General features: G+C 38.2%; 5 protein-coding genes and 1 long non-coding RNA gene across 7 annotated transcripts; 4 read left to right on the forward strand and 2 right to left on the reverse strand.

Annotated features, from left to right (window-relative positions):
- Window positions 1–45,592: 45,592 nt before the first annotated feature.
- On the forward strand, window positions 45,593–350,926 carry PTPRK (protein tyrosine phosphatase receptor type K). Of its 2 annotated transcripts, none has more exons than XM_065734173.1 (29): window positions 45,593–45,674; window positions 90,554–90,825; window positions 134,816–134,897; window positions 136,649–136,764; window positions 149,770–149,944; window positions 188,910–189,203; window positions 260,980–261,282; window positions 270,943–271,052; window positions 272,146–272,347; window positions 274,880–274,985; window positions 280,325–280,598; window positions 283,029–283,065; window positions 314,552–314,690; window positions 321,171–321,331; window positions 327,190–327,374; window positions 329,067–329,154; window positions 330,141–330,217; window positions 332,838–332,874; window positions 335,055–335,152; window positions 335,818–335,934; window positions 336,648–336,802; window positions 337,884–338,019; window positions 338,748–338,897; window positions 339,527–339,700; window positions 342,615–342,746; window positions 342,978–343,103; window positions 345,542–345,705; window positions 346,969–347,104; window positions 349,646–350,926. In XM_065734173.1, the coding sequence occupies exons 1-29, from the start codon at window positions 45,665–45,667 to the stop codon at window positions 349,697–349,699; spliced, it is 4,110 nt and encodes a 1,369-aa protein (XP_065590245.1). In that variant the 5' UTR covers window positions 45,593–45,664; the 3' UTR covers window positions 349,700–350,926. The 2 variants fall into 2 exon arrangements, with proteins under 2 accessions (XP_065590245.1, XP_065590254.1); XM_065734182.1 differs by having other exon boundaries at window positions 314,555–314,690.
- Window positions 349,683–354,760, reverse strand: LOC136047279 (uncharacterized). The gene is made up of 3 exons (XR_010622074.1): window positions 354,597–354,760; window positions 353,436–353,631; window positions 349,683–349,770 (listed from the first exon to the last, which is right to left on the reverse strand). It is a non-coding gene; the product is annotated as an uncharacterized LOC136047279 (long non-coding RNA).
- Window positions 354,761–367,919: 13,159 nt separating this feature from the next.
- Window positions 367,920–448,100, forward strand: THEMIS (thymocyte selection associated). The gene is made up of 6 exons (XM_065734247.1): window positions 367,920–368,060; window positions 383,616–383,774; window positions 393,014–393,472; window positions 396,401–397,434; window positions 438,498–438,642; window positions 447,629–448,100. The coding sequence occupies exons 1-6, from the start codon at window positions 367,970–367,972 to the stop codon at window positions 448,054–448,056; spliced, it is 2,316 nt and encodes a 771-aa protein (XP_065590319.1). The 5' UTR covers window positions 367,920–367,969; the 3' UTR covers window positions 448,057–448,100.
- Window positions 448,101–461,379: 13,279 nt separating this feature from the next.
- Window positions 461,380–475,372, reverse strand: CUNH6orf58 (chromosome unknown C6orf58 homolog). Its single transcript, XM_065734288.1, is given in 8 exon segments — window positions 461,380–461,587; window positions 461,589–461,692; window positions 465,630–465,868; window positions 466,278–466,408; window positions 467,554–467,738; window positions 471,251–471,328; window positions 475,023–475,345; window positions 475,347–475,372. Coding segments are annotated over 8 exon segments (1,110 nt in total). The 3' UTR covers window positions 461,380–461,563.
- Window positions 475,373–495,468: 20,096 nt separating this feature from the next.
- On the forward strand, window positions 495,469–520,495 carry MTCL3 (MTCL family member 3). The gene is made up of 5 exons (XM_065734256.1): window positions 495,469–496,347; window positions 496,624–496,848; window positions 500,286–500,444; window positions 517,961–518,032; window positions 518,642–520,495. Exons 1-5 carry the CDS (start codon window positions 495,484–495,486, stop codon window positions 520,004–520,006), a joined length of 2,685 nt encoding a protein of 894 aa, XP_065590328.1. The 5' UTR covers window positions 495,469–495,483; the 3' UTR covers window positions 520,007–520,495.
- A 792-nt stretch (window positions 520,496–521,287) lies between these two features.
- On the forward strand, window positions 521,288–543,496 carry KIAA0408 (KIAA0408 ortholog). The gene is made up of 8 exons (XM_065734267.1): window positions 521,288–521,514; window positions 522,393–522,472; window positions 529,124–529,230; window positions 533,079–533,277; window positions 535,949–536,290; window positions 536,615–536,694; window positions 537,383–538,739; window positions 540,611–543,496. Exons 4-8 carry the CDS (start codon window positions 533,143–533,145, stop codon window positions 540,782–540,784), a joined length of 2,088 nt encoding a protein of 695 aa, XP_065590339.1. The 5' UTR covers window positions 521,288–521,514; window positions 522,393–522,472; window positions 529,124–529,230; window positions 533,079–533,142; the 3' UTR covers window positions 540,785–543,496.
- Window positions 543,497–572,893: the final 29,397 nt, after the last annotated feature.

Below are 572,893 nucleotides of genomic sequence, written 5' to 3' on the forward strand. Positions count from 1 at the left end.
TTAAATTATCCTCTCGGTTTTTTAAATCCCAGTTGTAAGCATTGTTCTGGTTTGTTTTGTTGTTTTCGTTTTTTTCACCAAATTTTACAGTATTCTGGCTAGCTGTCACAGCTGAAATAATACTTGGGCAAACAGAGTTTTTACAAGAGATCAGACCTCATCATTGCGCGGGTAGGACCATATTCAATGTTTCTTCATTTTGATGTTGTTTTGGAATAGGAAAAAGCCAATTCAGATGGAAATTAGGAATGTTTACATACTTACATAAAAACAACAAAAAAGAAGTTCAAGATGGTATGATGAAGTGATTGTTGATATTGTATCTGATTTTTGAGTGTTATTCTAGCAGTTACTGAATATGATTAGATTAGGTTGGGCCTGAGCTGTTTCCAGGTGCATGGTAATTTATGTTTTGGAGCACTGTAGTTCTGTAAGGGATGTTTTTGGTAACTCTTCTGGATCACACTGACTTGGATTTTGTTAGGCTTTTCTCAGGCATAGAGAAAGGAAAATGAATTGTAAATGACATTATTTTTTCATTTCCCATTTTCTTAGTACCACTTTTTTTTCCTCCCGATTCTCTGTACAGCTAAAAGTATTGGTATTTGAACAAGTTGTCGCAGGATAACATAGGGCATGAACTCCTAGCATGCCAAGAATTGTAGCAGTGTATGCTGTAGTACTTGTGGAGGCAACCTAATTTATAATAGATTATGTTGAAACAGGGTTTAATGAATAGCCAAGAAGGCAGGAACAGAACAGAAGTAACCAGGTCTGTGGGTTTTATTTATTTATTTATTTATTTATTTGTTGTTGTAATGTAGCACAGAGTTGAGGAGTTGAAAAGGATGTACTGTGAGTAGCAGCAGCAGAAAGATGAGGAGAAGGGCTGGGACTGCACTCTCTGCCTACAATCCTGTGTAGGAGGTGGTAGCAATATCCCTTGTTATCTCTGCTGCACAAACAGCAGTTTAAAATAGTTGTACACTTCCAGAGTCAAATACAAAATGGTATTACCTTTGTGGTCTTCTAGGGAAGTTTGTTCTGTAAGACTGAAGCTTATTCTGATAATGCATTTTTAAGTTTTTTGTGATGTTTTGAAAACAATAGACAATAATGAAATAAACTAGCACTATGTATGTGAAAGATTTACAACTGTGTGACTGTAGAATGATGCTAGTAGAAAGACGTAAGGTTGTCCTTTTGAACCCAACATAGTCAGATGTGGTGTGTTTTTTTTTTTTTTTTTTTTTTTTAGAGCAGACGATGATTATTTCTCCGAAGATAATTTAAAGTAGCCTTGTGTCTGGACAGTATTTCATGTGAGGATTTACTTTTAGAGTGCAGACTGACATGTTTTTGTTACATCTTGCCTTATTTTCCACCACATTACTGGAGAATGATTTCAACTGTGTTTTGCTTCTAGAAAGTGTGTATCCTCTGCTTAGCTGCTGTGATTTTATTTTAGTTTTATTTTTTTCCTATTGTAAGCTAAAACTAACAGAATACTTAAAAGCAGTCTTTTCTGGGGACCCTTCTGAGACACGAAGTGTTGCTTAGACAAGTCTGACTCTCCTCAGGTTACCAAACTATTTTTTCAGGGTGCACAACTTTAACTTTGCACGGTACTAAAGATCAGATTTTTTTTTTTTTGTCAGGAGTTCTTGTAATACTTAGAAGTTGTCAGTAAGAAGACTTTAGAGAGCTTTCTTTACATAGAGAAACCTAACCTATGAGAGAAATAGCAAATGGGATTTCCTTCTGCATTGTTGTTTCTTCCAGATGTGATTTTTCCCTTCTGTAGTGCTCCCCAGTCAATTTTATGATATCTCTGCTAAGCCGCAGTCTCCTATTCATTTTACTTGACTCTTTACCACAGAGTTTACCAAAACTTCTTTCTTGTAGCTGACCTGACAATTAGGACTTTCCAGACAGTTTAAGCGTTTCCTGTTTCTTTAGAATGGTGGGTGTTCGAATTCTGCTAAGGACCTCTGGAATTGTAGTGTTCTCCTGTGTTTTGCTTTGAACCTTTCAGGTTTTTATTGCACCCTCAGTGTAAGGAACCTTGTCAGCAGCCTCGTTGATGTGGCAGCAGATGGGTACAGAGTGAGAGTTCACTACTGAGGTGGTCAGACTTGGAGTTTATGTGAAGGATCTTGGAAAGTACTACTTAGACTGCAGTATATATTTCTCTCACTTTCTATTTTCTAGTTCACAGAGAGGCTTTTAGTTTACTGTTTCAGTCTACAGTCTTCGCATGCAACTAAAATATTTCATTTGTGTTTTAGGAGTTCTGTTTTAAATCCTTTCAAACTGTAATAGATGTTTGCTTTCAGAATTAAAAAAAAAAGCACAAGATAAAGCATTGTACCTGGTACAAGGCCATGATTTGCCAAGGAGATAACGAAAATACTAAGCAGTATACATGGAATGCTAAGTGCCTTACTCAATCTGACTGTATGACTGCCAAATGTTTCAAAGCAGTCACCTTTCCTAAGTCTGATTTCTCTAGCGAGCTTTTGGGGTGAGCAAATCAGGCTATGCAGTTAACCTTTGGTGGTATGTATTACAGTTGATGTAACTTACCAAGGTAATTAAGTTATTTTCAGTGCATTTTTGAGCAGAGGATACTGTCTGCAGGAGCTTGGGGAAATCCTGAAGGGTACATGCCAGTATTTTCTACACTTGGTCAACAGGAGGTAAATAACAGTTAGAAGGGAGAGTGGTTTTATAGGCGTAAAAAGCAGTGATGGTAGTTTTTTGTTCCATGTGCAACAGAAGGAGTTTAATTAGGTTGTGAGTTTGCACTGGGGTTTTTGGCAATTTGTTTCTCATCAAGCCATAAATCCCTTTCTTCATGCAAAACTAAAGCTAGTTTTGTTTGTACTTTAATGAGCTACAGTTTATGGGACAACAGAACTGCCTTCTTTCATTTATATCTGAATGACAGTGTTCTCAGGAGGGAATTGTGCTTTTTTTCTTTTTTTTTTTTAATAATTGCCACTGTGGAGATCGTTAGTTAGTTTAAACTGAATATGTATGTTTATACAACTTTGGTACAGAAATTATTTATGGGTTCTGTGTTTGAATGAATCAGTGGTACATATAGGAAATGCTAATTGTTATAGGGATGTACTAAAGCAAGTAGGAATGTTGTTTTAGTTGGAAAATGTTTTGTTTCTGTTCACATGTTAAGCATTACAGGTATGTATTATAAATTGAGGTAATAGAAATTACTGGGCTGATCAGTGGAATTTTTGAGTATCGAATGTACATCATTTACTGCATTTTAGTTAGGGCATCATCTGGATAACTTTACAAGCTTAATATATCAAAGCAACTTTGAAAATAGAAAGATTAATCTAAACACATTATCACTGTTGTTAATAGCAGATTATGTGCTTTCAGTTCTCCAACTGAAGTTAATGGATTACCTAGTTAATAAAGTTACCTAGTGATTTACCCTGAACTTGCTGTTGACTATGGCTGGGAAGGGATCACGTTAGATGACAGCAGTGTGGCTGAGGGAGGTCCTTCTCTCTGCAAGGCTGGTGTTGGGGTTTGGTACTTTTCCATTAGCTGGAAGGCAGATACAGCTGTCATGGCACTGGATGCTTTGTCTTACATTTTTATTTCAGTGATAGGAAAGCGCCTGAGAGAACAGTAGCAAGTACAGTGCCACATGAAGTGTGACTTGCACAGTGTATACCCTGACCTTACTCATGGCAAGGCCCTGAATCTGAGCCAGCCCACTCATCCAGCAATTTCACAGAGCTGTGACTGTATTAAATGTTATTATGCATAGGCAAGGTTTGTATCCCATGATTTAGTAGTGTTCTATGCAGTCTGGATGTTTTTGTCTAAGATTTAACATTTCTTTACTTGCAAATACCTGATTTGAAATAATGCACTGCTTTGATTTTTAATTTTTTTTTAGTTCTTTTCTTGCTTCCCTTTTGAATAGTTTAATCACTGAAAAGGTCAGGAAAAATGTATTGATGGAAACACATTATAACTTCCGTTTACAACATAAACAATAGCTGCATACTTTATTTCTAGATTTGAAATAATAACCCAAGAAAGAAGCATAATAGTCTAGTAAAGAATTTATGTAATTGTTTTGGTCCTCTCCCCACCCCATTCACATCTTATATTGTTCATTTTCTGTGGAAGCTGAAGGCAGAGTTATTGAACCTTATTGGGCTCAGTTTGCTTTTTCCTTTTCCTCACTTTTCCGTGTTCCAGTTTTGGGGCTGTTCCTCCCAACTTTACTACTCTAAAGATGGATGCAAATGTCCTCTTGAGCAATCTAAGATGAAGTATTTACTTAATTCTGGCTCTCCCCTTTCCTTTCCCCTTTCCCCTCTTCAAGCTGCTTTATTTTTTGTTATCTTCTTTGAAACTGTGACACAGAGCAGAAGCAGGAAGCTATAAATAACACTGAGCAACGTGAAGTGATGTTAAATGTCTACAGATTTTCCTTTCACTTTTGGAATAATCTTAGTGGTTATCAGTTACAAGCAGTATATTCCAGTGAAAACAATTTCTAAACTGGAATGTGTCTCTGTAATGGTGGTGTTGTAGTCCTGCATTACAAATGTGGGAAAACTTAACAGGGAATGAAAGGGAGGGAAAGATGAAGAATCCTTGTCTTCAGTTAGCCACGAGTTTTCTAACTTTAGAGCTGAGGCAGAAAATTCTTGTAAGTTGCAATCATGCAGACAGACCTTCCCTCTTTGCTGAAGCTTCTCTGGCTGAAGAGGCTGTTGCATGTGGCTGCCCTTCTGCCTCTCTGTTTTGTGAACTCAGCCTCCATGCTTTTCTAAATTAGAAGGGTTAACAGCTTCCTATGCAATTTTATCTGTGAGAAGACAGAGAGGCTAAATGACTTTGATCCCAGTGGATTTGTGTGTGAGTAAAGAGTGGTGGCCTCCGGTAGAAAGGGGCAAACTATTGAGCAAACTGCTGCTGAATGGTTTAACAATGTAATGCAGGGATGAACTGTGCTGCGGAGTGGAGTGAAGGAGAGGAGGAGGAGAGAATAGAGGAAGGATCTTGTGAACATTTTCTTCAGTGTTTTAGCCTATGAGGCTGAGTGGTGCTTTTGGGAAAACTCATGCTTTGTGGGCTCTGTCTGGCCCAGGTGGATGGGCCATGATGTACCTCAGAGAGGTAGAAGGCTGGGAGGTATTTTGTTCTCCCAGAGTTGAGGAAATACTACTGCTTAATGCAAGGGTGGACACCTCTGATGTCCTGAGAAAGGCTTGGCCTTGAAATTCAGCACACTCTGACCACTGAGGAGAGACAGCTTGCTTGATGTGACAAGCAGTACAAGCTTGCCCAAGCTCTTCCTTCTCCTTTCTGTGTGTGTGGGTGATTGACGTTTTTCATTGCCAGTCGTGACAACTGGCACTATTGTACTGAGGTGAGCTAGAAAGAAGCTGTCAGGTTTCTTAAATCCCTGTGAAGTCTAGCAGCAGAGCTGCAGGAAAAAGGAATCCAAATAACACAACGCTGCTTTTCCTTTTCCTCTGCTCAGCCCATGTCTTTGAGAGCATGAGGGGGCAGTGCCAGGCACTGCCATGTGGGAAAGTTAAGGAGTTAATGTGCTATGTCTTAGTGTTTGCTGCACTGGGGCTAAACAGATGGTGTAATTAGCCTACAGCGGTGAACAGCTCTTTTTCTGATAAGATAAAAGGAAGTATTTGTGGGTGGTAGAAGTAGTCTTTTAAATTGGCAGAGTTTGCAATGTGTTTGTACAAATGCATGAAGTGTACAGTTATTATAGTTCATTTCCAATTGCTGTCCTCTTTTCTTTATATTTTTGTTTATCAGGTAGCTTGTAAGGAAAAAATATTTTGTTGAATTATGCTTCAACATTTTTGCCAAGCTCATCTGTGAGAGTGAAGGAATCAAAAATAGACAATCCCTTTCTTGGCAGGCAACAACTGTGTTATCTTAGAGTTATGGGGAAAGAGGGCTCTAATGTGCCCATCCTCCCCAGAGTGCATACTGGAGGTTGGTAGAAATGGTGAGGGTCTGGAGGAATCCAGGTAATGACAGACACCACATGTTCTAGTTTTGAAACCCATTCGCTTCTCATTTCTGCAACTGCCCCCCTGAGCTTATCTTGGTTGAGATATTTTAAAGTGAAAAGGAGTCATTATAAATAAAATTGCAAGCAATAAATTAGTTTTGATTTGGCAAGCTACTTATATGGATTTGAGTTGAAAAAGACAAATTGATGTAAATGAAAACTGAAGAAAAATGAATATCAACAGAAGGAGGAGGAGAGGGAAGGATTGAATTGGGAGGAAATAAAACTACTACTAGATTAGGGTTTAGATTTGTTTTTAAGTCTATTTCTTTGCTTATGCGTACTTGTGAAAAGATATCTAAATATTCTAGCTTGTCTAGTGCAACTGTTTGTTTTGAATCCAGATCACTAGTTATTTGTTGTAGTGGAAATGCTAAATCATGGCCTGAAACAGTGTTTGAGGACCTGTTGGGAAGGCAGGGCCAACCCAGGGGAGCTCAACTGCATGCAGTGCACCTGAGTGACCAGAAGGGGTGGAGCCAGATTTCAGTTAAAGGTTGGTAGTTGGAGGCAGGAGTAGCCTACCTGAGGCCTTCTGAAGGTAAGCAGCGTCTTTCCTTTATTTATGCTGCAGCCTGGGACCTTGATATTCTGCTGTCGCTGTTGCACTTTCTAGCGTGTTACATCTGTAATTCTAGACTTGATTAAAAATGGCTTCTCCAGTACTTTTTTAATTATAAAATATGCAGTGTTGGTGAGTACAAAAAGCAGAAAAAGTAATTGCTTTGCACATCTTTTCAGTAGTAGTTTTATGCTTTTCTTTTCCTATTAAGTTGTTAAGTTTGCTACATTGGTTTTATTTTCTTTTGCTGATAGAGGGTGTTTCTGTTGCGCAGCCGTAGCTTCTTCTTGGCTTCAAAGAATTTTAGTTTCTTCTGTTTCCTTGCATGAATCCGTGCCTTCCTTTAACCACTTGAAATTATATAGTGTCTCTCAGTATGTTAGGTTTTCTTCATGCCGACACAAAGCCCCCACCAACTATCTAATCTAAATGTGAATCTCACTGTGCAAGTTTCATTTTTTGTTCTTTTCTGCGAGAGGAGGTGGATGAAGTAGGCTGTGTTTCGGTGGCAGCCAGTTTTAAACCTGAAAATACTGCTTTAGGGGTGTTCACAGTACAGTATATAAATAATTTTTTAAAAATATTTTTCTCTGATTGTAACATTTAGGTTACATTTTTGTAACAAAATGTTTTTTTACTCAGAACTCTGAAAAATGTAATGTGTGTGATATGTGTGTTTCCTTGCATGGAAGCAATACAAAGTGAGGGAATAAAAATATTAAAGGAATATAAAAGATTTTGATTCTAATCAAGATTTAACTGCAAATAAGATAATTGACCCTCAGTTGTTCAGTAGGGCGATAGTTTATACAGGTGGTTTTTTTTTTTTTTTTTTTTTTTGCGGGGGGGGGGGGGGTAGCTTTCTTTAAAGAAAGAGTTAAATAGATTTTCCATTGAAAATGTCTGAATAAAAATGATATCTTCATGAAGTCAAGGTAACTTTTTGTCACAACAACTTGATTTGGCAACCTGACTGGCATTCATATGTTAAATGTGTGATAGATTATTTTGTCCGATGACCAGTTTAGCAGAGCTTGTGATTTCTATCATCTGGTTTCCTCATCGGAAATGGATGTGTGCAAGTAAAGGCAGCCAATCTCTTAGCATCATTTTCTAAGCAAATGTCGTTTAATTTTGTGTGTTCATTGCAGAAGAGGCTCTGAAAGATGTGAACACTAGCCTAAGTGTCCTGTGACATCTGGGCAGGTGGGTCAAGTCAAAGGGCTTGAGGGTGAAAACAGAAGATCTTAAAATTATCTTTATTACTCTTTCAGGAGGGGCTGAGAATTAAATAGAAGAAGGGGAGAAAATAATAACAATGCTTTTTTTTTTTTTTCCTTCTCTGAAGTGTTTAGTTTTCTGGATATTGCATAAAATGTAAAATGTTATGGATTTTTTCAAAAGTTCACTTAATTCCTATTTTTAGAGAAGACTTTAACACTGTAGTTGACATTTAAATACCTCATTTTAATGATAGAGAAAGAAGGTTGGATTTAGGTTAAATATCATTCTAAGTCAGCTCTTGTTTCAGTTGATAAAAGATTGTGGATGAATATTAAAAGTGTATTTAATAAAAGCAGAAAGATGTACTCTTCTTCCTAGCCTTCTGATTTTTTTTCTTTTGTGAGGATTGAAACTTGAGAAACAGTGATGACAAACTTCTTTTTCAAATAAAAATGAATTGGAAGGTTTCCACAGATATTTATTGTGTTTTTTTGGCATTGGGAAGTATTAAACGTTGAGGTGTTGGAGTGTCCTCCTGCTACTCCTGCTGTCCAAGAAGTTCGCATGGTAAATGTTCCTGAACCACACGTTACAGTGAGCTTCAAATGGGAAACATGTCCTCAGTGTTGCTGTCAGTGCTGTCACTGCTCAGGTCTTACTGCTGAGCCTCCAGCTCTTGTACTCCAGGACAAATTCAGAGCAGGTATTTTTTTTCAGAGTTCTGCAGTATGTTATGTGAAAATTGGTGTGCTCTTGCTTCAGCTGTTGTTGTATTTTCTATGGGCTTAATGTGAGTAATCTGTTTTTAAATAAAGATTTTTATTCATAAAAGTGTGGTATTATTGTTCTCTTTCTGTCTGTTGTAGTTTCCAAAGAAATAAAGAGGAGGCATTACTTTTAGGGTAACTAGCATATTCCAATATAAAATTTATATTTTTGGACAAAAATACTCTCTCTAATGGGCTTTTTATTTGTAAGAGAAGTCAATATTTGTACATTAGTGTCCTTCTACTAAGAAGTACTTAAGACAAGACTAAGAAAAGCTCTCTCTCTGACCTTCTCTCTGGAACAGATCTAATTCCATTTTCTTCTATCTTAAAGCTCTCTACACTTCACAAAACAAGGATATTCCCAAGAGGAATTCCTTTTTTTTTTTTTTTTTTTTTCATCCATGAAATGATTATCACAAGTTAGAAAATGTAAATTTTAGATTGAAATAATAAAGAGAGAACAATAGGAAAGTTTATTGATTAAATGTATCTTTTAAACTCACCTGAAAGTAGTAAAATCCCTTGATTTTCACATACAGCTGTTGCCTTGCTTTCAAATTCTAGCACGAGACAAATATCTGTTATGACAGACTAGACTAAAAAAAAAAAAAAAATAAGAATAATAAAATAAATCCAGACAATCTTTCAAGGTTGACATATGGTCCTGATCTTCACTCATTCTGTGTTTGGTTTTTTTTTTTTTTTTTGTTTGTTTGTTTCTTGCCACTCTTCCTAGAGTGGCCCAATTGGAAAACCAACTGACAGCTTTTAGGGAGCCAATCCTTTGTCTGTCTTTTTGGAAAAACAGATCTATCCCTTTCTGAATAATACAATGTAATCTGAGGTTAGAGCTTCTGAAGGGCAATTCCAAAGTTGTTTGATCTTTGTCTTTAAATTAAGATATTTTTTTTTTAGTAACAAAGTAAAAGAAAGAAAACAAAGTCTGATATCTACAAGAGCTCTACACTGGAAACATTTGATATGGGCTCACATTGTGCAGTAGTTGGAGATGATGCGTATTGCTTTTGTAGTAGTAGCTAATGATTGCTCTTATGCATGCCAGCTAGTTTTAAACAAAGTTTTCCATTGAGTTATTGTTTTTGTATTTTGATGATTTCTCTTACTTGAAGTCCTTTAATGTGACAGTAAAGTTGCGATCACAATTGCTGCTTTCTAGTTAAATATACTTGCCTCTAGAGGAAGTGATTTATATAAAGTGGTAAATGTATATTGCACAATGTTAGGCTTATTTGTGGCAAGTTACTGTGGCCATTTGCTGCTTTGTTCCAGTTAGCAATGCTGCATGTGGGGGCCAGGGTCCTCCTTCACTTGGCTACCCCCAAATGAAAAATTAAGGGTCATTATCACAGGTGCAGATGTGGATGTCTTTATAAAAGGAATATATAAATCAGTATATAGATAGCAGGTGATTTTTAGGTTTTCATTTACAACTTGTCCCATCTTCTAAGATGCATCCAGAAAACACACATTGGCAGAGAATTCTGCAGTTGACTGAGATGTAACTGTAAGATGGGTTCCTTAAGGTGCTTTTAATGAACTGTGACTGGCAAGTGAGAAACCGCTCTCGTCTTTAAACTTCAGTTCAGAGTTATAGTGAACAGTCATCTTTTGTAGTGTGTCTTGTCCTCTCATCTACTCTTAAAGGTTTTTTCCTGAAGGAAAAATACTGAAGCTTTGCTGTTATTGCGTATCAAGTAGACTTAAACAGTCTGCTTTCTGTCTTCCCCCAATAAATTGTTTTAGGAATTTTGATTAGTCACCTTTCCTTAATCCAGTATCAATATATTGAAAACATTAGTGAATATTGTGTTTCACCAGGATAACAGAGAGAGTTTTATTTTATCTAGGACTATTCCATTTATCTCTTTATCTAGAGCAATGCAGCAGTAATAGTACTAGTAGTCCTTTAAGTACTAGTAGTCCTTTATTGTCTGTCTTGCCACTGTGACTTGCTGCTCTTGTGTTTGGAAATGTGAAGCGGTGTGTTGTCATTGTTTCCTGAGAGACTGGGGACAGGTAGAAGTGTTAATGCAAAAAAAACATTGGAAAAGCCATCTGGCTATGCTAGTGGACGGAAGTTGAGCAGAATCTGTGTAGTCCAGATGGCCTGAGCCACTTGTATTAGTGCTGTTTTAAAAAACTCAATGTATTTCAAAATGTTTTTTTCACCTTTCTTTTGCATATTCCATAAGTAAAACCACCCTATCTGCAGACAGTTTTAGTACTCAGAAAAAAAGGGAAGACAGGATAAAAAGTGTTGCATTTGTATAACAGAAGTGTCAGTTTCAAGGATGAAAGCTTTGTCATTAGTATAACCTTCCAACACAATTTCTGTCCTGTTAAAAAAAAATCCCACATGATGGACCGGCTCTTATTTTTATTTTTTTAAATAATTATACCAAAAGTTTCAGTTAAAATAACAGTGATGATAATATTGTGACTCATCTCTGCATGCACTGAAAGCTGCTGGGAGGAGAGGTCTTCATTAGGCTGGGAACTGCTCCTTTTTCCCCTGTGGCTTTGTGAATAGTGAGTGGAGCATGATGGCTTGGGGAGTGCGTTGGACCAAATGGCTGTGCCAGCAGAGTACATCTATATGTTTCAACCTTTCATTCTAATGAGACTTTGTGTGAATAAACTGAATTGCATAAATAGAAACAACTGATGGTGGTGGGGAGTGTCTTGAGTTAAGGGAATAAGGATGTTCTGTTTTGGCCAGAAATGCAGAACTATGGATGACTGAGGTGACAGAATTTTATGCAAAAGTGAGAAATAAAAAGGGGATGATTCATAGCTGAGATTGTCTGAAATAGAAAATGAAAAAGCTGAATCGGAAGGAAAAATGAAAGTGAGAATAAGCTTTAGAATTGAATGCAAAAGGGATTATAAGGAAGTTTGAACTGGGAAAGGGAGGAAATAATGCATAGAGTCAAGAATATAGCATTGACTTTACCTACAGAATCTATGAAAGAATGCATCTGACTTGCAAGTGCTCAAGTAATGTATCACCTGTATTTGTAATACAGAAAAGCCTTCCCTCCCTCCCAAGTTCCATACTCCTGTTGTCCTTGAGGATGGTGCACCTGGATTCTGGTCATGCGCAGGATGTTAGAATTTCCTTATGAGCTTCAGCTGTGATTTCATATAATCTTGTAAGTGAATATACCTATCTCTGGATATTTTAAAATGTTCTCATTGCTTGTCAAAGAAAAGTTTGTCATTTAATTTATGTGCATTAGCTTCAGGCTGAACAAACAATAAAGTGCTTTAACCTTGTGTGTTCTCATTTGGTACTAAAAGGCTTTCTTGCACTTAATATAGACAAGTGTTTAGTGCTTGAAATAAGGGCACTTCAAACCTAGGGAAGCATCTGTATGGATTTAATATATGTAGGATTTGTGTTTAATGGGTGGATGAAGAATAGTAATCTTGGTTTGAATGGCTGTAGTTTGCTGTGATGTTCTTGCTATTTTTGGCTGAAGGCAGATTTCTCTAAGACTGGCTTAAAAGCACGGCACTGCACATGTTCACATTTTAAATGCTGTTTGCGTTTTTCATATTCTTTTTATAACATGTTCTATCATGCAAAACCAAATGCTTTCTCTCTTTTCAGAGAATATAGAAAAATTATTTTTAAAATTGCTTTTCCATCTGTTGATTTCTCTCATTAACTAAGGCAAGACAGACAGGGATATGGAAAGAAAGAGATCAGTGTAAATGATACTTAACTGAACTAAATAAATGAGAGAATTTTTAATTATCTGTATGTGTTTTTTGTTTCATTCAAATTTTTCTTTAACAAAAGTGAAGAACATAGATATACTGGTGGGCAGCAGGTTGGCCAGGAGCCAGCAGTATGTTCTAGTGGCCAAGAAGGCTAATGGTATCCTGAGGTGCATTAAAGAGAGTGTACCTAGCAGGTTGAGGGAGGTGATCCTTCTTCTCTGCTCTGCCATGGTCAAATCAGATCTGAACTACTGTGTCCAGTGCTGGGCTCCCCAGTTTGAGAAAGACAGGGAATTTCCAGAAAGAGTTCAGCAGAGATGATTAAGAGCCTGTGGCAGCTCCCTTATGAGAAATGACTGAGCAACCTGGGATTGTTCAGCCTGGAGAAGACTGAGGGATGAATCTTATCAACGTTCATAGATATCTGAAGTACAGAAGCCAAGTAGATATAACCACGCTGTTTTTAGTGGTGCCTAGGATAAGTGGCAATAGGCATGAACTGTGTCACAGGGATTTTTGTCCAAACACAAGAGAGAATTTCTTTGAAGGTTATAGAGCCCTGTAACAGGCTGTGTAGAGAGGCTGTGGAGACTCCTCTAGAGATATTCAAGGCCCACCTTGATGCTTTCCTGTGCAACATGCTATAGAAAACTTACTCTGTCGGGGTTGGACTTGATCACCAAAGGTCCCATCCAACCTCTATGCTGTGACTACATGAAAAGCTTCCTTCTGTTTTAAAGATGCTTAAATTGACAGAGTAGAGTTGTACTAGTGGTTGTTCAAATAAAAGGTTAGGCATCTAGTGTTTCTTTCTCCTCCTTTTTTTCTCTAGGGGGAAAATAGAAGCAAAAGTGTTCCTAATTCTCCAGATTTCTTCTTTATTAGAAGGACTTTTTAAAGACAATATTTCACTGTAGTTAAAACTGAGTTAATAGCAAGCATGCTGAAAGTTTGCCTCTAGGTATTTTCTGGCAGAATTTTATAATACTTAAAAAGTAGTTCTCAAAGAACCAGGGAAAAGGAAGTCACTAAATCTTTCTAACTAAAATTGGCTTATATTGATTTCTCTGCATCTTAAACTAGTATGTGTATGTACTCAAGGAAAAAGTAGTGTTTGTGGTTTTGCTAATTCTTTGTAGAGTTGAAATTCATTAAGTGACTTGAATTTGAGTGAGTTTTCCCTTAACCACTTGAGCTTTGTTTTAAATTTGAGTTGGCAATGGAAGAAATAATTGCATGTTTTGCTGATGTATGGTGGATTTTTCAGTGGCCCGTCATAGCGTTAACTCTAGTATTTTGATTTTGCTCGCCTAAGGGAAGAAATAAGTGGGCTATCTGATCACCACAGTTGAAGGTTAGTGTGTTTGGGAAATTACAATACATTCTTGAAGAAACTTAAATGCCATAGAATTTTTGACTTGCTTCTTTTGCCTCATGTCTGGGAACCTTACACTGCATACATGTTGTGACACTGGAAAGATAAGTGCATTGAATAATGAAGTTACATGTCTTCCTGTTCTTTTTATTGTTTTTAACCAACCAGTTTTGCTTTATTCTTTGTCTTTCTTACATGCTTTCACTATACAAATCCTAGAAAAAAGACCTGCGGAGTACTCATGGAAAGGTAATGCGTAGGATATGTGCAATGACCATCCAGGTCATAGATTCATAGATTCATAGGTTCATTAGATTGGAAAGGACCTACAAGATCATCTTGTCGCCATCCCTACCCACTAAACTACTAAATCAAATCCCTTAGCACCTCATCTATAGGTCAGGTTGCTGGCCATAGATAATAGGAGTTAGAGTGAAACTAAACAAGTCTGCTTTCACAAACTTTGAGTTAGCACTATATAATTAAAAGTGAGCATGAGGTCAAGCCCTTCATTTAGAGTATAGCAGGTTTTTGTAGGGAATCTCCTTTTAACAAGGAGAACAAGTTGAGTGAGAGATCGCTCTTCAGCAAGGATGAAGATTGTGAAACCTCTGGTCTTGTCTGCTTGTCCTTTTGATGCTCTTATGTAGCCTTATCCTTTTTCTGTGGCTGAACATACTAAAATGGCTTTTACAGAACTTTGTTATGAAAGCATTTATGTAACATAGACTCCCTCTTGTGAGATGAGTACACAAATAACAGTTCATGCAATAGTGATTTCAGAAGATAGGATTTAAGAAGATAGTTTTGTTAGGTCACTTGGAAATTTTTCTGTTACTGGTGGGTTCCTATTTAAGTAAGATAAGACTTCTCTTAAATGTCTTTTTTGAATTCTTGTTTTTGGACAGCAATTCATTATTTATGAGTTGGGCCAGGAATTTAAGTTGAGAGGGAGAAGGAAATTAGTAGTTTCAGGGTCACATAACATGGCTAATTTCAAGCCTTTTAATTTAGTTTAAATTGAAAACTAAATACATTTAAATAGATGGGCTGCCAGTTAGTCTTCGAGCCCAGACATACCACCCTTCTTATACTTACTGAATGCACGAAAGTCTTCTCAGTACTTGAGACCAGCGTAGCACAAGGTTTGGTTACAAGCCTTACTTGTTAATACTACAGTGTTAAATGTTGAATTCAGCAATTTGGAAATAGGGTTCTGTAGAATTAATAGTTTCATTGATTAATTAAATTCATGCCTGTGCATGTTCTGATGATCACACTGTGTGGATGGACAGCCTTTTTAAGCATGAAGAAAGGTGGTGGCCGGGCGGAATGTCTATGGAGAGGCTGGTGGCAAGGGTATGTGATAGACCTCCAGCTGTACTCCTGGCATCAAAGGATTTAGAGGGCCTCTGGGAAATCCAGTTTGTAAACTGGTGATGCATATATTGTTGAGATCTTATGAGTGGTTTCTGGGTAGTCAGGAGCGTGTGTGGATTCACCTGCTTGGTTCAAGTTGGGTCTGTTCAGACCCTGTGACTTTGTAGGCCATGCAGTTGTGAAAGTGTTTCTCCTATGGTTTTTATGGGTGCAGCTCAAGCAATTGAAATCTTAATGTAGATCACTGTTTCCCTTGGTGTGGTGTAGTTATTTATGTATGGATCTGTTTATTTAAAAAGGCAAGTGGCCACTATATGTTCATGCTTGCCACCAGTAGAACTTCAGACTCATTGTAAAGGAAACATGAAGCAAAATGCTAAGGTGGATGGTGTTTTTTTTTCTTGAAAGTGGTGTCAATTGAAAGGAGTGGCTCATCGCAATGAGAAACAGTTTTCTTAAGTGCCAGAATGTTTGTTTTTCAAGTACTATTTATCTCTGTTGCAGAACTACATCTTGCCTTACATTTAGTGCCTTACTGCGTAAAGACAAGTAGATGGCACTTTCAAAACAAAGGTAATTATCTAAATGAAGAAATGTTTTCTGCTTACTTATGGGAAAAAAAACACCTATTTTTATATTTAATGCTCTCTCAAGAATATTTCCCTATTTGTGAGGACTTATTTTGTCTAGTTGATTTTGGCTTAAAAAACGTATGTTCAAGTAGATCAAAAACTGGACTGGAAAATAATTCTGTTGCTTGTTATCTGAATATTTAAGTCTGCTTATGTGATATGAACTGTTGGCATGCAGTATTCTAATTTACAGATTTGAATCTATAGTGAGCTTATAAAATAGTTTTAAGTGACCAGGCTTTTCTTAAAAATGTATTCTAGTATGAGTTTATGCTGGTAATGATTTTTCATTTTCAATGTTGTTTCTTCCCATGCAATATGTTAATTTGGTTTTTGCAATTGAACACTTTAAAGAAGTCTTCAACTAAGACCAGACTCGATATATGGACTGTATCCCATTCTTCCTCCTTTTGTCCATGTTGGCAGTACATGGCTACATTCTGTTTTTGTGACGCAGTCTTTTTAGTACTTTGTAGTCCTTGCCTGCATTTCCTCTCATTGTCTCCAGAATAAAATCATTCTTGTGCTGTACTACTTTGGCAAATTTCTACTTCTATTTTCTGTTCCTTTGCTGTTTATCAACTTCTAGTACTTCTTTCTTCTGTGTCATTTAAAACAAACAAAAAAAGTTTAATAAATACTTAACCATGTCATTTAAATATATATATTTTTCATATTAAGAAAATATTTCTTGGCAATTTCCTCTTATTGAATGGGGAAGGGTACTGATCTTGTATGTGCTCATTTACAGCTTGTGACTTGAACCTTTTGACGTGACAGACAGCCTTAAGTTTAGTAATGGGTGTATGCATAGGCCCTTGATAAATGTGTTACTCATTATTAAACTTACTGTGAATACAGCAGATTTTAACTAGCTTACTCTTTGCTGTTCTATGATCTACTTTTTGAAGTATGGAAAACTGATACATAGTCAACAAAGTCTGGTTGGAGTTTGGAATATTGATCTACACTTATTTCTGACTTTTGAAGATAGGACTGTTTCAGAGGAATGTGGACTGAGCTGTTTAACTGGAAAAGGTGGTCTGTTAAGTCGAAGATGAATCAGTCTTGTGTCTTTTACCAGTGAGTTAAGCGTAATGTTCTTCTAGGTATACTTCTAGTTGTGCTTTGCTTTTTAACATCAGGGAACTATCACTTTTCTTTCTTCTGCTAGTTAAAAACTTCTTAAGTCCTCTTTTTTCCCAATAATGCATTCTCCTCATAATTTTTGTTCTTATTATTCCTTTCTTAGGTATATACTGGCTGGAGTCCTTTGTCAGGGATTTCTTTGCTAACTTGGTATAAAGTAACAGTATAATCTTTGAGAACATGATCATGTATAGAAATAGTGATATTTTCACGCTCTTGAGGGAGTGTGAGGTAATCTTTGAAATACTTTTTACTGGACAACAGTTAAATTGTTTATGGGCTTGCTTAAAAGTACCTTTGTTTGCTTCAATTAATTTCCAAAGCAAAATGTGAAAGTTGAATGTGGATTATACAGCCCTGGAACAGTCAGCACGGTCAAGTGGCTTCCAGGTGAAGTTGTCATTGTCAGGGTTACACAGGCATGTGAAAAGGTGGTGCACAGTGGCTTTTGAGTCAGTCTGTTCCACAATACCAATATACAAATATGCTGCTGTTATTAAGATGCCAATATCTCTGCTGGATGAGGATACAGCAGGAATGGGGTTGGGATGTGTGACACTACAGACATGATAGCTGTGAGCTTATGCATGGCAGCACTGTTACACATCAGTGCTTTTTGCAATTAGGTGGATGGCACGTGCTCCTCATCCACAGCCTGTGCCCTCCTTTGGGCCTGACAGAAATGCTGCTGTAGTTCCTCGGGGTCAGAGGGGTCACTAGTTTTGCTGTTCTTTCTCTTCTGACTCACACTGTTATGCTCGTATTGATGTATAATCACCCCTAACATGGGAAATGATGTTAATGCTTATTGGCTTTGTCTTTACTTAGTTTGCTCATGCCAATTCTCATCTATAATACAGCAGGCATAATGACATAAAAACGCATAATGAATACCAACATCTGTAAGATATGCTTTGAACACTTCTTTAGTAAGACTGTTTGAAATGCAGGCTGGCTATTTAAAATACCCACATTGTCTTACAATGTTTTATAAAACTCATCTTAAATATTTTGAAAAAGACCAACACTATCTTTAAATAGCTTTATGTTGTGTTAGTGCAACTCTTAGGTCTGAAATGTCATTTGTGCTCCTTTAGTAGGTAGCAGATGTGTGTGAGGAAAAAAAGGTGGTATCATTATATACTAAAATGTATGTGATTATACCTTGAATATGTAGCATGTTGAATACATCTCCTGTTGATGATGACGACTTGAATTTGAATGCCTTCCACAATATTTTTTTTTCCCCCAATTAGCCATTAGGGTTATGGATCATTATCTAATGGATAGTGTATTAATGGACTTCCTACCCTAATTACAAAAATGAGTGCCTCACAAATGCAGTAGTCAATCAATAAATGAATGTGTGTGCTGGCGAACTCTTCTTTGTCACTGAGCTGCCCCAGCTATTTAAGCTGAGATACCCTGTGCACCTATCTTTTGAATTTTATCCACATCTCAATGATGTGTAGGGATACCAGTTGTTAATATATATTTTTTTTTGAGTCTGTGGTTTTTCAGGTGATACTGTTCTTTTAAAACTTTATTATTCATGATAAAATGTGAGTTGGATAAATATGTGCTTGTACTAATGTCAGTGGATACTTATAAAAACACAGGCTTCTTTCAGTGTCCTTTGGGGTTCTTGCTTTAATACAGGCAGGTTCTTGAATGCTCTTTTGGCTCTGGTCACAGTTGTTCTTATGTTGTGTTCATGTAAAATTGTTACATTAAACTTGCTGAAGATATACTACTACCTTGCAGTAATGGATTGTGCTTATATCAAGCTGCTAGCTGCAGTGTAGTTAAGATGTTTAAGCTATTTTCTTGAAACCAATTAAGAGATGCATGGTGGAAACGGTAGTGATGAGATCAGAGCTATTGTTTCAGAAATGGAATAGAACTGAAAACCTTAGGTTGTGGTTTTGCTGGCAGTCACCTTTTCTATTACTTTCATTTTAGCGAACTTACTGGTCGGCTGCTTTTGCTTTTGATATGACTGGCTCTTGCCACTGTGGGATTGGGTCTTTTCTCCCAAAAGCAATGGCTTGCAAAATCTGTCATTTTATACATTCTTAGTAATTTTACTGCATTGTGAGACCGCAGAATAATGAATAGTAGGTCATTTATGATACACTTGTTTTTCTTTACTGTTTTGCTGTCATTGGTACTCCATGAACTCGGCTGAAATGGAACTAGGAAAGTAGATATTTGCCGAAGGACTCAAAATTCAACATGAGACTTACTATTGTGGCTTGTAAACAACAAAAAGTGTGTTGCTCAAGCATTCTGTGCCACTTTGGATTTTACATACAAAATTGTTGTTAATTTCTGAACACTTGTAGTGGATCCCAGGCTGGACCTTATGTGCTCACTGCCTGTAGAGAGCCTGTTCAACTTCTAGCCTTCTGACTGGAAAATCCCAGAATTCTGAACTGAAGCAAAGAACTGACTCTGTTTTAAGTTGAAATCGATCAGTCATTATCATATTCATAGTGTTACACAGTTGTTGTTCATAATACTGGGGATAGTAAAGCCTTGTTTTCATCTGAGCCCTCACAGCTGAACCAGTGGCTATACAAATAGCTGAAGAGGTGAGGGCTTTTTGGCAGGTGTGTAAAACTCTGGATACTTGTTTTCTTCTCTGTTTGTTTCTCGATTGGTTTTGTTTGTTCATTTGTCATTGCTAGGAATATTTTGAATCATTGATAGGAGTTGCAGAAGAACAAAACCAAAAACTTACCTCCATCAAGTTTGGGTCAAACTGTCTTGAAAAAAGAATGATAGCTGTGTGAAAATCAGGATCTAAAATTTCTCAGTAAGGCAGTATAGTCCTAGCTTTCAGAAGACATCTATTTTCTATCCCTTTCACATGAATGACTCCAAATGTGCTGAATAGCTTCTAAATGCCATAGGTTGTAACCCAGCCTGTGCTGCGTGTGTAGACCCCTTTACTCCCTTTGGCCAGTTTATCAAAGAGCTGATGCAGTGTGATTCTTTCAACGTAGCTTCCAGTCAATTATTTTGAAGTCTTAATGACAGCCAATATCAAGAGGTACAGATAAGAGTGCAGGCTTTACAGAAATGCTAATGGCTGATAGGAGTGCTGAAGGGATCTTCAGCAACCTGTCTCCTTGAGCCACTGCAGTCCCTAGCTACTAGGAAGGAAGAAACGACCTTCATCATTTTAATACATTTGCTACTGATGTTATGTTTTTACATTTGTCTTTCTAGCCAAGCCTTTGAAGTTAGAACAAGTAGGCATGCTATTGTTTAAAAAACAGGCTTCAAAGACTGTGTTGATTTGAGAAATTGTTTCCAGTGATTGGAATTTCATGTTCTTTGAGTCTTTTCTTTAAAATAAATATATCTGCCATGGCTCAGCTCTAGCTACTGGACACATGCATCAACATCCATCACTTTTTTTCCCCAAGGATGACATTAATGTCTGAATATTCTGAAGTTGCCTTATAGAACATGGGTATCTACCAGTACTACTGGAGGCAGTAACTGATAGCTAAGAAGCTGTATCTTTATATTCTGATAGCAAATTTGGCTTTGATAGGTTCATGAGAAAAGATAAAATACACGTTAAAAGAGGATGAATATAGCTATATGTTCCCAAAAATGTGAAATAAGAGAGTTAATTTTTTTGTAGTTGTGTATATGAAATGAGCATACCTACACTGAGGAGTGGGAACTGTTGTAAAAGCTATTCATTCGTTTGGAAATTTTTTCAGGAAAATACATAGTAAGTCAAACTTTTGCACTTCATTTAAGTGGAAAAATAATGTTCCCATGATTTGAAACATTGATATAAAGTTGAAAAACATTTATGCATATATGTAAAGCAGGCAGGTTTATTGAGGGGAAAATAAATATGGAAGGAGGTTAACTTTTGATATGAAATACCAAGAATGATGCCAGGATGAGGCAGAGTTTGGCAGGGCTGTAGTAAAAATCTGTTATAATTCCAGGTGGGCATTTCCATTTGTAAGCCTCTTTGCATGACTGATGACTTCTAGAGAAATGAATGTTCCTCAAATTCTAGGCATGTGTTATAGGCAGTGCAGTTGTATAGTCATTTAATTGTCTTCTCTATCTGCTTTCGGAAATAGCTTGTGTGAGATAAGGTAGTCTCATGTAACAACAGCAATAGACCAGGTGTTAAAAAAAAATAAATCCAAAGAGTGCACAGCTGTATTCTAAAGACTTGGCATGCTAAGGTGATCATCATTTTAGGCTGTTATTTAACCTCTGTGGGCTACCTTTTATAGTCTTTCCTTCATGCCTTAATCTGAATCTTTTACTTACATTAAATATTTTCAGTTTACTCACAGATGAAAATGGCAAGGGAGTTCTCATTAATCCAAGAAACTCAGAGCAGCCTAGTGGAAGGAAAGGTAATTATATCTTTGGGAAGATTTAGTAATATTCTATAACAATGAAGACATGGTGGAGCTTAATTATAGGTTCTTAGGTGCTGTGATTCTAGAATAAATATCTAAGAAATATTAGAATTGCTGTGGATGGACATTTTTTTTTGTTTCTAAATCATGTTGAAATCTAGGGATTATGCTTTTTTATTTTTTTATTTTTATTTTTTCTCTAGCAGGGAATTTTAATCTTTTAATCAAATTCTTTCATGTAAAGAGCTGTCACTAATATGTATCCTATTCCACTAGCTTTTGGAGAGAAGAAATGGTTACTTTGATGTGTGGAAGTGATATTTCCTTTTTTTTTATTTAAAATATCTCTTTAAGGCTCTTTGGTACATTTTTATTATTCTATGTTTAGTCTATTATGGTGAGATGTATATTTATTCATTACAATTTAATCAGTGTTTCGCTCTGTTTTCCTGAAGTGTACTTGGTATGGCTGGATTTGAGAATTTCTGTCTGGCACCAGTAGAAGCAACTTGAACTTCACTACTTTATTTCTTCCCAGGGCATTTAAGTTGGATTATTTTGCCTTCGGGGCTGTACACATTGAACATTTTCTTACCAGTCTTAAAACTGGTTGGGGCAGTACTGTAGATCATTTATGCTCTTTTTTTTTTTAATTGTACTGATTTGTCTGACCTGTTTACTACTGAAATAGTTCAGCCCCCAGACTGTACTGTTAATGCCCTGCTTAATGTTCTCCATACACAGTGGGAATTTCTTGTTCTTCAAAGGCCGCTCTATACAACTCCACAGTTAAAATCACCTTGCATTTATTTCTCCTTTTTTCAGTACATTATATTATTGTCAAGCGTGCCTTTTTAAAGGTCAGAATGAATTCTAGGCGTGAGCACAATTTTCAGACAGAGAATTTGGAAGCATATGTAGAAGATGTTTATTTGATGTACTTATCTGCTACTGAATTTAGTTCTAGTTGACTTCAATTGTGTGTAAATTTAGGTCAGATCTGAAAAAAAAGTTCTGACAAAAGGTTTGTTCATGAATCTGGTGTTTAACTGATAATAAAGTACCCTGGATGGGAGGTCAGGGTTTGTTTCCCTCCACTGTCATTATCACTAATTTAGAGCTGACTGTTTTTCTGTGTTATGTTGGCTTTCTGTTGCGGTGAGACTTATGTCTTTGAAGTGATAGACTGCTTAAGAATGTTCTGTGACTTTGAGGAGAATGCTTTTAAGTTTTTGTGCCTTCTGCTAGAAGAGAAAGGACGGTTATTTTGTCTCCGTGGTTTAGAAACATCATGATGTTTATTTATTTATTGACTCCTTCACTATTGAAAGGTCACCATTTCTGGAAACTTTTTTGTCTAGAATCTGATACAAAATGATTGTTTACTTATCTTTCTGGTTTCATGTTAGGCACTCGACAATGCCCTATTTTGCCATGAGTGTTTAACTTACCGTATACCAACAGCTTTGTTTTCTAGTGAACTATTGTATGGGAACTGTTGAATCACGGCCTGAACCACTGATGGATCACCTGAGGCAAGTACTGAGTCAGCCACAGGGGTGCAGATGAAGGTAGTGTACCTGTGTGATGGGAAGGGCTGGAGTCTGGCTCCACCTCTCGCAGGACCCATTTAAGGGCTGACCACCACTGGGGAAGGATCTCTTGTTGGAGATCCCTCCCGAGTGGAGTCATCAGTATGCCTTGACCATTGTAAAGGTGAGCCTTCCTTTTTTTTTCCAGTAGTCTGTGTACCACCCGTATAAAGCCATTTGGGAATATACCATCCTCCACACTATTCCATCTGAATTTCTTTCTTTAGAATTATTCGCCCTATAACATTAAGGCCATTTTTCAGAGTTGCTGACAGCTCTCAGATGACATTTCCTCTGTGTGGTCAGTACTAGGTATGCCCATCCAGTTTTTTGCAGCAAACCCAGAAGAGTACTCAGTGAGCCTGAGGGATATCAAGTCAGCTCATCCAGGAGCATAGTGGAGGGAACCCTAAGTGCCCATTAAGGATCCTGTGGTGAATTTGGTGGGCCTGGTAAATGGCTGCCTTGCCATAAACCACTGCAATTCGTGGAATTTGCACATAAATATGAAGTAGATAGTTTGCAGACAATGGTGTGGCAAGCCTTCATCTGAATTTAAATTTAATTTGTAAAAGGCATAATTAGACTTATTTTGTACTCCACTGATCAAATTCTATCCTCATAAACCAAAATGGTAGAGCTCCTTAAACAGCCTTTCATAATACACTGATTGGCAAAGAGAAAATATTAATCACTACGTAACAAATTGCAGCTATTGTTCTTGTCTTGGATGCTTTTATTCTTGTGAGTTTTAAATTTTTTTACATGTAGAATTCTAATTTTTTTCTGATAAGTTTTCAATCCCCAGCCCTAAAAAACTGATCAGAAAACTTAAAATGGTGCTTCCCTGAAAAGTTTTTAAACATTACAGTTTGAAATGTATCAAGGTGGTGATGTTGAGAGATTGAATTTGCTTTTCATTGCACGATAAAGCAAAAATTCTCTTTTGAAGTGAAGAGATGAATATCAATAAACACTTTCATAATTCACAGAAAATCTTGCGTAGGTAAGAGCTCATTTGTCAAACATGACAAGTCTTTATTGCTTGTGGCTATTTAATAGCAGTAGGTCATGTATCTTTTACTTTTTGGTTGAATCTGTACTATCCTTTTAATCAAGAGCTAATGCCAACTGTTAATATCCTCTGGAATGAGAAATGACTGTTCCAGATGCATGTTTTATTTGTAGGACAAAGTAAATGCACATACTCTATCTTGTATCTTTGTTTCTCATTCACTTTTTAAAGAATGAATTATAAAAGGAAAATTATAATTCATAGCAAATAGACTGACGAGATGAAAGATAATTACAAATGCTACATTTGAAAGAAAAAGTCAGACTGCAGAAATCTTTAAGAGGGAGGTGTTTGCTTTCAGAACTCTGCTCCCTGGATGACTTCTGTATAATGGAGGAATGATTCTGAAACTGTAATAAAAAATGATGGTTATCTCCTGTTACTTTCAAATTTTTGCTTTCTTTCTTTGCTTAGTAAGGAAGAAAGATTTTGGTAAGAAAGAGTATAGGGTAAACTGAGTTTGAATCCCTTAATGACAGGTTAATTACTTTGATTTACTGCCTTGGAACTTGGATTGTGAAGAAGTTGGTTATACTGATCTTTATACATGTAGTGGAAACTTCATGTTCTCTGTTTCTTTCAGGAAGTCCTTATACTTGCACAATGATAGCTGAGCATCCCAAGCTTCATATTAATTTTATAAGCTTCTGTAGAAGTAAAAACAATGAAAGCAGGCCCTGTTTTTTTTGTACCAATTCGAAGCTGACTGTCTGCTACTCTTTTCTCAGCTTACAAATTATGAAACTGTCATAAGTGACTGATGCATAGCTGAAAGGGTGGAAGTGACCATCATCAGTGGAAATACAGTGTTCTGATGCACCAGAATTAGTAACAGCAGTGGCCCAACAAGTATCTGCTACAACAGTTGAAGGCAGTGAACCTTATTGTGTTTCATGGGTTCAGAGATGAATGGTGTGAGAAGCCCCAGATTGTTTCTGAATTGTTAATCCATCCTGTCCTATAGCTTCCTTAGAAAGCAGGCTTTGAGTACGTATCTCTTGGGAGAGATTTCAAAAACAAATGAGCCTGTAAGAATAGCTTTCATTTTAAGCACAGTGCTGTGTTATTTAAGAGTGACAACTTGTGGTTCATGTAGAACTAATAAAACCTGGGATTGTTTTAGTTTTTACTGCACTTGAGGTTGATGAAAAGTACAGTGGAATGGAAGGAGTTGGAAGGGAGCACTATAAACAGAATAGGTGAAATTTTCCAGGTCTTTTACAGTGAACCAAATAAGAGTGTATTGCCATATCACACTGAGGCAGTAGCTGCCCCACTCTTATTCCCAGCTCTCTGAGTAGCAGAGCCAAGTGAGTGAAGTTGAGCCAGGGGAATCTGCCAAGGTTAGGAGAAGTGCATAATTGTCAGAGCTCCTGTGTATATTGTATCTTCTTGAGTATATTAGTGTACTTTCTAATACTTTTATTAATTCTAACAGTATATATTTGGTTAACAAAAGAAATGCAGATGTTTCACAGCTATTTGATCCCTTATTTATATCAGCATGATAAATTGTTGTTTTTTTTTCTGCAGAGTAGTACTTGACAACTGTGTAAATTAGTTTGCCTAAACTTGACTGAAGCTGTTTATTACTTTTGATAAGTGGTATATTTTGGTACTAGATGATTTGAAAGTTGCTTCTTAAATTGGAAGTTTGACGTTGTAAACTTGATAATTGATCATGAAGTCATTAGCAATAGTGACATCTGAAATATATATATATATTTAAAATTCATCTGTGTTGATAGTTTATATAAAAACAAATTCTGTATTTTGCTTAGGAAAAAAAGTGATGGTAAATGAATGTAACATGTAATGCATGCTCACTAGTATATTTGTGTTTCATATTGAAGTTTTCATTTTTAATTTCCCTACATTTCCTTTTTTTCATTGCTTGTATTAATTTAAAGTAAGATGCTTTTGGTAAAGGAGAGACCTCCCCTCTTACCCTTCCATTTTTTGCAGCTTGGGTTAAGAAGGTTGCTTCATTAGAAGCAATAGCATATGTGAATAGCCCCTGCACACATAACACTGGATGTGAGTACAGTAAGGGTGGTGCATTTCAGCAGTAGTGGACCCTTCTATAGGTAAAGTGAAATAAATATTTGTCCGTAATTATGATGACTCTTTTCTTTCAGCTACATATTATAGTGCTCATGTTTGCATCTCGTAGACGTAATATAATTTATGTTTTCAGTATGAAATGTGTTATGGCAGCTAGTAGAAGGTCTAAAGAAAAAGTGTTCCTGGGATTGCTTTAGAATGTGACCAATGATGTGATGATTCACTGATGAGTTTTGGAACTAAGGTGGCAGGTTTGGGGACTGTGAAGTCACTGTCCAGATGAAATGATTTATCTGCTAATGATGATTTCATCTGCAGTTCATAAATGTTAGTCTCTTTAATAGATTTACGTATTTAATAGCTTTATCTTTCTAGATTTGGGGTATTTATATTATATTATCTTTATTTAGTACTTAGAAGTACTTGAAAGTGTAAATTGACCGTAAGTTTTTAAACTGCAACTTGTGGCTTGAATGGAAAAATTAGGAAGTAAATATCCTTTTTTTTTTTTTTTTTTTCCTCCCTGAAAATCAGAACAGTATTAGCTGCTAAACACCATTTTGAGGCTTTAAATGAACAAAGCAAGTAAGTCCTTCCATCTTAGACTCTTCAGGGTCTACGGCTACAAATATAAATTATCTCTTCAGAGAAAGGAAATATGCAACTGAAGCAATTAGTCTAGCATATGAATCAGTAGCAGGAGATTTAAAGGTGACCTGAAAATGTTGATTGAATAAACATAATCCTTATTCACTTACGGCTGTGTAATTTAAAACTCAAAGTAGATACTCCTGTGCTTACTTTCTTAAATTGAAATTGTGAGTTTCTGTTTTGTTAGACCTAAATCTGGAAAAGAAAATGACTGTATCAAGGGATGGAGATGTCCACTTCCTGAAGGCAAAATTAAACTAATTTTGTTGAGGGTTCAAAATTGTTTGATTAGTTTATCACAGTTGCATTGATACTTAAAATCTAAGCGATGTGATGTAAGGAAAAGAAAGTCCATAGCTTTTCCTGTGTTTTTTTTTTTTTTTTTTTTTTTGTGTGTGTTAGCTGTTTCTAATTGTCTTTTGATATTTTTGTGAAGTACAATCATTTTTGGTGATGTAGAGTTAATATAGTCTTTTATATTTTGTCTGTGCTATGCCCTAATATAATGATGATGAGGATTACCCCACATTTTTAATTTTTCTTTTTTTTTTTTGTAGAACCCATTGCATCTTAGTGTTGCTGTTCTTACCACGATGAAGTGTTTTTGAGGATTAGCTGAGATCCTAACTTTCTGCAGTTGTCTTAGTTGTTTGACTGGCAGTCAGTTAAGATTTTTGTTGTTTTTAGTATTATTCATTGCATAACTGTATTGTGATAGTCACTTGTCTTGGAAATGTTTTTCTTGCCTAACATTTTGTTTACAAGGCATGAGGATGGTTTAGGATTTTCTTTCTGGTTTTGTTTTGTTTTTGTTTTTCCAAACTGAATGTTAGAAGAGCTAAAATATTCTCTGGCAGGTAGTTATCTTCATGTTTTTTGCTCCCTTTTAATTAGCATATTAAGGCATTTTATATTTCTAGCATTTATTTTTCTTCTGGAATTTTCCTGATTATTACTTTAAATATAGTAGCATTGAATGAATTGAACTATATGGACTTGGAGAGGGTAGCAAAATATTTCTGGTAATCAGGTTTCAAATTTCATGACTACTGTTGCTGATATATGTGTAGAAACCAAGTTGTAGCAATTCTGGAAATTAGATTTCTTGTGTTAGCTCATGACCTCTGGTTTGAAGCCTGTCCACTGGGAGGCTGCTGCTTGCTGGAACTGCATGCAGATGTGCCAGCCTTTCTTTACAGCTGAAATCCAGCTGGGACCAGCGCTGCCTCCCTGCAGCAAGGACGCGTTTGATGGTCATGTAAATGGTTCAGGGACGTCCTGAGAAAGCAAGGAAGAGAAGAACCTGGCTGCTGAGTGCTATTTTAATCCTGTTCAAGCATGTCCCATCACTTCTTCCAGTGAGTTATCTCTGACAAACAGCAACGTGACAAAGCTGTTGGTGAGAAAAATATGAGGTTTGATACCAAAACAGATCTGGGTACTATAAGTCAGATGAGCTTTCAATCTTTGGAACTATTTTTGCAAATGTATATTCAAAGTGAACAAATGGCAGAGCAGTATGACTCAGCAATGGCAGCTGGAGTAGAGTTGCCATCTGTGGTCTGAAATGGCACTCACAGTAGTGTGGAATTGCATGACAGCCAACTGCACGTAGGGTAGGTGAGTCCAGAGTGATACATGATATTCAGGCTGTGGAGTATCAGTGCTCAAGAGCAGATGTCCAGAGAATATGAGTGGTCCCTGAGCTGATCCAATATTGCTAGTGTGTGGACTATTACCATGTTTTCAGGGTTTGTGGGGGGGGATTGCATCCAATTATATCAGATGGCCGTGGTAAGTCAGATCTACTGAGGGTGATGCTGAGAGGGAACAGATGTGAATTGTTTTGGTGGAGCTCTTTTTTTGGAAACACTCTGCGACCGAGTCACAAAAGCATTACTCGAGGTGGAAAGTACGCCAACTGCAGTTAAGAGTCTGCTGTAGCTGCCAACTTGTAATTCTTGGATCCCTCAGGATAAGAAAAGGATTAAGATTAGGTACCTAGGCAGGTGTCATCATCATAGATAACTACTGGAAGTTAAGGGTAGCACTGATAAGAGCTTTGAATCTTTGGAGCATTAACATTCATATGGACTCTTAAGGTTTGCTTATTGCAGCTGTTTCTATAGACACTGAAAAGGGTCTGTATAAGGGGCATTAAACAGTGCAAACAAATTGCTTAGGGTTATTCCAGATAGCCTTTTTAGTAGACTCAGCTCACCTTCTAAATAGAGTAACACAGCATCAGTCATATGTGTTTTCCACTGTGAGGTGGAGTGTCCAGCTGAGACATTCAGTATGAAGTCAGCGCTGCAAACTAGCTCTATCTTGACTAGTCCATGAGATTGATTTTTATAGAGTGCCTTGCAGCAAATTCTGAACAATGATTTAGTTCTAGAAAATAAAAATGATTTTTATCTTGACTTTAAGGTGATTATTTCTGTCACCAAACGATGCTTATTTACCACTGAGAGGTTTATGGACAAGCAAAAGGTTGGGCTAATGGGATGAAAACAGTGTTGATGTGGTTTAACTTTGCCTTGCCCCACAGTGAACACATTTCTTCATGGTTTGTAGTGCATTTACAGATGCATATAAAACAACTACTGTGTTATTCAAGGAAGTTTATAAGCAGGAGAGGGACTGACTCTTTGTACAGATTGTAATGATAGAATGAAGGTGAATGGTTTTAAACTAAAAGAGGGGAGATCTCTTCGTAACATTTAACCTAGGTTCTTGGAAGGTGGTGAGGCTCTGGCACAGGCTGTCCAGAGAAGCTGTGGATTCCCTGTCCCTGGAGACTGTCAAGGCCAGGTTGGATGGGGCCCTGGGCAGCCTGATGTAGTAGGTGGCAGCCCTGCCCATGGCAGGGGGCTCATTCCTGGGTGGGCATTCAAGTTCCTTCCAACCTATGCCATTCTGTGACTGTGAATATTCTTCAAAACAGTTATAAAATGTCTTTGGGAACCTGCATATATAATGCTGTGTCAGCCAAATTACTGTAGGGGAAATAACTTGGACTGGAAGGTCAGGTGTGTTTTCTGTGCAACTGGACCGTGCAAAGAACAGTGCACAGGTGTAATAATGTGTGGGTGCCACATGAACAGCTAGGCAGAAGATCCCACTTGCTATCCAAGGAGAAAATGACCAATCACTATTGTATTATACCTTTCCTGATATCTCTTCCTCTTCCTCTTTTTCCCTCTTCCTCTTCCTCTTTTTCCCTCTTCCTCTTCCTCTTTTTCCCTCTTCCTCTTCCTCTTTTTCCCTCTTCCTCTTCCTCTTTTTCCCTCTTCCTCTTCCTCTTTTTCCCTCTTCCTCTTCCTCTTTTTCCCTCTTCCTCTTCCTCTTTTTCCCTCTTCCTCTTCCTCTTTTTCCCTCTTCCTCTTCCTCTTTTTCCCTCTTCCTCTTCCTCTTTTTCCCTCTTCCTCTTCCTCTTTTTCCCTCTTCCTCTTCCTCTTTTTCCCTCTTCCTCTTCCTCTTTTTCCCTCTTCCTCTTCCTCTTTTTCCCTCTTCCTCTTCCTCTTTTTCCCTCTTCCTCTTCCTCTTTTTCCCTCTTCCTCTTCCTCTTTTTCCCTCTTCCTCTTCCTCTTTTTCCCTCTTCCTCTTCCTCTTTTTCCCTCTTCCTCTTCCTCTTTTTCCCTCTTCCAACTTCAGCTGATGAAAGAAATGTGTGTTGGCAAATGTGCTATTGTTTGCACTGTAACTGGTAGGAGATGAAAAGCAGTGCATGAGTGTTGAATAACACTGTTGGCTTTACCAGTTTTGAGATATACTTAATCCTGGAGACAGTATCAGGGCATCTGTACTTGTTTAAAATCACTCTTTTAAATTGCAGTGACTTTGTTAACTTGTAGTACTTAGAAGGTGGTGAGACATCGTCACAGGCTGCCTGGAGAAGCTGTGTGTGCACCATCTCTGGAGATGCTCAAAGCCAGGTTGGATGGGGCCCTGGGCAGCCTGAGCAGGTGGGTGGCAGCCCTGTCCATGGCAGGGAGTTGGAACTGAATGTTTTTTAAGGCCTCTTCCAATCCAAACTGTTCTGTTACTCTGTTTCTGTACTCATTTTGCCAGATGAGAAAATCTGACGATGTTGGCCGCTCAGCAAGGTGGGTCTCTGTGAATTGGAGAGCTATTGCAACTATTGTAAGCAGGAAACCTTGCCAGGCACATGGTTAATTGCCCATCCTCAACATTTGGTGCACTCTAGCTTCCCTCTGAGTTAATCTACCCTTATTCCTAACAACAGAGTTGTGTCACTTCCTTTTTCCGGCACTTGTTTGGCCCCTCATTCCCCCTCCTCTCCCTTTACCCTCCAGTTTTTTTGGTTTTGTTTTTGTGGACAAAAACAGAGGAAAAATAAATGCAACATAAAAAGGGAATAATTTCTTTGCAGTTGCTGCCACTAGTTCTGTTGAGATTAATTGGATGGCTTTCTGTAAGTGGGCATAAACAGCGAATGGCTACAAAATTAAGATTCTTTCAGTTAAAATAGAGAGAGGAAGTGGAGTACAGCCAAAGTGATGGGTTTAAAGAGTCTTTTCCGAGGTACTGTGAATAGATAAAGAGTGGGAGAAGATGTGTTTGTCAAGGGTGTAGAGGAGATGCTGAAGTGATTGGGTTAAGAGGAGATGAAAGCTGTAAGAGTTACAGAGAAAGTGTCCTGGAGAAGTGTTTTAGTTAGCCTTCAAAAATGAAACGCAGCTGGAGAGAAGGACGTAGGAAAATGCTTGAATGCAGATGTGAATGATGAATGGTGGTGTCTGTAGCACTTGAGAGGAGAGGTGCTGACCTGAGTTCAAGATGGGAGGAAGGGAGCAAAAGGGCTATTGTAACTGTGTTGTGCTGTTCACGATAGCTAGATATTGTCAGGAAGACAACCTGAAATATTGTTCAGGCAGAAGGAGATAGCTTTGGATCAGGGGTATATTCTAACTGCGTAGAGAAAATGTTTGCAGATGCTTTGTAGAAGTGTATACCCAAAGTAATCCATCTTTGTCCTTTTGAAGTGTATGCAAATCTTCAGAACTATGAAAATCAAAAGCAGAAGGAATCTCACAATGCCAATGGGTGACATGAATTTCTGTTTGAATGTAACCCAGCAATTTCATTAGTTTAAATCTAATGCTTCTTGTTCCTTATGGAAATGTGATCGACCTACTGTGGTGGTTGAACAAAGCATTTCTTATTTTTATTTTTATTTTTATTTTTATTTTTATTTTTATTTTTATTTTTATTTTTATTTTTATTTTTATTTTTATTTTTATTTTTATTTTTATTTTTATTTATTTTTAATTTTTTTATTTTTTATTTTTATTTTTTAATTTTTTTTATTTCTACTTTGTTGGGGGTATTTTGGCATAGGAGAAGGGGTTGGGGAGAAAGATTTTGGACAGCTTTTTTTTTTTTTTTTTTTTTTAATGTCAAAGTATATATATTCCTTTGGGACTGCAATGTTGCAATTTAAAGCCAGAAAGTTTTTATTATGCTTGTTGCTTTATTCATTGCATCTGGATTATGTGTTGGTTATTAAATATTGATTTTTATATTGTATTAAGCATTTTTATACTTTTCTTGTGTTCTACTCTTCATGAAATATTTCCTTCTGAATGTATTGCTCTGCATTATGACCTGTATTTTAACTTTAAATGACATCTTGGCAGTGCAGAGCCAAGTTTTAGCTGTATTTATGTTATAGTACTGAAAAATTAAGAAAATTGTCGAAGAAGAATATATATATATATATATATATATATATATATATATATATATTTGTGAAGTGATTTCATTTTTTTAAATATATCTATTGGTGTGTAATGCAGGCTGCAGGCACATATGGCCCACTGAAATTATCTGTTTGTTCTCTGAGGTTTAAAAAAACTCTTCAGATATTTTCTCCTACAAAAATTCAATTGTCAGATGACATGTAGTAGAAATTTTAACTATTTCTTGGTCTTCTGCTACCTTTTTAGAGCGTAGCTGCATCTTTTTCAATTCGCTACCAAACTGCCTCGTTTTAGTTATTCACTTCTTAGTACACCACTATTTACGACTACACTAGCAAAGGATGACTGAAAATATGTGGAATTATAGACATGTAATATACATCCAACAAGAATTTGTAGAAATAAGTGCATTGTCTGTCTAGAAAAAGAGAAAGTAGTGAGAAGAGCCAGGTTTAAGACCACTCCCCCACTCTCCCTCCTTCCTTTCCCTTTTTATTAAATGAGAACATGCAGTAAAGAACATACTTCAGTACTCTGAAGAATGGATCTTATGGAAAACATGAAATGTAACATCCTTTCCAGTGTTAGTTCTATGATTGCAGCTTCAGTTACCAAGTTCTCAAGTGCAGGGCTATGAATATACAGACAAGATTATAGTTGCTGCAGAAACTACCAAATGTGTACCGTTTAACATTATTTTATCACAGTGGATCTCCATCAACATTGTGAACTCTTTCTCAGAATCATATCACAGCTGTTTTCTTGCAGAGGCCTGGGTATGCTGCCCATCACTGGAGCATGCTGTTGATTGCTAGTGGCAAGGCAGAGCAGTAGGAAATTTCCAGCAGATACCTTCAGATACTGGGCTTCTTATAACAATGTGTATACAAGGCATGACTACACATGAATTCTTCACTAATAATTTGTGTTGTGATTCTACTTTTACTTTGTAATGTTTTCCTTCCAGATTGGCATTCTTCCCTTTTTCTAAATACTTTAAACAGCACCATTATTAGTTCTTCTCTAGGCCTTGTTCATTCATGCCGTAATCTTTAGGAGCTTAAAAAAACAGAGCAAGAGGTAACATCTTAATGAGGGAGATCTGTGGGAGTTACAACATTGGAAAGAATTGTTCTGAAGAATTTTCTTAAATTTTCCTTAAGAATTCTGACTTTTTAATTACTTCTTATCTGCTATTTAGAATCAAGCTGATATTTTCCTGAAAATATCTAATTCACCTGTAAAAGACTGAAAAATATTTGTCTGATCAGGAACTATGGTTGGTAGCCTAGTAGTGCCTACAAAGACACGCCATGGCTTTTGTTCTGAACTTATATTCAATATATAACGTAAGTGGAGATGTTTTTACTTGTGCTGAAATTATGAGATTGTATGAATCATGTTTCTCTGTGCTTCTGTTCATTCTTCTATAGCTCTTTTGTGGCTGTACGACATAGACCGACGGTTGGCTCAAAAATGCTACAACTTCTTTACACAGTCTAGCACAGGATTCATCTAACTTTTGGACTTACCTATACGTTGTTTTACAAGTTAAGAGGTGGAGGGATTAAATACACTTCGAGTCTGTTTTAGTATTACTATAATCCATTTAAGTATTTTTGTAGTACTTCTGTTGAAACAGTGATACACATTTGGAGATGGAAAAAAGTAGGAGTTTCAAATCCTTACAATCAAGTTTACAGGGAGTCATAGAATAACTTCGGTTAAATTGTAGTAGGTATACACTTCTGATTTTAAGATTTCTACCCTTTAATAGTGATTTCTTGCCAGAGCTTTACATGAATATTGCAATTTTTCTGGAGAGTGTAATTTTTATGGTGTGAATTGTTTGACAGCATAGCAGTAAGCTTTGTCCAAAATAATGTGAGGTTGTATTGAAGACTAATTGTAATGATGTTGAGTGAAGGAGAGACATGTTATATGCTTACATGCACAGTTTGTAATAGATCAGTCTGCACCATTAGGAAGAGATTTGCCAACAAATACTGACCTATTGTAAATGAAGAAAGCAAGTTGTTAGCATCATTTTTGTGTGTTAAGTGTCTTTATTGTTTTTGCTGCCAGAAGGCTCTTTAATAATCAAATCTACCTCAAATATTATCTTGATAGTCTGTGAAATATTTTGATAAATAATACTTTGAAGAATGAAATAACAGCTAATACAAAGAATAGCTTGGGAAATGAGTCAATTTCATGTTCATTTTATTCTGTAGTGTGCCTTTTAAGAATGACTTAGATTTGTGAGGCTAAGGAGAAAGGGTAGAAGATAGAAAGACAGATCTCTATTTCTGTGTGTTTACTTTTCTCAGCTTACTTAATATGAAATGTTTTTGTATGATTGTGGGTTTTTTTCTCTGAAACTTTGTAGTCTATGCTTAAGCATGGTGGTGTAGTGGACTGTAATATATTGGCCTATGTGATTGAATAATATATGTTAAAACTATTAAGGCTGTTCAGAGCTTCATCTTATTGTCAGCAAAAAAAAAATAGTATTACTGAGATAAATGTAAGAGAAGACTATTTTTTGAATAACAGTAAGTTGGGTGAGTAGCAAGATCAAGGGAAGGACCAGCTGTTCAGCTGCACCTTGATTTCTGTTAAGGTGATGGGGTAACTAATCTTGAAAACATTTTCCAGTCACATGAAGGACAACTGCAAATATCTATACCTCCTGAAATTCAGTCCTCTACCTGGGTAGGAAAAACCTCACTCAAGGGTTTATGCTGGTGGCTGCCTGGATGTGATCTGGGCAGTCTGCTTTGAGTGGCCCTGCTTGAGGGCAAGTTGAAGCAGTAGAATCCAGAGGTCCCTCACCTCAGCCATTTTGTTGCCCTGTAGATAGAGCGCCTGTACTCCTGAAATGTCACGTGCTGCTTTTGCTTCTTAGCAAGTCTTACTCTAAATTTGGAGATGTAGTTATTTCCTATGGATATAGAAATCTTATTTGTGTTTTCAGAAAACACTTTACATTTTTCTTCCTCCTTGCCTTTCTTTTGTGGGAATATTGCTGGATTTCATGAGAAGGTTTGAAGTGCCAGATATTGATTAAAATAACTGTTTTCTTATTATAAAATGGGAAACTAGAGCATTAACTACAAAAGGGACAGGTGTTTTTAACAAAAAAGATTTGCTTTTTAGTTCAGCAGTGCCTCTGTGCTAGAAAATGTGTTGGATCTCAATATTACACTTTACTCCTCTCGTTCATTTGCCTGACTTCTGTGATTCATTGCTAGTATAATTCATCTTGTATCTTCATGTCATATCTTCAAAGATCTCCTCAGAGAGCTGCTTGTTATCCTTTCTTCCCATGACTCCAAATTTATACCATGACTGAATTTTTCAATCATCTCTCAGGCTTCATGGTCTTAGCTCCTTCACTGGCTTCAGAAATGGCCTTTTATAACAGCTTACATTATTTTTAACATCAGAGCTTTTTCCATTTTCTTGCATTTAATTTGATCTCCCTTTCTGCATAACCACTTACGATTTTATTCACAATCTCATCAAAATGAGTCTTCAATTTTATTAAAAACACTACGTGTTTCCTAAGTTCTCAGAGCATAAATGGAGTTTTCCAGTAGCATAATCATCGTTCTTCACCACCTTGGTTCCTTGCTTTGTCCTATCGTGTCTTCACACATTGCATGAGTTCTTTTTATTGTCCTGTTACTGGGCTTTCTATTTTACCATCATTGGTAATGGCAGGAACAGAGAGCAATTGCTTCACCTAATGCTCACCTCCTCCTAGGAGGTCCTCGACTTTCATGTTGGCTGTGTTACTTATGAGTTCTTTGTCCTTCTGTTCCTTGAGACCAACAGTTTGTATAATTTGTGTTCTTACTTTATTTCCTCATTTGTTTGTCCAGCCTACTGCAATGGTGCTGTGGTAGCTTCTGATACTTTATATTGTCTTTGTATTAAGTCTCGTTTTTATTTTGAAATGGTTGCACCTACTGCCCATCTATGTACTCATGTTCTCACCTCCTGAGCAAAATTTTGATACCTGTATCTGCTCACAAGGAATGATTTTTAGTGCAAATTTTAATTAACCTATTTTTCCCTTATCACTTTATTTTATGATTATACTGTCAATGTTTTAATAGAGTGGCAGATGTACATGTTAGGCCTGCTTTTTTGGTTGAATTGCTAATGCGTTTAGTAGAGTTAAGAGTTTAGCTGTAAACTTTTCCCTTCCTTTTTTTGGCTTTTTATCTTGGAGAGCAGGCTACAAAATAGCTTAGCACTCTAAATGTATAGAAATTTTTTTTTGTAGTTTAATGTAATGAATGTTGGGCTGTCTTCATTCAGCACTCCTACAGAGTTTAATCGCATTTTTATCCATTCACTTTTAGCAGCAAATTGTGAGAACATTTAGGAGAAATGCCAGAGACTGTGATATCTACATAAGATTTTCTATAAATAAGTACTAACAGTGCTTTGAGAAAAAGGCGTTATTTTCAGAGGTAGCATTGTAATATCACATGTCCATAAAAAGGCAAAGTGATTGATTTTATTTTGGAGCTCTCAATCGTCTTTGAAGTCATGCAGTTTACTTACTAGCATTTTTGTGATTATTGGTAGAGTCATGAAAATATGACATGACTTTCCCTCACCCTGTCCCCTCAGATATTTGTATTCAAATGGTGTAACTCCTTGTCACCAGTGCAATTGGTCAGAAGTCTGTTCAGCGTGCAGGGGGAATACTAACGCTTGCAGCCTATGAGCTGAAATGCCAAGTATCTGGTGTTTTGTGGATGTTAACACGTTTGTATTAATGAAGATCTTTTAATAATTTCATGAGACCATTAAAACCTCCTCATAGTTCTAGAAATACGTATGATCACTGAAATAAATGATATTTAGACATATGACTATTTGCTCTCTATTGCCTTGCTCATGCCAGATAAGGATGAAGCAATCACAAGAAACAAATAGCTGTGTCTCTTCACAGCTAGCTGTTGTTGCCTCTACAGTAAAGAAAATAAAAACTCCTCTACACTGGAGAACAGAAGGAAGTTTAGAGGCACTGTTGTTCAGGTCAGGCATTGCCTAGCTTAAAAACTGAAAGACTGTTTGTGTGATAGACGCTGGTCTTCCTCTTTCTTCTCTTTCCTTTTTTTTCCCATTGTGTTCACTGCTGGTAAAACATGGAAAAATTTTCTACATACTCTGTGTTGTATCTTTTAAAATCAGAAGTGAAGACAGCTTTTCCAGACTTTGTATAGAGGGAAATAACCTAATTTAATAGAAGGTATCTAATAAGTGGCATGGTCATGTAGGCCACGTCTCATGGAAAGTTTTCATGCTCGCCTAAAATTTGACGTTAGATCTAACGTTGCAATTAACAGTGAAGCCTTTTCCTGAAGGTGAAGGAAAAGGATACCTGCCCAAGGCTTCCAGCACTCTGTGTAAATCATACCTAATATTTCTCAAATTCCTGTATCCTATCTATCTGTATTTTCCCCTACAATAAGCTGCTACATGTTATTAATAAGGAATATGGAAGTCAGACTCAAAATGGAAAAAAATATAGGTGGGACCTCTTCAGGTTTTTTGGTTTGCTTTTATTAGTTATGGTACTACTTTATAGCTGTTGAAGGGTAGGGCTGTTTTTTTAGTATCAAGGTGATTCATATGTGGTGATTCTGCAAATTTTCTGAAATATTGGAGTGATATTTTAGATTATTTAGACTATTGTTACAAAAAAAGTCTAGTAATGAACATAAAATAACTGGGAATAATCAAGCATATTTTCTGTTAAGCTATTGGCATTTGTTTTCCACTGGTGCCTACAGATGAGACCTGGAGTTCCATGCTCAAATTAAGAGGGTGATTATAAAGCATACTGGTAATAGAAACAAAGCTCGAAAATCATAAAAGGTGTTTGCAAGTAATTGAGTTTCCTGGATTGTTACTGCTCTTAAATGTAATCAGTTATGTTTTGTGTAATGAAATAAGACACTGTTGCAAAGAAGATAAATATTGCGTTTGGTCTGACTTCTTTCTGTAGTGAAGGAGAACTTGTTATTTGCTTCAAGAGCTGCTGTTTTCACTGTATTTTTTTAATTAAATAATATCTCTGACATCTTTTATTTTTAGATGCCATAGGTTAATCAGGGTTATTTCAGTAGATAATGCTGAACATAAACATTTAAACTTAAGTCCTTAATGCTTATTCTTGAATTGCTTAATAGCAATTTGTAGTATATTCCTAACAGGTGTTTGAATACTCTGTTTGGCGTGCTTTAGAACACTTGTAATAGCAGTAAGGTATTGCCTTGACAATACGAAAACATCTAGTGTATTGAGGTGTATCATGATAGGAACAGGTAAATTAATGTGGTAGATGGGTGATTTTTTTTTTTTTAAGTGATATCTGTTCCTGGATATATCACTGAGAGTCACGATGCAGTTCTTCTACTCTCTTCAAGTACTGAATACACCAATCAGTGTGAGGCAAAAATTAAATTTTTACACGACTTTTATCTGACATGCCAGATAAACATAATTTTCTACTGAGTTCTTACCATGGGGCTATCTACTTCAATAGATTTAGAGCTAGTCATTATGCTTTTACAGCAGGTGATAGAGGAAAAATAAAAGCACGTTGAATAAAAGGAGCATTTTGTTCCAAGTAGTCATTTGAACTGGATGAGAAAATAGTTGTTCATTCCTGGTATGGTACCTTCATACATGAATCTCAGAGAAACTAGTGGAAGCAGATCCATATGTAAAGCAAAAGCTGTGATGTGGAAAGATTGTTGTGTGCCTGTAGTACTGTTATTCTTTCATACTGGATTTTTTTCCCCCTATTCTCTTAGTCATCTGTTTGGTTTTGGCAGATGAACTTCTGGCTTTATAACCAGCTCTTTAAAACTGAGGAACATGACATTTAAGATGTTGCTAGTAGGTTTTGTATAACACTAGAAATAGTCACATGCAATAATAGATCTCAGAAATAAACTGTGATCTTGGCAGTTCACGGAGAATTCTCAGCAGCTGTTCTACACGTGTCATTCTGTGGCAGAAAAGATCCCTCGTAACACTGATAGGTAGTGAACACTAATGAAAAAAATAAAAACAGACAAAAAAAAACCACATAAAATAATAATCAATTAACCTTAGAAACTAAATCAGATACACCGATGTCCTGTCTTTCTATCCCACTTGTCTTTGTTACTCGTTTCTGAATCTTAGTGCCAGGTTTGGCAAGAATATGCTTGAGACATCCACTGCTTCAATACTATTACTGGAGGAGACTTCTAAGTTCCTGTTGTTACATATATTATATATATCCTTTATTAAAAATTTAAATTCTATAAATGACAAAGAAACATAGTCTTTGTTAAATTTAGAAGCATTAAGGCCAGACATATACTCCCTCCTTCTACTCCCAATTCTTAAATATCTTTTTTTGAAGAGTGGTATGAGGTATGTCCTGTAAATGTGTGTTATTCTTCATCAGCTAGTCTTATCAGTTGGTATTACAGGAACATTTTGTGTGTGTATATATATATATGTATATTTGTATTATTGCTTTTCTGAGCATATTTTCAAGGGTACCAGAGTTGTTAATGCCTAATTAAATATGAAAACAGGCATACAGGTTTTTTAGGTGGTATTTGGGAATAGTTTTGTTCATCCAGAAGTAGTTAGATATCCAGTATAGTAATTCTGTAATGACATTCCTAGTAACTTCTATGGTTATGTTTAATTTCTTGGTATTTTGATGTGCAGATCATGTGCAACTGACTGCTTTGGTTCTAAACAGTAAAAGTGACCTCTAAAGACTGCAGTGACAACACTTGGTTTCTTAAAGACAATTAGTTCAAAGCCTGAGTCACTTTTCTGACATCAGCTAGTGACCTGGAAGGCCAAAGGCGAGATGTACTGGATATCCACTTATTTATGGGAATTACTGACACATTCTTATCTTAGCTTGTAGCAAGTTCCTTTTATTTATTAATTTAATGACCTAGTGGGGGGAAAAAATTATTCAACTCATCTTTCCTGGTTTGATATGAAAAGCTGTAGGAGAAATTGGAAGTGGAGCAGTTCCAGCACTGAGTATTGCTTCTAAAGAAGTGCTACAGTAATACTTAATTGTCTTTAAATTTGTCTTTAAGTTCAACTATCTTTAAATATTTTTAAAGATGATATTTAAACCTGAATACTATGATTTATATTAAGTTTAAGTAAATCTTTGGGATTTTAAGATTAAATTTAGGTTAATCTCAATGACCTTGTAATTTAGTGGAGCTTTAACTTCTAGAATTTAGCATGAGATATTCACATCTTTTTTTTTTATAATGAACATTAAAGATTCTTTATCCTTTATAAATGAAAATGGGCATGTGGTCAGGAAATTTTTATGAGGCTGGCATGATTTATCACTTCTCTTTTTGAAGGATGTTGGCAAGGAAAGTGTGAGAGTTCTAGGTGTGTTTAACTTTAAGATTATAACATAGTGAAGGTTAGAGGAAAAAATGATGGAAATGGTGAATTGTTGGATTGCCTTGTGAAATGTGAGTATTTCATGAATACCTTCTCGAAAATGGAACAAATTAACCTAACATAATGTCATGGTGTTTTTTTTTTTTTCATCCATAGATCTGTGACATTTGATAATATAACCATCCAGATTTAAAATTCCTTCTGTTTTTCGAGCTTCTGAATCAAGCAGTGCTGTTGTCTTGACTGTCAGTCTGGGCTGCTCGATTTTCTTAATGATGAATTCATCGTTGATGCCACTGCTGTGCCCAGAGGTGTGTCAGGTTATGGCCTCTGCTTCTTTGGGCCCTAGTCTGAGGCTGCCCCTCAGCAGAGCCCTGTTTGGCCTTTCTGGACCATGCCCACACTTAATGGCAGCATTGTTTAAGGGAGGAGGTGCTACTTTCCTTCATGCCAGTCCCCTGGCCCACTCCAAGCTGTTGAGATTGGACCAATCGTTTGTATTGTTTTGAATCCAATGCTGCCTTTTTCTTCAGCGTGATGTTAGAATTTTAAGGTGAATCTGGATTTAGGCACTGCAAGCTCCAAGGGTGTTTGAATGTCAGCATTGTGTACTTCCTGCTGGGATATTGAGCAGGGGTACACAAATCAATGTTTGCAGCATGCTGTGTGTGCTGATAGGTATGCACGCATTCCAGTAGCAGGGTAGTGTTGGAGATAAATTGCAGCTACGTCAGCTGTAGCTAAAAGAAGGTGGTGGTGATGTGTAACTGGAAAGTGGTTGGTAGTGTAGTACCTTTTTATTGAGTTTTAGTGAAAGTTGCAGTTGTCTGAGCTGAAGATTTCTAGTTTGTCATTTGGAGAATATCAGCAGAGTCTGCAGAATGTTGGGCAGGAGAATGTTAGTGTGTATTTGATTTCAGCTGCTGAACCTCATCGGAAGGTACTGAACATTCATCAAGTTGATCTGTTTTTTCGTATGAACTGTGCTGGTACATTACTGTGAATAGTGGCTTGAGAGGTGAGTTAGGGTGCTAAGATATCCTGGCCTACGCAGGATTTCTGTCAGATGTGGTTATATGTTTGAGTGGTTAAAGATAGATTTTAAAAATATATAGTTTTGAACAGAGTATATTACTACAGGTTTAATCTGCCCATCATCTCTTCTTGTGTTCTCCATGTAGCATGTTCCATGTGCTTTTTCACTTAGTACCAGGCTGATCAAATAGCTTGCAGGCAATGGGCAATTAAGACAGTGGAGATCCAAAAGTGATTTAAGTAATAAGAAACAATGTGCAAGATGTTTAAAATGCCTCACCATGTTATACTGAATAAATATCTACAGCAGTGGCTTTTACTTTACATTTATAGGCAAGTAAAGTTGTTGATAAGAGGAGGAGATGTACCCCACGAGGGGAAGCCATTGTTTTAGGCAGTTGTTGTACATGGTAGATTTTGCAGCTGGTCAGTAATCCATTTTGATAAACTTTGTTGGTGTGTATGCAACAGACACTTGTTTTGTTGATGTAGCAGTCGTGTGCTGCAAGTGAGGAGCTTTCTCATTGCCTGCTGTCTGAAAACAGGCTCATTGTTATTGCTAATCAGAGTCCTGATAACTAAAATTAATAGTGGGCACAAAGATGAGCAATTAAGAACATTCATCTTCCAAATGAGTCTACAAGATTCATTGGTAGTTTAAATTTATATACTGAGGGCACTTAAACCATTAAAAAGGGTAATGGGTGCCCTGCAGGCATGTGCTTCAAAGCCATATGTCATTTTGGTGCTGGGATGGCAGACAGTGATAACTTCCCTTTAAGGGAAACTACTATTCATTTATCAATTAAATGCCAAAGGAAATGTATATTTTTGCTGTAGAGCAATCATAGCAGTTTATTGTAAGTTAAATCAAAGAACAAGATTTATATTCTAAATCTTTCTGTCTTTATCATGATAGATGTTAATTAGAAAAGTCTCTTGGTGATAATAGGGCATTGGAGTTGGAACTTTTAAAGGCATAAATGTTACTCTGATGCGTAAATATTTCTCCTTTTTTCACTTTACACTGACAGTGACATTGATGTAGTAATCAACTTAGTGCAGAATGTGAAATGCTGGTTCTGTTTTTGTTGCTGTTGTTGTGCTTATGTTGTCACATTTGAAAAACTTTTGCTGAAATTGAGCTGAACTTTAAGCTGCAACATTTAATGATACGAAGTATTAGCAGGAACTTTCTATAAAGTGGAGATTACTTTTCCCCCCTGGTGTCCTCAAGCAACCAGTCAGTACACTGGTTGACAAGGGGGCAAAGGGGTGTCTTCAGTGGTTTTGGAGAGGAAGTGTAGAATTAGCTAAACCTGAGTCTGTTTTGTCATATATTCAAAATGACAAGTTCTGAATGAATTTCAGAACTGTGGAAATTGAAATTTACTCTCAGTGAAGATGAACTGTTATCTCATCTTTGGGACACAATCTAGATTTGCTGATGACATTTAGTAAAATGGACATCCCTGATATGATCACTTTGATTTTGCAAACTCCGTGCCTCTCATATGGAAGGCTTAAGCCAGAAGAAGGGGCAAATTTTGTTGCAACAGCTGTTAATGAGATTGCTATAACCAGCTACTGAGGACAGGCAGGAGAGGATGCATGAATTTTTTCCTCTGATTTCCAGGAGATGTTTATCCCTTGAGTTCCTAAATAACTTTTCCTGGATTTCAAACTACTACCTAAATAAAAATAAATAGTCTGTGTTTTTTTTCTTACACTGTTTCAATCTTCCCTGCTTTTTCTGAGCAGAAGTAGCACACTCAAGGACTGCTTACTGTGAATGGGAATAACAAATGCTTCAAAGTTGTATGTGTGGCACGTTTTCTTTGTTTACACTCTACTTTTTCTTGGACTGTGTTCTTTTGATTCCTTTCTTTTGTCTCAAACCTTGATCTCTTCCTCTGATCATCAAGTTTACTTCTCTCCTTTTCCCACTCCACTTAATTGCTCTCAGTGAAGAATGCAATAAGAAAAAACTTATAGATTAATGTAGGATGGATGTTACTGTGTTGTGTAAGTTTTGGGCTTTTTGCCCTCTCCATCTTTTGTATTCCTTCCCTCCTTCTTTCTTCCTGTCACTTGTCCTCGTAACTTTAGTTGTAAAGTTGTCATCTGTTGTTAATGTAACTCTGAATCATAGAATTGCTCAGGTTGAAAAAGACCTTCAAGATAATCAAGTCCAACCACAACCTAACCATACTACCCTAACTAACAACCCACTGCTAAATCATGTCCCTGAGCACTATATCCAAATGGATTTTAAACATTCAGAGATGGTAACTCAACCACCTCCCTGAGGAGCCTATTCCAGTGCTTAACAACCCTTTCTGTAAATAATTTTTTCCTTATATCCAACCTAAACCTCCTCTGGTGCAACTTGAGGCCATTTCTCCTTGTTCTGTCACCAGTGAGAAGTGACCAGCCTTGTTCTTGCTGCAATTACTTTTCAGGTATTTGAAGACAGCAGTAATGTCTCCCCTCAGCCTCCTCTTCCACAGACTAAACAGCCTCAGTTCCTTCAGTCACTCCTCATAGGGCATATTCTCCAAGACCTTCACAAGTCTTGTTATCCTTCTTTGGACCTGCTCCAGCACCTCAGTGTCCTTTCTGTACTGAAATGCCCAAAAGTGAACACAATACTCAAGGTGAGGCCTCAGCAGTGCCAAGTACAGGGGCAGGATTAGTTCCCTAGTCCTGCTTACCACACCATTCCTGATACAAGCCAGGATGCCATTGGCCTTCTTGACCACCTGGGCACATTGCTGGCTCATATTCAGCTGGCTGTCCATAAGCACACCAAGGTCCCTTTCCATCAGGCAGCTTTACAGCCTCTCCTCCCCAATCCTGTAGGGTTGCCTGGGGTTGTTGTGACCAAAATGCAGGACCTGACACTTGGCCCTAATGAAACTCAGTTTACCGTGGCCCATCAATCCAGTTCAGGTCCACCTATTCAGGTCCCTCTGTAGTGTCTTTCTACCTTCTGGCAGATCTATATTCCCTTTCAGAGTAAAGTGCCTTTAATTTGCGTTCTGTTGTACCAGATTGATTTAATAAAGCAAGATTATCAAAAACATTCTTCAGTAGTTATTTCATTTCTAGTTAACTTTAATTGTGCTGTCTGACTGCCTTTGTTTTGAGCACAGTATTTATTTCCTTGTAGTGAGTCTTTTGATTGTTTATTCTTTCAGTCCATCAGGATTGTTGACTTAACTTTTACTTTCTAGACTAATACGTTGCTTTGTTTTCCCCTGGTCTGGACAGCCCATTGTTCTCTGTCATGTAGACATTTGGCCCTGTTTCTCCTGGGCTTAGCCCATGAATTCGTGTTCTGATGGAAGGTGTGCTCTTGGGGAAAACAGTCTGCGTGAAGCAGAGATGTCTTACAAAGAGAGGAACACTTATGAATGAGCTGCTTGGAGATTTTGGCTATTTGAAGACAACTTTGAGAGATGTGCTACAAGCTGTGTGGGCTCTGTAGTTGCACAGCAAGGGCTAATGCCTTGACAAAAGTCTTGGAAGATCTCTACTTTTTAAATAAGCATAGCATTTGTAACTAATAACATCTTTCTTCCCTAGGGGGATGTACCTTCGACGATGGTCCGGGGCCCTGCGACTACCATCAAGACTTGTATGATGACTTCGACTGGGTACATGTCAGTGCTCAAGAGCCGCACTATTTGCCACCTGAGATGCCTCAAGGTGAGAAATCACATCCTTGATAGAACAGGCTTCTGCATTTAAAAGCTCTAGATTTCACTAAATATGGTCTTAAGGCTGTGCTCTGTGATCTCCACTTTAAATTTGTTCATGGTAGTAATAAGAAATAAAAATAACAGACATAGCAATACATCTTGGTAATTGGGGGCCCTTCTTAGATGAAATCTCCTTTTTGAAGTGAGAGTGGGAGAGATGTACGGAAGGGAGAAAGGATTCATAGATAAATTAGGCTGGAAAGGGACCTACAAGTTCATCTAGTCCAACCAAGTGAAAACTTTTCTGTTCTGCATGGAATTCCTGTTGACCTCCAGTGTCTGTCTTAAATGACAGCTAATGTATTGATTGAATAATTCAGGCATGTAATAGAATAAATGGTGGGAGAAAAAAAAAAGAAAATGCAAAAACTCGTTCTACCCCCCCCCCCCCCCCTTCCCCCTGAAACTGATCATCATCTGAAGGTAATCAGAAAAGCTTTGATTTATGGAAATATTGCTGTTGTTAATTACTATTTAGGACAGGTAATGAATAACTGAAGAGGTACAGCCTACATGACCTTGCCTGCTCACCTTTGATGAACAGCTTAATCGGTGCTTCCCAGATAGTATGATATGCTGAGAAAATGAAAGCATTTGAAATTCAACTACGTTTTCCAATTAATAGTACATTAAGTAATTAATCATGCAGAGGAGGAAAAAAGGTCATGGCTATTTTATTTGTATCTGAAAGGTTTTGTGAAGTGAAGTATGTGTGAAGGAGGAGTGGGAAATATTGCTACACAGGAATGACTTAACGACTTAACCATTTCTTTCCTTCTATTAATGTATTGTTTCAGATTATTAATGGATGTCAGTGTACATAATTTTGCTTTCTAACTACTAAATAGCTGGATTTCTCTGATTGTGGAGTCACTGACATATAGCGTCTGTTACTGTGACACACGTCTTACAAAAGAGGTTAATGTATTAAGCAAGCTCCGTGCTGTAATTAATGGACTGTTTGATGCTTCAGGCAGGTGTAAATTTTTGGAGCCTGGAGCATCAATGTTCATGGTGCTGATAGTCTTGTATTAACAAATTCAGAATAATATCTCCCTTAAGAAGGGAGAAATTAGTCACTTTTCAGTTTGTTTTTCAGAGTCTCTGCACTTTGTTAAGATGGTGTGGGTATTTTAAGTGCAGTGCTCTTTGTAAAATATAAAAATCTGGTATTCTCAGTCTTCAGGTACATCCTGTATAGGAAGAATGGCAATTTGAGAAATTTTATTTTGAGTGAATCTAAATGACAAGATAGCTTATTCTTGCATCTCCCAAACACCAGACCTGTCACTCTGAAGCCTAAGGATGAAGTGACACAGTGCTATCTGAATTTGGCAACTGATTTCTGTTCAGTTCTTCTACAGAATCATTTCCTATGGGTATAGCATGCAGATTCTTCTGGAGGAAGTTTTTTTCACAGCTGTTTGTGAGACTGTGGCTACTTGATAAAATCCAACAGAACAATTGGATGTTTTGGAAATGATCCCAAGCAGATACAAAAGAGGCTCTGATTTTTACTTCTATTGAAATTAAACACCTCTTGGATCACTGTTTAAAAATTTTAATGCTTTGTAGTTGAGATCCAGAGTACAAGTAGACAGTCTCATCTGATTAGATCATGTAAAAGTTCAATCTTCAGACTTAAGAGCTATTTTGTGTCCCTGTACTGAAGTTGGTTTGTGTTTGGAATAGCACATTCTCATTCTAAAATATGTTGAGTTCCTTTGTTGGACTTGCAGAAAGTGAAGCAGCAGGAGGTTAGGAAGTTCGAGTGAAGACAGAAGGGAAATAACTGCATGTAACAATATGCCATGCAAGTGGTTTTTTTGTTTTGTTTGTTTTTTTTAGCATGGCTGACCTTGCCACTTACCTGATTAGGTTAGAAAGCACCACTCATTAAGTGGTTGTCCAAGTACAGAATGATATGGCACTATTAGTACAGGAAAAATTGAACTGCTGCTACTTTGACTTCTGCAAAATGTTGTCTTTTTAAGCTTTTGGTAAAACCAGAGATCTCCTATGCACTGGAGTAAACTTACTCTTTTTCTTGTGCAATCTGAGAAAAAGAGTTTATCAGAGTAGTGGAGAAAGAGGTGCTCAGGCAGGTACTGTTGTCCCTATGTCTCTTCTCAAGTTGTATAATCCTTCTGATGGTCACGAAGCTCCTTAATTCCCATGTTGAAGTCCTCTTCCTGGTTGTTCTTTGTACTGCATGGAGTCCTCATCTCTTGGGAATACATTATGCTATCTTAGCCTTGCTTTTAGCAGAAGAAATATGTATTCCTTTGTCTCAGAAAGAGTGCTGTTGTAATAGTGTCAGATTCACCCAGAGCTGTTGTAGTTGTAAAACATTGTATTCAATTTTCAAATGTCAATTTTTAGTTTTCAGTAGCTTCAAAATGTCTTCCTTTAACCTGTCCTTTTTGTCTCTTTTTTTTTCTTTGTTTTGTTTCTTTTTTAGTTTTTAAATGGGAATAGGGAGATTGGGGATTGAGTTATCTTTTGATTTTATTTCTTTTGACTTAAGAGAGAGGTTTAACTCAGTGTTTTGCTTTGGAAAAGCATAAATAGGAATTGCGGATCTAATGGCACACATTTTGGAAGACCTTGAAAATGTGAAAGCTTTTCATAATGGAAAGAATTGTAATCATTATTGGTAAGACAAGTGTAATTACATCTGAGTAATTAATGCAACTTCAGATTTTTTTTTTTTATAATGACCTACATTGCATTTCCCAAATTATCAGTGAAGGCAAAAGCCACTTGACTTCTGTTATGGGAAAAGTGCAGTATGTGATGATTAATTCAGAAATAAAATGAACGTGTAGAGCAGGTGGTTGTGTACAGCTTTAAATAACTTCTAAATTGTTGGAACTGCTGCTTACATGCTAAAAACCTTTGGATTACCTGTTAAAAACTTAGAAAACTCCTGTAGTCCATGGTGTGATACAAAAGTGGCTGTACTAGATTAAGCTGAAGATTGGCTGGTTTTGAGAAAGTCTGTTAGCACTTGCCTAAGGAAGACAAGTGTGTGATAAGTCCTCAGCATGTTCTCTGTTTCCTGCTGCTTGGTATTAAGGAGTTTCCTCAATCAGAAACTGTCTCTGTTCCTAATGTTCTCAATGAATTAATGTTTTTCCCTTCTTGTTTTCTCTTTACTCTCCATGGTCTCCTATACAGCTTACAATGGGATCCTGTAACAGTGTCAGTGTTTTCTACAGATGATGAGAAGAATAATCTCTTTTTAATTTACTGCTCTATCTGTTTGATGTGTGTTAGTGTCTTATATTTGATAGGAAGTGAGCCAAGATGATTCCTAATCTCTTTCTCTGTGCCATTCCATTGTGGTTGATTTTTGTTGTTGTCTTTTAATGCATTTACTATAAAACATACACTGTTCTCTATCATCATTTTAGGTTGAATAGCCCAAGTCTTTTTAGTTGTTCCTTATGTAGAAATGGTTCCACAATTCGAAAATAGCATTTTGTGTGAGGTGATGTTGATGTCTGAGTGTTGTATTTTTGTAGATAGTGCTTACCTTGTCTTTAAACCTCTTACGAATACAGACACCTTCTGTATGTTCTAATGAGTCCTTTAGAGCTGACCTACATTTTCAGATATGAATTTTATACATTGTTCAGGACAAGGTAGAAATTAGAGAATGCTATTAAGATGTAATCCAATTTTTGATATGGATTTTTTTCTGGTTATATTAGAGGACTATTAATTTTGTGCAGATAACTTCATTTTGTAGAAGATAACATAAACAATTATGCTTTCTTATGTCACTGGAAGTTTGTGATGGGGAGGTTTTATCTGTGTTAATAATATATTTACTGATGTTTCTACCCTTAGAGGTGATAGATTATTATTTACCTTGTTTGGTTTGCCTGTTAAAAGCAGAATTACTCTGAGGCTATGCAGGGTCAGGGCGTGAGAGCCTGTAATGGCCTGTGTGATGGGGAACCACTTAATGAAGGGTTTTTAATGTAAGGGCTATTACCCTCCTGGATACAAATGCAATTTGAAGAATACCTAAATTACAACCAACAATAGCAATGTCCTGAGATGGACATCTTATTTCTGATCTTTCAGACAGATAGATAATGTGCCTGGATTGGATATATAGTAATTTTGTGAGTCAGTCTTCAATAAATCTGCAGTAAGTAAATTAATAGTAGTGGGAAAGGTCCCTGGTTGCACTTGTTGTCTAGCATGACTAAAGGAAAACTGATTACATCTCTGAAGATGTGCTTCAGTATTAAATTGTTTCACAAATGAAACATTCATTTTTTTACAGTGAATAATACTGAAGGAATTAATTTTGACTTTGCAGAAATGACTTATGACCTTGCATGTTGCCCAGTTTTAAAGAATAAAGCTAAATTGTGTTCTTTGGAAAATAAATCAATGAAAACCCAGTCCTGAACAATGAAATGTTGTGGATTCAGATTTAGGCCGATGTTTTCAGCTCCCTAGTGGAAGACTGCTTGGTTAACTCAGAATGGAGACCATACACTATGAAGGGCAATGCAAACGACAAGTGTGTTGACAAGCAGACTTAAGCCACACTTTCATGGTAATTGCTTTTGCATGGATTTTAGGCAGAATGTCCGTGGCTGCTCATTTCCATATCCTGTCATTCCCAGATGCATTCTCATGTTACTGTGTAATCCCAGTTGCTCTGACATGCATGTGGTTGTGCAGCAAATTGGGTCAAGGAGCAAGTATGGATTAAAAATAACTGTGGGAGGAAAAAAAGGATAAAGAATTGGTCAGTTTATTGATGCAGACTGATGTGTGTCTGCAAAAAGAGTTATTACTCTGGTGAGCTGATGAAGGGAGGTATGTAAGCTGGTGGATTTTATGTGCACCGAGGTTAGATAAACCTCCGGGGTGCCTGAAAGAAATACAGAAATTACACACTTAAATTTGCATGCAACTTTAATTTTCCTGTATGAATTAGAGCTGAGATACTTGTTGTGATCTGGAAGGTTAGCTGTGCACCATTTAAGTTCTGTCTTCTGCAGAAATGAAATAGCTTTTGTGTCACCCGCATGACCCAAAACGAATTTCTATGCAGGTACCAGCATGTTCATGAAGTGTGTAAATGAGAGAGAAGAGCCCGAAGGTCAGGAAATTTGTTATAATACAGATTTTTTTGCATGAATGCGGCTTAGGAAAGAAAGCTGTAATGTGTAGGTCATATAGTATAGACGAGACTTTTGGCCTTTTACTTCTCTTTAGCCTGGATTTTCTCCTGTAGAAATGAAACCACCAACCCATGAATAAATTTAAATCATGTTTTTATGTATGTGGGCTGTAAGACAGATGTGAACTGGGAAGTAGTGCTTGATGAATGCTGGGTTCTTCTGAGGCTTTTGTAGGAGGATTTCTTTTCAAGTACCTGGGGAACACAGAGCTCACTCCCCACTTGCAAGCCTGTGTTCTTCCAGGAAACATCAACTGCCATTTGTGATTTTACAAGTCAAACAACACTTTCCAATGTTTCCCTATTTTAGCACAGCCTGACAAAGTTTACCAGTCCACTGAGCAGTTGTCTACTGACTTTAAGGTTTTGCAGCTCTATGGATTGCATTACTAGTATAAAGGTAGTAGATAAGAGGGACTATTCACAAGGGAATTTGTTTACTGATCCATGTATTGACAAAGGCAATTTGGGAAGCTAGTGGTTTAGAGTTTGGTCACAGAAAGCTTATCTGAGTCATAATGTATGGAATAAACTGTAAAAGCTTGGATCTGCGTGTGAGGCTAGTAAGAATTTTTGGTTATCTCCATTCATATTTCTTCATGTAATGGAGTAGATGTGCTTTCCTTAAACTAGGAATTTTTTTTCTTTGTAGACTCCTTGGCCCTAAAAGTTAACTGGTGTGTGTATATATATATATATATATATATATATATATACATATATATATAATTTCCATTTAGCTTGCCAATATACTACAGAGCTGAATCAATTTGATGTACTTTATCAGAAACAGCATATTTGACTGCTTTTCTTACTCAGTAACCTTTATGGGTGGCTGCTTGTCTGTTTTATTTGTAAGTAGCATCTTTAACAGAAAGAAACCTATCTTGTTAGTGCGATGCAATTAATGTCTACTGAAAGAACACCTGTAAACATCCTGATCCTGTTCGGCTTGCTCAGTACAGTGCATTAATCAATCTATTGACCAATTCCAAGGGTTGCCTGTTGTTCTCAAGAATACTTAGCAAGGTATAAAGTGAAGAGGAGCGCAGAGAAGGCTTTATAGATAACGTAGTGTGTGGCTGTGTTCTTTTACATTTAGATAGGCCAGTTTTTTAAATCTGGAAATCTAGACACAGGGTTAGTGAAAGCAAGGTTTTTACCTTTAAAGTTATAAGATTATATTTTGTTTCATCATAGTATTCTTCCATGAAATCTTGATTTCCAAAAAGCTCATTTGTTTTTGAATAACTTGCTGTTGCTTGTATGCCTCACATTTTTTGTATTTTCAGTATTTTACTGCTCTCACAAATGTTTTAGAACTTGTCAGATACTCTGAGCAGAGTGTATCCAAACTTCAGTGGAAGCTATATAAAATGCTGCCTATGCTGCCTTCTGAAAAACTGTTTTTTTTCCTTCTTTTTTTTTTTCTATATACAGTGTGTTTAGCATATTAGTTCGTTTCTTTCTCTGAGGTAATTAAAGTGAGCTGAAAAATGTTTGCTATGGGTAGAGATACAAAGAAGTAGGTTAAACTTGGCCAAATCTACTTCTGCCATGCTGGTACTAAAAGCTACGCTGCTATATGCTGGCATTGTCCTAGCATTTAAAAGTGTTCTTGTCCATTACGCAGCTCTTTAGCTTTGCTTCTCAGCATCACAAGAAGTTCAGGTAACACTGGTCATCACTGTGACCACTTCTGGGCAGCTCTTATTGCTCCAAGTGGAAATGTTTTATTCTTTACGTGCAGTCAGTTACTGCCTGGGGGAACTCAGTAAGAGGCATTACCTGAAGTTGCTATCTTGATAGCATTGCAAAGGGTGAGCAAAAAGGAAAATGGTACTGCTCTATCCATTCAGTGTTAAGGGCAAAAAGAGTCTGAATAGCGTGTTGTCACTTTGGAAGGTGTTTCAGTTTATTGTGGCATTTGCAGTTCAGAATGTGCAAGGCTGGAAGCCAAAGTGTGGTTTCTCCCTGTTACCCGCATGACAAGGAGCAAGCCAGCCCAGCTTTTGAGTGCTATGAGTACTGGTGTATTGTGGACTGCTAGTGTGCCCTTGACCTGCCATTGATTTCTCTCTGAACTGTTGTTTTTTTTTGTGTGTATGTGTGCGCGTGTGTGTTTTGTTATGTGTTTTTTTTCTTCCCCCCCATCCCCCAAATATAACAGCTGTTTATCTGTCCTTAGGTTTTTTGGCTACCTTGGAACATAGTGCAGGGCCAAGTCTGAGTTAATGTAGTGCTGCTTCTCTTACATGGCTGCGTTTGGCTCAGAGCACGGGCACATCTCTTGCTCTTGCCCATGTAGCATGGCATGGTTCAAACATATCCAGTGATTTTGTTCCTTTTGTTTGGCACCATTTGGCTGGACTCCTTCACATACAAGATGAGGACTGCATGTGTACTTGTTTTGCTCCTGTCTCCTGAAAGTCTGGATGGCCTTCTGCCTTCTCTTTCTACTGCTGCTCACATGTTTCTATCTGCTCCTTTCTGCAGCATTGACATTTCTGTAAATTGGCCTGACTGGAAACCTTATTTGTCATTTTTCCCTCCCACTCACCTGTGTGTAATTTTTAGTAGTCTAATGAATACCAGATTGAAACTGTAATGTAACTGTGGGCTGCCCAGTAGGAGATGTAGAGGAAACTGTATTAGCTGTATGGGAAATAAATAACTTTACTACCTATAACAGGGAAAGTAAAAGCAATATGGGAACTATTTGGGGGAAGCACTGAAGTAATAACACCATTGTGTATGAAGAATAAGAGTGTCAAATCAAGATGAGGTAGAAAAACCTGTAATAGAATGAGTAACTTACAGTGGTAGGTAACACAGTTAAGCAATAATCTCCAGAAATCAGACAGGCAGAGGGCAAGGTGTTGTAGTAATTATCTGTGGATAGGTAACTTCTCATTTATGTCACAGGGGAGATGGACCTCTTGGGAAGTGTAAGTGAAGCTGTGAGCTGCTTTAAATGCAGTGTGATGTAAGAGTGTTCACAATTCCTCTGGTTTTAGAGGACCTCTTTTACAATTGTAAATATCTGTATTATCTGTGTACCCATAACCAAAGCAAAGGTAATGTAAACAGAAGAAGACATAATGCCTCTAAAACTATTGACAACAAAAAAAAACTTAAGAAGAGGTAAAATTCAGGAAGGCACTTAACAGGCACAAAACAAAGAGGAGTCTTCTCCACATTTTTCCATATGTTCTATCTGAAATTTTCCTGTCTGCTTAAATATTGATTTCTGAGCTCTAACCCTTTGCTGCTCAGTATGTAATTTATGTTCCTTTGTTGTGCTTTTGCTTCAAGTCCCTGCTGATGCAGCAATCATTGGTGGTTTACTAATGGTGACTAAAGCAGCAGTAAGAATAAAAGTATATTATTTTATGGAACAGAATCTGACTGATTTAAACTTTTTTTTCTTAAGTCATAGTGAACGAATGAGACAGTTGTTTGGGAAACAGTGAGATATTTAATTTGGGCATTTCTGTCCTTGTACAAATACATGTTCAAATTGCTGTTTTCAGGCTTGTTATGTGCAGACTAAAACTTGTTTCTCTTTCAGCGGGAGGGACATTCTGGCTGGGATTTTTTTTTTGTTTCATTTCACATCATTCTATATGAATACATTGAAAAGGCAAGTCTTTCTTATTGGGGTGTCACACTAAGCTCATTTACATGTATATATGTATACTGTGAATAAGCAGTTACTGTAGTGGATTTATTAGAGAAGGAGCAGGTCTATGAGTATATGTAAGGTATGGAAACAGACAGAGTTGTTACTTTGTCTTGTGAGTGAAATTTGTGTTTACTTCTGAATGTTTTATAGGTAATGTTGCTGCCTCAGATACAGTAACATCCAAAGGTCTATTCCTCTCTTCTAATCTTCCCCAGAACCCGGATGTGTAATCTCGTTTAAAATTGTTTTAGTATAGATTATATAATACTATTCATAAATTAAATTCATAATATGCTCTACAACAAGAAAAAACTAAATGACCTTTTAAAACGCAGAGCAGTTTTTCATTCCAAAATGTGTTACTTCTGTCCAAAGGTGGGTGGATTTTAGTGAGATTTAAACTGTAACCAAAACTAGCAAGTAAGGAACCTTGAATTAAATCGTGCATTTTTAACTCTGATTTGCATTTTACATCATTACTGTCTATTTTCAAATAGGAAAAAAAAGCACAGTTTCTAAATAGACTTGTGATGTGCAGTGCAGGACTGTCAGGGGTATACCAGCTAACTTCATGTTTCTGAGTAGCAGAGGAGGCTCACCTTTACAGCTGTTACCCAGTTGGCACTGGGACAGTGTTGCACAGCATTGGGAGGATGTGCTTATTTTCATGCATCTAATATGTTGTGTGGAACATGTATGCACCAAAGTGCTGATTAGCAAGGGATTCTTGAGTACTTCATCACTGTCTCAGTATTTCACTGTTTAGAAAAAGTGATAGAGCAAAGCCAAATAAAAGCTTCCTCTTCTTTTGTCTTTCTGAAAGAGTAGTTATCAGTATGTAACAGCTATTTACTGTATCTTGGATCTAACCTCTTTTTAACTCCCTTGATGGAGAAAATCTAGCCGTGTATAAACACAAATCAGACATGCTGTACTATTTTAGAGAAAGTCAACAAACAATATGAACTAAGCATTTCTGTCGTGCTCTTGGTTTCTCTTAACTAATTCCCATGAATGATGGATACGCAAGCTCAACAGATTCATGTAGAAGAAACTGTTCTTATTAATTTTTCTTCTTCTGTCTGCTAACCCAGCCTTTACCTTCTATTCACCCATGTCTCCCACTGTGCATGTGTTTGCAATAAACTTATTGATTGCTTTGAGATCTCCAAACTCGTAAACTTTGGTAAAGGAGATAAAAATGTACAGCAGAGTAAAATTTGCAGTTCCAGAAGTGAGTGCCCTTGTGCTGGCAGTAGGTGGCTTTGCCTGGGCTCTTTATATATTTTTTTGTTTTGGTGAGTTGAGAGCAGAGTGCTTTGGCTTTGGGCTTTGTGGGTGTGCTCTTGTGCCTTTCCTTCTGACTGACAGTAACAGCTCTGCTTTCTAATTAGGCTACAGTTGCAGGTAGATTTAAAGCTGATATAGGCTTCCAATTAAGCTGCAGCTTCACAGTGAGACAGGCTACCACATTACTGTTGCTAAAAAGAGATTATTTTGCTTAACTACATCTCTTCCCAACCTTCGTGCTTCAGCTACCTTCTCTAACTTTTCTCATCAGAGCTTACTGAGCGCTGATGTAACAAATTATCCCAGAAAAAATGTAGCTGTTATGTTCCTGAATTCAGCTGGCTTTGTGAATTGAGTTGACTCGTGGAAAAGTCTGACTAGCATCAGAGCCAGCAGCATAAGGGAATGAAGGAGGAGATACATAAAAATGAGGCTGGCAGGGAGTTATTAGGTCATGCCACATGTTTGTGAGCAGCAGCTTGTCTTTCTTGATTAATGCCATCTAATTTCCACCCTGTCAGCCCCAAGTTTTTCATTGCGTGGTCCTGCCAAATGCCCTTGGTTAGGTCTTGTGTGAAATCAATAGATGAGTCCATTCATCTCAGTAATCATGCAGTGGATATGGATTCATGCCTAAGTACCCTCCCCAGGTATTGCGAACCCCTTAAGTACCTTCTTTGTAGATTTCTATTGGTATATAGTCCAAAGCTCTCAATTGTGTTGGTAACATTTTTGTTGTGATATGTTCATGCTGAACTTCATTAAATGGGTTTGGGATATTATGATATCATCAGTTAAAAAGTGATGGTTACCTAGGAGCAAGTGACTGTAAAAATGAAACTGCTGAATCAGGTAATGTAGCCTACTCAATAGAAAGCCCTGTATACCATAGCTTAAAGGATTAGCAGGCCAACATGTACCAGGAACCTTTTATACATAAAAGCAGATTATTCTCTCAAGAATAAATACATTTTTGCAATATGGTCAGCTGATCTAATATGGAAAGAAAAAAGTTATTATGTAAATTCACTTACACTTATACTTTCATTTTACTGATACTTACAAAATTTAATTTACATGTCTAACTTATATAAATATGAAATTATCTTCATTTAATCAAAATTTTTACATAAATTCTACATGAATATTAAAGAGAGTGAAAGTAGTAAAACTACTAAACAGAAGATTGCTTATGGGTAAGGATCAAAGGATAGATCAACACCAGTGATGTTATATTATTGAGCGTCTGTTACAGCTCATCTGTCAAGAGCAGAAGGTAGATGAAATTTTCTTTATATAGCTGATGAAAGTGTCACCATCACAGACTTAAGGGAGATGCTACCCTCACAAATGAGGAAGAGCTACTGGATGATGGTTGAGGACAGCCTCAGCTGAACCAACTGTGTGACCATGTGACTTGAGTTTACAATCCTGAGAGAAGTGAAAAAGATGATCAGCAAAATTACAAGTCTTGTGCTCTTGAAAAGCAGATTTGGACCTGTTCAGGGACCTGCTTGGCAGGGAGGTGCCTGGAAGGGCAAAGAGGCCCAGTAGAGCTGGTTGATCAAAGGCAGACTCTCAGAGCGTGAAGGATGAGCTGTTGCCATGTGCAGAGTGCTGAACAAGCATGGCAGAAAGCTGTCTTTGATGAAACTGTTGCTCCTCGCTGAGTCCAAGCATGAAGAGCATACACATAGAAACAGATGTAGGGTCTAGTTGGGGTGGTTGCAGAGGCATTGCTTGCCTGGGAAAATGGAACATCACACCATCCTTGAGATGGGCAATATGGAGGTTGAAGGGAATAGCAGGCTGCTCTGAGGAGGTGATGGAGCAGATCATTTTAGAAACCATTTCCAAACACGTGAAGAACAAGAATGGAAGGCAGTATTATCTGATCCAATATAGTTTTGCAAAAGATTAGTCATGCTCAGGAGTCTTAGTGCTTTCTTGGTGTGGAAAGGAAGGGACTCTATATTGTATACCTTGACCTTAAGCTAGGCCTTTGACAGTCTCTTATAAGTGTACAGCTAACGTCTCACCAGTTCACATAATATTAGTGGAGAATTGGCTGGAGTCAGAGCTGTGATCAGGGTGCAAAATCCTGCTGGTGGTCAGGAAGTAGTGGCATCACTGAAGGGACAGTACTGGGGGAAACGCAGTTCACTACTTTCATTGTGCTGAAGGTCCTGATTGTATTTGGAGGGACCTGGTCAGGTGATAGAAACGAGTTAGAGAAATTGACTGACAGGAACTTCATGAAAGTCCTTCCCTGCTTTTCAGCGTTAGTGTGCTGTGTCTGGAGTTCTCTGTCCATTTCTGGGCTTCCTTAGTATGAGAGGGACAAGGAGTACTGAATCCAGCAAAGGGTTTCTAAGCTGGTTGGGGACTGGAGCACAGAATGCTCAAGGGAAACTGAGTGAACTGGGACTGTTCAGCCTGGAGAAGAGGGCTGGGGAGAACTTTTTTGTTGTTTAGAATGACCTGATTAAAGGATAAGTAAGAAGAGGAGACACTCTTTTCTTCTTGTGATAGAATGGGAGATGATAGACACAAGTTCAAATGGGGGAAATTCTGATTAGATACTTTGGAAAAAAAAGCTTACTACGAGTATGGACAAACACAAGCAGATGCCTGAACGGGTGAGATTTCCATCCTACAGTTGTTAAAACTAGCTAGCTCATCTCTTGTTTTGAGCTTGGTTTGAGCATTAGGGTGGAGTAAAATGACCTACAAGAGTCCCTTCCAATTCTGTAACTCTATGAAATAATGCATACAAGGATGCTGATAAATAAAATAAAATAAAAAAATATATAAATGAATAATTGCAAAATGAAGTCAGTGCAAATTAAACAGGAAAAATCAACAAGCACATTTAATAATAGTTTTAAAAAGCACAGAACAACTTCAGATGTCAGTAACAACTGCTGAAAAATAGATCCATGTTAAATGAGCAGGAGACAACAGTTTGCATAAAGGTCCCTTTGAATTAAACCCTTGATATTTTTTATGATCAGCTACATTTTATATTGCAGGGTTTTTTGTTTTTGTTTTTTTTTTGTCCTCTTCTTCGATGTGATATTGTCATTGCATGAGCTAGGCCTTTTTTAAGAGAAGTAATGAAATAAAATTTTTGATGCCATTTAAAGGAAAGCATCATTCTGAAGACAGTTGACACAATATTGTCATTAGAGCAATATCATGGGATGAAGGTGGTGTCAAAAGTAGCTTTATTATGAAACTAATTTCTTAAACAAAATATTTTTTGTTTTGATATCTGTGTTCAGTTAGCCATTTATGATTAACTGTATCTGTGGCGCTGTGACTTGAAAAAGCAGTGATTTGAGAAGATCTTTGGGGGTCACTGGCAGTCTTAAAGCCAAGCATGGGTGTAAATAACTATTGGAGTGTAAAATTGTTGGTCGGCAGATATAATTGCATCTGCAGTGAGCATTTACCCTTGTAATATTATTCACTTCAAAACCAGATTCTGACAAACTAGAAAGAACCAGAGGCAGGTTAAAGATTCAAATGGGTGCCACTTAGGCTAAAGAATAATGATCTCCTTCACCGAGACATATTTCCCTTCACTTCAAGCTTTGTCCAGTTTTTAGATCTCAGAGGATGTCCCCACATTCTCCATTACGTTGCATCAACAAGCCGATCCTAAGAGTGGCATCAAGACCGAATACTACAGCTGTGAATGTGCTTAGAACACTTCATAGTGCTTCACCTCTTTCCTTTTCCTTGGTTTAGTTGGCTGTTAAAATGTGGGAGGTCACAGCAATGCTGTAGACAGAGATGTGTGATTCCTTCTGGGACCTGCCACTAAGGACAGGACTTGATCCTGCCAGAATGGATACTTCTCTGTCTGGTTTTTAAGAAGTGGAGTTGACATCTTGAGGGAGCTGCAATGGGCAATAAGACACAGCACTTCTGCTCTAGGTATTATATCCGAACATTTAAGCACTACTTTTATAAGGTTTTAATAATGAAGCAGTATAAGAAGCAGTGTATCAAACTGTCCAAAGTTGTACTAGCATTACCCCTAGCTTTCTCATTCTGGGGGTTTTATGTGTGATAGTTTGTGTTAGAAGTAGTAATACTTTGGAATTTCAACCGTTTTGTGATAGAGTAGCCAGAGGATAATCTCTTTTTGTCATTTTGACAGCTGTGGCTTATGTAATACTTTCATGACCAGGCCTTCATTAAATCAGGGATATGAACAGATTGCTCAACTATCAGTTAATGGGCTACAAGAAGGCAAATGAAAATCATAGTTAATGGTTAGTGAGGGATTTTTTTTTTTCTCTCCGATGAATAAATTAGAAGTATTAGATTTGTCAGGAGAACAGGTAAGCAGTGCTGTACAGATCTTTGCTAAGTGTTTCTTGTTAACTTCTGAAAAAGAAACTGGGGAAAATCGTTGCTCTTTTAAGAGTCATGTAGTGACTAGTACTGGATTGGTTGGAGACATTAAATGACTTCCCTTCTGGGAGAGACTTTCAAATACACCTGACTTAAATAGATGAACATTTATCTTCAATGTGCTTTCATAGCTTTTCTTAACGTGCTTCCTATTAACAAAGGTGTTTGCATTTGAATGTTTGTCTCTTGCACCCCATCTGCTCCATCTCTTCAATTTCTAACAGAAATCTTAATTATAATAGCATTTGTGTCACTTTTGTTCCCCAAGTAAACTGTGATTATCGCTCATCGGGATCTACTATCGCTACAGGAACACATGAAAAGATAAATTTGAAGTTTTACTCAAGTTTTCTGGGGTCTGCTTCAAAAGTAATTTCTTCTATTTTATTATTTTGGCTCGCAGCATCAAAGGTGAGTGTTGGTGGTATGCAGTAGAGACTGAACCTTCTAACTGATATTCCAGTACATGTTGATGCCACGTGGCAGATGGCAGCAGAGGGGCAGGTGTGACATAGAAGTGCCTATGAGGCAAAGGTGTGGAATTGAATTCTTCCACGCAGAAAAAATGACACCCACTGACATTCATTGCTTGCTGAACATTTGTGGAGACAAACAGTGTGTGTGAGTGCAGTGAGGGAGTGGGTGATGCTTTCCAGCAGTGGTGACGGTGACAGTGGGCCCTGCTGGTGCAGATTTTTATGAGCATGATACACAGGCTCTTATTCATCTCTGGCAAAAATATTTAGCTAATGTTTGTGATTGTTGAAAAGTAGTGTTTTGCATTTGAGATCTTAGTTAAAATGTAAATCATAGGATCATAGGGGTTAGAAGGGACCTCAAGAGTTCGAGTCCAACGCCCCTGCCAAAGCAGTTCCCTACACCAGGTCACACAGGTAGGTGTCCAGGCGGGTCTTGAATATCTCCTGAGAAGATTCCACAGGCCCCCTGTGCAGCTGTGCCAGTGCTCCGTCACCCTCACCGTAAAGAAGTTCTTGCGCACATTCGTGCAGAACCTCCTGTGCTGCAGTTTCTGTCTGTTCCCCCTTGTCCTGTCTCCACACACTGCTGAAAAGAGTCTGGCCTCGCCACTTTGTCCCCCACACCTCAGATATTTATAAACCTGGATCAGGTCCCCTCTCAGTCTTCTTTTCTCAAGGCTAAAGAGACCCAGTTCACTTAGCCTTTCTTCATAGGGGAGATCCTCCAGGCCCTTCACCATCTTTGTGGCCCTGCGCTGGACTCTTTCCAAGAGATCCCTGTCTTTTTTATACTGGTGAGCCCAGAACTGGACACAGTACTCCAGATGAGGCCTCACCAGTGCAGAGTAGAGGGGGAGGATCACCTCCTCTGACATGCTGGCCACGCTCTTTTTAATGCCTCCCAGAATGCCATTGCCCTCTTGGCCAGGAGGGCACACTGCTGGCTCATGGCCAGCCTGTCATCTACCAGGACACCCAGGTCCCTCTCTACAGAGCTCCTCTCCAGCAGGTCATCCCCCAGCCTGTTCTGGTGCATGCAATTATTCCTCCCTAATGAGGAGGAGGATGATTATGAGGAGGGTGTTTTTCCTAAATGAAAAGAATAATTGTAAAAACAATGAAGAAACTGTTTCTTTCAGAGAAAAAAGTCATAGAATTGTTTGAGCTTGAAGGGACCCTTAGAAAGGTCCAACTCCCTTGCAATGAACAGGGACACACCTACAGCCAGATCAGAGTGCTTGGAGCCCTGTCCGTCCTGACCTTGAGTATCTCCAGGGATGGGGCTTCCACCATTTCTCTGTGCAACCTGTTCCAGTGCTTTTTTTTACTACCCTTATTGTAAAACAACCTTTTCCCTTACATCCAGTCTAAATCTGTCCTCATTTAGTTTAAACCCATTTCCCTTTGTCCCATCACAGCAGACTCACCAAGAGTCTGCCACTTTCTTTCTTGCAGACCCTCTTTAGATACTGGAAGGCCACTATCAGGTCTTCCTGGCGGCCTGTCTTCTCCACGCTGAACAGCCCCAGCTCTTTCAGTTCGTCCTCAAAGGGGAGATTTTCATCCCTTGCATCGTTTTAGTGCCCCCCTGTGGACATGCTCCAGCAGGTCTATGTCTCTCCTGTACTGAGGACTCCACACTTAGATGCTTAGAATGATGGAAATCAGAATCTTGTGGGATTGAAATTTATGATACTTAAAAATACCCTCAAAAATTATTATTTATTTAAAGATTTGCCTGAAGATTTTGTAGTTTACCTCCCCCAGTACTGTAGATAATTGCTCAGGATACGGCACCATGTTGCGAGAAGGAGTCATGTGGTTTTTAAATATAATTTTCTGTTACAATCTTCCATCTGTCCTACTGTTTGTCTTTCTGCCTTCACCCTTTCTTCAAATGTAAAGTGTAAATTTGGAATTAAAACTTTGAGAACTGTTGAGTAACTTCTCTAATAATTCTGAATGAGATCTAGCAGCTTAATTTGAAGAAAGAAAATCTACAATTAAACTGAAAATAGAAGTTATTTTGTTGACAAGATTACAATATCTGAAGCTGGTGGACTGAATGTTAATTTTTTGTCTGGTTTCATAGATATTTTATAATTCTGTTTAAAAGTTTATAATATAATAAAATTTAAGACAGAAAAAAAAAGAATACTCCAGTTTGAAAATGAAGTTATTCTTTTCTTTTTAATTTTTGATTTTCTATTTTCCGTTACTGAATTGAATTTCTATATAGTCTGTCCTTGGATCATTTCCAGGAATATTAGGGAATGTTTTATGCAAAACATTAATGAAAAGTTACTTATAATTCATCAATTATCACAACAAAGTCTTTGTTCTGTAATGTAATGAGCATACTAGTTTTCCTATAAGGTTTGATATGCTATAGATCTGAAGGAACCAAACTTTGGTCAAAGAGCTGAACTTAAGTTGTATACTAATTCTTTCCATGTTTGGAATTGATAGGAAAGAGAATATCTTTTTACATTATATAAGTAAGTGAGTTTAAATATTTTTAAAAAGCCTGAACTAATTTGCATGCTTTTCTAATGCATCTGTATTTAAGGGAAATTTCTAACAGGAAGAAAAATTTTATATAATGATGTTTTTCTTTGACCTTGTGAGTTAATTAAAATGGTAACTATTCTTAATTCTACTTTATTGCCTAAATGATGAAAAGCATTGATTTTGTATTTTGTCATTTCTTAGCCATCCATTCTCCTTTTTCTCTCACTCTTTCACCTATGTCTCCCACTCTCCTGTAATGTTTTAAACTGTTCTTATGCATATAGGAACAAGGTCATAGAATAAAAGAGCATCCAAAGCTACAGCAAGATGGTTTCAGTGCTTGCCATCAGTTTGTTTGCTTAAATTAACGTATATACACAATATCTTAAGGATGGAATTATCCACTTCATGTAACTCCAAGTTCTAATCTTCTGTCATTTTAATGAGATGTAAGCCATTCACTGAATTCTTAAATGATCTCTGAAATATAAATCATGAAATTATTCAACAAACAAATTTTGTAGAAAGTAGTCCTAAAGACCAGTGTGTCCATGAGTAGGTAAATGTGCTGGAGCACAGTGTAAATACGGGGGTATGTGGAGTTTGAAAGATGATTTGTTTGCTCTTTATTTATTTTAGATGTACTTTACATCATATCATAAAGAATTGGACCTTTTGTTCAATAAGCCAGAGAACAGATAAGAGTTAATATTGCTGTCATGTGTGACAGAATTTTAGGTTAATTATCTCTGTTTAGGGATTTTGTGGCCCTATCATAAAGAGGGAGAAGAGAGATGGTTAGCTTTCTGGCCTGGATTTTGTTCTGGTAGAACTGATGTAATGCAGTGATAAAGGCCAGGTCTCATAGAGCTTTGAGCTTCATAATATCATGGCCTGTCTTTTACTTTTGAATGAAATAAAAGACTAGATCACTAACTAAGCCATTAGGTGTTTTTACCAAGATTTTTTTAGTTTTAAGAGAGTTAAGTCTAGTCAAGAGTTCTCTCTTGACTATTGAGTTATTACATGGTACTTTCCTTTCAGTCATGGTCTTTCTTTGATCTGGTAGGTTCTATGACTATCACTAGTGCTGTGTTACTTTAAATGTGCTCAAATTTTTGATGTTATGCATCAGTGAAATAGGAGGTTGGAGGATCTCACCAGTGTATATAAATTCCTGAAGTGAGAGTGCAGAGTTGATTGAGCCAGGCTTTTTTCAGTAGAGCCTAGTGTCAGGACAAGAGCCAGTGGTCAGTAATTGGAACGCAAGAGGTTCCATCTGAATGTCAAGGAAAACATTTTTCTATTTTTTTATTTTTATTTTTAACTGTGTGAATGACAGAACATTACACCATCTGTGGGCAACCTGTGCCAGAGTCACCACCTTGGAGATTTTCAGAAGCTCTCTGGATATCCTGGGCACCCTGCTCTGGATGTCACTGCTTGAGCAGGAGACCCTACCAGCATAAGCCTTTCCATGTTTTTGTGGAAATTTTTAACCCACTCTTCTTATTTTAAATAAGGTTTCTTGCTTCTGAACAGTGGAACAAAGAAGCTTTTTGGCTCTGAAAGTACTGCCTAGGTCTTCAATTCTTGTGGCCCTTATGTGTGAAAGCAGAGTTGTCTTTGTCTTGAACTCTCTTGGAAGTAAGACTGGAAGATCACTGGAAAAATTATTTTGTTCTGAAGTGTTACATAGCTGTTATGACTCTTGCGTTACTTTTCTGTCGCAGGCACTTTCACTCGCAGTTAGTGTAACTCAAGCAAAATGTTTTCATTTTATGCTCCTTTTTTGCAATCACAATTTTAGCATGTTCTTTTTTCTGATAGATTTCTTATGTTGGTAACGTTAATTTATATATAGTTTCCTGGGGCAACATAGGCAGTTCTGTAATTGTTATGAGTTTTCATTATAATGAGAATTCTGCAAATAAGTAGCGTGTGTGTCAATATTGGAGATTTATGAGAGAGACAGGGAGGGAAAGAGCAACTTTTCAAATTTTCTTCAATCTTTGCCTATATTTTTAATTTAAATATAGTTGTAAGATAAATTTTCAGGGATTTAATGTACTCTGAGATAGTACAACTTTGTATAATTGTAGAAGGAAAATATAATTTCATTTTAGTGTTTTTAAAGTTTGAAGTTTATGACTTGCTGTATAGCAATAAGTCTATGCAGAAACTGGCATGCTATAGTAATTTCAAGTCTTTAAGCACTTTATTAAGGAATGAGAAATTTGGAAACTTTTTACCTTCCAAGAGAACATAATTAAAGGTGGTGCAAACCCACATTTGTAAGATATGTGGCACATCTGGCAGCTTGTGTATGGATAATACGTTTGTTTAGCTGTGGGAATGCCTGCAAATGTCTGCCAATCTGACACAGTAGAAATTCAGCTAATGAGGTTGCCTAGCAAAAAGTGCATCAGGAAGAGGACAGGGTTAAAAATAAGCATACATATGAGGAGAGAGAAAAGATTTATAGTGGATACAGAACTGTTCCAAGTTGTTATGGCAACTAACATTTTAGACCTATAATTACATAATAACAATGCTGCCAACTCTAAATAGATTGCATTTTTATGTTTTTCTTCAATGTATGTATTTTTTAAAGTAGAAATATTTTCCAAAATATGTAGCATTTGAAATGCTCTTTAAATGATCAGTATATTACTTCTGTTCAACTACAGTGAACAGCAAACTAAATCTTAGTAGGATAAATCTTAAAAAAAACAAAATACAGGAAAACTATACATGATTTTGATACCAAAGCAATTTGTTCCTGCTTAAACTTGTAGAACAGCTGTAAAAATGCAAAGCTTGGGATATTTGTTAGCTTTGCTTTATTTCATGAATTTTTCCTGACTTTGAAATCAAGCAAATCACACTTTCCCACAGATCATCCCAGGAGAGTAAAGCCTTTGAAAATGTACAAAAATAATAACCTGAATGCATCGTGTAGGTATTTGCTCTAATTGTCCCTAAAGGGAGAGCAAACATATTCTTCCTGGCACTTCCTGAAGCCAATTTTTTTTTAAATCTTTGTGTAATAAATGCTAAGAGAGATAAAATAGATTTAAAGTTGCAGTACTACCAATCCATTTTAAGATTTGGTGCATACTATCATATACTACTGTTTGATCAAATCACTATAAAAGTAACAGTGATATATGGGTTTAATGTTATAATGTTGCCTTGTTTTTCCTGATGGTATTTAGAGATCTTCATCATCTGTGCAAGGAGGAGACGAATAAGGGAAAGTAGTTGCTTTAGTTCAGAATTTGCCAATTTAATGCAGTAGCTAGGTAGTACCTCAGTAATTTGAAAAGAGTATGAGTACGTTGGAGATAAAGAAAGAAAAATATACTCCTTAAACGATATGCCTAGGTATAGCCCTCTAAATTTCCTCCAGGAGGAACTCTGGCAGAACACCGTAGATTTTAAGCAAGGTGTTGTTCTGCCCATCTCAAAAATCATGAAATTGTCACTCCTGTTTAGTTAAGTACGCTTGGAGCATTGCTACTTGGCTGACAAGTTTTTCCTGATTAATAAACAGGCAAAGCAGGTATACTTAATTCTTCTTCCAGCTCATGTTACAGTGTTGAATCTTCTGTTCTTTAACCCTTCAGCTCTTCCCAGGTGTGCCAGAACTGTGTTGTATAGCTTGCCTAGAAAGTCAGTAGAACTAAGTCGTTCAAGTCTTGCTTAAAATTCTTGTCGTGCTGGAGAATACTGGGTTATGCTTTTCCATGCTTTGTGAATATTGTTACTTATATCACAATTGTTGGATTTGTATTCCTGTTGTGGCAACGATAAGCAATTGCTTGATATTCCTGAGTCCAGATTTGTATTACTTAGAAAGATGTAACAAAAACAAATGTACTCTCCCATTTTTTTTTCTAATAAGAGCATGTTGTAAAATAAGATAAAGGTCATTCCTGTTGGTAAGTGTGATCTTTAATGTATGTAATGGATATATGGGAATAAAATGATGACATCGGTTGTCTGCTGAAAAAGAAAAGTGGAGAGTTTAGCTGAAAGAAAGCTGACAGCCTGACAGAGAAGGCTTGAGCTGTGAATTCAGGCTTTGTTAGCAGTAATTGAAGGGTGATGTTGCTGGTAGTGCTCAAGGTCATATTTTTTAAAAATATATTAGAAGAGTAAATCATTTATCAATGAGGAGACTCGAATTGAGTACAAACCCTGGAACATTAAATGTAATGTTGCAATCATGCTATCCAAGACAAAATTTTAGTAGGAACTTGCTAAAAGCACAGAAGTTAATTAAAATCTCAGCTTGCTGAGAACTGTAAGGAATTGAGGGCTTGGAGGATACAAATACTGATTAATTAAAAAGAATATTCCAGGTCACCTTATTACAGGAAAGCTCATTGTGCTGTTTGCATGTATACATGTGGTATGAAAATGCTCTTCACCAGAGGGTTTTCAGGCACTGGAACAGGCTCCCCAGGGCAGTGGTCACAGCCCCAAGTGCCAGAATTTAAGGAGCGTTTGGACCATGTTCTCATGCATAGGGTTTGAATTTTGGGTTTTTGTTGAATTTTGTATTGAATTTTTTGTTGTTTGTTCCAGGAAGTTACTCTCATTGAATAGCAGAATGATTTTAAACTAAATATTACAGTTCATTTACTCGTTTACTTGGGCATAAGTCTTAGTTCACTGTGAAAAGTCATTAGCAAATACTGAGTCAAATATATATTACTGTAAAAGGCGCTGGGTGGGAAAACAAAGTGTTTATAGTCTACAAGGAGATTACAGACTTGTACTGTGGACCTTGCCCACTGCAGGATAGAGACAATAGGAGACAGGTCTTACTAATAGTTCTTTTACTGAATGAGAGGAAAAATTACAGTTGTTGGCACTGCCATGTCCTAGGCAATTTAGGTAATGTTTATATTCATGTCAGTTTGCAACTGACTCCAGGGAATAGCCAGCTGTGACAGTTGGTTGACCCTTTCTCAGGTGGTATAATCTTCCAGTCCAATTCAGTTTTACTAGAATTACCTTTGTAGATATGTGATGGCTTATATGCTTCTGTTACATATCTGTTAAGATACTGCTTTTTGGAGGAACCTTAAGTTTTCAATAGTTTATAAACCCCTTTTCATAGCATTTGTTTTCGTTTATTTGCCCTGCTATTGTTGACACAAGAAATGTGTTATGTGGCTAAGGAGAGCATGGTTGGGTGATGGTGGTGAGCTTGAATGGACAATTTTCTTTACCAAGATAGCTACGTAAATCAATAGTGCTTTCCTCTTTTCACATGATCAGAACTGTATTATTATCTGAAAGGATACATCGTGTCTGAGGGGATACCCAAGCAGAATAAAGTGTGATGACTGTTCCTGACTTGATGATGAACTTTGAAGAGCACTGTGTAGTCAAGAGCAACTTGGACAATAGAAGTGAGAGCACATGTATGTTAGAGATTGTAAAACTGTGGAAGAAAACAGAGGAATACAGAAATTTTTTTACTGGAATTATTGCAGAACAGCTGTTCTTAGAATAACAGGAATGAGACAAGGAAATTAAGCAGTGCATCACAATGTATATATTTATGTTTGAACATAATAATGAAATGTTTTGACAAATGAAAGTACAGCTGGATTAAAAGACATGCTGGATAAACTAGTGAATGATAGGACTGTTGGCACCAGGGTTTAGTTATAAATTGTGCTTCACGAAGTTCTTGATCAGCTAGCTGGAATCTAGGAAAAGATTAGTCCATTTCCTGTGCTGTTTCTTAAACACATGAAGCAACTAGTGTCACAATGACTATGGTATGTTTTCAGAGGTGTCCACTTCTTTCTCCAACTCTATTCAGGCATAACCAGAAGAGAGCTGCTGTTAGAACATATGGTTTTGCAGTTGTGGATCGTTCTAAACTACCTTTGGGAAGGCATAGTTGTTGGCAAGCTAGTTCAATACTCAGTTTTTGATTTTGCCAGAAGTTGGATATTTTGTGGAGTGTAAATGGCCCAATGGGTAGTAAAAACAGTTTTAAATTGACTTGTGAAGCTGCCCTATCTGGGTAGCTTTCCTTAAGTTTTGTGGTTTTCCAAGCAGTATGGAAATTACTCAGACTGTAATTGCTCCCATGGGGGGCAGTAACCGGACCTGAAAAGTCTTGGTTCTGTGCTGTGTGGGTTAGAGGTACTGTGGGTGGGAACTGGAAGAGGCACAGTGGGAGCTACCTTGTAGACTCTGATGTTGGTTTAACAGCCACCCTTCTTGTTTAGCACAGAAAATTGACTTAGAATGTGCTCTTTTTAAATAATCCAATGTAGATTATTGTTGGTCTGCTGTCATTCAGATATATCATCTGAAAGGTGTTGGCTTATTTATTTATTTTGTTTATTTTGTTGGCCATTAACTTGCATAACTCCTTCAGCAGCTTGGATTAGGGATTCTTGAAGCTGAGGAAGCTCAGAAGGGAACTGCGAGGTTGCATTCATTTTGTGGATCAATCTGTTACTTATTTTCTGAGTTGTAAGTTACATAGTTCTGCAATGCCTTCACATTTGTAGAAATGTAATCCAGTGTGAATTGCTATTTATCTTCTTCATACAGTCCAGAGTACTGTTTTCTGTCTAGGTCTGAATGAAAGTACATTTTTGTTGGTAATGTGTTGTAATTTAAACTAAACAATTAATTTTTAAAGTGTATTTAAAGTAATTATCTTTCTACCATTTTATTCTCTTTATTTCTCCACCGCTGGAAAGCAAGCAGGCAACATCCAGCATTGCTTTTCATTCATTTAAAGTGTGAGTTTTGATTCAGTTAAAAATATTCTGTTAAAAAATGCAAATAGAAGTGTTGACAGGCTGCCTAGCTGCAAACGGGCAGGCATGTTTTTACACCCCTTTCTTCACAGAAGATTGGATTTGGTAGTCTCATAAAGAGTTTATGGAACAAACTCTTCTGTTTTTCAGCCTATGAGCTCTCTTCTGTCTTGTTGGGAGATTTGAGCAGCAGCAGACAGGTGCTGCTCTCAGCAGCGCTGGCGAGATATCTTCTGTTTCAGTGCTGTCAGCGTGAGAGGGATAATGGGGAGAGGGTTTGGTAGCCAGCTGGCTCATCTGTGTATCTTAGGGTTGTTCCAGGTAGATATTCAAGAGTGGTAAAGTTTTTATGTATGTACCACTGTCTTGGTTTCAACAGAAGCACCATTAGTAGCTCAATGATGTTGCTGAGTGATGGGAACACACCAGGGGACGTTATAATCCAGCATGAGGGCCTGGTCAGGGCCAGCACAGGTGCCTGAATTAGGCCAGGGGCTCTTCTCTACCAGGTGACACCACGTTGATGCTATAAAGCTGCAGGCAGGTGGCTGGGGTGGCTTCTGCTCAGGGACTGTGGGGTGCTGGTTGGTGGGGGGTGAGACCTTGTGGCACTGTATGGTATCGTGCTTCGTTGTACTGTGCATCAATTGGCAAATAACTGCAGTTATATATGCTATCATTGCATTTTTATTTCCATTTTCCTCTTCTGTCATAGTAAATAATTTTTATCTCAACCTGTGAGTTTTATTTTGTTTCCAGTTCCCTCCCTCATCTCTCCTGAGGCAGTGGGGAATGACTGTGTGATGTGAGCTGCTGCTGGGTTACACCACAACAACCACCCGTTCCTTTGCAATGAAAAAGTAAACAAGCAGAGAAAAAATAGTCTGTTGCCACTACTAAGCACTTAGTTTTCCTGAGGAATGTTTTTATCCCCTTGTTTTGTTGCATATTTTTTCCCTATTACTGTGTTTCTCTCTAAATGTAGTTCCTTTAGGTTAAGGAACAAGCTGGTATGCAGAAGGAGCTCATGGGTTTTAGAGTATTTACATATGCTTTGAATATTCATTTTGTTTCTTATTGAAATGTATTGATCAGTCAGTTGGAAGTACTAAACTGTAAGAAGTAGATTAGAAAATAGTTAAGGGTTTTTGCATTTTGTGAGATCTAACCTTCCCTGGCATTTGTAGACGTATAGAGGGTGTTTGTGCTAGACAGGAATTGTTTTTTCTTAGTGTTAACGGCACAGGTTCTTTGTTTATCTATTTTTGCAGAAAGACTTTAACTAGTAATAAAATTAAGTTATAATCAGTTATTCAATTAGATGAAGACTTTTTGCTTAGATTTGCTCAATGGGGACTTTAATGAAGTATGTGTTGAAATTACTTTTGGTGCATTCTTGACAGCCGTTGTTCATGTCGTTTTGCCTACCTTCCCAGGAGGCAGTTACTGAGAGTGCAAGTTCTTAGATATTTTTCAGCAGTTGAAATTCAACAGGGAGTCCAGGCTTGGCAAAACAGCTTGAGGTTTCATGAGTGAATCTTTTATGTATTATATAACTGGGATGGCATATGAGCTAATATTCATCTAGTTGCCTCTGGAATACATATTTTCAGAGATATTAATGATTTGATTTATTTAAAGTTAATACATATAGGACTTGGTTCACAAAAAAAAAAACAAACAAAAAACATTGTATGTTGAGCAGGCTGTATCAGGAAAGCAGTTTACATGGATAAAATCTTTTTGTAGGAGACCAGAAAGGAGCCATGGCAGGCAAGCAGTGTGCCAAAACATAGCTTGGCCAAAATGGCAGCATGATGTAAGGGCTGTACAGAGATAAGAAGGTGGACGATACAAAGGATATTTATGAAGTGACAGAAGATATCTTAACCCCATCTTACAAAAAAGAAATCTCAGAATGAGTGGGAAATGGAATTTGGGGGTAAGGGCTATTCACTGGGTCCCACTGCCCATTTGTACAAGTATAGCTTTCCAGTCAGACTCATAGTGCTCATCTCATAGTTGCCAACACTTCTTTCTTGGTGGAAAACACATGATAACATTTAGTAGTGTTTCAGAAGTTTTAATTGATGCAGACAGTCTGCATTGGTCTCAGCATGTGCTTTCTTTGTCCTTTCAGTTCTCCCTTGGGGAAGGCTGAGAAGAGCCCAGCATGGGGCTTTTTTGGGTGCTTAAGTTTATTTTCATTGCTCGTGAAATGGTTGAAGTTTTTCATAATCCGGAGACTTAATTATGTAGCTCTCTGTAGAGGAAGACTGAAAGCTGTTCCAATGTAGTCTTCTTTGTGTTGCTTGTACACCTACTTATGTGGAACAAAAACCCTTAAGTACTTAGTTTTTATTACTTATTCACTTAATGGCTTCTCTACTGAAATTAAAGTAATAGACAGTGCTTGTGTGATACAGATACTGGCCTTAAGTGTATTGAAGTCACTGAATTGATGCTATCTACCAAATGTTATATTAACAACTACTTGAATACTTGTTGCCACAGCAATCCTGTTCCTGGATTTGGAAGCCTGAAAGTGGGAGGTTTTGCTTTCTAAACAAATAAGTTGTTTATAAAGATGTATGTTGAGAAAGACGTTTCCTGGGACTCTTGAATAAAATTATTTTTATTTAACATTAGAACTCTGTGTTCAGACAGTTTTAGTGTCTTGTATCAGGTTGTTATTCTGATGAGTTTAAAAAATATACATATAATTGATTCACAGTCAGTTATTGAGTCCTGGGCATGAATGACTATTTCTCTATCATTGCTGTCACTTTCTGTGCCTTCTTCCTCAGATGTCCTCTGTCATTCTTGTAGCTATCTAAAGATTCCATTCAATCTTGTGTGCCTCACTTGTTTGATTCAGTGAAATCTTCACATCACAGAAACCATCCAGTAATTGTACCAGCACTTTTAATACAATTTCTGGAGAAAGTCTGTGATGATTTTCTTTCAAGTAGCAAACTTCAATTTGCTTATAAGCAGAAAACTATATCAGAAGACAGATAGCTTTCTACAAAACTGTATGAACCATCCATAAGCTGTAATTCACTTGCTTATGTTTTATACTGCTTAGCACTTGGTGTCCATCTTTCTTGAACCTTTCTCTTCCTTCTCTCTCTGTTGAGCTGTTGTAGTTATCTGAAGCCTCTCAATTCTGACCCGTTTCAGTATTGTATTTCATCTGTTACTCTCCTTTGATATCTCTTCTTTGTATGCAATGGTTTAATTTTCCATTTCTTTGAAATGTCTGGAGAGCTGTATCATAAGCAAATCTCACAGGATATTACTGCTTTTTGACTCATGATAAGTATGGTGTATTCTGGAGCTGCTCCTGCAAGAATGTGTTAACTTCTCAATAACCTAATAGTCATCCTTTTTAAAAAGTTTGGTTTTTAAATGTAATACTTTTATTATTTATATTTTTATATATTTATATTATTAATAAATGTAATAATTACATTTATTAATTTTCATCTCTTGTTCCGTTTGGTTTTGTAGTACTTTTGTTGTGATTTTTGTGAAGTGTTTAAGGAGGATGAAAACCATATTTACGAACTGTCTTTTAATGAGTTGACTTTTTTCTATTTATTCTAAACTGGGCAATAATCTTCTTGCCATGTGACTGTGGCAAAAAAGGGCTTAGACAAGAAATTATTTTTTGCATACTCTTCTTAAAGTGATGAATGGTGTTGAATTGAAGCTAATAAAGTTGACAGAGAATTGTGCAATATTACACTTATCTATTAAATTGGCTAACTTTCAGAAATAAGAGCAAAACTGAGGTGTCTGCTGATGTAATTCTATGTAGGTATGCATGTTACTGTCTCATTCCTACTTTGGCCAAAAGTGCCCAAAATGATTAATGAAAGGGAAAAATGATTTCTGTTGAATCTGAAGGCGCAGATATGTCTTTGGAGGTGACATGGGACCGCAGCTCATTTCATTACTTTGGGTACACCTGGTTGATTTGTGTTGAACTTGAAATGAAAGGATAAGAGCTTTGCTACGTGACTCACTGTAAAACCAAATGAAATTCTGTCCAGTTTCAAAGTGGGTCTCTGCCTTTCTGGCAGCATGACATTTTCAGTAACGTATGGAGTTTTATCCTACTAAAGTGATGCCCTTATCAGACTGGAGAAAATAATCAAATTCTTAAGGCTTTTACTTGCCGATGAAACTGTAACTTATTCTGTGAAGACGGGAACAATTTTTTTAATTGCTAGAGATGATAAATAGCTTTCTGAATAATTGTACCTTATGAGAACAGTAAGGCACTGATCACTCAAAGTAGCAGATGTGCTTGCTGACCTTTGAGTTAAAGGAGAAAGTGTATCAGATTTTAAAAATTATAGACTGTTGGTCATTTTCATCCCTAAAAGTTGCACTTCTCTGTGGATTTGAACTTAGGAGTAGCATGGCTTAAGTAACATTATCAGTTCTTTTACTATGGAAAATATCGATTGAAATTGTATAATATGAAAGCTTTAGTGTTCCCAGGCAAATGCTAATTTGTCAAAAGTTAATACATTTTCTCTATTTAAATTACATAAATAAATTATGACAATTGATTAGTTGCTATGAAACAGAGAACTGAGTACATTTTGGCAAAAGAGAAACATACAATTATGGATTGAGTTTGAAGTAATTGTTCTAGATAGTCTAGAAATATCTGGCATTAGATGGGTGTAAATAATTTGTGTATTAGATATGATATTTTTTGCTTCTCTTGGCTTCAGCCTCCCATGTTCCTGTATTCCCACAGTCTCTGAAGGTGCCTTTTGTACAAAACTCTTGAGCCTTGCAGGAAAGAGGCATTTCTCTTGATAATTCTAGCAGTATGCATCATTTTATATTTTGATTATATCACATATTATTCAAATTGGCTCATTAAAATTAAACTTCACTGAATACTTCCCTAACCACCTGTTCTGCCCTAATTCCTATTTTGCTATGTCTGAGATATTAGACTTGCTGCAAATCTTGCCTCTTCCCTACGTTGCACAAAAATGCATGATTATAATAAAGGAAAAAAAGTATTTGCTTTGAAAATCTCTTGCATCTCTGTATCTCATTCTAGTAAGTTTTCTGGTAGATTTACAAATAATGTTGTAATTAGTACCTGACATTGAATGAAATGAATAAATTTTTATTAGCTGTATAGACTTCTAAAATTATTTTTAGCTTCTGAAAGTATTTAAGGTTTTTTGTTTTCCTCTTAGTTTAGACAAAGCAGCTTTAGCAGCTCAGTCTCTACAGCGTAATTGTTCCTCTGGGTCTCTGGGCTTTTTTTTTTCTCATTTATTTGTTTCATGTAATGAGAACACTGGAAAAGAGGATGGAGGGAGTTGAGATTGTAAATGTATAGAGTTGGAATGGCTTTTTGTATTTAATATTCAATGGAGTCCCTTTCTACCTTCACCTCTTCTGCAGTCAGTTACTAGTCATTTCTAAAAAACAAACTAAAAATGTCTCCCAAACAAACAAAAAACAAGCAAAACATACAAACAAAGCAAGCAGTTTACTCTTATCTATTATATGTCACGATACCATTTGTAAGTCATTTCTGATGTTAATATCTAAATTTTACTTCATTAATTAACACAGTAAAAATAGCTCTGTCACAGTAAACAATTTTTTTTAGGGACAAGCATTTTTCAGAGCCATAATATTTTTTCTTTACACGACATAGTCTGTAGTTCAATAAGATGTACCTGAAGAAGATTGCTGACCTTATGTGCTGCTGGTTCACTTACTGGACAGGTGTTATGAAACCTGCTGCAACCTGGTGACAGTGGGAACCAGGGAACTATATGAGTCATAGAACCATAGAACGACTTGAGTTGGAAGGGACTTTAGTGATCATCTTGTTCCAGCTCCCCTCTGATAGACAGGATTGACACCCACTGAATCAGATACTCAAAAGCCCCATCCAACTTTGCCTTGAATGCCTTCAGAGGCTGTTTGGCATCTCTGGTCAACTTGTTCCAGTGCCTTATCTACCTTTTAGGATTTACACTTAATATCTAATCTAAATCTCTTTTTTTTGGTCTTGAGTTTGGTCTTTGGTTTTGAGCATGCAAGAATTCCCAGACTGGGAAAGCTCGTAGGAAAGGTGCAGAAATGACAGCGATAGACAGCAGATTCCCTACTGAAGGAATTAGGATTGATTTTTCTACAGGAGAGAAAAAGGAAATGGAAATTTACAAAAAATAAAACGTTAATGCAGAAGAGAAGGTGGTAACCTATTCTTTATGTCAACTGTTGACATGTTAAGAAGTAATAATTTTAAATAGCATTCAGGTTGGAGATTAGCTAAAATGTTAATTAAATTCTGGAATTGAGTGCTTAGTAGCTGTCTCTTACTTGAGCATTAAGTGTTCTGCTATCTACTGTCACAGTTCTTTTTTTTTTTTCCTTGAAATGTGTCTGTTTATAAAAAACAGAAAAACTGTCTTTTATATGCAAGAAAAAAACCTGTCAGCTAACAGTACAGAGACTTTATGGCCTATTGTTTTATCTATTTTTGTTGGAAAGAGCCGAAATTACTTTTTCTTTCTCCATTCACTGTGTATTCCATTATGTATTGGAAAGATTTTTGTTAACTCTTGATCAGTCTTATGAGGACTGATAGGTAAAGAAGAAAAAAGTACATTACCTTTTTTCATTTAGAAATTACTTTTCTTGATAAATGGTTGTGCTTGTTTATAAATTTGATAGTTGCTTCATAGATTTTTTTTTTTTTTTAGGATTAATATTAGAAGGCAATATGCTTTATCTTCATATTCTGAGTTGCATTTTATTTTGACGGTCAGAAGATGTTAAAACATATGTTATAATTTATAGTTGTTAACTTTGGAGTTACTTTGTTTTCAACAATTCTAATTGTGAAGGAAAAGTTTTAGAGACCAAGATGTTGGTCTCTAAAACTTTTCCTGGTCTCTGTTAGCCCAGTAAAAATTACATGTTCTCTTAATAAGTGCAAAATTTTCATTTAAATAATTACACTGTAAGAAAAAAATAAGGATAGCTCATTGGATGACTTTGATACTCTGGTATTCTGTCATTGGAGAAACCAGAATGTGAAATGTCTTAGTCACAAAAGAAATTTGCCTGAAATTACATTTAACACATTGGTTCAATTCCTACTCGTAAATATCCAGTATAATGTTTAATTGATAAATAGTGGGATTTGAAGATCACCAACACTCTTAAAGTACATCTTTAGGTAGATTTCTCTCCTTTTTTTTTCTTTTCTCCTTCATTTTAGAACTTTGGGGTAATAATACTTCAGTGCCAAATGTTAGCTTGCAGCTTCATGGAAGTGGAGTAGTTCTTTAACAGCTTGGATGAGTATGCTTAGTATATTTTGTTGGCATGTGAAATTCAATATTCAAAATAAAGGGGGATTTAAATAGTATTAGCATATATAGACTAGCCAATTGGAAAGAAAAAAGCTGGTTTCAAACTTTAATTGGAAACTCAAGTGTCGAGAGGAACGACATTGATCTCCATCAACCAATTTTTTTCTGACAAGAAAATAAAATCCCCAAACAACAACAAAATAGCACAAAAACCATTAATAGCTGTGAACTTGCAAGTTTTATCTATTAGTTTATATGCTCTTTTTCTCCTTGCTATTCTTCTCGTTGTTGAACACAGAGCCCAATTATTTCTTTGAAAATAGTATCAAAAAATGCTGGTGTTTTAGCTTGAGTGATTTTTATAATAGATAGGGTTGTTTCCATCCATCTCAAAAGTATTTCCCTCTAGAAGAAAGATGGTGTGTACTAGAGTGTAAAACCAATTGAGCTACTAATATTATTTGAGAAGCTTGGGATTATATGGAGAGTTTATTTATTTATTTTTTACGTTTATTTTAAAACAACTGATTCGAATGGGAAAATACGATGATTTCTCAGACATGCTAGCCTTTGTAATGTCAGATGGAGTTGCAGCAAACATCAAAGTAAGTCCAGGGTATCACCATTACTGTACGTGTAATATATTAGTGCTAATCAGTTAAAGTAATTGGAAGAGTAACGAGGTTGATGTCTGTGAAAAGGAGAGCTGTTAGAGAGAGTTGAAGGATAAGGAGAGTTGATGCCGTAAACCTAGTGAGCTTCAGTAACTAGGAGAGCTAGGTATTCTAATCTTTTCTTTTTTTTTAATCATTTTAATGTATTTCATAGGCCCTCCATATAAAGACATAAATATATATTTATGTATATCTCTTATATAAAAGTATAAAGACAAATATTTCAACTGTGTTTTGGATTTTTTTGTTCATTTTTATCTTTTTCTGTATGAATCGTTCTGATACACAATGGATATTTAGTTTTTCATTTTTGTTTAAATTAATGTGATGGATTATGTATTCTCATATACTTGGATAGCATTCCTCAGTGCATTATTTTTTTAATATATATGGTCTGTGGATTTTCAGTGCAGAGTAATTTATTATGGCTATAATGAAGATGCATTATAACACTGTTTGCAATGCAAGTCAGTAACTGGAAAAGCAAAAGAAATTGAAGGAGTAGCTTTTTGTAGACTTTCAGCTTTTCCTCAGAATTACAGAATGGCTGAGGTTGGTTGGTTAGTTCCATCTTGGAATGGAACTAGTGGAATGGAACCATCTTGGAATGGCTAGTTCCATCTTCAGCTCAAGCATCTGCTCAAGTATCTCTTCCATCTTTGTATAACTCTGAGCTTTCATTGGACCTTCAGTACTAACATGCTGCGCTTGTTGAATTGCTTAAAGTTTAATTTTAACAAATATATATAGCTGCATGCAGCTTAGAGGCTGAAGACACTTTCTTGGAAGTAAGGAACCACGCAGCTGTTCACTCAGTCCCCTTGGTGAGATCAAAAGGAGAACCAGAAAGGTGTAAGTGAGAAAACTCATGGGCTGAGATATAGATGGTTTACTTGGTGGAGCAAATGCTGCTCATGCAAGCAGAGCAAAACATTAATTTTCCATTGGCTTACAGATGTTCAGCCACCTCCAGAAAAGCACGGACTATCAGGCCTGAAAGTTAATGGGAAAGATGGATGCTGTCGCACTGTGCATCCCTTCCTTCCTCCTTATTTCTCCCAGCTTTTCTTGCTGTCCATTTTGTCACTGGCTGAGAATGTCCCTTTGGTCAGTTGGGGTCAACTGTTCTGGTTGTGTCACCTCCCTACTGCTCATTCACCCAGCAACATGAGAAGCTCTCTGTAAGCACTGCTCAGCTGCAGCTAAACCATCAGTGTGTTACCAACACTACTGTCATTGCATATTAAAAAAAAAAAACCCAGCACCATGTGAAATATTAAGAAAATCAACCTATCTCAGCAAAAACCAGGACAACCTGTAAATGGCAGAAAATCTAAAGGAAAAGGATGATTTTCCAGTTAGCTGTTGCATAAAGTGATTTTCTGAGAAAATTTGTTTTTGTAGGAGAAAAAATTATTATTTGGTGCCAGGAAATGATCTAAAATAGAAGATATTCTTATAATAAAAAAAAAAAGTAACGTGAAGCTATTTTATAAGCCTTCTATGCTTTAAATAAGTTCTTAGATTACTTTCAAGAAATACAGAGCATTTAATGTTATCTTCCGAAAGGTCTTTTATAACACTTGTTGCATGTGGTAACAATTAGGGCTTTTGTGATTTTATTTAACTCTTTGAGATTTTTGGGTGATTCTTGGGAGTTGTACCTTCAGCACATTGTTACTTCTTATTTTCTGTTGTCATATGCTTATCATCCAGGGAAGGACCAGTCTCATTTCTGTTTTCAGTTTCTATGCCTTAAGGTTGTAGGAGTAAGTATCTTCTCAGTACAATTTAGATGCTATTTCTTCTGGAAGGATGATGAATGTAAAAAACGATCTGAATGTGAATGTTGTTTCAAATTATATTTTCTCATTCGGTTAAAATGGAAATATCACTTATTACTACATGAGAAAAAAATACATAAATTTGCAGGAGTTTTTAAAAAATCTTTGGTGAAGAGAGGATAATTCTAAAGCTATTTTTTGAACTCTCTTTCTGTAAAAACTTTGAGTAGTTGAAAGAAGTTATTTTTAACTAAATTAAATTTTTGGACCAGAAAGGAAAAAAATAAATTTTAGCTATGTAAGTATAGCAGCTTCAGCTTCCTCTCATGTCTTGAGTTGGCTCTCGTGCTTGTTGGGCCATCCCAGGAGTGGCTTCGTTTCACTCACCTATAAAGAAACAAATGAACCCTCATCATTACCTTTCCTTTCTCGGAGGGACAGGAAATCTGAGTTGTCTCCTGCTGGATCAGGTTGTTGGTTTGGCTCATGCAAGGGTCTGATAAGCATGGATTGAGAGGGGAGTGTACTTGTTCTGGGAGCAAGGTGATTTTGGTTTGCCTTGGCTGACCTGGTACATTCTTCATGAAAGTATTTTTACATGCTGCAGCAAATGCGTGGTACACCAAGGACCTACACAAATGCTTAGCACTCTCAACTTCAATAACACTGTTTGTTCTAGGGTACTTACAATTGTTTCAAGTTTCTGTTTAATTTCTTTGCAAATAAGGAATACCAAACAGAGGAACTGGTTAGCCTGACCTCTGTTTATAATTCTCTCAGAAAAGAAAACTGTGACTCTTAAATCATTATGAGAATCTGAATATCCCTGGGCTTGAGGATCTGTTTGGGTGTACAGCTTATGTTCAGTAGTGGTGATTATAACTTGACATTGTAGCACGAGGTCCTGAAGGTGGATGCAACATAGCTGATGCCTATCTTTCATCCTGGAAGCTCCACGACAGAAACATAGAACAAAACTGTGCATTATTATTGATCATATCCAGCCAATTAATGTCAGAACGGTTGATAGTAATGGCAAAGCAAAATGGATTTCAACTTCTTTGAACTCATGTATTTCATATCCGGAGGTCATAGTAATTTTTTTGTCTTCATTGTATCTACAAACATCTTGTTGCACATCTTTCTTCTTGGCTCTAGGCTATGCAGTTGCGTGTGGTACCCATTTACTTGTCATCCCAGTCAGAGTACTTTGCACTGAATTGATGTTACACTGGAGTTGGAAGTTTCTTAATATTTACACTTAGAAAGCACTTATTGCAAACCAATAGCTGGAGCCAGTGTATATTGCTTCTTGCACTCAGCTCCTGGATGACAGAGCATAGAGTCACCATCCATGGCAGAGCTGTTCTTACTTTTGTATTAGCTTAGCCATTCATGGTTGCTGATGTTACAAATATGTAACAGAGTGCCTTGCTTAGCTCCCAAATAAATATTGAAATATTTTGTGTGCCTTTCCATTACTGAATGCAACTTACTGCTCAGTAACACGGTGCTTTCAGAAGTTTGCTTGCTGCACTGTATCAAATTTGTTTTTCTGAATGCTTTGTTGGAAGAAGCTGTTCAGAGGATCACGTCTTAGAACATAAATGTTCCTCTGTTCAGACAGTGTGAGCTTTCATCAAATTTCAGTTGCTGACGTTTTTTCATCTCAGATTTTGGAGTACGTATAGCCTGTGTATTTGCTAACTATCCATCACAAGGAAAAGCAAGATGAAAAGACTTAAGGTATAATACCTCAAAAACTTATCTTGTTTTCTTTCTCTGCGTGAGTACAAACAAATCCCCAGGTTTTACATATGAGAAAACTAGGAATTCAAACACTTCGGAAGTGTTCATATTTAATGTATATTATATATAAATGCTGTTAAGGGGAACAGAACTGTTGAGCTGCTTATAGCATGATGAATGACTGTCAGTCAAAACTTCTTCAAAAACTTTCTCAGAAAAGATTCTGGGAAATTCACTCAGAAGGTGGTGACACACTGGAACAGATTGCCCAGAGTGATTGTGGATGTCCCATCCCTGGAGGCATTCAAGGCAAGGCTGGATGTGGCTCTGGGCAGCCTGCTCTAGTCGTTGGCAACCCTGTCCGTGGCGGCGGTGGGGTTGAAACTAGATCATCTTTGAGATCCTTTTCAACCCAGGCCATTTGATGATTCTGTGAAATACTGTTGTATCTTGAAGTACTTGTTGTTTTGGTTTAATTTTCTTTTGATTAGTGAAAATATTCTTCCTGTTATGAAATGGGCAAGTGATGAATGATAGTAGCATCATGCTACAAGTTATAGACATTAACAACCTTCAAGTGTTATGACATCCACAATAGTAATAATGTGGTTAGCATGGTGCTGCTCTGGTTTTACCCTGGCTGAGTCTGTCTCATTCTGTGTGACCATGTAAAACTAACTCCTGGGTGCTTTGCCTCTCTGGGCTGAAGAAATTGGGGGAATCTCAGTTATGAGCTTGTACTAGAGCTGTGATTTTTGCATGATTGTGTCCATTCAGGAGGGAAAGGCACCTGTTCATGTTAAGAGAAATTGCAGTATCTGTGCAATATTGATGAACTGTTACTGTCCATTAAGGTAAGTTTCTCTTTCTAAATGAGCTAGCACTCATGCCTAAACATGGTGTAGTTTAATGATCTCTTTTAGCTTGGTTATTTTAAAAATTTTCACTCTCTTTGGAAAGTAGAAGAAAAATATCTGTTGCATTCTCTGTCAGCTGGTTTTCCTTTGTGGGTTTTTTGGTGTTTTGTTTTTTGGTGGGTTTTTTTCAGTTTTTTTTTTTTTAATCTCTACAGTAAATTCTGTTTTGCCTTGACTTGCATATGAGCTGTGGCATGTTGGCAGTGAGCTATGCAGTGAAGGTGAAATTGGCAATCCTGACTCTTTCCTTTTTGACAATCCCAGGTCTTCAATAAACTGTGACTTGTGTAGGGAGTAATCCTGCAATCAAGCAAAGTGTGTCGATAGTGTTCAGATACACCTGAACCATAAAAAAAACTCTGAAGAAATTTTGAACACCTCAATAAAAATATTGAAATAATCTTGTATTCGTACAATGTACAAGAGTACATTGTATTATTTCAGCAATACAAGCATACAATAATACAATATTTTTTGGTGTGAACTTTATAATGAAAGCAGCTGATTGACAAGACAGGATATAAAGATGAAGTGTTTTGAGCATGCATGTAGTAATGTGTTCTAAGTGAGATCACACTGCCTTTACATTCAATGCTAGATACGCCCCTTGTAGCATAAAGACATGAAATTGGCCATGTGGAGAAGGACATGAAAATTCAAGAATTTAATCAAATTTGTTTTAATTTTTTAATTACTCTGTCTTGGAATGGCAGGTATTCACTATGTATTGGGTAGTGGAAGGTGAAAGAAGAAGAGTTTCTTTTGATTTTCTAAAACCCAAGCAGATGGAGTTTAACTGGAGTGTGTCCAGTGTATTTATTTATTTGCCTTTTAAACAAAATGTTCTTCCTGCAAAAAGAAAGAGTTAATAGCTTTTAAGGTTTTTTATTTTTTTATTGCAAATTACAGAAGTACACAGACTTTTGTTAAATAGTTACATGGGTTATGCTTTGAAGAACAAAACACGCAAAAACAATAATACATGGGAAATGTGTATTTTCAGTGAACTTATATAGAAGATGCTGAACTTTTCCTGTTTGCAGTCTGTTCTGAGTTGGAAATCTATTTCAGTATCATTTCATTGCCTAATGCCACTCGTAAAGACCTTCTACTTAACCAAGAGTTCTAAAGTTAAGTAGTAGGTATTAAAAATGAAAGAGAAAAGACATATAGGTCCCGAGCTTTAGAATAATGTACTTAGTTGCACTGACTTTCCACCTCATGTCATTGATGGTGACATGAAGTAAAGACAGACCCTTCTTTTGACTTTAGATTTGAGATCTGATCTTATGTAAATCTGTTTGTCTTCATATTACACCTTGCTGCTGAGTATGTATCTTTTCTTCCCTTCAGCAAACTGTAAAGTTGAATCCAGTTCTGTATCCATAAATCTATCTGCATATGATGTTCAGCATTTCCTAATCGCTATGTTCACCTGAAGGTGTGTCCAGTTTTTGGCAGGGATAGATCTGATTTTTTTTTTTCCTAGTAGCTGGCATGGTGCTATATTGTGCATTTCGCATGAGTATAATATTGATAACATACTGATGGTTTAGTTGTTGTTTAGCAGTGTTTGCACTGAGCCAATGGCATTTCAGTTCCTTCCTGTCAGCAACGAGCTGGTAGGGGAAATAGAACAGAATTCAGAACAACTGACCTAAACTGTCAGAAGGGATGTCCTATCTTGTGTGGCATCATGTGAAACTATGAAACTGGAGGAGTTGGGCAGTGAGGGGGCTGTGGCTGCTTGGGAACTGGCTGGGAATTGGTCAATGGGAGTTGAGAAATGTGGTTATGTATCACTTGTTTTATATATAATTTTATCAATATTATTTTTCTTTTCTATCTGTATCTCAACTCGCAATTTTTACCTTTTATCTGATTGTCCCCCCTATCCCACTGGTGATAGATGAGTGAGAGAAGATCCATGTGGGGCTGAGCTGCGTGCCAAGTTAAACCACAAAAAGGTGGTGCAGTAATGTCATGAAAATCGAAGGAGCACAATAGAAGGCAGAAGTTACCCTCTAAATGGAGATTGGTTAATACTTGTTTGAAGAGAAGAGGATTTATAGGAGTCAAAGACCAGACTGCTGAAAATTAAAAGTTTCGTGCTTTAAATAGAAACCCATTTTCAGGGAGCAAGGATATGAGAGAAAATAATTTTATCAGGAAACTGATCTGCCCCATTGTTAGATTACAACAAATATATTTTACTTACAAATTTTATTTATTTTTAATCTCTTAACCTTTAAATTAACTACTAGATGATAAGAACTTTGTTTACAGTAGGGGATGAAGCTAAAGCTTTTTCCAAATGATTTGTTATGATATTAACTTATTCTGAATTGATATGTCCTTGCCATTGAGTTAGGTAACCAAGTTTAGTTATCAAAGTAAACAAAACACAAAGAAAACTGAAATATACAGTGATGATATGACTAAGAGAAAGTCTCATGTCCCTAGTTACATATCTATGTAGGTGCCTTTCAGAGCGTCTGTGCTGAAACATCAAAAACCCCCTGGAATGTAGATCTTGAAGTTGAATTCTTGGCATGAGGTCACAACAACTCTGGGGAGTAGTGTTATTCAACTGTTTCATGTTCTGATGTTTCTGTTCATTGTAGGAGAGAATTGTATTGACCTTGTTGTTATATCAGAGATTATATTAGGAGCTGTTAACTGGCAAATAAATTACAGGGACTTCAAAGTAAAGGAGTAAAAATGGAAGAGTGGACTTCGGGAGAAATATAAATGATGTATAAGAAGGAAAAATAGCACAGGGTATGATGGGAGAAAGAGAATGTTGTCTATGCATTTTAAAGATTGCAAACTTGCAGTGATAGGTAAGACGTTTGGGATTTACTGAAAGGAAGATGAAGCAACATAAATGTCAAGCTCAAGAATAATGTTGCTTATGAGTTATGATGCATTTTGTAACTGTCCTCTTGCCAGAGTTACTAAAGTCTTTTCACTTAGATATGGTGAAAAATGGTCAGTGAGCGGAGCAGTTAGGAACAATGGCTCTTTGTCCAAGAGTAAATGATTACTTTAGATACTTTTCACTTCTGATTTCTTACAGTATAACGAAAGATGGCGTTACGTTTTTCTGTCATGTAACGAGAAAAACTCGCTCTTCCATCTTCTTAAGATGATTTTTTGGGTACTGTTCTATTTTGATTGTTCAACTCACTTGCATTGTCTTCTTTCCTGTAAAAATCTGTTTCCAATAGCGTACTTTTCTTTATTGTCTACAAGGGGAATAGATTTACATAGTGTTTTACTTCTACCTATGTGTGATCTCTTAGACCAGTGTAATAGTAAGAATCACAGAGGCTTCACTGGGATTTAGTAAAATAGCTAGTATGCACTGTATCAAACTGCCTACCTGGATGCTTTCTAACCCCTTTAACAGAACAGGGAGAGGTAAGAATGTGAAAAATCTTATGACTTGAGGTAAGGACAAGGACATCACTTAGAAAGTACTGTCATGAGCAAAATATGCTTGACTTAAGGAAAAGTTTAGTTAATTACCACTTTAAATTGAATTGGATGTTGAGGCAGAAGCTAAAATGTGAGGAAAGTAGGCTGTGCCCTATTCCCCTGTGCCAGCATGGAACAGCTTTCTGAGTATTTGGATCTAATAGTTACTCTATGCTTTGACTGAAAATCTCAAATGAGGGTTTAGTTAATTTTAGGGTTTGTTAACATTTCTCATGCATTTCTGCCAAAGTCGAATAATATATTACTGTATGACTTGTGATCTCTTGTCCTATTTCTCTCTTTTAGGATTAAATATCTGGGTAATTGCTCCCTGTTACTTGAAATGCTTTACTGAGGTTCAGTTCCTACCACTTGCTTTTGTACCCTGCCAATATTCCCACTAATAATCATCAAAGATAGTGGTCAGCTAAGCTAAGTGGTCTCCAGGCTGTTTTGTCATCCCTTTATTAATATACTCATTTAATTGTATGTTTTTGACTTGGTAATAATACAGTATTATAGACTTTTTGTGTGATTATTATTGTTATTTTATATTAAGTTATGCCTACATTTAATCATTTGTATATGAATGTGTATGCTATCTGCCCATTTGCATGGTCAGCTGAGCACCACATTTGCTGTATATGGGAACAGATCAGATGTTTGCCTCTTTGGCTAGGATTTCTGTACTCTACTATCTGCACACATACTTGAGTGGATGTTGTCACGGGATTCCAGAATCACTGAATGGTTTGGGTTAGAAGGGAACTTTAAGGTCATCTAGTTCCAATTCCCCTTCTGTAGACAGGGATACTTCCCACTAGACCAGGTTGCTTGTTGCCCCATCCAGCCTGGACTTGAATGCTTCCAGAGTGGTGGCATTCACAGCCTCACTGGGCAACCTGTTCCAGTGTCTCACCATCCTCACAGTAAAGAATTTCCCCCTAATATCTAGTCCAAATCTACCCTACTCCAGTATAATGCCATTTCCCCTCATCCTGTCACTATATGCCCTTCTAAAAAGTCCCTCCCTTGTCACAGAAGGTGTTCTATTTATTTTTAATACTTGTGCATCTGCGATACTTATCAGAAGTCCTATGCTCTGTTAATAGTTACTTAAAAATAAAGGAAACCATTGTACTGATGCTATTTAAGCCTTATACAGTATATCCAGTAATGTTTATCAAGTACACTATTTTGGAAAGGGACGGGAGAGTAGTGTCAATTCTATGAGTAGTTATCTTTATTGGGATGCATTTAGATTATGATCCTTCTTCCAGTGGGCATTGCTTTGTGTTTTCTTGGGCCATATTTTTGAAGTTTTAAAACTTTATTAATGCTGTGCTCTCTCAATTTTTTTCTGGACTTATGGTTCTAAATCTTTTGTTTTTTTTAACAGTGTTCTTTCTTTAATTTCTACTTACATTTACATGACCTTATGTATTTTAATGCATTGCAAAGCAATATTTTTTTTACTTACATATTACTATTACACTTAACCTTTAATATTGAATGCAATTATGGTGTTGTTTTTTTTTTTTTTTCCCTCTCCCCCAAATAAACAAACAAACCAAAAACACCTGGAAGGAATAACTGGGGTTTTGAGTTTTGCTCAAGACATGAAGTTTCGACTTTAGATATTGCAAGCATGTATAAAAAAGGAAGTCTTTTAATCTTGTTTTAGAACAGTGAGTTTTTTTTTAAATAAAGAATGCCTTTCTTATTGAAGGTGTAGGCAAATATTTTTGAGTTTTTTGAAAATATAAATTTGAAGTTCAGTTAATTTTGGCACTGCCTTCTAATTTTCTTGGACCAAGTAGATGACAGAGGAAGGAGCAAGTCTGTGTGCATTCATGGAGACAGCCTGGTTAAGAAGCTGAAAAGGGGGAGGGAAGGGGAAGTAGTTTGCAAGATGCTGAACAGATGCTTTGGCTTTGTGACAAATGGTTTATGAACGCTGTCTGTAGCATTTCATGAAATGCTGTGGGACTAAAACATACAGATAGAAGTAAATATGCATGTATCTTAAGTATTTCTAAATGAAACATGAGGTTAAAGATGTGGAGTACAATAAAATGTGTGTAAATGCTGAAAAATGTATGTTGGTGCTTCTAAAGGCTACTGTAGCGTAACTTACTATAGAAACAAGATCTTCAAATATTTCTTGTCTATTTGATTGTGACCTTCATTTCCTCCTAGTAGTTTTATCTTTATCGTGTGACAAATTGAAAGAAATGCCTAAAAAAATTTTGTAAACTTCATTTCTTATATTCTGTTGCTTCATTCCCTCCCACAGTTACCCTTCAGGAAAAAAAAAAAAAGTTGGAGAGCTTATCCACTTCTTTAAAGAAAACATTTTTTAAGAGAAAAAGAATTTTTTTTGCCTACATATATACATTTGCAAGATGGATGTAACAAAGGCTAAGAGGCAATAAAAAGAATCTGTGCAAACGCTGTGGAAAACCTTTTTGTTTTTCTAACTTATGTAGAAAAAAACATCCCACAATTGCTGACATAAACTGCTCCTTCCAAATGCGTAGTATATGCTTCCAAATTTGTAAAATAATATCCTATATCATGAACGACACAGTTAATCTGGTGCTTACAAGACAATATGTGTTAAGGCAGAGTTTACAAACAGGCTTTCTCTAAACAAGTTTATTCTAGAGTCAGGAGGTATAGTAACAGCCCACCAGTGGCCACAGTGTAGAAATATGTCTTGGAAGAGCTTGTGTACAATTTACAATTGATTCTAAACCAAAATAGTTGAAGTATCTAACAGCAAACCTGCCTAGTGTAATAGAATTCTTTGTGCCTTTATAAGTGACAATTAATGATAGAGAGATAGCAATTAACTGATAGTCTGCCAAATTCTCTTTTAAAAATAAATAAATCCATCAAAAGGTTCAAGACACAATTCTAAGTACTAATTATATGCTTATTATATTACGTTGTTTCCTTATTATTGTGAAGAGGAATATGTAAAAAGCTCCCTTAACTATATGTAGTAAGAGCTGATTTCTACAGTATTTCTGCCTCTTTTGTGACAAACTTTTTAGCACAGAATTGACTTATAGGCGGCCAGTAGGTTACTATCTCACATAGATGATTTAATCAATATGTATTAGCTTTCATCTTCTTCTGATTGCCTACCAACATTTTTCAGAATGGTTGGTACGTTTGTTCAGAACATCTTCAAACATAGTATTTCCTCACTGGATAAAAATCAAAAGACAAAACGTCACATACGTAAATGTTTAGAAAAATGTATGCTTAAGAGAAGGTTTTCAATCAATGATATTCATGTACATACTCAGGACTACTCATTTTGGACAAGTGCTCATAATTCTGTGGGTTTTTTTTTTTAATTTTGTTGAATTTTGGAACTGTATTTTTGATGAGCTTTATCTGAGTGTTCAAAAACAGTGGTTCTTTATAATGGTTCCCTTTAGTAAATCAGCAGGAAAATCAATATAAATGTTCAGCAACCATTAAGTAAGACTGTGGAAGGGACTCAGGTAGTATAGAACTGGATTTTTCCACCTAACTGCAAGGGTTTGTGAGTTCAAAACATGCAGTATCTCAGAAGCCTTGTTTTGTTGGATTAATTTGTTAGGTAGCACACTGGTATAGAGTTATTGCTCTTTAAGAAATGAGAATGCTGAGGGGCTGAGGTACAGTAAAATAAACTGGTAGCCATGTCTTCACTGTCCATTCTGCAGAACATCAGGATAACCTATTTCAGCATTTATGTCCTGTACCATCTTTTTAAACATCTGTTCTCTGCTTCCTGCCTCTGTAACTAGGCAGGCTCAACTTGTGCTGTCTTCTGTGTACTTGTAAAATACATGTATAGGATGGGCTTCCTTCCAGCAATGGAAACTTTTGTGTTCCTTTCAAACTCATTTGGCAAACGAGCAACAAATGTGGCTTGCTGTCCTAAGTTCCAGTTCTAAGATCTAGATCTGTTGCCAGTATAGCTAAAATTCAAGCCTCTTTCTGGGTAGAGGAAGATTTGGTAAAGCAACTCTGAGTAATGTGGGTCTTATTCCATATTCTTCATTTTCAGGAAACTAGCAGAGCAAGCTGAGCAAATTTTGGCTTCAGTGACTTCAAAATAATGATGATCCTTTATTCTTATTATTTTTGAGCCTTCTGTGATCGTACTTCCAATTATCTTATCCTAAAGCAGGAGAAAGAGATGTTTCTAGTTAGAAGCATCTACAGAGGTCTTCAGAGATAAGCTGTCTTCTGTAGATGCTGCTTCAGTGTCGTTTCTAGGCATTTTATAGCTTGCTAGATTTCTTGTGTGAATTTGAGTTTTTACAGTATGAAAATTTGTGCTTTTTTTTTTATTGTGCACAGTCAGTTTCTTGGCATTTATCTTTACTTACTACTTTTTTTTTTCTTATTTCCTCTTTCCATTTCCCATGCTCTTTAGGGTCATATATGATAGTGATTTCCTCGGACCATGACCCTGGAGAAAAGACTCGACTCCAGCTTCCAACGATGAAAGAAAATGATACCCACTGTATCGATTTCAGTTACCTCCTGTATAGCAAGAGTGGAGCAAACCCAGGAACTCTGAACATCCTGGTTAGGGTGAACAAAGGGCCACTGGCTAATCCCATTTGGAATGTCACTGGCTCCACTGGCAAAGACTGGCTTCGAGCGGAGTTGGCTGTCAGCACCTTCTGGCCCAATGAGTATCAGGTAGGCTTGAAACAAATTCTCACCTCTGTATAATATTACAGCTAGATCCTACATGGTTTGCATTAATTTTGATCTTTTTTTTTTTAGAGTATTTCCTTGATGCCCTTAATTTTCTGTTTGATATCAAATAAATAAATACATGGGGATAGGAGTTTTTTGTAGGAATTGATTAGTTAAAGGTATCTGATGCTGTATAATGAGAAAAAAATTAATAGGAAACAAGCCTCATTAAATGAAATGATGAGGTTCAAGTCCAGATGCATAAAAAATGATAAATTCCCAGAAATAAATAGCCTGTGCAACTGTAATTTGTACCTGTCTTCCTTCCTCTTTTGGATATGCCTGTGTTACTGTGTCTAATTACGTGATTGTAGATGTGTTTTTTTCCATGTGACATTTGTTTCATTTGCTGTTCAGGCAGAATAGTGCTCACCTAATGAGCAGCTGCTCAGGACGTGTTTTTCTCCTGTTTGCTTGCTATGGGACAAAGCGACCTGCAGTGTAGCCTCTTGTTTTGAGAGAAAAATTGTCTTGTTATTACTAGATGCTGTTATTTGATTTGTTTGATTAACCTGAGCAAGTAACTGCAGCTGTTTCACTCAGTAGGTATTTGATGTGAAGTATGAATCTTGTAGAAAGGCATTTTTGTCCTGGCATGGAGAAGGGGAAAAGTGGTATTAGGTATGCTCCTCTGAGCTGTTACATTGTGAACTCTTTCACTGAGTGATGTGTTGTGCTTTACAGCCCATCATCTGAGAATGCTCTGGGTCACTAGTGCTCTTGCAAACAGTTTGGATATGGACTAGTTACTAAATAGAGAAAAATGGCCTCTGTATTAATGGTTTTCTTGTGGGAATATTTCTTGAAAGGCCTTGTTTAAAATGCTTTGCTATTGCCCATCATCAAAATCATCTCCATGAAAAACAGACATCAGCGCAATTGCTAGCAACCTTTACTTGGAAGGTGAAACTGATGTTTATTTATTAGCTTTTTCTTTTTTTTCCCCTTTAGTTTCCTTGACTTTCATATTTTTATTCATAAAACAATTTGATCTATCCATGACATTGAAATGATGTGGAATTTGATTTCATGATCTGAAACCTGGTTTCATAAAGCCTGGCTTCTGAGGAGGTGTTTTATTAAGCCTTTTACGTTGCTAGAAAGTAGCTTTTGGTGTGCTTAAAAAAACAACAACCAGGAGCCCTTTATATCAGTATACTAGTAATCAAGTATAGCAGCATTATATGCAGTAAATCAGGTTTCTGTTGACAGATGGCCAGGCTTGACAATGAGATTGGTGGCTGAGGCCTTATCTTAGAAGCATGGCCATTTTTCACTTACGTTCCAGCTTTCACATTATCTCACCTTAGATTCTGCTAAAATTCATTCTTTCCTTGCTTGGCCATCCAGTAAAATATTGAAATCATGTATGACACAGTTGATTTTTAAATTAAAAGTAAATCTGGAGAGAACTGGAAAATTGTTAATGCAGTGAGTTGTAAAGCATAATTATTTTAATTATTTTATGAACAGGAGGGGAAATATACACACTGCTGATGTGCTTGTTCACACAAATGGAGCTGGTATTTTTGTGAGTTTTAGTCATCCTTTGAGATCTTAGTTATATTACTCTTCATGAACATGTTTTGTTGTTTTTTTTTAATTATTTTTGTGTGTTAGTTTTCAGTCAAGTTATTCATCAGCATAGAAGTGTCTCATAGGACTTTGTAGACCTCTAGTTCATGATTTTATCACTTTGGTCTACCTGTTAAGCCATGAGTTTTGTTGTTTTTTTTTTTTTGCACTGAAGGGAAATGCACAATGTTTTTTAAAACAAAGCAGAAGAGAGGTGATTTGCTGGAAGACTGGATGATCCCTGCCTTTCCTGAGAAGGTCACTGCTACAGATCTCTGGATGCAGCTACCTTAGTCAGTAGGTCAGCTACATCACATTTGCATGCACTTCTAAATGAGGGGAGAGGATAAAGATCAGTAGGGATTGAGCAGCACGTATTATGTTATGAGAAGTTCTCAAGCTGTAGGCTGGGTGTTAGCAGGCTGGCTGTCTGATAATGCTGATAACAATGCTGCACCTAAGCTAATTAGCTTCTGAAAGCATTTCATTGCTCGACTGTGCTGGTGCAGCTTTGTTGCTTCCAGTTCAAAGCACAGTGGTTTTGTGCATCACTCTTTTCAACAATATAGATACATTTTATAGTAAAATGTCAAAAAATCCATGAAACTTCTTCAATTTTTAAAACAATCCATTTGCTTATCTATAACTATATTAAGTGATTTCTTCTTTTGATAAAGGGTAGTACAGTTTATTACAGTAGCATTACTGGATCAAAATGAGTTGTTGTTTAGCTTCACAGCCTGTCTCTGACTGGAGAAAGCAGTGGAAGTATGTAGTTGAGTGCATGAGCATGACAAACTCATGGTTGCACCCTCCTAGAATAGGCTTCCAGCCTTGAGCTAATTTGTGGTTGGAGCTTAAGAACCAGTGTAGTCCATTTGCATACTTCTGTTAGTTCAGGATTTCTTTGAACTGACTTAAGCCTTTGGTGAATGTAGTGTATATCACATAAAATTTTTTATGGTGATTAGATATTAGGGTAATTTCTGTGGGTTTCAGCAAGCATAGGACTTAAAATTCATATGTTGTGATATTTTGCACATTCATGGTTTCATGGTATTTCACTGGTACTCCACATCATAATATCACGCAGCTCAGTGAGAGTTAAAGAGTTAATGCTACAGTTTTGTGGATTGTTGGTATATTTCCATAAGTTCTGGTCTCCTGGTCATGGAAGAGAAGAAAAGACTACAACTCCCAGAAGACTTGGATTTTCTGTTTTCATTTTCTGGTTGGTGTGTGGCACCCAATGTGGGGTACCCCCTTGTCATGGAAACCAGACCAAACCATGACATGCACGCAGGAAATTTCTGCAGTACTGTAATGATATGGTCCGTCCTCTCTCTGCTGGCAGGAGGGGTCTGCTTCTTTGGTTCTGTTTGTTTAACGTGGGAATGAACTGTTGAGGAAAAGTGTTTGGTTAGGAAATCCCTTGGGACTGAAGACGTGATTTGATTTTGATATTGTTAGTTCAGGAACTTTTTGGTCACTCTTGATGGAAATATTTTGCTTTGACCTGCGTAAGGCTTACTTTAAAGGAAAAGTATTTGGGAATTTTTGTTGTTTAAATTTTATAATTGTTTGGATAATTTCTCTATTACATGTTAGTTACTACTGTAGCTCATTTATTTACTTTAGTTAAGATGTTTATTCCTGACTTGATGTGTTATTTTGTCTGATGCTTCTGTGCTTTCTCCTAAGGATTGCTGCTGAGGGCTGTCATTTCTTTCCTGCTTTTTTCACCATCATTTTCCATTTCTCTTCCCTTTCCACCTCTATAAATCTTGATTTTTTTTTTTTGTTGTTGTTGTTTTAAATACAGGAGGGAGGTTGTTTTGAGCATTGTTTTTTCGCATTCTTTGTCTTATTATTTATCTTCCTCTAAGCAAGTTCCTGTTGCTACTGCTGCATGTCCTTGCTCAAACACTGATCAGGTCCAATTTTCAGTGTGAATTGCAGACTTCTTGGTTTTGGTTTTATATTACCTGTTTCTATTTTTTAGTAACCTAGGATCAGTCACTGATAAGGAAACCTGATTTGGAACTATAAAAATCTGCTTTGTTAAAATGAATTATTTGGTTTCATTTTGAATCTCTAAAACTTTATTATGCAGTATTAGTGCTCTATAGGTTAAAAATAGACTAGCTGAGGTACCCATTTGATAAGGGTGATGATTACACTTAGAAATGTAACTAGTAAACTAAAAATACTGAAACGTGGATGTTCTTTTATCAGTTAAGGAATAGTAATGATGAGAACCACTTAAAAGATGCAGGAAAACTAAAGAAAGAAGAATCATTTTATTCTTTCAAATCTGTAAATCCTAATTTGGACAGTGAATGTGTTCTTTATTTTAGTTGTGATGATTTACATGATTTCTAAATGCTTCAGTAGCTCAAAATGTTATTTTCCCTTAAGTTTGTTTCAAGATATTAAAAGGTCTTCAAACAGTAATAGAGTTATAATGGGAGAATTGCAGATTGATTGACCATTAACTAATGGCATGAACATTCAGGCCATATGCTAGATAAGGTTTCTTATGAAATAGGAAAACTTGTCATTTTGGATATGAGTTCAGTTTATTCTAAACTTGTAGTGATGTGAGACTGGCAATGTGCATGTGGGGAAAAGATGAGGAAGGCTTATTTGCTTTAGTTAGTTGATCCTTCTGAAGGGAAGCAACAAGTGAAATGTAGTAGAAAGTGCAGTAGTGTATAGATCCTTTGTGAACTGCATAGAACCAAGTTACAGCCCAGCTTGAGATGAAACCCAACCCCCTGAACTCCCACTTCCTATTTCTAAGATAAATCTTCTATATAGTGTTTAATGTTGAAGTGACAAATAGAATTAGGAAAATCCAAACAATTAGATCTTGAGAAAAATAAAGACTGATATTAGAGAACTGATATTTTTGAAGGATTTTATTTAAATTGGAATGCAGAAAGGGACTTAAAATAATATCAAAAACTCATTGAGTCTTACAAATAAAAAACTTACAAATAGTGTGACTGTATTTACTAGACAAAAATTGAATATAGAAAGTGAACTTGATCTTTTTAAGAAACACTGAGTAGTTAAAATCATTAGTTAAAAGATCATGTTAAAACCTGCTCTAAGTCTTGAGTATTGGGTTGTGAGAAAGTGCAAGCTTTACAGAAATCCCAGCAAGAGCAAGAGCTCAGTGCCAAATGGGTAGTGTTGTAGGAATGCTCAGAATTCTCAGTTTCTTTGGCTCAAAAAAAGATGCAGTTCAGTGAAGTATGATGAACAGCTGCAAAACCAGGACTGGCATGAAAAGGAATCCTTTCTTATTCTAGAATTACTAGACTTGAGGGCATTTTCAGTCTCCTTGGTGAACCTGACTGAAAAGAAAGAAAAAGTGTTTTGGGCAGCAGACTGTAGACTGTTGGAAGTCTGTTGGGTGGAGCTGGAGCTCTTGTAGATACCAGATGTAAAAAGCAAGTTCCGTATAAATGGACGTGCATTTAATTTGTTTCTCTATGTCTAGGAAGGCTAAATGTAAATTCTACTTTCTTTGGTTAGCAGAATATGAGTGGACTGATTAGGTAAAGTTTTTGCTCTGGATTTGGCGGAAGAAATGAATCTTCAACACCTCTAGCAGACCTATGCCCATTTCTCTTGGCTCCTTTCAATCTAACTTGGGCTAGCACATTTTTTGTTGATTTTCTTTAAATTGGAATAAAAAACAATAAGCCTTGTTAATGAAAGCTTGTTTGCATTACAGAATACCCTCTGTCATTCTCTTGTTTTACTTTTGAGATTAGGAGTTAGTCTTTCTTTAAAGATCTTCATCCAGTGCAGGTGTTGTCCATGGCTTGCGATTCTGGCTACTGCTAAAGGTTTATAGCATGCTAACTAAATAGTATTTAAAAACAAATAAAAAACAAACAAACAAATACCACAGATGCCATCATGTTATTTTTGATTAATACTGGGTCAATAAAAATGGCTTTTACAGGAGTAAATCAGAATTTAAAAATGAAATTCCAGGATGGTTATGAGACTCTCCAGTAGATAGCTGTACTGATTGAGTTTCACTCGTGAAAAATGGTTTGGAAAGTTTCCATAAAAAGTGAAAGTATTAACCTGAACAGGCAGTCAGAAAAGCTAGTCTTTTCATAGCTTTACAGACCATGAGTTAGATAAAAGTTAGAGCGTTGAAAACAGTAAGGGGAATATCTGCACTTCGGTGAGGTAAGAGAGGGGTTCCACTTAAGACACTAATCTGAACTGGCCATTTCTGTGCTACTAGAAAAAGAGAAAGCCAAGATATCAATGGATGAAGAAAGCTACTTTATTCACAGATTTACCTAATGTTGATCTGTGCATGCCATGAGAAGTTTTTCCAATCACTTAGGAATTTTCAGAAACAAAATGTGAATGACAACTTCAGTTCTGGGGAATGACTAGATTTTCTTTTTTTAGCAGAAATTTAAAACTTGTTGTAAAACACGCTAGTAAAAAGCTGACTATCTTTAAAATTAAATGAAAAACAGTTAATTTTTCTTCAACAATTTTTTTTCTTAAACCTACAAAAGGTTGTGTTCTGTAGGTGTAAAAGTCACTGAAACGCTTCTCCTATAGGTTTATCGTTCTTCAGCATTTGCTTTGTGGAGTGCCTTTGGGAACACTTTGTGGCTCCTCAGAATTTAGAGTGACTGTTCGTAAGCTATTCTGTTCCTAGTTTAATAATACACCATGAAATAATTTTTGTCTGTGTTCATCTTTCTTCTGATTTTTTTTTCCATTGATGAAAATACATTTACCACTTTATCATTATTACTAATAATGAAAAATTGAGCATCTTTGGAAATATAATTAAATATAAATAATGTTGCTTTCATGTTAGAAACACTTTGTAAACTGCTAAGTGTTCTTCCTGCTGCTGGTAGATAACAATTAATCAAAGGTGTGTTTTCTTTTTTTTTTTTTTTGTAAGTGCAGTTTATTTAAAAGTTACTCTGAAAAATACACTCTGGTAATGAACTTTCTGCTTCTCAAAGACTTAATAGAAATATTCTTAATTGTTAGGATCAGCAGGAAAGTGTGTAAGCATATCTGTCATATCTCTGTCTCATTTCTTATGAAATTATTTATCAATTAGGTGAGGACAAAGAAATACTAAATTTTAGCAAAATAATTACTGGCAAGATTTTAATAATTTAGTTGTGTAGATCATGATGCACTTATAACTCTCAAAGGAGTTCTCCAAATACAGTCAATCTCATTCTAGTCATCAAGCTGGAAAATTATAGCATACAAAATGAATGTTGCCTCTACACGTTCCATCATAACTAAGATGCTGGCCTCCAGGTTCAGTCCCACCATGATTATTGGATACTTCCTTGATTCTCTTTCACTTTTCTTATGAATAACAGTGCTGGCTTCAACTCTTCTGTGGTGTATTTTCAGTAGGTACATTATGCCATAAATGGCCAGCCATAAGTGTATTTTTCTTTGCTCTGAAGTTAGTTGTGAGCGCGGTGCTTGCTGACTGATAGGAAGATGATAGTTGTGGGAAATAAAGTGAGTGCTGAAGATATATACTGTATTATGAGGAGCTGTATAACTGTAAATAAGATGCAGAACTTTATTTTTTTTTCATTGAATAACCCTATTTCTAGGAAGTTGATGAGTATTTTGACTTTTTCACCATTCTCTAGTAGATATCTTCAGGGCAAGGTGATGAAAATTTACTAGATGCTTGGCATTTCAAAAAGCAATGAAAGAATTTGGAGGTTAATGTGCTGTATGAGTTCATGCCATAAATTTCCCTTAATTGCCTTGAAGTCTTAGGTGGAAAACTAGCTGTCTATAAACTCATGAAGACTTTCTTTGAGATAAATATGTAATATTTTTCAGCCAGCTCTTAATTTCTCATGAAATGTATGTGACTTGAACCTCATTGCTTTTCCAGGAAACGTTGTACTCATCAGTGAGGTGGTATGCAAATTTTGTCTTAGCCTTGATTACCAAGATTATGAAAAGCTTGTAGCATTCCCCTCCAGTCATACAGTAGGGTTTGTCAGCCAGTGAAGTGTAAAACATACTACTGCTAATCAGCTGCTTTGGAATACCTGATTCAACTTGTCAGAGTTACAAAATTGACTTAAATTGTGATGTATAAATAAAGCTCTGAATGGTTCTTTTTGTGAAGATTTTTCTTTTTTAGGGTTTTTTGTCTATTCTTGGAAGGTGTAAGTACTTGTTACATACGCACCTGAAGTTCTGTCATCCTTTTAAAAGTTTTTGTAAGGTCCTAAGAAAAGAGTCTAAGAAAAATTATGACTATCATAGTACCAGGCAGCCAGCAATGGTACACTTTCCCATTCTGCTCATAGATGACATTTTTATTCACAGGAGAGGTGCATAGAAAGAGATTATAGCAAAAATCAATGATATATACTTGAAGTAGATGGTCAGAAGAAAGCAGGAACTGGTAACACTCTAATGAAATTCATTATAGATACTGAAAAGATTCAGAGTAATTAATTGCACTGTGCAAGGGATTTCCTTGCTATAAGCAAGTAAAAATAAACAAAAGAAAAAGAATAACAAGGCATTGTTGAATCAGTATCAGAAGTTAAATAAAATCTCAGATTTGAAAACCAGAGACAACCCACTTTCTAAACAGCTTAGCATTTAACGTTCAGGGACTTTGGTTTAAAAGTCTGAACTCATTGCTGCACTGGTAGGATGTGGTGGTGGTAGGTATTTTTTGCATGCTTCCTGTATTTATTTATTTTTTTCCCTAGTAATGTTAGTGTTGAAAAAAGTGCTGAGAATTATGCAGCTACCTATCTTTTTGTCCTTTTTTTGACTTCTATTATTTAGGGCAGGATGAAATGCTCTAGAGGAAATTTGTTTTGAGTTAGTAGCATGGTGTGCACAATGTGTAATAGGGTTTTTTGTTCTTCTTTTTAATATACTTTTGTTAATGTTTTCTTCCTTTTTTATTGTAAGTGGTGAACAAGCCTGAGGCTTGGAGTGAAGTCCAAACGTTTTCTTCATCCACAGAAGTGTCTGATAGGAATCCTTTGTTGACTGGTGATATGACCTTCTTATAGGGAAGTAAATTACTCATATCTTTCAAATTCTCTTCACCTGGTATGCAGTTCTGTTCTTTAGTTTAAACTTAGAGGTGACATTGACGAACTAACTGAGGTGGTTGCTAGGAGGGAAAAATTATTCATAATTCCAATATGGGAGAATGAAGTATCTCAATTTCTTTACATGGGGATCACACTCCAATCAATTATACAAGGTCTGTGTTAAACAAACAGTACTGCTGATTTGAACTTCACATTGGAGGTGACAGAGCACTGGAACAAGCTGCCCAGAGGGGTTGATCCAGTCTCCTTCTCTGGAGATATTCAGGACCCATCTGAACACCTAACTGAGCAACATTCCGTAGTGTAGCCTACTTTGCAGGGAGCTTGGACTAGCTGGTCTCTAGAGGTCCCTTCCAACCCCCTACAGTTCTGTGAATCTGTAATGCTTAGAATTTAAAGAACACTCCCTGCCACCCCTTTCTCCATTGCCCTTGCCTCTTCCTGCCAGTGAGGTAAATGGTAGCCCTGTTCTGGTTATTCTGAAACACCAGAGAACAATTTTCTGGCTATGAGATAGTGAGGTAGTGATGGGAAGCTCTCAGACTAATCAGTGCCCTGTGGGATGCCAGGCAATGGTGCTGTCACACAGAGTGTGCTCTGGGCTCCAAGCCAGGAGCTATTGCTCTGCAACCTTCACAGATGTGTTATTTCACTCTTTGAAAGATCTCTCTCTGTCAACCATGCAGCTCCTTCACTATTTTCTAAATGTCTTTATGTACATCTCCCAGAAGATTTAAAGAATCGGTACAAAATTGGTTGGAGTAGATTACTTCCACAAAATACTGGCTGCTGAGAGAAAGTCCTGTAAGCCAGTCTAGCTTTCTTCGTGGCTTTGTATGTCACAATATCATAGAATAACATAAAAGCTTGGGTTGGTAAGGAACTCAAAGTCCATCTAGCCCCAACACTACCATTTGTGGAGCTGCTAGCTAGCAGCTCAGGCTGCTGAGGGCCCCATCCAGCCTGGCTCAGGAGTGAGTAGGGCATCACAACTTCTCTGGGCAGCCTGTGCCAGCACCTCACTACCCTCTAAGTAAAGAATTACCTCCTGACATCTAATCCAAATCTTCCCTCTTCTAGTTTTAAACTATGTCTTCAGGGTCTGCTGATGTCTTTTGCATATGGTCCACTAGACCTTTTCATGTACTTTTTTATTTTTATTTTTATTTTTATTTTATTTTATCTTTTTTTTTTTTTTTGCCAGAATAGGACAGCTGATGTATTTGCTGGTGCCTGTGCCTGGATGGCCCCCGGCTTTGTACGTAAACCAAATAACTGGGTGGAAACCTAACCCATGGCTCTGCCTCTTTGTGGGGCTAAAACAATGTTGCAAGGCATCTGCAAGGCAGTGCAGGAGAACAACAATCTGCCCCTTGGAGAAGTGGGCATCCTGCAAGGTTGTGGGATTTTGACTGTGTTGTTTCCCTGCCCTCCTGCAGAATGACCATTCTTGCCCATGTAAATTAGCTTCAGAAGTTTTCTTACATCAGATTCTTAGCGTTGACTGATCGAGCCTTTGCGTGGATAAGAAATTAACAATTAGGGCAAAATGTAGACTTAGCTGGCTGCGCCAAGCAATGTCTCTTGGATTGTGTACACTTCACTAGGTGTTGTCTGTGAAAGGAAAACAACTTTTGCCTATTCTCTTTTGTTGAACAGTGCAAAATACCACTTTTTTTTTTTTAGCTCTTCAAATAGAAAGTTGTCACCTTTGACATAGAGTTTTGCTGCTCTTTAAGGAGCAAAATCATTTACAAGGAAGGGAAGCATATATGTGCAATATGAATGACTTTGTGAGAAGTGTTTAGAAAAATCCTTAATGTCAGCGTCAGCCTTCCCAGTGCAGTTTGAAGTACTGGAAGAGGAATCAAATGTTAAGGATTTTGTGGTGGCATTCTAAAGGTGTTCTTGAACTAGAAGACAGAACTAAAAAGTTCTGTAAGGCAGCTGTTGTGTTGGTTTCTGGTGACATCCTACTGGCTTTTGCAGAAGTCAGAGGAAACAGAGATTGTACCAGGCTCAGCAGCAGGTGTACAAACTGCCTGCTGGGGCATTTCTGGCTTGCTTTGCCAACAACAGAAGAAAAAGGAATGAGTGAGTGTATTGTATCTTCCAGCTGATAAACTGCAGCAGCAAAGCACGTTATATCCAGCATATGTGTGGCAATATGTGAGGCTGCCCTCTAAACATGTGTTATGCTCATGTCCTGTAGCTTTGGCAGGTTTGATTATTAGCAGATTTGTTAGGATCAGTTTTATCTTCAAAATCTACTGATTAACTTAAATTGTTTTCATCTGAAAAGAAATAAAAAGTCTCAGACTTCATGGACTTCAAGTTAAGAAGGGGAGCAGGTAATCTTTCCTCTGCTCCTTTTTTTTTTCTTATTGTGCTTTTATAGGCACACATACTCATGTACTCTCACACAAAACCCCACTCCTCCTCTGTGTCGTCTTTGTTGTGTTTAGATGATTATAGTAAAACCTGCAGAAAGTGAGCTAAGAAACAATTGCATTGCTCACAAGTATGTCTCTGTTTTTGAGTTGCATTACCTTTTCTATCAATGAGAAGTGCACTTTTTTTTTCTGTCTGTGTTGCTTGTTGGTTTTGCTGGTAGAGAGGGCAGAAATATAGAGGACTTGGCATTCTCGTCTTCCTGTACCCACAGTTTTGGACAGGGGAACTGTGACACTGATTTTTGCCATGCTGCCACCCAATTCTGTGGTTTCCCAGTTACTGCCCTTGAAAGGGGCCTCAGAGAGATCAATGTTGGTGTTGCTCCCCCCCCGCCCCCCACACACACAGACACGCTACATTGTCACAGGTCCCTTCCTGGCTGTATAATCACACATTTCCAGCATGATATTTGTTTTTCTCTGTTGGAAGAATAAATATATGTTGCCATTTATGCTATGCTTGTACTTCTGCAAAATTGACCAGATTCCAACAATAGATTTCTTAAAAAATAAAATCCTACCATGTTGAACAAGAATTTATCTGATACATGGTTAGAATTGGTAAACTATTCTGTAATATGTCAGAACTTGTGATGAGTTATCAGTGTGATGGTGTTTGTTCTTTTTCGTTGTTGTTACAGAATAAAAATACCGAGCAACTTGCAAAGCATTGTAGTCAAATTTTCTGTGCCACATAAGACTATTTTCAATAATATACCTTCATAGGAGAACAGTTGTTTTTTTGTCCATCTTAACATAGAAATCACAAAACAAAGTTTGGTTGGTATGTTCCTATTTTAGTCAAAATTTGCAAACTCCAAATCTAATGATGGATATCTGTGTCATGGAGGTGTATGTATGCATGAACATGGCTATTCGTGTGCCTAGTTTTTTCTTCTTTTATATTTATAAGAATAAAAGCAACCTTAAAGTGAAATGTTTTTGGTCCTGGAGTCAATTATGAAACCGTAACACTACATATTTGAACAATGAAAGAGAACTTAGCAGCTGTCTAGTGTTCCATAAAGAGCTGCAGCATCAGATATTCTTAGTAGCATTGAATTTGGTCTGAATTACATTGCCCAAGTGTTGATTTATTACTGAATTGTCCAAAGGGTAACGTGTAGTGTCATCAATATATTTCACAAAGCTATTCAACTAGTTTCAGTTTTATCTCTCTCGTGATTCAGAAATTTTAGTGAAAAAGAATGTTGAATGCATTTTAATATATTGCTTGCTTATGTATGTTAGATAAATATTGCATTGAAACAGAAAAATGTGTTAAGTGGGTATTTTATCACAACAAAGCAGTTAAACTAGATGCATGCATTTTCTTTGGCTGCAGCTTTATTGGACCCATCAGCTTCAAGATATTTGACTGAAGAACTGCCCCTCAAATTAGTTCTTTTTCCTTTTTCAAAATTGTAGCAGTAGACACTTCATTTTCCAGAATGTATGAGATATAGAATGGAGAAGTCTGCTGAAATGCAGATATTTGTCCTCTATGTTTCTACTCCTAAAGCTGTAGAGCATTTTAGTTTCAGCAAGTATTTTTTGCTTGCTCTCGAAAAGGAGTGGCAGTATCAGTACAGACAATAAGTTCCATGTCTTTTTCAGATTCACACAAAAACATCAGTATATAATCCAGGCACAGATACTTTTAGTAACTACGTACAGGGTTATGTTTCTCAAAAGTGAAGCCATCCTTTTCTCCAGTTTAATTAGATTGTTAATTAAAATGGGAAACTGGCTTGTCCATTTTTAAGTCCATGCTGATTTAGCTACTCTTCACCAACTGTAGGGTTAAAACTGGTTCTACAAGAGCTATGCATGGCCAGGACTGCAAAGCAGTTTTTGTGCTAAGAACACTTCAAATACAAGCACACTGGTTGCTTTATTTACCAGGCGCTGTTTGGCTAATGCATTTCAAATCCTTGTACTTTCACAATGACCTTTCCTGATAAATTTGTGGAAAATACTTTGGGTTGGGCTGTGATGGAGGCCAACCATAGCACATTAATGCTGGTTCGTTTTTTTTTTCTTTTAATTATTATTATTTTTTTAATGTGTTGATTTGCAAATACTTTTTGGTTATATTTCCCATTTAGACAATTTCTGCTATCATCTCCCTGATTCTGGTTTGTTCTAACTTTTTGCTTCTCTCTACATTTTCTGACAGGGAAGGCACTTGTAGAGTTTTGAAGCGAACAGTAAAGAATATGCCTTGCTGAAAAATAGCTTTTGTGAGGTTTTTTCTTTTTTTTTTTTTTTCTATTTTTTTGTTTTGTTTTGTTTGTTTGTTTCATTTTTCCTCTTACTTTCCCAGTGAATGCCATCTGGCTGGCACAGTGCACATGTAAGTCCGTACCACCTACGTTTTGCCGTGGTTCATGGCTGCCTATGCAGGAAAAATCATAGCTGTTTCTATGGATTTAGATGAGCCATGGAAGCAGTGTGCTGACCTGGCATATTTGCTGCTCTTCTCTGGTTGCTCTTCAGCTTTATCCTTCAGCAGATTCTTGCCATGAGAGGGAAAAAAAAAAAGAAAAAACAAAAAAGAAAAAAAACCTAATAATAATAAATAAATAAACTGCAAACTGACAAAATAAAAAACCCAGCTCAACCAAGTAGAAAAAAATTGTTTATATCAGTTAGTGGGTTTGCTATGGCTGCTGAGATGTGTTCATAGGTACCTTAGGTTGGAAAGGACCTACAAGATCATCTAGTCCAACCATCCTCCTATCACCATCCCTACCCACTGAACTACTAAATCAAATCCCTTAGCACCTCATCTAAACACTTCTTGAACAGCGCTAGGGATGGTGCCTCAACCACCTCCCTAAGCAGGCCATTCCAAAAATGTTTCCTCAAATCTAATCTAAATCTTCCCTGGCACAACTTGTGGCCATAAATTGTGTGATGCTTCCCTAAACTCTGTGGGAGCAGGGCAAGGTAGGTATAGAGTAGATGGGGTTGGGATGAGAAGACATGACCTGTGTATCCAGTAGGTCAGCTCTGCTCTACCTTCAGTGCTGTGACCACCCTTGATGAAATAGAGCTGCAGGAGGGCAATCTGGAATTTGGTCCTCCCTAGTGATTTGCACTGCAACAAAAGTAGTTGAGATCTGGGAGGTTATTTTCTCAGTGGTGGTTGGTAGAAAAACTTGTGCTAGAGCTGTTCAGAGACAAGGCTGCTTTAGGCAGGCATCCAGTGTTCATGCTCAGGGAGGGAATTTTTCAAACCTGTAACAGATGCTGCAAGGTTTTTTTCTTGGAAATTTTCAGGGTGATAAATTGCAGGAAAGGCTGTGTGTGTGAGTGCCAGCAGCACACAACCTGCCCAGCTTTGTCAGGTCAACCCCAAGTTCCATGGCAGATCTCACACTTAAGGATTCTTCTTGCCTGTGACAACAGCATGTCCTGGAGAAAGTACAACTATTGGCCATGGCAGGGGCTGCTCAATCACAGAATGGATTGACAGGGAACTCTGGGTCCATGTGGCCCAAGTCCTGCACAGGCAGGGTGCTCAGAATCGTCCCCAGGAAGGAGACCTCACAGCCTCTGAGCAACTGTTCCAGTGTGTGGTCACCTCGGCAGTACAGAAGTACTTACTGATGGTCTGATGAATTTCAATTTGTGCCCATGGTCTCTTGTCTCGGCACTGCTGAATGGAGCCTGGCTCCATCTTCTCTGTGCCCTCCTTCAAGTATTTATAGAATCTTAGCATTTCCACATAGTGAAGATACTCCAACATCATCATCTTTATGGTGCTTTGCTAGTGGTTTCCAGCTGCACAGGGACGTGCGCAGAGAAGTTGGCTTGAGATACAGCTTGGTGTTTAAATACTTAAAAAGTCTGCAAGAAGAGAGGGTTATTAGCAGGGGTTATTATTGGCTGGAGTACTAACAACCAGAAGGTGATAGCAAGCCAAAAACAAAAAACAAACAAACAAAAAAAAAACCAATGGGAAGCTGTAACTTTGTCTCTCACTTCTTAGTGCTGGGATATTATTAATGGGCAGCAAATCCTTCCAGAGGCATTATTTACTACCTAGATAAATTGCCTCTGTAGTGCTGATAGCTGCAAGTGCATGCAGAGTATTTCTGAGGCACATATTATTTTTTACAAGAATAGTTGATGATATTTGCTTTTGGAAAATAGATATCAAAATGAAATTAAGATCTGCTTTAAGTGTCAGTTTGTTCAATATGTTTTTGTCTAAAATCTGAATTTGAGATTAATGCTAATTCTTTTAAAATCAGAAGAAAAAAATGTTGAAAATTAAAAAAAGAGTTAATTTCAAACCACGTAAATTGGAAAATTTAATAACTTGAACATTTTTTGTTAGATTCTATGTATTCTAGAGCAAGAAGGGGGAAATACTTAATGTGTATGAAAGTCACATTGGGAAATTGTGTACCTGCGCATGGAACTGTGTAAAATTATGAAGCTGAAATTGTTTTTTGTTTTTTTTTTTCCTAGCATTTCCCATAAGAGTTAGATTAATATCTGAAATGTTATCCAGGGAAAATTACCAGACATTGAAGGTGGACTTACAACTTTCCACTGATATCTCTCATAGTTTAAAATCATAGTAGTTTATTAAAGGGAATAACACAGTTTACATTTAAGTTATAAATACAGATGAAACTGTAGTTTCTGCTTTGCTTTTATTATTTCAATGACTGTAATTTTAAATGTAGTGAATTTTCATGTTGTACAAAGGAGACTTACAGGAGTTCTTAATTGCTTTTCTAAATGCTTAGACTTCATACAAATATTTTGATCCAAGTTGATATATAATTTCTAAAAACGTTATTTAATATTGGGTTTTTTTTTTTTTGCAGGTGTTTCCTCTTGTTTCACAGTGATGATATTTAAGATAAAGTACAGAATATAGAGCTGTAGAAGCTGTTTTTACCTCTGCTCCAGTCTAGTTTGTATTGAAGCTGACTGCTTAGAGAACAAGAATAAAAATCTTTTGCATAGCAAAAACAGATTTCTTGCCCCCAGATAATATGTATTCAGGAGGAAAAGTTTTGTAGATCTATTTTTTGGCACAATATTTTCAAATCGCAAGGAAAAGGTGCTTAATGAATCTATATTGAGAAAAATACTCTTAAGTTATATTTTTCAGGAAAGGATTGATATTCTCTTGACACTCTCCTGAGATAATTTTCATTCATCCTGTACAAAATAAGGTTGGCTTCTGCAGATTTTATTAGTAAATCTATATGTGGTTGTTAGTGGGTTTTAATATGTTTTTACTGATTGCTGTTTCTAACGTACTCAAACTTTGATTTTCTTTGAGTTAGGAAAGAAGATCAAGTGGCTGCTGCTTAATGCAAGTTCCCATGTAGCAGTGGGAATAGCGTTTCATATTCTCTTATTTTTATTCCAATGGCAGGTAGCCATACTTAAAGGCATCTTTAAAGAATAGTGTTTTAGTTTCTCTTTCAAGTTTTTGGTCCCAAGCCAATTATAATGAAAAATACTCCCATCTCTTTGCCTCTTTATAGTGAGTTGGTTTGGTAGCTCTTCTCTGCTGTGCTTTGTGGCAGGTAGCTTTGTGTGCAGTGTAAGACACCTCTTCTGTCAATTTATGCAGAGTTCAAACTTTTGGCAGCCACATTCTGCCTTGTTTCCCTCTTTCTTCTACTTAATTTCCAAATTCATCACCTGTACTAAGCTTTCAGTATTTTAGTACTACAAATGAACTCTTGCTATTTTACTCAGCTGAATAATTTCTTTCTTCAGACTTCTTCCCTTCAAATGAGCTGTTCCCGTTGTGCTGTTTTAGACTCTTTTTCTAAGAATGATTGATATTGCACCAGTACGCTGCTGCTAGTGTAGGCAGAGGAGAACAATGGTCCTGAAAACAAGTAGCAACAACTCAGTCTGAGCAGCAATTGCTCTGTCTCTTCTGGTTAGCTGCAACATCCCAGGATGTACATTTCCCAAAGTGAAACGTGAACTGTTTTTAAGAACTGGTCCCAGATAGCTGATTTGGATGTTCTGTACACTGTTGATCTTTGTCGTGTCATATATGCAGGTATATGTGCATCACAAACTCAGCCTGCTAGAGCATTTGGAAGTGTAGATTCTATATCTACGTTGCATCATTGCAGCAGCTCTCTGTTGTCAGTGTTGCAGAGAAAAAAATGAAGTCTGTTGTGTGAGCAGTGTGCTGTGAAGTTGAAGATGACTGGGGGGGTCTGTTAAAAGTGGTCCATCAGTACCTTGCCAGTGAAATAAAATCTGACAACTTAAGTACGTAAACCTAAGTCAGGAATAAAACACAGTACTGTGTGGCCACTGACAGACAGCTACATCCATACGTTGAAACTGTGAGTTGGACAGCTCTCCAAAGTCCACTGAGCTTTGTTTAGCCTTTGTTGTTAAACTTTGTCACACGGTAAGCAGTTCAGATTTACTTAAGGTGACAGTGGAGGTAGATCCATTTTCCCTGCTATGTATCTTATTCTTCTGTAGGACTCCAGTACACATGTGCTGAGCTCTATGCAGCTGGAGAATAAAGGGATTCTTTATAATATTAATGCAACCTTCTGCACAGAAAAGATTTTTGATAAAAATGGTTTTAACTTAGCATATATTTTCATACAGTAAACAATGAAAATAACAAAATAAGTGTATTTTGTATGTTCTGCTGCTATATGAGTCTGGAGGCCATGAAAAAAAAACTTAAACTGCAATGCATGATGTCAGTTAGCATCTGGGAGACCTCACAATTTTAGGATTCTGCGGTGGTTACTTCTAATTTAAGAATTTGGATTGTCAGGAGATATTTGTTTATATTCATCTGCTCCTGTAATCTCACCAGTTCACAGCAGAGATGAATTTAATTCACGTTTAGCAGTGATATCCTTGTAATTGCTATGTACTCTGGTACTTTTGTATGCTTTTTGAACATTACATCTGTTAAAAGTAGTTAGCCTCCTGGTCTAGGTTTTTCCGAGTCTGCTTTCAGGGAAAGCTCTTCACACATCAGGACACCATTGGCTTTCTGTTATGACCTGGAGGCTTACTTCTGCTTTGCATGAATTTACCCCATCTGTGTCCTGTGTGTTGTATTTATTACTTGCTGAGTAGCTATTTCAGGAGAAAACTGAAAAATTCTTACAAGGCTGAAATTGACATTCACCTGAAAATAGTTTCCTCCAGAAAAAATAAAATAAAAATATCATTACTCCAGGTGTGTATTTATAAATACGGTCCAAACGTGCCATCTTAGTTCAGATTATCACTCCTTCAAGAGGCCAAGGCAGGAAAGATCTGAGATGGCAGTTGTACTAATATGAGCTGCAAAAGTTTTGCAGTTTGCCTGCCAAAGGGGCAGCTGAAATATAGTGAAAAAGCAATTACTTTTCTCAAGATAAAAAAAAAAAAGACTTATGAGACAGAAAGATGACTTTTTTTTTTCAATGTTTAAGCCAACTTACCAAATTAATAGGATAATTTTACTGTTCTTTTTCATATTATGGCTATGTATGTCTGTCCACATAGCCACATTTGTTAGACATGTCATTTCTTCTTTCTGATTTCTGTAGGCCAAGGTCACACTCGCAAATTCTACATCGTGTAAGAGGTTGTGAGTATGTAAGTAAAACCTATTACAATGAATAATGTGGTTTGAATTATATTTAGTATTTAGAGCACCTACTATTGAATAGTTATTCATTTGGGGCATTCTTATTTCCATTTATATTTCTATGCACCTTTAACTACTGGTTCAGTAAGAATGCCCTCACCTTGGACTTTGGAACCACATTTAGGCAAGACACTAATATTTCCTGGTGAGCATAAATACATATTTACCTGAGTAGCTGAAGCTGTTAACAGATGGCAGATGAAAGTTAAAATATATTATACGTGATGCTCCTTCTTTCTGCATTCTTCCCTCTTTCTTTTTTTGGGGGAAACTAGAGAGAACAGTCATGTGTTCTTGAAAAGTGGATGTAACTGCTCTGCCAGGGTGCTTTCAAACAGTGTACTTCCACCAAAAGTGTTTTAATGTTCTCATACCTTTGCAGAGTTGGAAGATGTTAAGTAACAGTTCTGAGAAAAACCTAGCAACTCCTTATCATCTATTAGAGCAGAGCAGAGATAGTTACAAGACAGAAAGTCAATCGGGATGTGAATGTTTTTGATCCATTTGAGTAGAGAAATACTTTGTTCTGCTTGTTATAGGGGTGTTGAAATACTTAATACACTGTACATAACAATGCTTTTTAACGATTGATGGACTTATGAAATCTTGAACACCTAACTTTAATTTTATAAAGAGATGAAGGAAAACCTTCTCTTGAAGAATATGAAACAGTACATCCTTCATCGGTCAGTCTTCCTTGAAGGGGCATTTAGTCATTGTTCTGTACATTCCAGCTACTTTAACTGTCTACAATTTTGATCCTTCACTTTAATGTCCATCATAGCTAAGAATTTGAGATCTTTTTTTATATTTCAATGTTTATCTAAGGCCATTGGTCATTTGAACATGCAAGTACTTCTTTCTTAATAGGAAATGTTTGAGAGAGATTGAGGACAACAGTAACTTGAAAATACTCGATATGTACTGCCATCTCTTTAAGTTTGTGTGAGCAGCAGTTACTCTTAAACAACTTGCTGTCAGGGATGAATTTTGGGAACCCTGTGGCTTCTGCTTCTGTTTGTTTTGTTTTTTGTTTTTTTTTTTCCTCTGAAGCTTTCTGTTTTTTGTTTTTTTCTTCCCATTTGAAGTTAGGCTTAGCAATGGGTTTAGTATATGGAATTAGCTAAAAATAGTAGGGATGGTTCAGTGTTTTCTTTACTCTGCTTCTTGCTTGGATCAGAACACATTTTCTTAGAACTAAAATAATTTTCTACCCTGAGAAGACTTCAGTCACCCACTTGCCTCATTATGAAGAAAAACTTACGGGTAGGTTTTGCAGGAGAAGAACAGCATACAGATTAAAATTGCCTGAAGACTGACATCTGGAAATTCCAGGAATTGTAGTTCAAACTGGAGACAGGAAAAAGCCTTCACTTACTGAAAGAGTGGTAGTGCTCTTGGGGCACTGTCGTACAAAGAAACAGCCACGTGTACTGACAGCTCTCTTTGGGTTTATGGACGTATTTTCTTCACTCCCCTCCCCAGGGCAGGTCCGTCAGGGGTTCCTCAGTCTGAGATACCCTCCCAGAGTTTCATAGGGAAAACACTACCTGATCACGGGAAAGCGTGACGTTGTTTCATTGATTCCAGTTTTGTTGTTGCCTTGAAAAGGTGGGCTTATTACTGTTCATATTTGTTTAACAATAGTACTTTTTTGTTTCTTTTCTGCGTACTGCATGACCATTGAAGGAAAGGAGGACATTGAGGAGTGGTGACGGTAGGTTCTACCAATCCACTTCTCTTTCCCTCAGTGTACTACACCACTCCTTTATTTTTTTGCATTCTTTGGCACTCATCAGAGCAACTTCCTGGTTTAACTCATTGAGCTGAGCTAGTAAATATCTAAGCTAGCCATCCAAGTTGACACAGTGGGCTTCTGGAAGGATCTGGTGAGCTTTGTTGCTGGCAGAAGACAGGATGTGGGCTATGCAGGCATAATCAGATTAAGAGGGAAATTGAAACCTGCCCTTGCTGATGGGAAAGTGTTATAGGGTAAGGTGCTTGTTAAGGTATTGCCAAAGTCATCCAAGTTTTAGAGAAGTAATTCATCTTTTTATTTTGTGTGTTATAATTAATTAGCCCATATAAAACATTTTTTACCTAGCTACATGTCCCAAGTATTTCTTAACATGCATGTTCAAATGCTGAAAATGAGAAATTGCAATACTGAGACTTGTTAAAAAAGGTTCCGAAAATACTCCTGTGAAATATTATCTGTGATTTCTAGTGTTTCTTTTTGGTGGTTTTGGAGTCAGTAGGTATCTGCTATTGGGGTTTTTAAAGAACACTAAATGATATTTCATGGTCTTACGTCTTAAAAACAAAGCACTCTCCTATTTTTTTATTATTTGTACTTTGTCATAGAGATTCTTTGATCGATCACTGTCGCTCATCCTAGATTCTGAGTGTTCTTAGAACACTCACCCACCTTTTAAATAGGCTTCACAATGCAGTTTACTGGTTACTCAAGTAATTCAACAGAAGACATTTAAACTTGCTGTGTCAAAGTAACATCAAATTGTATATTTTGGTCTGGAAAAATAAGTTTTGCTGTGTGTCATATCATTGTTTCTAAATGTACTATTTGGTTCCCACTTTTTTAAAAAGGCTTTGACACTCAAATTGTTATCCTTCACTGTTACTATTACTATCTATAACTGCCCTAATAGTAGCTTCTGCTATCTAAGGAGTTATTTTTAAAAAGCCTGAAAACTTTGAAAAGCACTTAGAAAAGCACTCATCAAGTAGTAAAGACGGGAACGCTGATAATGGAATAAACTCTAATTAAGAGCTTTTTAAATAAGTTTTCAAAAGGCAGTTTTAAGTATGTTTTTCATATTAGAATATGAAGAGAGAAAACTTGTGACAATGAGGAAAATTTGTTAAATATGGGGAAATTGCATTCCTATTCTTTGAATAATACTGAAGGACTAAAAAGTGGAATTTAGCATTAGAGAGCTGTTTTATCTTATATATGGCAAATGAGGTGTCAAGACCATGGTTTTAGTTTATGCTTCAATTTTGATTCAAGGAATGTTAGAGAATACAATAACTAAAAAAACCCTTCTCCTGGGGACCTTTCAGAAAAGTTAATTATTATCAGCCACAGTATTGAATAACCTTTTATCATTGTGTCCTGTTATGATACCTTCACCAATGCATAGCAGCATTTACTTGGCTTCCAATCATACTAATTACAATCATATTCATCATAGCAACCAAGTCTTATAATGTTTGGTTGTTAAGGATTTTGTTAAACTGAAGATAAAGTACACTTAATTGGAGGTGTTTTGTTTTTTCTTTTTAATGATGTTAAAGTACATTTAATTGGGGATTTTTTTAATTAGTGTGACTTTACATGTGAGTTTTTTTCTTTTGAGTTGTCTTCTGACAAGTTCAGAATCTTTTATTCTGCTGAATTTGTAGGTTCATTTCTGTTTTTTGTTTTCTTCATTAAAATTTTGATAAAGGGCAATAAATGCAGAAGAAAAATAACTTAGTAAACTCCCTAAGAAATATTCTAATAATATTATCTCTCTCCCTATGGATGTGTCAGAAGAATCTTTTGCTCCTAAATAAATATTTCATTGAAGAGCAGGGGTTCTGCACCAGTTTGTTTACCAGTTACTATCAGGCTCTCAGTCAGCCCTTTATAAATCTAAAAATCATGACTTTCTGAGAAGCCCTCTCGAAACATGTAGATCACTGTGAAACTTGTTAGGATAGGACTATACTCCTGCCCACACCAGGATGTTTGCTATCAGTGGCATATACTAAGCTTGTAACATTAGTAAGTGAGGTAATTATTAAGGTGCAACATGAAGAGTAAAATTTTGGCAATGAGATTTATGGCCATGAATGACTACTCCTTGAGGTAATCAGTTAATGAAACCCACAAGAGAGAAAGCTGTCTAACAAATGGAAGTTAAGAGTTAGGTTTATCTTAATGACTATTCTATGATAACGATCCTCTCACTAGATTTGCATTTCAGCTCGTCAGTATACTGAGTATTTTCTGAAACTACAGAAAAATAAAAAAACAACGTACACTGAAAGGACGAGATGAAAAATTGGAGCTGTTGCAGGTAACGTGGTACACCTTTCTCTCTAAGATGGGTTAAATAGAGTAAATGCAAGATGACCAAGAATACACCAATACCACCACTAAACCAAAAAGGTTTATGATAAGACCAGTGTGAAAGTGACTATTACAAGAAAGAGGGTAGGAGAACATCTTTTAAACAGCACAAGTCATATTGTCATGAGAGTACTACAAAAGGAAGTGAGATTTGACAAATGGATTATAAGACAGTTGTAGCAACTCAGATTCAAAATATTACATGAAAATGAGAATAGTCATCATGTACCCCTTTTCTTTTTTTGACATGTTTATCAGAACTGGAAAATGTAAAGCCAGCAGATGATTTAGGTATAGTAAGAGTTCTTAGAAAAGTCAAAACAAATATGAGGTTAAGGTTTTGCTCGGTATTTGTTGTAGAGTAGCTTGGCTGTGTATCCACACTGGATATCTTTTTCATGCTAAGGAGAATGAAACAATGGAATTTAAATTTAAATATAAAAGAGCTGTTAGAAGTTGTAAAATGAACATTGAGTTGCCAGGACCAAATAGAATTCATTGGGAGGAACTCTGATAACAGATCACTGAAGAGTTTAAGACCAATTTCAGCATCAGAGGAATTGAAAGTATCACACATAATACTGATCTCTCTACAGGACTTACTTGAATACTGAAAAACTGCAGTTAAGTAATGAATAGAATGTACAAAACCAGAGCATATTGAAGTCTTCACCTGCTTTATGGATTTCATTCCTGATAGAACTGTGACTTTCTTGAAAGGAATCAAGTGAGGAAATGTGTTTATATTTCTGTGGATTTAGTATGAAAAATGAAAGTGCTAAGATTTAAAATTGGTTGTGGGATATTACAGCAAAACAAAACAAAAGTAGACAATTCCTAGGTGTGTTACAAATAGAACAATAAATTATGGCTAAAAATAAAATCTGTGGTTGTTTCTCGCAAAGATAAGAGAAAACGTTCAGTTGGGGTTTTGAAATGATATATTCTGGAAGCTGTGTAGTTTAGCATCTTAACAAATTAATTAGAAAATGAATAATTAAGCAAGGGGCAGTCTTTTTCAAATAATTCAGAAATGTTTTGAATAGTCAAAACTAAAATTGTCCATGATGAGTTGTGTAAGCATCTCTTTCGGAAGAACAGAAATGGGCTAGCTACACTAAGTGACAGAAATACAATGGAAATAATGCTGGATATATATGGGAGACTCCAGTATGATAATTTGTATGCTGTGATGATCATGGATGATGACAGATAATTTGGTAAGGGTAAGTGATAAAATGTTGGTTCCCATCTTTTAGTGTCTTGGAAATAATCACAATGAGAAGGAAAAAAGTAATGTAGATATAATTAACTTTTATTCTTGCTCATATTTGTTGACAATATTTTCTGGCTACAAAAACGTACATCTCATTAACTGCAAGATAGAAACCACTGAAGTGCTATTTACAGGGTCAAGCATTATTAAAAAATTAATATTGCTTGGGATCTTTCCTCCTGAATGGTATGAAATAACTGAATGACAATCTCCTGCTTTTTCTTCCCCTCTCTCTGCTTCTTTTTCCCTATGTGTGAATAGAATTAGAATGTGACCTCTTTCAGTAACTCGCTTTCAGAAATTACTTGTGTATGTGGATAGGCACAGATGTGTAGTATACTTTCTACAGCATATGAAACAAACAAAAACAAAACAAAACAAAAAAACAACTGAAAGCTGAATAGATACATCTATCCACAGTTCTTAGTGTTGACCTTGAATCCACAAACCACATCCTTAAGAGAGGTACACGGTCAGAGGATAAGATGCAGCAGCTATGAATTTCAAAAGGAGGAAATATGTCTGGTTATAGGGAAAAATGAGAGTAGTTAAGCACCAGAGTGAGTTGCCTGCAGAGGTAGTGGAATCTTCATCCCTACTGATTTTCCAGACTTGACTGGGTAATTAGGTTGTTCTTGATGTTAATGCTGAAGTTGGTCTGTTTTGAGCACGTAGTAGAACTGGATCTCTAGAGGGTCTCTTCCAACCCAAGTTATTCACTGAATCTATAGGAAAAATAAATCTTCATAGAAATAACTTTACTTACAACACCTTCATCTGCCTGAGATTATTGTTTAAAGAAAGAGACAATGATGTTCCCAAAATGTAATTATTAGATCATTCTTAATTAAGGTCATTCAAAAGCAATTACAATTTAGATTTGCAAAGTTGTAAAAAGATGTTGCCACAGTATTGCCCTATTGTGGACGGATTTTGTAGGTGGAATCACAACTCTCTGCCTTGTCTCAGCATTTCCCAGAGCCTCAGGCATTGCTATACTGATCTGGCCAAATTTTGGCATCTCCGTTTTGAGTCAGCTGCGAAGGGGAGGCTTGTGTTTCATTGTTGGAAGAAGTAGAGGAAATTTTTTTGAAATGGTTATGTAAAGAAAGCATTCTTCAACTTTCAAGGAAGAAGGAATGAATAAATTCTTCACTATTGACAAAGTTGCTGGTGCTTGTATGTGTTACTTCCATGATAGACTGGAAAATAATCACACAGTAAATAAGAAACACACAAAAAAATTTTTTTTTTTTAATTTTTACATTCCATATATAAAGTGACTCCTGAGAGCAGTAGTTTACAACAAATATGTTTGAAATAAACACTGAGGTTGCAGAGTCTAATCTGTTTGTGATCTTCACAGGTGGGCTGAAAAACAGAAATAGTAGGCAGTGCTCTTTGCAGTCATTGACATATGATTTCTCTTTGATTTGTGTAAAACAGATTTATATTTTATTGATTCATAGCAAGCATGTTGTTGTAACAGTGAGAAGCTTATTTACAAAGGGAAAATATGTAATGGAAATGACAGTGAATCAGAAAACCATTACAGAAAAGCGAGCAGTCTGGTATTCTAAATAAAGACTGAAACAAACGAAACAATGACAGTAAAATAAATACTAATTCATTTGCTTGCAGTGTGTTTGAAAGCTTACACGTTGGGCATTCTTTGATTAATCAATTGGAGTAATTCTGGATACATAGTACTCCAGATAGATTACGAATTATTCATAAGTAATATAAATCATATCTAAAGCCAAGAGCAAACCTATCAACTGAATAGTCTTAAGTCACTTAGCTGATGGTGTAATCATTAGTATGCATAAGTGTATTTATAGCAATGCAAGAGCTATGTAACTTACAGCTAGACTATACTTGAGAAGGTACTTGTTCTCCTAGAGGCTTTATGATACTATTTATTTTCAGGACTATCTGCCTCTGGTAATGTAACTGACTTGGTGTATCAGATATTAATTTTTTTAAAGAATTTTACTTGGGCTCTACTTTTGGATGAACTTGACATCAAGTTGATTGCTTTTCACTGTTTCATTATTTCTAGCTATTTTTTTTCCAATACCTCTGTAATGATTTTTATTGAGTTCTGCAAGGCTTTTCAGACTGTGTGTTTTTACTCACAGTAGTGCCACAGTCTGCAAATCCTGCAACTTGCTTTTCATCTTCAGTGAGACAAATTTGGCACTTCTTGAATTCTTTGCTGTTATAGTAACATCATTTGATTATTTTTATCTGTTGGTTTTTTTTCATTATTTTTTCATCCTGTATATAGAAGACTTCAAGTAAATTTTTAATCATTATTAAGTTAATGTCACAGCTAAGTTCACATTTATCTCAAGTTGGCAAAATGTTAACTAAAAAAGTAGTTTCCTTGCTTGTAGGCTAGTGCTTATTTTTTAGACACAGACTGAACTGTGTTTTTTAAGAATTGCTCATTTGTGCTTCTAAGTACGATATTAGTAATTGATATAAATGTGACATAATAGGTTTGATTAGTAAGTGTATTAAAAACACTTTTTTCCCTGACTTGTAGGTTAAATAGTTTGGGAAATGGAAGTCTTTATTTTTGGTTCTAGCATGAATAAGGGTTAGTGAAGGATCAAGGAATACTTAATTGTCCAGAATATAATTAACCACTTGCTTTCAAGTATGTACATGCATGTCTGTTGCAGAGCAGTGGATCTAATCATTGAGCAAATCATGTCTCATCTATTTGCTGTAGTGTACTGGAGTGCATTTTCAAGTCATAGCCTGACACGTTCTTCATGCTCTTCTTGCATCTTCTAATCTCCTATGAGTTTTTACTACAGTCAAATATTATTATTTATAAGCAATTGTCTGTACTTAGTGCCTGGTAAGTTTGTTCAGATTTTATCTTTCATGAAGATCAAAAATAGCCTTTTAATATACGTATTCAGCTCATCTACTTCTGTTTCTTTAATGCATGATAGAGGCAGAGTGAGACATTCTTTTAAACCTCGTGAATTTTTTGCAGTTTATACATTTTTAAAGTCCTGGAACATCTTAATGACTTCTTGGGCATTAACTGCATACCTATGTAAGTATTAGTTTCTGATGCTCATTGTAAGTTCATTTAGTTCTGCAGCGTAAAGCTTTTTTGTTTGTTGACTAAGAAACCCACAAAATGACCAATTACAAGTATGTTTTACTTGAGTGTTGTATACTACCTGTTGATGTTTCCTTATATTTGGAAAGTTAACTGTGTTGAAAACAGTATGCTTTCCTTTGTCTTCTGAAATTTGATAGTGTGTAGGTGAAGTTCTTAGAGCCAACATGAAAATCTTTCTTGAAACTCTTTTACAATGTCTTTCAGTCTTCAATATGACCAGAAATTGTGGCATTAAATGAGTAGAAAAAATTGTGTATGCTCGCATGTGTGTGTTTAGACTCAAAGACATACATAACAAATTAATGAATTACAACAAAAGCATTTTTCTCAGAAGTTCATCCTGGATTTAAAGCTGAGGCATTGAACAATTTATAGTGAAGTAGTAAATAAAAGATAAAGAGGAAGGAGAAAAGACATGACTGTTAGTAAGGGATTGTTCTACATACCTGTCAGGCTCAAGACGAATGGTGGCTGAGTTGCCTAGATATTCTGACATCCACTAAATTTATTGTTCTGCAAATACCTTGAGCTTTTTTCACGTACAAATACTTATTTACAGCACAGAGATGGATCACAGAGTTTTTTCTTCTTTTAGTGATGGTGTCCTTATTCATCACTTTGTTTTGTCAAGAGTGTGATGTTTGGCTTTGTTTTTGTGCACAAAATTGACTAAACTTAAGCCAAGGATAACTGGATGTGCCAAAGGACAAAATGCCTATTATTCAGCATGTCGTGATCACCACTATTAAACAGTAATTGCTGTAAGTAAGGGGAATAGAAATGCTTAGAGTAGCCCTGTGCTATCACAGCTTGTCCTATCACCCCTCAGAGTGAACATCATCTTCTGCCAAGTTACGTTGGTTATTTCATAGTTGAAGTATAGAGGAGAAACTGTCCTTTGAAGTATCGTTGGGTAATAGTTTTCAGCAAATGCTGATATTGTAAAGGTGATCTTCCGATGTTTTGTTATATTTTGGGGCTTTAGTTAGTAGAACGTTTTCTCTTTACTGCCTGTATAGGAGTTGATCATAAAAGTTATTAAATCATACTTCTGGTTCTATAGGCAAGGTGTGCAAAAATAATTTTAGCAAATGTTACAAAATAAATTTTAAACAGATCATTATGTGATGTTTGTTTTAAAAGAATTAAATCTAAATAGAGCTTCTGTGCTCAAATGTCAGGAATTGAGGTACGGCAAAGCACTAAATGTGCTGCTCAGGTTTACAGTTGCAGACTGCTTTAGCTAATGGGTGACTGAGTGGCTCTATCTAGAGTATTACACCATTGTGACACAGGAGATCTAAACACACAAGTTTTCTTAAATCTCTCAAGTGCTCCTTATTTAATATTTTATGAGGATGATTATTCTTCATCCAATTTGTTAAACGCCCCCAGCAAAAATATAATTTAACTGGGTAATTAAATATGAAGTATAATAGTTTGCATTTCAGGTCAGAACAACTGAGGAAGACGTGCAGTATATGAGCCAGCATGTTTTGCACGTGTGTGTGTTCTGGTCTCTTGTTTCAAAGTCTGATAATGCATGGACTTCTTTTGTCCTTCTGCCATGGGCATGTCTCAGGCCCTGGTTTGTGATAGGATGGTTTTTGCAAGAACTGAGCTGACGGTCTTCTCTGAGAAAAGATAATCACTGCAGTATAAATAACGAAGAGATTAGACCTATCTGGGATCTCTGAGGTCCAAATAGCTGGAGAATGTGACTGGAAATCTGTGAAACTTTGGGGTAAGAGTTGGGTAACAAGGTCTGTGTGTTTGGTCTCACACGTTTGCAGTTACAAGGGGAGAGTTTGAGACACATGCTGAAGTAACTGGAAGCAAAGGGAAATCCTGTTAATCAAATGGTTATTTCACGATTTTATTGTGTTGTGTGAAGTTTCATCATTTCAGCTCTATCCTCTCAACTGAGAGTTGAAGTTGCCTTCTTTGTACACAGTGTGAAATGTGTATGTAAGGATGGGTTCAGTTTATTTCTGTGGGTGGAACAGAATGTGCATAACAACTTGGGAAAGTATTGTCAGCTCAGAAAGTGTTAGAGAAAGTATTGGAGAAGCAGCAGCAAAGTGCAGAACTCCAATTTCTGAGCTCATTAGAGACAGGCTAATTGAAGGAAAAGAAGAATATGAACTGGGCAAATAACTGGTAAATGTTTAGGCTGTTGTCTTCCTGGAACTCTCTAGGTACTGGCTGCCATATTAGTAGCTGTTTTAGAAGGTATGCAAAACCTTGGACTATCTGAGGAGTTATCTATGGACAGTGTATGTGGGGTTTTTTTGTTTGTTTGTTTTCCGTCCAAAATGATGATTCCTAATTTTGTGTATGATTTGATGAGACATAGTAGGCCAGATGAAGTTTGGGATTAGTGCTAATTGCATCGTACTTTGGTGACTTGTCTGTGTAGTGCCTCAATATTGTGCTTACTAGCCTAATTGTTCTGTTAAATTTATCCATGCCCTGACTTTTTGATTTTACTCATCTGCTAGAGCTGGAAAAAGATTGCTTACTTCAAATTTTCCCACTATTCCAGTTTTCTACTTCAAAAGCAGTAGAAATCTGTTTATTCTACTGTGTGATGTTATCAGTACTATAATGGTTGCTGTGGTTGTCTCATTGACTGTTCTCAATGGTGTGGTCTGACTGATAGAGCACAGTGCTGTGATGAAAGACTGGCAGCTATGGAGCTCTGCACTTCGGACTAGTTTTCCACTTTCTCCTCAGAGGATGCAGTAAATGGCTTTTCAGTCAGTGTGTACTGACAAAGGGCTAATATTTTCTGCACTTAGTTCTGGGACTTGTTGCCATATGAGAATGGTCCATTAGAGGTAGGAAATTGAGAGAATGTTAGAAGAAGCAAGCTGTGCTGCAGCTGCCTGGGTTGTATGCATCTCATGTGGGCTGCTCCATCTTTAGCTCTGCTAGTGCTGAGCTCTATCTTACAGCTACACTTAGAGGCAAGAAATATGATTTGTTCCCACTTAAATCCTTGAGGAGCTTGTACTGTTTCGTGTAGTAAATATCAAAATGGAAATAGAACTTGATTCGATGGTCAAGGGGAAGAGAATGCAAATAAAATAAAAACACTACTATGGAAACCAAGAGCGGGAAATTTTTAGGACAGTAAGACATCTCGTCAGGTGGGGACTGAAACTGATCTTAGTTCTGTCGGGGTTTAGGTGATGGTAATTATGCTGGGATTCAAGGAGTGGAAAATGAAGCAGAGAAATTCAGAAAGGGAGTTCTCCCTTTGAAGAGAACTTCATTGGGACTGTATTTAAAAGAAAGGGTTAAGATAAGTAGAATTGATGTTGGATGGAATCTTGTTTTCACATGGGCACTTATATCTCAGGAAAGAGTGGGAAAAAAAAAGATGCAGAGAGAAACTGGATGTGTTGTAACTGAGGGAGAAGAGAAAGGAAACTAACTGGTACTTCCATATAGATCAGTGGAGCGATTAAAAAAAGCTAGATTTTGTCACTCCTTCACAAAAGACTTATACAATTCAGATTACTTGCTCCAACTGTTCAATTGCCAAGTATATAAGAGAATAACTGAAGTTGCTTACTAACTGAAAATAGTATCCAACAATCTCATAAATTTTCAATGTTCATTAGATAAGCATAGCTAATGTTCTCTAGGATGCCACACCCTGATCACTGTGTGTGATCATCGTGTGTGAATCAATTACTAATGGCAGAGATGTTTTACCATGCTAGAATAAAATGCCTTGTTCTTCTGTTGCATGTAGTTCTTGTGTATATTTATATATTTATACACAAATATTATATATTATGTATCCTGTTGAACTTTGCATTACAGCTAACATTGCAACTTTTCCAAAGTTATGTGTCCAGAAGAAATTCTATAAGCAGATGAAGGCCTGTAGGTTCACGCGTAGAGATGAATTTTGAGTAAATTTTGTAGTTCTTCAGAATTGTGAAAATTAAAGCATAATTAAGTATGAATAGCACAAATATGTATACTGTAGGATTTTTGCTAAATAATTTTCACATGTGTGTTTTAATAGGAAGCAGTAGAGATTTTATTTCATAGACATGAGTACTGCCCTCAGTATCTGCTCTGCTGGAGAAGTGTCCCAGGCTTTTCCTTGCACCTCATCTGTCATTGTTCAAGCTGTGTTTTGATGTTTGGAATTTCTCTTCAGGCCTGCAGGGAACCTTAGTGAACTGAATGTGATAATAATTGCTTGCTATTGTGGAAACTCGAGTCTAGTAAGGAATCACCGTTTCAATACAATTCCTAATTTATTCCTGCTTAAGAATTATCTTATAAAATATCATTTAAGTGTAAATTGCTATGTAATGCAGGAGACTATGAAATAAATATAATGGGATTCTTTTACGAGATGTTATAGCAGCCTTCCAGTACCCAAAGAGGAGCCTCTAGGAAAGCTGAAGAGAGTCTCTTTATCAGGGAGAGTAGCAACAGGACAAGGGGTAATGGCTGCCACAAGAATCAAGAGGGATTCAAGACCAGGCTGGATGAGGCCTTGTGCAGCCTGATCTAGTGGGTGGCAAATCTGCCCATGGCAGTGATTTTGAACTGAATGATTTTTAAGTTTTTTTCCAACACAAACCATTCTGAAATTCTATGATAGAGCTCCTACTGCCTACCATTTGAGATGAAGGGCAGCTTAAATATAGAGGAATTGACTTCTCTTTTAATTACTAATGACACATTATTTAATAACTTGTAATGCCTTACAATAATGAAAGATGAACCTTGAGAGCAAAGATTGTAACATGTTTATTTTGGGATAGAAGTTTATCTCCAGAAGGTTACTAGTAAGGACATCCTTCCTTATCTGCTCCTCCTAGATAAAAGTCCTCATTTTATGAGGGGAAAGGTTCATATTAACCTATGCAATCCTCTTTTGCCATTTAATAATCCATTAGGAAAAGATTTCATAGGAATAGTAAAAATATATACCACAAACTACAAAGTCACAATCAAGAAACTACAGTAGGTTTATTCTGTTGGCTAAAAACTTAAGCTTCTTGAAAAGTAGTTATTATTTGGTGCTTCATAGCTATTTTTTGGAACAGTATTTCTAAATGAATAGGTGTTTTAAAAAAGAAAAGTAACTTGATGCCTTGCCCTAAAAATAAAGGTGGTGTGTATGAATGCTGCTTGCTTATTTCTGTCTTTCAAGAGGCAATGTTCATTCTGGTAGTGAGCATTTTGTCCTCCTTTTTTTATATGGAGAAAGAGATAAATTCATGGACACCGCCAGAGATCATGAGCATTACTCATTTTGACAGACAAAAATCACTGAAATAATAGCTTATGAGATACACCTATAAAGAAAGCTAAGAATGTCTGCTTAGTATTAATCTTCAACACTTTGAAAAATGAAAACAGATCTGTTTCAGAATGAAGGAGAGGCCCTTTTCTCTTAAATTTAGGATTCATCATTCCTTTGTTTGATTTTTCATTTTAGTTTATTTGCTCAGAGGTGAGTTGACTTACCAAATGTCTTTGCAGATTGATTGATAGAAGGTAGATAGAAGGGAGAAGGTCTGATAAGATATTAGTTGGTATGTTCAAGGTAAGGATTTTATGGGGTACAGAAAAGGTTGTTTTGCCCCGAGTGTCTGTCTTGTTGATGCTTATCTTCCTGTTATGTGCCTGGATTGACTTGTCAGTAACTTATCTTCTTTGCTCTGATCTACTTTCATTTGTTCAGTTCCTTAATAACATCTAGCTTTTCATACTTCTTGCAAACAGATATAAAATGAACAACTATCGCTTTCTGTTCTATGTGAGTAGAAGAAACTATAAAGATTCTATAGACCTGAAATTATTCCAGAGAGAAAAATCCATTCTAAATTAATATAGTAGTTGGTCTTGGCCACTAGTGGAGTAACCAGCATTTGTATTATTTCTGACTAGTGTGATTTCACAGATCGTTCTTGACAGATTCCATAGCTATCACTTCTGTCGCTTTAACATCTATACCATCAGTGTTTGATTTAAAACTACTTTGAAAAAGAAATATTTCACAGTTCCCATCTCAACAGAAATTTCTTCTTCATCTAGTGAATTAGGAAATTAATCCAACTTGTCTAGTTTCATTAGCAAAGGCATGTTATATTGCACATTACTATTAAAAGTGACAGTTTAAATGGTTTCACTGTTACCGGTTAAATATTTTGAGAAATACAAAATAATTTTCAGATAGATATATTCCAATGAAATTTGAGTATCTAGAGGTCTGGGACATCTAGTTTACCTAGAAGCCTTTTCAATGTCTTTGATCATATTTGTAGCCTTGCTAAAGGCAAAATCATCGAAACTTTGTCCCAAGTATATAAATTTAAAATACCATAGTGTGATTATGGTATATTAGTTATTAAAAGGAATATTAGTTTATGTAGACAGAAACATAAGTTGTTTTATGCTCTTTCTTCTCTAGATTCTTGCTTTTTCAATGTGTCATGCTGTAGAGACACACCAGCCGACCCAGGACCATGTCCAGGCATGTTTTGAAGATCTCCAGAGAGGAGACTGAAGTGTCTCTGTGCAGCTTGTTCTAGTGTTTGATTGCCTGCCCAGCACATAAGTATTTCCTTGTGTTCAGAGGGAACTTCCTGTGTTCTAGTTTGTGCCTGTTAACTATTGTCCTGGCAGTAGGCATGAATGGTGAAGCCTGACTCAATTCTCTTTGCACCTTCCCTTTAGGTATTTATACACATTGATTAGATCCTCCTTGGGACTTCCACAGGCTGTTCCAGCCCTCACAACCTTTCCTCATATGAGAGTTGTTCCAGTCCCATGATCACGTTGGATATCTCTTGCTAAGCTTTCTTCCATATATCTGTATCTCTTGTACTGGGCAGCTAAAAACTAGACATAACGCACTTGATGTGCCCTCACCAGTACTCAGCAGAAGATATAAAAGATCACCCCTCAGCCTGTGGGCAATGCTGCTCCTATTGCAGAGTAGGATGCAATTAGCCTCCTTTGCTGCAGGAACGCATCGCAGGTTCCTGTTCCGCTTGCTGTCCACAAGATCTCCCAGGTCCTTTATTAGAAAGCTGCTTTCTGCAGTTGTTTTCCAGCAAATGCTGCTCCTCAGGCACTTCGTTCAAATGTAATTGAGTGTTACCTTGCAATGGCATTATCCTCAGCACTCATAGATGTACAAAGTGCATCTCATTATGGTCTATGAGCTTATATATTTCCTTATTTATTTATTTTTTTATTTTATTTTATTTTATTAGGTATTCCATGATCTAATCCTCTTCCACCAAGGGCATGTGTTCCTTGCTCTGGACTTTCTCTCTTGGTCTCAGAGTGTTCAGATTTCTGAAGGGCAGTCTTATTAGCAAAGATGGAGACAAAGGCAGCAGTCAGCCTTTTCTTGTCCTGGGGTTTCAGAGCCATCCTCATATTCAGCTGCAAGCCTGCATTTTCCGCAGTCTTCCTTTTGCTACTTGTATACCTATAGAAGTCCTTCTGCTTACTCTTGACACCCATTGTAAGATTCAATTCAGCTTAGTGGATGTTGTACAAGACTGAGCAATGAAGTGCCAGTGTCATCCCTCCTGTGTCTTCAGGCATAAGCTGTTTGTACAGATGGCTGTCTTCTGAGTTTGTCCAGCATCAATTAGTGCAAACATACAGAAGATTAAATAAGATTGTATACAGAATTGGGGCTTAAGTATTGTGGTTATATGTTGAAGTATTTTTTGTAGAGAACATCAGTGTGATTTCTTATCCTGAAACTAGCACTGGTTGTGTTGGTATAGGCTGCTGCTAATGCAATGACTATTTCCATAGTACAGTAAAATATGAGCTGTCCATTGTTTTTGGTGAGTTAAATTTTTTTAATTGAGTTTCTTTTCTTGATACTATTTGATCTACATTTATTAAATATATGTTAAGCTGTACTTAATAGATAGGCCTCCACTTGTATTAGAATGTATTTTGGTGCTGCCTTTCCTGCCTTAAGGCTTGTCGTCATTATCCTACCCCTCTGAAATGACCTAGAATAAGTGAGTAGCATAGTCTTTCTTGTTCTTTGTTTCCATCATGATGTTAGCAACTGTTGTAGTGTATGACAGTTGTGCTTGCAATTGTTCTCTTTTCTGATATCAGCAAGAACTTACGATCAAGGCTCTTTTTTTCCTTCTTGAACATTAGTCTCTGAAATAAGCTAGGTACTATTTTTATTCCACTCTTTCTGAAAAATACTTATATTCACCTGCACTCTGCTGTGAATGGTCCTCTTGCAAGAGTGACCTCATTCAAAAACATACCTTTTCAATGTGCATTTCTACACTTTAATTTCTTTTTGGGAAGGCTCTTCTTCAAATAGGCTGAGTATGAACACTTCTGGAGAAAGTGAAAGGGAATGATAGCTTCAGTTGTAGTTCATTTGAGTTTTATTATAGAGGAATGGGAAAGGAAAGGAAGGTATGTACCAATCAGCACATCGATTGGTGGTTGCTGGAATTGAAAAGTGGTTTTGAACAATGCATTTGTCTGGACCAAGCAAGTGCATGGATATGGATTTCACGCTCTGCATAGGTGCTTCAAATTGTTTTCATAGCTGTTCTGAAAATAAGCAATTTTAGCTTTTTTATTTTTTTTGTATATGTACTGGAAAAAAATGTTCTCTTAGAAAGCAATATGTGGGATGCAACACGAACCAATGAATTATATCTGCTGATTTCAGTCTGTCATGCTGTCTTCTTTTGTGCTGTTCATCAAAGAGCAACTGTAAGATGCTGTCATTTTATTTTAATTGAATAGGGAAAACATCTCATGGTTTGGAAACTGAGAATTTTAATGGTCTGTATGATAAACAGATTGCTTCAAGGTGTAATGGTTCTCATTACTGAGTGTATTCAAATCTCTATTTAACTTCGATAGGGGTATACATGATCTGATAAAGCATGTTAATGATATATGTATACATACACATATATATGAATTAATATATTTGTATTTAAATATATAAATAATATATAAATAATCTGTTTTATTTTTGCCACACATGATACGAAATTACCACTGTTCATTGAAGTGCAAAAGGACTGACTTATCCAAAGTACCAGTGTACCAGTGGTACTTATCCAAAGTACCAGTGGCAACATGCTGGACTTGTACTGCTGCATTTCTGTTGTAGCAAGGATTGCTGCTGTCCTGATGGAAAGACTTTGCTAAAAGATTAGGTGTATCACAATAATAAATATTCAATAATTCATATTGGTTCTTAGGTAGCATCTGTTATTGTGACTGTCACAGATTAACATATAAATGTCACGATTTGCATTGCTATCAAGGGTTTTGTTTCCCATGGCTGAACATTCAGAGTGGTCTGCAGCATTATCAGTACGTTTAAACCTAAATCATTAGGAACCTAATTACAGTTTATCTATGGTTTTTCTCATTTGTGTATAAACATACAATTTTAGGGCTTTTTCTGGGATTGAATAGAGGAGCTAGCTCATTTCTGACTAATAAATTCTGTAAGATTGCCCAGTGACATTTTTGTTAGGCTTTTTTTAGGGGTTTCCCACCAAAAGGAATTTTGAGAGTATAGACTTCTCAGTGTTTCCTGGGCCTTTAATATGTGTTCAGGGATTAGAGGAGTGGGCTGTCCCTGTGGATGACTCTGCAGTGGCTGAAGAATCCATAAGCAATTGCAGACTGGCTCTGCTGGTAAGGTTGCTAGGAAGAAGATAGCCTTAAATTCATCTTTCAATCTCAGATTTGAAATTGAGACAAAACAAACAAACATAAAACAAAAACAACAACAAAAAACCAACAGCCAATAATAGGAAGATAGCTGACTTACCAGAATTTAGATCCCAAGATTTTCACTCAAGTGTTTGATTTACAGTGCTGGAAATTCTCCTGGGCCCTGTCAGCAGCAAAGGCTGCCTCACAGCATTACTTAAGCATTCAAATGGAAGTAATTATGTTTCCATGATTTCTAAATTAGTTCAACAAAATTATCTATAACTTTCGCAGGGGAAATGCTTTTTATTATGTCAACAAAATTTTGGTTATGTTAGGTAAAAACTTATTTTGCTGTCTCTTCTTATTTTCACCTGGCCTTCATGAAGTATTTCTTTTGTAATGTGAGAAGGTGTTTTTTTATTTTTTCATAAGTATAGTCCCTGCTTTAGTTTCTTAAAAGGTCTTTAGCATTGCACATCATTAAATAGAATTAGTACATTTTCAGCAGATAGGGTTTTTTTTTTTCTTCTATCGTTTTTTGTATATATTTTATCTTGCTGTTCATGGTTTTTATCTGTGGAAAGCTGTTCTACTACAAAACAAGCAGTATTGTTTAATCTTAACCAGTTCTAGTATAAATATTAAGTTACACTATAGTTGGCATCACTCTTGTGCTTTTTCAAAAATTAAGATTAAACAAGACAGAAGAGCATATACAAAAAAAAATCGTTGAAATTTTTGCATTTTATTTGCTTGCGAAAGACAGACATTATAATTGTGCTGCTCAATTTTGTTCTAAATGATTTCTTAATTTGTTTTACTCATAACTTGAATAGAAAAGATGTGAGTGAGAGGTTCCAGAAGTTTGTCAACATAACTTCTATGAGGATTGCACATGCTGCAGTAGTGTGGAAAAGGCACAAAGATTCAAGTTATTTTATACTATATTTAATGATCACCAGTTTGTTGGGTTTTTTGGTTGTTGTTGTAGCTTGGTTTGTTTTGTATTGCCATTACAGGCAATACCTTCTGTTTGCATATAGCTCTCTAATGTAGCTTTCTTCCAAGCATTGGAATTATCTATTTACAAATTTGATTTCAGATAATTTAGCTAATAATACTCTTCCTTCAGCTGAATAAAAATGTTTTGCAAGGTGAATGCTCTTTGGAAATTATAAGACCTAAGTATTCCTATTTTTTGTGTCTATTTCAATCTTAAATTATTTGTCAGATCACTTTAATGGGCTAAGGAGGAAAAATAAGCCCAAAAAAGGCTGACTTTCTGTTTTAACTGAGTTGTTTTTAAGGCTGACTTTATCTAATTGATGTATGGATGTTCGTTCCGTGTGTATGGTAAGCTTGCCAGAAAACCTTTGAGACATTCAAGCATTCTTCAGCATCAGAAGTACAGTGTAAGTACAGTATATCCTATAGTGTAAGTGATCAGAACTAGTCAGATGGAGAAAGGGACAAAGAAGGTCTCAAATACTGCGAAAATACCATGTTTTTTATTTGCATCAAGAAAGCAGTTTTTACAAAACCAAGCTATATTCTAAAGATAGTCATCAGATAAAGCAACAAGTAGAATGTTAAAATGCTGAATCTAAGGACATGAAAATTAGTTCTGAATGTTTTCTGGTATGCAAATGTGTAAGCCAAAAAACAGAGAACAAATGGTTACTTAGTTGTTTTTTTTTTTTTCCCCTCCTATATTTATTTATTTATTTTTACAAAATAGCCCAAAAGCTATAAGCTATAAGCTAAAATAGCTTTCTAGGGATTGGAACAAGTATTTTCTGGTAGAGGTAACAGGGCTGAGCTACACATGCATCTTGGAGTTCATCCCAACTGAGTTGTCTGAGAGTATCAGATTTTTTTTTATGTAAATCTTTCTTTCCCTCCTGTTTTCCCCATGGCGATGTTTGATGTTTAAGCATGCACTGGAAAGAAACTTTCCCATATTCTTTCTAAGCTTTGGTCTACAGAGTTCTCCCTATTCCCTGGCTAGCTTTTGTGCATAATTCACTAGATATACTTTAGGAATGCGAATTTGGATCAGTGCCTTAAATGAGGTAATAATGAGGAGACCTAAATTAATCATGCTAAAAGTTCAAAGTTTAACTAGTCTGTTGCTTAAGATATTTTTTGTATTCCTGCAAGTGCAGGCTTATAGGATGCAGTGTTAGGGTCATGTAGGAGTGTGAAATTTGTGTAGTCATTAAACTTTCAACTTCAGCAACTAGATACTGCTTTTGGGGGTCACAGCTGCAAAAATTACTACTTCCTGCATTGTGTTCAAATACTATTAGCATTTAAGTCTTTCTGAAGTGTTTGTTTCTGGATTAAAATTTGATGAAGAGTGATTGTTGTTTCAGTGTTTTAGAACATGCATGTGAAAGTGAACTATTTTGTACTACCTGATATGAGACAACTAGAATCTGCTGGATTTTGGTTTTTTGCTCTTTGTTGCACATTACACTCAAGATAACATCTGCTGAAATTTCGACCTTGGATCCCGTTAAAGAAGTCAGCAAGCATATAAGTAATGGTGTTATTACTGATACAGGCTTACAAAATGCTTTCAACTAGGTTCCCCTATGAAATTGTGTAGTGAAACTGTTCTATGAGAATAAAGATAATTTCATAAATAGTTGTGTAAAAGAGAAAAAAAATGCATAAATAGTTAATATCCCCAGAAGCAGCCACTAGAGGAGAATCCTACAGAGATTTGTGTCTTTCAGCACATTTATACAGGATAGATAGAGAGAGAACAGTGACAAGAGAAGAAAAGTTTGCATATGAAAGCTACTTTAGAATAGCAAGGGTAATGTCTAATTGTGAGGACCTGCAGGATGACCATCACAGTATCACCAGCAGTGAGTAACTGGGCAATAAAATGGAAGGCAAATTTTAATGTAGATAAAGAGAGTTAAAATAATGCCCACTGCATAAAATCTGGATTTCATACATGGGATGACAGACTCAGAGCTTACCATTAGCAATCTGCAGCAAGATCATGAGGTTCATAATTATGTCAGCTTTAAGCCCAGTGGTGGTCAAAGAAGGCAAATGAAATTTTAGGAATGGTTAAGAAGGAAGTTTATTATAAATTAGATAATACTGTTATGGATGAATCATGGATTTATACCTCTTGATTACTATGTGCCAGCTCTGCTCTCATTATCTTCAAAGAGTATAGTACTATTTAAGAGGTTCAAAGGAGGATGACAGGGATAATCAAAGAAAGGGGAATGGTTTCTGTACAAGATTGACTGAATAATCTGGGACTCGTCAAAGTTAAAACAAAATTACCTTGGAGCATATAATAGAGGTCTGTAAAGTTGTGTATAATATAGTAGGATGTTTGGGTTCAGTCTGTCACTGATTTGGTCATTAAAGGCAGTCAAGTACAAAGTAGACAAGTGGATTTTTTTCTTCTTAATGCAGTCAGTAGTACACACGGATTTTCCCGTTACAAGGTTTTAGGGACAAAATGTGCAAATGTATGGACAAGAAGTACATTGGGGATGGTTAAAGACATAGGAACGTGCCCAGTTCAGGGAATTTTGACATTTTATTTGTTTTTGAAGTCATTTTTGTCTGAATTCAAGTACTTTGTAAACAGGAGCGTGCTATTTTATATGGAGAAGTAAGTAATTATTTGAGCACTACATAGGAAGAATCAGGGATGAAATGCAATTCCCCTGAGCATTTGAATTACCTGAGCTATTCAGCATTTCCCGTTCTTTTCATTGCATTGACTCCTGTAACAAACGAGACAGGATAACTGTCTCCAGAACTGTTGTGTGCAAGCCTGATTCATCCCCCAGGAAACTCTGTCCTCTCCATTAAGGGAAGCAAGTGTGTCAGAAATGCACTAGATGAACATGCAATTAAATTGTGGTAAGTGGAAGGACATTTGTAGTTGTGCAGTCAAGTAAGGGTTCTTGGCTAAACTGATAGTCTGAATTACTTTTCAGCTAAATACAGGTGTTCAAGACATTCCTTCTAGGACTATAAACTGAAAAGCAGTTGAGGCAAATTGCAGAATTCACTCCGAATGCAATGATGGTTTATTCGGATAAACTTTCTCTGGAGCAAAGAGTAGATGAACAGTCTGTTTTTTCTCACAAATTGTGTGTATGTGTGAAAAAAGCTCTGTTTTAAATTGCTGTCTTCATTTATATAAACAATTATTTTTTTTTCCATTTCCCTTTTAGATTGTGAACAGATGTTATCAAATTAAAGCTCGATGAGAGTTTTGTAACTGTGCTGCACCTTTTATTCTGTACAGTCTAAAAAAAAAAAAAAGCAAAACACAAAAAAATGCCATGTAATTTCCTTCCTGTGTCCCAAGTAAAGAAGAAAACTTTCTTCCCTCTGGCCTCCCAGGAAGCTGTCAATGTTCAGAGGAGGGACTCGCTTGAGATCAAGCTTCCCTGGTCGCTGAGTCAAGACTGTGCTGAAATGAGTGAATAACAACTCAGTTCAAAGTTAGGTGGTAAATTTAAGTCGCTGGATTTAACACTGACAGTCGAATTTCTTAACTGAAATTTTGGAAACAAGTTTGTCTATTGTATGTGATAGAATTGTATTGTAATGTAAAGAAATTTGTTGTTTGGAAGGGCTTTAAATATAACATTATTTCTTACCAAGATGTCTGTTCATCTTCACACCATATAACCCTTTAAAACAACAACAACAAAAAAAGCAAATTGCTCTAAATGTATTTGTTAGGGTATGAAAAAAATTGATATTGATATCCTTACAGGTGACAAGTGCCAGCTATCTGAAGAAGCCAGAGGAGCTGCTAAGTGTTGTCAAACAGTGCTCTAATTGGAAGCTTTAAGAACGGTTCTTGGGGTTTGCATCCCTTTCCCCTCCTACCCTTCCAGGCACACACACCACACCACACATACCTGCCTGGAACATTGGGTTGTCAGTGCTCATCCTCCCTTGCATTGTCTCTGGGAAAAAAGGATGGAACTCATTGGCTCTTGTTATGGAGACCAATCTGTGAATGTGAATCCAATGAGGCAGCGAAGTGACACATTTCAACAGGGATGAAAGCAAAGTGAAAGACAAACCACGTTCTGAACAGCTATGCAGAGATGTCACACCATGAACTGAAGGGCATCTAGATCAGCTTATCTCCACCAGGGAGATTACAACCAGGGAACTACATATGTAGCTGAATTTCGACTTCAGTGTATTGGAAATAATGGTGGCAACATTGAAATATTGCAGAGTCTGTGCCAAGTTGGTCTCACAAGTTCTTATGCAGGAACAGAAAGAACACTGTATACAAGTTTGTCAGGACCTATTGAACCAATAAGAGGCTGAAGGTGATAATTTCTTGGGTGGCATAGTTAACTAGTCATGAGACCACATGTCACCGCTGTGAGCCATAGTCAAAATGGCAGTAAGTGGAGTGGTGACTTGTGAATTCCCCATCAAAGAAAAACTCAAGATGCTGTGGGTAGAGGGGTGTGCATTGTCTTTTGGGACAGGACAAGGGTGATCCTTCTGGATTTCCTGGAACAGGGACAACCATCAAACCATTAACTTCGGCAGCCACTGCATCACCAACATTGTCTAAGCTGAAGACTTGAACTTTCAGCTCAGAGATTCAGACAGCCTTCCTCTTACATGCCCCATACCATGAGGCACATTGGCAGTCTTGACCGGACTGTTCTACCACACCCACCATATAGTCTGGATTTGGTACTTTCTGATTTCCATCTGTTCAGGCCAATGAAAGATGGATGGCATGGGCAACATTTTCCTAGCAATGACACTGTCATAGCGGCTGTGAAAGAGCTCACCTCCACTGGTTCACTTTTCTATGAGAACAGCATGCAGGCTCTTGTTCATTGCTAGCAAAAATACATAGTGAGTGGTAACTACGTTGAGAAATAGTGTTTAGCAGCTGAGAATTTACCTTATTGAGCAGTGTGATTGTGCTCCTTGTAGCTCTGGTCATTTCCATGGAAATAATTAGAAGGCATTACTTTTGGAGCAGCCTGCCTAGTTTAGGCATTTTTGTTTTGTACTTCTTCATTTCTATTTTCTTTCCTTTTCATCATCCTCGACTTTTCTGTCAATTTGTCAATTTTACTATGGGTGGCATGATGTTACATTGGTACATCTGTAGCAGGCAGTTCTCCACTCCAGCATTCTGAGAACCATTTTTTATGGTTACCTCACGTTCAGAGTGGGACAAGAAGTTGGATGTGAAGATAAGTGTATCACTTTTGCTTCCTGTGTGGCAATTTCTTTATTGCCTTGCAAGAATAAAGTTAGTGGCTACCGCATAATTCTCCTGCTACAGTTGTTCTTTCCATTGCCACTGGGCAGTATTTCTCAATTTCTGTGCTGCTGCATATTTTCCTGTACAATTACGCTGCAGGTTACATGAGAATGTAGACTACAGTGAGACCCCCGATGAGAATGCAAATGTTAAAATTCTTGATCAGTTGTATGCTGTGATGTTGAACCTGTCAGAAAGTAATAGTGTTTTTTTCAGAATTGAATCGTGTTTATGCATTTAGTGAATTGAAAACAGTATGCCGTTAATTGAGATAATAAACTTGCTTTTCTGTTGCGCCGTAAGCAGAAAATCCAAAGCAAGTGATGTATATAAACAGTATGGAACTGCAATCCATTAGGTAATAAATATTCCATTCAGTCGTCAAGCCTTGTAGGAACTTCAGCTAAATGAAAAAGGCAATGTGTCTTATATCAGTGTGCTTGCTACTTTGGGAATTCTGCAGAAATGAATGTTGTAAACATTTTTTCTTTCATTTTGACAGGTAATATTTGAAGCCGAAGTCTCAGATGGGAGAAATGGCTACATTGCCATTGATGACATCCAGGTTCTGAGTTACCCTTGTGGTAAGTAATGATTAAGAGCTGCATTTTTCTCTGTCTTTTCAGGACATATTTGATATTGCTGTGGCCTGCTGAGTTTTCATCACTTGATCACTGATTTTCTTTGTTCTTTCAATAGCATTTTTGTTGTACCTTTGAGGGCAAAATGTTATGTTGCAAGTGATTTACCTGGGTAAAATATTTGTCATTCAGATGTATTGCATGAATATAAAAGCAGAAAATACATCAGTGTCTTCAGCTGTCTTTTGTTAATATATATGTCCACTATATTGACTGATTACAGAAATATGACATGGTTTTCCAGATTTCATGCCCTTGTTTTTTTGTTTGTTTTTTAATGGCTTCTAGCTATTGAACTATTGAAGGAAGCTGTCTTTGTTGCTATGGTTTGTTTTGTGAACAGAATCCAGGCATTTGCATTTGCCTTTTCAGCTTAACTGGGTAAAACGGTACACTTGCAAACACAAATTGTGTTAACTCAGGTGTCATACAAGTAAAAATTGGGAGGAAGAAATTATTACTGTGCATTTCTGAAACCACTGTTGTTTTGCTTTTTTTTTGTTCTATTCCACTCTTCTGATCTTCCCCTAGACACTCCCTTTTTTGAATTTAATTTCACTGTAGTGCACCTTCTGGCTGTTAATTTAATTACTTTCTGAAAAGACCACATCACAACAATCTTCTTCCAGTATTTTTAAAAGATTGGTGCAGTAGCAATCTCAAATCTTGTTTTCTTCTGCCTTCAACACTGTTACGACTGTAACTCTCATAGGCTACCAGGCATAAAGGGGTATTTGTGTTATTTACCTCTTTATATTTCAGCCAGCCCAGCTGTCTGATTGCAGTAGTTAGCAAAACTCTCTGCAACCTCAGTATCGGGCTTTGTATTTTTCTTTACTTCTTTCTTTTTATTTATTTTCTAATTGCCAAAAGGCACTTTAGTGCAGCCATGACAGAAGATAATCAAAATCATATACTTATTACTTAATCAATTTTCTGTACTGATTTTTGAACTTACTTTTTCATTCCAATTTGCTCTTTTCTTTTCCCTGAATGGTTTTCTTGTGTGTGTTTTTTTTTTTTTTTTTGCTCTTTTTATTTTTGCTTTTAAACTAAGCACAAAGAAATAACTGCTTGGCTACTGTTGTAATTGGTGGTTCTTGAGAAAGGAATGGGTGAGAGCTGTGTAATGTACCCATTCCTCAAATATGACTGCCAGCTTTCTTATGTCTAATAAATCCTTCAGGTGATTGTGCCACAGAGCTTTCCTAGGAGCTTTGTCAGTAAGGGAAATAATTTGCCTGAATATTGAAATATTATGCTCAACTGCAAGAGTGATTTCGTTTAGTAAAAGTATGGAGCTCAACGTTATGTTGCAAATAAGCTAGATAATACCTATGTTTTTACTTGAGCAGTATCCTTCTAATTGCCTTTTTCCCAGTATGACAGACTTCATACAATTGAAATTCATAGGGATAATTTTTGTAATGTGCTACTGACATTCTGGCATTTGATTTTCTTTTCTTGGCTTTGATTCTTAAAATACTTTATTATGACTCAGGTATAAAATAAAGAGGAGAGAAAGAAGGGAAAGGACTGGAAGCATTCTTATTGAGCTGAGATGAAACAGATCATTTTCTTTCCTGTGTTTATGTTTTTCATCTAAAATAATACGCATCTTTGCAGAGACAATGTAATGGCACTTTTTTTTAGCAATAAGCGTTATTTGTAATTTTTGTTTTCCAACTCTGCAGATAAGTCTCCACATTTCTTGAGGCTGGGGGATGTAGAGGTCAATGCAGGGCAGAATGCTACATTTCAGTGCATTGCTACAGGGAGAGATGCAGTGAATAACAAGTTATGGCTGCAGGTAAGGCCAACTCATCTAAGTCTATTTGCCTGCAGGACAAGATGCTTTCTGGAAGGGAAATATTTAAATTCTTAAGTCTTTTTTCTTTTACATATGAAACATTTAGTTTAAATAAGATGTTATATTGCTTAAATGGTGAAAATGGTAATTTTGTAGAGCTTGGATTAGGATGTGTTATGGCCAGTAGTGGAAGATTGTTCTTTGAGGTATTTTAATCTTCTCTACTTGTAAATCAGCTCCATTTATTACCATGAAGTACATACAAGTACATACTCTGAATTTTAAAATAAACAACTTTTCTTTGTGGCTTGTGTGGATGGTCTTACAGGACTTACAATATAGACCGCCAAGTACAATGATTGCAAAGATTCACTCTTATTCCTTTAAAAACTCAATTTTGCCGCATAATATCTGTATATGTTTGTTATAGTTTGTATATAACCCTTAAGCACTAGCATCACTAGAATAATTTTCTTAATATGAATTTTAGAACTCATTTTCTTAAAAATATGAAATTTTTATACATTTTCAGAACATTGAAGTTTTAGGCAAATGTTGTACTTTGAAATTAACTATAATCAGAACTTTAAAGTATGTAAGTTTTTGTAAAGTGTTATGCTCTTGAAATGAACTATAATCAGTTACTTCAATCTGTTTGATTTTCTTTTAATAGTGGGATGACAGACCTTGAGTAACAGTTTCGTATAGGGATGTGTTAAACTTCAAATGTAAAGGAGTGTGAGGTTGTAAAAATCTGATACATAGAATGTATTGCCGAAAAAATATGCTCCAACATTTTAAAATGTGACAAAAATCTATCAATAAGTGTATTATATTTGTCAAAAAGATATTTTATCAGTAGGAATGATGTGGTATTCTATGTCTTTGAGTAGTAACTTGTTTAAACTGAGCACATATAAAACATGTTCATTGAGGAAGTGGAGTGCAGTTTCAGAGGCTTGCCAAATAGATCACGTAAAGCACACAAACTGAAATTGAGCTTGCTTACTATAACAAATGCAGGAGCGTAACAGTATGTACATGCAAGAATAAATGTGAAGCACCACCTCCTGTGGATAATTGGTCGGAAAGGCCTGACAGGGACAGCCAGCTGGAAATCTTCCCTATCACTTTGTCCTCTGGGTCAGATAACTGACAGATTATACTTGCTAACTTACACTCCCTTGAGAAGACCAGTTAGCAAACATACAACTCAGAAAACATATGTTTTGTCTCTTCAAGTACTTCATGGGTGGCTTTTGTGTGTGGATCACAGATGTGGTACTTTTCTCACAGTGGAAAAGATAAGGTATCTTTGACATTCAAATAACTCTGCTTGTGCTTATGAAGCGCTTTGATATTCTTCAAGACAGTTTGCTACTGAATTCATATGCTGGGGCTTACATTCCTCTTCTTGTTTTCCCTTAAGTAATCCCAATTTTTCACCAATTTAAAGGTGACTCATATTTTTTTTCTTCCTCTCTCATTATTCCATCTTACCTTCTTGACATAAGTGCAAATCAACTTTCCTACCTCTGAATTTTCATCCTTAAACAGATGATACAGCTGTTTTGCTCAGCTAATAGTGAATTGACTCCTTATCCTTAAATCACAGGGTGAATATATATTGGGGTCTCATGAGACTGAAGTGTAAGACTTGAAAGAGGTTTGTGTTAGCCTTTGACCAAACCAGAGATTCATAAAGGGTCAATACTCAGGAAGGAAGAGCCAGCAGATCAAATCAAATGCCTAAGTAATTGTTTTTGAGAGCCCTGAGCTGAAACATTCCAGGAATGTATTTTTCTCATAACAACAAAAACTGATGTGGGAAAAAAAAGACCACTGGAAAAAAAAAAAAAAAGACATTTTTCAAGTACACTCTAATAGAAAAAATAGCTTTTGGTCATGTCCTTATTGAAAGAAAAAAAGATATTTCCTTGGTAAAAGAAAAGAAAAAGTAGCATACATATTGCTATTAAAACAGTCTTTGATAAGTAAAGATCTAAGGTACGATCTAGCACTTTTTATATCTGAAATGATCTAAGATAACATTTGCTTGCAGTGAAGTAATAGAGTTGTGCAGGCACAGATTCCATTACAGAATCTTCTGCTCTCTGGCTTTCCCAGCTCTCTGTGCAGCCAGGGGCTGGAATAAATTCAGGAGGGAGGCAGAGCTGGGGGAAGTAGCCACCCTGCTTTGTTTCCTATGGTGTTGTCTCTGAGTGCAATACAGCTGCACTGAGCTGCAGCAACCTCAGCTTCTCCCTCCTCAACCCTTCTGTAGCATAGCGCTTTTACTCACCTTTCCATTGAGTTAGTTGAAGAATGGTTTGGCAGAAAAAGATTTTGTCCCCAGATGTAATTGTGGGTTTGGCTTGTAACGGGTGATGGTGGTATGTGCACATTTTGTTTTGCTTAATTTTTAGCTTGATTCACATCTGAATTACCTAACTATATAAACTGTGCCAGCAGATGGGATGTTTGTTTGGGAGCAAGGAAGAGAGAAGGGTTCTAACAACCTGGGGGTAGATCTTATTGTAGATTCTCACTGCTAATGACTTGTATAAACATCAATTTTCCAGTGGGGAAAACTGCTGATGTTACACAAATGGTCTGTGTGCATGCACATTCCCATGTTTTTTTTTGTAACTATAAATTAAGTGCACATACCTTTATGTGACTGAAAATAAAAATAGATGAAAGTAGACACAACATTTAAATACATTATTTTTTGAGCATTTATAACTGTCTTTTCATCAACTTCATTTTCTATAAATGCATAAGTGTAAGAATTTCTGATGAATGTGAGTTAACATTGAACAATTTCTTTGGACTTTCACTAATATAGATTCTGCAAGTTTGTTTATGTTTAGATTGTATCTTGTCTCCTGTCCCCTTTCACAGCCCTACCTACCAGCCCCTGCATTTTGCAGCCCCATTGGACAGTCAAAGTTCTGGCATTGGAAGATAAGCAGTAAAGATAACACAAGTCTTTAAAAATTTCAACTGTGTTAATATAAAATAAATATTTGAGCAGGTAGAGAGATTTAACTGGCTGAAAAAGATGATCTGAAATATACCTTTTGTACTGGATGTGAGAGCAGGACAAGAGTGCAGTTCTCAAATTTGGTGTTTTTCAACTTTTCATCAGAATTTAGTATCCAATCTGTTACTGCTATGAGCTGAAGTATTTTCTTCATGACGTACAACTGACAAATTCTGAAAGAATTTTGAAGTCCTTACTTTTTTGAGTGTTGATTTCCTTTTGGAAATGGATTTGGTCTTAGTATATTATGCTCTTGCCTACCATCAACTTCTGGATGTAGTACTGTTGTTTTTTTTTCCCCTCTATTTATTTATTCATTAACTTCTCTTAATATTTCCAGTGTCGTATGTGACACAGTAACAACTTGAAGTTGGTTCCACTGAAAACATTGAAGCATTTGGATTGTCTGATGAGTCCCCAGTTCCAATACAGTAACCTGGCATTTCTGCCTGTTACACTATGGTGTGCTTTGTCTTATAAATTTCAGGAGTTAGCAGTCATACTTGTTGAAAATTTCCAGTGAGAAGAGAAAATAAATGCATGTGCATGTGTCAGCTGGGAGCATGCAAGAGAACAACTAATAGGCTGATCAGTTGTTGCATGCTTCTGCTGATATTATTTTTTTAAGTATATGAACTGCCTTTCCTGAGAAGACAGTTAAAGAATAATGATTATTTCTTTTACTAACATTTGATGCACCTTGTTGCTTTATTCGCATTGATTTGCTGAATTAGTATAAGTATGGCTGCGGTTTTTTTTTATTATTATTATTTTTTGATGTTTTTTTTTTTTTTTTTTTTGTTAATGTGTGTGTGTGTGTATGTGAAGTGCCATGCATTCCAGTGGAGGTGGGTCAGTAAATATCCCTGCAAACAAGAGTCACTTTTACCACTTTTACATGTGGATACTGTTTTTAGGATGGATTTATGTGAAGCAGTAAATATATGACAGAACAGTGCACGGAGAATAATACAAACATTAAAATGGAGACATTGAAGAGTATCTTTTTATCCATATAATTTCTTAGTGTGAGGAAAGCTTCCATGGTTATACGCTTTGTTTCTTTACTGAGAAAGCACAGAAATAGAATTGCCTGAATAGAGTTAATAACATTTTGGGATGCAAAAACTACAAAAGCAATGTACATGTTGTTCAGCATTTGTTCTGTGGATCTGATTGGGATATCAGAGCAATAGGGTTTTTTGCATAATCAGTCTGTGTTTAACTGCTTCCTGAGCTGGAAACAATTGTGATTCTCATAAGCCCAGTATGATTTTCAGTGTCTTATCGGTGTCCAGTTTAACTGGACACTTGCACAGTACAGAGAATTGAGCTTTTTGCTTGAACATCTGTTAAACCATATGTCTTGGCACCTGGTTCAGATGGTGATAACAGCGTCACTAATGAGTCCATCCATCATTGCTGAGCTCTGCATTAACATAGCATTGGATTAGGGAAAGCGGATTCTTCTGGCTTTGCAGATGGATGTATTTTACCACGATCTTCAGTGATGCCATTTGCTCTGGTGAATCTAAAATTCAGGGGAGTAGTGCACGTGTTTGAAAGTTTAATGTGTGCCCGATAATCCTGTGCAGATTGTCATTGGAGCCGTGGTGAGTGGGCCAATCTGTCAGCAGGGGTTGTGGGTTCTGGCAAAAGGCCACCCCACTCGAGCTGCCAGGGCTGGCAAGGCAGTCCTGCTTTTGCCCCTGAAGAGACTCGTCAGCATGAACGGATCTGATCCAGACCATCTCACCACCAGAGGAGTATGTTATTCCTTGCGGAATAACAGATAATTAAAGCAATTGCCTGAAAGTAATAACTGAAAATGTGAAATTAGGAAGCATTATGGAAAATAAAATGCAAATTGCTGGAACAACAATGGCGTGGGGCTGACCTCCCAGCTATACCAACTGTTACCGGGTGATGAAAGACCATCTGCATGGCTGTTCTGCTCTGCAGCATTGTGGTGCTGGTCTTAAAGAAACTGCCTATAATGCAGTTTTTGCTGGGTTCTTGGGTTGTGATGTTCGTGGCTATAGAGTGCGAATTGATGTTCAACGTTTTGTCTGTCTTTCAGTGGTTTTCCTGCTAGATAATGTGTGGGCACTTAAAAGTGATTCTGGTCTGAGCACGTGCAGATGGTATCCTCCGATGATGCCTTAGGGCTATTTGTTCTATAGAACCGAGACAGCACAGCAGGATTTTAAACTGGAGAGTTTTAGTGCAAACCTATACCTCTAGCAGAGGAATCAGGGAAGCAGCATTGCCCATTGTGTTTTATGAAATGGCAGTAACTCCTCTCAGGAAGGAAGCTGTGCCATGTGATTCCCTTCATCTCGCAGTGTCCAGAAGTTGAAGGCATGGATCTTTATCCAGCAGTAGAGTTTTGAGAGTGGGCCTTGGTCCTTTGGCATAACACACTTCGCTGTAGCTGAGTGCTTGGAGGCTTTGCTTTCTGTTTTCCTGACATTGGAAGAACGCTTTTTGTTGGTGCTCACAGAAACCCGGAAAGTTAAGGAAAGCCGAGTAAATTCTAAATGATCAAGAGACATTGTTTTACTTTTTCTTTCATGTGGCCTAAGGAAAACTGAGAAAAAGTGTATTCTGGATGCCTTCTTAGCACCCATCAGGCTTCAGGTATGGAACTGTGATGGAGACTATCGAACTCATTTTTGTTCTTAGTCAGCTGTCACATCTGGCAGTTCTGCTGTTGAACTTTCTGTGGGTCAGGCCCGCTGGCCCTTCAGTGCAGCTGAAGCCAGGGCATCCTGCTGGGGCCACAGGAGTGCCAGATGCTCCACTGTGAGGCTGCCCCAGCCTTTGGCCTTCTGGGGCACATCTGTCTTCAGAGCATCAGCATCTGCCTAAAACACATGTGAATCTGTGACAGTAAATTATAATGGCTATCCCTATTCTTCGCAACCAGTAAAATTTGTCATCTTAATTGTGTCTTGATTACTAGTATTGTCCTGATAGCGTACAAGTTCCTTTTCTCTTGCACAGAAACTTCACTTTACTTATTATTGGTTGCTTTTACTTATAGAAAAGATGATTCTGAAAGTGAGTAATAGGATAGAGAAACACAGAGGATGGATTTCACCTTTTACAGGGGTTTGTCTGCTTTACCTACACATTTGCCTCAGTGTTTTAAGTTCTCTGATAGACATCATAGTTTTCCAAACATTTTTCATAGAAATATGAAAAGCTACTTTAAAGTGATAAACTCAGGCTACTTCTAAATGGCTTGACTGGTGATTTGCTCTGTCCTGCACTTCGCTGACACTGACATGATTATAAAGAATATTCACAAATGAAAAATACAGGATTCATAACTTATTTCATATTCTCCTTCATGTATGTTTGTTTTAGAAAGGTGTTCTACATTCATTTAACCCTAAATGAACTGTTTTCCCTCACTTCGTCCTCAATTCATTAGCTTCTTGGCTGAATATGGAATTTTTCCCTTAGACCTCTAGTCATCTTAATTTTCAGCAACATCAAATCCTGTAATCCTCCTGCTTTTAATTTAATTCTGTCCCAATTAACTAATTCCTCCAGCCTGCATAGCTACAAGTCATATAGTTTACGCTACTGCTTTCTTCAGGGCTGGAGCACCAGGTGCTTGGGAACTGTGCTGCTGCATCCCTATGTGGGACTGGAGGGCATTTCTAGGAGGGAGTTTACTGGCATTTAGTTCCTTGACCTGGACCTGTGAGCTTTATTCCTTAATCCATGCGTTTAGATCCTCTCCTCTGAAGTGCAAAGTGCAATAGGTAGCTTCACACTCCAAGCAAAAGTTTGCTCAAATAGATATGAGACTTATAGAATGATAGAATACTTGTCCTTTTATAAAATACTGGTGTGTGTATGTGTGTATGACATATGTGAAGTACTGTATACCTATTTCCTTTAGTTCCTTTTGGAAAAGAGTAAAATAATCTGCTAGGAAGCATGTGAGGAACTATCCTGTGTTATTTCGGTCTTGGTAATGTCTGGGTTTTTCCTTTTTTTCTTTTGCAAAAAAAAAGAGGCTTTTTTTAGGCCTGCAGGATGAATGCTGCAGTTAGGTATGCTCTGCTTGAGGCGTTATTGATCTTTAGTCATTGTGTTGCTGCTTCTGTGATTAAAAAAAATATATATTCAAGTACTGTAGCTTTCTGAAAAGCATTTTTTTTAAACACATTGTTTTTGTGGCATGCATTAGATAGATTCAAAATAAGACGTTTTAAAAGCTGGCATGCTTTTCATTTCTGTATTTGGATGGCAGGGGACACTGTAGAATGGATTTTGCTGTTCCTCCTCTAGTAATTTTATTACAGGCTAGGTTTCCTACTTTTGAAGATACCAGATGGTTCTCATTTAGACTGTTTTTTGAGAACAGTTGGTTTCTTACATAGGAGTTTCAGTGCAGTGGGAGGGAAATTGAGCTACCTCTATGTGAACAAGTTTGGTTAACAGAACTGCATGTAACTGAAACGTGAAGTAATTTTGTATTCTTCTAAGCTGCACTGCACTGTGCTGGGTAGAATTTGACTCTGTGCTTTCTTTGAAATTTTTAGTATATTTCTGCTTGGGAAAAGCTTTCCTCATGCTTGTATAGTGCATGGGAAGATCTCGTAGTCTGTTTTGTCATGCATTTGAGGAGACCAGCCAGCTAAAGCTGGTTACACTCATTTCCTACTTAGAGGGGAAGAAAAAGAACCGGTAACTGCATGCTATCTTTGAAAAGCAAACAGAAAACAAAATGCTACTTCACCTCATTGAGTACTAAGAGAAAGGTATGGGCACATAATTTAAACAATAGTTTCAGTTCTTGTTCTACCTAAAACTAAAGGGTTTTTTTTTGTTGTTGTTGTCGTTGGTTTTGTTTGTTTGTTTGTTTTTGATAACACAATTTACTTGGGAATAGAATAGAACTATAAATAAAGAAATCCTGCTTGCTCAATCACTTCCTCTATTGTAGGTGCTGTATCCTGTGATAAAGCAATTTCATACTTTATTATTTCCAGTATGTTTATTTAAGTTGAAAATCCCAAGAAACAAATCAAACACAAAATCAAAAGAGATATTTTTCTTTACAATTTGTTTCTGTATTTGTAAATTTTATTCTAAATGCTGTTAAAGCATATGCTCTGTGTCAAAAAGTGCCTGACAACTGCACGTAAATAAAAATTTTAAAGCATGATAATGCAGGTTATTTTTTTCCCCCTTATGTTATTTAATTTTTACCAAAATGCTTTTTTGACATCATCTGTTCTTGCTACATTGAAACTATCCTCATTTAACCTTTTTTTCCCCTTGCAAAAAAACCAAACAAATAAAAAAAAAACACCCCAAAGGTGTTTTTGCCTGTACGCTATGAGTAAAAGCACACAAGAAAAGTGTAACATGTCATTAAGTCCTTTACAGATTCCCTTTTTCTCTAGGCATCTCAGAGCAATTTCCCTGGTGCTCGAGGAATTCTTCACTGGTGAAGTTTCCATTCCTCATTTGGGGACAGAGTTGCTCAAACTCCCCTCTTGCACCCTGCACAGGTCCTGCCTGCTCTCCATGGCTACACAGTGAATTAGATCATGGACTTCTCCTATTTTGATGATGATAATATGGGATACAATGTATTTTCAAGGAAAGATCTATCTATCTATCTATCTATCTATCTATCTATCTATCTATCTATCTATCTATCTATCTATTTATTTATTGTGATTTTTATTTTTTTTTTTGCATGAAGATAGGAGTACAGGCAAGGAGGAGTGATTGTGTGTGCTATGGTGGGTGCTGCTGTCAGTGTGATGTGTGTGTCACTTCAGCCATGGTGTTGACATCTTCTGATCTCTGGAGGCATACCAGGGTCCAGCCGAGAGCCTGAGAAGGCAAACAGGGTTGACTATAGTTGTTAGCAGTGGAGTGGGTTTATGTTAAGATGTTTACACTAAGAAAGGGACAGAGATGTGTAAGGTTGAGCTGTCCAGGCTGATAAAAATCACGGTTATGAAAAAAGGAGTTCAAGAGAATTCAGAGTAAACTTCAGCATAGAAATGTATGATATCTTGTCACTGTTCAGAAACAAACAAAACATGCACACAAAACCCAATGAACAAATTAAAAATAAAAACAACAAGAAGCCTTAAGCTATCTCTCAAGAAGTGAAATAAGGTTTAAGTTGGTATTAGGAAATTAGCAATGTACCTTAATTCTACCAATTAAGTATGATGTTAAGGTTAGGATGTTTCTGGTCCCATTCTGGAATACTCACTACAATTTCATTTCCTATTAATTAAACACCTAAATCCTTTCTTGAAGGAAAGAGGAGGCCAACTTAAGGCCTCTCCTAATTGTTAATGTGCCTGTGACTATTTTTAAGCTGAATAGCCTTCATTGTTCTTTTTTTTTTAATAAATATAAACTTTCATTTCATTACTTGAAAATTAAAAAAATAGTGTTACTATCAAATAAAAAATTAAGCGTGAAGTTATTAGTCTAATTTAAGGTCATAGATTTAAATGGCTGGAATACTGGAATTAAGGAGGCTTTTTCACCTGCTTATGTTTCTTTTAATGTAATGTTTATAGACTGTAGTTCTTGGTGAGGCCCACAGTTATTTTCAGCAAAGGATAAGAGCTGACTGGTGTTGACCTCTCCTAAATGAACAATTCAGGGTTATCAAATCAGACAGCAAGGGGCTGGAGGAACCAAGAATTGCACAGGGTACAGCCATTACCTATTAGTATAACTCCACATTAATTTTAAATTGAATTTTTAAAACCTAATTGAGCAGGGTTTTCAAGCTCTGTGCAGTATGAGCAGGACATAAATTGAAACAGTATGTACCAGAAGCCCTCTAATAAGCGGAGAGCACTGCTGCCTTTCTTTCCTCCCCTTTAAAATCAGTAATATTGCTCTGACATTAGAAAGAAGAATTTAATTAAGAGATCATGGCAGTGCATCTGAACTCTGACTGGTTAATGGTTTGCTGGTGTAAGGGACATGCATAGGAAATAAATGCAAGTATTTTCTTTAACATTTGCTTTTAAGTGAGAACTCTCTACTGTTTGAACTTCTCATGGTTTTAATGACTGAAAAACATTTTAATGAGTAAGCTGTACGTGAAAATTGACTTTGAAGATGTAATTGTACCATTGAATTCCCAAGAAACAAATCCCAATACAGAGTAATTTGAGCAACTACTCTGAGTCTTGTAAGATTAAGTAGTCAGAAATCGCTGATGTAAATGGAAGAAAAAATAAAAAATCCTAGGTTCTGTTGTTGGAGCAGAACTGTAAAGCTCATTAAGTATCATTTTGATTAATTGCTCTAAAATTAAATAGTATCCCAGTTCACTTTTACTTCTCTAAGATGAAGCGTGCAGACCAGCTGAAGTAAGCAAGTTCAGAGCTTTGGAGGATAAATAATATTACACATTAAACTTTGCAGTGGACTTCTCTGCTGCAGGCTGGTTGTGGCATTGAAATTTAAAGCAATGGACTTATTGCAAGGAGTCTTTAATTTTAGAAAACTGTCTCTCATGTTTATTTTTCCCTTTACAAGAGAACAAGAATTATTACATTACATGGGTTGCTGTCAACTTTACTATCGCATTCTATTTAACAATAAGAAAAGCCTTCTGTTCATTATGTCCTGCTTGGTCATTTTAACAATTGCATGGCAGATCTGTGTTTTCCAGGACAGCCTGGTATCCCCTGGCTGGCTGCCCACATGCTGCAGTGGGGACAGTGTGTGTTGTGCAGGACCCAGATGTACAGGAAAAGAAGCAGTGCTATCATTTTGCTTGTTACAGTTGCTTCATGGCCCCAGATCCACCTTTCCAGAGAGTTTGAATCATGGCTTGCTTAAGCCTCTAATTGAAACTGAGGCAGAAAATTTAGAAGAAAATCTTGCTTTCTGATATGGCTGTCCTACTGGGAAATGCTGGCTCCGTGGAGTGAGGGACACATCTCCTGCTTAAGTAAAGCATTTAACATTATCCTTCGTTTGTCTGATATTGCGATTTAATAATTTAATTGATTCTTGAGGTTTTCCTGACAGGAAGACAGGAGTCCTCACAAGCCTCAGCAGACTTCCTTCATCCTTCTCATGGGAAACAGATGCCTTTGTGAACAGCCCTTCCAGTAGCATCCATGTATTAATCAGTCTGGAAGGATGTGGGACAGGGACTTTGACTAAGGCAGGAGCTCTGTGAGAGCCTTTTGGTAGCATGCCTTACTCCATTTCCCTTTGGAGATAAGTGTGCACATTTTGCATCTTGCTGGACCTTGTCCTACCCCACTGGTTTAGCGTGACCTGGGCTGGGCAAAGCACTGCAGTGGCTGCTGGCCCTTTCTAGCTTAGTAGAAAGGAGAGTGAAAGTGAAAGGTGAGCTGGTGGGAGTTTCTGTTCCTGATGAACTGAGGAAGAGTCACCCTAGTAAACCTGTTGATTCAGGTGACAGCGCAGTGTTTCTGGCAGAATACCAGTGTCTGAAATATTATGTAAATGAATGTTTTAACACAAGGCCTGCATTGAAGCAATGGAAGGGTCTTTTGTGTCCGCTACAAGAAAGATGACAGAGCCTAACATTGATCTTTTTGAAACATATTACTACTGAAGGTTAGCTGGTTTGAAGCAGTGCTGAACCTTTGGCTAATCCGCAGCAAAGCTATGTAGTGAGTGACTAACCTATACTAAGATCACATGTAGATGTGGTAAATGTGAAATGAAGCATCCTAGTGTTACAAAGAGCTCATGTCTGTGACAGAGGCCAGTGTATATATACATGGTCAGCATTAACTTGTTTCCTGTTTTTCCCCTTTGTATTTTGCCATGGGCTGTTGGGTTATTAAACTCTGTTGCTCAGCAGTCCTGCTTCTTGTGTTAGACAGCAAGCTCAGAGTTTAAGACCTCAATGAAGATTCTTATTCCAGGAGTCAATTAGAGCTAAAAAACATGAGCAAAGGTCTCATTTCGTTGTGTATTGGGCAAAGCAAGCAATGCAGCTACGAAGGGAATTATGTTGTCTTTCTGGTGATGGAGCAAAGCTGTGTCTTGAGAAAATTTGTCCCAGCCTGGAAATCCATGCAACTGTTCTATGGTAGAGGGAAAGGACATGGTTCATTCACCTGGTGTTAGTTTGTTACTGTTGTTTTCCTTTCTTTTTTCTTTCTTTCTTTTTTTTTTCTTTCAAATGCTAGCTTTTCATAGAAGATCTGGGATTTTTCTTGTTGTTGTAGGTTTTTTTCTTTTCTTTTTTTTTCCTATTAGAACAGAAATACAGTATTCTGTGTGAGTAGAGATAAGAACAACTGTTCATGAGCTGAAGCTATTTCTACTTTCTGACCTGTCCTCCTTCCTGCAGCTGTAGACAGATTAATTTTTTTTCAGTAACTTGTGGTAACTGATTTTTTTTTCTTAATAACTGCTTTTAAAATAGATATGCATCTTTCCATTTTAAGAGCTCCCTTCCCTTTTTATTTCATCTAGTTCTAGGTAGGTAGGTGGTGTTTAGTGTAACAAAGGTACAATTTTAGAAGGTATTGAATTTGGACAGATAAAAGCTAGTATTAAAAAGGGAATGTTGGCTGCTTGATGGAAAAGTGCTATTGAAAACCTGTGAAATCCTTAATGCTGGATTTGTTTAAATCATTATTATTAGCAGTACAGCCAGTGTATCTGTTATAATTTCATTTTAAGTTGAATGATTTTTACTGGGGATGCAGCTGCTGCTCCTGGACTCTCCTATGGGAGTTTCAGTTGAGTATGACACAGAAAGTCTTTTGTCACTGAAGAAGCCTGACAGCACTTTTCACCCCATAATTTGATTCTGAGCTTCGTATCACAGAAAACATTTGTTGTTGTTGCTTGTTTGTTTGTTTTTAATGTACTTATTGTATGATAATGATAAATGCCTATTATATTCTTAAGAGATATCTCTGCTTTGGTTTCTCTTTTTGTTATTTCAGAGGAGAAATGGGGAAGATATTCCAGTTGCTCAGACTAAAAATATAAATCACAGAAGATTTGCTGCTACCTTTAAGTTGCAAGAGGTGACAAAAACTGACCAAGATTTATACCGTTGTGTAACTCAATCAGAGAGAGGTTCTGGAGTGTCGAATTTCGCTCAACTTATTGTTCGAGGTAAGGTTTTGGTCATTTTATCTGATTGAATGCTTCGAGTACCAGTGTTTTCTGCTTATATCTTTTATTTAGTCTACAGATGACTTGATCTGAAGTGCTTAACAAACGTAGCCCTGTGAGGGCTTCTGGAATTGTCATAAGATAAAATATCCTATACTTTCCATAGAACATGTCTATGTAGAATCATGGATTTTGCAATGTGTGCAGTTTGCCTTTATGCTTTTTCTGTAGATGTACTTCTTGAATTTAAGATGAGAACTGCCTGACATTTCCTAAATATTTTTACAAAAATGAGAAAATCCACTTTAGTTAGTTAACATTGCCTTTTTAATCTGCTGCCTTGAGCTGGCCGACAGTTCAGTAAAGTAAACATTATTCTGTTACTTGGGAGACGTGTATAAAAACAGGTTTCAACTTTCACCTATCCAATGAATAGAAGTATTATGGAGATGTTCTGTGATGATTTCCAACTTGTGGTGCAAGAAGAAATGCTTTCTTGTTGCAGTTCATTCAGAAGCCTATTGGAACACAGCCAAATGTAAGAATACTGAGATGGTGCTTTATTTTTGCTGTTTGTGTTCTGGAATTATGTCATCCTATTGATGAGAGACATGACTGAATATAGATTTTCAGATTCGGACTCTCAAATTCACTTACTGTTTGGCCTGGAGTAAGTTACCCTTGCCTGCTTGTATCACCTGTACAATTGTTTGTTTCACCTGACTCTTACATTTGCTCTGAGACTTAACATTCTGAAGTGTGGTGTAAGTTACATGGGCATACAACAGCTGTCTGTGTTGCCTAATATAATGGCAGTTTGGGACAGATATGCCAGAGTTGGGCACATTAAGGACTCTTGCTTGACTCATTGCTTCAGCCATAGGGGGTTTGGTCAGTAGTCACCTAAAATCAGCCATTGGGTCTGGAACCAGAGCAAGGAAAGCCAGTTCATCCTCATCTTGCGGAAACAAAGATAGCTTAATAAATGCTCTAAGATATTTGATATCTGGCATTTTCTGGCAGAGGTCTTTTTCCTGGGAGACCAGTAGATTGAGGTCAGCTAGGTTTTATACCTTCTATATAACATCAATAAAAATAGACTTCACTGAACATATGAGGATTTAGACAATATGTTAACAGCTTTTTTTTTGTTTTATTGATGTACCCTTTTGTCTACTGAAGTGCAAAACAGTCTTCATCCTAATACAATGTTATTAGGAAAACAGGACAAATAGCTATATTTATGCATTAAGTGAAGTTTTCCTTTATTTCTCCTGTTACAATAGAGCAATATAATAGTGTTTAAAACACTATTTCTCTCTCTCTCAAGTATCAAACTTTATAGTGCTTTCTTTTTAAATGTGGTATGTTGTCCTGCTGTGTAGCTTGGGATATTTGATAGAAAATGTCACCTTTATGCCTTAAAACATAACTTGATAGCTATATTCACAACACCTACATAGTCTTGATATTTTATTATTAACATTATATATACGTATATACACATATGCACACATACACGTATAATTTGAATTTATTTTTAAAAATGGTCTAAAATCATTTTCATTTCTTTGACATCATGTTAAAGAAAAGGGATTTATATTTTATAGTAGGATTTATTACTTGCCGTTGTGTTTGAAAAGCAATATACAGTAATATATTTTCTTGTTTGTCTGGATAACCACTAAATAAATCTTGTTAGCCAAAAAGCATACCCTTAGGGATTGGCTACCCTGGTGTTAAAACTGTACTGAAAATTAACCGTAATGACAGGTCCTATATCTCAGTGGCACTTTAAAGCTGACATCCTGCTACATGGATACAAAAGATGATAATTTTAAAGGAAATTTTTGGGCCACTGATACGAATTGCCTTTAATAAGAGCTGGCATAGTATTGCCCATTGTCAAAGATGACCCAGGGGTAAGAGTTTATTAGTGCATTTCCTTCTAAACTGAAAGTGACAGGGCATGCTTGGGGCCTTTTTGTTGCTTTTTGTAACAAATGAAAATTTCACTGCAGAATTCTCATGCTGAAGTGTATTGATCTGTGTGTTCTCACAGCCAGAGGAGGAAAAAAAATACTATGAAACACAATTTACTTTGTCATGGCTCTAGTATTGCTTCCAGATCATTTTGGGTAATGGTAAGGTCTTTGGTCTGCAGAAGCCAAACTTCGTTGACAGCAACGTAACCTAAAAGCAAGAGATGAGGAGCTCTTGCTGCTCAGCAACTCAGAATCTGGGATTTATATTACTGAAATCTTTTTGTGTTCCACATCTATGCAGATGTGTGATATGCATTTCCTATAGTATAGAAGCATCTGATACTTTTCTGATGAGCCATTCATAAGCCAGACTTGGTAATAAAAGTCCTCAGTTAAATAGCACCCATCATGGTGAAACATTATTTCATAGGGAGCTTTATCAAAAGAATGATGTTCAGTTGAATTCTAAAACTTTCTTACAAATGGAGTTACCTGAGAGGGATGGCATATGTTCAAAGATCCTGAAAAGGACAACTCGATTACTCTGAATCATTTTTTGAAAGAAAAATCAGACTAGCATAGGATTTGTAATTCAATTGATTCATTTTACCAAGCAAAGTTCCAGTCAATAATTAAATGTCTCACCTTTGCTTAGAGCTGGTTTTCGGCTTCCAGGTCAGTGACTGTCTTGCATTGTTTTGTTTTTTTTCTTTGTTTGTTTTTGGTTTTTTTTGCTTTTTTAGATAGCATCTATGGCATTGCTGTTGTTATCAGATATGTATGGGATGAACTCTTCCTTTGCTTTCTCCTTCCTTTTACGGGAAGCTTGGCACTGTCAGTACAGTGAACTGACGTGTTCTTGAATACGCTCGTGAGATTAATAGTCTATTTATACTTTTCTTGGATGACCAGTAAATTGGCAATTTCTATAAAGGCAGTTTCTTGAAGTCTTCAGGACTGGGAGTAGCAGTAGGTGTGATGTGCAAGTAGGAGTGAAGAAGAAGGAACCAAGTTTCTTTTTATTTCTGCGAGCAACTATTGTGCTCTCAGTCTTTCTGCCCCTTTTAATACTTAGTGAAGAAATGAACTGTATCATTGTTTGGAACTGTTTAAAAACAAAACAAAGCAAGCTACTGGAATGTTTGGTAAAATTAACAATATTTATCAGAAAAATGGTCTTCTACATTAAGAAATGAGCCATTATGGCAGCTGTTAAGTTCTTAGTGGTTGATGTGTGTTAAAAATGGCTACCAGTCTGGAGGAGATGAAACTACTGCTCTGTTCTTACATGGTTTCTTAGTGAACTTGGTATAATAATCCCAGTTTAGTTTGTCAGACATTCTTGGAGGGGCCATATGAATGAAACCACTGGTTTCTTTGGCTGCAGTGTACCTGAAAGATCTAGATGGCTGTGGTTGTACTTTTTTTTTTTTTTTCCCCCCACTATATGTCTGTATGTGTGTTTCTATGACTATCAAAAAGAATAACAAAACCTCTAAACACTGCCCCTTCAATGACAGAATAGTGAACTGCATTTTTTGTACTTTTTGTACTTTTTCCTGAGTGTGTTTTCCTTTGAAATAACTTCATACTGTTAGCTGACTTAACTGTACTTACATGCTATTAAATTCTGCAAAGTCAGCAGGAAATGCACTGCATATTATTTTGTGTAGTGTATCTCTATTAGTTAAAAAAGAAACATCTACTGGAGGAAACTGTAGGCTAATATTAAGTGTACAAAATAAAAAACAACAACCATTGATATGTATCAACTGTAATGTTTTTTAATTATCTGTGAATATCTTCACTTTAAGTCTGGTTCTGGTTGCTATGTTTGTAACTTTTATTGGAGTTATAACAAATACTGATGTTTTCATTAGGTAAATGTGTTTTTTGTTTGTTTATTTGTTTGTTTTTTCCTCTTCTCATCATTTCTTCATCCAATTCAAACAACAGTTCTGTGGTGGAGTTGAAACAAAGAGACATATGCATTGATTTATAGTGCTTCAATAGGGAATTGTCCTCATGTCCTTACAGAATCCAAAATAGCTACAAAATAAAAAGAGAGTTCCTCTGCGTGGTTATCTATACTGCCTTCTTACTGTTCTTCCTCAAGTTACAAGCTATGATAAACTGATCTACACATATAACTTTTTTTTAATATGAAAGTGGCTTTTTTTTTGTTTGTTTGTTTCTTGTGCTTGTTTGGCTTTGCAAGTGGTTTGAGGGGGGTTGTGATGATAATTGTCTTTGTTTCCCTCACTGGAATTGTTTGCCATCAGGAGCAGTTCTTGTGGAAATAATTCTGGCACTGATACATCTGCCTTTCTCATCTGAAATCCCTTTAGGGATTTTACATAGGAAAACCAGCAATTTGGCTGATCTTCTCGTGATGCCAGAATGCTTTGAAGATGGAGTTTGCCTCTGGCAAATATTTCTCATGAGAGCATTGTTGTTTTTACTTTTTGTTATTTTATTTTTTCTGTGACAGGAAAACTGAAGTCTTTCCAGTTGAGGAAACTGAAATTTGCTTTCCAAATTTCAGCGTTGCTGAAATTTCAGCATGAAAGAATATTTTGCTGCTGTGTGTCTTGAATTTTGCTACCTGGTTTACTTACTCAGTTCCTGTTTAATGATAGGAGAGCGCTAGGTGGCAGATTAAGGAAAATAATGTTATCTGAAAGTTTATAGACTGACTACTTGTGAACATGTTAACTGTTTTTGTACCAGTTTTGCAAAGTGATACTTATCTCTGTCATCCAGTATTAAGCTGTCTGGATGAATGATAGATATTACTTCCCCTCTGGTTGCATCTCCCACCATCAGCCCCATAAATGCAAGAAAAATCAGGTTTTTAGTGATATATTGCAATGTGTTGAGAAATACAATCTCCATGAGACAGTGGTGACGTGTATAATGGCTCTGGACTGTGTCTTTGAAGTGCCTTGAGCAAGGTGTTTGGGTGTGTGCTTCTCTGCATTCACTGAATTTCAAAGCAGAGGGGAAGATAGGCAGTGAGATTCCACATTGCATCTCTGGGCTTTATGTTGTTATGTTGGCTTAATGCCCCCTTTGGAACATTGCCAAGCTTCTGTGGGAGCATGCAGACTTTTTGGTGGTTCTGAGTTGGAAGAGCCATGTGGCTGCTACACTGCGCATTCCTGAAATACAAATATTAATACTGTTGCTTTTTTGAACTCTTAACGGTCCTTCTGATCTACTTTGTATCCCAAGTTTTCCCTCCTGTACCAAGCTTTATTCTCTTACAGTCGTATCCTTATGGGAGATGCAGATGATAAATCTAGATGACTTCACTGCAGTAGGAAAAATAATGCAGTTATTTTGGGAAGTTCTTCTAAACTTCACTAATAAAACAAAAGCTGTAATTTAGGGTGTATACTTAGGTTGAGAGCATCCTTCAAAGAGGGAAGTATACAGTTAACTTAGTCATTTTGTGACAGCTTCTGCTTTTAAGTTCTCTGCCACATTAAGATGTTTACCCTCTGTAAATAGGTTTAACACCAGAAATTTCTTACTGTCAATCCTGTTTCTTACAGCAGGTGTACAGTCACTCCGAGGGCAAATACCTTCTTTAGATAAAAAGAATACTGGAAATTCATAGGAAAATACCTCAGTAATATTTCTAAGAGTTCATAATTAATAGCCTGAGCCAGAAAGGAGTTAGAAGCTTTTCATACATACATCAACCATACCAGAAAGAGTTGCACCCTTATGTTCTCGTGAGGCAAGTCTTCTGTGCAGCAAGCTCTGCTCATCTCTTCCTCTAAGGCAACATGAAAGTTGCAGGGAAGTCACGTTTTGTGAAGAAACAAGAGAAAATAGTTTTGACTGGATTTGAAAAACAAGCCAAAGAGATGTAGATTCTTAGGAGCTAGCAGAAATGTAGAGTATTTGGAACAGGCTCAAGTTCTGTGTTGAGCAATCCTGGCCATGCAGGGCTATATTTGAAATGGTAAGATGCTCTGCAGCAGTGAGTTTGATTACAGTCTTGCTGGGCGGGGGGGGAGACATGATGTGTTTCTGTTCTGAAGTCTTTCAATGTGTGTACAGTTTTTTTGTTGTTTGTTTGTTTTGTTTTTTTGGGTTTTTTTAAGTTTGTGTTGTTTATCAGAAAAATTAAAACCTTGTATTTTTGACAAAAATTAGTTTGTACTCTTTGTTATCCTGGACACTGCCCATATAATTCCTTCACAGTGTTGACTTGGAAGCATTCTCCACCCAAACCTCTCACTATCATCTTCTTTAAATTCTTTTTGTTGTAGTTTTGTTTTGTTGTAGTTCTGTGATTTGGTCTTTGTAGATTCAAAATATATAAGATATAATACATGTTTTGCTTTCTTCCCAGAGACAAGTTTTGTACTACTTGACATAGGCTGGAATAATATTTTCATTAGGCCTCTTTTGGGCTGTTACATGCCTTAGTTCTTTCCGTGAACTTTAAGGTGGCTGTTCTGGCTCAGAGCCAAAGCCCTGTAGCCCCATGTCTTGTCCATGGCTGGGAGCAGTGTCAGAGAAAAAAAAGCAGATGTACAGACATGACTTGGTGCCATAGGATTTTGCCTTCCATGGTTCTCTGGTTCAGATATCTTCTGTTTCAGTAAGGAATGGTGCCCTCTTAGGTTGGTTATGACTGTCATGCCTTAATTTCTCATTTATGGAAAAAATGGATGAGTACAGAAGGACAGAGGCAGAGAGAGAATGCTGCTTGTCTTGTTTTTAATTTGAAAGCCGTCTGCTTGCTCTGCACATGAAGCTATAAAGACTGTCTGAAATGCTTACCAGATACGAATGAAATATCAAATTAATAGCTGAATCAAATAGCAGTGACTATGCAAATTGATTAAATTGATATTAACCATTTTTAATAATTATTTTTTATTAGATCATCTCCTAACCAGACTCAAATCTCTGAAACAAATCTGTTGCTTTTTTCCTAAAACCATAAACCATTTGATTTATTGTTTCCAAGTGCTGTCAGTCAGTTTCTCCTGTTGGACTACCTTTCCTACTGCAAACAGAAGATACAGAGATTGCATAAGTGTGACAAAAAATATCCCAAGACCACCAAAATCTCATTTTCCTCCAAAACAGGCTCTCACAAGGAGAAAATGCTCCTGGGAGATTAAATCTGCTTAAATAGCTTTATACAAGGGACACCGTCTACTTATGGTTTTTATTGTCTGCTTTGTACTTTTTTCCCAGGCTCTGGTGGGCAACAGTGCTGTGTGGCAAATAGCTTTGCCAGTCTAAGCAGCTAGCAGTTGTTCTCACATTTTGTACAGTTCTTCACCCAGCCTCTGTGGAGTGCACATGGGTATCCGACCATGTGGAAGTCCTTTCATCTTCTCTCTTTTCCACTCCTCAGTGGAAACCATGATGAGAACTCTTCTCCCATGCATCTCTGAATAGAAACCAGCATGGCAAAGTGAGAAAGGAAGGGTAGGTATGCCAGTAGTGAGCCAGACTGATGTTTACTAGTTGTGATTGTTTTTCATTATTTATTGAGTCTTACTTGTGCAAATTTGCAGCATATATATTTCTAGATAACTAGTTTCTTTTATAACTACAGACAATTGTATTGGTTTCTTTTTTATGTATGTTTATTAGGTACAAAACTTTTTTGTTCTTTTAAGTCACATCCTGCTTTTCTAATGGACCATATAGTATGCCTGATTGTTTTCCAAAGGTTGTCTTTGGCTATGTACATAAACACTCAAACAACAATGTGCTTGCAAAGCAAATCTCTGGATTGTCCCCACTTCTTGGCTTGATTCCCATCAGCGTCCTTCTGCAGTTCACAGAATCAGGCAGCAGGTACTTCCAATACTGTTGATGCTATTGATGCCTTTGTTATGTAACACAGAATAACTAGGGTGGGAAGGCATCACTGGAGGTCATTCCAGTCCAGCACCCAAGCAGGTTGGCTAGACCAAGCTGCCCTTGAATGTGTCCAGCTGAGTTTTGAGTATGTTGGAAGATAGAGACCCCCACAACCTCTCTAGGCAGCTTGTTCCTCTGTTCAACAACCAATCGTGGTGGGGAATAAAGAAACAAATCAAAAATCTTGTGTTAAGACAGATTTTTTTTTAGTTTGATTTGTGTCAACGTATTACAAATAACTTGTAAGAAATAGAGGCATGCTCAGGGGAATTGCCAGTGTGATGTGGGGCAACTGAAACTTAACTGTGGTATTTCTGATTCCAATTTGATTTTATAAGCTCTGAACTGTTCTGAATTACATGTCAGGTTTAAAATTATATATATTTCATGCTGATTTCATAAAATTATGATGCAGTTGATGAATTTTCATCTGTTTTAGTTTAAACTCCAGCCTGTTAGACAGGGGAACCATTTCAAGAATATATCTTAAACATGTAAAAACAGTTCACCAGGCGTTTCAAGAAAAAATTCTCATATACCAGACATAGATTTACATTAAAGAGAGAAACACTTCCATCTGTTCCTCTCCTCTGCCCTCATTTCTTGTGCCAGGCATTCTTGCAGCAGTGCAGTGAGTTAGGCAGCCTGGCTAAGGCTGACCCAACAGAAGCACTTTTAAAGTTAGGCTTGTAGCTCTGTGTAGGCTGTGCAAAACAGGCAAGAAGCTGCTGGCTGTGCTACTTCTCTGTGCTATGAATGAGTTGTCCTGGCTCACAGAGGTGTCTGAGCACTGAGCTGTGAATGGCAAGCACTGAGCTGTTATTCCTGTTGGCTCTTGTGGAAACCTTACTATCATTTGGGAGTCAAATAAACACCGCTTTAGGGGTCTGTACTACTCAGTCAAAAGTGCTGAAGGCCTGTAATGTGAAGTACAGAGCTGAAATGAGCTTGGCCAGCAGATCACAGTTGCAGGAAAGTGAGCTCTGTGCCAGCAGGCTTAGTGCTGGCTGCAGGTAGCATTCAAGTGGGGCTTTCTGCCTGTGTGACAGATCAGGTAATATCAGCTCTCTCACAGGCAGCGTCAGCTTTGCATTACGTGCTCTGCATAATCCACTAAAAACAAGATAGGATGTGGTCTTGCTCAGCCCAGGTGAAAATTGTGTTGCCAGTGATAAGAGAGGTGATGTTAGTGATTCCTGACAGTGGTCTTGGTTTGTGGAAGTTGTTCTATCTATCTGTGATTTTGTCATATGCTTCCTTACTGGGGAAGCAGGTGAATCCAAGCAGCTAAGAAAATATTTGAAAAATTAAAAATTTGCAGGGTGAGAACCCTATATATCTTTAGAGTGTGGAGGAGCCAGTGTGAAAGAGAGAAGGAGATGAGGGAAAAGCTGTCAGCCAGTGTAACTTCAGGGAGGAAATAAGAGGGTTTCTTTTTCTCTTCATATCTGCAATTGTATTCAAGTGCAATGATGAATATCATCTGCAGGTACCATGATTTTTTCTCAACTTAATTAAAATGACTCCAGACTGCCCCACACATCAGTGCTGTGTTTCACTTGGTTAATTCCACTTCCAACAGCTGCTCTGTCTGCCCATTTATTTAAATCAAAGCTTTCATTTGAATGCTGTGGCCGGGTTGGTCTGTCTCGGTTTAAATGCCACTGATGTTAGTGGAGAGGTTAAGAAAATATTTACTTAAGGGTAGACAAAGTTCCCTTACCTGCCATCTTTTTGCAGTCTGGGAAAGGGGATAGCCCCTCTAGGTTTGACATCTCTATGTTTTTTGCAGGACTGTTAAACAGTGTGCCGATGAGTAGATGCATGGTAATGATGAAAAGGAGTACATTTAGAATTCAACATAGATGGCAGAAAACGCAGGGTGTCAGAGAAGCCATATATTAAAGGGAATTTGAATTGGAAACTGAATCCCAACCTGCCACTGGGGGCATTTTGATCATTTTGATTTATTAAACTTTTATAACAGCATTCAGATGAAGCTGAATTAAAACGCTTAGTCTTGGGTGGTTTATGGTACACAAGTCATCATGCTAGTGAAGTCTTGCCATGATCAATGTAGAGTTAATTTAAGTTCCTTTTTGAAGGCAACTGCACCTGTGCGCTTTAGTATGTATTTAAAAATCTAATAGTGTTCTAATACTGAATCAGTTAACAAAAATAAAAAGCGAAGCCACCGCTGACATTAATTTTCACCTGTATTTGAGGCAGTCTTGCTATTAAATCGCAGCTGAACTGTGGGAGCACAAATTGCATATATATCCCATACCAGTTTTATATATTGGTAAATTTATATGCAGTATAAAATAGCTGTCTGTGGAATTATAGCAATACTTTCTTGAAAATAGGTCATATTGCTGAAAGACAGAAGATGCCTGTAGTACGCTGCCATTCTGACCATCTCCCGGCTTCTACAACCATCTCTGGTCTCACTCAGCACTGTCTCTGCAATAAAAAGAAATCAATTACTATTAGAGTGGTACTGCAGGTTAAAGGCATTACAGGTTCACACTCAGTTTTGCGGCAGGGAGATGATACTAAGACAGAAATGGGGAATGATGCAAAAGATGGATGAGACAGAGTCCAAGGAGAGGTAATGTGAGGGTCCAGTGCTATCATTCCAAGCTGTCTCACAGACATGATGGATAGCTTGGTGGCAAGAAGTAATAATACCAGATGATGAGAGATTCATCTCCAGATCTTGAGCCTGCTGCATGCTCTCTACCTGTTGATGTTCTAGTGGTATAATTATTCCTGATGTGTTATGAGGAGCTAAATTACTGTACTTAAGCAACTAAACTGGTAAATTGAATTTAGTAACCTGTATTTTTTGGCAGCTACTAGAAAGACAAGTAACATATCAGATGCTCCTGTACATTGTAAATTTAATTACCTTATATTTATGCATAGTACTTGTTGACAGGACCTTGTAAGCTATGCTAATATGGCAGATAATTTGTTATCTCCAGAAGCCACTTTCCATGTGCCTTCGGATCATTATCATGGAACATGATAAATGATCTAGCCCATGAGGTATAAATGAAAATGAAATAGATAATTGGATCCTATGTCTAAATTGTGGCTGGATTCATTTTTTTTTTGTCAATTATAATGGAATTTATGTCATAAAAATGTGCTTCGCTCTGTACTAGTGACCTTTGATCATATTGGTGGGGAGCTATTTGAGGATAATTTTCAAAATATTACAAAAAGTTTACTCAGAATAGTTAGGAGTTTCTTTCCTAAATAGTTTCAAATATTTGTATCTTTAATAATTTATAGCTGAAATTGGAACAGGATTATCTTGCAGTGTTAAATGCTAGAAGAAGGCACATTTGCAGAATTATATAGAAAATGGTGGGAAATATCCACCTTTCCTGAAGAAGAGGGAAGGTTGGCTACATGCAGAAAGACAGATTTCTTCCTTCCGAGTTGCTGGGTTGAATTTGGAAGTTCTGGTTTGCTAAAGAGGTTGTCATTGAGAGTTCTTATTGTCCTTCTCTAGCATGCAACTCTTAAAGAAGTTTTAAGGAGTGCTCTGAGGAAAACACACGTGTCTCTCCTTTGCTCCCCAGGTGTTGTTCATGGCAGAGCGTGTCCTTCCTACCTCTCCTCAAGAGGAGGGATGGCACTGCTGTGTTAAGATGGAGGTTTGAATTTTCAGTTTTTCCCTTACTGTTGCACAATCCTTTTTGGAAAACTACTTTATATCCTGGACCACATCTGTAACATTGACTGTATTTGTTCCTGTCCTTTTTCTGACTCATTTGCCTGTGGCTTCTCTTGCACTGCCAAATGTTTTGAGTTTGTCATTCCAGTTGATGCCATTACTTAGTAGTAATTGAAGTTTTTACTTTTTTCTGGATTCTTTACTAGTGAGGTAAAGAGAAAATTCCCTGTAATGGGCTTGTGAACTAAACTGAGACAAATTTTCATGAATGAAGTTAAAGTACATTTTTTCAATTGAAAGTTGCTTAGAAGTTCCTGAGTGTAGTAAAAATGACAAAGAGTGATAGTAGAGTAAAAGTTTCTCAAAAATCAACTTCACACATTCCCTTTATCATCTGAAAAAGCAGGACAGTACAGAATAAACTCCTAACCAATACGCTCTCCTAAAACCATGTCCAATGAGGGACATAGTGTTCAGTGATCATGCTAACTTTGTTTAAATTACTTTAAATAAATAAATAGCAGTAAAAATATTTTTAATTCATAGTTGTTTTTTCCCTAATAAATGGATTACAATATAATCAAAGGTCTTATATGAAATTACAAAGCATATTAGAATTTCTGTAGCATGGCAGGATGTATTGTTTAAATGTTTGAGTATTGTATTAGCTTTTTGCTCCTTGTGTTGTGGTAGTTTCCGTGAGCCATATGGAATTGTATTTGATTGTGTCTTTGTGGGAAGACTGCTGCAAAGTGTCAATGCTATGCATGTTTTTTATAAAGCTGTCTATGGACCTCTCTACTTGTTTCCTGAGGAAATCAAGGCTAGCGTACTGTATCGATTATCTGCTCTATTTTATTAGCTAATGTGAATTAACTCTTAAATGTGTTTTTATACCCCACAGTGCCTGTAAAAAATCTCAGTTTTACTCTTATCCTCATGGGTAATAATAATTGTTTGTTTGTGGTGTTGTTTTTTAAAATGTAGCTGAAAAGGCTGCTGCTTTTGAAGGGAGATATGAATAAACCAAGAACTTTCCTTTGACTTAAAAAAATAACGTTGCAAACTCATCATTTTTAATGCTTTCTTTGAACTTCACTCTGACTTTACTGTGTTGACAGCAGGTAGAAATGTCTTGAGTAGCAATTTATTCTTTGCCTTTCCACTTATCTTGGACTAGTTGCCTTGCATGTCCTATAAAAAAGAAGACACTAATTGATCAAGCTGGCAGTAAATAATTTGTACCAACAGGATGTGGAGGTATTTCCCCTTCCCTTTGTCGTGGATAGAAAGGAGCAGCTGTTCGGCAGTGTGTAGAGCAGTGCTTCATGATGACCACTGGGTACTTCCAGTGAAGTGGGTACAGTAGCAGTGGCTTTCGTTTTGTTGTTTTTTTTCCTGTACATGGGGTGGTCGCATAGTCCTTTCTTTGAATATATGCAACACAACACTTGGTCACCTAAATAGAGGAAGACATATCTCAGGTGTTATTTCAGTTGAAGGTTTGCATCATCCTACAGTATATGCCAGAAAGGAACATCCCCAATATTTCTGTCTTTTTGACATTTTTAGTCTAGGTCACTTCCCTCAGGGCAGGGAATACAAGAGATGGGAGAAGAAAAGCAGGATAGCTTCCAGTGTTCTCAAGCCAGTTCCTGTGAACATAAAGATTCAAGAAAAATAGCAGTCTTTCCAACCTTAATAACTGAAGGAACAAGTCAGTCTCAGCTCTAGAATAAATTTAGGCAACTTGGATGACATTAATGGAACTCTGCATTTTCACAGTACATAAGCCAGAGTCCTGGTCTGATGTTTTTCTCCGTTTTAGTTTTACATAAGTGAAACCTTGCATATATTCCAAGCAGCTGGTAAAGTAGACAGTTCTGGAAAGGAAAACATTTAAAAAATAAGCTTGTTTACAAACTTGCTTCAGTGTTTCTGCAAAGATATTTTTCTTCCATTTGTTCCAGTAGCAGCATTAACCTATTAAAAGCAGAGTGATCAAACCTCACTTCTTGAGCTCCTTGATTGCTGCTTGTGAAGTCCCATTGTTTATGCTCTGAAAGCAAGCCATTTGACTTATGTTTCCACACCAGAAAGTCTGAGTGAGTCAGCATTGCTTTGCAATAAGACAGCACTGACAGTGTGCATCTCGGGTTGTGCAGGGAAGTCTCACCGGTTTTCCCACACCTCTCAATTCTTCATTGGCTGTCTAAAAGCATTGTGGCACGCACTCACACCTTGCAGTTAAATCATTTCTCTGATTGCTGCAGTTCTCAGTTGATTCTTTTATTTTGCACCAAAGGTACCTGTTAGACTTCCTGCAATGTGATTTAAGTTACTCATCTTCTGTGTACTACCTGCTGTTTGATACTTTCATCTGTGGAGCTGAGAAAATACTGTAGTTGCGTGTGCCAATAAATGCCAACAAACTAGTTGAATGGTGGTTAAAATGTCTATTTTCGTAGAAACTACTACTCTTTTTCCAGAGGGTTTGGTAGAAGGAATATAATTGGATTCTTCAAGTAAAAGATTGGACTGTGTCAACTTTGTGTCTGACTGTAGATATGGTTAACATGTACTTGGAATTTAGACTTATAGAATTTTCTTCTGAGATTTTTCTCTGTCCTATGTGAGAACCTGCCCACACCCTTTTCTACTTTCTTTTTACTGTTTGCTTTTGTTCACTTCAGATATTTCTTAATGCCATTCCAGGAACATCTTTGACCTTTCTCTCCTATTTTCTTCCAACATGGTTGCCTAAAGTATTATTTCAAAAGTTTTGTTTTTCTTAGGAACACTTCAAATACTTGACCTCTAAGTATGTGAACTTTGTAACAGAAAGAATCGTACCCTGGTGAAGCTTTTTACTTCTGTATTACCCTTGTTATCAGTGACACTTTTACAATTGAAACAACATGATCTACTGAAGTTAAAAGAGTTAATTAAGGAAGCATAGGTTGTCTTCATTCAGACCAATCCAAGTGGCTATTTCAAGAAGCTCACCATATGTCTTTCTGTAGTAGCAGACAGGTGAAGGGTGGCTTACCTCAAGTTTGGGTTTGATTTGAATGAATAAAAAGAAACATAATGCTATGTTGATATTTCCAGAATGTGTTAAAGCATCCTTCATGAAAGAGGAGACTGTTTGTTCTTTAAGGTGAATATTTTGAACAGCTGCTGTTACTGTAGAAGAAAAAAGAAGTAGTGTAAAAAAAAAAAGTTGTATGCAAACAATATGTTGTAGATGCGAACTGTCACCTTATTGAAGAAAATGCTCCTTAAGACATTTGCACCATTAGGGCTTCTAATAATTAAGATAAACTGTATTTCAGCAAAAAGACAGCCTTCTGGCTAACTGACTAAGCAGATGCCCAGTGGAAGCAAGAGATGAAGCTCAGCTGAACTCTCAGGCAATTAACAGAAATTAATGGACCAGGTACCTACAGTCTGTTTCCTGCATGTGTCAGTTCAGTGTCCTTGTACTTCCTGCACTTCCAGCTCTCCAGACTTTCAGGGCTTTGGCACCTGAGGTTTCCTTACTGAAACTTGGTAGGATTCATCACTTGCCCAGAAGAACTCATGGATTTACTCTGGAGAATTAAAAATTCACAGGATTATGGAATTACAGGTGTTTGAGGAAATTGACGAAGTGGTCCTCTAATGGTAAGAACCTTGTTTGGACTCAAACTTTGTAGTTAAGAGGAGACACAATGCACATGTGTCATTGTGATGTTGCAGCAGGAGCGCCAAGTGGCATGGTCCTGCTTCTCTTTTCCCTCTCCCACTCCCAGCAACATGCTATTCCTGGAAAAGATGGAAAGATCAGGGAAGAGGTGGTTCATTCCCTTGACGATATGATCAGGTTTAATTTTGCTTATCTATAATGTGAAACAAGAACCATAGTCTGTTTTACACTAAACCACAAATATCTTTGTGCCGATGGAGAATTGTACCAACATTATCTTCTGGTAGAGGAGATTACCAAGTACCAGAATGGATCGGCCTTAATGTAAAAATTCTAAATAGAAAAACACACAGTGAATCTGATGTTTCGACTGTTAAAAAAAAAATAAGAACAGGTGAATTGCACATGAAATAGGAAGGAATCTATTTAAAAAAAAAAGAACAAAAACAGTGAAATTAAGGTTCAAGGAAAGAAAGTTGCAGTGTCTTCCTCAAAATGAATGTTCAATTTAAATTCAGAATGACAACTGGTAAAATTGAAGTGTGCAAAAGCAAGCATACTGGGTATTTGTTAAGCCACAGTTGGATGTGTGGACACATGGCTGCACTTCTGTGAAGCGTACTTGAAATTGTCATTTGCAGTAAACCTGAAAAAAGAAGAAAAATTGGGAGAAATTGCATTCTTCTTTATCAATTTGTTGAATCTGAAATAAAATATCCTATTAAAGAAAAAGTGACTTTGATATTGGAAGTGGTGTAAGGTGCTTGAGAAAGATGAAATTTAAAAGGGGGAAGACAATCAAAGAACATTTTTAAAGTGTTCATAATTCAGAAAAGGAGAAGGCAATACAAAAGCAAAATTATTGAAGAGCAAAGGATTATGAACCTAAGTGAGGTGAGGGCAAGACTAATGACAGTTAAGTAAAATCAGTTTGATTTTGTTTTCTAGTGAGTTAATATATGGTATAAATTACATAGGGCATGAACAGGAACAGTCTATTAAATATCTTAAGCAAAGCTAGATAACGTGTCAAAGAGGAAATCTCTGTGTTAGTTTAGTGTTTTCATGGGGTACTTTGAGCTTCAATGATGCTACTGGCCCCTTTCCATTACACATTTTTACTTTCATGTGTTGCAGAGAAAGAAATGATAAATAATTCAGGCCAATGGAAGTCTGAACACCACAGGGTTAGAATGCTTACCAGTGGGGGAACTGTTTATACTGACTGTGAAACAAAGGATGACAGCAGGACAAAACATTTTGCCTTGGCAGGGAAGACTGTGTAGACAAGTGGTAATTTTATCTTCTTTTAATATATTTAACAATTCTGAGCTCTAGCAGTACTTATGGATTGGTCTGTAGTGAGAGGAAAACTTAGAATTCATGCAAGCTGTTTTATGTGCTGACTTTGTCTACCGTTGCTGATTATTTTTCCTCCAATTCTAAAGGAATTATAGGGAAAGTTTTTTGTGGATATTATGTATGTGGGATGACTCAGTGTAGGTGCAATCTCTGTACTACATTAACCATTTAGAAATGTAAATAGACAGAAAATCGATCTGTTTTTCTTTCAGATTTTTTTTTTATAATTCTTTAGCTCAGCAAAAATGCTTTTCTTTTAAACCAAAAGCTTTCAATTCAAGTTTTAGAAAAAAGGAAACTTGATCATTGGAATAAAATGGGAGGGAAATATATTACTGAAGCAATGGACCGCACTGTTCACACCCTGAAGGAAGAGGAGAAATTAGAACATTTGTAGTGTGTTGAAGTCCGTGCTTACAACTCGTTGTCCAGTGCTTAATTTGTAACTTAACCACTACTCTTTATTTATTTCTGTTTTTACTCTTAAGAATAACATGACAAGAAAACACTAATACCGAGCCTCAAAATATATTTTAGTATATTAGCTTTGGGGAAGATGCAAGAATGGGAGAGACTCACAGTGAGTGATACACAGTGAGTGGTCACTTGCTGTAACGGGCTGCCCAGGGGAGGTGATTGAGTCACCATCCCTGGAGGTGTTCAAGAAATGCTTAGATGTGGTACTAAGGAGCATGGTTTAGTGGGGAAGTAGATGGTTGGACTAGTTGATCTTGGAAGTCTTCCAATCACAGTGATTCTTTAATTCTGTGATACGCTCCTCTTTCTGTACGTTGTCAAGGCATCTAGCAATCTACAGCTTAACGCTTCTTAAGGTAGTGTATTTACATAGTAATATCTTTGATGAACCTGCTATGAATTTGTCAAATGATTTTTTTAAATTGTCGCTTTGTCTGTTGTCCTGCAGGAGTGAATTCCCATGGTTAAGTAAAGTTTCAGATGGAAGAAAGCGTTTCTAGTGAGAAAGCTACAGACCTCTCTTTTATTGAACTCATATGCACCATTATTTTTCACTGTGAAATAGCATGTTTGTTTCTTTTTAATGTTACGTATTTCATAAACCTCTAACATTTATTCCTTCAATCATCATTCTTCCATCTTGAATAAATCCAATTTATTTACTATTTCTATACTTCTACTGTTTCTATAGTTGTCATGGGATTTTTATGACTTTTCTTTGGCCTTTTCTGTCTCATCTTCTAGCTCATCCAACAGGAGGTAGGAAGAACAGATCTGTATCTTTTGTTAAAAGTGTGAAAACATGAGTTTACACAGTGGTATAAGCTGTTAGGCTTTCTAATGTGTACTGTTACTAATAATCATTGATATTTTATCTGGCTTCTTGTCCAGCATGGTGAATTGAGATAATACAGTTATGAAATTCCCCATAGGAATATGTTTTTCTTGTCTGTTATTTTTTCCTCTTTGATTATACTGATTTTAGAATGAGGGATTCTTCCCATCACGTTCTCCTTTGTATTTATCAACTTTAGCTTCATTTGCCATTTTATTTACTAATTCCATAGTATTTTAAGAAAAAACAAGTTGTGCCATATGTGTCTATTCACAAATTATTGCAACTACAGTACTGTAATTGCTGAAGTAATTGGACCCATGATTAAAAACCTGGCCTTCCAGATAGACGTGTGGCTTCATGAGTATTGCAAGAAATAGTTCAAATTGAAAAAGGGGAGATGTGGAGTCTCTTCCAAAAATCATTGAACATATAGGTTAAGACACAGTCCTGGGAAGGAGGAAGGACTTGAGCGAGTTCTTGCTTCAGTTCAGATAAGAGGAATGGATGTAGAACTTCCTTATTCTATTTGGTTCATTTATTCTCAATTACTTTTTTTTAAAGGTGTTTCTCTATAGATAGAATTCAGACTTGTGAATTACCTTCTGAGTGTTCACATTATTATCTAATCACCCTCATGAAACTGAACTAAAAAGTAAAAATAAGAAACAGTGTTTGAAAATGCAGACATAAATATTTTTGTTTCTTTTATTTGCTGGATTTTTATGCATTTTTCAACTTTTTTATCATCTTCTCAACTTTTTGAGTATTTTGCTTTATCCTCACTCCACCCCATCTTCTTCTTCTGAACAAATAATACAGCACAAAACAGCCTATATAGTCAATTTGATTCCCAAAGAGAAGAAAGTTTTTTGTATGTGGAGTTATTCTGTTGTCAATTTCTAAGCCTCTGTACTTAAGAAGATATAAAATGAGTGTTGAGATTGGTTTGTGGTGGTTCTATAATCTTGACTGTAACTAAAGTTAACTATGAAATAGGTTTCCTCACTTGCACAGCCCAGAGAAAACTACTTGGGGATTATTTGAGGAACAGAGAAAAAGCCAGAAATGGCTTTGTGCTCAGGGTCATTTAGCCTCTGGGTTTTCACAGGCTGGATGTGAGTATCAAGCAGAAGTATCTGCGCCTCACAAGTCAGAAAGAGAGGCTGTGGCAATGTGCCAGTGCAAAAGGCTCAGAGAAGCACATCTATCTGAGGGCTGGCTTTTCAGTTCGGCAGCCAAACTGTTTAACTTCTTGAGTTAAGATGAAGCAAACATTGGAAGCTAATGCTATTTTAAAGAAGGGGAGGTTTAGGGGATCTTTTCAAATGTCAAAATGCTGTGTGGTCGCTTGATAACAATTGGAAAAAGAAGTTGCGTGCATGTATTCAAAAATGTTTTTGTAAACACCATTTGACATTCTTGTGACGCAGTGTGGAGTGTGTATACTGCACAGAGGCTTTCCTGAAAGCTGCAGTAGAGTTCAGTGGGGCAACTTCCCCAGTCCTTAGGCTGAGTTCAGGCAAATACTATTTTTCTGAAACAATGATTATAAGAAGGGTATAAAGTCATATGAGAGAGGTTTTCTGGTGCTTTTAGTTAATAAAAAACAAAGAAACAAACAAGCCTGAAAAGAACACTCAAGCATCAGAAGCTTGAAACTGGATTTTGATCTCTGGCAAGAAAAGTTGTGACTGCCTTGTCTTCATGAAAAGAAGTACTTAAATACCTGAAAAAGTATTACTAGCTTTGTGTAACATGACCAAACAAAGCTTTCTGATAAAAAACTATTCAGCATCTTTTCCTATGGTTACATGTGTTCACTATTGAAACTCATGTAAAATTAAGGGTTTGTAAAGGTACTTCTTCCATTTGTCTAGCTGGTAATACTGTGGTATATGATTTATTTTTGTTTCCAAGTGCTATTGTAATGTGCTCTTAGCAGCTGGGTTCAACATGCAGAACCAACTGAATGCAATCTTAGACAGAATGTCTACATACACAGGCAATCTGAATTTTATAAATAATATAGTTTATTTATGCAGTCTTTGAAGGTAGCAATCTCCATAATAGTGTACGTTATTACAAACCATATTATTAACAGTAGATCTTTTGTTTGGAGTGGAAAGCTATACCATCCAATTTCTGCTCTACTAAATTTTTTCCTTCCCGTTTCTGTAGCACGGTTGATTTTGCTTGCATTTCTTGTATACGTCAGCCCAGGTACTGAACTTTCAATGTGCTGCAGAATGAATGAAGATACGTTGATTCGTGTCACATTCAAGAATTAAAAGATGTGACAGAAGAAGAAGCTGATAGCTTCTCAGGTTTACTTATTAAAATAAGGTAATGTAGAGTAATAAAAATATGATTGCAAAAAATTCTTTTAATTAGACCGTTAAGTGTATTTTCTTTCACATATTAAAGCTGTGATTCATACTTAGATGTGTGAATTAGGACAGTATATAGAAAAGATTTTCTCTCCCTGTGTTTTATATCCTTGTCTTCAGGTTAATCATTCAATATCAGAATTCTATCCTGACCAACACTGGATTTATATTTAAATAACAGAACATGGAATGCATATGATGTATGTGCATTGATGCATACCCTCAATGGGTTCATCTAAGGATCCGAGTAAATAGGGTTTCCTTCTCAAGAAATGACCAGAAGAGGACTTCTAGGGAGAACAAACTGCATCATGATGATACATTGCCGTACCCTTGAGATGCTCTCAGCATCTGATTCCTTTCAGCAGTGATGTGTTCCTGAGCATCACTGAGCATGTTGTGCTTTGTCTAATTAGGAAGCGGTAACCTTCTGTAGTTTGAGGAACTATTTGGATATGAGGTCACTAGGCTAAGACTCCTCTCTTTCTTTATTTTTGAGCATGTCTGAACTTCAGATCCAAGCTTCTTCAGTGCTCTACTGACACATTACTCATTTGCTCAGAGCGAGTAGTTCTGCAAACTCTTGTTAAAGGGTACACCTCGCAGTTAAGTGATGTCTAGATGTCATTTAAAACTACAGCCTGAATTTCCTGTGCAGTGCTGTTCGAAGGCAGTCATGATGAGGTATGAGTGGAGGGGCTGTAAGGGAGCCATGCCGTGATGTTCTGCACCATCTTTATTCCTAGAGAATCCAACTTTATTTGAAATGCTACAAGGAGGTGACAAAAACAAGCGTAATTTTCTTAAGACTTTCATGTAAGAAGCTACTACCTGAGCATTTGGGATCTCATACAATCATCTAACTACATTATAATCTTGTAACAGAAATGAATGCTCTCCCTTTTCCATTAAATATTGCAAAACCTTGCAAACTGTTTTTGTAACTTCACAGCTACTTCTGTTCCCTTAATGAGCTTTCTCAATAATCTTTGGTGAATATATATATATAAAATATAAGTACTGTGTGTATATATATACATAAATTGTTTGCACCCCATATCTTAAGGTAGAGGTGTCTCTTACTTGCTTATGAGTGAACATCTAGCATTATGGATTAGTTGTGTTGTAGATTTACAGACTCTTGAGCTGACTCTTATTCAGTGTCCATTTAGGCTGAGGTTGAATGAGATTTCATGAAAAACCAGGAAGATGTGCAGTGACTTTCTAGTCATTTTTTCCCTACTCTAAGTCAGTACAAATAAGATGCAAAATGTAGACTCTGTTAGTATATTGTCAAGGAGCTGCTCTTCCAGAGTAAGTGGTTATTAATTTTTAGTTGTTTTCCTAAGATGAGGATAAACAAGATAATTTCAACCAAAGAAAGCTTCAAAAAATAATAATCTAAACGTGTTTTTATAGCCCAAATCATGTAATGCACATGCCCACTTTAAAGTTTGTGCTTTTATTTATTGTAGTGAATTTCATTCCATGTGTTCCATTCACTGAGTATCAGTTTAGTTAGAAGGATACCCTCTTCACAGCAACACCGTCACATGTGACAGTATATAATTTTTCAAACTTCAGTGCCGGAATAGTGCAGCCTGAGAAGTAGATTATGAAAATGACCCAGTACAACTGGTCTAAATACTTTCCAGGTCAAAAGACTGCTATTTCTGATAATCTAGCATGTTAGTTTCTCCTACAACAGCAAATATTCACTGTTCTTCTCGCACCATCTATAAAAAAATCTCTTAGCCCTGCTTAGCCTCCCAAGAGAGAGGTTGCTCTCATAAAATAAGTAAATTGCTCACCTCTTAATTCTTAATAAGAGTGTTTTCACAAACTTAATTCCTTCTTCTTTACCACCCTGCGTTATCAAAGTTCTTAATAAACCACTATGCTTTCTTCATTCTTTTAATGAATGTATCACAATGTGTTTCTTGTTACCGTGTAGAAAGAGCAAGGATTTTATTGTTTTGTTTTTCTAGGAAGCTCTTCCAAGCTTTTAATCACAGTCAAAATTCATTTGGCAAAGAGGATGTGTGCAGCTGTGTTCTTATCTATACCCTTTGTTTCATAGGTATTTCTTCTAAGTGTCAGAGCAAGGATGTTGGTTCCTTTTACCCATCCCTTCCCCTCTTTCTAAAGGAGTCTTTCATGATTAAACAGAGTAGATCTGACAGCTAACACCTGCCTAAAATGCAGTGTGTGTATCTACACTGTCCTTTTCCTTCCTCCCAAGCACCTGGACTTGTGCTCTTGCTGCTTCTTCTTTGCTGCCTGGCTCTTGTCTGGATCCACTGGATGCTTCTGCAGGGACTTAATAAAGCAGGATACATCTGTGTGCCCTTCCAGGCCACAAAAAGATCAGCTTTAAATCTAAACTGCTGTAAAGTAGGTGAATGGCACTGCAAGTGATGCTGGTGGTGGGAAGCAGAGATGCATGGTTACCCTTTTCTGTAGACATTAGGTGATGTGCAATTTACATCTGCACAAGGCTCCCTTTGGTTTCTACTGGCTTGTTTCAAAGATCGAGGTAGTGGTCTCAGTACCTCCATAACTAGTCCTCTTCTCCATCATTCCATTGCCTTCTGGCATTTTTTGTGAGAAACACTTGGGCATGCTGAGAAGAAAACGTGAAGACATTGTGGTGGGAACATCTAAATGTGACTTGGAAAAGATTATGAATAGAAATAGAGGGATTTGAGCAAGGATACAGTCCTTAAAAAATGTTTTTTCAAAAATGATGGACTCTTCAAGTTTAAGGAAAAAAAAAATAATCTGAGCACACACAAAGTCTTTAGATCATGAATGTGTAGCCCATATACTAAATTGTATTAATTTTCATTTTGATGATTGTATTGGAGTGCTGTCAGAAAGCTTTTAAGGCCTAAGAAATGGGATACCTGGGGAAGAACTGTGGAGAAAGGAGATGCTGTTTATATTGTTTCAAAGATATCCATAGTCTCAAGTGGCAGTTCTGAAGTTCGTCTTTGTCACCTTTACACTTTTAAGGATCTTGGTCTACCTTGCCTTCATATTATGGTTTGTGTGCTGCTTTTCTTTCTTCCTCCTATCTCCAAATGTCAAGATCCCGGGTGGAGTTAATGCTTATGGTAAAATTGGTCCTCAGGGGGCATTTGATGGGTGAAATGATCAGCAGCAGAAAGGCTTAAAGACAGTGCTGGAAGAATTGGAGCTGCCTGAGTGGCCTCAGAGTGCTTCTGGGCAGGTGGGGTCAAGTGAGAGCAGTAGAAGGTTAGTGCAGAAGAAGCTTCAAACACAAGGTTTGGCAAGTAATCCTATGGGTATGCAGCCTGCAGGCAGTTTGATGTTTTATACAAATCCTAAACAGATACATAGTGGCACTGAGCAGTTCTGAGGATACTCATGGTATCTCAGCTGCAGGTTGAGATGATTTATTACAGAGGATGGGGAGGATTAGGAAGGTCAGAAATGCATGGCTCACCTTTTACATACTTGAAGGTTCCATAATCACTGTTAAATAAAACTATAAATGTTTGGAAACCAAACCCATGTCAGTTATTCCTCTCTGCTCTGGGCTTTTTATATTTCAGTTCACTTTTGGTATAACGACGTATGCAGCTCACTGGACTTAAAGACCATGGTACAATTTTGACTTCTGCCTGGCCATCATGTTATCCCAACATGTGAAATGTTCTTCTCTGCCATTTAAAAGGCATATAGGAAAGCTGAAAAAAAATTGGATTTTCTCTGGCCAGATGTAATATACTTCCCAAAGTGAAATGTACAGGAGTCTTTAAGGACAGGCAAACATGCACCATGAGAGTGAGTGGGCAATCAGGGCAGGACAGGTCCTGGGGAGTTAATCTGTGTTACCTGTTGTGCCAAGAGTGCTCCCCATTAAAAAGGAAGGTGCTGCCTGTTATCAAAAGTACAGCTAGGCTGCACGCAGATAATTTCTATTACTTAGTGTTTATCTTATGCTGTTGAGCAGATAGCTTTCACTGAGTTCCAGGAATTCTGGGTGGTGGCATTTTTTTTTTTTAATTTTAGATTTGATGAAGGCATAGAGCTCTAAAGTTACAACTCCCTGGTAGTTTTTTGTTTGCTTTTGTCACTGAATTTGACTGAAATGCTGAGCTTAATTTGCAGTATATGATTGTGCATGCAGAGTGCAGTATCGACAAATATCTCATTGCAAAGCTTGTGGAGCTGAAAGTAGTTCTTGCTTGGGAGGTACCAATTTTTGAAGAAGTCCTTCAGTTTTGTTCTCAACCTCCTGATTCCTGACAATAAATTAAATAAAATATTTATTTCCAACAATAATCTCAATGCTGAGATCTCAAGGGAATTAGTGATATGTGTGGACATGTGATCAGGTCTTTGCCTGAGACATGCTATGGTTTACTCACTTGTACAGAGCGATTTATTTATGTATTTATTTATTTATTTATTTATTCTATATTTGAATATCTTCTCCTTGCAGGTGCTACTTTTTCTTACTTTTTTCCTACATATATTCAATTTTCTTGCAGTGTACTTATGAATATCTTGAACACGATGCAATCTTTTTGACAAAATATGTCATACTGTTCTAATTGATTCCCAGAGTATCATAATCTACTATCCTTCAATAAACAGGCACATGTTCCGTTCATAATTTGTGTAGAGGGATGACATGCTCCAGTTTTTAGAAGGACTTTTTTATGTGTAAGCTGAGCATGAGCTTAACCTTGTTTACAGTTTCTGCTGACAGTGCTAAAGCTGCAACTGTTCCTTTTATTTAAAGAAAGATAATAAAATGAATGCAGTGGTGTTTCAAATCAAGGTGAATAAAGTGGCACAGTGATGCATGGGATATGAAATCGCTATGCAGAAGTTAGCAGTTTTCACTGTTGAAATAATTCTTGTTTCAGCACTTCAGATGGTCAGTAACTGCTACATTAAATACATTTTGACCGTATGAACTTGCAGACTTTGTGGTACTTAATACATAAACGTGATATATTAGGCAGGTGCTCAAAGATAAATCAGCAGTTCTAGGTGAACACATGACGTAATATCTCCATTTGTAGACTCTAAATTAGAGATGATGTTCCAGTGAAGTATGTCAGTATCCTCACTAACCCAATGCTTGCTGCTCAGTTTTCTGTTTTTGGTTGTTTCTCCCCAACGGATTCTCTACGTAATAACCCAAATCTTAGAGAGTTTTAATATTTATTTTGAATGTTTGTTTAAAATGAATTCTTCTCAGATTTTCTACTTCAAGTAATGAAATACAATGAAAATTGTTGGACTCTTAGGTGACTTGGATAAATCACTTGATACAACCTTGTCACTAAGCTATTGCTTAGTATGGGTTCTTTTGTTCCAGACAGCTAACTTTTAATTAAATAGTAACTTTCCTTAGATATTGTGTTATCAACCTTGGGCAAACGGGTGCTAGGTACCGGACAGTTGTTATAAATTGGGTTTTAAAGTTACAGAGAGAATATTTCTAGGGTCATAGAAATTGCATCTGTGTAAGTTTGAGAAATAAAGGAGAAAAAAAGCTGAAAAAAAAAAAGGCCTTTGTTGCAGAATCACAAAATGAGTGTCTTCGCATAGTTACCATCACTTACAGTCAGTGTTCAAGGTCAGGTTGGATGGGCAAATCTGATCTAGTATTTGATCTAGCAGCTGGCAGCCCTGTGGCAGGGGTTCATAACTTGCTGATACTGGAGGTCCCTTCCAACCCAAGCTATTCTGTGATGATGGCAGCAGCTAAGTTTGAGTGAGCTTTTGATTATTTTTCAGAAAAAAATATAAAAGGAAGACGTGTGGATGTTTGGGATGCTTCTCTGTAAGAATCTAAATGTTTCTGTGTAATTGTATTGTATTGTTAATGATACAATATGTTAAAGCCCCTTCTCTGCCAACAAGGTGGGTTTTTTTTTCTGGCTTCTGTTCAATGTGTTCTGGGAGGGAAGTTGCTAACTTAATAAACTTGATACAGAGAGACGTTTATGACTATAGGAAAACCAAGAAGTTGCAAAGCCAAAATAACACCTGAGTGTGTTGTTCTGATAGTTTGAGCTGGTTACACAGCCTTCCTACAGCCTGTGCATTGTGCTGCTGACCTCTCACTTCGAGACCTTGGCTTTGCTGCCTGAGTGCCCTGAAAGGTGAGGCAGGAACAGACTGTGGCCATGGTGGAAGCTGGAACTGCCATATCTGGGGCTGTCCTTTGGGATGAGGCAGGATGGAAGCACAGGCTGAGCAGTGGCATGGTATAACAGGGACAATGCACCTGACTTATGGGGTGGGGGGTGGTAGCCAGAAGGCATAGCCCCTGAAGGAAAGAGAGTGTGGCAGCTGCCTTTCACACCAACCCCTCCAATATCTATGAAGAGCACTAGAGCAGCTGAAGATTTAATTGGGCACCTCCTCAGTTATTCTGACACTTTTCGGACATGTCATAGCTCAGTAGAGTACTCAGCTCCCATTAATGAGCTGTTCTTATTGTGCTGGGCAGTCTCACTGTTATGTAAGCTGTTGAGCCTTTTTTAATGTCTTCTGCGTGTGATAACAAAACCTGTAAGGACATAACTACTAAGCTTAAGTCCAAAATAATTTTTTCTTATGATCGGAGGGGTTTTTTTGTTTGTTTTGTTTTCTTTTTATTTTGTTTTGTTTTTATCAGAGCTGCACTTCAGAACCATTTCAGGAAGTTGAATGAAAATATTTCTATTTCTTATTAAGTAAATATATGCCACACATGGAATGATTTTTATAAAAATCAAAGAAGCCCAATATTTCTGCAGAGATTTTCCATGGTTGTTTCTTTTTCTCATAACTCATTTTGTGACTTCTTAGTGAGCAAATAATTTCATTCAGTTGCATGTCTTTGGAGCCTTATTAATTGTTATCATCTTCTGTATTTTACCCAGTATGTGCTTTACTAGAAGGCATCCAGCCTCCACTGAAAACACTGAGAGATTGCAGCATGTCCTACAGTGTTACCAGTTATTATTCTTGAGTTGCTATTCTCACTGTTAAATTTAAATATGGTATTAAACTTCAAATGTAACTGTTCACTTGCTGCTTATTGTTAAAAAGCAGTATTGTTTTGTTTTGGTTTTTTTGTCTGTATGTTTGTTTGCTGTTGTTATTTTTTGTTTTTCCTGTTGATTAACCAGCTTTTATGATGTGAAATTTTATTTCCTGGCAAACATTTGACTGCTTTAATGCACTGTGCTAAATCATACATTTTCTCCAACTTTTAAACTTATGTTCATGGCACTTCATTTTGCCACTGCTATTTAAAATGTGCAAATCCTAAAACCGTATGTAACTTAACAGTACAGGAGCATCAGAACAGTGCTGCCAATGCAGGGGAGATGGCAGTTTCTGCTGTTTCCAGTTTCTGCTGGCTCTGAGTCTCATGGTCCAGCTTTGCTGCAGGGCAGTGGTTCCTGTCCATGCCCTGACTCCTTCAGAGAAACTCAGAGTAGCTTGGACTGTGTTCCATGGTCTCTTGGAGTTTGTGTAGAGTGTCATGCTCTGAATATATGTGATTAGTATAAGTAAAAAACTGAACCTGTACAAAAAAATAAAATAATAAAATAAAATAAATAAAATAAAATAAAATAAAATAAGTAAAATAAAAACATCGCTGCACTTCCAAATGCATGCGGCCATATTCAACAAGCTTTGTGAGAAATTCCCCTAGAAGAGGTACATGAGTTTGATCTAGGTGGGAGCTGAGTCACTCCTGGAGTCATCTGTGGTGGTATCTCCACTGTACTCCCTGGCGAGTTTAGTATTAACTATTTCTATAGGTTTTCTGGATTTGTTTTATTTGTTAATTTCTCTGGATTGTTACAAATTTGGAAAGAAATTTGGGTTCTTATGGCTTACCCACATCTTTGGCAGTTCATGATACACTAAAATATACTAATTTTAATTTCAGAAGGAATGATGAATGGTAAAAGATTTTGTTCTAACTGTACAAATTAAGCTTTTTATGTTTAGTCCCTGTTATATATTGGGTTAAGTGTTGATACCCATAGTCTGCATAGCTTTGTGTAAGGTGTTTGACAAAGAAGGCTGGACTTGACATCACCAGAGCAGATGCATGCTCGGCTCATAGAATCATTAAGGTTGGAAAAGACCTCAGAGATAATTTTGACCAACCATACACCTACCACCAATATTGCCCACTAAATCATGTCCATTAGTACCACATCTACCTTTCCTTTTAACACCTCCAGGGATGGTGACTTCACCACCACTTTGGGAAGCCTTTCTTAATGCCCAGCCACTCTGAGAAGAAATTCTCCCTAATATCTAATGTGAGGTCCAACACAAGCAGGGAAAACTTGGAAGATATTCATGTGTGGAGGTAGAGGAGATATGGAATTGCAATAATAAAATAATTGATGTGAATGGGTTGTATAATTATCACCTTTCCCTTCCCTGTCTCCTAAACCTGCTGCTGTGAGCAAGGAAAAAGTCACCTGTGACTGAAACATAACCTCATATAAATAAATAATATTTCATCAAACATGCATCTAGTGCCAGCTTTGTTTTTCCAAAGTGAAATAATCAATAGGATTCTGATAGGGCTCTGTATTTTTTTCATTTTTTTCTGTTGTGAACAGTTAATAGTATGTATTCTAACTCAAATACTAATGAAACTGCCTTTGATTTCAATTTAGAATATATTTGGACTTGAAAGAATATTTAGTAGGGCTATTGTTCCCCAGACTTGGTAAATAATATTAAAAAAAAAAGATGGTATGCATGCATATGTTACTTGGGAATACAGGGAGTTCCATGTATGGTTTTTTTGGTGTTTTATTCCGTCAATAATTATACAATTCTTTGCATACTTTTTTTTTGTTGTTAAAAATATGACATAACAGTTTAACTGTAGGAGGGCTTATAGCTGGAGTTGATGCAGCATGCTTATTCTAGTCATTGGTGCCTAAATATCACAGTACACTTAATATATAATGTCATACATACTGATGTGAGCATAATGTACTGCTAGTAGCTCAGCAGAATGGGAACTTCGTACTGATGAAATGTCAGTCTTAATTTTTGATTAACTTAGCTGTGGGCATTTTATGTCAAAACCAGAACTGTCCAAATACTACAAAATGCTGTGCATAAAAATACTTGTGTTTCTTTCATATGCTGTATATATACAAGCCTTCCTTCTGTATAGTCTTTCAGAGATGTTAAGGGCCAGACATAGTGGAAGGCACTTCATCGAGTTTACTCCATTTAAGCAGTGTCTAAAAATATTGGCAGAAAATAAGGTTGTAGTTAAATTGGTCACACTGGAGAAAAAGGACTCTGAAGTTGAAGTTTAGTGTTTTCCTTTTAAATAACTTTTGAGACAGTGATTCTAATGATAACTCACCATCGTTATTCCCCTTCTGTGAACATGATCCAGGGCCTTGATGTCTGTCTTGTAGTGAGGGGCCCCATAGTGAACACAGCACTCGAGGTGTGGCCCTGCCAGAGCTGAGTACAGGGGGATGATTACCTCCCTGCTCCTGCTGGCTACACTATTTCTAATACAGGCCAGGATGCCGTTGGCATTCTTGGCCACCTGGTTATGGCAGTTGGGATGCTTCTCCCTGTCCAACTGTTTTCCATCACTCTGAGTTCTGATGCCTGCACACAGCTGGGAGAGGTTTGGGGCAAGCTGCAGGAGTTTTCTTATTCCATATTTGAGGGAGGGGCAGAGAGCCTGGGCAGGACTTTAGAGTTATGGTGGGTGGCTGAAAGCCACCAAGTGCATTTTCCACGTGGCCATCTGTGTAGAGTAAATAACTCCTAATGACGATACTCCACCAGGGAATAGTATAGAAGATGGTGTATTTCAAGTAGTTCTATACAAACAGTTATACAGGTAATACAAAAGAGAAGATGGCTCACCTTTAAGATGACAAGGCTCGCAGAGGACTCCACATGGGAGGGATCTCCAAGAAGAGATCCTTCCCTGGTGGTGGTCAGCCCTTAAATGGGGTTTGAGAGAGGAGGAACTAGGCTCCACCCCTTCCACCCACACAGGTATATCACCTTCACCTGTGCCCCCATGGCTGACTTGGTGCTCACCTCAGGTGACCAATCAGTGGTTCAGGCCGTGATTCAGCAGTTCCCATACACTCCACCCCTTCACGACATGAACCACTGATCAAGTAACCATAAGGTGAGTTCCCCTTGATACAGAGACCCAATACATCGCGACGCTTACATAATTGCCCGTCGCAACGCATGCTGATGTAATCTGATATGAGTGATGATCGGCGCATCCGTCGAACTCTTCTTTGGGCCAGTGCTCGGTGGTATCTACTGGAAGCATGTAATCATACAGTGCAGGTCCATCTTACGTGTCATCAGTCCCGGTTAGACCATCACCAGATGCTTCACATGGTCTTATAACAACTCTGGAACACTGCAGTATTGTTTTGATTCCTTCTGGTGATTCATAGACTTATGGGGAGTAATACAAGTGTTTTAGAGGTACCAAGAGGGGAAGATCCGCTTTCCAGGGCAAGATACAGGCCGTATTCCTGTCTTGGGTTAACACTTCAGCTTGTACAGGGGCACGCCCTGGTCGCCTGTACCAAACCCTTTGACCCGATGTCTGTGGCTGTACGACTATATCAGGCACCAAAGGGGGTGTCCTGATCTGCCACAGAGACATGATAGGGGTCCCCTTAGCAATGAAGACTGGAGTGTTAACCATTATTTCAGTAGGCCATGTACCTATAACCGGAGGAGCTACCGAACCCCCCACCTCCAATAATCTCCCCCAAGGTGCAAGTAGGCCGCACCATCGTGGTCCTACCTGCACCTTCCAGGGCCATTTTATTCTATTGGTACCTGGTTCTAGGTCCTCAGGGGCAGGGAGCAGAAGGTTGTTCTCATTGCCAATCTGAGGTTTCACTTCATTATCGGTGCCCGTAATTTGGATCCTAAGTGGGGAGGCCCATATTGTTTGTAACATTTTCAAGGCACTGGGTCTGCCATCTCTAGGTCTTTCATTCAGGTCCCGCAGGGTCTCATGGAGTCTCTTTGTCCACCCCTGCAGGGACTGAGAGTCTGTCTTCAGGGCAGCCTTGAGAATACCATTGTAACGTTCGATAAGGCCTGCCCCCGTTGGATTATATGGCAGGTGGAATCGCCACTCAATATTATTTTCTTCTGCCCAGCGTTGTATCACTGCACCCGTGAAATGACTTCCTTGGTCACTCTCGATGACTTGCGGTGTCCCGTAGGCAGCCATCAACCTTGTGAGTGCCTTTATAGTGTATGCCTGGTTGGCTTTTGGTACTGGATAGGCCTGCATTAGCCCACTCGCGGTGTCGACACAGGTTAGGGCATATCTCGCCCCCTCAGACCGAGGGAGGGGCCCAATATAATCAACCTGCCACCTCTGTAGAGGATTGTGTCCTCTAGCAAGATGGGCTGTAGTTTCAGGCAACGACCTCGGTCTTATCTTAGAGCAGGCGTCACAGTCTCGGCATGCTTGAGCGATGTCCGATAGTTGTACGGGCAGTCCCCACGCTTTAGCGGCTGCCCACATGGTCTTCTGCCCAGCATGCCGCAGCTTTTGATGTAGCCAGTAAGCGATATTCTCAGATGGAGAGTTCTCAACCCATCTAACTCGGGCCAGTGTGTCGGCTTCATCATTTCCTGGTGACTGTAGGGGTTGATGACCAGAAACATGGTAGACACACACAGTTCTGTGTTTGACTGTATTCCATATGTCTAACCACATATCTTTGCCCCAGATCGGTCGGGAGTGGATAGTCCAATCCTGGGTGGCCCACTGTGCGATCCAAAGAGTGAGCCCCCGATACACAGCCCAACTATCTGTGCAAATATTCAGGATACCATCACCAGGTTCTTTGGTTATAACCATCCACACCGCCCGCAGCTCTGCCCACTGGCTGCTTTGACCATCCCCCTCTTCGAACCAGATTGTGTCTGTGGCAGGATGGTACGCTACTGCTCTCCACTTACTTGGGTTGCCCTTGCTGGACCCATCCGTGTACCAGGCATCTTCAGGAATAGGATATTTTCCTTCCTGGACGGGACTCTTCTGCGGTGGAGCAACCGAAGTTTGTTTTGGTGCATCACTATGATACGTTACTGGGCCAAGAATTTTCTGAAGCTCTTCTTTCAACGGTGAGGAAGATAGACTACTCCTCTGACTGAGATAGGCAACCCATCGTGCCACCGTCTGCGCCTGGGCCACCCCCGTCTTAGGAAGGTGGGTCAGATCTCTTACCCACCCCTGGATTGGCAATGTAGTCTTGACTATAACTTCGGCCGTTTGGGTTATTGGCTCTACCGCTTGTAATGCAGAATAGGCAGCCAATAACTGTTTTTCAATCATACTATATCTTTCCTCTGCTCCATGCCACACCTGAGACCAAAATCCAATGGGGGTCCGAACAGAACTCTGACGTTGCCACAGGCCCCAGCCAAAGCCATCTTGAGTTACGTGAACATCTAGCTCAGCTGGAAGGGTAGGATCAAATATACCCAGTGCCTGGGCTTGTTTAACTGCCTGTTTCGCCTGTTGAAAAGCATCCTGTTCTGTTCTCCCCCAGTCCCATAATTGGCCCTTTTTGGTAAGTCTATATAAAGGTCTCAGCAGCTGCGCCAAATGAGGTATAAAGGAACGCCAATATCCCAATATACCCAGGAATTCCTGCAGCTGCTTTGGTGTTGTAGGGACTGGAAATGCCTGAACCTTATCTATGACGGCATCAGGTAATACTTTGGTCTTTCCTGACCAGACTACCCCTAGAAATTTTACGGACAGTCCTGGACCTTGCACTTTTTGAGGATTGATAGCCCATCCTCTTTCACTTAGGTAGGCAGTTAATGAATCTGCTGCCTCCCCTACTGCTTCCAGTGAGTCGGATGTTAACAGGAGGTCATCAATATAGTGGTATAGGTTCACACTGTTTGGTTTCCTCCAATCAGCCAGGTCACGTGCCACCAAATTATGACAGTATGTTGGTGAGTGCACGTACCCCTGTGGCAAGACCTGAAAGGTCCACTGCCTGCCTCCCCACGTAAATGCAAATTGATCTTGTGATTCTTTAGCAATAGGTATGCTAAAAAACGCATTCGCTAAATCCAGGACACAATGGTAGGTTTTAATTTCCCTACTAAGAGTGTCCATTAAGGAGGCAATATTGGGTACGGCCGCATGGATGGGCGGCGTGACCTTATTCAGTTCCCTATAATCCACCGTCATTCTCCATGTTCCATCCGACTTCCGTACTGGCCATATGGGGGAATTATATGGGCTGTGTGCAGGCCTTATAATACCTACTTTCTCTAATTCCTGCACTGTTTTTGATATTTCTTCTTGTCCACCCGGGAGTCTGTACTGTCTTACATTAGTAATCCGGCGTGGTTTTGGCAAACAAATGGGCTCATGTTTCGCATGGCCCCTCAATATTGTCCGTATTGCCCGGATACTAATGTACCTCTGCCGTAGTCTGAACTCTCCCACAGTTGTCTGGAGAGCCAGACCCCATAGAATGTCTATGCCCAAGATATATTCTGGAATTGGGGCAATCGACACCTTATACTCCCGGGGCGGGAGACGCCCAACCCCCAATTTCAACCACGTCTGGGTGACTGGAATAGTCTGTCCCCCAAACCCACCAATCATCACTCTATTACCCTTAAATTTCGTTGGGTCTCCATATATAATCGATGTTTCTGCGCCAGTATCCACTAGAGCCATCACCTTCTGCACATTTGTCCTGGACCAGAATATTGTTAGTTCTACATAGGGCCTCCGGTCACAGCTAGAGGCCCTATGGGGACCAGAATTTTCCGTTAATCCATGAATTTTGCCAGATCTAAATCTTTTGCCACAGGTGGCTCAGGCACTGTAGCCTGTGACACCTGCGGATATTTTTTCCTTCTGTTCGGTATTATAAAGTCAGCCAAATTCCAGGTTGTTGTTGGTGTTTTTTCTATAATTCGTACTCCCGATTTTCTGGGAGCACTCTGAAATTTCTGATCATTTCTAAGCTGTTTCCACAGCTGTAACAAAACATGGTTGGGTTGCCCATCAATTTTGGTAAATGCAACCCCAGCCCGTATGAGATCATTAAACATAGTCCTCCGGGATACCCGTACGGGGCCTGATCGGGGCATCCGTGGAGCAGGCTTTTTAGTTCTAATAGGGAAGGCCTCAGCATCTTCCACTATACGAACATTACGCCTGGTTCTTACGCGCTCCGTCTCCCCTAAGTCTGCTACTAACTGGGCTGCCTGCTGTACGATGGCTTCTGATGCCACCAACGGATTTAATATGGAAACCAACATCCCATATAGGTGGGAGGGGGCCTGCTGTAGTATTAGATCTCTCATGCCCGCTGTAAATTTTTCCGTATCGGGGCTTTCAAAAGTGTCCGCATACAGAGCCTCCCTCATACCCAGTTCTCTGATATAGGTCTGGAGGTCCTCCATAGAGGACCACAAACCAGTATTAAGAGGGATATCGGTTTTATTGGGCCATGTTAAGCGGCATGCAGCCATCAACCAATCTATAATAGAATGGTTTTCCTCATTATAATGGACAGCTGCATATAATCTTTGTCTTAATGCCGGGTTTATCGTTATAGATGCTAATTTTGACATTTCTGTTCCATTTACTAAAACACTTTCAGCTCCTGCATCCCATAACCTTAGGAGCCATGATGGTATGCTTTCTCTTGGTTTCTGATGGAACCGTTGTACTAGGTCCATCAACTCATTAGCTGTGTATGGACGAGCGGTCACATGGAGGCAGGTTTCTGCAGGGGGCCATTGGTCAGGAGGCACCCCTGCTGGTCTATCCTGTACCTTCTTTGTTTTTTGAGTTATAATAGGCCGAATCTCGAATGGGTCCATCATAGATGGAGTTTCGAGATCTGCCTTAGAGATCTTTTCCCCTGTCATATCAGAGTCTTCTTCCTCTGATTTTGGGGTGTCTTCTACCAATATATTCCTTATTTGTCTTGTGGGGACATTTAGGCCAGGCTTTTTGGTTGTTAACGTACCCAGCTGTTGTTCCAGTTTCTCAATACGGTCTCGTAATAACTGATTTTCAGTTTCCATATTAACATTTGCGACATCTAACTTGAGTATGGCCATTACTAATGGCCAGGCTACTGCAGAGGCAGCTAACCGCCGCTCCTTGGTAATAAGTATGTCTTTATCTAATCCTACAAAGTAGTCAGTCAAATAAGATGGAGAAGGAGCGGCAGTCCCTGGAACCCGCATGGGTCCCCATTTCTCAATAACGGATGCCAATCCATAGTAGGGTGACCCCATGAATCCTGGAATTAGACCAGGGATTGTCTGTTCTAGGGGGGTAACGTTCTCCCCCTTGGCCCATTTAAATATACTCCAAATAAACGACATTATGGATTTAGTTAGAGCTGCCTGGCTCGCCAAATGTAGAGTAAATAACTCCTAATGACGATACTCCACCAGGGAATAGTATAGAAGATGGTGTATTTCAAGTAGTTCTATACAAACAGTTATACAGGTAATACAAAAGAGAAGATGGCTCACCTTTAAGATGACAAGGCTCGCAGAGGACTCCACATGGGAGGGATCTCCAAGAAGAGATCCTTCCCTGGTGGTGGTCAGCCCTTAAATGGGGTTTGAGAGAGGAGGAACTAGGCTCCACCCCTTCCACCCACACAGGTATATCACCTTCACCTGTGCCCCCATGGCTGACTTGGTGCTCACCTCAGGTGACCAATCAGTGGTTCAGGCCGTGATTCAGCAGTTCCCATACAATCTGCAACTAGCCAGTCTAGACAGAGCCAGACAGGACAGACTTTGGTGTATCAGTGAGCTGTTAGTTCTTAGCTTCCTGAAACTTTTCACTTGTTATGGCTGAAGCTAAGATTGTAGATTGTTCAGAAACCAGACCAAAGTTCTAAGAGTGTGATTTTTCTTGGGGTTACCTCTCATGCATATCCTTTGTGGGTTGTTTTTTTTTTCCTTTTTTTTTTTTTCTTTTTTCATATAAAAGATTTTTCATTTTTGACAGGCTGTCTTCTTTAAAATACTCTGAAACCAGGTCGTATATTCTTAGGTGGACCTAGATTGTTAGTGTGAAAAGTCAGTGACATTACTTGCCCAAAGGAGGTGCACCGTTTTTAAAATCCCATGGATAGAGCAGTACTGTATATATGCGATAGTTGCTATGGAAATGGTAACCAAAACATTAATAACAGCTTTGTTCTTTCTTTTAGTTATTAATGATAATTTTCTAAGCCATAAAAGTTTCAGGTTACTGTACATTAGAAAGGAAATTATATAATTTGAAATTATAATTGGGAAACGTTTGATGGATCTGGTTATAGAATAACAAATGAGAACAATTAATAGAAAGTTAATTGGGTAACATCAGAAAAGTTTATCTGGTATATTGGGATTGCATGCTTCAGTTGATACTTAGTGTACTTTTGGGATTTCTGGTTGCACCACACCTCTGGTTCTGATAGTATATTGTATTATGAAGAATATTAATAATGCTGCAGAACAATTACTTGTTCATTTGCTAACTGATTAAAGTTCATGCATAATTTATTGGAACAGGGAGAGACTTTATAAATAAGTCTCCTTGTCCTCCAGAGCTTAAAAACAAAATGCATATGCTAATATAAGAATACACTTTACCTCTTAACATAAAAATTTAATATGCAATGGTATATTAGTTTCATTAATATGAGGTTTTATTTGTAATAATCATGCTCTTAATCAAAATATATACTTCTAAGAACAGCTTTATGTTTTAGAGGTTTATAACTTGGAGCTGGCAGTGTTTCATGCTCATCAACATTTACGTTTTCTACTGTAATATGCACTGACCTTAGAATTCATTAGTTTGACATTTAATGTGTTAGTTTCACAGCAAATAAACTGCCCTCATTAAACCCAGTTTCATTTCTGAGCCTTGATGCAGTTAGGGATTTGAATTAGTTCATACGCACTTTTCTTGCCAAAACAGAGTAAAAATGTAAATAATTAATTGTGATATTTCCTAGGGTTTTGTATATCCTGAAGGAGGAATTTAGATACCTTGGAACATGCACCTTTTCACTCTGGGAGAATAAAAAGAGCTCTGCTTGTGACCATTATGCTGTATTCACAGGTTCCCTGGTCTCCAAACTGAGTGGACTGGTATGCAGCTAGTCTAGAAAAGTCTGCAAGAGAGGAATCTCTTTGTGGCAAAATGTGGGAAGTTCAGTTAGTTGCAGAGTTGGTAAACGCAGTCAGGTCTTAAGGGGAATCTTCACTACCAGACCTAGAGAACTGGGGAGTTCCTACTTGACCTTCACCATACAGTGGGGGTGGGATGCAAAAGGAAGTGTTGGAGACCTTCTGCAAGCTCTGGCACAGGCTGCCCAGAGAGGTTTTAGAGCCTCCTTCTCTGGAGAAATTCAAGACCCACCTGGATGCCTACCTGTGCAACCTGGGCAGGGGGTTAGACTGAATGATCTCTAGAGGTCCCTTCCAACCCCTACAACTCTGTGATTCTGTGATCACTCTTCACATGCTCTCTAAATGACATTGGTAGGGTCATTCCTGGGAGGCAGAATATATGCAATACTTCTACACATTCACTTCTCTTGTTCGGAGAGGCAAGGTACAATGGTAGTGAGAAGGGCCAAGATCCAAGGAAACCTTTGGGTCTGGGGTTCCGTCTTATTTCTAATATACTGGCCATGAGATCCCTTTACTTGTTCATAGTTTCCATGTTGTTAGTTCTGCATCGCTACTGTGTGAAACCCCTGTGTGCACTGAATTCAGTTTTGTTGACTAATTAACTGAAACAAATCAGTTGAAATATGAACCATCTGGAATAAAGATGAACCTTCCATGTTTATCAGTGGATTCATTTTAATAGAGAAGTACTTGTTGCTGGTGCCTTTTTTTTTTTTTTAATAAATCATACTTAAGCAATATACATTACTCAGGGTAAGGGAGGTTTCACTCTCCGTGTGGTCTGTTGCTACCTTCTTACATAGCAGTTCTTGAAATTTTGGGGTGGAAGATGATTAGAACAGAGGAAAACAAAAGTCAGCGTACATCCTATTGTTCGAATTTCTAAATCAGTAATAGGGTATCTTGGAGTAAATTAATGAAATACATTGTTGCAATTTTGCTTGGTTCTGAACATTCTGAAAACCTGTAGCTGTGTCTTTCACCATAACTGCATCTGGCAGGCTTTTGTGATCTTGCAATGATAGAGTTTTTTAAGAATATTCTGTGTAGAGTTTGTGTATCTATTACAACTGTTTCTTTAAAAAAATGTATGTACATGGCTTTTGTTAATAGAAGAAAAACAGTTATTTTTCTGAAACTCTAATTATTGCTGTAGGAAATGACATAAATTATATAAGTACTTCTAAATGGAAAACATGATGTTGGTCAGATACCAGTGGTGTGTCCTAGTCTCTATGAGCTGAAGTCCTCAGTTCTTCTTCACTTGATATTAGCTTGATTTTGCTTTGAGCTTTTATATCTTTGCTGACCAAAACCTGAAAGCTTTTCAGTGGAAAGAGCCCTCCTCTTACTGTTTCATTGCTAATTTTTATTTTATTGTCTCTCATACAGAGCCTCCTCGACCAATAGCACCCCCACAGTTGTTGGGCGTTGGGCCAACCTACTTGCTAATTCAACTCAATGCAAATTCAATTATTGGTGATGGACCCATTATTCTGAAGGAAGTGGAGTACCGAATGACATCTGGGACCTGGACTGAAACCCATGCTGTCAATGCCCCAACATACAAACTCTGGCACTTGGATCCAGACACTGAATACGAGATTCGGGTCTTGCTTACCAGACCAGGTGAAGGTGGGACTGGACAGCCAGGACCACCACTCATCACCAGAACCAAGTGTGCAGGTGAGTGCTGCTTAGAAAAAAATAAACCAAAAACCTTTGTTTAGTTCTTCTGCATTTGTTTGCTTCTAATTAACTAGTAGCAGAAATTAAGGATTCTTTGGCACTGACTGGATCCTAAACTGTCCAAGGATCTGAATTGTCTGATTAGTGGTTTGCTGCATCCAGCTGCTTAACCCATCCGCTGTCTCTGTTGATGTGTGCTAACTGTGGGAGGCAGGTTAACAGGTGGGATGATAGAAAGCTAAGAAAACATCTCTTCATGGAAGGAAAGAGGCCTTATAATTTCTGGAAAGGATAGTCAACCTCTTTTTTCCCCTTTCATTTGCATTGTAAATCAACTTTCACAAAAAGGATCTTGCATAGGAAAATAATCTGTTAAACAAACAGAATGTTACACAAAAAGTAGCGTGCTTCTGCATTACCTTTTTTCCAAACATGTGCGAGGTCTGCCAGAATCTCTAACAATTTCTAAAGTACACATGCAAATATCAGTAGGAGTGCCTTCTCTTCTCCATGTTTGACCTACTACCACCAAAACATGTGTTGCTGATTCTTGCAGTCTGATTCTTTTTTTTTTTTGAGTGCCTCCGCATGGCTAGCGCAAAGAAGATTAAGCACTGCCAACTTGGGTTATGTGCTCATCCTTGTAAAGCTACTTAGAGTTATTTTAATCTCAGCTTTCATGAAAAAGATAATGCCTACCTCTCATAGTTACAGAGGAGAAAAATTAGAGGTTTGAACATCAGACTGGGAAGCAAATAAAAGGAAACTAAATTGTGGGTTTTTTCTTCTAATCTCAAGATTTATAGGGCCTGATTTACAGATTTTGAAAATTTATGCTGTATTGGATTTAGTGAAGGTGCTGATAACCATCTATTGAAAATTGCATTAAAGTAGTAAGAAATAAGAGCTTCACTTGCAGATTTCCAACTGTCATGTACACTTAGACATATATAACATAAAATGTTTCTTTTTTTTTGCACGTTGGTCACAGACCTCAGATGAATGGCTATTCAGATTCTTATTTAATCACATATGGCCATTCATATATTTTATTTGAAGAAGAGGGTTAATGTCTGGATCACAAGCTAGTACTTTGAGTCAACTAGGTCATGAATCCCATGGAAATTCGCCAGTCTTGTCAGAAGCTGAGGCACACTGTTCACTTAACCCTAACCAATAAGCTTGCATCTGGAGCAAGATGAGACTGAAGGCATTTTTGAAATTTTTTGATCTTATTTATAATTTAATCCCTCTTTCCTGTGAAGTGAAAAGATATTTTTGTCTACCTCGGTTAGGATGACAGCTGTTGAGATCTAAGTAAGGTTAGGCATTGATTTATTGTACTGAATTGTTTTAGACATTCTTCTGAAACAGTAGAAATTTAAAAACAGCTTTTATTTTAAAGAGTTTGAGCCAAGATGAACAAATCCCAAATGTTTGGATTCCTTTTCCCCAGCATTTGAAAAATATTTCATTTTCCCATTGTATGACAGATGAAAGCTTTTAAATGAGAAAGGAAAAGAATCAAGATCATGATTAGCGTGAGACTTGACGTATTTTTAGAAGTAACTAAGAAAAAACTTTATTGTGGAGTTTGGTGTTCATAAATTAAAACCTGCATATAAGGAACTGAAATCTAGTCTGCCTTGAGACAAGTGTTAAATCATTTCTGAAGTGAACCACATTAAAAAAAAAAAAAAAAAGAAAGCAAAAATGAATAAATATCACTATTAATGGGTTTCAATTAGAAAGTGAGTAAGCAGGGATTTATGGAGGCTGGAGCACTGAACCCAGCATCACAGGATGACTCGCACAAAGCATTGCATTGGACATCAGGTCACCCTGCTGCCTTCTCCTGGATAGAAAATGCAGGCAGGTGTTTCTTTTCTACAGTGTTCTCCCTAGACTTTTGTAAGATAATTGTAAACCCAAACTGATAGGATTTTTATTTTTAATAGTTAGCTCTTAAAAGGCAAATGATAACAACGTTTCTTCTGAAGAGAAGATTTTTAAGAAAAGGTAAAGCTAAGAATGGAATAACTAACTGCAATCTCTTCTGCTCCTGATTTTGTACTTGTGACTGGCAGGTGATTTAGTGTGCTATATTAGATGACATTCTCTGCTGCAATATCTTCTTTCTGGAGATTCTTCAATTATTCCTAATTCTTGTTTCTGACAAGATCACTTATTTTTCGAAAAAATAATCTTTTTTTTTTTTTCTCCTCTGTGTTCTTTGTCAGTTTTGTCTTTCTACAAGTTCTGTAGGTATTAGTTCAAATTCTGAAACAAGTTATAATTGATTATCTGATCAGTGTCAACTGAAGTAGAGAGAAATAAATGAATTTTCAATATGAAGTTTGACTGCTCTCTATGCGAATTAAAAAGCACAAATTGGTGAACACTGATCTAATGAGTTGTTAGTGTTCATCTTCCAAGAGCCAGTAACAGCTAACTCACTGACACATCAATAGGAATAGGTTAGTATTCTGCTTCTGTTTACTTAAGTAAATATTAGCATTATTTTTGAAGATTGAAAATGATTTTCCATATAATTCATTTAGCATTTATAATTTCTTGATATTTCATAATAAATTAATATCGATCACTTAGCTTGTGGTTTGCTGGAGATGTATCCTACTTCTAAACAGTCTATGCAGTGACTATACATATCTCTGTATCAGACATGCACATTTATTATTTTCATTACTTTCCATCTTCTTCATGGCAAGAACAGTGTCTAGCGACTTAGTGAATGTTTCCAATAATACCAAACAAAATGTTTTTCTGATGAAAGGATAGTTCCTTCAGTAGTTAAGTCTTCCAGAAGCCTGTTTATCTACCTTCAATTTCCTAAGTAATATTTCTCTATGCTCAAGCTACAAGCCTATGATTTGCTAGATTACTTAGATTACTTGCATACTGTGTTGTCAGTTTGCAGTCCTTTATCCACAATTTGAGATAGTGCTGAGTAATGAAAAGTACAAAACCGTAGAATATCCTTAAAGGACAGAAGTGAGCTTAAAGCATGGTAAACAAACTTATTTTCTTGTCAGTCTCTTTCTTAGAAGCCAAGACTATAGTCTTTGTTGCACTTTTTTGAGTGCAGTCAAACTTTGTGCGGAGCACAGCATTGTGTACCCCTGTGTGCTGTGTAGACAGAAATAATCAGGTGCTGCCAATGCTGGAGTCTACATCTTCCAATTGTGTCTCTCGGTGCACCCAAGCTGGTAACAATATGGTATGCCTGCACTTCTTGCCTGCTGTTGTTGCTGTAATTATTCACTTAAGCATTTTAAAACCAAAGGCAAGGGTAGCACTTTCATTGCAAGTAATCCTAAGGTTTTCTTATTTCTGTGGATATTTTCTTTTGTGAGTGGTTAGATTTTTATTTTTTTTTTAGTATTTTATTTGAGTTATGATTGCATACCCTGCCTTTCCCTTGGGGAACTGTAGAAAATATGTTGTAATCTAAAATTGTTCGCTTAGGCTACTTTATCAACTGTAAGTTATAAGTTATTTTGTTACATTCGCTGCTGCTTCTGAGTAACAGCTAACAGCTCAGCTTTATGATTAACTGATGTTTTAGTAGCAAAGGAGGTCAATAGTTCAGCCTGTCCAGAGCTTAATATATGTACACAGCAGAATTACTCACTCCTGGTCTACAGAAGTTCAGTGCAGGGCTGAGATTTTCTGTAAAATGTGAAGAATTGTAGAGCATTTGTGTTTTTGGGTGTGGTTTTTTTTTTCTTCTTTCCTAAATGTTTTGATTTTAATAAACTATTACATGTATTAGTTTTAGACAATGATTAAGAGATAGACAGGAAGCTTTACAGTTGAGATTACAGTTTTATCAGAGATGTGAATGGAATAGGTATTGATGCTTATTGTTATTATTGTACTGTTGCTCACAACAGCTACCAGTCACAGAGCCCTGGCTATCAGTAGCAGTCAGCCCTCACAGGGGGCACAGTGTTAGTTCCTGAGATCCACCTGCTAGTAAAGGCTGGGGAGTTTGGCTGCACGGCTGCACTCTGTCCTGCTGCTGCAAGCACAAAGTGCTCATCTGCAAACGTGGGCAAGCATTAAAAAACGAAAGGAAGCTCAAGGGTTTCTTTGTTATTTTTCATTTTCTTCGTGTTTGTGGTTTGTTGGTTTTTTTAACAGTGGGACCCCTGCAATGTTGACATAGAAAAACTGACTTTTCATGGCCATCTGGAGAATTCAAATGTTGTTCTGGTTCCATGCAAATTCAATTTGTTTTTTAGAATGAGGGGAGTGAAAGGAGAAAAGCAGAATAAAATTCATTTGTGTCGATGTGGGATGTATGCAGTGCTACTTCAGTTTGGGGCGTTTGCCTTCTGCACTTCCAGGGTGAATGTGGAGAGCTCAAGGCAGGGAGGTTGATTTATAGCCTTTGCTGTGTGCTGTGCATGAGGGCTCAGTGTGTGTTGGTATGGGAAGCAGTGGACTTGGGAAACCAGATACAGTCAGCATCAGAGATGGGTTCTGAAAAATACAGCACTGAGTATATAAGATGGGCTATTCATTTGCATCTTAAAGCAGTTCATCTTAAATTCTTATGTTAGTGTTTCAAAGCTAGTAAAAGTACAGAAAGATGTGTAGTTTCCAATCATTTATGTAAAAAAGAAGTGGACAGAGAGAATATTTGCCTTTCTAGCAGAACAGTTATCTTAAAGTTTCAAGCAAAATCTTACCTTTTTAACTTTGCAGTTGATGATATTAGGGATTTACAATGACATAGCTGAGAGTAGAGCATAAGATCAGAGTGCTTAAATTATATATTTTTATTACTTATATTTCTGTTGTTTACGAGCTGAACATTTATCTAGAATAAAAAAAGACTAACAACTTTAAATAAATGCGATACTTTAAAGAATATATTTTTCATTTGTCACTGAAGAAGTGACCACATTACAACAATATTTATAAGTTGCTGTTGTTTTTAAAAATGTATTTGGCACTTGTGACTATTTCTGGGCTTTTGGCCAACAAGTAATTGGAAACACTGAAGATCTGACTAGCAGATTCCAAGTGCACCAGTCTCCTGCTCTTTAAGGGTTTACCAGTTTGCTATGATGTAGGATGGGAAAAAAAAAGTATTTAAACAGTGGAGAAAAATGGAGAAAGTTTGGAGGAAGGAACACTCAATCATGTTCTTTTTGGAATTGAACCCAGAATTTCATGCTTGTTGTTCAGAGAGCATCCTGTAGAACAGCTGTCTGATTTGGACCATCGACTGGCGTGTTCAACCTGTACTCCGCTTATTGCGCTGATTGCCACATATAGAATTCTAATGATGCTTATATCCATAAGAAAGGGCTATTGCACAGCTGAGTTACCTAGCAGGAGACCAGGCAGACTGCCTAGCCAAGCTCCTGTCAGATTGTGCGAATTAAGCATGGTATCCACTTTTTCAAAGGCTTGCAATGCTGATGACTCAGTTGAATTGGCATTAAACTGAAAGTTCAGGCACTGACCCCCACTAAATTAGTTTTCAGCTTTTTGTGTTTGCTGTATTCAGTGTTGCTTAGTATCTCTTTTTTGGCATTTGCAGCTGCAGGCTCTCTGTACTAACTGAATGATTTTTTCCAAGGTTGTGCAATGAGATGCAGTTTTATAAAATTCTTCCCAGATTTCTTCTGGGGGGTGACTTAGTTCTTTATAGGGTCTTATTCAGCATTAGATCACCTTGTATCTCTTTACCTGTAATTAGAGGTAGCTGACCTCAGTTGGTGGGCTCTTCTAGCTTGGCCACCCACTTCTCAAAGTTCCTTTTGGGTGCAGTGCCCTCTCTTGTCTGCTCTCTGAGATTCCCACCAACAGACAGTACCAGCCAAGGGTCTACAGCAAGAGGTGGTGCTGGTCCTTGGTGCTTCACAGCCTGCACAGTCTGGTGTTGATAACCATTCTAGTTTGCTAACTGAAGCCCATCAACCGTATGATGGAGCAGGCTGCTTCCCCTTGGCTGGGCAGGAAGGGATCAGTCATCACCTCTGCCAGAGCTGATGGTGGAACCTCTTACCCATGTTCTGCCATCCCTAGTTTCACCTCAGACTGTTAGGCAGCTCTTTATGGAGTAGAGTGCTGTGGCATGGAGGCTGTAGCAATTTATCCAAAGTGCAAGCAGCAAGTCAATAGATCACACTTCCTAGAGGAGCACTGTCTGTGGCAAGAAAATGTATTGCAGTGCATTAATCCATGGCATCAATTGCAGCTGTAAAAAGAGTGGACATGGGTAATAATTCATATTGCAGCACTTGAAAATGCTATGGGTGCACCCAGACTAGATAACCATTATAACTTCTCTGAAGTTTGGGGATTAATGTTCACAGATTTTTGGTCTGTACTCATTCCCAAAAAGCATGACTGCAGGTTAGTTTATTCATACCCTGTAAGTTTCTATTAACTGTAGAACTGTAACTGAAACTTCTATTTCTTAATTTCAACTGGAAAAAAAAAAGTAAAATAAAAGCATCTTTTTGGAATATGATTCATTAATGTGCTTGATACTTTAATTTGCTTTCATAATTAGGGTCTTTCAATTTTTAAAGTGTAGTATTAATTTTATAGTACTTGAGAATTTTCAAGTACCTTAATATAACAAGCTTGGGTTTTTTTGACACATAGTTTTATGGGACCACCTTTTGTGCTTTCATTTATCGATCTATTAAAAATTAAGCAGAAAAAAATTAATGAAATCCCAGGAGTTGCTCTGGTCAGTGTAGTCTTTGTTTTGCATTTAATTCCCGTTCACTTCTTTTTCTTTGGGAGTTTTGTTTCACTGTAAGTGTGGGCAGCATACTTCTTTCTTCCTAATTGGAGGCCAGGCTATGTGAGGCAGATCTGTGTGAATTTCATTTTCTTAATTTTATTTCTCTGTCAATCTTCCTGCTGGCACTGGGAGGGAGACTGGACCAGATGATGCTTTTGTATGGTATGATAATGAAATAGCTTCCATTTTAATAATCAGTTGAGAGCATATTATGCAGTAGATGATGTCAAGCTGCACTTCAGGTGATCAGTAAATCCAGAATCCTAAAATGACTTGTGAAGACTCTTAGCTCTACTTGGTTTGGCTTGGTGTTTAAAAAAAATAAATAAATGTAGAGGCATCCTGGAAAGTTCCCGATGACTTGAAAAGTAACACTAAACAAGCTGACATAAAGGATCAGAATCACCCAATTAATTAAAAGCTTGTCATCCTTAATTCTAAACAGAATAATGGAGCTGCCAATACAAGGGCTGATTAATGAAGAATTAAGAATGTAATATAGTTAGAGATAGTCAACAAGTTTGTGGAATACTGATCTTGTCAGCATAACTTGATTTTTTTTTTAATTAGATTACAGATTTGGTTAATAAAGGCAATATTGTTCTTCTGTAATTTGATAAAAAACATTTTGATTAAGAAATCAACTAAAATCAACTCAAATGGAGAAGAACTAGTTGATGTATCTAAAACCATTTTTATGGATTAATTGAATAAGCATTTCTACTAATATCAGGAACAGTTCTCTGTAACTAATAAAGATAAGCTGGCAAATGGAAAAAAAGATTGCAAAAGTAGTTAAAAAAAAGAAACAACAAAAAATCAGGTTACTGATTTACTGTGCTGTTATTTTATGTTTCATAGATTATGTGAGCTGTAATATATTAAAAATATAGTAGGACATAATGACAGAGTAGAAGCAGAGCTCAGTCCCTGTGTAGGACTTGGGGACCACTGAGCAATGGGCTCTCAGCTGGGCACAGTTACTGAAAGAGCTCATGCAGTCCTTGGCTGTGTAAACCAGAGCAAAATTTCTTACTTTTCTTAAAAATATTTTAAAGTTTTTGAGGTTGCACACTTGAGATTACTTTCCAAACTAGTTTCTTTTTAACCCAAGTTTTCTTTGTCCATCTCCCAAGATCTGTGCAATGTCCTGTTTATAGAATCAAATTATGGTGTTATACAAGAGCTTATTGTCAGGCAGATTGGGAAACAAAAATAAAAGAGTTCTGGAAGAAAATTGGATTCCTGAAAGAAAATCTTGTTGTTCAAGAGGTGTGATGTGACCAGAATTAATACTGGTATTACAGGTGTGGTCATGATTTTAAGCAATGATTTTTTTTATGGTTGAAATCTGTACTCGAGTTTTCCCTCTTTGATATCTCCAACTCCAGTGGATAAACTGCATACAATCTCATCTGTATATTAGTGTGTTTCATCTCATATTGCCTTTTCAAACTATTTCATTTTATGCGTTTTGTTTTTTTTCTGGTCGATACTAATTGCTGAAAACAATGGGAAATGGCAACACGCATAATTATCGTTCAGATAATTAAGCACCTCAAATACTGAGTAAAACAGTACCTCAAGCTCATATTTTTCTGTTTATTACCTTTATTTTATAGAATTATGTTCAATGTGAGGGATTGGTAGAAATACACTTGACAGTTTGCCCTCTTTAGTGTATCAAATGAATTCTACCAATTAGGCTGAAATGTCAGAGTATGAGCACCCACTGAGAATAGGATATACTGCATTCCCAGTTCACAACTTGTAGCACTTCAAATGATTACAAACAAGTAAACTATTTCAATTACAGTACATTTCCTTAAAAGCAGCAAACTTAGAAGATAGCTCTGCAGTGCAATTCTAGAAACGCTGTTTCTGTTTGTGACTATTTTGTCACCTTTAGCATTGTGTCTCAGTGCTGTTTGGAATGTGGGGTCAATATGCACGTTTCCCCAGCAATTTCTGTTGAGTTAATTTACCTTTTGATTTCTTCAGAGAGAACACTTATCTTAATTTTCTTGTTTGTTGCAATGAGATCTTGGCTTTTAACGGATAAGTAATGTGACCAGATTTCAGTACAACAAAGGTTAATAATATAAAAAAATATATATTATTCATTCAGTAGATTTTTTTTTCTTACTGATGCAATTTTATAGTCCTGTGGAGGAGGAGAACCTCCATGAAAATGTGTTCTGAATATAACCAACATTTCTCTGTCTGTCCATGCCCAATCCACTCTTGATTTTCACTAAATACACTGTGAGATGCAGTGGGGAGTGAGGGAAGAGTGGAACAATAATATTGTAAATAAATTAGTGGAGATCAATTTACTTCTGATTTTTTTTTTATTTTTTATTTTTTTGACCTATCACTTGTGTCTTATTCTCCAAATGGCCATAATTAAGGATCCTGCTAGTAGAGAGCGTTCCTTTTGTTTACGTCTGTGTGTGCCACTTCACCTCTAAGACAACTTAGCTTACCACTGTTATGTTTTCTTTCTGTATCAGCTCTCTGGAAACCCTCCCAAGCCTACCTCTTCTTTCCCTTCAGTTTTAAAGCAGATTTTAAACTTAGAAGTAAAATCAACAGTGCTTCTGTCTTAAGGACTGAATGAGAGAATGAATATGTCCTAGAAGTTATTCCTGTAGTGTTATGTGGTTGTAGAAAGCTCATGGCTCATTCAGTGCTGAACACAACATAAGAATCTATGCAGAAAAGAAACGAGAAAAAGAAATTTCAGATATCACAAATAATATCTAGGGAAAGATAGCGGCTGTGTATTTGAAAGACAAGTTAAGATTGTTGACATTTTTTATTGTCACTTCACTGCTGGGCATATTCAGAGCAGATACTCATAGTTTATAGAATGAGGAAAAAAAGCATAACGTTATATAGAAGTCAATGAACATACATAGCCATGATCTTTATGTCTTATTGTGAATTATTTAGTCTTGAATTTACTAGTTATTATGTGCTTTAAATAAAGTAACTTCTCAAACTTACTGTTGGTTTTTTTCCCTGTGATAATTTGATCTGATTCCCACAGTGGGCACAGGAGTGCTACCACACTTCAATATTGCCCTCACAAATCAGCTTACTGCCTCAGTGTCTAAGCAGAGATTGGCAAGTTTAAGGTGAAAGTTCTGAGTCTGACTCCAGGTGATTTAAAGATCTCTTGAAAATACATTTGCTTTTGGTTCCAAGGCATGGAGTTCCAGCTAAGCTATGGCAGCACACACCAATCAGGTGATGTGATGGAAGCCATCCACTCTGCTGGATTCAGACTGAAAATCTGCCTTATGGACAGGCATAAATCAGAAAATGTCAGGAGCTCCTGTTACACGCTTCATTCACTTACATTAATCTATCGGAGAATTCCATCTGTTCTTTCAGTGTAAATACATGTGCTCGTGTGTATGCTTTTTCAACATCCATCCTGTACCTGTGGCCCTGTTGTATAGCTCTCAGGTACTGGGCGTGCTTCCATTGGCCTGTGATAGACAATTATCCAGGACTGGAAATAAATTTGCAGCAGTTGTAATAAAGAACTACTATGAAAACAGACAAACAAAAGAAAACAGTTATTGCCTTTGTAATATTGTGTTTCAAGCTTGGATACAGAAAATCTGTTTTAAAATCACCTACTGTTACCCCCACCATCCTTCTTTAGATGTTTCATCCTTTGCCTTACTCAGTCTTGTAGGGGCTTGTAGTGATGTTAAGTGTAGCACTACCAGCTCCTGGAAGAAATTCTTTTGTCTCAGGATTTGAAGGTCTGCAATTTGCTGAGTTGTCTTCTAAACAGAATAATTATTAATGAGAAAAAAATGAGTTACTTGAAGCAGTGCACCTTCTGTAATAGTAAGCTCCTCTTGGTCAAAGCAATGACATGTAAAAGCCTGTGAAGGTCATTATATATGTTCTTCTGTTTGTTTAAAATTTTAATATCTGAACCCACCCGTTTGAATTTAACCTTTCCAGGGGTAGTCATCTTTAAGAAGAATAAGAGCAAAGGAGGCCACAAAGCTGGGCTGCTGAGTGAGAGGCTCTTGTATGGAGGGGGCTGAGCATTCCTGCATAGGTGGCAGTGTGAGGAAGCACAGCGCTGGCACAGTGCTTGCCCTGTAATGTTTTAATTTCTGCAAGGAAAGTGTAACTTTTTGTGCTTTGTAAAGTGAGTGTCTAGCTATTTAGCAAGGGACAAAGCATAATGTCATCGTTTGAGAGATGTACTGTCAACTTGGACAGGTGATATTTAAGGAGCCTGAAGAGAGAAATGACCTGGCAATGTAACAAGACATATCACAAGTGACTGTCTCCGAAAGAATGAGAACAAGACAGACAATTTCCATTACTTCTCAATGCTAAGGTGCTAGCATTATCCCCTAAACAACCACATGCTCCAAGCAATAATCATGCACTGTCTTCTTCTGTACTAATATGAAAGTGGAATTCAATCTCTTTGACACATATTGCTTCAGCTTCTGACTTGTCAAGTTGTTTCTCTGCTGGAGCTCAGCTAATATATACTGAATGGGCTTTGTATACTGACTGAAAAGGGTGAAATACTTATCCATTTTTTCTTTGAAGCTGGCTGTGGAGCTGTCTAGAATATGCTAGGGGAGAGAGGATTTGTTTTTGGTAGCCTTATTGTAGAATAGGAAAAAGTCAAGCCCTTCTTCAAACTGACTGCTCTTTTGGAGTCTGCTCTTCAACCTGAACTGAATTAGCTGTGTGCTAATTTGCAGAATCGTTTAGAGAGATGCAGTCCTTACTGTTCCTATTTTCCCAGCAGTGTCTGTGTGATCTGATTTTTATGGCAGAATTTCACACTCATTCCTTTTTAAACTTCTCAGTTGGAACGTTTTTGAAATACCTGATAGAGAGGTTCAACATCATCTGTGTCAGTCAAATCCTACTCTTCAGTTGCAGTATTCACTGTTGTTATGATATTCTGCCTATTGACGAAGTACATCTTATAGTAAACTTGCTTTAATAATGAAGTGTTAAATGCTATGGTTGCAGCCATTAGATTTCTCTATACATAAGGAGAAATTAAATTAATTATTAAGATAATCTGTGAAAAATGAGGAATTACTTTTCTTTGCAGTATAAAAAAGAGAAAAAACCTCCCCCCCCCCCCTCCAAGTGGAAATGCCCTACAGCAGCTTGCTTCTTTTTCTCAACCTACAGCCTGGTGGAACAAACCACTATTCCTATATTCGAAGGATCTGAAAATTCAAAGTACTTGATCTGAATCAAATATAAGCAAAATTTTAGAACATCAGGGTCTTATCCATAACCTTAATCACTTCTGTCATAGAAGTTGAGCTGTGGAGTATGCATGTTTCTGTGTTTTCGTTCTTTTCATTTTAAATCAGCTATATAATATCTTACATACAATTAAGCGATCACTTTATTAAAGATAACTGCTGTTAAGGGGTAGCTGTAGTGTTTTTTTGTTTGGTGATTGCTTTTTTTTTTTTTCCTTTAATGTTTTTTCTCTAGACCTACAGCAACTTAGGGACACTTTCTCTGTAGCATGACTGCATTAGTACCTAGCAAGTACTGAATCAAATGAAGTTCTGAAACTACTGTTATGACAAATGTCAGTAGCTTCCCATCCAGGCAAGCTTTTCAGGACTGTTTTCTGACAAATGCCTTGTGTATCATGGGCTTGTCTGTACAAAATGTGTGTGAGGGTTCATGCAGTAGGACACACTGGGGTTTTTGTTGTTGTTTTTTTTTTTTCCCTGTAGCTATCGGTACTGTGTGTTCCCTGACAGGACCTCGCCATCTAGTTTATTTAAAAGCTGTACAAAAAAGTGGCAGGGAAGACTCATATGAAGTTGTATTTCTTGTTTGATTCAACCTGTGCTGCATAGATTTTCCGTTCTTCCACATGGAAAGTCATGTGTTTAAACATGTATTGCGATACATATGCATAAGGAAGTGGAATTAAGCTTTTTTCTGTTACCTCAAAGGTGGCTTTGGAATTAAGCTTTTTTCTGTTACCTCAAAGGTGGCTTTTTTCAACTTTTGAATGTTTGGTTTTGCTCTCTTACTGTTACGTAGCATTTGTGCATATAATTTGCTATAAACATCAAGAACAGATAATACTTGAAATTCTTTTTCTTGAAAGTTTGATGTCAGGTAGAGGAAAAGAAAATTAATAAAAAATTCATTTTGACATTTAAAAGAGAATTATTTGTCTTAAAACGCATAAAACATGCAAAAATGTAAATTGGTTGAGTTTGTGCCTTTGAGAGCATTACTCGATGACTGATGTTTATCAGGTAAGCGGAAGTGTGTAGTGTGCTTCTGAGTAGCAGCCTACCCCTTTGTTTAGTAAGCTAAATCGTTTTAAAGCAATAAGAAGTACTTGTCCATGCCTTGTTTCCTGTCCCTCTGTAGGTCTTGCATGTAAAGTCTGTAGGTCTTGCAGGTAAAGTCTGACATTACTGAAGTTGTTTCCCCGTGACTTCTTGTCTTTTGAGTTTGCATAACTAATTCCTACCTTGTCAATCCCTACGACTTTTGTTGCCGTTTTTGTGATATTCTTGGAGCATCTTTAAGTCTGTTTCTTTCTAGAAATCAGCAGCCTCTGGATTTATAGCTGGTAGCAGTGCTGTGTATGTACTAGGAGTTAGGCATCCTTTGTGACTGCTGGCCCTCAGGCCTTTTGCTTTGTCTGAAGGATCATCCTGCTCTCCTGACAGTTACATACTGACAGAACCGTTTCTCGGGAGTGGTGAGGCCAGCGATTGCATACCAAAACCCTTCTTCCACATCCTTTGTTATGCCTACATCATCTGAAGTCCCTATAGAAGAGGATACTGTTTTCTGTTAAAAATAGAAATACAGAGAGAGTGTGAGCAGTCTTCAAATGCTCACCGATGCCTTCTAGGTTCTCTTAGGAATGAGCTAGTTGATAGATTTTACACTCATGCAGCTCCTAAAGCTCCCCTTATTAGCTACTTCTAGGCTTGCGTTTAGCTCAAGTTGTCAGGCACAGTGATGGACTCTGCTGCTTTCTTTGTGAGGTCACTGATTTGAAGAGGCAGGTCCTTCACGGTGTTGCAGTGTAAAGACTTGCAGGCTGAAGGAAGCAGAGGGGCTCAAGGCAGTGAGACCCAGATACAGAAGCTAACATTCACACTGGAAAGTTGGGGAAGAGGGGGGGGTGAAGGCACTACAGGATGTGAGAAATGGCCTTCAAGTTGTTGCTGCAGTGCAGCTGGAAGTCTGACAGGCACTGCTGTAGCTGAGTAGCAGGAGTAGCCAGGAAGCAGCTTGCCCATGAAGTCTTGGTCAGGAAACAGCAGAGTGGCAGAATATCTTCTCATCTGCTTTCTGTAAGGAAGTTGTTGGAGGCATCAATGAAAGAACCAACACGAACACTTCTTGTAGGTGTCATAGTGAAATACGTGTTTCAAAATTGATTATTCTTACCTAATTCCTTTTTAAAATCAAACAATAAATATAAAGAAGGCAGGCCACTGTCCTCTTCTGTCTTAAAGGATGGGAAAAAATTTTACTTTGTCTTGACTTGAGCACTGAATTGAAATCTTGCTGTCCCTGGTAGTTTTCAGCATTTGCTTGTAGAAGTCCATTACCATTCATACCATCCAGAGGTGTAACTGGGAAAGTTTTCTGCAAAAAAATTTGAAAGAGAGGAACTTCTTTAATAGACAGAGCAGTTATCCTCTGGGTACTTTTCGCCCTGACCTGGAAGTCTGGGATGGAGCACATAATACACCCCCTGTGATCCAAGCAGAGACGGTCAGAGACCTGCTCCTCCATCTGAACTGCCACAAGTCCATGGGACCAGATGGGATCCACCCAAGGGTGCTGAGTGAGCTGGCAGAGGTGATTGCCGAGCCGTTTTCTACCATCAATCAGCATTCCTGGTTATCTGGAGAGGTCCCACAAGATTGGAGGCTTGCCGATGTGACTCCCATCTACAAGAAAGGCCGTAAGGAAGACCCAGGGAACTACAGGCCTGTCAGCCTGACCTCGGTACCAGGGAAAGTTATGGAACAGATGATCTTGAGGGAGATCACACGACACGTGCATGGCAATAAAGGGATCAGACCCAGCCAGCACAGGTTCACAAAGGGTAGGTCGTGCTTGTCCAACCTCATCTTCTATGACTGGGTGACCAGACAGGTAGATGAGGGAAAGGCTGTTGATGTATATAATTATTTGTATAGTCTACCTGGACTTCAGCAAGGCCTTTGACACGGTCTCCCACAGTATTCTCCTAGGGAAACTGGCAGCCCGTGGTGTGGACAAGTTCACTCTTTTCTGGGTGAAGAACTGGCTGGAGGGCTGTGCCCAGTGGGTAGTGGTTAATGGAGTTAAGTCCAGCTGGCATCCTGTTACGAGTGGTGTCCCCCAAGGGTCAGTTTTGGGGCCCATCTTGTTTAATATCTTTATTGATGACCTAGAGAAGGGGATTGAGTGTACCCTCAGTAAGTTTGCAGATGACACCAAGTGGGGAGGATGTGTCGATCTGCTGGAGGGTAGGGAGGCCCTTCAGAGGGATCTGGATAGGCTGAATAGCTGGGCTGAGCTCAATGGGATGAGGTTCAATAAGGCCCTATAGGCTTGGGGCAGAATGGCTTGAAGAATGTATAGAGGAAAAGGACCTGGGGGTGTTGGTTGATGCTCGGCTTAACATGAGCCGGCAGTGTGCCCAGGTGGCCAAGAAAGCCAACAGCATCCTGGCCTGTATTAGAAATAGTGTAGCCAGCAGGAGCAGGGAGGTGATCATCCCCCTGTACTCAGCTCTGGTGCAGCCATACCTCGAGTACTGTGTTCAGTTTTGGGCCCCTCACTACAAGAAGGACATTGAGGCCCTGGAGCGTGTTCAGAGAAGGGCAACAAAACTGGTGAGGGGTCTGGAGCACAAGTCTTATGAGGAGCGGCTGAGGGAGCTGGGATTGTTTAGTCTGGAGAAGAGGAGGCTCAGAGGAGACCTTATTGCACTCTACCACTTCCTGAAGGGGGGTTGTGGTGAGGAGGGGGTCAGCTTCTTCTCCCTGATAAATAATGACAGGATGAGAGGGAATGGCCACAAGTTGTGCCGGGGAAGATTTAGATTAGATTTGAGGAAACATTTTTTCTCTGAAAGAGTGGTCAGGCACTGGAATGGCCTGCCTAGGGAGGTGGTTGAGGCACCATCCCTAGCGCTGTTCAAGAAGCATTTCGATGAGGTGCTAAGGGATTTGATTTAGTAGTTCAGTGGGTAGGGATGGTGATAGGAGGATGGTTGGACTAGATGATCTTGTAGGTCCTTTCCAACCTAATGTATCTATGAATCTATCAATCTATGACATTGAAACCTGTGTATAGGTATAAAAATGCGTAGTAGTAATGGGTGTGCTTATAATGAAATTTATAATATTTTTAAGTTATTAAGTTATTAAGTTTTAATTAATAAGTTTTTTATAATGAAATTTCAATAAAAATATTCTGATAGTTTTGTAACAAAAAAAGTAAAATAGGTTTCAACTCACTGGTACGTTTTCTGTGTATTGTTAGAATATCTTCAGTAACCAGACAGAGGGATAGAACCATTTTCTCTCCCCAGTGTATTACAATAGATGGAAAGGAAAAAAAAATCCATACTTGCAGTATTTTTGAAGTTGAGAGAACAGAATTTTGTCTTTGTTGCTGCCAAGTATAATTCATAACGATGCACCAATTTATTTTTCATGCATTTTCCAAATGGTCATTTGTATGTATTGGTCTTAATTTATCATGAGTGTATAGTACATAAATATTTAAGACAGCCTGAACTTACTTTAGTATTTAGAACCACTCCATCATAAGGTTAGATTGTAGTGAGAGAAAAAGCTATAAATTTTACCAATTGCTTCAAGAGAAGTACATGAGAAGTAAGTTTTATTAAATGTAAAAATAGTTTTTGTGTCGATTATAGATGTAGTTCAGAAGTTAGAAAATAGTTTCTAAGTGTCAGAGAAGTAAAATTTGAGATTTGTTTTCCAATAAAGATTGGGAGGGAAGAAAACTACTATTTTTGTCTTCTAAAAGGTCTTATTAAATTTTATGGAGGGGATTTTGGAGAAAACTTGAAAGAATTCCTAGAAATTGGAAAATATGCTTATGGTATGAGTGTTTGGCTATCACAGTTGCTGCTATTGAAGAGATCTGATTTCCTTGTTATACATATATTTGTAGTAATCCTTTGTGTCAATATTTCTGCTGATCTCTGCCATTCCTCCTCTCTCCACCCTCCCCACCCCCTCCTTTCCTCCCCATCAGCACTTAATACGTAATTTGGCTTTTAGATGCTTTGGTCTTAGGTATGTGATGTTGGTTTGTGTTCCCATCTGGTATCTTTGGGATCAAACCAATGCCCAGATGTATGGTCAGAAGTCAAATTTTATTATGACGAGACTTTTGTATTCCATAGGCATATCTGGTAGCTTGTGAACATTTACTGAATGGTATCTGCTTCTGTCTAGAGGGTAAATGAGTCGAGACAGGCTAGCCGAGTTTTTCAGTTGTTGATATTGCAAGTAATTTCAGTTTTCCAAGTACGTATTTAATGATGTTTCCCTTGTGAGCGGTGTTCAGCGATCTCCTTGAAACCAAGCTCCCACTGAGGCATGGCCAGTGAAACCTGACCTTGAAATGATAGTGCAAGCCATGCTGAAAATTAATTGCTGGTAGCATTCTCTCTGCTATTTGATTTTTAATGAATAAAGAGTTGTTGCAAGTTCCAAAGTTTTATAGACAGGCTTTTTTTTTTTTTTTTTTTTTTACAAGTTGATAGTTTAGTTGCTCTTCATACAAGTTATTGAAGACATCTTTTAAGAAATAATTTAATCTGTTTATTTTAATTATAAAATAGAGAAATACCGTAGTTTAATGTCATTTAAACATACTTATGTACTCCATCAGTTGTTATACTGGAAAGCACATAAAATACCATTATAGCATTAAGTTAAATTTAATTTAAAAATATTCTTTAAAGCAGTCATTCTAGTCCAATTTATGTTGACAGAACACTACAAAATATTTTATAATAAGCTAGGCACTAATATGGCACACAGTTAATTTCATGTTACAGTTTATATAATTAGGTGAAGTGCTATATTTGTGCTATTTCTTATGACAGCTCATAGAGCTGTGTTTTTTATGCATTCTTGCATTTGATGTTTAAGCTGAGCACATTTAGTTTTAAAAAGTTTGCTAGTAAGTACTAAGTATAGTATAGTTTAGCTTTATATACTTGATGTATTATTATTAATAGAACTAATTCTGTTATTTAATTTCAATTTTGGGAATATCCAATACATGAAATATAGATTAACTTTCAAAGTGAAGAGACACAAGATAAAAATCTGCACTCTTTCATCCTATATTCTACAAGCATTTATATTAGCATACAGACTTTTTCTCATATGCAACACTGCTTTCTTTCAAATACATTTCCTTTTCTTTAAAAAAAATATATATTTTCACTTAAAAAATTCAGCTTACATTTTTAGAAGAGAGTTACGGGGAAAATGTCATTGGAATATTCTTATACTGAGCTCACAGTCCTTTGTCCCTTTTTTCCCTGGAAAAGTAATTTATTTTTTTATTAGGTGCTCTTTTTTTTTTTTTTGTGGATTTCTGTTGGTTTTGTTTCATCTGTGGATGTTTTTGAGGTGTGGTGGTGGATGTTTTTGGTGTTTTTTTTTTTTTTGAGGTGGCGTGGGAGTGGGGAGGTTGGTGCTTTCTTCAAAAATATAGAGGAAGACAGAGAATGCAAGGCTATTATTCTGTATTTTCTTCTTTTCATCTATCTTCCCTAGAATTGGTGGCAATTAATTGTGTCTCAGTTTGACTCAATTAGAGCATCTTAAATTGTGCATAATTTCTAAAGGATGTGTTCAATATTTTCTCACTGTAGAGAGAACTTATATTTGGAGAATGCTTAAAATTACTTACTATTATTAATATTCAAAAATGTTTGTCAGTTCATCTTTCAGCACGCAAACCTTGGGTCATGAATTCTTCAGGAAATTACATGCATTCTCAAAAGGTAGAGACTGCATTACTCTCATTGTTCTTTAGAGGCTGTTATCCTTTGCTTCCTGTTAGGAAAAATATACTTTATAATGGTTTGAACTTTAATTCTGCTTGTTTGTACTTGAACATAATGAAGAACTTCGCTTCAGTATACTTCTGAAAAACCATTGGTTATACTTGTTGTAATAGTGAAATCTTCATATCAAGTTGATAAGTTCTAAAAAGTCATTTATTGTCTTTCTAAATAACTCAGTTCGGGCAGTTGAAGGAAAACCATAAAGATAATCAGTTAGTTTTTCCAAACATTCCTACTGCTGTAGTGCAGTCCGCAGTGGAAAAAACAAACAATAAAAAAAAAAAAAAAAAAAAAAATGGAAAAAGAACAAAAACAAGGCTATAGAGTAACATCAGTTCAGTTCAGTTATCTCAAGGAACTAACTTTGTGGGTTGATTGAAAAAGAATTGCTTAAATTACTGCAATTGTGACACAGGTAATAAATGAGTGCCATCATTTCTGTATGAGATGCTTGCATTTTGAAAGACCAAGTTTGATCATCATACTGAAATGTGAGAATATAAAAAATTAAGTAACACCTGAGATTTAGTACCTTTGTTAAAAAATGAAGTTTTATCCACTATCATAAAAATAAGTGGTAAAAAATAAAATGTAGTTTGAATAATCAGCTTCTAGGCTGTTACTGCTGGGAAGTAACAAGTAATCTTAGTGTTTGATGCCTGGAAAATCATCAGTAATGTACTGTAAGATATAAAAAAATGTTACACTAACGTGACTGATACCTGAGAATTTTAAATCCTCTTACATTTTGAAGTTTCTATGAAAAAGATTTCTTTACACTGTTTCTGTGCCATAGAGCTAGAGTGCTTAGAAAACTTTCTGACAGCAGAGTGATCTGTGTCACCTGAAAAGGACTCTGAGTTCTGTAATGCAGGAAGTAATGTGGGATTAGCCATGTGAGCACGTGAGGTAGCCTAACTCAGAAGAGCAAGGAAATAAAATCAATCAAGGTGCCTCCTGGGTTTTATTTTTCAGAAGGGTAGAGGAATATCCATTGTATGGATATAATTAGAATCACATTTCTTAAGGCTTCCAAAAATACCACTGTGTTCCTATATGCATTATGCTGTAATATTTTCCCTTGAGTACTAGTGAGTTCTTTCCTTGAAAGCAAACAATGTTTAAATTACTTCTAGCAGTTTTACCTTTCTTTATTGCTATATATTGATTGCAAACTTTGCTTTAAGTATAGCTAGCTTGGAGGATTCATGTTTTTCATCTTAACATTGCATTTCCCTCAAGCAGTATTCCCTCACCTTCCCTTCAGCAGGGTGAGCAGAAGAGATCACGAGGCCTCTTTGCCAACTGCAAAGCAAAGCCATACATGCACACTAACTTGAATCCCCCTTGTTAATGGGGAATTAATCAAAGTCGCATGACTTTTTCACTGTAGAAAATGAGATCTGCTCATTGCATTGGCTGAGATTTTGGGCAGAGAATTACTGGCTGATGGGCATTAACTAGCTTCTGGAGTGCTAACGCTTTCAGGGGTAGTATCAAGGTTTTGGTTAGCTATCTCTTCTTATTTTCAGCATCTGCCTTCAAAAGTATATTCTGTATAGAAGTTGAAACGTGCCTATGTTTAAATTATGTTATGAAATATGATATATGGAATGATACTAAAATTACTTGTGGTGAGACTGCCTAGAGCAAGCGACACAAGCCAACTGGTGCAAGCAGTACAACTGGAACTGTACTTCAGGTTCTCAACTTCATGCTGAACTCACCAGGAAATACAGTGGTATTGTTTCTAACATAAAGCAGTATGTAAAATTCTTTCATAGCCATTAACTGTTATGTTGGGAATTGAATGTATTCTAAATGTTGTGATGATGCCAACTTTCCTATCTTAAGATAATAGTGGAATCTTCCCAAGGGAGCTAGCATTTCGATGTGTGCTGCAAAAAGCAGAAAATAGTCAGGCTGGGTAAAGAAATGTCAAGATTGTTTAGCAGGATTGGTTGTCTGAGCTGCAGACATTAATGTCTTACCAGCCCATCTGATTTAGCCTGTAAACCAGCTATTGCCCTCAAACTGTTCAAAGTTAATTATTGTTTGTGATTGTTTTACTGCTAGTTTAAAAGTGAGTATGCGCTGCTTAGAAATAATTAGCTGTGTTATACCAAGCTTTATTACTTTCATTTCTGTCGCATGTAGGATATGATTTGGCTTTTTCTTGAGCTGAATGGTGTCATGTCATGAAGGAACTATAGCAGTACTAATTTGCCTGAAATGTAGTTGAATTTACCACAGCCAGCACAGCCTGTATGTTTTTTCTTTCTAATTTCACAAATACAAAAGACAATAGAAATTACTTTCTCCCTCTGTTCTCATTGTTCACCAGTGCTTCCAATCCTGTATGAGAAGAAGTCTTGTAGAATACATTCAGAATTTTCATTAGTAATATAACTTCATCTGCATATTTATTGTTACTTACTCTGTGCCAAAAAAGTGAAGGTGTGTGGGTGTTGCTTTATTATTTTTTTTAATTTATTTACCTATAAGAGAAGCTGTAAAAGCTTTCTTTCAAATATTCCTAATTTTATACAAAGTGTTATACAAAGAGTACAGATGAAAGGGAGCCTCCTTGGTGTTTTATTTGAGCAGTCTGACAGCTACTGTTGTTCAGCCATCTAACCCACTTCCCCTTCTCACTGCAGACATTAACCTTATAAGCCCTAAGTATTTAGAATTTAATGGCCTGTTATACAAATCTAAGTGTTCGTAGTGATGGGATATTAAGTTATTAAATGTACTTTGCTGTATAACTGAACCTCAAGTCGTGTTCATAAATAACTGCACAATTTGTTAGTTTAAATTGAGTGCATCTATTTTTCTGCCTCTGCAGTCCTTGTTATGTTGGGAATAGTATTGAAATGTGAATCTAGTAAGCATCAGCATAAATCTCTTACCTTCACCAAGGTACAGAAAGAATTGTATATCATCAGCTTTCTCTCCTGAAAGTAAGAATTTCAAAATTAACAGATTAAAGAAAGTAAATTCAATATCTGTGTTTTGTCATGACCCTTCACATCCCTGTCAAGCCTCAGTGAATTTCATTCTGTGTTTTGAAATTTTCGGAGTTAAATGTGAATTGAAGCTAATGTTACTGACAAGAGGAAAATAGAAGCAATTGGTTTGCACTAAACAAGTTTGAATGGTTGTTAATGTGAATGACTTTCAGGCAGTGAATGTCAGAGAACAGTAGATTACTTTCTTTACCTCGGGCGTTTTAAACCATCTCCTGTGGTAGGCCTGACATTATTTTTTTTTCCTCTTGAACACGGGAAGCAAAGTAATTGGAGTCTGGTAATTTCAGCCCATGGCTGATGAAGATAAATCATAACGAGCTACTGGAATACACACTGACAATCCACATAGGGCTACTAGCACATGAACTCTCACTAATGCATTATTCAAATTTTGTTTCCTTCTGATTCATATTCTAGAAGGCCCCTTAAACTGTTAATTATGAAGCCAGCCAACATTTGTTATTCTGAAGAAATGTCATGCTGTAAACCAAATGTTTCAAAATGCTTCAGCTTTGTTTCCCAAAGTCCAGCACCCAAATGCTTTCTTGGGTTGGTGCAGGTGTGGCTCAGTTGTCTTGAGAGAAGGAACAGTGGTTCATTTTGTTGCTTCTGAGTGAGGTGCCCTCCATATGAAATAGGTAACTGCTCCTCCTGGCAGACACTCCGATTGCTCCCTTCCTGAGTTCCTTTTCATTAAGGTGGGGCTGTATGCCTATGGAAACGCATGCCAACTGGTGACATTGGCTGGGGTTCAGTTGAAAGCCAGCCTTGAAGCCCCATGAGCTTCTAGCTGGCACTTTGTTTTTCCTTTCTTTGAACAACAGATGATAGCTCTGACTGTGTCCTCTGGGAGTGACAAGCAGATAGATCCCAAACAGCTTTTGCATAAAACAATCTGGGGCATCCTTCAGCTGATGAAAGGAGATACCAGTAGTGATACTGCATCATCAGGTATAGGGGAAACAGGGAAACCATGGGAAATGTCATTTTCTCTTTGGCTACACCATCTCTTGTCCTTGAATTTAAACAACAACGTTGTTTTCATCCCATAGGAAATTACCCAGTAGGCAGATTGACTCATTTCTGTGGGCTCAATTGCACTCATAGTAGTGCTTGATGAAATTGTTTATGCAAATAGTGTATTAACTGAAAAGCACAGTGCTGTATTGATCAAAGCTATTTTCTTGTTTTGATGCAATTCATCCAGTAGTTTCAGCTGTGAAAAAATATTGAGAGCCTAAATATTTAATTTCAATGGTTTCAAAATGAAATAGCTCCGCTTCTTTGATTTCAAAACAATGTTTTGTTTTGAAATTGAGCTAAGCTAAATTTTTTTAAAGTGTAAAAACTACCTGGCAGCAAACACATTGACATCTGGAAAATAACTTTTATTTGGTTTTATTGAAGCTAGTTTTCTTCTTTTTTCCTTCCCCCACCTACCCCCTCTTTCTTCTCACTTTTTTTTTAATTTAAATTTGAACTAAAATCACCTCACAGCTTTATCTGTGAGCATTCCTTGGGGTTATGCACAGAACTGTTTCATTATACATCTCAGTACCACATTACTTTCCAGTTTGTTTCAAGACAGGAAGGAGCTCGCTGCCATTCATAATTTTCAGGGGACTTAGAAACACAGAATGAGTGCTTTTGTCTAAGGGGAAGCTTTCTCTGATTGAGGACCAAGCCTTTCTGTGTTTCTGATTGAAGATTTCCACTGCCACCTGCTATCAGAAGCCCTAAACATATTCATAGAGGATGTTTGTGTGAACAAATCCTTGACAGTGAAACCCTTTCTTTTGAAAGGAAAGGGGGAAATCACCTATCATGTTTTGCAAAAATACAAGAGAAATGATTCATGAGTCTGCAGGCTTCCCCAGCCTGCACCACCACATTCAGTGTTTCACTGGAGCCTAGTTAATTTTGTTGTTAAGACCTTGTGGGGTTTATTCTCCCTTGGGAAACATGCTGGAGGAGAACATCTCTCCTGGTTTGTTGATCCCTCTCTGACACCTCTGTTTATGACTAGGAAGTTGTAGTTTGGCTTTGAACTCTTGAACTTGTCTGAAAAATGACACAGAAATAACAAATATGTACTGCTTTTGTGGCTATTAGATTCAGAGGACTGTTTGCATGTATACACACCTGGATATTGAGGCTTGTTGTTATAAGAAGAGAACCTTGGTGCAGCAGTGGGGGAATTTTTAAGGCTCTAATGTTTAACAGGCCACTGGGCGCCATAGGTTGTCATGTCCCTGGGGAAAAGTGTGTGCAGACCTAGGCAACCAGGGAAATCACCTGGAAAAGGGGTTCATTTTCCTCGTAGCTCTACATATGAAAGCGTTATTTCAGTTGCAGAGGTTGTATGCAGGCTTGCTCAGCAAAGGTGATCCAGCAGTCATCTCTGACAACCAAACCAGTGTTCTTCCGATAGTATAAAGTTGTTGCTAGCAGTATAGTTAGTATCATTTTATGACTGGCAATGAACTGGCAGCTTTATCTGATATACCTCTGAGGATATTTTATTATTCCAGTATGTATAGCATGTCCAGTTAGATAAGGGACTTGTCAAAGTCAAACATTTCATTGCTTAACAAAAATATGACAGTGAACACAAATGCAAATAAAAAGAGAAGCTTGAAAAGGAAACAGTATTTAACAAATAAGTCGTGTCTCCTGTCAGTTCAGTAAGTAATGGGTCAACTTTCTAATGGTTGGTAATAAGCTAAATAATTATAATACATCCCAGTAAGCAATTATGATATGACATCATCTCAAACAAACATTGAAATAGAATATTTTATATTTCTTCCTGCTATTATCATAAAACATGTTAATATCTAGTAGTTAAATGTGGAGGCGTGGTGTTAGTGAAAACAGAATATTTCTTTGCTTGCATTTGTGTACAAACTGGGGATTTCTAGTACTTCTCCTATCAGTTATCAGCCTTCAAAAGGACGATTTTATTTGCAAACCTGCTGTACACACACACACACACACAAGGAATCTCAGGTTGATTAGACTGCCATTGTCTTTGTTTTTTATCCTGTTATTCCAAAATAATGTATCTGAACTTGTAGAGCTCTTGTTTTCTTTTTGTTTTACTTTTGGTTTTGAGTAACCTGCTCTCCTTTACTGTATAAATTTAGCAGTGAAGTCAAAATCTTTGTTTGAATTCTCAGTCTATTGCCATGGGAATGAAGGATATTCCAGAAATTCTTGCTTTATGCATTTGTTGACTGATTCAGAAGGAAAGTGAAAGGTAAAGATTTTGCTTCTTGCTTCATTTTTGATAAAGCAGAGGGAAAAGATAAGACTGTCAGAAGTATTCTATTTGAATGACTACTGTATATGCTTAAAAACATTATTGCACAAATATGTTTATTAGTGGTATATGAAATGCCAATTCCATCAATTTGAATTATGTTTTAATATGGTCAAATAGTATAGTTTCAGTGCTAATTGTGCATTCATTTATTACTTTAATACATGTTTACCACTATGCTAGTGCATAAGTCAGTCATTTGTTTTAGCAAAATGTTAATGATTTATAATAATGCTTGTCTTTTAAGATAACTAGTTAGAACTAGTCATGTTGTATGGTATCTTACATTAGATAGGGCTTCAATTAAACTTCAGCATTAAATGAAGCATATTCCTCCCCAGTTCTTTGAGCAATTTCTGAATAGAATAGTAAGTCATTAATTCATTCACTCAGCATAAGGAATAGTAGTATTCAGACATGTAAAGCTCAGCACATGGGAGAGCAAATAGAAATGGGGATGGCTAAGAGGGAATTCAAGGTGCTTCATTCTAACTGTGTAGCAGAGAGCAATTGTTAAGGAAGCAATGGAATTATGGTAAAAGAGCATTGTAGAAACGTGAAGTAACTACACTCACACAGGACATGATGTCCAAAGAGGAATCCAATAGTGAAGGTAAAAGCATGGAGAATTTGGCTTTACTGTATTGATTTTTTTCTTGACTATAGGAGGGTGTTATAGGATGGAGAAAAATTTTGACCAGAGACCACAGTCTATCGTCAAAATTAATGTAAATTACTCGGATGAATTGTTAACTCCAAATAAAGCATTGAACATATAAAATAAAATGCCATACTACAAGCAGATCAAAACTTATTAAGAACAAAAGTCTCATTGTGAATGCAAGTGAAAATCTGAATCTGAAAATTCTTGATGAAGGCAAGTAAAACCCTTAAGTACAGTGCTTCAAAATAGTAAGGACATTTTTGTGTGAAATGCATTATCTGCAAATACAACAGTAGACTATCAGTGTTGTTTCAAAGCCATTCTGAAACATTTGTCCAATGTATCTTGGAAGCACTGGTGGAATACTTCAGAGAGCACTCTAGACTTTAACAGTAAAGCGAAACAGAGGTGAGAAATGAGGCCATACATACACATTAGCTGCCTCTTGCGTGGGCTAGGAAATAAGAAAACAAAAGTAGAAAAGAGTAATGAAAGTAGCATAGGTTAGCCTACTTTGCCTTTGGGAATGAGCAGGAATCTCAGAAGCACCAGTATGCAAAGCACTCTTGTCGCCTGTCTCCTCCCTTCTTCAGGCAATTTAATTGAAATCCTCTGTTCTTAGTCTCAAGCATTTGGTAAAAGCAAATTGAAGCTTGTATCTAAATGAAACTAAGAAAAACAGTTGCTATCTGAATAAATTTGGAAAGAGTTAGCCAAAGCTATGATTTCTCTAAAATACTTGCTGTTCATTCTCTCAAGCCACGTTACCTTTTAGGAATTTCCATAGTGGTAAGCTGCTCCTAGAGTAATGGCTTCACACGATGCCTCTTGGATCTAAATTCTATCATATGAACAGATAAATACTGCGCAGCTACCTTCATTGGGATATTAAGTGTGGAAGAAATCTGGGAGGAGATTTCCTGGCAGCACCTGCATCTGAACAAGCAGTCTGGCATTCCCAAGCAGACCTCATTCAGTAAGCAGCTTCATTCCTAAGCAGTGACCGACTTACACTGTGAAGTTTCTTTCCCTCCCTGTTCTTTTTGCCACTGTATATATCTTTTGCTATCCAATCAGGGAATTGCTGTGAATAAAGGGCCACAAAAGAAGAGAACCTGTGTGCTCTGCCCGCAAGAGATGCTCAGTGTAAATAAAGAGAGATAATGGAAAACTACCATCTGTCCTGAAAAGTTAATATGAATGACTCATGAGTGAAGGCACAACTGGAATTGGAAAGAGAATTTTGTGACAGTGACTAATCTTTTCTTTGCAGGAAGGCAGAGATGCTATAACAGAATACTGAGCTGCTCTCAGATTCTTTTTTTCTCATTTGGTTCTAAAAATGAGAAGGACTGGAACATAATCCTTTTGTAAACTCTCTCTTACACTCTAAGAACAATTTTTGATGATGTTATCTCTTCTTCTGTCTGACAGCGAATACATTGTGTTTCAGAGCCCTACCCTTTCTGTCTGCTCTGAGGAATCAGAAATACACAGGGAACTTGCAATGTCATGGACTTCAGAGTGTAGAAGTCTGCTTTAGTTTCTTAATCCCTTGTTTGTATTTTCTGCCTTATTCAGTGAAGATATGCAAAGGCTAAATGCAGTGAAAATCGAGCTAAGAGCAAGTTTCTGAAAAGCACATGTTTATAATAAAATTTAGCAAGGGAACGTTATCTTTCTTTCAGAGATCAGAATCTACTCTGTGTGAATCTGAGCCTGTCTGGACAGTGGGATTCATAGGTCTTGTCTCTTTGTGAAAGAGTCCTCATCATTTGAATTACTTTTGACTAAAAGAAATGTGTCAAAACTTTCACTTTCTCACAGGAAAAAGAGCATTCAGATGAAGGTTAGTGACTATATTACTTGCATTTAAGGAAAAAAAAAAGGAAATGAATTTCACTTGCTGCACTGTGTGTACATCAGACAGGCACAGAATCCACTTTGTTTTCCTGGTCTTGCCAACATGAGGCACCTTTATACTTCACATGAAGCCTGTTTGTTCACGTGTGAGCATTTTTTTGGTGTAGCAACAGAAAAGTGACACTTTTACACCATGTAAAAAACAAAATACCTCTGTTAGAACTGCTTGAGAGCTAACAGGACCCTGCATTGTTTCAATATATCAGTTACTGTAAGTCTCTCATCAGGGTTTAGGAAGCTGTCTTTTTTCCAGCTTTACATTGTTTGTTTCGAGGTTCAATTGTGAAATTGAAAAATTTATTAATATGTAGCACATTTTATTAGGCATGAATCTTTTTGTTCTTTTGAAGGCTATCAACTTGAATTGAACGAAGAAGAACTTGTGGGAAGTTCCTGGCTTGTATATATCATTTTCTAAAGAGGTTTCATAATTTCCAAATTATATCCCATAGCTGAACCTTCTGAAGTTATGTTGCTTCTTGGTTTCCTACTGATGATCTAGATAGAGAAGTTTGTATGAATGGTCTGCAAGGCTTCTTCTCTCTCTGTTGCTGCTCTAGAAATCTTTGATGTTAAGCATGTAGGAGGAAAATAACACCTTAGCCTGTGTCCTGATCAAAGGCAGGGCAGCAACTCACGGCTGTGCACACCTGTCCAAGCAGAACTGCCCCACTTTTGTGATCTGCTAGATCTTGTCACTTCTTGGAGGGAGATCAGGGACGGCCTGTGCCATATTTCTGTTGGCAGACAGGTTCCTTTGGTGAAACTGCATTGTGTTTGTTAGCATGTATTGGGACTAAGTATAGTGGGGCTAAGAATTAATTTCTTCAAGTTGTCAACAGAGTCTATTTGTTGGCACTCATGGCTATGTATTTTATAGGAGTGCTGCTCCTAGTAATGGAGGTCAGACTTCAGAGCTACCCATACACACTGTAAATTGCTGAAGAAATCACCATTTACATCTGTTATCACATATCACAATTACATCTTACATGATTATTCCCTGCCACAATGATCCAGACATTTTCTGATGCATCTGCAAAATTTCAATGGCATTGTGTTTTTCATGAGGAAGCATTTCTCTAAGATTTTAGGGGCCAACCCATAATTCAAATACCATCCTGGCTGGCAACCTATAATAGCATTGTTTATTTCTAGAGACTTTTCAGCCCATATTGTGCAGTACTGGTAACTCAGACTGTGACATGATTGAGTGCCACAGTAATTCTTGCATGTAGTCCATGAGCACACTGGTATGGAGCTTTTTTTGCAAAATCTTTTATGATTGCAATCCATTATATCTCTTAGGCAATGGCCATGAAGCATTTCTTTAAGCCTGGAATCCAGTCTAGAAACAGTAGGTAAATTCTCCTGGGGATGGTGGTGTGATGAAGAGTAAAAAGGAATAGAACTGCCAGGCAGGAAGTAAAACTAGCATTGCTTTCAGATCCTGACAGTATTAATGCAAATTTCTGCCCATGAGCACCGAAGCCCTGAATCCGTCATCATAACTATATGCTCCATTCTGAGACCAAATTAAGCCCTGGATTTTTCCTGTAGTATATGCAAAGTTGGTGTGGAGCTGTATGTCAAGAGAGAGGTCTTTCTATTAAAAAAAAACAAACATTTTTTCAGATGCTGGGTGCTGTGCTTGTGTTGGCTGCTGTATTTTAAGAAGCCTATCACCTACTGCAGGAGCAACAGGGGGAAAGAATGCTCTGATGCTCTTGACTGAGCTGTGATGAAGTCTAACTTCTGCACATGATTGCTTTAGCAGGGAGGGATAGAAGTGAAGATCTGCCAGATTAGATAGGTATTGTGCTTGGATTGTTGAGGGATTTGAATAGGACATACATTGCTGGGGTAAGAATCTTATCTCGGAAGCTCATAAATTGGAAAGCGGAAAAATCATCCTTGTGTTCAGTAGTCACACATATGAATGAAACTTAATTGAAGGACCAGTGCACGGAAAGCAGCCTGGGAATGGAGCTTCATAGCAAAATGTTTGGTGTCAATGCCATTTAAGGTATTACTGTGGCTTTGCTTCTCCTCTGTGTACGTGTTTCACTTTCCATTGTTCAGCATAACTGGAAGTGATACTCCACAGCTCACATCCTGGGATATTCTGGTGTAAATGTATATAATCTGTGCTTGCTGCATTTTGAGAGCCATGTGGCTCTCGTGTGCAGCACAACATATACACAGTTATGTCAGTACCCCTACAGAGGCAATTCCTGAAATGCAGGAGCCAGTGTGGCTGGTGGCCATGGGGCAGACAGGTTCTCCTCAGGCTAGTGTCAGGTTGAAAGCCCTGGCAGCTTTTCCCCCTCAGAGTGGAGAAATGGAACAAGGACATTTGTATTTTCTGTTTAATTTTGTTCAGAGGTCCCTTATTCTGAGAGGAATGTGGTCTTATTTAAGAGTACATGTTCAAATGTTTTTATTGCAATATTACTACTACTTGATCTTGATCTGCTTGGAAATTACTTTGCTTCAGGAGCGTACTAGGGCTGTGGAAGCTTATAACTAAATTGTAAAATACAGAGAAATAACTTCACAGTGGAATATAAATTGGTTGAGTTATAATAAACAACTGATGTTCACTTGTAACAAATGAAACTCCTGAGCATAGCCCAGAACACATTCTAAAAAGAAAATGTCTTGCTGTTGTTTTCATTGTTTCAGTTGTACCTGTGGAGAAAACACTGTTTTTTTTTCCTGTGCACAGCACAGTAGGCTGGCCATACTGGAAGACGAATCACAAAACTGTTACAGGATGGGACAGAGTGCTTCTCAACCATAAAAACATGTCAGTACATGTTTAGTGAATGCTAAGGTTTACTTTCATCATTGATAATACCTAGCTTAGCAAAAGGATTACTGGAATCTCAACAGAGAAAGCTCTGCCTTTTGGATAGTCTTCAAAATTACCCTTGACTTATGCAACATAAGTAATTAAGGATTTATAAGATATGATTGGACATAGCTCTAAACAACAATACAGCAGAGTGAATGGATATTATGCAAGCTTCGTGTAGCAGTTGGAAAGCTTTACAAACTGTGATAAGTAACAAGTAAACCAGGGGTGTTATGGTGTTTTTCTTTGTTTTTACTGAAATCCACAGTGTTTCTGATTGCTCAGGAACGAACGCCCAGTATGTTATTTCTTAATTGTATCCTCTTGGGTGCCGTGCAATACATGCAATCTGATCCTAGGAAGCAATGAAGTTTGAAAATTATAACGTGTTCCTAATCCTTATTAAATTGTTGAATTTATTGGAATGTAAGTGTGGGCTGCTTTCACTATCCAGTTGGCCCTTGCAAAAATGAAAACTTTGAAGTTTTAGTGGAAGATCTTATGGTTATCATGAAATCATGAAAATCCCTGAACAAATTTAATTGCAAATCTTATTTTGTAACTGTTAATTTCCAACATGTTTCTGTTGTGTTTCCATCCCTAAACTTTACTTGGGCAACTGCCATATAATTTCTTGATTTTAGTCCCGTCTCTCACTGAGCAGTCAAACTCTCAGAGGTGCAAAATCTCATACCGCTTCTCTGAAAAATCTTCTGAGGAGACTGCAAAAATACAAAATGTAAAATTAAGGCCAAATACTCAAAACAGGTCCTGATTCAAAATAATAATGATAATTAATTGAGTATCAGGACTCATACTCCTTTAGTAGGATTTTAGGAATAGAAATCAGTTGCTTTTTAGTCATTTATTTGGACCTTATACAATACTTCCAAGACTGCCAAAAGTGTGGTTTGACTGTTCCCTAATGGTAGAAAAACATAATTAGACTGGCTGATGCATTTCACTGGCTATTTTCCTTAATGATTCTTGCTTATGAATAGTTACCTTGAGTGGGCTATGTTTTTGACAGCCTTCAGAAAAATATTGCAAAGAAGTCATTCAAAAACTGCTACCTGACTGTGGTGCAGACTACAGGGATATGACATCTCTTTTGTGTTGTTTGTTATGAATATCTCAGCTTTCACTAACTTATCATGTATTTCATGGCACAGGTCTTTGTCATCTAAAACAAAAGTATAGAATCGAATACAAAAGCTGTAGGGAAGCTGAAAAAAGATTTTAGCGTCTCTGAAGCCCCAAGTGTCTGAACTGTTTTTGAAACTTCCTTCTCGCATTTGTCAACATTTCTCTTGTGTTGCCTATGATCATTCTAAAAATTCAGGTGGCATTATCCTTAAAAATCAGTTTTGCAAGTAAAAATGTCTGGAACTATTTGTTTGAGTAGTCCCTTCTGAATTACAGCAGTTCAGCTGAACTCCGTTTGTGTGCAAGGTGAAGACCAATCATGTTGCTATGTTGCTAGCATTGAAAAGGTTGGGGGGAGGGGGGGACTGGAGGCGGGAATTTTACAGATTTTAGAAATGAACTCCAAAAGGCTAGACCTTTGTTTATGATCCTATCAGAGATGCCTGAATGGCAGCATGGATGAAGAGAAAAGCATGGTTAACAAAACAGAACACTGTGCTAAAGCAAGGCTAAAGAAGAAAAGGTAGATACCATTCCTTTTTAACTTCTTGCGGGTCCTTCCTAACATGTGTTGTGAGAAAGTGATGAAAGTGAGGGATGAACTACAATAAAATAGGAAGGAATGCCTAGACTAAAAAGCTTATTCTCAGCATGAAAATACGGATAACCCCACATATCAGAATCTGAATGTTTGTTTAGTTCATTACAGAAATGATAATGTTCTGCTTTTAAAAGCAACTCTGTCAGCTGAAATGTTCACAATGAGGACTACTTTGTACTTAACATTAAGTAATCACTATGAAACAGAGTGCAGTTCATTCTTGATCTCTCCACTGGTTGGAACAGTTGAAAGGAGTCCTTCTTTCTGAGTTGTGCAGATCCGCTTCCTTGGCCATCCTACCATGTGAAAATGAGTTAGTTTTGCTTTCTGCATGAAACAGTGACTAAAGTTATTTAAAATGGTGACTAATCAGTAACTTTTTGCATAGGAACAGGTCTATGTTTTGTTACATGACTTTCTTACAGTATTCCACCAGTATTTATTTCTTAAAGGTAATAGTTGGCATCTGAGAAACCAGAAGGAACATGCATAGTGTGCTTTGAATCAGGAAATGCACAGAATTTTCTCATTCCTTTCTCTCCTGTACCACAGAAGAGAAAATCAACATTGAGATTTTCATGGTAAAAGGAAGAGATGGGTGGTCTCCAGTGGATATACCAATATTTTCATGGTTTGGTTTTCATTTTATTTTCATGGTATTTCAGCATTTTCTGTAAACCCTCATAAGTTCATAAGGTTGGAAAGGACCTATAAGATCATCTAGTCCAACCATCCTCCTATCACTATCTCTACCCAACTACTAAATTAAGTCCTTTAGCACCTCATCTAAACGCTTCTTGAACAGCGCTAGGGATGGTGCCTCAACCACCTCCCTAGGCAGGCCATTCCAGTGCCTGACCACTCTTTCAGAAAAGAAATTGGGTAATAATATGCTTGGTTTGTCATAATTGAACACCTGTAGCATACTTACTCTCCCCTATGTCTGCCACCTCACGTTGTTTTAAATCATTGTTGCTTTAAATATCTTTTCAACTGTAATTCCTGAGTTGGTATCAGTAGCCCAGGTAAACTCTGACCCTTTGGATCTGCTATGGAAACCCAGCATCACTTACACAGCATCTATCATTCTCTGCAGAATTCTGGAAAAAGCCATGCTGCAGGTCTACTGCTTGGGCCATGAAAAAGCATACCTTGATGCTTCGTAGTTCCCCTGTCTTTCTCATGTTTTTGAAAGCTGCCTGTCAGATCCAGCTGGTTAATAGTCTAATGAGCATGTGAAGTGAAAGGGTAAAGAGAATGAGCAAGCTGCTTCTGCTGTGGCAAGAAAGAAGGAAATAAGCCCCAAAGGAAGGCTGAGCTTCCTGTTCTGGATTCATGCCTGACTTGGATTACATTTTTTACTTCAACAGTCCTGTAGATAAGGCTTAAGGTTCAGCAGGCTTGGTAGTTGCTGGTCCAGCAGAGTTCAAAAACAGGATGACATCTTTTGTTACAGAGGTTGGATGATCCATAGAGGATAGAAATATAGATTTCCAGACATAAAATCTAAAAAACCTTTTTAATAAATTTGTTTGTTACTGGATATTGTATATGAGTAAATTCAGATACCACTGAGAACAGAAGAATGACAACATACAATGGTTTGTAACATTATTTTGCATTGAGTCTTCCAATTGGTCTGCATAAAGAACAAAAAGAATAAAAATAGAGGAAGTAATATCAAACGTAACGAGTGTTTAGGTTATTTACCAATTTTGTTGATTGAGTGCTGAGAATTTTCTGTTGTAACTGTATCTGTAATATGGCCCCTTCTTTCCTGCTCTTAGTATTATTTTGGATATGGTCATGTTTTGGACTGTCTAGTTGGAAACAGGTCCATAGAGGGAAATCATGCATAATCTCTGTTCAGAAGTGCTGACAGCTTTCATGGAAATCACTGCAACTCTGAAAAAGTCTGACAGAGGATTGATGTTCCTTTTCCCCTCATTATCTGCTTAAAAATATATTGTTTACACTGCAGCCTTTACCTACTCACTCTTCTGTTTTATTAAATTTTTAGGGTTTGGGGATCCACTGAATTGTTTCACGTTGCCTTGCACTCTGTTTATTTTATAAGTAACAGCTTTCTATATTATCATGGAATGGCTTGGATTGGAAGGAACCTTAAAGATCATCTAGTTCCACCTTCCCTGTTGTTGGCAGGGTTGCCATCTGCTAATTCAGGCTGCCCAGGGCCCAATGAAACCTGACCTTGGTCACCTTCAGGGATGGGACATACACTACTTCTCTGAGCAACTTATGCCAGTACCACATCACCTTCTGAGTAAAAAAAAAATTCCTCCTAAGGATTTTTTACTGTATTGCTGTGCATAACTAATGTTGGCCAGTTATGCACAGCAGGTCAGGCCACCAGCTTGATCAGCTTTGGCCATGCCTTGGTGGTCTGTAGTTGTGGGCAGTGTAGTTGTTGGCCAACAAAGGTTTCTGTTCTCATTTGTCTCTGTATTACCTGCGTCTTGATTAAACAGCACAGCCAGGGCTGGTACTTAAATTTTTATTTTTGTGTATTGCTTCAGGTTATCAGCACCATCTCAGAGTCATTCTGCAGAATACAGGCACCTGCAAGTAATTTTCTTTGCTAAAGGGAATGCACTTAATGATTGAGCTGCAGAGGCTGTATTCACCTGTTAGCTAAACCAAAGTCCTGTGTGAAAAACTAGATTAGAACACCTATCTCATTGGGACAAAAAAGAAAGAAATAGCTGGGTCTATACATAAGTATAGTGTGTGCCACTACCAACCACGCCATATTTCAAAGTAACTTAAGAAGGCTTAAAAGCTTGATTACATTTTGAAGTAATGGCATTTAAGAGAAGCTTACCTTTCATATTCAAGGAGACTGTAGGATGCTAAAATGGATGTTTTACTAAGGTTTGCTTAAATAATATGTATTTCATATGATTGCCAGTGGATTTCTCTCCAGCTTCCTGTTGAAGCTGCGTTTGCCTGACAGAAAAACACAGTTGCACTGAAACTTTCATAAATCCGGGCAGGCTTTAAAATAGCCTCTGAGTGCACTGCTGGGCACGTTGGCAAAGGAGCAGTAAGGTTTGCAAGAGCTGCAGAACCTGCATAGGTACTGGGAGAAACTCAAAGGCTCCCTACCTGCATTGAGCTCAGGGCTGCCTCACCTCTGATCCTGCACAAGTACCTGTACTGCCAGCATAAAAATAGGATGTAGTCCAACAACATTATATGTTTTATGGTGGCATGGACATCACCTGAGCTTTCAAATAAAAATACACTGTTATAAATGATTTATGTGGAAAGAAATGAGATAGTTTGAGGCTCTAGAAGAGGTTTCATGATCTTAATCTTTCACCCACTATTTCAAATCCTGAAAATGTCTTTTCTATCAAGCTTATAAACATTTGTCTTCCAGCCTAAGAACTACTTTGGAGTTTTTTACTCCTGTTACATGTATATATATTTGTAACTATTTGACCATTCTGAATTTTAAGATCAGCATGCCATTCTCATTTAAGTTTCTGTAATGTTAAAACAGATATTTTTAAGTATTGCTAATAGCTTTCTAATGAATTATGTCTTCGTTGGAGGGAGAAAGGCCAACTGATAAGGGGAATGATCCTTGTGAATATGTGATAAAATAGAATTCCTTCAGAGCTGAGAATCTGAAAGCCAAATCTGTTCTTTCAGTGAACTTCTGGCATGTTTGCTCATTTGTATGCAAGAGTTAATATTCAGCTTAGATTGAAAAATATAGAAGCTATATCTCAAAAAACAACAATGGTACTAAGCTAAAGTAAATGATTTTCTAATTATAACAGAACAGAATGTTTCCATTTTACCCCTCTGGTGGTTGTTTTTTAGGTTGGTTATTTGTATTGAAAAATATTCATGGTCGAAGCAATTGCATATTGTTTGTAGATTTTGCAAACAAGATATGAAACTGGTTTCACTGCTAAAGAAAGAATATTAAAGTATTAATTCTACAACTTGTCATCACCCTAGTACACATTTAAATTACAGCAGGAAGGAGGCAGTAGGTTTCTGAGAATTCACTCATATGTAGTGATCCCAAGAAAACAATTTTTATGGAATAGAATTATAGCTAATATTAACTTACATTCCAGCTCACTTTATATATAAATTTTGCCTGAAATGCTATTCCTATGCTTTAGAATACTTGCTAATATACTGTGAACTATTACTGTGAACAACATTCACTAATATTTATTTCAGCTAATTATACGAGTGTATAATTGGTCTTCATTAGGTCTTCTTCTTCTTTTAGCTCTTCCACTTCCAGCATTCAGAGATGTACAAGGGCTCTCATTCACGTTGCAGAATATCATCAGTTGTCCTCTGAAATTGGATAGGACTCCTCTGCTGTACCTTGTAGAAATGTGAGGAGAGAAATCCAGTTATTGCTGTAAATAATTTGGAAGTTAAATTAAAACAAGAGACTGATGTATGTAGAGGTGAAATAGCAAAGAAATGTGTAACATTGTTGAGCTGTCTGCTTTAGCTTGATGTTTGTCTTATTTTTTGTGGTTTGTTTGTTTGTTTGTTTTTGACACTGTGATCAAGAAATGCTTTGAGTAAAGAGCCTTGTATTTCTTCATGTAGAACTGGACCAAAACCAGCAGGGGAAAGCACACTGAAACTTTTATTACCTACCTCACAACTGTAGTCATGGTGGAGATTGAATGCTACATGAAAGATAGTGTCTGATAATCTTCAATGTGCAAGAGAGTTGCAATAAATAAGCATTTAATCAGACAGGCCAGAGCAGGATGGAGTATCTTGTTAAAGTGGATTGTTGTCCTTCAGGAGGAGGTGCAGACCATCAGGCACATGGCTTTCCCAATGACAGTGGGGCCATCACAGCCATGTTTCCCATCATTCTTGGTCCCCTCCCACCTTCAGCAGAAGTGGCAGCAGCTTCATTACTTGCATTGGTCCTTAGATACCTTTCCCTCTACTATTGCATACTTCCTAGGCCCTCTCAGGCATAGTGGTGCATTCAGAGGAGATGGTTGTGGCTTGTCATGTACGTGGTGTAAGCTGCCATTAACTACAAGGTGGGAGCAAACCAGCTGCCTTTGGGTTGAGGGGTGGGATGAGTAGAGTAAGACAGATATGAAGGGAAATACACTTTTATAAAATACTCACCTGATCTTTCTGACAAATGAGATCAGACCATCGCCTTGGAGTTTTAATTACTATGTTCTTGTTGCCAGCAATTCCAAAACTCTTGCAGTTTGGCTTTGGTATGATCAGTGTTCAGCACATAATGCAGCATCACTATGTGGTGTAACTTAGGAGATCTTTTTGTAAACTCACCCCAGTTTGGTGGCAGAAGAGGGGTTTTAGTTTTTGTGGATGTTGTTGTTATTTGATGACTTAAATGTATTCATTCATTGATTCCATTGCATTTCAGTCTGTTAACAGCTTGCAGTAGTATGTTTCCCTCTGATGTTGATTAAAGACGATTGCTGCAAATATTGCAAAATATATATAAGATAGTTTCCATATTAGAGAAATTTGGATTTGTTAATGTATAGACTTTTTGCTGTGCTTCAACAGTTAAAAAATAAAAATGTTTATTACCATACTTGGTGACTCAATGTAAGGAGTTCTTCATTAAAGCTATCGTTTTTGTCTTGAAAAATGGCATGTGAGATGGCATTCTTGGATTAGGCCTTAACAGTGCTGGTAACGATTTGTATTATGCTCTTAATGTTACTTTATGAATCAGAATTGCCCCAGAAATCGTTTTTCACTTAAATCATAAAATATGGAAATCTACAATTCTAAAGGAATCCACTGCCTTAAAATAAATAAGGGCTTATCTTGGTGACAGGAGGAAGGATAAATGCTGTGCAGAAGCAAATTATGTAAGGTCTTAATACTGCATTTGATTAGCTAACAGGTATTTTGTTATTTATAGATAGATAGATAGATAGATAGATAGATAGATAGATAGATAGATAGATAGATAGATAGATAGATAGATCTTTGATTTTTTTTCTTTAAAAAAGAAGTTGAGACAAGTTGAGACAGAATTTGAGACAATGGCAGTTGAGAACTGTAATAGTTCATGCTCCTCAAATTAACTTCTTTTGAAAAATTCCTTTTTTGGCTTCTGATTATTTTTTGTTAATTCAATAGCTGAAGAAAAAAAATTCTTCCTTTCTGCTTAATATTCTCTTAAAAATATGATGTGTATCATAGAACTGTATTTTACTCAGAAATCTAAGGCACATTCTTGTAATGTTTATGTACTCCTTGAGATATTTATATTCATAACTCTGGCTACTTTTTGTGCTTTGTTTTGCTTGCATGAATAAGGGTTGTGATGGATTCATCCACCCTAGATGATATTTATTCCTTTTACTTCATTACACATAATCCACCTGCGCTCGATCTTAAGGTTGGTGTATACTTTATACTCTACTAGAGGGCTTATCAGTGTCTCTGCAGGCAGCTCAATTTGAATTTTGAAACTGAAAATGAATGAATTTGTGCTGCTTTTTGAGCTTGTGCACAGAACTACTGTTGCACCTTCCTATTGGTGTGATAACTGGAGGGTATCATATTTTCAGGTTGTTGTTGATTTTGACTGAAGGTTTTATGATTTCATTCCGATCAGCAACTACTTTAGTATTGTTTTCTCTGCCCTCTTCCACCTCTTTTCCTTTTAGATGAAGTCTGAGATCTGTTGGCTAGGATAAAGACATTGCAAAGTAGTTGGTAATTCTAATTTTAGATAGAGTCATGGTCCATGCCCAACTGATGAAGTTACAAACAATGTTCATGTAAACCCATCATTTTGTTATCCTCTATGATAAATGTTAACATGCTCTTAGCTTACAAGTCAAGTGGATATTTAAGAAGCTGCTGAACAATATTAGTACCCTTGAATTTCTTCACCTTCTTTGTGAGACATGTCTGAGATCACAAGAATGGCAGGTTTTGAGTATAAAGTCAAATTCAACCTATGAATGCATTTAATTTGTAACTTTCAGTATACCATGATATACTCAAGATAATCAGCAGTAAAACATGTTAGGGATTGTATATTGTAAAAACATAGAGCAGACATATAGCATTACCTTTGCTGATAAAATTAATCAGTAATGGAATAATTAATCAAAGCAGTTGATTCAATCAAATCAAACCTGCTATTTCTTAGTATGACGATTTTCTCTATCTAAGCTAATTGCATGCAAAGTATGTGACTTAATTGGATTCAGAAGACATTTGTTCTTTGCCCTGACCTTTATATCTATGCTATACTGTCCTCATAAAGAATGATGGCTGTATTGTTTGTTTGTTTGTTTGTTTTTGTTTTTTAAGGCTGAGAAAATTCTAGTACATTATCCTGATCTTTTCCTCCATAAGAAAGGCTACAAAGGTGGTAGTAGAAACCAAGTCTTGTTCTTGAGGCCTTGATGGTGTGTTTTGGTTTTGCGGTGGGTTTGTTTTGTTTTTGTTCTTTGTTTGGTTTTGACCCAAGTGTGTCTAAATTTATAACTAATTGTCTAGAACATAAGTTTTTGTCTGACGTACAGGAGTACTTCTCTACTCTAATAGACTTCCTCGTGTCTGTGAAGAAGTTTCCCAATCAGTGTGTACTAAACTAGGGAGGAATGCATCTGCTAGAGAACATTTTCTTTCTTTTCTTTAACATCTGCAATTTGTTAACAAAGCCAGAGGAATCATCTTCCATGCTCAGTTTGCTTAACTCTGGTCCTCGTTGGGCAATTGTCAGTCAAATGGTGACATCTGATTTCTGTCAAACTGTTCTATGGACAGTGCAAGGGAAAACTCCTCCTCATGTGAACAACAGGATGTCTTTTTTTCAAGTAGAAAATTTAAGCAAGGTGAAAAAGGGAGACACTTCTATTAAATCTAAGGATACACTTCTAAAGTAATGGGTAGGTAGGAAAAAAGAGGATAGAACATGAGGATGAATGTCAATAGTTAGCATCTGTTATAAATTGGTTGTGACACAGGCTGCAGTGAAGGTGTCTCAGAACTCTTCTTCTAGACTAAAAGGGATTATTAAGAGCTGCTGGCCTTCAAGTGAAATCCTGAGAACAATTTTTGGGAATGCAAATGCTTAGAGAGAGTGATGACTAATAATCCTGTGTTGGATTAACCAATGCTAGATGGCAGCTGCTAGCAGATACATATCATGGTCCATGCCCAACTGAGTTACAGTGTTCATATAAACCCATTGTTTCATTATCCTCTAAGATAAATATTTACAAGTTTACAAATCAAGTGAATAGTTAAGAAGCTGCTGAACAATAATGGAGCTATCATGACATAGGACAAACCTGATCATAAGATGCTTCCTGTACAAGCATGAGTTCAGTGCAGTGCATATTTTTTGAAAGAGTCCATGTTTGGCTTCTGCTTGTCCACTTGCATATGTACATTTGTTCCATAAGAATGTTACACATTTTTACTGAAGAAAGAAAAATGTCCTAACTTAGTAGATATTTGAATTCTATTATTAGTAGATATTTGAATTGGGATTCATTTTATTGGTAGCTGCTTGGATTAATGAGATACTGATGAAAGCTATGGAAATCTACTGGACCAATGGCATTATTGTTTTTTCCAAAGCTTAGAAGTCATCTGGATTTTGGAGTCTTCCTGTAGATTACATTTGCATTAAAAAGAATTATTTTTGTACCATTTTCTAAATGGATCTTAAAAGCATCATTTTAATTTCTCAATATGTACTAAAGCTATATAGTTTATTAATGTTTTTTATCTACAAGAAAAACCCACAAGTACTTGAAATGTCACAAGCTCCACTTGCCTCTTAATAAGGTAGGCTGAGGAAGGAGAGTCACATCTTACCTTTTATCTCACAAACCTTTTTATAGTGTAATTGTTTCTTCACTCTTTGTTATTGTAGCGGTAAGGTAATTTTCTTTATCTGATTGGTGGGACTCTAAGATGGAAAATAAAATTGTTCTTTTCAAAACTTTTTTTTTTCTTTTCTCAAGGACATTAAGATAATGAATTAAAGAAAGTCTGCTTTGGTCAGAATAATTACAATATCATTTGTATGTGTCTGCCAATCCTAAACTCTTTTTATTTGTGCTGTAAATATAAGTAAAGAACTTTTCAGTTATTTCTTTCGTATTTGTTTGACTGCTGGTAATAGAATTGTTTCTTCTCTATTAGTCATGCAGTGACACTGAAAGTAAATCAGTGTTAAAACTTAGAGCGGACTGGTGTCAAACATTAACTTTCAGGAAAACAGCATTTACAGAGTTTAACCTGTATGTGAGATAAAATATTAACCAGCAATCTTCTCTGTTTTTTTGTTGTTTTTTTGGTTTTTTTCAACATTTGTTTGTTTGTTTACCTCTATTCGGATTTATATGGTTTGAATTCATTTTTCCTCAGTTGCTCAAGTTCTGTAGAAAAACACAGGACTATGCCTTTTAAATTACAATTTAATACCGTGGGATTTTGAATGGAACATCGCCATGCAACTGCACGATTTACTTGTTTGTTCGTTTTTGCTTTGTCTAAAATTAACATGGTAAATTATAACAACAGAAGTGCTTCGTCATTTTTGAGTGAGGGAAGGCATATTTTTATTTTGTTATCTTTTTTGCTTACACCTGTTCTTTAATAAGCCTCATTTATTTAAGTGTTTTGATTACATAGGGGAATTGTATACTTTAGGGGACAGATCAGAATGAAAAGGAAGAACTAATGCCACCATGTACAACTTCTGAATCCTATTTGGAGATATTGCTGCATTAGTTACCCCTAATTTGACGTAGGTATGAGGTCCAATCTGAAAGTAATGCCTCCTATTTTATTATGTTGGCCCACAATGTCAGAGGCTGGTGTTGTTGACACAGAGTAGAGGCTGACCTTCCCACCAATATTCCATTACATTTCATTACTGTGCAACAGATGGCAGCATAGGGACAGTCTGACAAAATGGCATCTGAGATGGAAATGTGTATGAAGCAAAGATGTGTCATTGAATTCCTCTATGCAGAAAAATATGGTCCCCCTGACATTTGTCAGCCCATGCTGAACTTTTATGGAGTCCAAACACTGTATCTGAGAATTTGCTCTATCAAATAGTGTTATTGTATTCTTTTATCTCCTGTAGTTTCCATTGAAATAAATAGGAAACATTAATTTCAGAGCAACCTATGTATATGTTATTTGTGTTTAAATGTTCAACAGTGCTTTGTTTGTAGGAAAAGGAAATTGTCCCCTTCTTACAAAACTTGGTTACTTTCATGTATATTGCTCGTGTAGAGATTTTTTATCACAAAATTGTGCTGTAGTACCTGAGGAATGACATGGTACTTCCTGTCACTTTTCCTTTCCCATATCACTGCCAGTTCTTCAACTAAAACTTCAATGTGATGAGTGCTGTCATCTATTACAGAGGTTAATGCTGAGATTGCTTTCAGGAGAAAAGCAGAATTTCAGCAATGTCACCAATTAATTATTTGCATCCATCCTTTACACAGACAGAGCATAGCCCATACATGAACTGCCAAATTTTCTCACTGATCTCTGTTAGGTCAGCTTTCCCTTCAAACCCCCACTATTAATAAATAGTTCATGTTTAGTCACCAAGGAAAGGAGTCATTCCTGTCAGGCATGTCTCCCATTTGGAAAACTGCCATAATTACAAACACTTGCTTGCCTTCTAGTGCTTGAAAGGAAGCCAGAGTTAGAACTGCTTTTAATTAGACAAAGGCTGCTGTGATTACTTGATCTTTTGCATAACATATCCACTGTAGATTTCTTCTTTAAAGTAGTAGGTTTCTCCTTTAGAGAGAAAGGAGAACTTACTCATCACTGTATTTTGTAATTCATCTATGTGAAGTGGCAATCTGTCCTAGGATTGTATTTGGTTCTGCCTATGACTGATTAGTATTATATGTCTTGACTGAACTTAAAAATAAACAAAACCCTACAACTTCGTAAATAGAACCTGTTTCTCTAGTAAGAGTAGGACTGAAGAAACATACTGGAAATATTAGGTAGGTTTGTCTGTGTATGCCAAGATGAATGACACTTCCCTTAGATACAGAAGTTTTTCTTGCTTGTCCTGTTCTTAGTCACATATAACATTGGATTGAAATTTTCAATATTAGATGTGTTTTTTTTCCCAGTAGAATGATCAGCAAAAAGATTTTAGGAGTTTGTGAAGAAGGATAACTAAGGAATTTATTTTTTGTCTGGATCAAAAATTCAAAAGAGAGGTTTTGGCTCTTTGCAAGGTATTTCCACCAAGGAAGTGACTTCTGTTCTGATGGGAATCCTGTCTGCAGAGACTTCCTGAGAATGCAGTGTCTGATCTCCTATAGATTCTGCCTACACTAGGACACTGGTGTCCAGGTCTGCAGGGAGTCAAGATCATTTTTGCTGTAATTCTGAACTGCTAACAGCAGTTTGCATCTGGACAGTAGGACAGAGTAGGACATGTATGTCCCTGTGTTTTTCATAGTCTGGCAGTTTCCTGGCATCGTGGTAAGGAAGTCAGGAGAAAAAGAGATGAACCTGCAAAAGTGGGAGGAAAAAAAAAGGGGGGGGGGGGGAGGGGTAAAGCTGTAGGTCTGTATGAGGAACTGAAGAACAGAGCCTGAAGGTCAGTTAAACAGAGCATAGGATGAATGAGATCAACCAGTACAAAGGAGGAACTAAGGATAGGGACTGGAAATATCTGGGCAAGAGACAAGAGAAGTGGAATCTAAGAGTGCAAAAAGGTTAGAAGCTGGGACAGACAACAAATGTGGGACTAGAAAAGGGAAGCCAAAGGGATGACTGTGGACACAAAGACTCAAGTATCTGTCATATGAGAAGAAGCTGAGAGAGATGGGGCTGTTCTGCTTGTAGAAAAGAAAGGTTCTCTATGTGTATGAGTCGGAGTAAGGAAAATGTGGTTAGACTCTCTTTGTTGATATGCAGTCAGAGGGGAAGTGGCAGTGGGCACAAACTGCAACACAACCTGCAGTTATAAGTAAAATCAGTAACTTTCACTGTGAAGGTGATTGAGCACTGGAGTGAGTTGCCCAGAGAGGCTGTGATCTGCACCTTTGGAGATGCCCAGCACCTGATTGGACAGACCCCTGAGCAACCCATACATGACCACACTTGGAGCCAGAAGCTAGGTCTAGGCAATCTCCAGTTGTCCTCAGATCTCAACCATTCTGAGATTCTGTGAGTGAGGCAGACTGGAAAACAAGTGATGAGAAGCCTGGAGTCAAAACAAAAGAGTGTATGTGAGAGAACTAAAACTGGCAACAGGAGTGAAAGTCATGTTAAAATTAGATGTGGGTCATGGACAGCCTAAAGGATAGAGAAGAAAGGATCAGATTTAGAGAAAACTGAGAAGTGAGGCTGAAACATATCCAAAATCACTGTGTGTCACTATATTTTAAATGGCAAAATAAAGCTGTAAAACTCATGACAACAAAGTGTGTCATCACATCAAAGTGATGGTTCATGCATCTACACAAGGTCATCAGTCTTGCACTATCAACCCTTTACCTCAAAGATTCACATGTCTCTGCTGGAGAACTGATGGCTCAAGAGCTGTTGATTCTGGAGGATATCTCTCCGTAGCACAAATTGTAATGGAAAAAATATTGTACACAGGTGTCTAAGTTAAGCTTTTTTGTTAGATAATGCCTGATTTTAGCAATCTCTTATTCGTTCATCTTCAGAGTTCTATTAGGTTTACATGGTGAGGTTTAGACAGAGAGGGTCTCTGGTAGCCTCTGTGAACAGAGCTCAGCACTACCTCATGGCAGACCAGAGCCATCTCCAGCTGCCCCAGAAGGGACCGGCCACTGCCAGAGTTGAGCCAGAAACAATGCTGGATGTGCTTCTGAGAGAGTGGACTGAAGAAATGGAAAACTGGTTCACAGCAGGAGCTAGGAGAGGGGAGTGAGAAACGTTGAGAGAAAGCCCTGCAATTCCCAAGGTGAGGGCAGGAGGTGCTCCATGCTGGAGCAATGATTTCTTGCAGCCCTAGGATAGGCTAGTGGTGGAGCAAACTGTCCCCCTGCAGCTCATGGGCACCATGCAAAGCATATCTCCATATGCAAATCTCCACATGCAGCTATGGAAGAGCTCTCAGAACAGCAGTGGATGAAGCCTGAAGGAGGCACAGCCCATAGAGAGCCCCCACAGGAACATGGCCTGGGCCAGAGCTGCAGTCCTTGGTGGGGCAGGAGGCCTGGGGGAGCTGCCATCTGTGGGGACTTGTGCTGGAGCAGTCCTCTTTTGAAAGATGGGCCCTGTGCTATGGAGCAGTGTTGGAGCAGTGCTTGAAGAGCTGCAGCCTGTGGGAAGCGCACATGAGATCAATTCAGGAAGGACTGCATCCAACGGAAGGAACCCCATGTTGGAGAAGAGGCAGAGAGTGACCATGAAGGAGGTAACAACAGTATGGACTAACCATAGCCCCCTTTTCCCTATGCTGCTCAGGGGGAGAAGACAGAAGAGTGTGAACAAGGGAGTCTTTTTATTTTGCTTTTAGTTCTTCCTGTGCTAGACTGTTATCAGTAGGGTAGTAAGTTATATTAATCTCCCAAGCTATGTCTGTTTTGTCCACAAAAGTAATTGGGAGTCATCTCCCTGTCTTTACCTCAACCATTTCGTCATATTTTCTCTCCATTCCTGTGAGTGGGTAGTGGGAAAGTAGCATGGTGGTGCTTGGATGCCCTTTTGTGTGAAAGCACCACAAGGGTATGCTCCAAGATAATTGTCTTGTTAGCAGTAATCTTTAGCCCATTCATGGAAGAAGATTGTGCTCTGGGGTGTCTAAGAAAGAATCAGTTATTTAATAAATGGGTCTCATGGTAGTAGGACCCTTAATAGTATTTGTCAACAAACAAAGCATAAGACTTGAGGAAGACAAATATTGCTTTTTAAAAAAATGAAATGGAGCTCTGCTATTAAAAAAAAAAAAAGTATTCTCAATTGGTTTTCATGGCCAGGTTCGATGGGGCCCTGGGCAACCATATTGAGTGCCTGATTTAGTGGTTGGCAACCCTGCCCACGGCAGGGGGGTCCAAATTTGGTGATCATTAAGGTCTCTTCCGACCCAAGCTATTCTATGATATTATAAGTCTTCAGAAATTTAGGAAAGGCCTAAATAGGTCTTTCTTAAACCAGGTATTTCAAAAGAGATCATTGGTAGATTTTAATTTAGGCCCCTGAACAGAGTTCTACGGAGTGACCTACAGATGTGCTCATTTTTCTCCACCACAACTGTTCTCATTGGGAACTTTACACTGCCTGAGTGGAAAACTGAAATATTTAGTAGTAGCACTGTTGTATTTGCAATGGCCAATGGTGTAAGGAGGTAGCTTTATGGGAAAAAATGATGAAATTTATTAGGCCTAGTGGTCTACCTGAAGAAGAGCAAATAAGACTTACAGCTTGCATGCCCTTCCTCAGAATCAAGGGCTGTCTGCAGAGCAGCCCAGGCAGATCTGGGGGCCCTGAGAGAGGCAGCCCAGAATACTTGTGCATACAGAGACTTGTGCAGCAGGGCTGAGGAATGGAAGTGGCATGTTCTGGGGAAAAACAAACTCTTGACTTAGAAAATTAATAATGTTGCTGTAGCTTTTTAAATACACTTGATATGGTTAGTTACATACCTGCACGGCATGCAAATGTGAAAATAATGCATAGTTATTCTGCTTTGGCATATGGAAGGAAATAATAGGAAGTAAGAAGTTTAGCATCAAATTCTTCTACTAATTACCAAGATGTCTATGAGAGAATGTGGTTCAGTTCTAAGCCTGATAACTTAAGCCTCAATTCATCTACTCTTTTATTGTCTTTAACGATGCGAAGAATTCCTGTGGTGATGGGTAATGAAAACTTGTCTGCTTTTCCTTGAGCTAGTTCAGTGTATTGTAAGTGCATTTAAAAAGATTCTTTGACTGTCCATTGGCACACTGAGTTTTCCCAATTTCTCCAGTGAATCTCTAGTTTCAGGCTAGTTTTCTCTTTTTCATTCTGTTGCCTTTTTCTCTCTCCCAGCTGCCTCTGAGCATTCAGTTCTTGGCAGAGTGCCCATCAGTGCTTGTTCTCACCAAATTCAATTCACATGCTTTTAAAGTGACACTTGCTCAAGAAAAAAAGGAAAGACTAGTATCAAAATAAATGGTAAGATCAATACGGGCATAGCTGGAATGTTAGATTTTGAGCTCACAGCTCTTTGTGATGCATTTCTGATACCCAGTGAAATCCTCTTAATTTTTTAAATCCTTGCTGAAAAATCACAGTATGTGGCTTCAATTTATTTCTCTTCATTTCTTAGAGAAGGTTTGATGTTTGAGCAAGTTGTCATCTGAGCAATGGGGACAGACAGTTTTGGTCTAGGGCTTTGTCTGTGTCGCCAGGCATCCTTTTACTGTTATTTTAAGCTACTTTCTGACCTCTTATAATTGTAACATTTGAGTTTATCATAATTTTTTAAATTAAATCTTTTCCCAGTTTGTGTGGGGACATTACTTGCATATCTAAAAGATGCTTTGGAGGGTATCTGAGGTGTGCACAGAAAGAATGGATCTGCATATGCAGGGTGTCCTGAGCCCTGCCTGGCTGCCCGGAGGGAGCCCTCACAACACACAGCAATGAACACTGCTAGGTTTTTCATTACTTTTTTCTAAGAAAAACACTTCTTACCCTGCTTTAAGATGAGCATTTTAATTGATCTTTGGCTCCAGCCTTGTGTGCTGCCTTTCTGTCTGGAATGTGCAGTGGTTTCTTGCAGCTGTTTCCCAGGGGAAGTGGGGAAATTTGAATCTCCACTAGTGGGTGACATCTTCACTTCTACTCTCTTGCCTTTTCAAGGCATTAGTCAAGAATTATTCTTACAGCTCTGATCTAAACAGGGTTCAATTTTTTTGTCACCAACTTATGTGTGCTGTGGACAATACAGTAATTTTCTAAAGTCTTTAACTAAAAGATTCAATATATATTATTCAGCAACCAGGGAAAATGCAAGGTATCTGGAAATTAGGCAAAGTAGATTTCTATGAATTTACTAATTTGTGTTGTGAATTGAATTGTTATTAATCAAAAACAAACAAACAAACAAAAAGCCTACTTTGCTTTTATGTTTGGACAATACTTCAACTTGTGTCCTGCATAAGGCTGCTGCTCATTTTCTGCAAGCTCAATTTGCATTTTTCACACTAAAAATGCTGACATTTGCCTGATAGCCTGAGCTGTCCTCTTCCAGAGTGCCTTTTGAGTTGCACCTTCTGGACACAATGTTTTCTATGCAGCTACACGTGCATTATAACCTGCATTGGAATATAGCTACTACAGTAGGTTGGAAATGTCCCAGCTATTTGAGTGTGATCACCAACAAGGTTCAACTGTGAGTTCTGGTTTAATATTCAAGCAGCAGTGGAAATTTTTAGATAGGTTTAGGAAAGGACAGCAGTTTTAAACAGTGTGGAATTTAACCAGCTGTGAGGATGGAGATAAGATGGGGCCCATTTTACTGTACTAGTTTATAAAGTGATTTCTCTGAGATGACAGCTATGTGAAGTTGAATGTTTTGTACCTACTATTAGTTTAAATGATGTACTGATATAAAATATTTTTTTTTATTTCTCTTGATTCAAGTTCACTTTTTTTTCCTTAAAAATAGAATGAAATGAGACTATGTTCATATGTATCTCTGTTAAAATAGTGATTCAAATGTACAAGTGATAAGAGTCTGACCTAAATTTTGATTTTCTTTTTAATTTTTTCCTTTTCATTCATTTGCGACTTGGAGACAGTTTTTCCTTCAGGGCAGTATTAACAGCAGTGCTTTGTTTTATGCTGTAATATTTGTAGTAGGAAGTCAGAGAGGTAGTCTTAGAGATGCTGAAATTTGTGTCTGAATTTTCAGAGTAATTTAGGTTGCATATTTCTAAAATATTCAATTTTCAGGAATATTGTACTACATGTTCAGTAGATTGTTTAATTTTTCCCATTTCAATTTTCTTAGGCTGACTGTAGTTGAACACAGTTTTCTAGCAACAAGATAGCTGCATTTAGGGTCAGAGTAGGAAGCCTTGTAAGATGTCTGGAAAACAGTGTGATAATGGATTTTACTGTCTTCATGCCCATCTCTGCTTTGGTTGTGACCCAAGGCTGAGTTATGTCTGTGAGGGGAATGCTGACTTGTCTCCAGACCCTTCCTTAGGCAAAGGGAGACAAGTCATGGTCTGCTTTTCTTTTCTGCCACCTTCATCATGCATTCAGTGCTGCAGGCATGGTGCAAGAGTAGAAGGGACCTAGTTTGGGTTGGGATGCATCCTTCAAGTTAGAATAGCATAGAAGCCCTAGAGGATGGAGTTCTCATCTCGTCCATTATCCCCACCACTACTTTATCCCTAAATGAAATCTTAAAGGGGCCTCTCAACATGACTAAGTGTCACATCCCAAGAACTTGTCCTGTCACTGCCACGTAACTGAATTTTACTGTCACCATCAGTGAGGGCAGGGCAAGTTGTGTCCTCTCTTATCCTTGGAGAAGCACAGAATTCAATTTGAGCCAGCAGTTCTGCAAGATATTAGAATAACCTCAGCTGAGCAGCACTGAAGAGGATAAAGAGAGCTCAGTAGCAAAACTGCAATGTGATTAGGAAACTACAGGCATACCACAGAACTTTCTGCATGATTTCCTTCATTGTTCAGAAAAAGCAACCATTAACCTGAAACACACTCGAGCAGTCATCTTAATTCTGATTTTCCCTCCCCATCCCCACCCATCAGCATCCTTCCTTCTCTCTGAGTTTCCACAAGAGCTTTCCCATTGCTGCAAAGCGATGCCCACGCCACTGCTGGCAACTCCCCACCTGCCCCTGGCTGGCTCACGGCACGTGCAGGCAGGCAGTGAGTGCTAAGTGCCATCTTGTCTCAGCGAGCCACTGTGCAGCCTGGCCTCATACAGAGCCACGGTGTTTCTGGGGGCACACAGCAGTGCCTTTGTTCTGCCTGAGTGCCAGGACAGTGTTTGTGGAAGCTATTAAAAAGTTTGTGGATGTCAAGTAAATGTATATGATTAAATAAGTGATTCAACTAGTGTAATTAACAGATGGCAGGAACAATTATATATTCATATTTCAGGCCAACAACATTTGGTAGATATAATTACTTTACAGGTGTTAACTGCCCTTGTATCATGAAATGAGATGTCCCTAAGCACTAGAGGGACTCTGCAAAGTGACTCGTGGCTGTAAACATACAAGGAGGTTAACAGCCCTCCCTTTGCATGTGCTGTCGGAAAACTAAATACAGCTTCTTTCTTGGTCTGGAACCAAATCCAAGAAAGTCAAGTGAAAGAGATGAGCAGGTGTTATATAATCTCTACAGTGATTTCTGGAAAAAGCCACTGAACATTACAATGTGTTTAAAATTCGCTTTGACGTTTGAGAGATGCAAAGTCCAAATAGGCAGTCGCTTAGGGAGAAGGAGACAGCTGGTATGAAGAATTCCTTTGATTTTATTTTATTTTTTCGAAATTATTTTTTTTTCATATGTATAAAAGTAAATTGAATGTAATTTGGATTGAATTCCAGTACAGATTGTGGTGACTTGTGGCCAGAAGAGAAAAAATTGAATAAATAAATTCTAAGTTTATGCTCATTTTGTAACTACCTTTTTTTTTTTTTTAATAAAACTGAAATAAGTTTTATGTAATATAGTTTGCCAAAGATAAGTTGCTTGAGAATACTCACAGTAGCAAAAAAGACTTTTTTTGAAAGTTCTTTGTCTTTATGTCTTACATTTTGTATTTGCCTTCAACAAAAATAACCCTTCAAAAGAAAAAAAAAAAAACATGAAAAATCAAATACTTTTCATATGTAAATAAGAAGTTAGTAAAATTTTGTTATTTCCACAGATGGAGGGGGCAGGATGTATGATTGAGAGCAAAGGTTGATCTTTAATGGAGTGTGGGAACGTCTGGCTCTGTTATGAACTGAAGTAGATGAGAATAGGAAATCTTAATGTCTGTAGACACCACTAGCGGAACACTTTAGCAGAGGCTGTATGTGTTTGTGTGGAACAGTAGAAGCTCATTCTACTGCTGTCAAGAATTGGCAGACCTGGCTGGTGTGCAGCATTTCATGCAGTTGTTTCACTCTCTGAGCTGCGAACAGCATGGGTTGCATGACCAGAGTTGCTGATGTCCATCCCAATGGGCATTTGAATCCCAAGGCCTGGAGGCTAAAGAAGCCTTTCCTGGTCATTAAAATATTTACCTTTTTCATAAGTTTTCCTGTAGTGAAATTGTCATGTGCTATTCTTGTTAAGCAAAATTGCAGCAAATGGCAAAAGGACAACAGTAGCTGTTAAGATTATAGTAGTAGTTTCCTGGCATTTCAAATGTGAAGGCTTATATTTAGTAGTACTTCCTATGGAGTGGCTGGGAAGTAAATACAAATGCAAAACACATGCTATGTACAAGGAATGTACCAGGCTGTGGTTTATTTTTTTTGGTTTTGTGGGTTTGTTGCTCTTGTTAACTCAATCATTTTGAATCTCTCTGTTGCCACAACAGATGTTTCATCTCTTCTATCTCTGATTATCTCTGACAGTTTTGAAATATCTGAACATGTGAGAGGATTATATCTTAATTTCTTTTTTATACCCTGAATTTTTTTTTTAATTTATTTTTATTCTGGCTAACAAGCAGAAAAATGTAGCATTTCAGCAAAAAAGCATTTTGTACTGAAGTGGCTTTATAATGTGACATGCTCCAAAAGTGAAAGGCTATCCTGAGCATACAGAATTGGCTCTCTTCTGAACAGTTTTGACAAATACTGTTTGACTCCCCAGTCATGCATTAGAGGCGAACAGAGTTGTTGATGGTGCACTGTTTTCTTGCAAGAGTGCCATAATAAAATAAAATAATGCTGAGGATTTGATCCAGTATGGCTGGGGAATGGGAGAGTTGTTTCTGTACTATGAAGCCTGAAAGTGTAGGGTAATAGGAAATAGAAGGAAATAATTTATGAAATTGAAACAAAATACACTAAATGCATTTCATATTCTACAAAGAAACAAAAACATGCAAGATTTTCTGTTTAGTATGAAACTAAATGTTTGCATTGCTTCTTTTTGATTATTTGTTCATTATGCATGCTAATCCAACTGTTGAAGTTGGCTACTTCATTATGTAGTGGGTACATAGTAAAACTAATTAAAGTTTGGTATAAGCAACTCATGTTGCTTTCTGAATTAGTACTAAGGGAAAACTGTTTCCTACTGTTATAGCATTAAGTGGGTCTACTGAACCCATTTTTCATGGTTAGGAAGTGCTTACTGTGCATCCTGATCCAAAATGTTTGTCTTATAAGGTTTGTAGTTTTACTCCTTATGTCATTCCTCTGATTATTAAAAAATTACGTCAAAAACAAAAACCTAAAAACTCCAGCTTGCACTGTCCCTTGGATAGCAATGTAGACTCCTGGCAAGGTTTTCTTAGCTTTTTTAATAAAATCATTGTAATGTTTCTTAGGGAGTAAATGTAGGGTATGCCACTGTGGATGTGTGTTGGGACTCTGTTTACAAACAGAATATATATCATTTGAAAAGATGTCAGCTATTGTTTCTGTAAAGATTACTTTCAGTCCAAAGTCCTTCTGCAGCTTTGTGGTTATTGGGCTGGCATTCAGAGACAGAAATGGCTCACACAATATAGCCTGCTTTAGAAACATAATATCAGGACTTTAGTAGTGATTGATTAGTTGTGTCTCTATTCCAGGAAATTAATGAATATTCTGTGAAGATTATTTAACATGACTTAATACATCTATGCTGTATTCTGTACTATTACCAGTTTTTTTAACCAGCTTTCACTAGCGAAAACATCTTTTTTTCCTATCAATATTCCTATGAAACATTTTACTTCCGCTCCTACCCCAACATTTTGCGAAGTATTATTTTGTTCTGCATGTTTAGGAAAAAAAATGAAGTGATTTCAATGTTTTCCTTCAATTCACAGTTGCCCTGTGGGTAGTACACCTGTGAAGGAAGCTAACAGCAATATTTGTACACAAAACTGGTGTTTGATATTGCTAATGACACATACAAGAATGTGTCGGAGGAGGCTTTCCAGGAAATTCGGTTCCTATGACATGAGACATGATATCTGTTAAGCAGCTGAAAGATGCAGATGGAAATGCAGACCTCATCCTTCAAATGGCAAGAAGTTGATTCTGAAATGTGATAATTAATAAGTGTTCGGTACACATACTGACTGCTGGAGGAGGTGGATAAGCAGGTTGGCTGAATTTACAGCTGGAATAATTGGTTCATTTAGTAGAATAAAAACACTCAGAGGAATTCTAAAAGCAGCTTTTTAAAGGTTAGTTGGCTATCAGTGCATCACAAAATGGAGTTCAGAGAGAAGCGTTGAGATAAAACACAAAGAATAGTTTAAAGTCTTTGAATACTGTCTTCTGAACTAGGCATAAATGTAACTCGTGTGTTTTCCCTGTTGCTGTTACTACATATTTTCTCATGCCATACCTGGTCTTTAGCTCCCAGTGTAGAAGGCAGTGAAAACTTCGGGGAATTCTTTCACTTCGTTAATTCAGACTGTGAAATTTCCTCTGCTGGAATTCTGTTTTGTTTAAGTCTTACTTAGTTCAGCTGCTAAAATCTTGATTAAATATATATAAATTAAAGAGATTGTTGATATACTGATACATTGAAGACTAAAGGAGATTGGATAAGGAGGCCATACAATGGTTTGTTTGAACAACCTAAGCCAAGGTACCTCTGCTGTTTCCATTCTGCTGGATCGTCTCATTTTGGTGGGGAAAGTATGAGCTCAGAGGGGCGTGGGACAAAGCTGTTCCAGTCACAAAAACAGGTAGTACTGTGTCCCATCTGTTTTTGTCCATCTGAGACAAGAACTCCCCTGAGATGCCCCATTTGGGCTGAAGCCTGGAAACATGAGCTGGGCAGGACAGGCCCACACACCAATGAAAAGAAAACAGTGGAAAGTTTCAAGTGTGTTAATCCTGACTTTTAAGATAATTTTCTGATTGTTTTGAAGAATATAAACATACTGTGTGACATTTTTCTGTCCACAGTGAGTGCATGAGTTCTGTGTCTTTTGTTTGAGAGTAATAAAATGCAAAATGTTAATTTCTCAGCAAAGTTGTCTGGTTCCACAAGGAAGTGAAGTTAGTAAAGGTGCACTTTGAGGTTCGGCATAAGTCTGAAAAGGCACAGTACTCCTTAAATTAGCTCTATGCCTGGACAGGAGTTAGTCATCCATCTCAGGAATATGGTAGAAAATCAAGCAAGTGAAGATAAAATACCCTTTTGTATAAACTCACAACAGTAACATTTAAATTTTAAATGCATTTTTCTTATGTTGTTAATGCCAGGAGGTAGTATTTTGGAAAGGAAAAAAAATCTAAGCTAGTGTAGGGTAGCAAAAGGAGAAGATTAGCTGAACCCATCTGCTTTTATTTTAGTTTTGTTGATACTTGTTCGGATATTTGAGTTATTTGGATTTGAAAACACTAAAGAAAAACAAGCAAAACTGCCAGTGGAATCCCAGTGGTGTGTTTTCTTGATCAGAAAATGCAATATTTTAAATGGACAAGGGGATTAGGTTTCAGAGAGGTGTCCTTATGTTTGGCCTCTGATTCTAATTCAAGTTGTCCTTGGGGAAGCTTCAGTGACTTTCAGCAAGACACTAGTCTTTAAGAAAAAAAAAGTATGATTGTTTTTTGCAGTCAAGCATGACTTCTTTTTTGTGGTGTTTATGTAGGGAGACAGCATGACCCACTTTCCTGCTGCACTGGCATTCTTTTCTCGTTTTATTTTTCTCTGCAGTTGATAATTGCAGTATTTAAAATCACTAAAGTATATCATAAGAATCATTAAAGTATATGCATATTCCTACATTTGGGCAATGAGCAAAATATACATGCGAAGGTATTTACAGATGAGATTTGTGGCCCTTCCCTTTATCCTGTTGTGTTTAACTGAAATTTTTAATATCATAATATTGTGATTGCATTTTGAGCTGCGAAGTGCGACTCTGCAGACAAGATAGCTCACTATGTAAGTTTAGGATGTTACAGTTGTCAGAATTTTATTACTTATTAATTTGACTTGAGAGGTAAGTTTGTTTATTGATTACTGCCTTTTTCTCCCTTCAAGTAGTTCAAGGTAAAGATACTAGATACTGTGGCTTGCTATCTACATCCAAATATAAATAAATGTATGTGGAAGAAGTAGTACAGAAACCTGAAAAGACTTTTAGGTAGACATAGATAAGCAGTCAGCAATAGTTCTTAGCATAGTGCTATGACAAAAAGTGAGAATGAAAACTGACTTTCTGTCAATAGCAATATGCTGCATGTAAATCCCATGTCTCTGCTTTCAACAGAATGACAATTATTTGGGAGGAATGTAGAAAAGTGACAGAACAGTAGTTAGTGCTTATTATATAGTCCCAGAGTAAGTGACTTAAAAGATCTTGATCATATAAGTCTATCAGAGAGAAGGTGAGGCAGTATGTACATATGTAGACTATATGTACATATGTAGTCTACCTTGTAGACTATATGGGGGAAAATAATACCAGGTTAAGATACAAAAAGCTTATTTACTGTAAAGGAGGGAAAACCTCTAATGACTGCATGCTGAGATCAGACTTGCTCAAATTAGAATGAAGACACGTTTATTTATCTTTAACAGTGAGGCTATTAATCATTGGAACAAATTACTGAGAAAAGTGGTGGAAACAGACTATTGCCATAAATTATAACTCCCAAAGGAATTATCACTGGATTCAGTTACTGGTTTCACTGTAGAGGCATATTATGGAATCCAAATGCATTATCTGAAGGAAATTGAACTGAAGCAGTAGCACAAACCACATAATACTAGATTATCATCTGCACAGTACCAAAGTATAGTCCTAATTATGATCATATCTACAATTCAGCCATTTGTTTTTACTTCTTAACAGCATCACTGAAATGATTTATCCTCTTGTCTTTTTTCAAGGAGTGTCAAGGAAATGAAACTTGTTGGATTTTCATGCTCAGATGGAGATGAGGGTCACACAAGCTTTACAACTTTACCCACCTTTGAAAAAAAAACAAACCAGCAAGAAGAGCATGGATTACACTCCTTGCTGATGTGAACTTTTGTCTGTGAAACCATTCAGGAGTTAGACTTGAAATTCAACTTGTGCTCTGTGCTTTCAGAGTATATATCCCCATTCCTGCAGGCCATCTGTCACTTGGATAAGCCAGTCTTGAAGCCCTACTGTAGTCTGGCAAAAATATCTGATGATAGATCTAATTATTAAATAAGCTAGTTCTTCTTATCAGTTACTGGCTTCATTTAAATGCTTAGCTGTGAAAGCCCATATATTTTATCAGCCTCTTCAACCTTTGCTCACAACCAGTTAACACAGATTGCTCATTTTGTGCAGAAAAGGACACTGCACTGCCATGTTAGTATACCAGTTAAAAGAAGACTAGAAGCATAAATTTTATTAATTACAGTGACAGAACAGATAAAAAAGTGTGAGGATATTAGATAGACTCTGACATGCATAATCTTGTCTAGATTCTTGACCAGGTAGTTTCCTCACTTTCATCACTGAACACTTGTGATGACTGACATCTGTTACAAAGTCTAGTAGAAGTTAAAAACATCCCAGCCCGTTTTGTTTCAATAGCTGCCCCTTGTCAAACTTCTCTAAGTTATGATGGAAAAGATACAGAGTAGATCACAGGGAGTTCATCAGTTCTGTTCTCTACCATCAGTATGGAAAGATGAGAGCTAAATCCTTCTTTTAAACATTTAACTTAAATATTGCAATAAAAATAATTTAAAAAATCCCTGCAGAATTGAACATCAGACAAGGTAAAATTTAAGTCCAGTGCTTGCAGTCTTGCCATCTATCAGAGGCTAGTGCTGGAATGAAGGAAGGTTCAAAAATTTTTGAGTTTTCATAGGGAACTGTGCAATTTTTTGCTCCTTTTAAGTCTTGTTCCTGATACCAAGTAGTTAGGAATCAGTTTAAGGTTTGAGGTTGTGTTAAAACTTCCATATTTGAGTGTAGCTGATATTGGTTCCATGCATGTAGTCCTGGGAGGTTGTAGAACATGAGTTTCCAAACTTTTGGCTTGCCTGGGCCATATTGAGTGAAGAAGAATTGTCTTGGGCCAAATATATGTAGGCTGCTCTGAAAGTAATGCCTCCTGCTTATTTTCATGAGAACTTTTAAAGATCCAGTGAGCACAGTAACTCTGTTTCATAGAAAAAAATTCTCAGCTATGCAACAGTGTTTTCCAGCATAGTCACCAACATTACCTGTACATTTTCATCATCAGTGAACAAGCCTGAATGCACTAGGTTTGTCAAAACCTGCACCAGCAGAGGTGACCTTCTGTTGCCATTGCTGAAATGCACCACCAAAGCATCACTATGCTCACATGCACTGTTTGGTCTCCATAAACATTCAGCAAGCTTTGTTAAATTTCAGTGCCTGCAGTATTTTCTGCATGGAGGAATTCTGGTCCACATTTTGTTTCATGCACACTTGCATATCAGATGCCATTATCTCAGACTTCCCCTCTGCTACCATCAGTTGTCAGAAAAGTGTAATGGAAAAATACCAGTGTATAGGTAGCAAGATTCAACCTCTACTTCTGTACTACTAATGTCCAGCTCTGGTGTGATGTGCCAACATCATAAAACAGGAGGTATTACATTTGGAGCAGTCCTAGTCAAATATATAAGTAACAAAACTTGTTCTAACTGTTAATAATTTTATTGGAGCATTAAATTACCATAAAACAAGTGGGATATCTTACCTTGATTTTGTGAAACTAACCCATCAGTCTGGTTTGATGGCAGTGTTTGCAATTCTTAATGAGTTCTCACTCTGCTTGACAGAGATTTTTGATGAAATTTTACTGTTCCATGTTTCATACCTCAAAATAGTTGTTAAAAAATGTATATAGCGCATACTGGCATGAATAAGGCATGACTGTGAAGCAAAGGGATATTTCTCTCTGGTAAGATATGTATTAGAAAAGTTTAGTAAAGAGACAGAATCAAATGTTTCCTCGAGTAGAGTACGTGATTGCAACTCAATACATTCAATCTGGAAGTTTTCAGGTAACTGAAAACAGAAAAGCAAATATACAAAAAAAATTGATGATATTTTCAGCAGTCTTGGAAGTTATCAGCTGGTGGGTTGATTGTAGTGAGAAGAGGTGACAGTAGTAGATTACACGAGTCCCCTAAAGATTGAGTTAGAAGAGATTTAAAAGAAAATAAAAATAAAAAAGAATTACAGCAGAGAGAAGCTAGCTCTAAAATTGCTAACTGTCAGCAGAATTTTTAAGCATTTTAGTAATACGTTGGAATGGAGGATAATGTTGTTCTTTTAATTCTTAAGCATTTATTGCACTCTGCAATAAATCTGTTTTAAGTGACATTATGCTGTTGTCCAGCAATTAGCCCACACTTCCAAATTGTAGTCTGTCTGCCTGTGTGGCCTTGACTTGACTAATTGGCTGCTTTTCTCTTTTGTATTCTGTTGTGATTGTATGATGACAGTGATTCAGCATGTACAACACAGGCATAAAAAAATAATTTAATGCTCCACTTACTCAGCAAGCGTGATTGACACTCTCTTGGGTGACTGTTAGAGTAGTGCTGGTCTCACTATCACATCAGCAGTTGCTTTGCTGTAACAATGCAGCCAAGGCAACTGTGCTAGTACAATATCTTTTTGAAAGTCAAAATGTTGTAAAATTATTGAATAAGATTGACAGTTGGACTAGATAGATACCTAGAATAAGAAAAGACATAGTACAGAGTGGTGACTTCTTTTTCAAGTGAGGAACTAGTCCTTTACACTTGCATGTGAGTAAAAACTAGGTTTGTTGGTTTTGCCTTTAACAACACCATCTGTTCTGTATAAAGCAAGATCAATTGCTCATTAAATAATCACATTCTATACAAAACATCTAATTTCAAAAGGATTATAAGTTACTATCAACAGCATCTAAAATCATTTTCCTTTTGCTGTATCCACTAAATGCCTGGATTTGCCACCTTTTTATGCTGTCACCTACCCAGTTTTATTGCCGACTGTGAAGATTCTTGGACTATTTTTCAGTAGCATTTTCATGTCCTGGAAACATGGAATAAAACATAAGTGCTCATGGGAAGTTTGCAGAAAAAACTGTTTCTAAAATAAATTATCTTCCTTTATTTTAGTTATCCTTTCCAAGTTTCCAAGTGTCTGTATATCCAGAAAACAATAGCTCAGAGAAACACTAGTTGGCTGAACATGAAGTGGTAGGGCAAGTTTCTTTCAGAGTCTAATGTGCAGCTAAATATTAAATGGAAATATATTATTTAGATTTCATAGCATATTTTAGAAAGCAGTTTTGCAGCTTGTCTGTGCTTCCTTCTGTGAATGAGGCTTTTTCTTTATCTTTGCATTCTTTGTCACACGGCCCCTGTTCCATGGCGTAGAAAAATAGCCCAAGAGCATTTCTCTGCAGGCTTGGACTTAGTATGTCCAAAGGAACTAAGCTTCTGCAGGACCTGGTCTGGGTCTTGGCTCCCAAAATAGCCTTGCAAACCTTGGTAGCCAGATAGTTGTAGGAAAGAGAATGGGCACCATGTGAATTCTGCCCAGACAACACGCATCAACATTGTTAACCAATATCAGCTTCATGTGTGCTGATGGATGTATAAGAAAAAAGGATTCCTAACACTGGGAAAAGTATCACATTTTGATAATGAATCAGCTTTGATCATTGATCAGTATTCTAAGAACCTTTTTAGTTGCATTATTCAGGTTATTTCGGGTATGCTAAGTGTCTTAGGCCCCAAAGTTTAATCAGAATTCAAGGATTCATGATAGGTGGGTACCCAGCCATAAAAATAATTTTCCTGTTTGGCACCTTTCCAGCCTTTTAGAGTTCTAAGCACCTTTGAAAATTATTTATATTTTCTTCAGCAACTTAGTGTTAGAGCAATTCTTTTTTGCCCACCTGATTTATTTTTGTCTGCATTTATGAGCAAAACAATCTTTCTTCTCTTTTCAGTGTGTAATCCTAGCTTTGACTGAACCTATGAAAAAGTGAAGGCAATTTACTAAATAAATGGCCAGGTAGTTAAGGAAAACTTTTCTCTACAACAGAAGCCATCAAATTTGGACATTTGGAGTGAAAAAAAATGATTAATGCCACTATTTTTTTTCATGAGCAAAACAAGAGGTAGACAACAGGCATTACACTATCTAGCAATAGTTTTATGAACATTCTTTTCGCTTCAAATGTTGTAATTTTCATTGATTATGTATGTATTTTAAAATAATCCTCCTGGTTTAATTCATAAACATCTACTGAGAGTTCACTGGTACATTTTTTATTTTAATCGTTTGAATCTCTAAGTTTAGACCTTAATGTAGTTTTACAGTCCTTTAATAATTTATCTTAGGCATCTACATTATTTTAAAGAAAAATAATTTTTTAAATGGAGCTTTCTGCCTGATTTTTATAAATCTGGTTTTTATTCATTCTTCATTGCAGTAAAGCTTAATTAGATCAGGATCTCAATCTCATAACTTTATAGTGGCGTGGTACCAACCACTGCCGAACATATGCTGTTCATCTAAAATTTAAATGAGAGCCATAACAGCAACAAATGAGCAGTATTCCAGGAGGAGAAGGCTAAGATTTGCTGTAGACAAAGTATCATTTACAGGTGGTAAAGGACATTCGTACATCCTTTCTTATTCTGATTTTCTGTAAAGTAGACAGGAATGATGTACACATAGTAGCAACTCAGTAATGATTTAGCAAGGGATATTACTGATAATGCTGTATTTCATTTATGGTGTATGTTTGAAGCCATTTGATGAATTTTTGTTTCACCTTAATTTCATTATACATTTGATGACAGATATATACCCCAAATATTTGTAATTACATACATCACAGAATGACTTTAGTTGGAAGGGACCTCAAGGATCATCAAGTTTCAACCCCCCCCTACCACAGGCAGGATTGCCAGCCGCTAAGTCAAGTACTAGATCAGATGTTATATATAACGATATATATAGAGAGAGATAGATATAGATATAATGGTATATCTTGGTCTGGTGAAAGAGACAGAGCATGGTGTGATAGCTGTTGTTTGGTGTTGCCCTGCAAGCATAGCATCAGAAGGACAAAGTTGCAGGCAGCAAATCAGATAGAAATTTGGTGGTTGTAGAGGCTGGAAGTTGGGGCTTCAACCCAAGCACAGGTGTCTCTAAGAGCCAGGTAGGGTGAAATGTAACAGAGGCAAATAGGATTGAGAACATTTCAGTAATCATGCAGAGTGAAGATGCATTTTTATCAGTAAGTGTTTATGAGGCAATGCCTTTTTGAGCACATACATGAGCGAGTTTCTGTGTGTACACATACACATAAATACACACACATACGCACAAACGCTGTAAGCAAGTATCATGATTACAGCTTGCAGTTTTCAATTCTTAGTCATCAGAGATGAATGTGACACTGATTTTATTCCTGAATCCTTCTTCTGTGTTTTCTATTTATTTACTTATCGACAGTGTTCCACATTTGGCCACTTTATTTCATATGGTGATATTTACGTTTCCTGACTTGGAGGACTGACATTTTTATATTCCAGAGGAAGGAACTGAAGCTTTTATGATATCTGTAGAAAACTCTTGTATTGCTTATTTACATTCCTCCAACTTAGGTATTTTGCATCAATACTTATAACATCCCAAGCATCCAAGTAGGTTGTCTGTAAACAAAGCCATAAAATAATGTTTATGAATGTGGATCAGAGAGAAATGAAAAACTTATCATCTTAGCAAACTGGTGGTTTACATTCAAATTAGTGTTTGTAAATGCTTTCTTCATAGTGTTAAGTGGCTAGGTTCACTGAGTTGGTGTTTGTGTATGTACATAAATGTGTATTCTCTTTTGATTTTTTTTTTAAGCTGGTGATTTAATATAGCCCTTCCTGTAGTTTATTTCTTTACTAAGTATAAAGATCATTTATTGCCATCGCAGTTAATTCTGTAATTGGGTTGGACAATTAATCTCCACCGTTGCAGCTCTGAACAGGTTTCCTGGGAACTTTAAAATGTCTGGCTTTCCCTGTGTTTTCTTTTTCAGCTTGATGCTTGGTGCCATGCTGATTCATGTTTTACAACACCTGATAAGTTTTGTTCATCTGGAAAAATGAGTTTAAAGAGGTCATGTCAGCTTTTTCTCTCTCCTCCTAGACTATATATCTACTTTTAATTTTAACCCTCAGAATTTTTTTTTAAGGGTGGAATTTCTGCAGCTAAACTATACTGGAACAATCAGTGGAATTTATTATCAAGGGATGTTTAATCTCTAAAGCTAATACAAGGCTTCACAGCTATTGATTACACATGAAGGATGCACAAACAGTTAATCATGCATGGAGGGAAAAAAATAAACATCCTATCAAGAGGGAATGAGCAAATAGTTGTCAGTAGTGAAGTTATATTTCATTATTTACTATACCTCTGATGCCAGGACAGTTATATTTTTGCATCCTGAAAGATATCTCCTTAACTATATTGAATATCCCCTTGTTGCTACTGAAACTAGTGTAGTACAGCTGATTATCTATGTAATAATTTAGATGTTTTCTTCAGCTCCCTGAGGCATGTGATCAATAAGAAATTTGTAAACTGGCTTAATAAGTCAGTTACTGACTGAAATGAAAAGGGAAAAATCTCATAGATTTTCATGCAGTAGCATTATAACCTTCATTAGCAAAAAAATAAATCTGTATTGCTAGTACAGTATAAAAGCTATTGCTTTATTTATTCTGGGTGCGTATTTCACATAAGAAATAGGTGAACATACTGATGTACACAAGTGGGTTCCTTTTGTGTTTGTATCCATATTTATGTTGTATTCCGTATATGTTATGCATCTGAAAAAGGAGATGCTCAGTAATTCTATTTTTGTTGTGAGAATGCATACCTGTTAATTTCAGTAGTCAGAGAGAAAATGAAAAATTGTCTCAAATTATATGATTTCTTTCAACTTAATTTGAATTATCTTTCCTTGATGTTCACTATTTCTTTATGCTTCTAAATTTAAAAAGATTAAAGGCCTGAGTTTTCAGATTTGGTTGACAAAAGTCACGGAATATAGAAGAAGATTTGAAGAAAGAAGGGGAAAAAATAGTAGTTTAGTTAGACTTTCCTACCTGTATCTATATACATGACTGATGTCCTGCTTCTGTATTCTTTGAAAATGAGAGATTGCAGGTTCTTTAAAAGTGGAGTACCTGAGTTAGGAAGCTATTATTCCAATAACATATGAAAAGTCTGTGTTGATCCAATTAGTAATATAATTTGGTGTGGTTTTGGCTGGGGATACACAAAAGTTGGCAGGAAAGAGTCCGTAACTCTAGATAAACAATTCATGAACTATCATTAAATAGTTATTAAAGGATGAAGCCAGTGCTGTTAATTGATTTTGCCTTTAACTCTGCTTAGATATAGTCAAATATCAGCCAGAAAGGAAAAGGAAACAAGAACTAAAAAAATAAAAAAAATAAAAAAAAAACTGTTCAAGGAAATTAGACTGAAATACATGATATTCTTGTGATAGCTGAATAAATTAGACTTTCCTGTATTATCATATTGTTGTTTAACATATATTCCTTATATCAGCTTAGTTTTAAAATCTGTTTTCCCTAGAAGATCCTAAAGAAACATGCATCGCCTTTAGATATTTCATATCTATTACATTTCTCCAGTGCTAGAGCCATATTCAGACAGATTAAACTCTGCCAGGAGTGATATCCCATTCCAGATTACATTTGTAAGTAATCTTCTGACAAGCATGTCCCTTAGGCATCCATAGTCATACCTCAGTAGAATCCAGGTTTTCCATGCAAGATTTGCAGTATAATTTAGGCATATGGAGTATGATTTATGTTCCTTAGAGTCTTGAGTCCTTTTGGATTTGTAGATCCTTGAAACATAGGGTTTTCATCATGTGTATTCTAGGACATGTAACCTTACCTAGAATTTTCTTTGTTCATATTTTAATTATAGGATGCTCCAGTTCAAATAAGTTGGCCTGGATTTTTGTAATGGAGACAGAGACAGTCTGGTAGTGCTTTAGCTCTGGTAAAGGAGTGCAAATTCTGATGGAAATTTCTTGACTGTCCCCAGTTCATCCACTTTTTTTTTTGTATCACAGAACTGTCACAGAATGTGCAAACCAGATTTCTTTGAAATTGAACTGGAAAATAGGTTTCTGTGGTGCATGTCCAGCCACTGAAGGACAACTGATTCTAAAATATAGCTTGTAAAACCATACATCTTTATAGTGTGGACGTCAAATCCCAAGCCCTAACACATTTCTTCTACACACCATGCATGTTGCTGTTGTAGGTTGCAGCCTTTAGGAAAGTCATCAGACCAGCTGTAGATTTCCACTACTGTCATGGGTTGCCTTCTTGATCAGTGCAGGTAATTATCAAGTACTTTTGAGGCACAATTTCTGTCCTTCAGAATTTCTTCAAGTGGTTGTGTTGTATGTATGTTTTGTTTTTTTTTTACTGCTAACCAACTAATAAATGGAATTTAGATGACTAGCTTAGAAGCATATGCTTACATACTAGAAGCTTAAAGTTGACTAAGAAGGCAAATAGGATGCTGATAGCAGATCGTCCAGAGAAATGCAGAAGTGATCAGAGCTTATGTTCTCTCACGCTCAGACTTTGGTTGGCTGTTGAAATTTCTGATAACTCCAGTACAGTCCTTTTCAGTGAGTGATACACTTTTCATATAAAGCAATCTGAACTGAGTCTAGAATGAGAGGGAACTTGGTATCTATATAAAATATTTCTCTAAAATTCATTGTTCACTAATAACAGGAGTAATAATTGAGAGTAGTGCAACTGAAATAAGCAAATAAGAAAGCTTGTTTTCTTATTACACATTACCACATTACACAGCTGTTCTGATTTTGGTTGTGCTTCCTCTGGTGTTTTTCATTCATGCCATTCTTATGTGTTCTTTTTAGTAGTCTTTTTAGAAGAATTCTTTAAAGCAGACCGGCTATAATTTTTTTGTGTGTTTTGGGAACATTTTGTTTTTGTAGGACCTAGCGTGAACCGAGGAAGCAGCGGGAGCCATGGTGACATCTAAGAATAATCCTTTTTTATTTCTCACATGTCAAGGAGAGACCCTTTCTGGAAAGGTCAGGAGAAGCCACAGGACAGAGAGGCTCATGTTCTCATAAAGAAAAGTCTGGGGAATTCCAATGGGTGTGCAGACTGAGAATATTATCAGAAAAATTAGGACATATTTTTCCTATGTCTTTTTTATTTTAAAATGTCAGGGCAAGATAATTAAAGGAGGCTCTGTCAGAAACAATGCATTTCAAATTACAGAGTTGCTATCTTAAATCCAGCTGACACTAATCCCTTTATAACTGTCATGCATTTACTTTTGTGTGTTGGAGCTTTTATTGGATATAAGTGCACTATCTCTTCAAACTTACAGAATGATGAATTACCAAGGTTGGAAAAGACCTCCAAGATCATCTAGTCCAAGTGTCTACCTACCACCAGTATTTCCCCAGTAATATCCCTTAGTACCACATCTAAATGTTTCTTGTATGCCTCCAGGGCCAGCGACTCAACCACCTCCCTGGGCAGCCTGTTACAGTACCTGACAACTCTTTTGGAGTAGAAGTTTTTCCTAACATCCAAACTGAATCTTCCCTAACACAACTTGAGGCCATTCCCTCTAGTACTATTGGTAGTTATATGGGACAAGAGGCTCACCCCCCATCTTGCTACAGCTTCCTTTCAGGTGGTTGTGGAGAGACATAAGGTCTCCCCTGAGTCTCCTCGTCTCCAGACTGAACAAGTATAAATCAGAAAGCCAATTCCAATTAAAAAATGTGTGTTCTGGCAGAATGCATTGGATGACAGCATATGGTGTTATTCAGGAAGCACTATCTTTATCTGAACTGTCTGTGCTTTAAAATTTGGTGATTTTCCACTACATACAAACAAAAGTATGTTTTACCTGTTGGTCAAAAAATCTAATCTCCCTTTCCCTTGCATATGTGACTGTGTATTGCAAACAATATTTAGGATTTCTGATGAAAGACGGGAAACCAAAAAGACTTAGCGTGATTTGTTGGTCTTATTTGATGGAATGGTTTTAATTCAGGTAATAAGTTTTATCATTAAAAATTGGTTCTGTGGAAATGCATGATACCACCTTGTTTCTTCTGTAACTGAAGGCTTTTCTTTTCACTGCCATTTCTGTATAAGTGAAGATAATCTCTACAGAGGGGCGCTGATATTGACCTGTCATATCACGTGTTGCTTATCAAGTACTAAAGAAATTGAATTTCATTTTGTCTGTTATCTGGAGCTTCTTATTAAATCATCCCACAATTCAGAGATGGTATGAGGTCAGCAGGTTCTGTCTCTTTTGCCAGCTATCCCTGGATTATTAACCTTCGGAAGCTTTCTGAAGCTGTTCTTTATTTTATCCCATAACATTGAGATAAATCTTTTTGATCCATAAATTGTTGCAAGTGAATACCACGTGCATGTAATTCTCTTACTTAATGCTGTTTCTGAATAAGGAATGAGGACTTAGTCTGTATAAATGTAGAAATCTCTTACTATTCAGGGGTTTGGGTTTTTTTTTTTCTTTACCCTTTATATTCTCCCAGTGATTCTGTTTTTAATTGTTAAGTGTAACAGCAGCCAGACTGGATGATGGATCTGAGTCAGAGAGCGAATGATAGCATTTGTTTTAGCAGAGATGCAATAGGGTGATGAGAAGGAAGGTAATGGAACTCAGGTGTGGCAAGAGGCAGGCAGTAAGCAGCAGTAGGAAATGTGTGGATGTCTTAGCAGCAACTTAAGACAAAGTGGGTCTGGTAGAGGGGAGCATGTTCCCCGGCGAGGGGCTTGGGAAGATGGGGCAGTAGGTTTAATAGAGGAAATCATGCAGACTGAAGAGCATACTGAGGCAAAATAGTACAAATTGTGCCCTATACTCTCCAGTTAAGATTGAGATTGAACTAGTTCTTTCCTCAGTTTCTCATGTGAAGAACAAATTACATATTTTCACTGATCTAAAAATTTGCTCTGCAGCACTATCACCAAGCCCTCCATATGCTTCATGGCTGTGTTTCTTTTGGAGGATATGACTTTGCCAGTCAGGATGTTCATGCTTGAGCTTGAGACGGTCGCAGGATATAGAATTTCTCACAACAGGAGTCCAAAGTGCTTTCTGCCATCACCACAAGGAAATGTCTTCTGTGTTTAATGTGTTTTCCGTTGTAGAGAAAGGCTTGGAAAATTTAATTCTAAAAAAATTTATTTTAATTTTAGAAAAAGAATTAGATATAAAGCAAAGGAAGTGTTGCTTCACTCAATTTCTAAACTCAAAGACAAAAAAAATCTTTTTAAATCCTTCCCCTCATTGAAACTTGATGATAGGTTTAGAGTATTGTCTTGGAACGAATAAGCCAAACTATTTCTTTTCAAATAACTTAATGCTCAGGACTTCATTTAATGTCTGGCCACTGTTATGCTTTGAAACTTGTTCTAGGAAAAATGGCATGAACTCTTCTAAAAAGGAGCTGCAGGAGTGTGCAGTAGAGTTTGCATTTCTGCATAGGCACTGGAAAGTCAAGTGTAAATGAGGTCTCTGAAGGGCTGCTGCTGTGAGCCCTGCTACCTAGAAGCTGGAGCACAGGTGACCCGGAAGCTGGGGACTGCTCAGTTTTCTTCTGCTGCTGGCAGTTAAATAACCTTACAGTTTGAATAAGTTATTAACCTTTTAGTGTCTTTTTCTCCTTGTAGTATAAGCATGAACACTTACTTGTCTCACAAGGATAAATAGTAAATTAACGTTTGGAAAATATTGAAGACTTTCTGCTTTTGTTAAATGTTACTGAATCTACAGCTGAAGAAATGAATAGATTTTGAGTCTTATTTTTTCCCTCTTCAGCAGTGTGCCATTTTGTCATTATTAAAGTCATCAAAGAAGCAAGACATTATGAACTTTAATACCCAGGCATTTTGAATAAAAGTTCTAGATATGTCTGAAAAGAAAAAGGTGGGGAAACAATTAGGGTGACAGAGTATAAGTGAATTTACTAGGTTTAGTGGTACAGAAACAAAATCCTGAGTTCAGAAGAGAATGCCTAAATTTGAATTAAATCACAGGAGGATAAAAAAAAATATTTCAGCAAACTCAAGTCCCTTTAGTAAGATAGGGAAATGGAAAAGTGGAGGATGAGCAGTTCCTTTTGCTCCTATCTAGAATAGAATTATTCTTAATGAGATGCTGGGATTTTGGGGAAGCCTGTTCAAAAATTCAGTGATGTTTAATCTGAGAAAAATAATTATTGGGAGATAGTTTTCTAAGGAGGTGTTACAGATGGAGGGAGGCTTTTGAGGTATGGTCATATAGAACAATTGGTCTTTACCTCTAGAGATTCTTGAGATAAATGTTGCCTGAGGGCAAGAGTAAAATTGCTGTTCCAGAGCATCATTTTAGAAGCAGTGGGACTGTTGGCAGAGTTTACCAAAGCTGTTGAGAGACTCCACAGATTTTAATTACCATCTCAATATTGCAGAAGTTGTTTAATCTCTGACAAAGAAGGGAATAGTTGTGATAAAACGAGATCACACATTGTCCCTTCATACTTTCCCATTTGACTGTTGAATAAAGGATTCTTTTCAGTATCTCCTCTGATGCTGTGACACACTTGTAAAATTTGCTTCTAGAATTGTAAAATAATTTTTCTTAAGATTAACAAAGCTTTTCTTTTTTTTTTTTTAAAGTTCTGTATAGCATAGTATGAATGTATTGTGAAGTTTGGCAGGAAAGAAGCAAGATGCAAATATAGTGCTTTTTTTGTGTGTGTGCTATTGATTAGTCTGCTTCTAACAATAATATTTTCAATCTTCTTGGCCAAGTGATTTGTACCACATTATACTTCTTTTAGCGTTTCTAATAAACTTTTAAATTCAGGCTCTTCTGGTATGGGTAGATGGAAGCATAACCTGGAGTACTAGAATAAATATAGAATTAGTAAAAGGAGAAGAACCAATCCATTTTAGAAGGAAAAATAAGTCTACAATTTGAATCACTAATTACTCTGTTAGACCTCAAAATATATCAGAGAATGTGTAACTTTTTTTTTTTATTGTAATTTGTGTGTGTGGAAAGGTTATTTATTATTTCCATTTTAGTGATAACTTTTCTAAACAACGCATGAATGTGTGTCGTGTTTGTTTTTTTCTAAGTAGTTAGGGTAGCCAAATAAATATTTATTGCTTGTTTGTTGGTTGGTTTTGAAGACTCTTATGATCTCCTTCAGAAGATTGCTGTATTGCTATTTTGTTTACAACTGCCACTCGCCTGTTAGTACTTGGTGAAGTGCTGGCCATTGTTTATTCTATAAAAACCTTTTTTTCCTCCTCCTCTTCAAGTCTCTTATCTATCGAGGACCTTTTCAGTGGTATTTTTCTTATTCACATCTCTATTGTCGCATTGTACAGTATGTTCAGAAAGCTACTGCCCAGGACATCTATTTTTGCATTTGGCTTTTTTTCCCATATATGTGATAAAATGGTACTTAAGGGCAAAGGGAACACATTTTTTCAAAACCCAGGAAGAGAGAGATAGATCATAGAAGCAAATAGGCACAATTTTTGTTTGTCCAGACTACAGTTATTTTATCCTGATCTGGAAAGGACTTGCAAAGATCACAGAGTCAAAGGGGTTGGAAGTGATGCCCAAGATCAGCTCCAACCTTGGGTCTGCACAGGACCATCCAATATGCAAACCCTATGTCTGAGCTGCATGAGTTAAACTTCATGCAGCTGGTGATTGTTTGGACCTCTAGTTTGTCAGTGTTTCTCTCGTTGATAAAATCAACAGCTCCTCCCATTTTAGTGTCATCTTTCTTAATACCTTTATGTTACATTTAGAATTTGGTTGTTCTCATGTTTGAAACTAAACTTCTGTGGTTTGCCTTGAAAACTGCAGGCTAAATGGATTATACTGATTGATGTTAACTTATTTCAATATACCATCTGTGCTTTTGGCTTACCGTTACCATGACTGGGATTCTCATTTCATAAGTTACACAGGACAGTTTGGCCTGGAATGAGAAATGCTGTGTTTCACTTTCTTGGATGATTGTAATGGTTTTGACCTTACGCCAGCAAGGACACAAGGCTGCAGCTGCACCTACAGCAGGCTCTATTTTCAGTAGTGAAGAAGTATATGTTACCAAGACATAAAGATCCCCTGGTATATTTCTAGTGAAACCCTAGTGCATATGTAGTCATGGCCATGATTTTCATTGTGTAATCATTTTAATTAAGTTCAACAATAAAAGTTAGTCTTGCATGAGGAATGAATGCGTTAGAGAGATGATGAAGGATTGATGACAGCTTTGGGAGCTGTCACATTCTCTACTGTTGAATGTGCATGGAGGGAGAGCAGGTGAACTTGGTTAACAGTTAAGAGATTACCATCTCAGAGCAGTGGACAAAGTTTTAGAGATATGAAAGAAGAGAGATATAGTGAGAATATCCAAAAGTGTTTTTTACAATATTCCTCTGGGTTTTTGTTTAAATGGATAGCCTCATTACTAAAATACTAAACATCAGTTAATATCTGCATCATTTTTTGTAATTGCTAGCTTACTAAGGTGATTAGCTAATTAGTATACAGCCTTGCTTAGTGGCATGATAAATCATAGTGCAGTGAATGTTGACTCTTTACCACTATGATATATTATCTAATTTTCTCTGGTAAAAATGAAAATGGGAGGAAAGTGTGAAAATTAAGAAGGGAAGGCAGTGGTGACAGCTGGGTGGCATTTTGGTCAATCTTACATCTGCTGTCTGTATTCTCAATTGCTTTGAATCGTTACACTATAAATAACACTTCTTCACTGTTAATAAGTCTTAATCATTGAATGAAACTTACAAAGAGAGCCTGAAGAGGAAATGAAAACATGGAGGCTGTGACAGTTTTTTGCTCTCAGGCAACTGCACAAAGGATGGTATTCTCTGGTAATAAATCCATGTGCATCTCTTTGTTTTCATGTCCCTGTAGCTATCATCTACAGAATCTTACCATTCTTTGCAAGAGTGAAGATCATTAACTTTTTTTTTTATTTACTGTTTTCCAGAGCCTATGAGAACACCAAAAACTTTGAAGATTGCTGAGATTCAGGCCAGACACATTGCTGTGGATTGGGAATCTTTGGGTTACAATATCACTCGTTGCCACACTTTCAATGTCACAATATGCTACCATTACTTCTGTGGGCGCAATGAGAGCAAGGCAGACTGCTTGGACATGGACCCTAAAGCACCCCAGCATGTTGTGGATCATCTGCCTCCGTACACAAATGTCAGCCTCAAAATGATCTTAACCAATCCAGAAGGGAGGAAGGAAAGCGAGGAGACCATTATCCAGACAGATGAAGATGGTATGCGTAAACATTAGTACAAAAATTCTCTCCAAGTCTGGTGTAGACATGTGTAAGGAATCGGTTTTGTGTGCTGCAGCACGTAGCCAGAAGGGCCAAGGTTCCATTCTTTAAATGTATTAATTATCCCTACAACAGTAGTTTTAAAAATACTATAGATGTCAGCTTGCATATGTCGTCCAAACTGTCCCTGCAGCTCAAGTGAAACTGAATTTCTCTTTTGCAAGAAAAGGAAGGTTGATTTCCCAGGCATTGTAAAAATGTGTTAATGCATGTGACAAGAAACACCTAACACCTGTAAGGTGTTAGGTAAAGGCTTCTGCATTTTAGGCATTCGATTTGAAAAAGAATGTAATCTGTACATGGTATTTAAATACTCAGTTTGATGCTTTAAGACTATTCCAGATTTGCCAAAGGCTAGTCTTCAGTAAGTATATTTGAGCAATAGCTTAAGTTCTAGCTTACAGTATAGTGTGTTTAATGTTTTTAAAACACCAACCAGATAAAGTAATATTTCAACAACTCCTCTTTAAAATGCTCAGGATGAAATGTCGTTGACACAAGGTAGTTTAACTTACCACAGTCAGGGAGAAATAAAGAAGAGACATAGACCATGATGGTGACATTCAGTGATTATTCTATGAATATTAGCATTAAGGAAATTAAAGTAGATACTTTCTCTAATAAGGTTACAGCTGTGGAAACAAAGAACAATTTTAGTCTCCTTTCATTATGTTTACATTTTGTTAAAATATTGACAACAACAAAATGAAAATAGATACTTCCATAGGGGGAGTATTTGGGGTAATATATGAGTACAGCTACACAATGAGAAAATTTTAAGAAGTAGCATGGTTCCTTGCTTGTAAAATAAATGAGAAGGATGTATGGCTATATATATGGGTAGCAAGGTTAGAATCTGGTAGCACTTTTTTGCCATGCAATATCTGTTTTACAAGAAATAGAAGAATATGTTTTCTATTGCAATAAAGAAAGGAAAACAGATGATTAAATAGTCCAAGTATGAGGATCTGTAGAGAACTATAGAGATATAGATGCATCACATGAAGATTTATTGACAAGTTCAAAATTAGAATGTTGCATCCAATTCAAATTTTAGCATTATTTTATTTAAAATTAATTCTAAATCATGATGAATTATTTCTTTATCTGGACTTACGTTGTAAATATTTATGGTTGCTGTTTCCCTTAAGGTTAAAAAAAAAGAAAAGAAAAATATGTATTTCTGCAGTACTGCAATGTCCATGGAAAATAGCTTTCTTTTTCTTTTCAGTTGAATTTTCAAGAAGGGCTATGGTTTTTGATAGTCTTTAGTTGGGTGTGCAATGATGGTGGCTGCTAATCATAGAAGTGACTCTGAAGAGCAGAGTCAGGTGCATGTACTTTGTCTTCTTTTTTTTGTTGTGGGATACTAATAGAAAATGATGCACCTTGGGCAGTCTTTTGGACCAGTGTGAGAGCAGGAACAGAACTTGCTAAGGTACACTACTTCAAGCAAGTGCTGTTATCAGGGAAGGATTAATGCATTTTAAAGGATGTATTTAGACACAGTGGTGATGGTTATGCTTGTAACCTGAAAATATCCTCTGGTGAGGCCAAGTCAGTGATACTGTCAGGAGTAAAATGCACGTTTTTGATTATGCACTATTGATAAACTTGAAAATGTGTGTCCATTTAGTCACATATTTCAAAATACATGACATGTAAGCAAGATGCAGTCCTGAGGGCTGTTAGGCATCTTAGAGGATCAAAGAGCCATTCACACCTGCATGGTTCTTTGTGCTCTTACAACAGTAGTAAATGAATTTCTGTAGTTGACTGCATGTGTGTATGGTATGAGTTTAGCCCAGTATCTGAGTGATTGAGTTTAGCCCAGTATCTGAGTGATTGAGTTTCCATTTAAACTGTGTGAAAAGAGGGTTTGCTCCCCTAAAGCAGGATTCAAATTAAAAGGATGAGAGTTACAGTAAAATGCATATTTCTGTGCCCCAAATATTTCACATACAGTTAGAAGTAGCCTCATTGTAATAATGCTGTTTGTAGGTTTTGAAGAATCAACATGATCTGGGGACATTACCACTTTCAGGAATCTGCTAATCATGTAAAAATATTGGAGTTAGAGATACCAGCCCAATGGTTTCCTCTTTCCCATTTTGTCCTCATCTTCTGTTGCTCTTTCCATCTTTCCCATGCTTCCATGTCTTTTTCCCTTTTATTTTTTTTAATGTTACCTTTCATCTCTTGTTTCACTCTGCCAGAAACTTTATACATTTCTGAAAATCTAGGATTCTTCAGAGGATCTTGTACTTATATGAATCTCTGGTATCACAAATGCCAGAGCGCTGAGTGGTAACTGAGCAGCATATCATACCAGGAGCAACATTAATTCAGAAAATGGTTAGTAGAAGAGTAGGGTAAGTTTCAGAAGCTCTTCTTCAGACCTTTGGAGCCATGACTGACAAGTGAAGAAGCTGTTAGTTTCTTATTATTCAGAACCTGGATGAAAGCAAAGTCAAGAATATCAGACAGACAAAAATATAGCCCTTTTTCTGACTAGAGCTGGATCTGAATACTTATTGACTTAAGAATTTCAGTTTAACTCGAGTTGGTAAAATTAGTTTTTAACATTTTAATTTGTGTGGAGCTTAATTCCTCAGAAAAATAAAATACTAACAGTACACTGTTAATCTGTACAAAAAGAATATGAAAACAAGGAGATATTTGACTAGTTTACAGCTGAGTTACCATCTTTCACTGGGGGAGACCAACAATCAAAAAGATTTGGAACAAGCTCTTGCTGAGTAGTTGGGGATGGAATGTATTTGAAAGACTTAATACAGGGGAAAAAATAAAAAATAAAAAAAATAAAGTAAGGTTTACCTGTGCAGCCTGCTATCAGGAGCCTGCTGTGCAGGAGGTTGGACTCAGTGATCTCTAGAGGTCCCTTCCAACCACTACAGTTTTTGTGTATCAGTGAAACCTGGGGATGTATGCATGAAGGACAAAGGCACCTATGACACAGGTGCTGCAAACTCAAAAGAAAAGCAATTTATGGTGGATGGAATTAATGAATATAGAAGTTGCCTTAATTTTTAAGTGGAAGCAGATACATAGGACAGTGAATTAGCAGAAATAGTGACAGTCACTTGGAGAGAAAACTGATAGAGAGAAAGCAAATCTTGAGACTCTAAGTATTTGATGATTTTGTACCTAGTGAAGGAATGTCAATGCCAAAGAACAAGTAATTGAAAAAGGTTATGTGTCGTAGAATAAGTACCCATTTGGGGGCTTAAAGTATACTAAAGCTTTGGTCTTGGCCAGCAGACACACTCATTGGAAACAAGTGAGGTGCCCTAATCTTTTGGAGAGTGTAGGTCATTCAGCTCTATAGGGCTACCCAGCATTACACCCACTATCCAACTCTACCACTGTCCTTGCTTCTTGAAAAATTTCAGCTTACTCATCATTTGGAGAAACAGTTGGGTAAGAGGGAAATGTCATAGAGAAAGGAACAAACAAAAAAGAAAAGAAAAATATTTTGTATACTATCATAATACACTAATATCTTAAATACATTCCTCCAACTGCAAGAGGAAAGATTTTTATAGTTGAAATCTAGTATTTTTCCATTTTTGATAGTAATTTGCCCTTAGAAATACATATATGTACTTTTTCATTCTTTTTTTTTTTTTTTTATGATCAGCATTTGTTATGAGAGGGATTGTTTCCTTTGTGGCTTTTCAAGCTGTTCTGGCACCCCAGGAAAATATTGAGAGAGAAAAAAAAGAGGAGATATAAAATATGTCTCGATCAAAGGAAACAAAAAATGCTTCAAGGAGCTTTGGAAGAACATAGATATAAAACTCTGCTTGTAACATAGTTCAAGTAACAAAAATAGCACACCTGGGAGAAAAGTTAATGCAGCAAGATGAACAGGCAGTAAGCCTGATGCAGCAAAGAAAGGCTGGAAAGACTGCTTGAAATAGCAAACTGTCTTGAAAAAAAGAGTAACTTACTTAGCTGAGTGATGTGCACAGATGTCAAGTGAACGCAGCATAGTAATCTTACTGGAAATTGACAAGTAGTTGCAGTTAATAAAGCAAAACTCATGATGAAGTGATAAAGGATTTGAAGTTATCCATAAATAACTTCACTAAAGGTATTGACTTCAGCCCTTGATCAAAAAGGGAGATAAATGCACTACACATATTGTGTAGTGGCAAAACTTAGGGTTGATATCATTAAATAAGGAAGGAAGTTTTACGTCTGGAGCAGCAGCAAACAGAAACTGGTTATAAATGCTCCATTGCCCTTCAGAAAAGGAGCCTGGAATGACCTGTTTGTCCTTCAGCTCTTGAAAATAACCCCAATCATTTCTTCAGATGGTAGGTAAGATCTGCTAACAGCATGTAATTGAGAGAAAGAAAAGTGATGGTAGAAAGATATGTGAGCGCTTTTTATTTAAAACATCAGAAAATTTGATTTGCAAGAAAGAAAAAAAAAGATTGAAATTATTGGCTCTTAGGTCAGATTTATTTTAAGCTTACAGTGAATGAACAGCAAATGAAATGAGCTGTTTAAAGCTGTTGCGGGGACTAGAAATACATGCTACATTTTATATTAATACCTCAGGAAAAATTGGCTGTGGAATACAGAATTATTTACACTGGCTGAAACAACTTTCTGCTTTCATTTCCTTTAAATACCTATATTAGAAGCTTTATAGCCGAAAAAGTGATATGCCATATGAGGTGCTTTTTGGCAATGATGTGTTTGACAGAATTACACCTGAAAGCAAGCCAGGATTAATAGCTATTGAAGCTGTCTGCAATGGGACGAGGAATGATGTGTGGGCCTGATAATTGCCTTCATTGACAGCCCCATGTGCTACTTGAATCCAGCATCAGGATACTGATTTGCATGGTTTTAGAAAGTTGTGCAGTTGCCATTTTGTCAGTATGTAAGGTTATTTTTACCCTAAAATGGGCAAACATTTCCAAATCCTAGTGCTGAGAAGTGCTGAAGTTCGCATTTGGGACAAAAAGGCTTAAAACAGCAAACTGCAGTGGATGCCTGTGCCCAATGCCCACAGTTCCATGAATGCTGAATGTGTGGGTTCAGGCCCATGTGGTATTTGTGTCCATATCCATGGCAAATGCTGCCACTACCGAGACTGAAGAGCCACTGCCAGTTGGCATAGCAAATAGCTTGATTGTGAGCATTTATATTTTTTGCGTTTGTATTTTTATATCATGTGGAAGTTGCATGGGCCTGGAGGTGGCAACTGCAGATGTGAGCCTGTTGGAAGCACAAAGCTAACAGGATAAATCCTATTTTATTTTATTTTTTCCCTCAGAGCAAATGTAAAGGTGGACCATTTTAATTGCTTATAACATTTAAAACAGTAGAGGAGGTTGTCTTTCACCATCTCCGAGAAACTGAGCACCTGCCCTCCGTGAATGGCTATAAGCTTTGTTGGTGATATACTGTACTTCTCGAGTATCACAAAGGAATTTTTCCTGCTATAACTTGAATATATCTGCACACAGTTTTTACTGTATTGCATAATAATACTCCGCATGACTCTGTTTACATGCACTTTCATTATTTTGTAGCAGGAAAACAGAAGCAATATAAATTCCATTTTATAGAGGCTGGTGTCAGTTAGTACATTGTTCTTCCAGAAATAATGTACTATAAATTTTCTGTTAAGTTAGTGTACAATGAGGTTTAAGTGACACTATTTGTGAATAAAAATTTATTTGTGAATATGACATACTTTAATACAAATATATTGCTCTAAAATGAATTGGTTTTATGTCAGATTGATAGCTAGTAATTTTATTCTGCATAGCGTTTATAGAAGTCCACCACATTACATTTGTAGAACAAAAGATTATCAGCTATTCACTATACAAATATGTAGCTTCATAAAAGGACTCTGGAAATGCATCTAAATTCTGAAAGATGAACTTGTGACATTTCCCCTATGTGTCATAAAAGCCTTGCTAAAATTCCCTTCAAATTTGTTTCATGTTCATTTTTTGTATGTGAGTTTTTTTTACATTTGTATACTTTTTATTGTTTGTTTGTTTTACTGAAAAATAGTTTTAGGTTTTGTTTTGTGAGGACTTTTCTGTTTATTTTTGCTTAAGTTCATAAGAGTAATAGAATTGGGTGAGTTGGAAGGGACTCTTAAAGGTCATCTAGTCCAACTCCCCTGCAGTGAACAGGGACATGCACAGCTAGATCGTGTTGCTCAGAGCCCCATCCAGCCTGACCTTGAATGTCTCCAGGGACGGGGCTTCCACCACCTCTCTGGGCAACCTGTTCCAATAGCTCACCACTCTTACTGTAAAAGGCTTTTCAGTAAACCATATAGTTTAACCCTCCTAAATAATTTAATTTCTTCTGCTAAGCATAAGTCTCTGAACCTGTTGGAAGCTTAACCTAGACTAATGCATATTAAAAAAAGAGTGTTTGCTGTTGTTGTCACTGAAAGATGGTTGGTTCACACTTCACAAGGTCAGCAAATGGAAAGAAAATCAATGGGACCAGAATCTTTTTAAAGAGAGGGTGCAGAGGCTAAAATGTTAGAGCACAACTCCTTTGATAGCTACATACACTATTTGAATTATTCAGATACCTGGCCGTTGATACGGAATCTTAAGTAATGTACTTACTTAAATATACACTTGTAGTAGTCATGGATGATTTGATTTAGTGTAGGCTATCCATAAAGACAAGAAGAAGAGCTCACTTAAAAGGGAGAATGGGAGCTGACAAGGCAGACAAGATGTCCAGTAATGAGCTATGGGACTTCTGGAGATGCACACACATACCTATGGGGAGCCTATCTTTTGGGATTCTTGTGTGGTGGCTTTTGAAAGATACTGTCAACAGAAAGATGATGTTTACCTGAATGTTTTTCACTTGAGTGCTTGTTGAAGAGTGTATAAAAGAGTGAGGGGCTCTGAACACTGCTTTTTAAAAGGCAAAGCTTGAGGTATTTCTTAAGATCTTTACAGTCCTGCTGGGAGTTGGAGGGAATAGGTAGTAATGGCTGCCCAAATGGAAGAGTGCAGTTTAGGTCTTCTCTGTAGTGTTGCCATCAGGTAATATTGCTGTTGGTCTTTTTTTGTTGATGGCAAGTTTTTGTTTGGAATGTTCAGGGTTTTTTTTTTTACTACTTTATCCTTTTTTCTTGTTTTTAATTTTTTTAATTTCTGTTTGTAACTAGTACTGGCCTGAGGACAAAAACATGACAAGACAAACATGGATGATGAGACATTATTTTGACTAACAAGATGAATGGAATCACATATAATGCATTTTTTAAGCAAATACTTTTGCTTCTGCTTCTCACTTTCCTCACTTTCCTTTGGTGAACCTATGCAAATAATGTTTTTACAGTGGTTTAACAGAAAAATGGAAGGGAAGAAGCTTAAAACCCACCAAAATGTGTCTTTTGAACTGAAACTAACTTTCACTTCCTTTTTCTAAGCCTTTCAACTTATGTTTCTTTCTTTGCTTTAATGGTAGATGAGCTGTCCAGTAATTGAAGTTGTTCAAAAGCTTCATTTGTGGTGAATTTATGGGATGAGTGAGGTACATGGGAATTACTGTTCTCTTTTTCTGGATACATTCTCTCCTTTGCTTTCTGACCTTGTTTTTACTGGGATTCTTAGCAAGCTGCTCATCACTATCCTAGCTTCCATTCTCCTGGCCTTCTCATGCCAGTAGGAAAAGACACATGAAAATAACTGGGATGATGTAGAATTTTATAGTGCAGGAGAAGAAAAAAGGACCATACAAAGTGGTGAGCCCAGAGGTTTCTCCCACTTGACAGAAATGTAGGAGTCTTTATGCAAACTTGGAGCTTTGTACCCAGTTTCAATTGAATGCGAAGCATGTTCCTTAAAAGCACCACAAAAAAAAAAAAAAAAAAAAAAAGGTATCTTACAGGGTTTTGAACAATTATGTCCATTATTTTTTAATGTCATATGCTTTAATGTGCTTTATTGTCAAATTTCATATTTTGCGTGTATGCCCTGGTGCATTTGTATGGTCTGTCTCAAACACAGGTGTGTGCATGCAGACACACGTGTACATCCAGGATATTCGTACCTCATTTCAGATGTAGAGAAGAAAAAAATGAAGCATTCCTGTGAAAAACAAAGCATTGCCTACAGCAAATCTGTGAATGCCACAAACAGCGCAAAGGGGCTGTCATGGAATATCAGCCTTTATCCACTCCCCAGTCCGTATCAGTACACTGAAGCAAAACAGCAGTGTGTGATTCTAGTTAACTTCTCCTAAGTCTTTGCTTGACAGATGGGTGAACAGTTTCTGTGAAGCCCTCCTCTGTTTACTGCTGGCTTCTCTGACTCCATGAATTTATTATTAATGTACTAAACGATGTTGCTTGTATCAAGGGTCAGATTATCATTTACAACTTCCTTGCAGACTGAAATAAAACCTGTTATTGGGACACACTGCACTCTCCATGGTACTGCTAGCATAGCACCTTGCACCTCCTTTGATCCAGTGATTATTAATTTATTTTTACTCTTTGTAGAACATGAATATGCTTTGAAAATTAATACTCAGGAAATGTCATGCATTAGACTCACTGGATGTTGCACTGAAAAAGGTTAACTAGGAAGGGGTGGGGGGTGGATATATATGTCAACATACTGACAGCTTGAAAGACATAAGATTTTGGCAACTTCAGCTTCTTTTTCTTCAAGGGGGGAGGTTTTTGGTTTTAGGGTTTCTTCAGGTAGTCTTATCCTTATTCCTTCAGCATGTTTCAAATGTAGGCAAGCTGCGGTGGTTAAAAAGGAACCATATGTGAAAAATATTTTGTGAGCTGAAAGGAGAGATAACTAAGCATTCCCACCTGGCATTGACAGGATTACCAGGCACTGCAGATCACTCAGGCAGAGAGGCCTGAGATGACACTTCAGACTTTTTATTACAGCAAGGATATTGGTTCCATTTAAAATAAGAAAGTAGGGTCATCTTAGTGTGGTTCAGTTCAAAGCTTTGAAAATATCTTTTATTTGACAGATTTGAAGTAAGTAGTTTTGATCTTTCTGCAGTGGGAGCACTGTAGCTGTTGAAAGAAGTGGCAGCTGAACTGCTGTTTTCTCATGCCCAGCCCCCTTTTAAGACAACAAATCATAAGAAGGGGTAACTGAAAATTATTTTGTAAGCACTTCTCTCATTTGAAACATGCTGCATATATAGACTTTCTTGCCTTTGATTTTTTCTTTTTAAAAGGATTTTAAAACCATGTAGTCCTTGTCCTAAGATATGCATATTACAGAGTTCCCTGAACACCTGAAGTAATAATCTAACCTGAACCACTTCCCCTGGCTATGTAACAAGAGAATTTGACTTTGCATTAAGTTTTGAAAACCATATGTGGGGATAACTTTTCAACTTCACGCTGTCTTCACTGTGAATGACAAAATATGCTTTGAAGTGTTTTTCATACTCTCTACCACTATCTTTTGCATGTGAATGAATGCTAATAAAAATAGACCCGTGCTGACTTTCAAATTTAATAGGATGTTCTGCTATCTTTTTAATTTGTCTGTCTCCTGAATTTCTTAAGGTTTATTTTGTTTGTAGTTCCAGGTCCTATACCTGCCAAGTCAGTGAAAGGAACTCCTTTTGAAGATAAGATCTTCCTCAACTGGAAGGAACCTGTGGACCCAAATGGCATCATTACTCAGTATGAGGTAATCAATAAACAGCTGACAAGCATACAGGATAGAGCTAGGAAAGTGCTGGGGGGGGAGGTGGCCAGTGGTGGGTTCTTCTCTGAAGGCAGGCTGTTCAATTAGATGCTGCCTGCATTTAATGAATATTGAAATGGATGCTCAAATTTTATAATTATGATGTTAATTAAAAACATTGTTGCCTGGGTGGCCCTATCCAGTATCTTCAGCAAGTGAATGTAACAGTATTACAAACCACATTGGAGGTACTAATTTTAAAAATCTTGCATCGTTACTATTCGTCCTTCCAAAGTCACTACAAATATGACCTGCAAAATCTTATTTGTTTGAAGAGAAGGTTACTTGAAAGGTAAGAAGATTATTAAATTTGGAAGCACCTTTTTAAACTTGATAAGATCTTTGGATATCACCTTTCAGAGAAACCTGCATATATATTTGATTTAGAATGTATTTAATACATGAGTCTTCAGGTGACTTCGCAGGAGACTGGCAGGAAGCTTTTCTAAAAATGAACTGATAATGGGAAAGATCTCCATCCTCTCCATTCATCTTTTTAAGGAATAAAGGTTATAATTTTATGTGGTAATGATTTTTAGGAGCCAGAAAAAACAAAAAGACAAATAAATCCCCTTGAATAAGTGTTGTGATTTAATACTGGTGGGCAGCCAAGCCCCACCTCTCACTCACTTTTCTCTATGGGGATGGAAGAGAAAATTGGAAAGGTAAAAGTGAGAAAAAGTGTATGTTGAGATAAAGACACTTTACTAGGTAAAGCTTCCTGGACATGCAAAGCAAAACAAAGAGCTCGTTCACTTCTTCCAATAGGTTTGCAAATGTTCAGCCATTTCCAAGAAGTCAAGGCTTTATCATACCTGTATAGGAAGACAGACATTGCCATTGTGAGAAATGAGGTGCATACGTATGTCCTTTCATATTTAGCAGACGGGGCAATAATAAACATCAAGTAAACATGGTATCCCTGAGAGAGCTGAATAGTTAGATGAATATATATTTTTTGTTTCATTTCTGTCCAAGCTAACTTAATCCCCTTGTGCTGAAACAGTAACAACATTTTAGAATTTTTTTTCTCCAGGTGAGCTACAGCAGCATACGGTCATTTGATCCTGCAGTTCCAGTGGCAGGACCTCCACAAACTGTGTCAAAGCTGTGGAACAGCACACACCACGTCTTTTCACACTTACATCCTGGGACTACTTACCAGTTCTTTTTACGTGCAAGCACTGTCAAGGGGTTTGGGCCAGCAACCACAATCAATGTAACAACCAATATTTCAGGTAACAAAAATGAAAATTTAAAAAAATTGAGCAGGGTAAGACAGGGCAATGGTTTTAAAAGTTGGGGGTTTTTTTTTGAATTTTCAATGATCAGAAAATGTAAAACAAACCATTCTGAAAGGAGCTTTAATATTAATGTTCATGAGTGTACTTCCCAAACAATAGTACAAGTTCAAGGAAGTTTCACATCTGTAGTTATCAAATGTTTAATTTTGTTAATTATTTTACTTTCTTCTACAGATTTTAAAGTGTTTTACAAACTTTAACTCGTTAAACCTTGCAGCACTCCATAAGTTAACTATGTACAGTTCATTTGTTTTGAAGATTTCGTAAAGTCAGATTCAGAAAATTAATTGACTTCTTCCAGGTGCCACCACTTAGCAACATATGACTGTAACAGAACTGGGGAAGTTAACATGATGTGTTAACTTTCTTCTGCCAGCTTCATATAGTTATACTTCCTTATGCTCTTTTTTTTCACTTACTCCAGTGTGCTAAAAATGACTCTATTCATCTTAATAATGCACTGAAAACTCTAGAAAAAAGCACTGTCAAATTGAATGCTGTAATATTTTGATTTCCTTAAATTTTAATATAATTCTCAAAACATAAGATAGCTTATGCAGTTGACAGCAGAAAATGAGTCAATGCTATATCCACAGAGACTGCTGATTTTAAGGTATAACTTCACAGTTTAGCTGGTAGGGAAAAGTCATTTAAAAATGTAAGCAGCACAAAGCAAGCTATTTCCTTTATTATCTGCCAAAATGAAACTTAAATCCTCCTGTAAAGGGGTGTTAATAATGTATTGAAATGTGCCTACCATTTCTGTGGAAAACTACTCACCAAGTCTCCTTACCCAGTTTTCTAAAATATGCACGTGAGTTGAAATGTGAGAAAATTCAAGGCAGAACTCCTTGAAATCTGTAGTAAGTTAAATGCTCTGTTTGTAGTTAATTTTAACAATTAGTTGAAATCCATCCCAGAACAGAAGTACTGGCATTCCTCATTCCCCAGCCCCTTCCAAAAGCAAAACAGACAAAAACAAATGCTGTGTTCTGCTCATCTAGCCTATGAGGTTGTTCTGTGATCTGATATTTTACTCTGATTCTTTAAAGTCTTTGTATTACTTTCCAACAAATTCCAGATCATAAACTTTCAGGGATGATGGACATGTGGCAAGTACATATTTATCCTCTAATTATGAAGTTGACCCTCTTTGTTGGGAAAATATATATATATATAAAACAGTATAATATCTTGCTAGCATGCCTGTGTCCCAGCCATTTCACTATTTTAAGAATAAGCATTTCAAAATGTCTGGGTGATTTAGGGCTACAGTGTGTTCTGGCTTCTTCAGATTTGTCTTCTTTCCATTCAAAAATTTCATGAATTTTGTCCAGAATCCACAGAACCACAGCTAATTGGACACAGAATGGATGTGTGTTAGTTAATACTTGGAAAATACTTGTTTAATACTAGGACAGCTTAGAAGTAGACTGTGACAGCCTTTTATCTGAATCTAAGAGTTGTTTTTTTTTCATTAGTCTTGCTTATGCTGATCTGTTATCCAATTTCACTCAGAGTAATGACTTTGATGAAGTAACACATTTCATTTAATAACAGGTAAAATGATTTCTTTCAATTACACCTACTGACTATGGTGTAAAGAGTAATTTATAGATGAACCTTCAGTGAACATTATTTCTTTAAAACAAGAATATTTTCTGAAATAAACAATTTTTTAATGTGCATTTAGGATCTGAGACTAATGAATGAGACTAATGAAGCACAGCTTTCAGTCTTTCTTTGCTTTTCCATCTATTGATGTGTAATGTTAAAATAATTATGATTTGAATGATTGACATCCTGCTAGAAAACATCTTTTTGTGACAATTAATTTTGAAACACAAAGTCATTGTTAACAATTTTATAAAGGTATATCTACATCTTAAAAAAAAAATCCACCAAAAACCACACAAATAGGCAGATAGTTTCCAAGTTGTTAAGAGTTTACTATCAGATGGATATCTATTTTTTTCTGAAACATAGAAGACCCTGTGTCTTTCCTTGCACTAGAGTTTTTGGGAACAACAGTATTATTAGTCAGGGCTATGACAGGTTTGTGACAGCAGAGTGAAGTTGGGTAGCAAAACTAGATGGATTAATTGTTGGAGAAGGAAGAGAGATGGTAGATGTAGGTCTGAATATACTTGTCTGAAAGATAGAAAGCGGGAGAAGAAAATAGATTTTGTGTTCTTAGGGTTTCTTAGTAGTCAAATCCTGCCTCTCTTGAGAGAGAACAGACTTGAGGGAGGGAGACTTGATGGGGAGCAGGATTATCAACTGTTGAGGTCCCATTCATGTTTTAATAAAAAGCAGTGCTTGACTCAAATAATTAAAAACAAGTCATGTAGCTGATGAATATCATGCCTTTTTATTGTATTGTGAACAGCCACAATGACATAAAAACTCAAAATCTTTTCACTGACTTGTTTCTTATTCTTTTCCTTCCCACTCAACATTAATCAGCTCCCACTTTACCGGACTATGAAGGAGTTGATGCATCTCTCAATGAAACTGCTACTACAATAACTGTGCTCTTGAGACCAGCGCAGGCCAAAGGTGCTCCTATCAGGTAAAAAATAAAAAAAATAAAAAAATTAAAGAAATCAAGAAGAGGTTCTTTAGCTGATTATATGCTGTCTTGAAGCTGATAAAGCTATTCATTTCTAAGTGATATTCATTTGACATTACTGTTGTTTTTCTTAGCGAAATTGAGCTTGCCAATAGAGCTGTAATTAATGTGAGGGTTTTTTTTTTTTTTTGTCCCAAAAGATATTCATGACCTTAATCATCCAGATGTCCATCTTGCTTGATTTAGGGTCTTCAGTACTACCTCCTATCCATTATCATTTTATTTTACTTCCTCTCAGTGTCTGTGAAATATGAGGTTGAAAGGTGTTTGTCAGAAAATGGATTTGAAAATAACACTTCCTCTCCAGTGCTTCAAATCATCTGTTCAGTAGCACATATGTATGATTGGAAAATTGGAAGCTCAGAGGAAATGGAAGAAAAATAGTGATGAATACAAACTATTTGACCTTTTTTCCCTCAGAGTGCTTCTTAGTAGAAATCATGTAGCAAGCTATTAAATTTTATTTGGCATGTCCTATAATCATATTATATCATTTATGTTAACTTCAGGGGTCTTTCCCTTTCTGCTCTCTATTGAGAGATAATTTAATTCTGTTTGCAAAGATTAGTCTGTATCCCACTTTTTACTTCTCCTAGTTAGTGCAAAATTTTTGTGATATTATTTTATTCCATTGGTGTTTCACAGATATGACTGCATCAGAAAGATTCAGGGATAGAGCTGTCTAAATGGGGGTTAATTAGCTATTGAGCATCAAAACCTTTTCATGCTCTTACCCTTGTGACATTTTGAAGAAATATGGGCTAATGCATTTTGTTCTGTGTTGCACTGTCAATTACTGTGGTTCATCTGGAGTCCAGTAATGTGCCCTATGAATCTGTTTCTGTTAAGAGGAATGTATGTTTTACTTGGACATTGTGGGGATGAGTCACGTATCTGTAAGCCTTTTTATATGCTTATCACACAGTCACAGTTCTGATCAATATAATTCAGTTATTTATTTAAGTTGTGTCATATAAGATCGTCCAAATTAGTTTCCTCTATAGGAGATTCTGATGTAAATAAAGTTGAAACCTCACGTCTGGAGTTTCTGAAATATTGCCTTTCAGCAACCCTAGGATTTTTATGCAGGGTGGAGAATGATAAAATGTGCAGGACTATATTAAGTACAGGACTTAGCTTTCTAAGGCAGGGTTTATGTGCAGTGGAAACCAGACCATAGATCTGAAAAGGCTCCCAAGATACACAAGTGCTTAAACTCACCGTGCTCATCTGTATGTGTTTTTAAACCTTCCTTGTTTCCTGCTGCTGGCCATGTACAAAGCTGGTCCCTCTTTGAAAAACAAGATACCTCTCTCTAAGGAGTACCAGATCTTTCCAGTCTTGCACCTGGTTCCTGGAGAAACCAGTGCATAGTTTTGCCCAGAGCACGTCTGACAGCACTACTGGGATCTCCTGATTGTGGTGGTGCCTGTCATTTCTTCACAGGCTGGTCTGCAGCATGTTTGTGCACACAGCAGGGGGCTCCCATGTTTAGTCCCATTGCTCACCCTCAGGGAGGTCAGTGTCTCATCCCAGCAGTCTCTCTCATGGGGATGGCCACGGGATTACATGCATTCAGTGTGCTCTGCCTCTCTGTACTGAACTTGAAGGCAAGTATCTGACAAGGAAAGCTACACCAGCACGCCTCTGACTGATTCTATTTCTCTTGCAGCACCCTCAGTCCTATGACATGAGGTTGTCATTCTGGCCTATCAGGGGGATGCAAAGGATCTATGTATTAAAAAATAATCAAAAGTTTGATAGGGATAGCTCAACAGAGTGTTAGTAACTATTGTTTGAATATAGCTCAAAAAAGAGTGCATCTTTCTTCCATTCTCCCATCTTCCCTCTCAACTTTAATTGATTTTGAATACCTAGGAAATTACATTAAATTTCTAATATCAAGAGACACAGAAAATAAATCCTCCACTGTAACCAGGAGGCTGAGCTTTATTCTTAAAACCAGTGTTTTATTCTTTACTCTGAATGAGGGACATTATCCAGGAAAATGCACAAGACATTATTCCTTCCCTGTATATTGCAATCAGTTGTTTTTCAGCAGCTTTTTAATAGGAGAGATAAATGTAGCACACAAATTCAGAACTGATTCAGTGCATTTCACTAAGCTTTATGACCAGTTTTACTGAAGCTTCACTCCATCCACACTGCAGTTGCTTTTCTACTACAAGCCTGTCTTGCTGTCATAATGAACTTTACCAGGTAGATGGCAAAAATACGTCACCATGCCTGCAGCTGTGATTGAGCAGGGATTCTAATGCTGCTCTTCTGCCTGACACTGAAGAATACAGCTGTTTCTATAAAGGTCTTGTTTGCACCCAGCTCTCTAATCCCTGGAGCTGCAGAGTGTCAAATGATCAGTTTATTTAATAGCATGAGGTCCATGTTTAATAATAATAAATAAATGAAGAAATAAAATTACAGAGAAAGAAAAGCTTACAGTTGGTACCCTTTTACAAAATGAACTGTACTATGATCAGATTTTGTTGTACCTCTGCTTCTCTATCAGCGTAGCCCCCAAGAAATGGATGTTCCTTAACCCAGCTGAAATTTCTGGGTGATTATCAGTCTTTTCTTTAAAACAGTACATGCCATAGTCATTGCAATTGTAAATGTGACTCTAATCATATCTTCATCTTCAAGAGATATTGTTTAATCTGTTCTAGCTTGCTTTATGATATTCTTAAGTTTTAAACCAAATTGCATACTAGAAATGCAAAAGGAAACTCATCTTTAGGGGCTCAGGCCCTGTGAAGGATACTGTTTTGCCATAAGTCTGGTGAATTAGATCCCAGTCAGTATCATCAATGGTGCTTCAGTGATTCATTTAAAGACATGATTTACCACTGTCGTTTTTCTAAAGGATCATCCTGACTGAGCATCTGCAAAACAATCTCCTGTACATCCTTCTTTCAAATCCTTCCTCAAATGAGGTTTACAGAGAGCATAGATCAGAATCAGCGTAGACAACTTTTTAATGATGAGATTTATTTTCTGTGATTGGGAATATGTCCCCAGTACCTCCATATGCAGAATTAGGTTGTTTTCATTGTGCAGTAAAATTGATCGAGTGGACCACTGCAGGAAGCAGCTAAAACATAGCTGTCAATCAAACTAGGCTCAGGTTGTAACTTGGGCTGTTGTTCAGTCTGGCAGCTGCCTAAGCAATGGATGCTGTGTCTCCGCTAGATGCAGAGAAGGAATTTTCTAGCTGGTACTAATGCTCACGAAATACAAACAACACATTTACCACTGCAATACCTATTTGAGCCAGGTTTTTTAGGGAGGGGTAAAAAGAAAGGTCTGTTGGTAAGGACATCTTAATTTGCCCTTTATCAGCTTGGTTGATAGACAGGTACTGTACAGGTTTTCTTCAGTAAGGAAAAAGGGTTTTGATCTGAAAAATCTCTTCATGGAAAACGTCAGCTGGGGAGCTCCTCACATGTTTAGGACTAGTAGTACATGTAAAAAAAAATCCAAGGACAAGTAAAATGTGTTACCTTTAAACTCTGACTTAAACCTTGATCCCTTACAGTCTTTGCAGCCAGCATGCATTCCACTTTTCATTATGAAAATTTAGCTCTGGCTTCTATCTTCGCATCTTCAGCAGAGTGTCCTGTTTTTTTACGAGTATGCAGAATAACAGATCGTACATAGGGTTTTGCTTTGGAACCACCAGAGTGTTAGTAAATGGGTTTAAACAGATGGCATCACCAAGGGCCCAGAGGTAAATGGTTATATTCCTGTGTGTCTTGTTAGCCTACAATGTTGCAGGAAAATACTGCCAGAAACTCTTTCCAAAGAGGATAGCTCTTTGGACTGGTTTCTTATTTTTTCTCTCTCATTTATTCCATTCTCCAGTATCACACTTCATCTCTGCCACCACAGTTATTAGGTTTCCTGGGCACTAGTAGCAGAGAAAATTGACAAAATAATTTAATGTTGCCCCATAAGTTCTGAAAAAATGAGGATTGTCTTTGCCTTCGCCTTTTGGAGTCCCTGCAGCAATGCAGTGAAGTTTCCAGAACTCTGCCTGATCTAGGTATTCCTGTTTAGAAACCTTTAAAATGAAAGCAATACAGCAAATTGTATTCATTTAGTTGAGTTGCTTCAGGTCTCATCTTCGTTCTTAGACACATTTTTTTTCTTTATCTTGATAGCGAGTTGATTGTTGGCAGGAAGGTCTTTCATGTATCCTTTCATGTATCTACATGTAGATGAGAGTTTAACTGTGTGGATATGTATGTGTTGTACACATACATATATCTGCGTTCATACAGTTCTTAGAATGCAAACAGCTGAGTTTTTTCTTTCTTATAAACTGAAGAATTGCTTCCTGTTCTCAGTACACAAATTCTGTGTACCAAGCTGTGCTTCTGCAGAGCAGGGAGAGATGATAATGAGTTGGTAGCATACTGCAGTCAGGTAGTTACCCTGAAGGAGAGAGAAGAATTATAATTACCTGTTCTATTTTGAGAAGGTGATTTTGAAAAGTGACCAACCCACAGACCATTTCAAGGTAGGTACTGGAAGGCTGGGATGGTGATTTAATAGGCCGAATGCCATCTGCTTCAGCAGTTTCTAACATTTTATCATTGACAACTGTAGAGGAATGAAGCAGTCTATCTTGGTGGAATGGACAGATTTCTGTCCATCTGTGCCTGCATTACAGCATGTCACTTGTACTTTAGATCTGCATAGCTCTGAGCCAAGATAGAAGCCACAGCAAGGTCAAGAGGTGGAGAAGCCTGTCAGCACATTCTGTCTCTAATGATATGACAACTGCAAATTGGTGTTTCAAGCACAGCCTGCAGGCAGTCATTATGTTGGGCCTTGAAGCTGAGCTTTCTGTAACATTATTGAAAAGGAAAACGCTAACTTCAGATGTTTCTGATAATCGGACGAAGAGCTTAATCTGGTTTAAAGTCAGATTAATTCCTGAGTTTCTTTGAAAGGAAAAGATATGCTTGGTGTTGTTCCTGGAAGGATAAATGCTGCTTCTTTTCAATGGCTGAATTAGATAGCTTTGCTATACTTCAGGGTTTTGTGTCTTCTCTGTATCCATGCATCCACTGTCCTCTTTGGTCTCCTCTCTCTATATTTTTCCGGTTCTTTTCAACCCCCCTTTTTTTCTCTTTTTTTGTTTGGTTTGTTTGTTTGTTTGTTTGAAGTTAATCCAAAGCAATCAGGTTAACATTTTTACCAGACTGGACGCTTGGCAGGTGACTTTAAAGATGCATGTTTTTCTTCTGCTTCTCTAGTGCCTACCAGATCGTGGTTGAGGAACTGCACCCGCACCGAACAAAGCGAGAGACGGGTGCCATGGAGTGCTATCAGATCCCTGTCACCTACCAGACAGCTCTCAGTGGGGGATCACCATACTACTTTGCCGCTGAGCTGCCACCTGGGAACCTACCAGAGCCAGCCCCTTTCACTGTGGGTGACAACAGGACTTACCAGGGTTTCTGGAATCCACCACTGGCTCCTCGGAAAGGCTACAACATATATTTCCAGGCCATGAGCAGTGTTGAGAAGGTGAGTGCCAACTACACCTTCCTCCTGGAAGAGTCAAAGGTGTGCCCCAGTGACAATGAGGGCTGTACAAGCTGCCTTTGTTGGCAGTAGAATCCTTCATTTCCATGCTATGACAGTATGGCAGCCTGCCATTCACATTTCATGTCACCCTTGTGTCACAGTAACTGTTACTAGTTAGGAGTTTAATACCTCTCCTATTAGTAATTCATGTTATTATAAAAACTAATATTTGTACTATGTATAATGTATTAATATAATATAATGAAAAACTATATTGCTAACTTGAATATTAGTAATATATATTTTACATGTAACTTCATAATCTACTAATACTACAAAGTATATATTGTATACTATATATTTATATATTATATATAATATAGTAGAACAATATAAGCAGCAATGTTACTAGTATGCATACTAGTAATATGCAATATATATTTTATTTACAGTGGAATATGATATGCTATATATTTATATTATATATTTATATACAAACAGTAATTGTCTGAGTATACAAATATGAGCACTTTGACTGTCTTCTTCATAAATAGCACCTCCTGTTCTTTCCCCGCCTCTCACAATTGAGACACTTTTTACTTTAAGATAAACAGAATCAGGCTGCTCAGCAGGCTAATGAAGAGTTGTAAACTTGCAGAGAGTCTCACCTCAAACTTCAAATAAAAAGTAAAAAATCGGCTTCAGCAAAAGTAACCCCGAAACAATACAAAGTTACTGCTAGTTACTCATTTCTACGTCCCTTACTTTCTATGCATAATTCCCTTTGCTGTTGTTGGCTTCCAGCAGACTAAATCATGAGGAAATTAATTTAATTTCCACAAGAAATAGATGTTAGAAAGAACCAAAAAAATATTAAATAAATAAATAAGACTTTGTTTTGGTATTTACATTTTGTATACATTTGTACAATGTGTAGAAGATGAAGGAGGAACAAATTACATTTTACTTAAACCTCAAACTTAATTTTGCAAGAGAATTTAATTCTAAGATGGTTTTCCCTGGTATGATTTAAGACTTTGGGTCAGATTTCTGTTTCTAAAGAAAATAAAGAGACGTTTTAGGAGCTGGGATTGCACCATATTCTGCCTGGACATAGATCTAGTGGTTGAATAGCAACCTCTGGGCTACAGAATATTTAAACAGATGTGTTAGTATAAACCAGGAAGGCCATGAAAATAGTCAGCTGAAAGTGTAGTGTGCTCTGAAATAGTTTAACTGTGGAAGGGGAATGAAGGTTACACTGTGATGTTCACAGATGTTCTGAACTGGTAAACCAATAAATCCAGTCACTGGGAACAATGCTAGTCAGGTGAAATTTGTTGATAAAATTCATGGAACTTTCATTTAGATTGAAAAGTTGTATTTGTGGAGCACTCTCACCTTATAACTTCGCTAAGACTTACATACCATGTTTTCAAAAGTTACTCGGATTTTCAGGAGGAGAGGGGGCCCAAGAGATCCACTGAGGAAGCAGTACTGGTGGTGGCAGAACTACATGGAGCACATGCCGTAAAATGAAGCCGTCATTAAGATATTATCTAATTATATAATAATATTGTTTAGGATGATCTAATATAGCAGCAGCTGCATCCTATCATTCAGCTATACGCTATTTCAGTGTGTTTGCCTTTAAAATTACTATACATTTCACAAGAGGATCAGAAAAAACATTTGTGTGTTGATGACTCTTATTTGTTCAAGTTGTCTGAAGTGTGCTTCCCCAAGTCATTTATCTGTTTAATTGCTTCAATTGCTGACCAAATTTTGGAAGAAAAAAAAAGTAATAATCAAACTACATAAAAATTACCTTTGTGTATGCAATTCCATTTGAAGCACTTCTCTGTCAAATCATTGTCCTTCCTGGGCAGATCATATAGATTGTAGATCATATCATATGTGAAGGGATACCTGGGATCCCTCTGTGATAATTTCAACCTCAGAAGCATGAAGGAGAGGATATGACAATATGCTTCAGGTGTCTCTGAGCATGTTTGGATGCAGCAAGACGATTTAATTTGGGCACTGCGCTCAACAAACATATCGCTTCTGTGCCACAAAAAAATTGTGATCAGCAATTCTCCCCTTTTTTTCTACTGTAATCTCTCACTGGATTCTCATGTCATGATTTCAATTTTATCTGAATAATCTATAATTTTACTACATCTGGTCTTTCTTGCACTTCTCGCCCCATCATTATCATGGGACAGCACAGTCCAGTGCCTAGGCAGGTTTTATCCATCTTGCACCTTCTGTATAGGCAAAATGACTCAGACTTCTCCCCTGCAAAGCCCTGAGCCACCTGATTCAATGTCTTCAGCCGATCAGCAGGTCTAGGACTAATTTATGAAATGGGGAGGGCAAGAAAGAAACCTGCTCTGACTTTTTTCTTTAATTTTCCCTTCTCAACAGGAAACCAAAACTCAGTGTGTTCGAATAGCTACTAAAGGTAAGAGGTTTGCTCCTCAAACAAAATAGCTTTTTAATGAAATGTGGACTTTTTGTTAAATGATTGAACCAAAGCCAGTACCATCCCTGTATTTTGAACCACTTGTTTTTCTTAAAATGTAGTGGGTACTGCTTTTTTTTCTTCGGTATTGCACGAAGTGGATACTGTTTTAACAATACTCAGAAGTTAGACAAATTCAGGGCACCTGTTTTTGGTTTTTTTTCTTCTATCTGTGGTTTTCAAGATCTGCTTTTAGGCAGCTGGAGTATTGCGGGCAGCAGATAGGTATGCTGAAGGCTAGTAAGAACACTTGGTTAAACCATCCATTATGCTAGCAATTATTTCCAAACAGTGGCAATGAAGATTTTTTCCTTCGTTTAAATAAAGGACACAGTACTTAATTTTTATGAGTAAATCGCAGTGTTAGATAGTCTTAGGGGAGGACTGATTTGAGAAAAACTTGTATCCTTAATAACAAGTGAGGCCCAAGGCTTCGACTGACTGCATAGCTATGAGAATAAATCATTTTGACCTCGCATCCAGCAGGTTAATCACATACTACTCACTCAAAAATACAGTTTCAACTTCAAATGAGGACTTAGTCGTTCTGCTTATTGTTATCTCTTTATCTCTTGCTTTGACTATATTTATGTAGCCACTGATTGTGGTTGCTTGATTGAGACAATATGAGAGTTGTTTGAAAGACTCCAGTAGCGTGAAGAAGAAAGGACCTAACAAATGCTGAAACAGTTTTCTGCAAAGACCCAGCACTGCTTACACTGCCTCTAATTTGATACACTGTGTAAAAGCAACTTTAGATATAAGCAAGCAGGCATTTAAAGTGCTGCTGAGCCACATCAACACCACCTTTTCTATTGCTCCTTTCAGTTTAAAACTCGTTCCAATTAAAAGCTTAGGGCTCTAATGGGTTGATAGTAACAAAATGTTTTCCTGAGAAACTGAAAATTAAAATGTATTTCTCAAAACTTTGTGTTATTTCCTCAAACCCTTTTAATGCATAAAGGGCTTTGCACATATCATTCCCAAGATTTGCCTTCTACTTCTATGAACTGATGAAATATTTTATTTATTGAAGTCAAACTGATGAAAGTCAACAAATTTAAATTGAAATTCTTATACTTTTTCAGTCTGTGTACTACAGGTGCATTGGTCTTAGCATTTCTGATAACAAAGTGTACTGAAGTATGAGCTTCTCTAAAAGATGTTGCCAAATCATTATACTACAGTATTTTGCTGCTTTTGGCATGTTTTGAAAAAATATTTTTAGAATAAGTTGGGTGGCTTACTAGTGTCTGGAGTATTAAAACACTGAGTTAATTTTTTGGTAAGAAAATATTGAAACAGCAACAGATTAAAAAGTTTTCTCCAGAGCATCTCCTGATTTAACATAATATGGGATTCTGTCTGCATCTGGGCATCTGTATTCACAAAGCTTCTAGGAATGTGATGATTTTGTGACTTTTGGCCTTTTGCAGATAGGTCTGAATTGACCAAGAGAATCTTAAGGTATTAGATGTGGTGAGAGGTTTTGAAAGCATTGATTCTTAAGGAAGTCATGTTAAAAACAACTCCCTGTGGTACAGGTGTTGGGTGTAACTTATCTAGAACACCATTTCCATTACAAAGAGGGCTCAGAAAATGAACTTGGATACTTTTAGCAAATATTGCCTTCCTCTGTCAAGCTGAATTCCATTCCCACTCAGATCTGGTTCCTTTTTGTAATCACCAACAATGTTTTATTTTAAAAAGTCGTTCTCTACCTCATTATTTTTCAAATCTAGTTGGTACCCAGTTACTGATGATCTGATTTTTCATGCTTGTAGTAACCAAAGAAAGAATAAATTCTGTTTTCTGAAGTACAGAGAAGGGGGTACAGAGATTAAGGTAATAGATCGGATATTTATTAAGAGATGAGGAACGTTGCATTGCTCAGCAAAAGGATATGGCATGTAATTATAAGGTTCTCAGACTTAGTAAAACTAACTTGGTTAGGCAGAAAGTTTAACCCATATGCTCATATCTCAATGAATATATGGTAACCAAACCTGCCTGACCAAAAGCTGCTATGGAAGTGAATGTAAGATGCACCATTTCCATAACAGGCACTTGGGAGTAACACGTCATGTTGATGACTGATGAGTACTATTTTAGAGCTGAGTTTAAATGTGTAAAAATTTTAATGGGTTTCCACTAGCACATTATACTGGCATTTTACAATCTAAAATTTAATCAGCTGCTAACAGAATGAAAGTAGATTAACATGGTCAGAGAACAGTGATGCTTCAAATTATTTAACATGTAAATAGACATTTAAGAGGACAGAGGGTCAGCAGAGCTGTTATTAAGCAGAGGATATATGAAGTTGACATTTCTGACAGTTTTTAGGTTGCCAAGTTTGAGGCTAACACTGATTTACGTGTGTTAGTTTGTTTTGTTTAGAAGACTAGAAGAAAGTAAATAATTAGAAGAAATCTACCGTAACAGTAAAAAAGGATGAGGCAGGATTGGCAGCTCTATTCCAAAGTATTTAGAAGTGATAAATGTAGTCCAAGTTTTCTCACTCTGCATTTAAATATGAACTTCATCACCTCCAATTTTTTTTTTTTCCCTTTTGGTTTTCATTTGTATTACTAGTTCAGGCAGCATAGAACCTCTCCATCTCTCTGCACATTTGGTTCATACAGATGGATGAAAATGCTATTTGAGATGATGCGCATCTGGAAGTAATTGTGAAATAGCAGAAAATTACTTTTTAATCTGATTTGAGAAATAAAAAGGTCTGGGTGGTAACATTTCAACTGCAAGTGTGCATTTAGTTCACCCTCATTATTGCTCTGAATTAATTTCCATAGCAGTTGGGGATTGATCCAAAGACCATTGATGTCAATGGGAGTCTTTTGCTGACATTAATGTGCTTTGGATTAGGTCTTTAGAAGTCATAAGTCTGTCTAGACCATAATTATTTCCTTGAAATTATTCCTGATGACGTTTCTGCTCTCAGGGAAATTTGTGAAAGTCAAATCACCTCCTGTAGCAAAATGTTTATATGTGTATATTTTACTGATTAATACTCAAACGAGGGAAGATGATCAGATCCTAAACATATATGAAATGAAGCTTCTGCCTATGCTGTTTGTGTGTTTGGATCAATGCCTGTAAAATGATTTTTGGCTTTACCATTTTAATGAGTTCTAGAGACATAAGTGACAATCTAAATCTTGAAAATAAAGCAGATGTTGCCAAAGTCACTTTCCTTTCACACATTCATAGTAGAAACATCAATGTGTTTAAACTTTGGTGATCCTTTCCATAACGTGTTTTGACTCACAAAGAGATTTTTACTCACTTGCTGAACTTTCCAAAGGAAACAGAGTTTTAGCAGTTAACTGAGGGGCACTTCCAGGTTTGCAGACACAAAATCTATAACACAATTATATTTGTGTACAGTCAACTTCATTAGTTTGTCCCTGAACTGGAGCTAAACCATATATTCTACCTCTGAGAGTAATTATAAACAGAAGTAATATCTAGTTTCTATCCCCTTTCCTAAGTATTCAAGAATTTGTTTTTATTGCTGTGCTTTGAAAAAGCTGTTGACAGGTTTTGGTGAGGAAAAAAAAAAAAAGTAATAAATATAATGAATAAATTTAACAGCTTTCCTAGGTACCTATTTTTTTAGATAGGTTCTGTAGGGAACCTGTATATTGCACGCAAACATTCCTGTAATAAGTTTAATTAATCTTTGAATATTTTGGTTTTTAACCGATAACTTTGTAAAGGAAAATGGTTAGACTGTTGTGGCGCATTAAAAAATTCAGCAATCAGCATGAGAGAATTTTGAGTCTAAAAATATAATAAATACTAGTTTTCCATAATTTCAAGATGTTGCAGTATTGTTTTTGTCATGGATGCTTAACAAATCACTTTGTGTGGTTACTATAAGTAGATAAAGTCCTTAGGATCCTTGGAGGAACCAAAGTGTACGCATTTCAAAAGTAAGACCTCAGATAGAGGTTTCCAGTTAACATTCAAATATTAGAAAATGTTTGATACATCATTTGCTGCTCTAAATGAAAGAGGAGCATCTCGGCATATATGCTTTTTAGTGGGTTCCTGGTTAGGTTCCTTTTGTTAGGACTTGTTTCACTGGCCCCATTTCACCTGTACAAGACAAAATATTTTTGAGCAGTAAAGCTGCTTACAGTGCATCTGCACAGAAAGTACAAGCTGATCTTTGCCTTAGGCTAGAGTGGTGCACAAAGAAGAAAGAGCTCCAGCAACATCTAGATCAGATGTGCTCACAGATATCTGTGAAAGCCATTTTTGGCCCTAAAATCAGTTATCACTGTATTTCTCTCTTATCTATTCAAACACCTTTAACTAAATGAAATGTAATTCCATATTGTTGGCAGGAGCATTACAACAGTTTATTAAACTTTTTGCTTGTCAACTCTGACAGAGTGCTAAATGAAGTTCTGCAGTTAGCCACCTAGAAACAAGGAGCAGCATTGCCAAGCATAGTAGCACTTCCTAAACACTGTCAAATGTGTTGCAGAGCAACTCAGTATGGTTGATTGGAACTGCTGCCAATTACTCAAATACAGAGATTGAGGCTTTGTCAGCTGTTTAAGAAGATGATTCCTCTGGAGTTCAGGAGTATGAACTGCTTTCCACAGTTCATGGGCAGCTGTGCAATAACCAGGGTATTTCTAGAAAAATCCTGACCAGAAGGATATGCAGGTGGACTTTGCAGGAGGGAAGATCTTTCTAGAAAGAGTTCGGTTTCTGCCCATCAGAACAGAGGGGAGCTACAGGCATCGTGTCTTTTGTAGCCAGGTAAATACAAAGTGTAAGAGGTTTGGATGCGTCTAGGGGCTTCTGTGCAAGTTCAGCAGTCTGTGAAGGACTTTTAATATTTTTTTGTTTCACAATGGTGTGGTGATAAAGGATTCTTGATCACAGTGAATTCCCAGAACCCTTCACTGTCAAAGTTGCAAAACAGATTGCATCCTTCATCACTTCATCCTTCATCACTTCATCCTTCATCATTCCTGATTATTATTTGTTGAGTCAACAAGAAATGTGTCCACATTCAATACAATATAGATGACAGAATATTTAGCCTGAACATTAAATCAAAGGTCACATGTCTGCTGACATTTGTTACTTGCTCTTTGCTGATGACTGGATATCGGTTATTCACACATATGTAAGTGGGCAATGTATTATTGACTATTTCACCCCTTCTGCCAAGTGGTTTGTCCAGGCCATTAGCATAGAGAAAAAAAAAAAAAAGATCCTGCTCTAACTTTCCAGTGATGGAAAATATCCTTAGGCAGTAGCCTGCACTGACAGTACGCTACAGAAATTTGTGCAAACAGCTCTGCTACTTCGGCAGCATACTTTTTAAAAATACTAGAGTTAAGAGCAAAGTCATGCAGGGAACAGCAAAAGCTGATGTAGTATTTAGGACATTAAAGCAGCATGTCTGAAAAGAGAGACATTTGGCTTCAAACAAAGGTAAATATCTGTTATGTGCTAGTTGTTGCCACTCTTCGTATGTCTACAAAGCTTGGTCCAGTTATGGTCTCCACATCAAGCATCCAAACCATTTCCAGTGCACTGCTTTCAGATCCTTGCTACCATTAAAAGTGCAGGATGTTACCTTGGATGTGGTCCTCTTAAACTGCTGTCAAAGTGTTGATGCTGAAGCTAGGTTATGGTAGGTCTAGTTATTCCAGACCCAGCTAGTTCTCACGTTGGGCAACAACATGCCTAAAGCCAGTTTCTACATGCAGTTAAAATGAAGGGAAAACCTCAGAGGGAGCATAATGAGGTGGTAAATGGGCAAGATTAGGGCAAATGCTCACTTGTTTGTCATCAGTTTCATAGTGTGAGAAATTATGCCTGAAGATTTTCTACTCTGACAGACAATAGATACTTACACCATCATAGAATGCAAATAAATTCAAAATGGTGCTGTGTGGCATAAGTGAATATGTTGATGAAAGAGATTGCATCTGTACACTCTCCAGTGTCATGAAAGTGGGTCTCTTTCTGTGACAGTAAAACCAAATGCTTATGTTTTGATGGGAAACAAGCATCATAATCACAGCCTTTGCATTGCTGGTGCTATTGTATTTCTGACTTTGTCATTTAAAAGTAATGCGTATGGAAGATGTAAATTATATTCTTTTGTATATCTTTGATATGAAGATGCATTTTAGAAACATTTTCTGTTTGTGCATCTTAGTGTTTGAACCATCAGACAATGACAGGAAAAGCAGATCATTAAGCACTTGGAGGAACTGTTGAAGGAGTTTTTGCTGCTATGTTTTTAACAGAAGTGAAAGGATGACTGTTTCTATATGCGAGGTGGAAAGTGAATTCTACAATTACTGTGACTGACATTAAAATTGACTCAACATATGGAAGGCAGTTATTTGCGCAAGTACAGGCATCGTTTTAACATGAACCCTAGTTTTTATGTATACCATCAAGATCATCTAGATAGTTTTCCTGTTTCATTGACCTATTGCAGTAGAAAATACATAGTCGAGCAAACCTCAGATTAATCCTTAATCTGTTTTTGCAGATTGTGCTAAATTAAGGTTGTCTTTCCTGTTTTGAATCTATTGTGATGCATTCCCTAGAACTCTCTCTCAAAATTTAACATGCTGTCATAATTTTCTGCGGGTGTAAAGGTGTTTTCTCGCAGTTGTTCAGTGTTACCCACTTGTAGTTTTTAGAGATTTATTCCTGAAGGTCGTACTGTTTGATGTTATTTCAAAATTTAGAAAGGTTGTCAGCTAGTTTTCATTCTACTTGAAGTCACTGAACCATAGCGTTTATGTAAGGACTTATGTTCATGTGTTCATCTTCCTTAACGCTTCCTTTTATAAACTCAAATGAAAGGATTACCATTCCTTACCTTGCTGTCAAACTTTTTAAGATCCTGGACCATGAACCTTGGGTACTGGAGGCTTTATCATCTGCTGATTGACGTATCTGGATGGAGCCCCTCTTCTCTATATCTTGGATGTCATCAAGAATGATGATTGCTGTATGTAACAAGATAGTTTTCTACCCACATCTTCACAGAAAATTGTGCTATAGATGTCAGATAGGAAAGTTGATTTTTTCGGATTACTCTTTCGAGGAATTTATTAATTAGTAGCTATCAGATATTAACCATCAGTGTTAGATGACACTTTTGATTCATCAGTTGACCTGTGGAAAAGATATCTAAAGGTGGAACATTCCATTGATGTTATCAGATGTTTATATTTTCCAGCCTAGATCATGCTGCACACTACGATGGGAATGTATGGTGGCTATCTGCAGCAGACACAGTCTATTTGAAAGTCTATGAATTTTATTTAGCTTTTTGACAGAATTTAGGAATACTCATACAACATAAGTAGCTGATAGTTTAGGGACTGAGAGGGCAAATTGAATCTCATTATATGCTTGTCCAAATATGAAAGCTGGTAATCTGGTTGCCTTTGTATAAAAAAAAATTATTACTTGCTCTGCATAAGCTCTGAACCATGATGCTGTTTAGCTAAATCAAATAGCTTTGCTAGCTAATACAAATTGAATTCAAACTGAACAGTTTTCTCAGACTCAGAAAGTGAAATCAATTTGTCTATGCAGAGAATGAAGCAAAAGAAATTGCCATTTTCTCCATGTCCCTTTTTGAGTAGTAGAGGTGAAATACAGACAATGAAATTTTATTGGAGAGATGGGAGTACAAATCTTTCAGACTTGTTTTTTTTTTTTTAGTAACACATTCAGTGAATGTTTTCAGACAAATACAAGCAATTGCTTACATAAAATGATTTGGTTTGATAGAGGAGGAAGTCTGTGGTGCTTGGGTAGACCATAGTCTAATACAATAGGCACACAGTGCTGCAGTATTCAGAGCACCATCTGACCTGTAGAAGTTCAGCTGCAGGAAGGCCAGTTCAACTGTTCACAGCAAGCCTTCCAGATCATCTTCTGTCAGGATTAGGAAAGCTCAGTGAGCCCTCATTCTTCAGAGAAACCATAGTTGGATCGCATTTTGAGTACAGCATGAGAGTGTTGGACTTACAGATTCAATGACTGACTGCTGACCCAGCTATTAGACTTATTGGGCTACTCTGAATCATGGAATCACTCAGGTTGGAAAAGTCCTTTAAGATCATCAAGTCCAACCTCAGCCTAACCATACTACCCTAACTCTTAACAACCCACTGCTAAATCATGTTCCTGAGCACCACATCTGGATGATTTTTACACACATTCAGGAGAACACACAACAGCAGCAGTGGGCATTTGAATTACCAGTTTTCTCAGCACTATTTTGGTAATAGTAAGATAAATAGGGTCTGTGTATTCACTACAATTCCAAATGGTTCGTAGACATTAACTTTAGAGATATCAGCTAATGGAAATGATACTGATCGTATTTTTCTATAAAACCCACTTAATAGTCATTGAGTGTATAATTTCTTATGAAATGTATGTGGAGTTAAGAGGGTAACACACTTGTCATTGCCCATTTGTTAGACTAAAAAGTGAATTAAAAAATGTGGGATAATTTTTCTATTGCCTCTCAAGATGTAGCTCTTCCCTCTTTGGATGCAGTTAAGGTAGCATAAATTGGTTCTAACTACAGTATGAGGGTTTTGAGACAAGAATATAAATGAAAATTCCCTAAACCAGAAGCAAAATACAGATTTGAGATAGATTTTTTTTTCCACTTCGATACTTACTGCTTAGATTTTAATTTTTTTTTCTTTTAATGAGGAGAGGTATACTCTTAGCCATGTTTCTACTGTTGTGTTTGAGTATCACTGATTTTGAGAACTGTGTGGTCTATTTCCTGACTAAGTATCTAACCAGATGTTTTACAACAAAGTGAGAAAATATACCATCATAATAAACACACTCACAAAAAAAAATAATACTGTATCTTGTAAGCATGATGTGACTGACTTGTGATATGTGCATTTCTGCAATGTATTTTTTGTCCGTGGATGATAAATTTCTGGTTCAAGTATTTGACAGACTGACAAGAGGTGAAGCACTGCTGGATCTGATGCTTACCAATGCAGAAGAGATCATTATAGACATTAAGATTGGAGGCAATCTAGGCTGCAGCACCATGCCCTGGTTGAGTTTGGGATCTTGAGGAATGTGGGCCTGGTGAAGGGATGGGTCAGGACCATGAATTTTAGGAGAGCAAAATTTAGGCCGTTTAAGGAGTTGTTAATAATTCTCAGGATGAGATCTCCTGGGTAGATGTCCTTAGCAGCAAAGGAGTGGAAGAAAGCTGGCTCCTCTTTAAGGATGCTTTCGTAAGAGCACAAGAACTCTTCATCCTTTAGCATAAGAAGACAGGAAACCATCATAGCTTGGCAAGGACCTATTGGTCAGACTGATGAAAAAGAAGGGATTTGTGCTGTGGAAACAAGGGTGTGTCACTTGGAAAGAATACAGGGATGCTGTCTGGACTTGCAAGGGAGGATTAGGAATGTCAAGGCACAGATGGAACTGAACTTGGCAAGGGATGTTAAGAACAAGAAGGGATTCTGTAGGTACGTTGGCTAGAAGAGGCAGGCCAAAGAGAGTGTACCTCCTTTGGTAAATGAGCTCACCCTCAGCAAGTTTCCCAATGACACCAAGATGAATGGTGTGGTTGACTCCTTAGAAGGAAGGGATGCTGTCCAGAGGGACCTCAACAAACTCAAAAGGTGGGCCTCTGTGAACATGATGAGATTCAACATAGCAATATGCAAGATTTTGCACTTGGGTTGGAGTAATCCCAGATGTATATACAGACTGGGACAAAAACTCCTTGAGAGTAGCCCTGTGGAGAAGGAGCTTGGGGTCCTGGTGGCTGAAAAACTGAACATGAGCCAGCGATGTGCTCTTACTGCTTGGAAGGCCACTAGTCTCCTGGGTTCCGTCAGATGAGGGGTGGCCAGCAGGGGCAGGGAGGTGATAGTTCCTCTCTACACTGCCCTCATGAGGCCCCATCAGGAGTATTGTGTCCAGGTCCGAGGCCCCCAATACAGGAAAGATGTGAAGCAGTTGGAGAGGGTCCAGAGGGAGGTCACAGAGATGATCAGAGGGCTGGAGCACCTCCCCGAAAACAGGCTGAGGGAGCTGGATTTGTTCAGTCTGGAGAAGGCTGCAAGGAGATTGCAGCCTTCCAGTATTTAAAAAGAAAATACAAAAAGGAGAGGAATCAACTTTTTACAAGGGTAGACAGTGATAGGACAGTGGGGAATGGTTTTAAGCTCAAGGAGGGAAGGTTTAGATCAGATGTCAGGGGGGATGATCTTAACAGATAGAGTGGTGATGTGCTGGAACAGGCTGCCCAGAGAGGCTGTAGATGTGCTGTCCCTGGAGGTGTTCAAGACCAGGTTGGATGGAACCCTGGGCAACTTGGTCTAGTATCAGATTTGGAGGTTGGTGGTCCTGCCTGTGGCAGGAAGGTTAGAACTTGATGATCCTTGGGCTCCCTTCCAACCCAAGCTGTTCTACAATTCTATAATATTTTAACTTGGTTAAACATCCTTGAAAACTTGTCTCTATTTTTGATTAAGACAGATGAAATATGAATCCGTGCTCTCATGTTTGTGCTGAGGCTTTTTCACTGTGTCTTCCAAAAGTAGTGTTGTTTGTGAACATATTTTGTTATTATTAGTGTTTGATTTAATAGGATGTATTTCAATTTTTTTGTTGGAAGTTTCTTATTAAACAGAAACATTCTGTTTCCATTGACACACAGCACTGGCCTTCCTAACTGCACCTACTTAGTCTGCACACTGTGTCAAATATACCCCCCCATTAGGAGAATTTCTTTAACAGCATGTTCCTATAGAAATTAATATTGTAACTTAATCTTCAACATTAGCAAATTAAAAAGCATCTGGAGGTAAAAGAGAATGTATGCTCCTGTATCTAAGTGGTTCAATACATTTCTTGAGATATGCTTGAATTTGAAGCCGAATAATTGGGACTATTATGTTTCTTTCACAATCTATCTGTAGGTTTCTCCCTTGGATCTGGACATCTCACTAGGGTCAGAGTGTGAGATTGTAGTTGGAGAGTTCAACTCTTCTGTTTTGTTTTGTGTTGTTTTTTGTTTTGTTTTGTTTTGCTTTTAACTAGGGATTAAAGGGAGAAGAATGTGAATACGTTGTCTTTATAGAGTAAGCATAATTATTGCAGTTGTTGAGTATGTCAAACAGGAAATTGCAAACTAACAATAACCAACTGTTCTTTTTATGCTCTGAGGACTTTCTTTCATTTTAATGTCTGTCTTTTATTCCACATACTTAGATTCTCCTGTTTATAATAATGTGATTATTAGTAAATTCTCATGGGTGGTATTTTAGGGATATTATAGGGATATTTTAAGAATTGCAAGACAAAAAGGAAAGATTATTGATTTTCAATCACTATAAAGTACACACATGTCACAGTAAAGGTTAAGTGCCTAAGAGAATGTAAAAGAGCAGAGTTATTTAAGTTTAAATAAAAAATATCCAGATTAAAAAGAAATCAGACTAAAGTAAATACAGTGATTTGCTTTCTCAGTGAGTAAGTCTGGAATGGTTACTTGATTTCATCACTAACAATGGGATGTTTTTTGTTTATCTTCTTAATGGAAATATGGACACATCAACATTCATCTTGACCACAAGTAGTATTGAATTTAACCGCAACTATATTTCAGATTTCATGTGTTTTTATCGTGATTATACAAATTTATAAATCCTTAATGCCCTTAATGCCACCCATATGTTATGCTGAAATCCTCAGATATCTGTAGAAGTAACAATAGAGAAGATAGTTATGGGCTCTGAAAGCTGAAAACAGACCTAAGCCAGTCTAACAGATAAAGATTTGTCAGCTGGACCCTAATACTCCTAAACCTTTGGCAAAACAAATGTTGCCTTTGAGAACTTAGCCCATTCTGTCTGGGCATCTTAAATCATTTTACAGAAATAATGTAAAATAAATGAAATTCTCTACTTCTAAATAGAAGGCACAGTCCTGGCATCTGTGCTTCCCCCTGAAGTGCTATCCTTCTGTGCCACAATCAGCATGAGCTTTTCTTAGATTCTTGCTTGTGGGCATATGGACAAATGGGAGTCACTTGGAGGTGCCAGTTGTCCTCTTTAATTTTTTTCTTATGTCCTTATCTACTGCCAGTTGCTAAGGATGATTCTAGTTTTACTTCTAAGCAGTATGTAGTCAGATTGTATCATGCATGTTTTAGAATTTCTGAAGCAGAAGATGAGAGAAGCCCCTGCAAGGATTAGGATGTGCGAATATTCAGGTGTTTTTCCCCAACAGAAGAAGGTGTTCCTATTGATTCCTCAGCCTGTGCTAATGCTCTGTCTCAGATTTTTACACACTCTTGCCCAGTAGCTGGAGAAGACTAGTCATTTGGAAGCAATCTGATGCTCCTGTCATTCTGTGCCCATTTGAAACCCAAGGCCTTTGAAAGATGCAGGTCATTACTAGTTTGGAGGCTACTGTGCCAGTGGGACTAAGAACTTCTGCTAGTGGCTCTGTCTTTTGTTGCTAGTCTTTTGTTAGGCAACAATAGATTTCTTCCTTTCACACCGACTATTCACATAGCTGGGTTTTATTTTCCCATCCATTCAGAGTAAACTGATGCACAAGCACAGCATTATAATGAATTTCTATTTGGTTAGGCAGAAGTTGGATTGTCATGAGTAATCGAATTACTCCTCTGGAGACAGGTTTTCTAAGTAAAGTGATGAGGTGAAGCGATTACAACTGTAACCCTTACAAGCATAAAAAGATGTGTTATGCTAATCCTTTGTGAAATGATTGAATTGAAAGCAAGGGGAATAAAAAAGCATGCTCTTGGAAAAAGAAGGGGGTATGAAAAGGACTACTGTGTCATTTATTCCCTTTTCATTCATCCTCTGTCGCTCTGTAGTGGCAAACTGGAGTGCTTTACCTTTCAAGTCTGTCATTCAAATCATTTAATCTTAAGCTGATTGAAATACTGTTTAAAAAAAAAATCAAGGGAGAAAAGGAAGTGTAGCTAAAAGAAAAGAACTGACAATAAGTGTAGGTTGCTTTTTTTAGGTTGGTATCCTGGTATGAACTTTTATTGCCTAGGTGTAAAATGGCAGAGTATGTGTGTGTTGGGCTAAGGGGTAAACAGTGATCATATTGGAAAAGTGTTGCTTAAACCAAACACTACCTTTATTTGCTAATATTTTTAGCCCAAGAGTGAGAACCTTGTTACCTCTGGCTTATTTATTTCTGTTTCAGCTTTTTCAGCTATTAAATAGGAGTGTTCTATCTCAAATTAATACCTGAAAAGTCTTCTAAAGATTCATTGAGAAGGAACAGGCATGTGAATTCTAGTGTAGTAACTGACTGAATAGAGCAGTATAAATAGCTTTTTGTTAATTAGAGAAGAAAGAACTTTTTGCTTTTAGATCACCAACCTGAGTATGAATGTATGGCCGATGGCATAAGTTGTTTTCCTTTGTTGTTTTTCAAAAATTTGAAGCAATTTTCATAGTTGCTCATTTCTTTCATCTGCCTGCTTTTCACAGAATCACAGAATTGTAGGGGTTGGAAGGGACCTCTAGTGATCATCTAGTCCAACCTCAGTAGCCAGCAACAGAGCTCCCACTCAGCTGCTCCCTCACTCCCCTGCCAGCAGAACTGGGGGAGAGAGAGAATCATACGAGCAAAAGCAGGAAAACTTTCAGCTGATACAGAACAATTTAGTAAGCGAATGAAAAATTAAAAGTGATACAGAGACAGTCAGTCCCCACCTCCTAAAGGCAGCCCGATGCCCAGCCAGTCTCTGAGCTGTGGATACTTTGGGAAGACAAAACTCCTAGGTTTTGTTGCCATGTTCTGCATCATATAACATGAGATACCCCTTTGGTCAGTTGAAGTCAGCTGTCCTGGCTGTGTGTCCTTCCTGCCTCTGGCCCACTTCTGGTCTCCATACTGGGGCCAGGCTTGATGCTGTGCAAGCACTGCTCAGCCATAACTAAAACACTGATGTGCTATCAATGTTGCTTTAGTCGCACATCCAAAACATAGCATCTTACAGTGATTTCTAAACCATTTCTGTTCATTTCATCTTGGCTGGACTGACCCCTTGTGTACAAGGAACCCTGTCTGCAGGGTAGGGGATAGCCTTTGTCTGAACCTAATTCACTCCAAGTTCATCTGGGATTTTCCTTCAACTAATCTTAAAGACAGGAATGAAATTCAAGCTGCACTCTGTTTTGCTTATAGAGCGTCTGATGGGTCAAACACAGGAGGGATCTATGCATGACACTGAGCATGAGCCTCTAGTCAATTGTTAGTGGTGGTGGTACTTGGGGAGAAGGACGTTTGCTTTTAATGGCACAGTCTTTGTATAAATATATCATAGGATTACAGCAGATAACAGCTTTTTCAGGGCAGTGGTTACAGGGAAGGCTGCTCAGCCTCAGGGCAGTTTCTGAAGGCATGCTCTGTTCCCACCAGGCTTCTCCTCACATCTCACGTGTGGAGACTTGGAAAAGCACATAAAGCTGTTTTAGTCATTCTTACACCAATCTTGACTTCCTATGGAAATTTTTCTTGAGCATACACACCTCTATAAAGAAAGCTATTTCTTCTAGGGCCATGGGGCAAGGAAAATCTGGCTCCTGAAAAGTAGAGTTTGTATTTGGCTGTTGCTGTCACTGGATTTTCAGTCAGTGATTGTAATTAAAGTTTCTTAAAAATTACCAGTGCTTTTACCTTTGACAAAATTTAAGGTCAGTGTAGAGCAGTTCAGTACAATGAATCCTATTTTGAGCTCAGGTTCCCTAAGTAAATGTTAAGTCATTGAGCTGAGTAAGAATGAAATTTAGTTAGCGTGTTGCTATGCAGTAAAACATTTCATGTATTTTACTCCCTTGAAAAAGGTTTTACAAGCGCCTAGTTAACAGGTAGAAAATTGAAACATAAAAATCTTCTGGTGATCAAACAGATTTAATAATTGCAATGTCTGTTAAATTTTAATGCAGTAATTTTTATTACTATAAGTACATTTAGCTGTAAATAAATGGAAGTAAGATTTCTTTTTCTACATGATTCTGCTAGGAGCATATAGCCAATATATCTAACAAATAATCAAACAGTTTTGCAGTAGGTACTGCTTTTATGTGAACTGAAAGTGTTTAAGTTGACATCTTTATTCACTGCATGTGATGAAGTGGAATACAAAGATATGAAGTATTCCATTTAGTTTCTTTTTTTTCTTTTTTAAGAGTAGTTGAACCACTCCTCTGTTTGCCCATACTGGCATAACCTCACTGATTTCACTTAAAGGTCTGGTCTTAGGCTTATGTGTAGTTGTTTGATTTCCTTGATCTCAAGAGAGTAAATGAATGCAGAAAATAACTAAGGCAAATCAGAACATTTTTAATTTAAAAAATCGTTTATACTTAGAGCAAATGAACAAACCCTTCTGAAGTTACAATGCATATAAAAACTAAAAAATAAAAACAAAAAAGTAGAATGTTTAGGCTTAATCTCAGTTCAATTTGATCAGTGATTAGTATTTTGAGAATTAATTTCTTTATGCTTAGGAAAAAGGAAAGTAGCACAGGCTTAAAAACCATATTAAAAACACTAAGGGTAAAAGTAGTTTTGTTTTGAGCTGCAAAGTAAGAAAGAAAAAGGAGCATATTTCAGAAAAAGCTGAAGTTGAGGAATTAGTAGCTGTGACCACAGGTAATAAATACCACAAAGAGGTTGGTCTGTAAATCACTACACACATATCTTGAAGTGCATTTCAGCCATGATTTGAAATGCTATTTATGTTCTTGTTCTATCTCAAAAAAAAAAAAAAAAGATAATTTATTTAGAATTGTGTGGTAACTTTGTGTTGTGGGAGCATGTGTGGTAGCATCTCGAGTTCTCATTGCTAACCAGCACAGAGAATAACTGTTTCGGAGTCCACAAATTTAGCATTTTTAACAGGTTTGGGATTGTGCCTTTTGAAAGCAGGAAAGAAAGAAGTCTGCTCTTTTCCTCACTGAGATCTCACTATTATTTTTGCTTCTGCTTATGCTGGCATCTCCACAGCACTACTTTCTCTCAGATTCATGTAATAACAGAAAACAAATCAAGTATAGTTTAAATTGACATACACAATTAAAATTCATTAATTTAATTAAAGAAACTGGTATTTATCACTCCAAAGAATTTTAAATGTTTTCTGTGTTGTTACTCTTTTTCCCTTTTCATATCAGCATTCTTTCTTTATTTTGATGCTTTCGTTTTTGCAGTTGGGTTTATTTATTTATTTATTTATTTCTTATAGACTGATTCTTTTTTTTCATCATCTTTTCCTCATTCCATATATCTGTTTTCTAGACATTTTTTTCCTTTCGTTTCTGATTTTCTTTGCCATTGTATGTATCATGTCTCTGCATTTTTCTTGTCAGACCTAGGGCAGCTCCTTTAACCACAGGCTATCTTTCTGCTGCTGAGTCCTGAATCGTCACTTTTTTATCTCCCCGCTCTTTTCTTAAGGAAGGATTTCTCCATCCTTGGGTTGCCCCTGAGGAGAGGTCCACAAGGAAATGAGGACAGCATTCCAGGGATGAAAATAATCAAGTGCTGCAGGCAGTAAATTTTTTTGTATAATATGTGGCCATATTATCAGCAGCCAAAAAGGATGCTTTTACCCCCTTCCCCATTTAAAGAAACTTCAGCTGATTAAGATGTTCTGGAAAGCAAAAACTAATTCTTCCACTTTCCCTTTTCTGTTGGCTTTCTGCACTTCTTTGCATGTAGACCTAGGAGGTGAGAGAGCAGTATTCATCCCTGTAGGTACTCAGTGGCCACAGAGGATCTTACCGAAGCAAGAACATGAGTGTTTTGTTAAGTACTCAGGGCCAGATGCTTAAAGCTACAGTCAGCTTTAAGAGCCTACTCTCAATGAACCTTAGATGACTGCTTTTTAAATTGTGAGAGCCTTGATAAGCCTCAAATGTGGATCTAAGTAAAATAATGAAACTGGGAGAAATACGAAGTTAAAACTGCATTTTATGCATTTCCAGAGAATACTCCTTTACACGTGTATTTAGGAAAACAAGCTAATAATGACTGCATCAAGTTGCCAGGGCTTTGTCAAGTTGAGTTTTGAATGTCCACCAGGGACAGGGATTCCACAGCCTCTGTGGACACCTTTCACTGTGTGTGACCATCCTTGCTGTGTCGTGGGGCTTGTTTTATGCTGTCTGCTTAGGATTTTTCCTTGTTTTGTCTGTTACCTCAAATTCTTGTGCTGTGCATGTATCAAAGCGCTTGCCAATCTCTCGTTGTTGGGTCTGTGTTCATCTTCTCATGAGGCAGCTGAAGATATGCAACAAGATCAGTTCCCTCCTTCCTCCAGGCCTCCCTCAGAGTAGTTTTTGCCCGAATCTTTGTAGGTGAAAGAAGTTAGAGTTATTTTCCCCTAGAAGATCACTTGTAGCTGAATGGAAATATACTTTTCATGGTTCAACTTTGAGAACACTGAATGTTATGTTAAAGTAAACTTTTTACCTGAATCTACAAAAATGAATGATTTCTCAATGGAATAATGTTAGATCTATTTACTTCTAAATTAGTCAACTTTGCTTAAATACTACAGATTTTCTACTGTTTGTACTTGTTTTGCAGCAAAAGCAATGTAGCATTATATATTAATTTAGATCAAAACTTATGTGTTCATTTCTTCTTTTTTCTTCTCAGCATTTTGTCCGGTTGGAAATAACTGTTTCTATAAACACTTCAATTCTTACATGCTCTGGTAATCAAAAACTGTTTTTGTATTTTTCTTGTTAGGAAATTTGATGTAGTCCCCCCAAGTTGTTTAATGTGAGATTCTTAAACATATTATTACATCTCATTTCTTGAATACTTGACGTACGCAAACATTGTTATATTTAATTTTACTTTTAATATATTCTGTAAACAGAAGACATAATCAAAGCGGATGGCACTATATTTTAATGTAATACTTATTAGTCTAGTTATTACAACACAAACAAGAGGAAGTATTGTTTGTAGATAGTATCATTGCATCATTGGTTGGCTAGTGTTTCCTCAGGTGCATGTTTCTTTGTTTCTTTTCAAATATGGATGTTTAAAACTTGACTATAGAGCTGATTCTCTAAACCTACTCAAGCTGTCCTAAAACCATCTCTTGTGTTGGTGCTTCCTGAGTGTGGCAAGTTGACTTCCTTTATACAAGCTTGAAAATTTTGGCTAGTTGTCTCTAAGGAAACATAGATAACACTGCTTAGTTTTTTAAGGAAAAACTGCTTAAGTGAGTCATTCATTATAGTCATATCAAGTCAGTCACTGAATAAAGCCTTTTTTTTTCACTTCTTTCAAGAGAAGAAAGGCTGTGTTTGCTGTAGTTAGGAATGCTTGCTTATAAATGGCAGCAGAATTAAAGAACTGTAGCGGTTGGAAGGGACCTCTAGAGATCATCGAGTCCAACCCCTTGCCAAAGCAGCTCCCTAGCCCAGGTTGCACAGGTATGCATCCAGGTGGGTCTTGAACGTCTCCAGAGAAGGAGACTCCACCACCTCTCTGTGCAGCCTGTGCCAGTGCTCTGTCACTGCACTGCGAAGAAATTCCCATGGACATTTGTGCAGGACTTCCTATGCTTCAGTTTGTGGTCATTTCCCCTCATCCTATCACCACACACTGCTGAGAAGAGTCCAACCTCATTCCTTTGCCTCCCACTTCTTAGATATTTATAGATGTGGATCAGATCCACTCTGAGTCTTCTTTTCTTGAGGCTGAACATACTCAGTTCTCTCAGCCTTTCCTTATGAGAGGTGTTCCACGCCCTTTATCATCTTTGTAGACCTCTTCTGGACTCTTTCAAGAAGATCCCTGTCTTTTTTGTACTGGGACTCACATTATGGAATGGACTGTGTGTTTTAAATTTCAAGACACATGCCTAAGGGATAATTTAAATGAACTACATACAGGTGTGTCTTAACCTCTGTCTCTGAATACTAGAGCACTTTGTTTTCATTCCAATCTTGGTTTAATTCAATTTTCACTTTTATTTTAAAATACAAATTTGTTTTTTGCTCTTTTTTTGCAAAACTCAATGCCTCAATGTAGATATTTTTTTGCCACCTCATCTGTAAGAGTTCTTGGCACTCCTTTAGTTTAAGGTGATTTTCTCCTCCAAATCAGTCACAAGTTAATCAGATCACAACTGTCTGAAAACCCCTAAAACCAGATTTAAAGCATAAATACTAGTAATCTTCTTTGCCAGCAACCCATTACATAAATCATAATACAATATTTGTGTGTTATAGTTGGCTTCATTTATTTTGACTTCCCTGTGGATTTGAAGCTTTTGAGATATATATTCTTTTTTCTCTTGTTACTGGTTGTATTTTCCCAGAGAACCTAGCTGGGAAAGCAGCAGCCCAAGGCATATCCAATACAGAGCAGCTAATTTCATCCTCTGGATAAAAACAACTAAATGCTTCACTACCCACCAAACATGCAGCCAAGGGGACCACAAATCCACTTTCAAACTGATATCTTTTAGTTCTACATACTGCACAATGTAGTACTGTTTTTCATACAGCCTGACTGCCTTCTGCCAGAGTAAGTTTTGTGCAATTAAAGATTGACTCTTTACTTTTTATGAAGCAGTGAAATTCCAGATATGAAAAATTTGTCTGACTTCACTCATCAAGGCTTTTTATTACATCTGGTTCTCCCATTGCAGCGTTGAGTATTTTCTTGAATAATGGAAGTGACAAAATGTCTCATTTCTTTCAGAAAAGAGAAATTGATTGGAGTTTAAGGTTTGAAGGCAACAAGACTTCTATATAGAAAGTGTGAAAAAATAAAGCCAAAGATTCAGAAAGTGGCAGTACACATAAACAGTCTATATTCTTTCAAGAGCATGAGTTCTGTCCTGTATTCTGTTAAACTTCCATTTCTTCCTCTGGCTTGAAAGTTTCTTTGAAATGTTAGTAATATAGGGAGATGCAAGTGTAAAAAGAGAGGCAATGGCACAGAACAAAATGCTTTTAATGTCATTACAGATCCTGATCTGAACTCGCTACTCAAAGGCAATCAACCTAGAGCTAGAAACATCAGTGTGTTTTTTTCATAGTCATCATTGCATTAGCAGAATGCTTTCACAGTGCTTATGACTCCATTTCTAGATGTCAAATGCAGTAAACAAGCCTATAAACAGGCTTGTGACTTCTTATGCAGGGTTTAAAGGCTTGGGTTCCTGTTTGTTTTGCAAATCAGTGTAGCTGAAGAAGTCAAAGCTTTCAATCTGCTAAATGCTGTTGCCCCCACTTCACAGCATGTGTAAGCACTGCCTCTTGAATATTTTGGTGCAAAATCAGGTGGCCCAGCTTAAACTGCTGGCATAAGACCTTTCAGATGCATTTGGATAAGCAGATTTGGGGACAACTGCGTAATTAGAATAATGGTTCAGACAGTACTTGCATCCCACTGCACCATGATGTGCAGCTGGGTAACATCCAGTTGGCTTGGAAGAGTATATTTGCTTTTCCCTTGCACTCCTTGGCATCCAGCTGTTTTGACATGTGTTAGTGGTAAGGAGTTCAGGAGAACCTCTCTAGAGTTTGTAGCAGTGTAACTTTCTGAGAATGAGAGCTCTTCAAATGGGAAGATTTTAAAGAGAAGTCAGTTCTCTTACATGGACACTGCACTCCAAACCTTCCTGTGTTATTCCTAGTTATCCTAGTGGACTCCTACAGACATTGAGTCACATCAGAAAAGTGTTGTATGTCTAAAGAAGCAAAGAAATTCTCTAGGTGGAAGAACAGAATTAATGTGAAAGAAAGTATCTTTATTATTATTTCAGGGTGCTTATAATTACCTTTTAACTTCCTTTGGAAAAGTGACAAATTTTATGGGAAACAAAATCCTGAAGGCTGACAGTTGTGACAGTAAAAATCTGGAATAGTAATAATAGGTGGGTGTTATTAAGTAATAGTTCAGCACTGTATAAATTTCAGTCTATGTGGTTTTGGAAAAGTGGGGTGCAGTCCCAGAGGAAGAATTAAAAATCTGTTTTCTTGGAGATGACTTTTTTTCCCTCCTGGCACCATTCAGATTGGTCAGAAGTCAGATGCTTTTTCTGAAAGGATGAAGGAACCATCCTATTTCTGTTCCTCCTTATTACCTGTCATGGTTCAGCTTGGTTTCCATGACAAGTGGGTGAAAGGATCCATGGATACATACACCAGGAAGGAGTGGGAGGAAAGGAAGAGGTAGAAAGATGGTTCTAGATGGGGAAAACAGTGGCAACAAGCTAAAGGAAAAAAACTTCATTAAATTTAGTAGTGTAATGTGAGATAATACAATAAAATACCGTAAGACTGAAATTGAAGCTAATAAATAAATAATGTGAGAGAGACTTTCTGAAACTGAAGTCCTTACTCTAATGGTGTAAGAGAAGTGGCCAGGGAGAAAAGAGGGAAGTCTCATGATTCCCAGTCTATTTTATCTTTCCCTCCAAACTGAAAACGAAAATAGAAAAATGAAGTCTTCTGGGAGTTGTAGTTCATTCTTCTCTTCTGAGACCACGAGTCTGGAACTCATGAAGTATATCGCCAGCTCACAAAACTGCAGTATGAACTGATTAACTCCCAGCGCACTGCATGATGTTATGATGTAGAGTGCTGATGAAAAACCATGAAACCGTGACATTACCTTAATCTTTCGCAGGATGTAGTCACAACAACCTTATGGAAAGGTAGCAGTCTGTTCAGTGAGTGATTGTTAAGTGGCTGCAAACAAGCGGATCAGTGTCAGGGGACCTTCTTCACCATCTCTTTCCAGAAAATCAGGGAGAAATGCCATTTTAGACTCCATCCAAAATATGTGGGTCTTCTTGGTCTGATTTCTCCTTAAGATTTGTTCTCATTTGTTTTGAAGGTAAGGTAGGACAGAAAGAGAGGGAAGGGGTGAATCTGTCTCATGGATTTTAAGATGTCCAATAGGCTAATAAATAGACTCTCCATCACAAAGTTATATGTCCTTTGCATAGACCCAGATGCATTTCAGCATCTCTTGTGTACATTTTGGAAATGATGCTTCCAAACAAAAGCTTTCTGCCAGGACTTAGTGGTGTGCCACAATAAGGAGGAATCTCCAAGATATTTGGTAGTGCAGAGAATATACCAAGGGGTTGTACTCATCTGCCCTGTTCCAGCCTGCTTTTGAAATGGGGCATTTCAGAAACCTCAGCTCACTATTTTACCTGATGTCTTATCCTGATTAAAACAGCCAAGTGTATACCCCTGTGTAAAACACATTGTTGTAGTTGCCATTCGCTTTCACCCAGAGGTTTTTGCATCCTGGGAACATTTCTGCATAATTTAGCCAGCTCATTTAAAGCTAGCTCTGTTGTGTCTGCATAAACTGCTGTCTCTGGCATTAGAGTAACAACTTGCAAATCAGAAACTGTATGAACTGTAAATTTCAAGATGCACCAAAAATCTTTACTTGATATACTCAAATCTTGTCTTTGAAGTATTATGAAAGATAATAAAAGAAGCACATGCACAAGTAGGATGTCTTAGTGGCAGACATAGTGGAAATATATTGAAGTTACTAATCTGTTCTTTAGTGTGACCTATGGACAGCAGGGTGTAGAGTGTGTTGCTGGAACATTGTCTCCTCAGCATTGTTCCTACTTTGGCTCTATTCATCTGCAGATGTCCAAGGTTTCACAGTTAGCGAGGCAAACAGATTCAGCACTTTTTCACTTGATCTTTTGGAATCTTTTAAGGTCAACTCTTTCATGATTAGTTATAAATTCATTTACATTACTGTTTTCAAAGCAACCGTAAGGAGCTTTAAGTCATCGGTCTCCTGGGGTCCCTTCCAACCCCTATTATTCTCTGATTATGTGGTTAATTTTAGTATCAGTCCCTAGTAGCAGAAGACACTTAATTCATCAAATTCTCTTTTCATTGTAGATTCCTAACAAAATACTAGCAATCAGTGGACTGATTTGAAAGTCCTGGAGAGTGGAAAAGGAAGGATTAATTTTTTGTTGTTGTTTTTTTTACTGTACATACGATGTGGCTCATCAAAACAATATGTCTTTTATATATGACTGTATATAATATCTTGGAATTTCCAAGTAGCATTCTCGTTATTATGTGGCAAAGTATGTTGCACTGGTTTGGTGATTAAAAATGCATATAAATATTTATGAGTTGCATAATTTAAAAAACATTTAGTTAGTAACATGAGCTCAAGCTATTTTTCTGCATTATCTGGAAGCAGACTGTGTAAGCAGGTGTTCACCTGTTTACACGATACTGCACTTGCATGCAGAGCCACCTGTGACACTTTCTGCGCTTAACTTCTATGACACTTTATACCATCCCAGATCTAGAGGTTAACTTGAAGCTGTGTTTCTTTCATTTTTGCACATAAGCCACCCTTTGAGGGGGATCACAAAGCTCTTTAGGTAAAGGATGATGAAAAAGTGACTCTATCCATTTCTGCCGCAGTTACTTCTACATGGAGAATGGTAGTATCTAATGTTTTTTGTCCACACAAGGGCTAAAATTACAATATCATGAAGCTTTAAGGTCTGGAAGCCCCCTCTGCTAGACACAGCTTGTCTGTGGCAGGGTACACACGTGAGGGCAAGGACAGGTGCTATGTGCTGTAGCACAAAGTGAGGTGGTGGTAGAAGATTTCATTTCAGCATCACATTATTCCCATCCTCCTTGAGGATGAATGTGGGATATGAGGCTGGTGGTGCAGGCCATCTCCTCTTCCACAAGAAGAGCTTGTTAAACTTTTCTCCTTGGGGCAAATGTAGACCCCAGTTACCATGGTGATGCCTGACACTTCATGGTATAACTCAGGGAATCACATTTTTAGTTCTTAATCAAATACAGTTTTTCCTTTTAGTAGCTTTACCCTGAAAAGCTGTAATTTAGAGTTCTGGAAGCAGCAGCTTAGGAGTATTCAAACTCCGGTGAATTCTTGGCATGGCTTCATCTTCCAGAAGCTAGACTCTGAAAAAGAAGCTCTTTGGAAGAAGCAGAGAAGGGAGAATTGTAGGGGGTTGCTTCCATCAGTATCTCCAGTTTATGACCTGATGAAGAATAACCTCTCCCAAAAGAGGCCAGCAGTATGATGAACCATGTGTGCTGTTTGCTGGAACAAGGTGTATATCTCGTCTCCCTGCATGTCCCAATGTTTTCAACACATAAAATCAGCTCGATTTTTTTTTTTTTTTAGTAATTAAGCTAAAACGGGTTATGAATCTCCTCTCTCTGAACTTGAATTTATTAATTAACTTTCAGACTTCTAAAAATTCTCTTAATTAGACAGTGATTATCATTCTAGCAGAGCAACAGCGGAACAAAACTGATAGAGACAGAATTGTCTTTCTGGCCAGATGATTATAATGCAAGGCAGACCAATCTGAAATAAAATATTTATCAGAAAATCTCACACAGTTTCTCAAAGAACCCTTTTTGCAGGTGATAGACTGACATATTGCCAGAGCTGGATGGAGAACTAGTTTCATTTGATGTTATTTGATGTTATCCTGATGTCACCTTATTGAACTCATTCAGACGTCATTCCTGTTCTTAATTAAAAGTTTTTAAGTGCCACATATCAAAGATACACCACCAGATTATCTTGAACAGTTACTTTGAATATCAAACTATGCAGCAATAACGCTAGTTGTGAGAATTCAAAGACCTGCCACAAACAGAAATTAACATTCCAAGAAAATACAGTATATTCAAATAGAAGGTTTAACCATGCACAAAACAGAGTTTCTTCTCTAATTCACAGGAAAGAAACCCAGCATATAGTGCTGTGAATGTTAAGAAAGTCAGACCATACATTAAGAAGGTTACATATAAAATCACGTTCAAAACCTCTGATTTAAAAGCTGTCTTTTCGGAGGTTGGCTGTTCTCCAAGTGGGACCATACAAGCAGCCCTGTGAAATCCTACCAGAGTTTTCTGCCTGAATAATTTCATTTGGATGATGGAGTAGAATAGCATTATATTCATTCCAACATCATCTCCTTAGGAGGGTGTAGGTGAATAGATTTTGTGCTGAGTCTCATAAATTTTCTGACAATTTTCCAAGGCTGTTTGTAAATTCTGAGCCGCAGAAGGAAGGAGAAGATGGGAAAGCAATATGTGCCGTGACTGGATTTCTTAAGGCACAGTCCACTTTAGGAGTTATATACAAATGTTAGGCAATTTTAGAAGTGGGTGCTGGAATTTCACTGTAAAAAATTTTAGAGAGTTGAATACAATAGAAATTTATGAGAATAAGATGGATTCTACCTCACTAGTTTTACTGTATTTGAGAATGTTACCGATCCTAGTTTTTGTTTACAGTTTAGGTTCATGCTGTTGTTCTTGGAAGTCAACTGATTGACTAGCCTTGAAGTATCTATCTGTAGCGACAATTATTGGTAATGTACGGACCCAAAATCACTTGATGAAGTGTTTTACAATGTTGGTGAATGGGATGGAATATGATTACTGTTACTGTTCATTAGGTTTTAGGAAAGGCAAACTGATAAAAGGCTCCTCTCTCAATTCATCTGGTAAATCTGTGTAGCTACTTGTTCTTATGGGGAAGAACGAAATTTCTCCTTTTGTTAGATCAGAAAGTCTTCCTGCAAATTTTATGTGACATGGATAAAGACTTGTAGGGTTGTATTGTATAAAAGATTGTAATGCGTGAATGTGCAACGGTACTGTAAAATGTAGTTAAATGCTTATTTAGTGTAAGATTGGACAAAGGAATTAATAGCCAATACAGAGTTCATTTTCTTATGATCACTGTTGCTATTGTGTTATTATGATGGGTTCTAATGAAGTGTATTTTAATCCAGTCTGCTGTTCAGGATATCTGAAGGGATTGTAAGACTAGATTGCTAAAAAAGAATGCTAGGAATTCAAGGTATCAGAAGGGATTGTAGGACTAGATTGATAAAAAAGAATGTTGGGAATGAGTACAGCAGGATGTTTTTAATAATTTGAATAATTTTCTACTGTTTTTACCTTATTTAGAAACATACAGTAGTTGAAAATTTTATTATTTTTATATTCTCAAATCACTAGAAGAGTAACTGTGAAACAATACTATCTAGTCTTATACAGAAAATAAGTTAACCGTAACGTAAGGAAGTCCTTTTCTAGAAAGAAAGAAATAAAAGCAGGAAAATGAAGAAAATACTGGATATTGTTAGATGAAAAGGAACTAGAAAATTATGGAGGAAATGACTATGATAAGTGAACAAACTTGTCTTCCCAACGTGTTCATAAGAACCTACTACAGTGATCTACTATGTTGCAGGGTCAGTAATAGGAAGAAAAAACAACAACTTTAGATTTTAAACTGATTGCACAAAGAGTAACATACTCAGATGGGAACCAGTGCATAAAAAGCCTGAAAGCTGCTGTATTCCTGGTGTAGTTGAGTTGTTTCATTTAGCAAAAACAACAACTGAGCCTATATAACAACCGCTTAAGAGAAAGAAAATTCCCAGCAGTCTTGTAGTCTAGAGGGCATAGAGAGCAAATTCTGAGTAAGTGTCAGGAGTTTCTCTTCCCAATTGTCCTTGAGCAATTAGCATCCAGGAGGCACAATCTTGTAGTGGGGGGTTAAAACAGGCACAAGGTTTCTGTGTTTTCATCCTTTGTGTTCATATGAGGAAGTTCACACAGGTCATTACAATTTTGTGGTGCACTCGTATGTTTCTGTGTCTCTGGCAAGGTTGCTTTGTTCTGGCAAGTCTGTGTACACTTACTTCATCAAAATGTGCAGGCTTACCACAGTTACAGGAGCACTGCCGCTTCAGCGTTTCCTAATTAACACAGTTATGTGTGCAGAGTTTTTAAAATTCCCTGTGTATTTTCATTCCCTTTTATATTCTTCCTACGTATGTCTGATTGCTCATATAAATGCTTTGTTACAGCAGAATCAGTAGGAGGCATAAATCAAAATAAATATCATTTTTTTAATATATAAAATATCAAAATTAAAACAAAAATTGTATGTAAAACTTTCAAATTCCTGAGTTTCAATAAAGGATCCTATGCTACATTCAGTGGCTTTATCAGAACACTAAAAAAATATGCAGACAATGCAAATACATGTAATATATTGCAGTGATTTATATCTGTAATTGCTTTCATATAATCCCTAAACTTATCATTAGTAAGAGAATGTATATATTATCTGTTGCTGGAAGCATACATGTAATAATCCTGGTTTCATTACATCAAAAGAAATGACCTTGTATCTGTTGATTTAAGAGAAAAGGATAGCATTTTGCCAGTAGATTTTAATGTTTCGGATTTATGGCACTCAGCCATTGGTAGTCTAGGACTGTTCAATATAATTTTTCTTCTCTAATTTAGGACTCTTCAGTATGCTTTCAGTGGGAAGAAGCTTTGTCCCCTGAGCAGTATTACAGTTCACAGAGTCAGTTACTGTCTCTTATTTCAAACCCGTTCATGTAAAAAAACCAGAAGAAGTGGAAAGTGAAAAAAGTGGAAGAAGCAGATGATATTTTCCTGATTCTCTGTCATTGTTCTAAAAACTTGGACAGCAAACTGCATTTGGAACAGTTACTGAGTATCCAGATTCAATTGTAACTTTCTGTAGAGAAGCATGAGATAGATCTCTTAATTCCTTTCCTTCACTCTCAAGTCTCTCATTAATACTGCTGTGGAAATACTACCATCCTTATATGGCTAAAAGCTTGTGTTTTGGCTTTGAGTCTTGTGCTTTCAAAGTGCATGTTCAGGTCACATCCAGTTCTAGTGATATACATTTTGAAATGTCTCAGAGATAGGGGCTCAACTCTCCATCCATCCACACAACTAAATCTCTTGTGCAGGCCGTTCTTGTTCTGCAGCTTGAGCAATTCTTCCCAGTGTGTGCTCAGTGCTTCTCAGCTGTGCTCCTTTGGTACTCATGGTGACTACAAACCCCACAGCTACTGCTGTGCTTCTCAACAGTTTAGAGGCTGGTTTAGCCCGGTTCCGTGACAACTGGGGTGAGGGGGACCCACGCCCCGGGGAAGGGGAAAAGGGAAAAAGGAGAAGGGAGATGGGACTAAAAACAAAACAGCGGCAACGATCTGAGGAGGAAAGCTAGTTTACTAAATAAGATATCAGAATGCAAAACAACATAATATAATACAATATGATTGGAATTGAAGCTATTAAATAAAATGAGAGTGTGTCCGAAAAGTCCTTACACTAACACTAAAGGTGAGACAGCTAGGGAGCACCCACTGCTTGGTTGATCCGAAAGGGAAAAATCCCGTGTCTCATGACATATGATCAGTTTTTATCTTTCCCTCTGAGCGGAAAATGTAAAAACGCAAAGCAAGGCAATGTCCTGCGGGGTACCTAGTTCTTCCCTTCTGAGACAGGTATGCCAGGAGCTATCAATGACCCATGGAACTGGAGCATTAACTCTTTAACTACCAGTGCACTGTATGATATTATGATGTAGAATACCAATAACAAAAGTCATAAAACCATGACAGTGTTCCAACATTCTTCCTCTCTATCCTTCCCACGTCCTTGATGCTTCTCAGTAATCCACACATCAGACATGAGTTTTTTCCCATTCACACTTAAAGCCATTTATAGTTTAGCTTTCATTGATGTTTTGACCCTACTGATTCATTTTTTGATTCTGCTGTGTATCAGATGTTCGTTCATATTTGTTGTATCCAACTCAGTAGATTACAAATTGCTGGATTTTAAGTGTTTAGAGTCTTGGACATCTTTTAATTCTACACCAAAACTTATCCCCAGCATTTCCTGTTAGATAGTATCATACTGTTGTATGTTACTAATTATAGCCAGTGTGTATGTGTTTTATGTATGCAGCTACATACATCACTTGCCTGATCCTGACTCTTGCTCCGCATACTTCAGGAACATATAATACAAACAAAATATCCAGTATTGAGTCCACTGAGAATACGGACATGTATTTATGGTATGTATGTATGCCAAGGGAACAGGTCACAACAACCCCATACATCACTACAGGCTTGGGGCAGAGAAGATGGAGAGCTGCACTGAGGAAAGACATCTGGGCCTGCTGGTCAACACTCAGCAGAAATAGAGCCAGCAGTGAGTGTATACAGGAGGCCAAGAAGGCCAATAGCATCCTAGCTTGTTTCAGAAATAGTGCAATCAGCAGGAACAGGGAAGTGATTGTTTCCCTTTACTCAGCTCTAATGAGGACATACCTCAAGTGCTTTGTTGAGTTTTGGGCCCCTCACTACAAGAAATACATGAATGCCCTGGAGCATGTTTGGAGAAAGGCAATGAAGCTTGTGAGGGAACACAAGTGTTATGAAGAGCAACTGAGGGAACTGGGATTATTTAGTCTGGAGGCTCACGGGAGACCTTATCCCTCTCTACAACTACCTGAAAGGAAGTTGTGGCAAGGTTGGGGTCAGCTTCTTCTCCCAGGTAACAGTGATAGAACAAGAGGGAATAGCTTCAGATCGCATTGGGAGAAGTTCAGATTGGATATTAGGATGAATTTCTTCTCAAAAAGAGTGGTTGGACATTGGAACAGGTTTTCCATGGAAATGGTGGAGTCAAGAACCCTGGAGGTATTTAAGAAAAGGGTAATACTCAGACATGATCTAGTGGGAAGTATTGATGCTGTGGATAGTTGGACTAGATGACCTTAGAGGTCTTTTCCAACCTTAATGATCCTGTGATGCATTTCATATTTCTGAGAGGACAGAGTTCAAGCTGTAGGAGAGAAAGATGGTTATAGTGATGAAATTGGTGGTTAATTAAGCTTTATGATTAAACCACTGCCAGGTTTCTCACTGTCTGCCCAGCTCTTGCAGGGGAGTCTGGAAGATGTCATGTTCCTACCCGAGGATAAGGTGTTAGTGAATGATTCAGATACTGCTGATGTACAGGTACAGAAGCAAGTAGTAAGGAATGATTGTAAATGATGCTGCCTGATCCTTCCTCCTCCTTCTAAAATGTGTTAGTCTTCCTGCACAAGAAAGCCAAATTGGAGTGTTGTGAGTAATATGGGTAGGATCAGAAAGTATTGGGTTGTACTCATTCTTGATCTTGGGTTTTCTGAGAGGAACTCGGAGCCAGTTTTTGAGGGAATGGTTGTCCTTCTCTGGTGGGACTTTACCTAAGTTTATCATTCTTTTTGGTTTCTTGGTTTCCTGAGAAGCATTTCAGTTTCAACATGAAGGGTGTTTTGTGTGTAACAATGTAGGCACGATGTTACCAGTGACTTGTAAATGCCTCACGTTTGACTGCTGTGAGAGGGGAGAGGTTAAGTGGCATCTGCTGCGTGGTTGCCATTTAGAGGGGGAGGGGAAACTGATCAGTGGGAGGGAGCGCAAGCTCACATTCACTGTGGGAACGGGGGAAAGGCAAAGCGTTAACACAGAGTCGGAAAGAGGGAACCAGAAAACTGAGGAGCTGTTTGCTGTTTTACAAGTAAACATCTCGTGGAATTTTACCCCAAGCTGAAACTTATTTATACTTTTTGATATTTCCACCAGGCTGAAAAATCCCCATGTTCCTGATCCTTCGTACACTAGACTGTGATGCAGAAAAGTGTAGACCAAATGACTGTGCACTTTGAAATATTCTGTTTTCCTCTCTGGTGTAACCTGTGGCCTCAGCCCACTCAGCTGAATTGCAGAATGACTTCATTTCTGCATGTAGAACAGTAATATATATTTTTTATATACACAGAAATAAAACTGCTGCTCAATCTAGGCTTGGATTTGTGGATGGCTTTATGGGAGAATCAAAACTTCAAGTCACACCTAGAATAAAATGAATTTATGGTATGGAATGCAGAACTCAGACTAGGTGCTGCTAGGAGAACTAGTCATCAAAGGTGAACTGAAGCAGTGTAATAGAAAAGGACTGTACAGTGTAAGGTGCTGTCTGCAGCTTAGGGAAAAAGGTTTTATTTACTCTTTGGAAGTTACGTAATCTTGCTATTCCATATTAAATATTCCATATTTAGTATCTGTAAAACTAACAGCGAAGGAGGTAAGGCTGATTCAGTTGGTAGATTGTCTCTATTAAAATGCACTTCTGCTTTGTAAATCCAGATGTGCACAACACTTCTGTACGTGCAAAATTATATATACACACCTGTATACAATCATATAGACTTAAGTGTTGCAGATTTGTATGACATATAGATTGAAGTCCATTAAACCATATATAACAATATGTAGGTGTATGAATACACGTGTCTATATTTTGGTTGCTATATGAGAACATATTTGGAGATTATCATTAACATTAATTCTCACGTCTTTAGTGTGTACCCATTTAAGCAACTTATTTTTTTATTCATTTAGCAGCAGCAACAGAAGAACCTGAAGTAATTCCAGATCCGGCAAAGCAGACAGATCGGGTGGTGAAAATAGCAGGAATAAGTGCAGGAATTCTGGTATTCATCCTGCTTCTCCTTGTTGTCGTATTAATCGTAAAAAAAAGGTAAGAAAATGATTTGTGATGATCTCCTTTTTCCTCTATATCAAACAGCAATAACTCTGTGGAATTTTTTTACAGGTCTTTAGATAAATAAATAAATCAATAGTCTCAGGGCCAGTAGCTTTTGGATGATTTCATTGTATTTCCTGTTGGATTTTTATTTTTTTTCTGTGATTCTTGTGATGGATTTAAAGAGTGGATAGGATTGCTTGATATTTGGGATCCGATAACTACAGATTTTCTCAAACTTACTCATTTGCACGTAGTTTTATGTTGCACTTTGAGGAATGCACAGAACATTAGAGTGGGTGGAATTGAAATTAATGGGTCTTATTTATGAAGAAGAAAAATAAAAAGAGTAACTTACTGCACTTTTTATGTTGTAATCACCTAATGAATTTGATTTTCCATATGCAGCTCTAATGAGTTGTTTGTATCCACGTACTATCCAACTTGCAAAATAATGTAATTTTATACCTCTGTTTATGCTCTTGTAAACCTAGTTTTTTTCTTAAAAGTCATACCACATCACTGTAAAATTATCTAGCGACTCTTTAGTGCATGAAATTGTTTAAAAGTGTATTAATCTGAATGAATTTTAATTTTTTTAGCGCTTTCTTAGACAGTAAGCAATAGCGCCATCTGCGGGAACTGTAACATGAGAGCTCAGCACAGAGCGCTGCTGCTGAGTGTGAGCTGGAGCAGCAGCACTGCTCAGGCACTTTTTAAGAGTGTTTGCTCCCCAGTAGTTGCAACTCTTTTAACCTGACATAAAAGTTCATTATGTGGCTCTGTAAATCCGTAGTCGTAGCACCATAGCTCCCAATAGAAATTCCTCCCCTTTGTTCACCCTTTCCCCAGCCTGTCCCCTTCCCAGTGCGCAGATTGCTCCTGCATAGAATGAGACCTTTGTCTTCAAGGTGTTCGTGCACTGCCTTTCCTTTCCGTTGTTAGAATCCTTGATGAAGGGTATATTTGTGAATGTTGCAAATGTTCCTCTGAAATAGAGCTTTCTGTTATTTTTAAAGAGTAAGAAAGCATTAAAATTGTACCTAAGATCATTCTATATGTTATAATCACTGGTTTCCATTAGATTTTTTTAATTTATTGCCTCTTTACAATTATTCCTGGAGATATATAACTTGGAGAAGAAACGTCTGCATTAGAAACATTAGGTATGCTTACAGTGTTCTGTGTTAGTTAGCTACATATGTGATTTTTCCCAAAAATGCTTTTACTTTTCTCTGTTGTTTACTCTGTGATTGAGAATTAACACATATGCAGAAGATCCAGCTCATCACTACCAAAATAAAAATAAAAAAAGACACACAGTCAGGCAATTTTTGTTATTTACACAACTTTTGAAGAACAAAACCAACAAGAAGTTGTTTTTAAGCTTTCAGAAAGAAACCTCTATTTTCTGTCATCATTGCAAGAGAAGTGCTGGGGAATATCAGTTCCTGGCTGCGTGCTGCAGTGCTCCCTTTGTGTTTAATAGGTGCCTGTGTGTGTGTGTGTGTGTGTGTGTGTGTGTGTGTGTGTGAGACTGTCTGCTACTCTGTTATTGTCAGTCACTTCCACATGGGTTTGGCCAGTTTGACAGGTAACAAAAGAAATAGTTCCCGTATTATTCTGTATTTGAAGTAGGTGAGAAGTAAGCCTGCTTAGCAAATCTTTAGTGTTTGATATTTTTTCTTCATGGTAGTTTAATTGGTTGTCTGTCGTATATTTTGTAGGTGTGTCAGTCTCCCCGCTTTAGGGAACGTGGACCACTGTTTCAGTCTCAGCTTTAGTCAAGGTCTCAGGTTGTGTTCCTGAGTGAGTTCAGTCCATCTAGTGAGCCAGGGCCATCCGTATAACAAAGCCAGGAGCAGCAGTACCAACACTGACATGTTCACACACACATAAGCACACGCCAGTTAGAGTGTGGGACTGAAAACTGATCAGTTTTATTCATCTGCTGTAGTGTACATATTCGCTGATCCATTATGTAGTATCCCTTTTGGTACCTGAATTGACCACAACTTATTTCACAGAAACATCAATAAAACAATGACTTCTGCATTTTCATTGCCTTATTAAGCCTCGTGCCCTGCCATAGCTATCTAAATCGGATTAAATGCAGCATTACATTTTATTGAAAAATGGAGTACTAAGCAGTTTTGTTCATGGGCTTCGCCTGATCATTTTGTACAAATTGGTTTGAAGTTTTACTGAATTAAGCTCTTAAGAGCTCATACAGAGTTTTACTGGAGTCATCAAACTAACTAAGAAAAGGGATACTGCATCGTTAACAAGCAATGCCATTTTTGTTTTGTTTTGTTTTTTTTTTGTTTCCAAATCACTGTTGGGCTATTTCCAAATGTTCTTCATTTCCTTCCATTTGTTTCCCTTCCATATTCATAATGCTTAGCATGAACACATCGACATTTTCAATTGTAAGATTTTAAAATAGAACATATGTTTGCATTCAGGAAATGTGTGGTATATATGTCAGTACACACATATCTGTAGTAAACGTACGTTCTCTATTATGTGTGTACTCATATAGCTACATATAATATGTATGCAAACATATATGTCTACACCTGTGTACCAATAATAATGTCAAATTGAATGACATGAAACTTGTTTTCTGCTTAGATGTATTTATTAATGCCATCTTTATTTTTGTAACTGAAAAGTAAAATGCATACTTACTGCACAAGATTTGTACACAGCTGTTCATTTGTCATGACATTTAGCTGGTAATCATTATATGATGCTGAACTGCATGTTGAAAGTACACAATCCATTTAATTTTCTAATTTTTTGGCAATAAATGAAATCTCAGCATGTAATTTTCTCAAGTGATCTTTCTAAAAAAACAATCATTTTTATATGCTAGTGTATTTTTTTTTAATTGCATGGCAAAGTAAGGCTAATTTGTGCATGAGCAAGTTGAAATGCTAACCAAAGAAACATGAATTTTTCAATTTTTTTTTTAAACGCACATTTCTCTGCTTTATTGAATGTGACAGAGTCACGCTTTTCATTCACCATTGCTTCTCTTTTTCCACTGTCTGTGATTTGCTTGCCAGGAGGAGCTACTATTCTTACTCCTACTATCTGTAAGTAGAATACGGGTGACTTACTATTTTACATGTTTTAATGATGCAGTATCCCTTTTTTAAAAAAGAAAAAGTCTTTATAATTTTCCTAAAGCTTTACTGATAGTTATTTCTCTTTATTCTCAGGCTTGAAAATATGCTTTCTTTGTTTCTGTTACTCTCACCCAGTTGTGGGGTTTTTTTTGTTTGCTTGTTTTTTAAAGGGATATTGTATTTCTAACTGTATATTGACACTTATGGTTTTGGCTAATTTATCCCTTGGGTGTCATTTTAGTTTATTGTAATCATAATTTAATTTGCATTATGATTCACAGTAACGCATCACACTAAGAAAAAAAATCACCATGCCCATTTCCTAGACAGAGTCCTGTCCTCGTAAATCACAAGTTGTTCTTTCGTAACATATCAGGTCAGAAAGTGGTCCTATGCACCATTTCTCCTTCACAGATGCACAGATGCCAGCTCTTTATAAACAGGTCACTGCACTACCAGTGAGAGAGCAGCACCTCTGCCCCAGTGCTAGGAACATTGGAGATTTTTATTTTTCTTCTTTACGAAATGTTTTTTTTGCAAGGAGGTCTGCACCTGTTGGCTTATAGGGTGCTTTAGATTTCAAAGTGTGGATCTTACTGTATGACAAAGGTTTGAAGAAGATTTTACTCCACTGAAGCAGAATTGACATTTTTCTATTTAGTCTCAACCAAGTGGGTTTTTGTGAGGGCTGCGACGGTTTTGTCTGTGACTGAGAAAACACATTCTTATTTTTATAGTTATGCAGAAAGCTGTTGATTTCAGAGAAGGATCTGAGAGTGTGCTGCAGTCCTCTGATGTTTGCTGGTGTCTGATAGTGATGCTCTTCCACATTTTTAAGCAGATTAGTTGACTTCTTTTAAACAGACTTGAAAATTAAAAAGCTAAGCTTGCTTAGCTAACTGCCGTTCTCTGGTATACTGTGACGAATTCTAATTTCCTTGTTAAATAACAATTGCTTCAGCTAGAGATAATTAACTGCACAGTTCCATGCTAGGATTGAGCGCTTTTCCTGTCAAGCTCCCTCTCACCAACACCTGCACAGGTTCAGGCCATGGGATCTCCAGCATGTAATGAGCATCACTTACAGTTCTGCCAGCCTCCAGTGCTGCATAGTGATTCACTTAACTATTTTCAAGGATAGATTGCATATAGAAAGGGGGAAAAAAAATGCCTACGGGGAGTTGGGAGCTGTTAAACAATAAAACTGTCCTTACATTGAGCAGCAGTGCTAGAACACAATAGGCCTTTTTAGAAGTCAAAGCAGAGCATAGGAATTACAAACCTTGCTCCTGTAATAAGCTAATAACTTGAAAGCTTAATAGCTGTTGATTTGTTTAGCATAGCTAGCAAGTTTTGTTACAAAGTGATTCTTCAAAGGAGGGCTTAATATAGTCGACAGACAAGATGTAATAGTCTTTTTGTTCCATTCCTGAGGTGGCTTTAGAAAAATGCGGTCTTCAGTGTATGGAGAATATCTGAAAGGCTTTGAAAATTTTAAGAAAAAAAAAAGTCTGAACTAGAAATGCCAGTTTTGTGAAAGCTTTGATAGCATTGGGAACCAGTTATAGAGCTCAAATAGCTTCGCTTCTGGAAGTTCTGATGTGTTTAAAACATTTGTTTAACCAGAGCATTGTTTAAACCAACTTTTCTTAAGTAAACATGAATGTCTGGAGAGAGGATAAAATAAAGGCATCTAGCTGTCGCTGTTTCAGGTTTCTGATTTTGTTTGTTTGTTTTTTACTTTTTACTGAACAAATAAAATAGAATTCTCATGTACACCAGAAGGTGAAAAAATGATATGTTTAGAGCCCACCTTTGGGATTCAGGTAGTAACTAACCAACTAGGTATACAGTGAAAGAGGAAAACAAAAAGAAAAGAAAAAAAGGAAAAAAAAAATCTAAGATGGATATGGTCATTGAAGGAACGTCATTACTTTCAGCTGTGCTTTGTCTGTAGTCTGCTTTGCATAGTAGCCCCTTACTGAAAACTAAGACTATTAACTTGGAAAGCAGTCTTCTAATACTGAGGAAGAAAGTATGCAAGACATGAAGTGCTTCCTTCCCTAGAGAATGGTGTCGGATATTTCTGGTGGGTTTTCCCAGGACTTAAGATGTACATGAACTGATAATTTCCACCAATGTCCTTTTGTTTAGAGAAATGTAACATCAGCACTGTACAAAAAATTACCAGGATATCTCATGTTGTTGTTTGTAGAAAAATACTCATGTACCTATGCTGTGCTTGAAATATATATTCTTTTGAGAGTGTGATACTTCCATTGATAATTGTGTTTCTCCCACGTAATGTCAGATTTATGCAAATAAGCAGGTTGGCTCTCTAGTTATATTGCTATCACAGATGAAAACAGAAAGAAAATATGAAGATTACAGAACAGTTTAGTATATGTTACAGATTCCTAAAGATCCAAGGTCCACTTCATGCTGATTTGCAGACTTTGTGCTGTTCTAATAGGAGCAATCTTCAAGTGATAATTAATATGTATCATCTGCTTCCACCTGTCTTCTGAGGACTTCTGAGTGGATATTGCTTTCAGTTCTTCTTCTAATGGAGAGAATGTGCCTTTAAGGACACTAGCTGTTAATCTTGAAGGGTTAGTTATACAGGTTAGGGTGCTAAAAGCTGTGCTGTGATGCAGTGTAAGGCTGTTAATATGAAAATTTAAGATATTTCCAAACCTCATGTAGGATGGTGAGAGGGAGGGGCTTTTTGTTTTTTTAAAGAACAAAATTTTGGTGTCAAGAGCAAAGACAGTGGTATCACGTTGTGTCTTATATACTGAACAGAAGGAACAACTTCTAGCATAAAAGGTATTATGAATTGATCTTGAATAATTATGTTTCTCTTTTTGTTTCATAGTGGGTTTTTTTTTACTAACGGAGTCATTTAGAAAGATAAATGATTTCTTCCTAACATGGAAAGGAAGGGGAATTAATTATCCATTTATAAAATCAAAACACAGATTTAAATGGAGATGGTTGATAAAACTGCATGCACAGATGCTTCTTATTTATCATTTCAGTTAAAATGTAATTATATTCTCTAATTTGTTTATATTAGTGTAATTACTCTGCAGGAAAAAATATGATCAGGGTACAGAAGTTAGAACTTTAATTACAACATTTGTGTGTGTACAGAAAACATGCCATCATAACTCTTTTATAGCAAGGTACACAGTTTTATCAATTTCACGCTGACAAAGGTGTATATAGGAAAACCAATCAAACTTTTCAGTCACTTGGATTATAGGTAATTATTATTGTAGACATCAATGTTCATCAAATATTAAGGTGGTGTGGGTTTTTCTTTTTGGCTGGGCAGCAAACTTGCAAAGAAGCGCAAGGATGCCATGGGGTCCACCCGACAGGAGATGACACACATGGTGAATGCAATGGATAGAAGTTATGCTGACCAGAGCACCTTGCATGCAGAGGATCCCCTTTCAATCACATTTATGGACTCTCATAACTTCAGCCCCAGATGTAAGTATGACTTTTGTAGATACTTCAGAATTTGATTTTCTTATTCTGAGCTCTAGGTTTTCTAGAAGGACTAGTAAATGCAAGGGATGTTAAAGAGGGACATGCACGTTATCCTTAGGTGGCGTATGGCCAATTGTTTAAATATTTGCATGTAGTTTCAGAATGTGTTGATATTGGTTCTGGGGAAAAAGTACATTCCTGAAATGTCTCAATTAAATTCTGAAATAGTTTTCCTTTGCGAGGATATTTTATACCAACATGTTAAATATTGCTGCGTAACACCATGTCTGTAATGAATAATAATACAAGGTCCAAAAAATTTTCTTTCTTTTGGCAGTAAGGACAATACAACAGAAGGAAGCATTGACAAATTTCATGGCTCTTTGTGAAGTTTAGGAACGAGCAAGTTAATATACCAGTAGATTTGCTCTTTATTTGTATTTCTTTGTTGTAGACTTGCCAGATGTCTTATTTTGACAAAATTTGGCAGTTTGGGTTTCTGACTGTTGAGAATTGGGTTGTAGTTACTACTGCAAGTCCAGCCTTGCCTGCTTTCCAGCATCTACAGCATGAGAAGCACAAAAGCAAGACAATCCACTGACTTCATCTCTAATCTAGTTCTGCCTTGGAGGTGGCAGGAATCTGTCTCCATGGCCCCATGGATTTAGCTTTAAACAGACCTGAAGTCTGAGCTGCTTCTGAATTTTCTGTCATTTAGGCACAGCACTCCTTCTCCCACCTTCCATACTGCTTTTCATGCTTCAGCAAAATGCATTCCTTAAGGCTGTTAATTTTTTTTCCTGAATGTTTTAAGGAAAATGGAGTTTGGAGAAGGATTATTGCTTAGTTTATTGAAGCTTACCAAACCACAAAAGTGCAAAGTGCTAACATTTAAGGTGTCTCGTAACCAACTGTAATAGTATCAGCCTGTGAGCTTTTGTGCAGTTTTGGCTAGAACTGTTTAAAATTCTCCAAACCTTGATGTCTTAATGGCATTGAAATTCATGGAAACAACTTTACAAAGACAGTTTAATTTGGGCTGTTATTGTGGATCCTGGTCAAAATATCCACCAGGAACCTATGTGGTTCTTATTGAGCCAGGGCTGCCAGGCACTTGGGCAGCCTTCTGGGTGGACTGACCTGAAGCCCTGAGCCCGCAAGCCACAGCCAAAAAAGCTGTCCTAGTTGTCTGGCAAAGGAGTTTGGGTTAACACTTTTCTAGCATCCTACGTGTCTGATTTTGGGGATGTTGTAGGATTCAGTTCTCCTGACCACTGTCTGTTCTGAGGTTAAAAAAATTAAAAGCAAAAAGCAGTCTTTCAGGTTTCCAGGCTTAAAGCTATAGGACAAACTATTAGGCAATTTGCCTCAGAATTGAAGCTCCATTTTGTCACAGAGCTGTAGCTGCTTTAATTTTTTGTTTTAGACTGGGAAAAAATCAACTCTGGATTTTGCCATTCCTGTCCAAAACAGTGTATTTGTTCTAGTTGTAATAACGAATGATAAAATTCTGTGAATTATATACAAACTCTTACATCTATTTATCTGTGGTTTATACTCATTAAAAGCAGTATCTTTGGTATCATGTATAAAAGATAAAAGATCTAGTACTTTGTAAATATACTTGTAATTATTTTTAATTACTTCTAAGACTTTTGAAGGAATTTTATTTTGAGATTAGCTATTCAAGTATTACATGAGAGAATGAATTCAAAAGAAAAAACCTGGGTCTATGAATATGAACCTTTATTGTGAAGAAAAAGAACAGTAGCGAAGGAGGAGCCCTTTCAAAAACTAAATTACACGTAATACCTTCTTTATTTCATATCAGTAAGAATCTCTTTACCTTTGTCATTACATTTCTGAAACCAAAATCACTTCCTTTCGCTTCTCTCTTATTCAGGGTGCATTCTGGAACTCCATTCTGTTTTCCTATTGTAAAAACAGATTCATAGAATTTAGTTATCACTTGGACATTTTATTCTTTAAGTATATTGTTTTTATTCTGAAAAATACAGAATTTGAGGGTAATGTATTTCTTCATGAGCTTTGTTTTCCTGCAGTGCCCAATGATCCACTTGTGCCGACAGCTGTGCTAGGTGAGGACCCTAGTCCTTCATTATCCATTTCTGCATGAGTTTCATCTCCTTGCATGGTTGAACATTGAAACAGATTATTTTATGTAAAAGATAGCTATGTTGTTATCACAGAATTACTCCTAGACAGTGCTATCTGAAGAATAAATAAATAAATAGGCAAATTGAAAATGCTAAAGCATTTTTCCCCAAAGCAATCAAATTGAGTTCAGGTGAACTAATGTGTGAAAATAAAATTCTCTTAAAAGATACATGAAAAAAAAAATCAGTTCCATATCAGTATTACTTGCCACACAAATTTTCTGACTGAATAACAAGAAGGAAAAGAAAAATAGAAAAGGGAAAAGCTTCTATAATATCTGAAAAGAAAGCTTTGTTTGTTCATTCTGTACATCCCTGTATTAATTAAATGTCTCAGTTGACCTTAATTAGTAAGCTTTTCAACTTCATAACTGCTTAAAAAGAACAACAGCTTTTGGGAGTAGCCATGCCATGCCATATCTAACACTGAAAGCGCTTCTTTTAAGAGTTGGATTTTAAAATAAAATGCAAAGACAGTTTAATCCCTCTTCTGCCTTGAGATGGATTTGTATAGTTTCAATCTGGACTGTTTCTGGCTATAGATTGCCTTACTTTTTCTAAGAATTTGTGATCAAAGCTCAGTTTTCTCACCAAGTATTTCTTATTATTAACTGACTATTACAACCGAACATCATTAACTACTCACTCCAAAATTTCCTAACTAGACTTGTCTAGACTGAATCTTCGTTGCTGGAAATGGAATAATTTCCTCTGGAGAGACTCATAGAAAATATGGAGAACAGACACGCTCTTGTCCTTGTAAAAAAAGTCATTTACTCAGTAAATGGCTCCTGTGTTCTCTATTATCTCTCTTCCAGTTGAACTAAACCCAGTTCTTTCACTTATTATCTCACAGTTAATGTTTTCTAAAGTTTTTTTCTCTTCTTCTCTGAACACTTTCCAATCTATAGATCAAATTTTTGAATTGTGGTGCCCCAAATAAGGTACAGTTTTTAGGAGCCATCTCAATGTTGAGTTGACTGGAATAGATACCCACATGCCCTACTCACAGTGGTCCTGCTACCTGAACCGTATTTTGTTCTTTTTTTCTGTTCTCATGTCACTGACACAATTGTACTCAATTATCTGCTAAGGTCCCGACTATCATTACCCAATCCACTAGCCCATTTTGTAGCAATATATGACTTCCCTTTCCTAGCTGTTACATTCTTTGTTGAATTCACGTTGTTAATTTTTGCACGTGTCCCAAATGATCAAGATAACTTTGATATCAAAGCCTGTACTTGCAAGCTGCTTGTGCCCTCTGCCCATATCATCAAGATATTTTCTATTCCATTATGCAAGTTGTACGTAAAAATATTGATAGAGCCTTTACAGGTCTTCATTTAAATTGTTTTCTGAGACTGACAGCAAATCATTGTTTGCTACTTTGTGGGAGCTCTTTCATCTTTGTCAAGTGAGTGCTAACTCACAATGTAGAAGATTTACAAGCCATATTCTTCCTGTTTCATTTTGACAATGTTGCGATTCACATTCTCATAACTATAATATCAATCAAGCATGGTAGTGCCTAAGAAGGTTTATAATCATCAGAGCTATTATATGCTTTCCAGTTTAGACCAAAGAAACCTAACCAGGTGGTTTAAGAAGTTTGTGCAGAGAGGTGAAATATCACAGTTCCTGAAAGAGCAATGGGTTAGACTTAGTAATTCTAAATACCAAAATTAGATCAATGAACTAAAACTTCATTTAATAATCAGTCTTTTCTTGAAATTCTTATATGGCTTTTCATATCCTTTAGCTTTATACCAAGTTCACACTATTTACATAGACATTGTCCAGTGATATTAGACAAGTTAGTCCTAATAGCTTATTTGGCCTGTGAGCACATTGCAACGGTTAGTCCATTGTCACTGCTTTGTCACAGACACAGACATGGGCAGCCTAAAAGCAAGGACAAGGGATGAACAGAAGGAACATTTTAACAGTTCCTGTTCAAATTTCTATTTCCTGTTAATGTGTTGGGCATGATAGTCTCCTAGCACAAGCACAGCAGTGCTGGTTGGAAAAGGTAATATTTTTCATAACAGAGACTGACAGTGAAGACAGGTAGGCAAGCTTCTGGGCACACCATGTGGAGGGTTGGGTAGATGAAATTATTTGGCCTGCTCCTTGTCCATATCACCTTTACTTGGCTCAACATAATAACAGCATCACAATTACATCTGCTTTATTTAGAGATGAGCAAAATTGTATGGGCTCTGAATTAGAGGTAGTTTTATTTTGTGTGAAGCTGTTATTAGTAGCTGTACTAGATTTCTTTTTCTTCACCTATATCTTATTAATGCCAGACTCCATTCTGTGTACATTAGCTGGAACTTAGTATGACAATTTCGCTTTTTTCAAGTTCCTATCATTACACTGATAGCATAATGTAGGCCCTTATAATTTTAAAACTGCTTTCATTGTTACCTATTGTGAAGTTAACAACTTTTTATGTCATTTTCTTTTAGTCATTTTCTAATATAGTCTTGAAATAAATTTCTTATGTTCTGTTCATTCGTTGTTTTTTTGCTGCCTCAATGGGTTAAAGTGCCTATTACGGGTAAGTATATAGCATGGAATGGGGAAAACTGTAAATCCTGAAGTGTTTTGAATTGTATATAATTTAATATGATTGACTGCTGCATGTCACTCACATTATTAAGCAATGTAGTGAGGCGTTAATGCACAGAAATTAGCAACTTGTGTGACAGTTGAAGGAACTGGGTTTCTTACTAGGAGATCTCATTCCATAAGGCATTAACAGGTTTTAAATTTTGGCAGAACTGAAGTAAATCCAACCCTTGGAGTGTCTGCTTTTATTTTATTTTATTTTATTTTATTGATTGATTGATGTTTTACTTCCTGATCTGGATCCTTTGCAAGGCAACTGATAGACTGCAAAGAAATAAATGTGAGATCAGGTCAGGAACTCATTGCTCATTTCTGTAGTTGCATTCCAAAAATATTTCAATTTGAATTTTTATCCCTCTGTGTTGCTAATTTACAATATTTCACAGAAGGAATTGACGAAATGTGATCATTTCACCAGGTTTTAATGTTTGGTTTTGATGTAGGGTGTCGAAGGAGGCTTCTATGTTTATACAAAGTAAAAAAGGCAACTCAAAATCAACATACTCAGCAGTTTTATTTTTCTGCTAAAAGATCTGAGTTAAAATGAGCACTCTGAAATGTTGACTCTGATCATATAGAGCTGGTCTTCTGAAGATGTGGCAGAGTTGTTTCATTGTCTTAGTTGGTTCTCAGTTTGCTGTTTGTTGGCTTCAGAAAAACGATGTGCTGATACCACTACATTGTTATTAAAATTTATTGTTTAAGGTATAGAATTGCTGATGATACATATCAGCCATTAAAAAGTTACTTTGGATGATAGAGGGTGGAGTTCAAAAGTACATTAATGTCATAAAGTTTTGTAGCTTCAAATAAAATGCCCTTCAGATCTCTGTATTGCAGGATGAAGGATTGCAAACTTTTGTACATGTTTGCAGTTAAATTCTTTTATGTACTTCCCAAAATCTATGTGCTGGAGAGTAAGTCGTTTACATTCACATAAATTAGACATATTTTTAAAGGAAGAGGCTAAAAATAGGTCTTGATACATCTAGCAGCAGATATTGCCACATGGATACCTAAAGTATTGATTTCTTTTGATCGCAGATGAAAATCACAGTGCAACAGCAGAGTCCAGTCGCCTCCTGGATGTCCCCCGTTACCTGTGTGAAGGCACAGAGTCCCCCTACCAGACGGGGCAGCTGCACCCTGCCATCAGGGTGGCTGATCTACTGCAACACATTAACCTGATGAAGACTTCTGACAGCTATGGATTTAAAGAGGAATATGAGGTGAGATCTTTAGTGATTTGACTTTCAAAACATTTTCCTAGCAAAAGATATTTTTGAAAGCTGTAGCCTTTTGTTTGCATTGCATTGCAAAGGGGTGCAACTAAATGTTATAGGATTAAGTGAAAATAAAATAGAGATTAGGAGGCATAAGATTCATTTCACCCAAAAGTGAAATAGTAATTGGAGAGCAGTGGTTTGAGCTCTTGCAAGTGCCCGGAAAAAAACACAGCGTGTTTTCCTATGAGTGTAAGGAGACATATCCTGCTGATTTATTTATTTTTTAACATACTGTAAGAATTTGCCAACCCTACATGAGTTTTCCTAGCCACCTTCAATGCAGATCTCCTAGATTAGGTTAAAGTGATGATTTAACCTGGCTGGTTTTGCCAGAAGCACAGACTGGAAGGGCTGCTTTGATTTATTTAGGCATCTCAGTAGGGCAGTAGTGGAGCTAAACTCCAGCTGAGGAGCAGTGAAGAAGTTCTCAGGGTTGTGACTATTAGATTTGCCTGAGCATGTCCACTTGCATCTTTAATTTGAAAAAGGAAAACCCAAAATTTTCAGCATTGGGGGCAGAAGATGAGCACAGAGACATTTCACTTCTGATTGCTAGAACGTTTTGTGATTCTTTGGGATTAGAACATTGGGCAGTGCACATGGTAAAGATGGGAATGATACTGCCAAGGTCGCATGCAATACAGCTAGGTTTAAAATGACTTTTCTCTGAGTAAGCAATCTCTTCTGACTCAGTTTTCAACCTTCTCTCCTTTCTGCAGCTGTCTCTACTGTAACATAAGAACTGGAATAAATAAATGTGTGGTTTTTAAAAGAATATTATTCTCTTTTCCTCTCTTTTACTTAAATACACTTCGTTACGCTCTGCCTACCTTCAATGTCAAGGACTGCTGGGGGAGGGTTGTCCCTGATCCCGTATCAGGTGTTGTCCTGCTTACTACTTTCTCTACTGCAATATGTGACATCTCTGCCCTGGCTTGTGCTTCTGCATGTGCATTAAAGTTTTGTTTCCATGGCTGCTGTGTATTTTCTGGAGCTAACTTGTCCAGCTCAGGATAAGAGAACATCTGGAAGGAGGGAATAGTATAGTCCTGCAACAGCTGTAAAATATCTACAGGCTATGAAGAAAAACCCAAGGAGGAGCAAAAGCTACGTCTATCACTACTGAGAGATCAAACTCTTAAGAGACCAGAAATACTAATTTTGGTATTGGCTAGAGGGAGGGACATGAGTAAAAACAACACGAACAGGAAACACTGACAGAGGAGGCTCTGTAGGAAGAAAAGCAATAGTGCAAAACTATATGAGAAAAGTAATATAATGTAAACGGGCTACGTATTATGATGTTTTGTAAGATGGGTGATCAGTCTACCTGTGTTTTCTCAACTTGCATTGGTTATCCATAATAAGACTGTCTGTGCATGTTTAGCCTTCCAGCAGCTGCAGGATTTGAAATCTGGAGTCCCTCAGTGTCTTACCCACTGACCCATATCAATCACTGGGAGGAAGGCTCTTCCTCCCTCTTTAGATGTATTTCTATACTGCGGTGCCGTCTGGCTGACCAGAGCGGACAAGCAGAGCCAGCTAACTTTCTGGTAGGGAAGTTCTTTTAAACTGTTATTTTTGGAGGTAAATTAATGGTCGGAATGTTTTCTTTCGGAACATTTTTATTTATAGAGTTTCTTTGAGGGGCAGTCAGCTTCTTGGGATGTCGCTAAGAAGGATCAAAACAGAGCAAAGAATCGCTATGGAAACATTATAGCATGTGAGTATCAGTGTGCATGGCTTTAGTGATAGACATATTCCTGTACTACTTGTTCCATGTTCTCTCCTGTTTGAAAAGTCCCGAGTGGTGTACCTGCTAAATACCCCAATCAGAGAAGGATGGCAGTGCCTTTTTTGGGACTATTTTTTTGTTCTTCGCAGTTCAACTTACTTTCTCTTTGCCTCTCTTCTGTACAAGCAGTGGTAAGCATATAACACTGACAAGCTAACACTCATGAGTGTTGTTTCCGCGGTAGTTTTCTACAGTCATAATTTATTTCAGGTAATACTAACAGCTTCAAAACTTGTTTTTGTTTTTTTTTTTTTTAATTTATCATCGGTACATCTGAATTGCAGTTGTTTAAAGCTGATTATTAAAAATAACATGATTAAAATCAGAGAGTTCTGTCTCTTGTCTTTAGGCATAAAGTTTCAGTAGTTTAGATTCATCATCTGGGATAATGCAATTTGTTATTGTTTTACAAAAGCGATTGAAAGTACAGGAAGGAAGCTACTGGAGAGGCCCCTGAACTGGTAGGGTTATCTTCATCAAATCCAAAGTGTGTTGCTCATGGCTGCTTTGTGACTTTCTTATTTTCTTTAAAATGTCAGTATGAGCTTGAAAGAGACTGGGGCTGGAAGTAAGGAAACAGTAATCATTATTTATGGATTTCTATATGTCAATCAGTGGAACTGTTTTTGGAAGGGACTTTGAGCAAGTAACCTGGGTTCTTCGTGTCTTTTTTACTGCATGTAACACTGTGATACATTTCAGCTACACTTAATTAAATTTAATGAATATTTTTCAAGTAATTGGAGATCTTGGACAAAATGACTTCTAGTAGTTCTGTGTAAACACTTATATTTAAGGGCTGAAAATTGTAATGTGCTTGTGATAGTCCGTTTTGGTTTTCTAGAGGACTTACCATAACATTTTAGTTTAAAATCACACTTCAAAAAGGCACCATAACCACTTGGTTTTTACAGATGACCACTCCAGGGTGATTTTGCAACCTGTTGAAGATGATCCATCTTCAGATTACATTAATGCCAACTACATAGATGTGAGTGGATTGCACAGCTTTCTCTCTCTCAATCTGCTACCTTCTCTATGTGAAAATTTTGCATGTTATGCCTACAAATTTATTGAAAGCTTTCTTTTAATAAGAACAAAATGTACACTTTCCTTGTTCTACGTCCTAGTACTCACTGACATTGTTGTGCTTTCTTTCACATCTGACTTTGGTTTGGGCTGTAGATTTGGCTGTACAGGGATGTAAGTACCACTATATGTGAATAACGACATCCTATTGTAAATATTTAATATAGATATTGTTATCAATTAGTTTGCTCTTCTATTTTTGTCGTAAGATAACTGTGCATGCCTCATCTGATTTATATCATCTGTTCCTTTAAAAAATTTCCTTTGGTGTGAATATGTTTTGTACATGTTTTGAGAAGTTAATTTAGACTTGTAACATAGTTATGAATATTGTTTAATAACTCAGGTGAATCTGTCTGTTAAAGGAAACTTAGTGTATGCTTCTTTCTTTTTTTTTTCTTTTTTTCAATGATGATAATGATTTCCCCCACTGGCTTTTCTTTTCTCCTTCCCATTTATATGTGAGAAACTGGATAGTATGCTGTTCTGTAGTGATTTGAATGTGTGCCTGTGAAATAGTTGTAATATCTGTTTGGCCAGCAGGGAGGGATTATGGCCTTCGTGGTTTTTGTTAGCTTGTTTGTTTTTTACAGCAATATAGACAACATGAATATTTAGTTGGTATTTTTTGTAAGGGGCTAATTTAGATATTACAAAGTATATACACAAACATACATATAGATACATATAGTAGTAGAAATTTATTCACCTGCAGAAAAAAAAGAAGTCCTAAGATTGAAATTCCATACTTTGATTAAATTATGTATTAAAAAGGAACTGTTATGAATTGGAAATTTGAACAATTTCTGCCATGTGCTCTGATTAACACAGTAAAATTTTAACACATGAGGAATGAGAGTTGTGGTTTTCATAGCAATTCAAACAAAACTGAAATGGCTATTAAAAGTGTTTTTAAACAGATTTGATTTCTTTATAATTGCATCTTACTCATTTTTCCTGTCCACAGTTAGTTGATGAATTGTTTAAAACTCTCTGTGCTATCATGGATAAAAAGATTTAGCTCCAGGTGTATCACTGTCTTTTTATTTCCATACTTTTATATGGCAATCTCTCTGAAGTGTTAGGCCTGTGATGTTTTGCCTGGGGCTTTAAATGAGAAAATTCTCCCAGTTTTGTAGTAATTCCAGTGCCTTTAGGACATTGTTTTTCTTATTTAGAAGTAAATAGGATCTCATTATAACCAGACAGGAAGGCTACAAGTTAAAACCAGCACTCTGCAATTTTAAAGTGACGGTTTTACCTTCTTCTGGAAAGCATTACTAAATGGTAAGGAGAGTAGCATAGATTACACTTAAATAATTTGGGACTTGATTTCATAGACTCCAGGAGAAATTTTTTTTCAGTACATGGATGCAGTCTTGCCCTCATGTGAAGGCAATAGTAGGATGCTCAGAAGTCATTTTGTAAGCCCTAAAGGAAGGGGTGCTTTCAATCTAGACAGAATAATGAAGCAGTCCCTAGGAAAGGATATAAACTCCTTGGGTACCTTGAAATCCTTCAGTTTAGTAGCTAGAATTGTGTGCTGAGAATTCAAGGACTTCTGAGCCCCTGTAATGCAGTACTTGATTCAAGTTGCTTAATAAACCCATAACTTGGCAAACAATTAAGAATTACTCCTTTCCTTGCATATAGTGACATTTTTTACTGTCTCCTCACTGGTAATTCCTGTCTCCTTCATTTTTGAAGATAATGTTACTGTCACTGGTCAAAATATAGTCTAATTGACTTCCTCAAGAGCAGAATCTATTTGTCTGGTAGTTTTTATGCAGACAATTGCTGTTTAATGCCATGCAGTATAGCTAATACTGGCATATACCCAGCTAATTGGAAAATCTTGAATATTGTCCTAAGTCTTGTGTCTATCTTCATATGGAAATATATATATGTATGTGTATATACTCATGCATATCATGTCTAGTACAGTACATGCACACTTTGTGCAGTAGTGTAAAATATTCTGCAGATAATTCCCCTGCAGTATGGCCTTGTTTCTGTGCGCAGGCCACACTGTCCATCTCTGACTTGGGAAATATCTTATTTATGGATTAAGTATATACCTCTTTGTGCCTTACAATAATTTTATGAGAGGGCAAAATACTGTTTTTAGGAATTTTGGTTTTGGTTTGTTTTGTATTTTGTAATGTTGAGAGAGTTGAGAACACTGATCAACTATTGAGATAATCTGGTGGCAAAGACAATTTTTACTAAATTTTAAACAAATGCCTCATTGTCTTCAGCTGGGGAGATAATGTCAAGAGACGACCAGTTTTTAGGCCCAATGACTATTCAAGTCAGATGTCATTATTTCCATTTTATCTGTTCTCCTTCAAACCTTTTCAGCATTAACAGTTTTTTTAGGGTTTGAGTTTTGTGCTGCTCTTAAATATTGGTTTATTCTGAAAAGGTTGTCTAGACATAAGAATTCTGTAGTACATCGTGCTTTTCTTTTCTCCTCCCTGATAGTAATATGGTACTCAAACCTACCTGTATTACTCTTTTAGGGATATCAGAGACCAAGTCACTACATTGCAACCCAAGGTAAGAATCTGTCAGCATTAATCAAAATTAATAAATGTTCTCTGCAATATCCAGCGGCATTTTGCTAAAATGAAAGTAGATTAAAATAAAGCATATCCAGTATTTTGAGTTGTCTTGTGTTATGGTAAATTAACATAGCATGTTTAGGTGGAATGTGAATAAAAGCAAAAATTGCACTAATTTGTCATGTTAATTAGATATTGAGCAATTCTTTCAGTGATAAATTCAGCTGATAAAGTCACTAGCTACTACCATGATTTCCAATTATGAAGATGAATTATGAGAGGGGAAGTATGTGGACAGAGAATGCTTACTGTCTTAAGGCATTTTTTTCCCCACATTGCAATATATTATTTTACTGTTACGGATTTAGTCCAGCATGGAGGTGGTAAAGATAAGTTAAACACTATCTCTTTAACTAACACTAAATCTGGGTAAGGCAAGCTCAAAAATGGACAAATCATCTCTGTAGAAGGAAATGAGGGAAATTGCTATAGGATAACATACTGCTAAATAAAAAGAAGAGTAAGATGAAAAAAATTGAATTTCTATGGAAATTATTTATTTTGTATTTCTGATAAAACTCCTCACAGTGAGGAAAAATGAATAGATTAGGCTAAAATTGCAATGAAATGCCAGGAGCTGTGAATTAAAATAAAAATAATTAGATTTAGATGTGTCATTATTTCATCTGGGAGTATAATCAGATAGCTGGCTGGAAATATCTTGTTATTAGTGCTTTTGGTTGATTGCACACAAAAAGGGGCAAACTGAATGCTTTCTTTAAAGCAGGGTGTGTGCATTTATATTCGCACTTATTTATTTATATGTAAGTGCTATTTAAGCTGGTATCTCTATGGTTAAGTCTACGTTTGTATTTTATTTCTGTTTTACTAAGTAAATTGTAGCACACTAGTGTGTACAGAACTCAACAATTTCTTACTGCTTTAGTGTGCACATTGTTTTAGTTTCAGCTGGGACAGAATTGGTTCTCTTCAAGGTGTCTGGTATGATGCTATGTTTTGGTTTTAGGAGAAGAACAATGTTGATAACATACCGCTGTTTCTAGTTGTTGCTAAGCAGTGTGGTACAGAGCCAAGGCCATTCCAGTTTCTCAGCCCCTACTAGTAAAGGGCTAAGGGGAGCCCAGGGAGCTAGGAAGGGACAGAATCAGGACAACTGACTTAAACTGGCCAAAGGGATATTCCATATGATCTTCCATGTCATATGACATTATGAAGAAGGAGAGCTATGAAAGGAGTGGGAGTTCATCTCCCTCCCTTCTGCTGTTTGTTGGGCCAGCTGAGCATCAGTCAGGCGTTGGTGAGTGATTGCCTGTGCATCACTTTATATAAACATTTATATATACATGTATAGCCAGAACTATTATACTTTATCTTAGTAAGTAGTTTTATCTCAACCTACAAGTTCTATGTTGGTTTTTTTTTTTAATTTTCTCTTCATCCCACTGGGAAGGGGGGAAGCTGTGTGGTTCTGAGCCACCTGCTCCACAGCACACATAAAGGATCAAGTTTGGAGTATATCATGCACAGCAGTGCTGCAGTACTGCTGCACTGTGGTAGGGGGCCGTTTCTGAGAGGGTGTAACAGGGCAAGAGCCACTGTTTCTCAAACAAATGCATTTCATCTCTGCAGCAGAGCAAGAGGCAAAACTTAAGCAAGCGTTCCTCGCTTGCTTCTCAGAAGTGTACTTAAATAAGTTTAAATGCCCTTTGTGCTTCAGCATCTGCTCAAGTCTGCTCACTTTGCTGGCAACAAGATGTCAGTGAATGCAGGCTGTGCCACCCTCTTACTACTTACTACCAGCACCTCGGTGAACATCTGAAGAAACTCACCCTCAACATGTTATTTTAAAAATGTAAAGCAAACCTGGTGTAGATATAGTCATGTGTTGTTGTGTCCTTGTAGTTTTCAAGCCACTTCCAGTGATTCATTTATTTCATGTGGTAATTCAGTTAAACTGAGAAAACTGAGTACTGGTTAGCAATAACAATGTAGGCAGGAAACTGCTGTGAAGGTGTGATGATGTGGTTTCATGAAGCTTTCATCTCCGAGCAAGTACATTCATGTATGCCAGCTCTGTAAAAAATGGATTTTATTTTTAGCATTTGCTTCAACTGTTATTTTGCTGCATTGTGTAACCTGGCATTTTTCTTTCAGGTCCAGTTCATGAGACTGTGTATGATTTTTGGAGAATGATATGGCAGGAGCAATCAGCTTGTGTTGTGATGGTCACAAACTTAGTGGAAGTTGGAAGAGTAAGTTTTTGTTTCTTTTGATACTGCAAGCCTAAAGAAAAACCTGCTGACAAAATATGCCACTAGAAGAGTGTAGACAAGTCTTGTGAACGAAAGGGGAGAATTGACAGTCCACACATCACTGCAGATTACAGTACTGTGTGAGAACAAAGCTAATTTATGCTGCATTGCTTTTGTTGAGTTAAAAATCATCTGAAGACAAAATTCATTTTTGCATACTAGGTAACTGAAATGAGCACAATAAGTGGAGTAGTGAGTAAATGCACTTCTGTATCAGTGACTAGAAATCAGCAAATTATTTACAGTATATCAGTAACATATCCCTCAGGGAATAGTATAAGATATATGGGATTACTTGCAACAGTTTGATTACTGATATGAAATGCATCTTAGGTTAACATAAGTGGAAATGTATCCCATAGTTCAGCACTAAAATTTTAAAAAGGCTCATTTAGAAATGATTTTGGTGTGTAACTATAGCTATATAAAGCAATGTAAACTCCTTGTGACTAGAACTTGATTTGACAGAAACACTGTTAGCTGTGACAAGTCACATGAGTGTGGGGTCATTTTGTAAAAGTATGGCATAATGTAGTACATGCAGTAACATATCTTCAAAGTTTTATTTTTCTTTGGTATGAAGTGCTTCCTTATTTTGTATTTAGGTCAAGTGTTACAAATATTGGCCTGATGACACAGAAGTTTATGGTGACTTCAAAGTGACTTGTGTAGAGATGGAGCCCCTGGCAGAGTACGTGGTCAGGACCTTCACTCTTGGAAGGGTGAGCATATTTTGAAAGGGCTGAACAAAATACCATTCCCCAGTGGCAAGAAATCAGGGTGTGTGCTTCCATGTGTTCCTGTGGGATACCAAATCCCTCTGGTTAAGTCCACACCATAAGCAGCCCTATCTCACTGCAGAAGTGGCATACTGCATCAGGTCTTTCCACTCACGTCACTCTCAGTTTCTCTTTCCCTGAGAAATGTTGATTGCTTCCATTCCCCTGTCTTACTTTCACCTTTTCTCTGTAGCCAGACTTCTGAGCTGAGCTCAAGTACCCTGTTAGGAATCATGCCAGTCATCTGTCCTGAATGCAGCTGAGCCAATCTCACTTTATCAAAGAACAGACTCTGTGAATACAAGATATATGATACAGCTGTGGTCCTCTGATACATCATTATATTTGCCTGTAGATGTTGAGAACTTACTGTTGATGAACAGAAGTTCTGAAAATTAATGCAAATTGCATCCTAAGTATAGAAAAAATATCTAATGAGTCAAAACTAGCATCCTATAATAGCAAAAGAAAGAATGATGAACTTCAAAACAGAAGTTAAAATACAGTAACTTCTTCTCACTTTGTATGTTCTTTAAATAATCGGCAAAATGATGAAAATGTCATGTAAGTTCTATCAGTGATACTATTATTTGAGTCAAAGGATATCTGGTCTGTGAAATACTTTGAGATTCATAACCTTTTTTTGCTTGTTACAGAGAGGCTACAATGAAATCCGTGAAGTTAAACAGTTTCATTTCACTGGCTGGCCTGATCATGGAGTTCCTTACAATGCTACAGGCCTCCTTTCATTTATACGGAGAGTCAAATTATCTAATCCTCCTAGTGCAGGACCTATTGTCGTCCACTGCAGGTGTGTGCAGATGTGGTAGACTGATTTTTTTTCACAGCTGTGTATGTGAGCATTTATAATAGTTTCTTGCAAAGCGTTCATCATTTTGAAGTTTTTGTTTTTCTCATTTTGAATTGCCTGATTCATACTTCAGTAGGATTTGGTTGTCTGAAGCGACATTTGAAAATAGCTAAATTCTGATACTGCTTTCCTAAATGGTAGAGCCAAAGGTTTTCTTTTTCCTGCAAAAGCTGCATCAGTTGAAGTAATTTTATACTCCAGGCCATCATTAGGTAACCTACTGCCTAATTTTGTGACAGCATTCGAGAAGTGTAGGTACAGCTGCTTTGATAGTCTAGCCTTGTATGTAGTGTTTGAACAGATTATGAATTTAATCTATGTAAATAAGTAGAGGAATGAAGATGGAATGAGGTTAGCAGCAACAAGCACAGGCTGTTGTTTCCTGTGCAAATTTTGCAAGGGTTGTATTGTTAAGACACAGTCCTTTGATGGTTTGCATTCAGCTTGTCAAATATTTAATTACATACTACAGATCAAGTTACATCTTTACAGATTTCAAAATTTTTTAATTCTCTATGCAAAAATTGTCCTTAGCTTTAAATAAAAATGAAATAAATCAAGTGAGAATTGGTGGGACACTGTGCTGCCTAAACCAGTTTAGTGCTTGGATGATAAAATAAACACTTTAATTGCTGACTGTAAAGTATCACTTAGAAATCATCCCTAATCTTTTATTAAATGAAGACAAGATCTGTCATATTTTGAAGTGCATGAGCATGATCATGTTCCAAATTTAAGTTAACTAACTTCTTCTTTACTCTATGTATTGGTTTAGGTGATAAAAAGAGAAAAACAAATGCTTTTTGCTGTCACTTAGTTAATCAAATCTGATAGAAAATGGTTGTTCTGGGCACACCAGAAGTTTTAAAGGACATTATGAGGGAGAGAAGATAAATATTAGGTAGTGGTTGTGATGGAAAAAGAACTGAATGGTTTTGTAAAAAATGCTGACAGCAATGTGTTTATAAAGTTTGTAGGTGTTTTAATGGAACTGTTTCTAACAGCATTTATTGTTCTTCAGCGCTGGTGCTGGACGCACAGGCTGTTACATTGTGATTGATATCATGCTAGATATGGCAGAAAGAGAAGGCGTTGTGGATATCTACAACTGTGTCAAAGCATTACGATCCCGTCGCATCAACATGGTACAGACAGAGGTACAGTAGCTTTACTTCAAAGCACCTGAAATGTGCCTGGTTAGAATTTCACTGTTATTAGCCAAAGAGCAGACAGTGGATCTGCTGAGGGGTTGTTGTCTCCGTTGGGGTGCACTACTGTGTACCAAGGTCACGCAACAAACCTCTTCCTGTCAGCTCTTACTGTCATCATACAAGTGTATGCTTGCCTACATTGTAGCAAAGGGAAAGACAGAAAAATAATGGGGAGAAATACTTCCTATTGAGACACACTTAATTTTACAACTGACGTAGCTACCAGGCAATTGGTGCACTAGCTTGCACACACACACACAGGGAGAACACAGCATGCCAAATAATTGCTAATCACAGGTAGTGCTTGAAGCAATTTACACTTTCTGCTAGTACTATAAGAAAAGCTATTTTTGTAAAATAAAATGAATAAAGCCAGCAAGTCACTGGCATATATACAGAAACCTACAAGCACCAGAAGAGAAATGACCCCTTCAAATATTTTGCTATGTCTCTGCTCTTAAGTTTCACTAACCTAAAGCTGTTTCTAAAGAAAGCATCCTTGTTAATGGCATCCTAATTATGACAAGAGTGTTTGTGCTAAAGCAGTATTTAATGGATTGATGGGCAGTACCTTGAATGTGTTTTACAGTATGCAGTTCTATTTTTCTGAAAAGAAGGAAAGATCGGTTGTTTTTAAATGACAATAATTCTTGTTTCTTTGTGTAATTTGGTAGGAGCAGTACATCTTTATTCATGATGCCATTCTAGAAGCTTGCCTGTGTGGGGAAACTGCCATTCCTGTCTGTGAATTCAAAGCTGCTTATTTTGATATGATTAGAATAGACTCTCAGACAAACTCTTCACATCTCAAGGATGAGTTTCAGGTATTCACAGCTTTTACTAACTCTTCATGTGGCAACTTTTTTTGTTGTTCCCTCTAGATACATTTAGTTTATTTTAAGGGAAAGAGTTTTTGTATCATATTTATAGCATTTTATCTCTTACTTATATTCCACAAAATAAAGTATCCATGTTTACATGCTTTACAGAGTTGTTTTGAAATATGAAATACAACCCTTTGAATAACATTTCAGTAAGTAGCTGTCTGGGATAAAGAACAATGGCTGAGAACCAGAAGGAGTTTCAGCTTGCACTTGCGTAGCTAAGGCATAGATAGCTCTTTAGGACTCCAAAGGATCCTCTTTGCTTTATTCCTTTCAGAGGGGACGGTGTCTGGTGGAAGCCATTCACTGATACTTGGAGCACCTTTTACACCTGTGTTTTAATGCCTTCAAAAAACCTCAGTATGCTCATCATACAGATAGGAGCTCTTATTTGCAAATGTATTTTTGTAGTCATCAAAAGAGATAGGATTTCTTTGTTTATTTGCTAAATTGTTTGCTAATGCTTCCTGTTTTCTCACATTTCAGTATTTTAAATTAATAACTTAATGAATCTTGAAAACATTGTCTGTCAGGCCAATGTACTAAAGCAAGTCTTCTCTCTTCCTTAGACCCTGAACTCTGTTACCCCTCGCCTGCAAGCTGAGGACTGCAGCATAGCTTGCTTGCCAAGGAACCATGACAAGAACCGCTTCATGGATATGCTGCCACCTGACAGATGTCTGCCCTTCTTAATTACTATTGATGGGGAGAGCAGCAACTACATCAATGCAGCTCTTATGGATGTAAGAGACTATCTTCTTTGTCTACGTACTGTGCCATGAAAAGCTCTGTAATATGAGAGAGAACACTTGCTTGTTTAAGAAAGGGTAATTCTTTCTTAGCATAGTGCCCAATAAAACAGCCTTAACAAAGAAAGGTGGTGAATGGGTAGGAAACCCCACCAGCTTCTGTTGCTGGTTCAGGAGGTTTGTTATCTTCAGTCTTTTGCGCCCTAACGGGACCCGTTGGAAAGCTCTCCATTTCAACACCATGAGATAAAGGTCTGGTCTCCAGACCTCAGAATCTCAGCAGGATCTCAAAAATCTTATGCTTATCTGGAAGCAAATATTACCAGCCTAAGTATAAAGTTACTGTCTGTTCTAGGAAAAAATATGTGTACGTTGAAGTAAAACAGATAAGGGGCGAGGAAGCAAAATGTTTCTTTAGTATGCTTAGCAGATAGGGCATTTTGTTTTTGTTTTGGTTTTTTTTTTTTTTTGCAGATGTTTGTATTTTGACTTGTAGTTCTCTTTTAAAGATTTTTAATCTTTGAAAATTGAGTGGCAGAAATACTGTCAGGGGAAAAAGGTGAAGTGATGGAAAGAATAGAGGTGAACCTACTTATAAATGTCTGGTTGATAAAGAGGCTCATCACATGTGCTGTCAGATACCTGCCTGTGCCTTCCATTAACATTGCCAAAGTTAGGCCTCTAAAGCCACTTTTTCCTGTAAATACTTCACTAAGCGGCCTGATTTTCAGAGCATCTCATTTTCCTCAAAAATGTATCACTGTCAGAGACTGCAGCGTCAAGAAGAGATTCTGGAATAAAATGGTAAATAGCAGCAAAAGTCATCAGGACTGAATGGTATTTGTCCCGAAGCTCTGCCTGAGCTAGTGCAGAAAACATTTGAACTGCTAGCAAAATACAGTTCCTAATCTCACAATTAGCTATTGTGCCAGAAAAATAGAGTAGCATGTGTGAGACCAATCCATTAGAGACTCACAGAGGCTGAATGGATGAATTAGAGTAGTGAGTAGAATTTTTGTAGCAACCAAAATGGTTTAGAATTGCAGTTAAAATTACATGAAGCACCTGGATAAAATTGACACGACAGGGACCAACCAGCATATCTCTGTGGATGAGTGTCTGGGGAGAAAGGGAAACAGTAGAGACTAAAGACAGTGTGGCAGGAGGAATCTGAGTGTATAACAGAGTGACAGGCTGAGACAGAAAGAGAGCAGTGTATTAATGGATGAACAGTCCAAGGCAAGTACGTACAGAATGAAATGATAGTGATAAAGGAAAGCAGCAGAAAGGCATTGTATTACAAAGAAGGCATATAACAAGACTAAGTACAGAGTTAAAAATTTGGGTAATTAAAGTTTTTTCTTGCTTTTTTTTTTTTTTTTTTTTTTTTAGTACTGATTTATTCAAAGAATGGGACCTCATTGCCAGGAAAAGTGAGTTTCAGTAGCAAAACAGAAATAGAAACTTTCCTCTTTCCACAGTGTTTTTGTTCCTGTGTTCCCACAAAAAGGTGTCTGCTTCCCAGTGTGACAGCAGATACCCTACCTGCTCTTTTTGAAAGTCTGATTATCTTAATCTCAGTATGTGCTCTTGTCTCAGGAGAAACCAGAAATGATAGGAAAAGGCTAGGAAAGCATCAGCTAGTACATGTTTCATTTCTTAAAAATATAAGGGAAGAACTGACAGCTGATGTTCCTCTTTGCTGCCTGGGTTGACGGAAAAGTAGGACACAGTCTGCACCCCAGTATGCTTCACACAGTGGAAAGAGATAGCCAACAGTAGGAAAAAAAAAAACTGTTTTCTTCCTTATTTTGTTGTCAAATAAGTACTGATGCTAAAGGTATTAATTTTTTACCTTCACAATTTATAGTAAATAAAAAGGAAAAAAAATGTATTCTTCCTTCCAGGAAGAAATACTGTGCTCTCTGAGGAAATGTTTTACTGCATATGAAGGTCCCTCATGCCAATCTACAAGCAAGCAAAGTGTTGTAGCTGCCCTGCCAGGTCTCTCTGATAGGCTAATGTAATCTACTTATTTCAGTAAAAAGCATCCAAAGTGTTTTTGTACCAGCTCAGGTACTAAACATTTAGTGTGGGGATCCCTGCACTGTGAACAGAAATTCCAGAATTTTGCCTTCAAACCAGACTCTTTGGTTCCCATATACCTAACCAGGGTATCACCTTTTTAGTCTTTTTCTCAGATGAACCTGTTAGTACTTCCTTAGTTGCAGATTGTCTTCTAGTAAGTCACATGCTAAAGAGGCTGAACTCCTCTGCTATTAGTTGTATCTGAGTTAACTCGTATCAGGCCAGAAAGCCCTGTGTACTTGTGTATAATGCAGCAAGCAGAAAACAGAATCTTCTGTCCTGACAGAAAACAGTATTTTTCTGTTTATCCTCTGCTTTGTGATGGAAATGAGCCCCAGTTATTCTGAAGGCCAGGACTGAAGTCTAGTAGAAGTTGCCATCAGCTTGGGATTGCATCTCAGCTCACTGTCAGCTATGAGCTTTGTCTCCAGGTCAGCTGCAGGGCTTGTGTGTGGCCTGGTGTGTGGAAGGTGACTAGATGGGACCTTTACACTTCTCTGTGCAGAGTGGAAGCAGGTTTTCCCCTGGCATAGTGCCCAGAATGGCACTGTCCAGAGCCTCAACCTCCAACCAGAACTTATCTGCACATTTGAACTGTGGTATGCAGCCCATCACCAGAGGTCACAGACCTGAGCACAGCAGCCTTTTTGTTCTTACTGGACACAGTGATGTATTTTTAACATCAGCTTCGGTGAAATCGGCTGTTACTGATGTTACAGTTTTGTTCTATTTATATTTTATTTTTGTTGTATTTTTGTTGGAGTGGAAATTAAGAAGTACTTCCTCTACCACTGCTAATAAATTTCTTTGCCTTTTGCAGAGCTACAGGCAGCCAGCAGCTTTTATTGTCACACAACATCCTTTACCAAACACTGTGAAAGATTTCTGGAGATTAGTGTATGACTACGGCTGTACTTCTCTTGTGATGTTAAACGAGGTCGACTTAGCACAGGTTAGTTTGGGGCTTTTGAGTTTTCCATGTACTGTCACATGCTTCAATCTCTCTGCACCCACTACATGATCAGAATGCAGAGCAGTGCAGCTGTTTTGCAGTTATTCTGTTGCTCTTCTTTACAGCAACTAATTAATACAAGTAAAGGCCAGGTGTGGTATCTGCAGTGGGGCAAGACAATGCTCCTGTTGTAACTTAACATTTAATTATACCCATTTTTGTCTGGCACAGGGCTGCCCACAATACTGGCCTGAAGAAGGAATACTACGGTACGGTCCCATTCAAGTGGAATGTGTTTCTTGTTCAATGGACTGCGACGTAATAAACCGAATTTTCAGGATATGCAATCTAACAAGAGTAAGCATAACCATAACAATATCTAACTGTTTTTAATGCTTTCTGGACTATTCTGGATTATAATTTTGAGTAGTAGTAAAATATTAATGTTCTTAAGACATTACTCAGAAGAATTCAAGTATCAAAATCTGATGCTAGTTCCAGGGCTTTTCTACAGCTACCCATTAAGCAGAGTGAACAGTAAGGCGAGTGACTGTTCTGTAGTAGTCTTCACAATAAGGAAAAGTTGTGTGAGAAGAATTCTGTTTATTCAGTGTACAGAGAAAGAATATCCATGTAAAGAGCGTGTAGTGACAGGCATTTTGTTTGCAACTTCCATGATGCGTTTTCCATCCTAAATCGGGAACTGCAGCACTCAAAGTGGTTGTACAGCCAGCACCTTCTCAATTTAAGGTCCAAGGATCACACAACCTATAAAGTGGGTTGTGAAAGAACTCTGGAAGTTCCCCTGAAGGCCTCTGCAGCACTGTGCCTTGACCTACCTTTATCACCTTATCCTGACTTCAGAACCAATGCCATTCTTACAGTCTTGTCAGTTCTTTCATGTGTTGCATTGTCTTGTCTCATTGCTGTCCCAAACTGTTCCACAATATCGCAGCATATTTTCAAGCCCTGTTTGTAACACACTCTTGTTCCCCTCTATATATCACTTATTTTTGTTGCATTCCACTCAAGAGTTACAGATGTATCTGTGCAATAAACCAGCAGCCCCTGGTTGACATATTCTATCATTCATCTAATGCTGAGCTTTCTAATACTAAACTCATCTAATACTAGATACTGGCCACCAACTACTTTTTGTAGTGTAATTTTAACTTTCATTAATGTTGAAGAATTGCTGTGAGGAAAGTACAGATGAAAGTACTGGGTCTGCTCCAATAGCAGTGCCTCCTATGTTATGCTGGCTCGCAACATCAGAGGTGGATGATGGTGATATGGCAGTAGAGGTTGAACCTTCCCACGGATATTCCATTACATTTTGTTGCTGTGTGACAGATGGCAGCAGAGGGCAGTCTGACAAAATGACATCTGACATGGAAGTGCATTTGAAGAAAAAGAGTGTAACTGAATTATTCTGTGTGGAAAAAATGACATCCATTGGCATTCATAAATGCTTGCTTGAGCATTGAGGGAGACCAAACAGTGGATGTGAGCACAGTGAGGCGGTGGATGGTGTGTTTCAGCAGGGGTGACAGTGACACAAAAGACAAGGTGTGTTGAGGATGGCCATTCACAGCTGTCACACCACAAAACGAAGTGTGTTTCAATCAACTCACCCATGCAAATTGACTAATAGTGGTGTTTGGGTTTAAAATACTGTTTTGTCGCTGAGAATTTGCTGCATCAAACAGTGTTATTACACTCTTTGTATCTGTTGTGTCCATGGAAATAAATAGGAGGCAGTACTTTTGGAGCAACCTGTGTATATACAGAGCTTTTTCTTTTTCCAACTAGTATTTTGGTCACATTTTGATTATTTCCAAGTATGAGGAGCAGTTCACATGTGACTAGAATCTTCTGTAAGCTGTACTTTTGCTTATATTCAGAGTTGAGGAAAAAAAAATCATTTTCATGCCCTGTTTGGTAACTACAGGAAGCAGAGGATTGGGCATGCTGGTAAATATTATGCTACAACAGTTTTTCGTTGTGTGTTTAAATTTCCCTTTTTTTTCTTTTTTTGGTTCGTTTCTTATTCACTTTTTCCATTTCTTCTGTTTTGCTGTTTTGATTTTCTAGTTATCTGTTTCTTTTCATTTTTCGTGTATTTTGCCTTTACATCTTTTAAGTGTTTATGTGCACTGTTCTTTCTATTCCACAATGCGTATTCGTTTTACTTTTCACCTGTCTCAGCTACAAGAAACACAACAGACTATTTATTTTTCCAGAAGGTGAGGCTTCTCTTGCCATCTTAATTCAGTTTTAAATAATATACCACGTGGAATGCTTAGAGACTGGCAGCAAGGCCCTCATGATTGTAATAGCCTGGCAGGGGAAGACATTATTCAAGGAAAGTGATCCTTGAATATTACTTGCTTATTTATAATGGGGTCGGTTCATGCATAGGAAGGCTTAAAACGTAGCTAAAGGTGTGTTTCTGCATTTCTGTAGGTCTACGAATTCAACAGTGATGGTTTTGAAGCTAAGAATGAAACTCATTGATGCACAGACTCTAGAGAATTGTGCCTTTTAGAAGTCAAGATAGGTTGCAATACTGACTGATAAACACTGAAAATATTTATCTTTCTTTTATTCCTTTTTACATCTCTTTTGAGCTGAAGGAATATGAATTAAGTAGAGAGCCTATGATATGCTAAGTATGCGTGTTGTAATCTGTCAATAATATGAACACTTTTGTACCATATTAGTTTTATATTTGGGTTTTCTCAACCTATGTAGAAAGGTGCTCTACTGACCTAAACCTCTTTGATTTCCTTCAGCCACAAGAGGGCTATCTAATGGTTCAGCAATTCCAGTATTTGGGATGGGCTTCTCACAGAGATGTACCAGCTTCCAAGAGGTCCTTCTTGAAGTTAATCCTCCAAGTTGAAAAATGGCAAGAGGAATGTGAAGAAGGGGAGGGCCGGACCATCATTCACTGCCTGTGAGTGATTTTGAGAAACTCACTAACTGTTCTTCAAATAAATAAATAAATACATATAAATCACTTCTTTTTTTGTGTGTGTTCAAGTGGTATTCTAACAACCATATTGATATGCACATCTTTGTTGCTTAAAATAAATAAATAAATAATAGACAATAAAGAAAGAGAGAGAGAGAGAGGGAGGGAGGGAGAGAAAGAAAGAAAATGTACCCCTGGTATTGCAGGCCAATCTTTGGTCAACTTTCTGGTTTGTTTCAGGTCAAGGTACCATGAGTATTTCTGATATAATCCTATAGTGAAACTGTGTATTGTCTCCTGTACCTAATAGCATGTTTTTCAAGTGCAAAATACATATTGAATTTCTGCAGTTCAGTTTGGATTTTGGCAGTAATATAGTATTTTATACTGAGTGACAAAGATCTTTTTTTTTTGTTTTTTGAAAGTTATGGATGAAAGAAATCGAAGAAAAAATTCTGTAGTACGATCCTAAAAATATTGTTCATACTGACAGCTTATCTGATATTAAAAACAAAACTGCTCAGTTGATTAAAAATATTAGCAATAAAATTTCCTCTAAAAAAGGACCTAGTTTGGATGTTTTAAAAAAGGCAGTTTCTTTTTCTCCCAGTCTCTTTCCTTTATAAGTATATTTAAGTATAAAGTTTAAATCTTAAAATTAAATCATAAATTTCTCCTTTACAAAAAAAAAAAAAAAAAAAGGCTTCTTCATAAATGTTTGGAATTACCTTGTGGCTGCTTTCCATCCACTCTTCCTCTGTCTCCATGGAACCTTGTGGCTTATTTAAGCTTAGCAAGAAAAAGCACCTATCTGACTTTCTTTGAAGTGAAGATTAAGTTAGTTCAGAAAGGTCAACAAAATACCAAATCAGTGATGCCTTGGCATTGCTCTAGCTGGGTAATCCCCATGTTCTAAAGTAATTCAAATGTGTTTCCTTCCAGAACTAGACAAAAAGTGTCACCCTTGCCATTGAACTTGGTTTTTAATTTGTGATGCCTGTGCAAACTGAGCAGTAGCTTAGCTGGATAGCATGTTGGGCTGCAAGGGCAGCGTTCAAGAAAAGTCACTGAGAACAAGGACAGAAACACAGAGTGTCTCAGACCAAACCAAACCCACTGCAGCTGCAAGGTGATTGCCAAAAGCTCTCTGTGGCAGTCACTCATGCTTACAGACTGAAAGGAGTATGCATCGGGTGCCATGTTATGCCACGGTGACATTTAATCTGCTCTTTTCCTTGCCTACAGAAACGGTGGTGGCCGGAGTGGGATGTTCTGTGCCATTGGCATTGTGGTTGAGATGGTAAAAAGGCAGAATGTGGTTGACGTTTTCCATGCTGTGAAGACTTTGAGGAACAGTAAACCCAACATGGTAGAAACTCCGGTAAGCAAAAAAAGCCCATCAGTGTTACTGCAAATGGCCAGGCAGCTTGAGACCTGTCTTGTGTGAGCTGCACACAGTACTGTGACCATAAATCAAAGCACCCCATACGGGACTTCAGCTAAGAGAAAAAAGCAACCTGTCTTTACACCCTGTACTGTAGTATGTAGTGCGCAGAGGCTTATCTGATTCTTAGTGTGGGCGTAAAGTTTGGAAACATTACGTCTTATGATGGAAATTTATTGTGTGTACACACTAGTCAGCATCGTGAGAGGCCAGACTATGTTTGCATGCTACTTATCTTGTAGTGGTACTGATAGTTTCCCAGTAAACGCCCTCGTTTAACAGACTAATTTCTCAAAAAACAACTGGCCTATCTGGAAGAAGTTGTGGCACATTGTGCTCACACAAGCCATCCTGAAATTTCACAGAGCAAGGCATTTCTTTTTGTCAGGAAGAAGCTATAAAAGAGATCCACATATTTTACTTCTTTATAATAACTGCTGTTTTGGAAGCTATACCAAATAATGCTCATATTTGTTATTCCACTTTTAGTAGTCAGTATGATACCTCAGCACTTATCAAAGTCTATTGGATCTGGTGTGTTGGAAATATATCAACAACGTAAGCCTGAATTGGCAAAGCCACAAATGAAACGAAATATTTGTCTGTACAATGGCAGAACTCAAAATGATCTTCACTATTCTGATGAATGTGTGTGTATACGTGAATACGTATCTGTCCATCTGATCGCTTCAGTCACCAAAACTGAACGTTGTGGAAAGTGCTCAAAAATTCCTCCATCTCACAAATGCATTTTTTTTCCTCCTTGTATCTCAATGTGAAAGCAGGTTAGACAGTGCTTTGGTGCTTCTGCCATTTGACTCTCACACTGCCAGCAGCCAGTGTCACTTTTCAGCCAGATGGCTGCCTACAGCACAAAATGCAGGGATGCCAATCGGAATTAAAAATGTTTTGCAGTTTATGCATCCTGAAAATTGCTCCTGACCTTGTGAACTTGCATACTGAGCAGAATAGCTGTAGCTGCCTTTTCCTACACTGCCCTTTTTCCAGGCATCGGTGCTTGTTTAGTATCTAGTAGCTTCTGTGGCATGATTTGCTTAATCAGTGTGTATCACTTCCATCCATTGCTACTGCATAAATTAGAAAATGGTTAACATGTTAACAGCTAGAACATATTGCAGCAGCAGTAATGTTGGTCTAGGTATTGCTTGTTTTGCTGCGAATACTTTACAATCTGCTGTGCTATAGACTTCTGAGATGCAACATATTGAATTGCTGCCTGGATTTCAGTTCACTGCTGTGAGGAAAACTGCTCTGATCACATGGAAAATTACTTGTGTCACTGTAAAGAGAGGCCAAGGTAGATTGTCTGTGTTTCTGATAAATGGTCTGAAAACTTATATTTAATTTCAAAATAGTCCTGAATTCCATTGCAGTTTTCATTTGCAGATACTGAATTTCTGTAGTTACGTGTTTCTGTACTATGTGGGTTTTTATTCAGAACTCTTGAACAGCAGCAGCTGTTGAATCATTAGTTAGAAAACAAACCGGGAAAACCAATATACAACATTGTCATGTGCCCTACATTCAGCAGTAGGATCAGATAACACAAAAGAGCAGCACAATAAAACCTTTAAGATATCCCCACTATTTCCTGCTAATGGATCACACTGGCTTGCTTTGAAATGAAAAAGGAATCACAAAAGCAGGTTTGTTTTGTTTGGTGGACAATAGGGATTGAGTTCATTTCTTGGTTTTTCTTCTTACTGCTTTCTCCTATCTCCCTTCTCCACCCTCTCCCCCCAGTATCAGCTCTGAACAGCAGGGTTGTTATGTGAAATACTAAGTATGATGAACTTTTGAGCTATAACTTCTCTTTTAAATGCCCATTCTCATATCCCAGTCATTACATCAGTGCTACTGAAAAAATGGGCTGCATACCCAGATGTTATGGTTTATATGCAATACACCACATGATGTTATGATGTGGAATATCAACAATACAACAAAAATCATAACACCATAACACCAGAGCAGCATGGTGTCATAGTTAAGTATTCCCCAGCTATTCCCTAGCTGTCCAAGCAGTAGTTACCTGCTAAATATCAGCTAACTTAAATATAAACGGTGTTTCAGAGTTGAGCAGCTTCACTGCAAGAATGCTTTGGCTGATAAGAGAGCTTCCCATGTTTGATAACCAGTTCAAAAGCTAAAAAAAATGGAGAAGTAAATCATTGCATTTCAGGATCAGGTTGATGGTTTTTTATATATATATTTTGTTGGTTATGTTTGTTTTTTTTTTTAAATCAGAGCTGGTATTACACTTGTGTAGTAGAGGGGTGAAAGAAGAAAAGTGGAACAAGGAAAGAAGAAAACAATCCAAGCGTGTCAGTCTTGAACTTGAAGTTTGTTTAGTAGTCAGAAAAGGCTATTCTTGTTTGTATGTATTGCTGCTGTTTAATGATTTAGAACCTTGATTTAACTTTTTCTCTGGTACTTTTTTCCCTTTCTCCTTCACAGGAGCAGTACCGCTTCTGCTATGACGTTGCACTGGAGTACCTGGAATCCTCTTAGTTGGAATGGATGTGACAAAGTTCACCAAATATATGAATCTCATTACGCTGTTTTGAGAACAGTTCTTGATCCTGTGAAGAAAGATTTTAGGGGAAGAGGGGGGAGGGGGGATTTTTAATTTTAAATGCAAAGTATTTTTCTTATGAAGTTGTGTATCTTAATAAAGGAATTCAATCTGTTTCTATGCTTGTATACAGTATCAACATTTAGTGCCACATAAATACTATTTAATGAAAACCAGAGTCAGAAGAGATTTGCTCAAATTAGGACTTTTCAGTGTTTGTATATGCAGCCGTCTCTCAGTTACAGTAGAGCGACCATCTGTTGCATGTATCAATATTTCCTATATGGTATTAATTTTCTTTTTTCTTTTCCTTTTGATACATTGTTAAAGTACAATAACAGTGCAGATCGATAGTAAGGTTCATTCTTAATACGTTTCAAGTGTTGCATATATATATTATATATAGTTAAAAAAGAAAACAGAAACCTGGCTTATTTTGTTTTAATGTGCAATGATGGCTGGATCACATAAAGATCTTTATAAAGAAACTTAAACATAAGCCAAAGACTCAAGTGTAAATATGTCTATATGGAGAAAGCACATGTATTTATTGTTTACTTGCATTCCTTTTTTGATGGCTGAAAAAAAAAAGAAGAATCGTTTTTCTTGAAGAAAGCTTTTTTTGCTGAAATCAAGTGTAAAACAATTTTTGTAGTTTATTTTTTGTATGTTTAGTGTAAGTAGAAGACATACTTTTTATGCATAGACCAAGAAACATTGGTTTAGTGGTTTTGTTGTGTCCATGCTTGTGAATCAGATCCATGTAAACTATTATAGAAGGTCTTTAAGCACAGGACCAAAATCAAAACATTTTCCTGAAAATGTATAGTTTTTCACATTTGCATTAGTTAAATACTGATTAACATCTATGTAAGGAAGGGTGCTCATCAAATCGACCTCGCCTATGACTTGCACATCATTGGAAGAAATTTTTAAGCACCATTAAGAGTTCTAAGGGATCCAATTGTTTAGAAAAATATTGAAGCACAGGTCAACAGGAGAACTGTCAGGCAAATAGATGACTTTACGAATGCCCTTTAGTGCAAAAAGTATTTGTTTAACAAACTGTAAAATTAAGCAATGTTTATTTTGATGTTTACAAACATGTAAGCTTTGCTTCCAAGAAAGCAAAATTTGAATAAACCAAATCCAGATTCTGATTATACTTGTGGTGTACAAAATATTACTGTACTTTTGCTTAGCATGTATCCATTTGTTCAAAAGCTTTCCTAGATTTCATCAGCAAAAATCAGTTCAGTCTCTTGTTGGTCTTTTTCAGAAGTGACAGTAAGATGATAAGGTGCTTATAAGTAACTCTTGTTATTTTATATTATTTCCTACTTTGGCGAGTTCTCACAATCCTTGTTAAGGAGTCATATTTGTGTGAAGATAGATATATTAGGATAAAGAAGATCTCAAAATGAAATTGTGTTACTTTTCATTTCGGGTAGTATTTGAAAAGATTCTATATCTTGTATAAAAACGAGTGCGTTAAGTTTCTTTCTTTACTTCAGGAACGTGAAATTACCCTTCTAAAACTATGGCTGAGAGATTTTATAGGAATTCTACTTATCAGATTTTTTCAAAGTTCCTGTCTGTATTGTTTAGATCTCTACTTGTTCCCAGTCTTTAAAAAAAGTCGCTTTCTTTTGTTGTGCAATGGTAGATCCTGCCTATGAAAAGAAAAGTAAACAAATTGGGTTTGAAAAAGCTGGCTGAGTCTTGGTACTCCAGAGTACTCTGTTGGAAAGGGAATTTTAGGCTTCATGGAATGGAAATGTAATGTTCTTAATTTCATCTGTAAGGCCATGGCATCCAGCTCTCAAAGTGCTGGATCCAGCTCTCTGCTCTCCCTGTTCTCTGGAGGCAGTGCAGCATCTCCTTGGACTGATTCATCCTGCATGTTACAGACATTTAATGGCGTTGAGTGAACTGGCCTCTGGAAAAGCCTTCCCCCATTACCCTTAAAGAATGCTGGGAAGACTATTTAACTGTAGAAGTCTAGACTAATATTTTGACAGATGAGCTGCTTTTAGGATTGTGGAATGCAGAAACCAAATTCCATACTGATGGTAGTGATTTATTTCTTTTTTCTCTCCTGACCAAAAATGTAGCATTATCATTAGGCTGAATCAATAGTTAACTTTTGTGGAGAGCTCCTACGCGAGGGATCATGAGGTCAGTCCTCACTAGAAGTTCAAACTCTTCGCTAAGCAGCTTGTGTCCTATTTTCCTGGCACAGCATGCATGAATGGTGCAGACACAGGCCAGGCTTTGAGGCATACTTGAGCAGAATGGTGCCTGCATAGGAGTCCTCAGCCTCCATCAGCTAGAAGGTATTTTAGGTGGTTGCACTGCAAATGGCGACTCTGGCTTTGTTGTTAAAGTATTATGGGAGTGAGTGTAATTTCTGTAACTAGCTACATGACTGACCTGAGGAGCTTTGCAGTAGCTCATGATTGAAAAACCTGTGGGAAGTTCTTGCTTGTAAGACTAGGGAAAAGTATGCAGGGGGAATGCAGAGTGTGAAAAGCATCTAAGAAATATCATTCACCAGTAAGGGTGTATGCATCTTGGGGGCTTCTTAAGCAGAACACAGCATTATGTAGAATCAGCTGTTTCACACAGATTCGGAGACTATTGGTGCTACTTTTACATCGAAAGTAAACATGAAGCTTGAATCTTAGTATGCTTGGTATATGCAAGCAGTTACCGCGATTTATTTCATTCAAGAGGTCACTCAGAAAATAGTTTTGTCGTTTAAGTAAGTCCTTGCCTCGCCCAAGGTGCCACATTAAGAAACATCAGAGAAATATAAAAGTAAATGCTGCTGCGGGAGTGTGATATTTCAATTTCCAAAATCCGAGATCTAAAAATGAGAACAAAGGAAGTAGTGGTAGGCAAGAGCTGTGTCACTGAGCCTACGAAGTGAATTGATATGTTAAAGGACAGGAAAGGGGCAGCCTTAGAAAAATTGTTGCAGACTCATTGCGCAGCCAGGCCACCTGGACCGACAAATGACCATATAAAGGGCCTTTTTTAAGGTTCATTCTGCTGCTTTGTCAGAGGAAACCCAGAGATCTTGCAATAAATGTAAAAGCTGCTTTTATAGTGCTCTGCTCTGTACTGCAAAGAAAAGTAACTCATTTTCTGCCGTACTTTCCTGTGTCACGTAGAGGTCTGAACTGAGTTAAGTGATCCTAATCTCACAAAGGAGCTTTTGTGGTGTTTTATTGCTGGTGCTCTTCCTTTGTTAAACAGACAAAGGTCTCTAACCTCTGCAGACCCAGGATAGTCGAGGATAGCTGTGAATATTCACTTATGTCTTTACCTCTGGGCTTGAATATCTGTTGCAACAGCTCTGTATACAGAGGGTGGCTTTCAGAATATGCAAAGGTTAAGTGTCCTGAGTTTGCATTCCGATCAATGCAACAAAACATTGTATTTGTAATTTTCTTTAACTAGAAGCTCCTTTCAAACATACTGGCAACGTAGAAGTGTTTCTGAATTGTCTTAAGCTTGAGTAAAAGAATAACATGATGGTGGTGGTTGACAGACATGTTAGTTTGCCCCACTTTTCTCAGAAATTAGTTTGTTTCCCTGCTGTTGAGTTTGGACTCCTAATTCTGCAGAGACTGACATGTATGATGACAGATACAGTAGGATCCTTACCTAATAATAATCTTTATTAACTGTGTCTTGGCCAGTGAAGAACAGGTGCTTTTGTGCCTTGCTGAGATGCAAAAGCTGATTTCTGTAGACGTTCATAAACCTTTCTGGCTTCCATCTGGATCAGAAAACAGTTCTGCACTGACAAATTATATCAAGATAAATTTGAAAACCCCATATGCTCAGAGATTTTTCACATCTCCACTAACTAAGCAGGAGAAGAAAAAAAAAAGAAAAAAAAAAAAAAAAAAAACAGTGGCAAAACCCACCTTCTGAACCTGAAGCCAAAACGTGATATTTTTCTGCAGGTATTGGAATATCCTGGAGTTTTTTGGTAATGAGCATGAAATGGTATCTGGCAAAACACAGTAACACTAGATTGTGATATCTGTATTTTTCTGCCAGATGCAGGGCAGTGTGAGCTCCTTCCATTTCATGGTGGAAAACTTTGATCTTTCATTTCTGTATCTGATCTTTTGTAGAGCAGGAACTGATGTGACACAGTATTTTTCCAAAGTCCTGAAACTTTGAGGAAAGTTATTGTCTTTGCACTCCAAAAGCAAATGTGAAACTGGAGATTATAGTATTCTTAAAGTTTCTCTCTGAGGTGTGCAGATTGAGTTGTTTTCTGTAGCGACCATAAATCCCAACAACTATGGTAAGCTTCAGGAAAGTTTTGAAGGACGTTTATTGTGTTAAAAGTTGTTCTTGTGCACCTAGGTCCCAACAGGTGAAATCCCAGTTTGTTTGCAGTCAAGAACGTAGGGGTAGAAGTCTCGTTAGTCAGGTTTTGTTAGCATTTCTGATCTACTTGCTATCTATGAGTGGTAGATGTAGACCATCCAGACCCACACTCTGAACAATCTGTAGCACAATCTCTGGTGCTGTAGCACTTTTCCCCAGGATGGAGTTGTTATGAAACTTGCTGAACAGCAACACAAAATTGCTTCAATTTACTGAAAGTGCTTGAAACCACCTGCTGAAATGGTATATGCATTCATTTTAAGTTAGGTAGAAATCACAGACTTAGGAAGCTGAGGCACCACTGCAACCTTTTCTTTTGCACAAATTCTTGTCACTGACACTTCAGTCGATGCAGTTTAAACTGTTAAACAGGTTAGTGCTTAGCTTCATCTTTGGAAATGATCAAGGTTTCCAGCTTACCTTGCATTAAGACATATGGCAGTGTTTGAGCAGCACTTCCACAGGTCAGACAACTTCAGGGATGAGGATAAAAGTGGAGCATAAAAAGCACTAGGCACAGTATAGGTTCATCTAATATTTCTCCTCCAGCAAGATGAGCTGGTTCAGCTAGTGTGACAGTGAGCTGTAATTACAGCTGTGAGAAAATAGCTGTGTGGTTTTGTCTGTGGCAGAGGCTTTTAAATTAAAAAAAAAAAAGTGCAGAAGAAGTGCAGGCTTTGTTTCTACTTCAGCATGTCTTCCTTTCAGGTACTTGTTTGCTTCAAATAATAGCCTCACTTAATGCAAACCCTTTCTAAGGTGATAGTCCTTCAAGTAGTCAGTCACAGTCCATAAGCACTCCCTGTGCTCAAAATACAAGTAAGCTGCACAGATATGATAGATGCTATATTGTTTTCAAGGAGGAACTGCAGTGTGGCCAGATTGGGGCCTTTTACTTTTTCATAAGGGGGTTTGTAGCCTCTATGGAGGAGAAAGAGATAACCTGTGAACTGGCTGGGGCCAGCAAGAGGATAGGAACCACACAAATTCTCCAGTTGCTTGAGTGGCAGCATAGGAAGTACTGGTTTTGGATGTAGCATAGACAGGATGGAGAGAGTATAAGAACTGAGACCAAATGGGGACTTCCCCAAACTGCTACAGGTAGGAAACAGATGAAAGAATAAAAAGTGCTGAACTCCCCAGTCAGTGAAAACATGTCAGGTTCTGAGTGTATGTTGTGCCTGTGATCAAGCAAGGCTGAACACATGATATCGGTCACTGGGGATTCAAGATACTAAGGGACAGTATCAAGAAAAGGAATGTGTGGTTTATGTGAGCAGCTCCTTCAGTAAAGGAGAGATCAAAGTATGTGTCATGAAAGAAAAGAAATCCTCCAAATTGGGCTTAGAAGAGGCAAGAGACTTGAGCAGTGGTTCACACACCTCATTTCATGGCCAGTGACCTCCATTTGGTGTTTGGACTCAGGCAGGTAACAGCCTCAAAACCCACAGCAAGCAATATTTGTGCTACCATAGTCATCATTCATCAAGAAAATGAGGAGAAAAGAACAAAATGATGCTGTGATCATTCAGATAATCTGTATCTTAGTTTTCAGGACAAGCAACAGATGAAAAGTAAAGTAAATTTGACTGCAAGTCACAGCTCAAGCATGAATCCACAGGATGGTCAGCTCCTACTCCACTCTTAATCAAGATTCAAATGTGGCCAAACAGTCGATGTGAGTCCAGTGAGGCAGTGGGTAGTGCGTTCCAGTAGTGGTCCTGGAGCGTGTTCAGAGAAGGGCAACAAAACTGGTGAGGGGCCTGGAGCACAAGTCTTATGAGGAGCGGCTGAGGGAGCTGGGATTGTTCAGTCTGGAGAAGAGGAGGCTCAGAGGAGACCTTATTGCACTCTACCACTTCCTGAAGGGGGGTTGTGGTGAGGAGGGGGTAGGCCTCTTCTCCCTGATAAGTAATGACAGGACGAGAGGGAATGGCCACAAGTTGCGCCAGGGAAGATTTAGATTAGACCTCAGGAAGCATTTCTTTTCTGAAAGAGTGGTCAGGCACTGGAATGGCCTGCCTAGGGAGGTGGTTGAGGCACCATCCCTAGCGCTGTTCAAGAAGCGTTTAGATGAGGTGCTAAAGGACTTAATTTAGTAGTTGGGTAGAGATAGTGATAGGAGGATGGTTGGACTAGATGATCTTATAGGTCCTTTCCAACCTTATGAACTTATGAACTTATGAACTTATGGTGACAATATTGTGAAAGAGAAACCGTGTTCTGGATGGCCGTGGAGATTTTTAAGAGTGCAGCTCTTGTGCATGGTTGGCAAAAATGCATAGCTGACACTGTTGACTATGTTGAAAAACAGCATTTTGTAGCTGAGAATTTGCTCTATCTAATAGTGTTTTTGTGCTCTTTGTATCTGCTTTAGTTTCCAGGGAAATAAATAGGAGATATTACTTTTGGAGTAACCTACATAATTTTAGTTCCATGTTGTTCTTTCTTTCTTCGAAAAAGACAATGTATACTCTGAGAAAAACAAACAAACAAACAGAATTTGAGACTGTGGGTGAGAGAAAAACCATTTTGTGAGAACCTGCTGAGGGACAACTGCTTGACTGTGGCCTCAGAGGAGCCATTGGAAAGGAAGGTTTCAGAGAGGTGAGGAATTCTGAGTGACATGAAAACTTACGCCAGTTTGGTAAGTGAAATAGTTTCAAGAATCCCACACCACTCAGTGTCTGGGGAAAGTGACAGAATTCAGGTGGGGGAGGAGCACATGCCCCCGCAAGTTGTTTATCTGCATTTGCAGTCCAGCACACCAAAGTAAAAGTTGAACAAGCCAGGTGGCTCTGGAAAGAAGAGGATAAAACATGACAATTTATTGATGATATAAATATGCATTTTCTGTCTCTCTTCTTATAGGTCTTCAACACCTATTTAGTCATGCAACGACTCATCTCAATATCATGATGAGCTGTGCTTGCTCATTATCACGAGTTTCCCAAGGAGGTGTCTTTTATGGAGTTGTCAAAGGCCACACAAACATTCAAGAAGGACAGATATTAATCCTTTGTGGTTTTCAGAGTACATAACTTCTTATATCTACTCAGTTTTGCTTTTCTTCCAGTGGCTTAGTACATGACTGGGATCCAGCAAGTGGACACTGCCCTTTCCAAGATACATTTCAGGTTGCTTAATTTTGGTTTTCCAATTTGTGTTTTCACTATTTTTTTAACTCCTTTGCTCTTTCTTTATCTTCTACACCTTCATGCAAGCCAAAGGTAGTGAGAGGGATGGGACATAATGTTATTTCCATAATGCATTTTGACCTTTTTGTAGAAAAGATTTCAAGGATGATTTCAAATTTGTATTAAATGGCTGGACACAATACTTCCCAAACTCTTACATTATGTAAGATCAAATAGTGCCTGTGAATGCAAGCTTCTTATTGTTTGTCATTTAAAGTGTGGTGAGTGTGTTAAGCTGGATAACAAAAACTTAATTACAGAGTGATACAACTACAACTTCTCTTTCATACCTTCGAATGCTTTACAAGTCAGACGGAGGTGGAAAAGCTTGCTGCTTCCCAGTTCTTGAGAGGTCTGTGGGCATCAAAAGCAATGTGAAGCTGTGCAGAGAAAGGTTTGATTAGTGATGTGCTTAAGTATGTTCCATTTGAAGAAAATGATGAACTTAGAAATGTATGGGAAATATCAGTTATCTCATCAGAAGATTTTAGGTTGAAGGAGTGGAAATACAGATATCTGTATGTACTCTGGTGTGTATGGTATAACCAGCTTTTTACCCAAGGCAATTGCTGGATTATGCTACAGTTAAGCAGTTTTGGAATAAAACTTTTAATTAGTGAAGGTATGGTGGCACAAAAGAAAAAAAAAAAAGAAAGAAAATTCCACACATGCAGCTTCCAATAATGGTACTCTAGCTGGTGTCCATGTAGAAGTTTGGAGAGGTGCTCTCATCTCTTTGCCATGGAGCTGAGTTAAAACACATTGCTCCTGGACAGAATTCAGATATACATTGTCCAACATGGGGCGAGACACCCCAACTTACAAGCATTTCTTGAGCTGATCGTTCTTTTTACCACTTTTCAAGCAAGAAGAGAGGTTGACCCCAGGATACGGCGTACTGAGGAGTGCCCATCATAGGGCAGATCAGATGAATAAAGGGATCTGCTTAGTGCTTACCTGCTAGTTTCAAGAAGCTGTATGTAACCCTCAATTGTGTGTTAAAAAAAGGAATCAGCAAATTTTCTCTGGAATAGTTGTTGGACCTTTAGGCTGTTTCTTGGTGAAATTCTGCTTGCTTTGATCTTATTTTCTCTTCTATGAAGAGTTTGAAAGTTTGGACTGGATACTTCTTACCCTCTTTTAAGTATTTTATCTCACTTGATGTACTATATCTATCTTCCTTGAAAAACTTTTCTTTGACCATACTGTGTTGGAGGATTTTTGTAGATGAGCAGAGAACAGAATGCAGAAGAGAAATGAGCAGAATATGTTATTTTGTTGTTTGTAAGATGGGCTTTGGTGTAAATGATTGCTCTCCAGATTTCATCCTTAAGATGTGGGAAGTCTGTTTGAATTAATTTGTTGACATGAAGCTACAAGCACACTTATAAATACATTCTTCAGAGAGATGTGAAGGGAGCTGTAGTCTTTCATTTTTCAAAATGAATCTATTCGTGCCGGCTGTTTGTTACAACTCACAATGTGGTCAGCACCAGAAGGTCCAGGATGCTGTAGTGCCCCATGGGCTCTCAGCACCCTCTGGCTTGGGGTCTCCAGCATTATGGTGAGGAGAAGGATCCAACTGCTGTGCTGTATGCTTTACCCAGGAGAACATGTGCTAGGAACACATTGAAGGAGTTGCCCAAGGGTCACAAATGCTCTTGGATGCCAAATAAATGTAGATGTAACAAACTGAAAACAAGATGAAAGGCTGACAGAAAGACTTAAAGTCCAAAGTGAGAGCCTCAGGATGTTTCCTTGCAGACTGTTTGAAATCTTAGATAATTTAAAATAATTTGTGGGGAAGTATAGGGCAAGCGGGCTTTGGCTGGATTATAGCATATGTTCGTGTTGCAGTGCTGCCTATAACAATAAATGGATGTAGTATATGCTTCTCAGTAAGGTACTACTCCAGATGAGAGGCAGTGAGATTTGTTTAATTTTGGAAAGGCAGAAAAGACAGGTGAGAAAATGATGAAGAATCTGGATTGATTATTTTAATAGGAAAAGGCTGAAACATGAGAGAACTTAGAGAAGCTTTTCTAGAGAAGCTACAGTAAATACTGCCCATGGGTTCTTCGAAAAATAATAAATATATTTTACAGTCTTTTTATACATTGTTCTGGCAAAGAGCCTCTGTGCCCTTTCCTCCTCCGTAGCTGGAAAGGCAGGCTCACCGAACAATTCAGGAAGGAAGTATATTTGTTTTGCAGCTCTAAAAGATTAATTTTTTAGAGTGGGAAGTGTGGTTTATGATGTTAGTGCTCTCCATGTTTGCTGTAATTTGCCACTAGTATGGTGAGGGCTTAGGGAGCATTGGAAAAGATGCTGGCTAGCAGCCATCCAGAGTTTCCCTTCCTCTGTGAGGTAGAGACACAGTGTGTTTGGTGATGGCTCTGTTTATGTTACAAGTAGCAGGCAGGCAGAAGACAATGCTTTGCTCTTGGGAAGGGAAGGGAGAAATAGGTCTGGAAGAGGAAAAGAGGGGAGTGCATTTCTCTGCTTGGTGTAAAGTAAATATATGTTGCTCATGCTGCACCCAGATTCTTCGTGCCTTTTTATTTTCTTAATGTACTTAAATTTTTTATTTATTTATTTATTTTAAGAACTAGTACATATTTGTACATATACATAATTGTATTCTTTCCTGAAGGCAGGAAACTTTGTGATAGATAGTAAAAAAAGCAAACATATGACACAAACAACAGAATTGTGTTTGTGCCTATGCCAAATTACAGACGTGTCCTGGTCTTCAACCCTACTGCCCCCAGGGATGAGGAGCAGTGAGGGGAGACAGAGAACTCCCTGGGTGCTCTCTTCTCCCAAGGGCCGAAACTCTGGCAGGTGCCAGCCTGAGAGCCTGGCTGCCTCTTCCAATAAAGTCACCCTCTGGCCTTTCTTTATTAAAAATCTTAGTTTTCCCAAAGCTCTATTGGGCTTCTTAAAATGCCTTCTCCTGTGTTCTATTCTGCTATACGTTTCCAAAAAGGAAAAAAAAATAATAATAAAAAAATAAAAATAAAAAGGAAAGGAAAAGAAAAAAAAAATAAAGAGGTCCAACAATTACTGAATCTTTATACTTCCTCTTCTGAAGAAGGAGCAAAGGACACCTGGAAAAGGGCCATTGCTGCAGAACAGTAAAGCAGTAAATGCAACTAATCTTTCATATGTTAAAATAATGGTAGCCAAAATGCCTTGTGGCAGGGTAATATCTGTGCCTTGAAAAACGTAGAAAATTAGAAACAATTTAACTGATATGTTAGCAAGTGTTAAGATAGAGTTTTGATTCTTTGATGAACACCCGATTTTGGTGCAGGAACAATTTGCTCTTAGACTCAACTTCATAAACAAAGAGGAAGGAATTGCAATTAAGATTGTTCTCCTACTTTCTGAAGCTGTTTCCAAACTCAGGCCAATAAAATTGCCTTGCGGCTGTGTCTGTGTACCTTTTTCAGAAATGTTCCTATTAGTGGTAAAAATAATAAAAATAAATAAATAAAGAGGGAGAAAGAGAGAAATTCTTGGAGGTATTTTAGAATGGCAGCTGATATAAATAAAAATAAATAAATAAATAAAAATAGAAACGTTCCAATAAAAACAGGCAAACACATTAATTGCCGACACTTTATCATTAACTTCAAAGTCACACAACAAGCATGTCATTTAAGATAAATATTAAGGAAGATAAAAAAATGCAAGGTAACCATTATTAAAATAGTTGTTTTTCTGCTTTCTTTTCACAACTATTTAGACTAAATTCTGGATTCCAGCACTCACATAAAAAAGAGTTGTTAGTGCTCTTTCTTCCGGTAATCTAGATATTAGAGAGGCAAGGAGGGTGAGGTGCCAGTTTACATTCTAGCTGTGTTAAGCTCTTTGCTGTCAGAGAAAATCAAACTGTTTTCCTTCTCATCTGTAAAAAAAAATTGTCAGTTGATAGGTGAAACTTCAGGAATAATTAGTGAAAGGAGACGTGTAAATTCCATTGGGTGAATCAATCTTTCACAAATGTATTTAAATGAATTCAATGTCCTTTTCTTTGAACAGTGGCAGGGTGCAAAAAATGTATTTTGGATTCCTTTAACAGCATCTAGAAACCTACATTGCCTCTTTAAAAATGAATTACAGCACACCCCACTCAAGGAATCACAAAGGGAGAGAGTGATATTTAAAATTAATTCAAAAAATTTCTCCAACATGTCTCCAGCTGTCAAAAATGCATTGAAGATATGCCAAACATATTTCAAAACACTTCTTGTAATTTGAAGATATCTCAAGTAATTTTTCCTCCTGAAGTAAATCTTTAATGGAACTATACTTTTCCATAAAACTGATGTCATTTTTTTTTCTGTTTAGGCACCTTCCTTTCTCTTTCTTCCCCAAAAACGACAGTGCACGGAAGCAGATACTTAATGGAGTTTGCTGAGCTGCATGTGTCTTTTTTTTTCCTTTTGCCTAGTTCCATGGTGACCATTCTCAAAGTGGGCTTTGGACACTATCCATGGCTTTGCTCTGGGCATTCCATGTATGCCTGGGTAAGCCATGATTTCTCTGCTTCTGGTCTTTTTCTTTTCTTTGAGGCAAAATGATGTCTCAAACTGAGCATGGAAGATAGAGGCCAAAGTGCTTAATATTAGCATAGCTACTGGAAAACAGAGTTGGATTTTTTAATAGATCTTACATTGTGATGCCACATATAGATATCTGAGTATTCCCAAGAGGATACTGATCTTACATACTGCACTGTTAAATAAAAAGTAGCGGTGCTAATTGGAGATAATCTTTACGGCCCATTTTGTGTAAAAGAATATCAATTTTCACAGGTTCCTCTTTGTATTGGAAAGGCCCAGAATTCCTATTGTGCTTCTGCGTTCCACTTCATCTTCAGTGTACTTTATAAAAACTTATAAATCAATCCTCTTAATGTATTTATAAGAGGAAATAGCATTAATTAATAACTGAATGTTGATGAGGGAATCATTAGCTTTGTATTTTGAGTCAACACAAGTGTAGAGGTTAGAGATCTCAGAACATATCCTTCTTGGTGTGGTTGCACAATGCATTTGTGGAGCCACCTGCCTATGCAGTGCATGAATGTTTCAGAGCTGCGCCAAATTCATACACACTACTACAAACAACTGAAAGCCATAACTCCTCCTTATTAAGAACCTCTGCTAACCCATACTAAAATAATGAAAAACCTTTCTGACTCCAGTAGGTACAGAATTGCTCAATAAAATGTACAAAATACCCACAGGTTATTATTGTTCAGTCCGTAAGAATGGTCAGCCAAAAACTTACGATTTTTCAAAATGTAATATGTGTACATGTGCTTTAGTATTTTAAAAGCACTAGGGGATCCTAGTTCTTCAATAGACCATTCACTGGAGTCAAACACTGACAAACAACCCTCTGGGCTTGAGAGCTTTTACTAACAGGCTTTTGTTCACAACTGCTAAGCCATTTAAATTTCATATGAAGAGCACGTTCAAGATCTCTCTTCCAAGCTGTAAAGAAATGTCAAAGAACCCAAAATGTAGTCCTCAAAAACATAAAGGAAAGTTCACAATGCAATTGCAGGACATTAAAATGTTCCAGGATTTTAAAGGCAGGAGCCATCATAATCCATTGGGGTGACTGCCTGCTTTGTGAAGGCTTTAGGATTTTTCACTCAATTGTTTTGTACCAAGTCCAACAGCTTGCAGTGGAGCAAGATAATATCTTTAGAAGGGCAGATTTTATTTTTGTCTGTGGGTTTCAATTAATAGTGAAATGCCATAAATTTCTGTGCTTAATCATCTTTGATTTTTAACACAGAACCTTTTTACAGTTTTCAGCAGGATCTTGCCATGACTTTGTCTGGAGAATAAAAAGTCCTCTACCCAAACATTCATCCCAAGAGAAGTATGAGCAGAGAGTGCATTTGGAAGTTGGAACGTTTAAGTATGTATGCATGTAAATTTTTAGTTGCTGAAATACACTGTGCAATAAATGATTTAAATTTTAAAGTGAAATTAGAAATGATTCTTGCAGGTGTGGAAGGATGTTACATAAATGTTAGGCTAAGAGAACTGGAGGGAAGATTTAAGTGTTCCAAGGACAACAATTTTGGCTTTACTGGGCAATCTATGCATACAGAAGCTGTAGAATATCTTGTACACAGAGATCCATCCATCATGTTGTAGTGCCCTATTGGCAGTTAGGTCTTCAGTCTGTTCAATCCTTGTCTCCCTAGGACAGACTCAGGGTTTCACTGTAGGGGATGGATTTTTTTTGTGTATAATGACAGAGGTGATGAAGAAGCTGCTGAGAACACCAGTTAATGTCACAAGGGTCATTGAAAGGACTGGGCTGTCAGCTGTGAGTCAGGCACTGCTTAGGTGGGCTCAATGAAAACTGAACAGTCCTACAGAACTGATTACAGGGAGAGGAAGACCCAGCTCCTGAAATCTCTGTGGCTTTTTTTAATGCTGGATTCAGGCTTGTGGAGGAGTTTCAGTGTAATGCTGTTCACTGCAATTAGCTAAATAGCCAGTGGACTCCTATAAATGAAGCATGATTCTGCAGCTAAAATTCACCTATAGTAACAGATGATTTATTTCCCTTTGATAATCAGAACTGTTCTTAATCTTCTTGTAGTCTTTAGTTGAGGCCTAGACATCCAAGTGTCCATTTGTTCCCTTGGGAGATTGTTTCACAGCCCAGTGCACTTTTGTCAGGGAGAATTCCCTACAGTTCAGTCCAACTTTATTTTAATGACAGGTGGAGTTTCCACCTGGGGCTGGGGTAAACACATAAGCATACTGCACTTCTGCTGTACCTAGACTTTGATTCAAAAGGCAGCATAACCATTCAGTACAAACCTTACCCACATTTGCCTTCCAGGTCTTGGCTGCTCCCAGTTTCCCTAGAGCGTCCGTCTCTTTGGAATTATAGTTCTGCCAGCTCAAATATCAAATACATTTCCCTTGTGTTTATAAACTCCGTAAGTGGGGCATATCTTCCTATGGATATAATGCCTGGTTTCATATTTACTGAACCATTTCAAAGATTCTCTTCCAGCAGCTCAACTAATGGCTGCATTTATCAGGTGATTGGTCTGAGCTGAGAAAACAAAAACAACCACAAATTTTCACAGGTTAAAAGTGACTTTATTTGAAAACCTCAAACATTGCATTGGCTTCTTGGAAATCAGGAAGTAAAACAGATGAATGTTCACCAGTAAAAATATTCCACTGAGGAAATGTGAGGATGGAATGGCCAAACCAAATGCTGCCTACAGACTGCTGGAAAACACTGGCAATGTGGAGGTCCCTATAAGCTATTTATGCAGAAAGCAATAGCTCAGAGAAGTAGCTGTGATAAGGATAGGTTTGGGACTTATGTTCTTTCAGTATGAGAAGAATGGTCTCAGATTTTGGCTCCACTCAATACAGTCTATATGTATTTTCCTCCAGCTTGTCTTTATTTCACTAATGAAGCAGAAAAAAAACCTTCCAACTCAAGATCCTCTTGAGAATTTAATCTTCAGTAGGTCACCTCCCCCCTAATCATCCATTTTTACCAGCAGTCTCTGATGATGATGTGGCAATCTTCCTTTCTGGGATGAAGAATAAATATATTGGATTTTTCTCAGCACTTTCCATTGCACATCAAACTGGAAAAAGCTCCTCTAAAGTATTTGGTAGAACCACTCTTGGTGCTAACAGTCATTAAGATTCCTCAGGTAACACATGAGCAGTGGGTAGTATTCCTGACTTGGGTTGCACCTTGAGTTAGTTTTGTTAGGCTGTGTGACAAAGAGATTCTCTCCACACACACACAAAGGAACACAGAGGTACCCTACCCAGGGTATCTAGGTGGGCTCATCTGCCCACAAGAAGAAGCAGAGAGGTGCTACAGCAGCTAGGAACCCAGATCACACCTCAGAGAAAAGAGATCCTGCCCAGAGCCCCCTAGAACATCACAGAACAGTTGGGGTGACCCCACTATATGAGATAAGAGTGAGGTGGTTGGCGCTTGTGTGATTGTGTTTCTTAGTTGAGCTGTGACCAGCAGTGTATTTGTGTTTAGGTGTGCATCTATGTGCGTGTGCCTGCTGGGGACATGTGCTGCCGTACGGGGGACATGGAGCTGTGGCAGTCTCACTGCTGTTGTGCTGCTGGATTCATCAGCCTATAGCAGGTTTTGTGCCAATTTGTCTTGCAAAAAACCCATACCTGTTTGTATTCTTGCTCTGTTGGTTTTGAATGATTTCAAAAACAGTTATTAATTTATATGTGCATTTGCAGTCTATGTTAAATGGCTTTTGTGTTTCTGGCAGTCTTAACTAACTGAAGAGCCAAATACAAGTGAATTCAGGAACAGTAAAAATGTCTCTAAGGGCTCTTGGAGCATAGACCAAAACAACGTGAAGAGGTAAAGCCAAGCTTCTGGCTCTAACACACTCCCTGACAACCTCAGGAGCATTTACATGCAGAAAATTGGCTTTGATTCATGAGTTGTACAAAAAAATTTTCAGCATATGAAAATGTTCCACTGAAATATGTGTGGTTTCAGCTATTCCAGTAGGACCTCTTTATGTGCTTAAAAATTATGCATGCAATTCTAGTTGGACCCTGGAACTGTCAGCTTTTTACAGTCAGCCTTTTGATTACCACTGAACCTGTGTGATTTCCCCAGCTCTCTCCTGGATCAGAGCTATTTGCTTAATTTCACACATGTGTTGTTGGGAGGAAAGGGGGAGGAGTCCTGGGTGTTACAATCCTGTATGAATGGTTGGATCTGCATATTCTCTACCTTGCCTTTTACTAATAAACATAAAGCCCTGTTATTTGTTTTGCCTGCAGCACCTGCAGCATTAACTGAGGACAGGAAGCTCTGCACCTGCAGTCTCCCTGCTTATAAACCCAATTTCACATGGTCTGCAGCAACATTTGTTAAGATTGCGATAATGAATTCTTCAAGAACCATGCTTAACCTGCCACCTCAAAGCCATCCTCTTTTAGCATTTGGGTTTTTAAGGTGTGCGGAAGCTGCTCTGGTTTCAGCTGGGGCAGAGTTGATTCTCTTCGTAGTGTCAGGTACGTGTTTGGCTTCAGGAGAAAAACCGTGTTGATAACATGCTGATGTTTAAATTGTTGCTGAGCAGAGCTCTACAAAGCCTACATATCAGTTTTCCAACTTCTTATGCTGCCCTGCCAGTGAGGGGGCTGGAGGCAGAAGTAGCTGACTGGGGACAGAACAGGACAGCTGACCCAGACTGGCCAAGGGGACGTTTCATACCATATGACATCATGTGAAAAAACTATAAACTGAGGGGAGTTGGCTGGGAGACAGGTGGTGAGCAATTGTGCATTGCTTGTTTTGTAATATATACATATATATATATATTATTACTATCATTTACCTCTTCATTTTCTGTTTTGGTAAATAGTTTTTACCTCTACCTATTAGTTCTACCTTTTTTGTTCTGATTATTTTCCCCTATCCTACTGGGAAAGGTCGGAGTGAGTGAAAGGCTGTGTTCTGTTTGCCTATGTAAACCACAACATAAAGCTTAATTCAGAGGCAATAATCCTCTGAATTTTAACATGAAATGCAGCCTCAGAGGTTCATGAAAACAAACAGTTGGTTATTGTCACACTCACCAGTTCATCTAACATCCTTCCTGCTTTCACTGACACCTCAGGGTGGCATGAGAGTGGTGCACGGGGAACATAAGAGCATGCTTCAGCTTTCCTGGTGATCTGATTCTACTGCTTGTTTACTGCATGGTCTCGCTCTTCCAAGGAATGTTGCTTCAATAGCAGCACTTGATAAGGTTCTGAACAGCAGCATCTGAACCAGTGCAGGGATTTTGCTATTAATGCAGTCAGACTTTCATATTGTATTGGGAAGCAGCCTCTTAAAATTCATTCCTGGTTTCAGCATCTCAAATTGGAATTCCCACGAGTCACTAGTGACATAAACCATCTTGGTCATTTTGCATAGCATCATTGTGTTTTAATGTCAGTCTACATGGCAAACTCATGTACTCCATTTTTATAACTCAAATCCAGATACAGTACTTAGGAAACAAAAAGTATGAGAACAAAACAGTTACTTTTTTTCTCTTCAAAACATCTTTGTGGTTTTGAAGATAACAAACACTGAGTTATTTTGCCACTCTCCTAGAGGGAAAAAAGGAACCAACCCACCCAGATGAGATACCTTTTTCCCACTTTAGGCAGGGCAGGTGTTAAATGTCTTTTTTTCCCACAGGGTGGGTATTTCCAAGCTGAATCAGTAGCTGCAATCAATGAGATGGAGCTTTGTGGTGGATGCCACTGCCTGCTCCCAAGCCCAGTACCCATAATGATGCCCACACTGCTTGGTGGGGCCAGGTACCCCAGCTTGGCGTCCCCACATCACAGCACTCTGCCTGCTGCTGTGGGAGGAAGCAGCCTGCAGGTCAAAGAAGCAGAAGTACCTCCTTGCACCACTCCTCCCCACCCTGCAGCCCCGGCACAGAACGCATCAGGCTGTAAGACTTGCATCTTCTAAAGTCTCCCTGACCTTCAAGTGCCAAAACCACATGCTTCCTTGCAGCCAACCATGGCATCAACCCTGGAGAAATTCATTCATTCTCTGGACCCCAGAGCCCTTCCAAGGGTACTCCAAATCCAGGCAGGCATCTATTTGCAAGGTGAGTGATGGGTGCTTTCTGGCACAGCTTTCTGAGTTCATCTTGGTCCTCTCTGGGGCAGCTTGTGGAAGAGGCAGATGGAGAATACTGACAGCACTGTTTCCTGTTAGTTTCCATCTAATTTTCTCTCTCCTCTGAAAAAAAAAATAATGTAAGCATCAATGGTTTTGAAAGTGTCTTTGGTATGGTGTACATCTGCTCTTCTCTGAAGCTATAGGGAAGGTGATATAGCTAGTGCTCATCATCTTCTGGTCACGGTACTGGAATGAGTCATGAATTTGCTTTATGCTGGCACAGAGCCATCAGTCCGGCGATGGCAAATCACAGTGCAGAGGTTAATTCATTAGTATTAGCTCTGGTCTACAGAGACTGAAAAGCAACTATGGGAAATCATATGGGGAAAAAAAACATTTTCTGACATTTTGCCCCATGTTTGAGGGTACTTCAGCTGTGTGCAGTTATGAAGGGATGGCTATGAGCCAGACAGTAGCATCACATGGACAATATTTTGATGGGTATTTCTGCTTTATCAGGTCTCTCTATTCTGCTTTTATACTGGGCTATGCTTGTGCATAAAGCAAAGAGGTAAAGAGGCTTGCACTGCCCAGAAGTTCTGTGCTTGGTCAAGGCATGGACTGCAGGTAAGGACAGCGAAAACACCATGCCAAGACCATGTGTGTGTCTAGGACATATAGTCTGTAGGTCTAGGACAAGAGGGTTACCTGCCTGTCACTGCAGATCAATGGTTTGCAGAGGGATTAAGCAAGGCCCAAGTGTAAATAAACTCTGTAGCAGGACTATGTGTGGTGTTCCTGTCTTCCAAAGGAGAAGGAAGGAAAAGTTATGTTAGATAAAACAGAGGGGTGATTAATGAAATGAGTTTAAGCTTCAAAATCCATAATATCTACGTTTATGTCAATCAGAAATCCCCACGTTGCTCCAAAGGAGGAGGAGGTAGGACACAAATGCCCTTTGCTGCAGCCATGGAAAGTCTGAACCAGGGCTTTCAGGGCTGATCTTTCCCCACACTCCTGGGGAGACATGGAACAGTAGGGGCACTCTTCATCTGCAGGCACAGCATGCTTGGGATACATGCGACCAGTATGCAAAAAGGCATGCTGAGAGATTAGAGTGGCCAAAATTACCAGAAACATTTGAATTTAAGGTTTTCTGGACTTCACTCACTTCTACATGTGTCTTGTTCGAGTTGCATTTTTTAAAAATGGCCTCAGAACTTGTTTTCGGCTTGAACTAAGTGAAAAACTTGGTGATTAGGCAGCTGCCTAAGTAATGAATAGTGGAATTTAAAGTAAAACTAGAAGATCACTTTCTTGAATTTGAGTAGCTATAAATATGAGACGTGCATGCGTCTGGAGATGGTCAAGACGTGTGTAGATATGCCACTGAGGAACATGGACAGTGGGCATAGTGGTGGTGGGCTGATGATTGGACGCAATGGTCTTAGTGATCTTTTCCAGTCTTAATTACTCCATGATACTACGCTATGTGTATACACACACAAACCATTTTGAAATGCATATATATAGATACAAAACACTACAATAAAACTGCAGCAGTTTTATTGCCAGCGTGTTTCTGAATCCCTACAGTTTGCATCCTGCTGCTGGTGGATGGCAAAACTTTGCACCATTAGAGTATGGAGTATTTCAGCACAGGTTTTCCATTTACTGTGTAGGCCCTGGTGCATGAGGAGAAGACAAACTGTGGAGGCACAGCCCACCAGCCGTGCTGCAGCAGTGCCCTCCCACATGTGAGGAGAAGGCTCTTAACTGACAGCTGTCTCTAGGAGAAGAGCTGCCTGGACTGGGGAGGAGGTGACATATGCCTCAGTGACCCATGAACATCTGTGCTGACTGGGTGAGGCCTTGTGCTACTCTGCTGCTTATAAGTTCATAAGTTCATAAGTTCATAAGTTCATAAGGTTGGAAAGGACCTATAAGATCATCTAGTCCAACCATCCTCCTATCACTATCTCTACCCAACTACTAAATTAAGTCCTTTAGCAAGGGCTTCTTCAGCCCTGGCGGTACTTTTTCCTGTCCTCTGCTCTAGTGCCTTCTTCTCCACTCAACAGCCAGTTTATCTTGCATATACAAGCTAGGCTGATGCTCAAGTGCAGCTCAACTCCCTTCTTTTCATTCACGGCATAGGGCTCCAACATCTTAAAGTACTTGACTGCATGGGTGCACACTAATAGACTTGCAGTGTTTTTTCTCTCTTCCTCCTTGCTTCAGGAGATGCTTAAAGACACTGTCTAAGGGGTCTGTGAGATCGAGGGCTACTAAAGGTCTTCTTGACCCAGTGCTCCCTCTGCTGCTGTCTGCACTGCATCTTCCCTGAGCACTTCACTTCCATCTGTGCCTTGCAGCAGGAGGGAACATGCTGTTCTGTGATTGCATTCTGATTTATATTGTATTTTCTGAAGCGAGAGCAGCGAGTGCTTCAGAGAAAACCTGAAATATCTCCTGTTATATTTCTAAACAGCAGAGTGGGGCACTTTGTGCACTTTGAATTTCCATTAAGACAACACTTCCCAAGTCCTTTCTTGGCCAGACTGCCACTCACCTCCATCATACCCTTTTGATTTCTTGTATTGCAGGCAATACACCTGCAGTCATGGTGTGGGCAATGTCACATCTCCTGATAGGAACGCAGATCTATTGCTATGGTTGCAGGGACCAAATCAGAGCATTTGTTCAAGATGTATTTTGAAAGCATCACACTGACGGGTTTGTCTGGAGCTGGTCAATAGCAAAGGATGAATAATTTTATGTGAATTTAAAATAATGTGAACTTGTACATATGTACATGCTATGCTCTACTCCAAACCCCCCCCTGCCCTCACCCCCCCAAAAAAAAGTTTAAAACCAGTTTTAACTGTTACACTGACTGAGAAGTAAAGTACATGATCTAATAACTCAATTAGAGATGTCAAATCAAAGCTGCAGCATCAACCAATGGAGGTTATAGCCACATAACTGGTAAGGAGGTGGTGAAGTTTAATTCATGCCCTAGTTTTCTGTGGTGTGCTGGTGTGCCATGATGGTGAAACTCATTTACTCAACCTGGAAGTAACATAACATTTTGAAGAAAATGCATTTAAGTCTAAACAATTCTACAAATACATCACTTGCAAATTAGTCTCACTGCTCTTGACAGAGTTTCAGTTCTTCTACAAGAATAAGAAAAGCATGGTGAGGGTCTTTATAAAGATGAGGGGCTTTTTTAATCCGTGTCAGGAAGTGCTTTTTTTGTTTTTGTTTGTTTGTTTTTTTAGAAGCTACAAAGTCATGTTCCAGAGTAAGAGTAGGAATTTGGTTGCCTTTAGGCCAGGGGAAAATTATGGTAATTAAGAAGTCTCATTCTACCTTCATAGCCATGTAGTATCAAATACAATTCAAGCATTTCATTTTAGGCACAGGTCTGCCTGCTACAGCTTTAAGTGGAGAACGTTTGAAACATGCTGTGTATACTCATTCCTCCATTAGTTTATCTATTAGCCTATAAAAATTCTGTCTCTGCTTCTATTAATGGAGTTGTGATTTAACTGTGTTTCCCAAAACTGCAAGTGGACAGGACCATGTAGATCCTGTTTCAGTTCAGAATGCTTTATACTAGAGGAGATGAAGACAACTGAATTGCTGTCTTTTGTGGTGAATGCTACACCCCAGACACCTCTCTGTGGTGCAGTTCTCTTTTTCGTTCCTGATTTGAAGCAAAGGGTTGGGTTTCCTGTAACGTTTTACATTCATGAGATGATACCAGCAGCAACATTACACTCTTTTTCATGCCACATTTGGACTTAGAGTTGAAACCCTACCCTTTTTGCCTCGGGATGGATGGCCAAGGTTTGATGAGCTGGCTCAAGCTCCCACATTCTTCATGCCCTTTCTTTCTACCAGAGTGCGGCTGTATGATCGGCCTGCAGTTACTCTCCACGACTAACACTGTGCAGAGTCAGGAAGATGGGCTTTTAGTAATAGCTCTAACTTTTTCTAAAGTGCTTTTCATTCATCACACTCAATGGGCCATTCAGAAGTAGGGAAATTATTGTCATCCCTGAAAACAGAAACACTGATGAAGGGAGAGAGTAGTTCTGCTGGCCCCCAGGGTGTCTCTCAGAGCAGCTGTTTTGGACTCTGCTTCACTGTTCTTTTCATGATATCACTGCTGCAGAAATCAAATTGCTAAACTACTGAAGGAAGTAGGAAGGTTGATTATAAGATGAAAGCAAATATGTCAGATACAAATATCTTGGTAATCAACACTGATTAGGAAGCAACTGTAGTGCAGTCTGAAGTACATGACAATTTAATAGCTCCTTAAAATATGTTATTAACAAATTAAACTACTGAAGCTCCATTGGAAACTGATTTGATTGATTTAATGTCTTTCTTTGAACATTTTTGTAAATATTGATGCTTAGTGAGCTAAGTATTGTATGGCTACTGATTTTTACAGATGGCATGCGGTATGGGCTTTCATCTTCATGTTGCAAAAAAATTGTCTGTTTTAATACTGATATAATTATTTTATGGGTAATTTAATTTAATATTCTGCAGGCTTAAGTTAACCAGTGGCAGGATAGTAAAATGTGTCAAATTTTAATTGTGAAAAATGTAGAACTGCTCAAGGCATCTATTCTGTTGGTGTTGCTTGCCACTAACCATGTTCTCTACCCACAACCTTCCCAGTGTTTGCTCCATTTAAATAGAAATCCCACAGAGTATTTCTTTACTCCATTAAAGCTAAACACACACTTCAGTGATGTGGGACTAGGACACCAGGAACTGTGATTCTTCGTAGTATAGGGAGGCTTTGATAGATCCTCATTGCTTTTCAGCTGTTCCAAAGCAGCATGTTTTTCATAAATTGCAGTGCCAGAACACCTACTCTTTATGATGGAACTATGAAACTCATCAGGAAAGTTTGATGTATTTTCTTTCTATGGTGTCACGCTCCAATATAAAGGAGTGAGATGAGGTTCTTTGATTATGTGTGTACCCGATGGCGAGATTAAGACACAATGGATCAAATGTTAGCCCAACCAGTTTATTACAAATACTAGTTGCTTAGAGATATGGGGAAGGGAAGGTGGGCGATAGAAAAGAGATGAAAAGCAAGGAGTCTTGGCAGAAAGCAGGAGAGATATAATCACCACCGTGGGTCCAGCGAGGTTTGTAGTAGGCCCGTTGATCTCAGGAACTTGTCAGGTCACCGTGGGGGATGGGAGATGGCAGCAAGCAGGCCTCAGGGTCCGTCCTAAGTCTCTTCGGGAGTTCTCCTCAAAGATATTTTTTCTTTGGGTGTTCTTCTCCAAAGTTCTTTTCTGAAAGTTCTTCTCCCCCAAAATCCTTAAGTTCAGTGAAGGCCTTTTATCCCTCATTTCTCAGGTGTTTTTTCCTTTTCTCTTTGTTTGTGTGACATGTCTGGCCCAACAGGTAAGCCAGCAGCGGATGTCGCCTTCATTGCCATGCAGGAGCATTGTTGTCTTTTTGTGGTGGTCAGCTTCTCCAAGCCGTACCCCCCCAGAAAAGACTATTTGCACCTATTTCTGCTTATCTTTACAACCATAAGCAGAGACAACGAGGCACCGTAACACCCACCTAGACAACCGGCAGTTATCAGTCAAAGTCTTGTCACCAGAAAAGGCCTTACAAAGCAAACTTTGAGACAAAGGAAAACAGTTTCTGTCTTTCACGTATGGGGAGAAGGGATCTTTGAGCCAGCAGCCCCCAGCTCTGCAGGTCTGAGGTGCAGCAGGCTGCAAATACAGTTCTGCACTCAGCTCCTTCTCCTGGCATCTGAAAAGTACTTCAGGGACAAAGTGGTGAGAAGAGATATCACTGCAGCCTCATGCACACCCATGGTTAATGTCTCTGTAGATCTAAGAGATGCCTGATATTGCCAGGTATGGGTTCCCCCTGCACTGAGGCTGTTTGGTTCTCACTGACAGTTGCAAGGGGGAGTACCTAATGGAACTCCTTTGGTTAATATGAACAGCTCTATTTAAAAGCTCTCTTGTGAACTGTGAAGAAAAAGAACATGGTCACGTTCGTGGTTTCCTTTGGCTCTCTTTTGCTGACTGCATAATCCACACCTGCTTGCCTCCTCTGCAGTTTCAGTGTCACCCTTTCTGCCTCTGTTACTGGAAAGCAGCTTCTTTCCAGAGTGAGATTCTCTGAGTCTTGTAGGGGAGCCACAGGTTGTGCTGGCCATTAGCAGGGCACTGCAATTAATTAATTACAGATACCTCTTTAACTCCTAAACTGCAAACTGACTAAAAGAGGAATCCTCACACATTGTCTCAGCTAGACAGTTTGGAAATGTTTTGATGAGGATGATTAGGGCTGTATATCTTGGAGATGGAAGATCAGTGAAAATGACCTGTTCTTTTGCTAGGTGGAGTCCCATTTGAGTGAATGCCAAGGGCAGAATTGTGCAAGAAAATGTAGAACATTGTGGTGCAGTGTTTGTTCTTGCTGATTTCTCTCATTTTTTCTCCCATAGAGAAAGAAACCAAATCTGTTCAAGAAAATTGAAGGGTTTCTTCCCTTTAAGATAGTTATTTTCCTTCCTCTTGATTCAGCATTTAGGAAAGTGATCCCTGGATAGAATAAGAACAGCAGATTGTTTGAACTCTCTTTTGTGGACAGTAGTCAGAGATGTTAGTAAATTTTCTCTATTAATATGTACCCCTGAAACTCTGCTGTACTTGCTCAGATTGCTTCAAAAACATCTTTTATTCTGAACAAGAAGGAAAGTGCCTTTCAATGAATGCAATATGAGAACGAAACCTGACTTTTATGGGTCAAGTGTTGCTCATTTTATTCATGCTGCTGCCCTCAGTGGGATGACTCATCCACATACAGTGCTAAAACCTGACCCTCAGTAGCTGGCTCTGAGGGCAAAGCTGTTTTGAGGATACTTATGTGCATTTTTTTTCCTTGGCATTCAGCTCTAGGCCTCTCTGTTGAAGGCAGGCACAAGGGATAGGAAGGATATCCAAATTGCCTGACTTATTTCAGCACTACCGCTTCCTGAAGGGGGGTTGTGGTGAGGAGGGGGTGGGCCTCTTCTCCCAGATAAATAATGACAGGACGAGAGGGAATGGCCACAAGTTGCACTGGGGAAGATTTAGGTTAGATTTGAGGAAAAATTTTTTCTCTGAAAGAGTGGTCAGGCACTGGAATGGCCTGCCTAGGGAGGTGGTTGAGGCACCATCCCTAGCGCTGTTCAAGAAGCGTTTAGATGAGGTGCTAAGGGATTGGATTTAATAGCTTAGTGGGTAGGGATGGTGACAGGAGGATGGTTGGACTAGATGATCTTGTAGGTCCTTTCCAACCTAATGTATCTATGAATCTATGAAACACAGGGATCAGCCCTTCTCCCATGTTCTGGTTTTCTTCAGTGGGTTGGAGGCCTACAGGAATGGGAGGAGGAGGCCTATGGTTGGAGGAGCCATGTTCCGAGGTGCACCAACCTGCAATCCTATAAAAATACCACCGTGTTTTCACAAACACGGGCTCTGGGGTGATAACTAGATGACTAGAGCAAATAAGCAGAGAGGAAATGTTCTGGTGTGTATTTCCTGTAGTACACAAGTCCCAAACCATGTGCTGCCGCTCAGTTTCAGGGGGACATTTTCCTCTTTCAGTAACTTTCCTTCCCATCATGTCTTATGCATGAGAGAATGTGGCATTTGTTCAGGTTAGCCATATCTAGTCAGCTCCCTTGGGCAGACAGCTATAGGCTGAGGGGCAGAATGCAGTGTTCTCAGCGGGTGAGATGCTTAAACAAATTGCTAGTCTGGGGCTTTATCTGCAATGCTCAACACTCTGGTGTGATCCCACAACATGATTTAAGCAACCTTCCTAAACCTAGTCTATCAAAACACATATGTTGTTAAACATCTACCTCAATAAGCGTACCTTAAGACAGAGTAATGCTGCAAATCAATGAGACTAAATAAATCACAAACAGTTAAAACAGCAGTGACTCACCCAGTTTAAAAGCAGCTTTTGGCATTATTTTTGTTACTACAGTAATTCCAACTTGCAGGGGTAAAACCAACAAAAGGTCAAAGATGTTGTATTTGGAACTGTGGTTTCACTTGCTCTTTCCATTATAGTAGGTGCTGCACACACAAAAGCTTCGCTGCCATATTGCAGAGCATGAGCCCTCAGGATAGAAGAGAATCAGTAAAAAAGAGGAAGAAAAAAAAAACATAAACCCATCAGGAAAGAAATAAATCAGAAACTGCAGAAGTAATTTTTAAAGAAATTCCATTATGATTGAAATGGCTTAAAGCACTTGACTTTTAAAGTTTGACTTTATATGATGAAAGATAAATCTTACAGCTTTTGTTTTTTGAATATTTTGTGCTGGCAAAAATCAGACCCTCTGCAGCCTAGGCAAATATGATTGAGATAAGATGCCCTCTTTGCAAAGTGCCTTTTGAAGGGAGTTTACCCTATGGTAATTTAATCTCTGAGCTCCTTGGAGAATTTGTGTTCAAGACTGACCAAATATGCAGATTTTTGTTGCTTAGCATACATTAGAAAAAGAAAACCAGTAAGTCGCTCTGCTGTTTGGTAGGGTCCTACTACACCAACTCGTGCTGTTTTGTGACCTCTGCAAGCACCAGGCCACTGGAGCCAGGTGTGGGCATGGGGATGCTGGGATCCTCCATTCTCAGTAAGTAAAGGGTTTATGGAGGAAGGGGTGGATAAAAACCCTACAAATGCTGCATAATGTTTGGCACCACAGCCAGAGCTTGGAGAGAAATTTTGGCACGCTTGGTTCTTGGCCTGCCATTGATTGCATGTAAGATTTTTCAGCCTCTGTATTTTTCCCCCAAGGTGTTTAGTTTGTGGGGTTTAGTGGGGGTAAGTCCAGCATGCTGATTGTCCTCTCCAGTACTCGGGAGATATTTGACTGAAAAAAGATACATAACTTCTCACTGTCAGAAACCAGTTACTTTTCCTCACTGCTAATCAGAGTGTAATACCATTAGCATTATTAAGCAAAACTCTCCACCCTGCAACTTCAAAACAGATCTCTTCTTTTACTAAAGAGCATGAACTCTGAACAGCTGACTAACCCCCACATAACACTCATAAAGAATAATATCTTTTTATTGACACTAATTACAGATACATTATGTCCTTCGTATTACTTCAGGTGCCTAAACAGCCTTAATAAAACTGCCATTTCAACCCAGCTATGTCATAGCCGAAAGCAGGCTATTGTAGTTCTGGCTACACCAAAGGGTTATGCCTTTCTGGGAAAGCAAAATCGTGTCACCAGTCACTGAAACACAGGCACCTCTGAGCTGGGAAGACAGCATCCATATGGGCAACTGATGACAACATAATAGAGGAGAAAGGAACATTTGGAGACGGACACTGGGACAAAGTTCTCCTCTTTCAAGACATGTCAGGAGATCTTTCATCTCCTAGCAAAGCAGCCAAACTCCTGGTTCTTTGGATCTTCTTTCAAAGACCTCTGAGCCTGCCAGCTGCAATGAATTCAGTGGGTGCCACAGAGAGATGAAAAGGAAGAATTTTTTCCTTCAAGGATTCAAACTCATGGGTCTGGGGAGTAGATACCTAGTGTTTGGCCCACAAAGTCTTTTGGTTGCACTGGAGAAAAGTTTGAGCTTTGTTAAAAGAAGAATAGGGGATATTTGGAAATGCTTTGCAGAGCACTGAAGCAGACAGACTGTCGGACTGGGAGTCGGCCAGCTTGAGCTTGGGTTCCAACCTTGCTGAATTAATCAGCCTCAGTGCAATCTTAGTCACGTTTTTTGTCTAGTGGCATTGCACACACTGGTCCTCCTTGCTGCAGTGCCCGGACGTTTGTGACTGAATGGAGTTAAGTAAAAGTGATATATTATCAGTGCTTAGTCATGGACCTGATTTTGAGCAATACTCCCTACTGGGGTCACTGAATTGTTCACTCCTAGAGCAGTCGCCAAATGAACTGTAGGCTACTGGGAGAAAATGGGAACTATTACTGAGATGTTTGCTGTGCTGTTCTAACTTGTATTATAAAATGTCTATCTCGGTGGTGCTGTCACTAGCCCTGATGTGAAAGTGACATGATCCATCTCATGCATTAGCTGTCTTTAATAAGAAAACACTTTTTGTTTACATTTAATGAGAAATAATTCAAATAAAGGGCTCATGATAGGGAGGATGCTGGTGTGACTGCTTAATATTTTGGGAAAGATGGAGGAGAAAAATGTTTAACCAGTTGTTATGGTTGCTTTGATGTGATCACAGCAGTTGCTAATATAGATTGTCAAAGTAGAGATGAGCTTGTGAAAGGATATAAATCTGTTTTTTACAGAGCAAAATAGCAATCTAGAAAAGGTGGTTTCAAAGGCAACAAGCCCTTTAATTACAGCCTTCAGGGGCATTGTTTGATCACTGGAAATAAGCTGCTTTATTCTGGGTTTTGCTAAAATGTATTTTACATTATATTGTATACATCTTTCTCAAATAAAAAATATTCACTCCTCCAGTTTACTGTATTTACATTTTCAACACTTTCTTTGTGTCTCAAATGGGAAAAACACAGTGACCTTATGTTTTACAGCAAATGAATGTATTGAAAGGTCTGCTCTAATTTTGATTTCATTTTTCAGTTTATTTTGGGGGCATCCATTTCACATAGACTGAAGTTAACTCTTTCAGGGTCATGTTGTCACACAGTGGACATTTTCACTGAGTTTTAAGACTAACTATTTTGTCTTTTAAAGGAAAAAACATATTTCTTGTCCTTTTTGAAAACCATGAAGTTTTCCTTCGTCTCTTTTATCAGCACAAATATTTGTTGCAAATGCCTAGATGACAAATCACATAGGTAACATTTCTCTTGTCTGAACATAATCTTCATTATAGTATTCCAGGCAAACAGCCAAGCAAGGGCTAAAATCAGGGCTAAGGCAATTTAGTTGCAGACAAATATATAATTACAATCAATACTGTACATGCAACTGCACCCCCAAAACTTAATCCATTCTTGTATGGCTGGCAGTTTCATTTTTTAATGATTTTTTTAATATTGCTTTTGTTGAAAATAAGGCTTCTGCAATCATTGTCTTGGTCTGTTAACTATCGTCTTCCCAGACTCTCGCCCTCATATTCTTTTATCTTTGGTCTGCTGCAAATGAACATGGTAAAGGAGGAGGTAATTAAAGTCCAACAGGATGCCCATACATTTGCCAGTTAGTTATATACTCATGTAACAGTTTATTTCTGTGGGGGTAGGATAACCAACTCTCTTGCTTTTCTTCATTTCTTTTGTTCTTTCTTTTTTTTTTTTCTCTTTTGGTATAATATTCTTTTGCTCTTTTGTTTCTTTCTCTCTTTTTCTCTTTCTCTCTTAACTAGAATTGTGTCTTCTTCTTAAATTTTAATTTTAATATCACTTTTTCCTGGAACTGATGCTTTTAGATGAACGATCCATTTGTTTTCCCCTACAAGTTTTTGTTCTGATTAAAGACCCTGGGAGTTAAGGTGCTGTGACAGCCCTGTGTGTCTGTTCTGTGTGTGTTCCTCAGAGGTTTGCAGTCTGGCGTTTATAATCCATCTTTTTCTGAATGCATTATCTTGGCCCTTGATGTTTCAAACTGAGCCTGCAGCTCCGTGTAATGCTTTTTGTAGACTCCAGCTTGAACTCCATATGCTTGTCTGCCTCAGGTATTTTGTCTCTTTTATAAGTGTGGATTTTCTTTTCTTGTGTATTTTACCCTTTTCTTGTAGTGTTTTAGATTCCCTGCTATCTCTATAGAGCTGGGCTGCTCTTTAACCCATGTAGGTTGTTTTCTGCATTTCTCATGTTTCAGAAATTTTGATTGCTTTGTCAAAAGTGAAATTTTGAGTCATCTTGTCATCTATTTTTGAGTGCTTGGCAGTGCTAGACTCTTTTTATAGGTGCTGCCAGACTTTCTTTTCAGACTCTTTAGCCTACCACTAATATGTGTTTTCACTTCTTTGAATGTTCTGTTTATATTTTATATTCTATTCTGAGGATGGAACTTCTCAAACTCTCTGCAGTATAATCTGTAGCAAAGTTATTGTGTCCAAGGATGAGCAAATCTGATAAAAGCAGTAGTGCCTTCAGAACCAGCCATAATCAGAAACAGGGCCCACCTCTGCATCCCCTCCTCAATTCTTGATGGCAGCACTCTGCTGCAGATATACACTGAATCAGTGGTTAAATCTTCTTCAATTACAATATTTATTTCTTATTTTGGAGAAGTTTAGCCTCTTTACAGCTCTGTTCTTCCCCTCAGGATAGACGCTTGATTTGCTTCACTCTAGCTACTGTGTTGTTTGAAGTCACCCCAAGCCAGCAAGGCTACTGAGCATTCATTGCTCAATGCCTGTGCTCTTACGGAGCAACTTTGCCTGCATATGGGTGTATGGTGGGTCCCAGATGGACTGAAGGGGAGCATTTGCAAAGGCTGTCTGACAGAGATGAAAGTAAATGTGCCTGAAGCCCATAATTAGTCAGTGGAGTTACTTTCAATACATTAAATGATTTCTACGGGTCTCTTTTCTTGTGAGGTAAACTGGAGAAGCTAGATCTAAAGCTTCACTGAAATAAAAAAAGGCCTCTGGAAGTCACAAGCTCACATTTTGAGTGTTTTTTTTTGTTGTTGTTTGTTTTGTTTTGCAAATATTTATTCAAGAGTGAAAATATTGGAATTCTTTCCTCATCTTTCAATGTTTCCATAATGCAGAGCTCATCATGCAGGTTCCTCTGGGATTCCCTCTATCTAATAATATCATGGCTGCTTGTGAAATCTGCTGTCTGATGTGAAGAGTGAAGTAGTTCAGCGCAAAAGGAATATTACCCTCTTCATGGCTGCTCAATTTTCTCTCCCTCTCATTTTAATGTGTAATAAGTATTGCACACACAGGTTTCTGACTGTCATAAAATATCCTATAGAGCTCAACTGAAGCAATGAGAGCTATGATAATTCCTCCTGTGTTTATTAGAGCAGTGGCTACTGCAAGTGTAGAAATATCTGCTGGATATTTCTGGGGATATCTGTTGGGATAGTCCATGTTGATTTGCTAAGAGGCTGAAAGGAGATTAAGCAACTATGCAGTACCTATACAATAAGAAAACCATATTGTTCTTTTATTATTAGAGGGCAACAATTCTCTTGGTCTTCTGTTTTGCTTCAGATAGACTGAAAGAATGCCTAAACAGCATGTTCTTCCACTTGACTGTGGTTAGTATTTGTATGGCACTATAATCCAGAACAACTGTGCTGAACATTGTACTAATGCACAATAGAAAGTCATCAGCCTTCTGGGAATTTTAGAATTTGAGTACAGTAGCCCTCTTCATCCCATGTAAGGTCCACAGGGAGGGAAAACAGGCAACCTAAAGCAACTGCCACACGATTTTGGTCTGAGTTGTTTGTTTGGGTTTGGGATTATTTATTTATTTGTTTGTTTATTAGATTCCTTCTGCATGAAGTTAAAATCTATGCTCATGTGTGTCTTCTTCAGTTTAGAAGCTGGGGATTCCTTGGTGTCATATTAACTGTGAGAGGACTACAAAACAGAAAGGTTTACCTGGCCATCTATTAAAGACAGTAAAATCAGTCAGCTGTTCTATGTACTCTTGTACATTCTCCTCTCCTGACACAAAACTATTGGTTAGCCTAAAGTCAAACACAGGCTTTGGGTTTAAGCTAAAACTTGAGTGATTTTTACCCAGATCAGTCTCCCAGTGACTTCCAGTGAGGTTGAGGTGGTGGCTAAGTGCTATGTGCAAGTGCCGCAGCAAAGTTGATATACATATCTCATACTCATTGTGACTGGAATTGATCTTGAGTATGCCTTAGGAAAATCGCTGGGCTAACAGCTGTATTTTTTATATGACACTTGATTTAAAAAGTGAGTTGGCTTGGTTGTTGGGTTTTTTTTGGTTGTTTTCTCCTCCAACTACAAGGAAAACTGGAGTAGAGCTTACAGCTTTCTGTGGGAAGGAAGTTGTGCAGGCAGTGACAATGTTTCAGTACAGGCCATCTAAATTATTGATTGCTGCATGCATCTAGAGGTCAGGTTTTAAATATCCCTCACTGCTTGAGAACATTCTGGCTACCTATGTTAAAAAGAAGGGAGAAAAATAGAAATGTTCAAATTGAACAGAATGCAATAAAGAGCTATTAGAATGACTGTGGGAAGGAGAACACCTTCTTAGAGAGGATGAAAAATATTTGTTACTTTGAGATTTTTGTCAAAAATGTAACCAGAGAAGGAGCAAAATTAACCTTGCAAGCACTCTGTGAATGGGAGAAATGGAAGTGAGTGAAAAAGAAACATTTTAAATAGTAGAACAATGTCAGTAACAGAGCAAGGAACAGTCACCAAAAATAAGGAGTGGAAATGAGAATAAGGTTTCTCACTATGAAGGACTTGAAACTCTGAGGAGGCATTCCAAGCCCATCAGTTCAGGATAGAGCGTAATAAGTTCATGGAGGGAACTGCACTGCATCAGAACAATGGAAGCTAACATTAAATTTAGCATTTCTGATGGGAGGCTTTTTGTGTTCAAAGTAATACTATCTACAAGTGGAACTCAAAGAAGACTTAATCACTGTGTGTTCGCTGCACTGTATATATAATTAATTCTGTGCCTTGAAGCTTCTGCTAATCTCCTGCATGGACCAGGAAAAAAAAAATTTCCTTCTTCTGCGTAACTTGGCTATTGTTTCATGTTTATTTTATTATTCCACCCCAACATATACACAATTCTGAATTATCAGAGATGGACCACAGCTTGAATGGAAAAGGAAACGTTTTTGGCAGATCAATTTGTGTAGTTTTTGGCAGATCCAGTTTGTGTAAGGGAAGTTCTGAAATGCTTGGGTTGGATTGCTTTGTTCTGGCAATCACAATTCTGAACATTGTAGACAAAATAAAGGATTTTATTTCCTGCCAGGTCAGAATTGGTAGGTTTTTTTCATCATGTAGCAATGATTACCATTCTTAATATACCAGTCTTTGTATTTTCTTATTTTCCTATTGCTATAGAAATATCAAATGTAGATTGAACTTCACTGTCTCCCAGTCTCTCCCTGGACACCGTGTAGGGTCTGTATATTTGTCTTCTGTTGTAAATCATTGTTTTCTATGGGTTGTGCAGTGCCCTGTGCTGCGCAGAGGCACCTTTCCTGCCTGAGCTCCACCACCTGCTGATTTTGTGTGCCAGTTCATGATGACCCAGGCGATCTTGTGTTCAACTTCGATATATTTCACTTTGAAACAGGGGTTCTTTAAAGTCTTTTCTTGCACGTAAGGACAGTACGTACGCATGGCTAGAGAGGCTGAAGTCTTAAGATAAATTTTCTTATGAACCTAAGGAAGAAATTGGAGATTCAATTATTTATTACATGATAAGTATATTTCATAGCAATTCAATATTTTTCTTTTATACAAAGAGATAACGATACTTGAAAAAGTGAGAAAAAGCTGAACATGTTTCTTTTGTGTTTCTTTTCAGGTTCCATCTATGAAATGTTTGGAAATGAATGCTGCCTGTCAACAGGAGAAGTGATTAAAGTTATTGGCTTCAAAATTAATAAGCTCATAGCAAGTATCTGTAAGAATAATGAAGACAGCCAGTTTTCTGCCAAAGTGGAATTGCCACTCAGTTTTCCTGGTATAGTATTTCATGAAAACATGTTTCTGAGGAATTATAATCACCTTTTTGCATTTCATTGATTTACTGTCTTGACCGATATTTGCTTGAGCTTACATCTCAGCTGTCACAGATATAATTTTATCAGATGGCACAAAACACCACCCACTCATTTTTAAGTTTCCATTCCTATAGTTCTCTTTCATGTCTGGATAGAAGTTATTCATGTTATAATGTTCAGAAATGATCTCTATACTTGAGGTCACTCAGCATAAGAATTCTTACACAGATATCTACTCAGCTGTTTGTGACTGTTGTATTTTGAGCTATTTTTCTTGCCATGTGTGCAGAACATGATTTAATTACTGTAGGTATATCATTATTTGATTATTCTGAGTAGAAAAGACTGTTTTCTCATGTTTTGTTTTAATTTAATAATTTATTTTAATTCCTGTGGCCAAAGTGGCTGCTTCCTGACTGGAAACTAGAACAGAGGAAACCAGACTGTTCTGTAAAGATGTCCTCAAATACCCACCTTTTTGAACTTGGATTTGATACTTTGCATCTGATATTGACTTGATATTTGAATTGAAAATATCATCCTCTGATCATGCAGCCTTGTTAGGGAGAGGTGGCCAAGTACTGCATCTCATTTCATCTGCTTTTTAGGGCCTGGCTGCATTAAGTAGGGGAGTGACTAAAATGCAGAGGAGGAAATACTGTGGGTTTATGCATGTGGAAAGTGGAAGAGGCAAACCAGGTTGAGAAACTGACAGAAAAATGGTGAACCTTGGAGCAGTAGATTGAGTGCTTAACTCAGTAATGTCCCTGATGCTTTTCTATGCCAGACAGTGCATGTGAGAATGCGTACATGCACATATAAAATGTTTAACTTACACCAGCCCCCAAACTGGAGTGTACTTTTCCTTCAGAGGGAAACAAGGAATATTTCCTAAGCAAATCAAATGCAAAAGCACATAGAAAAACAGTGTTTCATCTCAATTCCACAGGAAAATATCTTCTGTCATACCTTCATTTTCCATCTCTAAAATACAGATTTCTCTCTGAAGTAGTCCTATGTATAATGTTCTTTTCCCCAGTGGATTCTCAGTGTGCTTTCATGTTTTTCTTATTTGGTGAATCAGAACCATTTGTATGACCACTTATTAAAATATTTTTTTGAAATGTCATTTTCAAGCACTGATCGGGCCTGAAAGTAGTGATCAATGACATTTTAATTATTTGTGGCTATCTAGAGATATTAAACTACTGCTGTACTGTGAACTCTCAAGATACTCAGTATTTTTCTTGAATTCCAAGCTTCTTTGCTATTATTAAAATTTCTTCTATTATCTTTAAAATATATGTACGTGTAGTAAGCTGTATTCTGTATCTTGACTGACAAGTGGGGTTGAACATTTGAATACTAAACTTGATCCAACACAACTAAGCATTAGAAGTAATCTTACCTTTATTAATTTTGAAGCTCATGATTTTTAGAACAGAACAACTTGTGATTTCAAGTAATTGAACTTCGTGAGCCCAGATTTGTTTGCATTCAAGTGATCAGTTTTACAACTTGGATATTGTGGTCCTGTTGGGCATATTTTTAAGTTTAGTCAAATATCTAAACTTACATGCATATTTTTGTGATCTCCAGCCTAGCATTATAGAAAATATACACATTTTATTATGTATACACATTATGTTTTGAATGAAACAGTTGGACTTGGTAATCTTTGTAGATCCCTTCCAATCTAGTCTAATGTTGCTGGCTTGTCTCATCTCTAGAACAAAGAACAGAATCAAATTGCTGGTGATATATTTCACACTCTCATTGATTTTCCTCAGTAAAAATATCCACAAGTCTCTAGACTGTCACTGTATTCTCGTTGTTACTTGAAGGGCTTTCTTGCTAGTATTGATGATAAGAAAACTTCTGTATTGATGTTATTTTCCACTTCCATTGTGAGTGATCATTTGCATGTGATGGGCCCACCTACCCTTTCATTCTATGCATGCTGACATAAGCAAGCCACTCATCTATTTAGGTTACCCTGGGGATGATGTCTCCCTGAGAGAAAAACTGGGCTCATTGGCTCTAAATGAGCCTTGCTCTTTGTCTTTCTGAATGTGTTTGCAACCTAACCTACAGAAATCCTTTTTTCTGCTCTGGCAAATCAGATTCTTGATAAAGGCCTAATCTGGCCTTTGCATTAGAGAAACTGCTGCAACTGCAAGTTCGCTATCGGTGTTATTTCATTTTATCCTCATTCTAATTTGTTCTTCTTCATGCCTCAGAGGGTCAGGCTGTTCTTTCTGTGTTCATACATTGGACCAAAAAAAAAATAATCTGCTGCTACTCTAGACATTTTGATGACTACATCTAACAGCATTTTGAACTACAATTTTCACTGCTAACAAGTTAGCAGAGACTGGTAATTTGCACAACACCTGAACTGTGTGCCAGTGAAATCAACAAATGATTTCATTTTGTTCTGTTAAATTCCTTTTTCTGCAAAAATATTATTCATCTGTCCCTGTTCGCAAGATGTCTCTGACAGCTGTCACTGCTCATTCCTACAGGACCTGACAGATGTAGCTGAGCACAACCATTCCTTTTCTGCTCTCAGCCTTTGCGAGCCATGAGGCAGGAGATTTGCCTGTGGCCACACATGCATGGGAGAGCTGAGACTGGGCACAGTAAGGCTTACCTTGGTAGGAGTTTGAGATGTCAGTCTGAAAGACTTCCATGTAGCAGTGAGAACGTCCTGCAAAACAGAAGTGATCAGAAAATCAGTTCCTGGGCTTCCATGGTAGAGAAGCCACAGATGCATCTGATACATGGCTTTCTATTGGTGATGCCAAGTACGAGCTATGGAGATCTGATGAAAATATTATTTTCACACAGTCTGGGAAGATGATACAAAGGAAAGACCTGCCAGCCTCAGGAGTGAAATAAGCAGCAGGAGATGACAGTAGTGGAGAGTTTGGCTTTGAGGCACAATGGGAAGAAGATGGTGCAGCAGATGGAACAGAGGTGGAAGAAGTGTGGGTGGTGGAGGAATGGCAATCAAATCATCAGGATTAGTCGGGAACTAAGCTGATAACATTCTTCTGCATTACTTTGGGGAACAGAAACTACTATGATGACACCAAGCTGTGGGGTGCAGTTGACACACAGGAAGGATGGGATACCATCCAGAGGGAAGTAGACAGACTTGAGCAGTGGCCCCAGGTAAACCTCATGAAATTCAACAAATCCAAATGCAAGATTTTGCACATGGGTTGAGGCAAACCTCACTACTAAGCTGGGTGTTGAAAGGATTTAGCTCAGCCTTGCTGAAAAAGACCTGGGGGTACTGGCAGATGGGAAGCAGGAAATGAGCCAGCAATGTGCCCTCACAGCTCAAAAAGCCAATTGCATTCTGGGCTGCATCAAAAGAAGTGTGGCCAGCAGGGCGAGGGAGGTGATCCTGTCCTTCCACCCTGTGCTGGTGAGGCTTCACCTGGAGTACTGCATCCAGATGTGCAGTTCTCAGTACAGGAGAGACATAGACCTGTTGGAGCATGTCCAGAGAGGGGCCATAAAAATGACCCAAGGGATGGAACCCCTCTCATATGAGGACAGGCTGAGAGAGCTGAGGCTGTGCAGCCTGGAGAAGAGGAGGCTGTGAGGTGACCTAACAGCAGCCTTTCAATATCTCCATAGAGATTAAATATCTCTATCCCTATATATCTCTTTAGAGCTACAGGGAAGAAAGGGACAGACTCTTTAGCAGGGCCTGTGATGATAGAACAAAAGGAAATGGCTTCAAGCTCAAAGAGGGTAGACTTAGGTTAGAAATAAGGAAAAAGTCTTATACGGTGAGACACCGGAACACATTGCCTAGAGATGTGGTTGATGCCCTGTCCCTGGAGACTTTCAAGACAAGGCTGGATCAGGTCCTGGGCAACCTGATCTTACTATGATGTCTCTGTTCATTGCAGGGGAGTTGGACTAGATGATTTTTAAATGTTCCTTCCAACTCTAAGGATTTTATGATTCTAGTCTAGGACAGAAAGTCATTCTGTTATTTTTAAATTGAAGACTATTTGCAGGTGAGCCTGAATGCATCAGCAATCTGTTAGACAAAGAAGAAAAAGAGAGAATAGAAAGGATGCTCCTTTTCTTCAGAACTCTTATTAAGGCTGGAAATAGGGAGTTAAAATTTAATGGAGGTGCACTCTATCACCAGTAAAAGGGAGCTGAATATATCATTCTATAAAAAGGTGGGAAAAGATCCTTCTGTATAAAGATACTTTCTCACAGGATGAAATGGGTGATCCATGGTTCTTATTTTCTCTCCCATACCAGTAAAAATCATTTTCTCTGATTCCAGAACTCTTTTCCTCTACCAATGTGTACATCAATGTGTACCTAAACCATTTATTGTAAATTATATGGTGATTAGATTTGGGGCTTAATAATAATGAAATGATAGCTAGGCAGGCATTTCATTAGCTGATATGGGTTCCTGAAGAGTAACAATGCTATAAATTCCACTAATTACTGTGTATGAGGTCTGCTCCAAAAGTAATGCCTCTTATTTTATTATGTAGGGCCAGTGTCAGAGGCAGATGTTGGTGATATGGCAATAGAAGCTGAACACATGGCATTTTTCTGCCATGTGATGTATGCCAGCAGAGGGACAAACTTACAAAATGGCATCTGGTATGGACATGTATTTGAAGCAAACATGGAATTGAATTCCTTCATGTAGAAAAAAATGGCACCCACTGACATTCATTGACCCTTGCTGAATGTCAGTGTAGACCAAACAGTGGATGGGAGCAGAGTGAGGTGATGGGTGCAGCATTTCATAAGTGGTGACAGCAACAGTGGGTCTCCACTGGTGCAGATTTCTACAGGCACCACATGCCTGTATTCAAAAATGCATAGGTAATAGTAGTGACAATGTTGAAAAGTATAGTTTTGTAGCTGAGAATTTAGTCTATCAAACACTGGCATTGTTCTCTTTGTGTTTGTTGTACTTTCCATGGAAATAAATAGGAGTTATTACTTTTGGAGCAACCTATAGATGTTGTTATTCTTGTCTACCTGTAATTCTCCCCAAAACTATTGGACATCTTTGTATTTGGTCATAGCTCAAATTATTTAATAAATAGATCTATATGAGCAATAATGCCATCTCTCAGTAAACCTGCCATATTTTTTTCCTAATTCACAATTTCTATCTGCCTTTGTCCTAACGATCCACCAAGCACTCTCATGAAATTCTGAGATGATTTGATTCAGTTGTTTTATGATTAATGAAAGAGTACAAAACCAACAACAACAACAAAAATTTACCTCAAAATGCCCAAACTTTAGTATCTCAAACTTGCCATATGTCTCCTGCTCTGGAGAATTCCTTGCTATCTAATGTTAGGAGAACAGTTGTTTTTTTAATTTGACTCATAGTGATTTTAATGAGGTTCTGAATACTTCCAGATAACATTTTTTAAAACTCGTTTCTACATGAAAAACAAATAAACATGTCATGGCTAAGAGACCATTTCTGAGAAGGTACCATGTCAGATTATGACAGTTAAATCGGAATCACAATGGTTTTCCCTAATCATGCCAGAATAACTTTTTCTTTATTCATCTCCTTTCTATAGAGAGAAAAACATATGGAATTTAACATACTTAAAAACATAAACAGGTGGCTATTAGGGGACTATAATTCATGGATCTCATCAATACAGAAGTTAAGTATGCAAGTCCACATGGCTCTTTAGTTGCCTATGCAAGCATTCTGTTACTGAAATTAAGAAAATGAGCAGAATGGAATATGAAGGCTTTTCTGCTTCCAGCCCTGACAAAGTCAGTCTGCCTGGGCTCCAGGGGATAATCTGTTGTCTGGTTTTGTGTGAGAGCTGATAATTATGCTTCCACATGAGAAATTCTTTCCAACCCATAATGGTCATCAGTTTGTTGCTGAAAAATAGCTCTGCAGTCCCAGAGAAATCACTAGAGCCAAAGTCTGGTGTCAACATCATAGAGAGATGAAAGTTTCTTGTGACTGTGCATTGCCATATATTTTCAACTGGAAATGTTTTTTAACATATTTTATAGTGCCTTTTACAGGTGGTACTCAAGGTTTTCTAGGGGCATTCTGTGTGCACCTATATCATAAATTTGTAAACATAGTTATTGCCTTTGGGATACATCATATGTACTTTGAATACATTTTAATGAGTAATATTCCTATTTCTTCTCTCCCAGCACTGCCAAATGGTGTTGCCCTCCCTTTTACAGGAACACTGGTAGGGAATGCTGTCTTGTCCATGACTTCAGATTGTCATTGGTGCCTTGTCACTGTGATGTTTTCTAAATGCTGATGAACCAGTTTGTCTTGATCTACACTGACAACCCCAGTAGTGATTATGCTTGCAGTAGCTAACTTGGTTGTTAATAACTGTTAAAAATAATCTGTGGGAAGCACTAAAAATGCTAGTGAAAAAAAAAAAGTGCATGCTGTGGTTTTACCTGTGCAGTTGCATTCATGGAGGTGACTTCCTTGCAGCCTGGAATAAAAGTCATGAAACTTTCCCATAGTGCTGCACCGAGGACAGACACAGAGGATGTATGTTCACAAAGGCACTGATTTCAAACAGGAGGAGCCATCTGTCATATAGACAAGTGCGAAGGCTCTGAATTGCAGAGTTACATGAGCACAATTAGTGACTTACTTCTGCAGTAAATCAAGCAGGCTGTTGCTGCTTAGGCTGCTGCTAAGTGCTCAGTGCTGTTAGTTGCCACAGCTACTAGTGGTCTCATGGGGTACCTGGAACCAAACATGCTCAATCTGGTGATAAATTCAGTGAACAACTATTTAACATATAGAAACTTTGTGTCCTTAATGTATCTAGCAAGAAGCATAGTAAAGCTATGAAATAAATGTAGCAGTTCTTGTTACAGAGAGACAAGAATCGCTGAGATTCTATGGTGAAAAAGGAGAAAAATAGATGAAAGAATAAAAGATTGTCTACAGAATGATTTTATATATCCTTTTTAAAGACAGAAATCCTAAGGATCCCCTGCTTCCCCATGGGCCCCTCAATTGTGTTGATCATGTATTCAGGGTAAAGATAAGTAAGGGAAAAGATGTGGAAATTAAAAAAAAAAGCAGTTTTTAAACAAGGCAAATCCCTTGACCCAATTTGTTAAGCAATCCCACTATTGAGATGGGTCTGGAGATGGGGTGAACGAGCATCTTCCCAACACCTAGCAGGATCTGAGTCCTACAGCATCACATTTGGCTAAGATTTGGGTACCTGCTGTGGCATCCTGCCCATTTTCTTACTCTGATCACCACAGAAAGACAGTCATAGCCAGCACTGCCCGTTTCCCTTCTAAATGATGAGGTGGGCAAATAGAGCACTTAAAGCTTTTTAGAAATAACATGAACCACTCAAGATATGTAGAACAGGGGAGAAAGTGTCTCCAGTGCTGCCAAGCAACACTCCTTGGGTCTGCAACCCATGCCTCCTTCATAACTGCAAAGGTGGGAGAATTTATTTACTCAAAGGACATGATGCCCTTTTTGTGTTCTGCAGGAGACAAAATAAAATAAAATAAAATTGAGGGCCATGGAATTTCTGCTTTTTGGCTTGTAGGGAGGTAGGAAAAAATGTGCTACATTGCCCAAGGTGCTTGGCTTCACCATTAGCGTAGCTGTAGCTAGAACTTAAAAGTTGTAATGTGATTCTATGAGGCAGCATTCACACTGCTGCATCTTGGGTAGGAGATAGCTTAATCACATAGCTCAGCTAAACCCTACAGTTTAGTCCTTTAAACTGTCCACTTCATCTTCCTCTGTGAAAACTCTCACACAAATATAGAAATGTACACATTTTTCTTGTGATGTGAACTCCTAATGAGACAGCTCCAAAGGCCATGACTAACATGAAATAATAATGTCCCTAGGGGCTACAGAGGCTCAGCTGCAGATTCTGCTAGTATAGTAGCAGTACTACTGTACAGTATTTCAGCACTTTAATTGCATTGCTATGGCCACAGTGTTCCAGTACCCAAACTGTGAAGCACTCCATCTCATGGTCTGTTCTATCAGAGATGCTAAGATCATTTCTTTATTCCTATATTTATGTGCTACTGTTATTATTTCTCTAAACATTCTTACTCTTGGAATCCCTAGGAAAACCCAGTGGTGTTTAGGGAGAAAATTCATCATGTTTTACTGATTGCATTACTGTTGCTCTTTCTCGTAACATGTCTGCATTTGTTTCTTAAAGTCTTGTTTCCTGAGGAAACAGATAAGAATTGAAGAGAACGTTTTTTGTTTTTTTTTTGTTGTTTTTTTGGTTTTTTTCTGTAGCAAAGATTATTCTTTTTCTTTTAAATCATAGACATAAACATGCTGGATGTCAGAAATATTGTTTCTGTAGAGTAGAATGGGCTAATTCCATCTATCTACACTTTGTATCACGTGGTTGATATTATCTTCATGCAGTTACATTTCTAGCAACAGAACTATCCGCTTGTTGTGGTTTAACCTGGCAGCAGCTCAGCCCCTCATAGCCTTTCACTCACTCCTCCGCAGTGAGATGGGGTAGAAAAACAGAAAAAAAAGTGTAAAACTCATGAGCAGAGACAAAGAATGTTTAATATGACAGAAAAGGAAAGAAAATAATAGTAATGATAATAATGATAAAAAAATATATGTAAGAAGTGAAGCACAGTGCCCATTGACTGATGCTAAGCTAATCCCCAAGAAGCAGCTAACCCTCCTGACCAAGCCTCCTCAGTTTTATAGCTTTTTCACAAATTACCATATGGCATGAAATGTCCCCTTGGCCAGTCTAGGTCAGCTGTTTACTTTCCATCCTCATCTAGCTCCTTCTGCCCCCTCAGCACCCTTGATGGCAGGACAGCACAGAAAGCTGAAAGACTAAAACATTCTTTGCTTTATATAGCACAGCTCAGCAACTCTAAAACATTGTTAGCTTCAATATTTTCATTATAAATCCAAAACATGGCACCATACCAGTCATAATGAAGAAAGCAATCTATTGCAGCTGAAATCATGACATAGGTATGATTAAGGATCTTACCAATTCTTAATTCTCAATAATGGGTGAGAGTCAAGTGAATGGTGCTCTTTCCAGTGGTGTCCAGCCAGGGGTGATTCTGTGATTTGCACTGTCTTGCTTTGTATATTTTCCTTCTCGTAATGCATCTTTTCTGTTCTTAGGTCTGTATAAGGTTGTGGCAGACAAAACACCGTATGCAAGCATTGAAGAAATTACAAGAAAAGTCGCTATTGGGCCAACAAGATTTGGCCATCCATGTTTCTACAGCCCTGAGGATCTAAAACTGGCAAACCTCACTATCAAACAAGGTGAACAGATCACCTTCAATTCTGTGGAAAAGATCGATGGAACAATGGCAGTGAGCTGTGTTGTGGTCAGAAACAACCGATCTCATTCATTTACTTTGCCCCTTTCACAAGAAGGAAAATTCTACGAGTGCGAAGATGACCAGATATACACTCTAAAAGAGATTGCAGAATGGAAAATCCCTAAGTGCAGAAGCCGGATTGTCAAACTTTCCAACACTTTACATATGTGGAACTCCTCTAATCCACTTCCTGAGAATTTTGATGGCTACTTGATTCTCATGCCTGTCTATGAAGTGCAGGCAGTAATGAAATGTAAGTAAGAATTAAGGTCAAAAATCTATTTACTCTGTATGATGTAGCATCCTTAATACATACAAGTTGCTCAAAATAATCAGGAAGAATTCTGTTTGTTCAAGAACTACTGAGGCATTTTTACCTGTGATGCTTATTTCTAATTGCAGGAAGATCGAAATAGTACTGCCATTTTCATTTCCATCAAATATTAATACAGTTTCCTTGTATTACTTTTTGTTGTCATTTTACTTATCACTACTAACATTAAATCATCTTTCAAAAGGAGATATATTAGAAAGTGAAAAGTAGAGCTTAAGAGTACAGTTCAGTTCTGAGATCCTCTCTCTTTGTTTCTCTTTGTCTGTGGAGAAGCCACATGATCTCTGTAGGCGTTCAAAGTCAGGTTGAATGAGACCTTGGGCAGCCCAGATCTGGTGGGTGGTTACTCTGTCCATGGCAAGGGAGTGAGACAAATAGGTTTTTATGGTCCCTTTGTACCCTATATGTTCTGTGACATACATTTTATAACACACTTAACTACAGTTTGTGAACTGCAGTGTTTTTCAGACTGACATCATTGAAGAATGAAAACCAATATTATTTTACTCTGTAAAAGAAACAAATATCAATAGATACAAACATAAAAGATTCATTGATGATATCTGAAACCTCTGGGTTTGAGGAAATGGGAAAGAATTAGATCTTTAGATCTAATTAGATCTCTAGCCAAGATCTTTAAAGGCTGTAATTTGTTAATGAGTTTTTAATAATGTAGAAAAAAATAAAAACAAGAAAGAAAATGAAGAAATGTTTTTTCTGTGGTAAATCAATACTATTTTAGTTATTCTACCAAAAAGCTGAAACTGTTGGTTTCTGTTCTTACCAATGTTTATACCTATGCATTACTTTAAACTGAAGTTAGAAGTTGTGCAAAGGTATAAGTACACAGTGAAATACTCCTATGGTATGGTGTATAGCTTGACACTGAATAGCTGAGCTGCAGTAATGACTTTTGTGCTTGCACAGTGTACTGACTAAAGTTCCTCCATAATAGATGGAAACAAACAAACAAACAAAAAAAAAACAACAAACCCAACTTATGCAAAAATATTTGACTTTTCTTGAGGACAGCAAAAGCAATAGGTGGAAACTGGCTGCAATTCTTGTTGATGCACCCACAGTATTAAAGTTTACAGGACAGTAGCTTAGCTTTTGGGAAGCTTTGCTGTCTGTTGCTTTTACTAGAAGAACATCAGAAACTATAGAAATGAAATCCTGAGAGAAATATGTAATTCTGGAAGATATTAAGGTTAAAAATTTTACTATGGAAATTCCTCTGAGTAGTGGTATATGTAAGGAGATAAAATACACAAGAGAGAAATAAAAGTGAGCAGAGACTTTCAGCACAATGTACCATAGTTGCTAAATGCTTTTCATGAGATATTACTCTGTTCTTGCTACGTGATTTAAAGTGTGAGTTTGGAAAGTGTATCTTCACCAGATACAATAAAAAGATAAGTTTTATGCAGCGGTAACTACACTCAGAGATCTAATCCTAGTCATGCATCTGGATTCACAACAGAATATATTTATGGCCATTTAGATATATAAGAAGAATTAGTAAGAAATTAACATTTCTCAAAGACTTTTAGAAGATTCAGAAATATGTAGGATTCACTCATCTTCCAAACTGGTATTTCTGGTGAGGATTTTGTTTGTTGATTTTATGTACCTATTTATGTTTCATGATGTTCTCAACATTTAAGCAGCATTAAATGAGCCTTAAATAACAATTTAATACAAACTTGAAAAGTAGATTTTATGGTGCAAGATTAACTACTTTCATGTGGACCATGAAAAATGCTTTTTCACTAATTTTAGAAGAACTATAAATAGATGCAAGATGAAGTATGAGCAATACTAACCACAATTAAAACGGGTTCTTGATTATAGAGAGATTAGATTACATTTTCATGGTCTGTGGACAGGAATCCTCTGTTCTTCTCAGTCTTAATACATTACAAATCTTTGTGCCTGAACCTTTCTCACTTGCTTATAGAAAATGTCCATTTTCACTAATGTTTCCACCTTTCTTGACTTTCACATGTGGTAGTCAGGACTGTTGCACCTGAAGGTGTTAATGTGACAAAAGTAGAGTGGGAGCAGACAGATCCTGAATTACTTTCATTGATGTCTATTATGTAAAATACATGACTGATACCAGCTTTTAGGCATGAAATCTCGAAATGCCATGTTAAAAGAAGGTATGGGTACAGGTTTGCAGCTCCTGCAGGATGAGTCATAATAAAGAGCCATTAAATAATATTTATTTGTTAAACTTTACTGCTTTGATTAGTGACCACTGATATTACTGACCTGGAGCTAAATTCTTAACAAACCTTAATTACACAGTCAGGTTTTATAGTCGGAAGTTTTGCATCCAAATTTTTGCAAGTTTGGTTAGAATTGTTGTTGACTGCTAAAGGTAGTAGCTCAGTTCTGACTGTGAATAAAACCAGGTACCTTAGGGAGAGATATTAGAGTTCCACAAGCAGACCATTACAGTTGAAATTTCCTCTTTCAGTAATAATAGTAAATAAACTTTGACTTCATTATACAAAGATTTTGCCTTTTAAAAAAGTTATATTAATTTGTAATAATTATCAATGCTTTCCTTATTATAAATATCAAAGTATTTTTAATTTGTTCCAGAAATGCCTTATTCACATGTTATCTCATTTTTCATCTCCTTTGTGAGGTCTTCTGCATATCTGATAACTATATATCTCAAATTTAAAAAATTAGTCTTTGACTAGCCTACCAGTTGTACACGGTTGCATGTCTCAGGGAAGGTACTTTTCATATTTGGCCCACAGGGCATGTATGTTTTATTTTTATATCAATTTGAAGACAAAACCAAATATATATCTATTTTTTTCTTTTCAGTTCGTAAGGACATAGTTCATATCCTCTCTGATCTAGATGTTGAGGTCAAGGATATAACAGACTGTTACGATACTAGCTCTTTCATTCAGCCGCTGTCTTTGGAAGATGTATTTGAGAGAACAAGCAAGGAATTTCCCATGGTTGCTGAGATAATGGATGGGCCCTTAGGAAGCCACTTACTGCATACGGGGAAAGAGATTGTCATCTACAAAAAGTATCAGGCTACAAGAATTATAGCCTCTGAGATCAGAAGTGATTCCTCCAAAAGACATTTTTTAATCCCTATGACCTATAAAGGAAAGTTCAAGAGAAGACCTCGGGAGTTTCCAACTGCCTATGACTTAGAGACAGCAAGAAGTGAAAGGGAACAGCTTCATGTTGTAGCAACTAAAGCTTTTGATTCTCCTCATACAGAATTTTTTTCTGTTTCAGTTGGAGATCAGTTTCTAGTTCAGCACTGCCAGACTAGTGAAGTTCTTTATGAGGGAACAAAGACAGTCATAGATGTTTTATCCTGTGAACAAATACTAAGTAATGCATACAAGAAAGTGCTCCTGCCTATGTACATGGAAGGTGGCTTTGTGGAAGTGATCCATGACAAGAAGCAGTACCAGCTTTCTGAGATTTGCAAAGAATTTCGTTTGCCATTTAATGTCAAAGTGTCTGTGAGGGATCTTTCCATGAAAGAGGATGTCTTGGCTGCCCTGCCTGGTCTGCAACTTGAAGAAGAAATCACAGACTCTTATTTGCTAATCAGTAGCACCAGCAGTCCAATGGAGAGCTGGGAAATTCCCGTGTATCGCTTAAACATGTTGGTCCATTTACTCAGCAAAGATATCCAGACAGTTGTACCTCCCTTGACTAAGACAACAGTGGAAGAGATCAGTGAAGAGCAATACTATATGGTACGAAGATATGAAAACCAAACCGTACTTCCACCCCCTAGACCTCCCAAAAAGCCAGCAACACTTGCGCTACAACCTGTTTTTGCAGTTTCTGAGCAAGATGTATCTGATGTACCACAGGCTCCAAAGGTAAATATTGCACTATGTCTATGTCTTTGAACCTCTTACAAACATGAGTCATTTATAGTCTTCACTTCACTGATGTATCCTAATGGCATTGTACACAGATGGCTCTCTGTTCCTTATAATAGGCAAATTAGCCATTATAGACAACAATGGTTAAAATCTCTACTCTGTGTTAATTGATCCATGAAAAACAACAGAACCATGCTGACTCACAGCAGAAAACTTGGCCTTATAATTTTAGACAGATAATCCTTAATTGCAGCAATGCAAAAGTGAATGGAGAGTCTTGAAGTGGTTATATTCGTTTGTTTATTAAGAGGTAACATATGTTTTCATTATATATATCAAGAGAATTTTGCTCAGCTGGAAACAGCAAAGTCAAATTCATAGAAAGACTGGTTGTATGGATCTTTTTAACTGCATATTTTTCCATATACCCAAGTGAAAAATAGATTTTGAATAAAAAGGGCAACACTTTCAGAAAAACCCTTGATACAAAAAAAGTTAAGTACCCCTTCTAGGACCATTTTCTTAGTGATTAACCTAAGCCAATGCATTTGTTCATTAATTTTTGTGCTGAGTCTGGCTGGGATGGAAATTATTTTATTCATAGCAGCCTATGAGATACTACGTTTTGAATTTGAAACTAAAATGGTGTTGATAACTCACTACTGTTTAGGCTGTTACTGAGTAGTATATGCATGGCTACTAGGCCCTCTCTTTTTCCCACTCTGTCCTCCTAGCAAGAATGTGGCCTAGAGTCTGGGATTGGACGCAGCTGGGATAGATGAGCTGAAGTGGACAAAAGAATATTCTGTGTCATGCTTAGCCATAAAAAACAATAGGCATAATTGGTCTGGGAGAGTGGCTGTAGAGCAGAAACTGGCAGTCCATCTTTCTGCTTGTGGAAAGTGTTGAGCAACATCGTCTTTTCTTCCTCTTTCCTTTACCTTTTACATTGTTGTGGGTTTGTTTTTTGTTTGTTTTTTGTTTTTTTTTTGTCTACCCAAGAATTTTCTCACTTTTTCTCTTCTTTGTCCCAGCATCAGAAGGGGAGTGAATGAACAGACAGATGGGTGTTTAGCTGCTTGTCAGGATCAACCCACCACAGTTTTCTTGCATACTGAAAGAACTGAAGAAAGACAGGTCAATCAATTTCAACAGAGGACTGTTGGGTACATAATGAGTGCGGTGAGGCCTCAGTAGGAGTCTGCAAAGCAATTATGCTGCACTTTAAATGCAATAGAACTCATGGCATTGCATTAGGAGTGTGTTCAGGGAAAGTTATTTTTGGTGTTGCTATCAAACTAGGGTCCTGATGTACCCACCATAGAAGCAGATCTTAAGTGAGTCCTCATTGTTCCTTGCTGGAAATGTCCCTCTCTTCAGTGCCATTTCCAGGACCACGTGCAGGTCACCAGCTCCATAGAAGTTTGGGGAGCAACAGAGAGTAGGAGAAATGAAGAATCGGGATGGGTCCCTCAGATAAGGCTAATATAGCAAAAAATGCTGTGCACTGAAGCTTGCAGCAGCTTAAGCCATTCTATTAGGCTAGGGAGGATAGATAAGACAGCCCCTGGAGTTAACAGAGAAGCCTTTAGGCTGGCACTGGCTTGGGATACTGAACAGGGGAAGAATTAGACCCTAAATTAACCCTAAATATGTTTCTGGTACATCTGTATGGTAATGAGGACTCAGACTTGCTGTGACTGGTGGTTTGGTGTGTAGAGCAACACGTACATGTTGAATCTATACCAGACTTGTGCAGGAAAAAATATTTTTTCTGAAGTGAGGAGATAGCATTAAGCACAGGAGAGGGATGAGTTGAGGTTCCTTTGCACATTCATGAGTGAGAGTGACCTTAGACTGCAACTGCCCCAGCAGAGGTATGTGTAAGCCGACTGCACCAGATGACATTTCTTTGTCATATGCTTGTTATAAATAAGTAATAAATTGCAGTTAGACTGAATTTGAGTTATACAGATTCATAAATCTCCTTCCCTGGAAAGATGAAACAAGTAGAGTTCCCTTATTCATAAGATTAAACAATGTGAAAGTCAGTGTAATACGTTTAACATCTCGCAGAATGCATTATCTGTTCTATCCCAAGCACAGCAAGTCCTCTGAGAGAATGTGGATAGGAGCTGATAGGCTCTGCCCTGGCCTTTCTGCCACCAGCAGCAGTACAGAGACTTCATTTTCTTCTAACTCTTTCTGAGGTCTCAGAAAGTTAGAGATTGTGCCAAACTGATAAATAGCTCACTTTGCACATTGTGTGACTCAGCATAGACTTATTTGCATAAATAACAGACAAATGTCCTAATGAGCTAAATTTAAGCCTAACAGCCTGGAATAAGCCTCAATACTCATGAATTGCCAGTCTTCCACAGGCAGTTCCTTGCCCAGCTATGTGTTGGAGAGTGGTGGTCTGTTCCTTGCTGAGAGGTTGGGAGCTCAATGCTTCAGGATTAAATGCTGCTGCTGCATGAGTCCAAAGAGGTCTAAGATATGGCTGTTTTATGTCAGTACTGGAAGGTGCTCTGCAAGAGTGGGTCACCTCTAGTTATAGCTTGTGTCCTGATCACCTTTTAGCTCTTCCAGTAAGACTGTGAAAGCAGAGAGGCTCCAGCTGTCACTGCCTGCTGTTCCCTGACCTTGGTAAGGAAAATACTAGGATCAGGAGCAGAATTATACAGTGTGTTTCCCTGTGTTCTTTTGGCCATTTCAGTCACTGAAATGTACAAAATTGGCAGCCAATATGGGCCGGAACCTCAGATGAGTGCAAGAACTACCTCTGCTTGCATGCAAGGTGTGGTACTACAGAGACACATATGCTTGCACAATTCAGCTAAGTCCAGAGACAAAAATAATACAGCTGCATTAACCAAGCCCTTTGCCTAGGCTCTTTGCAGGGCTAATTAATTTGGCTCAGCTTCTGCTGACACAGCTTTCTCTTCCAGAGCCTGGGGATCCCTTCTCTCACCTCCACAAGGCCCTGCTGACTTTGTCTTTTCTTCTCACTTGATCATTCTATTTGGTTAAGAAGCATCCAGTGCACATATATTTTAAGTTTTGTATTAGTTGTTAACTGAATGAAGAAAGAACCTTGTGCTGCCCCCACCCTCCCCCCCACTCCCCGAGTCCATGCAAACTAAATAAATGAAATAAAATAACAGGTATATGGAATGAACCCAATGTTTCAAAATAATTAAACTCTATCTCATAAATAATATCACCTCTATCCATCTCTTCAAGCCATATTAGTTCTGTACCTCCAGCTGAGGACAGCACTGACAAAACAATTGTACCCTTTGTTGAATGGAAAAACTTGGGATACAAACACTCAGAGAAAATCCACATTTCTTCCTTGAGTCATTGGAGCAAAGCCCTCAGGGGGCTGTAACTGCCATTTTGAATTAAATAGTTTAAGTCATTCAGATTCTGAATGGTGAGCTTAGCTAGAGAATGAGAATGACCTAATAAAACCCTAGAAGTTAATGCTAGTGATTTGAAATCGGGGCACTCATGCACTTGCCTGAAGAGAAGTCTTCAGGAGGGAACCAGACAGGACATCACTTTCCTAAAATTGGGATTCATTTTAAGGAACTAACCAGATGTGTAACTGAAAGCTCTTTTCAGTTAGAACCGCCACTGTGAGTATAAGAAACTAAGTGAGTATAATAAACTAACTTTTTGCTTAGTGCCTCCGGGGGGCTGAAGTTCAGGAAGTGTTTTCTAAAATTTCCTCAGGCTTTTTATCTGACGCCTGCAGTTTCCTCCCCCTGAAAAGATGCAAGGCAGCAAAAGCTTACTAGTTTTCTTTTTGCTTATAAGAATTACTCATTCAGTTGAAATATTGAAAAGGTACTGTATGATCAACAGATTGAAAGAAATTATAGTTTACACTGTTTGAGTTTCAAGCAGTAAATATTCAACAGATTTAGGAAGCTGTATGTATATCCCTCCACAGTTTTTGTGTTCTGTCTTTTTAAGCTTATTTTTAACTGAACAATCAAAGAAGAACAAATATTTCTAAGTGAATATTAATGATAGGAAAACAGTAATCAAGGTATGGAAGGTCACAGTTTAGTCCTTATACTCTTTGGGGGCACTAAATGCAACTCTTAATAAATTAAACAATAAAAATAAAAAGTAAAAAAAAAAAGAAAAAAGAAAAATAAGGACTCTCCCTGAGCATCTCACTCCAGAAAAACAGTAAAGAAGGATAGCTCAATTCAGTGCTACTTTCAGTAGCTTGCTTAGGCATGTATCTAGCCAGAGGGACATTAGTATCAGTAAAATACTCACAAGCTTCAAGTAAGGATTAATGCGAAATGTCTTTATGAATGTGGAACTGGAAAAGTCAGTCACAGTCAGTAATCTGCTCAGCTTAACAAGAAAGCTGAGCAAATTCTGGCCAGGCAAACTCAAATTTAATAAAAAAGTAAGTATCAGAACACGATAGTTAATCGTCATCCTGTGCTAAAGTCCATTATCCTTCTAAAAGTCATTACTGTGTTACGATATCAGGAAATATCCTGCCTTCTTGCTTTTTATTTTAAAATTAAAATGAAAGAAAAATCATCACTTCCATCTGGCTTTGCAGTTTTACAAACTGAACTACTGAAATCTGTCATTAACATATTTATCACATCTGTCTTCACAGCAAAATGAAGACTTATCTGGAACTAAATTGATAAGACATAAGCTGCATTTTTCAGCAAATGAGTTTTCCTGCAGTGCCTCATTTCCTTCCTTCCAACTACTTCTTTTCTGCTTCCAGAGCATTTTTCATGGGTTTGGGGCCTTTATGCAGCCAGCTCAATACAAATATTTTTACTATGTGGCAAGTAACTTAACATCCTAAATAAATACATATTAAAAAACACACGTAGAACAGCCAGCAAGGAACAGATAAGAACAGACGGCAGGAATTAATAATCTCTTGGCACTAGAAATAAGGAAGGAGAGTCTGATTCATAAGCAGATGCAACTATGCATGTGCAAACATAAGATGGGTTTCTTTCTACAAATGCAACATTGTGGCTCTTGAGGCTGCAGTTGTGCTTCCCCTGCCTTTTACTCTGTCTCCACTGAAGAGGAAGCTTCTCTCCTCCTGGAGTTGCACCTTCCACTGTCTCTCCCCACATCTCACATATTTTTTTTCTTTTTTGCTTTACAATTGCTTTTTGAGCCCTCACAAACAGTATGGGAAGGCTGGAATTCCTATCCATGGAATGAAGCACCTCTCCTATGAGGACAGGTGGGGAGGAAGCTGGGGCTGCTCAGCCTGGAGAAGAGCAGGTTGTGAGGTGACCTGATGGCAGACTTTCAATAACTAAAGGGGAGCTACAGGGAAGAAGGGGACAGAGTCCTAAGCAAGGTCTGTGGTGATAGAACAAGGAGAAATGGTTTCAAGCTCAAGGAATGTGGGTTTAGGTTAGTTGTAAGGAATAAATCTTTCACAGTGAGACACTGGAACACATTGCCTAGAGATGTAGTTGTTGCCCTGTCCCTGGAGACTTTCAAGGTGAGGCTGAATCAGGCCCTAGGCAACCTGATCTTGCTCTGGTGTCCCTGTTCATTGCAGGGGAGTTGGACTAGATGACTTTTAAATGTCCCTTCCAACTCTAAGGATTCTATGATTCTATGAAGTGCAGTCTTCGTGGATTGATGAACACCCCATCTTATTATGGTGGCTAAGTTTTTGAAGTCTGTCAAAACCCCATCCCCACCTGGTCTGGTGAGTCAAGATTCCAGTTTCCTGCAGTCATGTGTGCTGCCACTTCTTATTCATCCAGTTATCACATGTACATTGGGCTTTAGGGTCCCACTCCCCTCACCCCACCTGTGCCATATGTGGGTCAGATTTCCCCCAGACCCACATATCTTGACTATCCTCGGTGTGTATTTGCCAGTGCCCTTCAGACCCCAGAGTTCTGTGAGTTTTATTCCTCTGTGTTCTCCACTGCTTTCAAAGAAGCATGGCTTTTCCTCTTCCTTGTATCCTCCCAACACATTTCCTCCTCTCTGCAGTCAGGCAGTGGGCTGAAGCCAAGGCCATATCCATTTTCAGACAGGAGCCAAAACAACAAATGGGTTTTCATCTTCTTCCCCAGCAGCATCTGTTCCAAACAGGAGAGCATCTGTCTTCAGTGAGGCTTTTAGGGGTAAAACTGGGGCGAGCAGTAGGTACTGATTGGTGTCAAGCCACTTTATGCTCTCCTGTAGGTTGGAAAGCCTCAGGTGAAGAGCTTTGTATTGGTACCATTGTGGTGATCATTATAACTGTGTGCATACTGGGGGGCCTATGACCATTTCCCAGGAACACTTCATGTATCCTGACACCATGCTGGGCTGTTGCCTGCCTATGTGCCATTCCCCCTCATGTCCCAGGTTTCTATGCAAAATAAACCAAATAATGCTAGCTGTGATTTGAACAGTAAAGGATCAGGACTGCTGGTAAACTCCGGATGAACCAAGACGAAGGAGTTAAAGGAGAAGGGAGCCCTAAAGCACCAGCTCATAAATGACTGGAGCTTTCCTGATTTTCTCAGTATGAAGAGCTGGTATTAAGACATTTTTCTATTTTAAACAATGTGAAACACTTAAAATTTCCACAGAGAAGCATCAAGTCTGTAGTGTGTGCACTTACTGTGGATTGATGTTACTCTCAAAACCAAAATAAAATGGGGAAGATAGCAATGTGCCTGCCAGAAGGACAGGCAATAGATAATTGCCTGAAAAACTAGCAGGGCAATCTGAGGTGTAAGTCTCATTGCAGAAAGCCATCACTGCTGCAGGAATTGCTGATATAGTACATGAAATTAAGGAAGTACAGATGAACATTTGGGTATGCTGACTGATGTAAATGCCAACTGGCTAAAATAAAATTGCATAATTTAAGCTAGAAGTGAATGACTTGGAGAACAAAGAGATAAGAAATATAAAAATAAAAGGGATGCCTAGAAGAAATAAAAAACAATCAAGCACAGAAAAAATATGGCACCCCTGATAAGAAGAGGGAAAATACTGAATAGGGTGCTTACGCCAACAGCTATTGATGCCAGTAGGAGCAGAATTGACTGGCACATTTTTTTATTTTTATTTTTTCCCTCTTCTGCAGAACATAACATAAAATTGCAGATTTGTGTAATTAAAAAGCTGGGCAAAAAAAAAAATTATGCTGTACTGCAGCAGAATAACTCTCAAAAATGTAACATCGGAGGATTCTGATACACTGTTTTTTAATGTGGGTTTCCTGCAGTCTGACTTCCCATGTCGCTGTTCTCTGGGCTGTACCTCCTCTTCTGCCCTTCTCTTTGTAGCAAGAAGGTTGGAAAATCAAGCCCAGGGACAGCTGGCAGCTGAAGTGCCACTCGTCACATGCCTGCTTAAACATGTTCGGGAGCTGTTCCGTACTCTGAAGACCAATTGGCACGAGTTGCCTGATGTCACCACTAGTAACTCTCCCAGTCTCCAGATTTGTGAGGCTGCCTGTGAACTGCATTCTGGAGTGAGCATTGGGATGCTCGAATGCTCAGGCTGTGAGCAGGAACAGTTTGAGGAAATGCTTGTTTGCACAGCAATGCTTACAGGCACTGTTCAGTGCAGCAGTGTATGTGTATGCCCTGTTGCTGGCTGGGCTGTGCGGTGGCTGACGAGATGAGGATCAGAGTCCACTTTCTGAAAACTTCATTTTCTACTCTGTAAGCACGGACACTTACCATGGAGTAGCACAGTTAAGGCAGTGTTGAGAAGTTTGACATCCAGCTGTGGGATCTTCTGTTAAGAGAGTAATTCTCTGTCTGCTTTACTTGAAGATAACGATAACTTAATAAGAAATTTAAATGTCCTAGTGAGATGCCAAGGCAAATATGCAAATTCCCAATCTGTTAGCAGAGAAAGGATGCACATTGGAGTCACTAAAGCACTGAATATGGTCAATGTAAAAGACAGCACTGATGTTTCCCATTTACATTATGTATTCTTTTATGAAATTCAAGTTTTTTGCAGAATTGTCACAGCCAGGCATCCCAGAACTGAAAGTTTCTCAGAAGGCTAGGATTGTGCTTTGAAATGCACTGCCCTGTGAAACAAAATGAGAAACTTGCTGCCAGTGTGACAGCACATCCAAATCCTGAGGGACCTAGTGGCACAACTCACATTTTCTAGAGTCTTCACAATGAGGAATTGAATGATTATCAGGAAACAAAGAATGCTATGGGGAAAACCATCAAGCCCCTTAAAGCTTGGAAAGACACTGTGAGTTGTGGACTTTCCCTCTCTGATTCTTGAATGCTTTAGTACAAAGTCATGACATAAAAAGTCTGGTGACAGTATAACAAATAATGAACCTTTTCCATTATTATGTGAGGGAGCATGTAAAAGCTAAAAAACGATGTTTCTAACACTTGTACTGAGAAAATATATTTCCCTATTCCTCTATAAATGGAGATGTATGTTATACATGGACCTATGTCAAGATAGTTAGCAGCATTATGCTGTTGTTCTGCCTTAGGACATTAATTTTACTGAATAATATTTGAAATGACAATATTTTGTGGTACTGTGTTTCAGGTTATTGTCCCATTGGTTCCCCCTTTTTTTTCTTCTTTTTTTCCTCTATTTTTTTCCCTTTTGATACCAACAAGAAGCTTGAGGAGGAACCGTCTATTATGTAGCTACAGCTATTTTAATTCTAGTAGTAGCTCTGAAAAATCAGAGCAGGGGTTTCATAACGGCTGTAGACACTGGTTTATAACACTTGAGAATGTGTGATGAAGTCTTATCAGACAATCAGTTGGAAGGAGTTAGTTACTACAGAAAAAATAAGATAAGGAAATAAGCCTCCTTGCTTGCTTGCGGTATGCTATGAACTACCCTGGTGGACAGTACTGGGGCAAAAGAATTATTAGACTACAGAAAATTGAGTCCAGCTTGGTTCTAAGAGAAAAACTGTGAGTGGCAGTGCCTGGCACGATGAGATTGAAAACTAATGCATAAAGCAGAATAAGGCTATTCCCAAAGCATCTTCTTGTTTATTTCTTTATATATTTATTTTGCTTTAGAGATACTTTAATATTTATGAGTCTTTTGAAAAGTAAATAATATTTTATGACATATATGTAAAGTGAACGAACTCCATCTGAAATCTACTTTTACCTATCCATTTTGCATATGTAGTATATGCACGCTCTGCAGTATTAATGAGCGGAAAAAATGGCTGAGTTTGCTTGTGAAGTAATCTTGTTTGAAGGAGGATATGCCAAGCAGATGAACTGCAGCTCTACAAACTGTCTATGCAAGGAGTGGGGTTTGCAGGAGATCTTTAAGTCTGGGTTATGTTCCCTTGTCTGTCCCATGATGTGAGACAAATCACATAATTATCATTGCCTCAAGATACACGAAGAAACTGCCGTGTGAGAAGTGAGGGTGTGGATTTCCAGCTCATTAGTTACTCTATATGGATTCTTAAATCTCAGGTAAATGCAAGATACATTACTGCACTTCCATAAGGGTCAGAGCTGCCTCACATTTACTCTGGAGCCATAACCACCCAGACAGTTGCCATGGAGTAGTTAATGAGCTGGAAATCCACACTCATTTACTTTGTAGCAACTTGTTCATGTAGCTGTCTCTTTTATGAAATGGGACATAATGCTTCATTTTCCCATTTTCTGGGGTATTTATAGAGGCAGGCATCAATTTTGCTTGTATACAGCATTTTGTGCACTGGCTACCACAATAGGAATCACAGTAATAACATTAAAATAATAACACTGAAATTCCCAGACACTACTACATTTTAACCTCACTTAAAAGTTTTCATCTGAAAATGAATTTACTGAAGAGGTGCAAAATGAAACCAACTGCCACCTAGGACTGCTAAATTCTGAAGTGTGGTTATTTGAAAGAACAAGGAAGAGAAGTGTGAACTCATCCCTTATAGCATTGCAAGGTGGTAACCTTGAGGCTCGCTAACACATTCTTAAGTTTGATCTGCTGTTAACCACTTCATAGTTTATTCTCATAGCAAGCAGGAGTGTTTGAGCTTGCCTATCTGCATCTGCTGCTGTATAGCTAGTGTCTTAAGCTGTCTTCATCTGGCAGCTTGCAAAATGTAGCAGCGAGTTTCGAGGGATGGGGGGTTATGCTTAGAAATTCAGACGTTTCTCAGAATGCCTCCATAAATTTCCCTAGTTTGTGGGTCTTTGACAAATGCTAACATTAATCTACAAGTTGCATTAAAGGTTAGTTTGTGCAAGCATTCAAGGTGTCAGTGAAGGAGGAAAATGAGGGAAGAGACTGCTACAGTATGAGTTATTTATGTGCTTTTTATTGATAGATCATATTTGGATAAAAAGTAGTGGGATGTAACTGATGATGTATAAATGAATGCTGACCTGAGAGGCCATTTTTCCAAGTCAACCTCGCACAAAGCTTTTACAGCCAAATCACTTATACTGCCTGCAGTGATGGAGCAGCACCACCATTTGGATGGAAGAGAGGATTTAGGTGGTAGGCTAGGAAGGTGAAATTGAGAAGCAATGAAACAGAAAAATGGGATATCCAGTGCTATCAAATTGTGAAATGGTATAGGAAAGCCGAATTTATGTAGGATGGAGGGATTTGCATTTTGTTACAAGAAGGCTTTTCCAATTAAAAGAATTTTTTTGTAAATATGATATTTTCCCCCGTGAATATGCTTATTTATAACTATCCTGCCATCACTGCCTCTCACATAAAAAGAAAAAGGTAGTGAACAGAAAAATAAAATTTTTAACCACACAGAATGATTATAAATCACTTCCATACACTGTGGCTATCATGAAATGTTGGCTCTTTATCTGCTGCTGAACATAGTGCCTTGCTAAGCAGAGAGTGGTTTTTGTTTGCCTCTATGTAGTCCATCAGTATATGACCATATGGACACCCAATCCACAAACCTCCAGCACCACTGATGCTCCCAATCTGCTCTTGCAGTTCAGGCAGTAAGAAGATGGATGCAAAAATACAGAAGCTAGGAGGAGAACAGAAGCTAACTTCTTAAGCAGCAGGCTTGGGTTGTGCAAAAGGCTTTTCTTTGTTAGTTTGCATCTTCAGGAAAACAGAGATAAAATCCTCTCCTAAAATATTGAAACTAGTTCTGCCCCACATGAACATCCAAATGTGAGACATCTCCTTCTACTGACCAAAATGGAAATTAAAACTTCTTAAAAATGTTTTATGTTATTGAATAATTATATGCCAGTTGTCTGACGCTGCTATTGTTGAACCTAAATGGAGAACCTTATTAATCATGGATTTGACAGCTCATTCAGTTATAATAATGTTTTCTGTCAATCCAAGCTCTCATTATAATTGGATCTTACTTAAAAAAGGAATATGCTCCATTGACTGCTGGAAATCAGTACTCTGGAAAAGGATGCAGGAAAATGCAAGTTTGAAAATGAAAATATTGGTCTGAATTCTATTTCCAGGGAGTCTGCGTATGCACATACAAGCTGGATAACACATTTATCCTTGCTGTGTGTCACATTTGGATGTTACTGTAATAAGGTTCTCTCTGTCTGGGCTCCAGCTCTACAAGAATGTGAAAGCAAGATGAGTAAATTAAACATTTTCTTGCGGATGCTAGTATATCACAGATACAATCCAGTTGCCAAGAATTAACCAAAATTGATGGCTTGCCCGTATAAAAAAAACATGATAAGCTGAGAATTTGGAGTTAATTTGGTTTTCTGCAAGGGTTTTTATTATTATTATTTTTATGGACATTCAGTGTGCAAACAATATTAGATACATTCTTTGCTATTAGTTGAGGATTGTGTTGCCCCAAACCAAGGCAATATAATGTACGGTTTAACTGTTTACAAAGAGTTAGTGGCAAGGAACTATACGCTCCTACCCTCACCATCTTTATAAGTGCTATGATTATAAACAAAGGCAGATACAGGACAAACAGCTGAGAGATTTGTAAAGGCAAACAGGAATTCAGGCTGAGGCTGAAAGCTCTTCAGACAGCATCTCAAAAAAGCACCATTTAGAAAAGACTCGGTGGGCAAAATTTGTACACTGCATATTGAAGTGTTCCAGTTCTATGGCATAACAGAAGGAGGTGGCTTATTTCCATGGAGCTACAGTTCATTAAGGACACAGGAGCCATGGGGTCAGCATAACTTAGGCTGAATTTTAAAAATATAACCTGTACAGAAAGCACTTTTTCTAGGAGAACTGAAATGGCAATTCCTTCAAAGTGTTCTTGCTTATTAATGAACCATACTGGTTACAATAAATGGGAACTTAAAATAGCTTTATAATGCACAGTTTAAAGTCAGCAAACATGGAGATGCCAAATAATCAGCAATGACTTGGAGGACAAGCTCCAAACCAAATTCTGATGCCATCAAGCCTGAGTAGATTAGGAAACTGTTGTGAACTAGGAAAGAAATCTGTGGGTCATGGAAATGTATAAGGAACTCTCACTACAAGAAGTCAAAGGGAGACCTGTAACTAGCTTTGTAGAAGTCAGAAACAATCATCAATCTGCTTCAACAGAAAGTAAAGAGGGACGAAATAGCTCATGTGAAGTTGTCACAGCTTGTGTAAAGACCACGTTTTTCAGAGCTGTAACTCATAGGGCTTACGTAATTTTAATTTAATGGAATGCAATATGGTGTAAGAACTTAAAATTTGTGTGTTTGATCCTATGCTAGATATACACACTGGGAAAAATAATGTAAGCAATCTATTCCCCCGTAGTGGCTCAGCCAGATAAGACACAGAAGAGAAAATACACTGTTATGTACACCAGAATTTTTTGCCTTCCTGAGGAAATACATGTTTATGTTATTTGTCTTCAGTCAGTACAGCTCAGCACTGTCTTTTACTTTACTTTGTGCCTAGCAAATAAAACTTAGTCTTCATGGAGACTACAGTGCAAGAGGAGTGAGGACAAGGCTACAGATGTGAACAGGAATAAGATTTGGTGAGAATGTGGAAAGTGTTTTTATTGTTGTAGTGGTTGTTGTGCATTTGTTTTCAAAGTTTTGTGCATGAATAGCTGCTTGATATTTAATCTTTAATTGAATAAATAAAAGTCAAGATTTGCTTTGAGTAAAGAGGTAGTTAATATCAGGAGACTTCTTGCTGCTAAAACACAAAGATCATCCACGCACAGATCAGGAGAACTCATATGTCTCTACCACCACTCATCTAGTATAAATCTGTAGAGGATTCCCAGTGGTTTCTAAAGTGCCTATTAGCATACAATAAACAAACAAAACCACAATAAAATTTGCAGTGGAAATATGTAATTCATATGGTGACATAGGATTTCAAATAATACCTTTCACAATATATAACTCAATCAACAGTCCTTGAATGCATAGAGTTAATATTCATATTCATGGGACATTTGTGAAAAGGACAAGCAGGAGACATTTTAATCTGTGTTTTCAAATTGTGGGTATGCAGTTATAGTAATAAATCATAGCAGCTTTCAAAATGAACAACAGCAACAGTAATGTGTAACTCCAAAATTTCAAAGGACAAAAGTTGTGACTAGTTTGTTTTTCTTGGACACCTAAACACATTTTCTTTATTATTATTTCTGTTGTTGTTGTTGTGTTATGTAATTACAAAAAGAGTGTTGATATCTAACAACATAAAATGGATGTGCTAACAACTTCAAATTAATGGAAGCTTTCAACATATCTCAAAAGACATATTTCAGGCACTGCCATCAAATTTTTTGTTGCTTTGTCAAATGTAAATAAAATTTTGCACCTAGTGGCAGTCCCAGGACACAGTGACACAATAACATAATGACACTCTACAACACACATTTACTCATTTCAAGAATCCTTCAGGAGTGTTTTGTGTATTCAGATGTGCTTATACATTGTATACACCCCTAACCAAAATGTCCTGCTTAGGATTTTTTCAAGTATCACTGTTTAGCTGTAATCACAAAAAACCTCCACTCCAGTTTTAACAGACCTATCAGAAGGTCTGTTTCTTCTAGCTGACACAGTTCAATAGACTGTGCCTAATTGTTTTCTTTCTTAAACCACAACTACCTTCTTGCTTTTGACTGCTTTACTTTCTTTAGCTGCTTGGCTTTGTCTTGGCACCCATGCTCTGTCTTAGGCTGTCTATGCTTGGATAGATGGGCATTCTAGGACATGTGCAGACAATTTAAGAAAATACAGCTCCACTCAGTTTAATGGAGTCGAAATTTCTTCCAAGAAGTGTGAATTGGGAACATTTGTTTTGAGATAGGAATACAGAATATATGCTTCTTCAGTGTTGTGCCAGCATGCTGGGGTAACTGATGGGCTGGGACAGCCCCACTCCAGACAAGGGCAGCTTTGCTGAGGTAATCATGTGTGTCACATCTCTAAGCTCCCATCGTGGCCTGTACAGTCAGCAGTGCCCAAAGAGTTAAGTATCCAGTTTGTGGTTATCTGAATCACTTTTTAACTGTGTTGTTGAGATTTTCTGCCTGTAGTCAAAGCAAAGACATGTAGTGTATATATATAGGTATACGTCGTCATTTACTTTTGTATGCTTTTATCTGGAGTGAACTCTGTCCATGGTGTAGTATGTAAACCAAACAGAATGAGAGGGATCTTTTTTTCCATGACAGAGCTGTGATCAGTGCCTTTGTGTAGGGAGAGGGTTATCACGTTACTGTAGCTAGATCTCACAAGGCCCATAACAAGTTCAAATGAATCCTCACGGCCATGACTTTGTGACTTGACTTCTGCAGAGATGTATGGAGGTAAGGTCTGAGCAACGAACTAAAGCCCTAGTTTAGGAGGAAGTGCTTCAGTAGGAAAAATTGAAGTCATATGTTCTCCTGGAAGCTACAACACACTATTGTGTTAAAATCACATTCTCAGATGACTACTTTCATCCCAGTCCTATGAGTTGCTCTAGTGCTTTGTCTTTTCCAATATTCAAGGTGTGTGGCATGTGTCATAATCTCTCAGGAGTTTTATGGGATCTGGAAGTTTCCATACCAAGGTTCACTCCTGCACAGAATCAGGCAAAAACAAAAACAAAAACAAACAAACAAACAAAAGCTATTTAATTTGCATTTAGGTCATCAAAACAAAGGTTTGAGGATTCATAATCTCCTGTTGTGGATTTTATATTTTCCATATATTTTATATTTTTATATTATATATTAAATATTTTATATTTTTCCATATTTTATTTCTACTGAAGTGAAAAGATGATCAGCAAAAGTGTGGATGTAATCATGGAGCAGAATTCTTAGCAAAATGTTGTGTTTCTCAAATATGTTTTTCTTAAATAAAAGTAAATATTGACACGTCAATTCTCTCTAGACAAAGAGAGAAAATAATACAAATGTAAGAAAAATCTTGTTTTCACAGCTCTTGCAACACTATTAACATTGAACAGTAGGACATCTAACAGAACCTTCTCTTTATCCATCCCTTTGCTTTTCTATCTCTTTTTATAATAGGAACTATGGGCACAGATGAAAAGATTTATGAACATTTTAAAGGCATAAGAAGGGCTGACCCCTCAAAGTGGCAACTGTAGTAGCTTTTGTTTGTTTATTTGTTTGTTTTCCAGACTCTAAGTTGTGTTTACTTAGTGATTGAATCTTTGTTTCAATTCTTGAAAAGTGCTCTTTTTTTTTCTCCCTGCGAATGTGCACATACAATTAATTAGAATAGATGAAAGATGTTTATTTTGACAGATTAACAACACAGTGTGTCTTGTGCTTTTCTTGCAACGAGATGTATACATAATCTGCGTTCCTAGTGAAGAGGTGAAGTAGCAGTTTGAATTAAAATAAATGACCTATTCCAGTAAGATTCTAATGCACGTGTTGTGACCAAAAGAGGGAAAAAAAAGAAAAGCATTTGAAGAAATATTTATGGTTTTTACTGCTGTCATGAATTTGATTCCCGTATATTGAAACTTTGTGTATATCTATCTCCCTCTCCCTCCCCTCCTCTCTCCTCCTCTCCCCTCCCCTCCCTCCTCTTGAATGGCTTCCAGACTTTGGATAAGAATTAAAAAAATCTGAGAGCATTATTTACTGGTATTACACCAGCAAGAGCACATTTGTACACTTAACACTGCATTTCATTTGAAAGCTTGTTCAGTTAAGATTTTCTCTCTGTTGTTTTAAACAGCACTTATGTTGAGAAAGACATCAAACCCCCCAAAAAGCATGCTTTTTTTTCATATTAGTTTTTGATTCACTTCTGCCTTTCAAATAATAAATTCAGTATTCATCTGTCAAAAAGTTTTTTTAGCCACTTAGCCACTTTAGTATACTTTGCAATAAAAAAGGTGATAATCTCCATTGAGTATATCAGTCTGTGAAAACATCACTGTCATTCAACTTGCAGAACATGACTGATGAGTAAAAAAGTTCCTTGTAAAGCAGATTCAGTACAACTCCTGAGGATGAAATATTTAGCAGTACCTCTGTCCAGAACACTACTGCAGTTGCTGCAATTATAGCACCACTGTCTCTTACAACTGCAAACCTATTTCACTTCAAATAACTAAATATAATTAAGTGAAGTATTATTCACATGCTTCTCGCTTTTACAATTTGCTTTTTGTGAGTACATTTGTATACTGCTTTTTGAGAAGAAAGAACACATCGGTAGTGTTTTAAAATAAATGAATTTATGATGGGGAAGTAGGAGTGCAGTTTTAGTCTTCTCAGCATTCACTAGGAACATTTCACAAGTGAACTGGTCTGATGTACACCAGCGGGTGAAAGTACCATTATTGAAAATATCCTGAGAAGAAAAACAATAAATAACTATTTTACATCACCTTTGTAGGGCTATCAGTGTTTCACTGAGAGATGAACCGACCAGCTGTAGTCTCTATTTGATGGAATCATAACTGGTTGAAATAAAGTATACATGCCTTGGCTCCAAGGCAATCCTGAATGCAGCCACTTCTTTGAGTCCAGTGATCCTGATGGATGGCATCTTGGATTCTCTTCCTTAAGTGTTTAAAGGCATGATTCCATCTGGCTGCAATTTTCTCTTATTTGTTTATTTATTTATTTATTTAGGACAAGGTTTGAAATTCTATTCAGCAAAAATTAACTCTTTTCCCACTGTTTTTTGACTGACAACCATTCAGGCAGTTTACATGTGGATGTGAACAGCACAGGTCAGTGCTGCGAGTTCATGACTACCGTAACACTCATTACTTCTCCTTAGAAAGATATACTATTTTCTCCATTAAGGTTTCTGATAGCTCAGGGAATACACTCATCGAGATTTTTTTAAATTTGCTTTAAATGTAAACATACATAAGTTTTATGACCATTTACCATTTACATTAGATGTTAGTGCAAAAATTTTAGGACTTTTACATATGCAGATGAGAAGGCTTGATGAATCCCTTTGTTCTACATGACTTATCCTTGTTTTACTTCCTGAGGGCTTCGAGGTGTATTCCAGTGACTTCTATCTGTTCATTTAATCTCCACAAACGGTCAGATCTACAAATACTGCAGAATCACAGGCTCATTGTAGACTGTTGAAGTATTAATAATGTAAATAAAGACCATCAGAACTAGATTTGTATTTTATGGTCAAGAAATATCTTTTTCCCCACACAATTTACAGTCAAAAAATGTCTTTTTCCAATATTGTTCCCTTTCTGGTACATACTGGCATAAATAATTCCTCCACTGTTAGTGGAGCTATGCTAATTTATACCCGCAGAGGACTTGGTCTCAAAAGTCTAATTTAGATGACAATGCTGAAGTGCAGGGACTTGCCATTTTTATTTGTATGCAAAGTACCAGGCACTCAAGTAGTGGTGTGTCATTAAATTATTTCTAGGAAATAAATTGCCATTTGCAAGACTTGCTCTTGGGTAAAATTATATCTTTTTGTATGACTTAAGACAGATGCAATGAGTTAATTTAAACAGTTCCTCTTCACTTCCCTAATTTTGTTCTCTCTCCTATATCCTACCTTTCCTCTGCTGAGCACACTTTCTTCTCTATATCTCTCTGAAATAAGTACATCCTTGCATGGTAGCTCAAGTACATTGCAATGTTCCCTCAGTCCTGAAGGGCCTTGGTTAAAAGTGAGGTAGTAGGGCATAAAAGTGGTCAATGTCAGTTATAGCTCTGGAGGAAGCTAAAAGTTGGATGATAAGAAGACTTTTTAAAGCCATTCGAGCTCCCTCTTTCTCAGCTGTAAGGTTTTTTACTGCACAGCACAGAATTTTACCCTAGGGTTATTGACTGAGTAGCAACAGATTTGACAACAGTCTCACCTGCACACTGGACTTGTAACCATTAATGGGGCACTTCATATCAGAGGAGTCATGCAATTACACCAAGTGATGTGCCCCTGCTTTTCAGGTCTCTTGCTAGTAATTTTATACAGGCTGTGTTCTGTTTTCAACAGTCTGTTCTCCTCAGCATTAATTGCAATTTTATTTATCTTTGCTGTACCTGAGGCTTACGCTCATGTAGCCCTGGTCCAGCCATTCTTGCACATTAGCCTGTATTTCTGTCAAAAGTACGCTGAAATCAGCAGAAGAGACACGCAAGCATGTAAATACTGCTAAATGTGACAGGGCTGCCCAGGTCACAAACAGGGAAGAAATGATCCTTGCTGAATGAGCTTGCCATCAGAAAAAGAAGAATCTGCAGAAAGGAAAGTTTCAAGGTTAAGGTTGTGTTAAAGATGATGTAAATTAAATAGAAAGCTTATGCATTCTATGAAGGTGTTATGGGCAGTAGAGGAAGCTGTGAACTGATCCTATTGTTTACTAGTATTTGATTCTGTACCTGTCATTTAATCTCGATATTCATCCATACTGACCTGCTGTACATTGGAATGCAGTGTACTGCATTCTGTTTTCTATTTTGTGTGAGGAAGGTTCCTGTGGTGCTTCAGATAACACTGTGAGAGGCTTGGTGATTATTGTCATGGTGACCAGCGTATACAGTGAACCCTCATGAAAGATAACTCTTTGTCTTGAGAAGTCAGCTTCGATTTTTCTCAGAGGTTTTAATATGTTGGGGTTCAGGTAAACCATATCTCAGCAGAGTTACTGTTTTTTGATGATAGCCATGTACATTGCTGGAGACAGGATTTGTTCAATAGTATGAAAAGAGATTTGAATAGTTTTCCTTATTGGCAGAAATTAACTGATTTTTCAGTCCTTAAGATTGAATATCAGTGCAAGTTTTCTGACTTCAAACCTCTGCTTCTCTTAGAAGCATTCCATACACAATATATATCAATATGTATGTTTTATAAACATATAAATGTGTCTGCACCTGTCTATTTATCAAGATAAATGAACTAAGACAAAGAATTTTGTTGTTACAGGCTTTATTCTATTTGGTTTTTTAACATTTATTTTGCACCAGCAATGAAATTCAGGAAACTGGATAAGAGTAGGACAAAAAGAGAATAGAAAACTCGTGCTAGCTATAAGGATCCTGGGGAGGTATTTATTACTATTGCAGCTGTCATACTGCTTCAGCTGTTAGCTAGAGGGCTACTCATATCTGGGGACTTGATTTGACCAATCACTGGAGAATAGAATTGGGATATTTGAGTGAAATGAAATTCCACTGGGAAGTGCTGAAACAGTAAAACTCCTTACATGGATATTTGCAGTCATTGTATCACCTGCAAGCCCATATGGAGGGAGAGTCTTGGGGTCTCTGAGCCCTGCAGAAAGATGCAGTGAGCAGTAGTACCCTCATAGGCAGGGAATTCATGGCAGAGAGAACAGACAGCAGATGACTTGCCTGCAGACTCCCAGCAGGTTAGTGGCTAGATTTCTTAGCTAGCAGACCCATTTTGTCCTGAACTAACTCTCTGAACATTACTTTTTCTCTGAAGTTTTTGGGGAGGATAGTAGACTTAGATCCCAGATAAAAAAAAAGAAAAGTCAAATCATTAACCTACAGAGTTCATAGCAACCATGGTATTTTTTAGCAGAGAGTTTGTTATACTGGTTGAATTAATGCTGCCCTTGAAAGCATGTACTTGTCACAATGATGTAATGTGTCCCTATAAAGCTACGTCAAAGATTAGTGAGTTCTGTGTTAGAATAACCTTGTGAAATATTATAAGGTATTATTATTGGAAAATTAATTTTTAGTAGATAAAGATCATCACCAGACAGCACTTTCTTGAATGACCCTCACTTTGTCCTGAAAGCAGGAATAAAGTTGCCACCTTGCTCTCCTAGAATCTTCTTGTTCTCTCCCTCTGTTCATGATGGAAAGATGGGAAGATGAAATCCAGGCAAGAAAAAATCCTAGAGCAAGTGATTGTCATGCTCAGTTTTCCTGAAGTAAGTTCTTCTTGTGACAAAGTGTGCATTATAACTGTTTTCCTTGCCTAGAACATTAAGTTCTGTCACTTCCATGAGAGCAATCCTGAGGATTACCTGCAGTGAAGGATTTTGATCAAAAATTAAATAAATCTTTATAACAGGATAATGTTAAAAGGAAATACTTGAAATGGGCAAAAGTCATTTGTTTTAGCAAAGAGTAATCTCATCTGTCACTGCTTTCAATCTGAATCTGGTCAGCTTTTGCTGTGCTGAGGTAGCCTTAAGCTTGACTTCATGGCAAAATTTGGAAAGAGAGAGTGGTGGCTGGATGCTGATGTCGTGACCAGAAGCGTAGAAGTTATGTGAAGACAGTTTCTCTGGCTGCAGTGTCATTCACAGGAAATCTAAAAATATGTCCCACATCAACATTTTACAGATGGGGTAACAACAGGCCTTGAATGCTTAGAGAGGGTTGTGCAGAGTTTGTAGGGAGCGTGGGGGGAAACCCCATGCAGACCTATCCTATCATCCTGTCTTCTGGCTCTCTGGTTCTCTGAAGAAGTGCAAATCAGCCCCTTCTTGTCCTCTTCACAGGCAAATTTTTAAATAACTTTGCAGATGTTGATAATGAGTAGCAGTGACAAAAAAAATAAAAATAGACGTGCCTCTGCTCCTGTGTCTGTATAATATCTGTTAAAATTGGATGAGTTCTTGAAGAACAGCATTGGGGACTGATGATCCTCTTGATTTTACGGCTACCAGATTCAGTAGCCTGCCTAAACTGGAAATCTACAAAAGGGGCTTTGATTTTTTTTTCTTCCACTTAGGGCAGAGGCCTACTAATTACCAGATGAAAGCTTATACTAACATATTGTGTAGGTAAATAAACCCATTCATCTCTAAGAACGGAAACATCACTGATCCTAATGTATTTACTGTGATGCTTAAACCTAGGTTGAGTTCCTTACTTTTATCACCATCAAGACAAAAGTAGCCATCAGGAGCAAGAAATTTGCAAAACTCTGGAAGAAAACAGTATATTAATGAAATGTACTCAGCAGAGAGCCTATTACAGTATCTAGCCTCTCTCCTGTTCCACTGCAGAGCTAAAAGTGATTGATAATAACCTTGTAGTTACTGTACAATTTGCCTACAATTTTATAGTTTCTGTCATGGCATTGATCTACAGTTAAAGAAGATAATTCCTGTGTGCTATCTTGCCAGTCTGCCAAGAGCAATGTACCAATTGTATCTGTAAAGTCGCTAAAAATGAATACCTGCTTGAATCCAGGGTTTAATAGGGAAGTTTCAGAGAGTTACATTATGAAATTGTTATAAAGAACATTCTTAAGTTTGTAAGAGAAATATGATGAAGATGATCTGAAGCTAGAAATTTCTATCAGTAACACTGTTTTTGTCAGCAGGGTGTTTTATAGCCTCTGCTTTCTGCCTTTTACTATATGAATGCTGCAAACCATTTCTGCTGAAAATAAACCTTGCAGACTTACAGTTCTAAGACACTGAGAAGTATTCTTCTAATTTTTACTTTTTACTGTTTAATTTCCAAAACCGGTGCATAACTGGAAATACTAAATGCAAATAGTTTAAAACGCATTATCTTTTCTTTCTGCTTCTTTTTAAATCTCAAGCACATGCATGATGGATCAAAATTAAAGGGGTTTTTTTTGGTGTTGTTTTTTTTTTCCAAGAAATTTTCTGTTTTGGACTAGAAACTAGGCAGTTCAGCAAAGATACAGTAAAGCTGTCAAGGATATATGTGAATCTTTCACACAGTATCCTCCCAAATTTATTCTTCCGACCAACCCTCAAGCTTACAATGAAACAATTGGGTCACAAAACCACAGACCACTTCCTGTAAGGAAGTGCTAAAACTGGAGTGTGAAGAAACTCATGGGCTTCAAAGATCTCTACACTGCAAGCGTAGCTTCTTACTTTTTGCTGGAGCTGGTTCGTATTTGCTCTGAAGTCTGGTTTTACTATGCCAATGTTAAAAGAGGCCACAAAACGGTTACTGTCAAAAAGGGGTATGCTTTCCTCCTGCTAACATGCAGTGTACAGAAATGGTCATATGGACTAGGAGGAGCCAGAAGTTGTTGACCCAATACATTTTGGCTTGGAAGGAAGTATTTGAGGTACACTCAGGTTATCTATGACACAACTTTTTGATTTACAAGATTTTCCTTTCATTATTTCAGTCATAGTGTTGTATTTGGGACTGTATACCTAAGAAAATAAATGCTGAAGGGATGACTTTTGCTGGCAAGCTCTCTTTTGTTATCCAGAAACTGTCACTATCTCATATATGCTCTCTTATGATACATGTGAAATGAATAAGAGATTTTAGTTAATCTCCAGGTAGATTAATTTTGTTTTTTCTCAAAAGCCTTGTCACGTGTAGTACTGACTGCTGTCAAGCTTATTAACTATCCAACAGCTGCAATAAATTTTGGAGTTTGAGGCTAACCTGAGAAGTGCATTATTTATATATTCCTTCAAGTATCACCAGGCACCCAAATATCATAGATGGATTTGTTAGTTTTGAAGTTTTCTACACATAAGTAAATAAAGGTCTATTAAACCACAGAATTAATGATGAAAAGCTGTCCATTTTTCTTTTATTCTTGTCAGCCTTCTCATAAATCCACAAAGAAGGGAATAAATAAATGATGCCAAGTTATTTTCTTTATTTACTGTTTGAATTTTGGCAGTGCCCACAGTATGTTAAACACTGACTTTATCTCTGGAAAATATAGTTCCTTCCCTGAGTACTTTCAGTTTAAGACTTGCAGGATTTGAGTATCTGACTATGAGCTATAATGTGCCTAGAGCCAAAGACATATGGGTTTTTTATTTTTATTTTTATTATTTGTAGAAAACAAACTCCAAGTTCCTGATCTTCCCTGCTCTCATGCTTGTCCAGCTCCACAGTGAGAATTCCACTTGCCAGATAGGATTATTCACTGTACTAAACTTAAGCATGTGTGAAAGTGTTGGCAGGGTCAAAGTCCCTAAGGTGCTGCTTCTGTTAGCACTTATGCACATGCTTAACTTTACTCACTAGGGCAAGAAGTATACAATGGCCCAAATCAACCAAATGCTTTTGAGAATGTATGTTACTTTCATTAAACTCACAGCAACCCATTATTCAACCAGCTTGGAAAAAAGCATCAGGCACCTCATATCTCTGTGACTTGGTGGGATCATTTCAGTTTTGCTGATTTGTTTCCAGCTTCAACTCTGTCTCATCCATCTTTGTGTGCATTACCTTAGGACTTAGTCAAGCAAATAAATTTGTACGAAAACCCCATGGGATGACAAGTTGGAGTCAGCAGGAGGGGGCAGAGTAGAGGCAGATCCTCACACAGAGACATGAACTGTCTCCATTGCCACTGCTGTCCAGAGAATGCCATCTTAATGTGGCCTTGCCCCAGTCCTAGTGCACTGTGGAGTATGCAGGGTTAGTCACAGCCCCTTGGTGTGTGGGAAACCCTTGCTTCTGCCTTGGATTCATGCAGTGAAAATGGGAAACTGAGAATGACGGGCAGGCAGTGTTTTCGCTTGGCATTTTATTTGATAGCTGTTACTGCCAGTTGCAGCCTCCATGTTCTTCCTAGTAAAGATGAATGCTCCAATTTCCACTTGAAATAATTTGAATTTGATCCTAGGACCATTTTTTTTGCTTGGCAGTTATGGAGTCCAGAATCAAGTCTTTTAACAAATCAAGACAGAAGAGCTACAGTCATGAGCAGGTTGGGGCAAAAGAAGAGTAAACAAAGTCTGACTGTAGGTGGAGTCCTCACAAAATAACCATAATGTTTGCTACAATTCAATTGGCTTGCTTTGTAAGCATAGCACAGTGGACTCACCCAGGAGCTAGGTGAATTTCAGAGCAGGAAGTAGGATGGGAACACCCTCTGGCTGTGACATTGGCTTTGATGTGTACAGGTAGTTGCCTATTCCAATTTTCTCCCTTGCAAAAGGCAAGAGCTTCAGAAGTCATCTGGTTTTGCTGACACTGAAGTTGCACTAGCAAGATAAATTTCTGTGCTGTACTGGGAATTATGGTAGAATATCTCTGGTATTCCCTCCAGAATATCTAATGGGACAGGAGAAAGAAGCAGTCAGATAAATAACTGGACCAGTAGTCTGGCACTTGCTGCATGTATGCAACATCAGTGATCTAACATGCAATGCATACATATTTTACTCCACTTGGTCAGTTTTGTGATAATGATAATTAAATGATTTATTTGGCCCTCTGTCAGAGAGTTCTAGGCATAGCAGGTGATTGCAAGGTTTGAAGACTGCTGTTTTTTTCAGAATATTTATATAAAATCTGTTTGGCTTGTGTAGAGTGAATGAATGGTGTTTTCTAAGAAAGTAAAGTTGTAGATTTTTTACGATTGTAAAATCTTAACCACTGGTTGAAATTAATTTTTAATGGAAGATATGTAATCAACATGATTCGAGTTTTTCATGGCTCAGAAACCACAAATTCCACAGCTTCTTTCCAATTCCATACACAGTTTAGCTAGTACCGGCATCATTTATACTCCCAGCTTGTTATCATCATATAAAATTGAAAAGGTATAAGTCCCTAATCCCACAGTTGATCTTTCCAGGCTATCACAGAACTATGGTATGGTTAAGCTTTGAAGGAACCTCTGGAGGTCCAGCTTCCTGCTCAAGTAGGAATACCCAGAGCAGGTTTCCCAGGTTGATGTCCAAGGGGGTTTTGAAGATCTACAAGGAGGAGACTCTGCTGACTCAGGTTCAACTTAGTGTTCACCAGGACTCTTAGGTTCTTTTTGCAAAGTTGCTTTCAAGCTGGATGGCCCTCAGCACATATTGTGCATCTGTGGGTTTTTCTCCCCAGGTGCAGAATTTAGCTCTTCTTGATACACTTGACTAGCTGAATGCAGTCACACAATCTAGAGGGAAGTGAAAGCAGACAAAATCAGTGCATATATTAGATCTGGAATTATTCATAGAATAATAGAATCATAGAATGACTTGGGTTGGAAGGAACCTCAAGGTTCTTCAGGTTCCAACCCCAAGCACTAGATCAAGTACTAGATCGGGTTGCCCAGGATCTCATCCAACCTGGCTTTGAATACCTCCAGGGTGGTCTGATCTAAATACTGCCTCCTTTAGTTTAAAACCATTTACCCTTTTCCTGTCACTCTCACAGAATCACAGAATTGGATGGGTAGGAAGAGATCACAAGAAATCATTGAGTCCAGCTCCCCTGCTAAAGCTGTACAATAGGTTACACAGGTAGGTGTTCAGATGGGTCTTGAATATCTCCATACAAGGAGACTCCACAACCTCTCTGGGCAACCTGTTCCAGTGTTCTATTACCCTTACTATAAAGAAGTTCTTCCACATGTTTGTATGGAACTTTCCGTGTTCAATATTTAGACCATTACTCCTTGTCCTATTGGTATGCACCAAGAATAGCCTAGACACACCCATTTGCCTCCCACCTTCCATTAGAAATTTGTAAATATTAATCAGATCCCCCCCCTCAGCCTTCTTTTTCCTAGGCTGAACAGACCAAGATTACTCAGTCTTTCTTCATATGGAAGAAGCTCCAAGCCCTTAATCATCTTTGTGGTCCTCTTTTGGACTCCTTCTAGGAGTGGCCTCACCAGGGCAGAGTAGAGGGGGAAGATCACCTTACTTGACCTGCTAACCATGCTCTTTTTTAATGCACACTGGGATACCATTGGCCATGCTGACCACAAGAGCACTCTGCTGGGTCATGGCCTACCCATTTTCCACCAGGACAATGAAGTCCTCTTCAGAGCTCCTTTCCAGCATGTCATCCCCTAACCTTACTGATAGATGAGTTATTCCTCCCCAGGTGCAAGACTCTACACTTTCTTGTCAAACCTCATCAGATTCCTCCCTGCTCAACTCTCCAGTCTGTCCAAGTCTTATTGACAGCCTTCCAGTGTTTCACCCACTCCTCCTAGCTTTGTATCATCATCAAACTTCCTGATGATGGACTCTATTCCTTCATCCAGGTGATCAATGAAGATGTCGAACAAGACCAGACCCAGCACCAACCCCTTGGGAGCACCACTGTTCCCCCCACATCTACCCAGCTTGTGATTAAATCATAGTTGGCTACTAGGTTGATTAAATACGATTTCCCCTTGGTGAATCCATGCTGACTACTCCTCTTCCAATTGCTTGGAGAGGGTATCTAGAACAACTTGTTCCATCACCTTTCCAGGTATGGAGGCTTACTGGACTGTAGTTTCCTGGATCTTCCTTCTTGCCCTTTTTGAAGACAAGAGTGACACTGGCTATCCTCCAGTCTCCATACACCTCTTCTGTTTACCAAGACCTTTCAAAAATGTTAGAGAGCAGTTCAACAGACATCTCTGACAGCTCCCTCAGCACACATGGGTACATTCCATCTGGGCCCATGGATGTGTGCGCTGATTTTGGCTAGGCACTCTCTAATCAGATCCTCCTCAATCAACAGGAAGTCTTCCTTTCCCCAGACTCTTGTATTTATTAAGGCAGTATTCAGAGTCTCTGTCTTCTCAGTGTTCCTTGTTACCAGTGCACTTACCTCATTTAGTAGGGGACCCACATTTTCTCAAGTCTTCCCTTTACTGCTGATATACTTAAAAAAACTTTCTTCTTATCTTTTACCTCCTTTGTTAGTTTTAATTCCAAGAGGGCCTCAGCCTTCCTTATTGCATTCCTACAGACTCTGACAACATTCCTATATTCTCCACAGGTGGACAGACCCTTTTTCACATTTCATGGACCTTCTTCTTTCCTTTTAGTGTATTGATCTTTTGTGCTGCGAGTGCATGCTGCTGGCTCAGGTTAAGTTTAACCCAACTCAAGTGCATAACCTCACACTTTGCTTTGATAAACATAATTAGGATCACTTGGGACCACATTTTGAGTTTATCAAGGTCCTTCAACATGGCTTCTCTTCTTTCTGCTGTATCAACTGCACCACTAAGCTTGATGTCATCAGCAAACTTGCTGAGGTTGTGCTCAATCCCATCATCTATGTCACTGACAAAGATGTAAAAGAGTACTGATCCCAAGAGAGACCCCTCAGGGATACGACTTGTCACTGGTCTCCATCCAGACACAGGACCATTGACTACAACCCTCTGTTTGTAACCTTCCAATCAATTTCTAATATGCCATATAGCCCTCCCTTCAAATCCATATCTCTCCTATTTAGACATGAGGATGTGGTGGGAGACCCTGTCAAAGGCCTTGCAGAATTGCAAGTAGATGACATCAGTTACTTTCTCAATGCCATCACAGAAGTCCACTAGATAGTGGACAAGACCTTCCTTTGGTGAAGCCATGCTAGCTCTCTGGATCACCTTCTCTTTCCTCATGTACTTTAATAAATCTTGCAGGGGAATATGTTCCATGATCTTCCCAGGCACAGAGGTAAGGCCCACTGGCCTGTAGTTCCCTGGATCTACCTTCCTCCCTGTCTTATAAGTGAGAGTGATGTATGCTTTTTTCTAAACACTGAGGATTTTGCCTCACAGTCACAACTTTGCAAATACAATGGAGAGCAACTTGGCAACCACATCAACCAGTTCCTTCAGAACCCTGGGATATGTGTCATCTGGCCCATAGACTTGTATTCATTCAGCGTCATGAGGTAATGTTGGACTTGCTCTGTCCTTACAGTGGGGAGGAATTTACTCCCCTAGTTCCCATCAAGAGGTTCGGGGAGGTGAGGTTCAGGGTTAGTGAAAAATACAAGCATCCTGGCTGCAAGAGAAGACAGCAGGCACTGAGTACCTCAGTCTTCTCCATGTCTGTTGTAGCTAGTTCTTCTTCCCCATTTATCAGAGGAAGTATGCTCTTTGGCCTGTGTTCTCTGACCAATTTATCTCTAGAACTCCTTTTGTTGTTTTTAACACCCCTCTCCAAGTTCAGTTCCATCTGTCCATTGCCTTTTCTAATCCTATCTCTTCAAATCTGGTCAGCATCACACGGTATTCTTTCCAGGTGACACATCCTTTTTTTTTTTTTTTCCACTGCCTGTATTTGCCTTCCTTTTCCCTAAGTTTGATCAGCAGGTCCTTACCAAGCCATACTGGTTACCTGCCTCCTCTGCCTACTTTCTTATTCCAAGGTATGGAGGGCACTTGCACACTCAGAAAGTCATCCTTAAAGAGTAGCCAGCTTTGTTCCACTCCTTTGTCTGTAAAAACAACTTCCCAGGAGATCTCATCCAACAATTCCTTAAACAGCCTGCAGTTCACTCTCCTGAAGTTCACTGTCCTGATTCCACTTTTTGCCAGGCTCACATTCCTTAATATCACAAATTCAACCATGACATGTCACTGTTGTATCTCACCTCATGTCAACATTCCTGGTTTGACAAAGGTGCAGATGAAATATACAATAATCTACTAATAATATGACATGTGACACAGAGGATTTAGGGGAGGTCAGGTTTACATGTTTGAACTACTTCCTGTTATTAAGAGTGAGAGACTTGTCTTACTTGTGCAAGCAATGGGGCTACAAATATTACCTCTCAAAACTGACATTAAGATTGATGACATAATAATCTCTTTCATAAAATTCTGTGAGCTTGCTTAGGGTCATCTTATTTTCCATCTCCTGACATAAAAGCATCTATAACAGAAAAAAACCATTCTGTCTGACCATCTGAATGTCAGAAGTTTCAGGAGAAAATTGCATTTTATTTTGAAAGTATGGTGGCTGAGTTGAAATGCAGGTGAATGATTAAATTCAATCAAAGATTGAAGGAGGCCAAATTTTATGCTGCAGAAATAAAAACTTCTTAAAATTCCCATGGTAATTCAGCAGACTGAGGAAACCAAATCTGTTGTATGTGAACTCGAGAGATGCACAGCTTTGCTCTCAGAACAAACTGAATAGTGCTTTCTTGTTAAGAAAAACTTCTAAGCATTGTCCTCTGAATGGTTATGAATCCAATCAGAGAATCTTCCATCTGATGTATATCTGTTGTCACTTCGACGAAGTCTTCTGAAGGCACGTGTAGATGTCTCAGCAGCTCAGAATTTAACAGCAGCATCCATAACAGCTGCAACAGTACTAAAAAATACGTCTATCTTCTTAGACTTGGTTAAAATGGGAATTAATTACTTCAATATTTCAGTCAGGACATGAAGATATTTACCATTTAGATTGTCCTCTTCACACTGGAACTTCGGGAAAAATGCTGAACAAACTGCCTAAGAAGCCTGGTTTACCACACTGGGGCTATATGCAAAATTCAGACAATGTTTCAAGAAGCTGACATATACAGAACAAAAATGAATGTGATTTGGGGAGAAACAGCGTCCAATTTCAGGACTGCCTAATCAGTAGTGTCATCTGTAGAATAATAGAACTAACAACTCAGGCATTACTGGGGTATGATTAGTTTTTAAGACAAAAGCATACTTTACATGACTAAAGTTTCATGCTCTCCTTTTGAGCTAGTGCACTCAATGGAAATATATGAGAATAAGCTATTCAGTGAGATTAATGAAATCCTGATTCTCCTATTTTTATCCCAACAACTATTATAGGTGGAATATCATTCTATAATGAATTGTCCTGTATTATAAAGAGAGAAGCGATGAAAGGAAACCTATTTGTCAAGTTTGCTGTCTGACTGAGAAAAAAATTCTGCCCTAAAGTTCTATAAATAACCTAAATATTTAAATACCTGAAAAGATTTTATCATAGATCTCTCTACATCCATCAAAAACCACCAAAGATATTGATTGCTGGAAAAGTATGATTCTCTTAATTACACTTGCAATGCATCAATATTTGCTTAATGGACTGCCCATATCCAATCTACCATAGCTGTAGTAAGATTATTGTCATCAATAAGTGGGCAACAGAGAAATTAGCTGCTCAGGACGTATGTCTGGGAGCATAACTACATATGTAAAACAGGTTGTGTCAACCAGCTGGTCAAAATTTGTTTGATTTGAACATGGTTTTGTCCATTTTGGGATTAGTGCTGGAAAGGCTCACCAGTAGACAAGGTTAATCCTGATGATGCCACCCACACGCATAAACAATAGATTGCCTCAGGAACTGAGAATGAAATAAAGATCTTTTGGTCCTTCCAGTAAGACTGACATTCCCCAAAGGCTAAGTGAGGTTGTTATCAAGGTCATCAAATACAGATTTCACATTCACCTGTACATGATTAACCCAGGCCATTTGTGTCATCTATAAATACTTGCATGTTCTGTATGTTACATCTACAAGATGAATTTCTTATACCTTCAGGTTTTTTTTTAACATCACTGGTGGTGTGTGGGAGCTGACCTGCATCATCTGACAGCTATGGGGTCTCTCTCATCTCACCACTGTGTTTTGAGGCAGGCAGTCTTTAATAATGAAGTGATTTAAGCTGAAAACTGGTTACAACTCAAAATTCCTCAGAGGGCTTTTTCCCTGCTTGCAAAAGACTGTGCCATGACTGACAGACTCCAGAATTCTACAGGCTGTGTGGAGGTTCAGCAGTATCATGAAGGCCCAAGATGGCAGTGTTCTACATTTATGAGCAGATATTTCCATGGCCCAGTTCTGTTTGCTCCTCTAAGCTTAAACTTAAGTTTAGGATCCTCATTAAGAGCAATAATACAATGGTTTGAATTACAGGAAAAATAATGACAATACAGCACACAACTCTAGCAGTGCACCTGAAATGCTGGAGTATCTCTTCATAGACCTCTTGAAGAGATCTTTGCTCTGAAACCCTGCATGGGTTGTCCCTTGCCTTTCCCACAGTCTGGGGGAGGGTATACACTCTATCTAACAAGATTCCACATTGTTTCCTTGATAGACATACTGTTCACTCAGCATACAATAAAAAATGTAGCATTCATAATAAGAAGAAGGAGGTGGGAAATTATTTGGAGTTTGATTTTCTGCTCCCTCTCTCAAATTTTCAAGTCAAAGTAAGGGACAGCACGTGCATTTATATTATTTCTACAGGAGTGTTCACACTGACAAAAATATCGTGCCTCTTATCTCCCAGTGTGAAATAACTTTGAGGAGTTGTGTTTTAAAAAAGGAACTACAGAACTTTTTTTCTCTTAACTGATTTTCTTCTCTTCCACACATAGTTTTTTACATTGTTTAGATTTAGACTGCTTAGTCCTTTCTCATCTGATTTAGATTCAGTTTCTGTGTGAAAGCCAGTATAATTTTAAGAGGCAATACTTGGAGAATTTTAGTTCACCTGAGCAGAAGCCATAAGTTAAGCCACAGTTTCATAGTACAGTCACAGGCTACATTTTTATGTTCATTTTTTAGTAGTATCCTAAATAAACAGAACACATTGAGAATGTGTAACTACCATCTCCAGAATAGTTCCTTTAGGAGCATCAAAAATATGTCAAGGATACCATCACATATGGTAGGAAACATATAATTGCCACATAACTGAGAGGAAGATGAGCCAAGAGAGCTCTGAGACCTCTGTAGGTTCAGCAGCAGCTCGCTTGTCCAGACGAAGGATGGTCTGTGGAGGAACGGAGGAGGCAGAAGTGGTCATTTTGCATTGCACACATTTTATTTTGGTACCAGAAACCACATTCTCTTGCAAGCCTTCTCTCCCCTTACCTTTTGTTCCCCACAGAGAAATGAAGAAATTCAAAATCCAAACTGCTAACAGCTCACTTTTTGTCAAAACAGTCTGAAATGTCCCTTATAAAGCTTTTATAAATACTCATACTACCAGGATTCAAACTTTCTTCCTGTTGAGAAGGAATCCAGCTCCTCCTTAGTATATTCTTCAACACTGACAATAATCTGAAATCCCAGTGACCTGGTCAGGTTTGGTAGCCACCAGTGTGCAGTTTAATGCAGTCATAAGCAAATTCCATGCTGCTCTTTGAAATTATGTCAGATGATAGAGAATAAATGAGGAAGACAAAAGAAAAAAAGGCAAAATACTTTCTTTCTGCCAAAGCATATTAGCTTCGTGTGGACAAGCTGAGATACTTATATACTTATCACACATATATGTATATGAGGAGATAAACCTTGGAGAGCTTTGAATCTTACAGAAATACCTGTTAGAATAGGAATGCATTTTACTAATAAAATAACCCATTTCTCCTTCACTCCTGCTGTTATGTTCCCCACTGTGGCCTGGAAACCAGATGATTTTGAAAAACAAGAAGCCTGATTCAGAACTCACATAGTACTGAGTAAATTGGGGGGTAATGCTTATGAACTGCATGAAGCAAGTCCAGATTTACATCCAGCTTCTAAGATCAGAATCCTCTCTGAAGTATTTAATTCCTACCAACGCGATGTCCTGCTGCTTCACTGAGGCTGCTGTCTGCCACGCACAGCGTTTTCTGTCATTCGGTAAGAGGAAGCACAGTGTGAGCCCTGCAGCTGGACCTGCAGACTAATGCTAGGAAGGGAAGCACAACAGCCAGAAACTTGAAAATGATTTATTTAAAAACTCTTGCTCTCCCTCCCCAGCCATCTCTGCAGTGCCACAATTACAGGAAATAGGGCAGGATACATTCAGACCAACGGGAGCCAGAACAAAGCTGGAAGTGGATCAGGAGTTCAAGGGGAGACAGGACAAATGCTTGGACCCGTTAAAGGTTACAAATAGACAAACCGCATCAAACTCAGGAAATTCCCTGAGCTGAAAATAGAGACTGAGCGAGCATTTGGAAGAAGCAGATAGTCGGGCTCTTACTCTTGCACAGCACCTGCTTATGATAATGATAAAGAGAAGATTTTGAGATATGTCTTGACATGGACTGGGGTGGTTAATATTTCATTTTGAATTGGCAGAGAAGACCCGAGGATTGAGGGGGAGGCAGCCAGGAGAACAGTGTGGTGAGGGGCTCCTTATTCGAGATTCTCTGTCAGGAGTTACAGGAAATTTTCTTCTTCTCATTTGGTTTCAGTTCAAATATTCCCACATTAAATTGAATTTGTCTTCAGCATTCAGATTTCACTCTGTTGAGTAGATTACATCTGCAGTTTGGCAGACCTGCAGATAATTAGCTCTCCTTGTAATTAAATTTCCAGTTAATGCCCCATTAAGATAAATGAGAAGAATTTGCATCTTCTCCTTAAGTGGTGATTTCACAAAATGCAACATTTCATAGACTTCGAGCAAACAAGCACTTCCACTTGCCAAGGTGAGATACAATTACAATATAGTAGCAGATCTTAATAATTTACATATTCAGATTATTATTTTTATTATTTTTTTTCCAAAACCTTTGGTGCTCAGTGGATGAGCTATCCTGGGGAAGAGCAGAGCCTGCCTGAGAGCTAAGAATCCTGAGCAGTGGGGTCTTGTTCTTGCTTCAGTTCACAGTCACTTTCTCATGCAATGAGTGTCATGAAAACCGGAATTTTCACAGGTGGCTGCTAAATGCCTTTCCTTGTGCAACCTGAGGCAGCTGGGGCCTGGTTTCTGCAGCTGAGCACTCAGCAGAATGGCTGAGAGCAACGGGCCTGGTGGGCAGTACTGCAGCACCAGAGGCATGGCTAGGAGTGGTTGTGCAGGACGGGGGCAGCAGGGAGACCTTGGCAACACCCACTAATTTTCTGAAGCTGTGTGGACAAGAGCATGATTTACATTGCTGGTATGTAAAACATGGGAAAAATATTACTTACCTTCCTCTGCACGATGCATTGAACAAAGGAAGTGCTGCTTCAGTCTAAATACTCAGAAAAAAAGATCCTTTGAGATGCAGGTGTATCTGAAATATGAATAGAATACAAATAGCATATACACTACCTAAAGAGGAAAAAACTGTCCTCTCTTGCTGCAAGACCCTGGGGAACCAGCTCTTTCCCCTTTGTGTGTTTTATGAGGAGGGGAGAATGAAGGGATGGAGCTGAGAGGACACGGTGCAGTTCTATATCTAGTGCTTGAACTATTGCTAAATATTTTTAAATGGTCTTCATGATTTGTATCACTAATTTCTGAAGGTATGTGCCCAGTGATTTTGTGTGGGCTAAATACGGCATTGTTTCAACCCAGATCACTCAAGGACGTCTTACATTGTTTTCTGTTCTCTTCTTGTATACAAATAGAGCAGGAAAAGAACGTCTGGGAAAAGAGACCAACAGTTCTAGTTACCCACAGACATAATAGATCCTTTGGTAGCAAATCTTCATTTAAAAATCCCTAGGGACATACTCTGTACCATTCGCAGACAGATTTTGGGAAAAGGAAAAGATTTCATTCAACAATAAATGGTTTGATGAATACTTTGAGCTCTGAATGAGTGCATGAAAGTTGTTGGATAAAGAACAAAAAGCTTCAGGCTCTGAAATTCTGGAGCAAGCGAAGAATTTTAGCAGAATGTAATAAAGACACATACTTGCAAGTTTTATTGACAATATGACACAAATGAATTGTAGCTAAATCAGCTGTAGATTATTTACCTGAATGTGGGAACTATCCTTAAAGAGCAGCAGTTTTTAGTTACCTTCTTAAAGCCATAAGAGATTTCCTTGGACAAATTGTGTGACATGCACATGGAGTGGCCCTTCTATAAAGGTTATCCTGCTGGCTGGACGCTTATTTTTCCCCCATTTGCTGCTGTTTCTCTTCCTAAATGACAGAATTGCAGGGGCTAGAAGGGACCTCAAGCAATCATTGAGTCTAGCACCCCCTGCTATTCAGGTAAGTGATCAAACCTCAGACTGTTTAGATAGCAGGCTTTGGCATTTCACTGCCCCAAGAGATGATCAACTTTGATGAGTATTTCCCTTCTGCCTAGTCCCAGTACAACTGTGAAATTTGTTTCGCGTGAGGTTTCAAACTCTGGGGAAGGGGTGGACCGGAGGGAGACATCTTCGTCAGGTGAAAGGTGATGTTCTAAGTGTTTAGCTGTTGTTTCACTGCTGAATTGTACAACCCTTGCAACGCAAGTTCTAGGCGCTGAGGCTGGGCATAAGGCAGGGAACACAGCCATCTAGCGGCTGCCGCCAGCACCCTCTTCGCGTGCGGGAAAATGATCCTCAAAACAGAAGAGTTTGTTCTGTTCTTACAGAAATGCAATTTCCTTCGCTGTTTAGTCACTATGCCATCGGAAGATTCATTCAAGCTCACAAATAAGCTGCGTGTTGAGCAAAGCTCAGCATGTTCTGCATGCTGAGCGTTCTTTGAAGACCATTCATTCTGATATGCTATCTCTTTTTGTTTCTTTAGAAAGGGATGTAGCTGTAGCGTGACTTACTGCTTTGTTTTGAGTTTGAAATCCTTATTCAAGCTTTGGGCAAAGATGCGCTAAAACTCTCTCCACTTTAAAGAAAATACTTATTTTTAAATATGCATTTTGAGCTCCATACCTACAGTAGCATCTGCCTGCAGTCTATCATCTCTGGAAAAATATGGCAATGTAAAATTAACTCTGATATTGTAAGCATATATGGAGAGTATCTCATACAGGAGAAACCTGCTAAGAATTTGAACCCTTATTAAAAGCAATAATAATAATTTATTCAAAGGTTCCATGGCCCTCCTAGGCAAAAAAGAGCTCATAAGCTATTGTGATTTTGTTCCTGTCTTTGAAAAGATATAACCTTGACCTCTTCTTTGGCAAAAACAGTTCATCTATAGTTTACAGTACTGTATGAGTTCTGCAGGCAAACAATAATTTTCTGAAGTATTCCTGTCCTGTGTATTAATGAGGTTAAATGGGGATCTTCTTTATTGCTCCTGGCTCTTCTCAAGCATCTTCTAACTAGCTCTTCTTTTCTACAGTCCATTGGACTGTGGAAAGTGAAGACTTGATGTCATGCACTAGAAGCAGTGCAGTGGAGAAGGCTGTTAAAATTTTTCTGTGTAAAACTGACCCTTGTCAGTACCCTTAGCCATAGGTATGCTCTGCCCTTGCAAAAATTACCTTGATCTGCAAGATAAGTTGCCTTGCCAGTGGATCATGTCAGAGGGCTACCTTGGGATACAAATGAATAATAATCTAAAGGTAATTGTTTCCTTTCAAGTCCTAACTGACTGTCATAATAATGCAAATTTCTTGAAGCATGTCAGCAGTTTTCACTTCTGCATTTCTATCATTTGAATTTGCACTACCCATCTGTTACACGGAAGTAACCCATTCCTGCTTCTATTCATATAGGGGATGAAATTTTGTTTTGTTTAACATTACTGTAAATCTGAATGGAATAAGTTTAAAGAAATGTCATTAGTCCAGATTACACACTCAATAACCAGGAAAGAGTTTGAATTTATGTTTCAAGAGGGCCTGCAGGTTTGAGAAAGCACTTATCCTGGTTCTGTATTGATACCACATGAGAGTCAAATTCTGTGATTCTTCTCTGATTCGCTACAGCTCTTTATTTTCCTTGTAGACTTCCATACAGTTATAATGAAGTCTGGAGAAATGTGATCCCTATTGATGCAGGTAGATTGTCAATATGCAGGATGCTCTGAAACTCATGAAATCTCCTCTATGTGTCAGCAGCTGTGACTACCTTGTCAGACTGATGTGCCCTTCTATATTTTTCTCTCATCATGTCTTTTAAACACACTTCGAAATACTGAAAGTTAAATTTTCAGCCTGGATTGGGCCTCCCCATGAATACTCTGTTGTAAGACTCTCTTGCAGAATATTAGTTTGTAGCTTATGCTGATAAATGGTCTTTTTTTTGTTTGAAAGGAGTGCAACATATTTAGACTGAAAAGCCATTTATCACACTTCCACTCTTTATTTCTTTCCTGCTGGCAAAGTGTACGTAGCAATTAAACATTTTATGAGTAAATATACCAGTGTGGTATATGCCAAAGCAAAGATATCTGACTAGAGCTTTGGCTTGAGTTTCTGAAGGCAGCAAAGTGTGCCTCTTCAAATTGTCTTTAAAGATTGCAGTAAAAGGTTTATGATCTGTATCTGCTAGCATGGGTGACTCATAATAAATGTACTCCAAAGGTGTAGTGCCTTGTCCATCACTGATTGCTCCAACAAATGAGTACTCCTCTTCACTAGAGTCATTTGTAATCATATAACAGCTTGACTTTCTGTCTGAAAAGGCACAGTTTTGTCAAACTGGTTTATGCTACTACATCTCTCACAGCATTTTCAGAGACTATGACAGCTGTTAGTTTCATATTTACTCCCACACTTTCCTGCACTTTAAACAAATGTTGCTTCTCATTCCTTACTCTGAATGTTCTAGATAATATTGAAGCTTTCTTTCCCCCTTTTTTTTAAAAAAAAAAAAAAGAGAACCAAAACAGTAATGTGTATTATAAACACATGTATTATTTTCTTTCTTTATAAACAGATCTATCTGCTTTTATTTCTTGTGTGCTTTAAGAGCTTCTCCTTCTGCTATTCTTTCTCAGAGGTTATACTGTTTTTGTTGGGCCACTCTTCCTTGTTTTCCTTGTCTTACTGAGAAGTTTTGACCAAATAGTGCTGTTGGCTGTACGTGTGGTATATGGACTGCCTCCAGTAGTTTTCTACCTTGAACCCTCCAGGGTTCTACCTTGCAAAGATGCAGAAATGTCAGGACCTTGTATATCATGGATTACAGTTCTTCTCATCTAAGAGGAAAGATACAACAGGCTATAGAGCTCCCCAGCCTGAAGAAGTGACTCAGGAGAGACATTATATATGTGAAAACCTGAATGCAGGGAGAAAGTGCACAGAGTATACAACAGCTGCACAGAATTATTTGGTAGGATGTTTTAAAGGAAAAAAGGAAAATGACACAATGCAGAAGTAAGCTCTGGAACTCCTTGGCACATGATGCTGATATCAGAATTGTAAATGAATTCAAAAAGCAATTGCACAAATTAATGGAAGAAATATTCTCAGGGACTATTAATAGCCTGAAATTCTAAAGGCAGATAAGAATTCAGCTTGGAGCTATGAGAAACAGCAGCTAACAATTGCAAGGGCAATTGGCATTTTTTTGGAGCTGTAGAAGGGCAAAGCATTTGTGTGTGTGTGCAGATGTCACTGCTTCTGGGGTGAGTAAAGAAAGGGGGAGCTGCCTTTTGAGGTGGATGCACACACATGTAACACATTATGCTCTTTAAGCAATCAAGGGAAATGAATTTGAACTGCTCTCTTTGAAATTCATTTTGCTACTTCAGTGTTTTCAATCCATACACCTTGGATAAATTCTGCACTTGTTTATAGCTTTTGCAGAATGCTGCAAGTTCTCTTACCAAAATGATACATCTCTGGTCTTTTAGTTCTCGCATGTGTGTGAGGCTCATCCTGTTTGATTTAACACCTCTTGTTTCCTGAGAGAGACTGTGCTATGCTACCTTACCTTTACAACCTTGTTTGTCCTCTGAGTTATTTATGGACAATGAATGAACCTCCATGTAGACTGTGCTGTTAAGCCTGCCTACTATTTAGATGATTGCTGTAAGACTTCATAATTTTTGTGCAGTTTAAAAAAGCTTCTTATCTCTGCTTGTCTCTAGTTAGCTGTTATCTGTAGCTCTATTAAGAATGTTAAAGTGATATCAGATTTCAGCATATAATGAAGTGACAGTCCAGTTCCTGTTATCCTGTTGATTCTTATGTGTTTGAGTTCTGCATATTTTAATTTATTTACAGTGTGCCCCAGGCAACTATTGTATCACAGTGTGTGGCTTTGTTGATAACTGATAAGATTAAGTACAGACTCCAGTTACACTCTTCCTAATGAGAGAATTTTTGTTTTGACACCAAAGCTTGTTCCTAAGTTATTTAAGGCAACATAAAAATAAATAATTTGAACATATTAATTCATTATTTTGATTACAAGGATTAATATGCCAAATAAGGATCTGACCAGAAATTAAGAGAATTTGAGATGTATTTTTAATATATGTTTTTATTATTATTTCTATAGTGTAAGGTTATTTAGTTTCCTGAAAACTGACTTTTTATTGAAAGCTTTCTGAGTGCCCATTATCCCCAATAACTCGAACAGTCTGCCAGTTTTTTCTCCAACTTTTCCAAGACCTTTCAATCCTGATAAATGGACATGAATGATACTCAGGGTAGGACAAGTTTTGTGACAGCCTTGAAATTTTTTTATTTAAGTATGTATTTTCCTTATGCAAAAGGTATTCAGTAAACGAGTGTGCTCACATTACCAGGGAGAGGCTGGCAATAAATATGTAGGCATATTTGGGTGTAGATGACTGGTCAAGAAAAGAACTGTAGATCAAAGAAAGGCCACACTCTGCTGGTGAAAGAACATCAAAGATCCCACAACACCAGCAAAGCTATTCCATATTTCACCAGATTAGTATTGTTTTAGTTCGAGCAGTTTCTTTCCATTGGGTTATTTTTCTTCTTTGCCATTAAGGGCTTTTTCTGATGCTTCCATCTTCTTAGAAAAATATTTCTCACCTTGTATTTCTTCTGTGAATTACATCACTTTTTCAAGCTTTGCTTAGTTTTAGATGCTCTTTTGCAATTGAGGAGAGTGCTAGCCAGCTCTGTACAGACTGTCTCATACACTTGCATCAAATACTGTAACTCAGTCAACCCCTGCAAATCAAGCTTTCGGTGTTAATTCAGAAAAGGGAGATAATTACACTGGGTTCTTCTAAATGAAAAAAAAAATAGTGTTTTCCACTTGTGTCCTGACTTGAGGTAAATTGTCCATGTATTTTACAGATTTTATCCTAAGTTGTAGTATGTTCTCTCAAACTTTGCGGTTACTGGTGACTTTCTTGTTGCTAGCTGGTGTCCTCTGCAGAAGGGGCAGATTATTATAAAAACTGGTTTCGTGATCTGCTTTCATAAACTGTGGGTTGATCCTGAAAAGATCAGACACCATTGCTGTGTAACTACTGTCAATTTTACCAGAGTAACATTATGTCTCTGAAAGAATGATTTTATCTTTGCTGAGGAAAATCTGCATGAGATTTTGAATGGAAAACCTGTACAAATTATCCAGAAAAATACAGGCATCCTGATATAGTGATTGCAACTGAACTGTAAGGATGCTGCAGGTACTCTATGGTTCAATGAAGATAAACTTCTTTGACACTTTTGACTCATACTTATACCGGTAAAATCTTCTATTTTAATAAATATTTATAAATAGATTACAGTTTAAAAAAAAGAGTTATGAAAATATATGTATCAAGCATGAAATTCAAGAGGTGAATCTTATTTTCTGCTGTTATAGCACTATAATTAATTACTATATATAATAAAATAATATATATAAATAATTAATGCCCTAATTGTTTATTCCTATCATCTTACTATCTCACCATGCTATGAATGCTACTGAATAAACAATTGAAATTTCAGACTTCATATGGATTTGTGATAAAATGTGTTTCAGAACTCATAACTCATTACATGAATAATCAATCCAGTAGAAGTACTTATTCAAACTCTACATCAGACAAAAGAGATGAGTAAACTTCCTCCTTGTGTTCATGCGAGTCCACACAATTAAAGAAAAGGGAGATATGTTTTAAAGATAATTTCATTATCTAGAGTACCTTCTAGTCATCTTATTTTGTGAAGTACTTGTCTCAAAGGCAAGAATTATGGTAAACGTGACTGATGATTTTCTTTGGCAAACAGAAGATTTGTGGGTAAACTTCAGAGAAGTGATCCAAAGAATGTTGCTCTTATCTGTTGCATCTCTGAAAGTACTCAGTCTGGAGCAAAGGTTTACATGTGAAGTCAATGTTTTCTTCTATCTAATTTCAGAATTTCTGTGTAGACACTATGAAGAAATTGTGCCCAAATCAAGACACTGATGTTTTGGTTAGTTGTCAGAATGATTTGGTGCATCGTGACAATGAGAAAGACGTGACTGGGAAAGCTACATTAGTGGAAAACCGTGTGATTAAAGGTTAGTAAAGACTTCTGGTTTGAGTTATATTATAACAAAGCTTAACCCCAGACTTGATGTATAACTTACATGCTGGATTATTTTTGTGATTTCATTTGGAATCTGTGCTTCACTCAGAAGTGATGAACATTTTTGCTCTTCCTCCATAAGTGCCGTAAGACAAATTCATCCAAGCTCTCAACAGCAGCATGATATTAAACTCTGTTTGACACTGTAACATGTGAATATTCAGTAGTTTTTAGAAACAGATTTGTGTGGAAAGATGCACTTTCTTTTTCCTTGGGCATCTATACCTCTTCTGTTATTAAAAAAAAATGTTAATTCCAGCAGGCATCATAGATAAGCAAGCATTTTATATTAAAGACATGAAGATATCTTCAACTTTTATATATATATATATATAGAAGAAAATATAAAATTGAGCAGATTACTTGTCTATTAATTGTTTTTTAAGGTCATTATTCGCTTGGATTTCAGAAGTACATTTAATAACTGGTTAGGCTTTCTACTTCTCTTTCAACTTTCTAAGTTGTCAGAACATGTTGAAGTTGAGAAGTCAGATGATATGAGGACAAATCCTGAAGGCTTTGAAGTAAAAATAAAAAACTCAGTTGATTTCATTAATCTGTCCGTCATGAGTTATATTTAAAAAATGAATGCATGACGTTAATTATAACACTGGCACATTTGGAAGACTAAGGCACAGATATTCATCCTCACAGCACTTGTTTACTGATAATTGTTATCAATATAAGAACTTCCCATAAAATTTTTTCTTTACTGTCTTCTCATTCATTGTACTAGTCTCCTAAAAAGGACTGCTTATCTATCTGCTTAACTATGCAAATGCAACATAAAAAACTTTTATATTTAAAAATTACTGTAGTGTATTGAATATTCAATGATCTGCAGTTCTGTGGATGTTGATTGTTTGGGAACAGTCTTTCTAACAGTGTTTATGTTTACAGCAGGGTGATTTGAAAGATAATCTCATATTTATTGTTTTGTGGCTTTGAAAAATCTCCCTGTAGGTTCCATTTTGTTACAACTTAACGATCTGATGATATTTTATAGTGGTAAATGGTGAAGCTTCCACACTGGCAACTATAGAGGATGGCATTCTCTGTTTAAACCCCAGTACAAAATTGTTACCCAGATGAGTTAATGATGTACTGGACTGCCTGCACATCACTGGGACTTGACTTTGACAACTGATGTCCATGCTGCAGGGATCAATTGAATCACTTCCATGGGCAGTCCAGACTCTGTGGGGTGAGGCAAGTGTGACTGAGATATTCATGGTTGATACAGAACCTTCTATTCTACTTCATCTCAACAAGGAGGAGACTTCACAGCCCATTTCTAAATCACAATGCAGTGCTCAGGTGTTTAATTTTTTCAGTCAATAAGACAGACTTGTCCTTTTTGTAGCTGTTCCTGTTTTGGAGCTTTTACTTATCATGTGATTCAGAAACACAGCAAAAACAAGGCATCATTGCTAACTGCCATCTGCCCTGGGTAGAGTCCACCTTCCTTCTCACTCTTCATTCATTCTGAGTTAGTAACATTACTCTTTTGTCCATCTCACCAAGTCTTATTTGTCCTTGATAAACTTTTACTCCAGAACTTCATTGTCTTTACTTTATGTAAGTCTCTTTTTCTTTGCCATTTGGGACCAAAACAACGTGAAGAATGACTGAGGTCCTTTGGCTTGTTCAGCCCAGAGCAGAGGAAGATGAAGGGAGACCTGATGGTGGCTGCAGCTCCTCACAGGGAGCTCTGCTCTCTGACGACTGTGACAGGATCTGAGGATGTGGCATGGAGCTGTGCCAAGGGAGGGTCAGGTTGGGGGTTAGAGAGAAGTTGTTCACCAGAAGGAAGTGGGTGGTCCTGGAACAGGCTGACCAGTGCAGTGGTCACAGTCCCAGGTGCTGGTGTTTGAGGTGCTCTTGGAAACCACTGCAAGACATAGGCTTTGAATTCTGGGTGGTCCTATATAGAGCCAGGAGTTGGAGCTGATGGGGTTGGGTCCCTTCCAACTCTGGATACTCTATGATTCTGTGATTCTAACTCTTTGTTTTTAAACCCAAAACAGTCTACTTGACAAGGAAGTTTTTCTAGTAACTTTTTCTAGTTGTTTCCTTTATTATTAGTAGTAGTATTATTATTATTATCTTCTTTTCAGTGTTCTCCCATTAAGATCCTAACCTTTGTGAAATCTGGGTTTTCATATATTACTCTTAATTTTTTTAGTTCTTCCTGATTCCGGAGGAAATACTTTTTTTGGATTTCAGATATCAGTCAGGCTCTTTTTCTTTTCCTGCCAATTCCTATCCCTAATTTTTGTTGTTTTCTATCAATTTTCCCAAGCTTACGGCTAGAGACCCATGCTTTGCAAATAATCCTAGTTGTACACTCAAGTGCATTAAAGAAACCATTGAAGTTAGAGATGCTGAAGCCTTTCTAGCTCCTGGTCCTGTAAAGATTTGCAGTACTAACTCCTTCCATCTGTTCTAGTTCTAAGCCAGGTTTCTGATTTCAAACCTCATAGATCGTATGTCTCTTGCTTTATCCCTCATGAATGATGCAGTCAATTAAATCTGAGCTCATTGTATAGACCATTAGATGAGGCCTAAGTTCAGATTAAGGCTAACCTCTGTTACTGAGGATTTTCAAACAAATCAATCATAGAATCATAAAATGGCTTGGGTTGGAAAGGACCCAAGGATCATCAAGTTCCAATTCCCCTGCCACAGGCAGGGCTACTAACCTCCAGATCTGGTACTAGACCAAGTTGCCCAGGGCCCCATCCAACCTGGTCTTGAACACCCCCAGGCACAGAGCAACCACAGTCTCTCTGGTCAGTCTGTGTCAGCACCACACCACCCTCTCTGTAAAGAACATTTCCCCTGACATCCATTCTAAATCTTCCCTCCTTGAGCTTAAGATCGTTGCCCATTTTCCTTTCAACTTCTCAGTACCTCTTTTTAGCACACACACAGAAAATCAAGAAACAGTATCATAAAGCTTTTTCTGGAAGACTACAAAACCTCTTCTTGTTTAACTGCCTTGGAGCACAGCCCTGAACATTCTTTGCCTATCTTTGAGTATACCGTGAGTTAAAAGTTGGAAATAGGTAGATTTAATATGATAGAACAAAGAGTAATGATAGATTGTACGCTGACATATTCAGATCAAAGCTGGAGGTTTTTCTCAAAGCTGTGTGTTAGTGAAGTCCAAGTTATTGAGCTTAATTCAAAGTTAACTGCAAAATTATACAGGAGATTTGATTAGAAGATAAAGCAGTTCTTCCTGACCAGTCAAGGGATTCCCAGGAGTCCACTGTTGCGTGCAGCAAGCTTGCCTGTTCCAGAGTGTATTCTGCTCTGTTAATTCAGAGGATAATGGATTAGAAAATATGTCAAGACTAACAACACAGACACACTCCTGTGGGTTTTGAGTGGGAGGAAATGTACCATTCACTGACTAATCTTTAAACTTCTACTTGTGAATGTTAAGCCAACCTCCAAAGCACCAACCCGTTTCAAATTCCTAATACGGATATTGAATCCATGCTCTCTCTCTCTCTCTCTCTCTCTCTCTCTCTCTCTCTCTCTCTCTCTCTCTCAAAAACATCAACAAAAACCACAGTTATAGACGGAACTGCTATTTCTTATCAAAGGCTTGGCAGTTCTGGAAAGAAAGGCAACATGGTTCTCTTTCAGCATTAACACCTTTATTGTATTTCTTTCCAAAGTTCATATCAGTAAAGATAGTTTTTCTTGTCTTTGTTTCATTATTTTTCTACTGTTTCAACAAAATCTGAATTGACCACTAAATATAATATCTTATTTTCTTACGTTTGACTGAATTTGAATTCATTAAAAATAGTAGTGATTTTGCAGTCATAACTGTCATCTGAAGCTTGCTGTATTGGTATGTTTTGCTTTAATATTGAAATTTCTGCTAACTGGAGTTTCTAAAATATTGTCTTTTTAATTTATTTTTATTTTTATTATTTTGTATAGATATCTGGACACTTTAGGGAAGATATTGGGATATTCTGACTTTAAACACTTGATTTAGGGAGGCTGTGGACTGGGGGAAAAAAGAAGGGGCCTTCTTATTGCAATTCAAGGAGCTCAAAAATGTATACCACCTTTGGCAATGAAGATGGTTTAAGAAATTTCTGCCCCTATTCTTGATGTTTTAACATTTAGGGCAATACATTTGGTTATAGAGCTGTACTCAGCAAAACACTGAAATGAATGGAACATGGTAATTTCAAAAGCCTTAAGCAAAGTGAAGAGTTTTGAATTAAATTTAAAATGTTCTTACTTCGGCAGTGTCACAGGAAGATACACTAGTGTTCAGAAATTATCCACAGTGATAAGCAATGTGAGTTAGGAATCCTATACTGTATATATGAATGACAACTCTCTCCTTTTACTTCCATGTTTGATAAGGGCAAAATTGTTATTACCTTTTTTGTCTCCTTTGGTCCTGTAATTATCTTTAAAACAAAAACTGTATTATTTTTTTCTTTATTTTTGCGGTCATAAAAAAACCTTATTTCTTGTTGATGTATCTTCATAGATAAGCTAACAAAAAATGTTAAGAAGATGAAATAAAATAAGCAGACTACTTCTCTTAGTAGGATTACATGTACACTTTGGAAGATTATACTTATTTTTAGTTTTATTCTTAGCTGGTATCCAGGTTCTACAATGGGGGACAGAAAGCATGGGCTCTGATTCCTTTATGTATTTCACTTGTTTATTAGATTTGACTGTGCTTAGTTGCAATAAAAATCAGAATATCTGGGTAGGAGCACGTAGAAATCATTACATGGGGAAGGTGTTGCAGGGTTACATGCAGGGAACTAAAGAGGACTTCGTATGAGTCACCCCTCCCACTTTCAGTCTGTGCATGGTTCGGTGGTGCTTCTTCAGCTAGGTGGTGGTGCTTCTTTCAGAGTATGCTCAGAGTGGACATCAAGATTCCTCACCAGAAGATGGTAAGGTACTAGAACAGAATCCTCTGGGTAGTGGCTATGGCACTGAGCTTGCTGGAGTTCAAGAAGCATCTGGACAAAATGCTCAGACATGTGGATTGTTTTTTGGTGGCACTGTATGGAACCAGGAATTGGAACTGATTATCCTTGTGAGTCCCTTCCAACTCAGGATATTCTATGGTTCTTCCCTAGGTGGATGATTGTATGCAGAGCAGCAGATGGGAGTGAGGTGGGGACATGGTGCTACATAGAGCCTTTCTCCATAGCCTCCTGCAATGACATATGATGGGACCTGGAATATGAAACTCCTTGAAGTCTATGACAAATGTTTTCACCTGTGAGAGTTATTGATATACTGACAACAGAAAGTAGAGACTGAAAGGGTTCCATAAAACCATCAAGATAGACTAGAAAAAAGTGGTAAAGAAAAGTTAGAAGTAAAAGGACAGTGAAAGAAGTCACCAGTTTTTCGTATCTTTCAGGAAATTCAGATTTCTTTAAGAAATTGAATTCAAAATTAAACTGTCCCAAACAATGGGTTAGTACACTCCCTACAGAGATAAATTTTAACTATACATGGGTTTTAACCCTACAGTACATATGAAATATTTTTATTGTTTCTTTTAACAGTTTTTAAATACAGTATATATCATCACTAGAAGGAATGGTTGATGGATACCAGCCCAGGAAGTAGTCCATTCATTTTACTGGTTCTTATTCTACTCAGTGTCTTCCAGTAGCACTCCCTAAGGAATTAACTCTCACTAGCACTGAAGAGCATCAGTACCAGGCCCACCACAAATAAAACATTACTGTTATTAAAAAAATACTTTGACTTATGCATACGCTCTTCAGTTCTGTGCTTTTGCACTGAAGTGATGCTCAGAAATAAGGATGTTGTTCCTACCTTGTTTAGTTCACAATATTATCATGCATAATAATTCATAACTATTGTTTTCAAGTAAGGCATACCTATAAGTGCTAAATGTTATTAATGTGGCAGAATGTTAATTTATGTAGCATAAATCCTAAGCTAAATTATTTACCGCAGCTATAAAACTCTATTATGGTCATGGCCAGGGGTGTTTACTTGTGCAACCTTTTATATACATGAACTGGGGTTTCTAGCACTGGTTGCCTTCCAGCAATGATGATGATGGGTTACTTTTGTTGCCTGCATTTTGAATGAGTGTAGAATAGAGAGTTATGACAACTGTTTGTGACCTTGAAGTCTGTGAAAGAAAAGCTAGCATATTCAGGAGAAAAAAAAATCCTACCCACTTGAGGATATGAATGAGACAAATGGAAATTTTTAGTCTGCAGAGCATTCCCTTTCCACTATAAAGGCAAACATAATTATACAAATTGTTCCAGGAAGAGCAGAGTTAATGAAATTTGGTTTAATAAAGATTCAGGTCTGTTGTCCCCTGCTGCTTCTTTCCCTCCTTTCCTGATAATAACCAAAACTCTCCTTATGGTACTCCTATTATATGAAAAAGGGCAGGTTTGGAGCTATGCGTGTGTTGAATGGCCAACAAATACACACATGCTGATTTATCCTTCTGTTTGCTGCCAAATGGAGAGTGTAGCAGCTGTGTTCTGCGTGCCTTTCTTTCAACAGAGGAACTAATTCAACTTTCTCTTTTATAACCATCCTGTGACTTCTTCCTCCTTTTCAAATTTGACTGAAATTGGCAAACAAAAACTTTAAAAAGTACCATAGAGATTGGCAGATGAATGGATAGACAGTGTGATGACACAAGCCTTGTTTTATTCGCAGGCTAAGGTGGTATATCTGATTCAGTAATTCATTGTTGAGGCTAATGGTTTTGGGTTTTTTTTTTTCAAGTAGGGAAGAAAATTGCATTGATTTCACTGTTCAGAATCCCCTTGGGATCATTCAGCTTGTCCCATTCATTGCTTAATGCTTTATTGAATTGTAAATATATACATGTCAGAAGGCATCCTACTCTTGTTTGAGACTGGAGACAACTGTGATTTACTCTGGCCTGATGACATTAATTTCCTTTTCTCCTTGAGCTGCCTTGTTTAGAAGCATATAATTTTGCTTTTCTGTGTTTGGGAAAGAAGAAAGTCTAGCTATGCCATCCATGTGCTACCTGCACTTTATATCCGTATTAGCAAGTCTAAGTGCACAAACAAGATTTTCCTTGCTGAATCACAAGGATTAGCTTATTCCTTCAGTGCCCATTTTATTCATCAGTTTACTTCTATTGCTGACAAGCACAGCCAACCTGAAAATGAACCACAAACCTGGAAATGTTTGTTAAGAAGATAGTGGCCACTTGTGTGAGTGCCAAGAGTGAGATCTCCATTATATTTCTCATCATAGGGTGGATTTCTTTCTCTTTGGATGTCTAGATCTGAAAATACACTGCTAATTTAGTAATTCCTAGAAAGAAGCAGGAATACTTGAGGGTAAATCTGTCCATGATAAATTGTGTCCTGGTTCAAGTAGAGATCTGTTTGATTAATGTGATGGTTATTTCTGGCCTTAAAATTTCTATAAAGAAGCGAATCAGAACTTCACAAAAAAAAAAAAAAATGTCCTGTTCATTTCTCAGGGAGTGGCACCTCAGCCATGGAGACTCTTAGGACAAATTGATTAGAACAATTGTACCTCTGGTTTCTTGGAGAAAGGGAACATAGTTTCAAGAATAAGCTTGTGAGAATTTTTGTTTGTGAAGCTTAGTGCCATAAGGAAGGAAGTATCTGATAAGCATGGCCTTGCTTATCAAATAGGCTGCAAGGGTTTGTACATATTTGCAAGTTGTTTCTGATCATGCTGTAATAAATTAACCAAACAGAAACAGCTGTTCCCAAAGCAGTGTTTCACACTGTTTTGCCATTTATCATGAAATTTTTGCTTTTGAAATGTGGTGCCCTCTCAGATCCACAAAACTTGGGGCATTGTGACAAACCTGGGCTGCTCCTGCCTTGCTGCTGTACGTTCCTTTCCCACTCCAGCAAGTTCCAAAAGACATGGTGGTTCCAGAGGGGGGATGTGGTGCACTAATCCTTGCAGGAGTGCAATTGGAGACCTTCTCACTCATGAGAAGAGTAGCATCAAGCTCTTGCCATGGAAGGAACAAGAGCAGAGCCTATCCCACCCTTGAGCTGCAAAGAGCCCTCATGTGAGGGACTCTTCTCTAGTGGGAAAAGGTCACCATTTTTCTGAAAGGTCAGCATGACTAAAGGTTGGTCTATGTGGATGCAAAGAAATGTGCTTCAAATCTTTTCATTTTAACCTCATACTACTCTCAAGCTTTCATCTCTATTTGCTATATTACATTGTGAATAAGAGAAAAATGGGGATTTGGGCTTTAGGAAGTCCTAAAAAAAATCACATTCTCCTAGCTACATATTCATCTTTTCAGGCAAAGAACATAGGGGCAAATCTGTTGGGGGATTGTAGGTAATGAATGATGCATGCAGAATGCTCATCTCTTCACAGTTTTATGTCTGCTTTTACACTGTTAATGATCACACTTTTGAAGCGTTTTATTAAACCTTTCAACTGTCTGTGGACAACTGTCAGGGAGTAGACAACAGATTAAGAAATGTTCCAATGTTATACTGAGGGACGTGGTTTAGCAGGAAATATTTGCAGTAGGCAGATGGTTAGGCCAGGTGATCTGGTAGGGCTTTACCAACCTTGGTGATTCTATGATTCTTTGATTATCTGGTTTGACCATAGACCATGAGGTAAAAACATAGCTCAAAAACTGAGAGAGAAATTCTTAAAAAGTGAAGACCCTTTTATAAAATGCTCATCTGGGTTTCATCCTTGATATGCTACAAATGTTCAGGAACGTGAGCAAGTCACTTAATAACTGCAAATATTAGAAAAGTGAAGAGAACTTTTGTGGTTGTTTGTATGAACTATGTTTTTTTCTGGGCAAGGGCAGAGCCTTCCATCTCCTTACATCTACTTATTTGTTGATTTTTCAGGTCTAACAAATAAGCCACTTGGAAAGTGTGAAGTTGAAAAGGAACAGGAAGAAGAGCATGACTATGAGTATGTGGATGAAAACATAATTGAACACATAAGAAAAGTATTTCAAGACAGCAAATTTGGCCTGTATCCTGGGTTGCATCAAAAGAAGTGTGGTCAGCAGGGCGAAGGAGGTGATCCTGCCCCTCAGCTCTGTGCTGGTGAGGCTTCACCTGGAGTACTGCATCCAGATGTGGAGCCCTCAGTACAGGAGAGACATGGACTTGTTGGAGTACATCCAGAGGGGAGTCACAGAAGTGGTCCAAGGAATGGAGCACCTACCCTACAAGGACAGACTGAAAGAGCTGGAGCCATTTGTCCTGGAGAAGAAAAGTCTTTGGAGAGACCTGAGAATGGCCTTTCAGTATCTAAAGGAAGGCTATAAAAAAAGAAGGGGACAGACTCTTTAGCAGGGTCTATTGTGACAGGACAAGGGAAAATATCCAGTATTAATCTCCCTTCTTTATTTTGAAATTGTTTCGAACTAGAAGAGAAGAGATTTATACTGGATGTAAGGTTAAACAAACAAATAAACAAAAAAAAAAAAACCCACAAAAAAAATTACAGTAATGGTAGTAACACACTGAAGCAGATTGTCCAGAGATGTGGATGCTCCATCCCTGGAGTTAGGCCGGACTGGGCTTTGAGAACCCTGATTTAGCTGTAGGCATCCCTTTTTTTTTTGCAGAGGAGTTGAACTAGAGAACCTTTAAATGTCCCTTCAGACTGAAATGATTCTACAATTCCTAACAAAGATAGCCTCTGAAGAACGAACTGGAATGGGAATGGCCACAAGTTGCACCGGGGAAGATTTAGGTTAGATTTGAGGAAACATTTTTTCTCTGAAAGAGTGTTCAGGCACTGGAATGGTCTGCCTAGGGAGGTGGTTGAGGCACCATCCCTAGCGCTGTTCAAGAAGCGTTTAGATGAGGTGCTAAGGGATTTGATTTAGTAGTTTAGTGGGTAAGGATGGTGATAGGATGGTTGGACTAGATGATCTTGTAGGCCCTTTCCAACCTAATGTACCTATGAACCAATGAACGAAGTCATGCCCTATCATCATGTATTGGTGCAAAGAAATGTGGTTAGAAAGATTTTCATGCTTTCCAGTAACTGCCATTCTTCAAAATGAGGAAAAGTATTCTCTGGGAACCACTGCCATTGATGTGTATGTTCTGTGAAGAATGTGGGAAAGGTACACCTGAGATAGACACAACTACCTGTGAATAACTGTTGTTCTTAATGATGTCATCTTTATCAAAGTGGTACCTCTAGTTGTTCTGGTAATATAAGTGCACAGGTGGAGCTAAAACCTTAATTAGACCAACAATATAAAAATGTGTGAAAACCCTGAGAGAAAAGCTTTGTATCTGAAAGCTTGTATAATATTTCTGATTTGTACCAGTTTGGTGTAACTCTAAATGCAATCTTTGTTCTCTTTTTAGAAGTGGATACCTTCTAGGCAGTAAGATCTGCATCTTAGAAAGCTTTCAGAAAATTATTTGTTTCCACTAAATTATTGCTTTAGCAGCCTTTGGAAGACTTAAGCTGCCAGTGAAGAAGACCTTTGCTTCTCAAAACTTAAAGCATCATTTCCAACCAAACACAGATCAAACTTTTTCTTAGATCCAAATGAAACTGCACAGTCCCAGCATTTTTGACTCATACCTGAACCTTCTATTAGCTTTTCTTGACTTAGCTGAATTGCTTTCTTATTAAGTGAAAACCCAGGAACCCCAGAAGAAAGCTTGACAGGTATTTCAATTACTTAGAAAAATATTTTATTATAAAGTGGTTATTTACTTCAAAATGTAATTTTAAAATGGCATGCAACATCTCTACTGCATTTGAGTTGGGCAGTGCACTGTATCTGAAATGCAGTATTATTTTTATTTTTATCTTTTTCAAATCCCCCAGAAACATGTAGAAAACATACAGCAATGAATATATCTGTCTTCAAATATAACATAAAAGTAAACAGAAGACCCCAGTTTCCCCATCCAGGAGTCCTCAAATAATGACTCCTATATTTTGTCTCTCTTGGTTATCCAGTTGGTTTCCCTGCCTTCCTACACAAAGTTCCCCTCTAAATTCAGCACAGTGAGTGAATTTTTATGTAGGCATGGGGCTAAGGAGGTTCCCCCAGGAGGGAACACATTCATGAGATTTCCAGACCCTCCTTACACACTGGCAGAGGTACGTTCCAGCTTCTTGTGATTTACATTGTAAACAGTAAACATCCCTTTCAGTGCAATTATGTTATCCACACGGCCAGCACTTCTGTACACAGCCACAGAAATTAAGAAGATACAGGAAAGATTGAAAAATGAAACTAAGTGATCTGCTTCACAAACAAGCGTTTAAAATTTCTTCCTTCTGCCCTTGCACTTATGAGCATTTTAAATGTGGATTTGATGCGTTTTGCACATGATATTAACCATTAACGTGGGCAAAAGCCATATAAAACTTGCCAGGTAAAGTGATTGATGGAGCTTAAAAATCAGTTTTTGATCAGGTATGCTACACAGCTGCTTGAAGGAGGTATTAAAAATAACCAGATTAGATTTAGGTTTACTTACAGGTGAATAATACACAAAAATGAGTTGTATCTTGCATCTCTGCCAAAGGCCTATCACCTGAGATTGTCGGTTCTGCCTCAGGAACTCTGCAGTTCATCATTTCCTACCCTGATTCTGCACTTCTGCTGGGCATTTATGCTGTTTATTAATATACTCCTTTAATGTTTTTGTTATGTATGAGCTATCAAAAAGAAATCCATTGATTCTAATTATTTATATTGCAGAAAATAGTTAGTAGGAAAAAGAGTTTTAAAGAAATACAAAGGCAATCCTTAGTAGTTGGGCATACTACGAGAAATCTGCTGTTTTTCAGCAGCACCAGAAAAAATCCCTCTACAGTAAAGGCCAAAATGTGCTAGAAATAGCTAGTCCTCAGAGCAAGAGGGAGTAAGAAAGAGATTTGCCTCGGGTCATTGCTATGTTAATTTTGATAGAATAAATGTGCCCAGAGGGTCAGTGATGTTAACATGACCTCATCACTCCAGAACAATAAGCAATTAAGCAGGAGACTTGACTACACATGCCTTAGCTTGCTATAGCAACAACAGACATTAACTGTTTCAGGATCTTGTTTTCTGGACTTGAACTTCACATGAGTGCTGCTAAAGGAATGGTTACAGTTGAGTAAGTTTGAGTACTTATTCAATGGGGGACAAAAAGTAGAAAAGAGAGGGAAAATGCAGCAGAGAATTAGAAAATCTACAGAACTGTGTTTTCTTCCTGCCACAAACTAAACATTTTAGGTGGTTTTGTTTGATCAAAGTCTTTATTATTATTATTATTGTTTAAATTTGTGGGATTTTTTTTTAAGTAATAGTGTGAAACAGCATGAGATAGAAATTTTTACTTTGGTTATCCTGAAAGGTGGGCTCCTGCAGAAGAAGACAAGTTGGAGACGGTGCTACAAATGAAAACCAACATTCCTGTCTCCACCACGCCTTCAATAATCCTGTACTTATTAAATACATATTATGTAATTAAGTGCTGTATTCCTGAGACATTTCTCTGGACATTTCACACCACTGCTCCTCCAAGCTAGCTGTTTCTTTTCTACCATCTCTGGGTTGAGGCAAACTTTCCAGACTTGGGGATGTTGAAGATAGGAAGACAAAACTGGAGTTGTATGTTCTCATCACTTCTGAAAGTCTTCCTCCTCTTAAAGTTTTCAGTCCTGATTTGGGGGCATCTCTTACTCTGTCAGTTTTCATTGGTTGCTAATTTCTCTACTGCCTAGGGTTTTTACTTTTCCTTAATGTGCAAATTAAAGCTTTTTATCCAGGGAATAATCAATTGTGATTAATGGAGGAAGGACGGGATGGCAGGTAGCAAACAAGGTGCTGCTCTGAAACCTGTTCATCCAATGCACACAGGTCTTGACTGTCATTTCCCTGGGTGGCAGATTAAAACGTTAAGTTTCTGGGGTGTGGCAGAGCTGGTGAAATCTTAGCCATTTTCATATTGCTGTTAGATGTTAACAGCAGGGTGGTGAGATACTGGAACAGGATGCCCAGATAAGTTGTGGATGCCCCATCTGTGAAGGTGCTCAGGGACAGATTGGATGTGTCTTTGGTCAACTTGTATTGTGGAAGATGTCCCTGCCTGTGGCAGGAGACTTAAGAATTCCTTCCAATTCTAATCACTCTTCGATTCTGTGATTCTCTGATTAATTAAGTACTAATTAACTTCCCCCCAGGCCTTCAGCTCTGTTATCTCACACTAGAGTACAGCTTCTGGGGGTATCACCATGAGGATCATGTGTCTTCTCCTGAATTTCTCAGACTAGCAACATCATATAGGCTTCTTGGGAGTATTAATGGAAATACTACCAGTACTCTTTGGGGGAGTCATGCTTTATACGAACTAAATGAGCTCTTTTGCCTGCATAGCTCAAGTATTTCCTTTAACTGCATGAGCTGTGCTGGTAAAGGAAAAATTTACTGGTTTGAGTTTCACATGCTTAGACAAAATTGCTGGCATAGCTGTATCAGAGTGTTGTGGTTTGAAGAGTTAATCATGCAACACCCCTCCCTCCCTTTGGGAGAAAGGAGTTAGGAAGAAAGATGGAAAAAATAAAAAAAAAGATTGAGATATGATAGACTAATTTATTAAAAGGAGTGTGAGATAGTACAGAATAATTAAGAGTAATAAATCAGAAAGAACAAAAAATAAAACTGGAGGAGAGAGGGTTAGTCTGAGTCTTTACTGGCAGGCCCTCCATGGCTCACCTCCTGAAAAAGAACAGAGAACTCTTCCCCCATCACCCAGAATCAGAAATCATGTGGAGACTCCTCAGAAACACAGCGTGTCCCAGTGCATCTTCCTCTTGGAGAATCAGAACTCACGTAAGAATGCTAGAGAAAAATAGTAAACACGGCTCCACAGTGCAGTGTCTCCTCACCCAACAGGCTATTGCTGTTGTTAATGTTATTATACAGAGTACTGATAAAACCAGGACACAGAATCATACATTAGCTTTAATTTTGCTGTAGTCTTGGAATTGCTGGTGTAATTGTGCTGACAAACCATTTTATGGCACAAGTAAGCCCTAATTCACAGCCATTAATTTGACTCAAGAGTTCATTCACCTGCATACCCTGTATAAATGTGAAGGTTTCCTGTTTATTTTTTTTGTTGTTGTTGTTTTTTAGAGACATCTGAAGCAAAATAATTACAAAATTAACTGGAAAAAATAGTAAGCTGCATCATTCACATTTTAAAACCAAATGCAACAATAAGAAAAAGCTGCATAAAAATGCTGTCCTTCTCTCATGAAGAGCATACAAGGATGCAGTTTAACTGTAAGAATCCTCTGAGAAAATAAACTGTTTACTCATCCTAAATAAGAAGTCAGACCAGCTAGTGTCTCATGTCCCTTTGAAGGGACAATGTTCTTCCAGAACATATTTATTCATGAATACATATAATCATATGATGATGTCAAGTCCAATCTTACATTCCTATTGCACCTGAAATAGCAATTTATTTTCTCAACCACTGTAGGGCACATGCAAAAGGAAAATGCCTTTTTGATGTTGACAGGAAGGTTGGTTTTTTTTAGTTTGTTTGTTTAGTATGGTTTGGTTAGATTTTATTTGGGAAAGGAGTAGTAGAGAGGGGAATGAAGGGTTGTGTGAGGTGAAATCCTATTTCTTCAGCTAAAGGGTTAAAGTCCAGAGTTACAGTCAGCAGGACTCTGCCACTGTTTCTGATGATGACGAATGCTTTGTTTCACAAGTGGTGCTGTTGCACCACAAGTAATCCACTGTGGAAATCAATGTCATTCCTCCCAGTGGGAAGTATATCTCAGTAGGACTAAGAGTGCATAAATTATTTAATACTGCCATCTCCATAGCCCCTTACACATCCTGAGTGAGTGTCATAGAATCACAGAATCACCAAGGTTGGAAAAGACCTCCAAGATCATCCAGTCCAACCATCTACCTATCATATTTCCCACCAAACTATGTGCCTCAGTACATCTAAACATTTCTTACAACACCTCCAGATTTATCTAGAATCACACTGGAGCTGTAGATCTTGATAATATTTTCAGCAGTTTGCTGAAAACACAGCTTGGAAGAAAGGGTAGAATTTGGTGCTGAAGGAGCAGGTGCCTCTCTGCTTCACATATTGATGGACAATACTGCTCCAACAGAAAGAGGTCACAGGAAGAGCAGAAGAACATTTTATTTGGATTTGTCCTTTTTTGTTGTTATTTTTTTAATAAATGAAACAGCAAAACAGCACAACTGTTCACTTTGAAAGATTTCCCTTTCATTTACGTTTCTGAAAACAAAAATTAACAGCCAAATTCTCACGTAGTATTCGAGGTAAAATGAATAAATTAATAACCCCTTTGTCCAGAAGGAGGGACCATTCTTAACACCCTGAGAGTGCCAAACAGCAGCAGTGAGGGCTTCTGATAACAAGGATGAGTATCCCAGTGCACTTGGCAGAGTGCATGCAACCAGCGCTAGTATTGGAGCTGCTGTATGGGATCCCTATGCACAGACATATATGAACTGCATGGATACAGTGTTCTTAACATCCTTGGTTGGTACTAGACCTAATCTTCATGTTCTGGCAGAGAACAAAAGTGCAGATATCTGCAGCCTGAGTCTGACACCCACAGTCTCTGACATATAAAATAAGAACTGGGCAGTGTATGTGTAGAGAGTGTTGTGTATCTAGACTTGGTAGATCGCAGGAAAGCGCATACACCTCTGGCAGTGCTTTAGCTCTCAGGGAAAATTAGTAAGAACTGATGTGTAAACATGCAGCTGACATGCCAAGAGTTTCCAGACTCACAGCAGCTTGATCAGACTGGCATATCTAGGAATGCCTGACAGCTGTGCACAACAGTCAAACTTCCCAGACAGTTTTAGGGTGGAGACAGGGAACATGTTCAGAAAGCCTACATATACTGTATTTTTAGTTCTACTGATAAGTTAAAAAGCAAATGCTCACAAAAAAAAAAAAAAAAAAACAACCATAAAAATAAAAGCCTTGATATATTTTAAAGAAGACTTTTCAAGCAGACAGCATCTTCAGACTTTCCTATTAAAATTCCACCAAATAATTAATTTTCACTAATGCAAATTAATCTAGGATTTCTCAATATTGTCTTACATTAATTTATTCAAGACAAATGTTCAACCTCATTAGAATCAGTTACAATTTAAGTATTAAGTGTATTGCTCAGAGTGCTTTGATTCCATGCATATGTATCATACAGCATTTAGCATACTGCTTGTTGATATGGGAGCTTGCAGGTGTGTACAAATCTCGTAACTGGCTGGCAAATCCCCTGTGGGTGTTTGAAATACATTTTAAGTGTTTTGCACAAAAATCTGTATTTCTCTTCACAGCAGTTCAAAACAGCCCACTTTGTTATGCCAGCAAACCCCAGACTGGTGTGGGAATAGAAGGTATTTGTTGTGTATTTTACCAGCTATTTTCTTTCTCTGCTTAATGCGAAGATGCCCTCTATTAAATGTCTGAAAGATATGAAGTGTTGCTATCATGATTTTGTTTCTTTGAATAGTACAAAGCCTGAGTTATGTAGCTGGAAAGGAAAAGAGGACAGCCAACAGCCTCCTGGACTGCACCGTGTCAGCAGCAGATTGAGGGGGGTGATCCTTCCTCTCTGCTCAGCTTTGACAGGACACTTGGAGTGCTGGATCCTGTTCTGAGCTTTCCAGTGTGAGGTAGGGGCACACTGGATAGAGTCCAGAAAAGAATCATGAAGGTGATTATGAGGTTGGAGTATCTGATATGCAATGAGAGGATGAGAGAACCTAGAAAAAACAGAACTCTCATTGGTTGCCCTAGGTGTTAGGATGGCTATGAACACTGTGAGATGCAGTTATTTTACTGATGAACCTTAGATCCTTTCAAACATTCTGTAAAAGCATTTGGGACCTAGCCTGCAGGGAAAGAAAGAGAGAAACAAAGATAACAATAAATAAATAAATAAATAGAAACACACCAACCAGAACATATCAGCCCTTTTCCAGCTTCTTCCTTTTAGAATGATTCCAGAGATTTCTCTTCTTTGCATAGATTCTGTTACATAAGGAATCTCGTCCTGCCACCTCTGTCATGTGCAAAAATCCTGTCCTGTATATTCAACCTCCTTGAGCTCAATGAGTTTTCTTTATGTGAGTAAATGTGGCAGATTTTATGAATTCTGTAGTTATATCAGTAGCAGAGACAGCTTTAGTATCCTTCCCTCAGACATATCAGTCAACAACATATCCTATTACAGGAAAGAGAACTGGCCTGGCTGCTCTGTTGCTGCAATGCAAAGGCATAGTGTCATCTGCATGAAATTACTGGAGTGGGAGAGACAACACAGTCCTGCTGGGGAAAATGGAGAGGAGGTAGTAGGCATGAAGGAAGATCATATAGTAAAACATTTATGTCCAGTGATGCCATTCCTTTACATTGTACGGGTGACCACATGCTTGCTAATACATGTCTGACAATGCTGAAATATCACTGTGATCCTTAAGGGACCTGATTCTCATTCCCAGAAGCTCAGGAAGACTTCACTGAAGAGGAGAAAGCCATTTTCAGGTGAACACAGATTGCACTTGCTATGCCTGAAGAAAATACAAGTGTATTTAAATAATAAGATATTTGCTTTTCAAAAGATTGGCATAAGCTTTTGCACAGACCTGTTAGCTTAAGGGCTTATCTCTTTTAATGCTAAGGAGTATTTCCACTGTGTTCTCACTACAGGCCTGCTCAGGAGCAGCTGCTTCCACAGCACTTCATGTGTGCCTAAGCCCTTAGTGAGATGGCATTTTCTGTTTGGATGATCAACATGCATATTTTCATATATCCAGCCTTTGTGTCTGCTAAGATAAGAAGAATCTTCCCTCAGCATTCTTCTTTAAATGCCAAAAGCCCTTTTGTTTAAATACAATGTGTCAAACAAATGCTTATCTCTGACATTCTTCCCAATAAGAAGCCACTGTTTATTCTTGCTATCTCTTCACTTAATGCATCTGATACTTTTTCTACCCCTCTCAAGTCTACTCAAGTGTTTTCCTAACATTTTTCACTTTGATGCCCCTGTACCTTGTTAACTTACAACTCCTTGATGCCATGTTAAAGCTGGTAGATCCAGAAGAGAAAAGAGTTTTCCTGCTTCTACTTCACATATTAATGACAGGTAGTTGTTTTCCTTCCCCCCCCTCTCCTGTTTCAAATTCACCTGTGTTCTGGGAGTGTTCTTGTGCTTGCCAGTATGCTTCCTCTCTCTTTCCCTGGGTTTCTGTGTGTCCTAGGACACCCACCCTGTATGGCTCACAGGCTGAGAAAGCTGGAGGGACCAATGCCAGCGCAGAATTATTTGGTATCTTCTTCTCTACTTCTCCTCTTTTCCCGATCCACCATTAACACATCGGACAGGTCTTAGGTCTGCCAGCATTTCTAGGCCTAATAGTGCACAAAAGGAAAGGGGAAAAAAATATCTTTCTTTCTAAAATGAAGCAGTTCATAAGAATGGTTTAAATGACCTTGATGTCTTCAGCTGTTCCTGCTGCAGTCTCTTCCTGCAAACATTCACACTAATAGTTTGTAAAAGGAAGGAAGAAATATCAAAGATTTACTTTCATTACAGTTTCATCCTGGAGAATTTTGCTAAGAATGAACCATTAAAAAGAAAAATAGAATAAAATCTGATTTTTGTAGATGAATGTAGACACTACAGGAATTGAATCATATTCTGAGTAGGTATAAACACCTTGCAACAAGACTTGATATCATTCTGCCTTCACTCCTTGCCCTCTAAACCCCATCTGCAGTGACTAGCTGTGCTCCCAGGTGGAACACATCCCCTTTCTGTAGGTGTAGCTGAGCAGTGCTGCAGGCCCTGGGCTCTCCCAGGCTCCTTGCCAGCCCTGCTGCAAGCTGCTCTCAAAATACCTCACAGCCCATCCCATCTGTTCTGCAGTACAGAAGTTTCATGAGTCCAGAAGCACGTTCACATACTTCAGTCACATTGAAAACATCCTCTTGGGTGTTAGCAGCCGACACACACTTGTGGAGATCGGCTGTAAAATCTGAAAATTTCAATACAGCAAAGCCCAGCAAGTGCTCTGCTGTTCAGCAGTACTGCAAAAAATGAAATGGCAGTGGAAGAGGTGGTATCAGGCCAGAATTTTCCTCTTGACATTAATCAGAAGTAGATTTCAGACCTCTTTCAGGTGCCTGTTCCTTGCATTCCATATACAAAAGCTCAACATGAGATCTAACATAAGAAACATACTGTTCCAGGAGCCCGAGGGGAGGTACGAGGGAATCATTGTAACAGTGAGATTTCATCTTGAATATCTCCCTCTTCAGCAACAAGAAATGGGGGTCCAAGAACACCCTGGCAAGGGAAAGAGATAACATAACCTGGTCTGAAAATGTAACTGAACAGTTTGTTCTGGAGAAAGGCAGATCTTCACGTTGTGCACCAGCTGTCAAAGGATGTATACTAGGTTTTCTGTCTGGCAGGCTGCAAATCGACCTCTTTTGCCTCCCAGCAGAGTCCACTAACTGCTGGGTTAAAGACTGCTCTGGGCAAGAACAGCTTTGCTCTCCTTCCATACCTGACAGGAAAGTGCTTTTTCCCACTAGCAACAAACAATCAAACAAATAAACAAACAAAAAACAACAAAAAAACCCAACCATTTAATAATGTATTAGAGAGCATGAGCTGGAAAGAAGGGGAGCCCAAATCATTCTGCACAGATTTGGGATCACAGGGAAAGGGGAATTCAAGAATCTAGTTACTGCTTGAAAGAAAAATACTTATCTACATTTTTGCTAACAACTTTGCATGTGAGCACTGCAAGCTCAATGTCTTAGTGTCTAATAAAGCTGAAGGAGTGACTGCAGCCACCTGCTTACAGCATTGTGAAGACAGAGGTGCCCTTTCTAAAAAAAAAAAAAAAGGTTGATAGAAGCACCTTTCCTTTCATAAAACAAGAAGGGAGATTGCTTCACTCCTAATGTACGTCTATTATGTAAGAGTTTGGGACAATATTTGTTAATGCAAACACCCATTTTTGACTGGGTGAAATGCAACAGCTGTATTCCCAACTGCAACCACCTAGGCAAACTTAACCTCTGACAGGTTTTTTTTTCAGCCTTTGCCAGCTCTATCAAGCACAGACTTTTGCAGTGCTCTCCCATCCTGCTGCATTCTCACTGCTTTCTCCTGATGACTTTCTCTCTCCCTACTTTCTGACACCCAGATGTTACCTTATTAGGATGCATCTGTTTTGTTTCCAGATTATCTGCATCTGCTCTCCTTTCAGGAAAGCAAGCTATGCTTTGTCTAAACTTTTATACGTGCCTCAGTCTCCAAGGCTCAATTGCTGCCCTGTTCTTAGAGCCTCTACCTGACTGATCTGCATGCTGTATTAAGACAAAGTGTTTGAAATATATTAATGCCTGAAGGTTTATTAAGAGAGCTGGTAATTTTTTCAAAAGAATAGAGTAATTCCTAATGCTGCCATGAACTCGGTTAAGAAAATATTAGTTGTTTTTTTTTTAATGTATCTTAGAAATATCCCCTCAAGTGCAGTGATTTGCAAGTTTGTAAGAAATTTGTCTCTTCTGTTTTCATAAATAGTTGTTTTGTTGTTGTTGTTCACTTTCGTTTGTGGGTTTTTTGTTTGTTTGTTTGTTTTCTTAAAGCCCACCTGAGGTAAAATTCTAAGTTAACCACAGAAAAGACTGAAAATTGTTTTCAAACTTTTGGGAGCACAATTAATCTAATGCTTTAACAGCTGGCAGCTGCAGTAATTACTTTTAGATTATACCTAAAGTCTGTTGAAATCTAATTACTCTGATCTATGAACCAGGTAATTAAGGTAAAAACTCCCGCATTTTTGTAGACCTCATTAACTTATTTCCTTTGAAAATCGTTAGCTAATGATGGTACATTAAGAGTTTATCCATAAAATGACAATGAATAATTGAAACCTCTGTTCTGGGACAACAGAGGACAGAATAGTGTTTAACTGCTCAATGTCTCGATGGTTATTTCTTCACTTACAGTGCAAATATCATGCCAGTTTGGGGGAGAAAGGACCATTTGAACTGGGAAAGTGCACAGGAAATACAAATATTTTCCTTTACTTCATATCCATAAAATAACTCTGGACTTCCACTGGGATATGCAGACTCCTGCAAAGCACTGCTACCTGTGGATGCTCAGGCTGTCTGGAACTCTACTTTCAAGCGCAAATAGACACCTGGGCCCTGGACCCAGTGGGTGTATGGCAGCTGGCCTTCGAGTGTGGAGATGCTGTGATTTTAGCCTTTGTTGCAGGCTGCCAAGCCTGCTTCCCTGTCTCAGAGATGTTTGCAAACTCTGAGATGCCGTGTGCTGTGGCTCCACCTGCAGCATCCTCTTCTCTCTCCCCAGCGCAAAGCTTGTACACAGGCAGAGGATGTGCTTTTCTCTTCACTGATATACATTGAAAATGTTGGATCACTGTGCTTTGTGCTTGTGACAGAAAGCCAAAGAGAATGAGTTACAAGCATTACTCACTGCAAATGAGGTTGTACTGAAAGGCTTATTGGACACAGCTACCAACCAAGATGCTATGCACAACTGAAAGAGGCAGAGTAGCCCTAAAATGGTAGCTAAGCTAAGCTGCTTACCTTATGCTTATTTTGACATGAGTCTAAAACTAGTGTTATTTTGAATTATATCATTCATTATACAGCATGAGCTATAACCTGACAAGATACAACAGGCAGTGTTTCTGCTGCTGTCCTCAGCTCTCCATCTTGCAAAGGCAGCTCTAGCCATTCCTATTCTCCAGGTAAAGTTTTTGTAAGGATGGAGAAGCCAAGTCAGCAGAGTTCCTAAGAAACTTCTGCCTTTAGGCCCCCTGTCCCAATTATTTCCATCAACTTCTGTTGCCAAGTTTTTATGATTAATTGTCCATATTGTGTTGTCATCCAGAAGATTGTGATCAGCATATGGATCTGACTGCACTAGATATTGTGATGATGCATAGTGCAAACTCAACTCTTTCATAATAATCACATCTAATGTACAAATGGAAAAATAACTCTAGAGCTATATACTACCTAATCACAGAAATTGACAGATAAATCAATGCTTTATTGAAGTCAGTGTAACAAACCAAATACCAGAAATTCTTTTAGTCACTTAAGAACTGTGCAGAAGAGTCACACTGGGCTCAGGATCTCTTGGGACTGTCTCCTGAGCGTCAGGTGCAGCATTTACCTGTTGCATAGCATCTTAGAGAAGGAATCCATCTGTACTGAACTATGTAATATTAAAAACCTAAAAACATTGCAGCTGCTCTGTAAAACAGCATCTTTGGTAGGAAAATTTCAAAGTATCAGCTCATAACTCAAAGAAAAGTTTGTGGAGGTCATCAGTTGGATCATCAAGGACCTGAGTACTTATCTGCTAGGATCACTATATACAGGGGGAAAAAACAGACTGAAACTGAATGCAAGCTGCCTTCAATTTTCTCTCCAACAATGATATATCATTTACGAAGTCTAAGAAAGTAATAAACTCAGATTTCTGTAAGGCATTTTATTAATAAGGAAATGAATTAAACAAATGACCTAATTAAGAAAAGAAAAAAATAAGGATAAAAGTATTGATTCAATGCAAGAGAGATGCTCACATGGCTACTCAGGAAATCCTGCGTAAGAAATTACCAAGACCAGTTTACCAGATATGTAACTGCTAAAAGATTAAATCAATCAGTGTTGGAACTGTTTATTCTCAGGAAAGAGAGTGCTGTGAAATCAGCTCTCTCAAATCACTATATATTCCCAGTGGGTCAAAACTAAGGCTGTAAGGCAAATCTTCAATTATTTTTCGGCCAATTTTTCTTGCTTCTTCAGTAGACATTGCCTTTTGCCAGAGCTTCAGCATCAGTCCTCCTTGGAAAGAAACATAATGTGACACTGTCAGATTAACATGGAATACACACAGCTTGAGGCACACAGGGGATGAAGTACACATCTGGCAGCAAACACCTAACCACTCTCCTGTGGACAGTGAAATGTAGGCAAGGCTGGAGCATGCCAATGGAGTAGTAATTGCCTACAGCTATGTGGGAAGACACAGGCCATTCATTCATTTCGGGCTTTGTATTGATAGACAACTTGGCTTGTTCTCTTGTCACCAGTGTTGCAAATCAAAATGATTGAAGACACATGTCAGGACCTTCTCCTGCATGTAGCTTCATAGCTTTTGAAGCAACGGCCTGATGGTTATAGTCATGCACATCTCTGTCATCTTCTGCCCAGCTGAGGCCTCAGGCTATAGAAGCAAATGGCCCTTATACTTTCATCTGGGCAATTAGCAGTCATTCTCCATGAAACATGCCTGACCAGTCCTGATTTAAAACCAGTTTGCACAGTGTTCATTGTCTGCTCCCCACTGCTCACCTCTATGTATACAAGAACCACCAAAAAAAATCTCAGATAAAAGAAGAATCTACAAGAATAATCATTCTCCTGCAAAAAAATGTTTTAGTTTATAGAAGGCAACAATGAAGAACTGAATTTCCACTGTATTTTAGCAGGGAGATGAGGAGTTAAGAGAAGGCAGTATCTTGGTGCTGCTCCAGGCAGTTCAGTGAGTACAGACAGAGAGGCCTCAGCATAGAATCACTGAGGGAGAGGCCTCAGCAAAGAGTCATAGAATGTTCTGGGTTGAAAAGGACCTCAAAAAGACCATCTATTTTCAACCTCCTACCATGGGCAGGGTCACCAGCCATGAGACCAGGCTTCCCAAAGTCACATTCAGCCTCGCCTTGAATGCATCCAGGGGTTGGGCATCCATAACCTCATTGGGCAAAATGTTCCAGTGCATCACCACCCTCTGAGTGAAAAACTTTCTCATAATATCTAACCTAAATCTCCCATCTTAATTTAAAACAATTTCCCCTTGTCCTATCACTATCAACCCCTGCAAACAGTCATTTCCCCTCCTGTTTATATGCTCCCTTCAAGTATTGGAAGGCCACAATGAAGTCTCCCCAGAGCCTTCCCTTCTCCAAACTAAATAAGCCCAGTTCCCTTGACCTTTATTCATAGGAGAGATTCTCCAGTCCTGCAATCCATGTTAGTGGCCCTCCTCTATGGTACCTGTTCCAATAGCTCTGTGTCTTGTGCTGGGAGCCCCAGGCCTGGATCTGGTTGCTGCCCTTTTGTCTTCATATGTCTCTGAGGAACAGAGCACTCAGTCAGTAAAGTTTCCGGCTGTCCATTAGTGGAGAATTTTTAGAGGCAGTTGCATTGGGTTTATGTGGCAAGGTTTTGGTGGAGGGGGTATGCAAGGCGGCCTCTGAGAGAGGAACACAATGCTACTCCATGGCAAATCAGGGCCGGCTCCAGCTGCCCCAGAAGGGACCCACCACTGTCAGGGATGAGCCATGACAGATGCTATGCTGGTTATGCTTCTGGAAGCAGATTTAAGGAAGGGAAAATCTGCTGCATTGCAGCAACTGGAAGAGAGGAGTGATAAATGTGAGAGAAAGCTCTGCAGGCACCAGGGTCAGTACAGAAGGAGGGCAGGAGGTGCTGGCTTCCCTGCAGCTCAGGAGAGGCCCGTTGTAGAGAAGGCCATTCCATCCCTCTGCAGCCTGTGGGCACCATGTGAAGCAGATGTCCATGTGCAGCCTTGAAGGATTCCACGGAAAAGCAGTGAATGAGTCCTGGAGGAGGCACAGCCCATGGAGAGCCCTCACAGGAGCAACCCCAGGTTGGAGCTGCAGCCCTGGAGAGGAGTCCACAATGGAGCAGGGGAAGAAAAAGACTATGACAGAATGTCATGGACTGACCACAGTCCTCATTCCCCATTCCCCTGCTCTGCCTAGGAGGAGTAGGTAGAAGAGGAAGGCATTTTCAGTTTGTTTTTAGTTTTCACTGCTCTAGTCTGTTATCAATAGGCAGTAAATTACATCAATATCTCTTCTGGTGAGTTTGTTTTGCCCATTATGTTAATTGGTGAGTGATCTCCCTGTCCTTGTCTCAACTCATGTGCTTTTTTGGTCATATTTTCACCTCCTGGACTTTCAAGGAGGGAGGATGAGGGAGCAGTGTGATGACACTGGACTGCACACCACTGTGAAATCATCACAGCAATATATATAGCACAATCTTCATACAGCTTCCTGTCAGAGACAGCTGGAAGGAAATAAAGGGTAAGCAAACTGAATCAAGAAATCAGATCTCCTTCTAAGCTGGTCAGGAATCCATCCTATGAAGTACACACTCAGCTGCCATTGTTTGCCAGCACAAGAGGACTCCAATTCTCACAGAATATGTTTAAAAGTTTGAAGAATTTGGCTCTACAAAATAGTATGTCTCATTTTGTCATGAGTGTTGTAACAGCAAGATATAGCTTTTCAGATCCACTCTGATGCTGTCAGTCCAGAGCCAAATATAGTTCAATATAGTTTAAAGCTCCATTTTTGATCTGCAAAGCTATCACCAGGTTGGGCTTGCTCACATATAACTCTCAGCTGAAGGCAAAGCCCAACCCTTCAAAATAGAGTAAGGGAAGTCTCCGGCCTGCAGAGCCAGGGAATTCAGCTAGAGACCTCACTGTTTATGGCTGCACTCCTATAGAACATCATCTCTTTCCTTCCTAGTACTGACTTCAGCACCTGTGTCTCTTCTACTCTCTTCTTCCAGTGCTACCTTCATCTGCTCTGCTGCCCTGGTGCTCTGCTCCCTGCTTTCTGATCTCCAGTTCCTGCTTTTCCTTGCTGTCCGCACTGTGGAGAGATGAATTCTAGGCTGGTAAAGAAACCTGTGTTTCTGTGATCCATGGCATAGGCTGCCACACAGGGGACGGAGTACTTAAAAGAAACTATGCCTGAACTGTGACATAGGTTACAAGGCATATGATTGAGCTCTTATGAACCTTATTCAAATTATGAAGCAACCTTCACATTGTGTGTGAGGAAAAGACTTTGTGGAGTGTGAGTGCTCTTTTGTAACATATAATATCTTCATTTTCACAGCCATGTATAAATACAGCTACAGAGAGAATTTTTACTGAAGGATATAGACAGAAGACCACAAAAAAAAAAAAAAAAAAAAAAAAAAAAACAATCTATGGCTCTGGATACCACTTTTATGGTATAACTTTACATTGTGTTTTCACATAAATATTAAAAATAGCTTTTTTTAGTACAAAAAGATTAAAGATCCTAAAGAACAACAACAAAAAAAGTATCAGCTCATCAGAATAATGTAATTCTACGTCTCACCGCTGGATGGTGATGAAGAACTTGTTTTAGTTAAAGCTGTCTAAAGGATAGCGTTTTGTTGGGAGAGATTAATTCTGTGATTCTGCATAATATTTGCTGTGAGACTAAAGATTGAGAGGGAAAATGAAAACAAAACTAAAAACTAAAACTAAAAACACAAAAGCAATAACAACAACAAAGCAGAGTACTCGTGGACATACAAATCATTGTTTTTGATCATTTGATCTGATCCAGCAAATTGTTTTACAACTTTGATGGTTTCAGATTTAACTTGTGAAATGCAAGCTAGTGTTCATTTTTAAAGTTCCTGGGCAAACTGGAGAAAAAAGAGTAAGGGCATCTGCTCCTACAAACACAACTTTTGTCTAATGTCAAATCCTCATCACATATTGTCAGTGTTATCTCCTTGCTGTACTTTCTCTGGTGCAGTTTACTTGTGGTTGTACTTTTAGGCATACTATTTTACTGTTCATCTTTATGAAGTGATTTTATTATTTTATACTGAAAATCACTGCATTAATGTGGAGAAAGATATAGAGAAAGAAGATGTAAGATATCTATGGACTACGGGCTTCTTTAGATGGGGGTCGTACCTGTTAATTGGTTTGCTTTGTTAAGAGCTCTCAGTGATAGCAGAACTTTGTTTTGCTGTGGACTGAAGCCACTGATGGATGGGAGGACATCCCCTTTAACGAGCATCCTCTGAGGCAGGAAAGCCTGAAATTTATTTGTGCTCTGCAAATCTGTAGAGAAATGTGTGGCTGCAATGAAATCTACGGCATTAGCCCAGTCTTCGCCAAAATTTGCTTCTGGATCAGAGAGATATTTTAAGCTGTAAGAAATAAAAGTTAAAAAATGATCAGATAATTGAAATGTACAGTACAACACCTATCATTTATCCCAAATGAGTTTTGATCAGTAAAAAATTCCTGAGCAATCTCTATTTAGTAGTGACTTAAAGTCTCCTGCAGCACTTTACACCTAATTTCTCCTGACATAACAGGTTAGATACAGCTCCTGGCTGAGGCCCTGGCTCCCAGGTAGGAATCAGCCACTTGTGTAAGCCCATAGCCTGACTGCCTATCATAGCCTGTGGTGCAGGGACTTCAACTCTTGCCAGATATTTCATGCTCCTAGAGAGTGAAAGCCCAAAGCCTAACATGGGCATTATTCAGGCACTATCCTCACAAACAAGCATGGAGGTGGGAAGGTCCCCCTGGCCACCACTCACATTCCCATACCTGTCCTGGAATTTGGGCCGCGCGTAAGCAATGGAGGCAACATGCGCCTTCCACATGTAGTGGAGAGCATCATCCAGCATGAAGGAGGACTTTGCCAGGTTCATGGTGTTTTGCTCTGCAGTCAGAAGATACTACAGCAACGGGGAGAAAAAGGTAGAGAAGTGAGAGGTTGTTTCGAAATCAATATGTTTTTCACGCTTTCATACATACTTCACAAAAGAATAAGTTTTCAAGCTAAAGAAAATTGCTTATGAGTAGTTAGAATGTGTTACTTGTACTTTGTAAATAACTGTTTTATCTAACATAGGGAGAAATTATTAGTATAGACTTCTAGAATGAATTTCTATTCCAACTGAAATTAATGGAATTTGCCATTCTTTAGCTTCAACAGAGCGAAAGTTTTTCACACGTAGTCTAGGTATTCTGTCACAATAATTTGGTGGACTTTTGCATCTGAGTGCCCTGGAAGTTTCTAGGCTGAAATATTGAATTTCTTGAAAAACAGTTTGTACTCTTTCAGCTGCAACTGCTAAAAATTTTCAAAAAATAAGAAAATGAGCCTTAATGGTTGTCATTATGACTATTTGCAAAGTGATCTTTTATAATAACTTTCTAAATATACTGTTTAGTATAAAGAATCTGAAGAAAACAAATCCAGTCTTGTTCTTAAAACCTATTCCTCCACTTACAATCACCAAGAAGTACTTGTGCTTTTAATTTGCTGATCATTACCATTTATCTGACTGAACAAAAATGTTGAACAAAGAAGGTTACCTATAAAAATTGTTATTGAACCTATGAAGTAAGAAATGCTGTCATCTGTGATTAGGGAGCAACTGAATAAGGAGGAAACAGAGTTTGTGGTTGTATTAGAAAATATCCTGCTGAATTTCAGTTTTTTTGATGTACAAATTAATAAACAGGCCCTATAAAACCATCTCAAGACCACTTCTCAAGAGTGATGTCTATCTCTCTTGCATATTTTGACATTGTTAACATTAGGAAAAGAAGTATAACTGTTAACAAAACAGGGACAGATGCTAAAATACAAAATTAGATTGAAAGAAAAGAATCGATAACCTGTAAAAATCCTGTCCTCATCTCTCATTCACTTTATGTCATACTTTTCCTTTTTCCACTTCTTACTATGCTTATCAAGTTGTTATTGAAAACAAATCAAGCTAACAAAACATAACAAATAATAATTTTAGTTTTTAAAAAGAAATATTCTGGTATAATCTCCTAAAAAATATTTTAAAAATTTGAACTTCTTTACTTCAAAGTAGGCCTTCCACTCATCCATGAGGTCGGGGATGCGAGAACGGCAGTCAGCAACACTATAGCAGAAATCATCTTTTTCTTCCTCTGGAGGCAGCATTTCTACCTCATACTGCACCTCCCCAAAGAGGCCAGCTTCCACTGCTCCCAGAAAGGGTATGATAGACAGGTAGTAATTCATACCTGTAACAAGAATTAGAAAGGAGAAGGCATTAAGCACCAGGAAACAAGCAATTCCCACATGGAGAAATGAAACCTCTCCAACAGCAAATGCAGGCATTTCAAATGCCACTGATACAATCACGTCCAGTAGTGGGACGTACGTACTGAAATCCTCTAGTGGCAATACCTATAATGATTCAGACACAACTTTCAATATTAATTTATATGTAGGCCATAAGCATGTAGGTAAGCCAAGTTTGCTTCTTGCCTGTGCTGGAACACATTTCCTGTGAAAGTGTTCATCTGAATTTTGATGTTCTTCATGTTGTAAGAGAATTTTAAATCCTCTTCTTGATTGTGTTCTTCTTTGTAGAAATAAATTTTAATGACTTCCAGCACAGAACAGCCTAAAGTCCAGCTTTGTTGGGTAGGTAGCTCTGAGCCATTGAGTTAAGAGGTCATTTGCTCATGCTTAATCTCAGGGCCATGGATTGCCCAGATTTGCCCACAGTTCCAGCAGAGAGACCAAAATCATCAAAACATTATAGCCTATCATGTTTCCCTATCCTCGTAATTGGAAAACAATTATTCCAGCTCCTGTGTGTGGGCCTGGCTAGTGAAAGTATTTAGTGAAAGCACACAGCCAGTGACAAGAGCCAAACAGAGGTCCCAGGTGATGAGAAGATTGTCTCACCGGGAGCCATTAATAAGCTGTCTTTTCTTTTCGTTCACTATTTTCACCAGAGAAGCTGAAACTTGGATTTCACATGATAAATCACTTACTTTTAAATATACTTGAATGTGTTACTTATTTATACCTGCTTGGGGGACTCACACAACAGATAACAGTACAGCAAAAGAATGCAGTGAATATTATTCTTGGTCAAAAGGACAGAACTTTAGCAGTCTTGAGACATGTTAAATGTGAGTTTCTGGCTTAAGCTTATTCCCAGCTTGGCATGCCAGGGAGGGTTGCCTTGGAGACCAGACCAAACCGCTTACATGCTTAGAACAATAAGGCATTTCTCTGCAGTCTGAAATACTTTTTTGTGTATTCCTGCAACAACAGGGTAAATCAAGGCCAAGGTTATACATTTTCTGAGGGCTCTCATACAGACTTATGGTGTTCAGAAGTGAAGAGTGGCAATGCAGATACTGAAAGCAAATCTGGTTTCTGTCTCAGGAAGGTACTCTGCAGAAGTCTATGCAGTGATCCCTCTCACTTGTCACTGCATAGGACACCTTCTCCTGAGCACCTAGTGCTATTCACATCCAGACACAAATTGAACTTGGATTGAGTATCACAGTGACATTTGGTTTGGCACTACATTTACATTTTTATTTACTCTGTGCTCACAGCTTTGATCACATGAGGAGATATGAATTCAGTTGCTGTTTCACCATCAGAAGCCTTCACAAAAAGGCAATGGTGTGATGGGGAGAGACAGCAATTCACTGCAGCCAGGCAGCAGGTCTTGCAGAAAGAGGCAGAATAGGAAGGATGCAGAGGGAGTGAAGGAGTGAAAATGTGAATGAAAGAGTGCTGGAGTGAAAATGGGCTGGCGGGAAATGGAGTGGCTTTCCCTTTCCCTTTCCAACAGAGAGAAAGTGTATTAAAAAAAAAGAAAAACAGATTTTCATAATTTTACTGATTTAGATATAAGTACTGACTGTAAATCAAGCTTGTCTTTTTTTTTTCTCTTCTCCTATCTATCAGTTCAATTTTTAGAAAAATGGAAGCTAATCTTTCCAAAGGAGCCAGACTTCCATTTTCACAAAAAAAATAAAAAAACAGAGAGTTTAAAAACACTGACTTTAACTCAAATTGGATACAAGGAAAATGTTAGTGGTTTTGTTTGCTTATAAATAGTGTGTTCACTTAGATTTTAGAATTTGGAAGCACAAGCATCCTTCTATTCAATCTGGTCATATGTATATTTTGCTTAGTTTTTATGTAGAAAAATTATTTAAATATTTTTGATTTATCAAATGAGAATATTGAACTGTTATTTTTGTATTATTTGCGGACTCAGAACAAAATTGCCTTCTAAGGCTAACTCTGTGAAAATTCTATCCACACATAGCTGTTCAAGGAGTCCACTTCCATATAGACACTGGATGCAAAAATTACCAGTGGGAAAGAAGCTACGTACATGCACTTGCACTTGAGACAAAAAGCATTGTAACACTGGTGTTTGTTCTATTTATGCTGAAAGAGTTACTCAGTGGATTGCCCTGCAGAACAATGGGTACCCTTGACTTGCATGTGGCATTCTAGATCATGTCGTTTACTCTTCTGCAAAGTTCTCAGCTAAAGGACAAAATATCCCTCACTGTTTAAAATCTAGTACTTACTGTCTCACATGCTATAATTTCTCCCATAATTCTTGCAGAAAGTCTTGCAGTGGACCTTATGTACCACAGGAGGATAGGATGCTCCATCACACCTACCAAGACTGATACCAACAACACATATGGCTGACATATGTCATGGCTGGCCCTTCGTTTTATTTTTTATTGGCACTGCCTAATAGAAAGATGGTTACAAATATGATTTGGACTCACAATCACTGAGATTACACTGCTTCCTACAACGCATAACATTTTCATAGGTACATTGGCTATACCTATTTGCCAGTTACAGTTATGATACACATTTTTACAAATTGCACATTCCAAGAAAAAAACTGCATACCATAAAAACACTTATTTGCTCTCTCCACTTGAACAGGGGCTACCTATGAATGAAGTTATTTATCAAAAGGATATTGAAATCTTGGGTTTCTCCATTTTTTCGGAGGACTAGTTCAATTATTTGCATGTGAATTTTTAGACATACTGACGAAAACAATGAGAATGTCAGGAATGATGATATTGGAAATAAAGATCTTTACACTTTCTCTCCAGTATTATAGAGAATAAAAATTAACAATTACAATTTACATATGCCAGGTCAAAGTAGTAACTGTATTCTCGATATTACATTGGATAAATACTGTAAGTGTGAATAATGACATTATTGGGATACTATAGGCACAATGCCTCCCTTTGTTTCGTTCACTGTACTCTGCTTACCACAGTGAAGCCGTGGAAGCATGGCTGAAGGGACAAAAGTACTGTTACGTTTGTGCTACCAATGGTGATGAGAAGACCAAAAAGATTCCTGCTTGACATTCTCACACTCAGTTTTATCTTGAAAAACTAGAATTTAAACCAAAGAAATCTGCTATAGAATAATTGAAAACTGTAATTTCTACAAATGCATACAAACACTGATACCCTTCATTATGTTTCCCAAATGTTTTAACAAGTTTTTTTTTAATTAATGCATTTTTAAAGCTTCAATTTGCATTTTTTCCTTCCACAAAACAGTTGTCAACTCACACTTAAGCACCTTGCTGCAAGTTTTGAATGAAGTATTATTATTGCTGCAATCACTATGTCAGATAGAAGTCCAAGAGGGGGAAAAACTCTGAATTGCCTTCTAGGACACCAATCATATTTTGAAGAACATTGTATTAGAGAATACTTACAGGACCACCAACTTCTTACAGAAATACACAGGTCTCTGTGGCCACAGGAAGTTCCACTGGTAGGATCTGCTAATCTGCCTAAATAAAATGGAAGAAGGTACCATTATTTCTCAAATTCTCAACCTTTTTCACACAAGAAATACAATAGAAATGAATATATATCTGTATGTATCAGTAAAGCCTGGAGAATTTTGATAAGAGAAATAGAACAATTACTGTTGTTCTGCTTCATAAACCACTGTTGCTACAGTAGTTTAATTTCTCAGTCAATACTTCATGCAGTGCATAATAATTTGACCATGATTTACAGTTGAATTTATTGCTCACTGTAAAACGTATTCTAAGAGTTTATGGAACTGCCTGAAAGTAGGACATCGCTATGATATTTTTATAGATATATAAATATACATGCACATACAGCCATAAACATGTGCATAGCTGATGCATCATTTCCAGCAGATGCAAGTCTGTTTTTGTAGGAGAGATGTTTAATGACCAGAATAGTACAAATTAAGTGTGCTAGTAATTGTATCACTTAATTGGGTTGTGTGATACAGAGTCCCATTCAGTTTAATGATGCATACAAACATTGCCTTCTTGTTAAGCTAACCATGCAAATGTTGTTGTATCTGATTAGCAGAGTTTTTTAAGCATCTGTTCTGTAACAAACATGCAAGACATTTCACAATTATTTGTGACAGCATGTAAGACATATTTTACTTTAAGCACATGACATGGAGGAACAGCCTACCTCCTTAAAGTACTTGGTTAGGTATATCACATGGTAAATAGTCATGTAGGAAGTGAGGAAATTCACTTTAAGCACATGACATGAAAGTACCATGGTCAGGCTCAATGACATAAGCACTTCCAGAAGGTCTCAATCCTTACCCTGCAGAGCACCTACACTCTAACAAGTTAACTGAATACAGATATTGTCAATTCTTTCAGATTAGAACTTTACTACGTTCTTTAAAAACCCCCAAAAAATTCTGTTAAGACACTTGATACATTTTACTCAAGAAGAAGAAAGGTTTGTGAATTATGTGCAAACATCCTCCTCATCCTGTCAGAACATGCCTTGAGAATACCTGTGGGGTCATCTGAAAGCAATGGCCAGGACTTCAAGATCTGTGCGACCTGGTGTAGGGAACCTGCTTTGGCAGGGGGGGGTTGGACTCAATGGTCTCTAGAGGTCTCTTCCAACACCTATGATTCTGTGATTCTGTGATTCTGTGACTCTGTGGTTATCCTAATCATCCAAATCAGAGAATCACCCAATTCTCTGACTGGACAGAGAATGCATGTTGGAGTATGCTAGCTGCTCAAGCCCATGTCTTTCAGTAGCAGAGTACCAAGAGGAAGAACTGGCAATAGATGGGAATGCAGCTCAACAGAAATTTCTATTTAGCTCCATGTCTTTATATATTCTTCTCTTTACACTTATTCTAATGTCTCACCTACTGTTGAAGTAAGAATTTTGTGCCATTATTCCTTTTTTTCCTTCTTTATAAATACAGACACTGTTTCCTACTCTTCAGGCATATTGTGCCAGCTGAAACTAAAATTCTTGCTCTTGGATTTGTACTTCTATATGCAAATGTGGGGGTAGAAACTATCCAGTTTCCTTTCTTTGTGTAGCAGAATTATTTCAGTTTAGCTCCTTCTGTGAAGTAACAACTTCTCTTTCTATAATCACACTGTAGTCAGCTATCCTGTCTTGCCCATCAAAATATCCTGTCTTGCCAACATCTACTCTACGGTAAATTTGGGCAAATTAATGACTTCGTTTTATGCCCACAAGTAGCTTATTACAAATATTTGTACCACTCTTATTAAAATAGCAGTTTCACTTGTTCTTTATCATTTACACAGAACTGTATTTATAAATGTGCTTCCTCAGCAATATAACCTTCATAACCAGACTGGATATTTGAGGCAATATATTCAGTGATTCTTTCAGGAATCTGCTGTCCAGCACCCTTTCCTCTTTTAAATTATCTATGCTCATTATGTTGATAATCAAATGCTTCATTCATTCTTCACTAATCTAACACAGATGCCTATCTGGACTAGGTTTACACGTTTGCTAACTTCACTACTGTACACACCAAAATTTTTACTTTCTTTATCCTGCTATACAATTAACCATCAATAAATGCTTCTTGCATTTCCTTCTGTAAAAGACTTTCTACTCATACTATATTTCTCCTTTTACTTTTTTTTTCCTTTTGATCAAGTAATTTCAAATATACATATCCTTTCTATAGATCAGTTCTATGACAGTTAATCTTCACCTGGCTTTTCAATGTAATCCAAATCTTCATCTCCTCTACTATGTCCCTCATCTCTATTTGAAACAAATTATTACAACTGTGCACTTTTTCACTTTGCAGATGTGGCCACACAACATAATTAGATTGTTTCCAGCAGTTTACCACTCAAGCATAGGTTCTGTATGAAGGCATCTTTTTTTCAGCCACTCACTGGTTCAGTTCTCCTGCATCACCCATCCCCTTCATCTTCTCTTTGTTTTTTTACATAGAAAGAGGGAAAAGAGGAAAAAGTTTGCTTAAACTCCAACCAAGTTCTTGCTGCTGTTTGCCAGCTCGTGGCCTTCATGGATTTTGCTACTTGTGCTATCTTTTTTCTTTATTTACTTATTACTTACTTACTTTATTTACTTAGTATTTAATTTTCTGTCAGTTGTGATTAAAAGCTGGCAGCCCTCCTACATCACCAGCTGCAGTGTCTGCATTTTCTTCCAGGCAAATATACATCTTCAAATAAAACCTATGACTTAAAAAAGCTACAGATTGCAATCAATCAACCAACCAACAAACAAAACAAAATAAACAAAAAAAAAATAAAGAGAAGGCAAACAGATGCATTTGCTTACACCAAACAAGAAGGATTTACTGCCAGGCACAAGTTCATACACTGTACGCTTCATGTGAAGCAGCATATAGGAGAACACATTCCCCAGCAAAGCCATGGATATGATATTGCAGCCTTAGCCTCAAAAGGTCTTTTACATGCATTTCTGTGTCTGCTTCCCTAGTGCAGGCTAACCAGCAAATAAGAATGTCTGCCCAGAAAACAACTTGCTTTAAAATAAGAGAGAGAAAAAATGAAGGGGAAAAAAAAGAGAGAGAGTAAAAGAAAGAAAGGGAAAAGAAAAAAGAGAAAAAAGAAATAATATTTTTTATATAAAAAAAAAGTATTTAAAAATATTGAAGCTAATTCTAAAGTAATCAAGTAAGGCAAAAAGGGGAAAAAGCTTAGTGGGAGTGGCAGAGTAACTATGAGAATAAGACTTGAATCATCAGTAAAAGATCATAACATTATCAGCCAAAAGAAGCCTATCAGTTAACAAATTAAGGAGAATACTGCAGTGTGAAGACCCTCACATCTACCTGCAATAAACTAGGATGACTGGGAATGCATTTTCATAGATTTTTAGGTAACTGAAGTATTGCCTTCATCATTTGACCTATTAGTGCTGCTAACCCACAGTCCCTCTAGATTCTGATCAGTTCTATGTTTATTAATATCTTTTCCTATTAGAAAGCCAAATAGTTATTTCTCAAGAAATTATGATATTGCCTTCATCGAGAATTTCTCTTTCAAATTGGCAGCTTAGCATAGTATGTCAAAGTGTACAATCTGAGTCTACAGTAGTCTTGCAAGGCAGAAGCCTTGTAAAAAAGTGATCCAAAGCTGATCTGGCAAGCACTTATCTGTTCCAGTAGGTTAAGGACATAATTCATACCTGTACGAAATTGCCACCCATGCTGCAATGGTAATCCCCAGAGAATGTTGCCAGAATTCTGAGATCCAAAGGCTGTAAAATATTTGGCTGAAGCCTTCAGCAAGGTCTTATACACTCCCAGTCGTTCTCGATAGTTCCAAGGATTGATGACAATTTTGTTGTCCTTAACTGGGAAATCCTGAAGGTTTTCAGGGGCAAAGTCCCACAGTGGGGGATAGACATCTCCTTCATTGACATCTGTGTCACTCTGTGCTGTGGCAGCCACTGGATTCAAGGCAACAACTACTATGAGAAGAGCCTTAATTGCAAAGTAGGGCCACATCGTGGTGGTTTGTGACCAAGCTGTTCATGGCTGCAGGGTTTATATCTGGAAAGGTGAGGGCTTGGCAAAAAGGGTGACTCAGACTGCAGAGGTCTCTGTCTCACTTCCGTCTTTTCAGTGACCCTGACATGGCACCGCCAGGTGAACGAGCTGTGAGTAACACTCCTGCCTCAATCCTTTGAGAGCAGCAGCAGATGTTTAAGGGGAATCAATATGGCAGGAAAATTCATCTGTGCTGCCCACAAAATATATCCATGTTCCCAAAAGCCTACCATGCTGCAGTATCGCTTGTACAGTAGCAATATGAACTTTTCTGCCCCAGTGTTTCTTGCTAGTTGTCGTATTTTCCTTTCCCTGCCAATTTCTTCCTGGTAAAGAGCAGACAGCAACATCACAGATCTTACCCCTAAAGAAGATGCAGGCAGGAGAGATTAGGACTAAGTGCCTCCAAACAAGATGATTTGAGTACGATCTGGGTTCCCCCAAAGAGCAATAAATGAAGCATAAGCTTTTGGCATCCTTCTATTTTGGCTTTTGGATAGCTTCCTCTAGCCCTCAAACATGTTGGAAGGAGTCAAATAAGCCTTGTTCTGGACAGTACAGTACCTGGCTAGCTGTATTTTTACTGTCTGTTTTGTGTGGAAATGGTAATCACGAAGTTCTAAAGTCCCTTGTTAAATCTCCATGATTTTGTAGACTCCAAAGGAAATACAAAGGCAATACAAGCACTGATAAAATTGTTTTTTGAATTAGTTACACTTTGACAAAATGAAACCGTCAAGCTACCTTCACCTCACCTACTTTCAGGATTGTATAATCTTCAGCTGCTTGTTCTCAGATAAGCAACAGTTGCAAAACTGTAGTCAACAAACAGCATACTTATCTCTGTAGTCACGCTTTCACATGAGAAAAGCTGCAAATGCTTACTTTCTTTGAAGTAATTCTTTGGATTTTGTTCAGGCTTTATGTGCTTAAAATAGCTTAAACCAACACATTTGATGAGAGCAAGTCAAAATTGGCTGCAAACTTTTAGCTGTAGACAAAGAAATGTCAGTTCAAATTTTTTCTGTCCTTTCTATGTACTAGGGAGATTTTCTAGTAAATAACATCTTTTTTTTCAATGATCAGTTTTAATTTGTGTCTCCACTAAAGGGAAAAAAAATGCTGTTGGAAAACAATCAGTGTTCAATGAAGTAGAAATTGGTGTAGACTTGAGAAGAGACTTGAGAGCAATTTTCCTAGTTATGGTACCTCATAGAGATTGAAAATAATTGAATTTTCCTTTTTTAAAGTTTGAATTAATAGAACTTATCTCATCAACTGTGAACCTTTAAAGATTAATCTATGCAGAGAATCAGGCATGTCCAGAATGTAAATCATTTAAAATACGCCACTGAGAGATGTATTGCTCTTGGCTGTCTGCAGAGGGAGTTGAAATTACAGGCTTCGTAGACATGAATAAATATTTTTAGATTAAATAAAATTAATACTGTCATTACTTACTTTCACATAATAATTTCAGAAATGTATTTAAATTTAGTTATTTTCTTCAAAGCATAAATATAAAATAATCTTGAAAGTAAATGTCAAGAACTGTGCTGTTTATATTTATATACGAATGGTTCTATGTGAGGTAATGAACAATGAGCCTTATTTGAAAAGCAAATGTGCTGAAGGGTATTTGCTGAAGTACAAGTTATATAGAGGAAATATGATTCTATGAAATAAAGCGTACAAAGGTCATAATCATGCTAGGAAATCAATTTTGGTTTGGGAACACAAAGAACTTATGGGGATAATTTTCACCGTCACTAAAAAAAGTGCCCAACTTGTGAGTCTAAGCTCTCTTCTATGCCTTTATATTATCATAGTAGAGAGTATGACTTCTCACCTGGTTAGAGGTACTCATAATTATGCATGCATGCATAAATGATTTTATTTTCATTGCTTAAGGTGAAGAGATGTGAATAAATACATTCAGTTCTCACAGAGATACCATAAACATAGGTTGCTTCAAAAGTAATGCCTCCTATTAATTACCATGGAAACTACAACAAGGGGTATAGTAGCACTGTTTGATAGAGCACATTCTCAGCTACAAAATGCTATTTTTTTACATAGTCACCACCATTAGCTATGCATTTTTGCCAGTATGGCACATGAGTAAAAATTGGCACCAGTGAAGGTGACTCACTGTCACTACTGCTAGAATGCACCACACACAGCCTCACTGTACTTACATCTATTATTTGGTCTCATCAACATTCAGCAAGTGTCAATTAATGTCAATGGGTGCCATTATTTTCAGCACAGAGGAATTCAACCATGCCTCATTGCTTCATATGCACTTCCATGACAGATCCCATTTTGTCAGACAGTGCCAGTGAAATAATGCCATCCTTATGCCAATTTTCAAGCTGATGGATAAACATTTGTACTATAAAATAAGTGGTGAATGTAATATATGAATATGCCTAGTAAACAAGCTCTGCAAAATTCATCCATCTTTTAAAATTTGAGCCTTTTGTCTAATGCTAAGAAAAAGACTTCAATAATCCAAGTCAACATTAAAGAGTTCAATTCTTAAAAAATAAATATAATTAAAATATACCTGCAAAATATTATGATTCATTTTATAGGTCTTACACTATCCTCCTGTTTACCTTTGTAGGCAAATAAGTTGCTACAGTTTTTGAAAGACTTTAAAGACAACAACTTGCCTTTGAGAAGTCACTACACAGGCATTTCAAGCTTGGAGTCCAGTCATGTTTGTCATCTTGAGTGGAGGTGAGGATTCACGTGACGTCAACAGGATGTTAGAGGTGGGGGTGGCAGGTCTTGAGTCATAACCAGCACTTCAGGAATGCTGGCATTACAAACGACCAAAAGATTAAGGAAAACTATTAGCAATGGCATTATCACTGTTTTCTTCACCACTGTTTTTATAAGAAGCTCACAATTAACTAAATGTGGCTGTGTCCTTACGGACACTGTAACAGAAGAAGGTCCTGGACAAACTTGTGGATAGTATTGTGTTGAACTGAACATGGGCTGTTACAAGTTCCTAGAGACAACACAGTAGTTTTCAACTGTTGCAGACTTAGTTTCATTTAAACATTTAAAATATGGGGGAAGCAAATACATTCCTGAAAGAAGCAGGGTTGAGAACAATTGTCTAATGTAGAAAGATGATAGCTGCAAAATGATATATCTAGTTTTTTCTCAGGGAGAGTTATTCAAATACAGAACTAAATCAACTCATAAATTCAAGGAAATATTTCAGCTGTTTGTTTGTGTATCACTAGGGAAAATGCAAACTCCAGAAAAAGAGTCAGAATCATATCGAGTTGGCTTTATTTCAATCTTTCATTAATTATACATCCATTTACAGGACAAATTAACTGAATCTTCACTTTTATTTTTAGCTTGGCATCTTAATTAGATGAAAATGAGAATAAGTGGGAATAACTAATTAGAAAAAATCAGCATAATGGCAAAGATTCATTAAAAGAAAGTCACAAACATCCAAAGCAGTAAATCTGTAGATAGATGTTAGTGCCTGGATTATCTGATGTGAAATATGCAAAATGACAGAATCAATTAGAACCTTGGACCAAAACCATTTTTTTTTAATTTTTTTGCCAGTTGGAAGGAGTAAACAATTTATTCATAAATTTAGAGACATTTTCATCTTTTGAAATTCAAAAACTGTGGAGAAAATATTCAGAGGACTGTGATCCATCTTCTTTCAGCTGCAGCCATTTTCCTTAGAAAAGAAATAAGGTTGGGGGGAGAAAGAGCGGAGAAGCTTTATTGTAAGAAAGGAGGGTAGAGCTAGCAAAAATAATATAGAAAGAGATATTTTCTTTTTTACCACTGTAAGCAGAGATAATAAATTTTGATACATATAAACTCAAACAAATGCAGTGAAATAAAACACAGGAGGTATATATCATCCTTACACTTATTGCCTAGTTCTACTTCTGTCATGGGAGAGAAAAAAATTCTTGTTGTTTCTAATTGATATTCTGTGTTGGTACATAACACCATAATTTGGCTCTGCCTTTTCATTTGCAGTGACAGATGAAATAAGGGTGATTTTCAAGAAAAAATGGATTTCAGACTTGCTTAGAAAACTGCAAATAACTCACTAAAATACAAATCCAAACTATTTGGTTTAATTTAATATATTCTTCCTACACAGTATTGATAATTTCTGAAATATTATCATGGGATTATATACCTAGGAAAGGCATGTAAGGAACAAGCATATACATGGACAGACATTAACAATGAGAAATGAATTGGTGTTGAAAGATAATTGAAAAGCAAAGCTAGTATTATCTTGAAATGAGAGCTGGTAGTAGTATGCGGACAGATGTCACAAGTTGAAAAATAGTTGAACACACAATTTTAAAACAAATATTTCTTCTGAAAAACATTATAATTGAAGTAATTCCAATGCCTATTTTTCTCAGGCTAATGTAACACACGACCTTACTTAGCCTGAGTCATATTTAATGTTTTTAACTATCACAATCTTTATTAAAAATTAAAAAATAAAAGGGTCTCTACTACACCAAGCTCTGTCATGCAGCCACTATGATTCCCAGCACCATCTCAGTTTGCCCTCTCCTAGCCTGTATCATGGTGACAGTATTTTTGCCCTACAAACTAATATGCTGTAGTGATAATATAATACTCATTAATGTAGCACACAGTTAATCACAGTTTGGAAACCGCTTATCTTTGAAGTATGTGAAAGCCAGTTCCAGAGCAGTGAACACAGCCAAGCTCTGGGGTGATTTCTGAAGTCTGTAACTCTCCCCTGGATTTATATGGCATTTCTTCTAATTAGATATAATTACAAAAGTTTAGCAATGGAGACAGAAAACTTGGATTCGTGTCCTGATTCTGGGCCTCTGAACAAATCATTCAAAAATCTTCTAGTTTCTTTTGTGAAAGCCAAATGAATACCACAGAACAAGAAATAGGCTCTAATCCTGGACTTTTACCACTTTTACACTAAAACACTAAAGCTTAAGCTTATCTGAAAAGATAAAAAAATTAAAAATGCACCTTAAAATATTTGATATATTTGTTCTACAGCTGTAAATGATAATAGTGTGGACATGACACAGCTTCTAAACTAATCCTTACTTTTTTTTTTTTTTCTTAGAGTGTACAGGCTGACAACTGAAAATAATGAATTTAGCTCCCATTTTCTTTTGGAGACAAGACAGGTGTCGTGTAATTTGAATGAAAGGAGGTGGTGGAATGGTAAGCTCCTGTAGATTTGTATATGGCCACTAGATGATGCTATATAACTTTTCAATCTCTCCATTACTTTCGCAAACAACAGAAAAAAGAAATTAGAAGATGAATAAAACTTGCTTTTAATACACAGATAAATATGCACATAAGCTAAATATTTTTATTTAAGTAAAAAAAAAGAAATAAATGCATATTCCTATTCCAGTTAGATCTGTTAATAGATGGGTGCAATGAGTGCATTTAATTTTAGATCTCTTTGTGCTGAATCAGAGCAATTGTAGCAACACGATACAAAACAAGTTTGAACAAACCTTTGCCAGCAAAAGTGCTTTCAACGATGTTTTTTAAAAGTAACTTTACTCAGCAGTTTCTTATACTGTATCAGGTATCAGCTCTTTTTCTGCAGTCAGGATAAAATCTTAATCTGGCTTAAACATCATCATATACCATGTTTTTACTGAGTCATCTTGCTTTTGATCCAGATAAAACTTGTACTACCAAGTAATGTGATGGTGCACAGGATTGTTATTAATAAATATACAACCACAGACAGAAAGGGACTAATGGCCAAATCCACACGGCAACTTTGTAGTACTCTTGTCATGAAGTGAATCCAAAATGCTGTAAGCACCAGCTGGCCTACAGTGTGATTTATACTTCAGATTGAGCAAGGCAGTAAACATATGTAAATACACATTCCATTATGGATTAATATAGGGTTTTGGCAATCAAAGAGCAAGATGTATAAAGTTACAGGAGATAAGGTATGTGTGGTGTTTTTTATGTATTCCGCATGATTGCACCACTGTTAAAGCACTAAGTAAGACAGGGATACAGACTAGTCCTTGCACACATATTCATGAGCTTTTCATCCTTTTAAGAAATACTGTGAGGGGCGGTCTCCAGTTTTGCTGTCTGGGAAGTAGACTAGCAGCTGTTCCTGCCTCAGGCAGGTATTGATCTTTGTGATTTCTAGAACTCATTGATCAGGGGACATAACTGCCTGCACACAATTGCACTCATCAGGCAGACAGAGAAATTACTCTGCCTTCATAGGCATTGCTCATTTCACATCACTACTGAGGATCTCTGTTATCTTAATGTACTCATTCAGACTAATTGGAGAGGAAATTGATGACAGCATATGGGCTTGAGTTATGATTTAGATTTGGCTGATAAAATAATGTCATTATTTTCCAAAACTTCGGTAGTGATTACAAGACTTAGCTTTAAAAGGCTTTTCACCAAGATTTGCAAAATTCTCCCAAATGGTTTGTTGTCTGTTGTCTGATCAGATCTGTTTCCTCCCTCCCTCCCTCCCTCCCTCCCTCCCTCCCTCCCTCCCTCCCTCCCTCCCTCCCTCCCTCCCTCCCTCCCTTCCTCCCTTCCTCCCTTCCTCCCTTCCTTCCTTCTTTCCTTCCTTCCTTCCTGCCTTCCTGCCTTCCTGCCTTCCTTCTTCCTTCCTGCCTTTCCTGCCTTCCTTTCCTGCCTTCCTGCCTTTTCCTTCCCTCCCTCCCTCCTTCCCTCCTTTTTCCTCCTTTTTCATTTTTTCTGTTCATTTTTGTGCTGAAGAAAAGCAGTCTTGTTCATATTCTGTACTTTACAAGGCATTACTCAAACAAATTCTGTCCACTGGATGGACACAATAAATTCCTAGTTTTCAGGAATATGACTGAGCCAAGATTTATAAAGCACTGATTATTAGAGGTCTTTGTGAGTAAAATTACCTGTTCCCTTATGCATGTATTTAGGCAATCTGTTCATCTGCTTGAGGTTGAAAAGTACTAAGGCACATGGATTACAGTTGTTTTGCTTGGCATAATTCATTCATTGTGTGCTCTCAGATGGCACCAAACAACATGTGGAGGCTAGCAACATCCCTCTTCCCTGTTTGTCACATGCCATTTCCAGAATGACCTTCTCTATCTCCCTTCTCCAGCTTATTGTAGACCCTTATAATAAAATATAATATAAAATATAAATAAAAGGAAAGATGAGTGAGTCTGCTCCTGCCCAGACCCCTCTGCTTCAGACCAGTGCTACTCCTCTGTGAATCTGACGAGAGACACCATCTCAGTAACACCTTGTTTCTCTTGCTGTTTCTACTCCAGACAGGAGCAGAAGGAAGTTGATGATGAATTCAGATTCTAAATGCCACCCAAACAGTTGAAGAAAATACACCTGGGGCAGGAAAGAGCTGTATTGGCCTTTGCCTGTTCCCACAAGCCTTGTGTTTCTTCTCCAGCGCTCTGGCAGATTTTGGTCCACCACCACTACTCTATGCTTGTCGTGTAAAGTTTGTCCACATGTGCATACGGGAGCTGAGTGATCATCCTTAGGCTTTGGTTGGCAGAACAAAGCCAGATGGTGCTAAATGACATTAAGAGCCCTCCATTTCTAAAAAACAATGTCATCTGACAGATGTATTAAATATTCTGCTGCTGTGAAAAAATACAACTAATTAAAACAATGTTAATAAAAGCACTAATTAACAACACTGGTATTTTACAGACATGACAGAAAGTGTTTTCACTGTCAAGTTATTAAGACACGGAATGCATCTTTCTGTTGCTTTACATGTGGGAAAATAGTTGTGCCTGTATGAGAAGTGTTTTGCCTATGATGAAAGTCTTACCACATTTAGCTGATTCAAAAGTTAGTAATCAAAGGTTTTTAATCTCATTGTGTGTTAGATCTGCTGTGAGGAAAGTATTCAACATTTTTAACACCATTTTTCAACAAGACACTTGTACTCTGTTCTGTCATGTAAGCAGCAGCCCATGGCGACCAGTTGCTGCTGCGCTTTCATTAAAAGAATCCACAGCATTTCTTTTATTATCCTAGTACAAAGACTGTGCTTGTTCTTTCAGGACATCCAGAGAGAAGGGAGCAATTGTATGAGCTGCTAACTTCTTTGGAGGTGGATTTAATATTGATTTTTCACAGCACTTACTTGATTATACACCAGACAGAAGCTCACGTAGGCACTGCTGGTCTCAAACTTTTCAATTGAGCCTGATATTATGACGATAACTGTGTAAGTGGGGAACAGAAGCTGCAACCTCTTCCATATGAACTGCCTTTCTGATTTACCATGCTCTTACTCTCAACAAGATTTTTTTATCTGCGACGTATTAAACTCACACAGATCACAAATATTTTAATTTGCAAATGAACTTTTGCACTAAATCCCAGTATAAAACTTCAGATTCCCATGATAGGAAGTTAAATTTATCTGCACTTGGGGATATCATTTTCTCTTCCATCACTATTAATGCAACAGCAGTACACATCAAACACCTACCTTAGAGTTTTCTCTGTATGTATTAAAATGCCTTGTGGTGAGATCATTGTCCTCTTCTGTGCATGTGGGAAAACTATTACATTTTGCTAGTGCGCTAAGAATAATGCGAGCAAGAACATTCCTTACTCTGTGAAATCATAAAATGAGACTGCTTATAGCTTCTCAGTTTCACTTTGCAGAAGAAGCACAGCATTGTTTTGGTATAAGTCTCTGCTGCATTATACAAACTGTACCCAATGTGCAATCCAATACAACTGCTGTATTATAGTTATGAAATTTGCACAGCCTAGAAAATTGCAGCTGAAAGGCTAAAAAATAAACGTACTCAAAACACATTCATGCTTCATTGCTCAGACTTCCAGTGGCTCACAAAACATCCTGCAATGAGAGAGACCATCACTGCAGCGGTAGCTGAAGAAGCCAATTACTCTTTCTGAGAGATCCTGGACTCGGAAGAAATGTTCACATGTCTTTTTGTGGGCTTTGATGACAATGAAGGTTTTAGCACTGGAGTTTTCAATACTTCAAGCTATTAAAAATATCCAAATAAACCAAATGACGGAATTGACCTTTGATTCATGGCTTTTTTAGTCATTACAGATGAATGCAAAGCACATGCAAATGAAATCTGGGTAAAAATGATTATTTTAAAATAACAGCAACAACAAACAAACAAACAAATAAACAAAAACAACCCTCAATCTTATATGAGAAAAAGAACTTAACTTCTGAGAATTAATCTGTCTTTTATAATGTTTTCCAGGAATAGATCTCAAGAGTAGGAGGAGAATAGATGTTAACTAACATTATTTTGCAATTATAAAATTGTAACATTGAAAGTCATCTGGTACACCCAGCATCAAACAGGAGAACAGAAGGAATTTCTCTGCCTTGTGCATGAGACTTGGCAGTCCCAAGTGAGTACAGAGACCCTTCATTTCCAGAAGGTGTAATTTCTCTCAAACTAAAAGCTTCATTATAAAATTTAGAACATCTGCTGTTCTGCATTAAATGAGTTTTATTGTGATTATACTTTTTTTCTGCCATACAAAATTTTGTTACACAGAATCATAGAATCATTAGGATTGGAAAAGGCCTCTAAGACCATCTAGTCCAACCACCAACCCATCACCACCATGCTCACTAACCCCATGCCCCAGCTACATGCAAATATAGCCAGGACAATTGCTACTTTATTAAAGTTCTTTCCAAATACATATTAGCATAATTCAGTAATGTTATTCACAATATTTCTCAGATTATATGAAGCATTTCAAGTGAAATGAACATTTTTTTTTATAATCATGGCAGAAATAATCAGTGATTTGAAAAGATGCGATGACTTTGTAGTTTATTTAGTAACAATTCTAAATTAAATCTGTAAGTATTCAATTTATGTGAGTAATCCTATGCTAACTAATTTAGGACTATGAGTAAAATGGCCAGCGAAACTTAAATTTTGGGACTGGCCATTTTAATAACAATGTGACATTTGCAACCAACCTCAGTAGATTCAAAGTTTAATTCCAGAGAATTTTAAGGAAACTTTGAAGATTCCTGCAATATCATATGTGGTAGCTTCCTGCTCTTGCCTCTTTCATAATCACAGCACAGCCTCCAGCAGGGGGCTACAGGGCAAGTTTGGAAAAGAGTGGATTCATATGCTCTGAACAGGCACCGGTTTGACATAGGGTAGGTTTATATGCTTCCTTGGACCTCAAGAATGAACAGAACCTGTGGGGCATCCTCTCATGTATATATATTTCATTAATAACTAATTAGTTAGACAGCGAGAAGCACTTTGAGTTATTACTGCCTATGCTGAGATGAATACCAAGCTAACTCCACAGCTCAGGCTCTGAGAAGGAGAGAGAAGTGTCCTTTCCAATTCAAATGCTCTGCTTTGAGCTTAAGGGTACTCTTCAGTCTTGGTCCCCAGTGAAGAGTTGTCTTGGACCCAGCCTACAGAGCTCTGGCTCCTTGTAGGCAGCAGTGCTGATGTGCCAGCAGGACACAGATCCTCATAGCACCCGTCTCACCTGCCCTGCCCCTGTTGCACTAACCAAAATGGTATTTCACCTATAGAAGAACTGCAGCAGATAAACGTGTTGCCTTGGGTAATGTTACTCTACTAGGACTCAGAATAATACATATTAGGCTACAGATACCTGTCTCTATACTTCTGCTAGATGCCAAGCATTCACAACGGAACAAGGTGGAATAACAAAGTAGACCTCCAGAGATCACCCTATAGGAATGAAGTCTTTCCTACCCTCAATTCCAGATCATCCGAGTCTATGGAAGTAGCCGCAAAGGTAGCATACTACCACTTATTTCCCACACTGCTCCTTGGAAACAACTCTCCCCTACTGGTTCCTTCACCGAATGCACAATGGCATGCACAGCTCACTGAGGCCTGTAGAGAGGGACTGCCAGTGGGTGATGTGCAGGTGAAGTCACCATAGAAACTGCCTTGCTGGCCTTGATCTCTAGAAACCTCGGGAGAAAACAGAAGCCACTGTAGGCACAATCTGTCTGCAACTCAGAGCCTTACAAAGCAATAATAGTATACAAAAGGAAGTATAACTGAGCCAAATTATTTTCTCAGTTGCTGTTCTCACATGCAGTCCCTGAATCCGAAGCAATGCGTCAAACCCCCTATTTGCAATTCTGGAAACAGAGCTTATTTCACAAAGGAATGCTTACATGTACCAGGTGGAAAGCCTGATATCCTAGTTTTACTGTTTTGTTGCGTGCCAGAAGCTCTCTCATTTCTCAACAAGCAACAGGCGATTATGTAAGAAGCTTGGATATGATCCAAGCTTCAGATAATATCATAATGCACATGATAGAAATTCGAACAAACTGGTAAACAAAGGAACTCATTAACTATTGATTTATTAATTTTTTGCTTGTGTAAATACAGAGATTTTTTGTTAGTCTTTGAAAGTATAAATTAGTAAATAAATTGTCAAACTATACTCATCATATTTGATTGCCATTAAGACATAAGAATGGAAAACTTATTTTCAAAATGACTTATGCTTAGCTTACAGGCATTCAGGAGGGTAAAGAACAGAGACAAAATTGCCAACATTTTCAAAAATTCTACTCCAAGAGTTATCTCTAAAAAATAGCATAAGCACAAAAATGGCTTAGCTATGGACAAAGATCCATTGATTCTGGCAACATGACACCACCTGGAAGTCACAGCAACGAGATATAGTTCCAGCCTGAACCATTATACACATACATATGTAATCAAAGCCAACATCCCAGATTAACAAAAAGGAAACAGAAGTTCATTAATTGGGGAATAAATAAATAAAACTCATAAAATGTAGGTTGCTTCTTGACCTGTTCCCTGTCTTTCAAGATCAAAGTCTAAGTACCCTCATACTCAGAAGGAACTACACACCAGAGCACTCTGCAGTTGTGCAGCTTCATTTTACACTTATCTGACAGATACAATGGCCAACTGCTAGAGTGTAACAGAATAATGAAGAGACATCACCCATCCACATGTGACCTTGTTTCTTCCAACTTTTCTTTAGGCACAGAAGGAGCCTGTAAATGCTCACGGGTGCTATAACCGCTATGATCACTTACTTTAAGCTGTGGAGTGTGATGGGATATGAATATCTGCAGCTTGCTTGAGCAAGTCATGATGAGGATTTCAGACATTACAAGTAAACACTCTCTTGTATTGAACACAGGTCACTCCTCATTATGATGCAGCAGTGCTGGCTGGTAATGCACAAGCAGGCAGAGATGTCCCACTGAGCTTCCTTGGGGAGCTAAAAAGCAAACTCCAGAGCACAGCCTACTCACCAGTAGCTTCTCTTAAGAACATCCTTTTAGAAGCTGATGTTGTCTTCAATAATTTTTCATCATATCTGAAACCTCTCACTGGAAATGGATACTTAAGACTACAGGTAACGTGCTAGTGCTCAAACAGGAATGTTGTTTTTCTTTAGCAGTCACCAAACATGTTATATAAATTGCATTGAAACAAGGGTCAAGGCTGATTAATACAAAGAAACTGTATTTTGGCTTTAATTCCAACAGTCTTAGTCATTAAATTTCCTGTAGAGTTCCTCTCCTGTTAGCCTCATTAAATAACCAATGAGCTTTAGGTACAAATGCAATATACAGCCTATGTATATGTATGTATGCATAGCAGGATTTATGCAAGCTTGGTGCAAGCCTAGCTTCTGAATAAGAAAATAGAAGAGACCCAAAGGAATGTTACAAGAAACTGTGATACAGAGAGGCTGTTGGGTTGTTTTTTTTCTGTTTGTTTGTTTGGGTTTTTTTTCCACTGTAAATAATATCTTAAGTTCTATAAATTATTAGAAATAAAAATCAAAACATTCTGGTAGCAAAAAGTATAATAAGTCCAGGAGAGGCAGAGCAAGCCTGCTATGAACTGTTTTTTTTTTCATCAGGAATGGTTGAGAGTCACTGGCCTGTTTCAGGGCATGCTCATTTCTGAACAATAGGCTCAATTGATTTCTCTAGGAACAAAAGGCTGGAACATAAAAATTCAGCCTTCAGCAAGCCAGAATGACATATTGGACACCAAAAATAAAAGAAAGTCTTTATTTTACCTCTACAAGCAATTGAGTTCTAATAATCAGCAGACTTAATTTCACCTACTTTTACTCACTACCATCAGAGCCAAAGATTCTTCTGATCTTAATTTCATTTCTTGTATCATGTAATCCAACATGGGACTAAGTAATCACCCAGGTGTTGGAATTCGTGAGCTGGGCAGACTAAGACCTATGTGACACAGCACATGGCAAGCAGTCTTCCTGAGCTGGGATATGAGAGATCCATTATGAATATGGAGAGTAATGCCTGTGGAACACATCTAACAGTTTCCTTTTCATAGTGGTAAAAAGCAGTGCTACCTTCTTCTCCCACTGGTATAAATTTCAGGAAGGGCAGAGATAGCATCTCTGAGCCCTTGGTAGGGTCTGTGCCTATTGAGGATTCAGATGAACAGAAGGTGCAACCTCAATGTGCTGAGCTATAGCAGCCTCTGGCCAAGGAGCAGCAGCTACAGAGCATGAGGAGGAGGAAGAAGGAGAGAGACATGACAACATGTATCACTGTTACTTATATATATTATATAATATCCTGTTCAAATGTGTAACCCAAAATGTGCTTGCTTTAAAGAACTATTTTCTGCTGCTTATTTTATTGTTTTTCAGTTAACATGATTTGGTCCTGTACAATTCTACTATGCAGTACATTCAAAAAGCTTTTCCATTTCCAGATAAATAGGAAACTAGGACTGTGATAAAGTATTAATTGTTTATCCCCAAATAACTGCTTGGTACAATAGACATCAGGGCCATTTAGTGAACATATTAGAAATCAGTGAATTGAAGTCTCAAACTTTCAGTTTACCAAGGACAGTGAAAAAGGTCTGTGGTCTGAGGTATAATTAGTGGTGTCCAGCACATCTCCTTGAGCAGGGAGATAAGATGGAGCCTTCGCCAACTGGGGTGGTGCCAGCACCATGCAGTTAGCACAGCACGCTCCAGTGCCTCCTCTTTCTTCCCCAGCATAACCCAGCATATTCCCAAGAGGGCAGAGGAGGTGAGTAAGCAGTGCAGCCAAAGTACAGCTCTTTCTGGAAAAGCATCATCTTCAAAAAGCTTCTGAAATCTTTGGTAAAGTATTATTTTACTGCAAACTAGGAGGCCATGCTTGGATTGCACTTTTAGGTTGTTACATAAGGCAATTCTCAACGTCATCTTAGAAAAAACACTTATATGACTTAAACTGAAGCTTTGCTTGGAGTAGAAATTCTCCACCTCCTTTCTGTTTCTCTTCCTTTTTTAGCCACAGAATCACAGAATTGTAGGGGTTGGAAGGGACCTCTAGAGATCATTGGGTCCAACCTCCCTGCCAAAGCAGCTCCCTAGCCCAGGTTGCACAGGTAGGCATCCAGGTGAGTCTTAAAATCTCCAGAGAAGGAGACTCCATCATCTCTCTGTGCAGCCTGTGCCAGTGCTCTGTCACTGCACTGTGAAGAAGTTTCCATGCACGTGTCAAACTTCCTATGTTTCAGTTTATGGCCATTTCCTCCTTCCAGTGCCTTTTCATCGTTTGAACAACTACATACAACTAAATGCAATTGTAAGCTGGATTAAAAAAAATCTCTCTGTGAACTAGCAGCAATGGAGACAAGAAAATATGGTATTAACAATTCTAATTTGAGTCAAAATATTTTTAGCTATTAAAGAAAAAGTACTAAAAAATCATGTACGCATTCAGTCAGGGTTCAGCAAGTTACCAGTGCTGTGCTTAACAAGGAATCTAAAGGGGGAGAACAAGAAAGAAATGGTAAAAAGGATGAAAAGAAAGAAGCAAAATAGAGAAATAAGAATTTTCATACGGAGACAGACAAGAGACTTGTTTCACTCAGTGATAGGTGTCTGACTGAGGACAATAGTGGATGCTAGAAGACAATACAAGATCACATAACGATATCTCTCTCCAGGTATTTTCCAGGTGAAAATCTTGGTAGTGCAGAGGGTTGGGTTTGTTGTTGTTTTGTTTTGTTTAAAGCTATGTGTTTTGCCTTTGTTGCCCTCAGTTGATTTTCCTTCCATTAATTTTTCAACCACTTTTTAAAGTCATGTGGACCCTTAAATTCAGAACACCTCATTGCAGGGAACTACAGAGCTTAACCACAAGTACTTTCTTCCTTACTACTTTCAGATTGTATCACTCACTTTTTGATCTCATTCATATTTTTGCCTTTCATGAAAGGGGACTGTGAATAACCATAAGTAGCACAAAATTATTATTTTTTTTATTTTCTTTACAGGTCTGCAGGAAGCTCTTTCATATTTCTCCTCAGTCATCCTTCTCCCACCCCAAAGTCTTCTTGTCCAGCCTGAAGCCATTCCTTGCACAGAGTCACATCATAACCTGGCTGCCCCTCACCCTCTCTCACCACTTCCATTATGAGATGGGAGACCAGAGCTGCACTAGGAATTTAAGATCTATCTGAACCACAGAACTGTTCTGGAGCAGTAATGATAAACATAAGCAGTTCATCTTCATTTCACTGTTCCTTTCCTGAACGGTAGCAGCCAGGTGAGGGACCCTTACTTTCTATGCAAGTTAAGATCTTTCTTTCTCTGTATTATTTCCACCAACAGATGTTCAGAGAACCTGCAAAAAAAAAAAAAAAACCCAAAACTGACTATATCAAATTTTTACTGCATTGATATCTCTGCATAGGTCTCCTCATGCCACACCTATTCTAGAAAATCAGTCTGCTGGTCATTTGGAAGGCCTACAGAGATCTAGGATCAAATTGTCTTATTGGAAATATAGCCTTTATCATCAAAAGGTGTGTTGTGTAGACGTGTGTACACCTGTGTCCTCTCAAAATGTGAATGGTAAGAAGCATTTCTGTACCCATGTCAGTTTTTACTGTGTCAACAGTGAGGTTTCAGGCAAAATAGAAATATTGAGAATAAAGACAACAATCCTAAATGAAATCTAGAGATGGGCACATTTTTCTACCACAAATAGTAGTAATATCTTTTTAACATCAGGTCCCACAGGGCCTGTAGATTATCTGATGAGTTGCTTTCAATTTGAACAGTAAAATAAGATATAACATTAAGGAAATACTAATGTAAGGAAAGATCTGCATCTTTCCAACAGTGCAGTGATACTTACTGGAGCATGGGAAATGATTGCATCTCATTTTTGTTTCATCACAGAAAATTGTCACCCAGACAATACAGAGAGAAAGGATGTTATCTGCTGCTCTGTGCTTAAGGTAGGAACTGCTGTGCACTTCCTTTGTTGAAACTGTTGTATAAATAAAAAGTTTTGTTGCTGTGATGGCTTCATCACAATTACTCTGTATATTTACTGAGACAAGGAGTCCAGATGTTCATAGAATCATAGAATTATGAAGGCTGGAAAAGACCACTGAGAGCAGGTAGTCCATCCATCAATCTGTCACCAGTGTGACATGGCCCACTAAGCCATGTCCCTAATGTCAGGGGAGATGCACTGAAATTTTAGGAGTAACAGACCAATAAAATACAAAGTGGGACCATCTACTATTTATATTGCTTTACTCCATGTAATTCCAGTTCTTCTTTCAGGATCTATCAGTAAATTTATATGGAAAACTACAACACATTGGGTTTCTCAGCTGCAATTAAAGAACTATTTTCTACTTCTGTTCCTCGTGTTTCAACCAATTACATTGGTTGCTTAGTGTGTATGACTACAGTCAATATTCATGACAGGTTTCAAAGACCATATCCTTTGGTACAAATCTTTCATGTCCCATTTTTATGATGTGGACATAACTCCACATCACAGGTTCATAGGTTCATTAGGTTGGAAAGGACCTACAAGATCATCTAGTCCAACCATCCTCCTATCACTATCCCTACCCAACTACTAAATCAAATCCCTTAGCACCCTTAGCATCTAAACACTTCTTGAACAGAATCATGTAGTCCCTGGGCACATGACTGGAGGCCATGAAGATAGGGAGAACATCTTCCACACCTCAGGATGCGATGCTTCAGATGTGGTTGTTCCTTTTTTTTCCAGAATAGGTGGAGTTGAGACAGCTAGAAAGCATGCAGCTGCCTCCCTTCAGATTGCACTCTCCCAGCTCTGGCATCCAGACCTTACAGATTGGTATATGTATGGACATATCATGTATATATACATACACTTATTCATATGTGCTGTACATGTGTGTATGCATACACTAATTCTGTATACATATTGTATATATAGATGTATGCACATATCTATATGCCTGCATACCTATAGGTTGTAAATTCTCATTTAATGATCCCAGGGAAGAAACTTACATCCTGGAGACCTGCCAGGAATGCTACACAAGGGTGGGTCTGGACACTCCCATGCACAGCTGTTGGATGGGAAAACCCTCGGTCACTACTGTTGTCCTCCTGCAGAGAAAAGGAGAGGAATAAAAGCTTTTTTTTATTATTATTATTATTTTGCTTCTCTTTGTAACCGGGAGAGGCTGTAGCTGCGAAGTGTTTCGGACCATCTAAAGCAAATTCACCTGGTGACCAAACGAACAGGTGTAGCTCCTTTAGTTGAAGAGACGGACGTGGCCGGGTTTGCCCTCAGTGTGCGGCCGGCGGCGCGTAAGTCCTGCAGTCACGCGAATAGACAGCACCAGGAAATTATCTTCAATAGACCACCGCAGCTTGCCTTTGTTTCTGCCTTTCGCAGCTGTAGCACGCTTTTGCCAACGGTAAGCGAGGAGTGATCGCTGCCCTCTGAGCGCAGATACAGGAAACGAACAAAGGGAAATCCTATTACCCCAGCGCAGGAGGCGCCTGGTATCCACGGTTGCTCTGAGCCAGCACCCCGACGGGGACGCTAAATAATAGATCGGAATCGATTGCCGGAATGGATCGGGATGAGAAAGCGGGTGCATCTCCCGCAAGCAACCTGCTCCTTCCCCCATTTGCTCTGTAATCCAATTCCACCATGTGCAGACAGATAAGGAGACGTAACTCGTCTCCAGGCCTGGGCGGGGTTCTCGCCGTTTAATCTTTTCTTTTCCCTTTACCGCTTTCCTCCCACCCCCCGTTCCGTCTCCCAGGCCCAGTGAGGTCAGCTCATGAATATTCCTTCATTTTCCTGAGAGGCTCTGGCAGTGCCGGGTACTCCGGGTGCGGTGCCCTTCTCTCCGTGCATGCGTTTCGCCAGCCGGGCAGCGGACAGAGCGACGGTGAGTAATGCGGCTGCTGGAGGCTTGAGCCTCTCTTTCTTTTCTTTGAAAAAGAAAAAAAGAAAATACAAACAAACAAAAAAAAAAAAAAAAAAAAAGAGAGAGAGAAAGGAGAAAAGGAAGGGGGATGTTACTCAAGGCTAAACAAAACCGCTGGGTAGAAGTGGGTAGCTGAGAAATGCCTCCCCTGCCCTTACAATCTGGACAAAAGGCGGGCGGGGTCCGGAGTCCCGCGGAGTAGAGGGCAGAGGGATGCCCTGCGCCGCATCCCCACGCTGCGGGTGGAGCCTTTTGTTGCCGCCTTTGGTCGGGCATTTTTTCTGTTCCCGACAGGAAAACCTGGGGACATGCAATGGTCCTGTTGCCACGTGGATTTGCCTCTGAGAAGGGAAGATTGTGTGGCGGGGTCTTTCTTTGGTACGCAGGGTTCGGACCTGGGCACAAAGGTGGATTTCACTGCCCCATTAACAGAGGGGGGGAAAAGAAAACAAGCAAAAGCAGCACAAAAACCCCAAGCCGCAGCCAAGGAAACTGTAGGCAGTAGCCGGTCCTGAAACTGGGGGTGAAAAGATGACAAGGAAGAGTCAAAGCGCTCAGGAGAATATGGGATCCAAACCAAGTCCTGTCCTGACTTCTTGCAGTTTCTGTAGGGGTTTCTGGTTTTCAAGAGTGACAATTGGTACCCGTACAGCTCTGAACAGCAGCAGTTATGGTGACTGATAAGAGAAACAAAGCAAATCTTTTGTACAGCGCTGTGCACGTGTGACTTTGTGTAGGTTTACACTCCCATTCTTTCTCGTTACTATTTAAGGTCTGGGAAATTTTTCCTAAATCATGGTTGTTTGTTTGTTTTTGAGCATTCGTTTTAAACATACTGGTTAAAATGAGGAATGTAATGACACTGCAGTTGGGAGACATCTCTGAGCCCCAGCCTGGGAGCACAGAGCAGTGTCAGTGCCTGGTGTGCTCTGGTGAGCAAAGCAATTGTCAGGGTGCAGATCTACCTGGTTGGATTTCTTTATTTCTTAACCTGCAGTGGGCCAGATGGGATCATTAGGCTGTGTTAGGAATTCTGTCACTTCTACTTCGTCCCACGTTTTCCCTTTAAGGGCAGTTGAACAAAGGCTATGTAAAAACAGTCCATGTATCGTAGCCATTATTTTCAAGAATGCTTTAAGGAATGTCTTTGTTGACTATTTTTATAATCTGTTGCACTCATGAAAACTCTGGTTCAGTGGTGCATAAATGCAGGCTTAGGTAAATACTATGTAATGACAGCTTGTTGGGCCGATGTGTATTTCCCACCTTCTTTGAAAACATGCTGGAGTGATTATGCCTCACTCCTGTTTCAGTATAGCTTGTCCCAAACCCGAATAAGCTTAGAAGTTGGTTCAGAGACCCTTTTTCCTCCGGGACTCTAGGTTGGTGTGCTCAGAAGGCCAGGCCGCGTGCTGGCAGAGCCCCCTGCCAAGGCCAAAGAGCAGTGAGCTGCCACTATCGCACGCAGCCATTTGTGCAGCAGCCTGGCCCGCTGATGGGTGCCTGCAGGATGGGCAGTGAGGACGAGCATGTGGGGAAAGGTGCGTGTGGATCGAAATACAGCCGTGGTGTGGTAGAGCGTATGAAGACGGGTTTGGCATCAGAAGGGGGAAAAGGCCATAGATGAAAGGAGTGGCAGGCTGGCTGGCGTTCCCGCTCGCTCGATCGTCTTCTCCGCTTCTCCTCCCCAGGCGGCAGCGCGGAGGACGCCTTCGGGGATGGCCGCCTCCCGCCGATAACCGCCGCCATGAGCCAACCGCCCGCAGGGGGCGCTGCCGCCGCCGAGCCTCGCCTCCATCCCGAGGGCAGCAGCGGCAGGAAGCAGCAACAGCAGCGAGCCTCCTCCCCGGCCAGAGCCCGCGACGCCGCCCCGCGCCCGCCGCCCCCCGCAGCAGCCGCCGCCGCCTCCCGCGCCCCGCCCGCCGCCGCCTCCGTCGCGAAGACCGGGGCCGCGCGGCCGCCGCCGAGCCAGTCCGCCAGGGCCGCCCGCGGCCGCGCCGCCGAGAAGCAGCCGCGCAGTGCGGCGCCGCCGGGAGCTGTCCATCCCGGCGCCGGTGCTGAAGCGCCTCCCGCTGCCGGCGGGAGGGCCGCGGCCGAAGAACCCGCCGAGGAGGCGCCCCTTGCGGGAGGCGGCGCGGGGGAGCGCGAGGGGGCGGCGGCGCCGCCGCCCAGGCAGTGGCGGGGGAAAGCGGGGCGGGCTCCGCCGAAGGGAGCCGGGGAGGCGGCCCCCGCGCCTCCATCTTCCGCGGTCGCGGGGAAAGGCCGCGGGGCGGCGGGCGGCGGCGGGTACTGGAAGGAGGGATGCCTGCAGAGTGAGCTCATCCAGTTCCACCTCAGGAAGGGGCTGGCGGCGGCCGCCCAGATGCAAACCAAGGGCGGCAACCATAGCGCCGGTGCCGCCGCATCTTCCGCGGCCGCTGCCTCGGCCGAGCTCCTACCGGCAGCCCTCGCCTCCTCGCCCTCTGCCATGGCGGCGGCCGGGGCCGAGGAGCTGCGGCAGGGCGAGGCGGGCGGCAGGAGCGGCACACCGGAGGGTTCACTGAGCCCGCAGCCGCAGGACGAGATGCAAGAGGAGATGGAGAAGCTGCGGGAGGAGAACGAGAGCCTCAAGGTGAGGGGAGGCGGCGGGGAGCCGGGGATGGGGGAGCTGGGAGGGGTTCCCTGCCGCCAGGGAGGCCCCTCTGGGGACGTGGGGGAACGATGGCCTCGGTGCGGCGTGCGCGGGCAGCACCGCTTCCTTCTCCTGTTGCGGTGTTTTGAATGAGGCGGATCCCCGCCGGGAGAAGGGCCGTCTCCGAGCTCCGTCTGTGTGCCTTCCCCCACCCTTGCTGACCTCTGTTTCTGACCCACCTGTTGGTGTCCCCACCCCTCCTCCGCCCGGTGTCAGAACGAGATAGATGAGCTGAGGACAGAGATGGATGAGATGAGGGACAGCTTCTTCGAGGAGGACGCCTGTCAGCTTCAAGAAATGCGCCACGAGCTGGAGCGAGCCAACAAGAACTGCCGGATCCTCCAGTACCGGCTGCGCAAGGCCGAGCGCAAGAGGCTCCGCTACGCGCAGACTGGTGAGATCGACGGTGAGCTGCTACGCAGCATGGAGCAGGACCTCAAGGTACGGGCGTGTGCGGCACCAGGCAGTCAGAGTGCTGGAGGTGGAGGCACGCTGTGCTCTTCAGGCCTCTTGACTCTGGCATTTCCATCCATTCTGTCGTTCAGTGTGTGCTCAGTGCTGCATGTAGGGTTGCAGCTCAACTAATAACGGGGGATCTCCAGCAAGCAGCTCTGCAGTGAGGCCCCACAGGCAGGCAGCTTCAGTCCAGTCATGTTTTGTGAAGTTACTGTGTGATAAGTAACTTAAATCCCAGTTGTGGTCCGGAGATTTGGGTTTTTTATGTCAAACTGAGACCATGTACTCCCTCTGCAAAATTAAACCAACCTCACTGAACAGCCATGCTGACTTTTAGGAGATCAGTGTCCTCTTCATCAAAGACTTCAGAGGACTGTTAGACTGAATGCTTGCAGAGTTGCAACCTTGAAATCCTGATTCTGCTGGCGTCAGTGGACCTTCAGCAAAGCCAGGATTTGCCACGTCCACACAAAACAGTAGACACAGCCCATCAAATTTCAGTGTGTCATCAACTGTATTTAATCCATAACATTTGAATGAACCACAGCCCATCGTTGAGAAGTTTCAGCATTTGTTTAAATAGTAACATTAGTAAATAATGTGTCATCTCCATTCTAGATTGCTCCAATTAGATTGAAATAAAGTTTCATGTGCTAGTTGGAAGCTGTTTCATTTTTGCTTCCATGCTTTAGATTTTGTTAAGTTTGTTGCCAAATCTACACTTCAAAACCTTTTCCAATTGAAGGACCTCCCAGCCGTTTTTCAGGGAACCGCAGATCTCTGGGTAGCAAACTGGAGCTCACTGCCCATCCCCCTGCTGAGGGCTAGTTACCTGCATTGGATTCTGTGGACTGCAGCTGGCAGTGCTAATTTAACATGTGACATGAACAGACCATTGCTAAACTTCTTTTTGATAATGTAATGGATTGAGGCTCTGTTGTTCCCAGTGCTGTTATTCAGACTTAGATAATCTTTTCTGAAAAACTTCCAGCTGATCATCATTCTTACTAAAACATAGGCACCAGGCCAAGGCATGTCCCAGTAATTTTCTTACTAATGTCATTTAAGATGTAAATTTCCTTTTCAGTATTTATAAATATTCATTTTCTGTGCAAATTCAAAAGGCACATTTGCTGTTTCGGCCACAATTCTGTAGCTAGCTGTCATGTGACTCTGGACAAACTAGTGTCTTCCTGGTCGGAAACAAAACTGGCAGGAATGGTTTTGTTTTGTTTTGTTTTAAATGCCTCTTTCTCAGGGGTCAAGGGAAATTTTGATCCAAACAAATGACATTTTGCACAATCAAAGTTGTGTTGAGATGTACAGTTGAGACATTTTGGTAGGCAGAATTTGAACGTGAACCTTAGTGTATGACATGATTCCAGCTTCTTGGGTTGGTTAAAGAAACAAAGAGTTGGCTCACTGCTACTTTGTATTAACAGGGAATGAATGCAGAGGGTTGGGTGGGAAGTTGAACCTGTAGATTAAGTGCTCACTTGCTGGAGCTCCAAAGGCCTCAGATTAAGCAGAACAAAGGGCTCATTTCTGTCAGGACTTCTCTCAATTCTTTCCTAATGATTACACAACTCAGTGCTTGGAAAGGAATGATGTTTTTACCAAGCCTTCCCACATGTCATGGTTGTATTCTACTTTGGGTAGGGATAGTTGTCAAATACCATGTGTCTGCCAAACTGAAGTCCTGAGTCTGGGTAGCCATATTTGTAACTCATTCACCATTCTCTGTGGTCTTCCTAAGTCTGCTTCTGAAGAATTTCTATCTAAAATAACATTCTCCATTTTACAAGAGTACCATGTTAGCCGACCATTAGTTCTTCAGAGGTGCAGTCTTTCACATAGTTTTATTAAAATGTATCTTGCATAAGTGAATTCAAATTTCCAGGTGTTCTATAATGCTCTGTATTATCTATCTGCCTTAGTTGCCATTCCTCCAAATTTTGTGACATAAAATCACTTCTAGTAACGATTTTTGTTGTATTTGCTGATAGAGAGCATAGCTGCAGACTGTGATAGGATGCTGTTAAAAATGTCCCCAGTGATTTTCCGTTTACTTTGATTGGTCAACCAGATGAGCAGTTTAATACTGACTGTGGGAAAAAGACATCAAGATGCAGCCCTGTGGTGTGATTCTCAGCTCATCCCACATTCTCTTTGGACTATGCTTATTGAAATTCCATTCCATTCTCTCTTTCCATTGGGCACTATGTGTCTTGAGTATGTGTGCAGTGGGGGAGGTTACTGAATGATCTTGTGCTACACTGCAGTGCTGTATCAGTAATGCACACACAGTTTCTTGTCGGGGGAGGCTGACTCACTGGCTGCTGCTGCTGTGCTCTGATAGATTGGATTCTTCTAGACTGCTTGCTTGCAATTATTTTTTCTCCAGTGTTTTAGTATGTCAAAAAGTGTTCTTTGACATGTAAGTAGTAAGGATTGTTATAGTGAAAGGTATCTGAGCTCTCCTAAGTAATGCTAAGGATTAATTATACTTTCTGATGTCCTAACAAAATCATCAAAGTAGCATGTTCGAATTGTATGTGTCCAAATCATCACCACAGCAGTGATTAGCATATTTAAATATTTTTAATGTGTGATCATAGTTCCTACTAGTTTCACAAAATACAATGCAAATGGTTTAAATGGCAAAATTCTTATCGTCTTACATAAAGAAAGGGAATTAGATCTTGTGTTCCTTTTAACTCTATGCCTGTGAAAATGCAATTAAAGAAAATGTCAAACTCCCTAATTTAGCTTGTGTTCATTTTAATTTAAAAATATCAGTCATCATTTAGATAAGTATGAGGTCAGTAAAAATGCTTGTTCATATTTTACTCTTTAACTTAACCAGTAGTTCTAAATGCCATGTATTTTGATTAGCTATCCACGAAGGAAGGAGGAACTAGAAGGGTTGAAATAAAGGTTTTCCCATCTGTGGTCCTTTGTAATGCACAGATACAGTAGGCCTGGAGAACCTGAGCTTTGCTTTTAACCTGGTGCTTCCACATGTCAAGCACTTGAAGGACACATCCTTTGCTGCATTGAAAAGAAAAAGCTGGCAGCGGCTGAGAGAAAACAGATGCTGCACTGTCCCCAGGAATAATGAAGATATTCTTTCATTGTTGATTTAACAGAACCAAAGAAAGAATTGGTTTCCCGAGCTTTCTAGTAAATTCCATAGAAAGAATATTCCATTTTCTGGGGGGGATTATCTTGAATTCTGAATAATTTGTAATTCTGTGTGTGTCATAGTCTATGTGTTTGTTTCTTTAGAGATCACTTCAGTAAAAACATCCAGAATTAGCTTGTAAATGGTTGCTTAGACGCTAAGCACTTCAGCTGTGATTCTTTTGTAATTGTGCTTTTTTTTTTTCTCCTTCTTTCTGTTGAAATATTTCTACATTTAGGTTGCAAAAGATGTATCAGTGAGACTTCATCATGAGTTAGAGAATGTGGAGGAAAAGCGTACTGTAACGGAGGATGAAAACGAAAAATTAAGACAGCAGCTTATAGAAGTTGAAACTGCAAAACAGGCACTGCAGAATGAACTGGAAAAAATGAAAGAGGTTGGTATTTATTTCTATGTAAGATATTTGAAGTCTTCAACTACTTTTCTACCCACAACTTGTTTTGGGAGCATGCGATATGACAGATTAAAGTTGAAAGTAGCAAAGAGTGCTGAAGTACAGCTTGGTGACTGGGAAGTTTAGGACAAAGATTCAGTTTCTAGGGGATACAGAAAGGAAATGATGGCTTAGTTTTTCCCATACTAGAAAGGAAATATAGAACTGGTAGTAACAGAATTCAGAAGCCTTGAGACCTTGTGCTTATGTTGGAATATTTATTGAAAGAATGCTGAAAGGAGTCAGAGGCATCTGACTCTGCAAATTATGTTCCTCATGTTTTTATAACAAACTGTATTTTTCCTTTGCTATCTACTTCTAGGGACTACTGATAGTGGAGAGCTCAGGACTCTTCCTGGACTTTCAGTCTTAGTGTAATTTTATATCGTATCTAATTCATCTTCAAAATTACTCAGTTTGTCATTATACAGATGTAACATGCTGTCCCATTAAGCAAGCAGAAAATTGTATTAAAGCATAATAGACTGGACAGCAGAGATAATAAAGCATGCAGTAAAAAGAGAAAATGTTGACCTAGAGTGATTTTTTAGAATAGATTTTAGAAACAACTCTCATGTTCAGTGTTGAAAATTGGTGTCATCCTTTGAATTTTAACATTCAGTAATATTCTCTAGCAGAAATGCTGATGTCTACTTTGATCTTATATGAAGCAGAAGAGATGTATTTCAGTTGTTAAGAAAGCCAGGAGATTTTCAGTTTTATTCTTGCAAGCACCCAAGGTTTGAAGGATATTCCAGCCAAGCGTATGTTTTCCATCAGTTACAGAATTTTTAAGAGTTGCAAATGCTTTCTCTAAGTGAGGTAGTATTAAAATATTCATGTTTTCTTTTCAGGAACTAAATTTCAAACATTTTATAGGGAATAAACGGGTGTGTTTTCACCACCTGCTGCTGATTTTCCTGATAACTGTGGTATTGAAAGGGGCATGGTAACATCTGAGCCTTATTTGGCTTCCTTCTCCTGTGTCTGAGATTTTCTGTTTTCACTTTGATTTCTGCCTTCAAATACCACTCAGTTTCTGAGACCATCTTCTTTATGAGAGCATGATCTTTCTGTTATTATCCTTACAACTTTTTGTTAAGCTTGACTTTACTCCAGGTTTTCAATTTTTCTTGTCTCAAACCCTACTTTCTTGTAGATTCTTATGCTTTCCTTTTGCACTGTAATTGATTGTACCGAAGGTTGGTGGGTTTTTTTTTTCTTTCATCTTTTGCCTTGATTCTTATTATGGGTCTCTGGATTACAGTAATGTGTAGTGACAGTTTAATTTTTGCTTTTTTGGGGAGCTACGTACCTGCAGGAAATTAACCCAATAAATAGACTTCTTCATTTCTGCCGTCAGTTGTCTCTTTCTCCTTATCCTGGCTCTTCCCTGCAGCCCACTAGGCTCAACTGTAGTTCTGCTGTTCTCATAGAATCATTAAATCATGTAGTGGTTTGGGTTGGAAGGAACCTCAAGGATAATCAGATTCCAACCTCCCTGTCATAGGCAGGGTTGCTCATATTCATCTTCTTTCTATAGCTTAGGTGTTTTCCTTTTTCTATTGTTGTTGATATCAATGGAAAGTTATTTGAGACACCAAAAAGACAAAAAAAAAATTGTATTTATGCCAGAAGCTCTTCTGCACGATACTGTTTCCTGATGCTGAAACAAATGAATAATTCCCTTTTGACGAAGAATGGGAGCACTGAAACAGTATGGAAAAGTGCATTAAGACTCTCTACATCAGAGTAGAGATGAGGTGGATAAGAAGTCAGAAATGTGTCATTATACAGAACTGGGAGAATGGCTATCTCCACTCATTGTGTGCTTCAGCATAATTAGGCAGAATTTTCAGTTTTGTATTCCATTGAGACTGTTGAGTCTCAGACAGTCAGAGGAGGCTATTTCTTAGGCTAGGACTTTTAGCATAGGATGGGGGATGTTGGAGGGTGGTTGAGGAAATACAAGCTGAAGAAAAGCAAGTTTGAAGCAAAGACAAATTGTTATGCACTTTGTAAGCATGCCACGACTTGGGAAACCAATGAAACAGTGCTGATGAAGAATATCAATGCTTACAAATTTGAAATTTAGTATCTGTGAAGAAGCTATGAAATTGTTAACATGAAATAACCATGTTGGGGGGGGGGGGGGGGGGAAGAGAGGGGAAGGAATCTGAAGTGAAATAGAATTTTTCTGTGAAAAATATTTCTTATTTTTCATTGATTGGAGATTTTACATGTTTTATCATTGTCGGGTAGTTATAATGTTAATCTTCTGTTTGCTTGTGAGTTGTTTGCTCTGGTTTTGTGGTTTTACAACCCTTTCTCATGTTAGTTCACCCATTACAACCAGTGAACTTTCTGCTTAAGTAAGTTCTACTTAATGTAAATAGGAATGCAGAGTCGAGTCCTTTTGATCTGGATTCCTCAATTAATTGAGCTTTGAATTAATCCCCGTAGTTGATTAACCTTCTTTATTTTTCAATATAATAGCAGTGCTTAGTTATGTATAACTGATTTCTGTGCTTCTATATTATCAATTGTACAACAGAAACACATACCTGATTTTATGTACTGGCTGGTAAAATTTCCCATTCTTCTTAAAATCTATTTATTTTTAATTGCCATGGGATTTTTTTCTTCTTTTATGATGAAAAGTGTGAGTGAGCAGAGAATGTTTAAAAGACTTGGTAGAAAATGTTAGAGGCTGAAGCAGCATTTTTTTGTGTGTCTCTAGAGCATGACGAGAACTAAAGTTTTCTCTGTAGAGACTATATTGTTTTAAGAAACATGTCATTGCAAGCATGTATAAAAGATAAATGCTAGAAAATGTTTGTTTAGAGACAAAGTTAGATTTATCCTCTGAACACTTGAGTCAATATGGACTTGAGTTTGTCCATTAGTAAAGAGATATATCTGCAATTTCTTTTCTTGGTTTGAAGCTCTTGGAGGAAAAAAAATAAAGATGAATTACATTATATGATAAATGGGAGTAGTTGTTGATGGCAGAAGAAGCTTGCAAGTATCCAACTTATTGGAATGTGTTTCAGCATACTGTATGTTTTCTGTCAGTACCTCTTACTTGGGGCCCTCCAACCTGCAGTTGTTTCATTTAGCAGTGTTATTCTTGCATACTGAGATGTAACAAGTTGTTAACGACTTGCATTCTTAAACGTATTTATTAATTTGTTTTTAGTTCTTATACTCATTCTAGATACGCATTAAGCAAAGGTAGTATTCAAACTGGAAACAATATTTATACAGACAAAAGTTTAGTAATTCAGAATATAGCAAGCATTGTTGAAGCCTAATTAACTCTTGTAGAGCTTTTCATGAATAAATACAGAAAAAAATAAATCATTCCTTTTATTGTAGCTATGTACAAAATGTCCAGTTAACCATGCTTTAGATTGTTTGCTGTGAGATAAATAAAATAGGTGGAGAGTATGACAGATGTACTGGACCCTGGACTTTACAAATCCTCATTGTGGTGTGGAAATGCAGTGTTTTTCGGAGATACGTGTCTATATGAATAGATATAGATTGCTCTGCTATTGATCTAAGCGGGGCAGATGCAAGACTAATTCATGTTCATTTCATACAGCTACATTACAGTGATGTTGTCAAGCTGATATTTTCTTCTTCTAAGCTTAGGTTATTAGCTCAGATAGACAGCTTTTAATAACCAAAGGTACATGGCTTGAGCCAGAGGTTTACTTGTGCCCATTCAATTCATAATGTAAGCAGAAGAGTTTGTCTTTCTGCATGTGTCTTTGTTTTCTTGGAGTGGAGCCTGTCTGTCAGTCAGACTGTTCTGTACTTTGTGTTAAAATGAAAGAAGGCAAAAAGATCTAGGAAGCTTGGCACAGGACTTATAAGGAGGACTTATAAGGAGTAATCTAAATTCCATTGCTGATTTTGATACTAATGTGCTGTGGGACCATAGGAAAGTGAATCATACATTTCTGCCTATTCTTGCAATATTTGTTTGCCCCGTTTATGTAAACTGTGGGCACAACTTAGATTTCCATAAGTCTGAGTGCTCAGGCTGGGCGGAAATCAAGAGAGTAGCTAGAGATTTCACAACAGAAGCTGTTATTTAAAAATAATCAACCAACAACAACAACAAAAAAACCAAAAACAAACAAAAAAAAAAACAACAACATGCACATGCAGGCAAAAAGAAAGCTGGAGATCTTTGAAAAGAACTGGCAAGGGATGATCTTGTCCCAGTATCAGCTGCTATGTCTGTTATAACAGTCTCTTTTTCTACCTGAGTCAACACATTGCACAAATCATGTGGCTTACAGCTATCTGAAAAAAGCTTCATCTATTTCTTCTTACTTATCAGATGGTCTGTAGAAGATGCTCAGAATAGTGTTACCAATGCTTCTTTGCCCTCTGATTCTTTCCCATAGCTCACAACTGGCCCATGACCCCATTACAAGACTATGCACAATGCATTTGAACTTTACATAGTGCAGAGCCTTACTTCCTCACCTTCAGAGATCTGTGGCTACGTAGTATGTGAGATATCCTGTCTTGTCTCTCATGTGATCCCAGTGAGGTTATAGCTCTGTATCTGAATACAGATTTCTAGCTTGTGTTTGTTTCCTATGCTGTGTTTACTGAACATAGATAACTCAGTTCTATTGCTTTGACAGGGAAAGTTTGAGTTTCCTCTATCACGCTGTTCTCTACTAACTTCCTAATTGTACCCTGTGCTTCTGTTTCTGCTTTAGCCTTGTTTGAAACAGCTAGTAATAGAGGGAGTAGGGATGAGATAAAGAGCAAGAGATGAGATGCTAGCATGCCTGTCAATCTAGCTGATCAGCTTCATAGGGTTAGTATGGGAAACTGGGACTCTTTGAAGAGCTGCAATAATTTACTTACTTTTGGCACCAGATGGCAGTAGGGTAGGATTTAATAATTTTAACAAGCCCTAGGTCTTTTGGAGGATGTGACTATCAAGTGTACAAGCAACACGTGGACTAGAAGTGCCTTTAAGCACTTTTTTAATGATCTGTTGCTTTATGAAAATTCAAGTTGCTTTGGTGAAAGAACAACAGTGTGATGAAAGACTTCCTTTAAAAAAGATTAGAAACAAATCTCTCTGTGTTTGTATAGGAAAACACAAAAAGAATTCCTCTTCCAGTTCAGTGATTCTCTAAGTGCCACATCCTGCAGACACAGAACTTCCACTTACTTCAAACTTGCCTATGTGAAATTATGTTGTATTTGGTATCTTGCCTAAATATTTTGTTCATTTAAAAACAGTACTCAGCAGGGATGCTATTCATAATCTATGAATTAGTGATTCTGACTTCATTGCTCAGAGTACACTGTGATCAACTGCACTGATTTCACAGTGAGAAAGAAGATTTAAGTTTAATTTTTTGAGGATGTGAAAAAATAGAGAAATAAATTGGTTTCTATTATAAATTCTGTCTTAGTTCTCTGAAAATATCATGCCGTAAGGAGGACAAAATTATATACATTTGCAAATCAGTTTAAACTTAAACCTCATAGAATTAGATTTTAATTATGTATTAGCTATCAGCAATTCACGAGCTGTTTGCCTCAAAGAGAGTTTATCAACACTGAAGATAATGGCCTGGTGGTCAATCATAATAAGCTCCAAAACATATAAAAAACAGTGAAAGATTTCTAAAGAATGAAGTTCCAAAGGTATTTTACTGTGAAGAAAGATGTCTGGAAGGGTTTTTTTTTTGTTTTTTTTTTTTTTTGGAGGGTCCTTGAAGCTGATATGCTAATTCCTGGATTCTTATTAAATTGTCATAAGGCTTGCAAGGACGTGCAAAGGGAGTGACTGATATGCTTTCTAATGGGCAACTAATAATAAAAGTAACTAGGGAAAAAACAGTATTATCTGGCTGAAGTTTAAAACAGAAGAGAATTTAGTCACTGAATGAAGCTGATTTTGAGCAACTCTTTTTGATTCTGTAAAAATACTACTATTGCTTTCTCCTGATAGAGGCAAGGGGGTTCCTTCTTTATTGCAGGATGTTACTTTGCCTTTTTTCCTGTGATGGATACAAGCAGCCTTAGATTTACAAATTCACCTGTCAAGGTTATTATTAATGAAGTCTCCAGGTAAATCCGGAATCCCTTTTATATTAAGGTAAACACAATAAAATAAAAGAAAAGGGAAAACGTCTCTCTTTAGGCAAAGCTAATCAGAATGGGAATGAAGATTAACAGATGGGCTTCCAAACACGTGGAATCAAAGTGTTAGAGAAAAGAAAGGACTCCCTACATCCTGCTCTCATGTCAACACCTGAAACCATTTTGTTGCTTGGATAATGCTTCTCAAAGTTGTTTTTGCTATAGATTCGCTTCCATTATACAACAATTATAGTTGTAAAAATTGGGCTGAGGAATGGGCCCACATACTGACGTGTGATTGCCCCTTGGATGGTTTTGACGTGGGTCAGTTACCACTGCTTCAGAGTTTGTTCATGGTTTGGAGTCTAGCCTGGGGCAGAGCTCACTCCTGATTGACATTTTGGATGCAGTCATGCTTGTTTGGTAGGAAGCTATAGGAAAGTTTAGCTGTATTGTCATTTTAGCTGAAAATAAACTGAATTGTGGAGTGTCAGTCAGCATCAGATCCTTAGGATAGCTCCTGGCTATTTCATTTACTGGTGAAAACTAGGCAAAGGGAAACAGAACATCAAATCCAATCCAAGACTGTCATGTGAATTCACTACAGTTGAGATTTACTGGGAAGGGGCAATCACCAGCAGTTACAGTGCCTACAGAACTGGTATGCCCAGTTATCTGAGTGAGTAATGAACAACATAATAACTGTGGCTCAGGTTGGTGGATGGTAAGCAGTAACCAGAGAAAACTGTTTCTGAGTGTGAACTCACTGATAGGCAGGCTGGAAAATACACAGCTTTGTTACTGCAGACCTTAAGGTATGAATTTCCTTGAGATCTAAATTAGAGAGAAGGCCTTTTATCTCTGTATGGGAACTGCTGAATCTGAATGGGAACTGCCTGAATGACTGATTGATCACCTGAAGCAAGCACTGAGTCAGCTGCAGGAGCACAGGTGAAGGCAATGCACCTGTGTGACCAGAAGGGGTGGAGTCTGGCTCCACCTCTCCCAGACCCCATTTAAGGGCTGACCACCACTGGGGAAAGGTTTCTTGTTGGAGATCCCTCCCCTGTGGAGTCCTGGGCAAGCCTTGACCATCAGCAATAGGTGAGCCTTTCTTTATTTACAGGTTGTCTGTATGCCATCTGGATAAGCCATACAGAATATACCACTCACCTCCATTACTTTCTGTGGGTACTTCTCTTTTGGGTTATTCACCCTACAGTGGTACTTCAGTAGCTATCGTGGTACCTTTCATGCTTGTGTCCGTAGTTCTATGCAAAGACACCACCTAATCCACATTGATTCTTTTGTTATTTTTCTTTTTTTTAATAATATACTATGCTTTTTAAATTCCAACTGTAATTTTATTTTTGCTTATTTTTTCTATTTTTGGCAGGTCCCTGGATAATGTTGTTCTGTTTTTGTAGGACGTTGTGTATGACTTGTTTAGTTGCTTAAAGAAAGAAATTGGATAATAGGCCAAATTCAACCTCTCTGCACTGCTACAGGAGCATAAAGGGGAGTATAGGATTCTCTAGATTTAGAGAAATCCAGATGACTTTGCAAAATTGCTTTCTAACACTTAGCACTCAGAAAATGTTTCCATTCTGAGCCAGAAGTCTAGATATATGCTATAGTACAGAATCAATATAAACCAGATGTCATAATCCTACTAAGGTTTTAATGAATAAGAATAAAAAAAAATTTCTGCCCTTTAAACCTCTGTGTTCAGTCTTCTGCTTAAGTGCATCAGTCCCTTCAAGAAACACCTATGTTTTGAATGTGCTGAAAAAGGTCAAAGCTGAACTTGCTTCAGACTGAGGGGAGAATTACTGTAGCTTTTTGTTCAATAGCTGTTTTGTTCACTGCTTTCTTCAAGTTTTTTTTTTTTCATGGTCTTGTCTTGAGCTCTTAAGCAAATCTACATGATACAATTTTAGTGTTCTTTGCTAACAATAATAAATCTACACTTAAAAAAACCCAACCTGAGCGTTCTGTTGCCAAGTAGATTTACTGATTAGTCTGCACGTAGACAGTGCATCTTTCAAGTACCTGTGTTCCTGATGGCTCTTTTGTAGAGCTTCATGGCCCTGTGTTTTTTGTCACAGTGTTAGGAGAGTAAGAAGAATCTAGCACCATGGAGGTAAGCACTGCTCTTGTGTTTTGCCTGAACTCAGCTGCCAGCATGAGAAATAATAACCTCCTCATGTCATAATACAGGTGGTTGTTGTGATGCATGTTGTCGGCCCTTGGGGAGTGATATCAGCTTAGTTTCCAGTGTAAAAGCAGGTGAAAGTCTGCTAAGACCTCAGATGGGAAAACAGTCTCCAGAGCTATATGCAGTGAAAATCTCACAGAAATTCCTGCATTTACTATTTATTATACTACTCATTATTTTTTCATAGGAGATTAAGTTCATTAAACTAGACTTTCCCCTTATGAATGTGTATTGGCTGTGAACAGTGACTGCACTGTCTTTCAGGAGTTTTTCAGTAACTCATAGGAAAGTCTTGGTCCTTCTCTTCCAAGGTTCTTGTCTCTCCTTCCTTGAAGATGCTCAGAAACCTCCAGGATATGGCACAGGGAAGACTCCTTTAATTGACTCTACTGTGACCAGGAGGATTAGACTAGATGTCCAGCAGTTGCTTTCAGCCTCAGCTGTTCTTGATTCTTTGATATTTTTCTCTTCTGTGGCCTGTAATTATCAATAATAAGCAGAATCTAATTTATCATTTTGTTTCAGACCACACAGGCATAGGAAAGATAACTTTGTGGGAGAAAGGAAATTGTTTCCAGATTGTTTTTGTTAAACAGGGAGACCTTGGAGTCTGTGAGGCTGTTTTCTTAGGCAAAACATGGCCATATTTTCATGCTACACTGATATTTGTTTTGTGCAACAAGTGTTAAGTGCAGCACAGCTCTGTGTGTCCAGAGTATTAAACCTCCTATCAGGCAGATATCTCACGTGTATTAAGGGGAATTATTTATGAAAATTAAAGCACAACAGAGAAAGTATACCTGCCACAGAGGTGAGGATTACTGCCCAGTGAAAAGCTTGTGTGGATGGGCTGTGTGAGAGTACAGACTGTGATTGTGCAATGGGATTCTTCACTGACCAGTGTGCTAGTTGTACTCTATTTCTTAGCAGCCCTGTTTGTGTACTACACTTAGGAGTGCAGAATTGCTCATTTTAAGCCACCTTTCTTTTAGACTCTTACATTTAAATATGTTTATGGCCATATTCTGTGCTGGGTGCATATTACATAGAGATGAGTCACTGGACAGAGAATACTCAGTTATAGGGTGTGCTGAGTGCTGGGATCAGTCAAACTCTGCAATTGTTACTAGACAGGAAGAATAACACCAGACTTCTGATCTTTATTCACTTACTGCAGTATTTGTTGCATCGAGAAATGCAGCCTGCTGGTGTTCTATGGTCCTGATTTTGATGATATTCCATAGTTATAAATTCCAAAGAGTGCATTTACTATTCTGAAATAAAGAGCGATGGGTTAACCTTTTAGATGTGCAGGTCATTTTTTCTGAAGTGTTTGTTTCCGCTGAGATGTTTTGACATATTATGTGATTTTTTTTTCCATTGCTAGTATTAACAGTAGCACATATGTGGATATCAATTCTGTTTTGCTTTGTGTGATCCTAGATGTATGATTGTGTTAATTGAATTTGATTTTCTCAGCAATTCAGGTTAGGATAATAACCAAGCTCTTTGCTTGGGTCACAGTTGAGTACTTGCACTTAGAATGTATTTGCCAGTCATCTGTTCCACCAATGTTGAGTGTAATGAGAGGTTTCTATATCTCTGTAAAGCATGACTGATGATGACATCAAAGTGGCCTAATTATCAAGAGTGTTTTATAATACAGGCTTGGCTGAATTATTTTAGTTTTTACAGATGCTTGCAATTTAGATCTTTGATTAAGTGACTCATTAGAAACACCAGTAACAGTGCCCCAGAAAGAGTTTTGAACTGGAACATTGCCTTGATGATAAACAGACATAGATCCACTTCAAAGGCTCATTTTCCTTATGGTGTGCTTTTCTGAGTAATGTTGTTGAGTTCCCAGACCTTTGTAAAGCTCATTCTTACTGGTGTGCTAAACTGAAGAGTCCAGCATCAATGCTTTGTTTACTGTGGTTATTTATTTATTTTTAAATCTGCATTCTTAGGGTTGTCATCATTTAGCTGTTTAAAAATTAAGATGTTAATCTAAGTCAAGAAGTTGTTCTTCCTCAAAGGGAAAAGATGGGCACTACTTGGAAGTGGTTTGTTTCACTGCTCTGAAGGTGGATTGTCTCTGTGGAGAATCACGGCCATTTTTAGAGACTGCACAGGGGACCTTAGTTTTGGTATTTATGTTGTAGGACTAAATTAAGCTGTTTGGTCTCTGGTGGTTTCAGCACCCCCACACTGCTCTGAAAAGTACAGGGGGATATAATCTGATGAAAAGCTCATGGACTAAGATAAAGACAGAGAGATCACCCACCAATTACCATCACTGGCAAAAAAAAAAAAAAAGCTCAGCATAAGGGAATTTAATGTAATTTGCAGCCTATTGACAACAGACTAGAGCAGTGAGAACTAAAAGCAAACTGTAAACACTTTTCCCTCTTCTACTTTTCTACTCCCTTCTCCTCAAGGGACATAGGAGATTGGGAAATAGAAGCTGGGGTCAGCCCCTAATATTTTGTCTGCTGCCCCTTCAAGGTCTACCTCTTCCCTCGTCTGTTGTGGACTCCTCTTAGAGCTGCACCTCCAACCAGGGGCTGTTCCTGCAGTGGCTCTCCATGGGCTGTGCCTCCTTCAAGCCTCATCCACAGCTGCACTTTGAGCTTCTCTAAGGCTGCACATGGAGATCTGTTCCACAAAGTGCCTGTGGCCTGCAGAGGATACAACCTACTCCACCATGGGCCTCTCCTAAGCTGTAGGGATCTGCTACTTCAGCCTGGAGCACCTCCTGCCATCCCTCTGTGCTGACTTTGTTGCCTGCAGGGCTGTTTCTCTCCCTCACGTTTCTCATTCTTCTTTCACAACTGTTGTTGCGCAGTAGTTTTTCCATTTCTTCAATCTGCTCTCCCATGTGCACAACCAGCACTGCTCATGGCAGCATGGGTCCATTTTCAGGCAGCTGGGGCTAGCTCTGATCTGACACATAGTAGTGGTGGGCTCTGCTCACAGAAGTTACCCCTGAAGCCCTGTGCTACCAAAACCTTGCCATGTAAGCCCAATTCAGTCACAAAATTAAATTTATACAGAATTTGAACTGATTATCCTTTAAAACAGATGTTATTTCACTGCACCTATTCTACGTGAGTGTTCTTTTCACTATATATCATTTCTCCAAACTTTACTCTATCTGCAGTCTTTATCCACAATTTTTTTTTTTCCAGGCAGCAGTGAAAAATGTTAATTAGTGCAGGATAAATAATTGATTCCTCTGAGACCCCATTAGGACTGCTGTTGTTAATTTGCAGGTGATCCTCCGGTTCAGTGACATTTATGATAAATGCAGAAGGGTTAGATGTTTGCTCATGAAGGCTAGTTAAAAATGCATACCATTGAGCAAATACTTATAATGAGCTGAAGGTTGTCAAATTTCATTTCAGAATGAGATTTTCAGTCATAGCAAAGGGAAGTATTAAATAGAAGTCTTAAGGCAACTTCTACATAAAGTTTTCAAATCAACCTAAGAACCCCCTCCCTTTGCAAGGAATAAACACCTCCCTTAAAAAGCTGAGCATGTTTCACTCAGGAGGAAATGGCATGGGGGCCAGTCACAAATCTTCTGAGCCTTTCGTAATCAGAGTCACTGGACCCCCTGCTTCAGCCAGTGCTTCTATATTCTGCTTTGCCTTACCTTCATCTTTGCATGGTAGAAGTATAAGGGTGCATAAGACTCCGGGTAGAGTGAGAAATGTGGGCACGGGGATGTCTAAACTGCTAAAATGTCTTCCTTCCAAGTTAGCTTTGAGCCCCTTGCACTTTCCTTAAATTAATTCATCTCATAACTTAGCAGAACTGACTTCGGTATACCTCTTCAGTGAGCACTGTGAAGGTGCACAGTGTGTGTGTAGAGTCATTCCCTTTTTTTCCACCTCATTACTTACCATTTTCACTGTAGCCTTTTTGTTGAGATATGATAACTAGCCTTTGGTTTGTATACATCAATTTTTGTAATTAAGGCCATGAACCTACCTGGTTGTTGGCACTTTTGTGTTCTTGTGACAACTTACTTGTAATCTCCTTTAAGAAATTCTGATAAGACTGAAAAACTCTATGTGATAATAGTTGTGAAAAGGAAAACTCTACTTAACTTTGGTAAAACCTGTAGTATATTTAATTGATAACTTCTGTGTCTGTGAGCGTGGTTTATGATTACTGCTATTGTTGTATGGTGGAGTTTTAAACTGTGTGGTCACACTGACAGTCCAAGATAACAACTGGTGTGCATTGTACTAGGCACTGTGCAAACCCTAACAAGACTGACTGACTTGTTTTTCCTGGAAAACACAAACAACTGAGATGACAAGTAGACGAGCCCTAGAAAATATATATAACTAACACCACTGTGTAACAAGATACCTTATTCCAGTGTTTTCAATCCAAAGATTTCATGCTGTTCTGAGATTTACTCTTGCATTCCAGTACTGGAGAGATAAGTGTAAATAGCCCATGACTGGTGGTTGGATTCAACAATCTCTAGAGGTCCCTTCCAACTCCTACAATTGTGATTCTGCCATTTCTGCATCCATAATGAGGACAAGTTGCTTCAGTGGCAGAAAACAGCTTCCTCTTCAAAGAATTTGCTTCCACCTTTTTCAGATGTCCTGATAGATGAGGGAATGTGCGGTCACAGAAAATGAAGTCAGATTTTGCTGGCTATTTGACCTGACTGAATAAAGAGCTTTTAAAAGGCAGCTTTCATCTTTTTACCTGATTGTACTCACACAGTTTTAATTATCTACTTCGTCAATGTGTTTTTCCTTCAAAATATAAAGGCTTTCACTAGGTGAAGTGCAAATGTATGGGTTTTTTTCCTCTTTCTATTTTTTTCTCTTTAAACTGACAAATGAATAGTGGCAGAGGATCTGAAAATGATAGCTATACTAATTCATAAACAAATGAGAATAAAGTAATACAGATATGGCAAGGTGGCTACTCTTCTAAAATATGAAGCCGTTCAAAGACTAGGTAAGAATTATTAGTCTCTCTTTGATTACCTTCATTTCATATTCTTCTTCAGCAGTATTTTCTTTTTTACGAGTTTTAATATGAAGAAAGTATTTCTAGAGCTGGTAGGTATATCCTTAGACCTACAGTTTTGTGTTTGGTTCTTGCACTTTGTTTCTTGGATGCCGTGCTTTGCATTTTCCTTATCCCCTGTGTTTTCTTGCAGCTTTTGGGAGCATATCAAATACTAGAATACTCAGAAGTTCTGTAGAGCTGTCATGGTGGTTAAAAGGCAGCTAATTACAAGTGTGTGCAGTACAACTATGGGGAGATGAGAGGGTGACTTGCAGCTGTAGGCATTCAGAGGCTGCACACCTTTTGTCTTGTCCTGTTCTGTTATCAGAGATAAGGGCTGGTAAGGGAACCTTGTGCACCCATAAATCCCTTTGTAGGTTGAGAATTCCTCCTGTGTTTGCTTACATTGATTTTTGATCGTTTACAAGATTCAAAACAATCAACCTAGAAGTGTTGAAAAATTGTGGTATGCTTTATTCAGTTTCTTTATTAATTGCAGAGAGATTTCCTGTAGTAGAGTGTTAAGCAGTGAGAAATGAGTTCATTTTGAAGCTTTGCTATTCAGTGCAGCATGATGCTGCTATTCCATTCAGCTGTGATTTTCTAAAGTAGATTTCAGGTCTTTTTGTACGCTGAAGCACTCAGCATCGTAGGTGGTTGGAACTGCACATTTGGATTGCAGTTTAAGTCTGGCAAGAGAAGGATTTTGCCATCTGGTCTTGAGAAGTGCTTAGCATCTCCAGCATGGCACTGGATAAAGTCCAGTGAAGGTCACTGGAGAATTGGTGCTCCTGAAAATCACAACATGCTTGCCCGCTTCATGTGGTCAGATGTGCATGTAATGCAGACATTGTCTATGGCCTTATCTACACTGGAAATTTCTCAGCATTGCAAGAGCATTAAACGTAACCTTGTGTGCTCACAGCAGCGAGTGCTAGCAGAATCAGATCAAACTCATTTGTACCACTTAGACATCTAGTGGTAAGCAGATATTATCACAGAATTGTAGGGCTTGGAAGGGACCTCTAGAGATCATCTAGTCCGTCCCCCCTGCCAAGGCAGGCTCCCTAGACCAGGTTGCACAGGTAGTTGTTCAGGCAGGTCTTAAATGTCTCCAGAGAAAATAACCCCAGCTGCTGGTCTTATTATCCTAGCACTGCTTGAACATTTCATTACTACTTGAGCAGTTTAGCAAAATCTCCACGGTAGAAACAGTATGATGTGCATTTTTTGCTTATTCTTTTCCTTTCCTGAAGATGGATGACTTGATCTAAGATTATTAAAACCATAAAGCTGTCTAGAAAGCATTACTGACTAGACAGTGCAAATGCGGTCTTTTTTTTTAGATTCATAATCATTAAATAGAATGAACTGAATATAATTTAAATTACCCTTTGTTACAAACTTTCAAAGCAATTATACAATTTGATGGGCAGACACTTTTTGCTATGGTTGAGAAACAGCAGAGGTGGTCTGCAGTGTTATTACAATATTCCATGCAGTACACTGTGATATGGATAAAGGAGAATTACACAAACAACTGGAGAATTATACTGAAAGACAATCAAACGTGAAGCTTTTTGTTTGTACGTGGAGGTGGATGAACTGGCCTTGTATAACATTTTTTAGTGTATCAAAATAAGCAGCATGCAGTTTCAGTATTATCCTGGGGGAGAATGGGAGCATTCACTTGCAAGAGTCTGGACTGCTATTTTTATTTTTGCTGTATGTTTATTTGAATCCTTTTTTTCTCTTTCTGTTTTGCTTTGAAGTATTTTTTTCCATTACTGGGAATAAATTGTTTAACGTGTTGTCAATCGAATTAGAAGATGGCAGTAATACAGGACTTGAGAGAAATGATAGAATGAGTAGCCACTGTGGATTGTGAAGTGTATATACTGATTGAGATGTAGCATTTTTCACTCAGCATGGCTAATTCCTCAGTGTCCTGAAATGATGATTATGGAGCACAGTGATTTTGAAGGTGTCATCTGTCAGCTGAGGTGTATGAGTGGAATCAACCTCTAGTGATCAGAGATCATCTCCTGGTGTTTTTCTCAGGAAAGGAGATTATGCCAATACCAGCTAGGCCTAATCTACTTACACAAATCATCTTGCTCATTGATTTGTGTATGTTCTTCACTGCTTCCTGCTATAAAACTGCTACACGCCATCATTTCACTGATGAACAACGTAAGCTCTGTGTATTTAATATTATGCTGACAACAACATGACTTGAAAATAAAAAGTATTGAGAGAAAGGAGAAAAATGAGTTTTTCCTGAGTTTGAAATAAAACTAAAGTAATTTTTGCCCTCTGAACTTTCTCTTCTTTTTTTTTGTTTTTTTAATGTTTTTGTTATAGGAAACTTTTTCATACATCTCACATCTTCTGAAACATAGGGTACTCAAGAAGTTGTAGCTCAGCATTTCAGAATCTCATTTTGCTTGAAGAGACGTTGGGCTTGGCAGGAAGGAATTTAGGTAACCAAACAGAAATATAGTTTAATTATCCTTTAATTACTTTATTAGTGGATGGCAACAACAAGAGGCTGGTGCAAGCAAAAGTTTGCAGTGATAACTGATTTGAAAATGGGCTTTTTATGTTGGAATAATTACTGCTGACAAGTAGAAATCTACACTTCTGAAAGTTTATAAATTTACCAGTTCAAAAAGAAAAGCAATAAAAGACTTTCCACATGCACATACCAATTTTGCAGTAGGGTAACTAATGGGTGACCCTGGAGAAGGATAATTTTGTTCGTAGACTGAATCCCTATATTGTTAGCTTTATTTTAAAAAAGACAAATGAATCAGTGTAACTATTTTTTTTGCCTTTTCTGAATTCTTCTGGAATCCTTGAATTCAGAGGTGTCCAGCTGAGATACTAATGATCTTTGATTGGTTTTATTGTTTTATCTATTGAGAGCTCTCTGTGCATTTTCAAGAGATGAGAAAGCTTCAGTTCTGATTGTTACATCTGTGAATTCTAGTTCTGAATCTGAGGTTATTTTAATTCTGGTATAAGTGTAGTAAATTTGACCAAAAAACCTCATGTCTTATGGTTTCTTAGATATCAATATGTGGATCACTTCTGTGGCATCAAATTTTCCTTTGGAGGGAACAGTCCTCAGGGTGTAGTATTTGTAATGAGGCTGATCTGCCAAAGGAGAACAATTGGTACCAGCAGCAATGTACAGTATACTTGCCCATTGTGCTTTGTTCCTTGAGGAATGTGAACGGATTTTAATTCCCACTAGATGGAACTGCATGACTTTGGATATACCACTGGATTTTTCCTGGCCTGCACAGAGAAATGCATGGTTTTGGGTACTTAGTGGCACAAAGGCTGTTCATACTGAAGAATAGTCTTAGAGGTGGCTGTATGACTGCCTTCTGTAAGGGCTACATTTCACCTGGGGAACATAGAACAGCTGCAAGTGGGAAGTTATGTATTAACATATTTTCTCATTCACTTTTCTCTCTCCTGCTGTTTTCTTGATGATCTGTATTGAGTGTTGACAGTAGGACTGCTGCAGTTGTTTTCCACTGCTACTACTTGCTCAGTAATGAACTTTTCATTAGGAGAACTGTAGCAGCAGTATACTGCAAACTTGAAGCCTGTGGGTGGGAGGCAGAGAAAGATGTCCTTGTAGATACGTTCAGGTTAGCTGGGAGAAGTTGCTGACACTACTTTGTGTTGCTTACCTATGGCACTGGTTTTACTGCTTGCCTCAGTTTTCCCATTTTTTTGAGTTACCACTGGAGACACTCGCTTTCTTACCTCTTGTGGTGATACAGGTGCTAAGCATTTGTTATGTGTTTGTCTTAAAATGTGTTGAATAAAAAAAAGTAGCAAACTGATTAAACCAATACTTTATTAATGCGATACTTCTGCTGTGTCATTTTTAGACAGCTGTGTCTCTCCTCTGTTTTTGATATCACAGGAATTGCAAGAAGCTACTGCCTTTATATTTGCATTTGTTTCACTATGTTTAAACAGAATGACTAAATTATATAGCTCTTCAGTGAAAGATGCAGTGCTTCTAACTTAGTTCTTGTCTCAGCAGTCATTGAAAAGAAGAGGGAGCAAAGACCTACAAAAATCAGAAAAAAAGACACAGCAAACACCAACAGAGGTATGTTGAAACAACAGTAATCTGGATCCTTATTTTTGGGGTGTCAGGGACACTCTGGAAATGTGATTTGCAGATTTGCACTTGCTTGTTTGTTCTGATCTTTGTTTTTCTACATGCTGCGAAATGGAGAACTCTTATCCCAAATCTGTAGTCAGATAACATGATGTAAAGGACTACCTAAATGAACCACTTATGCTGCAACAAAACCCACCAGCTTTCATGTACTCCAAATATTTTAGACAAAATAAGTAAATGGAGTACCGGTGAAATAAGATCATAGGCCCTTTGTGTACAGATTTCAGGATTTGTTAACGCTAATATCTACTGCAGTGTTTAAGTTTTTTTTACAGGTATCCACAAAAGGTCTTTTCTGTGGGCTGCACAGGGTTTAATAGCTAGTAAAATAGACATTCTCTCTTTAAATGTAAATATTTATTTCCTCTTATTTAATTTACTGATCAATGAAAAAATGACCATAGGAAAGTCTCTTTGTATTTAAAGCCATGTACCTTCAATTGTTGCTCTTGTAATTTAAGACCATCCACTGGAGGTCTCCTGTTACACATCAACTTTCTTCTAATCTTTCTTTCCATTTTTTTTTTTCCTAAGGAGGACAATGAAGACCTGAAATGCCAGCTGCAGTTTGTCAAAGAAGAAGCAGCTTTGATGAGGAAGAAAATGGCTAAGATCGATAAGGAGAAGGACAGATTTGAACACGAGCTGCAAAAATATAGATCATTTTATGGTGATTTGGACAGCCCTTTGCCAAAAGGTGAAGCAGGTGGTCCACCTACCACAAGAGAAGCTGAACTCAAGCTTCGGTTGAGACTTGTGGAGGAGGAAGCTAACATTCTTGGGAGGAAAATAGTGGAACTAGAAGTAGAAAATAGAGGATTGAAAGCAGAGCTTGATGACTTGAGAGGAGATGATTTCTCAGGGGCTGCTAATCCACTCCTGGGAGAACAGAGTGAATCCCTGTCAGAATTAAGACAGCACTTGCAGCTAGTAGAAGATGAGACAGAATTGCTGAGGAGAAATGTAGCTGACTTGGAAGAACAAAACAAACGCATAACAGCTGAGCTGAACAAATACAAATACAAGTCTGGATCCCACGAGAGCTCTAGGCACCACGATAGTGCCAAGACTGAAGCACTGCAGGAAGAGCTAAAAGCTGCACGAATGCAGATCAATGAGCTGAGTGGCAAAGTCATGCAACTCCAGTATGAGAACAGAGTGCTTATGTCCAACATGCAACGCTATGATTTAGCCTCTCATCTTGGGATACGTGGCAGCCCCAGAGACAGTGATGCAGAAAGCGATGCAGGAAAGAAGGAGAGTGATGATGACTCTCGTCCCCCTCACCGCAAAAGGGAAGGGCCCATTGGTGGGGAAAGTGACTCAGAAGAGGTGAGGAATATCCGGTGCCTGACACCCACGAGATCTTTTTATCCAACGCCATCTGGGTGGCAGAAAAGCTTCACTGACAGGCAGCAGATGAAGGATATTCGCTGTGAAGCTGAGCGTCTGGGCAAGACAATAGATCGCTTGATTTCTGACACGAGCACCATCATAACAGAGGCAAGAATTTATGTAGCTAATGGGGACCTGTTTGGACTGATGGATGAGGAAGACGATGGCAGCAGAATACGCGAGCATGAGCTTCTTTACAGGATCAACGCACAGATGAAGGCATTCAGGAAAGAACTCCAGACTTTCATCGACAGGCTCGAAGTTCCAAAGTCTTCAGATGATCGGAGTGCAGACGAACCTTTGTCAGTGAGTCAGGTAGACTTTTACTTATTATGGCCTACAGGTAAAAAACCTCGGCCAAATGAATTAAAACTAAAACTTCATATATGGCACCTTAAAATTCTTAAACTAGAACGTGGACAAAAATTTCCATTAAGTTATTTAAAATCCTTATTTGGCCACATGCAAATTTGTTCTACCAAGGGGCCTATTTGTGAATGGTGAATAAATGGTCTCCGTGAAAGAATTATAGTCTAGTTACAAGTACTGTAGGAGGTGGAAGACTTATACTCCTCCTTCTGGCTTTGCAACTGTACTTATTGGAGTTAATGGCAATCAAGCTGCAGTGATTACAAGTAAAGGCTGTGCAGACAGCATTTTTGGCACATAAATGAACATGGTTGTTTTCTTGGTGGTTGGGTCCTCACTAAATGAATAAAAAAAAAATCTTATTAATTTTAAACACGAAAAAACATTTGCTTTCCAAAATTATAAAGAATACAACAAACCACAGAGAAAAATAAACCATGAAAAATCTACATGGACTGCATGGCGATGTGTGAATACCGGTATTATTGGAATTGTTGTAACTGGTTGTATCTTTCATTGAAAGGTTATGGGTCACTGCTTACATGCTACAGTGACTAGCATCTTTCCTGCAGTTCTTTTTTATTCTTCTCTTATCCCCTAAGGAAAGAGCCAACAAGCATCCTGCATGTGACGTGCAGAGTTGTCCCAGAGAGGTTCTGGGGAGCAAATTCCTTGCTGATTCAAGATCTTCTGCCGTGAAAAATGAAAATTACCTACCATTATCTTATTATGCAGTCCTATAGTTGGCAAATGCTGTTATTGGTCACGGTATTATCCTGATGTTTTAGTAAGTCTCTTGCTGTGTTAATTTACGTGTGCTGTCCTGCTAGTTTGCAGTTAAATTAGTTGCCAGCTGAAGCTGAAAGCTGTTATTTCTTATCCCTACACTGACTAATTAGTCTTTTGTTTCCTTGTATCAGAAAGTCACAGACGCAGTGAGTTTAAAGTTAATCAATTACTATACATGTACTGCATGAAATCAAACAGAAAAGACATTTGGCATGCTCACTTTCTGATCTAGCAATAGCTCTGAGCTTGAAGAGTTCCCATTAACTCAGAGGCAGACCACTGCATGGCTTCATACAAATTTAAAGCAATCCTATTGTTATTTTTTCTAACCAATTAACATCAATAGTTAAATTGGCATTTCAGGGTTAACCATGCAGAACTCCTACTGAAGTCAATGGGAGATGGGCACTTGGTCCCTCTTCAAGCATAGTTGGAATCACTGTTTATTTTGTTAAAACTTTGGACTTGGTATTCCATTAATTGACTGTTCTCTTTGTCTTTGTATTTACTTTCCCAGATGTTCCAGCCTATCATTTTACTTATTCTCATTCTTGTATTATTTTCATCCCTTTCATACACAACAATATTTAAACTTGTCTTCCTTTTTACACTGTTTTTTGTACTGTAACCCATTCATCGTTTACTGTTCATTGTAGTATTATTTTCAGTTTGTTTATTTTGTCCATCCTCCAAGATAAGACGTGCAAGAGACATAATTTCTGTAATAGTCACTGCTGTAAAAACACTGAAGACTACTTGTTTGCCAAAAACTAAACAAGCCCACAAAACTGCAAAAAAAAAAAAAAAAAAATTCATCCAATAGAATAGGAAACCTGCTCACCATAGTGTTCCAGGTAAGTAAACAGAAAACTTCTCACTTTATCTGCTTTTTATCATTTTTGAATGGCTACCAGTAGAGGTTTAGATTGGACATAAGGAAAAACTTTTTCTCTGAGAGTGGTCAGGCACTGGAATGGCCTGCCCAGGGAGGTGGTGGAGCCGCTGTGCCTGGCAGTGTTCAAGAGGTGTCTGGATGAGGAGCTACGAGATATCATTTAGTAGCTTGTGGTATTAGTAGTAATGGGTGGATGGTTGAACAAGATGATCTAGTTAGGTCCTTTCCAACCTTGTGATTCTATGATTCTATGAATTAAATATTCATTAATTTACACTAAATCAGAGAAAAAATGGGAATACGCAGAGTGGGTATGAGAGTCTGTTTCTTTCCTGTTCCTGCTCCCAGAAAAATAATTTGTATTCTAGCCAGCAATGAAAAATAAAACCATATGCATTCTGCAATTGTATTTCACAGTTTGTATATGGGTTTTGATGGTATTTTTCAGCACTCTGTTATGTAGATCAGACACCGTGGAGGGGACAAATTAACAATGGCTGAAATAGAATAGACATATGTGGGAATGTGGCAAGGAGCTGGGGCCTCTGGGAGTTAGATATACAAAGAAGAGGCTAGCAGAGCAAGCAAGGAGTCTGTTGAGAGATGTAAGCTGTCTGTGTTCTCTGTGTGCTCAAAGTGGCCACATTGCAGTCCAACTTGAATTGTGGGTGATGATGCTATTTGCCTTGTCTGATGCCAAAACAATAAATAAATAAGTGGTAATAAATAAAGCAGCTGCTTTTCTAGCTGGCAATAAAGATTCCCTTTCTATGCCATCACTCTGTTCACTTAACTTACTCCCATATGAGAAGAGTTAATCTCTGTGCCTCTCTCCAGATGATCAGAATCCTGCCAAGAGCTGTAGCCCACTGTATGAAATAGCAGAGAGACAATCCTTTGAAAGAAACCCCTCACAGGTAAGCAAAGGTTGGGCAATGGAATTTATTTTATGAGAATGAAAAAGATAGTGAACTCACAGCATTCAGTGTTAAACAAAAACTTTTATTTCTCTCCTTATTTGTTTAGCTCTCCTTCCTTGTATTCTCAGCAAGTTTAGCAGCTTTGATCAGTTAAATCACTTAACCTTCTTTTAATTCACATAGATATTCTTATCTGGGAATATTGTCATTCTTACTTACTTGGTGGTTATTGAGATGCAGATAAAGAAAACAATAATCAGTATATAAGTGAAGAGATGATTGGTTAATCTCATCTGATGTCCTGGTTAAAAGAGTATGTCACGCCTAACAGAGTTCTGAAGAGTTTCTTATGCTTAATTGCCTTAAAGTTGAGCTAGACGTATTAGATAATATTATGGCAAGGTATGGTCAGTTGCAACTTCCCTTCACTGTGAGTTTCTGCAATCTTGAAGATAGTTCTCAAATCACTGAGCAAAGGCCATTTTGCTGCTTTTCTCTCTGCCAGATTTCAGCAAGGCCTTTGACACGGTCTCCCACAGTATTCTCCTGGGGAAACTGGCAGCCCATGGTGTGGACAGGTTCACTCTTCTCTGGGTGAAGAACTGGCTAGAGGGCCGTGCCCAGAGGGTAGTGGTTAATGGAGTTAAGTCCAGCTGGTGTCCTGTTACGAGTGGTGCCCCCCAAGGGTCGGTATTGGGGCCCATCTTGTTTAATATCTTTATTGATGACCTAGACGAGGGAATTGAGTGTACCCTCAGTAAGTCTGCAGATGACACCAAGTGGGGAGGATGTGTCGATCTGCCTGAGGGTAGGGAGGCCCTTCAGAGGGATTTGGATAGGCTGAACAGCTGGGCTGAGCTCAATGGGATGAGGTTCAATAAGAACAAGTGCCGGGTCCTGCACTTTGGCCACAGTAACCCCATGCAATGCTATAGGCTTGGGGCAGAATGGCTTGAAGAATGTAGAGAGGAAAAGGACCTGGGGGTGTTGGTTGATGCTCGGCTCAACATGAGCCGGCAGTGTGCCCAGGTGGCCAAGAAGGCCAACAGCATCCTGGCCTGTATTAGAAATAGTGTAGCCAGCAGGAGCAGGGAGGTGATCCCTGTACTCAGCTCTGGTACGGCCGCACCTCGAGTACTGTGTTCAGTTTTGGGCCCCTCACTACAAGAAGGACATTGAGGCCCTGGAGCGTGTTCAGAGAAGGGCAACAAAACTGGTGAGGGGTCTGGAGCACAAGTCTTATGAGGAGCGGCTGAGGGAGCTGGGATTGTTTAGTCTGGAGAAGAGGAGGCTCAGAGGAGACCTTATTGCACTCTACCACTTCCTGAAGGGGGGTTGTGGTGAGGAGGGGGTGGGCCTCTTCTCCCAGATAACTAATGACAGGACGAGAGGGAATGGCCACAAGTTGCACCAGGGAAGATTTAGATTAGATTTGAGGATTTTTTCTCTGAAAGAGGTCAGGCACTGGAATGGCCTGCCTAGGGAGGTGGTTGAGGCACCATCCCTAGCGCTGTTCAAGAAGCGTTTAGATGAGGTGCTGAGGGATTTGATTTAGTAGTTGGGTAGGGATGGTGATAGGAGGATGGTTGGGCTATAGATGATCTTGTAGGTCCTTTCCAACCTAATGTATCTATGAATCTATCTTTCAGCAACTAAGAAATCTTTTGTCTTTTTGATTCGAAAGGCTTTGCAATTTGGACTCTAATATATAATAATTCTAGGCTTCAACTTAACATATCAAATCTTAGGACTAGCTTTTTAAATTTCCTTTTGTTTTACTGCTGCTGTTGGGGGGAAGAAAATATCTTTTTTTTTTTTTCTTAAACATTACTGTCTCAGTCCCAGAGAGTCATGCTCAAACCTGATCTAATGTTCTGGGCTTTCAGATTTTAACCCACATGTGTTTTATCAACAAGGCTGAGAAAAGGGATAAGGATGATGAGGAAGGGTTTGCTTTACACTGAGTTTATCAGGAATAGTATTACTGTAAAATAGTCAGGAAGTTTAATGCACAGAATTCACACATCAAGTATATTTTGGAAGTAATTTGAAAAAGATGTGCATCTTAGAAATTAGTTAAGTTGTACGTGAGCCTATTGAGTTGAGAGGTGGATATACCCTCTGCACAGGACTGGTAATTTTACCCCACTGATTAGTCACAGTGATTTTTTTCTTGCATACAGTTTTAGGTTTACTTTATGTGAACCAGACTTTCCCCATCTGAGTTCTGTCAGGCATCAAGAAAACCAGTTGGAGCTGAGACTTTTATGGATGTTTAGGGAGCTGTTGCACAGTCTACAGTCTGAAATGAAGAGATCCTGAGGCATCCAAAATCACTTTAGCAGGTCCCCACAGTCTGAATCTGTGATGAGGAAGGAGGATGGTGAGGAACCCTGCAAACTTTGATACAAAAAAATCCCAATGAGAAATGAAACATGTTTTTCATGTCCTACATTCAGCTTTAAGGGACAGATTGGAACTTCTTATCTGTTTTGCACCAAATATTGCAGAGAGCTGCACAGCCCTCCATTTTTCTCTATTTTAACAGTTGCTGAAAAAACTAATAAAATCAGTACAGAATCTGTTAATACCCAGAACATAACATTTAGCTAAATAAGTCCTCTGTGTTGTGCTAAATTGATATTGCTCGGTCTCACAAAGAAATGTGACAATTCTACTTGTCGAGAAAGGCTGCAGATTCTCTCCACTTATAGGGGTGGTGGACAAAGTCCACTTCAGAGATGAACAGCTAAATTCAGCTGAGAACACCCGCATCTTCTAGCAGGAGTGTGTGGGAGTCAGGCAGAGAAGAGCCAAACTGAACAGTGTGATTTGTTAGTTTATCTGCTCCATAACATGCAATTCTGAAGAGTAGTAAGGAAAAATAGACGATTTGACTTTGTATTTTGATGTTTTTACAGCAAAAGGCTCAGATGCTCAGAACAAACGTGCATCATGTAGCTAACTAACCTTTATAAAGTAGGTTTGCTCTCGGAGGTCGCTGCAGCTTACCTGTACAGGTCATCTCAAGGCATTTCACTGATGAAATACAGCTCCTCTGAAGCACAGCCAGGGACTTGCACAAACCCTGTAAAAATGAGAGATGTAATATTTACCCCTGCTAATAGGGCTATTAAAGTAAACGTGGTAACACGTTATGCTGAGGAGTAAATGTTGAAATCTTACTTAAAAGTGCACAAAAAAAAAAGCTGCACAACTTCTTAATGAAAGAAACCAAATAAGCAAAAGCTGTTTGGAATGGATGCAGAAATCTGTTCTGTGGAGTAGACGTAATACAAATCTGAATTTGGGTTTGATACTGGAATTAATATTCTATCCTTGCAAAAAAATGTTACTGAATTTCAGCCTCAAGATTGCCTTAGTTTCTCTGAAAGATTAGATTTCTGATTCCTGGGTCCCCAGATAATTCACTCCATGTTCTTTCATAAAGAAAGGAGCTTGCATGTATTGATCTAATTCTGATACTTTTACATGGTGTACCTTGGAAGTAAATCAGACAAATTTTTGTCATTTAGAATGTAGATGTTTTTTTTTTCTTTAACTCAACCAGAGAAATATATTCTTTCCTATTTAGAGACATTTCCGAATACTCTGAGAAAATACCTCTTTAAATATTTTCTTTTACTGAAAAATTCCCATGATGTTAGAAAGATCATCTTCTCTAGGATCCATTGGTATTTCTTTCAACCAAAAATATCCATGCCTGAAGGTCTGGTTAGAGAGAGGATAAGTGTCTGATGACACATGTCACCACTGCTACAGTATCTAAACCAGAAGTGAGCAGGTGCTAAAGTGTAGAAATGTGCCTGACAGTCGGAAAATAAAAAATGTCCAAAACTGTGGCTGTGTAAATATGTGTTATAGAAAGAGATGAACTGCGCATGAACTTCCAGAGTTGTTTACAGAAACAAGCAGAGCTTTAGGATATTATATGCCCTTCCCCTTAATCACCTCAGAATTTGATAGGCGAGTAAGAGACTTTAAAGACGTCAGTATCAAGAGCCTAACTCCCATTGGCTTACATTTCTGTCTCTGATATAATGCTGGGGGTAGTGATATTCAAACTCAACTTTTGCCATTACACATTCGGTTGCCTATGGGGAAAATTACAGTGGCTCTATTTAAAGTAAACATGTAAAGTATCTGCCACTGATTTCCAATGTACCCCTGGAGAAGTGACATGACACAACGTTTTGTTGGCTTTATTTCTCTGCTAAGATATAGATGATTGCTGAAACGCATGATGGTTATACAGAATTTGTATTCCTGTCTGCATGTTTCCTGACCTCTATCCACTGCTGGATATGTATTTGTCAATAATACTGAGGTGCAAAACATAACTTTATAAGGATCTGCTGTATAGAATTTGAGTTAACTACAATGGCAGCAGTGCTGTTCTTCTCTCTTGTTACCTGGTTCATGTTAATAAAGCAAAAAGGGTTTGCTGTCCCTGAGCTAGTACAGCAAGACCGAAGATGCTCTGAAATGATCTTGAATGCAAACTGTTAACCAGAGCACACACTTCTGAATATGTAATCTGTTTATAGTCCATGCTGAAACTCATGCTTCTTTGGCTTCAGTCTTGCACAATGAAGAAAAATTTAGCTGAGGAGTTGTTTAACATGACCTTACACTTGTTCTGTTGAGTTACTGACTTCTAGCACAAGCAGAGCTGATACTAGGTATGGACAAAGAATGCTTTGCCTACAGAAGCAGAGTGTCAGATGTGATTAACCTACAATGGTCTTCCTACTTTTTTTCCATGTGCAATAGCCCAGAAAGCCACTTTCACTGCATTTTCTGGTGTTATCTTGTTTTGTGTTTTGTTTTTTTCCTCAACTTTGTTTCACCTTTCCCTTATTAGAAGGAGATTAGCATGGCCCTTTGACTTATGCATAGCACTGTCTAGTTTTGCCTACTCAGCCCGGAGCTGTCTTTGAAATGTCCTTCCAGTGCTATGGATAGGTCAAGAAGTTTCCTTTCTCCACGCATCATCGTGCAAAACAACGCATGAAACAGAACATACAGCCATGCAGGACCATATTCTGCCTGGCCTCCATTGAGTAAGAAGTAGGAAAAAATCTTTTCCAGTGCCCTTTCAGTTACCAGAAGATATGAGGAGCATTGAGGGACATTCTTATCAATTAAGAGAATGCTTACTACAAGCTGCTGTTTTACAAACCCTCACACATTTTTAGTTCCTCACACCAATGGAAATGTAGGATTTTGCCTGAGTGAGAACTCAAGTCTGAGATCTAGTCCATTATTTCCTTTAATTTTGCTTTGCTGTACTTGACATAGCACAATGAGGTACATAATAGCCAATGCTAATGGGAAATCTGGGGGGAAAAAAGGACTTCAGATCATGTCTGTTTGCACAGTGCAGCTGTGCTGAGGAGGAGCAGACATGGCACCTGGGCTAAAGCTGTGCCTCTGGGCTGCCCCTGGGAACCTGGGTCCACTGCCAGCCTTACCAGCTGCCCTGCTGGGAAGCAACCTCCCTAGAGTGTCACGCTTTTACGTATGGGAAATTGTAATTCCCCCATGGTTACAGGAGTTTTTTCTTCAAGGACATACAGTCATGTACTTGGGCATCTTAGTTCACTTTGAGATTGTCTTTTAAATTTTCTCTAGTAGCCCATGTCCCATTACTTTTGTCACACAGGGGCAGAATAAGCACCCAAGTAATGTAAGTACAGCTAGACCATATAAGGAGAAAAAAATGTGTTTTCCTTGAAACCTGCTTTGCTATTTCTTATAAAACAAGAAAAGCCTGCTACCAGGCTGAGGTGCTTTTGGATGTTCCTTGTTAGCGTTACACCAGGGCTGAGTTTCCCTGTGCAAAGGAGATTTTCCATCCAATTGCAAGTGCTTCACTTTGCTGAGACACGAATTATCATAACAGATGAGAGACTCTAATCCAGAATCCTTATGAAGTTGCAGGAATATTTGAGTATATCCTAAAGAAACCATTGTCACCATTTCCAGAATGCAGGACAGTCGGATTACACAGAAAAGGCAGAATTACTGAGCATTAAGTCCTAGTGCACTCAAGAGGGGAAAAAAAAGATTTCAGGGAGGAGTGGTTTGCTTTTAGCTCTTGCAGATAGCTATTAACCAAAAAAACTGCTGCTTTAAACACACTCCCCTTACAAAGCAGTTTACGAGGATCAAGTTGCAAAGCTCAGAATGATCATACTACGACGTATAACCCTGGAAGCTGGGGCTGGGAGGCAGAAAAGAATCTTCCTTCACAACATGGACTCTAATAAAAGCAACCTAAAATTGCCTTATTGTCATAGCTGTAACGTTAGCACTCGCTGCTTTGGCAAGCTTTAAAGACTGGACTGCACTATAAAGCCTAAAAATGTCCTGGACTTGGAGTTGTTTACACAAAATATGAGCAGATATAAAGTTACAGAGCTGGGGGTTGGAAGAGATGGCTTTAAAGCCATCCTCCGTGCACTGACGTCACGTGGAAGCCAGCTGCTGGGATGATGCTGAGCGGAACTGTTTTTCAGTTTGCAAAAGTTGTGGAGTTATTCACAGACAGTTGCAAATGCTGCCCAATGGAAAGGTTGCATCTTGCTTAGCTTTCTTTTTTCTTTTTTCTTTTTCCTTTTAAAGATCAAGATTTGCAGAACTGGATCTCAGCTAGCTATGCATTTCCTTGCCTTCGCTGCTGTTTAGAAATGGACTGACAAACTTCTCAAGGATTTTTTATTCCATGAAAGGTATGGTTATGGCTTATTTGAATCTTTGAACAGTTAAAATAAAATGAAACCAAAAAAACAACCCTGCAATTTAGTAATTGCTGTTTAAATATTGCTTTGATATTGCTATTTATATGTTGTGGTGATTTATATATCTTGTGCATATTCTCTATTCTTAGAGAAAGATTTGGCATTAGTTCAGTTTTTTTAGCAGAGATAGATATATCAACGTAGCAGGGTTGACAGTTATCATTTTGAACACTTTTTTTTCCTACTTTTTCTCTCTTCTCCCCTTCACCCCCTTTTCCCTTTTCTCCCTTTCTCTTTTTCTCTCATTCAAATGCAGGCTATTTTTAATGGTAAAGTGCTCAGTATTGTGACACCTGTCTTTTATAACTGATCAACTGAGTTACTTTATGATTTTCTTAGGTTTTGAAAACACAGGAACTTGTTGGAAATATAGTTTAATTGCTAATTGCCTTATTTATTTTTTATTTTATGGAAAGTCAGTGGAAGATTTTTTTTGTCTGAATGGCTGTGCAAAACAAGTCTAATTAATCTCTGTTGAAAACTAACGTCTCCTCAGACAATGACACTGCACGTTATTTTGAGAAGTCGGTAGTGGTTGATTTCAAATTGTTCTATGTGGTTAGAAAGGATGCAGGTAAGACATGGGGGAATAGTAACAGTAATGTCACATAGTAGCTTAAATCTTTTTTTTTTCTTGAGAGGTAGGAGAACTAAAGGAAAAGTTAAGAGAAAATATGGCTGATGTAGACAAAATTGATTATTTGCTTGAAGTTGATTGCTGTAATGAGTTTCTGACCTTGTCTAGGACATGCAGAATATGCCAATACTGCAGGAGCACAGATACTGCTCTGATCCACACAGCTGATTAAAATGTGGCATTTGACATCCTTTTGTGTTGCATAAGCTATATACAATACCCATGGGGAAATTTTGGTGCACCATCCAGAGAGGGTATGCTATCTGAACTACAGATGGGATTTTATTGCTACTAGCAAATAAAACAAGCAAACAAGCAAATAATAAAGACCGAGAAAAAAGTGAACAGAACGACAGAATCAAGAGATAAACTATCTGAGGAAATTATCCGCTGTACAATAGCAACAGTTCTCAGAATTTGAATCAAGCGGAAATCAGAAAAGAATAAGAAGCAACAGAAGCACTTTGTGGATCTTAGAAGTACAAGTAACTACCTGTAACTTCTGTAACTAACCTCTTTGCTACATCCAAGCCTTGATTGCATTTTGATCATCTCAAGTTCTTTTTATAATTACAATCTCATATGAAACAGCTTGGAAGTTGTTAGGATGAATGCAAATGCACCAGTGGTAGCTCCCAGCACAAAGAAACCACCAGAGGCCTACTCAATCCTACATGCATGCTTGAAAGAAGTAAACATCTATTCTTTTATGTATATATAAAAAACCATGGTGTATAGTCTTAAGTTTTTTCCAAGTAATATGCTGCTGATTGAATCACAGTCATTATTATCAATGGTGCACTGCTAAAATCACCATTTCTTAAAGTTACAGATTATGCCAGCCTCTCTAGTTCATTACTTTGTAGTGCTTACCTATTTTTGTCTGTTTCTTTCTGACGTGTGTTTGAAGATTTCAGTGGAGCAGAAATAGAGAAGTTGTTTAGTTCTCAGAGTTGTACTGAGGAGTTATAAAGGTATAAACGTAGGAATAAATAAATGACTACTAAAAATTACAAACTTTGAACTAAGAAAATGGGAGAGTATTAAAGCAGTTGTGAAAGTATTTTGCAATAGATGCTTAGATTGCAACAGGTCTCAAGTGCAGTGGATTTCTTTTGTATGTTGTTTTTGGTTAATGCTGAAGTCTGGCCCAGAGCTTTGGCCTGGAAAGGTGCAGTCTCCGTAGACTGGCCATCTTCCCTAGGAAGCCATGAGCAAACTAGTGCTTGACTTCTTTTATAATGAGAATGCTGTGTTGTCTTTGAGCAGTTCTTAATTTCAGGGAGTTGTGGGTGTTTGTAAAGATGCCCCATGCATTTTTTAGGCAGGTAGAAGGAGGGCAGATGATCATCTCAGAGCTCTCAGCCAGGTGTGAATCAGAGATTAAAAGAGTAAGCTCCAAAACCAAGTTATGTGGTGACAGGGTTACACTGCTATGAAATAGGTTAATAAGTGACGTTTGGCGACTGCTTCCTCAGTCCCAAGGAGCTTGTGATCAATGGTTTTACAGACAGAGGGCTAGGACTGGCCCCAAGATGGCTGCCACGTGAGATGCTGCATCAAGACTTCCTGTGGCACCAAAACCTGAGTACCCTCTGGGCTCAGCTGAGCTCTGCTCACTTGCTCATGAAAGAAGCTGACTTCAGGATTGGCATCAGTTTACCAGTCAGCTGAAATAATGCAGACACTAGTAAGTACTGATTACATAGTAGCCACAGCTGAATCAACAAGTGTGGCCCAATACAATATGGGATGAAGAAAAGCTTTGTGTGAAGCTCAAGTGTGAATATATACTGCATCAAAGAAGATGTGGGTGGTAAAATGGGCAGTTCCTGTGAGCTGATGGTCACTGTCTATCAGTAAGGGAAAATAACAAATTCCAGGAAGGTAAACCAGAGCTTAACCCTTGTTCATGCTCTGATAATTCATTTGCCTGCCTGTACACTTGGCTTCTGGAAGGAGACAAAAGCAATGCAGAGGTATTTTATGACCAGAACTAGATTCCAGGTCCACCTAAGTAACGCAACAACATGCTTTGAGAGCCAGTCAGTGACTTGAGCATCAATGGGTATGTACCAGCTGTTATACTTCAGTAGCCACTGAAACTGAGTAATGGTTGTTTTGGCCTTGCTGGCATGGTGAATGTGCAGGCAATACTGGAACTTCTGTTGCAAGCCTAACAAAGCAGGAAGAATACTAAGCCCATAAAATCTGGAACAGTTATGTTTCCAAGTCAAATGAGCAGATCCAAAATACTTAAAAGATTTAGTTGTTTATATTAATACTTTTTCATCAATTCATAGTAAGAAACTAAAGGTATCTGAAGAGGATCAAATGAATGATCAAATGCTCTGAGTGAGGCTTTGAAAGAGTTAAGAGCTATCGGATAACTGTTTCCAGTTTTCCCTATGCTGGTCCTGGATCTGGCATTTATAGATGTAGGTTTGTGAATCCAAAGTACATAAATTCTTAATAGGGGACAGCAGTCAGAATGATGCTTTCTACTGCATGTATGTGTTTGTTACCTGTTTCTAGCTTTTCTCTTCTGTTTTTCTTCATGTATTCTAAAGCATCCATATAGCCGTGAGAATTCTCTTCTCGTGTATAAAGTTCACACTCTTCAATTGCCGAAAGATTGTCAGTCTTTCTCATGCTAAATGCATTTGTGAAAGGGGTGCATCAGCAAACATGATACGTTTACACTTGTCGTTGTCTTTTGAACAAAAATAAATATATCTTTCACCCTCAAGGACAGACCTTGCAGGATCCCAAGGTCCTGACGTGCCATTAAGTATTACACAGAGTCAGATTTCACAGAAAGCATGTTTATAGTGAGATGTAACAGCAAAAATATGAAGTAGCCTTGGTTCACAAACTGCTATGAAGACAGTAGTGAATCCTGTGATGCAGATTGTGCATCCATCCTCCTGTTTTCATATTGGATCTGTCTGCTCCTGGAGTTTTGTCCTACAATATTTAGTTCTTCTATGTTCCTGTCATGCTGCAGATATATGTCGTGCAGTCTTGTGCTGCTGTCTCCTGCAAACACATTTAAATTAATTATTCTTGGGTTTTATTTACTTGCTTCTTTTTTTCTGGGAAGCTAGAATGGAAGACAACACTAAATCTGATAATCTTTCAGGAAACCTTCAGGGAAGAAAGAAAAAGGCAGAGCTGTTTTTGTTGCTGTTACACAGACCATAACCATGGACCTGCGTAAACAACTGGAGAACACTGAAAGGAACTGGAATAAAGAGAAAATGGAACTGCTGGAAAAATTTGACAATGAAAGGAAAGAATGGGAATGTCAGTGGAAAGTTATGCAAAAGAAAATTGAAGAGGTACTTTAAAACAAAACTCTGAACACTAACATTTTTACTTAAGTATTTTCAGCAACTAGAGACCACTTCAATTTATTTTTCGCTGAGTTATATCCTATTTCCTATTAGTCACTGGGATTTTGTGATAGTTGATAATAGGATGCAGAGCCTGGGATTAATCAGTATTTGCAGTTGCTCATTTAATACTCAGAAATATGAAGCAGGAGATTAAGCATAACTATGTCAAATTTACTGTATTGTTGGCTGTATATGCTTGTGCCAGTTCTTTTGGCATTGAGCCATGGTGCTCATTTCATACATGCTTTTTGCAAGTACAGACATGCTAAACAGATCTGAATGTATGAAGTATAGGAAAATGCATATTTTGTAACAAAAAAATCTAGGTGTCAATTCGTGGTACAAGTCTGGTAGGATAAATGGTAATGGTAAAAGGAATGTAATGCATCAATCTCTGTATGATGCAGAACTGTTCTGTCAAAAACCTGCTCCATCTATGGACAACATTTAGTAGAGAAAATGGCTACATTAAATAGCACAAAAGCCCTGACACCACTTGTGTTTATGCATACTAACGAATATTCACTTCCTGCCATATTCTAAGACATCTCCTTCTAGAAATAATTTAAGTAATTATTTATTACTTTTTTTACCCCAAAATAGTCACTTATGTAGAACACTTTGGCGTCCTGAAACACATAAATTGAATCTGCCTTGGCAGAACATAGAGACAAGCTTTTTTGTCACTGAGTTTTCCACATTTTTCATGCTAATGTACGCATGGAGTAGTTTTGCTTACTTTCTGCCAACACCTCCCCATGGCTGAGCAACACAGGAATGTGTGGCAGAGACTGCTCACATGGAAGTACAAGATGGAAAATGAACTGCAGCCATACAGTGTCCTCAGCATGCAATGTTACTTCACATCAGCTCTCCTATATTTTACCTGAAGTTTTTACAAACTTTGGTGTGACAATCTTCACTACATTCTATCTTCTGTGTTAGGACGTTTCTGTGCTGTCTTACCTAATTTCATTATCAAGGTAAAGGTGTTCAGAAGTTCTTAATGTGACTTGTGTACGTAAGATTATTAGGTTTATGAGCTATTTTGAAATGATAGCAATGTGCTGTGAAATGATGTTCAGATTATTAGTAGTCATGACAATGGATATGAAGACCATGTTTGTTCAATATTTTTTTGTTAGCATATGGATAAGGAAAATGTCACAAACAAGAAAAGAGATGAAGAATGGAATGGAGCTGAGGGGAAATACAAGACCAGACAAAACCTGAGATGATACCCCCAAAGTTATTGACATCCTAAGGTCTCTTTTTAAGCTCTGACTGTAGCTGCCCTTGATTTCAGTTGCCTGGCATTTCTTCACTAAAAGCCACGTCTGGAGAAAAGGGGAGATCCCTTTTTTAAATATTATCATCTGCAAAAGTTTTTCGTAAACAAGGCTTATGCTACCTTGTCAGCTTGTAATTTTGTTTGGTAGTTTTCTTTAGCCCACCAAATACAAACTTCCGTGAAAGATTTCTCCAGGAAGGACTATCATGGTTTAAGAGATATTGCTGAGTTAATATCCTTCCCACATGCTGCTGTGTTGAATCCAAATGAGGCCTTCATTTACTGGGTATTACAAAGTTTAGCCCTTAGGTCCCTTGAACAGTTGGGCTTTGAGAGCAAATTTTGAAAGCCTCAGAGGAGGTCAAGTGTTGAGTCTCTGAAAATGAGAGTACTTCTGATTCACAACTACTCATGAAATGGTCCCGTGTTCTTCACATTGTCATTCTTTTTCACTGTTCTTTCAAAAGGACAGTGCACAAGAAGAGAGCAGGCAGATGGCTATTTGAAGGTGCTTGCTCTGGTCTTTCTTCATAAGAGCAAATTAAGAATGAATGTTTATAAGGAGCCATGGGATTCTTGGCACTAGAAATGATAATGTAAGCAGATTTATGATGTTGCTATTTTTTCTACATTATCATTTATCACAGTTCTTTGGTTTGAATATGCTGGTTGACAGGAATTTGCACCTTTTCATTTACTAGTAAAGCCACTGGTTCTCAACAGATAGAAAGAAAATAGGGTGGTGACAGCACGTTGCCAAATAGTGCCATTCTGGAGTACTAATTTATTGCTGAAGTCACAGGGAAGAATTCCTTTTGTCAGAGAACCAGAAGAGTGCTTTAGTGCAGATGGCACTGTGTGTGATGAGAACTCATTTCCCCTCTTTAAACTAATATACTTTACCAGGCTGTAACGTAGAGCCCTCTCTCCCGTTCACGTGCACTCACATTCCCCATGCAGCACATCAGAGCTGCGTTCACCACGTAATGTGCTGATATTACTTGGAGGCAATCATACAGCTTCTGGCTGGACATTGGCCTCATGAGGTCTCTTGGAATCCTATCATATGTTTACCAGCCATTTATTAAAACCATGGCAAAGGCAATGGTAACCTCCCTTTCCACATCCTATAGCAATAACATCCTATGGACTATCATGCTCTGTGACTCAAGGTTTTTCTACTAACGCATATATCAATTTTTTCTACTTAGTGCTACCACATGAAGCATCATTTGAAATAGAAGATTGTTGTTTGTTGGATTGATTGTTTCAAAAGTTCATCAGAGTACTGTGATTTAATAGATGGTTCTGTTGTTTTTTCAGCTTTACCAGGAGGTAAAACTTAGAAGGGAGAACAATATGAATGTCCATGACAGTAAGGATATTCAGAGCAAGATGCTGCAGCTGTCCATGCGTTCTCCTACTTCAGAAAAGAGTGACGCGGTAGAGCTGGACTATCAACACAATGTGGTAAATGATGGGATGGAAAGATGGAGTTTGCTGAGTAAAACAGGACCTGAATGCAAAGAAATCAGAACCAAGAGAAAAAACGATACTCTGTTAATGGACAATCTGGGCTTTGAGAGCCATGAGGAACTTGAAGACAGCCTCAGCATCAAAACTTCCAAGAAAAATGCCAAGAGCTGTATTGGTGATCTCAATACAGTAAGTAAAATATTAGATGTTTCAGTTACGAGGGTGAAGAAAATACTGAGAGCTTTGGTCTGCTAACGTTAACCTGATTTTATTCTCCCATCAAGGCTCTCTCTCTACTTCCTCCTCAGTCTGCTGATGTGCATCTTCTTACTGTTTAAATGTGTTTATAGCGTGCGCTTTACCTCAGTTCATAACCATTTTTATCTTTCCCCATGCTGCTTTCTTCTGCTGTGACTATTAAATGCAAATCACCACAAGTTTCAAAATAATTCTGGAGATGCTATTTAAAAGGCTTATGCTAAAAAAAAACAACCTATTCTCATATTTACAAAGGCTCTTAAAGAACTTGCCAGAGTTAGTGAAGAACTATGCAGCTATCAAGAGGAAATTCGGAAGAAGTCTAACCACAGAAGGTAAAAGCATATTTGGACTCCTTATCTTAGAGGAAGAAAATGAATAGAAGTCTGTGCTCTTGTTCACTTTCAAGGGAGGCTTGCTCTTGAATTTATCAGCAGCTGATCAGGTTCTATCCTCTCTGTCTTTCGGTATTAGCTCATTCAAATGAAATGTGCTGAAATATGGTACAGGCCACATTTCACTAGTAAAATGAAGTTTATCTGTAGAACCTACAAAATGAGATAAGTTCTTGTATGAGATAAAATTATATGTGTTTATAATGGCTATATGGAGGCTTGGGAAAGGGAACAGATATTTCTGTCTGCCCTGATCCCATATCTGTGTTGTACTATACAGTACTGTATGTTAAGATGGGAAGTTTCTGACATTAATCCCAGATTTAGCCTTAAATGTTGGAGATGTGTCAGAAAGCACCTGACAGGGAATCTCTGCTATAGGATAGTTAAGAAAATAAGTAAACAATTTTAGTGGCTAGGGAAAGGAACATGTGATTCCTTGTGTTGAGCTTTCTTCGCATTCTCGTTTGTTTTGAGTGAATTTTATCAGCTACAGTGGTACAGCTCCCAAAGCCTATTAAGAAGCCAGCGTTAAAATACTGCTCATAGGGAGAATAATCCATGCTGAGGTTCCCTTAGGGAATACCTTTCTAGCTCATCCCTAAAATACCTCTCCTTTTATGTCCAGAATGAAGTCAGTTCCTTTCTTGGGGGAGTTTGAAGAAACCCAAAACACGGTTATTCTGCCTGAGATGAACCATTTGTCCAACAGCGAATCACAGTCTTCAGTTGCTTTTGAAACAGAGGAACGTAATAATAGGAAGAATCTGATGAGCTCCACCAAGGTTTTGAAGGATATGTCTTATGGTAGTCTTACTAGCAACAGAGAAGTTTTCAGACCTTGGCAACAGAAAGAAGCTCCACCAGTTCCTCCAAGAAGCACTTCTCGGCTCCTAACAAACTCACTTTCCGCAGCTGTACAGCTTTCCGAAGCACCAGTGAGAGATCCAGGCACCAAAAGCAATTGCAAGGTTCAGGACTGTAGGAGTGGAAGGAAACTGACAAATCCTTCATCTGTAAAACTAATTGAAACTCCAGTGGCCTGTGCAAATGAGAAGGCTGGGAAAGTTCCTGTGATGGCAACTGCTGCAATACCTGTAACCAAAAATGAGTGCATTGTACCAACTTTCTGCCACAACACATGGACATATGATGTTGGTAAAGACAGTAAAAGTGAGCCGTCCCCACTGTCAGCCCAGAAGAGTTGTTCAGATGGAAATATGGCACACAGCAACAGAATGCACCAGAAACAAAGTTCCAGGTCTCACTGCAGTCCTTATTACAGTAATGACTTTTATGTCCCTGCTGCCCTGCACAATGATCTTTTGGGAGACGCTGGTTATATTTTGGGGAAGACTCAGAGAAATGAAACTTTAGCAGCAAAGATTGATGAGTTTAACCGGACTGTATTTCACACAGATAAACGTAATAATACGTTGCAAGAAAACCAGGTGACTCGCACAACATTAGAAGACCACAAACCCTGCAGCCCAAGATGTGGCTCTGCTATTAGCAGGATGGAAACTGTAGATACATCTTGTGTTTCAAATCCCAAGTCCTCTGCAGCAAAAGAACAAGAAACTAACAAGCCCAGCAAAGCTGTCAGAACAGCAGGGCAACAAAAGCAAATAAATGGACTTCCAAATACTAGTGGTTACAGGCACATGCTTCACGAGCATGACTGGAGACCGAGTAATTTATCCGGTCGCCCGCGTTCAGCTGACTCAAGATCAAACTATGGTGTTGTTGAAAAGCTTTTGAAAAACTATGAAAAATCCACAGTGACTTCTCCATGTAATGCAAAATACTGCAAAGATAAGTGGACACGGGCAAACTCCGAAACCACTGATGGGAGTTGTGAGACGTTGAATCAGTATTTAGAAATGCTTCCGACTGAGCAAGGAAAGCAAGAATTTCTGAGGAATTCAGTCAGGCATATTGGGCAGCAACTGAAGCAAGGAAAGGACAGACAGAAGTTACCAGAGGTAAGGTTCAAAAGAATGGCAAGAACAAAATAATTCAGTTTTATACTTAGCTTCAGATTTTAAAGTGTCATGATACTGTAAAGAATTATGTAAAAACTGATACCTTAGCTAGGATCTAGATGAATCATAAGTAGGCGAGACTAGCGAACTTGCTTGCCAGACTGTAGCTTCTGCTGCTGCTATGTAAAACTAGGTATTAGCAACAATTCAGGGTTTGAACTAGTGAAAATCACAATCAGATTTTAATTCTCTCCCTCCTTCCTTTAGCTGGATACTTGTTTCATAAGCCTTCTCAAATGACTTAAGACCACTCTGCCATGTCAAAATCCTAGAGGGCTGAGGCAGCATTCTTCAGAGTCCTGGGTGCTGCTTGGTTCAGGATTTCCTTGGAACTGACCATGAAAATGGGTGTTTTTTATTTAGAGCTTCCTGGAATTAAGCAACCTCCTCTTACTCACAGCTCTGCTTGTTCTATGAATTAAAGCGTAAACTCACAAGAACAGAAGAGTATGGCATTACTCATTAACTTTTATTTGGCTGAATGTATTTGCAAGAGTTTAGAAGTGCTGCCTTTGCCAACATTCTTAATGAAAAAAGAAACAGATGGTTGTTTTTTTCTTTAAATATTCTGTAAGTTACACATTTTGTAAAAGGCCTCAGAGAAGGAAAGATCTATTTTCCTGTAGAACTCCTTGGCCGAAGAATGCAAATGTACGTGTCCCTTACTGTATCAGAAGCAAGAAGGCAAATATGTTTAGAGCTGACAAACTTAGACAGATTCAGACTGTCAGCTGGTATGCCTTATACACTGTCACAAATTCACAGACTTTGGTGGAGGTATGTGGATTTAAACAGCTGAGAATCTGAGCGTGTAGGTTTCCTTCTGCGTGCTTTTATGTCAGCCTTACAGTGATGCAACATCTTGCTTAGCAGAAACATCTTTGTTAACAGCATAGAGGAAAGCACATGAATCCTTTGATTTCTTTCTCATCCAGAGAAAGTTTGATAGGAAAATGGAATTTCATCAATAAATATGTAAGGAAGAAATAATGACGAGATAACGACTGAATTTGCATTGATGTGAGCCCAGAATAACTTAACTAAGCCAGCTGGATTATTTTCTCCATAGACTCACACTTCATGTTGTCATTTATGTTGTGTAAAGTAAGTGTAGAATACTGCCTGGTTAGGAGATTCCATTCTAGGTCCCGCAGCTTTCATGTCACAAAGATGTGAAAAACTACACCTGGCATGAAGCATGGAGGTTTATCTTCATTATTTCAGATTTATATTACTGTAGCTAAGATCAAGGTCTGTTGTTTTTCCTGTACATATAAGGAATGCAGACTTGACACTGCATTAATAAATAATCATTCTGAATTATTTACCAACTATAAACAGCTTTGTGCCGTGCTAATAGAAAGAGAGTTCTTAGCAAAATGTGTCTGCTGAAATAGAAGCTATCAAAAAGTACCTAAAAAGAATGTAGATCATACTCTAAGATGCTGAAGGTTCATTCACAAGACTTCCAAAAATGAAAGGAAATGGAAAATGAATGTTCAGCTTTGGCACTTCCAAAAATGAAAGCAAGTGGAAAAATGAGCGTTCAGTTTTGACTTGCCTTAACATTTTGTCCTTTTCCTTGTATCTGACACTTGTCTCCACATATTTTAAACTGCAACTGAAGTGAGAATCCCTATACATAGAAATGCCTGTTCTTTTGCATTCTATGCATTGCTTTGTTCCTTTTAATAGCTTCAGACCACCTGCTCTATGGTCACCCTAAATGTCTTCCTGCATTCCCAGTGCATTCCCTGAAGGACTTCTACTGCTGTAACTCGTTAAATCAAGGATCTGCTTTTGTGTTCTAGATATCTGTGCCAAATAAATGTTCAAGTGGGAAGGGTTTCTCCCGGCCGGCCCGACCAGCAAATAGACGCCTACCTTCCAGATGGGCATCCAGATCACCATCAGCACCGCCAGCTGTGAGAAGGACAGCATACAACTGCTCTGTCTCCTTTAGGTCAGAGACCTCAGTAGTCTGAACCCAGAAATGGGCTGAATGGAGTTGTGAAAGCTCTGCACCTCACTATAACTGTGTACAATATGTGTTGTAGCAACCAGCTCTACACTGTCCTATCTTGTTCAAGAATGACTCCATCACATGCTGGACAAAACATTTTGAATCTTAGGTCATCACCATGGTCTTCAGTGTTTTTATTGAGGTGAAATAATGATACCCCTGGTTTTCTCCAATTTTTTTTTTATCACTAGCTCACAAGGAATTTATTTTGAACAACATCTTTCTTAATTTGCCTAACAATTTTGAGTTGAAACAATGTATAGTGCTGTATATTCTGACTCTTCTGCAAACAGCAGAACATAAAATTGTATGCATGATCATGTGTCTGTAGGTGCATGTGTTGGACTAGGAAGTATACAGATCTGTATTTAGAAGAGACAAATTGTGCTAGTGTTGACACTGAAATTACAACCTATATGCCAACCTATAAATATATATATATACTTTCTGTTTATTTTAAAAGGTTTGAAATATACAGTCCTGATGACACTTATATTTTGTATATCTTTTACATAGGTTCACAGGTGTAGTATTTAATGTACAAAAACTAAATATGCATTTTTGTGACTCTAATTGCAGCGATAATGCCTTGCACAATATGTATCTGAAGCAGACTAGTGCAACAGTCATGCTTCATGGTATCCTCCTTCAGTTTCCTAACCCTTATAATACTAGATCAAAACACCCAAACGTATTTTTTCTGAATTAAAATATTATATGATTTGTAATACATTAGCTTTTTTCAACACCAGAGACATTCCTGAAATGTTCTATCTCTTTGAAAGCGTTTAAGCGTGCCATTATATATATAGCATACTGTAAACAGTTCAGCAGTTTCAACTTGTGTAACATACAATTTATGAAGGGAAGAAAAGGCTTGTATATGCTCAATTCTGTAAAACTTATTTTTTCCTTCTAGCATTATACTTTGAGGTTTGGCAAAGTCAGAGAACAATGGACTTGTTTACTTTCACTCAAGGCAGGAGAACAAGGACTGTTGTTCCCAGTGCTGCAGACACGCTCCTTTTTTACTCTCCTCCTAGACTAGAGTGCCTGAGCTGCTTGCTAGCAGCATACTGCTCCTTGGCTGACTTGTGACAGTCAGTTACCAAGTTTACTTGCATTCTGGCAACATCTACATCTAGTATGGAAGTACTGCATCGAGATCTCATCACGGTAGTGCCAGAAATCCTTGACAAATGGCCTCGGAAGTCATTGCCATCATCTGACTCGGTATTATGGGCCATCACAATGATGTGTACAGAGCCTGGTTTGTTCCTTCCCACAGTGTGGAAGAAGTGCAAATGTTACCCAGATGCTTGCTGAAAAGATGGTGTCCTTCATCCTGGAATTTTTTGCACTCTTTTCTAGGCTGTTGCTGGATGTGCGGAATAGTGATGATGATAAATGGTACCTTTAAACAGCATGTCTAGGTTAAAAGGAGCAAAGAGGCACTTCTTCAACATTAGCCTTATCTTGTCTTGCAAATTTTCTTCTTCTTCTGGAGAAACATACTGTGTTTAAAGGAATTTCAAACTGATCCTGAGATCCATTAATGTGCGTGTCTTCATATGTGAATGTAAAAAGGATTTCAGGCTTTTGTCCTAGTGAATTGTGTGTTTGGCAATATAGGGAAAATTAGTTGTGCTTAATTTGATAATGATATGTTGTCTTATCCCAGTCATGCTGAGAACCCACACCTATTTTCTTCTTTTTAGGGCCTTATTCTTCTTTCCTCTGCGCAATTATTTTTTGCAGAGTGAGGAAGCAGGCAGACATGTTCTGAGCAATGTATGCTCTGTGCCAGGATCAATAACTTTTCAGGCATGCCACTGTTGGATTGAGCAGGCATTAGAGCCATAAATCCAAAACTGTACACAGAATCGTGGCTGCCTCATGGCAAAAAAATGTGCTCAGAATAATTAGTCCCATCTAAACTTTCTGGCACCTTTTGTGTGTGAGTACATACACAAAGGGCTTCGAACAGATCAACAATTAATTAAAACCAATGCAGATTTTATTGCAAAGTTATTAATGTAAAAGAACAGAAAAGCTTGAAGAAAATTCATACATTTTGCACAGAGATTAAAATCTGTGTTTGAGTGAAAAATGAAGAGTAAAATAAATTTTTCTCTTTGCCCTAATTTAGAGATTGCACTCCATTAAAGTCCTTAGAACTCAAAAGATTACAGATTTTTGGATCAGTGAATTTGGAACATTATTTAAGGTTCTTCTGACAATGGCAACTAGCAAACCAAAATGCCTTGCAAACTGGCTTTTCAAATGCCTAAGTAGCCAGGCAACTTCAAATGCCTGTAGCTGAGAAAAGGGTAATATGAAAGAACTGTAAAATTATGGTTCTTAATTTCAGTCAGTGCTGACTGCAATCAAAATCCTTTCAATCACCTTTGTGGTGGTGTTACACAGTTTTGTTCTGAAAAATGGTGGTGTGCTTTTGTTCTGAGAATGTAACACTACAGAACACTTTCCCTCAGTCAATGGATGTGTTTCTTTTGCTCGCTTAAGTTTCTTTGATCGCTTTTGACATAATCACATTGTTGAACAACAGAGAAAGGATCAAATATCTACAACATTCCCTTATGTATGTAAGTTTAAGGAACAGAAGGTTTTTTAAATAAACTAATAGGTCAAGGACAAGTTCATTTTGTCAACATTTTCTGTGTCCACCTAATTATAGACGTTAGTTCTGATGCCTTAAAGTATCAAAACTAGTGATTTTCATCTGTAGGTGGTTTGCTGGGACATACTGATTTTAGAAACTTGCCACTGAGGCTGTTCAAATACTCTCTTCAACCATGCCTGTGATAGGGCCGCTGTACTGCAGTGAGTTTTTTTTATTCCCAGAGCTGTGATCATAGAACCATAGCATTGGCTTTATTGTATATGTTTGCTGTAGGAAGAGCTCCAGGTTCTCCCAAACGATCTCTGAAAGGAAAATGCAGTTATCTTGGAAGCTCTTGGGGAAGGGAGGCTCTATATGCCTGCACACAGACATATTCATAAAAGATCAACAAATTACCTAAGTATAACTGACCTTTCTTTTAATACTGGTGTCACCTGTGGAAGCTGATAGTTTTCTAAGTTGTTTATTGAAATAAGCTTTTAGTATTCTTCCATATGCCACCTATATGCCATCTGCCCAGCGAGGTGATGGAGTCACTGACTCTGGAGGGATTTGTGAAATGTGTGGATGTGGCACTGAAAGACATATGGTTAGTGGGCGTGCATGGTAGTGATGGGTTGATGGTTACCTGTGCTCTAAATGAGTCTAGGATCTTGTTATGGAATAGTTAGGGACATTAATACTGGCATGCCCCAAGAAATTTTTGAAGTGTAAAAACCCTAAATGAAGTAATAGTGAGGACAGTAGAAGCAACACCTCTTACGTGCAAAAAGTCAGCTGCCCGCTGACGTGTTTACAAGCTGTCAGAGTTGGAGGATGTCACTGGGAATCAGCTGGCTGGTGCTTAGCTGGTGGAAGGGATTATTCTCCACTGTGCTTGGAGATTGAGCCAGCATCTTTCCTTCAAACTCTTAAGGTGGAGCATGGAGGGCAGAGACACCGGCTCAGTCAGACCATGCTTACAAATAGTGCCCAGCAGGCTACTTGAATGCTTGAAAACTGGGCTGGATCATGGCTTCTGATAGAGGCAGAGGAAAAAAATATGTTTTTAAGCTTCGGGACATCATTCCTCAAAGTCAGAATATGTTCTTACTAAATGTTTCATCTTTACAGTGTTTGTGATAGACTTTAAGACGTTGTTGAGGGATGAATTTTGCATGTTGTCCATAACAATACAATTATCTTTGACTATTATACATACTGTAAAGGAATTAGCTGTTATATTCAGAGAAGAATTGGCAATTGGTGTAATGTGATTTTTCAGAGCACCAGTTTATTTCTCCAGTTGTTTTTTGTTTTTATTTTTTTCAGATTTTGTTTCTGTAAATAGGGATTTTGTGTCCAATGGCTTGACAGCAGCTCAGCAGGGAGGCCATTTCCCTTGGAGTTTTCTTGTTTCTGGACCAAGCCTAGATTTCCTAGCATGCAAGAACTTATGCAATTCTCATACTGTTGCTATGCAAAGAATTCCTTTGGCTTTGAGATCTGCAATATACAGCTCTAGCTGTTACACTGTTGAATTGAACAATTCTGTTGCAGTCTCTTTGATTAAATGCTCTTTAAACTGCAGGACAGAATGCATTTGCTCTTAGTGCACTAAGTCAGCGCCCCTTTGGCCTTTCCATCCCTCTTTGATCCCAGTGAATGTATATTTTCAGGTTGTTTACTGACATTGCTCTTTATGTGTACGCCATACCATAAGACTTTCTACTTGTGCCGATGTCAAAATATTTTGGGACAGCCTATTCTTCAAAATGCTGGTATTATTATTGCCATTCAAAAACGTGTTACACCTTAATCTATTGTTTTGCATCACTGAAAATACAATTTTTTTAATCAACTGTTAATGGCATATGTTATATAAAACTCGTTGCTTTTGCTTTTTAAAATGATTGATGTGCTTTGCCTCTACCCCTTGTCCACACACCTTTTCTGTTTTGTGTAGTACTTGTGTTGGCAGAGGTGTATTCCTGGTATGTGTGGTTCATCCTGTTATCACGTGGCTGTGGGAGCTCATACCTAAGGGTGCCTTGCTAGCTATGTTACTCTAAAATCAGCTGTATCGGATTTTCCCTGGGGTAGGAGAGCTTGAGCCCTCAATGAGGTCAAAGTGAAGGTGTGTAAATAAAAGTCAGAAGGAAAACAGATCAATCGAATAGGAGAGTGTAACACTTGTTGATGTCTATGGCTAGTTCTTCACTTCTAATGGAAGATCCATGTGTACTGCCTGTTTCGTATCTCCCAATACCTCCAGTGATGTGCTCTCTCTTCTCAATCAGCATCTTTGTATGTACCCTCTTCCCATTCTGTGAACTTGTAGTAGCAAGAGATGCTGAAATGTACGTATGTTAGATTAACACCAGTCCTTCCTCTTTCCATATTTGATGGTATGGTGATTATTGAAGTATTTTAAAGTTTCATTTGTTAATCCTTTCATTGGCAGCAGTTGGTTTTGCCAGCAGATACGTGATACTGCTCACAGCACAAACATTCCTGAATGCACAACAGATTGGATATTCCACCCACACAGGATTCCAGGCACTGAGGAAGGGGACACACTGTCATGCTGCTGAAACATGGAGATTCCCAGAAGATGAATGTTAACCAACATTTTGCTTGAGTACAACCAGAGCTAGACTGTGTTTCACCTCCACTGGTTGTGCCAAGAAGCCTGGTGAGAGCACAAGCAAAGTCAGGATATTTTTCACCAGTGTGGTACAAAATTTACAGTCTTATGATTTTTCTGGCTGGATGGTCTTCTCAAAGGACATCAGAAAGCAAAGAGGAAGTAGCTCATGTTGTAGAACAGAGCATCTCATTAATTTGGATCAGATCTATTTCATGTAGTCTGACATCCCTTACTATCTATGGAAAGGTGGGGAAAAAATCCAACTACTATTTGCACTAACAAGTCAGAGCTTGTTTTTATTAGTTAGTCTTTTTTATAAGGCCCCCAATCCTGGGGCTGCTGCCTTACGCTCTTTTTCCAGTAACCGCAGTCTACGATGATTCTGTGTCCAGAATCTGATTCTTCCTCGTGATGCATGTTTGTGTAGCATGTTTGTGGCCAAGGTTCACTGAAAAATGATACTGTAGGGAAAAATCCCTACGTCTTACTTTTAAGACTCAGACATTTGGGCTGTATTGCATGAGATGTTTCCCTTCATGAGGGAGTAGATGAGATCCCAGTACAAAATAGAAGGAAGAGAGCAAACACTGCGCAGGTACATAATACAGGTAAGCAATCTGTACTGGTTGATACCAATGAGCGAGCTAAAATCCCTCAGTCACCCCAGTAAAGCAAAACATTATTTAATATTTGGTCTCAGTGGACTTCTACTACGTAGCATGTTCCATCAGATTTTCCTTAAGCACTTGACAGTAGCTGAGAGAATTTGTAGTTTCACCAAATCATATTCATAACAGAAGATGACTTTCATTAAAGAAAATTGCACTCACATGTGCACTCTGTGAACATGGCACTGCCAGTTGGCACAATGACACTAAGTTATGTTGAGTTTTACATCTACATAATGAGATACCTCCAGTAGTACATCTCTTCTGGTACCATACATGATGTAGAACTGCTTCGGATATTGTTGACTGAAGTGCACCACAGGCAAATATGTGTGTGTGTATGAACTGTTTCTTTGCAGAATCCCTGTTTTCACAAAGATATTCTGTCTGTTCTGGAAGTTTGAGTTTGACTTTTGAAAGTTTCTGGAGACAGATGAACTCCCTAAGCTACTCCTGATAAGAAGTCATGCATAGAATGCTGAAAACAAAATGTCTACTCAGAGAAGTAGCCTGCTACCAAAGGAGGTAAGGTGTTCGTATGCTAGATCTGACACCGTCATATCTTCTGTGTATATATATATATATATATAAATACACACATAGATATGTAAATGTATATATATGCAAAGCCACTGGGTCTTCTGGACCAAATGATAACATTCAAAGTGACACATTAGCACTTTTACCTTGAGGAAGCCCAACAGTGTCCAGTGTAGTTGCTTCTGCTCTAAGATACATATTGCAAACAAATAAATTGTCTGCAATACTGTGTGTAAACAACCTCTTCCCCTAAGAAATGGTACTGAAATGCTTTACACATGAAAAACAGCATGTGGGTTAATGAGACCCAGAAGTTTCTGAAGGCTCGTTTTCTTTCAAGTAAATGCAGTCAAAGCTTTTACTGACAAAAATGTACTTACAGATGACATCTTTTCCTTCCAAATGTTGTAAACCTACTGTACAGCTCTGATTCTGATTTTGCCTCTTGTTCTGCAGGAAAGAAAAAAACAATGTGAAAATTAGAGATAGCTAGAAAAATCCTTTGCTTGGGTATTGCAAAATGATGGGTATTGGTCTCCCTGTGCATGGGTCTGAGGATTTTGTAGTACTTTTACAGCTTAAGGGAGAACAAATGAAGCCACACTCTTGTCCATGCTGAGTAGCTGAACCTCCATTTCTCCCCTCTGTAGTTTTACTCCTTCACCACCACTCTTTCCATGGGAAGATCAAGATTTAGCCACCCAAGGTGAAGGGAGATAGGTCTTGGAAAAGCAGCTTGCCTGAAAGTTTCTTTTCACTTTCTAGCTCCTGTTCTGCAGGTCACCAGAGCTGCAAAGCATGGGAGGATTCCATGGCCATTCTTTGAGCAGCCAGAGAAAAATCTATTTGTGGTTTTCCTGCAACAGCTGTTATTTTGGGGCTTTTTGCTTTTAATAATGTTATGGGTTTTTTGCTTTTGTTCTGTGCAAAAAGCTTTTGTCTCTTCTGTGCAGGAGAACCCTCAATGATGGATTTTTGCCATTTTAATTCTTTTTGCAACAGAATTTCACAGCAGCTTGGACAGAAAGTGAAGCGTTCCTCATTCGCTAATGAAAGGTAGCCAAAAGTTGAACTAGAGGTGTAAAGGGCCAAGAGGAATTTAAAACTGTTTAAAATCTCTAGACAGTAATCTGCCATCAACCCAAAGTTTTTACAACTGACTGATCTCGTGAAGCTTGGCTCTGGGAAATAGACCAACTTGTTTCTGTGGTAGTGAGTAGAAAGTGATGATGGAAATAATCTGCAAAATTGAGAAAAACAATTGTCTGGTGATTTAAACATGACTGTGCTGCTTGTACAACCTCCTGTGAGCAGTTAAACCTGCTGTGAAATTCTGTTGCAAAAAGAATTGTTTTTCCTAGGAGATACCATTCAGGAGTAGCCCGTGTATCTTTTGGTCTAGACTGTTTCATAGAAGGTATGCACTGATGTGTGTGTGGGAGAACCAGGCTGATATAGTGCTGGAGACGCCACCTCTGAGGCTCTGTCACATTTGACAAAAATCAAAGCTCACTAGTTCAGAGTGCTTGCTTTGCTTTTATGCACACAACACATGCATATATGCACTTATCTATTCTGTACTGCTTCCTTCTTGCTTTCGCTTTTAGTTCGCTCTGGAAATATCTACAGTGGAGCCCATATACAGAATCAGTCTGAGCTAAATTGAAACAAGAGTAATACCACTGGCCTTGGATCATAACCAACATCCTGATGAAAGGAAAGGTTGAGTCATTTCAGGGTAGGGAGTTGGACCATGACATTTATTATTCATTTCAGTAAAGCAGCCCTACACCTTTCTCATGATGTCCCGTTCAAACACAGTGTTTGCTGCTATGTCTATAGGGCCAGTTTGAGTATGTTCATATTTTCCCTGCCTATATTTTTCTATGATTTGGAGACATGCAGGCCATAGTAAGAAGACTTAGAATAAAATTGAAGGTTTCTCAAATTCAGGATGATTAGTGTCGATTCATTTGGCACAGAGAGGTAAAAAAATAAACTGTCTCTTTGCTGAATTTATCCAAAGTTGGAGTGGAACACATTCAGATTCAGACCTCTGGTTTAGTCTAATTTGTTCAGATTGCTTTTTCTTCTTTTTTTTTTCTTCTTCTCAGTGTCAAATTTGCACAGATTAGTCTAGTTTGCACAGTCTAGCAATGCAGTCTTTGTCTAGCTTATTCTAGATAGGAAATGTGCAGCAGTGGGTAAGTAATTATATTTTCAAAACTCTTAAGAGTTCCTTTTTAAAATGGAACATCCAGAAAGATTCACCTGTGTATTTATATGTTGGGCCTGACCACTGCACTCACTGTTAGTTTCCTGTTCTTGTTTGTTTTAATCCAAAGAACAGAAACAACAGCAAGATGGAACCCGGGACTGGGACTGTGGAGACCTCTGCTCAAGATTTTTGGGGAACCAAGAGACAATTAGCAAATTGAGCTCTAACCACTGGGGCAGATTATCAAAGGGATGTAAAACTTGTTTATTTCTGCAGGAGTGAGTGAAGCGCTTGCATAGTTTTGCAGGTTTGGACTTTCATTCCCAGTCTGCAAAATAGTGGTTATAATAATGCTTTCTTTGGCTGACATATCTGTTTAGATTGTGTTAGTCACTGCAGACACAGCAGAGAGACAATTGGAAGTCCCTTTCAGGGCACAAGATATTGCAACAGATCCGAAATCCACTGAAATCGTTTAAAGTCTTTTCTAGTGTGGATCATTCCCTATGTGTTAAAATCAATTTTCACCTAATATTTCCTATCCTTGAATTTGGGAGAACAATAAGGAAAGGAGCATGGAAAAAGGGCCTGAACAGATGCAAAGTGAATTCTTCAACTAACAAATGTCTCCAAATTAACCCTGGCAGTATTTGCTGAGCATTAGTTCTTGTTCTGGAAAAATATTGTGGATATGCAAAAGGCCAACTGAGCATCTCACAGGCTGTCATCAAAGAAGCTTTTTATTATCAAGCTAGTGGGTAAAGTTATTAAAATTTTGCTGAATCTACCATATAAGGCACACTGGAGTCAAAACTGAGCTGGTCTCTGGCTGTCTGCGTTAACTGATTCCAGGCGGTAGATTCCAAGTCTGCAATTCTTTATTCTCCTGCCCTGATTAAGGTCTTGGATCCGTACGACTCACATTTAGTTGCACTCTTCTCATTTAAAAGCACATCTTTAATCAAGCAGTGGCAGCCACGGCTTGCACAATCAGATGTTCTCACAAAAGAAAGAAGTGGTAGGTGCTGCCAGCAGAGCTCACACAAAGCATGATGAAAAGGAAGGCAAGATGTTGGCTGAAAGTTTCTGCCTTTTTCCTTCTCTTTAACAACCCTTTCCCTCTCTCACTGACATTTTCTAACTCCATAGAAGCTGCCAAATTGCAGATGGTTTCAAGGCCTGCATGAACCAGAATAAAACAAGGAAGCTAGTATCTGTAGGAGAGATTGGATTTGTAACAAATGAGACTGACCTGATTATTCAGGCATGATCAGATATGATGCCAAAGTCCATCTTCTGATATTTGCTGAGTGCCTCATATACTAGTTCTGTGCAGAATGCAGTCAAAAAGGTACTTCATACCCTTTAGTTTCCTTTGGTGGGGTTCCAGTGACTGCTAGGTGCTTTGGACCTGCTGGCCTTTGAACTTTGCTGTATTTTGTACCTCAAACATAGCTTCCTGCAGGTCCAAATCTGAAAACATTACCAAGGTGTTCAGTTCCTACACTACCTCTATTCTGTTTAGAGGAAGATGTGATGTTGCATGCTGAGACCTGTAGTTTCATCACTGTAACCTGTGTATGGAGCACAAGTAAAGGGTCAGCACAGTGTTGCCAACAGTTGGTTCTGGGATTCATGCTGAGTTCACATTTCTTACCTCTTCTTTCTTTTCACTGAATGTCTATGCTGGAGAAAAAGTGTGGATATCGCTAAAAATTTAAAGAACACAAAAAGGGGAGAGGGATGCTGAGTCACAGGCAGAACACATTGAGCTCTCCGAACTCCATACACAGAACAAAAACCCCCAAGGAGCAAGATCGCTCCTGCAGTATAAGCCCCACCTGCCTTGGTGGTTGTTGGCAGTACTGTGTACTCTGGGGCAAGGAGAAAGAAAGCAAACAAGCAGAAAACCCACAGAAGTGGGAACTCAAGTTAATTCTGAAGTAATGTTTCTAATTTTCCTGGTCCCAAGAATATGTATCTGTGCATTTCCTAAACATTGATGGATTGGCCCTTCTGTATTTTTTGGATAGAGCACAATGCCATTGTTCCCACTTTGTAGCTGGAAAGCAGAGGCACAGAGAGAACCATGTTTTAAAGGCACTGACATATGTAATTCCAAATACTTCTCATGGGAGTTTGGTTTCTAAACCAAGTTTCAGCATCTGGCCCTCTATTATCTTTCCTCCCTCCCTATCCAAACTGAGACTGCAGGGTGGAGAAAGAAATTGAACCCATACCTCTCATATCCAGCAATCCCCAGCAAGAAAGACTGGGACTTGGAACCTGTGCACTCATATTGTTAAAGCTCTTGAAGTTCTCAGCTTTAAGCACAGCTAACCTTCATTTCTTTCTCAGAGGCACTTACTTTAAGGACAGCATATATTTCTTATGCACATGTTGAAAATGTATATATATTTTTATCTATTTTTCTTTCATTCTCGCTCTTGTAAGAGAGAGAATAAATGTGAATTCCTGATCCACTTTCTTGATCTGGATCGTTCATGTTCCTTTTCAGTCAACCTTTTTAATTCAGTCTACAAGAACTGTCTCATACTTTTCATGGAAGCTCTAGACATTCACATAGGGGCAGTTAAATTGCTGTGTCTATTTATTACTCCTGTACACACATAAAGAAGAATCATCTTTCCTTTTAGAAACTGGTCATTTTGTTTGGTATAGCAGTGGGCAGCAAATGCCAATGAGAGACCAAAAACCATCACACAGACTAAATGACATGTCTCTTTCTGTGGACAAATATAACTTGTATTGAAGTCCATGGGAGTTTTGCCAGTGACTAGTAGAAACACTAGACAGTCCTCAGGGACAGACGAGCAATAAAACTATATAGGGAAAAGACCAGCTGAAAACTGCACTTCAAATATGTAAAAGTGAGTCCTCCTTGTAAGAAATTCAGTGTCTGGGCTTGCACAGCTGCAAAAGGGCAGCCCCCAAACTAACCCTAGGACTGAACTCTCCCTTCCTGGGACACGGTGCAAGATGATGCTCCCCAGTGTGTGCCATGAGCTACAGCAGCTCCCCTGGTTCAGCTCCCTTCTGCATGGAGCATTCCTAGCCCAGTCCATCTGCTAGTGTCAGATCATAGGTGGAGAAGGGTCAGCCCTGTGTCGTGGCAAGGAAAAATGCCCTTAGCTATTCTCAAAAGACCTACTTGCCAGGTGTAAGTGGCACTTATGAGCCTGAATTCCGGCTATCTGCAAGAGCAAGAATGCAAGATCAGGCTGTACTTGTGGGCATGAATACAAAGTTAAATGGGAGAGACAGGGCAGTAAAAGAGTTGTCCTTGTGCTGAAAGTTCCTTCTGTAGCAGAATCAGATGGAAACCATTTCTGGAAATGTTATAACTAAAATAAGTGTAACTACTATATCTCCAGATATTCTAGTGTAATTTTCCACATCAAGAGGCATCCTACACCCTGCTGCATTCCTTATGGCTGTGGAGACAAATAATGAAAAGACACTTTGCTGCAAAATGAGATAAGTCTTCCTTCTAATGATCTCATAGGCTCAATAAGTTCAAGAGATCAGCAGTAACTCATTTCTGAGTGAGTAGGTCATAGCAGCGGTACTAACTATAGTCTGGTATTAAAAGTATTGTGTGTGACCTCCTCCTAAGATCATGTGTTTACATATTTACCCTGGTGATGATATATACATAGCTGTGGTCATTCGGTGCCTATGGACCTCAGTACTGCCTGTGAAACTGGATAGTGTAACCAGAAATGGAGGAGGAGGAGAATCTTACCCACTGATCATGAGATCCTAGCACACCTGATGCTCATTTGGCATGTTAGAGATCCAGAGCCTTAAGAAGCAGTGATTTGGTATGTGAATTCATGTTTCATGTCAGGATAACCACTGGACACCCCTTAGCAGATGTATGACATGGTATCTTTGCTTGTTGTGGGTACTTGAGTACTACAAAGATTTTCCACAGCAGTGGGAAAATGACTTTGTGCTTCTGAAGAATGGCAGCATCCAAATGTCCATCCCAGTAACATACAGTTTCTCTGCAAATGAGGATGCAGATATTAGCAGCTCTCCAGGATGCAGTTGCATCCCATAATCTCACTAGCCTTGAAGTGTAGATTTATAGTAAGCCAAACTCATATATCTCAAAAGACAAACTATTTGGTGATCAAACTTTCCTATAATGCGCTGATTCATGTTTCCAGGCCCTGGCTTCCAGCATCTGTAACTCACTGATAACAGTGAGCTTCCACTCACCAGGTGATAACTGTGTCTAAGAGATAACTTAATCTGGTTTTATTTTCGACACTATGTGCTTTGGTCTTGACTGCTACCTGTTTCTCTCACTTCCTCAATCTCTCTCTATTTCTCTCTTTGCCTGGCAGTTGGAAAACAGCAAAAAAAGTCACAGTGTCTTCAATTTGCCACTTTGAAGAGATAGAAAGGAGCTTTACACTATTTGTTGCAGCAGGCAACCTCCATATAGATACAAATGCTTTACTGTGTTCTGCTTCCCTGCTTTTCCACTCCCAACATGTCACCCTCATGAGCTGTCAGAAAGTATTAAGTGCTCTAGAGAGACCAGAGATGTAATAGCTGCTATGTAAAATAGATACAGGAAATTACAATAACTACTACTGTGCTTACCATCGTGAAGTAGTATGATTGAATATTTTCCTTAAAGCTCTTAAATCTGGGCAGCTCCCACTCTCTTCTCACAGGGGCAAACACAGAACGAAAGATAAATCTTGGACTTTTCTCATTGTTAATTACTTCCAGCACTCCATTTTGAAAAGGGAAAAATGCTGAATGTTGAAATTATGTGCTTGATGTAAGTCCAATTTTCATCGTGTTAACACACAGTATTTGGATTTAATTTAATTTTTTGTTCTGAGCATTTGAAGACTGCAGGTTGATCACGCTCAGCGTGTTTTCCTACTCCGTCATCTTCCTCTCTTCCTTTGTACATTTTTGTCTCTCTTGTTTACTGTAGTTAAAAAATCATGAAAGGTCATATGCACTTGTGGTCTCCTGACTTCCCCATACAAAGAATTCTTATATTTGTTAAGGTTTGCATGCAGCTAGGATATGAATCTTTTCATTCAGTGAGCTTAGAGAGTGCTCTTGTGAAGACAAATGGACATATGGGCTGTATGAAGTTTAGAGAAGGACCCTACATGTGGACTGCAACAAGACCTGTGAGTAGGACATGGTCTGAGTGCAGGAAACAACAGCCAATAGTCTGGAATATTCCTAATTGAATGTGACTCCTAACAAAACCACTGCTCTGAGTCACACCAGTGCTGCAGCCTAAGTACTTTTCTCAATCAGACACAATAAAATATAATTGGAGTCAGGCTGTTGTTATTGATTAGAACATAATGCATTAGAGAGCATCCTTTTTAATACATTCTATTTATAGCTTCTGCATCATGGAACAGTCGTCACAGCTTTTCCATCCTTAGTGCTCAGTCATGAGCAAAGCATTAAACATGCATTTCTGATAGCACACTAACTCACGCCTGTCAAAAATGACAGGGACTAAAGCCAACCCAAGAATTTGGTGTTTAAGGAGCACTTCTGTCAGAATCTACCCAAGTACAGTGAAATCTAGGGGAGGAGAGAGGCGATTTATCAAGGGATGTTAGTTTTCACTGTGTGGGAAATGCTACACATTGGTATGTGTGCTTGCACTGCCAAAATATTTACAGGCAGATGGCACTCCATGAGCCTTCTCTCCCTGCATAAGCAGCTCTGTGCCCAGCTCTGCAGCTTTCCCTTCAGTCACTCCATGGACCTAGAGTCCCAGGAGAAGCCTTCCTCAAATTGGCTTGCAGTGGAAAACAAGGCTCGTGTTCTGCCAGATTCACTTTGCCTTAAACGCAGTGCAAAAGAAACAACAGAGAAACAGATGTCAATTGAATGAGGGATCTATTAATGGCCACAAGAGCCGGAAAGTGCCTTTAGGCTAATGCAGTGCAAGTGTGTGCACAATCAGAGAGAAACTTGTGTGCTGACAACATACTCTTCCTACCCCTCACTGTGAATGCCACAGAGGGTTGCACTTGGCTGTCCCCAGTGCTGTGGGTGCTGGTGGTGTCAGCACAGTGTCACCTGAAACCTTTGATACAGAGGCTGCTTTCTGCAGAGGACGCACAAAGTTGCCCTCTCAAGAATGAGGAGTGCATTGGCCCAGATGGATGGTGAGACAGCACGATGGGTTCCGGGGGAAAGAGCAACGTGCAGTGCTCCCGAAATAGTCCTTTCAGGCTAATGTGTGCAGTCACCCCACATACTTCCTGGGGTGAGGCCTGCAGGGGTTCACTGTCATGCAGGTAACCAGAATCAGGGTCACCACTTGCAAAGCAGGTAAGCACATGATTAGCTGCTTGAAGTCAAACACTTAGTCAAGTATTTTACTAAACTGGAGCTGAAGGTGACAGTGAAGGAGCAACTGAAAACCAAAATAAGAACCATATGATTAGAAACACTTGTGGCAATTCTTTCAAGTCACTATGTACAGATATAGCCCTCCTTGTTTCTCCCCTGCCTGCACCCTGTGGTAGCCATGCAGAGCACGGCTGCACTGATTCGCCTCTGAGGGTTCTTCTTTGCAGTGGCTATTACTTCAAAAACATAATTTGTTCTGATTTTTAGTAGTAAATGCCTGCTTTTCTGGCACATAAATTGAGTAGCATTTGAAAGTGAGTAGCAAACAGCAGTGGAGCTCTACAGCAAACTGTCATTTGCTGACCTTGAGCAAATCAGCTTGCTCCAGATTGCACATCCTTCTGCTGCAGCAGAACCCAGATCCCATAGCAGCACGGAGCAATGTACACCTGCTATGATAGTCACCAAGGGCTGTTTGAGAGTGTTCTGTAGGTACCATATATTTTTTTGCAGGATTAGCCTTTTCGTTTATCCTTCATGGTATGGCACAACATGAAATTTGTTGATATGATTTATTAAATGGGATATTTTGAGGGGCCTGCCTCTCATACCAAAACAGGCAGCAAAAGTACCAATGGAGTTAATACAGAACTTATACATTCTGGGCTGTACAAAATGCTCACAGTGGCTGTGAACACCTGTGCTCTAGCACCAAAGGCAGCCATGTCCCTCAGCAACATGCAAAATGTCTATCCAGAGGGAAGAAAGCATGTCATTCCCATTGCACAGGTCAACGTGCAGGAGGTGTGATGGAATGGGAAGAGCCCAGCTGGATAATCTCATGTCAGAGTCCCGTGGGACTCAGGAGAATGTGTGGGTCCCACTCCTCACTGCATGTGGTCCATAACATTTTGCTGAGCCACATGAAAGAACAGCCCTTTTCTTTTGTATCACTGGGACACAGTTTGTTAGCAGCAGCCCATGATCAGTGAAAAGGTAAGTGCTATTCTTTGGTTCACGAGGTGTGGGATTGTAGTTTCATCTTGAGCACTGTATAGTGTAAAAGGTGGTTTATAACCACATGGCACAGTGTTAGAGAGAGCACCCAAATTGCTGGATAGCGAGGACAGGATCTGCTCAGGCATGCAAACTTTCACACAGCCACAAGCCAAAAGGCATACATCATCTCCAAAGGATGACAAGAGATCTCAGTGTTTTGTTTTGTTTTGTATTGTTTTCTTTTAATGTATGGAGCTGAGTTGACTATGGCTGCTAACTGAGGTGAGACAAACCCAGGAGATCCTCCTGGCCCGCAGCTGGACAGGGAGGACACTGAATGGCCGTAAGCTGCTCCTCTTGAGCCCAATTGTAGTGCCAAAACTCCCATGGGAAAGCCAGATTTGTGCTTGGTGGATTTCTGTCCCATTGATACCCTAACAGACTGAGGCATCAGAGCATGCAGCAGTCAAATGAAAGAGAAGGTCACTACAGAAGGAAGCCAGGAGATCAGGCGCTGTTCCAGGCACTGCTTCTGATATATAAAATATAATCCAATTGGCATGCGAGCCCCTGTATCTGCCAAACATTTCCCAAGAAGAGCTCAGGGTGGTCTCTAGGGCTGGACCGCTGGAAGGAAAAAATGCACTAATGGCAGCAAGATGGGGAAGCCTTGCCAAGTACAGACAAAAATCATGTGTGTACCACTTTCCATGCCTCTGCAGAAAGCTCTGTTTTGTCTGTGAGAAAGGATCTACACATGAACACGATCACGCACGCATCCACTCATGCTCAGCTCAGGCTCATACATCCCCAGACAGCTCACAGCAGCATCACTGTGCTCCCAGTGGTAGGCAGGACCTGGGGAGTTGTCCAGCTGCATACTGGCTGAGAGAACAACAAATACTGATGTCCAGTCTGAGACATTTCCTGGTGCATTCTGTTTTGTGTCCCTGCCTTGGCTGGTGGCTGATCAAGGGAGCTTTGGGAATGTGCAGCGGGGCCAGTCATATCCCTTTGGATGACAGAGTGAAATCAGATCTGTTTAACTGCACACAAAACCCCAGCCTGGTTCACAGGGGTCAGACCTGGAGGAGAATTTGAAAGTTTGTTTCAAGGAGACTGTTTATTTGGACTATCCTTTCAGACAAAAATAGAAGTGAGCTTTAGCCATGAAGAATGTTACCCCCTAGGTATACAGATGAATTTAAGCTGCTTGAGAGACCAATTGCTGGCTGACCCAGCATCCCTGCCCATCTCCCTTCACTTGCCACTTCCCAGCTATGTCTGTCTTCATGCTGCAATGGCTCTAAAGCCAGCAAATTAACCAATCAACAGAAAACAAATTCTCCTCCATCATGCCAGTGCACTGACATGCCTTTTGTGCAGGATCTGATACTCATCAGAAAGTGATGAAAGCAGGTATGTAAGAGCAGCAATCGTGAGAGTCTGTGGTTAAATCCATGTGGGCTCCCAACCCTGTGGCAACAGAGTCACTTTTTGGTCTGGAACAGTGCATTTCCTGACCTGGTTTGTGACAGGTGAAAAGAGTGAGAGAAAAGTTTAACTCTAAACTTAGATCTTGCTGATGTCCCACGGTTAGTTTTGATTGAAATAACCTCCATATAAAAATACAATGGATTTGCTTTAATGGCTTTTTGTCCATTGGTACCCATCAGGGGGAAGGTGCTGAAATAAGAGATGCCATATCCAGCTGGAGCAGTCCATTGATGTTCAGGATCTCTTCCATCAGGAAGAGCAACTAATTAACATCAATCAGGTGTCCTTCACTGTAATCTTATTTACTCTCCAAATACAACCCTTAATATCCTAAGGGCGATTGGAAGGAATGGGCACCTCCCATACTCAGCACCCTAAGCCCCCACCCTAAGCCCACGTACAGCTCTGCAAGCCCCTCTTGCTGTTGACGCATTGGCTTGCTGCCATCTCAAAGAGGACTGCTTGCCTAGTTCCTGGGAGTGCTTTTGAGATGCAACAAAACACTTTGCACTGGCCTGAAGTGTCGTGTGCGGGCTGAGAATTGCCAGTATTGGACATTCAATGGTGAAAAACCTCCTTGCAGCACACAGGAACAACTATTTGGCAAAGAAGTTATATAACAAAACAAAATAAGATTGGATACCAAGCTGCATGCCAGCCCACTGGACTATTTTTCTTGTACCAAACAGATGTGAGAATGAAGATGACAAGTGTCACTGGAAACATTATGTCACCACCCTGTGCATGGTCTGGATCTTTGTATTTGAAGGAAAAAGAACATTATTTGTACTCTCACAGTGCTCTGACAACTCATTAATTACCATTTGTGTCACATTCCAAAACTCTCTGCTGGGACACGGGATTCTGCAGTTACTACAGGAGTGGTTTCAGCCATCAAAGAAGGACTGTTCCCGTGGCTTGACACAACACCGTGCCCTCTGCTGTCATGCCAGAAACTCAAAAGTTCAAAGGTATTTCATGGGTCATGTTACTTTGGCCACTTCTCCCCATCAAATATTGAAATCCAATGTGTATTTTGGAAGAAGCAGCTTCTCCTATTCCAGCAGGATTGTTTTCATTATAAACATTCTGGTCTCTTGGAGCCAGAGCAGCAGAGCCTGCAACCACCCACCCCTGCTCCAGCACTGCTGCAGCCACAGTGCATCCTGAGCCCCAGTGGAGCCAGTGTGGCCACAGCTTGAGCTGGTGTGGGAGTGCGGAGGGGTGGGAACGTGGCTCTGTAGTGACCAAGTGAGGGAGGGGAGAGCTGGGATGGAGGCAGTAGAGCAGGCAGAGGAATGGGGACAGGGTAAGGATGGGCAGCTTGGATGGGGAAAAGATCCAGGAAATTGTGATAAGAAAAACAGAAAAGGACAAATAAGGAGAGAAGGTGACTTCAGGCTCATAGCAGGGAAATGAGATGCTGGGAAATTGAAGCAAATGTAGGTTGGCAGCAGAGGGACACATGGACCAGAGCATCATCAGGGATGGCATGAGAACTGGTGGGAAAGCTATGGGAAGAAGAGGAATGGGACCAGAGAAAATACAACTGGGAGAAGGTGAAAGGAGGCTGGGCTTGGGGAAGAACTGTGTGAGAAAAAAGGAAATAAGGTGAGAAGTTAAAGTAATGGAGAGTAATACAGAATTAAAATTGAGAGGCAAGGAATAGCCTGTGACTGTTGGAGATTCCAGCTCATTCAGGCTTGTTCCAGCCAAGTTTTTAAGAGTGTCACTCAGGATGGACTAAGGAACCCATGTTAAATAAACTCCGCATATTGAAAATGTACTTCCAATAATAATGAAGCAAGGCGTTTGAAAAATGTTACGTTTCCTGTGGAATAGAGGAGATGTAAGGAAAGAAAAATAATAGACTTGTCCATAATGAAAGTAATTACAACCATATGCTCACGTAGTGGAACTATTTTTAAAGTGTCATTTTTGTTGTTGTTGTTAACTGCCACCAGAGATGAAAGGGACCACAGAACAATAAGGCATCAATTAACCTGTGTTTGCAGTACTGCCTGCTGCTGGATGCTCATGCTGTAGGATACATGCCTATGCTACATGTCCTTTGGCAGCAAGTAAGGAGCTGAGGTGCAGATTCACTGTGGGCTTTAGCCAGACTGTCACTGCAACACTGCCTCTGCTGAGCTGCAGGCCTCTGGGCTGCCCAAAAACCTCTTGGGGTCCCTCACTGTGGAGCTGACCCTAGTCTCTGCACAACCTTGTTCTCACCAGCTTGAAGCAGGACCACATACCAGGTGACCCCACCAAGCAGCCCTACAGCCCATCCAAGTCAGCCATCACTCATGCTGAAGTCATTTGCAACTGGGTTGCCTGAAGCTGGGGTAATTCATCTTGTGATGAAACAACTTTTAAGCCTCACATGACTTCACCTGACAGCATGCCTGCAACTGTACAGCCAGTCACACACTTCTGATGCTGCTACATATGCTGAAGCAGTGAGGAATGGAAAGCTGTAGTACTGTGTTCCATGTCTTGCCACATTTCAGTCATGGCTGCGGTCCAGCCTCATCAAAGTTTCTCTGGCATCAGCTGAGGCAGTCACCCCTTGTACATGCAGCTCGTGGGCTTCCAGACAGAGCCTCCACCCTTCTCCTCACGAGGATGAGGAGGGTGGGCTGTGCTGCCGAACCAGGAGGCTGAGGTGGGGAGCAATGCCCCACTTCTCCCTGGGCATCAGCCTGGAGGGAAGGGGGTGCTTTCCAGAGAAATCCCACTGGCATAGTTCTTTCCATCTCCCAGGATGAACAAAATCAAAGAAATCCACTGCAAAAAAAAAAAAAAAAAAAGGCTGCTGTCTCTCCACATCCTCCAGTAATGATGAAGTGTAAGAACAGAGGACAGAGGCTTTTATCATGGAAAAGCAACACCATGAGAGCAAGGCTGGGACTAAAGATGTATCTTTCCACCAGTTGTCTTGTTTTTATGAGCTTAAATCATGCTTATATGTCAGAATGATATACCTGGACTTGTGTAAAGCATTTGACACAGTTCTGCATGACATTCTTGTCTCTAAATTGGAAGGACAAGGATTTGATGGAAGGACCACTCAGCGGATTAGGGGATTGGCTGAATGGTTGCATTCAATGTTGCAGTCTCAATGTTCAAGTGGAGACCAGTGACCAATAGTGTTCCTCAGAGGTTTATACTGGGACCAGTACAACTTAACATCTTTGTCAGTGACATGTACAGCGGGATTGAGTGCACCCTCAGCAAGTTCATGGATGACATCAAGCTGAGTGCTGTGGTCAACATGCTGGAAGGGAAGAGAAGGGACCTGGAGAGGCTTGAGAGGGGGGGCAATGCAAACGTCATGAAATTCAACTAAAGCAAATGCAAGGCCCTGTACCTTGGCCAGAGCAATCAGACTAGGCAATGAGTGGATAGAAAGCAGCCCTGCAGAGAAGGACTTCGCTGTTCTGGTATGCAAAAAGCTAGACAAGAGCCAGTAGTGTGCTCTTGCAGTCCAGAAGGCCAACTGTATCCTGGGCTGCATAAGAAGAGGGGTGGCCAGCAGGGAAAGGGAGGTGGTTGTCTTCCTCTACTCTGCCCTTTTGAGTCCCCATCTGGAGGACTACACCCAGATCAGGGGCCACCAGCACAAGGAAGACATGGAGCTGTTGGAGTGGGCCCAGAGGAAGGCTTAAAGGTTATCAGAGGGCTAGAGCACCTCTTCTATGAAGACAGGCTGAGGGATTTTTGCTTGTTCAGCCTGGAGAAGAGGGGAATGTGTGGTGACATCATTACAGCCTTTCAGTACTTACAGGGAGCCTACAGCAAAGCTGGGTAGGGACTCCTTATCAAGGAGTGTAGTGATGGGACAAGAGAGAACCATTTTAAACAAAAAGAGGGGAAAGTTTGGTTAGATGTTAGGATGAAATTTTTTACTCAGAAGATGGTAAGGCAGTGGTATAGGCTGCTAGAGAAGCTAAGGATGCCCCATCCCTGAAGGAGTTCAAGGCCAAGTTGGATGAGGCCCTGGGCAGCCTGAGAAGGTAGGTGGCAGCCCTGTCTATGGCAGGAGGTTTGGAATGAAACGGTCTTTGAGCTATGATTCAATCCATACTGAGAACAGAGGCCAGGCAAGGCTGATGACTGTGGCAAAAGCCTTCCCTACTTGGCAGGTGCACTGACTCAATTCAGTGTCACTCTTCCCAGATGTGTCAGCACCTCTGAGGGTGTTCTCTGCTAATAGGGCAGCTGTGTGCTAGCACCTGAGCTTCAGCTGGTGAGGATCCCCAAGACCAAGGACTACAACTGAATGCCCAAGTGAGTACCATATACTGCAACTATGCTCAGGAATTTATCTGTGCTGAAGTGTGTTGAAAGCTTAAAAAAAGCAATAGCATATAGAGCAGTTAAGTACTTCAGAACATTTTAAATAGCTTGTTTACCATGTGTTACATCAGAAAAACACTTTTTTAATGCCATATTCAAAGAGTTATGTAAGTCAGCATGCACAGAGATAATTGCTGTCCATTAGCACTGCAAACATACTTGAGATGTGTTGAGAAACCTTCCTGCAATGCTATGTGGGGAGGCATTGCCAATAGCAGCAGCTCAATTAAAGAGAACACTAAAACAGAATTCTGTGTAAGCCAGACTTGCCTGAGCAGGAAGCTTTTTTTGAAAACCAGCTGGAAGAAAGGGCCTTTGTTCCACGATGGTATAACGAGATCACTTAACTACATAAAAACTGAACACTTATTAGTTTAACTCCATGGAGCAAGAAAAAATAATGTTATGAATAACTGGCAGAACACAATTTCTTCTCTTCCAGGTAACCTGCATATCTGACTTCAAAATCTCTGCATACAGTCATATTAACAGCTTTGTTTACTTCATGCTGTCAAGGTTGTAATGTGTTAAGAAAAAAACCTCTTGAGATAATCATTTCATTTTATAGGTCTTTCCTTGGGTGTTCTTAGGAAATGGTCTGGCTTATGGCATAGAATCTCATTAGAAACAGAATTCTATTGACTGAAACAGATCGTAAATAAACTTGAGACCAGCAGGCTGTTTCTTGTCACAGCCCACATCCCATCACTGTGCTCACATGTGTACTTGTTGGAGACTCATTTTGCAGAAATGCTGACACTTGCAGTTCCTGCTCATGTCAGGAACACTTCTGGGTGCACATTTTGAAAGTCAGGACAAATTGAGTTTTCAGTATTGTTCTCCCCTTTTCAAGAGCACTATATTGGAGTGGTACAGCCAAAGAATACCTGCTCCCTGTGCACCTGCTCTGTGCGCCATTATAACAAATAGCTACTCGTTACTCGTTACTATGGATTGATAATTTTTAACTGGGTAGTGAATTGTCATAAAAAATGCCAGGTTTCCAGTATCCCACCAGTTAATTTCTTTCCCTTCTGCACTGTTGCATTTCCAATTAGCTTATAAATTTATTCTGAGCATGCTGTCTCCCACAGATGTACCCGTGGCCCACAGTGTACATGGACTGCTTCTTAAGGGGCTTATGAAGAAAAAGTAAGCCAAGAAAAGTGAGAAAAAAAAAGGTCTGCTTCTCCTCAGGGAAATGTCCGGTCTGAAAACAAAGAGAGGTGGTAAGCAGTGGGGAATCTTAGCTTCTCTTCAGCAAGACTGCCTGTGAGCTCACAGCTTAACTGCTTTGCCAGTGTGCTGTAAGGCTATCACAGCTGTTTCTCATTCCCCCTTTCTGTTTGTTTGTTTTTATGTTCTGTTATTTTTTTGTTTGATTTTGCTTTGCTTTATGTTGTCTAAATGGCCATATATAGATGTTATGTCATTTAATGACATTACTTATGGACTTTCTTTCATTGACTGATGCAGAACTAACCATTAAGGTAGGAATTCCCAGGGAGTTACAGGTATTTCTGAGCATAAGCAAACAGCACTGAGACTATTAGCATCCAGAACAGCCTGAAAAGCTCCCAGATGTTTAATAAAAGAAAAGTTACATTTTTGCAATTAAAGGCCTGAAAGAGAGGAAAACTCCACTGATCAGGCCAGTTTAATCCCAGTAAAAGGTAGCTGTTTTCTGGAATACCTCCAGAAAATGATGAGAAATAAGGATGAAAGCAACTTCAGGAGGAGTCTCAAATATCAAGGCAAGATCAGTCAGACTTGTCACTTCTGAGAGAGCTCCCTTCCCATGCCTTGCTATCCCAGATGTTAGAGATCTTTCTCCAGAAGATAAGCAGGTCTTCCAGTATTGCACACTTAATTTGAAAACCTTCCTTCTTGTTTTGCCCACCATTGTCTCAGGGAATTTGTTTTCCCTTTCTTCTTGCAGTATTTGCTTTCTCCAGATCTTTGTACCAAGGACCCAGCTCCAGGGCAGTGCTGTGTTACTGCTCCCTCTGCAGCTGAACACTGTCAGAAAACTGTTTCCAAGTCTCCCTGCTGCAGTTTTTGACAAGCTTCCTGCACAAGCTTTAGGATGACCTTCATCCAGGACCGCATACCGCATCTAAGCTATGAGTGCTATCAGAGCACGGACAGTGACAGGTGGACATGGAAATCTACACACATCCCTCAATACTCTTCAACTCCTCTACCAAAGCAACCCACATTTTCAGTGGCTTTTGGCTTCTTAGCTTAAAAATTGTAAAGTAAGTTTCATGGGCTAAGAAAACTGGGGAGACAGAGCACATAGAACCAGGCACAGTGGAGGCTTATTATCTTGGGTTATCACAAAACTTTACTCTGAAGCATTTTAACTGTGATAAAAGTATCAGGATATCAGAAACAGATGGTAAATATTTAAAATTTAACTCAGCCTCAGCCAGCTTGCAACACACATTTCCTATTGTCAAATTGTGATTTGGTACCTTATTTTATTTGTGCAAAAGGGCTGAGTATGCATCTTAAATGGATTAATTTCACTTATTACATAAAACTACAAAGTTGTCCACAGAGCTGATCTATATGAAAATGAAAATGGTTCTCTTGGTAATAGTTCTTTCCCCTAAATTCTATCATCTTTTTTAGTTTTCTTTTTAATTCTAAATATCTATCTTCATACTATATCTGAACTTTGTGGATTTGCATTCTTGTTTTCCCTTTTAACCACAACTAGGTTTCTGGGACCCAGAAAGTGGCACTGTGTGTAAACCCTCCTTCATAAGATATGATTAACGGTCCCAAAGCTGTGCTGCTATTACAGAAGACAAAATGCTTTTTTAATGCACAAAGTAAAAGGCTTCAAAACACCAACGTCTCAAAAGGGGTAATAGGGGTAGTTGAGAGTTTGATCTGTTGAGAGTTCCCATCCTTTACCTGAAGCCAATCTGATATTATCGCACTCTGCCACCTCCCACATATTCAACAAATATGGTCTCTGCTTTTATCAGTCTTTTGTTGCTGTTTTAATTTCATCCCACACCAGGTATCATACATTCTCTTACTGCTTATGGTCAGTTTCAGGCTATCCCAGACAGCTGCTGTGGGCTTGGGTTAAACTGGGAAGAATGGGGTTGATAGATCTCACCTAGTTTGATGGGACAGGCAGTGCTCAGGTGCACAACAAATGACTGGTAAAAGAGAAACAATAATAATTCCAGTGAAATGATTTGAGGATAATTAGCCACAACTGGAATTGTAAGGGGAAAGGATAAGGCTTGATATTACAATGAAGCCTTAATCCAAAGCACTTCCTAATTGTTGTGAAAAAGAGGCAGAACATGAGATGGGTAAATCTCCTGCTTTGCAGGAGAAGGTGATGATGGGGTATGTGGGTAGTGGGTTTGCCTAACATCCCTCAGGAAACCTGTGCCCTTGGTGAATGAACCCATAGCAGCTCAGCTGAATCCCAACAGCAAGGGAAGGCATCATTTTTGGGTTGAGCATAGTTGTGTCTCCACTTTTTCTTCTTCTCTGTGAAGAGCACAACAGCAAAGTAAAAACACAAATAGTAGTCCTGAGAGAGGCAAGGCCTTAAATTCATGCAGTCAGGCTCATCATGGCTTTCAGTTCAGGAAACAGTGAGAGGGAGAGACATGACAGGCACATTCTTCCTATGCTGCTTTACCACATCCTGCTGAGGATCATCCTATCTCTTCAACAACGTGGATCCAGGGAAGGGAGAGACAGAACAGTAAGCACTTGTGTGGTGAGAATTGATAAACTCTGATTCTTTCTGTTTTCCTGAGCTATTGTGCAGCAGCAATGGTGAGGCAAAAATCAGAGTTTTCTGTTTTTTGTGAATCAGTTGCAGCCAAAAACCTGAAGGTGAATGTAATAGTCTGAAACCCCAAACCCTTCAAACGATTCCAGAGCAGTCCTGGGGTGAAATGCTTAGGAAAACTCCTCCAGATATCAAGAAGGTGCTCACGGCCTTCAAATTGAATTTGCATTTCTTCCTTTAATCCTTCCCTGTTAGTGAGACTTTTGCAGAGTTGCATCTTGGTATTAATACAGCAGAGATCAAGTGATTTCTTTCTGCTTCTTCTACGTAACAGGATATTTAGCCATTTTATTTCCTTGAGAGTTAGACATCTGTATGGGAACTGTTGAATCATGGCCTGAACCACTGATTGATCACCTGAGGTGAGCACTGAGTCAGCTGCAGGAGCACAGGTGAAAGCAATTCACCTGTGTGACCGGAAGGGGTGGAATCTGGCTACACCTCTCTCAGACCCCATTTAAGGGCTGACCACCACTGAGGAAGGTTGTGTTGTTGGAGATCCCTCCTGTGTGGAGTTCTAGGTGAGCTTCAACCTTCAGTGAAGAGGTGAGCCCTTCCTAATTTACCAGTTGTATTTTTATCAGCTGGATAAGCTATACAAAAATATACTGTCCACCTTCATAATGTTGCATGGGTACTGTTCTTTCAGGGTATTCACCCTACAGCCTCTAAGTGTTTAGGGGCAAACATTTGCTAAGGTCAATTTCTGGTCAGTCTATCTAAGGCTAAATGCTATTGCCTGCTCTGAATCTTACTGTTCTTAGAGATGCATCCTGTAGTCCTTTGCTGAGCCTGAGAGCTCAGAATTTCCCCTTTTATATGAGAGTTTAGTAAGTAATGTGCTAATGTGTGAGCAGCAGGGCCTTCCCCTGCTGCCACCTGTACAGCAGGGTAGAGAAAGTCAGGGACCCACAGTCCCAGAGGGTGAAATGCGTTCAGATGTAAGTTAGGTGAAGCCACACTTACGTAGAAGGCTAAGAAAAACAATCCCCCAAATGAGCCAGAGCAGTTGAGTGTAATCATTAAGGTGAGCTCTGTCTATCTTCTGGTTACTTTGGGTGCTTGCATCACAAGCAGCTGGAAATACAGCTTTTTGGCAAAAGAACAGAATCATAGAATCACAGAATGGTTTGGTTGGAAGGGACCTTAAGGATCACTCAGTTCTAACCCCTTGTTGGGGGCAGGGCTGCTACCCACCAGCTCAGGCTGCCCAGAGCTCCATCTAGCCTGGCCTTAAGCACCCCCAAGGATGGGGCAACCTGTGCCAGGGCCTCACCACGCTCTGAGTTAAGACTGTTCTCTTAATATGGACCCAGGCTCTTCCCAGTAAAATCCAGTGGTAGGACAAGGGGCAGTGGGTATAAACTGGAACACAGGAGGTTCCACATAAATATGAGAAAAAAACTTCTTCACAGTAGCAGAACACTGGAAAATGTTGCCCAGAGATGCTGTGGGGTCTCCTTTGAAGATATTCAAAACCCACCTGCACATGTTCCTATGTGACCTAATCTAGGTCATACTGCTCCAGCAGGGGGATTGGACTAGATGATCTTTCAAGGTCCCTTCTAATCCCTGACATTCTGTGATAAGATCTAACCTAAATCGCTCTCATTTTCAAACCATTCATCTTGTCCTATTACTATCAGACTGTAAACTTTCAGTACTGCATTGTCTGGTTTTAAAACATGCTTGCTTGGCACTGCTTCTGGAGAGTGGGTTTTGGCAGATGGTTTGGCTTTCGTAGTGTGTCCTTCTTGAGAACTGAGCTGACAGAGCAGAGGTGAGCTGCCTGTGTTGTGTCCTCTTGCTCCCTGACAGCTCCATATGCGCCATAACATTTGCAACCGGCAGCTAACCTGACAGTCTGAAGAAAATGACCTCAAAGGAAATGGCCCCCCCTTGTACATGTGACAGTGGAAAATAGCTGTGAACTCGTGTTCTTTGCAGTTAAGTATAAAAGCAGGCAGAATCTATTAAGGTGGAATAGATCAAGAAAACTTTGACAGTTCTACTACATATCTGTATTTCCTCACGCTCCAAATTGCTGTTTTCTCACTTTAATGGCCAGGTTAGTTTCTAGAATTTCTGCTGCAGGCAGAAGTCAGGAAAATGAGGGCACATAAAATCATGCTCTGAATTTGCCCCATCCCCTGGCTGCGATTTCTACTGCCTGCCTCTGTATTCCAACTGTGACTCTGGACTTTCACCATTCAGTCATTTCCTACCATGATAAACTCTTCTTTCAAAAGCAGATACCCTGCACTGTGTATTCCAATTAAGCCAGACCCCTCTTGTATGGTCAAATCTGAAACAGTGCTATGCCATCCTTGAAGGCACTCAGATATTGGAGTGGTTTTGATCTCTAGATGATGGCAACTTCTGCACTTGTAATCATAATGCTTATGTGAAGAAAGGCTCTAGTCTTCTTCTGCACACAGGATTTTCTAGCACCTCTCTGGGCTACTACCTCTGTGCATCCCATTTTGGAATGCAGTCCTAGGCTTCTGCTAACAGAGCTGCAAATAAATTCTGGGAAATATTTCCCACTCACAACTAGTTATAGTACTTGGAACTGTTGAATGGAATTGGGCTCCTTGATTGCAAGAGAGACAAATCATTCTGGGTGCTCCTACTGTGCCATCAGTGGCATTATATATTGCATGGATAACTTACCAAGTTATCTAACTATTCAATGTGCTCATACAGACTTGAGCAGTAGATTTTTCCCCTTGGGTTCATAGAATACTTCTAAAATGTTGTGAGAAGAAAAAAAGGAAATACCCACTAGCAGAAAAGGCCAACTGAGAAGAAGAGGGTGTGAGTTCCCCAAGTTAATCCTTGGCTGTTCACAGAAAAAGCTTCTCAGCACACAGCTGTTGTCTTCCATATCATGGTGTTCTCAGAGCATCATCCTTGTGGCACCACTGCAAGAAGTGTAAAACATAGATGCTTGTGCTGAGTGTTTTTCTTGGGACTGACTTTTTGAATAATTGTTGCTATCACTTTTGTTAATATGGCTGAGATCAGTCTTGTTGAGTCAGTGATTTACAGGAACCATTAGATCTCCCATCTGTCTTCCTGCAAAACAGCAGATTATTACACTTCATCCAGATTTTCCTGTACTGAATTCAATAATTTGTTTCTGACCCAAAACTGATGCCTTTTGCTAATGCTTTTGGTAAGAGAATGAAGATGACAGATATCAAGACTCTGCCATGCCATTCAATATGTTCTGAATTGTTTGGTTTATACATGTATAAATACAACCTTACACATACACAGGGCAGGTATAGGTATATCTCTAACTTCTTGCATGTGTTAGTTTGGCTTCATTTTCCTACCACTGATTTTGTAGCACTATATAGTCATTTTAAACCTTGCACATTTCCTCATGAAGTGTGTTGTACCCATGCCACCTTTTTTCATTATCAAACTCTTGATGTCATTTTGTCTGTTAGCTTGTTTCCCAGGATAGTGTCTTTCAGTCTACTGGTCTAGCTTGTATCTCTTCTTCCTTCATGTGAAAATCTGCAATTTTGAGTGGGAGCCATTTTTACTGAGTAAGTCCAGTTCTCCAACTGCGCAAAATCCTTACGGCTAACAGTTTTAGTTTGATCTCTATCCACTTCTTTTTGTCTCATCTCAGCTACAGGTTTTAGTAGCAACAATTGCATATTTATTTCTTGGTCCATTACAAAGATGGTGCTTATTGCTGGACTTGACCTGAGGTTTGCAGAAGCACTCAAGATAAATCAGTGATGATTCCTTACTAAAAAACAGTTTTGAAATTTGTGGTCACAGAGACCTTTCTAAAGGAGTGCCAGAGATTTTAAAACCAGAATGTTGTGTTTCAACACTGATTGCGTTACACATTTGGATGGAGTTTCAGTTTAAGGTCATATCTGTTATTAGAATTTCTAAAATCATGAAAAGTTACATGTGTGTGCTATTTTTATCAGCTGAGCTTCTCAGTGGATTAAATCAGCACTGACTTAACACTAATCATTTTAGTTGAGGATCCCATGAATCAACTCAGGGTAGAAGGACACTTCAGCTGTTCCGCATATTACTGCTTTCCCTAAAAATTTATTTTGTTTTCACATGGCTTTAGAGAAGAATATGAAACAAATATTTAACTGTAACTTGTCTTCTCTTTCCTGTTAACGTGGGAAAATTATTTAAACATCAGAGTTATTTTTTTAATATATGTGGATAATTGCTAGTGAGCAATGAACCTGATCTTTGCCTGCAGAACAGGTGAAGTTTTTTTTTCCTGTGCATTTTTTGGTTAAATTCACTTGTGCTGGAATTATTAGAGCTCATAAAGGGAACACAAGTCAATCATCCTGATGCTGCTTCTTGTTGTACTTACTCTCAGACTTCACATGATTGATTCTGATGGCAGGTTGGTTAGCTCTGACTCAGAAGAAGGCAGGCTTAAAAATATCACTACAACTTTTTAAAATTTTTTACTATTTTTTTCCCGGGGAAAGCAGTAGTAAGGAACTCCAGAAACAATGAAATCATTTATTTTCTACCCAAACAGGCTTCATGTGAGATGTGTTTCCAACAGGAAAGAGGATTCTGTCAGATTTATTGTCTAGATGTGCAGTTTACATTCATTTCCTCTCCTCATCATCACACAGGCTTATTTCTACAAATGTAAGAAATAATCTATGCTCACAGCAGAAACTGAAGATCCAGACCCCTAGCATGCCTTCTACCACCAAAGCAACTTCTCCTGCTTAAAGCAGAGGCAAGGCACACAGACAGAAGACTTTCTCAAATGATAAAGAGGAAGCAAATCTGGACTGGAATGCAGAAAAGGCCAGATGCCATACAATTCATCAGTTCTGGTTAGTGAGATCCTTCCTTGGGTAGATAAATCAATGATTTACTAGAGACACTCTAAGGTTAGCTTGGTTTCTGCCAGAAGTTAATTTCTCTTCAGAATGCTTTGGAATAGTGAATTAGTAATAGAGAAGTGCTCCTAGGCAAGGCAGCAGGTGACTTTTGGAGCAAGAGCTGAACCTCTAGTCAAAAGAACAGGTAGGTTGCATTCTACTGATCTTTCAAGTGTAGAAGTTGAGGTAAAATCCTCATTCTAGGCAATTATTTTTATTTATTTATTTTTTTACTTTTAATGGGGCATCAGAGAACCTCTCTGCTAGCTTTTAAATCTGTGTCACATACAATCTGACTTCAAGCACTGCCACTGGGGATGAAATCTCTTTTCTGGAATGCTCCTGTAGAAATAAAAATATCATTATCATTGGAAACAAACCTTCCAGACACAAAGAGAACAGCTGGAGTTCATTGTTTCTTAAGACAAACACTCCTCATTATATTTTGCAGTATTAGCTTAACTTTCCTTACTTCCTGAAGAGAGAAAACATTACATCTGTCTTCCTGGTCAGGTTGTAACAATTTATTCAATTCCTAGGAATGCGAATTTTGTGCCTTTCTTTCTGTTTTTACAGTGAAAACACTTGTGCAAATGTTTGGGAACAAACTAGAATATTTTGAAGCAATTCATGCTTCGTATTTCATTATGCTGTCTCATTGCTCAGTTAAATAAGAGCATCCAGATGATGACGTTATGAAAGCATGTCTTCATTATGAACACAATGATGCTCACGTGTATATAAATATCTGTAGCAGTTACATCTCATAGGCTGTAAAGCTGATGTGCTAATCTGAAGCAGCAGGTTGTTTTGGCCTCTGTTTCTTTTCTGTAAAACTCTATCATCATATGGATGCATGCAGTGTTAACACAATATGCAGCAGCTCTGCTTGCAAAGCAAGCAGTACTACATTGAAATGAACCTGGAATGTGACTGGGAATTTCATTTTTCCATCACGGTGCTTAGACATTGGCAGAATTATAAAGAAAAAAAAACACAAAACTACAGGCACTTTGACTAATCATGCTGCCATGTAGTGCGTGTCTCAACCTTGTGATGACAGCTTCCTCTGATATATTATTACAAACAGAGGAAATAGTTTTTGAACTGGACATTCTGTTAAACTGATCTCTTACAATGTTTCTTTGAACAGATTAACAGCAAGTCTAAGCAAAAACAACTTGTCTGACAGAAAAGCTATGCCTACTTTTGAAAGAGGTCAATTTTGCATGGGCCAGATTTTTGCCTATTCATCTATTTTGCCTTGGTATGATGCAAAACCTCCCAACTTCCCCAAAGTGGATACAGAACCAGACTCATTTGAAGAATTTGACTGAGTTTCCCTTAGGTCTTAGAGATTTGTTTGACGCTACTCTTCCTCCTCATTCCTCCCCCCT

The sequence above is a fragment of the Cyrtonyx montezumae genome, unplaced genomic scaffold (assembly GCF_038088225.1).
Source record: "Cyrtonyx montezumae isolate F1298 unplaced genomic scaffold, pur_monq_1.0 scaffold_0, whole genome shotgun sequence".
NCBI lineage: Eukaryota > Metazoa > Chordata > Aves > Galliformes > Odontophoridae > Cyrtonyx > Cyrtonyx montezumae.

What these genes read in the sequence shown, in the direction of transcription:
- MTCL3 (XM_065734256.1), top strand. Translation starts at nt 495,484, where the DNA reads ATGAGCCAACCGCCCGCAGGGGGCGCTGCCGCCGCCGAGCCTCGCCTC. An exon ending in GCATGGAGCAGGACCTCAAG is followed by an intron (nt 496,849 to 500,285) that starts GTACGGGCGTGT and finishes TTCTACATTTAG; the next exon opens with GTTGCAAAAGATGTATCAGT. An exon ending in AACTGGAAAAAATGAAAGAG is followed by an intron (nt 500,445 to 517,960) that starts GTTGGTATTTAT and finishes TTCTTGTCTCAG; the next exon opens with CAGTCATTGAAAAGAAGAGG.
- THEMIS (XM_065734247.1), top strand. Translation starts at nt 367,970, where the DNA reads ATGGCATCAACCCTGGAGAAATTCATTCATTCTCTGGACCCCAGAGCC. An exon ending in ATTGCCACTCAGTTTTCCTG is followed by an intron (nt 383,775 to 393,013) that starts GTATAGTATTTC and finishes TTCTGTTCTTAG; the next exon opens with GTCTGTATAAGGTTGTGGCA. An exon ending in AGTGCAGGCAGTAATGAAAT is followed by an intron (nt 393,473 to 396,400) that starts GTAAGTAAGAAT and finishes TTTTCTTTTCAG; the next exon opens with TTCGTAAGGACATAGTTCAT.
- PTPRK (XM_065734173.1), top strand. An exon ending in CGCTCAACTTATTGTTCGAG is followed by an intron (nt 149,945 to 188,909) that starts GTAAGGTTTTGG and finishes TCTCTCATACAG; the next exon opens with AGCCTCCTCGACCAATAGCA. An exon ending in CCTATTGTCGTCCACTGCAG is followed by an intron (nt 336,803 to 337,883) that starts GTGTGTGCAGAT and finishes ATTGTTCTTCAG; the next exon opens with CGCTGGTGCTGGACGCACAG.
- KIAA0408 (XM_065734267.1), top strand. Translation starts at nt 533,143, where the DNA reads ATGGACCTGCGTAAACAACTGGAGAACACTGAAAGGAACTGGAATAAA. An exon ending in TGCAAAAGAAAATTGAAGAG is followed by an intron (nt 533,278 to 535,948) that starts GTACTTTAAAAC and finishes TTGTTTTTTCAG; the next exon opens with CTTTACCAGGAGGTAAAACT. An exon ending in ACAGACAGAAGTTACCAGAG is followed by an intron (nt 538,740 to 540,610) that starts GTAAGGTTCAAA and finishes TTTGTGTTCTAG; the next exon opens with ATATCTGTGCCAAATAAATG.